The 576,716-nt window shown below is 42.7% G+C and overlaps 1 protein-coding gene and 2 long non-coding RNA genes across 6 annotated transcripts in view; 2 read left to right on the forward strand and 1 right to left on the reverse strand.

Moving 5' to 3' along the window:
• Nucleotides 1–2,436: 2,436 nt before the first annotated feature.
• ADCY2 (adenylate cyclase 2) lies at nucleotides 2,437–486,155 on the reverse strand. 4 transcript variants are annotated; one of them, XM_038390427.2, is made up of 25 exons: nucleotides 485,781–486,137; nucleotides 464,450–464,647; nucleotides 354,057–354,218; nucleotides 244,148–244,297; nucleotides 155,964–156,112; nucleotides 154,388–154,499; nucleotides 145,906–146,033; nucleotides 129,579–129,737; nucleotides 129,056–129,188; nucleotides 128,453–128,629; nucleotides 126,763–126,806; nucleotides 123,581–123,661; nucleotides 107,171–107,240; nucleotides 103,385–103,482; nucleotides 91,704–91,788; nucleotides 73,147–73,284; nucleotides 38,561–38,680; nucleotides 32,461–32,645; nucleotides 30,753–30,837; nucleotides 21,435–21,593; nucleotides 12,408–12,554; nucleotides 11,210–11,317; nucleotides 7,942–8,056; nucleotides 4,225–4,349; nucleotides 2,437–3,246 (listed from the first exon to the last, which is right to left on the reverse strand). In XM_038390427.2, exons 1-25 carry the CDS (start codon nucleotides 486,003–486,005, stop codon nucleotides 3,094–3,096), a joined length of 3,306 nt encoding a protein of 1,101 aa, XP_038246355.1. In that variant the 5' UTR covers nucleotides 486,006–486,137; the 3' UTR covers nucleotides 2,437–3,093. The 4 variants fall into 4 exon arrangements, 3 of the variants coding, with proteins under 3 accessions (XP_038246355.1, XP_043364414.1, XP_043364415.1); XR_006279108.1 differs by lacking the exon at nucleotides 7,942–8,056 and having other exon boundaries at nucleotides 3,111–3,246; XM_043508479.1 differs by lacking the exons at nucleotides 2,437–3,246; nucleotides 4,225–4,349 and adding an exon at nucleotides 6,401–6,531.
• On the forward strand, nucleotides 40,033–42,774 carry LOC122458828. Its single transcript, XR_006279109.1, has 2 exons — nucleotides 40,033–40,525; nucleotides 42,665–42,774. It is a non-coding gene; the product is annotated as an uncharacterized LOC122458828 (long non-coding RNA).
• An 82,301-nt stretch (nucleotides 486,156–568,456) lies between the features above and the next one.
• Nucleotides 568,457–576,716, forward strand: part of LOC122458516 — a 19,396-nt gene continuing 11,136 nt past the window's right edge. The window contains exon 1 of the long non-coding RNA XR_006278557.1: nucleotides 568,457–568,467. This is a non-coding gene — a long non-coding RNA (uncharacterized LOC122458516). The remainder of the gene's footprint in view (nucleotides 568,468–576,716) is intronic.

A 576,716-nucleotide genomic window follows, 5' to 3' on the forward strand; every position in this document is an offset into this window, starting at 1 on the left:
TCGCTGCCACCACCAAACGTCTAACAGGGATATAATTTGGAAAGAGTCTGTTTGGAAACGTCTTTCCCCCCCAAAATCCTCCCAAATGTTACAGGGTGTCTGCCCTGCTTTTGACAGTCTTCCCTGAGGTTGGCACTAATGGTTGTGAGCCACTCTAGACAGTGTGACAATACTAAAAACACCATTGCTAGAGACTTTTCAAAATCCCATCTACGACCGCGGTATCTAATCATCCCTTTTTCAGGCAGCTACTCAAGATGTCAGCAAAAAAGTTGTCCAACACCACGTGTCAGCTGCCAGTCTCCCAGATCCTTCTGGAGGAAAAGTTTCTATTGCTCCAGTAATAACAGGAGAAACTTTGACATTAACAAAATATGTGGACTTTGGACTCACTATGTTATTTATCGTTTGACATGACACAATAATTAATTATTTAGTGTTTACAAAGATAAAAAGATGTTTGAAGATAAAAAGGCAGATTTCAGATTTGTGAAAACATTTTTTCTAATGTTCTCTCAAATAATTTTAGAGACAAGGTGGAAGGGCAGCTTTTCACTGTGAAAATTTCCTGGGCTATTTAAGGTTTAGGTACTCCTTTTTCAAAATGTCTTGGAAACAAATTTGTTCCATTACATCATGAACGGGTTTGTCAAACTCCCCTCTTGTAGGGCTATTAATGAAAAACACTAGAGCCTCAACTTTGCAATTGACTGTTTGTGGGCAGACCAGTGTACAGTCAGTTGAAAGACTGGGACCACTGTGAAAAGTAGGGGGAGAAATGCTGAAAGTAAATGTGAAATTACATGTCTTTCTAAATAAACAACAAATACATCTATAGACTTCGTGAAGCTTTTAGGCAACGTGAAAGACAAATTGCTTTTCAGAGGAAAAGCTAAACACCTACTTTAACAGTAAATCTCATGGTATATGAAAGTTTGTTGACCTATCTACTTGAGTGTCATGACATAAGGCTCTGAATACAAAATGAGATGGAGACTTTCAACTGCATTGTCTTTCAAATTTGCATAGCTTTTTGGTTTTTCTTTAGCAAGCAAATCAGTGTAGCTGTAAATCAGTGGAAAAAGCAGATGCACTGATGTCTTTTATTTAAATACTTTAAAATGCATGAAACAAAGATAACAAAAATGGGATGCAAGGTGATCTTTACAAAGTATAAGATGTGTCTGTCTCTGGACACAGCATTTAAATAATATTAATTACTTGTACTCTGTATTACTATCTAAGTTTGTAGTTAACAAGTAAAATGACAAATATCAACAAACTAGGTTTTTTTCTCTCTCTTTATCCCCAACTGGCTCTGCCAGTATGGAGGAGGGCACTGCCAGGAGGGTAAAAATGAGCCTAGCACACCAAACAATAAGTAAGCCCCCGATATGTTGTCCCATTTGGAGCCTGTATCCAGAACAGAGCTCTAAGAAAGCAGCAGGACTTCCCACTACTCATGGTGCACATCCTTTACCCAGGTCTTTTGATCCACTCTAATGATGATAGTATAAATTCTACTGCCTTAATAACAGGCAAATGATGACTTTCAGTGAATTTCTTATTCTCTGGGACAGGATTTGGCTCGATCATAGCAAACATTTGCATGTAACGCCAAAATGTCAGAATAGCATGTGGATATTAAGAGTGGTCAACACACAGTTTTTGTGCCATTTACTTGTATTGGTTTAGAAATGTACCAAAATATGTTTTAGCACTATAAACATGTTTATATTAATATAACAGCTTCCACACTATAGGTTGCACGGATTTACATTGGTTTGTAAACTGATAGCTAATTTGGTACAATAAACTCTCAGAATATAGTCATAATCATTTGTTGTTTCATTGGCTCAGTCACATTCAAGCCTTTTCAAATGTTACACAGTAATAGAGTATTGAAACACTAAACTTTGTGACTTTTTGAAAAAGCATAAAGCAGCTTTTTACTTGGAGTATTTTTATTCTGCAAATTGAGTGCTAGATATGCTACAAGTTCCCAAAATGTGTGAGACTGTATATGAAAAGCCTAACCTTGAATTGACAGACTAAAAGTGACAGATACTGTAATTTCCACATGTATATAGTAATTCATATCTGGCATAAAGGAATTTAATAAAAAATGGGTTTGAAGTGATTGCTTTGACCTGTTATTGGCAGGAAATACTGTCTGCATGACTGTAATGACACACACACACGAGGTTAGAGCATAGTCAAAGCCTAGAGATGAAATAATATTATGTGTGAACAAGATATCCTTCCTAGAGAATATTTACAGTAGGAAGATGGGAGACATTCAGAGGAAATCTTAGAGATAAATGACTGATGACTTCCTCTGGGTAGAATCTGGGAAATTATTTCTTGTTGCCAATAGAAGTATTTGCGGAACCATGTGGAAAGAAGCAAAACTAAGAAACAAATTGTAAGACAAAGTACATACAAACTTTTAATGAATTAACCTTACAAAAGACAATGGCATTAAAACAGCTGATGTGTTTGTACAAAACTGCTCCTTTGTTGTTAGGACAGTCTCCAGGAAAGAATGCCAACCAGGTACCCCCAACATGTCACTGGCTACGAGACACAGCTGGTGAACATATCCAAACTGTATATGGAGGGACAAAATCAACTTATTTACAAATACTGTATATTTTAATGTCAGACTAGTGGATGCTATTGGGGAGCTACTGTATCTTCCAGGAAACATCATGCACCAGAAAATATTATGCACCCCTAGCTTTATTGCCTTAAGATTGTTTTTGTTTATCACTAACATCATCTTAGTCCCTTTGGTATCAGCCTCTGCATTTTAGTCTCTTTATCAATCTCTGTTTCTTCTTTCTTATCTTGAAGTAACAGTGCAAGTTGTAGTACAGTCTTCCAGTCCTATAGCACACAACACAACTGTCCTGGAATATAAGAATAGCGAGGTGTGTACTGCTGGATTATCGGACCATACAGCCATACGAAAATAACAGTTCCATAATACTGGAAAATAACACGCACATTCATATTATGGGCCAAAATGGAGTTAAAAAGTGTGTGATACTTTCCTGAAAATAGGGTATCGCTGACACCTAAAAATATTCTTCAGGATGCCACATTCCCTTGTGAAAGGGACCTTGTCATTTCAGTATGTACAAAATATGTTTTCAGTTCTCCTTTTCCTTTTACATTTATTATTCCTCTGCAAGTGCACATATACCCCAGCATTTGTAAGACATTGTTCGTCTCCTCTGTAACCTGAAACATATAATATTTTTTTTTAAATGATGAGCACAAAAAGAGAATAATAATCTCTCTTTAGCATCTAGGACAGAGGTCAGCCTGGATGCTTTCAAAGTTATTGTCATGATGCTTGGAAGATCTTTAAAAGGCACCAAAATACTGAAGACTCATTTTTCGATCTTGAGCAAGTACATTGAGTCACTCAGGAGTTCCATATGTGAGCCATCAAATAATCTGTTGTTTAGGTGCTTAACACCTGTTTTAGGCATTTTACCTGATGTGCTTAGGTTTGAAGACATGGGCCTGCAGATGCACAATTAGCACTAAAAACAACGTTTGTTTAATCTACCATATAGTACTCCAAAAAGCATTTCAGATTTTCAAGAACTGTGTATCATTCATGTAGAACCCATGGACTGAACAGAGACACTGGTTATGGCTTATTACAACAATCTGTAACCCACTAACCCCCTCTTTTTGTCCTGTGATGGCAAAGGTGTTAATGGGCCATTCTACTTTGCACGGTCCCTTAGACTATGTGCTACCTAGTTAAGCTAAACAATCTGTTCCACCTTGCATTTAGCTGTGATGCTCCGAGTACCTTTCCCAGACCTGAAGAAGAGCTGTGTCGCTCGAAACTTGTCTCTCTCACCAGAAGAAGTTGGTCCAATAAAAGACATTACCTCCCTTACCTTGTCATTCTAGAACACCAACAGTCATTTTGCTACTGCTGCTTTTCCTTAGTGACTAAATGTCTTTTAAATCTTTACTTTCTCTTTTCAGGGCCTGATCTTTCTGTACTGTGCATCTATGACAATATTGGGGGGCAGCCTTTAGGAATCTGCAGCCCAAAAGGGTCACATAGAATGTAGGCCAGCTGTCAATCTGCCTGGTTCATCACTAAGAACACTTCATTGATTCATTTAATCTATCAACATGATGATCTGTTTCTGAAGAAGTAAGTCACTCAAACAGTAACATGAAAAAAGATACCTGTATTTTATCTAAGACACCAGTGCTGTCCATCCTGCTAGCCACATTCACTGTGTTGCCCCAGATGTCATACTGTGGTTTCTGAGCTCCAATTACTCCAGCTATTACAGGTCCATGGTTGATGCCTGTAAAACATTGGTTGACCCTCTGTGTTAATGAGAATTTACAAATAAGGATGAGTAGCATATTTAGCTCAAATATAAATAAATGAACATTGTATTTGGCCTATGCTTGATAGAGGGCACAATAATAAATGGCATGGCCACAAGTGTATTTGATCACTTACTGCAGCAGGATATTAGTAATAAAAATGCCAAGTTAGCCCACCTCAATTTCACAAAAATTATTTTCCTTTTATAGTTTCTTAATAATTTGCTAGTGCCATCTTTAAAGAGTATCTCTACCTTCAATTAAATAGATGTATTAGAATTTCCTTCAGTCTCTATAGCAAATGGGAATAACCTTCAACATTAAAACAATGACTGCCAAATCTAATTACTTTTACAGCATTCTTTTGTTTCTGACATACAAAGTAGACTAATGGACTTAGAAAAGATGAGTTCTCACTCATAGGTTCTCACTCATGAGTTCTTATTCATCTTTTGCTGATAGCATCGACCTAGAATGTTTGGGCTAATAAATAAATCTACATGATTACATTCATATCTTTTGCTTAAGCAGTGTGTTATGGTAGTAAAACATTAGCTTTGATACAGATTGCTAGAGGGAATAATAAGATCATACATAGCCACCTAAGAGACTGTAGGCACTTCCATTCTACAGTCATTCTTGGTTCCTGAGTTCATTTTTGTTGTAGCAACCAGGCAAGGTACTAACAAACTTCAACAGGACTTTATTTTAAAAGTGGAAACCTCTTTACAGAGCTGCTGCTGCTGCACCTTCAGTAGCTCTCACTCTGCCTCCTCAACTCCCCCCTGTTTCCTGTCCTTTCACACTCCCAACAGCCAGTGCTCCCAATTCTAATAATTATAAGCAGCATCTAAACACCACAATTTTTGAGAAGGGGGGAGGGGCGGGAATGACTCTCATGTGACATAAGTTTCATTATCAGTAAACAGAACATGACTCTTGCTTAGTTTTTATTTATACTATCTTGGAACTTCATACAAACATGCCCTTGACATCAGTGGGAACTCTGATTGAGTGGGGAATGAGAGTAGTGTAATCCTACAGTTATAACTCAGCCTATGGGCCATGCTGAAAAAAAATGGAATGGAACTATCAACAAAGTGAATGTGGCACTCCCATAGTAAGTGTATCAACAATACCTTGATGGGTTTCTATAAAGAATTATACAGATCCTATCCAAATGCCTCTACTTAGCAGATACACTAGTTCTTTGAAGGAATTAATTACCCCTCTTGGGGGACGATGACAGAGGCCCTACAGGGTTCATTAACAGGGAGGAAATGGTTACAGCTGTTAAATACAAATAATTGGGAAAAGATGCAGCTCCCAAGTGATACCAGGTAGAGGGCTATAAATGTTTGTCTGAGCACTTAGCTCCTTAGCTTCTGAATATATTAATTCCTTTAATAGGTTGCTTAAGGCCTTCACTAGATTAATTTAGAAAGGCAAAAACTGTTCATTAAGCTTAACAGATCATGGTATTGGATGGACAGAGGAGACTTGCTCTAAATCTGTTTTTATTATTTTTGGTCTGCCTGGCGAGACTGCATGGAGGAGATACTATGGTGACTAGCACTCTAGAAACACCTAAAATAGCTTAGACAGATAGCTTAGATAGATAAATGAGAGTGTGTGCGCTATCCAATAAGAGCAACACAAAACAACCATTAGGGATGCTCAAAATCAGCAAAAATGTAATCCTCTCTTTAACTCAGCTGCAGGAGCATCACAATTCCACATGGTAAACAAAACAGTAGGAAACTACAATTGCATCTGAACTATGTCCTTGTTGATTGTTACTTGAACATCCTTTAACATCTTTCTCTCCTAACTCCATTAAGCAAAGGAGTACAATTTTTATAGACTATACAGTAACCCCCCCCCCATAGAAGTCACATGTCAATAGTGTTGTTTAGAGAAGTTTGCTCCACGAACACTGCTTCAATATAATCTTTTGTACGACAGTTAGTGTGTGGGTTTAGTCCTTGACTTTCATCAGCACTTGTTCGTCACATAATGCTGATGCCTCTGATACCACTGCCTTACAGGTCGTGTTGTTTGAATTAAATCACTGATGGGAATAAGAGAATTTCCATTTCTTACAGGATTATAACTCCACATCTCTTGATAAACCCACCGACTTGTATTCGCTTTGAACTGAAAGGAAAGGGAGAGGGAGATATTTCATCTTTGCTTTGCTGTTCCTATTAACTGTGGCTCATCCTACAAAGAATACTACTCCCAAAGGATTCATAGATTCCAAGGCCAGAAGGGACCACTGTGATCATCTACTCTGACCTCCTGTATAACACAGGCCATAGAACATCCCTGAAATAATTCCTAGAGCACAGCTTTTACAAAAACATCCAGTCTTGTTTTTAATTGCCAATGATGGCAAAACATTTGAGGAGTATATGAATAATTAATATGAGACTAATGCCAAACTCTTACCACAGGGTGGCACTGTGAACTAAACATGAGAGCACAAGCAGCAGGCACAATACCTGGGAGTTACACTTCAAGAAAGACTAGAAAGGTGACTAGCTGCTGTTTAATTAGAAACCAAATACTTCAGGCATGTTTACAGGATGGATTTATACGTTTCCAATAGTGATTCACTGCTTGCATTTCACACTTTCTAAATTTCATTTTGTATTCAAAAACTATCACACATTATTACTGGGAAATTTAATCTTGGGATATATGGGCTTCTGCCAGTTATAAACTCATTTTGTCTCCTATTCCTGGCTTAGGGATAACAACCTTGCATGTATTTTGAAAAATGTCATGATACTTTAGGAGAAGATGCTAGAAACTGAATGATAAGTGATATCCTTAACAAATAGAATTGACTAAAAAAATCTTAGTGTTTGAGGCTGCTATGTTCCAATAATTGTAGGTGTGTAATAGAAAGGAGAAGCAGACAACATAACACTAGTTCTCCCAGTTATGCAACTGATGTTGCCCCCATCTGTATGCGGTCCAACTTTCTTGTATTTGGGAGGTATGGTTTAAATGCAGAGAATTAGATCTGTACATTTTGCAGAAAACAACATACTTTCCTTTTTTCAATCACTTGAAAAATATGAGAACTGTTTAAAATGAACAGCAACCAATATACAAGAGAACAGAACGTAAGACTTCTTTATTTCAGATTGGGCAAGGTGGGTCGTATTTTCAGCACCGAATGACTTAGGTGCTTTTGAAAATTCCACTCTGGATTCTTTTTGCCTCCTCTCCCATTTACATTTTAAAAGTTAAAAATGTTTAAAAATATTTAGGATAAAGACTGATGAGTCACTATCAAACCATTTCAGACACAAAGGCCAATATTCTCAACGGAGCCTATAATTCTGAATGCCTCCATTTTTTGTGTGCCCACCTTGAGACACATCTAAGGCCACAACTGCAGAGGAAGACAATGGCAATACCATTCATTCTCCCTTATAACAGGGAAAAGCTGCTTATCTGTCCTCTTAGCTAGTATTACTAGCTTTTTAATGTACTCATATTTCACACTGAATTCTCCCTTACAAAATATTCTTGTAAGACTCTTGTGCCACATACCTATTCGTAACTTGAAGTCATTGAATGAGTGCTTGTTTATTACATCCAGTTTTGCCACGAGGGCAAATGCAAATTCCACCATAGTTCCTATGTGCATATACTGTCGTTCAGGTTCCTGAATATAAAAAAGCAAACAAAGAGGAATCCACATAACCAGAATCATCAAAATGTTTTCTGTAAACTCAGTTGCTGCAAGAACATGCACAAAATACTCAAAAAGAAAAGGAGTCCTTGTGGCACCTTAGAGACTTACAAATTTATTTGAGCATAAGCTTTCGTGAGCTACAGCTCACTTCATCGGATGCATTCGTTGGAAAGCTGTAGCTCACGAAAGCTTATGCTCAAATAAATTTGTTAGTCTCTAGGGTGCCACAAGGACTCCTTTTCTTTTTGCAAATACAGACTAACACGGCTGCTACTCTGAAACAAAATACTCAGAATCTTCAACATATTGTAATATGAGAGTACGCTGCATGAGAAACAAAGCTGCTGTGATAGACAATACCCGATGGTAGGAACTGAAATCTGCTCAGCTTCAGCTAGGATCAACTAGGGCATAATAATGTATTGTCTCTTTTACTTAATGTACGCACAGATGTCCAGGATGGGCATGCGCACGTGCGTGTGTTAATGAAATCCTCTCCTTTTCTAGGTACTTATAAACAACTTCACAAATATTAAGGTAGGTGTAAAAACACAGTGAGCTTGAACTTATAATTTTCTTCTTTCAGTTTTATGAGTGCAACCGGTTTTAGTAAATCAAATATATATAAGTCAAACACAGTTTCAAATTGTAATGGAAAAGCATTACTGCAGCAGTCTGTTGTATTCAAAGAATAAAAATTACATTCACTTATTTGCTAATAGGCAATTTAAGTAGGAACACAAGCTGCTAAAGAAATAATAATTTAAATGTAGGTAAATATTTTGCAGAATATACATCAATATTTAGCAGAAAGATTCTAATTGGGTGACAGAAAAAGAAATCAATTTACTCAAATAGAAGCCACTGAATATGCTTCATGCCTGCTATGCTACAGCAAATGATCTGGAATATGACATTTTATTAATATGGTAAATATATTTTAGGAGGCTGGGTGACTTGATTGATAAAGTAACATCTTCAGGACTAGGATATTTCTTTAAATTCAACACAGATGTCTCAATTTAATGTTCAGTGACAATCAACATTCAGAAGCAGTCTAATAAGACTTAATTTTTGACACAACTCTACTCTCACTTACACTGCTGTTACTCCATTGATTTAAATGGAGTTAATCCTGATTTACAACAGTGCAGGTGAGAGGAGAAGCAAACCCTTTGTGTCTGATAAAGAGGAGACCAGTACTGAATGAGCAGGGATCATGAAGTGCCTGTTATCCCTGGAAGCTAGGTCAGTGACCTGAACTGAAAATTGGTCAAGACGATGACAGCTAGTATAGCTAAATTGTATTATATACTATACAATACAATACAACTAGGCAAGGAGGAAAAAGGGTATATTTTGACTGGCTTTTCCTTTGGCTATCTCAATATTAATTTATTGCATTAGTGTCTATGCTGAAACTGGCTGGAATTTCTGTGTGGCTGGATGATTTACAGCTAATGGGAGACCATATATTCTTGAAACAACATGTCAAAAGTTTGATGTCTAGTTTACATTGTTTTATGTATTAAATTATCTTTCTTCTTTCACTGTGGCTGCTATGATACCCACTCTGATTACAATTCATGAGCATCATTTTGGAGAAGCTAGATAATGAAGGATTTTTAATTTGGAGATTCCTTACTTTTAATATTTTGATATTTAAAACTCTTAATAAATAACTGTGTGTGTGTGCACACACGTGTGTGAATAGCAGGATGCCTAACTTGCCATATTTGAAAATTGTGTAAAGTCTCTAAAATTTCTGGTAGCAACATCTCCATGTTCACAATGCAGCCCAAATTCAATCATTTCTGCATTTGGCAATATGCTGGAAAAAAAGAAATATTATTACTAATGAATTTGTATTGTGGTGGTGCTGAGAGACCCGATTGGGGCCCATTGTGCTAAGCACTGCACAAACAGAACACAGAGATGAACCCTGCCTCAGGGATCTTAGAATTCTAGTAATAACTTACATAATTTTGTGTTGATAGATGTAATGATATATTTATTCCTTTCTCTGTTTATACAAGTGCTCACATTGCACAATCTCTGAGCTCTGAGAGTAAAGACTTACTGAACAGTAAAAGACTCTTGCCCCACTCCAAAACCAACCCCCTTCTCAAAAATTATTCTTACACCATCCACTGGAGTTCAACAGCTGCTGTGCTGAAGATCCAGGGGGAAGAAAAATCTACAGCCAAGTACCTCCCATTCAGGATATTCCTCTCTCAACCCAAATCCAGGGTAAATGTCCAAATCAAGGGTGTTTTAGCAAAAGCACTTCAGAGGACCTGAACTGCAGAGGGGGAGAATGTGGCAGGCTATAGAGAAGGAGTACTTGTGGCACCTTAGAGACTAACAAATTTATTTGAGCATAATATAGAGAGACACTCTGCTCTGTCACACTGCATTTCAATCCTAATTTAAATTGTCACCACCAGACGACCAGGCGATTTGACTGGTCTGTGTGACTGTTCATGGAATCACTGAAATTAGAACTCAGAAAGACCCGTCAAGCTCATCTTGTCCATCCCATTGCAATGCAGGATTAAGTCTAGCAGTTTGTGTAGATATCTTATTTTACAATAACTAACAGAACTAGTTTAATGTGAACCTAGGTACCTTTTTAGTTCATGCTCACAGGGTCTACTAGGAACATTTACAATGCAGCATGCTGGTGTGTGCTCCAGTTTACACCCTTTTAGTCCAAACAATAGGATTGTGTAGACAAACTCATAGTATACAGCTAATTATTTGATGTTTTCTTTGGAAAACGTAATGAAACACTAATTTTTGAGGTCTTTCATAGAACTCTCTAAATCTATTCTAGCGAAGTGCTTCAGAGAACTGTTCCACTATAATAGGGAATAGTGGTTTTGGAACTAAAATGCCATATTTAGATTGAGAAAATGCAAAGAGGTCCTTTTTATGTTACACTGTGTAAAGAGTAATAGTTCACAGAAACTTGAAGAGTTTAGTGAATAAAAATATACAAAATCTTGTCCAATATGATAAAATCCATGCTAGTCCTGCAATACACTGAATCCCTATGAATGTACTTTGAACTTCATGTGAACACAACTTTTACCTAGCAAGCTGTTTATGTCTTTGCTGTACCTGACTGTGTTCTTGGCTGGGCGTAGCACTCAGTCCTGTAGCTGCCATGTAAGTGCTTCCAATGGTCTTGATCTTTTCAACTCCACTAAATTTTGGTTTAGACAACAACTGTGAAGAAATAAGAGTTATTCAATTACCCAGATTCTCAGTGTCTGGTAGCTAGACACCTTAACAGTATTCTGATACTTAATCCTCAGTGCTGTCTTCTACCTCTTGTTAGAAGAAATAAGTTGAATACCGTTTGATGGATGTAATTCCACATGGAGTTTTGTTCTTATTTAGAATTACCTTAAAGTGCAATGGTCCATTTTACGCTTACACTGAACATCTTTTCAGTATTGTATGGTCAGTAGAAAGTGTGTTCAGTGTATGTAATCTAGAATTTAATAGTTGCTGTCAAGTATGGGCCAAATTCTTCTCTTTTACATGTGTACCATTTCTTGAAGCCAATGGGATCTGCATGCATCTGAGGGCATAAAAAGGTTCCTACTTGTGTCACATGAACCAACAGGTAAGCCTTTTTCTGCATTTTGAGTATGTGACTTTGTAAAAAAAAAAAAAATATGGGACTTGGGGTTCCCTGTTTATTGTCTCATGCATTGCAATTTCTCTCTGAGTGTGTGCAGGTCAAATGCTATCTGCAGTGTGTTGCACAGCTGTAATTGTCTTCAAATTCTGCCATCAGTTCCCCAGTCTGCATCTGCCTTTAGTTTAGGAGAATGATGGGTTTTAAAACCTTCACATTCTTATTAGTCACTCAAAAACCATGTCATCAGTAAGGCAGAAAAACTTAGACTAATACAGATCAGATGTAAGGAAATATGTTAATTTCAAGGGAAACAAATTTAGGTACCAAGTTTTAGGCACTGCAGTTCGAAAACTGTGATAAGTTTCTGATATGAGGGTGTAGTGTTGAATGAATAAAGGGCCAAACTTCTCCCTCAGACACATGTGGAAGGCTCTCTCTGAAGTGGATCAATGGCAGTAGGATACATATGCCAGAGTATGATCTGCTCCATGACACATACAAATCTTTTCTTAATCCCAAATCTCTATCAAAATATCCTTATGAAATGGACACTTAAAAATTTCCTGCCCAACTGTCCTCTCAGTCGCACTCTCAAACATTCTCATTCACTGTTTTACAAATTGGTCTCAAGGTTTAATTTGTATAATAGTTGTTGTTACTAGTACTTACATCATCAAAGTCAGCAATTATCTCATTTAGCAGTCTGAGACATTCCAAGCCTTCTTTATTTACATCAGATTCTGTGTAAAATTCTTTGAAATCCGGAATAGAGGCAAACATGACACAGACACAGTCATATGACTGGTGATATAGATCCTGCCCAAAAGAAAAGAACAAAGCTCTAAATACAAAAGATTCATGAACCGTAAAAGGTATGGTGTGGAAGAAAGAGATATGATGGAGAGGACTGTTAGTGGGAGTAGATGTCCTCCCAAGATTCCCATGTTCTGGTACACAGAACTAACTTCTTACAATCTGATGTTTCTTATTCTTATTAGCTAGAGTTTGTTTACTCCACAGTAGGTAATTAAAAACAAATTAAATATATTTGTTAAAGAAACCTTCAATGTACAAAATTAGAAACATTGAAAATGTTTTAAAGCTACTTGATTTTTTCCATTAATATAAACCCTGGAAAATACGTTATCTTATAATGCTAATGAAATAGGGTCTATTTCTGCAAGCCTTCTATGCACAGAACTGCTTTTGACTTGAACAGGACTGACTGCAGGGCTGGACCTATAATTTACAAAACAATCTCTATTCTATTATTAACTATATGTATTGTAGTAATTCCTGGAGGACACAGTCAAGATCATGCCTCCATTGTTCTAGCCAGTGTACCAATGCATAGGAAGAGACACAGTCTATGCCCCAAATAGTTTACAATCTAAATAGACAAGAGAAGGATGAGAGAAACTGAGCATTATCCCCTTTTTACAGAGAAGGAACTGAGACAAAGAGATTAGAGAATGGATCTGAAACTGATTGAGGTCAACGGAAAGACTTCCATTGACCTCAGTCAGTTTCAGTTCCATTCACTAATGGGCTGTGGATCAGAGCTGAAGTGACTCACCCAAGGTCACAGAGGAAGTCTGTGGCACAGCCAAGAATTGAACCCAGATCTCCTCAGTCCCCGTTCACTGCCTTAGCCATAAGTTCATCCCTTCACATGGAGGATAAATTTAAGTCACTTATAGGAAACAAAAAACAAATACTTCTGATGCAACTTCATACACATGGAGGCCAATACAAAACTTTAAGATGTGCCAAAATTAACTACTAAGAAGAGACTGTGCAGTACATGTGTCTTAAGGAAGATTATAATGGTGTTATAAGGCCAAATCCTATTAAACTTATTTACATGAGTACTCCCACTGATTTCATTTCCATTTCAATATAGATGTGTCCCATTTTCTGGGGGGCAAGAAAATGAGAGCAGGGAAGATTGCATGTCTCCAGTCTGAGGGAGATGGTTTGGCTCTGAGTATTTCTGCATTTTCTATCCATGTTCTAAGAGTTAAATTACTACAGCATTCAGGGAGCTGTATCAGAAGCTTAATATGCTTCCCTGTTAGCTTTGAAGATAAAAACTTAAGTATATTAATGGCCCACATGTGACGTACTGCTGTGCAAGATGGTAAGGTTGGAAATGGTGTTCAGTAATTCATTTTTCTTTGATGTGCCCCTGTAGCTAGGACCATCAACACTGCCTGACTATGTCTGAAGTTTTACTTTCACTTAGTTAGGCAAAACTAGTATAATTTAACAGTGACTTGACAAGATAAAATGAAAAATTAGTCAAGAAAATGTGTGCTAAGTGTGCCACAAAACAGTCTGTGGGGAACAGGCACTGTACAGGTAGGTCTCAAGCAACCTTTATAGAAAATTATCAAGTCCCACAAAGTCCTATGACTGGTCTCTTTCTCAATATAGATAACAAATGTATTATTCTGGGATATCAGACATGCTGGCAGGCTCATCTGTTACAAGGAGACATCCCACAGACACCTTTACATCACATTGTTTCAGCTTAGGTATATTTTTCAAATTTAGCTTTCAAAATTACAAATCTAAAACACCGCTGGAAGAGTGGGAAAAAGGGCCTGATTCTCCAAGGTGCTGACCAACCTAACTCTCCCTCTGAAGTCAACAGGATTTGAGGGCCCTAAGGACTTTAACAGATTGGGCCCAAAGTGACTTCTCTTGGCCCATATGGGTTGGTTCAGTATAAAAGCCAAGTCTAATGTCATTCATATCCCAAAAAGATGTAGTGAATATCCCAGCATGTACCTAGAAGACTTAAAGAGGGTTTTAGCCAAAGGTTAGTTTAGACCAGTGGTTCTCAAACTTTGGGGTCCCAAATCCTTTTGAATGGGGTCACCAGGGGCTGGTGTAGACTTGCTGGGGCCTGGGGCTGAACCCCAAACTCCACTGCCCAAGGCCAAAGCCAAAGCCCGAGGGCTTCATCCCTGGGTGACAGGACTCAGGTTACAGGCCCCCTGCCTGGGGCTGAAGTCCTTGAGCTTCAGCTTTGGCCCTCTTGCCCAGATCAGTGGGACTTGGGTGAGCTCAGGCTTCAGTCCCCCTCCCTGGGGTCATGAAGTCATTTTTGTTGTCAGAAGGGGGTCGCATTGCAATGAAGTTTGAGAACCCCTGGTTTAGACTTCTTTATGTGCTGATTGCACCCTATGGCTTAGTGGGGTCAGACAGCACATGTTTCTGTGGTAAAATCAGTTTTCATTTTACTTTCTCAAATAATTTTCAGCCTCACTGGATTTTGTTTTTGTAAATGTCTGAGCCACCCAAACAGTGCTGGGATTTCAAAGGAATGAAAGGAGTGAAAGGCTGCTCCAACTGTGTTTGGTGGGAGCAGATGGCAGAGAAACTATTCAATAATCTTTATAAAAAGAGTGGAGAAAGTATTTATAGCTAATGCACACAAAGAGCTCCTTTTCACTCAGCAAACTTCTATATTTCTTTTTAATTACTGAAGCTTCTTCTTAAAAATAAAATGTACTACTGTTATCTAATATATATATTAGCATAAATGACGCATGTCAAAATAAACAAACTACATCCTGTGATCATTTATTCATCTTAAAAATTGGTGTTTGCTCACCTACTTGATAATTTTTAAAATTTAGTAATTCACAAAGGTCCTCCTGATCATTAATAGTGTTAATTAGCAAAATTCTATTGTACTAGATTCTACATATTGTTTTAAGTTGAAACAACTCATTTATTCAATAGATATACTGAGCTAAATTCTATAGTGCCTTAAATTACACTGAAGTCACTAGATAAGCCTAGTTTTAAATGTGTCTTAACTCAGTTGATCTTGCATTAAGGGGATGTGAAACATGGTGGATCAGCAAAAATCAACAGGATAATGTAGTACCTGGCTATAAACTATTAAGGGAGGACATACTAGATCAGAGAGGAGTGGTGGAGGACATGCAACACTGCACCTAAGAGATTACATGAAATCTAATGGAAGAAAGTTGCTGAATGGTGGGAACTACGCAGCAGAATCTACAAGAATATAAATGAGATTAGAGTAACAAGAATACAGATGTATTAGTAAGGTTACACTCTGCTGGATTTTGATCAGGAATGGGATATTGGGTGTACAGTGCTGAAAATATGTCACCGAGACAGATAATGATATAGAAAAGATAAAACAGGTGCATCTATCCTCTCATAATATGGGAAAAAGGGGACAGCCAATGAAACTGAAATGCAACAAATTTAAAACTGCAGCTGATTAAATGGAATACTTTCTTACCCAAGGAATAATAAATGTGAAGAGCTTGCTGCCATAAGATAATGTTAAAGTCAAGTCCTTAGCAGGATTCAAAGAAGGATTAGCCTTTTGTTAAAGTTATTAGGATAACAACATCCATATTTATATTAGGTAGAATCAAAATATTTTAGAAGGGAAATAAAACCTCATGCTTAAGGGCAAGAGCCAACCAATAACTGATAGGGGTTAGGAAGAGACTTTTCCTAAGAACAAATTATTCTCTAACTGCCCACTGCAGTGTTTCCTGTATCTCCCTTTGAAGCGTCTGGTACTGGCCATTGTCACAGATAGGATACTGAATGAGATGGAATGTTGGACCCCAGGGTTATCTGCCATATAGACATCACCCACAGAACACACAAAACCCTTGTAGTAATGAAGGAGTGTTTGAGGTCTTCCCTATGGAATAGGTTCATTGCCCAGAAGCAGTAATGGTAATTGTGCAATGCACAACGATAAGGGAGAGAATAAGGCATTGTTGTGAGAATGTGAATAGTGGGGGTACAGATGTGCTGCTGAGACTCAGGAAGCATCAGTATGCATTACACCCCAGTACTGTTGGTTGTACATCAAGACGAGGACAAATAATGGAAGAGAAAGGGTTGCAAGTGGGACTGTACCATGTGTAGATATAAAATTAACCTTGCCAGTGGCAAAACAGGGTTACCCCTCTCTTCCTCTCTCCCCACCCTGAAAAACGGACAAACTGGAGATGACAAACTCAATGCATGGCATATGTTGAAGGGGGAGGTGGAGCTCAGCTACTCTGTGCACCTCTCTGACACACAGGCTAATGCTGTAGATCCTGGTGTTAATGTCTAAGGGCTTCTGTATATTTACAACACTGCAGCGGCACTGCTGTCCATACAACTGTAGTGCTTAGTAAAGATGCTATCTGTGCTGATGGAAGGGCTTCTCCCCTTGGTGTAGTCAATCTGCCTTCCCGAGAGGCTGTCGGTGCGTTGAGGGGAAAAGCCCTCCCATCGACATAGTGCTGTGTACACTGGCAGTTGGGTCGCATATCTGCATTACACAGGGGTGTGGATTTTCCATGCCCCCAAATGACGTCGTTATACCAATGTAAGTTTGTAGTGCAGACCGGGCTAAGGCACTATTGAGTCAGGTTTACACAAAGCCAAGCAGTTGGCATGGCCCTCACAAAGGTGGTGAGAGGATTTCAAACAGGAACTCCAATCTAATGAAGTTATTTGACTTGTTGATATAAAAAGGGCTTCCTTAACTTGGGAAAACCATTTCTATGTAAAGCAGGACTTGTTGGATCATATTAAAGAAATTCTGTATTAAAGTCACAAATGAGTTTGATTCCCCCTGGTTTGAATACCAGGGTATTACTGGTTAAGAGGTCTTTGGTACTCTTTCTCTCACTCTATGTGTTAAACTTGCAAGCTGCTGATTGTGTTAGTACATTCTAAGACACAGTCTGTTCTCAAAGCAATACTTTGTAACAACAGAAATAACACCTAGAGACTCCCCGCCCTTTTGTTGTATTCATCTCACTTTGTTAACAATTGTGATTAAAATAGAGATAGAGGATGTATGTGGATGGATGCTTGGTGTAGATATTAACTGAATGATCAGGGAGGTGCCAGCCTAAGAATCCAGTGTCCATTGGCTAAAGAAGGCGTCAACTGGAAATAACCAGAGAACCATCAGAGGGCAGACTGGAATCAACCCAACAGCCTCAAGAATGGGAGAACCAAAGAACAAGATAACATCTGGCAGCACGGAGCCATCAGGAATGTGCCATCTGCTGATTGATTCAGCAACAGCATGATGAAGCAATTCCCATAGACTGGCATAGGAAGAAATTCCTATAAAAATGGACTCTAGAAAGTGAGAACTTTGGGGTCTGATTCTGCAAACCAACTTCCAGGAGCATCAGATGAGCATCTGACAAGGCCCTGCTTCCTCCTCATGTCCAGGCCACCTGGCCAGTGGCTTGGCATGAGCAACTCTAAGGCTGGTAACTATGATAACAACCTTGCAGAACCTCTGTGTGTGTGTGAATAAATATGAAATTGAATGGAATGTTATAGCTATAACTGACTGCTTACTATGATTCTTTCTGTATTCACCATAAATGTGGTATTTTGCCTTTTCCCCTTTAATAACATCCTGCTGGTTTTTATTTTATTGATATAACACACTCTCCAAAACATTAAGCCTAAGCTTCTATATACTTGAAAATCTAATGCAACAGCCATCAATGCTTTCCCTGTCAGTTACAGCTATTCAGGATGTCTGAGTGACAAACTGAAGGAAAGGGTAGTTTTATTTCCATGTAATATTAACAAATATTCAAATAAATCATGACTTAAAGAATATATATTTTTGAATTTAAAATAAAAACAGTGAAACAAGCTTGCACTTCCGATTCTGAGGAGAAAGTCCTGGAGAAGGATCTTGCCCAGTTGCCAACATCTGCAAGGGACAAGGAGAATGCAATGGTCTCAAATTGCAGTGGGGTCGGTCTAGGTTGGATATTAGGAAACACTATTTCACTAGGAGGGTGGTGAAGCACTGGAATGGGTTACCTAGGGAGGCTTTGGAATCTCCATCTTTAGAGGTTTTTAAGGTCCTGCTTTGAGCAGGGGATTGGACTAGGTGACCTCCTGAGGTCTCTTCCAACCCTAATATTCTATGATTCTATGAATGAGATCACCTCTGAAAGAAGGAAGTTCCCAGGACTTGGAAGGCAGCATCTTCCAGAGGGCAAAGAGGTATTGATGGGAGAAGGGAAAGGAAACAGTCTGGGAATGAATGGCTTCCATCTCCCACCAAAATTAAATGTTATGCCCCTTGCACCAAATTCCCTTCCCCCTCCTATTGAATCTCAATCTCTTCTGCCAGGCCCTCCTGCCCTTCCCCCCTCCACAGCCCAGCTGCTGACTTGATTGGTCCTAGAGATCTTGTGAAGGATGGAGGAACAATCAGGTCCTGCTTTGCACTATCTGTGGTAAGGCCCTGGCACTTGCTTGCTTTCTTTCCATCCCTCCTAATGGGGCAGACTGCTGGTCTAACCACTGTACTGGCGGTGGCTGCAGAGGAAGGACAGATTACTATGGCAATTAATGGACTCTGTAGTGGGCTTGCAGGTGAGCTCACAGTAGTAAAGTGCCCACATTACCTGAGTGCTTTGCCTCTCACAGAAATTGAGGGTGACAGAGATCTGGAGCCTACAACATATGTTAAGTGGGTAAACACTAGTGAAGAGTGGATCTTTCAAATTCCAGCCCTGTCTCCTATCCTTCCCATTCATCCTTTGTTACCTTCCTTATCTCTCCTGATGATAATATTCCCAGTTTGGTATCTGATACAGACACAAAATCCAGGAAGTTCCAACAAATAAACATTCATTACAGTTTCTCTGAGACCACTGCATTAGCCATTTGCACTTCCTGGTGCGGACCATTACTGGGTCTCTTAAAGACAGATTCCCACTATCCGATCCCATTCTCATTCTCCATCTACCTCCTTTTTTCCTCCTTCATTCTCTTCCCAATAGTTTCTTCTTCTCTACAATACTTGTCTTGTTTCTCTTTCACATAAATCTCACAAATTAAATTCTGGAATAGATCTTACATTACTACTTTTGAAACAAATTTTGTTTAATCATTAAATGAATTTTAGAAATAGGGTCAAACTGTTTTCCACAAACAATCTTAAATTAAATAGTGTTTGCACAAATGTTTGGAACAAGCAAATGCAATGGGTTATGAACACAACAAATTTAAAATGTCCTTTAAAAATTCTCCTTTATTTATCCAACTCTTACATACACATATGTGTGCACACGCCCCCCCATCCTTCTGACCCCCACCACTGAAATGAGGCCATATCAAAAGAATTTATTTTCACTCTATTCTGACTTTCTTTATATATTTTATCATCATTCCCCATTACAAGGCCCTTCCCCAATATTAAAAGGAAAGCTTGTAGTTAGCATAGATGCAACAAATTAGAAAGTTTTAAATGGTTTTCCATACCCTTAATGTCATTAATTAAAACAAATCTGAGTAAACAGTTGATGTTTAAAACACAGCACACATAAAGCAACAGTATGCTAATATTCCTAAGTGTTTCCAAAGATTAATCTAGTAGCTGGATCTCGTCCATTTGAGAAATGGCTTTGAAACTAGTTGAAGAGAAAAATAATTAACAGAAGTATTACTCGAATCTTTTTTTAAAGGGAGGGCCATTAAAGCATGCAAAACCAATTTTTCCTTTGCTTGACATGACAGCTCGGAGGGCTCAGCACATCACAGTTGCTGATCATCAGCAAATTTATCTAAAGCTAATTTCAATCACAATAAGTTTGAGGGTGAGAATACGAATCTGGTTGCCTATAGTTAGGTGAGCAGATGGTGCTACTCTGTCGGGCAGCTTTGCAATAGCATATATGAGAAAGTAGGCTCCTGATGGCTTGCTGTCTTTAACGCCTGAGCTGAGAACTGGATCTGTGCCAAACTGGCACAAAGCCAAAATGTTCCATGGTTCACTGGTATCTTCTGCCAATTTTTTTTCAAAGTGGATACCAGCTCATGGGTAGTGAAAAGCAGAAAAGTTTTTATCAGCAGTACTTTACTATTAGGTCTTACTGCATGCTGAAATGAGGGAAGAAATGCTGCTCTTTCTGACCTAACCCATCAAAGGTGAAACACCACTGCTAAGTATCTATTTTGATTTATTGTGAAATCATTACACTGCTAAAACAGTTATTTTCGCATAGTTCAGATCCATGAAGAATTTCTCACTACTTTATAAGCACTTTCTTTCATTCTTCATTACTACCCCTTTAGGAACATTTAGGCGCTGGTCTACAGCCCACTGAAGTTAATGGGAGTCTTTCTATTGACTTCCATGGACTTTTCATCAAGTCCTTAAGCAGAGAAGAAATGGGTACTGAGACATTTAAAGATTCTTTTCTGAATGAATGTGTTCCCCCTGTCTTATTGTTTTTTCACTTTTCCTTTGATAGCTAGGCTCTCCAGACATCGGCAGCAAATGCAGCCCTCAAATACAGCTCCATATTGCCACTAGAGGAAAACAATTAATTTCACTGTAAATTCAGGTCCATTCAATCGTCTCCTTTCTCCTTCCCTCTCCTTTTTCCTCCCCCCACATCTATATCTTGCTTCTTGGATGACAAAGTACTTTGTCATTTAGACAATTTCCTACTTTCTATTTCAAACTACCATGCCACAGTCTCTGTTGTAAAACAGACCTTTAAATTATCATAAAGAAAAGAAAATAATTAATAAATTTAAAATCCCATCAATAAGGACCTATTGCTTAAATGATTGTTTTGAATGATATGCCCAGTCTCTGTGTGTTTATCACAGAGTAGCTGATAGTTAGTAGTGGCTGACCTCGTTCTTCAGGTTCCTTGCCAAGAAGTGTTCAGCCACATGTGCAGGAAGCACGTTCTCCAGCAGCACCCGATTCAGGTTCTCCATGGTCTCAATCTCCTCACGCTCTTTTTTGAACTTGTTCTTCCACAGGAAGTCTAACCTACAGTAATATTCATTCTGTTACAAGAGGACACAGAAGTAAAGAAACAATAGGCATCTTGTCCTGCTCGAGTACAGGGTTTAAGAGACAAAATAAGCATGATACACCCTCCTTAAGAGGCTCCCTGTTATTAAGCTTCTCTTGTATATGTGGCCACATTATGGTAGCCCCATACTCCACTAAAGTTATTCCTAAGTGCCAATTTTGACATATGTTTTTTCTCTCAACTTAGTAAGGCCAAAATCTGGGACACTATGGAAAACTGACCTAAAATGCGGGACAAAACTCCACAGGGCAGAATGCCTTAAATGATAGGGAATTTACTTTTTTTTTTTTTTTAATCCAACCATGCTTTCTGTGCCTTTCATTTCACAATTCAAAATTTATGAGAGAAAGAATTTAGAATTACTAAATAAGGTAACTTCTACCTTGTTTGGGATAGAGGCAAACTGGGGCAAAACACCGATTTGTTTTGTAACATGGAAGATAAGATGGATGAGCTAATATCTTGTATTGGACCAACTTCCGTTAGTGAGAGAGACAAGCTTTCAAACCACACAGAGCTCTTCTTCAGGTTTGGGAAATATACTCCGAGCATCACAGCTAAATGCAAGGTGGAACAGACTATTTAGCATACATAACTAGGTAGCATATATTCTCAGGGACCATTCAAGGTACAGTGTCTCTCTCACCAACAGAAGTTGATCCAATACAAGATATTACCTCACCCATCTTGTCTCTCTAATATTCTTGGCTCACCATGGCTACAACTGCACTTTGTAACATGAGACAGTTACGAAGAACTGTCTGTACACACTACACTAATATTCATCTTCCTTGGTTAATGCAATCAGCCTGATAAAGAGGGTGTACTACAGCAAAAATCAGACAGTTGATCAGTACACAGAGACTAGCAGTGTAATATAATATTAATCTTTGTTCTGAGTTTGGACAAAGTTTCATAAAGCAAAAGAGTAACAAAACTGAAAATATTAAAGGGATACAGTAAACCTGGATTTTTTAAATTAGATATTTTTAAATATTTTAATTAAACTACACAAAATTGTATACCCTAACATTTTTTATTTTTAAATCATTTTTAAAATATGCATATCAGAGTTTTTCTTCTCTCCTACAGTGCTTATAAAGATTTTTGGGCAGCCCCCAAAAAAAGAACAAATACCTGAAATGATGAGGCCTATACTGTAAACAAATTTGTTTGCCCACTAACCTAGAGATATAAGCAGTAGAGCAGATTCTTCTCAAATACCATCTATTTTTAGTAGCAGTAGATCTTTGAAAAGTTTGCTTTTGGGAGGTTTATTTTTGTGATTCTGTCTTGTCTGTGACAGGGTCGGGCCAGATTGCTACAGGAGAGTGATAGAAGGCAGATATATTAGCCCCAGGTTAATTAGGTCCCTTTTCCCTGGGTAAAGTAACAGGGAAGGTTACAGAACAATCAGGAACTTTCTGGAAACAATTAAGACAGACAAGCTGATTAGAACAACTGCAGCCAATCAAGAAGTGGCTAGAATCAATTAAGGCAGGCTAATCAGGGCACCTGGGTTTAAAAAGGAGCTCACTTCAGTTTGTGGTGCATGTGTGAGGAGCTGGGAGCAAGGGGCACTAGGAGCTGAGAGTGAGAGGGCATACTGCTGGAGGGCTGGGGAGTACAAACATTATCAGACACCAGGAGGAAGGTCCTATGGTGAGGATAAAGAAGGTGTTGGGAGGAGGCCATGGGGAAGTACCCCAGGGAGTTGTAGTTGTCGCACAGCTGTTACAGGAGCCATTCTAGAAAGCTGCATTTCACAGGGCCCTGGGCTGGAACCTGGAGTAGAGGGCGGGCCCGGGTTTCCCCCAAACCTTCCAACTCCTGGTCAGACACAGGAGTCGTCGACCTGGACTGTAGGTTCACGACAACAGCCAAACTGAGGGCTGCTGTGAATCTCCGAGGCGAGCAAATCTGCCAATAAGCGTAAAACCCACCAAGGTAGAGGAGGAACTTTGTCACATGTATTAAATCCCACCATAACAGTAGATTACAGTATATATTTTTTCCTTTTCAACCATAGCATCTCCATTCTCATTTCTCATGCTGTCCTAAGTCTCTTCACTGCTTTCCAATTTCTTGTGACTCTGCAGTGATCATGTATGTAGCTGAAAAATTTCATTTTATTTAGTGGTTTTCTGACTCTTGCACAATGTCATCCCATGAGAAGGAACTTCTTCTGTTATACCTATACCCCCTGCATACTGGCATCTGCCTTGATAAACATTGACCGTAGAAATTCCTAAATCTAGACAATTCACAATACCAGGGAATTAAGATTGTTGTGTTGGGGTTATTGTGGTATTTTGCGAATTTGGCAATTTCATCATAGTAACTTTACTGTACAGATTTTGAAAATTTCTCTGTTATCCATTCTGGAGGTGCTTGCACAGCTTTTCCATTAGATTAACATATTTTGGGATAAATCCAAGGTATTATTTCTATATTACATTTAAAGACTATATGGGCCTGATTATGATCTAATTTAGACTGGTGTAAATCAACAGCAATTTCCATGTAGTCAGTGGAGTTCTACCGGAGTTAAAAATTGTTGTGAGGTCTGAAGAAGACCTCTAGACATTGCACTAAAGAAAAAGATTATGGAAATAATTTGATGCGTTCTTCAACTACTACTTAGTAAGCTTTCACACAAAAATACATACAGTTCTTCTGGATAAAAGAGTGCTGTCACAGTATGAACTGATGCATAGTTGTCTGGTTGAGGCCACAGTCTAAGATGTTAAAACAGTAGAACAAGCATCCAAATATTATTCCAATGACTGTATGTGGTTTCAAAGGAAATGCAGATAAATGACAGTGGAGCGAAAAGGGTATCTGTGAACATAAACTTTAAAAGGAAATAGTAGAAGAAAACCAATGGACTGAAGCTGGCTTTAGATACTAATGACAGGTTGGATGGTGAGGCCCGAGTATTATGCACATATTTTAGTTACAAAACAAAAAGAGAAACTGTAAAATGAATTAACTTATCCACTTTGATCTATCTATTGTGGGAAGAAGAATGTAGGTTTAAATTAAACTGGACACTAGAAGTATGTCTTTGCAACCAAAAGGAGAACAACTTTATTCATGAAAGTAAAATGGGTCTTAGCATTTCAGCGGGATCATGCTGTCCAAGCTAAAGCTGGAACTAGTAGGATAGTGATGCAGAACAAGCAAAGAATCTGCAGCTTCTGAAGGAGCTATTCATATTGCTATTGAGTGTTTTCAAGTGGTAAACAAAGGAAATCGGAGTGGGAATAGTTAAGTGTGTACAGAGGCAGATTTTAAAGGAACAGAGAACCTGTACACAATTCACCTTTTCTAGGATTCTATTGTTGACATTCTGCAGTCATCCTTATCACCAAATGACAATTCCTTATTACAAAGAATCAGTTCATGAACAATCTTGCTTCAAAATTGACCTCATTATGCAAACAGCATCAGTCACTTTTCTAGAATACCTATTTTACTGTCCAATTAAGTAGTATTATTTCAACTCCTTGTTGCAATCATATTAAGGAAGAGTCAATTTACAGTGAAAAACAAACAAGCTTTCCTACCCAGGTGGTTCCTAATAAGGATGACAAAGGAAAAGGCCACCAAGTATGATAATGCAGAATAAGTCTATTAAAAAACTGAAATGCCACAGTGATTGCCATAAGCTAGTTAAAAGTAAACTGGAAAGCTGAAACTGAATTTTGAAGTCATGAATTCTAAATACTCTATCAACTTACAATTTTCATATGATATCAAACATCTGTGTTGAAAAGACTGGGTAAAATGAGGTGCTATGTGCACTATAGTCTTCAAAAAGTCTTCTAGTGTGTTTAAGGTTTGTATTAAATAAATAAGTAATAAAGCAGTAAATTATCTCTTTAAATCTAAGATGCCACAGTAATATTGTGAAGAGAACTTTGATATCATGAACAAAGATACACCATCAAAATTAGATGTGAATTAAACAAGAAGTGTTAAAAATACTGCTAAACTACTGTACACTAAAAAATGCATTCTCTCTGGACTAGATCCATGAAGGATACCTAAAGAGGCAATCAGGTGCCTAAATCCAACATTTAGGCACCAGTGACACTCACAAAGGCACCACTCAGCTTCTGCCTAACACCATAGGTGCCCATGTTTCCACTCGTAGACATGCGTAAAGCCAACGAACCCTGATGATGCCCCACAGCTAACCAGCTGTTCAGAGCTCTCTCTCATGCCTTAGCTCCCATAGGATTCTCAAACCTGACATTCTCCCACCTATCTCATGTGTGGGACTCAATCTGGTAGCTGTACTCAAAGCGTACCCAACTCGCACAAAAGACAGCTGGAAGGTCAGGAGGGAGAGAACGTGTCCACCCAGTGACCGGGGCACTCATCTGAAACATGGGAGATCCACTTTTGAATCCCTATTCAACCTGATTTGGAGCAGGAACTTGAACCCAGGTTTCCCAATTCCCAGGTAAGTGCCCTAGCTGCCAGGCTATTGGCTCAGTCTCTCTTGTTGAAGCTGTTCTACTTTGTATAAATACTGTAATTAAATATTTATTGGAGCAGGGACTTGATTCTCCCACAACCTAGGCAAATAACGTAACCACATTATTGGCTATAATGGGATGGGTCTCTCATTTTATTGTGAAAAAGGGCTGACTGGGTTTAGAAGCCTAGATCCCCAACTGCCTCTCTCTGATCTGTCAGTCAGGTGCCTCAGGCCAAGATCAATGAGAGATAGGTGCTGAAGAACCTTTGTGAAGTCCCACTCCTCTCCTCAGCATTTCATTCCCAGCTAGCTTAGGTGGCTCTCCACTCAGCTTGCTGGCTTCTGGGCATCCCTTTGTTAATCAGTCAGGTAATTCTCCCAGCATAATGCAGGGGAGCCTGAGCACCCTAAGGCTGTGAACTTCACTGGGTGGCTGGCTGCCTAGGGGCTAGGTGTTGCAATGCCTATGTCCCCTTTGTGAATCTAGCCCTCTTTCCCTATGTATTTAGATTTGTTAGTCAATTTTAGAAACAAAGGACCAACTACTCTCAGATGTAGTATTTGTATCAACTTGTTTTTAATGTTCATTTTTATATTAGCATTTCCACAGTATAACCAGTGTTATATATAACAAAGTAAAAATCCTATTAAATCTTATTTTTATAAACAATGTAAAAACTAAGATAGTTTCCTACTTTCACCTATTAGTTAGAGATATCTCCTGAACGTACCCACACAAGAATTTGTGAATGTCTTGCAAACCTCACAAGAGGGGTCCCTGCAGGTACAGTATCCTCTGAATACCGAAGAGACCCAGCTTTCCTGGTACAGGGATCAGCTACTTTCTTGGCTGTGACTCCTGAGCTTGTGTACAACAAAGGGTGAGGAGAGAAAGTGCTGCCTTTATTTGTAAAGAACACAGCTCTACAGAGGGAGCTCACTAGACATAATAAGGGTTGATGTAGAGAATTACTGGTAAGAGACTGACCCAAGATTAGAATCTACAGCTTACGCCTAGACCACTATGCCACAGTGCATCTCAGTAAAGACATTGGATTTTTCTGTGCCTTAGTTTAGCTAATAAGCCTTTGTGCTTTCCTAGTGTTTTTCCTTGCTATATTATATATAAAAGCAAAGCACTTTACAAATTTGGATAAGCATGATTAGCTCAATTTTACAGTTGGTTTAACTAAATAAAGTGTATGTAAGGTAATTTGTATGTAAGGCAATATGGTCTTGAGGATATGATATGAGTCTATTATATCAGTTATCAAGGTTTTCGTCGTAGCTCAGCCACAAAATTCCTATACAAGCCTTGGCACGCCTCTCGAACTCTAATAATCAATTACAATACCTGGAATATGGGGCAAATCATGTCAGTCCACCTTGGAATGGTGGTAGGAGTTCTCACTGAATGAAGATTGTGGAGTGCATAGATTTTTAAGGATTATCAGTGGAAGAGATGAAGATACAAATCAAGACCTGTGTTTATTTCCTTCAATCAACGGAGAATTTTAATGGAAAATATAGCAGAGGTCATCATCATACCATGGAGATTCCTTTTATTTTTCAAAACCAGCCTGACACAGATTGGAAGACAACAACTAATAGATACTCCACTGCCATGTGTTCTTTCTCCATTGATTAAAACCATCTTCTGTACTTTTTAAATAATGACAATTTATGAACCTTCTTAACAACTCTGCTCTTGAAAAACACCTCTTGCATGACCCAATATCAAAATCTACCTCCCTTTCAAATTTTGTAGTGCAATGAGATTTAACTGGGCAGATACGAACAATAGACACTTGGAAAAAGTGTTAAGAGGAAGAATTTTGAAGTATTGTATTATCAAAATACAGTATATGTATATGTTCTGAAAATTTTGTAAGTGCCAATTAGGCTTAATTCTAAAAAAGCTTATAAGTGTGAGGAATTATTTTTTCTTTATTTTTGGGGGTAGAATGAGTTACAAGGGGGCTCACGGTCAGCAGAGAGGGTACTGCCTTTTCCTAAGAAACCACACACTTGCTGAGCTGGGAGAAAAAATCCTCGTCCTACAGCTCCAAAAGTACAGTATACAGCTAAAGTATAACGTCTTAGAAGAGCTAAAGCCACTTTTGGCCACGTGTTGGATATGTGTAGCTTCACGCTGCAGTGAAAAGCTAGTTGCGACATGTAGCTACATAGGTTAGTGAAAGGCTATGGCTGGGGGAGCTTCTGGAGCCTTTCCCTGATGCCAGAATCTTCATCTGTGGAATGGAAAGGCTCCCGCAGTGGGGAGCTGGTTGAGCTTTTGCCTCCTTCAGGTAAGGACTCTGGAAATGAGCAGCTGCCAGAGTCTTTCCCTGTGGCAGAGGAAGGCTCCAGTACCAGGGAGCTGGCAGAACCTTTCTTCATTGCCAGAAACCTTATCTACAGCAGCAGAAGGCTCCAGCAGTGTAGAGCTGCCAGAATCTTTCCTTGCTGCTAGAGCCTTTTCCTGCAGCAGGGAAAGGCTCCCGCAGCTGGGAGGCAGTGGGGTCACTACATGACTGAAAATTAGGGCAGTCAATCAGTTAACTCAAGTGATTAACTCAAAAAAAGTAATCACAATTAAAAAAATTTATAGTGATGAATCGCACTAGAATACCAATAGAAATGTATTAAATAGTTTTGGATGTTTTTCTACATTTTCAAATATATCAATTTCAATTACAACACAGAATATATCACATATTGTTCATTTTAAGAACACTTTCACTGCAAAATTGACAAAATGCAAAGAAGATACCAATGTGAAATTTCTAAAGATAGCTACAGTACTCGACCCAAGATTTAAGTAACTGAAGTGCCTTCCAAAATCTGAGAGGGATTAGGTGTGGAGCATGCTTTCAGAAGTCTTAAAAGAGCAACACTCTGATAGGGAAACTACAGAACCCGAACCACCAAAAAAGAAAATCAACCTTTTGCTCGTGGCATCTGACTCAGATGACAAAAATGAACATGTGTTGGTCCACTCTGCTTTGGATTATTATCAAGTAGAACCCATTATCAGCACAGACACATGTCCTCTGGAATGGTGGCTGAAGCATCAAGGGACATATGAATCTTTAGCGCATCTGGCATGTAAATATCTTGCGATGCCAGCTACAAAAGTGCTATGCAAATGCCTGTTCTCACTTTCAGATGACATGGTAAACAAGAAGCAGGCAGCATTATCTCCTGCAAATGTAAAACAAATTGTTTGTCTGAGTAATTGGCTGAACAAGTAGGACTGAATGGTCCTGTAGGCTCTAAAGTTTTACATTGTTTTATTTTTGAATGCAGGGTTTTTTTTGTACCTAATTCTACATTTATAAGTTCAATTTTCATGATAAAGAGATTGCAAGATAGTACTAGTATTAGACACATTGGAAAATACTACTATTTCATTTGCTTTTTACAGTGCAAATATTTAATAAAAAATATAAAGTGAGCACTGTACACTTTATATTCTGCATTGTAATTGAAATCAATGTATTTGAAAATGTAGAAAACATCCACAAATATTTAAATAAATGGTATTCTATTATTGTTTAACAGCACGATTATTTGTGATTCATTTTTTTTTAATCACTTGACAGTCCTATTAAAAATAGTAGTGCAGATGGGAGGCATGGCTTGGGAAAGTAGAGCATCTGTAGGGTATATACTCAGGTACATACCCACACACAACATGCATGTTTCTCCTCTATTCACCTAAGCTGTGCCTCACAGTCTACAGCACTGCTTAAACCCATGGTTTAAGCTACCTGAGTGCATACCATACATGCTGCTGAAAGAAGTGTGCAGTGTAGATGTAGCATTGCAACTATGGTGGGTCCAGTGAAGCAGGTGAGTTAAAATGTGTCTGATATGAGGTCCCTGTAACTCAATGGCTTGCTTGAGTATGGGGCCTGAGCATCACACTGCGCAGTGAGGTGGTATACCTCCATTTCTTGTGCAACATATGGCTCCATGTATTTCATCTCTCTTACCTCCTGAGTGGAGGAGAGGAATGGATTGGGGACTCCACCTTCCAGCCTAAGTCCCTGGGCAGGCTTGAGGTGTCAAAGTGCCCAGTTAAAATCCCCATTGGAACAGCCCTGCTAGGTAGTTTGCAGAGTAGTCCCACATTGGTTAATAGTTATAATAAAGTTGCAGCCTCCACATTTAAGCAGACTATAGCATAGTTGTCTCATTGTGTCTGTATCAATGGGTAATAATTGTGAAGAAAATACGTTGTAATTAAGCAACTCTAGCCAATGAGTTATCAAGGTAATAACTAAATGGGAAGGTTGAAGACGTAGTACCAAGCGGTGTTTGAATGAGAGAGAGACAAAGAAATGTTAAATAAAACTCAAAATTCCAAATCGGGAATTTTTAAAATGATCTGTAAATTCTACTTCGCCAAAACATTCACGATACTTCTTCCTTCAGAGTAATCTAGCAGTCTTGTAGCGAAAACAGTTTTCCCAAGGTAAAATTACAGGAGTGCTGAAATCAAGGGTTTATTATGGACGCTGGCTGAAATCTCATTAATTTTTTACATAATACCACTATGTGTATATGTAAACACAGACACAAACACACATATGCATTCAAAGATAGTAAAGCAGATGAAAAGAGCATGCTGCGTACCTGTCTACCAAGAACTAGTAATGTCACGAAGAATATAAAGAGAGACACAGAACCCATTGTCTTCAGGTCTTTCAATATTCCTGGCCTGTAAAACAGAAACACAGCTAAAATGAATTGCTCAAAAAGGAAAAAAAAAAAAAAGTCTGTAATCTTAATACTTAATCACAGTCTTGGTTTCCACCCCTCACTTCTGTGCTGTAAACTCCTTGCACAACTTTTTAGTAATCAAACTAAAAACTTTAATATAAATTGCTTTGTTTTCTGGAATATTAAAGCTGTACTACTGAATATATTTATATAATGAGTCCTGCTTTCTGACTGTACAATGTAAACCTGGAGAATATTAAATTTAATATATTTAATGCTTTTTTTTTCCCTGTTAAAGGAGAGTTTGATTGCTTTTCAATATGCTGGTTTAAGTAGACTGTAGAGAGAGTTTGTGATGACAGTACTATATTCTGCTTCCATACTGTAGTGACTAACCACATCTCACGAGTGTGAAGAAGTGAAATGAAATCATAAGGCACCAAGAGGCTTCTTAAGCTCAGAACCACACAAGGCAAGAACCACACTAACCACCTCTCCTGGACAGCTTATTAAAACCCTCAGTTCCTTTGAGATGAGAGAATGTATGGAGAGGGATCTGGTCTACACTTCCAGAAGCTGATCTACACGAGCAAGGCCACTGTTGCTCCCACTGGTGGGAAAGTTTTAAGAAAAATGCTAGTGTAGAAACAACCTTAGTGGCAAAGTGCAGGTAGTCAAAGGTGTATGAGAAATGTAACGTATCAAATGGCTCTGCAATATATCACAGCGATGTCAACTACACGTGTGGTGTGTTTTATACTATGTACACAAATACATCTCCTCACTCCCCCATTTGTGTGTTACACTTTGCATTTTCAAAGGTAAACAGAAACAATGCAAGTCTCACTATTCTATTCAGATTCTTATTCCATGGTATCCTAGTGCCTTAAGACCTGGATCAGTGAACGGAGTTAGAAGGCAAAGTACTGGAATTCTACTCAAAGCACTCATGATTTTCTACCATGGCATATGCACTGCCTACATATGCTATCTTTATAAAAATGTATTTTTTAAAAAAAAGGTTGGGTAGAAGTAATATATGTCCTTTCTACACTGTAAGAGGGAGGTTAGGGACAAAATTATCTTGCCCACAGCAAAGACCCAACTAACTTGATGCAAACTATATATTCATCCATTTAAGAAGTCATTCCCAATTACACCCATTCCTTTGCCCCCTCTAGGAGTAGTTTCTGCATAGGAAAAGCTCTCTTTGCTCTGAGAAACACGTATTATATAGTTAACAATTTAAGACAAATGCCCTAATTCTGGGGAAAAAAGATGCTCCGTCTGCGTGCAAAAAAACAACACCACGTTAACAGGGTTCAGGTAACAAAGAGCTAATATCCTTTTTTATGACAATGCAAATCAAACCATAATATAGTGCAAACATTAGACGATTTATGCAGTCTGAACAGGTTTATTTCTTTTATTCTAATACTGTTACATATACAATCAAATCATATTTAGTACACAGGAGTCAGTTATCTTGAATGGGGATTTGTAGATGTGAGTATATATAGATTTTTCAAAAAAAAAAAATACAAGCTCTGTTCTGCTCCACTACACAAGCAATATTATTAATTGTCCTTTGTCTAGTAGCGTGCTAAAATAACCAACCTACCTTTTCATAGGTCCCATTGCATACAGGAATTTGTTGTAATCATCCAGTGTGGAACCATGAGTGTGCAGAAGGATGACATTGTAGCCCACCAATGCAATCAGCATTATCACCATTTTCAACTCATAATTTATCCGCAGGAAAACAGAACAGGATATCAGCCCCAAAATGCAGCTATAGATAAAGTACTGGCACATGGAAAACCAAACAAGACAAACATTTAGGATTTGACCTAGTGAATATTAACTGGAGAGAAGAAAGTAATTTGTAATAAAATGCCCATATTAGCTTTACAAAAAATCAAAACCCCATATAAATTAAATATGAAATCTCTCATTACTACTAAATAATCAAACAGAACCCTATGGACATTTATACTTAAAAAAAAGTATATTTCTTATTAAGATATTTCTGGAACACTGCTGGCTTGTCGACAGAAGTATGTTTGACTGAATCTGACTCACCATATACTCATTCTGGGAGATTTCTCCTATGAGTGCTTTGCACAGCACAATTAGCCGTAGTTAACTTGTGATTTTAATTTTTCTCCAGTGCTTCTTATAATTTATTGCTGCTTGAAATAAGCAAAAAGTAATTCTTGTTCAGAATTACTTACATTAAATCTTCATTTAATCTCGCGAGTTCAATCTATATAAAGTAGCAGAATCCATTTTTCTACTATGTAAGCATTACTACTTTTGAAAGTGCTTTTCATACTGGAAAAAATTTAATGTTTGTGCATCCAAAAAGAAACACAAAGATCAAGAAACTTTGTTGTGAAGAAAAGAGCACCAGTTAGAAATACAGACTAACACGGCTGCTACTCTGAAACCTGTTATTATGCAAGGCACTGAATTTAGCCATATGGAGTGGAAATCTATCAACCTCATGAATACATTTGTTAGTCTCCAAGGTGCCACAAGTACTCCTTTTCTTTTTTACAAATACAGAATAACACGGCTGCTACTCTGAAACCAGTTAGAAATAGAGAGCCCAATTTGCAAATGCTGCCTCAATAGGAGTGCCTGATTCAAGCTGAGAAGCTAAAAATGTAGGTACCTCAGATTGCTGTGCATTTTTGAAAACATAACCAAAAAAAAACGAACGACAAACTTAGGGTTATGTCTATACTACAGCCTATGTCAGCATAATTTATGTCACTCGGGGGTGCGAATATTCCACCCCCTATGAGCAACATACGTTACGCCCACATAAGCGCTGGTGTGCACAGCGCTATGTCGGCAGGAGAGCTGCTCCCACTGACACAGCTTCTGCTGCTCACAGAGGTGGCACAGAGCATTTTCACCAGACGTGCCACTGCAGCGCTGTACATATAGACATGGCCATGGTTCTTATACATTAGCTTAATGCTCTTCTGTCTGGGTTCCCAACACTGCATGGGGATGTTTAAATCCCACAAGAATCATGTTTTCAGTTAAACAAAATGTAAAGCCATGGAACCATTTGTATTTGTAGCAAACCTACCTTTTGGATTTAAACTACTAGGCAGTTTCATTAAAGCACTGTGATTTGGACCCTTCTTTCCCCGCCTCAATCCCTCAGAGCTGGGGAATTGGGTGGGGTGGGGTGCGCCTAGCCCAGGTATAAAACTGTGCAAAAAGCTGGCACATCAGCATAGCCACCTAAATAATTCTTGCAAAAGATCCATGCAGCCAATAGAACAGACAGGATAGAGGGTATAGATAGGGTTTGAGGAAGGAACAGCAAGGGGTAAAACATATGAAAAGTCAATACCACTGGAATTACCATTAATGCGTGTTGTGAGCTTTCTGATCCTTCTCAGCAAGCACAAAACTGCAATCTAGCAAACTAGTGGCACAATAGCCTTCTGGCCAGCCATTTTCTGCCCTGCCTGGATCAGCATGGAGGAAGAGTTCATCTGCATAGCTGGCCAGAGTCTATAGATTTGGGGGACTTTTATATAAAGGATTGCTTTCCTTCTCATGTACTTGTAGCCTCACCGCTAGCCTTCACCTTCATACCCCTGCAGTGCTCACAATAGATGGGTACAGAATACCCGGACAGCAGCTATTTCAAAGCCACAGAACTGCGCTATTCACAACTCTTGTGATTTGCTCAAGAGACTTGTGGTATTTGGTATTTTTCTTAAAGCTTCAGGCCCTGGAGTGCTGTGATTCTGAGATTTTCAGCATTATTTAGAAAGAAGAAAATAAGTTGATAGCCCACATGGTTGTGGAGGACAGCTTGAAAATACGAATTCAAAGGGCTCAACCTCCAGAGGCACATAAAAAGAACTCCAAATACATTATAAAACATCTCATGATATTCTGGGAGCTGATTTCAGAGTAGCAGCTATGTTAGTCTGTATTCGCAAAAAAGAAAAGGAGTAGCTCACGAAAGCTTATGCTTAAATAAATTTGTTAGTCTCTACGGTGCCACAAATCCTCCTTTTCTTTTTTTCTGGGAGCGGAGTAATAAATTTGAACATTTGGGGCTGGCAATACTGGAATTGTTATTGTATTTTGTCTCTCACAGGAGGAGATAATATGGATCTAAAAAGATATAAATTCTGCATAACTTCTAACATTTGGAAACCATTTTGCAGCCTCCTAACAAAACAAAAAGACAACCAGTCCCTTTGCAACTGATTAAGTATTCCCTGACAAGTCTTGTATAACAGCAGTATGCATAGTAATATAACTAAGAACATCTCATATTGCAGCAAAAAATATTAATTATCATGGTTCCAAATAGGGCTCAATTCTTCTGGGATTGAAGCATTTTAAAAATCTCTTATTCATTCATTCTAGTCTACATACTCAACAGATCTGTCAGCTTCACTTTTTATAAGTCACAGGCAGTTTCTCTGTGGGAGTAATGTTTAATGCCATTATACACATATACAAAAGACTGACTTTTAGTTTGAAAAAATAATGTTTTGCCACCTTGAGTGTTCAATGTATCATCCAATAAACATAGAATAGTTTTATCGATACATTTTTAATTTTTCTAAATCAGTGATTGATTAATAATTCAAAAGGATTTTGCCTCTCCCCTGCTGTCTTTATCAAGCCAGAAATTATGAGCTCTGAAATGCTTTGTGTGGTTTACGATGGAACTACTGTAAAATTAGGAGGTTTTTAATAAATAAATAGGAAAGAGGAGTGTTAAAACCTTTATTCCACCATAAGGTATTCACAATACCTGAATTATTAACAAAGCAATGATAATATTTTGTCTATTTGGGTCATAACTAAGTTAACGGGTTATTAAGTGACAGACAATATGGTTTCTACATGTAAAGAATGCATTTTGATATTATTTAAATTTTAAATGAACATATTAAAGACCAGTGTGACAAAGTTCCTGCTCTACCATGGTGGGTCTTGTGCCTATTGGCAGATTTGCTTGCCTTGGATTTCCACAGCAGCCCTCAGCTTGGCCATTTTTCTGAACCCACAGTCCAGGTCGACTCCTCCCTTGTCTGACCAGGATTTGGGGGGGGGGGGGAAGGGAAACCTGGGCCCATCCTCTATTACAGGTTCCAGCCCAGGGCCCTGTGAAATGCAGCTGTCTAGAGTACCTCGTGGAACAGCTGTGCAACAGCTACAACTCCCTGGGCTACTTCCCCATGGCCTCCTCCCAACACCTTCTTTATCCTCACCATAGAACCTTCCTCCTGGTGTCTGATAAAGCTTGTACACCTCAGTCCTTCAACAGTCCGCATTCTCACTCTCAGCTCCTAGTACCTCTTGCTCCCAGATCCTCACACACACACACAACAAACTGAAGTGAACTCCTTTTTAAAATCCAGGTGCCCTGATTAGCCTGCCTTAATTGATCCTAGCAGCTTCTTGATTGGCTGCAGGTGTTCTAATCAGCCTGTTTTAATTGTCTCCAGAAGGTTCCTGATTGTTCTGGAACCTTCCCCCTTACCTTACCCAGGGAAAAGGGACCTACTTAGCCTGCAGATAATATATATGCCTTCTATCACTCGCCTGTAGCCATCTGGTCTGACCCTGTCACACCAGTTACTAGAAACAGTCACAATACCATGAAGAGCTGGGTATCTTAGTAAGACACTGGATAGTGTCAAACAGAATGTTAAAAACTTATCCTTTGTTTTGGTGAAAAACCCCCTCAAAAGAATTATAAAAGCACAACAAAATAACATATGACAAAAGAGAATATAAGATGTTTCTATTTAAAATAAGATTAAAAATAAATTAGTGGACTGACAGTTTTTCCATGTATGTACATACAGAGGACTGGGGAAGGTTGAGGTCAGTTTATTTACAGCAGAAGCTCTTTAATCATATCCTTACATATTAAAGAAATGTGCTACCAAATAAGCAATCAGCTCACACTAACAGATCAGGAGATAAATGTTTGACACCTCCTGAAAGCTTCCTGGATGCTAGAACTCCTTGCAACATATCAAATTCCATAATGTCTCAATTAAGAAAAGAGACTACATTTTTATTAAAATTTTTGCAAAAAATATGCTCCTTCTTTAGAACCACTGACCTAGAAATAAAAATGTGCATGAAGTTTATCCCCATTTAGATTAATTGCTTTCACACTGACATAAAGTGAAAACTAGTGAGAGTTGAAAGAGATCAGTCCGCCAATCAGGCCCTGGCTGATTAAACATTTCTTTCAGAATTAATTAAAATGATGTTTATAATTAACACATTATCTAGTCAATCTTTACAACACCTCTCTGAATTAGTCATTATTTTCATTTTATAGATTTGAAAATTATGCCAAAGATGTTGAGTGGCTTGCCCATGGCCACAGAGGGAGACAATTATTAGAGGCAGAACTTTTGAGAGTTTAAGCCAGGAGAGACCATTACATCATCTAGTCTGACCTCCTGTATATCACAGGCCATTAAATTTCACAGTTACTCTGTGCTGAGGCCAATAACTTGTGTTTAGCGAAAGCATATTTTCCAGAAAGGCATCCAGTCTTGGTCTGAAAGACATCAAGAGATGGAGATTCCACCACTCCTCTTTGTAATTTGTTTCAATGTTTAATCATTCTCAGTGTTAAAATATTATGTCTAATTTGAATAGATTTTGTTTCTGCTTCCAGTCATTTGTTCTTGTGATGCCTTTCTCTACTAGAATAGAAAGCCCTTTAGGTATTTTCTCCCCATGAAGGAAATTAGACATTAATCAAGATACCTCTCAATCTTCTTTTTTTGATAAGCTAAATAGATGGAGTACTTTAAGACTCACTGTAAGGCAGTCTTCAGCCCTCAAATCGTTCTGTCTTTTTTCTGGACCCTCTCCAAATTTTCAGCATCCAAGAATCACACTAGCCTCTTTCCCCCGGCCCCCCATAGCATTGCACTGGAAGCTCATGTTGAATTGCTTGTCCACGATGACCCCCTAATTCCTTTTCACAATCACTGCTTTCCAGGATATAGTACCCCATTCTGTAGGTCTGAGCGCCCCTCCTTGTTCCTAAATGTATGACCTTGCATTTGACTGTATTACAGTAAACTTGTTTGAATGGGCCCAATTAACCAAGTGATCCAGATCACTCTGTTTGACTGCCCTGTCCTCATCATTATTTACTACTCCACCAATCTTTGTTTCATCTGCAAATTTGATCAGCAGTGATTTTATATTTACTTTCAGATAATTGATGCAAGTATTGAATAGTGTCAGGCCTAGTACCGATACTTCTGGAAACCCACTAGAAACACACCCATTTGATCATAATTCTTCACTGACAATTACTTTGAAATCTTTCAGCTAGTCAGTTCCTAATCCATTTAAGGTGTGCTCTACTGATATTGTATAGTACCATATTTTTAGAATTAGAACTCTAGAGTTCTTGGCTACTAGAACTTCCTCTAAAGCTCTTTCTTAATCTGAAATTCATTGACATTCAAAGTTAGGGTCTGATTTTCAGAAGAGCTGAGGCCCTGCACCTCTCCTTGACTTCAAATGAAGTTGTGAGCGCTCGGTACCTCTGGAAAAAAAATCAACTCTTCGGAGGCTTCTTGAAAAATCCTCTGAGCCACTAAGCCTCAAAAGGTCCAGTGACAGTAGGTTTAATGTAGACATTGCAAATTATAAATGAAGAAAGAAATGTAAAATGAACTTACTGGTAGGTAAAAATAGTTGTTTTGTATATACCACAGTGTTTGATCACTTGATTCGGGAAAACTTGCATTTGATGAATTAAGAATCGGGATGAAAACTATCACAGGATCATCCAGGAAAAACTAGAATAAAATAATATGAAGTTTGTTCGTGCCTTCAGTGGTGACAGATCAAAGAAGTAAACGGCATGAGAGGGAGAAGCTCAATCATTAATTACTTGTCTTAATTGTAAATTCTTTTCTATTGTAAATAGAAAAATCAAAAGGAACATGATCATTTGATTGCCTTGTGCCTAGATGCTTCAGACAAAAACAACTTTGTTAACCTATATCTGAAGCTTTCTATTTGAATAAGAGATGAAAGGCTGTTATATTAAGCTCTAAACAGCAGCTCTAACACACTGAAGGCCACAATAAAGTGAGCTTACGCATATAATATTCCATGTATGCACCTCAGCCTTACCTCTTATTTAAGTGAAGGAAGACTTACAGAAAGAGACTCTTTATTCAGTTCAGTTTTAAAGGCCCAAGCCTGCTCCCATTGAAGTAAATAGCCAAACTCCTGTTTATTTTGATGGAAGCAGAATCAGAGGTCCCAAATAATTTTTGAATTGAATGTAATGGGGTTTATTTTCAAATTACCATCATGTGTGCCCACAGTGCAAAAGAAATACATCATGAAGTACTTTGATGTAAACTTATATTTAGGCTGGGCAGAATTACATTTTAAAAATAATTTTGACAAAGAATATTGATGTTTATTTTAAAGCATTTTTAATTCAAATTTTCACAACTGCAAAATTAAGGAGAGGTCAGACAGTAAATATTTAATGAAAATAGACATTGAAATTCAAAAAATTAAAGCTTTTTAACTGTTAAAACACACATAGTCAACATCACATATCAATATATGCAAAGAAAATATAACTAAATAATACTTAAATAAGTTCTCAAACAGCATTTTTGTTACTTTGTCTATCTTTGTCAAAATTTCTATTGTCGTTGATGAAAATATTTTTTGTCAGCTTGTCTCTGTATGGTGACATCAACATTACTAATAAAAATCTAACCCTTCCAACTTACATTCATCTATCTTCAAGCACTGCCATTAAGCAGTCTACAACAATCTGTGGAACTAGAAACATAAGTTTTATTATACTATGAACACGTACCCAATGCCAGGTTGTTGGCAGCACTGGGCATAATGCTAGGTAACTCGGGAGGATGGAAGACCATGAGTGTTGGTGAAGCCTCCTGCTCTAGACCTAGGCAAGCCAAAACTCCTCCATAGTAAACCTTCTGCAACCCTGAGGCTATGCAATGGCAAACAAACTAACATAATTACACAAAAAAAAGTGCTAGCCTAAACTGGTATCAGCCGGCTGTAAGAGCATGTCTGTGTCTGTAAGCAGATATGGAAGGGGATGTTTAGCAATAGCCTCCGTGAGATAGAAACTCGAGTATGACCAAATAAGGAAGGGCTTGAACAATGCAAATATAATTGGCTGCGCTATGAAACAGGGCAACAGGTGATTGGGTGCATATGCTTATGTAGCTGAGTGAAAAATAGGTATAAATTGTATGATGTAATCTGCATTTGGTGTGCAGGATTTGAGACAGTTCAGTCTCCCTGTGCCATATCTGAAGCTTCAAATAAACTCTCTGCTTCTCCACCCCCGTTGTGGTAATTGGGGCGATGCACACCGGGCAGCAAACCCCCCCTGTTGCTTGTCTCGGGCACTCTGTGCCGGCAACAGTTTTTGGCGCCCAACGTGGGCTTGAGGTTGCTATTTAGCCTTGCCCGGACCCCTCCCGGCGACAACGGACGCCCAGCGCGCACCGGTGAGTTCATCGGGGGCCTCGGAGGAGACGTGATTTGATCGACCCCGGAGGGCACAATGGTGCAACGTGTTCATATAGTGGAGAAGTGACTGCGGGTGACGGTGTGGAACCGGTCCCTTGGATAAGGTAGGAACAGTCCAGTGGTCTGGACTTACCCTGTTAAGACCTGGGAACACCCAGTGTCATCCGGGAACATGGGACAGGGACAGAGTACTACAGGCAGGGCGCAGTGCACGCCCCTGGAATGCATTCTAGCAAACTGGAAAGTGTTTGGGTCGGATCCGATGACTAAAAGCAAATTAAGAAGGTTCTGTACAGTGGACTGGCCTCAATGTCAGCTAGAGGACCAGGAAAGGTGGCCACCGGGAGGGTCAATTAATTATAACACGATCCTCCAATTATTCCTGTTCTGTCAGCAAACAGGTAAATGGAATGAACATCTGTATGCGCAATCGTTTATGGCTTTACGAAATAGAACAGATATTTCACAAAGGTGTAATTTGACTCCGACAGGATCGGTAGTAAGTAATGTTAGTCCCCAGACCTCCCCTTCAGTTGTAATGGCAGATTCGGTGTCCCCTTCGGCCCCAATGCCCCCACCATATAAAGACAGGGTGCCTCGGGTTCCAGAGACTGCCCCCTCAGCGGGATTCTATCCTTTGATTACCGAGACTTTTGTGGCCCGCCCAGGAGCGGAAGGGTGCCAGGCCGCTACCATGCAAGTTTACACCCATGTGCCTTTTAATCCAGTAGATTTAGCAGCCTTGCCCCTCCCTTAACCCAGCCACCCTTTTGCCAGAAATAGAGGAACAGGAACACGACTGTTTGGATATCATAGATGCCCAATACTCCAGCCGCCCAGACTTAAAGGATCGACCACTCCCAAATGCGGATTATGAGTGGTACACCGATGGTAGCAGTGCTGTGACAGATGGGCAAAGGAGGGCGGGTTATTCTGTCTTGACCCTCCATAATACCGTGGAAGCTGAGGGTTTACCCGCCGGGACCTCTGCCCAGCTTGCCAAACTAGCAGCCCTGACCCGGGCGCTCGAACTGCCAAAAGGAAAACGGATCAATATTTTTACCGATTCAAAATATGCTTTTGGAGTGTTCCATGCTCATGCTGGCCTATGGAAGCAAAGGGAAATGCTGACAGCCCAAGGCTCCCTGGTCAAGCATGGACCCCAAATTCTCCGGCTCCTAGAAGCCGTACAACTCCCCTCGGAAGTGGCGGTGGTGCACTGTAAAGCCCATCAAAGGGAAGATCAAGATGTGGCCGGGGCAATGCCCGGGCGGACAGAGAAGCCAAGCATGCTGCCACCCTGAAACCACCAAAAACTGAGAATGCCCATATGCATGCCCTTATCCCATCAGTAGGGGAGCTTCTGAGCCCTCAGTACTCTGGCAAAGACAGAAAACTGGCCGATAAACTCGGTCTCCAGGAAAAGGAGGGATGGCTCCATCCCCCAGAAGGGAAGATCCTCCTACCGAAGGGCTTGATCCGGCCAGTACTGCAGAAACTGCACCAGACTACTCACGCCGGCGGAGAAGCTCTTATCCAGTTAATGGGTAAATACTTTTTGACTTCTGGACTCCGACCCCTGGCTACCCAGGTACAAGCCGACTGTTTAGCCTGCCAAAAGAATAACCCTCGACCGGGACATCCAGTACCACCAGCTACCCTGGAACCCACTCCGGGCCCCAGACTGGTTTGGCAAATAGATTTTACTGAGCTTCCCCAGACCCAAGTGTTCAAATATCTCCTCGTCTTGGTGGATCGATTGAGCGGATGGCCCAAAGCCTTCCCATGCCGTAATTGCACTGCCTCAGTGGCCTCAAGTTTGTTAAGGAGATCATTCCTCGCTTCGGGCTTCCCCAGTGGATGGAATCTGACAACGGGACGCACTTCACATCAAAAATCATTCAAAACATATCTAATGCACTACAGATCCCCTGGAAGCTCCATACCCCCTGGAGATCGCAAGCCAGTGGCATAGTGGAGCGTATGAATCAGACCCTCAAGCGACTCCTCTCGAAAATTTGCCAGGAAGCCTCTCTACGATGGCCCGATGCTTTGCCCCTCATCCTGCTCCGCGTCTGCGCTCTCCCAAAGGGCAGATTAGGGTTTAGTCCCTTCGAGATTATGTTTGGAAGGGCATGGCCTATGAACGGGACACTGGTTCTGGCAGGGGAGTGGGAAATGGGGTGCGGCTTCTTGTCTCAGTACATGTGCTCTCTGTCTGCTGTTCTCTCTTCTCTCCACAGGTATACCAAAGACTTACAGCCTCTCCCATTGGATGCTCCTGTCCATTCCTTGCAGCCAGGCGACTCCGTGCTTGTTTGTACCTGGAAAGATGAGCCTCTCCAAGAGAAGTGGAAGGGACCCCACACTGTCCTGCTGATTTCCCACATGATGGCAAAGGTTGAGGGACACAAAAACTGGATCCACCACTCTCGCCTGAAGGCTGTGCCCACTCCTCCGGCAACGGGACGGTGGACCATCCAGCCCATCAACAGTTCGTCCGCCGACGATCTTGGACTCAAGTTATTGTTTAAGAGGCACTAAGAGGGTTGAAGGGGTCTACTTGTAGCATAGCTGCCCCATCCGGCTACACTGTGTCCCTCCTTTGCCTTAGACAAGAAGCCTCCGCTAACCATGCCTGGTTTGCTGGAAACAGCACCTGTCAATTTTATCTCTCCCCTAGTAAAAATGTTACTATTCCCCTGTTCAATGGGACGGCCTGGGATCAGGGAGAAGGACGAATATATTATCCTCCCTCTGTTGCCACTACAAACAAAGCTGGTCTTAATGGCAAGGTAGCCAACAGTCAGGCCTTTTATATCTGTGGTAACTCTGCCTATAAATGGATACCCCACCACTGGCACAGAAGCTGTTATGTGGGATATCTTATCCCTCCCCTTCGGGTCACAGCCCAACTGCCGTCTGGCCGTCCCCGGCATCGGCGTTCTCTGTATGCCACTCCCGTACCCATTAGTGAAGGGGATAGATTCGGTATGATTCTTATCCCAGGCTATGGGGTGGGTAAATTGGCCAAACTCTATCGCCAGCTCTCTGTATTCCTCACCAGGTTCGCCAATGATACCTTGGCCATAGGAAAAAGCCTTAACTCGGAGCTTTACCAACTCTGGTTGCTGTCCCTGCAGAATCGCCAGGCTTTAGATTACCTTCTGGCTTCACAGGGTGGGGTGTGTGCCCTTATTGGAGACGAATGCTGTACTTATGTCCCAGAAAACTCACAGGATATTAACAAGCACATCCTGTCAGCTGAACAGGCTTTCAACTGGTGGAAAGCCCAGGAAAAAGAGCCCACTATTTTTGACTCACTCTGGGGATGCCTGCCTAAGCTGGGGGAAGACATTGTTTGTCTTTTGCTCACAGGTGCCATGCTATGTATTATTACTCTCCTCATGCTTGCCTGTTGTAAAGCCCTCCTACATAAAATTTGTATTTCCCGCTCTCCGGGAACCCCATTATATCCTCTTATCGATGACTCCAACTCCTTAGCGCTTAATCGATTTTTGTCTTCAGAATATGAGAAAACTCAGTCAAAAGCTTGTTGAGTGTTTTCAAAGGAGGGAGTTGTTGGCAGCACTGGGCATAATGCTAGGTAACTCGGGAGGATGGAAGACCACGAGTGTCGATGAAGACCTCTTGCTCTAGACCTAGGCAAGCCAAAACTCCTCCATAGTAAACCTTCTGCAACCCTGAGGCTATGCAATGGCAAACAAACTAACATAATTACACAAAAAAAAGTGCTAGCCTAAACTGATATCAGCCGGCTGTAAGAGCATGTCTGTGTCTGTAAGCAGATACGGAAGGGGTTGTTTAGCAGTAGCCTCCGTGAGATAGAAACTTGAGTATGACCAAATAAGGAAGGGCTTGAACAATGCAAATATAATTGGCTGCGCTATGAAACAGGGCAACAGGTGATTGGGTGCATATGCTTATGTAGCTGAGTGAAAAATAGGTATAAATTGTATGATGTAATCTGCATTTGGTGTGCAGGATTTGAGACAGTTCAGTCTCCCTGTGCCATAACTGAAGCTTCAAATAAACTCTCTGCTTCTCCACCCTGTTGTGGTAATTGGGGCGACGCACACCGGGCAACGAACCCCCCCTGTTGCTTGCCTCGGGCACTCTGTGCTGGCAACAAGGTGAAATAGGAGACTAAGTAAAAAAATTAAATAAAAGAATACACAAGGGGGAAAAATACATAGAAATGTTGTCAGTTTCCATGAACCAAACACCAATTACTTCTGAAGTACGTGTTTGTATTTTTCTCTCTTTTGTCCAACTGCCTCCACCTGCTATCTCACTTATGTCACTTTGGAGATTCTGTAGTGCCTGTATACATGGTATTTTAATGTAGCATTCTCTTTTCTCTCCATTAGAGATAGCTGAGCCTCTGCATTCACATCCTTGGGCATGGAGTGGGGAGTGGAAAGAAAAGAAAGCTATATTTTTATTAACCCCAATGTTTACCAGTATTTCAGCAAACTAGCACTAAGTTCTTATTTTCACCTTTAATTTATATTCCAAGCAGATTTTTCTCTCACATTCACATAATCTATCCTCTGTTGTGGACCGTGTGCAATGCAGGATGACAATGATTGCTGCACGGATGCTCCTTTGAAGAGGAACCTAGGATGAGCACTTTTGTGCTTTTCTAATTTATCTGACCTGAAGACAGTACAAATGCAAGATAGTGATGCCAGGTTCTTTTCAGCTTTGTAACTAACTTGTTAGCTTCCAAGTGTGTTTGCAATGAGGTATTTAGAGTGAAGTTGCATGTAATCTACTACAATCTAATCTAACAAAATCAAAAACACATTGTTTAAAAATATACCTTTATCACAAATTAAAACTAATATTTTCACAAAAATGCAAGGTTAAAATAAAAAAGAAATGCATGTAGGGCTTTCTTGTGCCTTTAAAACATGGCCTCACTCTGGGGCCAATTCAGAGGGGCACAACTCTCCCATTCGTAGTTCCCAGAGGCACTGTATATGGGATATGCAGATCTGAGAGAGTTTTAGGAAATATAGCCATGGCTGCAGCTTTTGAAAGGATGCAGGGTACACTCCCTGCCCATGTAAGGCCATCCTTGCTGCACAGCACAGAGAGGGATAGGACCATAACATGGCTCTCTCTGCACACCCTTTGAAGAGTCAGGGCTGCATTAAGCACTGCTTTTGTGCAGTACTTGCTGAGTGCAAGAGCTAATTGGGATGTTTCACCTACTTGTGTACCTGTGCTGGACCAGACAATCTTTCCCTTGGATGCTGTTGCTTTTTTAATGCATTTTTATCATTAAATAGCTGACATTGTAATTATTTATTTGTATTACAGTAGCATATACGGGCCCTGAGATACGCACCTCATTATGCTAGATACTGTACAGAGAGATCATAAGAGACAGTCCCTGCCCTGAAGAACTTGAATAAATAGAACAAAACAGACAAAGGTTGGGCAAACATATTATTATTATTAATAATCAATTTATTAATTATTATTATTTATTATTATATGCTAGAACGATATGTTGAAGAAATCAAGTCTGAAGAATCGGCAGAAACAAAAACCCTCTTTCACTGTTTGCATTTGCATACAGGTGCTGACTTATTTTGCCAGTTTCTAGAGCACCACATATTGGCCACTGCTATGTTCTTAACATTTTATATGTGTGCACTGAGCCAAAATGGGTCTTGACTTCTAATATACCCTTTTACAATCTGTACGTTTCTACATTAGTTTATTTTTGTTTTTTTAAAACATGTTTCAGCTAGTTTTAGATTTGATGACAAAAACACAGAGTATCATTTTTCAAATATTAAAAAAAGTAAACAAAGAATTGTAAACTTCCTGCTTTACTTAGCTGCCTAAGGTAAATGTCACAAACTCGTCAGATTTAAATTCACTGAATAAATATGATGACACAACCATGTAGTTAAATAAGTTTACCTTCTCCCTTAATATATTTACAAGAGTCTGTCAACAGATGCTAGACACAGTAAAATTTTGAAATAACATTGAAGAATTTAGTTACACACCTTCCATTAACATTAATGGAAATCACAGAGATAAATCTTACCCTTCTTTAGATATCTGACACTAGAATTCATTTAAGGGCTAAGCACTGGGAACTGTGTTTTATGAGGCCTTAATCAAACCCACCCAATGTAATAAATCACCATAATATACTAAATTAAACTCAAATTTTCCTCTGTAATCCCTGTATTATATCATCGTTGTACCCAAAAGGAATACTCTGTAGAGGCATAAAGATTTCTTCATTGAACTATAAGTGTATCTTTTTGAGAAACAGCTTGTAAGGTAAATCTTATTTAAATATATAATATGTGTGTACATCAAGACTTTAAAATATATCACACTATAAAAATAATTTATAGTGCCAAATTATCTGTGTAAATTCACGTGTTTATAGATTCCAAGATCAGAAGGGACCATTGTGAACATCTAGTCTGATCTGCAAAACACGGGGCCATAGACCTCCAAATTAATTCCTGCTTCAAGTAAAATAGCTGTGGTTGAATTAGAGCATATTCTTTAGAAAACAAATCCAATCGTGATTTAAAAATTGCCAGTGATGGAAAATCCACCACAGTCTTTCATATGTTATTCCAATGTTTAATTATTTTCATGTGCCTTATTTCCAGTTGGAATTTATTTGAATTCAACATCCAGCCACTGGATTTTGTTACACCTTTGTCTGATAGATTGAAGAGCCCTCTATTTTCAAATTTCTGTTCCCCATGTAAGTACTGACAAACTGATCAAAATCACTCCTTGATAAGCTAATTAGATGGAACTCCTTAAGTCTTTCACTGCACAACATTAACACAACTTACATCGACATCTACTTCTTGAGAAAATGCAAGAAACAAAACATCATTTTCAGAGGATTCACCATCTATAACCCTCTGATCATTTCCTACAACTCCAAATATGCTGAACAGCTCTGCAGAAGGACTTCAGAAAAACTGAGAAACCATCTCCTGCACCTCACAAACTCCAGAAGGGACCACTCAAACAAGAAAGAGGAGGTTTCTTACCTGTAACTGGAGGTTCTTCAAGATGTGTGTGGTCCCTATCTGTATTCCACTGAGGGTTATACATGCGCACCATGCACTCAAAGTTAGAGAATTTGAAAGTAGTGTCTGTTGGTCCACCCATGAGCCCTCGCTTGCCTCATGCTTCTGTCTGAGGTGATAAAAGGCAAGGCGGACCGACTGCATCTTCTACATCATGAATCAGACAGATCCATAGCAAAGAGGAAGGAGGGTGGGAAGTGGAATACAGATTGGGACCACACATCTCGAAGAACCTCCAATTACAGGTAAATAACCTCCTCTTCTTTGAGTGATGGTCCCTATTGTATTCTGTTGAGGGTGATTGAAAAGCAGTACCTAAGTTGGAAGAGGGTACGAAGATGAGGATGGAATGGTTGTGAGGAGAACTGCCATGCCGAAGGAAGAGTACGCTGCAGAGTCCTGCACTAGCGTGCAGTGTGTTGCAAAGGTGTGCACAGAACTGCATGTGGCTGCTTTACATATGTCCTGATACAGCGCATCTAGAAAGGGAGGCCATGGTGGAAGTCTGGGCTCTCCTGGAGAGAGCCTACACCTCGGCGAGGGGGTGGGGAAAGAGGCAGGCCTGATTGTTGGGAATGTAATGCAACCTGAAATCCATTTAGAGATTCTCTGGGTGGAGATAGCCTGTCCCCTGAATCTCTGTGCTACTGCCAAAAACAGTCTGGGGACTTCCCGATAGATTTCATTCTCTGCACGTAGAAGGCTAAAGCTCTTCAGATGTCCAGGGAATGGAGTCAGTGTTCCTCTGCAGATGTGTGTGGCTTTGGGACGAAAACAAGTTAGTGAATGGATTGATTGATGTGAAATGGGAAGATCAGCTTTTGTAAAAATTTGAGATGCAGGCATAGGAAGACTCTTTCTTTGTGGAAAATTGCAAAAGGCTGGTCTACCATCATAGCTCTGAGTTTCCAATCTTTCTTGCAGAAGTGATAGCAAAAAGGAAAGCTTCTTTCATGGAAATGAGTGATATAGAGCATGATGCCATCAGTTCAAAAGGGTGTGATTGATTGGATGTGTGGGAAGGTTCTGATGAGGCCCTTCCAAAATCTAGTGGTTTGTGGCTGTGTAAAGACAGAGTAACCTTCCACAGAGTTGATGGTGAGACCTCATGCCTTCAAGTACAGACTGTAGTCCAGGAGGAGGGAGATCCCTGCTGATTCTGGTAAAAATCCCTTTTGTTAGTCCCAAATGTTAGAAACATTTCCAGTTGGCCCCAAAAGAGAATTCCTTCCTGCTGCATCTGCTTTAGAATGGACCTGTTCTTCAGCCATCTTGCACGGCTGAAGAACAGATCCATTCTAAAGCAGATGTCCATCCAAATACCACGCTCTGAGGTGGAGCGCCTGTGAATTGGGATGTCTGATCTTGCATTGCACTGTGTCAGTATATCGGAGAAGGTAAGGATAGGAATTGGTAGACAGTGAAGGAGAATGGGAAACCAGAATTGTCTGGGCCAGCAGAGGCCAATAAGAATGACCATCACTCTGTCTTGTTGGATCCTGTGGAGTACCTGAGGCAGGAGTGGAAGAGGAGGGAAGACGTAGTTGATTTGGTTTGACCAGGATAGTAGAAAAGCGTTGCTCTGAAAGTGGTGGCCGAAACCTCCCCACGGTCCATTCGCTCTTTATATGTGAGGTGAATAGGTCTCTGGTCGGAATCCTCCATCAAGTGAAAATGTCATGTACTACTGAATCGTGAAGTTCCTACTCGTGGTTGATCACAAAATGTCCGCTGAGTGAATCTGCAAGCACGTTCTGTGTCCCCGGAAAATAGGCTCTGGATGAGAGGATCTGGTGATTGATGCACCAAATCCAGAGAGTGATCAATCTTGTGCCCTTGTTTGTTGATGTGGAAAACAAGATGAGATGTCTGACAAGATGAGAATGTTGGATCATATTAAAGAAGTTCTGTATTAAAATCACAAATGAGTTTGATGCCCCATAGTTTAAATTCCAGAGGATTACTAATTAAAAGGTCTCTTGGTTTTTGTGTGTTTGTGTGTGAATAAATATGAAATTGAATGGAATGTTATAGCTATAACTAACTGCTTACTACGATTCTTTCTGTATTCACAATACATGTGGCATTTTGCCTTTTCCCCTTTAATAAGATCCTGCTGGTTTTTATTTTTTGGTATAACATTTTGGTGGAGAATTGCGAAATAGGGAATACTGGTAAAAAATCTCAGTTAATGTAAATATTGGTGTGCACACCACCAGCTCTATTGAGCTAGGCATTTCTATTAGGTTAACCAGACCTGCTGACTTCTGGGAAGGTAGCAGGGAAAAGCAGGTTAACCAGACCTGCTGGCCTCCGGGAAGATAGCAGGGGAAAGCATATAGATTAAGCTACAATTACTAAACCTAAATCCTATTGTTCACTGAGGTATCAGGGGCAGCAAGAAGGCCTAAGGACCAGGCTCAGCTACTCACTGGAATAAGGAATAGCAGATTCAGAGAATCTAGGCTGTGTCACTCGCTGACCTGTGCCAAGTGTGATGAGGAAATTTGATAAGCTATGATTTCAGAATCTAGACTGTGTCACTTCCTAAGTAATACCAGGAGTGACAAAGAGATTGAAATATCCATGTTAAGATGTTTAAAAGAAAACAGGGTAAGCCAGTACCAGAGGGAGGAATGGAGTCAGAAGGAACTCCAACCTCACCTTTTGTTAAAAAAAATTACACCTTTTAAACAAATCCTTCAAAAATTTGGGCACAGTCCTTGGACTAAACAAGCCGTAGCTGATGTCTGCACTATTTCGGACCTAGAGGATAGATTGGTAGTATATCCTCATATACAAACCTTCTAGTGCTGCCAAAAGAGATGCAGCAGCAATTTGATTGTTGTGGGAGGCACGTAAGGATTCTTACCTCCGCTTGTCTTCATGTAAAGAGGAAAAGGCACAAACGGAAAAGGTAGCAGACAATTGGAAGGTGCTGGCTACAAATACCCAAAGTCAGCTGAAAATAGTGAAAGAGGCACTCCAAGAATCCAAAAAGAGAGAAAGATTCCTGGCAGACCAAGCTAAAGCCTCTGAGAAAATTGAAAGAAAGAATCATGTGCTCCAAGGTATGGTAAAGAAATTAACCTTGAAGCAGGGCAGAGCACCTGCAAATCATAGTCGTGAATCATTAATTAAGAGTCGGAGACAAAAATTGGGCTTTGCCTCTAAACAGGTAGCAGCCATTACAGCAGGTGAAAGGGGAGAAGGTCCTATGTACGGCACCCCCAGGCATAATTACAAAGAGAAAAGAGAGTGAAAAAATTAACTCTGCCGAGGCTGGAGGGAATTAAGCAGTTAAACTTTGTGAAAATGTTAGAAAGGAAAAGTGTTAGAGCATTCTTGGTTTCTTTGCAGCTATTCTGAAGGAAAAAGGCCCTTTTCCAAAGGAATGTCTGTAAATTACCCAGGCAAAAATAAACTATCTGATTAAAATCATTTGACTGGACAATTTAGTCAAATTTGCTAAAAGAACATAAGGGGGTTCTATTGGAACTTAACTGCCTCAAATGTATAAAGAAAATGTAAGATGTAAAAAACAGAGCAGTGTGGAAGGGATGTTAAGGAAAAGAAAATGTGTATGTATCTATCTGTGTGTGTGTAAATATGTAAAGTTCTAAGGACCAACTGGTTTTGTTTTTGTTTTAAATAATGCCACTAAAAATCCATTTGACTCTTTAATTCAAAGTTGCAAAACTGACAGACCTTTTTGCTAGATACAGGTAATTAGTGTTGTTTGGCTTTGGGATTTGGCATTTAACACTTAAAAGGTTTCAGAGTAGCAGTCGTGTTAGTCTGTATTCGCAAAAAAGAAAAGGAGTACTTGTGGCACCTTAGAGACTAACAAATTTATTTGAGCATAAGCTTTCGTGAGCTGTAGCTATATGCTCAAATAAATGTGTTAGTCTCTAAGGTGCCACAAGTACTCCTTTTCTTTTTTGAGAACCCTTAAAAGGTAACTCAATACTTTACAAAATTTAAAATGTTTTTAAGTTGTGGCTGCAGCAGGGCAGTCAAAATCAGGAGAATAGAAAAACAAATTCTGGATTCTTTTTGTTTGTTTTATTTTTGTTTGTTTGTTTGTTTTTGTAACAAAATAGCAGATGAGAGCTGTAGTTAAAAAAAAAAATTAAAAAAGACAGTGCCCCTATGAAGCAACAGCAGGGGTGAGGTGCACAAAACAAAAAGAAGCAATGTTAGAAACACTGAGTCTTAAAATGGCTCTGAGTAATCAGACTTACTTGAATAACGATACATAAAAACTCTATAAGCACAAAAGAAATAGTTACACCTTATGTAAAAATGGATATGGATAATGTTATAGAAGTTAAACTATGGAAGGAATGGAGTACTTGTGGCACCTTAGAGACTAACAAATTTATTAGAGCATAAGCTTTCGTGAACTACAGCTCACTTCATCGGATGCATTTGGTGGAAAAAACAGAGGAGAGATTTATATACACACACAGAGAACATGAAACAATGGGTTTATCATACACACTGTAAGGAGAGTGATCACTTAAGATAAGCCATCACCAGCAGCAGGGAGGGGAAAGGAGGAAAACCTTTCATGGTGACAAGCAAGGTAGGTTTCAGAGTAGCAGCCGTGTTAGTCTGTATTCGCAAAAAGAAAAGGAGTACTTGTGGCACCTTAGAGACTAACAAATTTATTAGCGCATAAGCTTTCGTGAGCTACAGCTCACTTCATCGGATGAAGTGAGCTGTAGCTCACGAAAGCTTATGCTCTAATAAATTTGTTAGTCTCTAAGGTGCCACAAGCAAGGTAGGCTAATTCCAGCAGTTAACAAGAATATCAGAGGAACAGTGGGGGGTGGGGTGGGAGGGAGAAATACCATGGGGAAATAGTTTTACTTTGTGTAATGACTCATCCATTCCCAGTCTCTATTCAAGCCTAAGTTAATTGTATCCAGTTTGCAAATTAATTCCAATTCAGCAGTCTGTCTGAGGGGTTGGAGCAAATGCGGTTATATCGTAGTGCTTGGCTGTAGACAATGGATCGAGTGGTTTGATCTGGATGAATTCATACCACTCGATCCATTGTCTACAGCCAAGCGCTACGATATAACCGCATTTGCTCCAACCCCTCAGACAGAGACAAACACCTACAAGATCTCTATCATGCATTCCTACAGCTACAATACCCACCTGCTGAAGTGAAGAAACAGATTGACAGAGCCAGAAGAGTACCCAGAAGTCACCTACTACAGGACAGGCCCAACAAAGAAAACAACAGAACGCCACTAGCCATCACCTTCAGCCCCCAACTAAAACCTCTCCAACGCATCATCAAGGATCTACAACCTATCCTGAAGGACGACCCATCACTCTCACAGATCTTGGGAGACAGACCAGTCCTTGCTTACAGACAGACCCCAATCTGAAGCAAATACTCACCAGCAACCACACACCACACAACAGAACCACTAACCCAGAAACCTATCCTTGCAACAAAGCCCGTTGCCAACTCTGTCCACATATCTATTCAGGGGATACCATCATAGGGCCTAATCACATCAGCCACACTATCAGAGGCTCGTTCACCTGCACATCTACCAATGTGATATATGCCATCATGTGCCAGCAATGCCCCTCTGCCATGTACATTGGCCAAACTGGACAGTCTCTACGTAAAAGAATGAATGGACACAAATCAGACGTCAAGAATTATAACATTCAAAAACCAGTTGGAGAACACTTCAATCTCTCTGGTCACTCGATCACAGACCTAAGAGTGGCTATACTTCAACAAAAAAGCTTCAAAAACAGACTCCAAGGAGAGACTGCTGAATTGGAATTAATTTGCAAACTGGATACAATTAATTTAGGCTTGAATAGAGACTGGGAATGGATGAGTCATTACACAAAGTAAAACTATTTCCCATTTCCCTCCCACCCCACCCCCCACTGTTCCTCTGATATTCTTAAAAAGAAAAGGAGTACTTGTGGCACCTTAGAGACTAACAAATTTGTCACAAATTTGTAACAAAGGTGCCACAAGTACTCCTTTTCTTTTTGAGAATACAGACTAACACGGCTGCTACTCTGAAACCTCTGATATTCTTGTTAACTGCTGGAATTATCCTACCTTGCTTGTCACCATGAAAGGTTTTCCTCCTTTCCCCCCCCTGCTGCTGGTGATGGCTTATCTTAAGTGATCACTCTCCTTACAGTGTGTATGATAAACCCATTGTTTCATGTTCTCTGTGTGTGTGTATATAAATCTCTCCTCTGTTTTTTCCACCAAATGCATCCGATGAAGTGAGCTGTAGCTCACGAAAGCTTATGCTCTAATAAATTTGTTAGTCTCTAAGGTGCCACAAGTACTCCTTTTCTTTTTGCGAATACAGACTAACACGGCTGCTACTCTGAAACCTATGGAAGGAATGTGCATTTGCCCCAGAACATGTGCAGGGTATATTGTAGAAGGGGCAAAAGAAATGCAAACATACCATGCTACTTAATTAAAATGCTATTAGGGCTCCAAAGGGAGCCACAATAGGTTAGGTTTTCTTTTTCAGATTGCTGTGTGTTTTGGAAGCAGAAGTTAAAAGTAATCAAAACTCTGGTGAAAGTTGATTGTGTTCCTTTTAAGATAGAGTCTCTGAGCTGCTGATGGCTTTAAATCCAAAAGCAGGAAGCGTCTGTGAAAATGCAAATTACCTAAATGATAAAGGAAGAAAAGAACTAGCAGCACAAAGGAGCGGCAGATAAAGGATATACCTGGTCAGCAAACAAATTGTCTAAATAAAAGGCATGGTATAACAAGATAACTATAATAAATTTAATGATAATAAGTACCCCTGTAACAATGTATAGTGTGTATGATTTTTGGAAAAATCCTTTAAGGTCATAAGGTAATGATGCTTCTCAGCTATTACCGGTAAATAAATAAACTTAAAACTTAACACAGCAGGAAAAATGTTATAAACTTGGTCTGCTGTATAAGAAGGAAAACTGAGGTACCCCACCTCATGGATTTAATGACTAAACAGTGGATAATTTCCCCATAACCCTTAAAAGATAGAAGCCATTGAAACCTGGCCTGCTTATAGAACAAAAAAACAGGAAAATATGGGGGTAATTCCTCTGTTTTGCCTGTAATCAGCAAGGGTATTTGTAAAAGAAATATTTTAAGCAATAAACTGCCACCCCAAAAAGGGGTAGAAACATGTTCTTTTGTCTTTCAGAAAATCAGGAAAAGCTGATGCCAGCTGAAGAGCAACCCAATACCATGAATCTACTGTCATAATAGAAATTGTGTTTTGTGTTCTATGTTTTGTCTTGTCTTGCTGCTAGCACTGTTCTGTGTTTAAAAAATAATAAAAAAAATACTGCAGAGCTACAGGTAATTAAAAATAAATTAAGCTCTCTGTCCCAGCTACGGGACAGCCTGATACAAAAACAAGTACATGCCAATATAGACTTGGTCCACATTGGTCTGGGTAACCTAAAAGCCCGATGGAATCTTTGGAAATGGCTTAATACTACCACATGGCTTATGCATAAGAACAAAATTTAGAAATAGGAAACTACACAGCCATAGCTACGGGATGCACTGAAATGCAGATACTTGCCTTAGCTACTTTGGAACACGAAATGTTCTGGGGCATATTGGGAAATATTAAGGGTTTGATGCATTTGTTAAAACAAAGAAAGAGATCACTGTTTGACACTTATCAATATGAATGGATGCAATACGTTTCCAGTATTGTAAAACCAGACTTGTTAATGGGAGAAATTGTTGTCAAAATTGCACACCAACAGTCCCTGGAGGCAAAGGTATTGAAGGTTAGCCCACTCCCCATATTACACATGGGATCCTTCTGGTTACCCTGGACTTCGAGCCAGTGGGTGGGGAGGGAGGGAAGCTATTGGACACTAGAGGTTGTACCGAAGGGACTCCTCAAACGCGGGTGTGCCTCACCTTGCCTGTTGCCCCAGAACCTTGTAGTAAAGATACATCACTAGGATCATGTATGTGGGATGAATTGGAATCACAAACTCAAATTGCCTCACAGTACTGTCTCTCGAATAGGCTACATAGAAAGTAACACTGATGATTATAAATCTTAGTGTCAAAAGGGGGATTATGTTGGATCATATTAAAGAAGTTCTGTATTAAAATCACAAATGAGTTTGATTCCTGATAGCTTAAATTCCAGGGGATTACTAATTAAGAGGTCTCTTGGTTTTTGGTACTGTTTCTCTCCCTCTATGTGTGAAACTTGCAAGCTGCTAATTGTGTTAGTACATTCTAAGACAGAGTCTGTTCTCAGAGCAATTCTTTGTAACACTACTCCTCACACAGAGAGAGACTCAAAGCAATACTCTGTAACAACAGAAACAGCACCCAGAGACTCCCCACCCTTTTGTTGTATTCATCTCGCTTTGTTTACACTTGTGATTAAAATAGAGATAGAGGATGTATGTGGATGGATGCTTGGTGTGGATATTAACTGAATGATCAGGGAGGTGCCAGCCTAAGAATCCAGTGTCCATCGGCTGAAGAAGGCGTCAAGTGGAAATAACCAGAGGACCCCCGGAGGGCAGACTGGAATCCACCCAACAGCCTCAAGAATGGGAGAACCAAAGAACAAGATAACATCTGGCAGCACGGAGCCGTCAGGAATGTGCCATCTGCTGATTGATTCAGCAACAGCATGATGAAGCAATTCCCATAGACTGGCATAGGAAGAAATTCCTATAAAAATGGACTCTAGAAAGTGAGAACTTTGGGGTCTGATTCTGCAAACCAACTTCCAGGAGCATCAGATGAGCATCTGACAAGGCCCTGCTTCCTCCTCATGTCCAGGCCACCTGGCCAGTGGCTTGGCATGAGCAACTCTAAGGCTGGTAACTATGATAACAACCTTGCAGAACCTCTCTCTGTGTGTGTGTGTGTGTATGTGTATGAATGAATGTGTGAATAAATATGAAATTGAATGGAATGTTATAGCTATAGCTAACTGCTTACTACGATTCTTTCTGTATTCACAATAAATGTGGCATTTTGCCTTTTCCCCTTTAATAAGATCCTGCTGGTTTTTATTTTATTGGTATAACAAGAACATGATGGAAACAGATGAATGGGAGAAAGGATTGGCATGCCCTCCTTACAGCTTGGAGTTCCAGGATATTAATATGCATCTTGGATTCTTGGGGAAACCATATTGCTTGTGTCTTGTGATTGTCGATGTGCTGTCCCCAGCCTAGGAGGGATGTGTCTTTGCTGATCGTCTTGTCCGGGGAAGAGGGAACCCCTATGCATATACGCTGTGGGTCTGTCCACCACTGAAGGGATGACCGTAACCTTGCAGGGGCTGTCAGCATGAGATCCACGGTGGGACATTTTGTCAAGTAAACTGTCTGAAGCCACATCTGGACGCAGAAGAGGCAGAGTCCAGTGAAGGCAGTCACATATGTACACAAAGCCATGTGGCCAAGAAGGAACAGGCAAGTCTTGGCAGGTACATAAGGATGTTTGACAATGTTGAGTTATGATGTCTCTCATTGCTTGGAACCTATTCATTGGTAGGTAGGCCTGTGCTGTGACTGAATTGATGGTAGCCCCTATAAAGTCCAGGGATTGTGTGGGGTCTAGAAGTGATTTCTCAACACTGATGCTGACTCTGAGGGATGAAAGATGGCCAAGTAACATGGAGGTTGATGCTTGGGTTTCGTGCCTGGATGAGTGCGGGTAGAAGCCAGTCATCGAGATCTGGAAATATGAGGACCCTGTAATGTCTGATATAGGCCTCTATGATGGAGAAAACTTTGGTGAAGACTCTGGGAGTGGTGCCTATTCTGATGGGAAGCACACTATACTGGAAATGGTGAGTGCCGACTGTGAATCTCAGGAAACGGCTGTGGGCCTGATGAATATCCATGTGGAAATAAGTGTCCTGCATATTGAGAGCCGTAAACCACATGCCTTTTTCTAAGGATGGGATAATCACTGCCAACGTGACTATACGAAACTTGAGTCTGAATGAAGCAATTGAGATGATGGAGATAGAGGACTGGGCTTCACATACTTCCTGATACCCAAGAAGAAAGGTAAGTCAAATAAAACTCCGCTTCCTGATATGCATTCTATCACTCCCCATTGTAGTAATTAATCTCTTGGGTGAGAATGATGTTATCAGAGTGATAGGGAGGGTTTTTCTGGAGGAGGTAGCATTATGAATTTGATCATCTAGTCATGATGCATGACATTCAGCACCCATTTTTCCATTTGTATTGCATTCCACACTTGGGAAAAGAGTGCTAAATGACCCTCAAATGGGGTAAGAGGGTCATGAAGTGGTAGACAAAGGGGTTGGTGGCTCTCAAGGTTGTCTCAGAAATATCTCTTTGTTGTAGTTTGTAGCTGTGAGGAGGAAGCCTGTGAAGGGGGTCCCAGGAGGCGGGATCTCCGGGTTTTCTCTCACTTCTTGGTGGCTCATAAGGTCTCTGAGGGCAGAACTCGGGGTACCTGTAGAGTTGGGTAGATGCTGGGCAGTGGAATTTATGTTCTGGACAAGAGTGTAGATGCCCAGTGAGCGAAGAGTGGTTCTGGAATCCTTGTGGGGTATGTAGCGAATCATGCATCTTTTGATTGAAAATATGGTAATAACTGAAGGGGAGGTCTTCAATTGTGTTTTGCACCTCCCTAGGGAAACCATACGAGTGGAGCCACGATACCTGACACATAACGGTGGCTGTAGCCATGGCCTTCAAGGAGGTATCTGCTGCGTCCACTGCCAATTGGAGTGCTGTTCTGGCTACCAGCTTCCCTTTCTCAATGATCGCCCAAAAACTAGTCCTGTCGTGTTGATGGAGACTATCAGTAAATTCTCAAATTAGCTGTAATTCAGGAAGTCATATTTGTCTAGAAACGCCTGATAGTTCCTGATCCTGAATTGAAGACTAGATGAGGAAAAGACCTTATGCTTCAAAAGATCCAGACACTGCTCTCCTTGTCAGATGGTGTAGAGCAAGAGTGCTGTTGTCTGGCTTGTTCAGTCACTGCTTGGACAACCATAAAGTTTTGGGGGAGTTATCAGAAGAGGAACTCAGACCCCTTAGCCAGAATGTAATAGCATCTTTCAGCCCCTTTGGGACTAGGCATGCATGTGGCCAGGGTGTGCCATACTGTTCTCGCAGGCTCAAGAATGGCATTTTTAATAGGCAGTGCAACTCTAGTTGGTCCTGAGGAGTGGAGGATATCCAGTAGTTTGTGCTGGGTAATCTAAATTTCCTCCAGCGGAATCTGGAATTCCCCTGCAATTCTGTGCAGCAGATCTTGAAACTGCCTGAAGTCATCCGGAGGTGAAGAAGATGCTGTAGTCACTGCTTCATCCGGAGATGAGGAGGCAAATCTTTCTGGTTCTGGTGGCACCATGAGAACTGGGCTAAGGCTCTTCTACCAACAGATCCAAGTGCCTGCTAGAAGGAGCTCTCAATGGAGAGGCAGGTGAAGTTTCTCTTGCAGACTGGGCTGGTTCTGAGGAGGGTATTGGGACCAGGGTAGTATGGCTAATAGGCCGTATCCGGGGGATGTTGAGGTGGTCCTCACAGCATGGGGTACCAGTGGATCTGTGGTGGCTGAAGTGGTGGGTGTTGCCAAGACCAGGACAGCCTCCATGAATGCAAGTATGGATGGTTAGTAAGTATCAACAGTCCCTCCCCAGCTTCCTATTCGTTGGTGGATGAGAAGGCAGACTCTGGTTCCATTGGTGGTACCGCTGGAGCCAATGACAGGGTGTAGTCCATTGGAGTGGATGGAAAGGGGTTCCGCAGTTGAGGCATATCCCAAGGGGGAGAAATAATTTCCCTAGAGGTAGAAAGGCCTGACAGACCCCAGTTCTGTCAAAGTGAATACATCCTGGGGCTCAAATACAGTTCCCGATTTCCCTGGTGATAGAGATACCCTCTCTTTACTTGGTACTGGTGTTGGTGCCATGGACTTCCCCAGAGCGGGCAGATTCCGCATCTTGTGGGGCATCAGTGCTGACAGTACTAGTGGACTAGTGCTCAGAACCACCAGATCCCATTGTTTGTGGGACTTCATTTCATGTCTATGGGATTTGGTGTGTGCTCTGTCTCTGTGGCTTGAGCTCATGGAAGGAGTGTCCACTTCCTTCGTCTTTGACTTAGCCCCATGCTTATGGGTATACTTCCTTACCTCTTGACTAGGCCCTGGCATGGGATCCATAGGGGTAGTTCCACCGGCACCAGATTCAGACTTGGTAGCAGGAGGTGCGCTGATGTATGGGGGGGGCAGGGAGTCCTCTGGCCTGGGTCTGAATGAGGCCTCACAGTGAGTTCAATGAGATGCTTCTGGAGGTAGAGAGCCCGGTCTTCTCAAGTACAGCTGGGGAAGGACTGGCAGATACTTCACCTGGGTGAGATGTGAGCTTTCCCAAGCAGTAGAAGCAGTATTGGTGTTTCTCACATACTGAGAAGAAGTGCAGGCAGGAGGCACAGAGTTTGAAGCTCTGTATCCTGGGTATAGTCTGGTACCCGCACATGGATACAGGGGAGGTAGTGGGAGTGAAGAGAAATTCTCTGATTCTGGGTGCACGGTGTGCATGCATAACCTTCCACTGAGGGTTAACCTTCCACATCACTTGACGAATCATCATCACATGTTTCCACTCTGGAAAGAAAAAATTCATGAAACCTACCTGGAGATCACGCAAGAAACCCAAATCAACTATCAAAAACACTGACGAGAGCAATCCAACATAGTAACAAAAATGGAACCAACTACAACTCCACAAACCACAGAATACCACCTCTGAGAGAAACCATGGCACCCGGACCCACCACATAGACACTACATGACACCCTAACATTATCTATTTATCAAGACCAACCCTAACAGGAACTGAATTATCTGTATTCTCAAGAGACTGATCTTCTGCTCCACCACAGAACCTGATACCATGCTAACATGTGGAGAATTAGAAGTATTCGTTCACCGACTCCACCTCAAACAATTCTTTCACAACAGTGACGACACTACCCACAACTACCAAGTCCCCATAGACAGATAAGAAAAGAAAGAATCATTTGATTGGATACCCCACAGTGGATTAAACTGCACACTTGATTGTTACATTGATTGCTTCAGGAAAAAACCTGATTGAGATCCCTAGCAAACATCACATCCATGACAATCTCTCCACTGCTGAAAGGACAGGTATACAGATCTTGAAACCCAACCACCAGATAGCAATCCAACCAGCAGACAAAGGGGGTGCCATTGTAGTTCTCCACCATAATGACTATGTCAATGAGGCCAACCAACAACTCTTTGACACCACCTACTATAAAGAACTCAAAGAAGACCCCACACTAGAATTCATCCAAGAATTTAAGGATATCAAATCCTTCCTCAAACAACACACAAAAAACCATCTACATCCTCATCCTCCATGAACCCACCCCAGGGACCTTCTACGTGCTTCTCAAAATACACAAACAAGGGAACCAAGACAGGCCCATCATATCTAGCCATGGCATTCTTGCTGAAGGAATATCAGGACTCATAGAAACCATCCTCAAACTCACACAAAGGGCCAGGTTCCTCCAAGACATCCCGATACCAGCCATGCGGTGCAGGGAGGGGTAAAGCGAACATCCCAGAGAATTGGAAGGGGACGGGGGTTAGTTTGGTTTCTGCTGCTGCACATTAACAGGAAAACCACAGCACTAAATGGCCAATTCAATGTGCTTTGCTTGGTATGGGAGAGGAGGGCGCTGCTGTTATGAAGGTTGCAGAAGCCGAAAGACTATGGCTTACCATGGCCACCTGCAAGCCGAATTCTGTTGCCTGGCACTGCATGTGTGATCTCTAACACCAAAGCCGCAGGCATTCAATATAAGATGCAAAATGCAACGTTGTACCAAAATCACATGTGCTATGTAATGTGAATAGTGTTGTTCAACATGAAAGAGTATAGCCATTGTTCTGTAAAATGTATCTTTTAAAATACTTCACTCCCTTTTTTTCCTACAGCAGCTGCAAATGTTTCAAGCCTCCCTCCTCCATCCCAAAGGCTATCTCAGATAAGGCTGTGAAAAAAATGCACGCACGATTAAATGTTCTCTGAGCTCATGCAATCGTCCAGTACTGACAGAGCTGTGTGGAGGGACACAATAGTAGAGTACAGGAAAGTGGCCGATGAACGTGAGGACAGGTGGCAGCAGGAAGATCAGAGGAGGCATGAGACAATGCTGGGACTACTGCGGGATCAAACGGACAGGCTCCGGCATCTGGTGGAGGTTCATGGACGGCAGCAGGATCACAGACTGCTGCTGCAGCCCCTGTTTAACCGTCCTCCCTCCTCCCCAAGTTCCATAGCCTCCTCACCCAGACGCCCAAGTACGCGGTGGGGAGGAGGCTCTGGGCACCCAACCACTCCATCCCAGTGGACAGCCCAAGCAACAGAAGGCTGTCATTCAAGAAGTTTTAAAGTTTTCCTTCCCTCCTCCCACACCCCACCTGGGCTACCTTGTGAGTTATCTCCCTATTTTTATAATCAATTAATAAAGAATACATGTTTTTAAACAATAGTGACTTTATTTCCTTTGCAAGCAAGCTGTGATTGAATGGGGGGAGGATGAGGCTTACAACGAATTTAGAGGCAACCAAGGGGGTGGGTTTTCATCAAGGAGAAATAAACAGAAGTGTCACACAGTACCATGGCCAGTCATGAAACTGGTTTTCAAAGCTTCTCTGATGTGCAGCACTTCCTGCTGTGCTCTTCTAACCGCCTTGGTGTCTGGCTGCGTGTATTCAGTGGCCAGGAGATTTGCATTAACCTCCAACCCTGCCATAAACGTCTCCCCCTTACTCTCACAGATATTGTGGAGCACACAGCAAGCAGCAATAACAATGGGAATACTGGTTTCACTGAGGTCTGACCGAGCCAGTAAACTGCACCAGTGACCCTTTAAATGTCCAAATGCACATTCTATCACCATTCTGCACTTGCTCAGCCTATAGCTGAACAGCTCCTTACTACTATCCAGGTTGCCTGTGTATGGCTTCATGAGCCAGGGCATTAAGGGGTAGGCTGGGTCCCCAAGGATAACTATAGGCATTTCAACATCAGTTATTTTCTGGTCTGGGAAGTAAATCCCTTCCTGCAGCCGTTTAAACAGACCAGAGTTCCTGAAGAAGCGAGTGTCATGAACTTTTCCCAGCCATCCCACGTTGATGTCGGTGAAATGTCCCTTGTGATCCACTAGTGCTTGTAGCTCCATTGAAAAGTACCCCTTGCGGTTTATGTACTGGCTGCCCTGGTGGTCCGGTCCCAAGATAGGGATATGCATTCCGTCTATAGCCCCACCACAGTTAGGGAATCCCATTGCAGCAAAGCCATCCACTATGACCTGCACATTTCCCAGAGTCACTACTTTTGATAGCAGCAGCTCAATGATTGCGTTGGCTACTTGCATCACAGCAGTCCCCACAGTAGATTTGCCCACTCCAAATTGATTACCAGCTGACCGGTAGCTGTCTGGCGTTGCAAGCTTCCACAGGGCTATTGCCACTCGCTTGTGAACTGTGAGGGCTGCTCTCATCTTGGTATTCTTGCGCTTCAGGGCAGGGGAAAGCAAGTCACAAAGTTCCATAAAAGAGCCCTTATGCATGCAAAAGTTTTGGAGCCACTGGGAATCATCCCAAACCTGCAACACTATGTGGTCCCACCATTCTGTGCTTGTTTCCTGGGCCCAAAATCAGCGTTCCACAGCATGAACCTGCCCCAGTAACATCATGATCTCCAAATTGCTGGGGGCCGTGGTTTTAGAGAAATCTATGTTCATGTCCTCATCACCGTGCTGCCGTCGCCTCCTTGCCTGATTTCTCAAGTGCTGGTTCTGCATAAACTGCACGATAATGTGCGAGGTGTTTACAATGGTCATAACTGCTGCGGTGAGCTGAACGGGCTCCATGCTTGCTGTGCTATGGCATCTACTTGGGCAATCCAGGGAAAAGGGCACGAAACAATTGTCTGCTGGAGGGAGGGGTGACTGATAACATGGCTTACAGGGTTGGCTTATAAGGAATTAAAATCAACAAAGGGGGTGGCTTTGCATGAAGGAGAAAAAGACTGGCCCCCTCAAAGACAGGACTCAAAACCCTGGGTTTAACAGGCCGTTGATTTCACGGAGAGAGGAAGGAGAAAATGAATACAAAACAAATCTGGTCTATTTCTTGTTTTGATCCACTTCATCTATCTTTATACATCTTGCTGGCAGCAAACTGTGCAGTACGACTGCTGGCCATCGTTGTGTCCTCGGTGCTCAGCAGAAGACGGTGCAGTATGACTGCTGGCCATCATCGTCTCCTGGCTGCTCATTAAAAGACGGTGCAGTAGGACTGCCGGCGGGACTGAATTGCCATGAAACAAAACTTAAAAGGGTAATGACCTGGCTGAGTCACTCCCATGTTTGCCCAGGCACCCCTGACCTCACCGAGGTTGGTTAAAAGAGCACCCTGGAGTATGTCGACGATGGCTACCACTCATACTGCACTGTCTGCTGCCAAAAGGCAATGAGTGGCTGCTGTGTAGCAATGCAGTACCATGTATGCCAACACCCAGAAGATGTACGGTGATGGTGAGCTGAGCAGGCTCCATGCTTGCCGTGTTATGGTGTCTGCTTGGGTAACCCAGGAAAAAAGGCATGAAACGATTGTCTGCCGTTGCTTTCATGGAGGGAGGGGGGAAGGGGGGCCTGATGATATGTACCCAGAACCACCCGCGACAATGTTTTTGCCCCATCAGGCATTGGGATTTCTACCCAGAATTCAAATGGGCTGCAGAGACTGTGGGAACTGTGGGATAGCTACCCACCGTGCATCGCTCTGTAAGTCGACGGTTGCCTCGGTACTGTGGACGCACTCCACCGACTAAATGCACTTAGAGCATTTGTGTGGGGACACACACAATCGACTGTATAAAAACGCTTTCTACAAAACCGAATTCTAGAAATTTGACCTAATTTTGTAGTGTAGACATGGCCTAAGACCTGAAGAGCTCTGTGTAGCTCAAAAGCTTGTCTCTTTCACTAACATATGTTGGTCCTATAAAATATATTACCTCACCCACCTTTCATGATAAGGCATTTTCCAATTCTTTACTCATTTTCATGGCTCTCCTCTGTGACCTTTACAATTTTTCAATATTCTTCTTGGATTGTAGACACCAAAACTGGATGCAGTATTTCAGTAACACTCACACCAGTGCCAAATACAGAGGTAAAATAACTTCCCTATTCCAACTCCATATTACCCTTTTATATCTCCAATGATCACATTAGCTCTTTTGGCCACAGCGTTGCACTGGGAGCTCATGTTCAGCTGACCATCCACAATGACTCCCAACTCTTTTCCAGAGTCTCTGCTTCTCAGAATAGAGTCCCCTTTCCTGTCAGTTTGCCCTACATTCTTTGTTCCTAGATGTCTGACCTTACATCTGACCATATTAAAAGACATTGTTTGCTTCTGCCCAGCTTACTAAGTGATCCAGATTGATCTGTATCAGTGACCTGTACTCTCCATTATTTACCATTCCCTCCCAGTAATTATTTTATGTTTTCTTCCAGGTCACTGACAAAAATGTTAGATAGCATAGGGCCAAGAAGAGATCCTTGCAGGTCCCCTCTAGAAATACACCTGCTCAGTCATGATTCTTTGTTTGCAATTACATTTTTGTGACTTATCAGTTAGCCAGCTGTCAAAAAGGATTGTAAAGGGGACAGCTGCGTTTTCTTCTACTGAATTTATCCATTTTCAGCAACAGCAAATTTTACCCATAATCAGCTGACACAGTTTTTTTACTGAGTCAGCAGACACTAGTACTCTCCCCTCTGTTGGCCTTGTCAGCCATGGCCCCAACTTTATCCCACACCCTTTAACGAACCTAATATCCAGGGATGTAATAGAAGGGATTCTGGCTAGCTGCTTGTCTCCTCGCCCACTTTGCAGATCCCCACAATGGCTGGTTAAAACTTGGTCCAAAGAGAAGAAACAAATTAACCCTCTAATAAGAGATTTTAAATAGGAAAATGGTCTCTTTCAAATGTATTTTTTCAGTTAGTATTACTTGTATTACAGTAGAACCTACAAGTATCTAGATGCTCTACAGATACATAGCAAGGGAGAGTCCCAGCCTCAAAGAGCTCACAAGCTTATTATCTAGATAGAGAAAGCAGTCATGGGGTGAGAGAAGGGTATAATATATAAGCACAGGGAATGCAGTGGTGGTTCAAAAATGCCATGTTAGCACCACATTTAAAAATAATTTTGAGTGGGTTTTATTTTATTTTTATTTATATATTATGTATATAAACTGTATTCTAGGACTGGGAAGATGTGGTAAAGGCAGGAAGGAATTAGCTAAAAGCAAAAACAAAGGAAGGGAGAGTTGACATTGAGAGGACAGGAAGAATGGAGAGGACCAGACAGGGCAGGGAGAAGAGAAATGAACTGAAAAGACTGTCAAGAAGGAAGCAGGAGAGGGTTGGAGCAAGCAGCCAATCAGCACAGAGGAAAGAATGTCCTGAGTTTGGTAAAAGACACAGTACTGCTAGTTTCATAGCTCCAAGCAGATAACAAAGATGCTTGTGAGACAGTGTTGTGCCTTTATTCACAACTTCCTCTTCTATGCGTGTGGCAGAGGTGGTAGAGGTACTTCTGATTTACCTGAATTGCCTGACATGTATAAGATTGGTATAAATATCTGCCATTCTTGGGAGCATGAGAACTCCCCTAGGTTCATAAATGCTCCAAAGCTACTCTCACCATGACTTTAATCCTGTTAGATTCCACAAATTAGGTTTATGACACAGACTCACAGGGCACAATGAAAATTAAGATTTTATATTTTCTATCCAGCTACTCATTAAATCTCCCAGTTTGATGACCTAATAGGTCTTTTCTATCTCTGAGAGTTAAGGATTATTCCCTACAGTATATTTCCTAGTTCTTTGTTCCATCCAGTTAAAATCCTCAACAAAAGGGACATCTTCCTTTTCCCCTGGGTGAATATTGCACACTCTAATATAACTCACTACATCTAATCTTCAGTGAGACCAGGATTAGACCCCCTTCGGCTACAGTTAACAAATATTTCTGATATTTACATTACATCGGCTGTTTTTAAATTTCATCCCATTATTCCTGGCTATATTACTGTAACAACATTAAAACTAGATTCAAATATTCAGTAAAAAAATACTTCAAACTATCAGAGTTCTCTACAACTGTCCCTTGCAATATGAAGGGTGAGTTTTAGTTGGTATTTTGGGTTTGATTTTATCATTTATTAGACGCAGTATAGGTAGATACCCATTAGATCTTAATGGCTACATTTTGCTTTTTCCTAATGAAAGAGTTCATGGAAATAAATGCAGTTAATGGACTCTATTCTTAAGAATATGTTGCTTGGAGATATAATAATGATACTTCAGTCTCACCCACAATTTGCTATTAATATTAAGCCAATGCACATTTTGCAATAATATTTTAAAGTCATTTTTGCAAATCAGAGCTAAGATTTAGTGCTAAGGTGGGAATTGTACTTAAAATTATCATCAAATAAATATCATGGAACACGGTTATATGTTACAGTGCAGTCAAAAGTGCTAATTCTACAAGACGCTAAGGCTTTAAAGTACAGCTTTTGATGCTCTACAGTAATCTGCATTCTGAATAATAGAAGATCTTGAACTAATTAAAGCCAATTTGTTGAAAAAAGCATCATTTTGACCTTGTTCGGTTTAGGAACAATTTTTAATTTTAAAAACATTCATACACTAGTGACTTTAACTTAAACCAAAAGTAAACTTCTTTGTTTCATTTCTACTTACAATTACCAAAAAGAAGAAATGCAAAATTTGGATCTAGACTGAGAATGGAACTTAGTAGAATTTTCAGAATGCTTGGATCTGTGGTTTGTTTTGAGCCCATCTCTTCTTATCATACAAGGTGGGGAATGTGAGGGCAACCTCTCATCCCCCAAAAGCAAACCCCCCAACCAACCTACAATTATCTTCATAGACTGAACCAGATAAAGTTCTAGTAGATCTTGCTTCTTTCACAAATCTTACATGTCAGTGTTTAGGAACTCAGACAAGTGGATTTTATCATTCAGACATCTCAAGTGTAGTTATTAAAAATGACTAACTACTGTCTCCTGAAAAATGCTATATGAAAGCAAAATAAAAAAAGTAATATGTATTCAAAACAATTCTGTAATTAACTGAAGGACACTTACCATTTTCAAACTATTTTAAAAACTCTAAATAATTAAGCATACCCTGTGAAAGAGCGAAGGTAACAATTGTCAAAAGTGCTTTTCCTAAGTACCATTGACTTTCAGTGAAATTAAGGCTATGTCTACACTGCGTATCTTCCAGATGCAGAGCTGTAAGGTCTCCCGTGTAACTGCTGTTTACCAACAGGAGAGAGCTCATTTGCTGGCAAAATAAAATCACCTGCAGTGAGCAGTGGTAGCTTTGCCACCGGGAGAGTGTCTCCCACCAACATAGAGCTTTCCACACTAGTGCTTTTTGTTGGTAAAACTTTTGTCGGTCAGGGTGTGTTTTTTTTCACACCCATGACTGACAAAAGTTTTACCAACAGAAGTACAGTGTAGACATAATCAAAGGTTCCAAGGTGCACAAGGTCCAGATTTTTAAGGTATTTAGATGTTCAAAAGGGATTCAGGTACATAGGAGCCTAAATCCCATTGACTGTCAAGGGGATTTTGGTTCCTAAGTGCCTAAATCCCTTTTGAAAATAATATATTAAGTCTCCTAAATAAGGTAGATATATGCTGAATACAGCAATACCAAAATACTTTAAACATCTGGGGTAAATCACGTTTGAAAAAAAAATACTCTAAGTAAATAGTACTATTCCCATTTTTAGATGGGCAACTGAGGCAGAGAAATTACAAGACTTTCCCAATTTTAAAGAGAGAATCAGGCATGGGGCCAAGAAAATAAATAGTAGTTCTTGGTTCCCATGCTCTAGACCATGTGTCCCTCAATTAAACATGGTCAGTTGATTCCAATGCTATGCAGCCACAGGATTGGAGGCTCCCCACCCTTTTTAACGAACATTTAGAAATCAGTCAGTGCCCCCCTTGGAATCCCACTGAAATGGAATCATTCGTTTACTTGTGAATTATGTATTTAATAGGTTAGTAATGGACTATTAATACAATTACATGAATTTATCCTATTACAACAGAAGAGAAAAGCAAACTCCTGCATTACTGGAAATGGAAAGCAATTTGTCATTTTTGCCTTCCACAGAGAAGTATTCAAAGAACAGAAAGAAAGAAGAAAATAAGAGAAGAGCCAGGATTTGACCTTATTAATTTTAAAGAGTGATCTTGCTCAGTTTGAAATCAATTTTTCTGTTAACTGAATTGGGACCTTAAATAATACATTTAATTTCATATAAATGAGAAATAATTAAACTGTATTAGAAGCCATTTTTATTATATGGTAGAATGCCCCAAGCAACTAGGATCTGCAACAAAATGGTTTAAACATTTCTCATTTCATCAACCATAACTCGTTATCTAAATTAATAGGCACAGATTGTGGTTTCTGCCATGCAGAGGAGGGGGAAGAAAAGGGGAACAGCTGTAGTGTTGAAGGGGGTGGGGAGGGTATATAAGTCATGATGCTTCTGAAGGACAGACTGGCAGAATGGCTCAGGGGAGTCAGTGCAAGTATTCTCAACACTAGCCTGTACTATGTGAGCTTCCCTAGTGCCAGCCACTGGACAACAGCTAACATGCTGTGCCCTAGCCAAGGTTCCCTCTATTTTTTTTCCATCCATGTGCCAAATGAATTTTGTTATGTGCACCAATATTGAGGTAATGTATGGATGTATGCCACCAGTAGAAACAAAAACTCTAGATATAATATATATATATTTTAAAAATTAGCATAGGGATAATTACTCCAGCCAGGACAGGTTACGCATTTTAGAACTCTCTACTCAAAGAATTAAATTTAAGCATAAGAGAGGAATAAAAATTATGAAATGCATAGACCAGTCAAAAAACTAAAATAACAGCACTTTGAAAGAATAAAATCACAGAGAATATATGTGCATTGCAGGAAGTATCAAGAAGTAACAACAACAACAATATAAGTATGTGTTCGGAGGTGAGTGTGAAAGACAGAGCGTATGTGTATGTGTGAGAGAAAGAGACACACACACAGTGTGTGTGTGTCTGAGACACACGTGTGTGTGTGAGACACAGTATGTATGTGTCAGGTTTCAGAGTAGCAGCCGTGTTAGTCTGTATTCGCAAAAAGAAAAGGAGTACCCGTGGCACCTTAGAGACTAACAAATTTATTAGAGCATAAGCTTTCGTGAGCTACAGCTCACTTCATCGGATGCATTTGGTGGAAAAAGCAGAGGAGAGATTTATATACACACACACACACAGAGAACATGAAACAATGGGTTTATCATACACACTGTAAAGGAGAGTGATCACTTAAGATAAGCCATCACCAGCAGCAGGGGGGGGGGAAAAGGAGGAAAACCTTTCATGGTGACAAGCAAGGTAGGCTAATTCCAGCAGTTAACAAGAATATCAGAGGAACAGTGGGGGGTGGGGTGGGAGGGAAATGGGAAATAGTTTTACTTTGTGTAATGACTCATCCATTCCCAGTCTCTATTCAAGCCTAAGTTAATTGTATCCAGTTTGCAAATTAATTCCAATTCAGCAGTCTCTCGTTGGAGTCTGTTTTTGAAGCTTTTTTGTTGAAGTATAGCCACTCTTAGGTCTGTGATCGAGTGACCAGAGAGATTGAAGTGTTCTCCAACTGGTTTTCGAATGCTATAATTCTTGACGTCTGACTTGTGTGCATTCACTCTTCTACGCAGAGACCGTCCAGTTTGGCCAATGTACATGGCAGAGGGGCATTGCTGGCACATGATGGCATATATCACATTGGTAGATGCGCAGGTGAACGAGCCTCTGATAGTGTGGCTGATGTGATTAGGCCCTATGATGGTATCCCCTGAATAGATATGTGGACAGAGTTGGCAACGGGCTTTGTTGCAAGGATAGGTTCCTGGGTTAGTGGTTCTGTTGTGTGGTGTGTGGTTGCTGGTGAGTATTTGCTTCAGATTGGGGGGCTGTCTGTAAGCAAGGACTGGTCTGTCTCCCAAGATCTGTGAGAGTGATGGGTCGTCCTTCAGGATAGGTTGTAGATCCTTGATGATGCATTGGAGAGGTTTTAGTTGGGGGCTGAAGGTGATGGCTAGTGGCGTTCTGTTGTTTTCTTTCTTGGGCCTGTCCTGTAGTAGGTGACTTCTGGGTACTCTTCTGGCTCTGTCAATCTGTTTCTTCACTTCAGCAGGTGGGTATTGTAGTTGTAAGAATGCATGATAGAGATCTTGTAGGTGTTTGTCTCTGTCTGAGGGGTTGGAGCAAATGCGGTTATATCGTAGCGCTTGGCTGTAGACAATGGATCGAGTGGTATGATCTGGATGAAAGCTAGAGGCATGTAGGTAGGAATAGCGGTCAGTAGGTTTCCGATATAGGGTGGTGTTTATGTGACCATCGCTTATTAGCACCGTAGTGTCCAGGAAGTGGATCTCTTGTGTGGACTGGTCCAGGCTGAGGTTAATGGTGGGATGGAAATTGTTGAAATCATGGTGGAATTCCTCAAGAGCTTCTTTTCCATGGGTCCAGATGATGAAGATGTCATCAATGTAGCGCAAGTAGAGTAGGGGCATTAGGGGACGAGAGCTGAGGAAGCGTTGTTCTAAGTCAGCCATAAAAATGTTGGCATACTGTGGGGCCATGCGGGTACCCATCGCAGTGCCGCTGATTTGAAGGTATACATTGTCACCAAATGTGAAATAGTTATGGGTCAGGACAAAGTCACAAAGTTCAGCCACCAGGTTAGCCGTGACAGTATCGGGGATACTGTTCCTGACGGCTTGTAGCCCATCTTTGTGTGGAATGTTGGTGTAGAGGGCTTCTACATCCATAGTGGCTAGGATGGTGTTTTTAGGAAGATCACCAATGGACTGTAGTTTCCTCAGGAAGTCAGTGGTGTCTCGAAGATAGCTGGGAGTGCTGGTAACGAAGGGCCTGAGGAGGGAGTCTACATAGCCAGACAATCCTGCTGTCAGGGTGCCAATGCCTGAGATGATGGGGTGTCCAGGATTTCCAGGTTTATGGATCTTGGGTAGCAGTATGTATGTGTGTGTCTGTGAGAGACACATTGTATGTGTGTGAGAGACATACAGTTTGTGTGTGAGACATGCACTGCCCCTTTAAGTATGCTGCCCCTTTAAGCAGATCTGCACTCACCAGCCTTAAGCCTGCTTGTTCAGACACAGCAGCAGCCACCAGCAAGCTCCATCCCATGTCCCACTCCTGAGACCAGTCATGTCCCTCCCCAGCTCTGTGGAGATAGGGTGGGGGAGGGGGACGCCCCTTGCTGTCAGAAACACCCCCTCCGCTCCCTCCAGGAGGCTCCTGGGAGCTGCTGGCCAGGGGCTCCAAGGCAGAGGGCAGGAGCAGCATGGCACTGGGGGAAGGGGCACCTGAAGTGAGCAGCACTTGATAAACTGCTGGCAGCCACGCAGCTTAGAGGGAACTTAGGTCCTAGCCATACCACCTACCCAGCTGAGTATTTCCCCCTCCCTCTTCTTGGTGCTATAGAGTATCACTGGGCATGTTTGCCTGGCTCTGCCTACAATATAAGAAGAGCTAGATCATCATTCTACCTAGAAGGGATGAGGGGAATGAGGCTCTTTGTATTCTCTTCCTCATTAATGCACTCACACAGGGCAAGACAGAATGTAGCCCCATACGTTGTTTCTGTGTTCATTAAAATAATTTTAGCTAGTATTTTTACCCCATCTCACTACCAGTCTCTCTGATTTAAGTAACAGACATTTTTTGTAACATTTTCAAAGACACCTTAGTGACTTAGCTTTCATCCCACTAACTTAGTCACTTTGGCACTTTCGAAAATTTTAACCTTTGTCATTTTAAAACAGATTTTCTTTTCTTTTTTTTAACAAGGAAGAATTTACAATTAAATGGTGTGTAAATTATGAACATGTTGAGGGGAACAGACAGGTGTCAGAAAAATCAAAGCTCTCTGTACGGCATTTTGCAGACATTCTGCTAACATCATAATCCACTGAACTGATCCCTGGACTGTGCTGAGCAAATATTTTGTTGTTTTTTGCTGACAATACATATTTGATATGGATTAGAATTATTTATTTTCACACTCAGAATGTTTTAAGATTCTCTCAGTACCTTTTACATTCAAAAATTCTCATAACAAACATGTTCAAGAGCTGAATTATGGTTGAGAACGTCTCATACGCCGAGGTCAGAATTGATCACCCCTAGTATACTGTATATTTGCTTTGCTTTGAATTTCTGAGTCATTGGAAGGCCATTACTACTATTCACCCGACTGAAATATCTACAGACCACAACTTTAAAATGTCATCCAAGTAGATAATAAAAATAAAAATAGACCTCACTGGGGCAGAAAGAGAAACAAAACATCGTTATGCTTACCATATTGAATATGGCCATCGTTAATGTTATAGTAGTAGTGGTCAATGTGAGAGTGATTCGTGGCCAGGGACGGTTTGCAATTATTCCAGATGACTTCAAAATCCACAACAGTGAAGCTGAAGCTTTCTTGCTGCATTGCTAAGTATAGAAAATATGAAACACATAACAGCATGAGTATTCTTAATTCCTACGAGTTCCTTTAGGTTATAATTAGAATGATCACAATTCTGAATGGCATTAATATGTAGGTCAATTAACTCAAAAGAACATTGCACAGAAGTGTTCATCTGTTATCTTGCCACAATGGTTAATTATCTTTCTTATAAATTAAGAAAATTCTTGACATAATATCAGTCCTGGGATTCAGATTGCAAACTAGGTAATAGTTTATTAAACATCCACAATACAATATTACTAAATAGTAAAGCATAGTGAAGAATATAAAATTAACACCAACATCATCATCACTATTACTAAACTTTTTAAAAAAATAACCAGTGCCTGAAGGCCTCTGGGCATTTAAAAAAAACAACTAAGGATATGTTTTCACTGCACAGTTACCCAGATCTCTTACTCAGGTTTTTGCCCCTAACATTCACACAGAAAAAACTAAGACCCAGGTTTTGAGGTGCTTTAAGCCCAGGCTAGTTTACACAAACAAGGATATAGATTAGAACCTACTCTGATTACTGTAAGGACACAGGGAAAAAACACTCCAGTGCTGATAGTCCTCTAATGCCCTTCCTACAACTCCCTCTGCAGGATGGGCAAGTTTCCCCACAATTGACACAAATGACTGAGAAAGTATCCTATAGTGTCTCAGCACAAAGAACCAGGGATGTCTGTGTCCTCCACAGGCCCTTCCTTCCTTCCCTCCCTCCCTCATGGGCAAATGTGGAAACAGTAAGGACATAGTAACTCAAGTAGGGATTTGCTGTGGGGATGTTCACATCCAAATGAGGCTAACATAGGTGCTCAGACACAGGTGCCAATTACCAGGGTTGACTGTGCAGCGTAGCCATAAACTAAGCTCTTCAATGCAGGTTCAGGAATCGGCCCATGCAAAACTGTTTGCAAGACTGAGGCCTTTTAAATGAATATATTCGAAGTAGTCCACAAAAAACATCAGAAAGTGGATCAAACAGAAAGCAACAAAGATCTTCCAACATTCATTCCCCCATATAATGATATAAATATTATGCTGACTTTTTAATATATATTCAAAACATATTTTTAGTCTTTTTAATTTTAAAGACTTGTTTGCTGGTGCTTGTTAAAGTTAAAGGAATGACATTTTAGGAAACTAAAGTCCTCTCTTCAGCCACTGGCAAAATAAAGAAATATGACAGCTCAGATAACAGTCTCACTTGAGCAGTGAAGTAAATTAGATGTGTATTGCAGATGGTTTTGCAGGTGGACATGCATGTAGAAGGCACAGTTTGGCACTATACACAAGGCAAAAAAATATTATTGCATCTACATCCACCTATGTCAGTCTGCATCAAATTTTTTTTCTTATAGCCTCTAATCATGTAGGCAAAAGTCTGGAGGCACAAGGTATTCACATAACATAAACAACATTCTGTGCCCAAAGACTTCATTAACACAGTTACAGTTGCCCAATAATACATTGTGCCCTTCTAAAATGTCAAATTCAGCTACACTCAAACCTCTGAAAGCTAGGAAATGAAAAGTTAAGGTACACACCAATCCACGACACAACCTTAACTCTGCCCCAACATGCCAATAATACACATACTACCATTCCACCCTTTCAGATAATAACCCCGCATGTTGCCTTCCTTCGATCACAATCAGCCCCATTATTCAGGAAATGGGTGAAGAGCGTGAATCATGATTACATTACCCCAACTGCTTATTAAGAGTCTTTCATTTTCCGTCTGTTTACTAATGCTAATGTCCCGGACAATACTTCTGCATAAAATCTGAGTCTGCCTGTGGATTTCAGAGCACTTTAAAATTATTGTTTTTAAATCAGAAATGTTGGTCTCAGAACAAAATCACCACAAGAATCACCTGCAGAACGCAGGCAGAGAACAAGGAATACGTGCAATACTCATTCTCTGAAGCTCTCAAGAGCAGGAGTGAAACTCCCAGTTAATAGATATAGCACAGGTTCAATGGCCACAGCACGCCACCTACTGACATCCAATTACTTGGACAATCGAGTCCCAGAATCCCTCTGCCTTACAAAACAGCCCTACTTTTGCTCCTCATGCCCTTTTTTACTCACATTGGCCTGTCAGTTTGTGTTGATCCACTCTCTCTAGATGGAGAGGGTTATAGAAGTGCAGTACCATAGTTCTGTGCAGTGAATCTGAGCTTTCTTTGTTAAAATCTACTGTCAAACAGAATCAAGCTATTAATACATTAATATGTCAGGTGTCATGTGAACAATCTACAGTCTCTTGTGTACCTGCAGGGCTCCTCATCTCGAAAATAGTACTTGACATTATATATATTTTTAAAAGGCTAATGGACTGAATTTTGTATAATTTCTTTTAAAATTTACTCTTCTGTTTTTCTGTTATAACAATAGTGATATTTATTACTACATATACAGACAGCAGATTTATTTTATGAGGAAAAACTCTGGAGACTACATTGCATTTCAGGAATCAATACATTGTGTAACAAATAAAAATTATCAATCAAATTTGTTTTGGTGCTTTCATCAGGTTCCTTTCTTGTTTTTGTTGTTGTTAGTGTCATCTTGATACTGTTGAATCTATGTATACTGTTACCTTTGACCTAAAGAAAAATGTGGACACAGCTACTTTGTGACTTGAGAAACAAAGTTGTAGCTGGTTATTTCCAGTCCCCACATACCTTTTAGGAGCACATCACAAAGTTTCAAACTTTCATTTTGTATAGTACACCAAACCAAGATATTTTTTGAAAACTTCCTTCTAGAAGACAAGCCAATTTAGATTGGAAGATCTATCTGTCCATGGAAGAAAAGAAAATTGTAATCTTGATTTTGGTAGGTGTATCAGTCAATTCCATTATTCATTTTAAGTTAGAAGAATTCAAAGTGCTGAAACCAATCTTTTTTTTTAAGACTTTCATTTTCCCCTCCAAGACTGCAGAGGTGGCTAAAAAAAATGCTGTTTTGTTTTCAAAAAGCTAGGAACAAAAATGCATGGATTATAACATGGGTCTACCATAGCTCTCCTAATGTAACAAAGCTTTACATAAGAAATGTAGCCAAATAGTAAATGTGTAATTTGAACACATTCTTATGTTAGAGTTCTCTGAACATTGTTTAATATACAATTGTTAGGCTAATTAACAAATGTGTTACTTCCACTAAGGCACATTGTAGGATTATGTGCCTAATCACACAGTTAACAAAACACTTTGAAGACAGTCTTGACTCAAAGGCTATCTAAGTGGATAACGGTGTGTATTAATTGTTTCTGTGTTAGCTAATGTCCTTGAACCAGGATGTTCCAGGGATCACCTGGCTAGGGGAATGATAGCTTCAACAGTGTGCATTCACACTGTGCCCATGTTTGAAATCTTTAGGATTGGTACATGGATTTTGGCTCATATCTTCATAGATTACTGTTCTCTCAACAATGCATCATGATAAGATAGTGCATTGGGGGATTCAGTGCTTAGCCATTATTCAGGAAAAAAGAAGTTTATCTCTGGTTTTCCAAATTGATTGCTTCTAGAGATCTGCACAGTCCCTGCTCTTTGGAGCTTAAGAGTAAAGCTTCTGAAAGTAGAGAAGAACTGAGGGATAGTTAAAGAGTGAGTGGTGTTTACACCCTCAGATGATGATTCATTCAGATCTCCTAGAGATCTGTACATGCCCCCTAATTGTCAACTACTGCTTAGAAGTACCACAAACAGTTAGATGGTCCTGAAAACTTAATTCTTTCTATATAGAAGCTGGATGTTCTTTTGACATTCAGGATGTGTAAATTTGTTTCCACGGTACAGGAAACACAGGTAGTGATAAAGATTATTTTAATGAATACAGCTAGTTTCTAACAGAAGTTTTAGGTAATACTTTAGTACTATTTTGTTCTTTTGAAAGATGGTCTAGAGTGAGTTTGCCATAAGATCCTGAAACTTTAAAATCTCCCCAGCTGGGTTGCCAGCCAATGACATAGAGAGTGCAAAGACAATGAACTAAGACATGCACAACTTAATATTTATATTGCAAAACTACACATAATAGCACAAAGTAAACCAGACCAATGACTGCAGAAGAACATATAAAAATGTATAGTACACCAACTTCAGCTTTGGAAAAATACATAGAAAAGTAGTGAAAGGGAATCCACAAAGTTAAAAGTTCATTTCAGATGGAAATCCAAAAGTTTAGCTGCTAATCCAAACTATTTATTTTCATGAGGCACTACATCAAATTATGTGGCCTTCCAACCCTAAACAATCCCTCTCTTCTGTGACAAAAACTTTCTGGATTTCCCCCATTTTATATTGTCTACTTGGCAGATACAGTGAGCTGGCATCCCCTTCTGACTTCTTTAATGGATGACAACTCTTCTCAATGCTAGAGAAAGCAGTACCAAATGACTTCTGCTGACCACCCTGAAACCATGGGATAGCCTCTAACTGGGACTCTGAAGAAATACCATGCAAATGTCATATGATTAAACCCAACTAATAAAGCTCAAAACTTAAAAATACACCATAAAAAGCTTCACCGAAATTTTCACTGACATCCACATAGTGAAATAATTTGTGCATCTTTGACACATTTTTTGTCAATGTGTACTTTTACCCACATCCGAGTTTTCTCTCTAAAGTACTTTCAAATTTCCACATGAATTGGTTAATTTATGTATCTCTTTTTTACCCAGAATCACATGCAAATAAGGATGAGCAATGGCTACACACATTGGACATTAAATGATCACTACCATTGTACCTAGACAGACATAGGCTCAAACCATTTCAGCAGTCCACCCAAATGTTTGTGACTACCACAGACAGAATTAAAGTTCTTCCAGTCTCCTCACAGAGAAGTTCATCTTGGATAACGTCCTGTATCTCATCTCATTATTATCTGGCAGGCATTTCACCACCAGACAAGATGACTGCTCAGTCCACAAGATCGCAAACATCCTCAATGGCATTCCTAGTGCAGATCCCTATTCAGGACATTTATAAAGCAGCAACCTGGTTATCGGAGCACACTTTCACTTCCCATTATGTCCCAACCAATATTCTAGAGATGATGCCAAATTTGCTTGAGCCATCTGTGTGTACATGAACTCCAATCCCTCCTCCTATATAACTACTTGGGAGTCACCTAGAGTGGGCTGCACATGTGCAATCACTCATAGAAGAAAAAATGTTTACTAACTTTCCATAACTGTTCAAGATATGTTGGCATGTCCATTCCACAACTCACCCTCCTATCCTTAACATCAGAGTTTCCAGAAAGAAGGAACTGAGGAAGCTCTGGGTTTGCTGGGGCATTTATACCGGCGCCAGTGGTGTGCGGCACCAGAGGGCTCTTGAACCACCCTGACAGGTACCACTGAGGGAAAAATATATGGTGACTGTGTGTGGGAGGTACACACTAGAAGAGTGGAATGGATATGTGCAACACATCTAGAAGAATAACAGTTACGAAAGGTTAGTAACTGATTTTTCTGTTAATGCAACTCAGTCCTGAAATTCAGTGATCCCACTGTATTGGGCTTCCCAGAATCAAACTTTTGACTAATTTTCCAATAGCACTGAACTGTGGTGGCTGTGTAGTGTTTAGCCAGGATTCAGATTACTCAAATTATTTCACTTAGGTTCTGATATAGTTTCATCTAGCACTATGCAAAATATTAGTCACAGAATTCATACTCAGCACTTGCTTCCTTTCAAGTTTGTCAGGGAATTTTTTGCATCTTTTTTATGCCATCTAATTTTTTTAAAGAAGACTGTATATGGTGGTTCAGATGTGAGGGAATGCAGTTCAGAGACCCTTCCAGCAGAAGTGATAGCAATTAGGAAAACCACCTTCCAGGAAAGGTATAGTAAGGAGCATGTTGTGAAAGGCTCAAATGGTGGTCCTATAAGTTTAGACAAGACCAAATTCAAGTCCCTAGGGGGAATGGGCTCTCTTAATTGAGGATACAACCTTTCAGGACTTGAAAGAATCTGACTGTCATGTCATTAGAAAAAATAACACGAGGGTGGAAAGCTGACATTGCTGCTAGATGAACCTTGATAGAGGAAACTGCTAAGCCTTTCTGTTTCAGGTGCAGCAGATAGTTGAGTATATGCTGTATAGATGAATGCATCAGTGAGACTCCAGCATGATATTATCAGATAGAGAATCACTTCCATTTTGACAGGTAGGTGGCCATGGTGGAGGGCTTTCTGCTATATAGTAAGACCTTGTGAACTTGCTTTGAGCAAGTCTGCTCTCTGGTTTGACCATAGAGCTTCCAGGCCATTAGCTGAAGAGATTGTAGGTTCAGGTGGAGAAGCCAACTGTAGTCTTGGGAGATCAGATCCGGGTGCAATGGGAGTGAGATCAGAGTTGCCACTGAAAGGCCCAGTAGAGAGAAGAACCAGTGTTGGTGGGGCCACACTTGGTCTATTAATATAACTCAAGTGTGGTCCCACTTGATCTTTATTGGGATTGGGAGAAAAACATAGTGAAATTTTTCTGACCAGGGTAGAAGGAAGGCATGTGCAATGGAGCCCAGACTGTGGCCTTGCAGGGAACAGAACTGGTGACTTTTTCTGTTGGTCTATTTGGGGAGTCTCACACTGTAAATGCATATGGGCATATCTGAGGAAAGGAATCACTTGTGGTGACTCGAAAATGACTTGCTTAAGCAGTCTGCTAGCTTCTTCTGCACTCCAGAAGGTAAGAGGCCTCAAGGTTGATTGAATGGGCTATGCAAAATACCCACAGGTGAACTGCTTCCTGACAAAGGAAGGATAAGTGAGCTCCTCTCTGTCCATTGAGGTAAAACATTGCTGCAGTGTTGTCTGTAAGAACAAACTGGTTTATCCCACTGATATGAAGCATAAAAGAAAGACAAATCACCCTGAGTTCTCTGACACTGATATGAAGAGCGAGCTCCCTCGAGGACCAAAACCCCTGAGTTTGGGGGAGCGGGAGAGTTGAGCTCCCCACCTGAGAACTGCAGTGTTTGAGACCTGAGTCACTGAGGGTTGAGGGCAGAAGATGGGAAAACCTGCACAAACATTGAGTGGATCCACCAATTCAATGAAATTCAGTGAAAATAGAACCCACAAGGGTACCGTGAGCACAGTGTCCAGATGAAGACAGCTTGGTGAGGCCAGCTAAGTCTCGAGAGGTCTGAGGTGCAGCCTCACATGTTCTACTACATTTGTGAATGAGGCCAATGCCCTAGGAGCTCCATATAGTTTCAGGCTGTTGTGACTGGATGAAATGTGAGGTCTGTCACTAAAGATTGACTAGACCAGAATCTTGACTCTTGGAGGAACATTCTGGCCTGGGTAGACTCCAACACTGCCCCTAACAGTATAATCCTCTGTACTGGGCAAAGAGTAGACTTATCTGCATTGATAAGCAGACCTAGGACCTTGAAGGTTGACTGAAAGAGCTGAACACTGGACATAACTAGAGCTTTGGACCAACCCTTGACTAGCTAGTCTTTCAGGTAAGGACAGACCTGAACTCCTATTCTTCTCAGGAATGCTGCCATCATGGCCATACATTTTGTATACCTGAGGAGCTCCAGACAGGCTGAATGGAAGCACCGTGAACTGGTAATGTGAGTGCTTCACTATGAACCTGAGGAGCTTTCTGTGCCCTTGGTATACTGACACATTAAAGTAGGTGTCTCTTAAATCGAGGGCAGCATAGGATCCATGTAGGGAATAATGAATGCCAGGGTGACCATGCAAAACTTAATCTTTTTGAGATAGTCGTTAAGCTGATGCAAGTCTAAGATAGGACTGAGACGTTCCTTTGCTTTTGGGATTAGGAAATAATGGGAGTAGAAATCCTTCCTTCTTAAATGTGTGGAATCTCCTCTATGGGTCCCACCTGAAGGATCGATTGAACCTCCTGGACCAGAAGTTCTTTGTGAGAGTAGTCCCTGAAGAGGCAGAGGAAGGGAGGGTGGGAAGAAGGGGTAGAAATAAACTGGATGATGTATCCCACTTCTAGGGTGCCCAACACCCAATGGTCCGAGGCGATACACGACAAAGCCCTGAGGAAATGGGAAAGGCAGTTTGCAAACAAAGAAAAAACGGGGTCTGGCATCTTGGGAACTGACATGGCATCCCTGAGCATCACATCAAAATACCTGCTGTCAAGGTGTGGAAGGCACTGATACACAGGCAGAAGGGGGAAGTGGTCTATGCCTATAACTTCTACTCTTTTTTCTCTGTAGGTCGCGTCAGACCTCTGGAGCAGAATTCTAGAGAAGTTGCTGAGGCTGGAAGTGCTTCCTGGTGTGTGCAAATTGTAAGACTTAGAATTTGCCCTTAGAGATACTAAGGTCAGAAAGGACCATTCTGATCATCTAGTCCGACCTCCTGCACAACGCAGGCCACAGAATCTCACCCACCCACTCCTACGAAAAACCTCACCTATGTCTGAGCTATTAAGTCCTCAAATCGTGGTTTAAAGACTTCAAGAAGCAGAGAATCCTCCCTCAAGTGACCTTGTGTCCTTTAACCCAGGGAGCTTAGCATCAGTTTGCTCCGAAAAGAGCAAGGAACTCTCAAACGACAGGTCCTGCAGTCTGTTGAACCTCCTGCAGGAGCCCAGAGGACAGCAACCAGGAGCTCCTACACATGGCCACTACCAAAGCCACAGACTTAGCAGCTAAGTCAGTCACATCCAGAGCAACTTGAAATGAGCCCCTTGCCACCGCTTTTCCCTCATCCACTAGCGAGGAGAACTCCTGCCTAGCATCTTTTGGCAGCATGTCTTTAAATTTCAGCATGGAGTCCCATACATTAAAGTCATACCTGCCAAAAAGTGCATGTTGGTTTGCAACCCAGTAGAATAAACTTCCCTACCAAACAGGTCTAACTTTTTTGAGTCTTTTGATTTTGGGGTTGCATCCTGATGCCCCTGCCTTTCCCTCTCATTGGCAATGGATACTACCAGGGACACTGGATGGGGATGGGAGTAAAGGACACACTTTGTGAGGGCACATAATACTTGTGCTCAGCCCTTTCAGAAGACGGCGGAAGGCATGCAGGGGTCTGCCACAGCCATTTTATTGGGTTCATAATGGCCAAATTGAGAGGTAGGTGGTGAAAGTATTCATTTACTTCCTCTACCTGTATGCCCAGACTTCAGGCAACCCTTTTTAACAATTCTTGATGTGCATTATAGTCATCTCGGGGAGGTGACATGCACCCTCCTGTGACTGCCACATCAGGGGAGGAGGAAGAGGAGGCCAACATTGGCTGCATATGCTCTTCCTCTATTTCTTGATCTGCAAAGTCCTGTTGAGCTGGTACTTGATGCCTGATACTGAGCTTGGTACCGGAGTCAGGAATTGGTGCTGCCCAGTGGTAGATACCGCATGTCTTTCTGAGATCAGCTAATAGGAGTGCCTGGAATACAATTTGGAAATGGGGTGACAGGCCCATGGATTCCAAAAAGGACTCTGGACAGGGGTTGGGTCCCCAGTGACCTTCTGGCCAACCACTTGAAGGTACTTCTGTTACCAGATCCATGGAAGGATGGAAATGTATGGAGGAGAGGTTGTGAGAGTGGCTCCAAGAATGAGAAATGTAGGATCCAACTTGTGATTCAGAAGAAAATGATATTCCTTCTGCTCCATGGAGGCACAGTTCTGGACAGTGACAGTGACAGGTGCTGAGGCCCACAGAGAGGGGAGCATTACAGGTTTTCTCTTTGATGGTACCAAAGAGCAAGTATGTCAGAAGTACATGAGACTGGCTGTAGCAATCCTGCTGGTTCTTCTGTGTCCACTAGCATCGATAGCGTCCACTCTTATACTGCGTGTGTTGGCACTGACATGATCAGGAAGTCCCCAGCAGCTGCAAAGGCCACTGGCATTGTTGGTACTGAGACAGGGTTGGTATAGTGCGGTGCTGCAGATGTGGAAGGTGTTCCTTCTGGCTCCGGACTTGACAGTACTTGTCTAGGCACCAGAGTCAACTGTGCCATCTTCTGTGATACCGAAGCAGAGAAGTGCTTTGACTTAGACCACACTCCATTCTTATACTCATGCCTGGCAGACTTTGGTGACAAGAATTTTCCCCTTTCAGCAGTCTGCTTCGTATGCTTCTTCTTAGGTACTGGGGATAGTGGACAGTATTGGGAATCAGGCATAGTAGGAGGTGCACTCCTTACATGTCGAGGCACTTGGTGACAAGTCTGACACATCTGGCTCAGATGGAGGTCTCAAGGCTGCCTCCATGAGTAGAGATTTTAGGCTGGCTTCATGATCTTTCTTTGTGTGAGGCGTAAAGTCCCTGAACATTTGGCCACGCTCCCTTGTATGAGCTTCCCCGAAGCACTTCAAGCAACTTGGTGGGTCACTCACAAGCATAGCCTTACTGCAGGAAACACAAGGTGTGAAGCCTAATGAACAGGGCATCCCTCAGCCTCAGGAATCAACCAAAACCCTCAAGTGGAATAAAAACCTATATTAAATACTAATAACCTTAATAACTCTGGTTCAGAGTAGCAGCCGTGTTAGTCTGTATTCGCAAAAAGAAAAGGAGTCCTTGTGGCACCTTAGAGACTAACAAATTTATTTGAGCATAAGCTTTTGTGAGCTACAGCTCACTTCATCGGATGCATTCCTAAAAAGAAAGAATTCTAAATTGTGGATTCAATGTGCTGGACACTTCAGAACCACTATATTTTCAAGAGATGGCTCTGTATGCACATTTGATTAATAATCTCAGGTGTTGAACTGCAGTGCTCTGGAATAGTGTGATCAATGGGCCATTAACTTATTATGATGAACCTAAAGTGAAAATCAAGTATAAATCTCCTACTTATGATGTGTTAACTGAGTCCCAAAAAGATCTAGATAGTCACATAACCCTTAATGTCTTTAAGTGAATTATTCTTTGAAGAGCATAAGTATTTTTCATGTTCTCTTTCCAATGAAAAGAAAAGGAAATGTGCAAGAACTGTTAAAGATTGTCAGTCATTTCACATCTTATTTCCTTTGCAAGGATGACAACCATTTAAAACCAGAACAGATTGAGAGGGCAAACAGGTGTCATTTAAGTAAGATGAGTGCACAGTATGATGACAGCCAGATGTCCTTAATTTCAACCAAGGAGAACCCAAGATCGTTAATATGACAAAAAAATATTGGTGTTTCCACTTTAAATCCTCAAGAAGTTTATATTATTTCTCTTAAATATTTTTCCAAGATTGAAATTTGGCATGGTAAGGCTCGACAAGGTTAGGAAACTAATTAGTTATTTATTTTTGCATATTTTAAAATGAAATCAATTGGCAATTTTAAGTTATATGAACATACACACACACACACACACACACACACAACAAGAAGGACAAATGCTGCCCTTAGTTGTGTGTTCATGTCTCCTGTTGACATAAATGCGTGCAAGTTATCTGAGAGCAGAATATGGCTCTGAACATTTTGTTTTAAATTGTGTTACAGGGCCTTATTAAAGGAAAAACTGGCTTTTTAAAAGGAAAAACTCCTTATTAAAGGAAAAACTGCAGCTGCCATCTCATACACTTTCTCAGGACCTTCTGTAAGGGGCTCCAAAACATCCATCTCTGGAGATCAGGGATGGCAGAACCCAGCTTGCCAAACAACTGTACGTATTTGCTTTTTTCCGATTGGTCAACAACAACCCACCATGATTATAATTTAGGTAAATATATCCTGTCTTCTCAAAATACTGAAAATTAATGGGAAAATGGTTTCCTTCTACCAAAACATGAAGGCCAAATATGAATATGTGCTGGCCTGAGCATTTCAGGCTGCTCTTTTCAGTGGCAGAACAAGGGTGATGTCGTGGTGGGAGTCTGCTATAGACCAACGGACCAGGGGGATGAGGTGGACGAGGCTTTCTTCTGGCAATTAACAGAAGTTACTAGATCACTGGCCCTGGTTCTTGTGGGAGACTTCAATCACCCTGATATCTGCTGGGAGAGCAATACAGTGGTGCACAGACAATCCAGGAAGTTTTTGGAAAGTGTAGGGGACAATTTCCTGGTGCAAGTGCTGGAGGAACCAATTAGGGGCAGAGCTCTTCTTGACCTGCAGCTCACAGACTAGGAAGAATTAGTAGGGGAAGCAAAAGTGGATGGGAACCTGGGATGCAGTGACCATGAGATGGTCAAGTTCAAGATCCTGACACAGGGAAGAAAGGAAAGCAGCAGAATACGGACCCTGGACTTCAGAAAAGGAGACTTTGACTCCCTCAGGGAACTGATGGGCAGGATCCCCTGGGAGAATAACATGAGGGGGAAAGGAGTCCAGGAGAGCTGGCTGTATTTTAAAGAATCCTTATTGAGGTTACAGGGACAAACCATCCCGGTGTTAGAAAAAATAGTAAATATGGCAGGTGACCAGCTTGACTTAACAGTGAAATCCTTGCTGATCTTAAACACAGAAAAGCAGCTTACAAGAAGTGGAAGATTGGACAAATGACCAGGGAAGAGTATAAAAATATTGCTCGGGCATACAGGAGTGAAATCAGGAAGGCCAAATCACACCTGGAGTTGCAGCTAGCAAGAGATGTTAAGAGTAACAAGAAGGGTTTCTTCAGGTATGTTAGCAACAAGAAGGAAAGTGGGTTAGTGGTTCTGTTGTGTGGTGTGTGGTTGCTGGTGAGTATTTGCTTCAGATTGGGGGGCTGTCTGTAAGCAAGGACTGGCCTGTCTCCCAAGATCTGTGAGAGTGATGGGTCGTCCTTCAGGATAGGTGGTAGATCCTTGATGATGCGTTGGAGAGGTTTTAGTTGGGGGCTGAAGGTGATGGCTAGTGCGTTCGGTTATTTTCTTTGTTGGGCCTGTCCTATAGTAGGTGACTTCTGGGTACTCTTCTGGCTCTGTCAATCTGTTTCTTCACTTCAGCAGGTGGGTACTGTAGCTGTAGGAATGCATGATAGAGATCTTGTAGGTGTTTGTCTCTGTCTGAGGGGTTGGAGAAAATGCGGTTATATCGTAAAGCTTGGCTGTAGACAATGGATCGTGTGGTATGATCTGGATGAAAGCTAGATGCATGTAGGTAGGAATAGCGGTCAGTAGGTTTCCGATATAGGGTGGTGTTTATGTGACCATCGCTTATTAGCACCGTCGTGTCCAGGAAGTGGATCTCTTGTGTGGACTGGTCCAGGCTGAGGTTGATGGTGGGATGGAAATTGTTCTAACCCAGGAACCTATCCTTGCAACAAAGCCCGTTGCCAACTCTGTCCACATATCTATTCAGGGGACACCATCATAGGGCCTAATCACATCAGCCACACTATCAGAGGCTCGTTCACCTGCGCATCTACCAATGTGATATATGCCATCATGTGCCAGCAATGCCCCTCTGCCATGTACATTGGTCAAACTGGACAGTCTCTACGTAAAAGAATAAATGGACACAAATCAGACATCAAGAATTATAACATTCAAAAAACAGTTGGAGAACACTTCAATCTCTCCAGTCACTCAATTACAGACCTGAAGGTGGCTATCCTTCAACAAAAAAACTTCAAAAACAGACTCCCACGAGAGACTGCTGAATTGGAATTAATTTGCAAACTGGATACAATTAACTTAGGCTTGAATAGATACTGGGAATGGATGAGTCATTACACAAAGTAAAACTATTTTCCCATGTTCTATCTCCCCCCCACCCCACCCCCCACTGTTCCTCAGATGTTCTTGTTAACTGCTGGAAATAGCCTACCTTCCTTATCACCATGAAAGGTTTTCCTTCTTTCCCTCCCCCTGCTGCTGGTGATGGCTCATCTTAAGTGATCACTCTCCTTACAGTGTGTATGATAAAACCCATTGTTTCATGTTCTCTGTGTGTGTATATAAATCTCCCCTCTGTATTTTCCACCAAATGCATCCGATGAAGTGAGCTGTAGCTCACGAAAGCTTATGCTCAAATAAATTTGTTAGTCTCTAAGGTGCCACAAGTACTCCTTTTCTTTTAGACTCAGATAAAACAATGCAGAGTCTTAGGGCTAAATTAACAACGGACTTTAGTCACTGCACTATATGGGGAGAGCTAGGCACCCAAAAAAGAGATCCTAGATGCCAGCAATCTGAGTGGGAAGCCACTTAAATGAGCCTGGAGTAAAATGCAGAGGAGAGGGATGCGGCTTATGACCCAGATCCTCACAGATGCTTAGGAACTTCACTCCCACAGATCTGAGTCTTAGGCACCCAACTGACAGGCTGGAAGGAGGTGCCGATCTCTTATTGGGATTCTCAGCTGTTAACACTGTCCTGGAGTTAGGTACTTAAGCCACATCAACCCTTTCTTGCAAAACACCAGAGAGAGACCAACGGCGAGAAACAGAGACCCATGCCACTAAAGCCAATAGCCCAGTGGTTCGGGCACTCCTCTGGGATGTTGGATAGTGAGGTTTGAGTCCCTGCTCCAATGAATATTGTGTTATAGATACACCCTGGAACAGCTTCTCTCACATGAGACTGACCTACTCAAAATGCCCCACAGACCAGTGGTTAGAGTACTCTCAGGGAAAGTGGGAGACTGAGATTCAAGCCCCTGCTCCAAATCAGGCAGAGCAGGGATTTATAAACAGGTCTCCCTTGTTCCAAGTGACCACACTGAGCTATTGGTTATTCTGATGCACACCAGCCAGTCAGCCCCAAAATTCCCAACATGCTTTCCCCCAGCTGCCTTTTGTGCAGGTCAGGCTACTCCGGTTTTTGTGCAGGTTAGGCTATGTCTACCACATCAGTCCGCACAGGTGAGAAAGGAAGGGGAACGCATTGTTTGAGAATCCTGCTGAGTCTAGTTGTGAGCTAGGGCTCCAAGCAGCTTGCTAGCTATAGGGTGGCCTCAGGTCTAGGCAGCTTTGTGCATTCCTGCATTTGGGGATTCAGGCGCCTACAGGGATAGGCAGCAACTAAGCAGTGGTTTAGTGAATGTTAATGGTGTCTACATGCTGGACATAGGCACCTAAATAGGCAGGTGCATACGTCCTTTGTGAATCTAGCCCCTGGTTCCTCTTTTTCTTGCTCTGACTCCTAGTCCCCATTCCTTCCATGTTTTACTTTATAATGAAGTACAGTTAGGAGGTATGACTCCACTCATCTTCCCCCCATAAACTTATTATTTGTTTTCAAATAACAGTCTTATCTCTGTTTTGGAGCTTGAAGCCAACCATGAGGATGTATATGCAGAGCTGAGGATTAAGTACAAGAGAACCTTTACAGATTTAAATTAACAAAACATACTCCAATAATTCAGTGACAGCTAGAAACTTGGGTCTAGCCTCATAAATTAGATCTTTAAAGGACTATTAATGCAGCTGATAAGCATTGGTGTTCCTGCAAGAGATCCATGGAAGATTCTTGTTCTTCTCCATGAACTGAGAAGAGGGTTGGGTTTCCCTTCTTGTCTTGGATAGAATTCACCCATCTCTGGATACTGTAAAGGGACACCCTCAACTTAAAATGTTACAGTTTTCTCAATTGCTTTTTACCAACTATAGTACAAGTAATGCTGTGTAAAATTACTATACATGAAAGAGTTTAGAGAAAACAAAAACAATATTTCAGTTTATTTACTTTGGGCACTTGATAGCATTATGTGTATAGTCACTTTAACTATTTCCTCTGTAAAATCAGTACATCTGTTTTCCCTCTTGCTTGTGTAAGTCTCATACCAGAGGAAAAATTCGAAAGAGTGATTGTAAAAAGCATAACTGACAGAGGTGGAGCAGGGGCATGAGAAAGGTGAAGTATCTGAAGCTAGTTAGTTCATTTAAAAAAACCTATTAGATTTCAAGTAATACTGTCATTTAAAATCATCTGATTATGAGTTTTATCTCCAGACTGCCTAAAAAAATATATCTAAAAGGCACAACATATGTTTATCACATACATTAGATTGTATCCAGGTCAAGTATTTTCAAATAACATTCTCGGATAAGATACCTATCACCCTTGTAAGGGCTTCTCCCTTCAATCTCTCAAAATTCATATTACATAAACTGAACATTTGTATGCAATCAGCATATACTTCAGAGGGTGACATCCTGGCTCCTCTGAACTGAATGAGAGTTTTGCCATTGACTTCAATGGAGCAATGACTTCACCCACTATATTTTTTCATGAAGTAACTATAAACATTTCCAGTGGAGTGTGCTTCAAGCAAGGTTTGTTTATCAAGTTGTGTTGTTTCTCTCCTTAGTTAGGGTTATATTAAAGTGTTCATTTAAATAGGAAAAATAAATGAAAACAATTCTCCAGTTCTACATCTTTCTTCCCTGTGAACATATGCACAAGCTGTACACAGAGTTAATCACCAATTAAGAGGGAGAATTTTTGTGGCAGACCCTTGTTATCATAATGACAGCACTGTTCTGAAGCCTGGGGAACAGAAGTTAATACTATGTAAAATATCCATCAGTTATTGTTTTATGATACTGAATCTGTTTAGTGTAGTAGGAATGAGACTGTAGGTTTTTGAAATCCTAGGAATCAGGTTTCTCTCACAAAACATTAAAAAATACCATGCTACGAAAGGAACTCTCCTAATAACTAAAGAGGCATATTGAGCAATATATATCACATGCATTTAGACCTAGACTTTCCAGGTCAGCTCATGGTAATGGCCAGATTCTAACCTCAGATGCATTTTCAGCATTACTATTTATTTAAGAAATTTGCTACTGGGCATGTAACCAAGTACATGTTTTTAAAACCTCCTCATACACGAGTATAGGATCTTATCTCATGTATAGTCATGTGATCTATACTGTGTAATAGTTTCCCTGTCTTGACAGCAACCCCACAATATTCTTGGGTTGGGGTCTATCCAAAGAACACACCTTTTCTTAGGAAGCATAACCAAACTTAATTTTCAAACAATCTTGTTATCGATTTACTTCACATATCAAGTCCTTTTTCATTTATAGGTGATCCTTGATTTTTGTAAGGAAGATTGATATCATCTGTTTTATATGCATCTCATGCTTATTCCTAAAAATATTTTTATGGTATTCTTTAGTTAAGACTCGGAGTTCTAGTTTAGAATCCTCTAATTTTCTCATACCTGAACTAATTTATACATGGACTGATTGCTCCTCTCGTACTAGGGTCCTCAATTACCTCTTCCTTTCTGAGACCCCGAAATGCAACCACTAATTCTCCATTAATCCCAGAATCCTCTCTTTTCTTCCTGCTTCAGTGGAGTCTCTGACTGCGTAGAAAGTGTGGAGCACCAATACACTCTGACTGATACAAGTGTACCAGAAAAGCAGGGAATAATCCTATGATTGGTTTCAAAATGGATGAAGTCATTGGAAAATAAAGACTAAAGAATATGTTTAAAGAATCAAAAGAGCTTAATTTTGATTTAATATGTCTGTGAGATGACACAGGATGAATGGCAAAAACACATTAATTAATTAATGTGGAATTATATCATAATTATATAAATAATGTCCAGTTAGATTTTAGTTAAATATTAAGAGCCAAATTTAGCTTTCATTTACACCATTGTAAAGCTACAACCTCTTCCTGGCTCTCAAAGGAGTTATTCCGTGTGTACTCCAGCATGACTGAAAGAAGTATTTTGCCCTAAAACAATAAATATTTGTTAAACATTTTCTTAGCATTTAACAAAATATCATGTTAACATGCTGTTCAAATGAAATATTTAAATAATCTTTTATGCAATTTACAGAGAAGAAATTTGCCAATATCTTGCATTAATTATGTGAAATACTTAAATGCTACACATTAACAGATGGGCTAATAAGTAGATAGTAACATTAACAGTTCATGTGGCAACAGTATTTTAATGTCAAATTTCAGTACATAGTCTTCTGTCACATGATATTTAAATTACAATAAATATTAAATGTGTTATTAAATACAGATTACACAGTTGTTTAATATTTAAAAATCACACAAAAATTCTATCACAACAGGAAAGTATTTACCAGGTAAATAAAAAAATAATTCTAGCTCTCATCAGTGCAAAAGCAAAAAACTCTGCACCTTAGAAAATAAAGCAAATCAGTCTATTTATAATGCAAACCTGTAAGAGAATCTGCCCCCAATTGTAATCATTGTATGCAAAGATTGTCATCACATTGACATTTTATGTTTTTCAGATCATTCAAGAAGCTGAAAGTAAATTAACCTAGGTGAATAAAGCCCTCAGGGACCTGGACCTCCATGCCTTACTCAGGGAAAATTCCCACTGAAACCAATGGGAGCTTTGGTACAAACAGCAGGAATAGGTCCTTATTAAACTGGCATTTTTCAAAGGTCACAGGATCTTGAAAAGACAGAAGGTTCTATGATCTGGCTTCTTATATATAAGAAATGGTATAGACCACTGAGTTAATATTTTCTGATTACCTACCAAAAGCTGTCCAGCAAAACAGATAAAAAGAGTGAAGGAAAGCAAGAGAAATGCCACCCCAAAGGAAATTCCAAGGATAGATGTTCTATAAGACAATAAGAAAAAAAGTTTATTAGGTATTATGCGAACGATGTACACATATCTACAGTGCAGCCTTTCTTTGTTCAGAATGTTGGTAAAGACAGTTAGAAAATGATATCCCAGGCATTAATCCTGCCTTAAATGCAATTTTCAAACATCAATGACCCAGGGAAACAGATCCAATATTTTACCAAAAGGCTAATAAGCATTACTTCTTAGTAAGGGGCTATATTTTTTGCACCAAATTACAATTTTCTAAATCCAATCATATCAGCAAGATTGCATTTAAAAAAACCCCACATTTTAAAAATATGGTAGCTATGTTTCCGCCCCACTGCCACTATTTTTCTTCTCAACAAAGGCTGAACCATCTTCTATTTACATTTTCCAAAAAATGATACCTTGGGCAGAGTCCAGGCCTGGAAAATTTCTGCCCACAAAGAGCTTCAGAAAATTATGAACAACTGAAAAGAGTGACTTATAACATTATACAACCTTAAATATAGCTGTTGATAGTGATTTCTGCATTGCTTAATGTTATTGAAACAAAGGCAATTGATTTCTCCTCTTCTAAAAACATAATATTCTTCCACAGTATTCTTGACAGCAAGTTAAAGAAGTATGGATTGGATGAATGGACTATAAGGTGAAGAGAAAGTTGGCTAGATTGTCGAGCTCAACAGGTAGTGATCAATGGCTCCATGTCTAGTTGGCAGCCGGTATCAGCTGAAGTGCCCCAAGGGTCGGTCCTTGGGCCGGTTTTGTTCAATATCTTCACTAATGATCTGGAGGATGGTGTGGATTGTACCCTCAGCAAGTTTGCAGATGACACAAAACTGGGAGGAGTGGTAGATATGCTGGCGGGTAGGGATAGGATACAGAAGGCCCTAGACAAATTAGAGGATTGGGCCAAAAGAAATCTGATGAGGTTCAACAAGGACAAGTGCAGAGTCCTGCACTTAGGACGGAAGAATCCCATGCACCGCTACAGACTAGGGACCGAATGGCTCGGCAGCAGTTCTGCAGAAAAGGGGTTACAGTGGATGAGAAGCTGGATATGAGTCAACAGTGTGCCCTTGTTACCAAGAAGGCCAATGGCATTTTGGGATGTATAAGTAGGGGCATTGCCAGCAGATCAATGGACGTGATCATTCCCCTCTATTCGACATTGTTGAGGCCTCATCTGGAATACTGTGTCCAGTTTTGGGCCCCACACTACAAAAAGGATGTGGAAAAATTGGAAAGAGTTCAGCAGAGGGCAACAAAAATGATTAGGGAACTGGAACACATGACTTATGAGGAGATGCTGCGGGAACTGGGATTGTTCAATCTGCAGAAGAGAAGAATGAGGGGGGATTTGATAGCTGCTTTCAACTACCTGAAAGGGGGTTCCAAAGAGGATGGATCTAGACTCTTCTCAGTGGTAGCAGATGACAGAACAAAGAGTAATGGTCTCAAGTTGCAGTGGGGGAGGTTTAGGTTGGATATTAGGAAAAACTCTTTCACTAGGAGGGTGGTGAAACACTGGGATGTGTTACCTAGGGAGGTGGTGGAATCTCCTTCCTTTGAAGTTTTTAAGGTCAGGCTTGACAAAGCCCTGGCTGGGATGATTTAGTTGGGGATTGGTCCTGCTTTGAGCAGGGGGTTCGACTAGATGACCTCCTGAGGTCCCTTCCAGCCCTGAGATTCTATGATTCTATGACTCCAATATAAGATATTAAACACCAGTTGTCTTTACTAATTCTTAAATGGGAGCAACATCTATAGTATGTTTTCCTATAGAAACTCTGTATTAAAGGAGAATATTATTGCTAACCTACTGCTATTTAATTATTTTAGAGTCTATTTAAATCCAAAAATTAACAGTAATAATAATATAGGTATCATAGAAAGGAAACAAAGTGAAAAATAGCAAAAGGAAGCAAATAAATAAATAATAATAAACATTTTAAAAAGTCCCTTACCCATGAAAAATAACAACGAAGAAAAAAATCAACATTAAAATGAGAAAAAAGATTTAAAAAAAAACAACTAGTCTATCTGATAATGAGCCTCTAATCCACCCTTTGCTGTGTGGTACCAATGGGAAAAACCTAGTGCAAATATCGTCCATATATGCCCATTAAACACAGAAGAGGAGAAGCAGAGCCCATATGGCATTGTGTTCCCTCCCCTAAGATTCTGGAAGTCCTTCCATGTGAGCACCAAGGCCGGCCATGATGAACCAGGCCAGGTGGAGAGGGGAGGGCACTCACTCCATGAGGTATTATAATATGGTCATGTGGCAGATTTTCCCAGAAAAATACATTAGAGCTAATTGTGCTTAAGGAAGTATTGACTCTTGCTCTGTGCTTTGGGACTGGGAATGAGGTGATGCAGGTGCAGTCATGGCTATACTACCAATGGCAAAACAGATCCTGAGTTAGCTTTACTCCTGGGGAATGCGAGGGGGAGGGGGACGGGGAGAGCATCAGCATTCAAGGCCTAGTTCTTAGCACCTATCTGCAGTTTTATCTACAGATCTTGAGGCATCTGCAGAGTTTAAAAGTTACACTCCTTGGCTCTTCTGTGCATCAGCAAACCTACTTCTTTGCCAAACATGATACATGGGCAACGCCTGGATGGCGTTTTCAAAATAAGCTTTTTACTCCTGCAGATTTTTCTGTTTTATGCCATATTATTGTCATTAAAATAATTTTTTCATGGGTCAGTCACGGTCCATAGCTAGGGCTCCTAGGTGCTCAAGTAATACACCAATAAAGATAAATAAAATAAATAAATAAAAATAAGTAATACGCATTTTATATTATAAGCTGTCTGGCCAATTACTTAATGCACCTTTAAACTCTCAGCATTAGTAAAAATTCAATTTGGTGAGAACAGCTGAATAAAAGTAAATTTGCGAGGTCATTCATAATGCCCTCAGCATGTATTCATCTTGAAATAATCAGGATTTTTTTAAGTTACCTGAAAATACATATTATTAATTATTATTATTAAATATTTGTGTTACAATAGCTGCCAGAATCTCCAATCAGGAGTGAGGCCACATCACACTTAAGCAGTGCACATGCACATGTGAGGACAAAGGTCCAGATCCTCAAAGGTATTTACGCAACTAAATTGAAGTGAGATCAATGAGAGTTAGGCACCTAAATGCCTTTGAGAATCTGGGCTGTACTGCCTACCCTGAAAAGCTTAAAATATAAAAAGATAAGTGACACATAAAGGCTGGGAGGAGAGGGATGCAATCACATACATATAATTTTTACATATGTTAGCACTTGCAATAGTTAAATAATAACAAACCTACAGAGTAAGTGCCAGCTCACCCCTTCTGCCTCTCAAGCAAGCATTCATTTGCTGACTTCTAGGAGTCACAATGGAAGTGGGTATTGAGGAAAGATTTGATAAAAGAGAAGGCAGTGGCCTTATAGACCAGTTTTTCGAGGGTATTCCATATATACGGGTAATGTAGAAGAAGGAATGAGGAGCTGACATATAGGCAGAATAGAAAGTCATTGCTGCTGAGTGAAGGAGGTGGGGAGAGGAGGAGATTTAATAAGAGGCCAGAATGGTCAAATAAGGGCAGACTTGTGAAAGGGGCTTCAAGATCAGGACAAGAAGCTTATACTTGATGGGGGGAAGCAGTGGAGGTGTACAAAAAGTAGAGTAATGTGGTTTAAGTAACAGCTGAAAAAAGACAATCTTAGCAGCTATGTTTTGTATGTATTGAAGGGGAGCAATGTCAGTGTGAGAGTAGCAGAAGACAAGGAGGTTTCAGTAGTCAAATGACAGATGATGAAAGCTGGGGTGAGAATTTTGATTGTCTAGACAGAGAGAAAAGGACAGATCTTAGAAATCTGCTAAAGGTAGAAGTGGAAAGTTTCGGATGTATGGGCAAGAGAGTGGGAGTGGCCAAAGGTGACCTCTTAGGCTACAGGCCTGACTGACAGGGAGGATGGTGGTTGGGTAAACAGTGAGGAGCCTTTAAAGGGTTTTTGAGGAAAGATCAGCATTTTGTTTTAGTTACACTAAGCTTAAGTAAAAAGAAAAGGAGTACTCGTGGCACCTTAGAGACTAACAAATTTATTTGAGCATAAGCTTTCGTGAGCTACAGCTTATGCTCAAATAAATTTGTTAGTCTCTAAGGTGCCATGAGTACTCCTTTTCTTTTTGCGGATACAGACTAACACGGCTGCTACTCCGTAAGTTTAAGTAGTTTCACTTTGCTCCTTAACCTACCAGAGTGGGAAGCAAGCTAAAGAAAAATGAAATACCAGCATTTTAAACACTGACCATGGGAAAATTGTATCAGCCATTTACTTTTGTTATTGACATGTTTTAAGTTTGCAGAAATGTCATACAGTATCGTGTGTACAGGATACTGCATGAAGCAGGATACCAGAGTATATGGGTAAATAATTTTGATATGGCAATGTTTTTCTTGTGGCACTTCCCACAGAAGTCAATGGGAGCTGCAGTGCCTGTGAAAGTCAGGCCACTTATTTAATTGCCTAAATGTAGGTTTAGGTACCTAAATTGAGGCACTCCAAATTTGAAAATCTTGGTCCAGATCTCTACAGTAAAGATATGCCTGCTTATTGTGTAAGCTCTCCACATGTACTGTAGTAATTTATCAGATTCTTTTTATCTGCTTGGTTCAGACAAACCATTTTGGCAAAAGGGTGTTCAGAAGCCTTCAGGTCTATTAAGTATTTTACTATACCTATTTGAATACCCTCATTTCCAGACGTTCCATCCCCAAATGTTATCATTATTTACCTCACTGAGCTCCCTGATTGGCCAAGATTGTATGATATCGCCTGTGGAAGGATTGATTTTTGAAGTGTGATGAAAAGATATAAGAACTCCCTAGTTTTCACAATACGTGTAAGTATGAGGAATTGATGATCTTGAGCATGCACATTATTAGCAGCCTCCTCTTATTCTTATGACTACGTTGAGATAACTATATGTTGACCAATTCATCTTTTATGAGATTGTTTCAAAATGAAAATATATTAGTATTATATACAACTAATGTTAGCAATATTTTTATTGAAAATACTGATTCACTGTAAAGACAGAGATATTAAAAGATGGGGAGGGGGTGGTTTTCCTTGTCCCTCACTTATATTAGTGTAACAGAATATTATATGTATTACTGAATATATCTTTAAGAATCCATTAAACTCTATGGTAATTCATGCATCTGTTTCTTCTTGGCAGGGAACTAATTTTCATGTTCATAATTGTTTGACTGCAAATTCTATTCTTCACCTAAAAGCAGTAAAGAAATAATTTTTAAAAAGATGGAGGTTATACATGACAACACTAAATTTAACTTTGTTTTTGTAATCTAACAGTAGCTAAATCCTTGGGGATTTGGCTGATGCATTTGCTGAGCCTTCCACAGATTCAATCAGTGCAAATACTTTAATAATACAATTGCTTCATTGTTGAGAAAAATCCTTTGACTATTAAAACTCATTTTCAGTCCTTTTTTTTTAATTAGGTGCAGCAGAAACAGCTCATGCTGCTGTAGCTTTTTCCTCTTGTATTCTATTCTATTTTGAAAGCTTGCTTTCAGACAAAGGTGCTGCTTTTGTTCATGAAATTCAGCCTTGCTCAGCTGGACACTGGTCTAATCCCCCTCCCCCACCGAACATGTTCCTAATAAAGTCTCATGGAGAGAACTACATGAATCCGCGTATCTGTGTGACAGAAGACATAATGATGAATGATGCTGTTGTTGAACATAGATGCCTGTCAGAACAAAGCCCAGGGAAGAGATCTCAGATACAGCCAGGACAAACCCAGTACAGGCACAATTGCAAACGCCTTTACTTATATTGATGAGCAGTCACCCAGGCAAGTAGTCCCATTGAATTTTATGGTGAGCAGTTACTTACAGGAGTAGCCCCAATATGAGTAAGTAGCATTCTGCATTTCAAAAACGAATAGTGCCAACTTTTAGTCAACCAACTACATAAAACCAGTGCAAAGGAGGCAAGAAGGGTGTAAGAGACGCTGCTGTGATCTGAACAAGGTGTAAACAAGGGAACATTACTGGAAGTCCTGCTTTGAAAACATGCAGAGGTCAAAGCCTTATGGTCATTTTAATATAACTGTGTATCACAACTGTCCATTAATTTTTCCCTAGATATAGAATCATAGAATCATAGAATATCAGGGTTGGAAGGGACCCCAGAAGGTCATCTAGTCCAACCCCCTGCTCAAAGCAGGACCAAGTCCCAGTTAAATCATCCCAGCTAGGGTGGGATATACTGGGTAACCTGATTGAATTTAACTTTATGTTTCATACTATGCAGTTTATTATGTAAATTAGGAGTTACAGCAGCAAAACAGAAGTAATATAATACTAACTCAGGCCCCATTATGGATCCAGTTCTAGGCCCAATTATCTCTCTCTGTGTTCACTCAGACCATTTCCTTGATTTTTTTTTTTAACTTTTACTCTTCTGTTATGTTTATCTACGCTCTACCAACATCATCCTGGAAAGCCTGAGAGAGCATTAGGACAGAATTGCAGGGGAATTTTTTTAAATCTTCTGTTAAAATATAGTTTATTGAACAGTCTTTGTCTTGTACATAGAGGAATTATGTTAATAGCATTGGAGTAAATGTATTGTAAATAAATTTTGTGATTATCAGATACAACCCATTTGCAAATGATAAGCTTTAGTGTTTAATTGTCCACAAAAGCTGCTAGTTGCCTTGCACACTCCTCCACCATTATCTTTTAATTATGGACAGGTGAAAATCCATATGCCTGCTTCACTTATAAATGTACAATGCCTTAAAAGTTGTCTGACTTCATTTATTTATTTTATAGGATTAAGAAGTACAGAATGTGAACCATTTAAATATGCATTGACAGCAGGAGAAAATCCCTATGAAATAAGGTATATTTCATTTTTATTAAGTAGAATTAATTCTAAGAGGATCATCATATATGCCACAATTTTTATAAGCACAATGTTATTTGCAATTTGACTTGAATTTATGAAGAATACATTTTAAACAAAACAGAAAAGTAATAATTGTCTTGGAATTAGTTATGTGTAGCTCTGAATTAGCTCTTTGGTTTGAAAACTACAAAAATAGCAACTGCAGAATCATGATTGGCACAATTTTGCTTTCTCTATGTAACTCATTTTCATTAGAGACTTTCATTCTTGATAAGTTAAATAGCAGGGTGGTGGAAATGGAATTAAAGCATTTGATTCACTGTCATGGGCTCAAGAAAGTGACCCTCTCAATCTATATGGGTAGGATCAGTATCACACTCATTAATTGCTAGCCTGAGTTTCAAAAAAGACCCTCATTGGCAGAGGCTGCCAAGATATTGCACTGAATCTGTTCATCTTAAGGGGTCCCTAGCATGGTGTGAACTGTAGATGAAGTGCACTACTTTGCCTTGCTCAAGGTAGACTTTCTATAGCAAAACCCAAACAGAGAAGTAATGCCTGGTATTTATAACCATTACTTTATACAGTGAACTTCTATAATATCTTCAAACTGAAGTTCTTAAATTGTTTAAGAAATATTACTGAATTCAGAACACCGATGGGGGGTCAGTATTAGTATTATCCTCATTTTACAGATGAGGAAACTAAGGCAGAGAAAAGTCACTTGATTTCCTCAGGGTCACACAGAAAGTTTGTGGTTAAGCTGAAAATAGACCTCAGATTATTTTATGAACATAATTTATGCATCCATTGAACTTTCTATAGATTCATTTAGTGTTAATTAAAAACACTACTGCTTCATTGTTGAGAAAAACCTCTAGGCTAAAGGTTATGAGGGAGTACTATTGCTGCCTCTTCCCCACCACAGAGGTTCTGTGTGCAGTTAGGTGGCTTCTGAACACACCTACCCAACTGGGTCTGGCATGCAAGTTAGGCAGAGGAGCAACTATCTTCCTCAGATCAGAGAAAGGTGCCTCCCTGCAGCCCAGATGTTGGTACCTAATGCTGTGAGAAGGATGGGGCTTAGGACACATTCCTCTTGTCAGCATCTCTCATTGTCTAACTTAGGCAGCTCCTTGCTTAGCATGCTGGCTTTTGTGGATCGAATTCTAAGGTGCCTGTGTCTCCCCACGCATTGTACGGAGAACACAGATGCCAAACTCAGGCTTTGTGGATCACAGTGTTGTTCCTGTGATCTTTTTAAGTGTCTAGAAGTTAGGAGCTCCAACGCACAGTGTCACAATGCCTAAGTCCCCTTGTGGATCTGGGCTTCAGATCATATGAAACTGTTAGGAGTTTTGAAAAGCAGTAAGAACAGGAATAATGCGAAGGGATATAAAGAGTTAGAAACATGGAGAGGAAACAAAATGAGATTCATCATGGAAAAATGCAACCTTAAAATGAAAACATCTGGGCAAACCCCAAATAAATGTACTTGAAAGGAGAAATCTATGCAGGAATAATGCTGAAATATATGCAAGGCTAATAATGGACAGTAATTTACAAAGATTATAATTTGGTAATTCTACAAAAAAAGTGCAATTTGGAGTGTCTATGCAAAAAATCACATGACAAGAGTCAGAAAGTAGTATTTACTCCCTACACAGCTCCATTGCCATCACACCTGGAAAATTTCATTCAGTTCTTGGCAACTCATTACCAGAGAGATTGACAAATTGGAGTGAGTCCAAAGTGAGCAAAATGATGACAAGGTACAGGGATTTTATTATGAGGAAAGATTAAAAAAGCTAAATATGTATAGATTGGCAAGGTGATTACTATTGTCTGCCACATCAGTTAATAAATATTTGAAGGATGTTATAACTCCGAGAAAAGAGAAGAATTGTTTAGGGTAGTCCATGTTGACATAACTAGAAGTAATGGGAGAAAATGAAGAAAGGATAAATTTAGGCTTTCTTGTAGTGATAGGTATTCATTTGTAGAACAAAATCCTAAGGGAAGTGATTATACCATCATTGCTTGGGACTTTTACAACTAGATTGGGCAAAACACTAACAAATATACAGTGAGAATTGATACTGCACTTGTAGACCAATAGACTGGGTGATCTAATGATCTGGATGGCCTTTTCAATCTCTAAATTCTATGATTCCCTCTCTTGATTCCTGATCCCAAGAATAATTCAAAGACCTATTTTCCCCTCCAAAAAGAAGGAGCAGGCAAATATTAAATATTAACCTTGTTGAAAATGCAGTGAAAATTAAAAAACAATCCATAAACATAGACAAATAGAAACAAAAGATCAGAATTTGCTCACAGATACACATATATATATATAACTCTGCACATATGCAAATGTGGGAAGCATTTGGTCCGAATATTATAAAGTAATTTGTCTTTTATGTTTTGCTTTATTTATTCTTTTTCTGTATTGCTTTATTTATTCTTTTTCTGTATTATTTTCTACTCTGTTGTATTTTTTACAATGTGTACTAAAAAGATTTAATCTAATATATGAGTCAGAACCAAATATTGCACTCTAAAAAAATAATGAGTTTTATGCTTTACATTTTCTACTTTCTAAAAGGGTTATGTAGCTGATATGCTATTACTTTTGCAGTTTAAAATGTACCCTTACGAAGAAGGAAACGTCTTCTAAGTTTGCTTCATGGAGAAAAGATGAATCATACTTGTTTTTCATTATGTGTGGCACGGAGGTGAGAACATGAGATTATACCAACAGATACTTCCTGTCATAAATATAAAGGGAAGGGTAAACACCTTTAAATCCCTCCTGGCCAGAGCAAAAACCCTTCCACCTGTAAAGGGTTAAGAAGCTAAGATAAACTCGCTGGCACCTGACCAAAATGACCAATGAGGAGACAAGACATTTTCAAAGCTGGGGGGGAGGTGAAACAAAGGGTTCTCTCTGTCTGTGTGATGTTTTTTGCCATGACCAGAGCAGGAATGCAGGTCAGAACTCCTGTAAAGAGTTACAGAGTAGCAGCCGTGTTAGTCTGTATTCGCAAAAAAAAAGAGTACTTGTGGCACTTTAGAGACTAACAAATTTATTTGAGCATAAGCTTTCGTGAGCTACAGCTCACTTCATCGGATGCATTCAGTGGAATTAGTAAGTAATCTAGTTAGATAAGTGTTAGATTCTGTTTTGTTTAAATGGCTGATAAAATAAGTTGTGCTGAATGGAATGTATATTCCTGTTTTTGTGTCTTTTTGTAACTTAAGGTTTTGCCTAGAGGGATTATCTATGCTTTGAATCTGATTACCCTGTAAAACCATCCTGATTTTACAGAGGTGATTCTTTTACTTTTTTCTTTAATTAAAATTCTTCTTTTAAGACCCTGATTGCTTTTCATTGTTCTTAAGATCCAAGGGTTTGAGTCTGTGTTCACCTATGCCAACTGGTGAGGATTTTTATCAAGCCTTCGCCAGGAAAGGGGGTTTAGTGCTTGGGGCAATATTTTGGGGGGGAGATGTTTCCAAGTGGGCACTTCCCCTGTTCCTTGTGTAACACTTTGGAGGTGGCAGCTTTTAACCTAAGCTGGTAAAAATAAGCTTAGGGGGTCTTTCATGCAGGTCCCCACATCTGTACCCTAGAGTTCAGAGTGGGGAAGGAACCTTGACACCTCCAAAGACAGGTGCACAGTTTCCCATCTTGAATATGGCTCCTGTGAGAAACTGTACGTATTTCTTAACTTCAAGGGCAAATAAGGCATTAAAATGATTAAATATCCAATTTAAGCAACATAAAAAGGGGAAAGTAGAAGTCCTATCTATTACACAGTGATAAGATCAGGCAATAATACTGTTAACCTAGTAAACTAGTAAAGAGTTTAACCCCTGCAATCAAACAAAAAGTTAATGTGCCAGATAATGTAATGTTGTAAAGATTTATTGGAACTGCATAAGGCAAAATGTTGGTAATCTGTCTACTCTCACTTGCTTGGATGAACAATACTCTAGTAAACTCTGAAAGGTGCAGATTGCCCTTGGTCCTAAGGGGAGTATGCAAGAGGAAAGAAATATCTAAAGGAAAGAAGGTCAGTTGTAGTCCCTGTATTTGATGGAATTTCACTAGAGACGTTCAAATGTTCATGTTTTTTTAAATTTTAAAATAGAAATTTTATCAAATTTCACAGAAAAGTAATATTTAACGGATGCAAAAACACCCGAAATGAAATGATGAAAATGTCCACAGATTAGAAGGTCAGAAAGGACCATTGTGACCATTTAGTCTGACATCATGTATCCACAGGCTATAGCAGTTACTTTAGTTATAATTACTTATACACAGTATTGGATACTTTTCTACACTCATTTCAATTTTATCCTTGTCCCCATCAGAGGTCTAATTTAAAACCCCCCCACCAAAGGTGATAAGTATTAGAGCATCAGAATATTATGATATTTAAAAACAGAAGTTACATAACCTAGCTCTGAAGTAATCTGGAGGTCTCATTCATATCTGTTTCATTCCACCCTCCATGAATTAACACATGCATCCTGGCAAATGCTAAATTATTACCTACAGTTTAAGGATACTACCATTTTTTTATTTATGATCCAATATCTAGCAATACAAATGAACTGGATACAAACTAGAAACATTTAGTAATATTTACTTACTTTGGTAATACCAGAATCTGCACGATAAAAATGCAGAAGAATATGAGACAAGCACATGTCACATAATACTTGAATGCTGGCAATGTAGTTGTTCTGTACTACAAAATAAATTAGAAATTGTTAAAACTACAGTTCCCAAAATAGATAAAATTGCCTACTAGCCTAAGTTGCATTTTAAACAGGAAGATATACATAAAAACCCTTTTGCAAAACTTAATTTATTTTTTCTTCAGTGATTATCCTTCCCACTCACAAAGCAACATGAGCTATTTGGAGTCAGGCATTGTCATGCATAGCATTGAAGCTTTTGCTCTCTTTCCACACTTTACAGAGTGCTTCTTCTATCAAACTGAAATGTCCATATATTGTATCCACCCAAAGAGCATGACTATAATTAAACATCCTAGAGGAGATAATTAAGTTAACTCTAGAAACTTTAAATTTTTTAATAATGTTCAATTTTTCATTCTCTTCAAATTCTTGTGCAACCCTAGCTAATGGCATAGGTGTTACAACACATCCCACTTTGTCTAGGAGTGACCCATACCCTATAGAAGGAAGTAGCAATGACACCTATTCAGGTTGCCTAACACTTTCCATTAGAAAAGATTTTTATGATCTTTTTCTGACAAGCTCTCACATGTTCATTGTTTGCAGTAGGTCTTTGAAATTTGGCACAGTTATAGTCTGTTAGTGTAAATACTGTGATATCATTAAATTATATGCATGCAATTCCGTCCTTGTCTTTATAAATTCCTAATTAGTTTATAAAGAAATATATTTAAAAATAAGAAATAAAATATTTATCACAGGAAATGCACTGTTTACTAGGTAGAAATATAGATGTCTCAAATCTAAACCAATAAAGTATTCTAAAAATAAATGTTTTAACTATTATAATTGTTCACGGTCTAGGAAGTCAGGGAAAATATAATTAATGCAAAATAGATCAACGAGTAATTTCGTAAGTGCTCAAAATACAAACATTATAAATGATAAATGAATGAGTTGTGCTTTTTAACTGCAAGTACACAGCTATGCCTTTATACTAAAGGCCAAATTCTGCCCTGAAATACATGCACAGAACTCAAAATGCATGTCTATGGACAGAACATAGCCCAATGTGAATTTTAGGACTATTTTCCCCCAGGCACTCTTGAATTCTGTGGCACATTAAAAACAATTACTATCAGATGGTTAAATGAACTTTAAGGCATATGTCTGAATATATTTGCAGTTGGTTCTGTTGTTGCAGCTGTTGAAGTGGTTTGTAGTATTTTAATAGAACCACTGAACACTTAAGCCTTGAGCTGTTGTTATAAACTCACAAGAAAATTCTGACCCACTCGATAATTTGTTTTAATATTTTACACTTCTACAGGCCTGCAAGAAGATCATATAATTAGCTTCTTGAATTAAATAAATTGTTTCTCTCATTACTTTGGTTTTCTTTCAGATCAAGTAAGGCCCAATCTTTCTCACACTGATGTCAAAAACAAATCGCTCACTGACTTCAGTGGAAGCTAGGGTTGCCAACCCTCCAGGATTGGCCTGGAGTCTCCAGGAATTAAAATATTAATATTTAATTAAAGATTATGTCATGTGATTAAATCTCAAGGAATACATCCAAACAAAATTGGCAACCCTAGTGGAAGCAAGAGTGAGCCCATAGACAATAAAAGAAAAGAGAGAAGGAAATTTAAAAAGTTGGATATGAAAATAATCATTATTTGTTACATGGCAGCACTCAGCTGCCCATATAGTGATCTGGGCTTCAGTAAGCTCAGCAATGTGCAGATACTTAAAAAAAAAGTCCCTACCCCAAAGAACTTGGACCCTACAAACGCCTACACATGTGCTGAACATGAAGCACAGAGTATTCCCATTAACTAGTTTACTGAAGCCATTAAACACATCCATGAGTGTTTGTAGGACTGGAGCCTAGCATATCATTTCCTCTCCTCCACTCAAACTGACTTGCACTTTTCCTCCTTCTCTCTCCTGCTCTTCCTCTCCCCATTCCACACACAACTCATTCACTTTCAAGTGCATGTGAAGAATGAGGGGGAAAAGAGAGATGACAGGAGAGAGAGAGGAAGAGAAAGGAGAAAGCAAAAAGGAGATGAGAGAAAATACAAGAAATAGAGTGATGTTGCTCGTTCTCTCATCAGCAGGACTCATTACTTTCTCTCCTGAAGGAAAAGATTCATAGATTCCAAAGCCAAAAGGGACCACAGTGATCATTTAGAGAATCCACAACAACCCTTGGTAAATTGTTCCAATGGTTAATTATGCTCACTGTTAAAAACATATGCCTTATTTCCAGTATGGATTTGTCTCACATCAGCTTCCAGCCATTAGATTGTGATATACCTTTCTCTGCTAGATTGAAGAACCCACTATCAAATATTTGTTCTCCACGTAGGTACTTAAACATTATAATCAAGTCTCCCTTTAATCTTCTCTTTGTTAGGCTAAATAGATTGAGGTCCTAGAGTCTATCACTATGAGGGAGGTTTTCCAATGATTTAATCATTCTTGTGGTTCCTTCTCTGAACCCACTCCAATTTATCAATGTTCTTGAACTCTGGACATTAGAACTGGAAACAGTATTCCAGCAGCAGTTACATCAGCACTAAATACAGAGGTTAAATAACCTCTCTATGCCTACTCGAGATTCCTGTTTGTGCACATAAGGAGGAGCTTGAAGCATGTTTCCCACCAGCAAAAGGAGTACAGCAGCAGGACTGGCTGTGGGATAGAGGAATGAATCCCTTCTCCCTAAGGTTCTAAAGATCAGAGGAAAGGAGAGCTCTAGAGGAGAAGCAGATGTGATGGCAAGGAAAAAGTGTTCTGTGGACCCTTTCCTAGTTGTGCTGTGAGTGAGAAAGAGGTTGCTGTCTGCCTCCTACTGCAGGTACCCTGCTACTTGGGAGAACTCTACCCTGGAACACTTATCTATGTGCACTGGCAAGAGGGAGTCCAGCCACTCAAGCACGGCGCCTTTGGGGAACATGGTTCAGAATCCTGAAGATCATGAAGAGTTATGGTACTCTATATGGACAGGATGCTTCCCACTGCTGTTCACTATCATTCTTTTACCTATACACATCAAGTTACAGCCTCCAATGTTGTAATTTAGCAAACATAAAAGAAAATAAGACACATTTACAATAATATTTTTAAAATGTTGTAAAATATGAGTAAAATTTTATAAAATGACTGTCCATTAAAAACAGAAAAAATGTGAAATTTGATAAAATGTACGTTCTTTATATTGAAAATGCCCTCATTTACCCACGTAAGTCCCATATTTTCTATTCTGTTTGGAAATCAGGTTTTCACTTTTTTTTATCATATTCTATTTTAAAAATAACACTTAGGAAAGAGAAAATCAGATACCACCCATATCCCTTCCCCAGCCTTACCATACCATACCATATGCAGCTCTTAGTGCTAATATTAAGCAGTAACATGAATACTCTGTGTGGTGTGCATCCTGGCAGATAAGATGCACTGAATTCTGAGGTCTCAATTCTCCCTTGTTATAACCATTTGTAACTGAAAGTATATAGAGACATTCAGAAATAGTTTATTTACGTTTGGGGAACTTTTACGGGCTGCATTATTTTTTTTCCTATGCCAATATAAATGTAAAAGAAGCTGGTGATAAGTTTTAGCATTTTAAAAACAAAACATGTTAACTACCTAACAAATGTCTTTTGTGATTTGCATTATTTAAATTAAAATACAGAAATAATTGATTCTGAAGTGAAAACAACTTACTTCTTTTTCCAGAGTTTTGTTATAAAAAAGTAGTGATATTCTTTGAATGTCTTCAGATTTAAGCCATTGCCTGAAATAATAAAGAAATACACAAAACATTATAAAGGGCACCAAAACAGATTAGCCCTGTTTTTTCTATCATTGAAAAGCTCTAAAGTAAGAAAAACAAGGCGGATGACGTAATATCTTCTATTGGAGAAATTTCTGTTGGTGGGAGAGATATGCTTTTGAGCTACAGAGCTCTTATGAAGGGTCTAGTAGGTACTCAGAGTGTCATAGTTAAAGGCTAAGTGGTACAGATTGTTTAGCGTACATAGATGATACATATTGTAAGACAGCATTCAAGGTAATGTGGACTCTGCAGTCATAGGACAAAAAATGGCGGTTAGTGGGTTACAGATTGTTGTAATAAGTCATAAATCCAGCGTCTTTATTAAGACTATGACTTTTAGTGTCTAGTACAGTTATGAATTTAAGTTCCCACACTCATCTTTTGAAGGTGTTGTGCCGGTTTCCTTTGAGGACATGGACTGAGGGTTCAGATATGGAGTGATCATTCTGTGAAAAGTGTTCTCCCACAGGTGATATGTGTTTTTGTCTCTTATCATTTTCCTGCATGAGTTGATTGGAGAGCATAGTGATTGTCTGATTTCATCCCCATAGTTATTGGGGTATTTGGATGAGATACATGTGTTAGGCATGTGTAGGATCTATGGATTTTGAAAGGTGTGTTGCTGTGGGGTATTGATCATGGTAGCTGTGGAGATATGTCTGCAGGTTTTGCAACTGTTGTTCTGGCAGGATCAGGTGCCACTTTGAGTTGGGGGAGTTCTGGTCTGTGGGGAGCTTGTTTCTGATGATGAGCTTGACGAGGTGCAGGGGTTGTTTGAAAGTCAGAAAAGGGCATTTGTGAAAGATTTCTTTCAGGATGTGGTCTGCAGGGAGTATTGGTTGCAATTGTTTAGTGACACTCTGAGTACCTTTCTCAGACCTTAAGAAGAGCTCTATGTAGCTTTAAAGCTCTTCTCTTTCGCCCATAGGTGCTGGAACTACGGTTGCAGAGAGTGCTGCAGCACCACCTGACTTGAAGAAGTTTCCATTATATACAGGTTTTACAGTTTGGTTCAATGATTCTCAGCACCCCCACTATACAAATTGTTCCAGTACCCCTGCTTTCACCTACAGAAATTGCTTCAATAAAATATATTACCTCATCCACCTTGTCTCTCTGATATCCTGGGGTCAAAATGGCTACAAGAACACTGCAAATAACAATGTAAAGTAAGATATCAATTTATTTATTTTGAAGAAAATCAGTTATTGTGCTCCAGACTGGATACAATTAACTTAGGCTTGAATAGAGACTGGGAATGGATGAGTCATTACACAAAGTAAAACTATTTCCCCATGGTATTTCTCCCTCCCACCCCACCCCCCACTGTTCCTCTGATATTCTTGTTAACTGCTGGAATTAGCCTACCTTGCTTGTCACCATGAAAGGTTTTCCTCCTTTCCCCCCCCTGCTGCTGGTGATGGCTTTTCTTAAGTGATCACTCTCCTTACAGTGTGTATGATAAACCCATTGTTTCATGTTCTCTGTGTGTGTGTATATAAATCTCTCCTCTGTTTTTTCCACCAAATGCATCCGCTGAAGTGAGCTGTAGCTCACGAAAGCTTATGCTCTAATAAATTTGTTAGTCTCTAAGGTGCCACAAGTACTCCTTTTCTTTTTGCGAATACAGACTAACACGGCTGCTACTCTGAAACAAAAGAATGGAGAAAGTAAATCATATTGACTGCAACAGATGATCATGTAGTTCCACCCTTCCACTTGGTTTCTATATCTAACACACGCACAAAACTGATATTTTAATGAATGGGCTCTATGTGGATGGTTCATGAAAACATTCAAGAGGGAGAATTGCATTATAAAGCGCTTCATGTTAAAAGCTTTGCTGCTGGTTCTTCACTCTATCTTCAATAATAATGATCCATTCCACAGATGTTCATACCTGGGACATGGGGCAGAACTTGAGGTGATTTTATCCAACATAGGTTTCAGAGTAGCAGCCGTGTTAGTCTGTATTTGCAAAAAGAAAAGGAGTACCGGTGGCACCTTAGAGACTAACAAATTTATTAGAGCATAAGCTTTATGCATCCGATGAAGTGAGCTGTAGCTCACGAAAGCTTATGCTCTAATAAATTTGTTAGTCTCTAAGGTGCCACCGGTACTCCTTTTCTTTTATCCAACATAACGTACAGTGACTAGCATTTCACAACACACAACCATGCCATTTAATGGATGCTTTACACCAGGGATCGGCAACTTTTGGCATGTGGCGCATCAGGGAAAGCCACTGGCGGGCCAGGTCAGTTTGTTTACCTGCCATGTCCACAGGTTCAGCCGATCGCAGCTCCCACTGGCCATGGTTCACTGTCCCAGGCCAATGGGGGCTGTGGGAAAGGCGGCCTGCACATACATCCGTCTGCACTGCTTCCCGTAGCCCTCATTGGCCTGGGATGGCAAACTGCGGACAATGGGAACTGCGAACGGCAGAACCTGCGGATGCGGCAGGTAAACAAACTGGCCCGACTGGGCCACATGCCAAAGGTTGTCAATCCCTGCTTTACACCATAAGCAAAGGTGAAAAAAGTAATTAAAAAGGGAGTGAGATGGATCTGTGTTTGAGATACATTCATCTAATGAATTTGAATCTTTCACACAGACCTTTTATTAATTATCAAAGCATCATTTGCTACTTACAGACCAAAATATGTAAAAATGAAAAAGTTGCACTGAGATTGCACAATATGTTTTTGTAGCTATGTGTAAAAGTAATGTACATTTTAGCTAATAGATTACTGAAGTAGCACCAGAAGAGGTCTATTTCTGAAAGTCCACATTCAATTCAATGGGAGAATTTTTTTTTTTAAAATTAAGCTGTAATTTAATTTTGACTCTTTCCAACTGGCTAGACCTAATGAGGACTAATCTGCTAATCAGTAAATAACATTTTTTTAAAAGAGCATGTGACTTGGGAACCTTCACGATGAAAGGCAATATATGGGTATTACACGTTATTTATTATATTATGAGAGCTGAGAGATTTAGGGTCAATCTATTTCCAGCTGAAAACAATCTATGGAAGATGGAAGAAAAATCTTATTAAAACACTTCAGTGGGCAAAATATTCTTTTTTCATTAGTGCCACTCAGCTATTTGATTATAATGAGGCTACTCCTCTTTGTCTCTGATTAATGGGTGTTAATTGAGAATTTGCAGCATAAACAGTTTTCCTAACAGTACAGACCCATTATATATTTAGAAGAACATTTTACTTACAAACATTACCCGGAGTGCATTATCATCTTAAATGAAATTACAGGAAACAGCAAGGTGAAGGTAATTTTCATGGAAAGCAAAATAAAGCAACTTATTACCTAAGATGCATTTATCAAATTGTTCAATTACTACAGTTGGTAGAAGCAGTTAGGAAAAGTGAATTCAGAGTAATGTGAGCAGGCAATGCCTTCATCAGGATCTTTAAATGTTGTTTCTCACTGAAAAGTGACTCTAGAAAAACTGCACCTTCTTATTCAACCAATCTGTTCCTTCTGGCTATCCAGAGTCATACATATATCTTGGGGTGAAATTGGGCTGGAACAGGCCGGTACTGTGTATCGGTAAGAAGCCGGTACGAGCCCATACTCAGCCAACGTTAAAGCGCTGTGGCTGCGCCCCTTTTGATGCCCCTTTTGCCTCCCTCTGGCAGGGCAGGCAAAAGGGGCCGCTGCCCCAGGGCCAGCAATGTAAAAGGGCCCAGGGCTCCCGGCTGCTGCTACTACAGCAGTGGCCAGAGACCCAGGCCCTTTTAAATCTCCGCCAGAGCCCAGGGCCGCGCAGGCTGGGCAGAGCGGATGGGCTGGCTGGGGAAGGCTGACCCCTAGCCCCGCCCCTTCTGCCCAAGGCCCTGCCCCTTCTAGGGGCCCAGATCTGGCCCCTGTACCGGTAACAATTTAATGTTACTTTACCCCTGCATATATCTGATGACATTAACAATAAAAATAAGTTTTTACTGCCACTCCTGTTAGTCCTACAGAGCCATTCCATCTAAGATGAAGTGAGTTGGAATCTCTTCCTTCATATGCATCAGCAACAGGCTTTTTTCCTTCTTTTTCTGGCCAACAGATTGCAAATGTTTCTTTTGGGTGGGGAGCTTGCTACTGCAATACATGTGTTGGTTACCTTAGTCAAAATGCTCAATGGTAGTTGGGCACCTAATTACCTTGGAGAATCTGAGCCTTTGCGATTACGCTGATACTACCACAATGCATGCTCCATGAGCATTCATCTTAAAATAATTCAGAGATTGAATCTGGTGTAGATGGTAGTAAAAGAACAGGATATTCACTGACTGCTTGTAGGTTCTGAGTGAAGTTTAAGGTATTGATTTTGACCTAAAAAAACCCCAAACACCTAAATATTTGCCTGAAAGACTGTCTCTTCCCCTGTGCTATACTGATGTGGTCAGAAGAGGTGCATGAGCTGGAGTCCCCTCAGTAGAAAAGAAGGATGGCAACAGATTATTCAATTAGCTTTGGACATACTGCATTCAGGGCATACTGCAAGGCCCATCTCTTTACCCAGCATTTTGAGGAGGGAGAGGTATGATGAGGGCTGGTATTTGTGGCTATGGCAGAGTACTGGCAGGGTATTTTTTTGGATATGATAGTTATCTCTGGTGGATTATTGCCAGATTGTGGGGGCCCTGATTTTCATTTCTTTTTTTTTGTCATTACATTTTTAAAGTACGCCAAAGTTCTTATTCTTTTAGTTATAAACCAAACAAAAATAAATAAATCAACTGAACTGTTAACCAAGTTCCACTGGAACTTAGATTTTTTTTTGCGGGGGGGGGCTCCAGCTTTTGTGGTATCTGTGAAGCTGGTTGACCATGTGCCAGCTCTTGCCAAGGCTTTAGGCCTCTGCTGAGTACTGACAAATTCATTGCTGGAAACCAGTCTGTTTCACCTGTGTGTTCATATGGTTAAGGTAGGTATCGTACTTATAATAGTGTGTTTAGTGTTTCTTTAGTGATAATTTCTTTATCACATGCTATACGATAATATTTAAGTTTTTGCTTTGTAACTGTACAAACTGCTCGGAAACCATGAACCTAGTCAGGAAGGATTGTCTCCTGCCCATCAAAAAGGGTTATCAAAACTAAACGGGCCACTGTGGAACATCACAATACAAAGATTTTGTTAACTGCCCCTTACATTCATGAAAAAGCTATGTGAAAAATGACTCATCCCATCAGCTTGAATTCTGGAAGAAGGAAATAAAAATAGCTGACAAGAATATTTTTAATCTCTTTTGCTGTTTGGTTTCTCACAGAGCTGGAGCTATGAAACAGAAGCAGAGATCCCCAGGGTCAACCTGGGTTAGCAGTAAAAGACATTCAAAGTTGACAGATTTCTACAATTCTGTCACCTTGAAAACCATAGACTGTAGCTTATTTGTGTATATATGTTTGCCTTGTAATAACTCTGTAATTTCTTTTCCTAGTTAATAAATCCTTTGTTTACTATAGGATTGGCTAAAAGTGTTGTTTTTGATTTGAGAATTAAGGTACAAATTGACCTAAGGTAAGTGACTCGTCCTTTAGGACTGGGAGTAACCTGAATACTTTGTGATCTTTGGTGTATAGCAACCACCTACACTAAGTCCAGCTTGCCTGGGTGACAAGATAGACTGGAATGCCCAAGGGGACTGTCTGTGACTCCAAGGTAAGACTGTTATAGTGTTTTAGGAGTTCATACTTGTTACTGGGTTGGTGAAATGTAATTATAGAACATGCAACCAGCTTGGGGTCTCTGCCCTGCTTCTTGATAGTTTTCCCTGAGGTTGCCACATGATTGTGACACTCCTGACAGCATGACAGTGTCTATGATTAAGGCTGTGAGTTTGTCCATGACTACTACAGTGGCCGGTGCACCTGGCTTGGGGGCTGCCTGAGCAGCTCAAGGAGCCCCTCAGCCAGTCACACCGGCCACTGCAGGGGCAGTCTTGGGCCACCGCGCCCCCCTCCCCCAGCTGCAGCAAGAGTTTTGGTGTGGGAAGGTGGCACAGGGTTGGGCCATGGGATGAGGTGAGGTGGACTCTGCATGGCGCTTACCTCAGGGGGCTCCCCATGACTTTTACTAAAAATATTCGTGACTAAAAGGTAGCTTTACCTATGACAGGCAGATGAAACCCATTTACACCTCTGTAATCAAACAAACAACAATGGGGTTTACACAGCAGTAACTGAGGCCCAATCTGGCCTGCAGAAACTGTATTTTAGGTGAAGCAGCTAACACTATCTATAGTGAAAGTTGCCTGATATTTCCCATTATAAGACCCCATTCGCTATCGTTTATAACTTTGCCAAATTAGGGATTAGGGAAAAATAAATTGTTTTGCCTTTGTTAACAAATTTATTGCAAGTTTTGTTTTGTTTTTTTAAGATTTTTGATTGCTTTGGAACTGGGACTTGAAATTTGGCACTGGTGTCAAGAATGTGCCTTTTGCTGCTCCTGTGGAAAACATGCATACATTTGGCCAAGTTTGGCCTTTGAAAAAATCTTATTTTCACATATGCTCAGATCACATATGACCTGTTAAATTTTGGCAGTTAAATTTTCTGAATATTCTGTCCATGCCCTCACAATTCCTGCATGCTGACCAGGTTGTGTATATGCCCTCCCTCAGAGCAGAATCACTGAGCATGCTTCTTTCAAGGGTTGAACAGGATTTTCCCCACAATTGCTTTGCTGAGCTACTTTTGTGTCAGATGTGACAGATATTGCAACCACTTGCAGTATTTGGGGACCATATTGTATTTACGTTTAAAGTATGAAAACCTCAAAAAGTGATTATATTAAGATGGGCCAGGCAGTATGAGCTGTAGAAATATGCATAGCTCTTTGTATCAATACAGGTGATGTGTATTTGTGTGTTCCTGGCTCACTGTGTGTGGGGGGAGGTTGTGCAGAATCTGGAATCACTAGGGAGTGATTTCTGCAAAATGCCAAGGGTGGCTATATAGATTTCCAGCCTTTGAATTTAACTTCCTGCAAATAAGGGGAGGGACTGATTGTATCTGTTTTCAGTAGGCTGGGGGACAAAGCAGGACTTTTCGTATAAAAGGCTGAGTTCAAACAGATTCAGGGTTTTCCTTTTGATTCAGTAAATGGATAGGACCTTCTGTCCAGGAAAACGCTCCAACTCTTGCTCAGCAGCTGGAACGGATGTTTGCCTATCAGACTCCTCATGTGGAAGATGGGTTATTTCTGGTACGTTTGTTACCAATATGTAGAAACTTTTATTATCTTACTATTATTTTCTCAGTTATGCCTTTGCCCCCAGAATGCTGTTTGTTTTGGAAAAGCTGTGTGGTAACCTGTAACTACTGGCACACACTGGTCAATGTCACTGCAGCGAAAACACAGCCCAGGTGCTGGCCTTTAGGCTGACTGGTTTGCTGGAGCTCTCATAATGTATGGCAAGGGGCTGTACCGCTTTAAAAAACCCGATCAGGAGGGAGACACACCTGGGTCGCTGGCCCACGAGAAGTGACAACTGGGAACCTGAAACCTCAAGAGGGTGCCCTTGCAGGACCAGAGAGAGGGAATACAGGTTCAGCTACCCTGAAACTGTGACCAGGCACCAAAAGTGACAGCATGGAAACTGTCTCTCCTGTGTTCTCAGTTTCCCTCACGGGGAGGGAAGAAGTGGGGGCTGCAGGAGACAGAGCGTTTGGGGGATAGTAGCCAGACAGTGGGGGAGCAGTGTGAGACAAGAGCCAGGGAGGGTGAGAGCAGGTAAGGAGGGGGACAAGAGTGAGGTGTTTAGATGCTGCTTGTAATTATTAGAACTGGGAGCACTGGCTGTTGGGAGTCTGAAAGGACAAGAAACAGGAAGGGGGGGGGGGAAGTTGAGGAGGTGGAGTGAGAGCCACTGAGGGTACAGCAGCAGATTGGTAAAGAGATTTCCACTTTAAAAATAAAGTCCAGTTGAAGTTTGTTAGTACCTTGCCTGGTTGCTACAACATTTTGGCGACGAGGATGGATCTTCTGCCTCTGAACCCACCTGCACCCTTTCTGCAAAGCCCAGGTGAGCCTCTAATGATTTTACTGCCTGGATCCATATGTTTGGGACTTATCTGCTTGCAATCACTGCTACAGAGATTTCTTCAGTAAGAAAGCGTGCTCTGCTAATCCACTACCTTGGAGCAGAAGGGCAGCGTATATTTTACATTTTTCCCCTTGCAGATGATAAATACGAGACTGCACTCACTGCATTAAAGAACTTTTTTGTACCAAAAGTGAATGTAGTAGCTAATCGCTACAGATTTCGCCAGCGTGAGCAGAAAACAGGGGAGACTATAATGCAGTATATTGCTTCCCTGAGGAGTCTGATTGTAATTTGTGACTTTGGGAATATAGCAGATGAGATGATTAGAGACCAGCTCATTGAGAAAACAACTATGCTTCATGTAAGAGAAAGCTTACTTCTAGAACCACAACTTACACGAGAAAAAGCAATAACCATTGCTATTCAGACTGAATCAGCCACAGCTGAAGCCAAAATAATGAGCATGGATACAGGAGGCACAGTCCAGGCTGTGACTCCTTTGCAGAAAAGTTCACTATCGCTGCAGACAAATGATTACAAGAGGAAAACTAATGGAAAATCACCAAATCAGCAAATTCAAAAAACAGTAAAAGCATGCTTTCGCTGTGGATCCCCACAACACAGGATGTCCAGCAAAAGTAGCTCAGTGCAATCATTGCAAAAAGATTGGGCATTTTGCTAAAGTATGTTGCAGCAGCCAGTTCAATTAACAGGTGCAGGCAGTTACAATACCAGATGTTACTGTGCTGAGCGTGGACAAAATCACTCCTGCACATATTCCAGAACAAATAAAGTGCACTGTAAACATTTCCGCTATACCCTCAGGCAAATCACACTCTATTCAGCTAATGTTGGACACTGACTCAGCAGTATCTATACTACCTGATTCCATTTATTTGCATTACTTTAAAGATGTGCCACTTTACTTGGTGTGCTGTTTGAAAAAACATATTCCAGTACATGGCTGCCTGCTAGCAATAGTTACTTTTGGTGATTGCTGTGTAACTGCAGAGTTCTACATCGTCCACAAAGGCACTCCTATCCTTGGCAGAGATTTATTGGGCTGCTTTAAATCTCAGAGTAGTTAATGGATGAATGGATCTTCCACAGCAAAGCACTCTTGCGATACACACACCAGTTTCAGCTGGGACCCTACACCAGGTTGAAGAGAAACTCAGCTGTTCTTATGGATTTCTGCATAAAGTTAAAATGCAGAATAATGTGATACCCGTATGACAGAAGTTACATCGCTTACCATTTTCAGCTAGGGAAGCCGCTTCAGAGGAACTTAGAAAACTTGTTCAAAAGGACATTATTGAAGAGACTGACTCCTCAGAATGCGTTTCACCTATAGCAGATGCAGAAGACGGATGGAGGCATTCGCCTTTGTGTGGACTTAAGGGAGCCAAATAAAGCTATTGTGATTGACAGACATCCTCTTCCTCACAGAGAAGAAGTATTTGCAGAACTCCATGAGCAAAGATGTTTCCTACTCTTGATTTGCAGTGCACATACTATCAGGTTATGTTGCATGAAGATAGCAGAGACCTCACAGCATTTATTACACATGAGGGACTATTTTGTTTTAAACATGTTCCATACAGTCTTGCATCTGCCCCAAGTGCCTTCCAAAAATGATTTCATTGATTCTGAAGAATCCACATGGAGTTCAGTGCTATATGGATGATATTATCACATTTGGAAATACTTCTGAGGAGCACGACAATAACCTGCAGTCTGTACTAAACTGCATCAGCAAAGCAGGCCTCAAGCTCAATAGGTCCAAATGCAAATTCAGACAAACTGAACTCTCCTTTCTGGGGCATACAATTTCACAGGCTGGACTAAAACCTAATCCAGATCATATCCTGGCCATTTCAAATGCTCCTCCTCCAACAGATTTGCAAACTTTTACGTTCCTTCCTAGGTCATACCTTCTGGTATGCAAAATTCATTCCCAATGATGCTTCTGTTATTGAACCGTTATGAGAATTACTATGGAGTTCAAGCTTAGTGTGGACAACTGATGCACAAGCTAGTTTTGAAATGGTGAGAGACTTGATTGTACATAGTACAGTGCTTGAACTATTCACTCTTGCTTTGCCCACAATTGTAACTACTGATGCTTCTGATTATGGACTTGAGGCTGTCCTCACACAACTTCATGAGGACAACACAGAGAGGACTTTTGCATTTGCTTCAAGGTAAGTAATGCTGAGGGGAAATATTCTACAGTCGAAAAAGAAGCACTTGCTTTTGTCTGGGTTACTGAAAAATGGAGAACTTACCTGTGGGGCCGCACATTCAAGTTGCGCACAGACCACAGCCCTTTGATGACGTTGCTCACCATGAAAGGACTGGGAAGAGCAGGATATCGTATTGCTAGATGGTCTGCAAGACTACTCTCTTTCAATTATGAACTGGAATATAAGCCTAGAAACCAAAATGTGATAGCTGATAGCCTTTCTCGCCTGCCTTTGCCTTCACCATATGGTCCACTGGAGGATGAGGATGTAATAGTTGCGCTTATTACAAGCACTCTTACTGCATTTACAAAAGAACAATTTCAAGCTGTTTGTTCAGCGTGTCCAGTTCAACAAAAACTACGGGAATTTCTGACAAAGATATGGCCCAGTCATCTTAAAAACCTTGACCCTGTTTTGCTGCCTTATTTTAGAGTTCGGGATGAACTTTCATTGCTTGATGTCTGTGTGCCACGAGGTACACACCCGCTACTTGTGCCAGAAGAATTACAGTCAAAACTTACACACTTGGCTCATGATACTCATCAAGGAACTGTCAGAACCAAACTACAACTACAGGATCTGTATTGGTGGTGGCCAGGGATGGACTCTCAAACTGAAGCACTCGTAAAATCCTGTGTCACTTGCCAAATGCATGATAAGACAGCAGTGACATGTACCCCTCCATTACAGCCTGTTCCTCTTCCTGAATCTGCATGGGAAAAAGTGGCGATTGACATTGTAGGACCCTTTTATACTGCTCCAAGTGACTGCCATTATGCCATCATTTTAATAGACTATTTCAGTAAATGGCCTGAGGTAGCGTTTACATCGCAAATCTCTTCTGCTACAGTAATTAAGTTCCTCTCTTCAGTTTTTAGCAGGGAAGGTAACCCCAAAGAACTGGTTTCAGATAATGGTAGTCAATTTACTTCCCTGGAGTTTGAAACTTTTCTAGCAGAGAGGAACATTTTACACAGAAGGTCATCCCTATATTACCCTCAAGTCAATGGGGACATCGAACGGTTTAACAGAAGTTTGAAAGAGAGTTTGCAAACAGCTAAATTGGAAGGGCAATTGTGGATAACCTTCACTACTGATTTCTTGCAAGCAACATGCCACAACGCAAAGATCACCCGCAGAGTTACTACATGGGAAACAGATGAATACTAAACTGAACATTGTTGGATTGTTAAAGGCACGACCTGAGGCCCCAACCAAGGATGATGTGAGTAAAACAGTTGAACAGAACCCAGCAAAGTATAATGCTTTCACAGACAAGCGACTGGGTGCTAAGGAACCAAAGTTTGAGTGTGGTTCCTTCGTTAGAATACGAAAACCTGGAATTTTATGCAAAGGGGACCATAAATTCACAGCTCCTTTTAAAATCATAGAGAAGACGGGACCTTACACCTATTGACTTTCTGATGGGCGGGTATGGAATGCTTATCTTGCACCTTCCTATGCACCAAGAGGATGTTATGCCAACACTCAGTCTGCATTGGATGACTTCACCATAGTATCAACACGACAAGACACTGCACTGGAGGCGCGGCTCGAGAGACGGCCTGTCACACCCAGATGACCACCTGTCTGGACTAGAAACTATGTTATGTGGTATCTACAGTGTTTTCAGTGTAATATTTCTGCCAACAGTATAGTGTCTTGTTTCATATTTGCTCCTGCGGTTAGAATAACAATGTTTATTTTAATTGGGAGAGTTTCGTAAAAGAGGAGGGAATGTGGTGTTTAGATGCTGCTTGTAATTATTAGAACTGGGAGCACTGGCTGTTGGGAGTCTGAAAGGACAGGAAACAGGAAGGGGGGGGGAGTTGAAGAGGCGGAGTGAGAGCTACCGAAGGTTCAGCAGCAGCTTGGTAAAGAGGTTTCCACTTTAAAAATAAAGTCCTGTTGAAGTTCGTTAGTACCTTGCCTGGTTGCTACAACAAAGAGCTGGGAGGCAAGTTCAATAGGAGTACAGTAACTCCTCACTTAATGTTGTCCCGGTTAACACTGTTTCATTGTTACATCACTGATCTATTAGAGAATATACTCATTTAAAGTTGCGCAATGTTTGCTTATAATGTTGTTTGGCCATGGGGGCTTGGAACCAACATGGGCTGGCAGTCCCCCTATCAGCTCCCCTCCAGCACCTCCCGCCCACTGGCAGCCCCATGGATCATCAACTCTCTCCTCCCTCCCTGTGCCTCCCGCCTGCAGCAATTAGCTGTTTCGCGGCATTCAGGAGACTGGGGTAGGGTGTGGGGAGAGCGGAGGAGTGAGAATGCAGCATGCTTGGGGGTAGGGGGTGGAGTGGGGCAGAGCTGGGGGTTTGAGCACCCCTGCCCCCGGCACTTTGGAAAGAACAGCAAGAGGAGCAGCCAGACGATCCACCCTCCTTCACCCTCTGACTGCACCACCTCAACCAAGCTTCACAACCATCATTGCTGAGTACAGCATTAAATTATTTGTTTGTTTAAAATTGTTTAAAACTTATATTGTATGTGTATATGCATATAGTTTTTTGTCTGGTGAAAAAAAATCCCTGGAACCTAACCCTCCCTCCCCCATTTACATTAATTCTTATGGGAAAATTGGATTAGCTTGAAGTTGCATTTTTCAAGAATGTAACTATAATGTTAAATGAGGAGTTACTGTACAGGAAAGGAAAGAGTCTGGGAAATAATTAAGGATGGAGAACTGGAACAGAGGAAGAGAAGCTGGGGCAGGGGCAGAGAGAAGCAGATGTGGGTGGGCGGAGGGAGGACAAGAGGTAAGGAAGGTAGACACAAGCGTATGGAAAACGGGAGCAGAAATGTCTCTAATAACCTAAGTACACTACCTTCCAGAACCTAGAACTCAGACAAGGAGTTCTCAGGCTCTGCACTCTTCTGCTCCCAGTAAATAGATCTGAAACTATCTGGCACAGTGAGTGTCTAAAGTCCCACCAGCGCATGATCTACATATTATTACTCCTGGGAGAATTTTGTGCCACTGCGTATGCACATAATTTATGTCCCCCACAGATTTCTTTGCTTCCCCAGAGAAAAATGACTTTCTGATGGGGAAGCAAAGGGAAGCCACAAGAGCGGTCACGTACCTATCCCCAGTAGCATGTTTTGGGTGCCCAGGGCAGCCAGCAGAGAGATAAATAACTGTGGTGCAGGAAGCGGGACTGGGGAAGACCCAGCTGGTGGCTCCTAGCCTGCGCTGGGTTCAGTTGCTAGTCCCGGCTGCACTGGAGAGGAGGTGACTTCCTCTTTCCCTGCACATCATCAGGGGCTAGGTCACACCCAGATTTCTCCCCCAGCTGCAGGAAGCTCTGCAAAATCCGCCCCCCCGCCATGATTCCTGCACCCACAATTCCTCAGCTGAAGGGAGAGGGATCCCTGTATAGGGATCCCTCCCCCATCTGTCCATCCCCCATATATCTAGTCCCCTTTAAACCCAGACCTTCCTGCCGAGCCTCACCCCCCCAGTCAGAACACCCCCCCAGGAGCCTCACTCCCCCTGTACTTGGACCACCCCGATGAGCCACCCGCACCCAGATCCCCGCCCCACTGAGCCCCAACCAGCTGCCCCTGGATCCCCACCCCACTGAGACCCACTCCCCCAGCATCTAGACCCTCCACTGATCTCCCCACACCCAGACCCCCCTGCCAAGCTCTATGGCCCGCACACCCAGACCCCCCCACTGAGCCCCAACCACCTTCACCTGGATCCCACCTGCAAAGTCCCATTACTGTTGCATTCAGAAACCCCCAACAAGCCCCTGTGCATCTAGATCCCCCTGCAACTGGACACCCCACTGAGCCACATGCACCCAGATTGCCCCACACAGAACCCTCTCAACCCATACCTGGATCCCCCCCACATACTTGCATCCTGCCTGCCCACACCTGGTGCACCTGGCAAGGAGGGGCAAAGCCTAGCAGTGTTTCTGGGGAAGGCCCGGTCCTTGTGCTGTGTCAGGGATGGGTGCAGCCTCACCCCTGAGTCCATGTCCGGGGGGGGAACTGCACAGTGATCTCCCACCTCTGTGCAGCCAGTGACCTGTGCTCCCCAGTGTCATGCTGGAGCCTCCATATTTACTTGACAAATAAAATTTGCAGAATTTTAAAATATTGTGCGGAGAATTTTAATTTTTTTTGGCACAGAATGCCCTCAGGAGTAACATATGCAGCCTATTACTGGTATCAGTTAATCTGGTAACAGAGTACAAATGGCAGAGGTTTGTGCTATGTATTTAAAAGTTCAGAAGCTGATTGGCCACTAGCTTAGGTAATCAGCAGGGTCTGAAATATGTGAACATGTAATTATTACTGTGTTAATGCATATGCACAGGCAGATATATTTTTGATATTTCTTAGTTTTGAGCACTTGACTTTGCAATTTTACTGTTATCTGCATGTAGTTTTTGGATGTAGCTTTTACTAATAACGATATGTGAAAAGGAAAGAAGTCAGCTTAGATCTCTGATCATAAATTAAGACTACAGGATTGGCAAGGTTTTACATGTAAACTAAGAACATTTGTTATGGAAATCATTGATAAACAACACATAATGGAACCACACAATGCCATTTTGCAGTGTCACTTTTTAGAGCCCATGTACTTTAAAACACACTAAAGCTGTATGGATTGTGTCTTGTAACTCATTCTTAGACTAACATAGTGTAAACAAACCTATTTGTCTACCTGAGGACTTGCTTACAATCATTTTGTTATTTGTGTGTGACATGACTGTCAACATTCACTTTCACTGAGAACTTACTCAAAATTATTTTCTTAAAACTACAGACAGCCTGATGGGATTGTTACACATGAAAATTAATTGTGGTCCTTGAGTTTCTAGCAATTAGGTGCAGTATACAAGTTATTCAACTGAGCAAATATTGGACACCTGCAGTGGAGAATACAATTCGTAACTACTAAGCACAATTTTTACAAATACATCCCCCTATTTCATCCTGAAATGATAGTTAATATTTAAAGGAGTCTGTACCCTTCAGTTAGAGAAGTATTGATCTTGTTCTTATCTATTCACTAACAGGATCTGATATCATTAGTAAGTGTCACCTCCAGTTCCTCCAAGGACATATATTCAATGTGTGCCTCTCTGCCTCTGAGAACAATTTACGTGTACAGACTAGCTACATTATGCTCTAAGGAATCAATGGACCAACTGAAACAATGGTTATCAAAGGTGGCACAAGAGGCACTTCTAGTTCTGTGGAGCTGCTTCTGTCACTCTGATTTCAGTATTAGAAAGTCCTGGTTATTATTTCTTCATCTCACTTTCTCTTCTACTGTGACAGATGATTGTACCGAGCCAGAGCAAGTAGACATGGAATACAGCTAGAGGAGCATAATGCTTTATTCTCTTTTTCCATGTTTATCCCAATCTGTTTTTACCCCTGATCATTAATTATTTCCATTTTCACTCCTTACTGCTAAATTCCTTTGTTCTTTCTCCTTACCTCTGCTCTGTCTTTTCAATTACTATTTTAAGGTGCACTTATCTATGAAGTCAGAAAATAGAAGAACAAACCCAAATATTTCACTAGCAGTCCCATCAGTTTGGGATATAACTACACTTAATTTCCCAGTTGTATATAAGGTTTTATACCAATTCTTAGGAGGATTTGGAGAGGTGTTGTACACATGGGGACTTAGGGCCAAATCGTGGATTCCTGTAGAAGGCCTAAAGAATCAAGTTTTGAGCAGAGGAACTTCAAAGGGCAAACGTATGAATCACAAGTGCAGCAGCTATTAGAACAATGCCTTTGAAAAAGTTGCTGCACAGTACTGCTCTTTCGCCTGCAGGGAGTGTAACGTCTCTCTGAATGGCCTATTCTATTTTCTGAAGTGGAATGGTGGACACTCCACTGCTTTTAGAGTGTTGTGCACCTATCCAAGGAGAGGCAGCAGACTCTACCATCAATTGTAGAAGAATGTGAATGTTAAAGGGAGGAGATGTAAATATACTTTTGAGCATTAATTCCATCAATGGCCTGAATCATCCTCTCATTCAATTCCTCTTCAAATCTTTTCTTCTGTGATTTTGTTCTGTAATGAAAAAAGATGAGATATTATCATAGGATCTTGATTGGAAAACCGGACTATAGTCACCAAAATGAAATTCAACAAAGACAAATGAAAGGTGCTACAGTTAGGTAGGTAAACCAAATGTACAAATACTAAATGGGAGAAAACTGGATTGACAGCAGCACTGCTGAGAAGGATCTGGGAGTTGTGATGGATCATAACCTCAACATGAGTCAGCAATGTGATGCATTTGCAGAAAAAGGCTGCATTAACAGAGGCACAGCATGCAAGTCACAGGAGGTGATAGTATCACTCTACTCAGTGCTGGTTAGGCCTGAGCTGGAGTACTGCATCCAATTTTGGACACCAATTTTTAGAAAGGATGTAGAGAAACTGGAAAGAATGCAGAGGTGAGCGACAAAGATGATCAAAGGAATGGAATGCAAGCCAGATGAGCAAAGGCTGAAGGAACAGGGTATGTTTAGTTTGGAAAAGAGGAGATTAAGAAGGGATATGATAGTTATCTTCAGCTACTTGAAAGGCCACTATAAAAAAGATGGAGAAAAGTTGTTCTCTTTTGCTACAGAGGGCAGGACAAAAGACAGTGGGTTCAAACTACAGCATAGTAGATTTAGATTAAATCTCAGGAAAACTTCCTGTCAGAAGAGTAGGACTATGGAACAGACTGTCTTCGGAGGCCATGAAAGTTTCTTCACTGGAGGTTTTTAAAAGGAGGCTGGATAGCCACATGTCTTGGATGGTTTAGACACAACAAATCCTGTATTTTGGTAGGGGTTTAGACTAGATGACCCTTGCAGTCCCTTCTAATCTTGTGATTCTATGACAATCCATCCCCCAAAGAACATATAATCTAAAAACAAAACATAAGGTGGTGCTTTAAAAACAAAAAATACTCCTGTAGAAAAATCAGAGTTGAGGAAATTTCTGTTTAAGTACTCACTTTGGGAATGTAATGAATTTATAAAAAAGAATTTCATATTCTCAGCTCCTTAAAAATACCCATGTTTGTTGCAGCTATTTTTGGTAATATTTGTCTATGTTGTGTGACTAGGTAAGAACATGCCATTCACATTCATAGGAACACTTTGTATGGTCTGATTAGAGGATCTAGAACTTTCCAGTAGCAGGTTTGGAAATAATTATCAAAATTTTATTTTCAAATATATTTCAGGTTTCTCTTTATATAGTCTGTAAAACTACTATAATGAACAAAAAGGTTCATTTTATTTTAAGTTAGCTGGGCATGGAATGGACATAATGTCTGCATGCATGGGACTCTCTTCTGTTACACCAGGCTTCACTTGTTCACTTCAAAAGTTGTGCTCTCCTAAAACCTGGAGCACCTCAAATATCTCCAGGTTTTCTTTCCACCCTTTCAAGATTAATATCCAAAATTTAAAATATAGATAGTACCTTAGATTTGAACTACCTGAACTCCTAGGGTTTATGATAACTCACAGATTTGAATTTTGGCAAGGTTAACTCAAGCACATCCTCCTTCTGAGCCATGACTTTTGGATTAGTTCTTAATAAATGAGGATCTAAAGGATGGTTCAATTGATAAGATAGCGTAGGTTTGCAGAGTATTTTCTATAGAACCCTATTACTTCTCTACTGAATGCAACTGATTTCAAAACTATTGAAATGTATCACTGATTTCATGACTATTAGGTATGTGTCAAGTGTCTATGACCTATTTCTTACAAGGAATCCAGGATAACAATAGACTTTCTTATCTAACCCTATCTAGCAAACAACTAAGAAGATGGGATTTTAAAAGAGCTGAGCGCTCACCTAACTGTTCCCTTTGACCTCACTGGGAGTGGTTGGGTGATCAGCTCCTTTGAAAATCACTACTTATTCAAGTGCCTTAAGATGGATATAGGAGCCTGATTTTAGGTTCCTATTTGTGAAAATCTTGACCATAAGCTATATTATATTTTCAGGCCAAGTTATACAATCATAGTTTTTTGAACCTTTGGAGTCTATTTTAGAGTACAATTAAAGAATAAGAAAACAAACGCATTTCCAGCATTTGAAAGAATTTCATTCTTTGAAAATACTACAATAAAATGGTTCATTCTTTCACTACAGTGCTGACATACATGATTTTCACATTCTGTGCAAACTGAAACATAACTAATCCACTTTAGCCATAAAGCCAGGATGCGTTTGTCAGGTCTTGTAGGATCAGCCAAAGGTTGGTCTTCCTATGGGATCCAGAACTGCTTCTGAATGGGAACACCTGGCTTCCTGTCAACCTTTGGATAGTGTCGGGTATTTACAGGGCATGGACATGGGAAGAGAATAAAGAGAGACCACAGATCGGATGAATTACCACCTTTGGAAAGGGAATGAAAATTTTAGTTTTGAATTGAATGGTTCTTTTAAACCAATTTATGGTACTTGTGATATCACTTATAGCAATGAAGAAAATATGTTATTTACAGGTTAGCTTTCTCAGGCTCTTACAAAGATGATACCCAGCTCTAATTTTCTTGCAATACCATGCTAATTTTATTTTCAAAGAACAGCCATACTCTTTTCTTGGTTTGGAAGTTTCCAAAATAACTTTGGGGATTTTTAAAGAACTTTTTCAGTTCACATACATCCGTTTCTTCTCATTCTTTCCTAGTAATGGAAAGTTCAGCCATGAAAAAATGACAAGTTGAGCTTTATCATGTGAATTTATAAACATTTGTCTGGCAGTAACCCAGAATATGGTACAAAACAGCACTTGAACCACAATAATATTTTCTGAAGCTACTTTATGAAGTAAGTAACACTCAAAATAACAATTGAAAAAACCCTTACCAGCAGCCCCACTAGATTTAACTGGATATCAAATATCCAGGACAATGAGGCAGCTTCACTTTCAGATGATCCACACTGTACTGTAATGCAACTTTCTATGGGGTTAGTGCTGCTTGTTGGAAGGTATGCATCCATAATTAATAAGCGCCATTTTAAAATATCTCTATTTTTACATCCAATCTCTTTGTTGGAAGGACTTGCTCTAAAAATCATATTTTGGAAAAAATGGTTCTTAATGGTGAAAGTTTTGTATCTATTGTACTTTATGTGAATAAATTTATACATACCTTTCTCTGCAGCGCTGGAAATGATACTGACCCATTGGCACATCCTAAAAAATAAAAAAAAAAAAGAAGGAAAACCCCCCTGTATCGAATGTAGAACATTCTGAAAATATTGCTCATGTTGAAAATATTTGTTAGACTATAGCGATGCAAAATTTGTCAAGAAGAAAATTCTGCAAATACATTAGTGCTAATCTGTTACCAGATCAATATATGAAGTTTTCAAACAGGTGTTAATAAGTACCAGCTTTTTCACATAATAAGTTTTAATGAAGCAGAAAAGGGGAATGATTTGGAAAATATGATTAGGCAACAAGCTTCAATGTAAATATTAAATTATTAATATGATTTGGTTGGATCCAAAAAGCTTTTTCCCTATAAGTTTTACTACTTCAGAACCTAATCATGATCCCACTGAAATCAATGCCAAAATTCTCATTGCTTCCAATGGGAGGTAGGGTTAGTCAGTGCCACTGAAAATTAAGTAACATCTAATTAAGTGCACAAATAAGCAATATGACCACTATTTTTAAATGATGATGATTTCTGACAGCAACCATTATTTTGTGACTAAATAATAGTTTGATGCTTTTTATGCTTAACATGTTGCATTCACTTCATATTTTTGTTTTGATGTACTGAACTTACTGATCAAAAATCTTGAGTTAATGAGAAGTTACATGGTTCAACCCTACATTCTCAGTGCAAGGAACATGGAATTGAATTCAAATGTTGAGTACAACCAGAATTTCCTCCCCACCACCCTTTTTTCTTTTTCAGTAGTGGATGATAGTGATGTGCAGTAATCACAGAGACATTGGGACTGAATGACAAGAAAAAAATCGCTTACCTAATAATTTACTGGTGTGCTATAGAACTATTGACCCAAATCCTCATCTATGGTTGAGGAGCCCACAATGAAGCTTGGAAAGGCAGGTGCTGTTGGCTTGTGTACTCCAGGATAACTTAGAGCAGTTAAAGAGCACAGGAAAGCCCTGGCCATGCTGCCTTTTCCCCAACTATGCCTATACTGCAGTGAGAGAGTATATCTCTCAGAGAATCTCTCTCTACTGGAGTTCTCCTCGTGTGGCTGTCTAGCACTTGCTTTTAATCCAGAAACTGCCTGCATGGTGGTGCTAAGTAACCACACTATACTCTGGGGTTGTGTCCATAAACCTAGAAAGCCCAAATTTGCTCTCCAATGTGCACACACAACTCCTGTTGATTTCAGTGAGGTTTCAGACTTGCACTGATAGCAGAATCTGGCCCTTTAGAATCTGATCCAAAGCCCATTAAGTCAATGGAAAGACTATCATTGACTTCAGTGAGCTTTGGATCTGGCCTTTAAAACTTGATCTCAAAAAAGAAACAAAATACAGAGGCATATGTTTTTGTTTAACAGGAAATTATATTTTTTTGCAGTGTTGTTGCAGCTATGTCTATCCCAGCATATTAGAGAGACAAGGTGGGTAGTACCACCAAAGTATATAATACCTTTTATTGGACCACCTTACCCGAAGAAGAGGTCCATGTAATTTCAAAAGCTTGCCTTTTTCACTAACAGAAGTTGATCCAATAAAAGATTTTACCTTATCCACCTTGTCTCAGGAAAATATAGAACATTTAATACCAAGGATTTAATTTTTCTTTCAAAATAGCTACATAGTTTGAAATTACATAAATAGGCCCATACTGTGGTACTAATCTTGCCATTTTCAGTGGTCATGCTGTCCCTGTGGTGTAAGTGTGCAAACGGCTTGGCTGCACCCCAAGATTCCAGGTACCGAGTCATGCGGACAGAGGCCCTCATCTTAGCTCCATCTAAGGTATGCCGGGGTCTGAAGTGGTGCTGAGGACTTCGCCTTTCTCCCTGAAGGGGAAAAAAAGATGAATATTTGTAGATGATTTAGTATAGTACATGCTTATATCCTGTTGTAAAACACACGTGTGCACTCACACACATGCAAGCATATGTGCACTCTCTCATGCTTTTATATGATACTATATATCCATACATTTAACTATAACTGAGAGGTGCTGAGAGCATGCAATTCCCAGTGGCTCCAATAAGAGTTGCAGAGGTTCATTTCGTCTCAGGATCTGGCCATTACTGTATATATCAAACAGAAGGTTTCTTTTCCAATCCAGGTAATATTTGTTTAGTACTTCCTGGCAACACTAAGTCAAAATCATTGTTCTCTGAGTAACATTTTGTGTACGGGTGTGTAAAAAAAGAGAGTAATATTCTGTTTAAAAACAGAATTATGGTTGACAGCATAATGCAAGTACTACTAACCTTGGGATTGATTACAAAGTAGGTTTTAACATTATGCTCCTTCAGATATGGGTCCCTTACATCTCCATCCCCTTCTTCCACTTTGTATGCTCCATTCAAATGTGCCAAGGTGACTGAAGTAATGTGAACACGGCTGAAATTATGTTTGTTAAATAAATTATTATGGAATATTAGAAATATTAATTTATAGCGGTATTTTTAACTGAAAATAAACAAAAAAATTCAAAAGTTTTCCTATATAGATTTTTGTAAATTAAAGATACAATAATTAAGGGTGCCATTTTCAAAAGTTCTTATGTGCACAAATCAGGTAGAAAGCAACAAATCTGGGGTTTTCAATATAAAAAGTATCAGCTCGACTCATACCTTCCCTCAGGAAAACAACTAACACATATTATTGATAATATTGATAAGAAGCTCTAAGTCCTGGTTAAGATTTCTTCATAAATTTCTGCCATCAATTATCTATATATTATTTATTTGATAGGAAAATGTATTAAAGTTCATGTATACAAAGCCATACCCTGGGACTCCTCCAGCTTCCATGTGGTTTGCCAATGTAACATCATGTGACCATACATCATACTGCCACTTCTGTAGCCCAATAACACCACAAAGGACATTTCCAGAATGCACTCCTACACGCATATTGATATCAACTCCAGTTGCATCTCTGACCTTCCTACAATTAAGAAGAATAATCATGTTAGGATACAACATGGGTCCATAATTTTGAATGTACAAGAAAGCCAAACAACAGTGATAATGGTATCTTATTTCATTTATCTCCAATACCAGGAGGTTACTCAGATGTTTTCTTTTGCTAAAAGGTTTACTTTTTATACGTTATCACTGTCGTCACATTTTTTGAACCATTTGTTTGCAACAAATGGTCATTCTAAAGTCCAAACTAGAATTCCCTTTTTTAATACCTATGGTAATTATTTTAGGAATAGTAAGCCATACAGAGGAGAAACTTGGCCTTCTGACTAAGCTTGAAGTGCAACTCTTTGGAAGATCTTTGTTCTATCCCAGCTCAGTTGCCAAGTATGTGAGAGATCTTCGATAACTCATGTAACGTCTCTGTACCTCAGTTAACCTATAATATTTACCTATCTCAAAAGAAGTGTTATTAATGTTTGTAAATGTTTTTAACTCCATGGAATGAAGGTGCAAAACTAATCACTTCTACACCACTCCAGTGACACAAAGCAGCTGTAGTCCTGTATATATGGCCGGTTAATACAGTGGAAAGCAGCTGAAGCACACTGGTTAATCTAACCCTCAGATTATTTTGTTAAGAGGCAGAAAACACTCACAGTACTTGTGATCCCCATGTATCAAACTTGAAAGATACTGAGCATGGGAAATCTGGTTTGGGAGGTTCAGAGTGGCAATATGAAATACTGCTACAAAGAGATCCATATAAAGTAGTTATTGTAGGGTTTGGTACATGATATTGGTAACATAGTTTAAGGGAAAGAATGATACCACATTACCTTATAGTAATGTGGGGGGAGGGATAGCTCAGTGGTTTGAGGATTGGCCTGCCAAACCCAGGGTTGTGAGCTCAATCCTTTAGGGGGCCATTTAGGGATCTGGGGCAAAAACTGGGAATTAGTCCTGCTTTGAGCAGGGGGTTGGACTAGATGACCTCCTGAAGTCCCTTCCAACCCTGATATTCTATGATTACTTGACTGTTGAATTATGGAACAAATATGGTACAGTCATTTCTCTTTCTTCTCAAGCACCAAGAATTGGCTTGGGCAGAAATGGGGCACTGGATCTAATGGATGTCTGGTTTAATCTGGTATGGCAAATCCTGTCTTCCTGTAACATTTCTGAAATGGTCTTTGGCCCGGAAGGTGAAAATTGGTAGAGTTTTATTTGACGGCCAATGCTTCAAATCATGCTTCAAAATTATTTTTATGGAAGATGGGGTTGGAGTTCTCAGATATTCTAGGCCCCATTCACTTGATAACGCATGTTTCCTTTCTACTACTGCTCTTGTATACAGTTTTTCTGCAGCTGACATACACTTTGTAAGTGATCTCTGTAAGCAGTCAGCGTAAGATAAACGCAGATTTGTTCTGCAGGACTGTAGTGCAATACATCTTTTTAACAGACTACTACAGAAAATCAACATCCTTGGGAGTTTTTTGTGCTTCAGCAGAGAACAGCAGAGAGGACAAAGTTCTCTCAGCTTTATTTATTTATTTTCTCCCCTACTTTGCATCCTTGATAGTCATTTACATCTGTGCATTGTGTTAGCCATCTGTGCAAAGTAGGTATAAAATGTTACCAAATCAGAACAGCAGTATTTAGCAAGTGCTTTGTACAGGTGGCTAACACAAGGGTCAAAGGCAGTTGAAATTTAGGCCCTAAATCTTTTTCCAATGACATCCTGACCAAAAATAAGATAGCAATTTGGCCTCTGCATTTTATTTTAGGTCACAAAGTTGACAAATCTTATGTGAAATTTGAGGATTTGAATTAGCTTGAATCTGGTTTCAAGGTCACATTTTTCTCTGTGTGGACCACAAACTCTGAGTTGGTTTTCATTCTTGACACAGAGGGTTTCTGGGAGCAGTGGGAGTAGCAATGAATCCTCATAACTCAGGCTGCCGCTGCTAACTGAAGCCCTAAGGCTACAGTTGTCTGTTACTGCCATATCCTTGCTTCACGGATGGCCAATGTATCTGTCTAGCAAAAGTTTAAGTGGGGAGCACAACTTTCCTTCCCCACACCAACTTTTCCCTGCCCCCAAATGGTGCTGTATGGGAGCATGGACAGAGCCCACAAAACTTTGCCATTTACAGAGGACTCAAATGACCTGTCAGTGCTTCTCAAATCGTTCCCTACCCAATGACCACACAGTTTCTGCTGAATAATGTGCTCTCCACAGCTGAGGAAGAGAGAGCAGAATGTGCTCCATACAGAAGTCAAAACAACAAAGAAATATGAGTATCAGAAGTCATCAGAACATTATACTGAGATTATTCCATTTTGATCTGTTATTACAGTGATTCAAAAAACAAACAAAAACACAACACAGGAAAGCTTACAAGAAATCAATTGTGTTGATCCTCAGATCATGAAACAGGCTACAGAATACTGTAAAGAAAGTAAACCATTATTTATTAAGTATTACAAAAATACAGTTTCGTAAATCAAATCATTATGAACTGTTATTGCTATTATACCCAGGACAATAAGACTGGAAGAATAAAATTTAATTGAAGAAAAGGCACTTTGAAGACACATTAGAAACAATTTCACAGAAGGAAGAACAAAATGTTTGGAGTGGCATGGAATGGGAAGTCGGTTGATGCAAAAGGTTGGAAGCAATTACTGTATATCTTGTGTAAGAACAGCTATATTAAAAGGGTTGAATCATAAAAAAAATTATTAAAATGCTTTCTTTTCTTAATATTTTTTTATGTAAGATAAAGTGCTGCTCTGGCTAACTAGTAGGCTTTTTCAGAGGAAACCAAAGCAAGTTCTTGGTTTCTTTTGGATTTCCTTAAGGAGGGATGTATTAACAAAGAAGAATTAGAAAGACTACTGTAAATTAGAGTTATGGATGCAAAATGTCTAAGGCTGTGGAACTACTCACATTTTTAAAATTAGGCATGTGCTTAAGTTCCTTGCTGATCTGGGGCCTAACTGGCTTTCCGACTTGAATAAATATGCATACAGGCAACTAGATATAGAAATTAAGAATATACACACAGAAATTCAGCAGAGCCAACTTAGGCTAGGATTTTTCAAAGGAGCCTGAGGGAGTTAAAGTGCCCAAATCCCATTTAATTTGATTTCATTTGGGATGTGGGCACTTTGGGTCCCATGAAAATCCAGTCTTAAACACATGCTGAAGTGCGTTGCTGAATCAGGACTACAGAAACTGAATGCTCACCCTATTTAAAGGGTTTTTGTTGTTCCAACAATTACTTTCATGTCAATGAAAATGTTCTCTGAACAAGAAAGAATTTCATGAGATTAAATCAAAGACAGCTGTTGAGAACCTCTAGTTGAGTAATATTTAATTGAGAAGGCCACCAGATGCTTGTGCGGGAGAGAGGTGAAGGGAAAACAACAACGGAATTTAAAATGAAATGTAGAATATTTCTTTGACATAGAATCATAGAATTGTATGACTCTGAAGGGACCTCAAGAGGTCATCTACTGCAGTCCTCTGCACTCATGGAAGAACTAATTATTCTCTAGACCATCCCTGATAAGTGTTTGTCTAATCGGCTCTTAAAAAAATCTTCAATGATGGAGATTCCACAACTTCCCAAGGCAATTAATTCCAGTGCTTAACCATCCGGACAATCAGGAAGTTTTTCCTATTGTCCACCCTAAATTCCCTTGCTGCAATTTAAGACCATTGCTTCTTGTCCTATCCTCAGATGTTACGGAGAACAATTTTTCTCCCTACTTCTTGTAACAACCTTTTATGTACTTGAAAAGGATTATCATGTCCCCTCTCAGTCTTCTCTTCTCCAGACTAAACAAACCCATTTTTTTCAATATTCCCTCACAGGACAGCACTATACCTCTTTCCCCAGCTTAGCTTTATGCTTAAGACACCCAATTGAAGTACAATTGCTGTTAGTAAAACAGGGAAGCATATGTGCATATAGCTTGATTGGAGTCGTGGGCACTGAGCTCCTTTATAAGTAAGGCAATAACTGTAAGGCATATTGACTCCATAATGTGTAATGTAGACCACAGAAGTAAAGCACTCTAAAATAAAGATGATAAGTAGGACTATTCACATATTTACATGGGAATAATCACAACTTTTTACTTCAGTTGGGATAGTCATGTGTTTAAGAACCAGGTTGAATAAGGGACTAAGACCACAGATGACTAACTAGGCTCTCTATTTTTTTTCTATCACCTAACAATTTGGTCTAATTTCTCTTTTACTTTAGGGGCCACTGAAGCTGAAATTATCCTGATATGTACAGCAAAATCTATGCACAATTGCTAGTTTTAGTATCAAAGTGCTTTACTTTTGTAGTTCAGGGCCTCAGTGTCCACATATGTGTTGACCTGAAACAACTAAAAAAAAAATTTCAAAGAGAAAAATCCTATGTATATTAGATGACATCCTTCCACGAACATTCTTTTTCCTTCTAGGTTTTGCAGTGGCAGATTTAAAGTTAGTGGGTCCTATGCACAGCTTCATTTTCACCCTCCCCCCGCTCAGGACCCAGCCAAGAAAAAGCACATTCTCTCTTATCTCTCCCCCATTTTTCATTCTTTTTTTCTGCATCCTCCTCCTATTTTTATAAGTAATAGGAAGTAAATGAAAATAAAGTGAAGTACCTTGATTGGGGCAGAGGGTTGGGTGCTGGGTGCAGGCTCTGGGCTGGGGCAGGGGTTTGCTACCCACAATTCACAATGTGTAGCGACCTCCGGCCACTCAGTCAAAACTCCTTTTGTCTTAGGTAGGGGCTTGTGATTAATTTGCCCTTAGTTATGTTAATTAAGAGTGAATTCACAGGCATCAAGAGGTCTGTGATTCATCCAGTCATCAGTACCCCTCATTTTAACAGTACAAAGCAGGAGGAAACAGGCTTTTTGGAGGCTGGTGAGTCTAACTTGGGAACTCCTTAGTCAAATGACCCCAAATCTTGGTCAAATGCTAAGTTCCCTCTAAGCTGCGCCGCCAAGCCTATCAAGGGTCGTGCAGGTGCTCAGGGCTGCGGCGGGGAGACGCGAAGGTGCCTCTTCTGTGGCCCCAGCCCAAACCTACTGTGGCCAGGGAGAGGAGCCTCATCTCCCCAGCCCAGGTGCTGCTGAGATGAGAGAGGGCTGGGGGAGTATTTTCTTCCTGCCGTGCGCCCCAGGGCAGCCTGCACCCCAAACCCCTCATCCTCGGCCCCTGCCCAGAGCTCACACCTCCAGCTGGAGTCCTCACCCCCTTGCACACCAACCTTCTGCTCCAGCTCTGAGTCCTCTCCCACACTCCAAGCCCCACAGCCCACCCCCGCCACACATCACCTCCCTGTTGATATACACAACAAAATTCATTCCGCACATGCATTGGAAAAATTAGAGGGAACCAAAATTGGTCAAATGACTTGATGCCCCCATGAAGTACACCAAATTTCAAAGCAGTTCAATTAACTGTTCAAATTTTAAAGCACTTACAAACTTTAAAGCATATGAAATGGTGGGAATGGAAACACCTCTCGTCATTTTTCTGTTTTGGTGCATGCACAGTGAAAAACAAACATACATGCATTTTCTTAAATACTTTTCTCAGTTTGGGACACCCAAAGATTTAATGGGTGTCATGCACTACGTTGAGTAAAACTCAGATTGAGACCATTTTAACCTGCATCACATCAACAGTTTGATCTCTAGCTCTGGGGGAATGCCGCCCCCCCCAACCTAGATTATTTTTTAAATGGCTGTTTATTGGGAGGCTGATATCTCTGGAATCCTGTGCTCAAACGATTCCAAATATGGGCTACTAACCCACCACTGGACCCTTCTGAGACATACCAAATTTTAAAGGAATCTGACAAAGCACATACATTTTAAAGGACTTAGAAAGGTTGACCATTAAACAGATGTTGCGGTGCGACCTTAACTATAGCAGTGCTGCCATGCCACTATAATAAAATGTCCTATTTTGTTCCCAGAAGCCAAAACAGCTGGAATAGAGAGACTGAGCAAAGTGTCATTGCCTGGAAAGCAAGAGTGCCCTTTGCTTGGTAAAATGACTGCACTGCACCTTAAGTGGAGGAGGGGGCAGGTATTGTCTGGCTCTCTGGGGGAAGGAGTATAGTGCTTTATGGGTGTGGGGTGAGTGAGAGGCTCAGGAGCTGTTGCAAAGTAGAGTGGGTTAGTGTGGTGATGCTGACCCATCCCCCAGGGACTGGCAGGGCTGGGAAGTTGTTACAGGGCAAGGCTGGTGGGAGAAGCCCCTTTTCCACAAACTAGGTGGAGCAACATCCACCCTCCCTCCCCTTGGAGGTAGCAAAATACCAGGTTTGGTCAGGATCTGCTGAGGGTATTTTGTTAGTCGCTTCTTTCTAGAGGGGCTGGGAAGGAATTTTTCCCTCATCATCAGATTGGCCAAGGTGGACTGGATTTTTTTTTTCCTTCCTCACAGCAAGTTCAGGGGGGCACTTTGTTATGGTGAGTAAGGAAGGGAATTAGGCTCTGATGTCGCAACTTGTTACGTAAATGTGGGGCGGATGTCCAGCACAGATACTCCATAGGGAAGGGATACAGTGACCGGATAAATGGTTTGGTAAAGGATTTAAAAAGCAGATGTTTGTTAAAGAATTGAATTGAGTGGGGGAGTAATTCAGGGCTCCTATGACTAGTATGGCTTGGAGCTAACGCCCCTTCCCTATCATATCATAGAATATCAGGGTTGGAAGGGACCTCAGGAGGTCATCTAGTCCAGCCCTCTGTTCAAAGCAGGAACAATCCCCATCTAAATCATCGCAGCCAGGGCTTTGTCGAGCCTGACCTTAAAAACTTCTAAGGAAGGAGATTTCACCACCTCCCTAGGTAACGCATTCCCGTGTATCACCACCCTCCTACTGAAAAAGGTTTTCCTAATATCCAACCTAAACCTCCCACAATGCAACTTGAGACCATTACTCCTCATTCTGTCATCCACTACCACTGAGAACAGTCTAGATCCATCCTCTTTGGAACCCACTTTCAGGTAGTTGAAGGCTGCTATCAAATCCCCCCTCATTCTTCTCTTCCGCAGACTAAACAATCCCAGTTCCCTCAGCCTTTCCTCATAAGTCATGTGTTCCAGTCCCCTAATCATTTTTGTTGCCCTCTGCTGAACTCTTTACAATTTTTCCATATCCTTCTTGTAGTGTGGGGCCCAAAACTGGACACAGTACTCCAGATGAGGCCTCACCAATGTCAAATAGAGGGGAACGATCACGTCTCTCGATCTGCTGGCAATGCCCCTACTTATACATCCCAAAATGCCATTTGCCTTTTTGGCAACAATTGCACACTGTTGACTCATATCCAGCTTCTCGTCCATTGTAACCCCTAGGTCCTTTTCTGCAGAACTGCTGCCTAGCCACTCGGTCCCTAGTCTGTAGCAGTGCATGAGATCCTTCAGTCCTAAGTGCAGGAATCTGCACTTGTCCTTGTTGAACCTCATCAGACTTCTTTTGGCCCAATCCTCTAATTTGTCTAGGGCCCTCTGTATCCTATCCCTACCCTCCAGCGTATCTACCACTCCTCCCAGTTTAGTGTCATCTGCAAACTCGCTGAGGGTGCAATCCACACATCCTCCAGATCATTAATGAAGATATGGAACAAAACTGGCCCCAGGACCAACCCTTGGGGCACTCCACTTGATACCGGCTGCCAACTAGACATGGAGCCATTGATCACTACCCATTGAGCCCGACAATCTAGCCAGCTTTCTATCCCACCTTATAGTCCATTCATCCAGCCCATACTTCTTTAACTTGCTTATAGCCCAACTTAACCCCCATTTGCGGGAAGGAGGGGTAGGAGGGATGATAAGGTCCCAGCAATGGGTTGGCTGGGGCACCTGGATTGAAAAAGGGGGAGGGAGGTGAGCTGGTGAAACTGAAATGATCATGGAGTTACCTGTACTGTACACTTTATCTGCCGGGTAATCCCAGACATCTGATAATAAAGTTGTGGCCTGATTAAAACCATATCAAGCGTCTCCTGTCCTTCTTTTGGTATAACTGGCCAATATAAAATCTTATCACTAACAAGCACTCTATTAACTGTCTTTTAAGTTTCTTCTAGGGAGATTGCTTGAAATCCAGAAAGAGAATAAGAATACAGCTATCATAACATCTGAATGAACTCTCTTATCAGTCTCAAGAAACCAGTCATTGCAACTGATAAACAAAATAATTACTTTTATAAGCATATTGTTTCCCCAAGTGGCACTCTGTTCCCAGTAAGCTAAATACTTCTCAAAAGTACACACGTGAGTTAAAATCTTAATACATTAAATGTATGATGTGTACTTGTATTTCACTAACAAGATTCGTCTTAGTTGTCTAGAAGTTACCCTAAATCAATAAGCAGTTGAGAGTATTGAGGAACTCATCATAACTAAGCCTAGTACTATTTGTAATGGGAAACTGGGCTTCTCTACAGCAAAAGTTATTGTGAGAAACCAGAAATGTTTCAAAGATTCAGCCTAAAAATCATGCAGATTTTGTGGTCAAGAGAACTGAATATTATGTTTTTGGCTTAATGTGAGATATCCTTGTGCATGTGTAAGTGGCAAAGGTTGGTTATAAGTATCTCTTGGCCAACATAATTTTGAACTGAATTGACACTCTTTGATAATTAAGTTAAGTTATTTGTCTAAATTTTGAAATTCTACTGTAGAATTGTTTGTTTGAACTGATGTGAGCAGTCCCATAATTCTAGTGGCATATAAACTTGGCTGGAAGTAAATAAGGATCCATGCTTAAGAATCCACAATTCCATGCAGATACCAAAATCACCTGCCTAGAGTAATACAGAAGTTTCCTTTTATAGCAAGACTGTAAAAAGACCTTGAATTAGTGAATTGATTTATTATCTCTTGAAAGTTGTAACTTCCTATTTTGAGTTCATTTTTTAATATTGTGAACTATCACCTAACCATCTTTATTTTGCTTTCTGTAATTTCTTATCAGCTTTAAAAGCTGGTTAATTAAACTATTTAACCAATGTGTGGTTTATAACTTACCTTTCTCATACAGATAACCATTTTAAGTGTTGTAGCTCTGTTGGTCCCAGGACATTGGAAAGAAATGATGGGTGAAGTAGTATCTTTTATTAGACTAACTTCTTTTCGTGAAAAAAACTTCCTCACCAACAGAAGTTGGTCCAATAAAAGACATTACCGCACCCATCTTGTCTCTCTTGAACAGATAACAATTGTATCACAACATTTGGACAGTATTATTATCAAAAACGTTTGTATAGAATCATTAGTGTACTTAAGAGCTTCCAAAAGAAAATACCAGAGTTCCTGTTGCACCTAGAAGTGGTAATTGCTAATACTCGGATGGTATTCTTGTATATGACCATACAAAAGAGAAACATGATAATATAATGCTCAATGGAAAAAATATTTCATTGGAAACAATGAAGTCCATAAGTCTCAAGCTCAATAAAGATAAATACTTGATGTACCATAAATAAATGAAAGTTATGTAAAGGGGGAAGACACACTTTTGTATTTGGATTTGGATTTTTAAAAAAACATTAAGGAAATGCGCCATCCTAATTCCATTCCAGTCCCGAAAATAATAATATATATGATTCACCAAGTAGGAAGATATGAATCCAGCCTTTCAGAAAGGCTACATCTTTTCAATGAATGTCTGATATTCAAGAGCACTTCCTATTCTATCCATCTACCTACCCACTCAGGTACCTCTATTAGAGTAAACCAATAGATTGAAAGAATTACTGTCTCAAGAATCAATACTTAAGTAACTTAAGTTACATCTGTGATGCCAGTAAGCCTGGATGCGTGAATTAAGGGGAGTATTATTGCAAGGTCATCCAGGTATCCAATAGATTGAAAGAATTACTGTCTCAAGAATCAATACTTAAGTAACTTAAGTTACATCTGTGATGCCAGTAAGCATGGATGCGTGAATTAGGGGGAGTATTATTGCAAGGTCAGATAAAACCAGGTACACACAATCTATAGCAGGGATCTCAAACTCAAATCACCATGAGGGCCACATGAGGACTAGTACATTGGTCTGAGGGCCGCATCACTGAAACCTTTTCACACACCGACACAAAAGTATAGTTAAAATGAAAAAAATGAAGAGTAATATAGTATGTTATTAAAAGTCAATGTATTATTTTTTTAAAAACTGTAATGCGAAGAGGGGTTTTAATAAAATATAAACAGTCAGTAATGCACCTCCACTCAAACAACAAAACCCATGCATTTACTTTTAGAATTACTTCGGTTAAAGCCCCCACCTCTGCCCCCAGGGACGGCCCTGGGTGAGGGGAGTTTGGCTGCCGGTGGAGTCGGCACCTATGGCAGGTCGCAGGAAATAACTGGCCATGTGTTTGAGACCCATGATCTAAAGAAGCCATATTATGCATGACAGGTGCAATACATAGAGTGTACCTGGTAAGTTCCAGGTAGTTGCTAATGCCATGCATAGATACTCTCTGAATGAACTGATGCAGAAACATTGCAACTAGAAACTGAAGCTAACAAAAAAAGCTGTGTAATCTTTAAAACTAAAGTCCAATTCACTGCCACTACTGCCAAGACCACTACCAAAAATCTGGACATCTAAATGATATAATATTTTTGACATATAGGAAGCTTGCTAAACAGTACTTGGACTTTATTACTAGTGGTGAGTTTTGTTAAGTTATTGAGCATTAGTATAAGAACACATTAATAGTTGTTTAAGTGCCAAAAACATCCTAGAAATAGACTAACACAAACTGAAGTATTTGATTGTTATAGGAGAGCACTTCCAAAAATATTTAAATTTGTACATTTATTTGATGCTTCTACCTTAAAATAGTGCAATTAGATCTCTGCTTAACGGATGGTTTGCCCCATTCTGCACCAGCTTCACTTTCTGAATGAACAGGTTTAAGATAAGACTCTCAGTCATAACTGAGATGTGCTCAGTGAAGCAAGGAAAAATGGGCATAGGACAAAGGTGACTCCACGACATCTTTGCATTTTGCCAATCCTCTAAATTGTCTGTCCCAAGAGCTCTTTTTGGAAACCAGAGATAAGGACACCCCAATCATACCCCACACTCCCTCAGGAATGCACCAGGAGAATCCTCAGATGCTGGTTAAACCATCTTCCTGACTGTTTTCCATTACCACAGCTTCAAAAATAATCCTTACCTGGATGGATAAAAATCAATAATTTTTTAAAACTGATTTTGAAAAAATTAAATTAAATATAATTCAATTTGAAATTGGTAAACTTAGGCCTTAACATAGATTATTATAATCTTTTAAATCATTTACATTAAATAAGAAAAAATCCAAAACCAAAAAACTACCCAAGAGATTAAGCAGTATATGTCTGCTGACAAGTTTTTAAAGAAACTCAAACCACAGAATTGGTGAAGTCACTAGCTTAGTACCTGGAGCCAGAGTGTGTTGAAGTGCTAAACCAGCTTTTGATAATACTCTTTTCTGCAGGTGGAAAGAGAATATTTTCTTCATTTCAGTTTATTCAGCTAGTTCAGTTCATAGATTAGTTCATTCAAAGTTAAAGAACCAATTGGGAGTTGAAAAAAGAGGAAAGCTTGTTTTCCTCTGCCAATCTATGAATAAAAACTAGGTGTAAGAAGATGAGAGCTATTAGCTGTAAAATCCTGCAGTACATGGTGAGCAGAAACAATTAGTTCAGTTCATTAACTACATATAATACATCCTTTGATTAATAAATCAGTTCATTTTAAATGCAAAACATGTTTTGATTTTTTTCTCTCATGTATCCAGCACTTTTAAGTTAATAAAAAAATGTATATGGTCTTTTTCAGAATTTTTAAATGAAATTGAATTTCCATCCAAATAGAGCTTGATAGAAATCACAACTAAAACATTAATCATCATCTAGGAAAAAAACAACTGCATCATTCACCATTTTCTAACATAAAAAAACCTATAAAAACTAAGAATCTGATTAAAAGTAAGTATAGTTACATATTGTATCCTCCTGGTTGCGGGGCGCGGTGAAAGAAAAGAAAAGGATGCACCAAATTTAATGTAAAGGTTATATTTTAGTGCTGTCGATTAACCACAGTTAACTCATGGGATTAATTTAAAAAATTAATCATGATTCATCACAGTTTTAATCGCACTGTTAAACAATAGAACATCAATTTATTAAATATTTTTGGATGATTTTCTACATTTTCAAATATATTGATTTCAATTACAACACAGACTACAAAGTGTACACTGCTCACTTTATTATTATTTTTTATTACAAATTTTTGCACTGTAAAAATGATAAACAAAAGAAATAGTATTTTTCAGTTCACCTCAGACAAGTACTGTAGTGAAATCTCTTTATCGTGAAAATGCAACTTACAAATGTAGATTTTTTTTGTTACATAACTGCACTCAAAAACAAAACAATGAAAAACCTTAGCGCCCACAAGTCCACACAGTCCTACTTCTTCTTCAGCCAATCACTAAGAGAAACAAGTTTGTTTACATTTTCGGGAGATAATGCTGCCCACTTCTTATTTACAGTGTCACCAGAAAGTGAGAACAGGCGTTTGCATGGGACTTTTGTAGATGCCATTTCAGGGTGTTTATGTGCTTATGTTTATGTGAATGCTAAACATTCATATACCCCTCCATGCTTTGGCCACCATTCAAGAGGACCTGCTTCCATGCTGATGATGCTCGTTAAAAAAATAATGTGTTAATTAAATTTGTGATTGAACCACTTGGGTGCAGTCTCCGGCTCTGTTTTACCCACATTCTTCCACATATTTCATGTTATAGTAGTCTTGGATGATGACTCAGCACGTTGTTCATTTTAAGAACACTTTTGCTGCAAATTTGACAAAATGCAAAAAAGGTACCAATGTGAGATTTCTAAAGATAGCTGCAGCACTTGACCCAAGGTTTAAAAATCTGAAGTGCCTTCCAAAATCTGAGAGGGATAAGGTGTGGAGCATGCTTTCAGAGGTCTTAAAAGAGCAACATTTTGATGCAGATCTACAGAACCTGAACCACCAGAAAACAAAATCAACCTTCTGCTGGTGGCATATGACTCAGATTATGAAAATGAACATGTGTCAGTCCACACTGCTTTGAATTGTTATCGAGCAGAACCTGTCATCAGCATGGATGCATATCCTCTGGAATGATGGATGAAGCATGAAGGGACATAGGAATCTTTAGCGCATCTGGCATGGAAATATCTTGTGATGCTGAATGTAACAGTGCCATGTGAACACCTGTACTCACTTTCCGATAACATTGTGAACAAGAAGCAGGCAGCATTGTCTCCTGCAAATGTAAACAAACAAGTCTGTCAAACTTGTTTGGATGAACAAAAAATAGGACTCAGAGGACGTGTATAGGCTCTAAGGTTTTACATTGTTTTAATTTTGAATGCAGTTATTTTTGTACATAATTCTAAATTTTTAAGTTTAACTTTTATGATAAAGAGATTGCATTACAGTACTTGTATTAGATTAATTGAAAAATACTATTTCTTTTGTTTTTTACAGTGCAATTATTTATAATGAAAATAAGTATAACGTGAGCACTGTACACTTGGTATTCTGTGTTGTAATTGAAATCAATCTATTTGAAAATGTAGAAACATCCAAAAATATTTAAATAAATGATATGCTATTATTGTTTATCAGTGCAATTAATCATGCAATTAATCACAATTAATCTTTTAGTCACACGATTAATCACAATTCATTTTTTTAATCACTTGACAGCCCTATTCCGTTTGGTTGCAAATAGTATCTTTTCATGGTTACTAGCTAATGAGACTCAACCTTTCTTTAGAAAAATAACTAAAGAGTAGAAATGCAAAACACAATTAAAATTGATCATTTAAATCAAGGTTTCCTGTTTGCTGATTTAAATTGCTTTAATTTATATCAATCCACCCTGATCCTTATTTTTCTTGTACAAAATTCTCAGGTCTAAGTGTAATCTCTCTGAGATTTCAATCACTTTACATTTAGATTCCCCTATTTCCAGTTCGAATTATTCTTTCAGAACATAAACAGAGGAATCACGTAGTAAAAGAAGAAAGAAAGATATTTTTCAGGGTATCTACAAGTCCAAGGCTTGAATTAGGTGCACAAGACTCTTTTGAAAATCCTAGCCTAAATACTTACAGAGTAAATAATAATAAGAGTAAAAATGAACCAGGTTTTCAAAAGTAAATATTAACTTTACAATACTTACCAAGTAATTACATCTAAGAAAACTAAGGCAACAATCATATCAACAGCTAGCACTTATTTCCCTAACTAAATTGTATTAAAAGAGATATTCTTAACACAGACTCTTTGGTGAGCAACATGCATTCCCCTAAAGGAGTGGTCTGTTAAAGACAAACAGCTTTCATTTCTTATCTATGCATTACAAGAGAAGAAGCCTTTTCCAAACTCAATTCTGGCTACTGAGACCTTAACCTATGCACAAGGTATGCCCATGTCCTCATTTGATGCAGTCATAACCCCAGACTCTCCAAGCCCAAGAAATTCATTTCCATCCAAGACAGAATGGCTCTACCAGTTCAGAATCAAAAACAAATGCTGTGGTTCTAGTCCAAAGAAAGGCTTTGGAACCCCTAGAGTTATAGAATTTAAGGCCAGAAGGGGCTACTACAGGCAGAGTTATTTCCTGCAACCTGCCATAGGTGCCAACTCCACCGGCAGCCAAGCTCCTCTCACCCAGGGCTGTCCCTAGCCATTTTGGTGCCCCACGCAGTCCCACACGGGGGGGGGGGGGAAGGGGAGGGCTGTATGGGGCCCCAGGCCTCCGCTGGGAAGAAGCAGACTTGGGGGGCAGGGGAAAACCAGCCCCCATCACTCACTGGCGGAGCGGGCTGGGGCCAGGTCGCTCCACTTCCTGCCACCCGGTGAGCGCAGGGCAGGCCTGACCCCGCACTCATGGGGCAGCAGGAAGTGGAGCTCTGCTCTGCTCTCCGTGCTCCCAGCCTTGGGACTTGGGGAGCAGGGGAGAACTGTGGCTGGGAGCCGGCAGAGCAGAGCAGGCTGGGGCCGGGTCGCTCTACTTACCGCTGCCGGTGAGTGCAGAGCAGACCCCTGCTGGAGTCGTCAGGGGAGTTGGGGCGGGGCTGGGGCAGAGTAGAGGTGGGAAGGGGCGGGGCGGGTCAGGGGCTTTGGGGAAGGGAAGGAGTGGGGGTGGAGCAGGAGAAGAGCGGGAAGAGGTGGAGCAGTGGCTGGAGCAGCATGCATCTGTGCAGGGCACCAGGAAATTTGGAGCTCCTGGTGCCCTATGCAGCTGCGTACTTTGCATATGGGTAGGGACAGCCCTGTCCTCTTTCTTACATATAGGTATGATTTACCTATTCTCCAGTCATACACAAATTGACAGATTTACTAAAAATCCTTGCTACAGGACTAGCAATCTCATGTGGACCAGATTCATTAATACCACCTGAGCACTCTGTTTAAGTAAAGCTGATATAAACGTAGTATAACTGCCAGTTTAGGTGTTTTTACAGCTGTTTTGTATTTCTGGAGCAGTGTGGAAGCAGTCGGAGTGCATCTGTGAATCTGGCCCTTAGTTTAAAACTCTAACCATGGGAATCCTTTGTTTGTTTAACCAGCCCTGAAAAGCTTCTTTTTGAATAACTGATAACAGAAATATTTAACAGCAATTGCTGATAACAGCAATTTAATTATTAGTAGTAATAATAATTTTAAAAGAGTGCCTACCATGAAACTGGACTAAAAGAACCTTGTGTATTGTCTCACTGGATTTGTCATAGTCCATCTCCCCTCATTTGTACTCCCTTTCATTCTCATCACCATCTTTGTTGTTGACCAAATAACTAAATCATTCCTCCAAAAAGGTGACCCAAATAAGACAGTTTCCAAATGTGGTCTAACTAATACTTTATACAATGATGGGACCATATCCTTAGCTTGATTAATTTCAACAATCTTCAGCTGCTGCAGACAGAGTCAAATTCCCATTTTGGATCTGGACTTGAAACATGAACACAGAGCTACTGAAATACATAAACCAAGAGCAGAACTGCAGATGGAAACGAATGACATTTTTACTGTGGACAGAAAAATACTGTCCAGTTACAAAACCACTGCACTTACTTTATGGCTTCACACATGTCCAATCCCATTTTCACACAGTTCTTGGCATGATTTTGAAGAGATATAGGTAGTCCAGACACACAGTAGTAGCAATCACCTAAGATTTTAATTCTCATACATTCATTTTCCTGAAGGAAAAAGCAAAATCAATCAGAAGACAGTCACATAACAAATTACATAAACAAAATGACTAGTGACTGGAATTATGTTATATCATGATGTATGTTACTTCTAATGATATAACTATAATGGAGAAATCTTGTTAAGGAAGAAAAGGATCTTGCTGAGGAGGTTTAAAAAGGCTGTTAGAGAATAATGTCCAGTTTTGGGCCCCACACTACAAGAAGGTTGTGGAAAAATTGGAAAGAGTCCAGCGGACGGCAACAAAAATGATTAGGGTGCTGGAGCACATAACTTATGAGGAAAGGCTGAGGAACTGGGCTTACTTAGTCTGCAGAAGAGAAGAATGAGGGGGGGGATTTGATAGCAGCCTTCAACTACCTGAAAGGGGGTTCCAAAGAGGATGGATCTAGACTGTTCTCAGTGGTAGCAGATGACAAAACAAGGAGTAATGGTCTTAAATTGCAGTGGGGGAGATTTAGCTTGGATATTAGGAAAAACTTTTTCACTAGGAGGGTGGTGAAGCATTGGAATGGGTTACCGAGGGAGGTGGTGGAATCTCCTTCCTTAGAGGTTTTTAAGGTCAGGCTTGACAAAGCCCTGGCTGGGATGATTTAGTTGGGGATTGGTCCTGCTTTGAGCAGGGGGTTGGACTAGATGACCTCCTGAGGTCCCTTTCAATCCTGATATTCTATGCTTCTAGGAATGTGCAACCTAGTCTCTCTCACCCACTTTCCTTCACACGTGAAACCAGAAAAGGGCATAGCCTATAACATGTATATATGGTATTACTTGGCTCCTGAGATCTATAAAATTAAATTAAAAAAAAAATCTCCACAATCTAAATTAGAGCAACCTTTCAGGGACATATCTGTAATTAGAAACCCAAAATATATGGCCTTCTATACTTGAGACCCTATGGAAATGTTTCTAAATACTTCCTTGGTTTAACAACCAAAATTATATTCCTACACCTCTGAACTCCTTTAAGGCAATATAAAGAGTCTTTCTATCAATACTTGACAGCATTCATCCAGTCAGAAAGTAGTCTGCCATATTAGTAAGGCACTTTTACATACTCCATGAGAGTCCAGTCAGGTCTGAACATTTATAAAAATAAAATAAAATAAATAATATAAATAAAATGAGGGGGAAATCCTCTTCATTCCCATTCAATTTTTTTTAGCTGAAATCATGATAATATGGTAACTCAACAATATATTTACTTTGACTGAATGAGTCATTTTTGCTCTTTTATCATCAAGTCTCTCAAATAATTTGCTGGAAGAGCTGAAGCTACAGTTGATAAAATGCCAGGCCATAGACCGAGACAGGAGAAACTCTTAGAAGGATAGATTTTGATCTCTTCAGAAATGTCTGAATTCCTTCCCCTAGCAAAGAGGATGGAAAGAGTGAGCGGATTTGTGGAACCTCATGACATGATTTAGCATTTTATTCTTACATAGGAGGCACATTAGATCCTGATAGCTCTTCATAGTATTGCTGCTTGTGCACTCTCTCCTCCATCACTGAACCTCTCCCCCACAGCTCCAGGCCCTCCCATCTACAAGCTGGCCTAAAGCTGAGGTTTTTGTAATTAGGTGTTTGGTATCTGAGTTAGGACATGTGTATGTCCTACACGGAAGCTACTAGATCGCATGCCCTGATTCTCATGGGTGACTTTAATTTTCCTGATATCTGCTGGGAGAGCAATACAGCGGTGCATAGACAATCCAGGAAGTTTTTGGAAAGCGTAGGGGACAATTTCCTGGTGCAAGTGCTAGGGGAGCCAACTAGGGGGAGCGCTTTTCTTGACCTGCTGCTCACAAACCGGGTAGAATTAGTGGGGGAAGCAAAAGTGGATGGGAATCTGGGAGGCAGTGACCATGAGTTGGTTGAGTTCAGGATCCTGACGCAGGGAAGAAAGGTAAGCAGCAGGATACGGACCCTGGACTTCAGGAAAGCAGACTTTGACTCCCTCAGGGAACAGATGGCCAGGATCCCCTGGGGGACTAACATGAAAGGGAAGGGAGTCCAGGAGAGCTGGCTGTATTTCAAGGAATCCCTGTTGAGGTTACAGGGACAAACCATCCCGATGAGTCGAAAGAATAGTAAATATGGCAGGCGACCAGCTTGGCTTAATGGTGAAATCCTAGCGGATCTTAAACAGAAAAAAGAAGCTTACAAGAAATGGAAGCTTGGACATATGACCAGGGAAGAGTATAAAAATATTGCTCGGGCATGTAGGAAAGATATCAGGAGGGCCAAATCGCACCTGGAGCTGCAGCTAGCAAGAGATGTCAAGAGTAACAAGAAGGGTTTCTTCAGGTATATTGGCAACAAGAAGAAAGCCAAGGAAAGTGTGGGCCCCTTACTGAATGAGGGAGGCAAGCTAGTGACAGAGGATGTGGAAAAAGCTAATGTACTCAATGCTTTTTTTGCCTCTGTTTTCACTAACAAGGTCAGCTCCCAGACTGCTGTGCTGGGCAACACAAAATGGAGAAGAGATGGCCAGCCCTCTGTAGAGATAGAGGTGGTTAGGGACTATTTAGAAAAGCTGGACGTGCACAAGTCCATGGGGCCGGACGAATTGCATCCGAGAGTGCTGAAGGAATTGGCGGCTGTGATTGCAGAGCCCTTGGCCATTATCTTTGAAAACTCGTGGCGAACGGGGGAAGTCCCGGATGACTGGAAAAAGGCTAATGTAGTGCCCATCTTTAAAAAAGGGAAGAAGGAGGATCCTGGGAACTACAGGCCGGTCAGCCTCACCTCAGTCCCTGGAAAAATCATGGAGCAGGTCCTCAAAGAATCAATCCTGAAGCACTTAGAGGAGAGGAAAGTGATCAGGAACAGTCAGCATGGATTCACCAAGGGAAGGTCATGCCTGACTAATCTAATCGCCTTTTATGATGAGATTACTGGTTCTGTGGATGAAGGGAAAGCAGTGGATGTATTGTTTCTTGACTTTAGCAAAGCTTTTGACACGGTCTCCCACAGCATTCTTGTCAGCAAGTTAAGGAAGTATGGGCTGGATGAATGCACTATAAGGTGGGTAGAAAGCTGGCTAGATTGTCGGGCTCAACGGGTAGTGATCAATGGCTCCATGTCTAGTTGGCAGCCGGTGTCAAGTGGAGTGCCCCAGGGGTCGGTCCTGGGGCCCGTTTTGTTCAATATCTTCATAAATGATCTGGAGGATGGTGTGGATTGCACTCTCAGCAAATTTGCGGATGATACTAAACTGGGAGGAGTGGTAGATACGCTGGAGGGGAGGGATAGGATACAGAAGGACCTAGACAAATTGGAGGATTGGGCCAAAAGAAATCTAATGAGGTTCAATAAGGATAAATGCAGGGTCCTGCACTTAGGATGGAAGAATCCAATGCACCGCTACAGACTAGGGACCGAATGGCTCGGCAGCAGTTCTGCGGAAAAGGACCTAGGGGTGACAGTGGACGAGAAGCTGGATATGAGTCAGCAGTGTGCCCTTGTTGCCAAGAAGGCCAATGGCATTTTGGGATGTATAAGTAGGGGCATAGCGAGCAGATCGAGGGATGTGATCGTTCCCCTCTATTCGACACTGGTGAGGCCTCATCTGGAGTACTGTGTCCAGTTTTGGGCCCCACACTACAGGAAGGATGTGGATAAATTGGAAAGAGTACAACGAAGGGCAACAAAAATGATTAGGGGTCTAGAGCACATGACTTATGAGGAGAGGCTGAGGGAGCTGGGATTGTTTAGTCTGCAGAAGAGAAGAATGAGGGGGGATTTGATAGCTGCTTTCAACTACCTGAAAGGGGGTTTCAAAGAGGATGGCTCTAGACTGTTCTCAATGGTAGCAGATGACAGAACGAGGAGTAATGGTCTCAAGTTGCAATGGGGGAGGTTTAGATTGGATATTAGGAAAAACTTTTTCACTAAGAGGGTGGTGAAACACTGGAATGCGTTACCTAGGGAGGTGGTAGAATCTCCTTCCTTAGAGGTTTTTAAGGTCAGGCTTGACAAAGCCCTGGCTGGGATGATTTAACTGGGACTTGGTCCTGCTTTGAGCAGGGGGTTGGACTAGATGACCTTCTGGGGTCCCTTCCAACCCTGATATTCTATGATTCTATGATTCTATGTGTATTGCCGTAGTGCCTAGTGGCCAAAGCATGGATTTGGGCCCCCATGCTAGGTGCTGTGCAAACACACAAAAGAATGATCCTCTACTCTACACCACTGTGAGTTTGTCTTTGTGTGAGGGGGAATCATAGGCACTGACTTCCCCTCTTTCCCGTGGGTGCTCTACCCCTGGCCCTTCCCCCATTCCATCCCTTCTCCAAAGCCCCGGCCCCCTCCCTGCCTCTATTCCAACTCCTTCCCCAAATCCCCACTCCCGGCACCGCCTCTTCCCCTGAGCATGCCATGTTCCCGCTCCTCCCCACTCCCTCCTGGAGAATGCTAATGCTGCCAAACAGCTGTTTGGAGGTGGGAAGTGCTGGGAGGTAGGCGGAGAAGCAGGGACGCAGTGAGCTCAGGGGAGGCAGAGGTGGGGCAGGGGGTGAGGGGAGCTTGGCTGCCAGTGGGTGCAGAGCACACACTAATTTTTCCCCATGGATGCTCCAGAGCTGGAGCACCCACGGAGTCAGCCCCTATGGGGAGATTCATTCAGTGTGAGTATTTGGAAGTAAGGTTGGCTTGCGGTGTTTTGTACTATTAGTTAATTTACAATAGTTATTTGATCATATTTTTCAGTTTTCTATTTTCAGTTTTTTTATTCCTTGTTAATTTAAATAAAGCTGTTCTGGGAGAATTGTCAACATTCTGTTTTTATTGTCCACTTGCGTGTGCTTTAGTGGGTTTAGATTGTAAGGATGGCTTAGTCACCTTGTAGTAACCCAAGTCTTTTAAAATATGTTTTCACTATGAGTAATGCACTTCAAGTTGCACATGGGCTCCATAAACTGAGCACCAGATAATTTTTCTTTACCAGCAGCTATGCAGTATATGTATGCATCCTCCACTCTCCTCATGCTCTGCACCAGGGGAATAAAGAGGGCTGCCAGACTGCCACCATCTTAGTTCTTTCTCTAACACTAGCTCCCAGTACGATTGCCAACTTTCTAATTGCACAAAACCGAACACTCTTGCCCTGTCCCCGTCCCACCCCTTCCCCAAGGCCTAACCTCTTCTCCGAGGCTCCGTCCCCACTCACTCCATCCCCCTCCATCACTCGCTCTCCCCCATCATCACTCATTCATTTTCACTGGGCTGGGGAAGGGGGTTGGAGTGCGGGAGTGGATGATGGCTCCAGCTGGGGGTATAGGCTCTTGGGTGGGCCAGAAATGAAGGTTTCAGGGGGTGGGAGGAGGCTCAAGGCTGGGGCAAGGGGTTGTGGTATGGGGTGCAGGCTCCGGGAGGGAGTTTCAGTGCAGGAGGGGGCTCAGGGATGGGCCAGAGGTTGGGGGGTTGGAGGCGGTTCGGGATGCGGGCTATGGGTGGTGCTTACCTCGGGTGGCTCCTTGGAAGCGGTAACATGTCCATGACATGTATTTTCATTTTCAAGACATGTATTTGTATTTGACATTACAATTCATGTCAACATATACCCATCCATTTTCATTTAATGAAAATGGATGGTGATATGGTGTACTACTCAGGATCCAGGAAAGTGAGAGAAAACAGGATTTCATTTATATTATCCAAAGAGACATCAAAATGTATGCTTGGATATAATTCAATCAGAGACAGAATCATTAAAATTTGCCTTCAAAGAAAGTGAGTTAATGTGCTGACTGTACAGGTTTATGCCCCTACGATAGCACCTACTGCTGATGTGATTGATGACTTCTATGAATAGTTTGAAATGACACTCATTAAAATACCAAACAAAGACATCACCCTTTTAACTGGAGATCTGAACAGAAAAGTAGGAGTGGGAAACTCTCATAAAGAAGTCATGGGAAACAGTGGTCTTGGTTTATAAAATGGGAGAAAAAGGCATTTATTTGAATTTTCCTGCTCTTATCATCTGGTCATTAAAAACACCATCTTCACCCAACTTTCTATATATTTCTTTATCTGGAGGTCATCCAGTGGCATGATAAAGAACTAAATAACAATACATTAAATGATATAATAAAATAATGATAGAGGGACACTGGGGATTGAGCAGCCAATGGACAAATACTTTCCCAAATGCAGACTACAGGTCAGATCATCAATTTTATCAAAAATAAAGTTAAAACTTAAAAAGGTAAGATGTTCAGCAGGTCCACTGCATCTGGACTTTACAAAGTTAACAAAAATTACATGACTTCTGTCAAGAATGGTTTTGAGGCACTGCGAAAGGTGAAAGAAGAGAAAAATCCAAATGAACTTTGGTATAAAATGAAAACTATCATGCTTGAAGCTGCCAAAGTAGATTAATTTAATTATCTGGGATCATACATATCCAACCAAGGAGGCTGCTCCAAGGAAATCTGAAAAAAACTAGTGATGGCTTGCTCAGCCATAGATTCTCTTTTGAAAGGGTGGAAATCCTGTGTCATCTTGAAATGTATGAAGCTTTGACTGGTGGAAAGCTTCATTTTTTCCACAGCAACATACATATGTAAAATCCTGGGAAACTAATGTTGCTGAGGAGGAAAATTTAAGTCTCTAAGATGTGGTGCTATCAAAGACTCCTGTGTTATCTCCTGGATGGAAAAGAAGATGAATGCTTAAGTTAAAAATATTATTGGAGAGAAGCAGACTTACTCTTGGAAATCAACAGGTGCAAACTTATGTAGTTTAGGCACATCAGGGGTAGAGATGGAAATAATCTCAAGAAAGTTATCATGGAAGGAATAGTAACAGGTCATCACAGTAGGAGATGACCAATGAGGAGATGGATAAATGGAGTGTGGCAGATCACTGGGAGGTCAGCTGCTGTGTATGTGAAGTTAGCAATGGATTAAGAATGCTTCAAAAAATTCTGTTATGTCTCCAGTATTCAGACATGAATAAATGGACTTTACATTATATTTACAACAACAGGATAATGGAGAACATCATTCTGAACTTTAGGCGGCAGATGCACTTGTTCAGTTCTCTCAAGTCCAGAATTGGTCTTTATCCCCATGTCTTCACATGGATGAGAAATTACCTCAAATAGAACTCCTTTCTGTAGCAGATATTAGTTCTATTGCCCTCAGCTCAAGGATCAAATCTGCCTCCTGCAGAAGAATGCTCTCATTAGAAGGGTCCCCAAAAGAGAAAGGAAGAGGGGGCTGTAGAGAGAAGAGAACTGGATGGTATACCTGAAAAGATGACCTCTTGTACAAATCTGTTGGGCATGATTTCTGTCTAGGCAGATAGGTAGTTGGAAAGTAGGCCTTTAAAGGGAGGGGAAAAATAGGATTTGTGCAGCTTCAGAGGGTCAGCTGGTGTGCAGCTCTCAAAGTTCCAATTAAAACAACTTCTGTCTCTTTTTAGAGGGGTTGGATGGGGAACCTTCCCTCTTGTCCTTATGGGATCACTCATATCTTCCTTCTCCATTTCTGCCCTATCTTTGCTCTCTGGTCTCTCATAGTGAGAGGTGGGAATGGAGGCCACAGAGATCTTAGAGCAGCACAGGAGAAGAAGAAGGGGCCATCCCTACCTTCTTCAGGCTGACTTAGAGGTGGGTCTCCTCAGTCAGAGGTTACACCCACCTTCATTCCCTACTCCATGAGGAACTTTTGGAGCCGAAACTCCCTAGGCTGCTTAGTTCTACTTGGGAACAACCCGCAGATACTACAGCAGGAAGGAACCAGACCCCTGTTAAACTAATTCCTAACCAACTATACTAAAAACTAACTAATACTTATAAACTCTTTATGAAGTAGAAGTCAGCACAAAGACTGAAGCTGCATCCGAATCCATGAAAGGTAATGAGGAACTAAGATAGCGGTGATCCAGCAGCCTCCTTTATTTCCTCATTACAAAGCATAAGGAAAGCAGGGACGCATATGCAAACCACATGGACACTGCTAAATTAAAACTTATCAGTGCAAGGAGCACATGCACAAACTGAAGTGCAATACACAATCACTCAAAGAAGAAACATTGTTCTCATTAGTATAAGAGGGCTACATTGGATTTCTCTATAAAGTTTCAGAGGACACTAGCCCCTGAACTCCCTAAGCTGAAGCACAGAATAGTCTACATACTAGAACAAGATTTATCCTCCTGGAGAATCTCTGCCTGGTTTCAGTACATTCTCCTGCTTAAAGCCTGAGGACTGCTGCCCAGAAGACTGTGCCCTTGCCAAGAGGAAAGAATGTAGAGTTCCCATGAGGAAAGCATTGCACAGTAATAATAAACAGCTGTAGCAGAAATGAGAAAAGCCCTAGCAGATAATTACCTTTGCAATTTGATCAAACTTGCCAAAGAGCTCGTTAAGCATGTGTACCAGTTCTCCAGGTGAACAGTCACTAGCCAGCCGAGTGAATCCTACAATATCAGCATACAGAATACTACAAAGGAAAGGAAAACACACTTGATTATCAGTTTCCCTAGCTTTAGAATAAAGAAGTATTTACCTCTAAGCAAAATCCAAAAATAAGTGCTCAGCACATTGCAGAATCAGGCCCATATGCATGAATCAAGATGCTGCTCACAGCCACATATATGCTGCTCACAGCTCCTTAAAAATCTTTTTTCAACTTTGTGTGATAAGGTAATGACATGCCATTGCACTGAGACATAATCACACATTCTTCACAGAATTATTCCTTAGTTCATACTATGCTCCTTTCATGAGCACACTTTGTTGTGTCTAATTAGAGGATCCAGATCTTTCCAGCAGCAGGTTTGGAAATAATTGTTATTAAAACTTTAATTTCAAATATATTTCAGGTTTCTCATAATATAATCTGTAAAACTACTATAATGAACAAAAAGGGTCATTTTCTCTGAAGTTAGCTGGGTAAATTTATGTTAACTCAGAGATCTGAATTTTGACATGGTTAACTCAGCCCTTCCTCCTTTTGAGTTTTGACTTTTGTATTAGCTCTTAAAAACTGAGGACCTACAGGATAGTTAAAGAGAAATGATATTTTAAAGTAATTTTGATAGAAACCTATTACTTTATATAAATCCAATTGATTTCATGCTTATTGAATGCATAGGTTTTAGATATGTATCAAGTGTTTATGACCTATTTCTTATAAGCAATCAAGAATTAAAAAACCAGACATTAGCTAATCTTATCTAACCCTTTCAGCAAATTGCTAAAAAAATGAGAATATCATATAAATTAAAATTTTCACAAATAGAAGCCCAGAGTCAGGCTCCAAAATTCACGTTCAGGTACCTAACTAAGTGATCTGATTTCTTTTATTCACCCAATTATTTGTGTTATTGTTTTCTATCTCCAGAAATGGGAGCCATAGTACAATCCCTTTAATTTCACACGAGGTTTATGAGACAACTTTTTTTTCTAAATTCTAGAAATGCTGAGTTTGATAAATCATCAGATTTTGCAGCAGAATCTGCAAATATGTCCTCAAGCACTCAGTCTATATTAAAGCCATTTCTATTTATGCTCTGCTAAAAGCCTTAATTGAATTCTGTTGAAACTGACATAACTGGAAATTCAGATTAACTTCACAAAGAATTTGGCCCTTCAACTTCAAAGATTACAGAATAGGAAACTTTACAAAGACATCAGGATCAATGAGGAAAGCCCATTCTAATGTAAATCAGAGGATGATTTCTATAAAGTTCTCTGAGTTGACTCCAAAAATAGCTATGCCTGACTGAAACAAGGAATCTGTTATTAGAGTTTGGTCAAATTAATATACAATATTTTTGTACCAGAACTTAAGTGGTTAAAATGCATGGTAAAACAACATTCCCTCTACACTTTACCCCGCCCCCCCTCCCCCGAAAATGCTTTGCTGACCTGGTTGATAGACGGTAGTAGTAAAGTACAATACCTCACATTGGTGTGCCTCTTGACATATAAATTGTGAAAGTTGTTCGTATTTTCCAGCTGGCCTGCTTTGGGGCCTTGTAACCTCTGAATAATCTCAGCTTTCATTTCCATGGCAATGTGAGCAGGCAGTAAAGAAAGTAGAAGACGTTCCTGGATTAAAAAAAAAATTAAAAAGGTCCAGTATTTTTATATAAAAAATTGGAACAGTGTGATAAAGAAAAACTGTTACATGTTCACTATTGCAAATAAACTTTGAATAACTATGTGAAGTGTATGTTTGCTTGTTTAGAATCATAGAATATCAGGGTTGGAAGGGACCTCAGGAGATTATATAATCCAACCCCTTGCTCAAAGCAGGACCAATCCCCAGTTTTTGCCCCAGATCCCTAAATGGCCCCCTCAAGGATTGACCTCACAACTCTGAGTTTAGCAGGCCAATGCTCAAACCACTGAGCTATCCCTCCCCTCACTTTAGGATGGGCTACAAAGGTTATTAGCCACTTGAAATACCTGATGAACACAAATATATCCAAATAATATCAAAATTATTAAAGACTTAGGGTAAATCAGAATAATTATTAACCAAATGTGAGGAGCATTACACTTCCAGTGATTTATTCAGTATCTAGATGGATTATAGGATATCCAGAGATAACGGCCATAGGATAAATAGACTGAAAAAACTAAAAGAAAAAGGAAACAGCTTTGGAATGAAAATTTAGCAAAGAGGACTTTAGTCAAATGCAATGCTGTTGCCGAACACTTCCCATTATAAGACCCTGTTTTCAATTGCTTATAATTTTGTCAAAACGTTAACCATATGGGCTGAAATTTTGCATGACAGTTGTCTACGTCAGGTTTATTGGGGGGGGGGGGGGGGGGGTGATAGGGAGGGGAGACTGATTTCAGCCAAAATGGTTTGGCTGTTTCCCAGAACAAGTTTAGAGAAAAATACATTGTTTTGTTCCTATTTAAAAAAAATAAAACTAGGGACATGAAATTTGGTAAGTAGGTGGCTTACATTATCAGAGATGTGACTTTTGCTGTCTCCATGAAAATCCATCTCAAATTAGGCCAAATGATAAGCCTTTGAAAAATCGCAATTCACACATACTCAGTAGAGACTAGCTAGGGCTTTGCAGCTAAATTTTCTGAAGATTCCCTCAAAACTGAGCATGCTGGAGCCTGGGGCTGAGCAGGATTTTCAATGCAATTTACTCTTGAGAGAATTCTGTGCCAAAAAGTTAAAAATTCTGCAATAAAAAATTAAAAATTCTGAGCACAATATTTTCAAATTCTGCAAAATTCTGCATATTTTATTTGTCAAAATAACACAATATAATCACAGCAGTTTCAATTATTTTTGGTTGTTTATTTCAAAATCCCTGTCTGTAACAATATAGACAACAAAAAAGATTCAGGAAATGTTTTTTGACAAATAGATTCCTTACCTAAGCATATTAATACAGAACTCTGAGTAATAATTCCTTTAAATTACAACACAGAATAATATTTCCCACATGCCTCAGAAGCAGTGCAAAGGGTTGGGGGAGTTAGGGGTAATGAGGGAGCTGAGGGAGGGGGAAGTAATTGCTGGGAAGGAGCCTTGTTGTGAACCTGGTGGGTTGTTAGATATGGTTGGGACAGTTATGGAACAGGGTTTTTTTGGGGGGGTGGGTGAGTGGGGTGAGTGTTGGGAAGGGATTGTTAGGAAGCTTCCCACTTTCAGACCCTGGCTGGCCCCTAGCCTCTCCCATTCAATCAGGCACATCTTCCCTTTCCCTATGTGTCCCTGCACTCCCTGTCCATAGGTGTCCCTCCACTTCCACTCAGAAATGCACTCCCACCATCCCCATGTGTCCTTGCATCCCCTCCCCCTGTTTCCATGTGTCTCTGTGCCCCCACTCAGTCATTCCCATCCCAATGTGGCCCTGCACCTCCCTCCCCTCCGTGGCCCTAAACCTCCACTCCCATTCAGCCCCTGTCCCAGTCTATCCTCCCTCACTGGCCCTTATGAACCCGTCTGACCCCCAGCAGCCCCACATTGTCTGTCTCCCCATAGCCCCTGTCTCCTGACCTGGCCCAACAGGCGCTGTGAAGATAGCAGGCTCTTTCTTTTCCCTAGCTGGCTGGGAGCTATTGCTCTGTTCTATTGCCATATCACCCTCTGGTGGGCAAAAGGCAGCACTTCAACAACTTTCCAGCAGAAGCAATTTCTGTGCAAAAAATTATAAATATGCACAGCTCATTAATTATGCATGTGCACAGTGGCTCAGAATTCTGGTGACAGTATCGGGGATACTGTTCCTGACGGCTTGTAGTCCATCTTTGTGTGGAATGTTGGTGTAGAGGGCTTCTACATCCATAGTGGCTAGGATGGTGTTTTTAGGAAGATCACCAATGGACCTTCCTGAGTTTCCTCAGGAAGTCAGTGGTGTCTCGAAGATAGCTGGGAGTGCTGGTAACGAAGGGCCTGAGGAGGGAGTCTACATAGCCAGACAATCCTGCTGTCAGGGTGCCAATGCCTGAGATGATGGGGCGTCCAGGATTTCCAGATTTATGGATCTTGGGTAGCAGATAGAATACCCCAGGTCGGGGTTCTAGGGGTGTGTCTGTGCGGATTTGTTCTTGTGCTTTTTCAGGGAGTTTCTTGAGCAAATGCTGTAGTTTCTTTTGGCAACTCTCAGTGGGATCAGAGGGTAATGACTTGTAGAAAGTGGTGTTGGAGAGCTGCTCAAGCCGTCAGGAACAGTGTCCCCGATACTGTCATGGCTAACCTGGTGGCTGAACTTTGTGACTTTGTCCTCACCCATAACTATTTCACATTTGGGGACAATGTATACCTTCAAATCAGCGGCACTGCGATGGGTACCCGCATGGCCCCACAGTATGCCAACATTTTTATGGCTGACTTAGAACAACGCTTCCTCAGCTCTCGTCCCCTAATGCCCCTACTCTACTTGCGCTACATTGTTGACATCTTCATCATCTGGACCCATGGAAAAGAAGCCCTTGAGGAATTCCACCAGGATTTCAACAATTTCCATCCAACCATCAACCTCAGCCTGGACCAGTCCACACAAGAGATCCACTTCCTGGACACTACGGTGCTAATAAGCGATGGTCACATAAACACCACCCTATATCGGAAACCTACTGACCGCTATTCCTACCTACATGCCTCTAGCTTTCATCCAGATCATACCACTCGATCCATTGTCTACAGCCAAGCTCTACGATATAACCGCATTTGCTCCAACCCCTCAGACAGAGACAAACACCTACAAGATCTCTATCATGCATTCCTACAACTACAATACCCACCTGCTGAAGTGAAGAAACAGATTGACAGAGCCAGAAGAGTACCCAGAAGTCACCTACTACAGGACAGGCCCAACAAAGAAAAGAACAGAACGCCACTAGCCATCACCTTCAGCCCCCAACTAAAACCTCTCCAACGCATCATCAAGGATCTACAACCTATCCTGAAGACGACCCATCACTCTCACAGATCTTGGGAGACAGACCAGTCCTTGCTTACAGACAGCCCCCCAATCTGAAGCAAATACTCACCAGCAACCACACACCACACAACAGAACCACTAACCCAGGAACCTATCCTTGCAACAAAGCCCGTTGCCAACTCTGTCCACATATCTATTCAGGGGACACCATCATAGGGCCTAATCACATCAGTCACACTATCAGAGGCTCGTTCACCTGCGCATCTACCAATGTGATATATGCCATCATGTGCCAGCAATGCCCCTCTGCCATGTACATTGGCCAAACTGGACAGTCTCTACGTAAAAGAATGAATGGACACAAATCAGACGTCAAGAATTATAATATTCAAAAACCAGTTGGAGAACACTTCAATCTCTCTGGTCACTCGATTACAGACCTAAGAGTGGCTATCCTTCAACAAAAAAGCTTCGAAAACAGACTCCAACGAGAGACTGCTGAATTGGAATTAATTTGCAAACTGGATACAATTAACTTAGGCTTGACTAGAGACTGGGAATGGATGAGTCATTACACAAAGTAAATCTATTTCCCCATGTTATTTCTCCCCCCCACCCCACCCCCCACTGTTCCTCTGATATTCTTGTTAACTGCTGGAATTAGCCTACCTTGCTTGTCACCATGAAAGGTTTTCCTCCTTCCCCCCCCCCTGCTGCTGGTGATGGCTTATCTTAAGTGATCACTCTCCTTACAGTGTGTATGATAAACCCATTGTTTCATGTTCTCTGTATGTGTATATAAATCTCTTCTCTGTTTTTTCCACCAAATGCATCCGATGAAGTAAGCTGTAGCTCACGAAAGCTTATGCTCTAATAAATTTGTTAGTCTCTAAGATGCCACAAGTACTCCTTTTCTTTTTGCGAATACAGACTAACATGGCTGCTACTCTGAAACCTATCTCTCCTATGCTCTCAGTGCTCCCCCTCATGGTACTCAGGGATTGTAAAGGAGAGAAACTGGTATGGGGAGTTGTTGTGGGGGGGATGCTGGGACTGGCTGGGCACGGAGTCTTGGATTGGGAGCAAGAGAGCATGAATGGGGAAAAACTGAGATCAGACTAAGAATTGGGAGTGGGGTAGACTGGGACTGGCTTGGCAAGATGTGGAGTAGAAGGTGGAAGGGGGAGGGGAGACAGCCCTGACCAGGATTCAGGGTGCTAAATACCAACACCAGGAAATATGGATACCTCCAGGACATCTGCAACTCTTTACTTTAATCATGATTTCTTCTTTAAAAATGTACTTCTCTGTGATCATCTTTGTGTGACAATATAATGGTTCACAGTAACAGACATGCATTGATGAAACACAAAAACCTTCACATAGTTTGCCTTTCTACTCAGAGTAGACAACTGTGATGGCAAGTGCTCATGAAATTGAATCACCGTGAGACTAATTCTGCACCCACTGATGTCAACAGAAAACTCCCACTGATTTCAATGGATGCAGACTCAGGTTCTATATTAATTTGCACCAAAACCAATCACTTTGGTTTTGGAATAAATCAGTTTTTCTTTTGAGGTCTGTAATTTTTATCATATTCTTTTGTTGCTGTTAGTTTTGATGTACATACTGCTACATATTAGATGCACAGCGGGCAGTGTCATGAGGAAAATGTCATAAGCAAAGGTATATCTGTTGCTTGTTTTACGTAATACTTGCATGTTTTATTCAGAGATATGCTTGTCCCTATAGGCCCCAAGTCTGACACTTTCTAACAAGCAGGTGGTCTAGAACATGAACGAGAATATATATGTAAAAGGTTTTCATTAAAATGTGAATGTGGTTGTATTTCTCTGGATGAAAGATGAAGTGGCGTTAAAGGCAGAAATTTTCAAGTACATCCCCAAAATGTCAATAGTTTCACTTTTAATACTGCAGAACTGGAAAATGTCTTCATTTTCTTGGTTGAGATATTTTGACAACCACAGAGAATGTCCATAAAAGCAAATGGGCACTAAGTACACAATGTGAGCTTACACTTACTGCCTTCTATTTTCAAAACAGCTAGTGGCTGCATATGCTGTGACTTAAGGTACAGGTCAGAAACAATTAATTACCAGGACTATATTACTAGTGAACTACTGGTAATATTAGATGAGATGATGATATGCTCGTGTCCTACTTTTTGCTAGACATTTCTAAGCAAAGATTCCAATTATTGCAGGCTCGTTTGCTAGCTTCCCTACATTGGTTTGGATATTTTTTAAAACATGGTTTATTTAGATGATTTTAAAGAATGAAACTATATGCAAAGGAACCCAGTGCAAGTAATCTGAGGTAAAGATGGAAATATACCTATGCAACACGCAATAAATTTGATATAGAATAAAACAATGTTTGTTTTAAATTCCCTTGAAAAGAGCACCCATGTATATAGCATGATTCTGGTCACATGGTGACACTCTAATCTATTGCAGGTGTATTTTGTATCACTTGCTCTTGTGGCAAGGCTCCACCTGAACCATATAATGGAAAAGGCATCAATAGATACAGAAACCGGCATAAGGCTAGAGAAAAGAGAAGGAAAAGGCATTGAGAAAGGAGTAGATAAAGTTTTGAGTTTCTGAGACAGAAAAAAACCCAATCATGAACATGAGACTGGTAAGAGCAGAAGGAAACAGTATAATCTCATCATGTCATAACTCTCTCCTGCACAGTGGAGAAAAGGGGCAAGAGAGCACTTGAGGTTTGATATCGTTAGGGTGACCAGATGTCCTGATTTTATAGGGACAGTCCCGATTTTTGGGTCTTTTTCTTATATAGGCTTCTATTACGCGCCCCCCCTCCCCCGTCCTGATTTTTCACACTTGCTGTCTGGTCACCCTAGATATCGTAGACAAAACCCATATTCGACACTCTTCCATAAGGGTTAATGGCTTGGCCTGGAGAAAGAGGTAAAGCCACATCATTCTGCAACATTTACCAGCAATATCAAATGTGGAGGGAAGGAAACAGGCTTCAGAGGTGGTATGAGACAGAGATGAACAAAGGGGTGGGCTGAACAGCCCTGAGCTAGGAATACCAGGAGTACCCAAGCATGGGAGGAAGCCTGGACTCGACTTGTTTGTTAATAAAAGTCAAATGCCAAGAAGGCATTGATCCTGAACAAGGCACACGTTGTTTTAGAATAGCAAGAAAGTAATCTGATTGCAAGAGTGACCACTGGCAAGAGGGAGCAAATTAAGTGGCGGAGGGAGGGAGAAGCAAAGAAAGAGAAAAAAACATCAATTAATAAGATGCATGCCAAATTCCTCTCAGTCATAATGCTTGTCTGATATATTCCTTTCCTCCATCTTGTATGTTTTGTCTATTTAGAATATAAGCACTTTGAGGCATGGAACTGTCTTATTCCATGTGCTTGAGGAACCTAGCATTCTTTTGGGCACCTGATTAATAAAATGATTTTTTCTATGGGCATACCTACATACAGAAGATGTTAAGAAAATGAGAGGCTATTCACCGACAGTAGGAGAAAAATCTTGCTTCAATGTACTGTAAAAAATAAAACAAAAACAATGGCATACTACTGGTATGATTGAAAGGTAAAAAAATTAAATAAAGTTACTGAACTTTAATTTTTACTACAAAAAAAAGGTCCAATCCTTCAAGAAAGAGAGTGCCTCCTAATGGCAGATGCCTTGGAGGGTTGGCTACATAACACTGGATATAGGCTTTGGAATCTACTCCCAACTTTGGTACAAACGAATACAGGTCTGTTGATTTTCAGAGTATGCTACCACCCTTATCATTGCACTTGGACTTCTTCTGGTGGTGGTGGGGTCCATGATGAGGGCTGATATTCAGTTTCGTTGATGGTTTATGTGGGCTGGCTGATTATTTTAGCTGGTTTGTTTTTCTAAGTACATCATTCCTCAGGATCTGTCAAAAGTGCTCCCAGTAGTAGGTGGGCACATTTTGTATATCTTATATAAATTTTAAAAACTATATGAAATATGCAAGCATGATTTCCAAGTTAGAAGCAGATAGCTTAAATGTTGGGGATAGTGTAACTATAAGATTCTTTGTGACAAGACTGCTGATGTGCATGATGAGACTGTTATGGTTTGAAAACAGAGACTGATTGAGATATTTTCTGGCTCTTATCCTGAAAACACAGACAATATAAAGGAAATAAGACTGTTTCCCTCTGATTTACCCATAAGTTCACTTACAGAAGCAGCAGATTAAGCCAATAGTGACAAATTAGTCGAATTCTCAAAAGGTAACTTTGCCGTTGTTTGAATGCATGTATGATAAGAAAGAAAAGTTGCTATTAAGTGGGAAAGTTATGTAACATTTATATCCTAAATATTCCATTATGTGGGGACACAATAAGTAATCCCAGATCACATTTGAAACAATGGGTTAATTTTTAATTTCTTTTAATAAAAAATGAAACTTACAAAGGCATCATGCTGTGTCTTACTGTTTACAGACAACATTCCTAGTCTGTTGCTATCAGTTTGTCAAACAGAAAGTAAATTGTAGCTTCTGTCTGCAAAAAAGGAATGTTGGCAAACTCAACATTTTTAAGATTACATATTCCTCAGTGTTTAGTGAGATCTCTGACTGTTAAAAAGGAAACAGCTGAAAACATAATAATGCTTTCTAAACATATCACCCAGCTTGATGATGTGGACTGAGCTGCCTGCAAATTGGAATGTAGTGAAGACCATGACAATTCAAAAAATGTCATTTACTTTTTTTTTAATTTGCCATTGCTCTCTCTGATGATGATGGGAAATCTGCAATGCACCATTTGAGAGACTGACTAACTACATATTAGATGGCATGCCAACTGCAGACGATGTGACAGATGAAGATAGTCTGCCTGTTTTTAAGGAGTTTGGAGGGGACTGGAAAGAAAAGGCATTTCTCAGCGCTACAATCCAAATGAAATTCAGGGGAAATTCTGAATAAAGAGGAAGAGGAGACGTTTCATCTGACAGCCTATTCAAATTAAAAACTACAATGCAGCAATCAACATTGGAGAAATGTAGGGATTTCTGTGCTAAAGAGAAAAAAAGAATGGTTACTTACCCTACAGAAACTAGCTCCTTGAGATACTGTAATCAGTGTGGATCCCACTGTAGGTATGCATGCATCTCATGGGTATGAGATTGGATTTAAAAAAACCAACAACAGTGTCTGTTGGGGCCGTACATGTGCCGTGTGCCTCCTCATGCTCCCATATGAGGGCATAAACAGTGGAGCAGCCATGCTACTTTCCCTTCTCCCTCCAGTTCTCTTGCAACTCAAAGCCTGTGTTACCGAGGGTCCCTAAAAGAAGGGATAAAGAGTTGGTTGTGGGATCCATGCTAACAATGTCTTGAAGAACCACAGTTACTCTAGGATAAGTAACCATTCTCTTTCCTTCCAATATCTGTCAGTGTGGATCCCACTTTATGTGACTGACAAGCAGCATCCTTCCCGGATAGTAGAGTGAGGAATTTTGACTGTCATCAAACAGTGATTGAATTACTGTTCTCCTGAACTTGGCATATAACCTTGCTGCCATACCAAGGGCATAACATTAACACAAGTCAGTGAGTTACTATGTTGCCAGCCTTGCAGATCGCAGAGAGTCGAACATTACTGAAGCAGGTAGAAGATACTTCCTATGCCCTGGTGGAATGATACAGTCAGAGGGAGAGGCTTGCCTTCCCTCTGATGGCAGGGATAGCAGTTGAAAAGTGTGATCCACTTAAAGATTTTCTGTGACAAGATAGCTTGACCTTTCAATGCACTGATTATGGCCACAAAGAAGTGGAGGGACAGACTGAAAGGAATGGTATTGTTCAGTTAATAGAGCAAGGCTCTGGATAAATCCAAAGTATGCTGCTTCTTTTCTCTTGGTGTCAAATATGGCATTGGGAAGAAGACTGGCAAGGTAATTGACTAGTTCAAGTGGAAATTCTGAGGCCATGTTAGGGATGAACTTGGGGTCTGGTCTCAGCACCACCTTGTCCATATGGAAGGGCATATAAGGCAGTCTAGCCATTAGGGCTTGAAACTGACTGACTCTCTATTCTGAGGTAATAGCCACCAGAAAAAAAATTCTTGATGGTCAGATGTTGTATTAAGCAATCTGACAGTGGTTCAATGTTGCGGTCCCAAATGGGTCTGTAACTGGAGGATAAGTATGGAAGAGGAATTCTGATACCTTTGGATATGAGACAATCGAGTACAACCATACCGGCATGTGACAGGCTGATATTGCTGCAAGGTGAACCTTAAGAGTTAAAAGCCATCCTGCCTGTTTCAGGTGCAGCATGTAGTCAAGGGTCATCAGTATCAGTGCCTCTTCTGTGTCTAGGAAAGGAAATATTTTCCATTTTGAATAATAAGTCTTGTTGGCCTGTATGAGAATTTCCTGAACGGCACGGAGAAGTTTGTCAGTAGTGCTCAGAGAGGCAACAACTATGGGCCAAGGTGCAGTATCTGACCCTGGTTCTCAGATATTATGTTGGAAGTGCGAAGTGTTTGGGAAGCCACCCGGACATTTGCAATATGCCTGTGTAACCCTTCTGCCCATCAGAGCTGACAGCAACAAGGGCCGGGTTCAGTATCTAGGGTTTCCGTTCCAATAACACAATGCAAAACCGGCTCTAGCCTCCACCCAGTGGCCTGGGACAAATATACCTCCCCCCCAGGTGCCTCTAAGAGGCAATACTTCCCCTCTGGCAAGCACAAAGTCTGAGGGAAGCAAAAGCCTTTAATAATAGAGAGAAACAATGTGGCATTATGTTGGGGAAACACACCAACAGGATTTCCTAACAGAAACCATGAGCAAAAACCCACCCAAGGAAATTGAGCCATGTCCTTTCCCTTTGGTTCTTGAGTCCAGCAACCCAAAAGTCACCCAAAGTCCCAAAAGTCCAACAACTCCAAAGTCCAGCAACCCAAAGTCTTTGTCTCTATCCTTGGTGAGGTTCAGAGTTCAAAAGTTCATCTGCAGAGTTTTAACCCCCCCCCAGCCTGTGTGGAAATGCGGCGGGGGAAGTAAATGGACACCTATGCGCTCTGACAGCTGATTACCCCACATCTCTATGGGTTTCTGCTGTAGCCTTCACTGCCAGCCACTCCTCTCCACCAGCTGCTTCTCTGCAGTAGTCATCCTGTGAGCTGCTCACCAATATATCTTCAGGCTCCTACTCTTAACACAGTACTCAGTGATTTCAGCTCATAGTAGGGGAGCCCAAGTGCTGGTGCACCATTGGCCCAAAGTGAATTCAGCTCTGCAATCTGTAACCAGACTCCTAATGGAATCAAAATTAGCTCTGCTATTAAACAGTGGAGAGAGGAGGCAGTGCAGTTGACATTTAGAGCCCTCAGAAAGGCCCATACCACACGGTACAAATGCCCATGTCCCTAGCCTAGCGAGTGCTACTTAGTTGATGGTGAGTCCCTCCATAATAACAAAAAGCCAAGGACAGTTCCACTGTCCTTGATTCACATAATCTGGATAATAACACTTTATTCTTCCTGCCCCAATAAAAGAGAAAATGGGGATCCCACAGCAGCCAAAGTGACCATCTAGGCGGGGTGGGTGTGCCTATGCAAATGAGATCAGCCCCTGAAGTTCTTTTTCACAACCCGTCACAACTCACCACCAGATGTCAGGGTAGAGCTCATCCTGACTCTGCTTACACCTGGGGATAGCCAAAATTGTCCAAGACAGTAAGGGGCTATCAGAATGACCATAATCATATCCCATCTGATCTTGGATATTATTCTGGGGTGTGGAGTCAACTAAAAGGCATATAGGAATCCTTGAGACCTCTGAAGGAGAAAGGCATCTGGTAATGAGCCTGGGCTCATGTCCCCTCTGGAGCTGAAGTTTAGGCATTTGGCGTTGTCCTCTGTAGCAAACAAGCCAAATACAAAAGCCCCCCATTGGCTCTAGGATGGACTTCTGTAGCAACCACTCATCACTGTTTACCCCATGTCTCCTCAAGACACATGCTATATTTCTGCAAATCCTGGAAAGTGTAAAGACTGAAGGGTTATCCCGTGTTGATGACACCACATTCAGAGCCTAATGGCTTTCTGGCAGAGAGGATGTTCAAGGACCTCCTTGCTTATTTTTGTAGTGCACAATGGATGTGTTGTCCATCAGGATTTTCATTATGGAATTCCGCGGAATAGACAGGAATACTATGCAGGCCACTCTCATGCCTCTCAGCTCCAGGACATTCATTTGTAGTTTTAGGTCATTCTGAGAACATGTTCCTTGCATCTGCAGATGGTTCAGGTGGGTACCATAGTCTGTCCTTGAAGTTTCTGTGATAAGTGTCATCATTGGGCAGGTGTTTGAGAATGGTATCTCTGTTAGTAGGGTCACTGGATCTAGTCACCAGCTGAACTCTCCCAGGACTTGAAGCAAGACTCTCTTGTTCATATGATGTCTGAATGGGGAGTGGACCTACCTCAGCCACAATTAAAAAGGTCATGGCAATATGAGATCTAAGAGTTCCAGATGTGTACACAATTGTCATTGGATTTGATTTTATGTCATTTTCCATCTACTAGAGAGGCCTGAATCTGTCCTCTAGGAGGTAAGCTTTTGCTGACTGGAAGTTGATTATAGCTCCTATGAACTCTATCATCTGTGATAGTATGAGGGATGATTTATCATGATTAACAAGCAGTATCCTAGTTGAGAGAACAGGAAAAGGCTGCTACAGTCTCCTGCTGGGATCTGCCTCTGATCAGCCAATCATCCAGGTACAGATAGAGCTGTATTCCGTGTTTGCCATGTGTTATTTGACAACTCTTGGTGCCATGGAGATTCTGAAGGGCAGAACCCTGTACTGGTAATGATTGGGCCCCACTATGTATTCCTCCTGTGGATGGATAGCTATATGGTAGCACGCATTCTGTAAGTCAAGAAGCCATGAGCCAGTCTTGAACATGGAGAGATGGAATGATGAAGGCAAAAAATTACTCTCCTGAACCCAAAAGAGCGAATGTATTTGTTTAGTCTCCTCTGGTCTAGGACAGGATGAGACCCCCTTTCTTCTTCAATGAGGAAATAGCAAGATTAGAAGCCTCTTCTCCTTAATTCTGGTATGAAACCATTGTTATGGCCCTGAGACAAGGCAAAAAGGCCACTTCCACTTGAAACTGGTTCTCATGAGACTGGTCCCTGAAGAGGGACTGGAAGGGGGCTATGTAGGGGGCAAAAGAGTGGAATTGGATAGCGTAGCCATGGTGATGATTTCAAGCACCCGCCCGACTGATTTTATGGAAGACCATAACTGGTTGAATGGGGATTGGTGGCTTCTGAACATAGTGCTCTTTGGATTGGATCTGATGTAGCTCCTGACAATCCTGTCAAATTTGTAGGAGAGGGATGAACTGTTGAGGAGGAAGGAAGCTGACATATGTATTGCACCTCATTCTTTCCTTAGTATGGTACTTAGGTTGCCTGGAAAGGTAGGATGGCCCCTGTTTTCTTGACTGGTGTTCACTGTGGTACAGCTGGGGGTGAAAATCCCCCAGAGAGTGCAGTGTGACTTTTGAATTTTTTAACAAGTGCAGAGAACTGTCCTTATAGTTTCTGAATTGTTCTGCTTCCTCAAAAGGCAAGCTGTCAAATCATGACCTCTACCTCCCTCTTGATGCTCAGTGCCTGGAGTCACATGGCTCTGCACATTGTCACCAGGGAGGCCATAGATCTGGCTATGATGTTGGAGGCATCCATCACTTCCTGTAAGGAGCTCTTGGCCATCAAATGACCTTCTTTAATTATGCCTAATAATTCCTCTCTGTTGTCACGAGAGAACTTCAAGAGGAATGGTATAATCCAGCTCCAGGTTAGAAAGTTGTATTTGGCCAGTAAGGCCTGGCAAGTAGTCACATGCAGCTGTAGGGAAGCTGAGAAGCATGATTTTCTTCCATCCATCTTTCAATGGAATGAGATTATTGTAGGATGGAGAAGGCTTGAATCCAAGAGCTTTCAAATATGCCATGCAAAGTAAATCTGATTCTGTACAGAGTGTAACACACAATAGTCAGTCCAGACATGTTGATATAAATCTTGGCGATCACACGTCAAAGACACAGAAGAGTTCTGAAGGTTTAGAACATTTTCAGAACGTTTAGCCAAAGCTAAGAACCAGTGGATCGGATACTAGCCAGGTTCCATCTCGCTGCCATGGGCTGTAAAAGGGAACTGAGAGAGGGTCGTGGTCATTCCACCCTTTATGCCCTTGTACAAGTCCATGAGGAGGCACAGGGCAAATGCATGGTCCTGATGGATATTCAAACATTGGTCTTGTGTATGAGGCACATGAGCACCTGCAGTGGGAGTCATACTGACATATACTTGAAGAATTTAAGTACTCTCTGCAATATTGTTGATAATTGCAAAGTGACCATCAAATACCTTGCAAACCATCCACAACAAATGATTATTGGCAAAATGCAAGGAGTCTTAATGCCTTCTGTACTGTCACCAGAAACATTTTTAATGTATACATGAGGGCTGTCAAGCAATTAAAAAGATTAATCACGATGAGTCACGCTGTTAAACAATAATAGAATACCATTTATTTAAATATTTTTGATGTTTTCTACATTTTCAAATATATTGATTTCAATTACAATACAGAATACAAATTTCAGAGTGGTACAGTGCTCACTTTATTGATTTTTATTACAAATATTTGCACTGTAAAAACAAAAGAAATAGTGTTCAATCACCAAATACAAGTACTGTAGTGTAATATCTTTATCATGAATGTTGAAGAATTATGTACAAAAAATAACTGCATTCAAAAATAAAACAATGTAAAACTTAGAGCCTCCAAGTCCACTCAGTCCAACTTCTTGTTCAGCCAATCTCTCAGACAAACAAGTTTGTTTACATTTGAGGAGACAATGCTGCCTGTGTTTTGTTCACAATGTCCCCTGAAAGTGAGAACAGGCATTTGCACGGCACTGTTGCAGCTGGCGTTTCAAAATATTATATGCCAGATGCGCTAAGGATTCATATGTCCCTTCATGATTCATTCATTCTAGAGGACATGCTTCTATGCTGATGACAGGTTTTGCTTGATAACAATCCAAAGCAGTGAGGACTGACGCATGTTCATTTTTCATAATCTGAGTCATATGCCCACCAGCAGAAGGTTGATTTTCTTTTTGGTGGTTCAAGTTCTGTAGTTTTTCTGCATCAAAGTGTTGCTCTTTTAAGACATCTGAAAGCATGCTCCACATCTTATTCCTCTCAGATTTTGGAAAGCACTTCAGATTTTTAAACCTTGGGTCAAGTGCTGTAACTATCTTTAGAGCTCTCACATTGGTACCTTCTTTGCATTTTGTCAGATTTGCAGTGAAAGTGTTCTTAAAATGAACAACATGAGGGGTTCATTCATCTGAGACTGCTATAACATGAAGTATATGGCAGAATGCAGGTAAAACAGAGAAGGAGACATACCATTCTCCCCCTGAGGCGTTCAATCACAAATTAATTAATGCATTATTTTTTAACCAGCATAATCAACATGGAAGCATGTCTTCTGGATTTATGGCCAAAGCATGAAGGAGCATATGAATGTTTAGCATATCTGAGATGTAAATACCTTGCAATGACGGCTACAAAAGTTCCATGTGAATGCCTGTTCTCACCTTCAGGTGACATTTTAAATAAGAAGTGGCAGCATTATCTCCCATAAATGTAAACAAATATGTTTGTCTTAGCAATTGGCTGAACAAGAAGTAGGACTGAGTGGACCTGCAAGCTCTAAAGTTTTACATTGTTTTGTTTTTGAGTGCAGTTATGTAACAAAAAAATCTACATTTGTAAGGTTGCACTTTCACGATAAAGATTGCACTATCGTACTTGCATGAGGTGGAATTGAAAATACTATTCTTTTGTTTATCATTTTTACAGTATGAATATTGTAATAAAAATGACAATATAAGTGAGCACTGTATACTTTGTACTCTGTGTTGTAATTAAACTCAATATATTTGAAAATGTAGAAAAACATTCAAAAACTTTTAATAAAATTGGTATTCTATTGTTTAACAGTGTGCTTAAAACTGCAATTAATTGTGATTAATTATTTTGAGTTAATCACGTGAGTTAACTGCTATTAATTGACAGCCCTAGTATTCACATAGGTAAATGCGTTGTGTAATAGTTTGATGTGTTTGGTTTTACCTTTTTTATATAACTTAGATAAAATGCATCATCCAGTCTCATAGAATATGCTAAATCAGTACAGATTTTCAGTAGTTTTTTGCAAAAAAGAAAAGGAGTACTTGTGGCACCTAGAGACTAACAATTTATTGGAGCATAAGCTTTCGTGAGCTACAGCTCACTTCATTGGATGCAATATACTATAAAGAAGTGAGCTGTAGCTCACGAAGCTTATGCTCAAATAAATTTGTTAGTCTCTAAGATTCCACAAGTACTCCTTTTCTTTTTTGCGAATACAGACTAACACAGCTGCTACTCTGAAATCAGTTAGTTTTATCACTGTAGCTCTTTTAAAGTCAATGGATCTATGCTGATTTTTTCCTGCAAAGAATCCGGCCCTCTGTTTGTACTGTGAATAACACATTGTGCTACTTAAACAATAAATACATAAATAAATAATCACAAGTGCTTGTATAGTACATTTCTTAAGGAAAGTTGATGATTCATTCTTATTAGTCAGTTCCTTTGTGGCCTCTTGGCCTATGGAGAACATTATAGTTTGTTTTGCTGTATAACTTACAGAAGTCCATATGATAAGTATTTTGTACATCACTGTATTTATATTAGTATTTACAAAATATTATGCTGCCAGAGTGTTCACTGGATCATTTGTATCAAAGTGCCCAATATTAAAGGCCATCACCTTATCTAAAAACTAAGCACTGGTAATGACTCCCAATAATTCAAAGATTCATAGAATTTTACGGACAGAAGGAACCATTAGATCATGTAGTCTGACCTCTTGTATAACACTGGCCATAAAATTCCACTCAGTTGCCCCGTATTGAGCCCAATAATTTCTGTTTGACTAAAGCATATCTTTCAGAAGGCAATCCAGTCTAATCCAAAGACAATAAGAGATGGAGAATTCACCACTTCCCTTGCTAGTTTGCTCCAATGCATTAATCACCCTCACTGTTAAAAAGTTGTGCCTCATTTCTAATTGGAATTTGTCTCATTTGAACTTCTGGCATGCCTTTTGTCTACTAAAGAACCCTTTGTACCATGTATTTTCTCTTGGTGAAAGTACTTAAATACCTTAATCAAGCCAACTCTTGGTTTTCTTTATGATAAGCTAAATAAATGAACTCCATAAGTCTCTCACTACTGGGCATTTTCTCCAGTCCCCAAGTCATTTTTGTAAGTCTTCTTTGCATCCCCTCCTATTTTTCCAACATCCTTTTCAAAATGTGAAAACCAGAACTGGATGCCGTATTCCAGTATTAGTCACAAACAATGCTATATACAAAGGTAAAATCACCTCTCTACTCCTTTGCACTACTCCTTTGTATTCTTTAATTCTAGAAGTATGACTTTGCATTGTCTGTATTATAACATAATTTATTGAATGAGCCCAATATACCTTAATAGGACAGGCAGGGCAGAAAAGGTGGGGGAGTAGCACTGTATGTAAGGGAGCAGTATGACTGCTCAGAGCTCCGGTACGAAACTGTGGAAAACCTGAGTGTCTCTGGATTAAGTTAGAAGTGTGTGCAACAAGAGTGATGTCATGGTGGGAGTCTGCTATAGACCACCGGACCAGGGGGATGAGGTGGGTTGAGGCTTTCTTCCGGCAACTCACGGAAGCTACTAGATCGCATGCCCTGATTCTCATGGGGGACTTTAATTTTCCTGATATCTGCTGGGAGAGCAATACAGCGGTGCATAGACACTCCAGGAAGTTTTGGACAGCGTCGGGGACAATTTCCTGGTGCAAGTGCTAGGGGAGCCCACTAGGGGGAAGCGCTTTTCTTGACCTGCTGCTCACAAACCGGGTAAATTAGTGGGGGAAGCAAAAGTGGATGGGAATCTGGGAGGCAGTGACCATGAGTTGGTTGAGTTCAGGATCCTGACGCAGGGAAGAAAGGTAAGCAGCAGGATACGGACCCTGGACTTCAGGAAAGCAGACTTGACTCCCTCAGGGAACAGATGGCCAGGATCCCCTGGGGGACTAACATGAAAGGGAAGGGAGTACAGGAGAGCTGGCTGTATTTCAAGGGAATCCCTGTTGAGGTTACAGGGACAAACCATTCCCGATGAGTCGAAAGAATAGTAAATATGGCAGGCGACCAGCTTGGCTTAATGGTGAAATCTTAGCGGATCTTAAACATAAAAAAGAAGCTTACAAGAAGTGGAAGGTTGGACATATGACCAGGGAAGAGTATAAAAATATTGCTCGGGCATGTAGGAAAGATATCAGGAGGGCCAAATCGCACCTGGAGCTGCAGCTAGCAAGAGATGTCAAGAGTAACAAGAAGGGTTTCTTCAGGTATGTTGGCAACAAGAAGAAAGCCAAGGAAAGTGTGGGCCCCTTACTGAATGAGGGAGGCAAGCTAGTGACAGAGGATGTGGAAAAAGCTAATGTACTCAATGCTTTTTTTGCCTCTGTTTTCACTAACAAGGTCAGCTCCCAGACTGCTGTGCTGGGCATCACAAAATGGGGAAGAGATGGCCAGCCCTCTGTAGAGATAGAGGTGGTTAGGGACTATTTAGAAAAGCTGGACGTGCACAAGTCCATGGGGCCGGACGAATTGCATCCGAGAGTGCTGAGGGAATTGGCGGCTGTGATTGCAGAGCCCTTGGCCATTATCTTTGAAAACTCGTGGCGAACGGGGGAAGTCCCGGATGACTGGAAAAAGGCTAATGTAGTGCCCATCTTTAAAAAAGGGAAGAAGGAGGATCCTGGAACTACAGGCCGGTCAGCCTCACCTCAGTCCCTGGAAAAATCATGGAGCAGGTCCTCAAAGAATCAATCCTGAAGCACTTAGAGGAGAGGAAAGTGATCAGGAACAGTCAGCATGGATTCACCAAGGGAAGGTCATGCCTGACTAATCTAATCGCCTTTTATGATGAGATTACTGGTTCTGTGGATGAAGGGAAAGCAGTGGATGTATTGTTTCTTGACTTTAGCAAAGCTTTTGACACGGTCTCCCACAGCATTCTTGTCAGCAAGTTAAGGAAGTATGGGCTGGATGAATGCACTATAAGGTGGGTAGAAAGCTAGCTAGATTGTCGGGCTCAACGGGTAGTGATCAATGGCTCCATGTCTAGTTGGCAGCCGGTGTCAAGTGGAGTGCCCCAGGGGTCGGTCCTGGGGCCCGTTTTGTTCAATATCTTCATAAATGATCTGGAGGATGGTGTGGATTGCACTCTCAGCAAATTTGCGGATGATACTAAACTGGGAGGAGTGGTAGATACGCTGGGGGAGGGATAGGATACAGAAGGACCTAGACAAATTGGAAGATTGGGCCAAAAGAAATCTAATGAGGTTCAATAAGGATAAGTGCAGGGTCCTGCACTTAGGATGGAAGAATCCAATGCACCGCTACAGACTAGGGACCGAATGGCTCGGCAGCAGTTCTGCGGAAAAGGACCTAGGGGTGACAGTGGATGAGAAGCTGGATATGAGTCAGCAGTGTGCCCTTGTTGCCAAGAAGGCCAATGGCATTTTGGGATGTATAAGTAGGGGCATAGCGAGCAGATCGAGGGACGTGATCGTTCCCCTCTATTCGACACTGGTGAGGCCTCATCTGGAGTACTGTGTCCAGTTTTGGGCCCCACACTACAAGAAGGATGTGGATAAATTGGAAAGAGTACAGCGAAGGGCAACAAAAATGATTAGGGGTCTAGAGCACATGACTTACGAGGAGAGGCTGAGGGAGCTGGGATTGTTTAGTCTGCAGAAGAGAAGAATGGGGGGATTTGATAGCTGCTTTCAACTACCTGAAAGGGGGTTTCAAAGAGGATGGCTCTAGACTGTTCTCAATGGTAGCGGATGACAGAACGAGGAGTAATGGTCTCAAGTTGCAATGGGGGAGGTTTAGATTGGATATTAGGAAAAACTTTTTCACTAAGAGGGTGGTGAAACACTGGAATGCGTTACCTAGGGAGGTGGTAGAATCTCCTTCCTTAGAGGTTTTTAAGGTCAGGCTTGACAAAGCTCTGGCTAGGATGATTTAACTGGGACTTGGTCCTGCTTTGAGCAGGGGGTTGGACTAGATGACCTTCTGGGGTCCCTTCCAATCCTAATATTCTATGATTCTATGATTCTATGATACCAAGAGATCTAGATCACTCCATTCTCCAGTCTACCTATCTTGGTGTCATCCACAAATTTTATCGAAAGTGATTTTATATTTACTATCAGATCACTGATAAAAATATTGAATAGCATGGAAACTAGAACCAATCCCTGAAGAACCCCCATAGAAACAATCCCATTTGATGATGAGTCCCTATTGACAATTCCTTTTTGAGATCTATCAGTTAGCAGTTCCAAATCCATTTAATGTATGCTTTATTGATATTATATAGTGTTAATTTTTCAAGCAGAATGGGCAGTACTAAGCCTTACAAATGCCTAAATACATTACATCTATGCAGATACCTTTATCAGCCAAACCTGTTATTTTATCAAATAATTAAATCAGATTTGTTTGACAGATCTATTTTCAATAAAACCATGTTGAGTGTAGACTGGTATTAATTATATTCCCATTTTTTAATTCTTTATTGACTGAACCCTGCATCAGGTTTTTCCAGAATTTTGCCTAGGACTGATATCAGGTTAACCAGCCCACAGTTACCCAGGTCATCTCTCATGCCATTTCTGAATATTTGCATTAAATTAGCACTCTTCCAGTCTTCTGGAATGTTCACAGTATAGATGTATTAAAATTAATGACACTGGGTCAGAGATCTCCTCAGTCAGCTCTTTTAGGACTCATGTCTGCAAGTTACTGTGGTCTATTGATTTAAAAACATTTATCCCTAGTAGATGCTGTTCAACATCCTCCTTAGTTATTTAATCAATAGGAAAATAGTTAATCATCCTCATTTGCTCTGAGTATATCACCTTGCTTGTTTTTGCTTCTTTCCAAGTAATGAACAGAAATATTTATTAAACATTCTGTCTTTTCTGCATCATTACTAACAATTTCAATGTCGCTATCTATTAATGGGCTTAAATCATTGTTAGGATTCCTTTTGTTCTTGAAATATTTAAAGTTTTTCTTGTTGTCCTTAGCCCTACCAGCAATGCATTTTCCCTTGATGTCTTTAGCTCCCTTATTAATTTTCCACATTGCATAACTTCTAACGTATTTTTATTGCTATCTACTTACCTTTTTTTCCCCATTAGTTATACATTTTGAAGGAGGGGGTATTGCTTCCTTCACATCCCTTCTTAACCAGGATGGGCATTTAACTGAAGTTGTCCTCTTTTGTGATTGTAGAATTGTGGCTTTTTGGCCATCTAAAACCCTTCTAAACAACTCCCCATTTTCATTCACATTTCCCTCTAAATTTTTCCTCCCAAACAATCTCACACTCAGAATTTTCTTCATCTTTGGGAAATGAGCCCTTTTGAAGCACCAAGTATTGAAACATAAGATCTTTTTACCAGTGAACATACAAACCTGGAGGAGTCATCAGCTGATATCAAGAGAGGAAAAAGGGATCAGTGAGGTATGAATTAGAAAATCATCACTCAGTTTTCTTGGCTCTTACTATTAGTGCTCTAAGATTGATGTTATATGAGCATAGAACATTTGCACAAATATTTTTCATATTATATTTCAGAAACTGTTATTATGGCAATATTGCATCATGAGTTACCCCCAACAACGTTTGTGCTTCTGTTTTATATACTGGAAAGACCGATGCTTCAGAAGAGTTGTAGAATAAAATACAGTCAGTTCAGGCACTGTCTAGAAATAAAAGGATTAATTTTCAAAGTTAGTACACACCATTTTGTGCACCCAACTTGCTAAAAATAGCTTGATTGCTTGTGAAAAATCAGGTATTTGTGCTGCTAATATCTTCTTAGCTACAAATACCATTAAGGCTGTTTATAAGCATTGTTTTGCTGAAGTAGTTTCAGTAAAGGTTTCAGAGTAGCAGCTGTGTTAGTCTGTATTCGCAAAAGAAAAGGAGTACTTGTGGCACCTTAGAGACTAACAATTTATTTGAGCAAAGCTTTCGTGAACTACAGCTCACTTCATCAGATGCATCCGATGAAGTGAGCTGTAGCTCACGAAAGCTTATGCTCAAATAAATTTGTTAGTCTCTAAGGTGCCACAAGTACTCCTTTTCTAGTTTCAGTAAAGGAGACTTAAATCTCTATTGCACTGCACTGGCTTTCCCACAGGTACCCTGGCAAGGCAAATTCATTTAAGGAATATTTTTGACATTTGATTTCTATGCACAGTAGTAGCCTGTGCCTAATTGAAAAGTCAGGTCTACTATTGCTTTGGTGTGCATGCACTTAGACCCTGAGCCAATACCCACTGAAGTCAACCCCCAGTGACTTCACTGGACCCTGGATAAGGTCCTGGATGTATATGGCTTTATATTCTGTAGCTTAGTTCTACTGTGTTTGGTTCCTTCTTCATCAGGTCTCCTCCTTATAGTTAAGTTTTATGCATATTATTTATTGACTTTTATTTTTATTTGTTTTTATTGTGGTAGCATCTAGGTGCCCCAGTCATAGACCAGGAACACACAGTGTTGAGGGGTGTACAAACACAAAACAAGATGACATTCCTTGTCCCCAAACATATATGGCTTATATGTTTAAACACTAGTAATTAGTAAGGATATGAGTTGGTCATGGAGGTCATGAATTCTGTGGTTTTCATGACCTCCCCGACTTCAGCCCCGTGCAGCGGGACTTAGACAGTCAGCCTTCCCCATCCCCATCCCCACCCCGTGGCAGGGCTCGGGCAGTCAGCCCCCCTCAGTGAAACTCAGTCTGTCAGACCCAGGTGATGGGACACAGGCTTCAGCCCCCCTCCCCACAGTGGTCAGCCCCCTCCCCTCACACACACAGGTCCTGGGCTTCTGTGAATTTTTGTTTATTGCCTGTGACCTGCCTGTGTTTTACTAAAAATATCCGTGACAAAATCTTAGCCTTAATTATGAATTCTGACAGATGAAGCTTGATGAAACTTGATTTATTTATTCTTTGAACACGGTGAGTTCAGATACTATGGTGATGAGCACCCTGTGAATTATTAACAACATAACATTATGAAATACTGTCAGTTTCTCACATTCTGTCACTTTTCACCTTTCTCCAATGTGGTAGTCTCCAGCAGGGGGAATCAAATTTCTCATTTTCCTCTTTAAAAGCAAAAACAATACATTCCTTTAATTCCAAAAACCAGCCCTTTTTATGAGTTGATGAGAAGGACTTTACATCGCTTCTATAGTGCAAAACTGAGCAAAATGATTGCACATTTCTGCTCCCATTAGTGTAGCGAAAGGGATCGCTCTATAGTGGAATAAGCTGACAGTAGATTACCATCTTCCAGACTAATGGAGTTTTGGTTGAATGCTACAGATATAGATAATGTCAAAGAATCTGCTGGTCTTTACATACTGAAAGGATACATATAGAAAACACTGAGTACTGGCACTGACTTTGCTAAGACCTTCTTCAGCTGTCCTCTTGTATACAGAAACAGCAACAAAGAGGATAAGGATAGGAGCTGATAGTAAGAGGAGGAAATTGTCTCACTGAACCATGAATGAAAGCATCACAAAATAAGTCTTATAGGTTTCATTATTAATCAGCAAAAACTGCTCAGCTAGGTGACTATGACCCTAAACCCATTAATCTTTTCATTAAATATTCTGCTCCATTTCAAAATACTAAAACTTTGGCATAAAATCAATAGCTTTATGCAATCCTTACCTAAACAGGTTGGCCTCCCCCACAGTGAAATTCTAATGTCTCGGCATGGTGAAACATATAGTATTACTTTCACAACTAAGGTCTATGAATAAAACAAGCAGGGAAATGTTCAAGTTCAAGTAACATGTTAACAATGAATATTCTCTGGATAAGTGCTGGGTTTAATGCAGATAAACTAACAGGAAAGCTCTCTCACTTATGATTTCAATGAAAGACTTAGCAACCCCCTAGTTTGGATATTAAACTAAATGATGTGTTCAGCGGTATCAGTATTTTGACATCTAAATTATTTATTTCTACTCTTTGTTTATATTTATTCCTATAGAGTTTAAACTTTTCTAAATCAATAAATAACACTGCTATAAAAGAAAGGTAATTATATTAATATTGACATCTAAACTGGTATCTTACCTCTGTCATTTTTTTCATTTCCTGTTTGTCCCCTCTACCAACCCCTTTGATTTAACTCCATGCAGTCATACAAAATAATAGAATGTAAACCAAGACATACAGGGCCGGATTAAGACCTTTGGAGGCCCTAAGCACTAAAAAGATTATGGTGCCCCATATGTTATTCAAAATAAAAACAATACTATATTGTAAAATAAAGTTTTATTTTTCGAAATGACAAAACTTACATGTATGCTGAAATTAAAATAGCTTCTTTCTAGATTTTCTGATTGCAAAATTCTGGATAAATTCATCGAAGCTGACTCAGCGAAGCATGTCCACTTCTATACACAGTAGGGAAAGTGAATCAAGTCTGTCCTGACACATTGTTGTTCTCTGAGGGTTTTTTATGCTTTTCAGCTGAGAAAAAGAGCATTCTGCGGAGCATTTAGTAATCATTAATGTTAGAAAAATACATAGTGCGATCTCTACATTTGGAAATACACATTGTATTCCATCTTTCAATATTGTGTCATGAAAATCAATGTGACTGAATTTCATTTTTCCTGTTTCATTAAACTTTGTGCGCATATAACAGTGGAACTGCCGTACTTCTCCACAGAGATTCACGTTCAAGTCAACAGGGTATGAGTCAACTAGCTTTTGGGAATCTTGTGAATATTGTTAGTCAGATAAGTCCATATCATTTAGAAAAGAAAATCTATTTGATACTTCTTTGTACACTTCACCTCTCCTCTTCATATGAGCTTCAAGTGTATCAATTATAGCGTAGGAAGTAGATAGGTGAAATTTGTCTCTAGGATTCAATGCTGTTTCCGTTGCACTGCTATCTTTGCTTGCTTTTTCCTGATTCACTTGCGGGACTGGACTTCTTTGTAGTTAGTATCAGGCAAGATATCTTTTGATATGTCTTCAAATCTTTCAAAATCATTCCTCAAAGTGCGTAAGTGGTCTGCTAATGATTGACAGAGGTCTGCACATTTTCAAATCCAATTCTTTTTCTTGGAGAGCTTGACTTGTGTGGTAAAAGTGTTGTAAAATTTCATTCCACATGGTCAACATGAATACAAACTCTAGTTCTTGCATCTTGTTTGCAATGTTTCCTGCCTCTCGTATAGTTTCTCCCTTTTGTGATTGGTCTTCAGCTATACTTTCTAATGCATCCACAATCTTTGAGTAGGACTCCAGAATTGCACTTGTTGCCACTGCATGTGCCTCCCAGCGAGTATTAGAAAGAGATTTCAACACACGATCATTGCCCAAATATGTTCTCTGTTGAGGCAGAGAAAAATGTATAAAGTAACTGGACTGCTGAGAAAAAAACTTACTGCCACCGGACAACAATCAACAGCACTGTGGCCAACAAGATTGAGAGTGTGTGCAGTACATGGTATGAACATGGCATATTGTTCTGTTCTAAAAGCTTCTTCTGCATTCCTTGATAACAAATTACACAACTTACACTATACATATATATATATATATATATATATATATATATATATATATATATATGAAAGAAAAAAACCAAATCAAGTATGTATAACTCAGAAGAATACATCAATAATAAAAACACAAATGTATTGCAATACATGACAGTATTTGATTTCCCTGGTTTAGGTGGGGATAAGTAATAAAAAGATAACAGAAAAATGGGGAAGAGTGTGTAGTAGAGTGTAAGGAAGTCTAACAAAGTTCTGATTTTTCCCCAGGATGACTACATTGATGCTTTTTTTAAAATATCAGATATCAATTTTTTTTTTAAAAAAAATCACATTTTTTTGGTGCCCCCTGCTTTGCTGGTGCCCTAAGCACGTGCTTAGTCTGCCTATTGGGTAATCCAGCCCTGGAGACATATATCATAACAGAAATAATATAGAAATCTGCTACATTCTTCACACCTAAATTTGCTTACAACAGTATGGTGCCATGACATAGCACTTGCCAGATTATGCAGTATGGGTGCCCTGACTCCTTGACATTTAAGATTTCTAGGATAGCAGCAGTGGTTTGTTTTTGATTGATTTAAATAGGATTACTTGAAAATTGAAAAGGAGGCATGGATTTAAAATAGAATTCTCTTAAACTGGACATGATGGTGAATGGGCTTTTACCCCATTTAGATAAATTTCCAAATAAAAAAATATCATTGTTGCTACTCATTTACAAGAACTTATGCCCAAGGAGGCACAGAAAGCTAGAAAATGGTGGGCACAGCAGAGTTGCCAGGCACATGTTGTTCACCAGGAAGAAGAGCACAAGCGAGGAACAGGCAGTGGGGACACAAATCATACTTTCTGTAGATCTCACCGGTAAGTATTGCTAGTGAGAAGGCATTCCCTATAAGCTGCCGCCATTGCCATTAGCTATAACTGAGTTTAAATGAGCTCCCTAAGAGACAATCTACTCAGGTGCTTTCCTGACTAAGTGCATCACTATTAAGTGGACTGCACAACATCCCGTTTTTATTTTGAACAGCATTTTGAAAATGTTCCATCTAATCAGTACAACAATTATGAAAACCACCAAAAGTATATATAAAAAGAAAGCTATCTTACCTGATAATACTTGTGACTGGGTGCCTGGATGGGCCACACAGAGAATGCTATACTCAGGGCAGACTGCAAGGAATGGGGCAGACAATCCCCCAAACTGGTGGTTATAATTAGATTCACCAAGCCAGTAACAAAACAGCTTCTGTGATAGTACACTGTAGCTATATACAGTCCCCTTTAAGCACTCCAGCCTTTGGCCTCCATCCAGACAGCCGTGTCTAATATAATGAGTGGTTACTGAAAACCTGATTCATCATATGTGAGGTTCACCAGTCCCAAAGGACCGGACACTGATCCATAGGTCCAGAGGTGAAAGCGGGCTGGTATGGACAGGTACGGTGTACTGGTAAGAAGTGGCCACCAGTACTGGCCCGTACACAGCTGACATTAAAGTTTTGCCATGGCAGTGCTTTAAGGATTCTCCTTAAAGTGCTGCCGTGGCAGCGCTTTAACTTTGCTGCCCCCTTTCGCACCCCTTCCGGGCTGCTGAGAAGTGTGGGGGGGAAGGGGTAGGTGCCCTGGGGCCTGGCAATTTAAAAGGACCAGGGGCTCCCGGCCGCCGTTGCTACCGCAGCAGTGGCCAGAGTCCTGGCCCTTTAAATTGCTGCCAGAGCACCAGGTGGCATGGGCGGGCAGTGCAAAAGGACTGCCTGGGGAGGCTGAGCCCCAGGCCCGCCCCTTCCGCCCAAGGCACCAGCCCTTCAGCCCTTCTAGGGAGCAGGGCCCCTGTACCGGTAAGACTTTTATGTTTTTTTCACCCCGCATAGGTCAATGTGTCTCAGATCTTAACCAATAATCATGTAGATACCAATCATTTAGTAACTAAATGACTAAAGTTTTAATAATAAAGGAAAAAGAAAGAAGAGATTTGCAGTGGTTAAGAGATCAGTATACATACAGATATGTGTAAAGTCTTTAGGTCAGTTTCATAGCAGAAATGGTGAGGTTGCTGATTTGCAAAAGTCTTTCTGGAATCAATTTAAAAGGTTGTAGCAGGGGTGGGCAAACTTTTTGGCCCGAGGGCCACATCTGGGTATGGAAATTGTATGGCAGGCCAAGAATGCTCACAAAACTGGGGTTTGGGGTGTATGAGAGGGTGAGGGCTCCTGCTGAGGGTGCAGGCTCTGGGGTGGGGCTGGGCATGAAGGGTTGGGGTGCAGGAGGGACTCTGGGCTGGGACCAAGGGGTTTGGAGGGTGGGAGAGGGATCAGGGCTGGGGCAGGGGGTTGGAGCACAGGATGGGGTCGGGGTGCAGGCTCCTAGCAGTGCTTACCTCAAGCAGCTCCCAGAAGCAGCGACATGTCCCCCTCTGGCTCCTATTCAGAGGTGCAGCTAGGCAGCTCTGCCCCTCCACAATTCCTGACCAATGGGAGCTGCGGGGGTGGCACTTGGGGCAGGGGCAGTGTGTGGAGCCCCCTGGCTACCCCCCATGCATAGGAGCCAGAGTGGGGACATGCCGTTGCTTCCAGGAGCTGCATGGAGGGGGAAAGCCCCCAACCCCACTCCCTGGTTGGAGTGCCGGAGCAGGGCAAGCTCCGAACCCCACTCCCCAGCAGGAGCTTGTAGGCTGGATGAAAACTTCTGGAGGGCCGGATGCTGCTCCCTGGCTGTAGTTTTCTCATCCCGGGTTTATAGTCTAGGAGTGGTCAAACCGCGGCTTGTAAGCCACATGTGGCTCTTTTACGGTTAAAGTGCGGCTCACGGAGTCCCCTCTACCCCATTCTTCACCTACCAGATTGGGGGCAGGGACTCGGGGCGTCTGCCCTGTGGTGGGGTGGAGGGGCTAGGGGCTTCAGCCCTGTGGGAAGTGCCTGCATGCCTTGGGGCTTCTGCCCTATGGGGAAGGAGTTGGGGGCTTGGGGCTTCAGTGCCACAGGAGGTACCTGCCGGGGGTTGGGGCCCGCAAGTCCCAAGTTCCAGCAGGGGTGCCCCATAGGGCTAAAGACCTGAAACCCCCCTCCCCATGGTGCAGAAGCCCCAAGCCCCAGTAGGTGCCTCCTGTGGGGCTGGAGCCCCCAAGCCCCCCTCCCTGCATGGCAGAAGCCCCAGGAGGCACCTCCTGTGGGGGTGGAGCCCTGAGCCCTGAAACCCTCCTCCCAGTATGCCTGTGGCCCCAAGCCCCGGCAAGCATGCCCAGCTGTTGAACTTCTCAAGATTAAAGTATGCGGTTCAGAGAGTTAGTAAATTTGGCCACCCTTATTATAGTCCAATAGACAGTTCAGGTGTAGCGTCTGTTCAAGTCTTTCCATGCATTTTTCAAGTTATTCCAAATCATTATCTGAAAGATTGCCATCTTACAATTTATACTTTTCCTGTTCAAAGTTTAAGCAGACGAGAGATGGCAGGATCAGGCCTGGGGCTTTCCTTTATAGTACTGTCGCAAGCTGATAAGCCTTTTGAAACAATTGTTACAGCAGGACCTTCCCCGGATGAAGAATAGTCAGTGCAGATTGTTCCCTTTGAAGCTAATCTTCTATTTTCTATACATACACAGGTAAACTAGTTGCATTCATTCACATAGCATAGACAATCAAACTGAAGGCAATGTAAATAATATTAGTTTCCTGCAGTATCTTTGATTTTAAGGTTAACTTGAACCAGCTGCATGAATAATATAAGGCCATTAAAACATGAAAGGGAATTATCATCCACAAGATAATCTGGTTACATTGTTAAACTTCTAACAAGATATAAGTAAAAACAGACAGATACACTTAGCATCTACCCTTGATTTCTATTAGGAGAAATAAATGGGTTAATGATTGCTGGTCTAGTACACCTCTTTAAAATTCACATACAACTAGATTGTCTTATTGACATTTCATTGTCCTTGTTAAGTTGTCATGGGTCACACAAGTTGACCAGTCTGTCAGTGTCACACAGTGTCTTTCTTGAAGATTCCCTATACCAGTCCCAACACTTGGGTTATAGTTCCTCCCAACTAGCAGAAGAAGACAGAACACTAAATATTTTGATGATGTCATAACCCCGTATGTAAGAATCTAGTCATCACTCATAACTTCAGTTAAATACTTCTAAAGCAATTCCAAAAGACTAGATAGAAAACAGCCTCTGATAAATCAACAGCTAATACCTTTAATGAACAGAAAGAACAGGAACTTGCCCACAGAATACTCTGACACCAAATCCAGTCCTCTCCTCCATGGATACACAGGCTCCTCAAAAAGAAAAAGAGGACTTGTGGCACCTTAGAGACTAACAAATTTATTTGAGCATAAGCTTTCGTGAGCTTGTGATGTTCCCTGCCACAGAGCGGGTTGATGTGTTTCCTTTAACTTTTCCCATTTTTCCTTATTCTTTTTAAAATTAATTGTTGATTAAATAACTTGCATTTGCTTTAACTTAGATGTAATAGTCAGTGGGTCAGAGAAGTGCCCAGTGCAGAGAAAGTACCCCAGAGTGGGGACACCCTAGCTCCTGTCCTAGGTGACCACAGCAGGATTGGGGGTCGAGCCTCCCAGGAATCCTGGGCCCAGCCTTGTTGGGGTTACGAGGACTCTGCCAGACAGGAGAGTGGAAGGGGAGTCCTCAAGGGCAGGGAGACCATTGGGTAAAGGAAGTGGGAGCGAGGACTCAGATCCTTTTGCTAGCCCACTTCACTGGGGTAGTGCAGAAGCCAGGAAAGTTCCTCACAATAGCGGGGCTATTCCCCCGCTTACATCAATAATGAATGACCGGGTTACAGCATGACATAGTAATGTAGGAAAACTGAGTGTGCTGCATTACTTCCACAGTCTGCTGACACAACAGAAAATGTTTGGCGTCAAAATACACCATATAATGGCATCAGTGATAGACACCCCATTTTTATATAGGTAGAGAGAGTATAAATGAAACCATGCAAAGAACTAAATTTCTTATGGGACAATGATGATGAAGTTTAATTATGCCACTTGCAGTTTTTAATATCTCATTTCCTTCCACCTTAGCAGCAACAGGATAGTTGCCATTTCCTCAATAAGCTAACTTTCGGTCCTGAAGTAGGGGAAAGCTGTCTCACCTTAGGTATAGACTAAAATGCAGATGGGTCTAGAGTTCAGGGAGGATACAATAACTCTAATTTTGTTCACTATCTTGATTTTAAACTAATGTCCTATAGTTCTTTAGAGGACATGTACTGTTATTATGCTTTCAAAGTATCCTTCTGTATTCTTACAATGTACTCTAAATAAAGAGCTATACCTGTTTTGCCCAAAATCTATTTCTTTAGTGAAGATTTGACTCTTCTGGTACTTTGCACAGTATACATCCTAGGGGATTCTATCCTGGAAGCAAATAAACAACTTCAAGATTTTAATCAAGAATATTGATAAATTGAAGAGGTTTCAGAGAAGAGCCATGAGAGTGATTAAAGGATTATACAACTTTTCTTATAGCAATAAACTCAGGGAGCTCATTCTAGTTAGTTTAACAAAGAGAAGTTAAGAGGTGATTTGGTTACAGTCTGTAAGTACCTAAATGGAGAACAAATATTTAATAACAGGCTCGTCAATCTAACAGAGAAAAGTATAACATGATCCGGCGGCTGGAAGTTGAAGCTAGACAAAGTCAGACTGGAAATAAGGTGTAAATTTTTAACAGTGAGAGAAATAAAATATTGGAACAATTTACCAACAGGCATGGTGGATTCATCATGCTGAAGAGACACACAGGACATTCATGCACTAAGTTACTCTCCATGTCTTATTAAGCAAAATATTCTTTAAGCCTACCATAACGATGGGAAAAGTTTTCAAAAGCACCCTCATTTTAAAAAATCTCTTGAACTACTTAGGGGCCAGAGGGTAACATTTTAAAAAGTTCTTAAGGCCCTGATTTGTAAAGGTATTTAGGCACCTAAAGATGAAGGTGGATACCTAGTGGGATTTTCAAAAGTACATAGGCACCTAAATCCCACTGATATCAATTTTGATTTTAATGGAAGTTAGACATCTAGATACTTTTGAAAATCCCATTAGGAGCCTAAATACTTTTAAAACTCTGGCCCTAAGTGGACTAAGAGCCTAGTTCCATTAATTTTCAATGGGACTTAGGGTATGTCTAATACCCGTTGCATCAGCGGGCAGCGATCAATCCAGTGGGGTCGATTTATCATGTCTAGTCTAGATGCGATAAATCAACCCCCGAGCGCTCTCCAGTTGACTCCTGTACTCCACCACCATGAGAGGCGAGGCAGAGTCGATGGGGGAGTGGCAGCAGTCGACTCACCGCTGTGAAGACACTGCGGTGAGTAGGTCTAAGTACGTCAACTTCAGCTACATTATTTATGTAGCTGAAGTTGCGTAACTTAGATCGATCTCCCCGCCCCAGTGTAGACCAGGCCTTAGTTTTCTAATTCACCCAGACACTTCTGAATAAATTATCCCTTAACTATGTAGGAGTTTTTGAAAATACGACTTAGGTGCTTTTGAAAAAGGTACCCAATTGCTTTAGAATCAGAGAACTGTTCTGACAGTGATGCCAATACATTTTCATATGTTAATATGAATTAATTTCACACATTATGTTGTCCTACACAGAAAAATTGAGACTGCATCTCACTAGGTTTGGTAGCATTATTTCTAATGTAAATTATGCATGGGATGAATTAAATGCATTCCATAATTAATATATTTTAATCATTTCAAATGATTTGTTCCTGAGTGAAATTTTTATAGGGATTGGAGAATTCTTTATATGGGGATCCTTTTCAAGTTAATTTTCTACATACAATATCAACAATATCTGTCACTTCCCATATTAAGGTAGGTTGGTTGGTTGGTTTTGAACTCTGCCACCAATCAACCAAAATTTAGATACTATATTGTAAATCACTGCAATGTGCTAAAAATCAGAATTCAATTCTGATTTAAATAAGTAAAATTGAAGGAAGAGGACAAAATCATTTGAAGGAGTGGAATGGTTTTACAAATTTGAGACAAGCACTTTGCTCACAGTCCAGCTTTTTTGTGGCGTGCCATACCTCTGGATGTCCTCATTTGTTGTTTTGTATTTTTTCATGCTGGAAAAGCTGGAAAACACTGTGACACAAAGCATAATTGCAGTTTGAGTCCATAAAAGAACTCATACCTTTAACCTAATCAAAATGAAAGATTCCGTAACAGAGTCCTTGGTGGTGCCTCCTTCAGTGGGTGAGGGAACCTGACCATATCTACTTATTTCCACTGGGTGGTCAAAATATAGGCCCCACTTCCCTATGATTTGCAAGGGAGCCTCCTTTAAGTCTCTCTGGCTGGGGGATCAAATGAAGGTCAAAACATTGCGCATTCAGGGATACTGCTTCCCTACGGTACCAGCAAAGGGGGATGGAGTGAGGTGGTTGCCAATAATCCAGCCACAACATAATGGGTTTGGGTGAACTGCTCTGGCTGGGTCTCTGAGACAGGCTCAGCCTGTCTGTCTTACCCTGGGAGTCTGCTGTACACTCCTCAGGATTGGGGTGAAGGTCTAGGAATTTCCTAGGAATTCCCTCCATGGCATCAGGAGTCACTCCTGCAGTCTGCAGTTTAGGGCAATCCTGCTCCTTCCCCATCGCTGACTGCAGTTTTCTCCCTTTTAAAGGCTTCCTCTTTACCATGCATAATTGACAGAACCAGAGGGGTTGGGCTAGCTCTACCACCAGGGCCTCTCTGGCCCTTCCTCATTCATATGGGGCCTAGAAACTCCATCACAGCAATCTTAGTCACATTTGGCTCTGTTTCCTGTACCACTCTTGGTGGAAATTCCTGCTCTCTCACTGCTACGAAAACGGTGTTTGGCTGGTGCTAGTGGGCTTACCAATATGACAGTTTTCTTTTCATCCATCCTCATGTTTCCCATCTACTTATACTGAACAGTCATGAAGAAAATTACAAATCCTAGAGACAGAGAAAGGTTAATCCACCAGTTCTGTACTTTTGCAGCTAGTTACAATAATCAAAACAAACCACACCCCCACAAAAAAAGTAAGAGACAATGTACTTGCTATTAAAATAGGCTCAACAATTTATACAAATACATTTTTTAATGAGGAGGGGGAGAAAGAGTACTATCAAGGCTTGATTCAGCAAAGCACTTAAACTCGTTAAACTGTAAGCATGTGCTTAAATTTATCCTTTCATTCCACTGACATTCTTAAATTGTATTTATCACCATGTGATCTGAGTCCTTCAGATACCTCCTTCAGCACAGCACTTAAGGACACGCACAACTTTAAGCACCGCTTAAGCCCATGCTATTCAGCAAAACAGCTAAGCACATGTTCATATTAAACACATGCTGAAATACTGGAGGCAGCCTCTCCATGTGAGATTGAGAGGACTCAAACCCACAATTTCTGGGATTACAGCTGAGTACATAAAAACTCAGCCACCACTCATCACTTAATAAAGGGGTAACTGGGTGAAATTTAAAGGCCTGTGATATACAGGAGAGAAGACTAGATGATCTGATGGTCCCTCCTGGCCTTAAAGTCTATGCAAACAAACAATCACCCACCAATGGCAAGACATGAATCCAATTCAGGATGATGACTTATGTGTCCCTTCACATATCGCCTCTATGGAGCACAAATATGCTTGCTCGCCCTAAGTGCTAAAATGCCTAGTTACAGCTCTGATCACAGGCTCTGGTTCTCTCACTGCACACTGCCCCCATCAGCCTCTGCAAACTGAAAACAAACAGAAAGCAAAAAACAAAATACAAACCAGCAAGTAAGCAAAGAAACAAACTCCCAAGTACTCATTATTGCCCCTAAAGAACAGAGGCTTGCCTTCCTTCTCCAACAGATCTGTGTGAAGTAATTGGATCATCATCAGCACCCATGTTTGATTAGCCTTCATGCTTCAACCACAATTCCAGAGGACATGTGCCCATGCTGATGACGGGTTATGCTCGATAACGACCCAAAGCAGTGCAGACTGATGCATGTTCATTTTCATCATCTGAGTCAGATGCCACCAACAGAAGGTTGATTTTATTTTTTGGTGGTCCAGGTTCTGTAGTTTCCGCATTACAGTGATGCTCTTTTAAGACTTCTGAAAGTATGCTCTGCACCTTGTCCCTCTCAGATTTTGGAAGGCACTTCAGATTTTTAAACCTTGGGTCAAGTGCTGTAGCTATCTTTAGAAATCTCACATTGGTACCTTCTTTGCATTTTGTCAAATCTGCAGTGAAAGTGTTCTTAAAACAAACAACATGTGCTGGGTCATTATCTGACCCTGCTATAACATGAAGTATATGGCAGAGTGGGTAAAACAGAGCAGGAGACATACATTTCTCCCCGCAGTGAGTTCAGTCAGAAATTTAATTAATGCATTATTTTTTTAATGAGCATCATCAGCATAGAAGCTGTAATGGTGACCCAAGCATGAAGGGGGATATGCAGTGGTGAGCTGGAGCCGGTTCGCGCCGGTTCACTAGAACCAGTTGTTAAATTTAGAGGGACAACTGGTTCTAAAAGGGCTTCTAAATTTAACCTGCCAAAAGTGGCATCTTAGGCGCCGACTCCATGGGTGCTCCAGCCCTGGAGCACCCAAGGGGAAAATTTGGTGGGTGCAGAGCACAAACGGCAGCTCCCCACCCCACTTCTGTCCCCAGCTCACCTCTGCTCTGCCTCCACCTCCTCCCCTGAACGCACCGCCCCACTCTGCTTCTTCCCCCCCCCCAGGCTTCCTGCGAATCAGCTGTTCATGCGGGAAGCCAGGGTGGGCTGAGAAGCAGGTAACCGGGGGGGGGCACGGAGGGGAACTGCTCCCTGCCCCAGCTCACCTCAGCCACCCTTGGCCTGAGCGGGAAGCCGCCGCTTGCTTCTCTGCCCTCCACGGCTTCCCGCCGAACAGCTGATTCACAGGAAGCCGGGGAGGGAAGAGTGGAGAAGCAGAGCAGGGTGGCACGCTCAGGGGAGGAGGCGGAGCGGAGGTGAGCTGGGGCTGGGCGCGGGGCGGGAAGCTGCCGGTGTGTGCTCTGCACCCACCAAATTTTCCCTGTGGGTGCTCCAGCCCCAGAGAACCGGTGCCTAAGGCGCCACTTTTGATGTGATCAGTGGGGGAGCGGCCACTCCCCCTGCTCTCCCCAGCTATGCCCCCACCCCTAGGAGCCAGAGGGACCTGCCGGATGCTTTCTGAGAGCTTCCCCAGGTAAGCACCTGGGCTCTCCACCTCTCCCCCCGGCAGGTGCCTCTGGCTCTTAGGGGTGGGGGTGGGCACCCACTATGGTGGTCCATGAGACCCTCCTACCCCGTTCTGGGGGCAGTCAGGGGACAGGGCAGGGGTCCTGGGTGGGTGCCAAGGAACGCGAGGGGGTTGGATGGGGCAGGAGTCCCGGGGGGCGGGGGTGGGCAACAACCCCCTCGTGGGATGAGGGAACCTGTTGTTAAGATTTTGGCAGCTCATCACTAGGGATATGGATGTTTAGCATATCTGGCATGTAAATATCTTGCAGTGCTGCCTACAAAAGTGCTTTGTGATCACCTGTTCTCACTGTCAGGTGACACTGTAAATGAGAAGCAGGCAGCATTATGTCCCATAAATGTAAACAAATTTGTTCGACTTAGCGATTGGATGAACAAGAAGTAGGCCTGAGTGGACTTGTGGGCTCTAAAGTTTTACATTGTTTGTTTTTCAGTGCAGTTATGTAACAAAAAAAATGTACATTTGTAAATTGCACTTTCACGATAGATATTGCACTACAGTATTTACATGAGCTGAACTGAAAAATACTATTTCTTTTATCATTTTACAGTGCAAATATTTGTAAAAAATGATATAAAGTGAGCACTGTACACTTTGTATTCTGTGTTGTAATTAAATCAATATATCTGAAAATGTAGAAAAACGAGACGGGGGAATTGGAACCAAATGGGTGGAGGTGGCGGAGAAGAAGAAAGCTATTAGCAGTTGGCACGGATACCAGAAGGGGCAACTCGAGACGACACCCCACCATCGGGATCAGCCCAAAGCCCCACCTCACATGGAGGAGTCCTCCACACAGCCAGGGAGACCTCAGATGCCCTCTTGTCCCTACCCCACTCTCCAAGCACCCACACCCCAACCCACAGTCAGCTGGGCAATGTTTTAAATGTAATGACCTGGGGTATGTGAAGGCCAACTGCCCCAAGAGCACCAGCTGACTGCAACTCATCACCCCAAAGTCCCACCAAGAGCCTCTGTGTCTCGGGGAAAGTCTAGGACTGGGCGTTTGCTGGTCTTGCTTTGCAGTGTAATTCATGGGTGGCTGGCTATAGCAGTCATACAGTATAGCAGAGAGAAATTTACATGCTGGTGGCTGTGTGAGCAGACACCAGGAGTGGTTACTTTCACAGCAAAGCAGTGTAAAAGGCACCTGAGGTTGGAGAACAGAAGGAATGCAGCTGTTCGACAGTCCAGCTTGCATCCTGGGTGGTGTCACAACTATACAACAAGCAAACACTTTAGAAACTTTGCAATTTATCAGTGGCAATATAATGTTTCATTCAGTATCACATCATGCTTTAATAATTTACATGAGAATGTCATCTGTGTTCTTGCAAATTGTCAGGGTTCCCTCCACACTCTGAACTCTAGGGTACAGATGTGGGGACCTGCATGAAAGACCCCCTAAGCTTATTTCTACCAGCTTAGGTTAAAAACTTCCCCAAGGCACAGATCTCTATTTGTCCTTGTACGAAGGTATGCTGCCATCACCAAGTGATTTAGGCAAAGAATCAGAGAAAGGACCACTTGTAGTTCCTATTCCCACAAAATATCCCCCCCAAGCCTACATCCCCTTTCCTGGGCAGGCTTGAAAATAAACAAGGTGAGCACAAACCAGACCCTTGGGTTTGTAGGACACTAAAAACCCAATCAGATTCTTAAAAAACAGAACTTTATTGTAAAGAATAAAGAAGTAAAAGCAGCACCTCTGTAAAATCAGGATGGAAGGTAATTTTACAGGACAATCAGATTCAAAACACAGAGGATTTCCCTCTAGGCAAAACTTAAAAGTTACAAAAACCAAGGATAAACCTCTCTCTAGCACAGGGAAAATCACAATCTAAACAAAAGATAAACTAACGTGTTTCCTTGCTTTACTTACAATTTTTGTAATCTAGATACTTAATTCAAGTAGCGCTTTGGGAGATGTATTTTCCCTGTCCTGATTCCTCGCTGACTCAGAGAGAACCAACAAACAGAATAAAGCAAAAACCTTCCCCCACAGATTTGAAAGTATCTTCTCCCCTTATTGGTCCTTTTGGTCAGGTGCCAACCAGGTTACCTGAGCTTCTTAACCCTTTACAGGAGGGAATTTATGATACCCTTAACTGTATGTTTGACACAAGTAAAAGGCTATTTTTCATATGAAAAGTGAGACTGAACATTATTATTACCTTTTACAAAGTATTAAGTTTATTTATTAAACATCACTGGCAGCAGTAAACACACTTCACTTTCTGAAAGACTGTAGTGTTATGAAGCATCGCACAACTACAAAATATGCTACTGAATAGACACATTCTGATCACATATACCCCACAAATAAATTAGTATATATGGGCCTCTAACCACTTTCTAATACATAAGCAAATTTCACTCATGCTCACTGTGACATTCTGTACCTTGGGGAAGAGTATTGTAACCCCCATATTCTTCATTTTCATATAATTGTGATCTCACATATAAAGCATGCCTTGTAAGGTATCAGGGGAAAGGTTATGATCTGCTGAAAGTCATTTCTCTATCCATATATGTGTATCATTAATGCATATGAAGTTATAAGAATTGTGTTGTACGGTGGTCACTAAAGCATGCTGTAAATTGGGGAATCAGCTAAACATTAGCTCCCCAGAGGCAACAGCAAGAAAAGTAACCAACACCCGGGCGGGGTGTCAAACAGCCCATCAACAGCCATTGTCCAGCAAGGGAGCTACAATGCAATGACTCACCTGCATGAGGCCCCACCAGCGGAATTGCTCAATCTTGCTTGGAGAGATTCAGCTATGCCCCACAGACATGCCTAGACTTGTGTTCTACAAGCACATGTACTGAGAGTATAAAACAGGCAGAGTGGACACATACTGGGCCCTTCTCCTGCCCCCACCTATGCTGCAAGCAACCAAGACACTGAGAAGAAGACAAGACTCCAACATAGGAGAGTGGCCCAGGTTTAAGGAACAAACCTGTATAAAAGGTCTGCAATATCCAGTGTGGTGAGAAAAACTGTTTGATCTAGTTGCTGCCTAGTCTAATAGGGTTGAGAGTTTAGACGGCATGCAGATATTTTATTTTATTTTGGTAACCACTCTGACTTGTTATGCTTTGATTTATAATCACTTAAAATCTATCTTTATAGTTAATAAATCTGACTGTTTATTCTACTTGAAGCAGTGTGTTTGGTTTGAAGTGTGTCAGAGGCTCCCCTTGGTAGAACAAGCCTGGTACATATCAATTTCTTTGTTAATTGATGAACTCATAAGCTTGCAGCGTCCAGCGGGTATAACTGGACACTGCAAGACGGAGGTTCCTAGGGTTGTGTCTGGGATGGAGATATTGGCTAGTGTCATTTACTTGCAAGTAGCTGGAGCAGCTTACATGCCAGAGGCTGTGCATGAACTGCCCAGGAGTGGGGGTTCTCACAGCAGAGCAGAGTAAGGCTGGCTCCCAGAGTCAAGGATTGAAGTGGCCTAGCAGATCACCGGTCCAGATAACACCAGAGGGGAATGTCACACTCACCCTTTATCCTCTGGATATATTTTCCTACCTAACGTAATATAGGATATCACTTTAAAACTCCTACTTTGAAATTAAAAGATCAAAAAAGATAACATAAAACTAAACCCATTAAACTAAATATATATATAAACTAATTAAATAAATGCACAAAGAAATGGTCTAAGCAAGATTTCCCAGTCAAAAACATCCCTCCATCCCCATCAAAGTGACAATGACTAGGACTACCCTTCAAGTCATTTACATATGCTGCACCATTGGGACAAAACTGTTTTTTGTAATAATCATTAATCCAACTGAGTTTTATAAACAATCAAAGGCTTTTACATTTAGATGAATTATGAACAAGTAAGACAGAGAGTGTTTAAAAAGAATTGCTCAGGTCTGTAAGATACTTTATTAAGGAAATAAAGCAAGTTCACTGATTTCATTCTACATCTAAGTGCCTGAAATACTTTCCTTATTTATCATAATATTGATTACTCAAGTGCTGAATAATCCATTGCAATCATAGTAAAGATCCTCAGTGCTCAGCTAATTACATGTATGCAGAGACTAATTCCATTGCAAAGAAAGAATGAAACTGAAGTCACAAAGTGAAATAATTTATGTTGTTCTCTCTCTCTCTCTCTCTTTCTCTTTTTAAATATACCAACTTTTTCCTAGTTTAGGACCATATTCAACAAAACACTTAACTACCAGCTTATCATTAACTTAAATGAAATGTCAAAACAAGCTTTAGTGATTTACTGAATTAAGACCATAGTTGCCAAGGCTAGTGCAAAAATAGTTCTAGTGAATTGTCATTGACCTTTGCTGTCAATTTTAAAATGACAGTTTCAATTTTGCATAAATTTAGGATTAAAATGTGTGGATATACTATTTGTGTTCCTGAAGGTAAACCTCACTTTTATGATGACTAAATGTGTTTCTTTAACATTAAATTTAACAAAGAAAAATTACTTTCTGCCTCCTTCTGAATCCAGTATTGCCAAACTTGCAAATAAGTTTGTTCTAATAATACTAATTTAATTTTAAAAAGTTATAACAATCAAAATTAAACTATATTAGTGGAATAACACCAATAAATTTAAGTTACTTAAAATGCCTTTTCAACTAACCAAGCTGTTCTTGCAGTTGCTCAAAGTAATACCAGTTATTGATTTGCATTTATGAATACAGGAGGTGGCAGACAAGAATGGATTCTTATTTATTTAATGTCTTCACTCCTTCTCACAGTTGGTAATAGGCTACTGTTTTCCAAAAGAGCCTATTTGATAGTTTTCTTTCAACATTAACTAGGAGGTATTTTTTCTTATATTGAGTTTAAATATTTTAAGTATTTCTAAGTGGATAAAGAAAACACAAACTTCACAACACAACTTGCCTCTGTCCTTGAGGGTTGCCAGGTGTCCGGTTTTGGGCCAGAACGCCTGGTCAAAAAGGGACCCTGGCAGCTCTGGTTAGCACTGCTGATGAGGTCGTTAAAGGTCTGGTCAGTGGCACAGCGGAGCTAAGGCAGGCTCCTTGCCTGCCATGGCTCTGCGCTGCACCCAGAAGCAGTGGTAGGTCCCCCCTCTGGCTCCTACGTGTAGGGGCAACCAGTGGGCTCTGCACTCTCCCCCACCCCAAGTGCCCCAAGTACACAAACTTCACAACACAACTTGCCTCTGTCCTTGAGGGTTGCCAGGTGTCCGGTTTTGGGCCAGAACGCTTGGTCAAAAAGGGACCCTGACAATTTGGTTAGCACTGCTGATGAAGTTGTTAAAGGTCTGGTCAGTGGCACAGCGGAGCTAAGGCAGGCTCCTTGCCTGCCATGGCTCTGCGCTGTACCCAGAAGCAGCGGTAGGTCCCCCCTCTGGCTCCTACGTGTAGGGGCAGCCAGTGGGCTCTGCACTCTCCCCACCCCAAGTGCCGGCCCTGTAGATCACATTGGCCAGAAAGCACGTCCAATTGGAGCTGCGGGGGCAGTGCCTGCAGATGGGGCAATGCGAAGAGCTTCCTGGCCATGCCTCCGTGTAGGAACCAGAAGGGACATGCTGCTGCTTCCGGGGGCTGCTTGAGGTAAGCACCACCCAGAGTCTGCACCCCTGACAGCCCGGTGCCCAACTCCCTGCCCAGCTCTTATCCCCCTCCCACCATCTGAACCTTTCAGTCCCAGCCCAGAGACCCTCCTGCACCCCAAACCTCTCTCCCCAGCCCCACAACAGAGCCCGCACCCCCAGGTATGTTTACTTCAATGGGAGAGGAGAGTGCTTGAAAATCAGCTCTGAAAATCAGGCCACACACACACACATCTATGTGGCATACTATGCATATAGATATCACACTCATTAAAAGAGATGTACACATGCGGCCGAGGAAGCAGAATAAGAACATTGTGTTGGTATAATTATCACAATGTGTCCACTATAGGAGACAGTTGGAGATTTGCAAGAGCTCTCACATAAAGCACAGCCATTTTAAAGGCCAGGTAGCAGATCTGAAATCTGAAAAATATTTCAGCTTGGGGAGCCATCCATTCTCTTGTGAATGATGTATCTCAAAACTCGTTTTCTTTTCAGATAGCAATTACTGTTGAATATGAATTGTTCAGATGTGCATTACATTTTTTTAAATTACAAAATTGTCCAATTTATTAATGACAAGGCAATGTCCAACAACATGTCTAACTTTAAGCACGTGAATAGCACCATTGACTTCAAAAGGACAACTCGTTTAAAGTAAGCCAAGTGTTAGAATACTTTGCTGAATGATGGTCTTGGATAATACAAAATCTCTGAATTTTACTTTTCTTCTTTAATATTTTTTTAAATATATTTAAGCCCGTATGAATGCTCTATATTTTAATCAAGCTACTCTACCCAGAAAAGTGCAAATGACTGTATCCTAGAAAAAAAGAAAAAGAAAATTGAATATTTATTGATGGTAGCCTTTTCCTGAAATTACATTTTGCACTTAACATATCTGAATGATCTTAATACTGGCTGGGAAGTGATAAGCTGTAATGATATTTTATAGGAGAAAGTGTCCTGTTCATAAAAAGAATGTTGAAGAAATTACTGTTGGAAAGAAAGCAAAAAATGAGAAAAAAGGGACAGGTTCTATACAGATTCTTATCTAATAAGCCTGATGTGTTACGTAAAGAAGTGATGTAAAGACTTTGGCAATATCTAATTTTTCAAGACATCAGAAGATATGTAGTCGTTTTTTTAATTGCATGCAATGCAATACAATAGACATATTGACATTAAGTTAGTTTTATATATCTTTCATAAGTACCTAAGCAATCAACCCTGGTTGTAAAATTTTAAACCACAATACAAGCACCTATGCACCTTGCTTATAATTCATGTCTTTTCTGAGGATTGGAAAAAGAATCTCTGCTGCCAAAGTTCTGTGCCAAATACATGTAATGTATTTTAAAAACAGGATACTATCTATAGCTACTTTCTGATCCTTATTACCACAAAGAAAGAAAATGATAGTCATGATGGAAAATAAAATGATTATATAAACAAAAAAATGTTAAAAATAATTAGGTTGCAAAGTCTAGAACTCAGAAGTTAGGAAATGCTTGAATAAGACCTCTTTCTCAAAAGAGGCATGGGTTCTAAAGATAACAACTTCTTTCACTAAACAACCAAGATTCATCCCCAGAGCCGGTCCATTCTGTGCACTGAATGAGGAAGGGGTCTGTGGAAAAAATAATATGTGATTATGTAATATTTATTATTTCATATGGCATCTGAAAAGAAAACAGGCTGAGATTATAATTGAATTTTAAGATTTGAAAGTCATTCTAAAACTTCTGGGGAAGTTAGGTGGATCCCCCTTGTACCACCACTTTAAGCATGAATAGGTTGTCTGTGATGTTTTCATGATTTGTACTTCACCACAGTCACAATTTGGTGATTCTTTAAAATTTTCCATTTGTGGAGGAATATCCACATCTTCCATGTATCGTCTAAATGTTGTTGACTGCAGAATCCCAGGACTTCTTTAATTGGATCTTCAATCAGTTCTTTGTTTGGGATGTCACAAGTAGCCCTCAGTTTGAGCCAGTGAGTGCTGGAATCCTTTCCGCTGGACTGTAGCGTTGATGCTTGAATCCAAAAGGATTTCTGGATTGGAGTTGGAAGAGTGGCAATGAATTGAGATCTTGGTGTACCAGTAGGTTCAGAGAGGCCAGGATCTTACTGTCCTCCCAAACCACAGCAGCACCGTGCCTGATGTTGGCTGGTACAATGCCCACCAAAACTTGGAGCCCCAGCGCTGGCACTGGTTTGAGGGAGCCACTAACAATCCTGAGCCCAGCACAGATTTTGTGAGATTGGTGTGGGAGCTGTTGCAGCAAACTGGTATACACTGTTGGCAAGAGCAGGGCTTGTACTGATGTTTGAAGCATGTGTCCACCACATCCCCAGGATGTGTCAGCAAGCTTCTGGATGATGTTAACTTTTATCCTCTTTATCTTCTTTTTGGTGTTCTAAAGGTGTTGGTGATAGCTCAGTGTCCAACTGAGGGTAACTCCAAGGTACTGTGGGTTGTGGTCATGTGATAGAAGCAGAACCCAAAAGTCCACTTTCAGCAGCACTTTGGCCTCATGGTTATTCAAGTGGAAGGCAGAGACAAGTGTTTTTGAAGCGTTGGGTTTCAGCTGTCAAGCTCTGAAATATGTCTCAAGTGTTTGGAGGTGGTAGTTCATTACCTTTTCTGTGGTCTTCAGAGTGGACGCTTCTGTTACTAGCACAATATCACCTGCATAGATGAATTTACAGGATGCTGTGACAGAATGTCATTGTTACAGAGATTGAACAGTGCAAGCACCAAAACGGATTCCTGTGGGAGGAGGATGTTCAGTCTCTGTGATTTGCAAGCAGATTCACCAAGGTGTACAGTGAATCTTCTGTTACTCAGCATCTTGGTGAGGAATCTGATGATTGAATGGCATGGGAAAGCTAATGATAACTTCATCAGGAGACCTTTGCACCATACAATATAATACCTGGATGAAAGATGAATGAATGCTGCTGCTGTTTTAAATTTTCGCTGGCAGCCAGATTCTATGTAGCTGGTTAAGGCCAGCATCTGATCACAGTAGATCAGCCACAGTAAATCCAGCCTGCTCTTTGGGAACCAGTTGCTCCAGTATTGGCTGTAGCTTTTGAAGCTACCAACTCCCATTTTTTCATATGCTGTGTATTTATACCTGCCTAATATTTTCCACTCCATGAAGCTGATGAAGTGGGTTTTAGTCCCCGAAAGCTTATGCCCAAATAAATGTGCTAGTCTCTAAGGTGTCACAAGGACTCCTTGTTGTTTTTGCTGACACAGACTAACATGGCTACCACTCTAAAACTATACACTGTAACCTATCATTTAAATCAGCTTCTGTACCAATGACTGGAGGATAGCTACTGTGACACCAATTTTTAAAAAGGGCTCCAGAGATGACCCCAGCAATTACAGGCTAGTAGGCCTGACTTCAGTAATGGGCAAACTGGTTGAAACTATAGTAAATAACAAAACTGTCAGACATATAGATGAACATAATTTGTTTGGGGAAGAGTAAACATGGTTTTTGTAAAAGGAAATCATGTCTCACCAATCTACTAGAATTCTTGGAGGGGGTCAACAAGCATGTGGACAAGGGGGATCCAGTGGATATAGTGTATTTAGATTTTCAGAAAGCCTTTGACAAGCTCCCTTTCCAAAGGCTCTTAAGCAAAGTAAGCAGCCATGGGGTAAGAAGGAAGGTTTTCTCATGGATTGGTAACTGGTTAAAAGATACGAAACAAAGGGTAGAAACAAATGGTCAGTTTTCAGAATGGAGAGAAGTAAATAGTGGGTCCCCCAGGGGTCTGTACTGGGCCCACTCCTATTTAACACATTCATAAATGATCTGGAAAAGGGATAAACAGTGAGATGGCAAAATTTGCAGATGATACAAAACTACTCAAGATAGTTAAGTCCCAGGCTGACTGGGAAGAACTACAAAAGGATCTCTCAAAGCTAGGTGACTGGGCAACAAAATGGCAGATGAAATTTAATGTTGATAAATGCAAAATAATGCACATTGGAAAACATAATCCCAACTCTACATATAAAATGGGGACTAAGTTAGCTGTTACCACTCAAGAAAGAGGTTTTGGAGTAATTGTGGATAGTTCTCTGAAAACATCCACTCAGTGTGCAGTGATGGCTAAAAAAGCGAACAGAATGTTGGGAATCATTAAGAAAGGGATAGACAATAAGACAGAAAATATCATATTGCTTCTATATAAATCCATGGTACACCCACATCTTGAATACTGTGTGCACATGTGATCGCCCCATCTCAAAAAAGATATATTGGAATTCGAAAAGATTCAGAAAAGGGCAACAAAAATTATTAGAGGTGTGGAACGGCTTCCGTATGAGGAGAGATTGATAAGACTGGGACTTTTCAGCTTGGAAAAGAGATGACTAAGGCAGGATATGATTAAGGTCTATAAAATCATGATGAGTGTGGAGAAAGTAAATAAGGAAGTGCTATGTATTTCTTCTCATAACACAAGAACTAGGGATCACCAAATGAAATTAATAGGCATCAGGTTTTACACAAACAATGGGAAGTATTTTTTCACATAACGCACAGTCAACCTATGGAACTCCTTGCCAGAGGATGTTGTGAAGACCAAAACTATAACAGGGTTAAAAAATAACTAGATAAATTCAAGGAGGATAGGTCCATCAATGGCTATTAGCCAGGATGGGCAGGGATGGTGTCCCAGAAGCTGGGAATGGGCGACGGGGATGGATCACTTGATGATTACCTGTTCTGTTCATTCCCTCTGGGGCACCTGGCATTGGCCACTGTCGGAAGACAGGATACTCAGCTAGATGGACCTTTGGTCTGACACAGTATGTCGTTCTTATGTTCTAATGCCGTTGCAGTTTGGGGGCTTTTGTCAGCTCAATATTGCCAGAAGAGGGCCTCACTCTCTTCTTTCTAGCAAAGAGTGAATGCTTTCTGAAGTCTCTTACATGCTTGATTTGGAGGCCAATGTTAACAGGCCTACAAAGTAGTGGTAATGAACCGGATCTGGTGGGATCAGCTTTATCGAGCCCTCTATGATCACCACATAGCAGTACCCGTGAGCAGACTGTAAATTCCAGCACAGTTTTGCTAGGGGCTGAATGAGTGGAACTTGGAGGCCTACGCAAATCACAACTGTGCAGTATGGTTGTTGGGAAAGTCATCAAGAACTGACTTTGTAGATGGTATTGGATGCCACTAATGTAATTAAGACTGTATCATAATGCATATCACAAAGGGGTTGAATTAAGATTGCACATCCTTATTCTGGCATTTCCTAATTTGAGTGCTTGACTTAGCAACTTTAATGGGTCTTTTAATATAGGGTATGTGGGTATTTTTTTGGGGTGTGTGTGTGTGTGTGTAATTTCCTAGGTTTTTTAAAAAGGCAAAGTGAAAAAACAGAAATCTCATCATATTGACACTCACATGGGTCATCAACAGTGTTGAAACCTTTAGATCGAATGCACAGACCTTTGCTGGTTGAGCTAATTGGATAGCAGTAATAGATTGTCATCCTCTGTAGGGACCAGCACTAGAAGGGGAGGATCACACATTTTGTCAGCTGGTTTTTCACAGATAACAGAGGACTCAATCCTGGGTTCTATTTCCAGACTCTGGAGGGGAGTGTGTTCTAAGTGGGCACACACCCATCTGTCTGCTGTTTACCCAAGCCTTACCCCTTCTGTCCCATACCCTCCAATATATCCCAGTTTCAGCTCTTCCTTATGCAAGGCTCCTCATCACAGTCCTATTCTCCTGATCTAGCTAGTTCCAGACTCTACATCTCAAGTTTCCCGACCCAGTCCTAGCCTCCCTCTCTGGGCTCTTCATCCAATTTGTCCCTCACCCATTCCCTATTTTTCACACACCCCCTTCCCCATCCCACTGGCTCTCCGTTCCAGTCTCCCTTCCGGGCTCCTCATCAAATCTCAGTCTCCACACCCTCAACCTCTCCTTAGTTTCTTGTCTTTGCTCAGCTAATCCTAATTGTTCCTCAGCACCTCAGCTCCTCATCAGCTCTGTCCCCCTCACCCATTCCTGTTCTCTCCACTGACACCCTCTCCCAGTCTCTTTGTTCACTCTTGGCCACTCCACCTCAGTTACTTGTCAGATCTCAGTCTTCCTGCCCCCTAAATGACTCCTAGTTCCCCCACATCTCCCCTTTTTTTCCTCCAAGACTTCTTACCTGACCAGTTCCAGAGAAGATCCATCCAGTACTCTGCCTGAAGCTGGGATACTTTACGTGTGTGTAATACCTATACAATAGATCCCAGAATTGTCACTGTGTCTGTGTTTCACGCTGAAGCTTAGAATGTCTCCTGAGTCAGTATGAAGTGATAGAAAAAGTTACAAGCATGCCTGAGAGATTTTTTTTTTGTTTAGCTGGGTTCATGGTCTGTTACTATCCAGTTTTAACTTTTCAGACATTTTGACTTTATGAATTACACCCAAGTGACTGCAAGGGTTGCTATGCCAAGCATCCTAGACCATTGTGATATTAGAGGTAAAACCAACCACCTTCACCTAGAGCTATTTGCTCACAACAGTTTCACTGGCTGGCATGAAGGATACTGCACAGGTCCTGGATTGCATTACAGAGGCATTGCATGCAAACCACAGGAGGTGACAGTATTACTCTACACAGCGTTGGTTAGATGTCAGCTGGAGTACTGGGTACAATTTTGGTCACCAATGTATAGAAGGATATAGTGAAACTGGAAAGGATCCAGAGGTGAGCAACAAAGATGATCAAAGGTATGGAAGGAAAGCCATATGAGCAAAAACTGAAGAAACTGGGTATGTTTTAATTTGGAAAAGAGGAGATTAAGGGGGATATGATAGCGGTTCTTCAGATACTTGAAAGACTGCCATAAAAAAGATGGAGAAAAGTTGTTCTCTCTTGACACAGAGGGCAGGAGAAGAGGCAATTGGTTCAAACTACAACATAGCAGATTTAGATGACATCTCAGGAAAAACTCCTGTAATAACAGTAGGACATTGGAACAAGCTGCCTAGGGAGGTGTGGAAGCTTCTTCACTAGAGGTTTTCACAAAGACACTAGATAGCCATCTGTCTGGATGGTTTAGACACAAAAGATCCTTAATCTTGGCAGGCCCTTCTAACCCTATGGTTCTAGAGTCTATGATTACTTGGCTCAACAGCCAAAATTCTTCAAACCACCCACTTAACAGCACACTTATAACCCCAACACATATAAGCCCTCACAGCAGCACATACTCCTCATTCACCATTGGCACAAATCAGCAAAAATCTCCCAGCACAACCCACCCAACACAAATAAACACAACCAGTACGCACAATAACCGCAAACATGCATAGCCTCTCATCATTGCACACACAACTCATTCACCAGCTGCAAAAATACACACCACTTTGACAGCACAAACACCACTGCCCATACAACAACACAGCCAGCATACTCAATAACCCAAACCACACATAGCCTCTCACAGCAGGACACTCATTCACCTGCTAAATCAACACAACTCTCCCAGCACAAAACAACCCCCCAAAAAATCAACACAACTCTCCCAGTACATCATAGGAATTCACCCATCCTTACTCATACTAACCCCAATATGACAGCTGCGGGTCATCAACAGGTTCAGTCATCACTGGGATTTGTGATCAGTTACCATTCAATTTTTAATTTAGCCATATTTTACTTTTTTACACACGAGTTTACAAATACACCCATGTGGCAGCATAAGTTTTCAGTGACTAGTATAGATATATAAAGTATACAAGTGCAAATGTACTAGTATAGGTATATAAAGTATACAAATGCATCCGATGAAGCGAGCTGTAGCTCACGAAAGCTTATGCTCAAATAAATTGTAGTCTCTAAGGTGCCACAAGTACTCCTTTCTTTTTGCAAGTGTATATATATTTGGGTGTGTATGTTTATATATGTACACACAGAGATCCTGTTTTAAATGTCAAGTAAAATGGATATGAAAAAGCAGAATTTACACAAATTGATTTACAGTCTTAGTTTTAGTGTATAATATGCACATAGTTGACAGGTAAGTACAATATAAAGTACATGAAAATTAGACACCTATTACAGGCTTGGTCTACACAACAGAGTTAGGTCAACATAGGACAGCTTATGTTGACCTAACTATGTAGTGTCTACACTACAGCCTTGCTCCCACCAATGTAAGTGCCCTAGTACACCGCCTTAATAACATCACCACCAGGAGAGGCGTAGGGCTTATGTCAGTGTAGTTAGGGCAACACAGTGTCTGTATAGACACAGTATTACTTAATCGGCTGTTAGCTTTAGAGCCCAGCTGCGCTCCACTCCCCTGGAGAGCTGGGCAGCTGGATCCCGCTCCTGGCTGGGGCTGGGGCAAGAAGCCCGGGAGGCTGGACTCTGCTACCCAGATGGGAGCATGGAAAAGAAGCTGGGCTCTCAGCTCCCCACACTGCCCCTTTAGGTCAGTGGAAGCACTCCTCGTGAGGACGCACACCAACAACCCAGGAAGGGTAGTGTGGGCATGCACCACCGCAGTAATTACTGTGGTGGCTGTAATCAACCTAACAGACATATGACAAACCAAGATACAGATATAATACCGATTCTGATAACTAAATATAGCTATTGTAAAAGTATACATCATTTTTTAAATTCTGACTCTGTAACATACTGTACCTGCATCAGCAGATTAAAGGCCCATTTACCTCCACATATTTTTTAAAAAAAGCAGGCAAGGGCAAATAAGTGTTCCCGTTCCTTGTGTTCTAATGATATGCTGGCCTATGTACAACCATGAAGCCACTTTAAGGGCTTGGTGAATGATAAGAATTTAATCTTCTACACTATCAATGCAGTTTTAAACAACCTAGTAATTAGATTGATGGCACTCATTACAAAGATAGATGCATTCTGTAACAGCTCTTATAGAACAGTTACATTGGCCACTTTATTGTTCCTTGTTCATATATTTATCAACACTGTTTCATTCTACTAAAATAATATAAAATAACAGATCTATTAGACTTATTAACCAATTCATTTTAAACCATTCACATCCATAAATTGGCAGCATTTCTTTACTGAACAAAATACCTGTTTCCTTAGATCAGGGGTCAGCAACCTTGGCACCCCACCCATCAGAGTAAAGTCGCTGGCAGGCTGGGCTGGGCTGGGCTGTTTGTTTATTCTGGAGCGGTCCGCAGGCACGGAGCCACGCAGATCCCACCGGCCGAGGTTTGCCATTCAAGACAATGGGCGCTGCGGGGAACGGTGACTAGCTCATCCCTCGCCCGCGCCGCTGGATGCCAAAGGTTGCTGACCCCTGCCTTAGATAGATTAAACAGTAACCTCAACTAAAGTACAGAATTTAGGGTGAAATGGCACTGCAATCAATTATGTATACAATACAGAATTTCAATTTATAATCCTACTTAGGACCTCACCTAACATCCACTGAAGTCAATGAGAGCCATTCCATGATTTCAGTATACTTTGGACAGGCCTTCAATGTTTGATCATTTCATGTATGCAGGGTTTATGTGACTTTATTATGCATCAAGGTTTGCTCTACTGCCACAGAGTCTAAATTGAATTATGACATCTCAGTTGTGCTTATCAATTTAATAATTTCAAATAAAAGTGAAATGAAGGATTACTGGAATTGAAAACAGCTGCAATTGCCCACGCCTAACTGTAATGAAATCCAAGAAGCGATAAAAGTGTCAACACATTGAAGATGACTATATTAATTATAAAGATAATATAAAATAAATATGAGACAAATTATAGTTGTACAATTTGTTTATATATAACAAAGAAAGAGACTATACTAGAGCACCCCACGTTAACACTCACATCTGAATAGAAAAGCACACATCAATATAGTAAAATATTGTTTGACTAAGTTATTGACTTTTATAAAGAACACTATCACTGAAAATAATGAAATCACAGAATTACATTTTAAAACTATCCTACTGGAGCAATAAAACAAATAGATGTGCCTATTCATAGTCCAGATTATTAGTATATAATCAAAATGGAGAAAGGAACATACATATTTCCATCCAGTGTTGGCCTGTAAACATTTTTCAGCATTGGCTCTCCTTTTCTATCCAGGGCTACTTTTTTTCTGTTTCAAATATGTCTCAAGATGATAAAAGTGCTGGACACACCTATCTCATGAACTTCATAGTGAAAAGAGCTATTACTTACTTACAGCAACTGTGGGTCTTCCAGATTCTGTAATCAGTGTAGAATACTGTAGGTATCACACAGGCAAGATCACATGTTTTAAATAGCAGTGTTCATCAGGGCTGTACATGCGCCCCGTGCCTCGTGTGCTCCTATACAAGGGCAAAAGGGTACAACAGCTGCGATGTCGCTCTCCCCACAGCCCTGCAGATCGCTAACAATTCAAGTCTGTATTAGCTGAGAATTTAAAAGAATGGGAATGGAGAGAGGTCTATGTGTTCCACACTGACTACAACATCTTGAAGAACCACAGATACTATAGAGTAAGTATCCGTTATTGCTTCGTTCAATATGAATCAATGTGGATCCCACTATAGGTGACCCTCTGGAGGGTGGGAATGAGGAGTTTTATCTGCATCTGTCAAACAGTGATTGCAATACTGCTCTCCCAAAGTTGGCAGCTGACCTAGTAGGTAAGTTCAAGCCACAATGTTTGACAAAGGTAGGAGGAAAGGAGTACTTGTGGCACCTTAGAGGACTAACAAATTTATTTGAGCATCAGCTTTCGTGAGCTACAGCTCACTTCATCAGATGCATTTGGTGGAAAATGACCTGTAGCTCACGAAAGCTGATGCTCAAATAAATTTGTTAGTCTCTAAGGTGCTACAAGTACTCCTTTTCTTTTTGCGAATACAGACTAACACAGCTGCTACTCTGAAACCTGTCATTATGAAGGTAGGAGGGTTACTCCATTTGCCACATCACAAAATTTCTGACATTCGAATATTCCTGAAGCAGGCAGAAGAGGTTGCTTGCACCGTAGTAAATCAAGCAGTGGTAAGAGAGGTACACCAACCGGTTAGTGACACAGTGAGATGTATTGTGTTATCATTTCAATATCTTTTGGGATGAGATGGCTTATGATTAGAATGCCCAGCTATGGCTAGAAATAGGTGGATGACAGCCCGAATTACTTAGTCCTGTCAATATAATAAAGTTCTGGATACATTTAGAGTATGTGATTTCTTTTCCTCCCAGGGCAGAGTGTGGTTTGAGGAGAAGACAGGCAAATTGACTGATTGATTGAGATGGAAATTCTGAGACCACTTTAGGAATGAACTTCAGGTGAGGTCTCAGCATCTACTTCTTCCTATGAAGAAGGTCTGGCCATAAGAGCCTGAAGCTCGTGCACTCTCCTGGCCAAAGTGATAGTCACTAGAAACTGTCCTTAGAGTAAGATGGCGGAAGGAATATTAGGAATAAGGTCAGATGGAGGTTCCATAAGTCTCAGGAAGACTACTGTGATACCTTGTACCACATATGACACCTTGTCTCCCATGTTCACCACTTTCATATGGTGATGTTATATTTTGCACAAAGTACACCTTGTGAGGTATAATTTAAAAGTCATAATCTGCTGAATATTACTATCCTGTTGAAACATGTGTAACAACACTCCATGTAAAATTATGAGATTTTGCTATATCATTGTTATTGAAACATGTTCCAGTTCTTGGTAACACCCACAAACCAATTTCTCAGAGACAAAGACACCCGCACATGCCAGACAAGTGCTAAAGAGCCATTACCAGCTTAATCAGACATTTTCCAGCAGGGCGGAGTTCTAACAAGAATTTTACAATTCATCCGAAGGACAGTTTGGAGCTCACATATGCAATGGAACTGCCCCATGACCTAACAAGGCTTTTTCCAGCACAAAGGTTTGGAGTATAAGAAGGGCGGGGGAGGATGTCCCTAGCCACCCCTCTCCTCCTTCCAACTCTCTGCTCATGACAACAGTGATCCCAAAGAACTGAACTGTGGGGGAAGTGGTCCCAGGCTGGGAAAAGACTCAGCCTGTGAAATGTATTGCAGCCATTGGTGAGGAAAAACTCCTTTTTTGCTTTTAAACCTATTAGCACTGGTGAGAAAAACTCCTTTTTTGCTTTTAAACCTATTAGCCGTGGTAAAGTTTAGGCATTAGTAGAATCATAGAAGATTAGGGTTGGAAGAGACCTCAGGAGGTCATCTAGTCCAACTCCCCGCTCAAAGCAGGACCAAACCCAACTAAATCATCCAAGCCAGGGCTTTGTCAAGCTGGACCTCAAAAACCTCTCAGGATGGAAATTTCACCACCTCCCTAGGTAACCCATTCCACTGCTTCGTCACCCTCCTAGTGAACTAGTATTTCCTAATATCCAACCTAGACCTCCCCCTTTGCAACTTGAGACCATTGCTCCTTGTTCTATCACCTGCCACCACTGAGAGCAGCCTAGCTCCATCCTCTTTGGAACCCCACTTAAGGTAGTTGAAGGCTGCTATCAAATCCCGCCTCACTATTCTCTTCTGCAGACTAAATAATCCCAGTTCCCTCAGCCTCTCCTCGTAAGTCATGTGCCCCAACCCCCTAATAATTTTTGTTGCCCTCCGCTGGACTCTCTCCAATTTGTCCACATTCTTCCTGTAGTGGGGCGGCTGCCCCACTCCCGCAGAACAGGGGTTAAAAGCAGCAGTGGAGAGGGCTATGGCTAGGATGAGCAGCTGAGGGAGTAGCTAACCACAAGTGTGGCCAGCTCAATTAGGGTCCAGCTGGCCCTGATAAGAGGGCTGGGGGTCAGAAGCTGGGAGGAGTCTCACTCTAGCCCTGGAGTGGGAAAGGCTAGCTTCCTGGGAGCAAGGTACCTGAGGTGGAGCAGTGCTGGGGAAGGGCAGAGGAAGCTGGGGAGCGCCAGCCTGGTAAAACCCCAGGCTGAAGGCCTTGGTGAAGGCCTACAAAAGGTATGGGGGCTGCAGAGAGGCAGCCCAGAGATAGGCAAAGGCAGCAGGTGCTCCTTACCAATAATGAGTGGCCTTTACAGACTGCAGTCTACCCCAGTGAGTGGGGGCTAGATTATAACTGCAGTAGCCATTGAGGCAAGGTGGGTTTAGAGGATTGGGGGTTCCACTGGGAGGGGAGACCAGAGCATGGGATATTGCTGGGGCAGAATCCCGAGGTAAAGGGGCAGCGAGGTCCAGGAGAGACATGGGGGCCAGCGGCAGGTGAGATACTGGCCTGCACAGGGCGCTCTGGGCTGGAAAGAGCTAATTCCCAAGATGACCAGCAGGAGGCACCGCACCAGTGAATCATTGCCTCATTACAGGGGCCCAAAATTGTATGCAATACTTCAGATATGGCCTCACCACTGCTGAACAGAAGGGAATAATCACTTCCCTTGATCTGCTGGCAATGTTCCTGCTAAGGCAGCACAATATGTCATTAGCCTTCTTGGCAACAAGGGCACACTGTTGACTCATATCCAGCTTTTCGTCCACTGTAATCCCCAGGTCCTTTTCTGCAGAACTGCCACTTACCCAGTTGGTCCCCAGCCTGTAGCAGTCCATGGGATTCTTCTATCCTAAGTGCAGGACTCTGCACTTGTCCTTGTTGAACCTCATCAGATTTTTTTTGGCTCAATCCTCCAATTTGGCTAAGTCAATCTGGACCCTATCCCTATCCTCCAGCGTATCTACCTCTCCCCCAAGCTTAGTGTCATCCACAAACTTGCTGAGGGTTCAGTCCATCCCATCTTCCACATAATTAATGAAGATGTTGAACAAAACCAGCCCCAGGACCGACCCCTGGGCACTCTGCTTGATACCGGCTGCCAACTAGACATCAAGCCATTGATCACTACCTGTTGAGCCTGATGATCTAGCCAGATTTCTAGCCACCTCATAGTCTATTCATCCAATCCATACTTCTTGAATTTGCTAGCAAAAATACTGTTGGAGACCGTATCAAAAGCTTTGCTAAAGTCAACATATATCACATCCATCACTTTCCCCATATCCACAGCCAGTTATTTCATCATAGAAGGCAATCAGATTGAAGAGCGAGGCAAAAAAAATGCATTGAGTACTTCAGCTTTTTCCACATCATCGGTTGCTAGTATGAAAATGAAAATGTTTTCAAGTTACAAGAACCAATAGCACACCCAAAACCATTTTCTAGTTTAATTCGTCACTGCAAGAGCTAAAAAAGAAAAGAAATGAAAAGAAAAGAAAAGAAAACAAAAGGTAAACATATTTCAACCAAATTTACGTTGAAGTTAATGACTAAAAAGTATTTGCCCCAGGGCTGAGATGCTGTATATTTCATTTAAATCCACAGTGATTCATGTCCGCAAAACATGGTGTAGAATGGAATGGTGATAGACAATTAACCATTAAGTGGGTTCAGTTATGGTCTAGTACAGAATCTAATTAACCCATAATTACAGCCAATCCTCGCTAATTTGATTTTTAAACAGGCTATTTAGAATGCAAAAGTAAAAGGACAGAGCACTGCATATTTAAGGGTTCTCTGAAATGTTAAACTGTACTTAACAAGAACCAGGCTGCTGCCAAAGCAGTTTAACATTCTAGAAGATATTCTGGAACTGGAATCAAGAGAATCATCAGCTGTTGTAAGGTCAGTGAGTTACTTCTCTTGACACATTTTTCAAAATCAAACTTACTGGGAACTACTGAAAAAAACTTATGTAAAAACAAATCCTTCTTTTAAAAAGGTTCATTGAAAACCGATTATGTTCACATCAGCTCTGCTGCACTAATATGCATCTTAATCTGCAAGTGCAGGTATCAGTACTAAGAATCAGACACATATACAGAGATATATCACATTCAGACAAATGTATATAGGGAAATGAATATCTGAAATATTTACAGTACTAAAAAATGTCTGCAAGAATTAAAGTCTAGTGGAATATGGCACAACAAGCACGTCACAGGGAGCATTTTATTCTCAAGTTATACCTGAGTTGATAATGGAAAATAAGTCCATCCTCTTAATGATCAGCAGTTGCATCTCACTTGCAATGTCACCTTCTTTTTGCTCACTAATGTCTGATAATTATTTGATATTATAGTGAAATCATTTTTATTTGCTTAGACTAGAAGCATAGTGTGTCAGTGCTTCACGTTTATGATTGTAACAAAAATAGCCATTAAAATGATGTTTTTCTAATTTCCCAGTGGGATGGTAAAAGTCAGTATGGGATGTTTTATATTGAGACACCAATAACCTCACTGAAATCAATGAGCAGTGAGGTCACTATTACACAGAAATAAAAAACAGAGGTGTAGTTGCAATATGTATAATGAGGCTATCAAGAGAGTTAGAAGACTTAAAGGGGTGGAAAAATCTCTTGGATAAGGGCATAACTAGTGCACAGGCACTGCCACAAAACATTTAAAGTCACTGTTGCTTTGATACTGCTGCCAACATAGCCCCAAGCTTGTTTACTGCATTCTTCACTTAAACATAAAAATAACCTAGAGTTTATATTCAGAAATATATGGAAAATAAATTCATTTTACAGAAATTGAAAAGAAAAATATCAATTCACAGCAGCTGTACTGCAGGCAAGCATTTTGAACTATAATCTTTCTCTCACCTGAACTACTATGACAGAAAAATTTATTTTAAATAATAGTGATTTAGGATAGGTTTAGAGTATTTTAGCTAAAAATGCTAAACCTTTGTGAAGTAGCTGCACATGTCCCATTTTCAGAAGGGGCTCAAGACTCCCACATTTCATCAATGTATTGTACTATGTTCTCCTTCTGACAAAACCTGTTGATGGAGCCAAATTCAACAGAAAAATATATAAAAAATGCAGAGGGAATGCATTTCTTTTTTTGAAAAAATGTTAAAAATTACAAGCTACAGAAATCATGTTAGAAAAGCAGCATAGCATTACAGTTCAGCATAGATATAAGAAGATGAGTATAGGCAGAGAAAAGAAAGAATACCACCAAGTATATTTAAATCCCTTGATCCCACCACCTGCTAAAGCAGTGGTGGGCAACCTGCGGCCCGCGAGCCGCACGTGGCCCATCAGGGTAATCCGCTGGCGGGCTGCCAGACTGCTTACATTTGCATGGCTGCCTGCAGCTCCCAGTGGCCACGGTTCACCATTCCCAGCCAATGGGAGCTGCGGGAAGTGGTTAGGGCTGCAGGGATATGCTGACTGTTCCTTTCTGCAGCTCCCATTGGCCGGAAACAGCGAACCACGGCCACTGGGAGCTGCAGGCAGCCGTACAAATATAAACAAACTGTCTGGTGGCCCGCTGAGGGTTGCTCGCCACTGTGTTAAAGGATAATATGTGGTTCCTAGAACCAATGACACTGTGAACCATTGATATTGTTGGGTCAGGGGAAAGAGAAAGTGATAATGACTAAAAATGTTGCCCTGTAGTACAGCTACTGTAATCACTGTTCTTTTAATTTTTTCTAATACATGTTTACTTTCTGAATAAAGATATACTGTGTGAATTAATGGAGTGCACAGCATGTTGATTGTGACTGAACCAATTTATGATCACACTTTCATAGCATGTGGTATTGCATTGAGATAGGAGAACATATAGAGATTACATACCAGTAACTGGAGTTTCTTTCAGATGTGTGACCCTCATCTGTATTCTGTACATGGGTACGAATGCGTGCCATGTGCCTGAGACCAGAGAATTTGCTATCAGTGTCTGTTAGTCCATTCCTGCATCCTGATGTTCCACATACTCAGTACAGAGGACATAAGGAGAAGTGTGGACTGACCGCTTATACAGTTCCTTCTCTACAATGAACAGAGACATGATCCAAAACAGAAGGAAAGCAGGGTGGGTAGTGGAATACAGAAAAGGATCACACATTTCAAAGAACCTCCAGTTACAGGTAAGTAAGCTAATTTCTTCTTTGAATGCTGGTCCCTATGTGTATACATGTCTGTAATACTGCTGTCCCAAAGGCTGAATCTGCAGAAAAGGCGTGGACTAAAGCATAATACTTTGTGAAGGTGTGGATGGAACTCCAGGTTGCCACCTTACTGATTTCCCTTTTAGGCACTAATCAAGGAGATGCTACTGAGGTTGCTCTAGTGGAATGGGCCCTCATCCTGTCCGGGGGAGGGAGATACACTAAACGATAGCAAAGAGTGATACAGCAGGAGATCCACTTGGAGAGTCGCTGAGCTGATAACACTTGTCCCTGTAAACACTCTGCTATAGAAACAAAGAGTCTAGGCATTACTCCTGGGGGCATTCTGCCCACAAAAAAAAATAGAAATTATGCACACAATATTTTAAAATTCTGCAAAATTTTGCAAATTTTATTTGTCAAAATAACACTACATAATCACGCCAATTTAATTTATTTTGGTAATTTATTTCAAAATACCTGTCAGCAAGTACGTCTGTAACAATACAGACACACACAAAAATTCCCCTGGGAGTAGAGAAGTTAAAGAAATCCCTATGACAACCCAGTTCCTGTTTCTCTGCCCCCTTCCTGCCCCCAGGACTCCGCCGGGCGGTCAGACACCCACAACCCCTCCCGTCCCAGTGCCCAGCTACGGCCCCTCTTGCCCAGATACTGGTCCCCCTCCCCCCAGGGACCCAGAGGGAGAAACAGCCTGATGCTCAGTCCAAGGCTTGCACAGATTTTCCTGTGTGCTGCCCTCACCTTTCCTCAGGGTGGGTGGGGAACTGCAGCTGCCAAGAACCCTCTAGCTTCCTCTCCCTCCCCCCAGCAGTGTCTTCTGTGTGCAAGCTGGGCTCTGCCAAGTCCAATGGCCTAGTGGTAGCTAACAGCACTGCAGCCCATTTCTGCGGGGGAAAGAAAATTCTGCATGCACAATGTTAATTTCTGCAAAATTCTGCATTGCACAGTGGCACAGAATTCCCCCAGGAGTAAGGCACTTTTCTAATTGGTTTCATTCTTTGCACGTAGAACACTGATGCCTGTCTGACATTGAGGGAATAAAGGCTCCTCTCCTCACTGGAAGCATGAGGATTTGGAAAGAATAGCAGTTAGTGAGTAGATAGACATGTGAAACTTGGAAATTACCTTAGAGATGAATTTCGGGGGGAGGTGCAGGGAAATCTCCTTATGAAATATAATGTATGATGAATTGACCATGAACACTCCCTGTTCACTCATCCTTCTGGCTGACGTGGTGGCGATGAGGAAGGTGACCTTCATGACAGATGGGACATCAAGCACGTGACCAATAGTTCATAGGGTGGGCTGGTAAGCACTGAAAGTACAAGATTGAGGTGCCATTGTGATGTTGGCTTCACTACTGTTAGGATGATCCTAGAAAGACCCTTCAGGAATCTGATTGTTATTGGGTGAGTAAAACTAGAATAGTCCTGTCCCAGAAGACAGAAGGCACTGATTGCTGTTAGGTGGACCCGCCATGAACTAATGGAAAGTCTCGACATCTTGATGGTAAGGAGGTAGTCTAAAAGAGCAGAAATACCTGCTGTTTCTGTGGATAACTGTTATTTTGCACTCAGGTAGAGAAATGCCTCAATTTAACTAAACAGCATTTTCTGGTGGAATCTTTTCTGATGTGATAGAAAATAGTTTGAATGGCCTCCGAAAACGAATGTTGTAGATCTGACACCCATCCAAGTACCAGGCTGTGAGATCAAGAACATCTGGGTTGGGATGTCTCATCTTGCCATTTTCCTGAGTTAGCAGATCTGGGAAGGGTCAGATGCTGATAAGAGGATGGGTTGACATTCATAGGAGATTCAGAAACTGGAAGTGTCTGGGCCAATTGAGTGCGATGAGAATGACTCTAAAATCAGACTTTGTTGTGATTAATTTTTTTTTGCAGAACATGAGGTAGCAGTGGGATGGGGAAAAGGCATTCCTCGAGTGGTCTGTTCAGGATAGCAGAAGAGCATCTCCCATGGAGTCCCAACTTAGTGTTGCTCTGAAGCAGTACAGATTGAAGTTGTTCACCTGGAAGGAGAACAGGTCCCAGGATGATGTTCCCCGCTGAGTGAAGATTTCATTCAGGACTGAACTGTGTATCTCCAACTCATGGTCTGTGAAGAAATATCTAATGCAATTGTCTGCTAGAGAGTTTTGCACACTTGGAAAGTATGTTGCCAACACTGGGATATAATTCTGGATAAACAAGTTCCTTAAGTGGACTGCTTCTACATATGAAGAAGAGATTTTTGCTCCTCCTTGTTTGTTTATATCAAAGACAGTCATCATGTTGTCTGCCATTATCTGGATGTGTGGACCACACAAGTGGTTACCTGGTGTAACAACATGTATTTGTGTACAAATATGGACTACACAAATTTCCAAAAATTCTTTATGATCATTGACAAATATACAACCTTGAATGTGATAAATAATAGTGACTTTTATAAGTAAAACTGATCATCATTATTATTTCTGGTGTTGTGTTTCTGTAAACAGTATTAACAAAAGCTTGGGATTATTTTGCAATGGCTGGGAGGATTTTTGTTGATGAAGATGTAATTTATTAATAGGAAGAGGACATGACATTATTAAGGGGGACACCACTTCCTTTTTCATTTAATTCTCTCTGTTTGGAATCACAAGTATTCATGTATTTCAAGACACCTGGCTATAAAAAAAACCCCAACCATTGAATAAACTGTGCATCAAATGAGGAAGCTTTGGAGCTTGATTGATCTGAATTACATGACCACTGATAGCTAAGGGAATTCAATCTAAAAAGACAGGCATTCTCAAATGTAGTACAGCAATTCTGTTTGCTTCTGTTTCCCTATTTTAACTTTTCTTTGCTGAACCAGCATGTGCATAGTTACCTACTGAGAATTCAATTATTCTGTGAACTAGCCCATTAGCTGATTTGTATGCAAAACAAGATTCACTATATCACAGCTCTGGAACAGAAAAGGTATGGTTTCGAGTTTCTGGATCTTACAGGGGTTACCAAAGGCCTGAGTCACCTATTAATTTAATCTTATCCAAGAGGAGTGGGGGGTTAGAGGATGACAATTGTTTTAAAAATGCCATTGTCTCAAAATGCAAAGTGCAAGTGAATGAATAGCTTCCGAAAGAAGCAAGGAGGTTTTTATTTTGGTTGTTAAAAAACAAAACTTTACCAAAAAGCACATTGAGTACAGAATCACATTTATGCTTGCAAGACCCTATTATACTTCCATTAGCTCTATTTAGCACCCCATTCTATGTTTAAAACGCCCACCATTTAGTTTGAAATTGCTCATCTTTGGCTTTAGGCTAAAGATGATTTTGTGAGAGTGTTAGGGCTACCTAGCTTGTTCAGTTGTAGGGCTCTGAAAATGTTTCATTGTTAATATTTTAAAATGGATCTATTTAGCTCTGTACTAACTCAAAAGCAGTTGGAGCTGAAGACTTGCAATTTTCACATAAAATCAGGGTTTAGTACACAATTGTATTGTGTATTAGCACTTCTTTCAAGCTTGTTGCCTTCTTGTGCTCCAGAATCTAGGCTTTCATGTAATCTTTATTAACTATTTCACTGCCCATCAAACCACGTAAGACAGGAGATGGAGAATATTAAGAATGTCTACACAATCTACTATAAGTGACAGCTTGTTTTGGAACCACAAATCTTGGGAGATATTGCCAATTTCCTTCCCCCCACCCACACTCACACCCACACCCCACAGCTGCAGAACCAGCAGGGTAAGTGAGACCCATAATGGGGCATCAAACTTGTGCAATAGTGACAACCCCCATCCTGAGCCTTCAATGCAGACTTTTACTACTTGGGAAACAGAATTAATTATATTAGGTCCTGATCCTGCTCTCATTGAAGTCAACTGCAAAACTTTCATTCTCTACAGCAGTACAGGACCAGGTCCTAAATTGTCAGCAGAAGACTATTATCCTATGTGAACAAGCCACTAGAGAAAGGTGCATAACACACTGAAAAAATGGGTGACCTATACACAAATAGCCCCATTTTACAGACAACATAGCCAACAAAGATACAGCAGATTCTTGCTATGAAGCAGCGTGCCATAGTAGATGGGGTTTGGGTCTTTCATAGTAGAGAACTGTGCTCCCTTTCCAGCTGGTGTGACCTTTCACTGGGGTTTTAGATATTTATTAATCATAAGAGTTGTAAAGAGTACAGAATCACACCAGTCAATAGAAGAGTTGATTCTAGAACTCATGAGTTCCTGCTTTCAAGTCATTATTAATTGTACGTGCAGCTGCTCCACTGGGTGCTTGTGCTGCTCCACGTGGTGCCTCCAGAAAGAAGGATGGACTGCTGGAGTCATGTGTTGGTTCAGGAAGGTGGTCAAAGGAAACAGCTTAGCTTTCTTCCCCTTTTCTCCCCTCCACCATTAGAGCTGCTCTGGTGGCTGAGCGTAGTCTCTGATCCTGTGGTTTCCCAGAACAGTGTGTACCACAGGGGCTGAGCCTTAGAATATTCAGGTTTTTGGTATGGTGCCAAAAATCAAGTAGTGACAATTCCAGCCACAGAAGGAAAATGATAATTTTCAAAAGTTTTTACTTAGTCATATCTGAAAAGAATTTCATGGGATGAATAAAACACAGCTCTCTAACCCCAGAGCATTTTCCCTGTCAGATATCAAAGCCCTGCTGCAAACAATTGAGCTTGACAAAAAAAGGTTACAAAACTATTTTATAATGGAAAGTATTAGGCAACCTAAATATTGTCAGGAACCAAGGCCTGCAGCAGAGCTAGTCTCCAGGCTGCCTCACCGTACAGCTGGCCTGCAGCAGGCTGTCTGATTAGCCCTGCCACCTGACTGGCTGCAGAGGCCAACAGGCTGTCTCTTAAGCCAGCAGCAGCTCACTGGCTTCTCAACACTCATGCCCACCACTGTGTCTGCTCATGTGCTACCTTGTTCCTGCTACTCTTGCCTTGCACCCAGACTAGCCTCTGTCCTGTCCCTTCTGTGAGGCCCATCCCGCCCCATCCCGATACCCTCAATTCCTGCCCTCCCATTTGATCCTTGGCTCTGGCTCCTGACTATGGACTCCAGCTTCACCAACAGCTCTAGTATATGGATTCTGCCTTCCGGTTTGACCCTTGCCTTTGGCTCCTGACTATTGACTATGGCTCTGACACCGGCCATTAGGCCTGCTGCCTGCTCTAACCATCAGGCTAGACCACCATGTCCCGGTCGGCTGACAAATACAGGGTTTGCTGACAGCTCCCCTTTAATATTCTAATATTTTGTGCCAATGACACTTCTTATTTGAATATCACCTAAAACCTCTATTGATGCAGAGCTTTTATAAGATGTAGGTCAATAGAAAGTGTTGAGTTACAGCAGTCTGTGGCTGCGTATCTTCTTCAGAATAAGAGATGAGTGCAATTCCTTTGAATTTCTGGTTCTATGTCTGACTGATGGCACTGAGGGTTGCTGAACTTCTCCATGCTTCTCCTTATCTCTTCTTGGCTTTGCGGGAAATCCACCAGTTGCTTGGTACCACTGGTTGGTTTCCTTTCACTTGTACCATAACACTCCGCCTCATGACATGTGATGCAAAGAAAGATATTTGTAGTTTCACTGTCTGGATCTAGAAATCCAGCAAGTTTTCACTGCGTGCTATATTCTCACCTACCAAATGAAGTGGTGCTTTAGAAGCTGGCAGCTGATTTAGACACATATTGAGGTGCACTTCTCTACCAGTATTCAATGGTATTCTCACTGGTGGAATTAAAATGTGGTTACTTTTGCCTCCACTCTACATGAACTACCAGTTTCAGTTCAAACAGTCCCTTCTTCTCAAGTCAAATGATCTGACTCTGAATATGACAACAGACATTGAGGTATAAGCAGAAGCAGCACAAAAGGCATTTAATGAATTACCAGTGTTAGTTACTGTAGTGTCTTTCATACATGTCCATAAAGTCTAGCAATATTCTCATCACATAAGCAATACTGCGGTGAAGGCAGGTAAATTCAACACAATACCCATGACCAGAAATATTCAGCACTGTTGCAGCATTGCAAAAATTGTAATAAACTGGATCTTTCTGCAAGAGTGTCACACTTTTTTTTTGCGTCAGGTTTAGCTGAACTGTCCCCTCCAGCTGTGATCAACTCAATCACCTCTATGATTGCATCTTTCAAATACCATAACAGTTTTCTGGACAACTTCCTCATTCAGATTTCCAACTGAACCAGCTGGCCAAAGAGAGAGCTCAATGTGGCTTAAGAAAAGAACAGTGACTTACCCTATAAAGCTGTGCTTTTTCAAGATGCAGTTAGTGAGGATCCCACTATTGGTGTTCATGAGTTTCATGCACATAAGCTTGGATTCTTTTCTGCATGACAGTGTCTATAAGGGCCACACATGCACTCTGTGCTTCCTCATGCTCCTATGCATGGGCATAAAGATTGGAGTGACCACAACACTCCTTTGGTTCCCTTGCAATTCAAAGCCCATGTTTGCATTGTTGTAACCAGGTGAATTTTATCCATGTTCAGTAATGACTGAAGTGGGAGAAATCTGTCCTCAGGCAAGTAAGGTCTCATTGTCATGGAATCTATCCTGGCCCCTACAAGCTCTATCGTCTGTGATGAGATAAAAAACAATTTCTCCCTGTTCACCAGGAAGTCCAGTGGAATGAAGAGAGAGAGGGTGCAGCTGAGGCTTGTCAGTGTTTCCTTATGTGATCTGCCCCAATCAGACAGTTGCCTAGACACGGTAAAACACGGATTCCTTTCTTTTTTAGGTTTGCCACCACCACGCAAGGCATTTCATAAGGACTCTCATTGCAGTGGAGAGTCTATTTTGTACTGGTAATGAATTGGCCTGTAAATCTCAGGTACTTTCTGTGGACCAGGTGGATGGCAATGTGCAAGTATTTGTCCTGTATGTCAAGCCACAAACCAGTACTGAGCCACAAGAGATGAAATGATGGCTGCAAGTATTATTATCCTGAATCTGAGGCAGCATATATTCTCATGCAGTCTCCTGAGGTCTAGGACAGGAAGAATAATAACCCTTTTCTTCTTCAGAATAAGGAAATGTTAGGAGTAGAAGCCTATTTTCCTACATTCTTGCAGCAGCTGATCTATAGTCCCCTAACAAGGCCACTTCTTGTTGTAATAGGCTGTCAAAGAAGGATCCCTGTAAAGTGATGAGGAAAGATAGTGTGGAGAGGGCAAGGAATGAATATGGATGGGGCAGCCATAAGCAATGATGTCTAACATGCATTTATCATCTGTAATCTTTACCATGTGTCATGGAAAGTGGTGAGGTGATTTCCAAATGTCTGCTCTGGGTACATGCATGTGTGAGTGCAACAGATAGAGATTTAAAAGACCAAAACTAAACTTTATTTCTAACCGCTTACAATTTAATTAAAATAAGGATTTAAGGTTTAATTTCCTCCTACTGCTTACTCCCCGTCTGATGTTTTAATGCTCAGTAGTGAACTGTCACATCTTAATCAGAGGATGATGATTTTGGGAAAGAAGAAGCAATAGTGTAAAAGCAAAAACATGAACTCATGGGGAAATTTTTTTTTTCATGCAAATACAAATGATACATTATCTGGTTTAGGCATTAAGTGAGCTTTTATGTATTCATTTTTAGTATTAGTTTATCAGAATATTTTTCAAACTTTTCCATTCATCGTTAACAGTTTCAACATTTCAGCAATTTGGAGTGAGACACCTTCATTTTGTATTCATTTTAAGGTAGTCCATGAAGTCTTTTCATCCTTGTAACAGATGATATGTTTCAATGAGACATTTAAAATCCCACTCAATGATTTGAAATCTCTTTCATGTAAATCTGTTTTAGCTTGAGAGATCTGTTTCTAAGCCCATTATTACATTGTCTCCTTTTCAAAGAGGGTTTCTGAAAGAGCCCACTGAATGTCACAATCTCTATGCACTTCCTCCCCACTATACTGTAATAATTTCTCAAAATATTTTTTCTGTATCTCATAATGCAAAGCATCAGCAAGAAGGATAATTATGCTAACTACTTGTCAATGTCAAAATCTAACATAGCTTTAAGATTGATTACCCCTGCTAATTATCAGCAAGGGTGTATCAGTGAGACAAATAATTTTTATAAAAGGGTATTTGAAATGCATATGCTGCAGCAAAGTTTCATATGTTAGAAGGTCAGGGTAATTTCACATTTCATTTTATATTTATTAATGAGAGGGAAACCAAAGATGGAACAAGGACATATGAACAGGTAGGAATTCTGCATTCTGAATGATACCTTTAACCACAGATGACATACTGTGTCAGTGAAACTAAAATCCACTGTTAACATAACCATGACTGACAAAGAGCAAAATATGCTAATAAGATACTTGAGAAGGATGCCATCAATGCTACCATCAATTTCTGGGCCCAAGGGGCTATAATAAGTACACCCATTCCCATTGCACAGCTTCATTTTCTCTCCCCTCTCCTCCCCCTTTCACCCTTTACTGTTAAGAATGTTCAGAATTTCAGAGTCCACACTGTAAAACCTGATGGACCCCATGAGGATCAAAGATATAGAAGCTTATGGAGGTGAACAATATGCAAAGGATTCTAAGTCAAGATTTTTTTTTCACCCATGAGCCGAAGGATTTTCGGTTAGTTAGATTTTCTCTGCTCACTCCACATTTCAGAATGGATAGTTGACTTTTTTCAGGTAAATCTAAAGCAACATCAAAATTGGGGGCACCATGAAGAACTTTATACAACTTAATTCAAATTTATAGGGACTTTAAAAGTCCATCCAATCTTACAAGGTATTAAGAAGATGAGGATATTATTATTACAATTACATTGATAATGGAGGATCTGTTCCCACAGAGGGCATATTACATACAGAGGAATCAGAAAAAAACTGAGTCTCCAGGACACCTTAGGTGTATTGCCTGTTAGAATATAGATATTCAGGCCTGTCTGCAAAGGCCTAGTCTTTAAGAATTTAGGTGTATTCTTATCACTTGGCTAATTATAGAGGTATAAAAGAAAGAATCAAAATCACTGTCTGTCGGTGTAAGAGCCTTCTCTTACTGTGACAGTCTGAGGCCCTGTGCTTAGGCTAAGGCCTTTGGCTAAGCAACAGAGGCAGCCATAAGCTGGGAAGCGACCGGTCACCTCCTCACATTCCAAACTAGTCACATGGAAATAAGATGCTGTTGGGCTGTTAGGAATACAATCCTGTCCTGATAATGCCTATCGCCTCCAGAGAAAGGGAAGTGCCTGGAAGATGTAAAAGGAAACTTAGTTTGATAGCATCCTGTCTCGCACGAACTCACTTATCAATAGCTGGGATGTGAAATCCTCACTTCTGTATTGTTTTGTCATTATAGTTCCCACTTTGCTATTGTTTATTTGCATGGTCTCTGTCTGGTTCTGTGATTGTTTTTGTCTGCTGTATAATTAATTTTGCTGGGTGTAAACTAATTAATGTGGTGGGATATAACTGGTTAAATAATCATATTACAATATGTTAGGATTGGTTAGTTAAATTTCAGGAAAATGATTGGTTAAGGTATAGCTAAGCAGAACTCAAGTTTTATTATATAGTCTGCAGTCAATCAGGAAGTGGGGGTGAGTGGGTGGGGGAGTGGGTGGGGGAAATGGGAACAGGGAATGGGCATGGGGAAATTGGAATCATGTTTTGCTAAAGGGGGAAATGGGAACAGGGAATGGGGGGTGGGCAATTGGAATCATGTTTGGCTAAGGGCAGGAATAGGAACAGGGACACAGGTAAGACTCTGTTGTGTCAGAGCTGGGAAGGGGGACACTAAAGAAGCAAACTGGAATCATGCTTGCTGGAAGTTCACCCCAATAAACATCAAATTGTTTGCACCTTTGGACTTGTATTGTTGATCTCTGTTCATGCGAGAAGGACCAGGGAAGTAAGTGGGTGAAGGAATAAGCCCCCTAATATTGCCACCCCAGCCACTGACTCATCTGAATAATACTTTGTGTTTGGCACTTTACAAACATTACTTAATACGGTCTCATAATGCATCTGTTAAGTACATGGATAATTGTGTGTGTGGCATGGAAGAATCTGGATGATCTCTTCCCGTCCTCACCCCATTAAAAAAAAAACACCTGGAATTTACCAGTTAATACAGAAAAAACAACAATCCATAAATTGAACTATTTGGCTTGACCCTACTGGAAAGCCTGATCCTGCATTAAATCACAGAATCACAGAAATGCAGGGCTGGAAGGGACCCGAAGAGGCCATCTAATCCAGCCCCCCTGCACGGAGACAGTAAACCTAGAACATCTGACAGGTGTAAAACCTGACAGGTGTTTGTCCAACCAGTTCTTAAAAGCCCCCCGGTCGTGGGGATTCTACAACCTCTCTTGAAAGCCTATGAGAATGTTAACTATCTTTACAATTAGAAACTTTTCCCCTAATATCTAACCTAAATCTCCCTTGCTGCAGATTACACCAATTATTACTTGTCCTACCTCCAGTGGACATGGAGAACAATTGATCACTGACCTCTTTATAGCAGCTCTCAATATATTTGAAGACTGTTACCAGGTCCCCTCTACCCCCAGTCTTCTTTTCTCAGTTCTTTTAACCTTTTCACGTACATTAAATTTTCTAAACCTTTCATCACTTTTGTTCATCTCCTGTGGACTCTCCAATTTATCCACATCTTTCTGAAAGTGTGGTGCCCCAGACAGGACACAGTACTTCAGTTGAGGCCTCAACAGCTAACTAGAAGACAAAAAACCCAAACCAAACAAATGTGTGTATACATAATATATAAATACAGTGCAAAATTTAACTCAAGCTCAGTTATGTTTAATAAATTATGTAGGTATATATGTACATGTATAATATTTATGACTCATGTATTTGACTATATATATTCACTTGCATTTCTCCAGTTATTAATGTGTTCTGGTAATATTTGTCGTTGTCTAAACAACCCAGTGTGTCTTGCCAGTTGAAGTTTTGTGGTGATTTTGCAGAATGCCTGTTCAACTATTTTATTTGGAATAGAAACCAATTTACATTCTCAAAAGCAATTCAAAAGATAAAACATAGACCAAATACTTTAGGTCTGTATGCTTTCTTAAAAATAAGGGAAAAACCATCACATGATTTATAATATGAATTGCAGTTCAGCATATTTTTCAGTAGCAATTATAAGTTACATATTGTCTATGCATGCTAATTCGATACGATGTCCAAAGCACTTAGAAGCACACAGTTCCTGTACTCTTTATTCAAGCAAAACTCCCACTGAAGTAAATTAGAATTTTGTCTGAGGAAGGAATGCAGGATGAGGCCCTTTAATTGTCATGCTACAAACTTTTTGTTCTAATGTTTTGCCTTGATCAAATTTAATTGGGCATTTTTAAATACTTACCCTCTCCTACTTTTTAATATGTCTCATTCCTATAGCAGCAAAAGAGTAACACTAGGCCACACTAGAATTTAATTTTGCTAATTGAAATGTAACACTGCACAGCAACTTTTGTAACCTCTCAGCAACACAAGTAGCAATAAAAGACAAAAATAAATCAGTCCTTTACTCTTGAGCTAAAAATGTTGCAGACACAGCTTGCTCAGCCACTGTAGGAGGGAAAAATTCATATTGTTCTGAAGCTATCTATCATTCATCATTTTACCTATCTAGATATTCATACAGCATTCATCATTATGATAAGCAGTAATGGTGGGATTTCAAAGACCTACACTTCTTCCCTTTTCAGGTGGAAGACTAGCAGGTGTAACACAGATAATTTAAGAGTGGGGGAGAGGGAAAAAGAGAAGATCCTTGGGGAGAAAAGGGTAGAGGTGGTGGTGGTCATAGGGAGGATACAAATAATAATGTGTTTATAAGAGGACATCTTTGAAAGCAGTTCTCCAATCCAGTTCAATTTCATCCATGCCACTGACCCACCTCGAGTTACCTATAAAAATGTGGAAAACCAGAATTGTAGGAAGTTATTCCTAGCTTTATATATGAGTCAAAGTTGATTGTTAAGAACAGATCTCTTAATTGGCTATACTGCATGTTTATTTCTACTGAAGACAAAAATGAAAATAAAGCCTTAGTTTACTCTAACAAAGGCAATAAATTTTCCACCGTTGGTCTATAATGATTGACAGAGTACATTAATGAAAGGGTGCTGTTATTACTGATTTACACTTCTACATTTTGTCAGGCTCCCAATATTGGGACTACTGTCAACACAACCCTGACAGGAAATATAGATGAAAAAACCAACAAAGAGTTGTAAATTTGCATAGTTGCTTCCTTTCCACCCTCACAGCCCCAACCACATTTGCCTGATACCTTCGTGGAAGTTTTGGGAAACCCGAAATTGCTTAGTGGTACCTTCTCAGAGATATTGAGCAGACAATGCACACTGAAGAAAACCTCAGGCTAAAAAGAGATCTTGTCCTACGTCAATGACTTCTTAAAACACCTTTCTACCCCTTTTGTGCGCTACTCTAACCCTTTGTATCTATAGACTTTGCACTCACAAACTCTCTTCCCTGATTCTGATATTAATTAGACATATCAACCCACTAACTATACAGTATTTAGATGACAAAACAAAAATGAAAGTAACACATAGAATCATAGAATCATAGGGTTGGCAGGGACCTAAGGAGGTCATCTAGTCCAACCCCCTGCTCAAAGCAGGACCAATCCCCAACTAAATCATCCCAGCCAGAGCTTTGTCAACCCTGACCTTAAAAACCAATAAGGAAGGAGATTCCACCACCTCCCTAGGTAATCCATTCCAGTGCTTCACAACCATCCTAGTGTAAAAGTTTTTCCTAATATCCAACCTAAACCTCCCCCACTGCAACTTGAGACCATTACTCCTTGTTCTGTCATCTGCTACCACTGAGAACACTCTAGATTCATCCTCTTTGGAACCCCCATTCAGGTAGTTGAAAGCAGCTATCAAATCCCCTCTCATTCTTCTCTTCTGCAGACTAAACAATCCCAGTTCTCTCAGCCTCTCCTCATATTCCAGTCCTCTAATTCCAGTCCTCTAATCATTTTTGTTGCCCTCTGCTGGACGCTTTCCAATTTTTCCACATCCTTCTTGTAGTGTGGGGCCCAAAACTGGACACAGTACTCCAGATGAGGCCTCACCAATGCCAAATAGAGGGGAATGATCGTGTCCCTCAGTCTGCTGGTAATGCTCCTACTTCTAGAGCCCAAAATGCTGTTAGCCTTCTTGGCAACAAGGGCACACTGTTGACTCATATCCAGCTTCTCATCCACTGTAACCCCTAGGTTCTTTTCTGTAGAACTGCTGCCTAGCCACTTGGTCCCTAGTCTGTAGCATTGCATGGGATTCTTCTATCCTAAGTGCAGGACTCTGCACTTGTCCTTGTTGAACCTCATCAGATTTCTTTTGGACCAATCCTCTAATTTGTCTAGGGCCCTCTGTATCCTATCCCTATCCTCCAGCATATCTACCATTCCTCCCAGTTTAGTGTCATCTAAAAACTTGCTGAGGGTGCAATCCATGCCATCCTCCAGATCATTAATAAAGATATTGAACAAAACTGGTCCCAGGACTGACCCTAGGGGCACTCCGGTTGATACTGGCTGCCAAGTAGACATCGAGCCATTGATCACTACCTGTTGAGCCCGATGATCTAGCCAGATTTCTATCCACCTTATAGTCCACTCATCCAGCCCATACCTCTTTAAATTGCTGGAAAGAATACTGTGGGAGACGGTATTGAAAGCTTTGCTAAAGTCAAGGAATAACACATCCACTGCTTTCCCCTCATTCACAGAGCCAGTTATCTCCTCATAGAAGGCAATCAGGTTGGTCAGGCATGACTTGCCCTTGGTGAATCCATGCTGACTGTTCATGATCACTTTCCTCTCCTCCAAGTTCTTTAAAATTGATTCCTTAAGGACGTCAAGGACACTGGTCCTTGATACTCAACTTTGGACAAGGAGCACACAGCACAGTTCAGGAGGATGAAAGGTTTGGTTCCTCAAACATAAATAACAGCACCCTCATTCCTATTATAAATTATGCTGGTTGGCGATGGACCCAAGGAGCCACGATGGCAGCTGGGAACTGCCAGAGCACAGGAAAGACCCATATCCACTTTCCCCAAACACAGAGTGCAGGGAGGGGGCTCATCATAAGAGCCATTACACCAGCTCTATACCACTGGAGGATTTCTCTGCCTAGGAGTGATCCTCCTGTGTGTTTGGCTATGGTTGCTTTGCTCCCACAGCATGGCCCAAAACAAGGATAATTCAGTGATAGTCTGGCAGGGCTGGCCTTACCATGAGGAGAACTGAGGTGGCTGCCTCAGGTGCCAGACTGTGGAGGGGAACCACTAGGAACCAGAGTGTAGAAAATTGTGTCTGCTGCTGGTGCATATGTATTCTCTCTGCTCTAGATACACAGAGATGCTGGAGTGCTGTGTGGGAAGAAGGAGGGCACAAGAGACATAACAGGCAGGCAGGAGAAAAGGTGAGAGGGAATAACAGAAAGCAGCAGGAGCTGCAGGGAGAGAGTGGAGAAGGAGCCTCTTATGTACCTCTCTCACACCCCCAGGAGCCTGGACTGATTAACTTCAGCTTCTCAGGGAGCTTCCTGTTTCCTGCTGCTTCCCTGAACCCACTTGTGGAGAACAGGCAGTCAGCTGAAGTAGTAGGAGCCAGTTAGGCCCTTAAGACATTGATATCTACCAGCCTGCTTATTTGTCCCCTTCAACTGATTGTTGAGAGTCACTATATTTGGCACAGAACAGCAGTCATGAGTGCAAGAAGAAAATGCTCCTCTGGGGCAGCATTCAAAAAAAGAAAGAAAGCAAAGGAAGCTTTTCTATCTAAGCAGGAAAGAGCTCTCCTGAGATACAGAGACACAAATGTTCACGGTGAGCCTTCCAGCCCCAATGAGGATGTGAGTGGTGAGGAGATGCCTGATCTTCCAGTTAGTCACAGTGCAGGTGACCTGGTAGCTACTGCAGCATCGATATCTCCATCTCAAATGGATGTAATCATGCACATTCGTGAAGAAAAGTGTAGATCAGAGAAGAGTGTGGTGGAGGCACAAGAAACAGCTGCTGCTGAGTTTAGTTTCTTAAGTCTAAATGATCCAGGACTGTGGACCCACTTGAGCAGTAGCCTGTGGGACTTCCTTCTACTGCATGGCCACAGCAAGTGAAAAACTTCATGTTCCCCAAAGACAATGAAAATAGAAGTTTCCATCCAACACATTACTGGTGTGAAATCCCCAATGGTGACAAAATGGAAAGGCCATGGCTTATGTACTCAAAAACCCAGAATACTGCATACTGTTTTTGTTGCAAACTCTTCCAGTCTAATGTTCCAACCACATTGGATTCTACGGAACAAAGAACTGGAAAAATCTGGCTAGAAATCTGGCATGCAGTGAGAAGGCAGCAAATCACCAGAGTGCATTCCATAGGTGGAAAGAGCTTGAGTTGAGATTAAGGTTAAAGGCCACCATAGATGATCAGCATCAAGAGAAGATTGCATCAGAATCTCTTTACAAGCAAAATGTTCTGAAAAGGCTCATTGCCATTGTGAGAATGCTTCCTACGCAAAACCTAGCACTGCGTGGCACTTCAGATCAGCTGCATGTGCCAAACAATGGAAACTTTCTTAAAATTGTGGAGCTGATGGCGGAGTTCAATGCTGTACTCCAGAAGCATCTAAGAAGAGTCACCATCCAAGAAATGTACACACATCACTACCTTGGAAAAACAATTCAAAATGAGATCATACAGTTACTGGCAACAAAAGTCAAACAGAAGATTGTGGCAGATCTGAAGTCAGCAAGATATTACTTTGTTATTCTGGACTGCACACCTGACATCAGCCATACGGAACAAATGACTTAAACGGTGCATTTTGTAACAACGACAGAAGCTAGTGAAAATGTCCCTGCAATGGTGACTGTCAGAGAGAATTTTCTAGAATTTATTCGCAAACAGAAAAGGAGTACTTGTGGCACCTTAGAGACTAACAAATTTATTTGAGCATAAGCTTTCGTGACCTACAGCTCACTTCATCAAATGCATGAAAGCTCACGAAAGCTTATGCTCAAATAAATTTGTTAGTCTCTAAGGTGCCACAAAAGTACTCCTTTTCTTTTTGCGAATACAGACTAACACGGCTGCTACTCTGAAACCTAGAATTTATTGACATTGATGATACTACAGGAGCTGGTATGACAAATGTGCTTCTTAAAAAGCTGGAAGATATGGGAATTGCAAAAGCTGACATGAGAGATCAAGGATATGATAATGGTGCCAACATGAGAGGAAAGAACAAAGGAGTGCAGACCCGGATCCGAGAGTTAAACCCTCGAGCTTTTTTTGTCTCATGCAGTTCTCATTCATTGAACTTGGTGGTCAGTGATGAAGCATCAACTTCTAGTGAGGCTGCTGAATTTTTTAATAAAAAGAAAAGGAGTACTTGTGGCACCTTAGAGACTAACAAATTTATTAGAGCATAAGCTTTCGTGAGCTACAGCTCACTTCATCGGATGCATTTGGTGGAAAAAACAGAGGGGAGATTTATATACACACACAGAGAACATGAAACAATGGGTTTATCATACACACTGTAAGGAGAGTGATCACTTAAGATAAGCCATCACCAGCAGCGGGGGGGGGAAAGGAGGAAAACCTTTCATGGTGACAAGCAAGGTAGGCTAATTCCAGCAGTTAACAAGAATATCAGAGGAACAGTGGGGGGGTGGGGTGGGGGGAGAAATAACATGGGGAAATAGTTTTACTTTGTGTAATGACTCATCCATTCCCAGTCTCTATTCAAGCCTAAATTAATTGTATCCAGTTTGCAAATTAATTCCAATTCAGCAGTCTCTCGTTGGAGTCTGTTTTTGAAGCTTTTTTGTTGAAGGATAGCCACTCTTAGGTCTGTAATCGAGTGACCAGAGAGATTGAAGTGTTCTCCAACTGGTTTTTGAATGTTATAATTCTTGATGTCTGATTTGTGTCCATTCATTCTTTTATGTAGAGACTGTCCAGTTTGGCCAATGTACATGGGAGAGGGGCATTGCTGGCACATGATGGCATATATCACATTGGTAGATGCGCAGGTGAACGAGCCTCTGATAGTGTGGCTGATGTGATTAGGCCCTATGATGGTATCCCCTGAATAGATATGTGGACAGAGTTGACAACGGGCTTTGTTGCAAGGATAGGTTCCTGGGTTAGTGGTTCTGTTGTGTGGTGTGTGGTTGCTGGTGAGTATTTGCTTCAAATTGGGGGGCTGTCTGTAAGCAAGGACTGGCCTGTCTCCCAAGATCTGTGAGAGTGATGGGTCGTCCTTCAGGATAGGTTGTAGATCCTTGATGATGCGTTGGAGAGGTTTTAGTTGGGGGCTGAAGGTGATGGCTAGTGGCGTTCTGTTGTTTTCTTTGTTGGGCCTGTCCTGTAGTAGGTGCCTTCTGGGTACTCTTCTGGCTCTGTCAATCTGTTTCTTCACTTCAGCAGGTGGGTATTGTAGTTGTAGGAATGCATGATAGAGATCTTGTAGGTGTTTGTCTCTGTCTGAGGGGTTGGAGCAAATGCGGTTATATCGTAGAGCTTGGCTGTAGACAATGGATCGAGTGGTATGATCTGGATGAAAGCTAGAGGCATGTAGGTAGGAATAACGGTCAGTAGGTTTCCGATATAGGGTGGTGTTTATGTGACCATCGCGTATTAGCACCGTAGTGTCCAGGAAGTGGATCTCTTGTGTGGACTGGTCCAGGCTGAGGTTGATGGTGGGATGGAAATTGTTGAAATCATGGTGGAATTCCTCAAGAGCTTCTTTTCCATGGGTCCAGATGATGAAGATGTCATCAATGTAGCGCAAGTAGAGTAGGGGCATTAGGGGACGAGAGCTGAGGAAGCGTTGTTCTAAGTCAGCCATAAAAATGTTGGCATACTGTGGGGCCATGCGGGTACCATCGCAGTGCCGCTGATTTGAAGGTATACATTGTACCCAAATGTGAAATAGTTATGGGTCAGGACAAAGTCACAAAGTTCAGCCACCAGGTTAGCCGTGACAGTATCGGGGATACTGTTCCTGACGGCTTGTAGTCCATCTTTGTGTGGAATGTTGGTGTAGAGGGCTTCTACATCCATAGTGGCTAGGATGGTGTTTTTAGGAAGATCACCAATGGATTGTAGTTTCCTCAGGAAGTCAGTGGTGTCTCGAAGATAGCTGGGAGTGCTGGTAACGAAGGGCCTGAGGAGGGAGTCTACATAGCCAGACAATCCTGCTGTCAGGGTGCCAATGCCTGAGATGATGGGGCGTCCAGGATTTCCAGGTTTATGGATCTTGGGTAGCAGATAGAATACCCCAGGTCGGGGTTCTAGGGGTGTCTCTGTGCAGATTTGTTCTTGTGCTTGTGCTTTTTCAGGGAGTTTCTTGAGCAAATGCTGTAGTTTCTTTTGGTAACTCTCACTGGGATCAGAGGGTAATGGCTTGTAGAAAGTGGTGTTGGAGAGCTGCCTGGTAGCCTCTTGTTCATACTCCGACCTATTCATGATGACGACAGCACCTCCTTTGTCAGCCTTTTTGATTATGATGTCAGAGTTGTTTCTGAGGCTGTGGATGGCACTGTGTTCTGCATGGCTGAGGTTATGGGGTAAGCGATGCTGCTTTTCCACAATTTCAGCTCGTGCACGTCGGCGGAAGCAGTCTATGTAGAAATCCAGGCTGCTGTTTCGACCTTCAGGAGGAGTCCACCCAGAATCCTTCTTTTTGTAGTGTTGGCAGGAAGGTCTCTGTGGGTTAATATGTTGGTCAGAGGTGTGTTGGAAATATTCCTTGAGTCTGAGACGTTGAAAATAGGATTCTAGGTCACCACAGAACTGTATCATGTTCGTGGGGGTGGAGGGGCAAAAGGACACAGGGGCCACAACAATGGTTCCCGTAACCCACCCAGCAATATTGTTAATCTATCCAACTATACTCTTAGCCCAGCAGAAGAATCTGTCCTATCTCGGGGCCTCTCCTTTTGCCCCTCCACCCCCACGAACATGATACAGGCAAGGAAGGATGCCCTGAGGTAAAGGTGAAGGAAATATTGAGAGGGGGCTGCTGTGGGGAAGTGACCCAGGGAACAGCACACGTCCTATTTCCAAAAAGTCAGCTACCATAGCAGCTACTTTTAGGGTCCCTGGGCTGGAGCCTGGAGTAGAGGGCAGGCCCAGGCTCCCCGCTCCCCTCCCCGATTAATCACTGAGACAGGGAGACAACAGAGACTATGAGAGGGAGGGTGGCTTCTCCTCACCTCCCTTGCTGGCTTATGATGAAAATGGCTCAGTAGGCTGTAACCCTTGCCATTAGAGAGAGAAGGGCTATGTGGAGGATCACAGTGAGCCTCTGAGGCTAGCAAAATCTGCCAGGAAGCACGGTACCCACTGAAACAAGGACAGAGCTTTGTCACAACTGGTGTCAGCAGTGGGATCATTGTTCACAGTGTGACGGAAAAAAGAGGTTTAAAAAAAAGCGCACTGGGGTTTTGGGTTTTTTGTTTGTTTTTTTGTTTTGTACCACAGTGGAGGAGGTGGTAAGAGCTCTGGTATAAGCCACGGCACCCCAGCAGCAGGCCACCTGAGTTCAGGCAATGGCACAACAGGAGTCTACGTGGCTACAGCAGGAAACCAATCAATTATTAATGGGCCAGGCAACCCAAGATCGTGTCCCCTTGTGAGAAGTAGTGTATCAGCTGAAAATCCTCATCACCCAGGCCCGGGGGTCTGACAGGATGCGAACCCTGAGGGCCACTGGTTGTCTGCCAAAGATGACGTCGGGAGATGATGTAGAGGCATATCTCCTCTCATTCAAAAGGACTGCTCAATGTGAGGCATGGCCCCAGGAGCAGTGAGCCAGTATTCTCGCCCCTTTTTTGTGTGGAGAGGCTCAGAAGGCCTACTTTGGCTTGCCTACCACAGATTCCATTGACTATACCTGGCTGAAGGCAGAGATCCTAGCACGATCAGAGTGACGGCAGCAGTACTGGCCCAGAGGTTCCATGAGTGGAAATACCAGGAGAACAAACCCCTGAGGTCGCAGCTATTCGACCTTATACACTTCTCACGAAAGTGGTTACAGCCCAAGGCATGCAGCCTGGAGGAGATTTTGGAGACCCTGGTCATGGACCATTACATGTGGGGACTGCCACCAGATCTCCATCAATGCGTAGGCCAGAATGATCCATCCACCTACGACGAGAAGATCACGCTGGTAGAAAGACAGATGACAGCCAGGGAATTGACCCGACTACCCAGGAAAGGCCCCTTTTGAAGCAAGCACCCAACCCCAACCCTGGAAGGTTGGGCAGCCATCCCCCCAGGGAGTCCTCAGTGGAAGAAGGGGGGGCAAAAACCAGAGGGGACCCCAGAAGGAAAGGATTGACCTGAGTGGGGGGGAAACCCTGGGACTAAACCCCCTAACCCCCGGGATAGGAGAGTGATTAGGAGCAATTATAGATGTTAGGCATGTGGGGAGTGGGGACACATAGCAGCACAGTGTCCCAGCACCTAGGAGCCTATGCAATGTAACTTGGGGGATTGGGAGGTCCCGTGCTCCCTTATCCACCGCACGGGGGTTGCTTTAGCCACGCATAATTACACCAGGCCAGTGAGGATAAACGGATCAGAGACTATAGCACTTGTGGACTCTGGGAGTGCTATTACCCCAGCTGCTGCAAGCCAAACGCATAGCAGTGATGTGTGTGCATGGGGCTGTGAGCCAGTACCCCACCATCCCAGTGGAGACAGAAGTTCAGGGGAATCCCATTGAGGTGACCGTGGGCGTAGTTCCTAAATTCCCATATCTGTAGTCATTGGGAGGGACTATCCAGGGTTTGATAGTTTACTCCCCCTGGAGAGGCTGGAGGGAGGTGGGGACCCTGAGGACAGCGACTCATCACCGGGGGAATATCAACCCCTGATGTTCGCCGAGATTTCTCAGGATCTGTTTTCAGCCCCCTGAAAGACCCAGAAGACAAAAAAAGAGAGGAAGGCCGCAAAGGCCTTGGGAACCTGGATTCTGACCCAGGGCCAGAAGACCTCCCTAGTGGGCAGATGGAAATGAGCAGCCAACAGAGAAACTTCCACCCCAGAAGGTGAAACAGAGGCCACCCCCAGCCATGATGGCAGCAAGCCGTTGGAAGAAGCAGAAGCCGGATCCTGGGAGCTTGGGCAGGTTATTCCTGGGAGAGAGACTTTTGGGCGGGACCAGGCGGAGGACTCCAGATATGATAACGCCAGGAAAGAGGTGGCCAAGATTGATGGAATACCTATGGATGGGAAGGTCCAGTGTCCCAGGCCTTACTTTATAGTGAATAAAGATCTCCTGCACTGCGTGGTGCAAATGCAGAAGCAAGAAATACAACAACTTCTGGTGCAATGAAAACATCAAAAAGCCATATTGAGTCTCGCCCACAGTCACCTGTTTGGAGGACATCTAGGGGTAGAGAAAATCCAGGCATGGATCCTTCGGAGGTTCTTTTGGCCAGGAGTACACAAAGATGTCTGACGATACTGTACCTCTTGTCCAGAGTGTCAGTTACATAGCCCTCGTCTGCCCTTGCAGGCTCCTTTGATACTTCTTCCAATAGAGGTTCCTTTTGAATGCATAGCCATGGTTCTGGTAGGGCCCCTAGAGAAGACAGCTTGGGGCCACCAACATGTGTTTGTTGTACTGGAATATGCAACCCGGTACCTGGAAGCCGTTCCCCTATGCAACACAGCTTCCAAGCAATAGCTAAGGAGATAGTACACATCTTTGCCTGGGTTGGGCTACCCAAGGAGATATTGACTGATCAAGGGACACCTTTCGTGTCCAAGTTGATGAAAGATCTCTGTTCATTGCTCCATGTACAAGCCCTACGGACCTCAGTATACCACCCTCAAACAGATGGCCTTGTGGAAAGGTTCAATAAGCCCCTCAAGGCCATGATCAGAAAAGTGGTGAGCTGGGATGGGAAAGATTGGGATACTCTATTGCCTTACCTCATGTTCACCATCTGGGAGGTTCTGCAAGCCTCCACAGGTTTCTCTCTGTTCAAACTCTTATATGGGCGCTACCCCCGGGGCATATTGGATATAGCCAGAGAAGCCTGGGAAGAGGAGCCAAATCCCAGAAGAAACATAGTTGAGCATGTACTGCACATGAGAGATCAGATAGCCCGAGTCATGTCCATTGTATGGGAACACTTGGAGAGAGCACAGGAGACCCAACAAACCCATTATAACTACCAAGCAAAGCTTTGAAGGTTCCAACCAGGGGATCGGGTGATGGTACTTGTGCCCACAGCAGAAAGTAAACTGTTGCCCCATTGAGAGGGACCCTGTGAAGTGATCAAAGCCATGGAAGATGTGAACTATAAAGGTGCAGCAGCCAGGCTGCCAGAAACCAGAGCAAATTTACCACATAAATCTTCTAAAACCATGGCACGATCAAGAAGCATGCTTAGTCACCGAGGAAACCCTTCCCCAGGAGGATAATTTGCATGAGCAAGCACTGGTCTACACTATTAGTTTAGGTCAAATTTAGGAGCATTAGGTCGATTTAACCCTGCACCTGTCCACACAATCAAGCCTGTTTTGTCAACTTAAAGGGCTCTTAAAATCGATTTCTGTGCTCCTCCCTAAAGAGGGAAGTAGCGCTAATATTGACCTCGCTGGGTCGAATTTGGGGTAGTGTGGATGCAATTCAACGGAATTGGCCTCCAGGAGCTATCCCAGAGTGCTCCATTGTGACTGCTCTGGACAGCACTCTCAACCCAGATGCACTAGCCAGGTAAACAGGAAAAGCCCCAACGACTTTTGAATTTAATTTCCTGTTTGGCTAGTGTGGTGAGCTGATCAGCACAGGTGACCATGCAGAGCTCTTCAGCACAGATGACCATGGAGTCCCAGAATCGCAAAAGAGGTCCAGCATGGACTGACGGGATGTACTGGATAAGATCGCTGTATGGGCAGAAGAATCTGTGCAGGCAGAACTCCATTCCAAAAGATGAAATGCCAATATATTTGCCAAAATCTCCAAGCGCATGATGGTCAGAGGCTAAAACAAGGACACAAAGCAGTGCTGCATGAAAGCTAAGGAGTTGAGACAAGCCTACCAAAAAACAAAGGATGCAAACTGTCGCTCTGTGTCAGAGCCCCATACATGCCGCTTCCATGATGAGCTGCATGCAATTCTAGGTGGAGCTCCTACCACTTCCCCACCACTGTCCGTGGACACCTGCAAGGGGGGAGTCTCATGCAACAGGGATGAGGATTTTGTGGATGAGGAAGATGAGGAGAAGGAGGACGTTGAGGATAGCGCACAGCAGGCCAGCCAAGAATCCCTTCTCCCCGGCAGCTAGGAACTATTCATCACCCTGAAGCCAATACCCTTCCAACCCTCCCAAGGCAGGCTCCTGGACCATGAAGCCGGAGAAGGAAACTCTGGTGAGTGTACATTTGTAAATATAATACAGGGTTAAAAAGCAAGCATGTTTAATGATTAATTTTCCCTGAAGACTTGGGATGCATTCACAGCATGTATAGCTACTGGAAAAGTCTGTTAATGTGTCTGGGGATGAAGCGGAAATCCTCCAGGGACATCTCGATGAAGCTCTCCTGGAGGTACTCTCTGTATTAGTCTCAGGAGAATGATATCATTCATGGTCACCTGGTTGAAATATGGAAAATTTGTTTAAGGGCACATTCAGAGGTGCCCGTCCTGCTGGGATGTTTGCCTTTGGCTGAAAAGAAATCATCCCCGCTGTTAGCCACGCAGTGCAGGGAGACCTGTTCATGCTGAGCTGTTCATGTTTGGCTGACAGCGATCTTCCCTGATACTAGCCAAGTGGGTGGGGGGCGGGGTGGTGGTGAAGTAATCATCCCAGAGAATTAGCAGGGGAGGGGGTTGGGTTATGCTGCACATTCTCCCTAAAACCACAGCCCCTCCATTTAAATGGTCAACCCAATGGGCTTTGCTTGGTATTGGAAAGGAGGATGCTGCTGTTTGAAACCGTTCCCACATGTTATGAAGGTTGAAGAAGCCAAAACCCTTTGCCTTACCATGGCTGCCTGAAAGCCAAATTCTGTTGCCCAGCCAAGCCTGTGTGATGTCTCACACCAAACCGGCAGGCACTCAATATAAGAAGCAAAATGTGACAATGTACCAAAAGCATAGGTGCTATGTAATGTTAACAGTTTTGTTCAATGTGAAATAGTCTTTCCTTTGTTCTCTAAAATGTATCTTTTTAAATACTACTCTCCCTTTTTTTTCCTCCCACAGCTGAAAATGTTTCTATGCTCCCCCTATCATCTCTATCCCAGAGGCTAGCACAGATTAGAAGGTGAAAAAAATGCATTTGTGATGAAATGTTCTCAGAGCTCATGCAGTCCTCTTGCTCTGAAAGAGCTCAGCAGAATGCATGGAGGCAAACAATGGCAGAGTCCAGGAAAACGTTAAATGAACGTGATGAGAGGAGCGCAATGAAAGGAAGCAGGATGCAATGCTGAGTCTAATGGGGGAGCAAACTGACATGCTCAGGAGTCTGGTGGAGCTGCAGGAAAGGCAGCAAGAGCACAGACCGCTGCTACAGCCACAGTGTAACTGCCCGCCCTTGTCCCCAAGTTCCATAGCCTTCTCACCCAGATGCCCAAGAACACAGGGGGATGCTATGGGCACCCAACCACTCCACCCCAGTGGACTGCCCAAGCAACAGAAGGCTGGCATTCAATAAGTTTTGAAGTGCAGTGTGGCCTTGTCCTTCCCTCCTCCCCTCATCCACCACCAAACCCAGTGCTTCCCTCCTCCCCCACCCCTTATGGGCTACCTGGGCAGTTATCCCCCTATTTATGCAATGAATTAATAAAGAATGCATGCTTTTGAAACAACAATAACTTTATTGCCTCTGCAAGCAGTGATAGAAGGCGGGAGGTCGGTTGCTTTACAGGAAGTAGCGTGAAGCAAGGGGGTGGGTTTTCATCAAGGAGAAACAAACAGAACTGTCACACCGTAGCCTGGCCAGTCACGAAACTGGTTTTCAAAGCTTCTCTGATGTGCACCGTGCTCTCCTGTGCTCTTCTAATCACCCTGGTGACTGGCTGCATGTAACCAATAGCCAGGCAATTTGCCTCAACCTCCCACCCCGCCATAAACATCTCCCCCTTACTCTCATAGATATTGTGCAGCACACAGCAAGCAGCGATAACAATGGGAATATTGGTTTCACTGAGGTCTAACCGAGTCAGTAAACTGCTCCAGCGTGCTTTTAAACATCCAAATGCACATTCTACCACCGTTCTGCACTTGCTCAGCCTATAGTTGAAATGCTCCTTACTACTGTCCAGGGTGCCTGGGTATGGCTTCATGAGCCATGGCATTAAGGGGTAGGCTGGGTCCCCAAGGATAACTATAGGCATTTCAACATCCCCAATGGTAATTTTCTGGTCTGGGAAGTAAGTTCCTTCCTGCAGCTGTTCAAATAGACCAGCATTCTTGAAGATGCGAGCGTCATGAAGTCTGATCCCAAGATAGGGATATGCGTTGCGTGTATCACCCCACCACAGTTAGGGAACCCCATTGCAGCAAAGCTGTCCACTATGACCTGCACATTTCCCAGAGTCACTACCCTGTCTCTGTGCAGCAGCTCAGTGATTGCATTGGCTACTTGGATCACAGCAGTCCCCACAGTAGATTTGTCCAATCCAAATTGATTCCCAACTGACTGGTAGCTGTCTGGTGTTGCAAGCTTCCAGAGGGCTATCGCCACTTGCTTGTGAACTGTGAGGGCTGCTCTCATCTTGGTATTCTTGTGCTTCAGGGCAGGGGAAAGCAAGACACAAATTTCCATGAAAGTTCCCCTACGCATACGAAAATTTTGCAGCCACTGGGACTCATCCCACTCATCAACACTGTGCAGTCCCACCAGTCTGTGCTTGTTTCCGGAGCCCAGAATCAGCATTCCACAGCATGAACCTGCCCCATTACCACCATGATGTCCAAATTGCCAGGGCCCGTGCTTTGAGAGAAGTCGGTGTCCATGTCGTTATCACTATCGTGATCGCACTGTCGTCGCCTCCTCACCTGCTTCTGCAGGTTCTGCATATAGTGCAGGATAATGCACCAAGTGTTTGCAATGCTCACAACAGCAGCGGTGAGCTGAGCGGGCTCCATGCTTGCTGTGGTATGGCATCTGCAGGAAAGCAGGAAAGCAGAGTTGCAGCAGAAGCAGTGAATGACGACGGATGCCATGAGAATAGATATTTATACAGAATGACAAGAGGACCTGCAAGGCGGATTCATGGCACCAGGAGAGCAGAGTTGCAGCGGAAGCGGTGGATGATGACGATGGTTAGCAGTCCTACTGCACCATCTGCTGACAGCACTATGGCATCTGAACGGAAAAAAGGCGCAAAACAATTGTCTGCCGTTGCTTTCATGGAGGGAGGGGCAACTGATGACATGTACCCCAAACCACCCATGACAATGTTTTTGCCCCATCAGGCATTGGGAGTTCAACCCAGAATTCCAATGGGCAGCAGAGACTGCAGGAACTGTGGGATAGCTACTCACAGTGCAACGCTCCGAAAGTCAATGCTAGCCACGGTAGCGAGGACGCACTCCGTCGACTTAATGCACTTACTGTGGACATACGCAATCAACTGTATAAAATCAATTTCTAAAAATTGACTTCTATAAGATTGACCTAATTTCGTAGTGTAGAAATACCCCAAGTGAGGATATCACCTGACTTGACGCCTATCCAAAAGATCGAGGCAGCCGACAAGATTAATCGCAACCGAGATGTGTTCTCTACAAAACCAGGACAGATGACTGAGACCTATCACCATATCCGCATGATACCTGGAGCCAAGGTAACATTGAGACCCTACCGAATCCCAGCAGCCAAAAGAGAAGAAATCAAGGCCAAAGTAAAGAAAATGTTAGAATTAGGGGTTATTGAAGAATCTTACTGTCAGTGGTCCACTCCAATCATTCTAGTGCCTAACCATGACAGTAACACGAGATTCTGTAATGACTTTCATGGACTGAATGAAGTATCCCAATTCGATGCACACCCCATACCACGCATCAACGAACTGGTTGACTGACTGGGTAGTTCCTGATTTTTGACTATTCTGGATCTGACAAAAGGGTATTGGCAGATTCCCCTGACCAAAGAAGCTAAAGAAACGACAGCGTTCTCCACCCCGGACGGGCTATTCCAGTACACCATCCTCCCTTTTGGGCTACATGGGGCCCCAGCCACATTCCAGCGACTCACAGATAATACATAACTTCAAATTTCTGTGCGGCTTAGTGTTGTGGCATGACATACTGTGTGAAATAAATGTTGTAAGCAAGAGACTCCAAGGTGTTGACCTTGATATATCTGGAGTAATGGAACAACTGGACAAAGCAGTCATACCTACAGTCTTACTGGTCAGATGAGGGATTTCAAAACGTTCTGAAAAGTGCATAGAAGTTGGCAGCGGAACTTCACACTGAAGTTATTTTCGCACCCATTCAAGAATACAAGAGTCACTGAAGAAGAAGACATTTTGATTACGAGGCACGGGATAATCCCATAAGAGACCCCAAACAACAATTCAAAGTTGAATTCTTTAACCAGGTACTAGATTGTGCAATACAGTCAGTTGAAGAATGTTTCATGCAGCTCAAGGAACACAGCAGTATATTTGGGATGTTGTATGATATTCCAAAACTCCTCACTATACCTGAAGAAGACCTATACCAGCAATGCAGGGCACTAGAGACAGTGTTGACACATGATGACATGTGCAATATTGATGCAAGTGATTTAGGTGATGAACTGAAAACACTTTCAAGATACATTTCAGCAGGATCAACTCCAAAGGCTGTTCTGGAATATATGTTCACAAATAAGATGACTACCCTCTTTCTAAATGCTTTTGTTGCTCTGCGTATACTTCTAACACTTCCTGTAACAGTTTCCAGTGGAAGATGCAGCTTCTCCAAACTGAAGTTAATAGAAACACATCTATGCTCCACAATGGCACAGGAGAGGTTGGTCAGCCTTGCAACCATCTCAACAGAGCATGAACTGGCCCAAACTGTGGACCTTCAGCAGGAAGCAGTTCAAATCTTTGCAACCAAGAAGGCATGGAAAGCACCACTTTGATTATTCAAACAGATAAAAATGCCAGTGTTTACTATGCAGACAAAAAAAGTTACATTTGCTGTTCAGGTGTTTGTTACTTAAAATTCTTGAACAAGGCATTTTAAGTTGTTAGTTCTCCTTTATTGGGGTAGAGCAATACCATGAGAGGAGTAGAACAGGAAGAAGGCAAAATTGAGACCTTTCAAATTTTGGTCCAAGTGAGGGGCTGAAGGTAATGGTTAGTGGCGTTCTGTTATGCCACTAGCCGTCACCTTCAGCCCCAACTAAAACCTCTCCAGCGCATCATCAAGGATCTACAATCTATCCTAAAGGACGGCCCATCACTCTCACAGATCTTGGGAGACGGGCCAGTCCTTGCTTACAGACAGCCACCCAACCTGAAGCAAATGCTCACCAGCAACAACACACCACACAACAAAAAGACTAACCCTGGAACCTATCCTTGCAACAAAGCCCGTTGCCAACTGTGTCCACATATCTATTCAGCAGACACCATCATAGAGCATAATCACATCAGCCACACTATCAGAGGCTCGTTCACCTGTGTATCTACCAATGTGATATATGCCATCATGGGCAGTAATGCCCCTCTGCCATACACATTGGCCAAACCAGACAGTCTCTACGTAAAAGAATAAATGGACACAAATCAGACGTCAAGAATTACAACATTCAAAAACAAGTCGGAGAACACTTCAATCTCTTTGGTCACTTGATTACAGACCTAAAAGTCACAATATTACAACAAAAAAACTTGAAAAACAGACTCCAAGGAGAGACTGCTGAATTGGAATTAATTTGCAAACTGGACACCATTAAATTAGGCTTGAATAAAGACTGGGAGTGAATGTGTCCTTACACAAAGTAAAACTATTTCTCTATGTTTATTTTTCCCCCCTACTGTTCCTCATACGTTCTTGCAACTGCTGGAAATGGCCCACCTTGATTATTACTACAAAAGGTTTTTTTTCTCTCCTGCTGGTAATAGCTCACCTTACCTGATCACTCTCATTACAGTGTGTATGGTAACACCCATTGTTTCATGTTATCTGTGCATATAAAGTCCCCCTACTGTATTTTCCACTGTATAGATCCGATGAAGTGAGCTGTAGCTCACGAAAGCTTATGCTCAAATATATTGTTAGTCTCTAAGGTGCCACAAGTACTCCTTTTCTTTTTGTGGATACAGACTAACACGGCTGCTACTCTGAAACTAACTATTGGAACATTCATTTGAATATTCCACTTCTGGCAACAGGGATTACTCAGCCCATGGTCCCCTTATTTTGAGTTCCTGATCCTTAACTGTTCATAACAGTCTGAATCCAGTGACTTTTTGGGTAAGTTGTTATCCTACTTGAACCTTAGAACTATGTCACCTGAGTCATCTGTACTGTAGCTTGAAATACATTTTTAGGACAATACAGCAAGATTTTAGAGCAGTTCTGTTGGACAGGGAGAACGGATATTTCCCAAAGGCAAAGATCAACATCACATGGCTGAGCCAATCTGAAGAAAACAACTGACAATCCTGAATACAGGTTCTATGTAGTGCCTTCACCTTCCATTGCCACAAGATATTTTTCATAAAGTAACTCAAGAGAAAACGCTTATATGACAACAGAAATAACAAGAAGTCATTTTATATTCAGATTAAAAATGTGACAATCATTAAACAGATTTTGCATGGAGATTAAAGCAAGGCTTCCAGTGACTTAATCAATAAGCTTTTTGTACTCACAAAGTGGATTATGCTCTGATAAACTCGTTTTTTTGGAAAAGCAACAGAATGGACCAAGGTATGGGAGAATGGACCAAGGTATTACCTGCTGCCGCTTCTCAAATTCCAACTTGATGCGGGACTTGATGCAGTTGCAGGTGTCCTGATACGTCTGCTGCAGAGCAAGTTCCATGAGGTGCTTGTGGTATGCTCCGGCCAGGCTTCCACAGATAAAAATGATAGCATTTGCCAATATCTAAGGGGGTAAAAAAAGAACAGGCGAGACAGTGAACTTATTCAAATTAGGTATCAGGAAATAATCACAAGCAGCAGCAAAATAGATTTTTGTAGTTAATGTGTTTTGTTCCTGTTTGAAGTTTATATTTAATGGACCTTCTCCTTTCAAAAAGCCCTCATAATTACGGTCGCAAAATCCCCAGAGATGACTCATTTTGTTTTTTTTTCATTTTTTAAAAAAACTTAGAACTCTGATGAATAATGTGTTTCCTGTTTCATGATATACTGAAAAAGGAATTCAGTTCATTTTCTATGTGCAATGTTGAGTATTAATTAGGTGCTGGCATGCTTTAATACTGCTAAATGACAGTCTTTGCTACTAATAATTATGTTATTGTTAAGGTCTTTCAATAGACCATTTTCTTTAGTAGTATGAAGTGCTCACAGCCAAGAATCAGCCAAGTAGGAGGATGTCAAGCATTTCTTGAGGCTCACCCACCACTATCCTGGAGCTAGAAACATTAAGTTTCACACAAAAACAAGCGCTAAGGTCTGATACACAAAAGGAGTTAGGTGCCTAAGTCCTAGTTTTAGGATCCACTGAGATTTACAAAAATCCCACTGTACTAAGTAGGTACACAACAGTCAAGGAGGAGCTCTCTCATAACTTTTAGTGCAATGGTTAGGTTACTCACCTGGGATGCAGGAGACTCCCTGTTCAAATCCCACCTTCACCTGTGGGGGAGAAGCGATTTGAACAGGGATCTGACACCTCTCAGGTGAGTGCTCTATCTGCTGGGTTTTGTGAAGTTGTTGAACTGTGGATAAATAATTAAAATGTCATGGAGTAGGGGGACTAAACACTGGGTCTACCACATCCTGGACCAGTGTGCAAAACCACCAGGCTACAGAGTCATTCTCATGTTGCTTACTTTCTCTCTGTTCCCTCCTTCCCTCTCCCCATGTAGAAATATACAATTAGGGCACTCAAATCTTATCTTTGCCCTGTAATGACACCATGCAATAACCATACAATTATGATTAAGGCATTTGAGTTTTTGTGGTGCTCGATTAAATTGATTTTTAAAAGACATATTACATTCCCCCCTTCATAGTTTCACTACAGGGCAGAACCACCTTAAAACAACTCTGCTCTGTATTCATAAAATGAATTATTTTTATATTAAAAAGAGGACATTACCACTTGCTATTTTTAATTATCTGAAAATATGAATTATCATTTTTTTTAGTTTAACATTTATGGCCAGATTCACCAGTACATGCCAGGTGGTTTCTGCTGTTCTAGCATATTGGATCAGATCAATGATCCATTTAGCCTGGTATCCTGCCTTCCAACAGTGGTCAGTGCCAGATGCTTCAAAAGGAAGGAACAGAACAGGGCAACTATCAAGTGATCCGTTCCCACTCACAGCCTCTGGCAGTCAGAGGCTTAGGGACACCCAGAGCATGGGGTTGCATCCCTGAACATCTTGGTTAATAGCACTGATGGGCCTATTCTCCATGAATTTATCTAATTCATTTTTAAACCCATTTATGCTTTTGGTCTTCACAACATCCCCCGGCAATAAGATTGATTGCGGGTTGTGTGAAGAACTATTTCCATATATTAGTTTTAAATTTGCTGCCTATTAATTTCATTGGGTTAGCCCTGGTTCTTGTATTATGTGAAGGGGTAAATAATACTTCCTTATGCACTTTCTCCACAACATTCGTGATTTTATAGACCTCTATCATATCCCTCCTTTGTTGACTCTTTGCAAGATCAACAGTCCCAATCTTTTTAATCTCTCCTCATACAGAAGATGTTCCATATCCTTAATCATTTTTGTTGAATTATCTGTACCTTTTTCAATTCTAATATATGTTTTTTTGAGATGGTGTGACCAGAACTGCATGCAGTTTTCAAGGTGTGGGTGTACCATGGATTTATAAATTGGTATTATGATATTTTCTGTCTTCTTATCTATCCCTTTTCTAATGGTTCCTAATATTCTTTTAGCTTTTTTGACTGCTACTGCACATTAAGTGGATGTTTTCAGAGAACTTTCTTCAATGGTTCCAAGATCTCTTTCTTGAGTGGTAACAGCTAATTTAGATCCCATCATTTTGTACGTATCGTTGGTATTATATTTTCCAATGTGCATTACTTTGCATTTAGCAACACTGAATTTCATCTGCCATTTTGTTGCCCAGTGACCCAGTTTTGTGAGATGCCTTTGTAACTCTTCACAGTCTGTTCTGGACTTAACTATCCTGAGTAATTGTGTGTCATCTACAAACTTTGCCACCTCACTCTTTACCTTTTCCCAGATCATTTATGAATATGTTGAACAGCACTGTTCCCAGTACAGATCCCTAGGGGGCACCACTATTTACCTCTTTTCATTCTGAAAACTGACTGGCATATTGGATCAGATCAATGGTCCATTTAGCCTGCTATCCTGCCTTCCTACCGTTTGTTTCCTATCTTTTAATCAGTTACTGATCATGAGAGGACCTTCCCTCTTATCTCACATCTACTTAGTTTGCTTAAGAGCCTTTGGTGAGGGATCTTCACAAAGGCTTTCAGAAAGTCCAAGTACACTATATCCACTGGATCATCCTTGTCCACATTTGTTGACCCCCTCAAAAATTGTAATAGGTTGGTGAGGCATGATTTCTCTTTTCAAAAGTCCTTTTGGCTCTTCCCTAACAAATCATGTTCATCTATGTGTTGGATAATTATGCTCTTTATAAACAGTTTCAACCAATTTGCCTGGTACTGAAGCTATGTTTACTGGCCTATAATTGCCAGGATCCCCTCTGCAAACTTTTTTTAAAAATTGGCTTCACATTAGCTATCCTCCAGTCATCTGGTACAGAGGCTGATTTAAGTGTCAGGTCACATAGCACAGTTATCAGAGGGGTAGCTGTGTCATCCTATATCCACAAAAACGAGGAGTCTGGTGGCACCTTAAAGACTAACAGATTTATTTGGGCATAAGGTTTCATGGGTAAAAAACCCAGCTCTTCATATGCATGGAGTGAAAATTACAGATACAGGCATAGAATCATAGAATCATAGAATCATAGAATATCAGGGTTGGAAGGGACCCCAGAAGGTCATCTAGTCCAACCCCCTGCTCAAAGCAGGACCAAGTCCCAGTTAAATCATCCCAGCTAGGGCTTTGTCAAGCCTGACCTTAAAAACCTCTAAGGAAGGAGATTCTACCACCTCCCTAGGTAACGCATTCCAGTGTTTCACCACCCTCTTAGTGAAAAAGTTTTTCCTAATATCCAATCTAAACCTCCCCCATTGCAACTTGAGACCATTACTCCTCGTTCTGTCATCTGCTACCATTGAGAACAGTCTAGAGCCATCCTCTTTGAAACCCCCTTTCAGGTAGTTGAAAGCAGCTATCAAATCCCCCCTCATTCTTCTCTTCTGCAGACTAAACAATCCCAGCTCCCTCAGCCTCTCCTCATAAGTCATGTGCTCTAGACCCCTAATCATTTTCGTTGCCCTTCGTTGTACTCTTTCCAATTTATCCACATCCTTCCTGTAGTGTGGGGCCCAAAACTGGACACAGTACTCCAGATGAGGCCTCACCAGTGTCGAATAGAGGGGAACGATCACGTCCCTCGATCTGCTCGCTATGCCCCTACTTATACAACCCAAAATGCCATTGGCCTTCTTGGCAACAAGGGCACACTGCTGACTCATATCCAGCTTCTCGTCCACTGTCACCCCTAGGTCCTTTTCCGCAGAACTGCTGCCGAGCCATTCGGTCCCTAGTCTGTAGCGGTGCATTGGATTCTTCCATCCTAAGTGCAGGACCCTGCATTTATCCTTATTGAACCTCATTAGATTTCTTTTGGCCCAATCCTCCAATTTGTCTAGGTCCTTCTGTATCCTATCCCTCCCCTCCAGCGTATCTACCACTCCTCCCAGTTTAGTATCATCCGCAAATTTGCTGAGAGTGCAATCCACACCATCCTCCAGATCATTTATGAAGATATTGAACAAAACGGGCCCCAGGACCGACCCCTGGGGCACTCCACTTGACACCGGCTGCCAACTAGACATGGAGCCATTGATCACTACCCGTTGAGCCCGACAATCTAGCCAGCTTTCTACCCACCTTATAGTGCATTCATCCAGCCCATACTTCCTTAACTTGCTGACAAGAATGCTGTGGGAGACCGTGTCAAAAGCTTTGCTAAAGTCAAGAAACAATACATCCACTGCTTTCCCTTCATCCACAGAACCAGTAATCTCATCATAAAAGGCGATTAGATTAGTCAGGCATGACCTTCCCTTGGTGAATCCATGCTGACTGTTCCTGATCACTTTCCTCTCCTCTAAGTGCTTCAGGATTGATTCTTTGAGGACCTGCTCCATGATTTTTCCAGGGACTGAGGTGAGGCTGACCGGCCTGTAGTTCCCAGGATCCTCCTTCTTCCCTTTTTTAAAGATGGGCACTACATTAGCCTTTTTCCAGTCATCCGGGACTTCCCCCGTTCGCCACGAGTTTTCAAAGATAATGGCCAAGGGCTCTGCAATCACAGCCGCCAATTCCTTCAGCACTCTCGGATGCAATTCGTCCGGCCCCATGGACTTGTGCACGTCCAGCTTTTCTAAATAGTCCCTAACCACCTCTATCTCTACAGAGGGCTGGCCATCTCTTCCCCATTTTGTGTTGCCCAGCACAGCAGTCTGGGAGCTGACCTTGTTAGTGAAAACAGAGGCAAAAAAAGCATTGAGTACATTAGCTTTTTCCACATCCTCTGTCACTAGCTTGCCTCCCTCATTCAGTAAGGGGCCCACACTTTCCTTGGCTTTCTTCTTGTTGCCAACATACCTGAAGAAACCCTTCTTGTTACTCTTGACATCTCTTGCTAGCTGCAGCTCCAGGTGCGATTTGGCCCTCCTGATATCTTTCCTACATGCCCGAGCAATATTTTTATACTCTTCCCTGGTCATATGTCCAAGCTTCCACTTCTTGTAAGCTTCTTTTTATGTTTAAGATCCGCTAGGATTTCACCATTAAGCCAAGCTGGTCGCCTGCCATATTTACTATTCTTTCGACTCATCGGGATGGTTTGTCCCTGTAACCTCAACAGGGATTCCTTGAAATACAGCCAGCTCTCCTGGACTCCCTTCCCTTTCATGTTAGTCCCCCAGGGGATCCTGGCCATCTGTTCCCTGAGGGAGTCAAAGTCTGCTTTCCTGAAGTCCAGGGTCCGTATCCTGCTGCTTACCTTTCTTCCCTGCGTCAGGATCCTGAACTCAACCAACTCATGGTCACTGCCTCCCAGATTCCCATCCACTTTTGCTTCCCCCACTAATTCTACCCGGTTTGTGAGCAGCAGGTCAAGAAAAGCGCTCCCCCTAGTTGGCTCCCCTAGCACTTGCACCAGGAAATTGTCCCCTACGCTTTCCAAAAACTTCCTGGATTGTCTATGCACCGCTGTATTGCTCTCCCAGCAGATATCAGGAAAATTAAAGTCACCCATGAGAATCAGGGCATGCGATCTAGTAGCTTCCGTGAGTTGCCGGAAGAAAGCCTCATCCACCTCATCCCCCTGGTCCGGTGGTCTATAGCAGACTCCCACCATGACATCACTCTTGTTGCACACACTTCTAAACTTAATCCAGAGACACTCAGGTTTTTCCACAGTTTCGTACCGGAGCTCTGAGCAGTCATACTGCTCCCTTACATACAGTGCTACTCCCCCACCTTTTCTGCCCTGCCTGTCCTTCCTGAAATATATATACTGGCACATGAAGAGAAGGGAGTTACCTTACAAGTGGAGAACCAATGCTGACAAGGCCAATTCAGTCAGGGTGGATGTGGTCCACTCCCAATAATTTATGAGGAGGTGTCAAAACCAAGAGAAGGAAAATTGCTTTTGTAGTGAGCCAGCCACTCCCAGTCCCTATTCAAGCCCAAATTAATGGTGTTCAGTTTGCAAATGAATTATAGCTCTGCAGTTTCTTTTTGAAGTCTGTTTTTGAAGGTTTTTGTTGTTGAAGGATGGCTACTTTTAAATCTGTTATTGAATGTCCAGGGAGATTGAAGTGTTCTCTTACTGGCTTTTGTATGTTACCATTCCTGATGTCTGATTTGTGTCCATTTATTCTTTTACATAGAGACTGTCCGATTTGGCCAATGTACATGGCAGAGGGTCACTGCTGGCACATGATGGCATATATTACATTAGTAGATGTGCAGGTGAATGAGCCCCTGATGGTGTGGCTGATGTGATTGGGTCCTCTGAGGGTGTCAGTTATTGGGAGTGGACCACATCCGCCCTGACTCAATTGGCCTTGACAACACTGGTTCTCCACTTGAAAGGTAACTCCCTTCTCTTCATGTTTAGTATATGTATTTAAGCCTGTATCTGTAATTTTCACTCCATGCATCCGAAGAAGTGGGTTTTTTACCCATGAAAGCTTATGCCCAAATAAATCTGTTAATCTTTAAGGTGCCCCTGGACCCCTTGTTGTTTTTATAGCACAGTTAGTAATTCTGCAATTTCATAGATTCATAGATACTAAGGTCAGAAGGGACCAGTCTGATCATCTAGTCCGATCTCCTGTACAGCGCAGGCCACAGAATCTCACCCACCCATTCCTACGAAAAACCTCACCTATGTCTGAGATATTGATGAGACCCAGACAGCTCTGCAGATCATTGGATCCCCCAGAAAAGACAAACAGAGGGAACAGTGCCTACAGCAGCTACTGGAGCACCACCAACAGGGACCTGGACTGAGACATGTTAGAGAATGCATCTGAATGCATTCGATGAAGTGAGCCGTAGCTCATGAAAGCTTATGCTCAAATAAATAAAACGACTGAAGGTAAAAAATCCATTACAATCTACATACCACACAGACTATGCTGACAGCTTGTGCCACACATTCTCAAAGAAACCACCTGATCAACATCCCCTACAGCAAACAGGGAAAGAATAAGAATGAGCTCCCAAAACTGGATGCTCTCATAAAGAACCAACCTTCCACACAAACTTCCTCATGGCTGGTTTTTACAAAAACTGGGCAAGCCATCTACAACACACACTTTGCTTCTCTACAAAAGAAAAAGGACACTAAATTCTCGAAACTACTACATGCCAGAAGAGGCCACAACAGTGGTTCCCTTAACCCACCCAGCAATATTGTTAATCTGTCCAACTATACTCTTAGCCCAGCAGAAGAATCTGTCCTATCTCGGGGCCTCTCCTTTTGCCCCTCCACCCCCAGGAACATGATACAGTTCTGTGGTGACCTAGAATCCTATTTTCGACGACTCTGACTCAAGGAATATTTCCAACACACCTCTAACCAATGTATTAACCCACAGGGACCTTCCTACCGACACTACAAAAAGAAGGATTCTGTGTGGACTCCTCCTGAAGGTCGAAATAACAGACTGGACTTCTACATAGAGTGCTTCCTCCGGTGTCCACGGGCTGAAATTGTGGAAAAGCAGCTTCGCTTGCCCCATAACCTCAGCCGTGCAGAACACAATGCCATCCACAGCCTCAGAAACAACTCTGACATCATAATCAAAAAGGCTGACAAAGGAGGTGCTGTCGTCATCATGAATAGGTTGGAATATGAACAAGAGGCTACTAGACAGCTCTCCAACACCACTTTCTACAAGTCCTTACCCTCTGATCCCACTGAGAGTTACCAAAAGAAACTACAGCATTTGCTCAAGAAACTCCCTGAAAAAGCACAAGAACAAATCTGCACAGACACACCCTGGAACCTCGACTTGGGGTATTCTATCTGCTACTCAAGATCCATAAACCTGGAAATCCTGGACGCCCCATCATCTCAGGCATTGGCACCCTGACAGCAGGACTGTCTGGCTATGTAGACTCCCTCCTCAGGCCCTATGCTACCAGCACTTCCAGCTATCTTGGAGACACCACTGACTTCGTGAGGAAACTACAATCCATCGGTAATCTTCCTAAAAACACCATCCTGGCCATTATGGATGTAGAAGCCCTCTACACCAACATTCCACACAAAGATGGACTACAAGCCATCAGGAACAGTATCCCCAATAATGTCACAGCTAACCTGGTGGCTGAACTTTTTAACTTTGTCCTCACCTATAACTATTTCACATTTGGGAACAATGTATACCTTCAAATCAGTGGCACTGCGATGGGTACCCGCATGGCCCCACAGTATGCCAACATTTTTATGGCTGACTTAGAACAACGCTTCCTCAGCTCTCGTCCCCTAATGCCCCTACTCTACTTGCGCTACATTGATGACATCATCATCATCTGGACCCATGGAAAAGAAGCCCTTGAGGAATTCCACCATGATTTCAACAATTTCCATCCCACCATCAACCTCAGCCTGGATCAGTCCACACAAGAGATCCACTTCCTGGACACTACGGTGCTAATAAGCGATGGTCACATAAACACCACCCTATATCGGAAACCTACTGACCACTATTCCTACTTACATGCCTCTAGCTTTCATCCAGATCACACCGCACGATCCATTGTCTACAGCCAAGCTCTACGATATAACCGCATTTGCTCCAACCCCTCAGATAGAGACAAACACCTACAAGATCTCTATCATGCATTCCTACAACTACAATACCCACCTGCTGAAGTGAAGAAACAGACTGACAGAGCCAGAAGAGTACCCAGAAGTCACCTACTACAGGACAGGCCCAACAAAGAAAAGAACAGAACGCCACTAGCCATCACCTTCAGCCCCCAACTAAAACCTCTCCAACGCATCATCAAGGATCTACAACCTATCCTGAAGGACGACCCATCACTCTCACAGATCTTGGGAGACAGGCCAGTCCTACAGACAGCCCCCCAATCTGAAGCAAATACTCACCAGCAACCACACACCACATAACAGAACCACTAACCCAGGAACCTATCCTTGCAACAAAGCCCGTTGCCAACTCTGTCCACATATCTATTCAGGGGACACCATCATAGGGCCTAATCACGTCAGCCACACTATCAGAGGCTCGTTCACCTGCGCATCTACCAATGTGATATATGCCATCGTGTGCCAGCAATGCCCCTCTGCCATGTACATTGGTCAAACTGGACAGTCTCTACATAAAAGAATAAATGGACACAAATCAGACGTCAAGAATTATAACATTCAAAAACCAGTCGGTGAACACTTCATTCTCTCCGGTCACACGATTACAGACCTGAGAGTGGCTATCCTTCAACAAAAAAACTTGAAAAACAGACTCCAAAGAGAGACTGCTGAATTGGAATTAATTTGCAAATTGGATACAATTAACTTAGGCTTGAGTAGAGACTGGGAGTGGATGGGTCATTACATGAAGTAAAACTATTTCCCCATGTTATTTCTCCCCCCATCCCACCCTCTACTGTTCCTCAGACATTCTTGTTAACTGCTGGAAATGGCCCACCTCGATTATCACCACTCCTTTCCCCCCCTCCTTCCTGCTGGTAATAGCTCATCTTAAGTGACCACTCTCCTTACAGTGTGTATGATAAAACCCATTGTTTCACGTTCTCTGTGTGTGTGTGTATATAAATCTCCCCACTGTATTTTCCACCGAATGCATCCGATGAAGTGAGCTGTAGCTCACGAAAGCTTATGCTCAAATAAATTTGTTAATCTCTAAGGTGCCACAAGTACTTCTTTTCTTTTTTGTAATTGCATTGATACTGGGTGATGTTGATATGAAGGTACCAGATGGTGTCACGTTGGTACTGGCTGGTGTCTGTTTATCCTCAAAGAGTTTATGAGGGACTGGAGACCATGATGGTACCAGAGGGTAAGACATTGTTGAAGACGGTAGTGAGGGTAAGTAGGATCCGGAAGATGAGATGGTACCAGTGAGGAGTGACTCTCAGTACCCCTCAGCAATGGTGTCTCAGGCTTCTTAGGACCTGAAGGCCTGCATGGATCAAAAGCCTGGACAATACCAGGGAATCTGGGTAAGAAACAGCAGGAATCAGAATACCTAGTGGTACCAGAGATGGTACTGAAGTATGATCAGTGCCTCCTTCGCATGTGGTTGCTGGAAGTGGTACTGATGACAATGTCAGCTTGGCTCTGGAGTCCTTACGTTTTAGAAGAACAGAGTCAGTGCTGATTTGTGTTCCACTTTAAGTAGTTTTCCAAACAGCTTCTCAATATGTGGCATGATCAACTTAGCTGGTGCCTTGGTCTTGGTACTGGATGGGATGGGTGCCTCAGTCATACCTGTAATGAAACACAAGGTCTCCTAAGACCCAGATTTAGGAAGTGACTTTCCCTTTCTCTTCTCCTGCTGTGGGAAAGAAGGTCTTCTCTTCTTCTGTGGTTTAGATGGTTCTGAAGAGCCCCTAGGGTCTGCTTACTGTTGCAGTAGAGACAGCTGGTGGCCCTCTGTGGATCCGATGTACAGGGGAGGAGGGACTCAGATCCTGTGGGTTTCTGGGTGTGCTCTATTAACAGAAGTTTGAGCCTGTCCTCCTTCAATTTTTTAATGTGTTCTTAAAGCCTGAACAAATCTTATTTAGAGGTGATGTGAGATTCCCCAAGGCAGTGGAGGCAGCTTGCAAGGGAAAGATCTACGGCAGGTCTAGCAGAGTTTGAAGCTCGGGGTCTTGGGAAAAACCTGCATTCAATGCTGTGGATCAAAGGCCCGAATCAGGCCCCAGCCTGAAAGGGAAAAAAGCCCTTTTAAAAGCACAAATTGTTCTAAACAAAAATAAAGAAAAAATACTAACGAAGTACAGAAAATATTTTTTTTGCAAGACATGCAGCAAACCTCAAGGCTAGCTAATGGATGCTGTGATACTCTTATCTCAAGCCACAGGAAATGGAGAAGGAACTGGAGTGGTGGCAGGTCTGCCCCTCCTTATATGCCTGCAAGGGCAGACCTAAGGATACTGCTGATAAAAATCTCTTATCAAGAGTGCATGGGCATGCACACATCCTAATGTGGATCACCCACAGGGACACTACTTGAAGAAGAACTGTTCTGTGTTCTCATATGTAATTCATTCAAAAATACAGGTAAATCTATGATACACAGTATGGTTTGCATGTCATATGCTGACATAACAATGTCATAACAAGTCACTATATGTATCCAAAAATAAATATTCACGTAATTCTTATAGATTATCTCCCTAATGTATTTACCTAAAGCTCCCTGTAAGTATAGTTACACTATACCCATCATCTTTAAACACTTGAGTTGCAAGTTATATTTTACAGTATTTAGAACACAGCAAATGACATACATCTTCTGGTTACAAAGTGAGATTCAGAGTTATTCCTGCCACATTTAGACATATTTGGGTAAAACATAAAAGTGACATTTGGTTAAGTGTTGAAAAGAGAAAGAATTGTGGTCTGTTTTTTTAGCGACCACATGTGCAATTATTATGATTGTGTGCACAAACTGCATTACTGAATGCACAAATTACCAGAATTGGTCAATTAATAACAACACCTACATTTTCTATATCACCTTTCATCTATAGATCTTAAAGTGCTTCACAAACGAGAGTAAGGATCCATGTTCCTATTTTACAAAAGGCAAAGAAAAGTGAATGACTTACACAAAGTCACATAGCAGGTGAGCAGCAGAATTAGGAACATGATCCTGAATGCCTGACTTCCAGGTCCATGCATATGTGCTGGACCATGCTACCTCCCAAAGCCCACGGCACTCATTAACCTTCCTCTTAACTTTTAATCTGCAACACTAGCAACTGAAATGTGTGACCAAGGGCTGTAATGTTTAACACTTGAGTTTTGTTGTTTATTATGCTGTAATTGACCGATTAGAATATTTTTTCACTGAAAAGCTTGTTTTAAGAGATCTTTTCTCACTGTGTGAATAGACCAATTTTTATTTTATTTTATTTTTTAAAAGCCTGGGAGGAAAATAATCTAGCATGAGCAACCATAATGATCCATTACACTGATCACCAGCAGGGTTTGACCCCTTGACTTTTAGGTCCCCAGTACAGAACTCTACCATTGCAGTTAAATTAGTAACTACTATCCTCTATATAGAGCATACAGTAATGGGGGACCTAAGCATTCTGCTAGTCAGTTACATATGTATTTGCTAGACATCAGTAGAATACTGAGGGTCAGGCTTCCTGATTATGGAAGGGGAGTATTGTCTGCTTGTTAGGGCAGTGATTAGTGATGGGGTTGGTATGTTCAATCTGAAATGCAATATAGATGATGAATGAGTCATGGGACAAAAGTAGTAAAACATTTCTTAAGTTTGAAAGGGGGATATTCTGTCCCACACTAGTGAAAGATTTTAGATCACTGGATCATCCTGCAGTGGGATTTCATGGTGAGATATGGGATCTTCATAACAATGGAAAGGGGAAACTCTCTAATTCTTTGCTCCCTTGGGACTTCTAACATTAAAAAGTATAGGCCGCTTTAAAGCTGCTATTATAAATACACATTTTTACAAAGATTATTACAGAAGTGTTTCAGAGTAGCAGCCGTGTTAGTCTGTATTCGCAAAAAGAAAAGGAGTACTTGTGGCACCTTAGAGACTAACAAATTTATTAGAGCATAAGCTTTCGTGAGCTACAGCTCACTTCATCGGATGCATTACATACAGAAGTGTTTTCACCTTTCCTACAAATGTGAAATTACTTCTCCATAAGAAAGATGTCTCAAGGTCCATCACAGGCAATATTCAGTTCTTAAGCCTTGACAGGTTTAAGGTCTTGTATCTCATGGAATAACAGGGCTAGAAACAAGAATTTATACCTTTAGAATGCAAGTGTTCCAATTTGATAGAATTTATTGCTTTAAAGTCTTTAAAATTCATGACATTATTATTAAGGCTGTGAGTTTGGCTGCAGGCACCACCCCCACACCTTCCATTGGCCGCGGTTTGTGGCCAATGGGAGCTGCAGAGCTGCTACTTGGGGTGAAGGCAGCATGCAGAGCTACCTGGCCATGCCTCCATCTAGGAGCTGAGCGAGGGGGAAGTCGCTGCTTCCAAGGAGAAGTGAAGCCAGGTAGGGAGCCTGCTGGCACAGCCAATCTCCCCCAGCACCTGCGGTGCTTCTGGTTCACGCCCCCTCAAGATTTAGTCAGGAATATATAGTAGAAGTCATGGACAAGTCATGGACAGTGAATTTTTGTTTATTGCCCATGACCTGTCCATGGCTTTTACTAACAAAGTCTTTGAATAAAGACTGGGAGTGGATGTGTCAGTACACAAAGTAAAACTATTTCCCCATGTTTATTTCCCCCCACACACCACCCATTGTTCCTTACACGTTCTTGTCAACTGCTGGAAATGGCCCACCTTGGTTATCATTACAAAAGGTTCCCTCCCACCTTCTGCTGGTAATAGCTCACCTTACCTGATCACTCTCCTGACAGTGTGTATGGTAACACCCATTGTTTCATGTTCTCTGTGTATATAAATCTCCCCACCATATTTTCCATTGCATGCATCCGATGAAGTGAGCTGTAGCTCACAAAAGCTTATGCTCAAATAAATTTGTTAGTCTCTAAGGTGCCACAAGTACTCCTTTTCTTTTTACTAAAAATACCTGTGACTAAAATGTAGCCTTAAGCAATTTTATAAATCTTTAAAAAATTCTGAAGTGGTGGCATCCAAACTTTTCCTGTCATGCCCTCCCCCTTACCAGTAATGGAAGCTGTCCATACCTCCTCCATTGCATTAATGCACAGCCAAGGCTTCCTCCACAGAGGTGCTTGGACTGAAGGCAGAGATGCGGTCAGAACTGGGAATGGGGAAGGAACTCGGTCTAGAGATGGAGCTGGCCTGGGGTGTGAATGAGGGCAGACCTGGTTTGGGAGCAGAGCAGGGGGCAGAGTGGAGCAGTGGCTGGAGCTGGGCTGGAGGTTGAGCAGGGGGTGGAATGGAGCTGCAGCTGGGGGTGGAACTGAGCTGCAGCTGGGGGCAGAGCTGGGGACACAGCAGGGGGCTGAGTAGAGCTGGGCTGGGAGCCAAGTGAAGCTGCAGCTGGGGGCAGAGCTGTTCTGGCGGCAGAGCAGCTCCCTGCCCCCCATGGTGTGCCCCACAGTGGCCTGGTCCCACTGCACATCCTCCAAATGTTCCACCACGCCCCCCTATGGGGGCGTGCCCCACAGTTTGGAGACCACTGTTCTAAAGTGTATAATTTAGATGAACAAAAGATGTTAAAAAAGTATATATATTTCTCTCTCCAATAGGACTTTCATTGCTAAAACAGGCCTGGCTTTACAGGTGGAGAATAAGAAAACAAGCACAACTAAAAATTTTCAAAACCCTATAAAATATTTGTAACTCATCCAATGAAGTGAGCTGTAGCTCACGAAAGCTTATGCTCAAATAAATTTGTTAGTCTCTAAGGTGCCACAAGTACTCCTTTTCTTTTTGCAAATACAGACTAACACAGCTGCTACTCTGAAACCTCTCTAAAATAGTTTATTTATAAATTGTGGCATATATCAAAGACCTGATGCTGGAGCAAAAAGGCTTTATTTGTGCTCTTTGAGAAAACATTCTTGTGGCTATTTTGTTTTTAAATCGCAACAATTTGATTCTGTTCAAAGGTCTGTAATATTAGAGTAATCCCAGTTGAGATGGATTAGTGAGGAAAGCAAAGGAAGCCAGTTGAAAGACTATATAACAAGGGTACTATGTTCAGACTTCCATGTGCCAGTAAGCATGAGAGCTACTGCATTTTGCATTAGCCTCATTCTAAATGTGAAATGAACAGGAGTGCCTGAAAATAAAGAATTACAGTAGAAAACAGAGAGGGCATTTTTCAGTAATTCTCATTTGCTGAGCCATGGTCTCAGGCTGACAGTAAAAAGTTTTAGTAACAAAATGAAGATAAATACACATTGTATGAAATGGACACAGAAATCTGAAGATAATATAACACCCATGCTTTTAAATTTAAAGATGAAGTCAATAATACACTCTCAAATGGAAACACCCCTGGGATCATGGCTTACAAGCTGCGTAGAACCATTAATCAGCATTTCTGTTTTGTTCAGCTTCACCTTCATGAAGTCGTGGGGTACCCACAGCAAAATAACCAGAATATAAATAGTCAAAGTCAAGTCTTCACTGTTATAGATGGATGGAAGAGTAAATTATACAAGTATCTGCATAGCTATGAAAAAAATAGATTATAGTTCATATGACTGAATCAACTGAAGCATGTAAATGGTAAAATAAAGAGCCCCAGAACAGATCCTCTAAGGGACAACAAAAGGAAAGGTTGCAGAAATTGATCTGTAATGATCAGAAGATGCTGTTTCAGACGTGTACGAAATATAACAAGCCATATCAGACCTGTACCTGTCAACCTGACATGGACTTTGAACATTTGAAAAGAATACTGTGTTCTACTGTTTCCAAGGCCATCGAGTGGTCCAAAAGTGACATTATGGTAGCATATAAGCACTTAACAAATCTTCAGTATATTTATTCTCAGAACATTGCTAAGAGAAACCGAGGTCCTATTATACCCATCTTATAGACAAAGAACTGAGGCACAGAAAGACTAAGTGACGTACCTAAGGGCATACAGGAAGTCTGTGACAGAGTGGGGATTTGAATCCAGGTCTCCTAAATCCAACGTTAGCACCCCCACCACTTGACCACCCTAGTTCCAACTCTTTGGATCATGTAAACTACGGGTTCTTTCAAGTGCAGGACATTCTCTAGACCATGGGTGGGCAAACTATGGCCCATGGGCCGCATGCGGCCCATGAGTTATTTTAAGCTAGTCTGCGAGCCACACCACGTGACTGGACCCTGCTCCGGTGCTTCAGCTGGGGCGCTCGGTCGGGGGTAGCATCATATGGCTCGGCCTCGCTCTGGCACTCAGGCTGGGGCGCAGGATTGGGGGTCACACCACACAGCTCCTGGAAGCCACGGCATGGCCCCACTCCAGCTCCTACACGCTCCAATGGGAGTTGCAGGGGTGATGCCTGTGGATGGGGCAGCATGCAGAGTCGCCTGGCCAACCCTCCACATAAGAGCTGGAGAAGGGATATGCCACTGCGTCTGGGAGCTCCTTGAGGTAAGTGCAGCTCAGAGCCTGCACCCCCTGAGCCTCTCCCCACGCCCCAACCCCAGCCCTGATCCTCCTTCTGCTCTCCAAACCTCTTGATCCCAGCCCAGAGCACCCTCCTGCACTCCAAACCTCTCATCCCCAACCTCACCTCAGAGCCTGCACCCCCAGCTGGAACCTGCACCCCTTCCCACACACCTGCCCCAGCCCTGATCCCCCTCCCATCCTCTGAACCCCGCGGTCCCAGCCCAGAGCACCTCCTACACCCCAAACTCCTCATTCCCAGCCCCATCCCAGAGCCCCTCCGCAATTTTGTGAGCATTCATGGCCCACCATACAATTTCTATTTCCCAAGGTGGCCCTCCGGTCAAAAAGTTTGCCCAACCTTGCTCTAAAGTATATTTTTATGTACAAACAATTTAAAACTAATAAATAAAGTGAAATATTGCTTGAAGTCTGAGACTTCTGCTGGATAAGTGACTTGTTGGCTGCGTTTAGAAACAAAAGATGACAAATTTAAGTAGATCTGACTCTGCTCTCACTACAGTGTCATTGAAGTCAACTGTGTGATTTGAAGAAATGTTGGAATAAATCTGACAGTAGTGCCATTATGATCACTCACTGATACTGCATTTTTCTATTTTTTCAACTGATTAAGCCTGCCTAAAGAGGTATATGCATTCACTGCACAATGAAGTACTATGACACTGAAAAAGAGAGGAATTGTACATTGTAAAAGGACAGTTATTGTAAAATATCTGAGCTCATGCTGTTTAACAACTGTAGGGAAAACTCAGAGTTCTCTAGCGATTCAGAGCCTGCTCCCATTCAATGTACTTTGCATCCATTTTTTCTTCAGTATCCACTCTACTCTGCTCCCACATATAATTCTTGCATGAACAGAGTTCTTACAAAATAAAACCTTTTATGAACTTGAAGGCAAAGTGGTGATCGAGGTTGTACATTTTCTCAGCACTAAGTCCTGAAGATCTTCATAGAATCATAGAATATCAGGGTTGGAAGGGACCCCAGAAGGTCATCTAGTCCAACCCCCTGCTCAAAGCAGGACCAAGTCCCAGTTAAATCATCCCAGCCAGGGCTTTGTCAAGCCTGACCTTAAAAACCTCTAAGGAAGGAGATTCCTACCACCTCCTAGGTAACGCATTCCAGTGTTTCACCACCCTCTTAGTGAAAAAGTTTTTCCTAATATCCAATCTAAACCTCCCCCATTGCAACTTGAGACCATTACTCCTCGTTCTGTCATCTGCTACCATTGAGACAGTCTAGAGCCATCCTCTTTGAAACCCCCTTTCAGGTAGTTGAAGCAGCTATCAAATCCCCCCTCATTCTTCTCTTCTGCAGACTAAACAATCCCAGCTCCCTCAGCCTCTCCTCATAAGTCATGTGCTCTAGACCCCTAATCATTTTGTTGCCCTTCGTTGTACTCTTTCCAATTTATCCACATCCTTCCTGTAGTGTGGGGCCCAAAACTGGACACAGTACTCCAGATGAGGCCTCACCAGTGTCGAATAGAGGGGAACGATCACGTCCCTCGATCTCCTTCGCTATGCCCCTACTTATACATCCCAAAATGCCATTGGCCTTCTTGGCAACAAGGGCACACTGCTGACTCATATCCAGCTTCTCGTCCACTGTCACCCCTAGGTCCTTTTCCGCAGAACTGCTGCCGAGCCATTCGGTCCCTAGTCTGTAGCGGTGCATTGGATTCTTCCATCCTAAGTGCAGGACCCTGCACTTATCCTTATTGAACCTCATTAGATTCTTTTGGCCCAATCCTCCAATTTGTCTAGGTCCTTCTGTATCCTATCCCTCCCCTCCAGCGTATCTACACTCCTCCCAGTTTAGTATCATCCGCAAATTTGCTGAGAGTGCAATCCACACCATCCTCCAGATCATTTATGAAGATATTGAACAAAACGGGCCCCAGGACCGACCCCTGGGGCACTCCACTTGACACCGGCTGCCAACTAGACATGGAGCCATTGATCACTACCCGTTGAGCCGACAATCTAGCCAGCTTTCTACCCACCTTATAGTGCATCATCCAGCCCATACTTCCTTAACTTGCTGACAAGAATGCTGTGGGAGACCGTGTCAAAAGCTTTGCTAAAGTCAAGAAACAATACATCCACTGCTTTCCCTTCATCCACAGAACCAGTAATCTCATCATAAAAGGCGATTAGATTAGTCAGGCATGACCTTCCCTTGGTGAATCCATGCTGACTGTTCCTGATCACTTTCCTCTCCTCTAAGTGCTTCAGGATTGATTCTTTGAGGACCTGCTCCATGATTTTTCCAGGGACTGAGGTGAGGCTGACCGGCCTGTAGTTCCCAGGATCCTCCTTCTTCCCTTTTTTAAAGATGGGCACTACATTAGCCTTTTTCCAGTCATCCGGGACTTCCCCCGTTCGCCACGAGTTTTCAAAGATAATGGCCAAGGGCTCTGCAATCACAGCCGCCAATTCCCTCAGCACTCTCGGATGCAATTCGTCCGGCCCCATGGACTTGTGCACGTCCAGCTTTTCTAATAGTCCCTAACCACCTCTATCTCTACAGAGGGCGGCCATCTCTTCCCCATTTTGTGATGCCCAGCACAGCAGTCTGGGAGCTGACCTTGTTAGTGAAAACAGAGGCAAAAAAAGCATTGAGTACATTAGCTTTTTCCACATCCTCTGTCACTAGCTTGCCTCCTTCATTCAGTAAGGGGCCCACACTTTCCTTGGCTTTCTTCTTGTTGCCAACATACCTGAAGAAACCCTTCTTGTTACTCTTGACATCTCTTGCTAGCTGCAGCTCCAGGTGCGATTTGGCCCTCCTGATATCTTTCCTACATGCCCGAGCAATATTTTTATACTCTTCCCTGGTCATATGTCCAACCTTCCACTTCTTGTAAGCTTCTTTTTATGTTTAAGATCCACTAGGATTCACCATTAAGCCAAGCTGGTCGCCTGCCATATTTACTATTCTTTCGACTCATCGGGATGGTTTGTCCCTGTAACCTCAACAGGGATTTCCTGAAATACAGCCAGCTCTCCTGGACTCCCTTCCCTTTCATGTTAGTCCCCAGGGGATCCTGGCCATCTGTTCCCTGAGGGATGTCAAAGTCTGCTTTCCTGAAGTCCAGGGTCCGTATCCTGCTGCTTAACTTCTCTTCCTGCGTCAGGATCCTGAACTCAACCAACGCATGGTCACTGCCTCCCAGATTCCCATCACTTTTTGCTTCCCCCACTAATTCTACCCGGTTTGTGAGCAGCAGGTCAAGAAAAGCGCTCCCCCTAGTTGGCTCCCCTAGCACTTGCACCAGGAAATTGCATGCTCTTGCTTATAATTTAAAAAAAAAATCTCCCAAAGATAAATAGATACAATTTATCTCATTGAAAATAGCAATTAGATCTTATTAGAATGAACTCGTACTCAAAACTGTCAAGCTGTTCCTGTATCCTCTTACTGTCAACTTTCACTTGAAATGGATAATTAGTACATACTTTAAAATGGTTGCAGCGGACTAGGAAGGAGAGTACTTGACTCCTGATGTTTGTCTAGTATAAGAAACTGAACAATTGAAGAAAATGGTCTTCAGCAACATGCATGAATACATAAAATCCTATAGAACAGGGGTGGCCAACCTGTGGCTCCAGAGCCCAATGCGGTTTCTTCAGACATTAATATGCGGCTCCTTATATAGGCACCAACTCCGGGACTGGAACTACGGCACCAACTTCCTAGTGTGCCGTGGGTGCTCAACCCTGGCCCTGCCCCCACTCCACCCCTTCCCGTCCCTCCCCCTGAGCCTGCCAATGCTCTCGCTCCTCCCCCTCCCTCCAGAGCTTCCTGCAAGCCACAAAACCGCTGATCAGCAGGGCTACCAGTGGGTGAGATGGTACTGGGAGCAGGGTGGGGAGCTGATGGGGGGCTGCTGACATATTTATTGTGACTCTTTGGCAATGTACATTGGTAAATTCTGGCTCCCTTCTCAAGCTTAGGTTGGCGTCCCCTGCTATAGAAGATTGGTGGGAGCAGAGGTAGGCCATCATTGAGCACTTTTGGAAATCCCACCAGTAATTGTTAATCCAGACCGGACAAGAACACTTGTAATATCATTCATAAAGCATGATTGAGACTAGTAATGAAAACGGTTTGGACCAGACTTTACCCTAACATTAAGCCTTTCATTTCCAGCTATGGGGACCCATGCTAAAAAAACATTTTCAGCAACAGTTCATCATTCTAGAGTAGGCAAAGTTTTGAAGGTGACTGAAGGCAAATTTTATTTCTCTTTAATTGTGTTGAATCTGCAGTTACTTCTGCCTAACTAAACAGGATTGCAGAACCTCTGGCTTTTCAGAACCAACCACAACATCATTACCCTATTTCCAAGATTATAATTGCCTTCCTCTAATAAGCCATTAAAATGGTATGAACCAAACTCAGAAGAAAAGTTGGACTTTGAGGCAGTTGGACAGCTGCAGAGGCACAGGAGACAGCAAACAGAGCTTTAAACAGGGGAGTTTGATGTGGGGAGTTTGAAGGGGAGTTTGTATTGTGGTGCTTGTTGGGGTTTGCTTTTGCTGGAGGGGTGGTCTTTTTGGTGTGGCTTGTGTTTCCCAGATTAACAGGACTGAAGTGGAAAGGCGATGACAGATACGGAGACAGCTGTGGGAGTGACTCCTGTAGTGGAAGACACAATGAGGATGACTGGATGTGGAAGCTGTGGTATGTACATGATCCTGGAGGGAGGACCTGGTAAGAGTTTTTTCTGCATGATATGCCGTCTGACAGAGCTGATGGAGGAAAAGATCCGAGGTTTGGAGATGCAGGTGGAAAGTCTGGTTGAATTTAGGAAGGGGTTTCAGCAGATGATGGAGCAAAGATATGAGGTATCTGAAAAGAAAAGCTCAGACTTACAGATGGAAGCAGGGCTGGGGAATTTTGAGGGGAGACTGGGTGAGGAAAGTGGTCAGTGGAAGCATGTGATTAAAAGAACCAGGCAGAGGAAAAGACGGGCTAGTGAAGGAGAAATAGAGCTTAGGAACAGGGTTGCAGAGTTTGAAAATGAAGAAGGGGCTCAGCTGGTAGTTGCTGAAGATGGAAGGGTAAGGAAGAAGAGAAGAGAGGCTAGTCCTATAGGAAAAGGGGAAGAGTCAAGGGAGACTACACCAAATATGAGCCCCAGGAGGATACAGGATGGGTTGAAGAGGATTATAAGGGAAAATAGGAATGGAAAGAACTTGCAGCCAGAGGGAACAGGGGAGAGACTGGAGAATAGCACTGTCACCAGGAAAAGGCAGGTCTATGTGATAGGGGACTCTTTACTGAGAAGAATAGACAGGCCTGTAATTAGAACTGATCCAGAGAATAGAAGGGTGTGCTGTCTTCCGGGTGCTAAGATACAGGATGTAGACCTGAGGTTGAAAAGGATCCTAAAAGGAACGGGAAAGAATCCCCTAATTATCCTTCATGTGGGAACAAATGATACGGCTAGATTCTCGCTGGAAAGTATTAAGGGAGACTATGCTAGGCTGGGGAAGACGCTAAAGGAAATTGAGGCTCAGGTGATCTTTAGTGTGATCCTGCCTGTTCCTAGAGAAGTGCAACAAAGGTGTGACAAGATTATGACTGTCAACAGAGGACTTAGGCAGCAGTGCTATAAGGAGGGCTTTGGGATGTATGGCCACTGGGAGGCATTCATGGACAGAGGACAGTTTTCTCGGGATGGACTTCATCTGAGTAGGGAAGGAAATAGACTTCTAGGATCAAGGCTGGCACAACTGATAAAGAGAGCTTTAAACTAGGAATTTGGGGGAGATGGTTGGGAGATGTCCAGGTAATCTCCACGCCAGATTTTAGCATTGAGAGGGAAGAAGACTAAGTAAGAAAGGATACAGCCGTGGGTAAGAGAATGTATATAAGGAGCGAGGGCGGTGTGGATACTAGTCTAATAAGTTATACTGGTTGTAGAATGACTGTGCCTAATAGGGTACAAAATGTGAGCGAGGCCAAACAGCAAAAATTAAGATGTTTGTACACCAATGCGAGGAGCCTAGGTAACAAAATGGAGGAACTAGAGCTACTGGTGCAGGAAGTGAAACCAGATATTATAGGGATAACAGAAACATGGTGGAATAGTAGTCATGACTGGACTACAGGTATTGATGGGTATGTGCTGTTTAGGAAAGACAGAAATAAAGGTAAAGGTGGTGGAGTAGCATTGTATATCAAGGATGAGGTAGAATGTAAAGAAATAAGAAGCGATGCAAGACAGAGTCCATCTAGGCAAAAATTACATTGGGGAAGATAACTAGTAAAGCCTCTCCTACGATAGTGCTTGGGGTGTGCTACAGACCTCCGGGATCTAATTTGGATATGGATAGAGCCCTTTTTAATGTTTTTAATAAAGTAAATACTAATGGAAACTGCGTGATCATGGGAGACTTTAACTTCCCAGATACAGACTGGAGGACCAGTGCTAGTAATAATAATAGGGCTCAGATTTTCCTAGATGCGATAGCTGATGGATTCCTTCATCAAGTAGTTGCTGAACCGACTAGAGGGGATGCCGTTTTAGATTTAATTTTGGTGAGTAGCGAGGACCTCATAGAAGAAATAGTTGTAGGGGATAATCTTGGCTCAAGTGATCATGAGCTAATTCAGGTCAAACTGAACGGAAGGATTAACAAAAATAAATCTGCAACTAGAGATTTTGATTTCAAAGGGACCGACTTTCAAAAATTCAGGAAATTAGTTAGGGAAGTGGATTGGACTGAAGAACTTATGGATCTAAAGGTAGAGGAGCCCTGGGATTACTTCAAACCAAAGCTGCAGAAGCTATCGGAAGCCTGTATCCCAAGAAAGGGGAAAAATTCATAGGAAGGAGTTGTAGACTAAGCTGGATGAGCAAGCATCTTAGAGAGGTGATTAAGAAGAAGCAGAAAGCATATAGGGAGTGGAAGATGGGAGGCATCAGCAAGGAAAGCTACCTTATTGAGGTCAGAACATGTAGGCATAAAGTGAGACAGGTTAAAGTCAAGTAGAGTTGGACCTTGCAAAGGGAATTAAAACCAATAGTAAAAGGTTCTATAGCCATATAAATAAGAAGAAAACTAAGAAAGAAGAAGTGGGGCCGCTAAACACTGAGGATGGAGTGGAAGTTAAAGATAATCTAGGCATGGCCCAATATCTAAACAAATACTTTGCCTCAGTCTTTAATAAGGCTAAAGAGGATCTTAGGGATAATGGTAGCATGACAAATGGGAATGAGGATATGGAGGTAGATATTACCATATCTGAGGTAGAAGTGAAACTCAAACAGCTTAATGGGACTAAATCGGGGGGCCCAGATAATCTTCATCCAAGAATATTAAAGGAATTGGCACCTGAAATTGCAAGCCCATTAGCAACAATTTTTAATGAATCTGTAAACTCAGGAGTAGTACCGAATGATTGGAGAATTGCTAATATAGTTCCTATTTTTAAGAAAGGAAAAAAAAAGTGATCCGGGTAACTACAGGCCAGTTAGTTTGACATCTGTAGCATGTAAGGTCCTGGAAAAAATTTTGAAGGAGAAATTAGTTAAGGACATTGAAGTCAATGGTAAATGGGACAAAATACAACATGGTTTTACAAAAGGTAGATCGTGCCAAACCAACCTAATCTCCTTTTTTGAAAAAGTAACAGATTTTTTAGATAAAGGAAATGCAGTGGATCTAATTTACCTAGATTTCAGTAAGGCATTTGATACCGTGCCACATGGGGAATTATTAGTTAAATTGGAGAAGATGGGGATCAATATGAACATCAAAAGGTGGATAAGGAATTGGTTAAAGGGGAGACTGCAATGGGTCCTACTGAAAGGCGAACTGTCAGGTTGGAGGGAGGTTACCAGTGGAGTTCCTCAGGGATCGGTTTTGGGACCAATCTTATTTAATTTTTATTACTGACCTTGGCACAAAAAGTGGGAGTGTGCTAATAACGTTTGCAGATGATACAAAGCTGGGAGGTATTGCCAATTCAGAGAAGGATCGGGATATTATACAGGAGGATCTGGATGACCTTGTAAACTGGAGTAATAGTAATAGGATGAAATTTAATAGTGAGAAGTGTATGGTTATGCATTTAGGGATTAATAACAAGAATTTTAGTTATAAGTTGGGGACGCATCAATTAGAAGTAACGCAAGAGGAGACGGACCTTGGAGTATTGGTTGATCATAGGATGACTATGAGCTGCCAATGTGATATGGCTGTGAAAAAAGCTAATGCGGTTTTGGGATGCATCAGGAGAGGCATTTCCAGTAGAGATAAGGAGGTTTTAGTACCGTTATACAAGGCACTGGTGAGACCTCACCTAGAATACTGTGTGCAGTTCTGGTCTCCCATGTTTAAAAAGGATGAATTCAAACTGGAGCAGGTACAGAGAAGGGCTACGAGGATGATCCGAGGAATGGAAAACTTGTCTTATGAAAGGAGACTTAAGGAGCTTGGCTTGTTTAGCCTAACTAAAAGAAGGTTGAGGGGAGATATGATTGCTCTCTATAAATATATCAGAGGGATAAATACAGGAGAGGGAGAGGAATTATTTCAGCTCAGCACCAATGTGGACACAAGAACAAATGGGTATAAACTGGCCACCAGGAAGTTTAGACTTGAAATTAGACGAAGGTTTCTAATCATCAGAGGAGTGAAATTTTGGAATAGCCTTCCAAGGGAAGCAGTGGGGGCAAAAGATCTATCTGGTTTTAAGATTCTACTCGATAAGTTTATGGAGGAGATGGTATGATGGGATAAATGGGATTTTGGTAAGTAATCTTTAAATATTCAGGGTAAATAGGACTAATCCCCTGAGATGGGATATTAGATGGATGGGATCTGAGTTACCCAGGAAAGAATTTTCTGTAGTATCTGACTGGTGAATCTTGCCCATATGCTCAGGGTTTAGCTGATTGCCATATTTGGGGTCGGGAAGGAATTTTCCTCCAGGGCAGATTGGAGAGGCCCTGGAGGTTTTTTGCCTTCCTCTGTAGCATGGGGCACGGGTCACTTGAGGGAGGCTTCTCTGCTCCTTGAAGTCTTTAAACCACGATTTGAGGACTTCAATAGCTCAGACATAGGTGAGGTTTTTCGTAGGAGTGGGTGGGTGAGATTCTGTGGCCTGCGCTGTGCAGGAGGTCGGACTAGATTATCAGAATGGTCCCTTCTGACCTTAGTATCTATGAATCTATAAGACACAATGTGAAACCCAAATGATTTTTAACACAAAGCTTTTTATCTTGCCTTGCCTAGCACACCAGACTGCTGTAGCCAAGCAGCCATCCAGTAGATCATTTAGACACAGCAGTGTAAAAGAAACCCATTGTGTGTGCTAATGGACTGGGTTTTCCTATGGTCAAAACCTTATCAGATTCCGATGGCTGGCTTCTATTTAACCTTCCTTTCCAATACAATCAATGATCCAAAATACCAATTTACTGTCTTGCGAGAATTATGTACCAGAGCAAGTAGGCCTTAATCTTACCCATTTGTGCATGTACAAATACATAAAGCACATGTGAAACAATCTGTTATACAGAAACACTTGCCATCAGTAGAACATACCCAACCCTTCACCACACAAATGACCAGCAAACTTAAAAATATGTGTCAAGCATAAAAAGAAAACAAACACACTGGTCTGGAATTGGGGCAAAGCAAATGGCCAGACTCCAGGTCCCTACCGGATGAGAAAAACGGGAGCGGGGAGGGGGACAGAGAGCTGCAGAGGAAGGGATTGGGAGTTTATGCTCTCCTCATGGAAATCAATTGGGGAAACCTGGGTGCAAGGTTACTGCCAGAGTCCAGCCCCCTCTGGCACTTGGAAAATCAAAGCATACTCTGTCCATTTGGTCTCCCTTTCTACTGCCCTTCACAAGACCAGCCCAGTTAAGGAAGAGGCTAAAAGCCATAATTTTTTCTCTTGGGATATTGGTAATGTTTACTACTAATGTTGTACAATGAAAATTACAGCTGGAAAGATGAAATTTATATATTCAGAGTCACAGATTTTAAGGACAGAAGGAACCATGTGATAGTCTAGTCTGACCTCCTGCATAACACAGGCCATAGGGCTCCCCTGTATTAATTCCTGCTTCAAGTTCAATTGCTGCATTTGAACTAGACTATTCTTTTAGAAAAACATCAAATCTTGATTTAAAAATTGCCAGTGATGGAGAATCCACCACAATCCTCAACAAACAACTGAAAAGGAGCATCTAAAATGAATATACATAGGCAACCTTAACTGTAGCTATCTCTATGGGTACCATGTACTACAAAATACAAACTACTCTTTCCAGAAATAATTTTTTCCCATTGATTTTAACTTGCATTGTACAGAAATTTAACATCTAATGTCCTGGTTTTGAATTGCTCCACGCAGCTTACTGCTAGTCTATGTAGAGCTCTGGCTAGTCACATGATGCTGGCTCTTCTTCCTCCCCATTTGCAGCTACTAAATTGCATTAAAAGAATTGAATACTTTCCTAATATACTTTTCATGTAAGCAGTATCTGTAGCTGTGAGGTGAAAATAAGAGAGGAGGTGATCAATCTAACTGTGAATGGAAGTAAAAGTGTCCACAAGACAACTGCCCTATTAAAATGTGATTCACAGTATGCAAAAATGGGAGGTCCCCTTACTGTTGTGACAGTTTGTACCCTTATGTTCGTCCCTTTTATAAGACCATGATAAATTTTGTACGAAGTATAACTTGTGAGTTATTATTTGAAAATTTATAATTCGCTGATCATTACTGTCCTGGTAAAATGCGTGTGGCAACATTGTATGTAAAGTTATAAGATTCTACTGTATGGTATCACTGAGACATATTCCAAGCCTGCAAAAACAGCCACAAACCTGTTCCTCAGAAACAAAAAGGCAAACCGATGACTCAGCCAGTTGTCAATAAGATCAAATGGACTATCACCTGTTGAAGTGATAATTCTTTGGCAGGAAAAATGGGTGTGAGTGAGAAATGTAAAACTTGGCAAAGAAATGGCAGGAAGTTCCTCTCTTCACAGATTTTCTGTCTCTTGAACCTTAGCTGGAGATGTTTCAAAAAAGAACTATAAGAAAAGAGAACAGATGCCCCAAAATACTCCCCCCTTTCTCTCTGCCCATGGCATCAACAAAAACCTGAAGGACAAGGAGGGGTGGAGTCCTGGCTGAAAGAAATCCAGCCAGTAAGACTGCTGAAGCATGTAGTGAGAGAGACCTTTGCTTTGAATTCATTTAGCTCATTAAGTTAGACATTAAATGTGTTTTACCTTTTATTTTATTGTAACCAATTCTGATTTTTATGCCTCATTACTTTTAATCACTTAAAATCTATAGTTAATAAACTTGTTTTATTATTTTATCTAAACCAGTGTGTGTTTGGATTGAAGTGTTTGGGAAACTCCATTTAAGATAACAGGATTTGTGCATATCATTTTCTATTAATAAAATGACAAATGTTATATGAGCTTATATTGTCCAGGAGAGGGCTGGGCAGTTCACGACACACATTTGTGAGGGAAAGTCTGGGATTGGGAGATTGTTGATGTTTCCCTGCTGGTGTAATTCATGGGAAGCTGGCTATAGCACTCATACAGTATAGCTGGAAGTAATTTACATGCTAGAGGCTGTGTGTGAGCAGACCAGGAATGGTTGCTCTCACAGTGAAGCAGTGTAAAAGGCACTCCAGGTTACAGAACTGAGGGTGTTACACAGCTGTTCAATAGTCTAGATTACACCCTGAGTAATTTCACAACTGTGTTATTGTATTGCTTATTTAGAATGATCATGGCATTCTTAAAGTAATATTTTGAAAGTAAAAATTCTTTAAGTCCTTACATATTGTAAGTTTTATCCAGTAAATATTACCAAAAGAACACAAGGATGATGGAGAAATTAGTTTAATCAGACCCCGAGTCAATGTGAGGAAGATTCTGGAGTGGCTTTCAAACCTGTTGACAATTAGATTAATGATTAGCAGTTTGGCAAATTATTAGTCTCAATTAAAAAGAAAGTAGTCTTGTTTTACCCAAAACAATGGAGAATCAACATGGGAAATAATAATTTGGTTTCAATTATAGTGATGTCTTATTATTCCAGCAATCAGAAGAATGCATCACATTTTCAGTCCTAAAATACAAAACACATGCATGCTAAAAATTCCCAGGCTGGATGTTGGTCTGATGTCATTTGGCTGTTCTTGAAGAGGTGAATGAGTGTGAACGTGTGATTAGGTGATGTCTCCATATTTGTATGTATGATGTGATTTGTATGGTTTGAATACAAAGTCATAACTGAAGTCTTTCCTGCTAGTACTTAAATATCTCCAAGCATCATCATAGTGGCAAGCAGTGAGAAAGCCAAGACAAATATTCTTTGCTCACAGCAGAGAACTGTATATATTTTTAGGGCCCTTTCACATTGTTGTGTCTGACGCTATATTGTAATCTCCACTTAGCATTCTGACAGCTACTGGAAATGACTAACTTTTTCACAATTTGATTAGATTTTCCCCCTAGAAGTGCATATATACAGGTAAAAATGAACCTAGTGCCATATAAGAATTGTAATAATAAAACATACAATCAGAGTCTATAGATTCTTATCCACTATCATATGTAATTTTTTTGTGTATATAGAGATAGTATTACTTCCTTTAAGGGAACCAAATTATGTGTAAAGTGTTTGCCCTATCCTAGATTGCACTAATTTTTTGTTCTCATTTTCTTCTTTCTTTCTTTTTTTTTTTTTAAATACATGAGTTGTGGGGTTTTTATATTTTGACTTGGGTTCTGAAAGCTTTGGATGTTCCAAAACCAGAATTTAAAATCCACTCTCCCAACATTTTTGCCTGGATTAAAAAGTAATGTGTTATCCTGAAAAGTATCAAAACAATTTTTATATAGGTTTCAGAGTAACAGCCGTGTTAGTCTGTATTCGCAAAAAGAAAAGGAGTACTTGTGGCACCTTAGAGACTATAAATTGGGATAGGCACAATCAGCTTGGGTCTGTGATCAGGGGATTTATACTTATAGTTTTGAGTTACTTTATATGTTTAAGAAGGGAGGATTAACTTCTCATGGAAATATATGTATATATATACATTAATATATAATTGGAAGATTTCTAATGAGAAAAGTTACTCTTACCAAACCTGGATGCCGGATTTTTCTGGTATCAGATAAGCACTATCGGACAGTGTCAGCAATTCCAAACGCCTCTTAGGAAAGAACATTTAAATTGTTTTTATATTCAGGAAGGGACAAATTGCATATTAAAGCCTCTGTATATGGCTGACAACTCAATAATCTTCCTATGAGGGGATGCCAGTTTCACTTCTTCATGGTTCAAGGCTGCCAGGGTGTTATTTGCTATATCCATTCCTATTACAAAGCACTATCACTGCAGGACTAATTACAAGCACGTAACCAGTAATGTAGTCAACAGAGTCAATGTAGAAAACAGAGTTTACTCACTTCTCATTTGAGGAATATGCAGTTTAGGTTAGGTTACTGACTTTTTTTGTTTTGTTTTACCATTACCCCATCGTCCTGAACCAAATTCTGTTCTAAGTTACACTGGAGTAACTTTACAAGTTTACACTACTATAAATGACAGCACTTATTTGGCCCCTTCTGTTTAAGGATTACACTTGCCTGAAATGTCGGGTAGTATCACAAGGAACAGGCTTTTACTCCTAAGCCTGCTGATATCCAATGAACTTTAATAAGTAATTAGATGCTTGCAGGGGGATGTTCCCTTAGGAAATACAGTAATATTTTCCATACATCAGTGTTTGCTGCACAACTTTTAGCTTGAATATAAAAGTAGTATAATTTTTCCACCTCGTATGATGCAGTAAAATGAGTTGGTATAAAGTTGATATTTAAAACTGCTTTGGAAATTACATGGTAAAAGCTTGCCCCTACATTAAAATGAGTACTTTTCCTTTAATTAACAGTACAGGGGATACAAGAAACAATACACCCATGGACTTTAGATTTAAGACTATATAATGTACATTCAAAATAACCAGGAATGAGAGAACATACCAACAGCCATGTAGCTGCTTTTATGTGACATGTGCAGAAAGTTTAACATGCAGGCTGTGTTTTCCTTCTCCCCTGCTGTTCCCTACAAATTTCCTGCTGCCCCTGTGAGTTATTGCTTCTTTTCTCTTTCTGTATGAATGACTCAGTCTCTGCCACTCCCACTCCCATGTGTGTTTACACTTTTAAAAAAATCAATATGGAGTGGAATCCCTGGTTAGGTGTGTGGGAAGAAACTAAAGCATGTCTGGTGCATGACTGACCTCACTTGTGCCTCTTGATTTAGACTAAACTAGAAACACCTGCCTGACTAAATGGTGCTTTCTGAGTGCTTTTGAACATGCCAAGTGTTCACTCAACCATTATCCGTACCTAAGCCCACCCTCAGGGAACTTGTGTACAACTGAAAACCCTTAGTTGCCCAAACATGCCCTAAGCCCAAGCTTTGGAAGGTTTCAATCTATGTGTTCATCATGGGACTGAGTTCAGGGCATTCATAATAGGCTTTGGAACCTGCAGAATCCTCCCCCACCTGCACCATCCTCCTTTCTTTGGTCTGACAGGGATCAAATTTGTTCACCTTCAGAAAACTGTGTAAAACCCATATATTTCCCAGGCTTTTCCTGAGGCACAGAGTGATAAAGATATTCAAAATTGTACATGCACTTAGAATTCTGGATATTTTTATGTTGAAATGACTGAATATTAAAGACTAATTCCAAATGGACTTTAAGCAAAATCCCATGTATAAAGATTCCTCTTTTCTACAAGTTGGTAAAACAAAACCATAAAACACTTAGAGCCTTGATGTTTTCATGTAATTCTCCCTGCATCTTTGCACCAGAAATCTAGCCTGCCCTGCCTTTTCTGTACTATATCTGATGTAAAATTTACAAATATTAGAAACAATTCCAAATTTGACTGGCTATCCCTATTGCAAAAAACAGTGAGGTGTAATGACAATGATAGAATAAATCCATACAGAGAGTCATCTCACAACAACATCTGAATAAGTTCTTGTTCAACAACAAATGCTGCAAAAAGGTGTCCGATGAAGTGAGCTGTAGCTCACGAAAGCTTATGCTCTAAAAATTTGTTAGTCTCTAAGGTGCCACTGGTACTCCTTTTCTTTTTGCGAATACAGACTAACACGGCTGCTACTCTGAAACTCCTTAAGACATTTTTTTTACAAAGAAATTGTATTGCACCATATACAATGGTTCATCACATATGACCTTATTCTTATCCCCAACAACTTACCCCATAAGAGTCACAAGTCTGGCATATTTGTGAGGATGAAAGTACTAAGGAAAAGCAGGGATAAGATTAGAAAAGAGCTACTACTAAAGTATAAAGCATTTTGCTACACTTCACAATTAGTCTTTTAATGTTTGCACAAATTGAACATTTTTACTTTGGCAGAGAAAATGGACCCTGAAAACTGCTGATAAAGTCATGGTTGACCAAATGGCCAGGTTGGGGAATGGGCTCCTCTAGCAGCAGCAAGTGGCACTACAGCACAACTAACTGGATCCAGATAGCTCTGTAGGGGGTAGGCTACAGTGCAGTAGACTAATTTTAAAAAAATGAATTATAAAAAAATAGAAGCCTCCACAATAAGTTAATATGTAAAAAAAGGATTTAGATTTACATTTTTTTTATTCTTTTGGCCAAATTTTCACTGATCCTGATTGTACATATTTTAATTTCTGTCAGATAGCTCTTCAAGGTTAACTTAAATAGTGGTGTATTGTTTTGAAGAGATGGTCAACAGAATCAAAAATACATATCATGGCCTCTAACTTTGAAGCGCATAACGAAACTATATATTCCATATTGAGTAGGTTTTATAAGAACGTAAGAATGGCTCAGTATCCAAATACTTTATACTCTTCTGACAGTGCCAGTACTAGATACTTCAGAGGGAATGAACAGAACAGGGCAATTATCCAGTGATCCATCTCCTGTCCACAATTCCCAGCATCTGGCAGTCAGATGTTTAGGGACACACAGAGTATGGGGTTACATCCCTGACCATCTTGGGTTAATAGCCATTGATGGGCCTATCCTCCATGAACTTACCTTATCTTTTTGAACCCAGTTATACTTTTGGCCTTCATAACATTCCCAGGCAATAAATTCCACAGATTGATTATGCACTGTGCGAAGTACTTCCTTTGTTTGTTTTAAACCTGCTGCCTATTAATGTCATTGGGTGACCCCTGGTTCTTGTGTTATGTGGAAGGGTAAATAACACTGCCTTATTCGCTTTCTCCACACCATTCACAATTTGATAGACCTCTATCATATCCCCCCTTTGTCGTCTTTTTTCTAAACTGAAAAGTCCTAGTCTTTAATCTTCCCTACATGGAAGCTGTTCCATTTGCGCTATGAATCTAGGGTGCCAATGTGAGATCTTGGCAGGGAGGCTGACATTCATATAGATTAGAAAGGAATACTTTACCTTAAATATTCCTAAGTAGTTTCAACATAATATACATAAAGAAAAATTCTAGTACTCATTGAAAATAACTCCCAGAATTGCATTTCCATTATAATTGTGTTTATGTTTATATTTAGCTTTGTTTAATTGCTAAATTTTGCATTTAACATATTTCCATTTAATCAGGTTTGTTTATAGTCCGTATATTGCCCTTTAGCAATGTGAAATATATTGATGCCCACGAGCTTCAAGAGACTGATGTTTAAGTATATCACCATACTTTGCAAAAATCATCTGACCTTGTCCAAAGGATCCTGCATACAAAGCTTAAATATATTAAATATATTTGACCAGCAAATACATGAAGAAAAAAGTAGCACTTCAGTGACTGGTCACATTGTTTATCAATTCCCATAACTATTTCCAAATTCACATAACTGGAAGATTAAGTGCACAAAGTTATTACAATGTAAATGCAATGTATTTAGTGTATTTTTAAACTTTTGATGCATGTATAAAAGCCAAAAAATAAACAATTAACTAGTAGTTCTATAATGTAAACCCCTGATTATGGAACATTTGCCTTTCCTTTTCTTCTCTGTTTGTGGACTCTGCAAGGGAGAGTTCTCTATCAGGATGATGTCCTAGCATGTATCCTACTAGTGATAACCCCAACCATACTGCTATAGAGAAGCCATTTGTTCCAGCTGCAGATGGAAGTTAACCTGTACAGTAAAATAAGCTCCACCCCACAAACTCACTTCTTAATTGTACTGCATACTTTTATAAAGCTTTTTCTATTATCTTAAGAACCACAAGATATAAAATAAATATTAAACAAATCTACAAAAACATGAAAGTTATACAGAGATGGGATTTACTTAATCCCTGCATGCCAGCCATCATTAAGAGTGAGTAGTAAATGTGACAACACCCACAAGCTTGGGTGTTACCTCCAGGAGAAGCCAGCAATATTTAGCCTTAGTTTTTCATGGGCATGTATCATGCAAAACACAGTGCTTTTATTAGTATCCTTGTTTGCAAACATATTCAATAATCAATAATTTAAACAAAGCAGCCAAAATACACAGCTTAACATAAAATACGTACAAATAATTTGACTACTCACAATTACAATTGAGGTAAAAAAGACTTCCCAGCATCATGGCAGTTGAAAAACAGAACAAAACAAAAAAAAACAAAGTCATACATATCAATATGCATTATATATATACATACACACACAAATACAAACACATTAAATGTACACTGATAGTGTGACAGGGTCAGGCCAGACGGTTACTGGAAAGTGCTACTATTGGGTTCCAGGGATGTGGGCAGGTGCAAACCCGCCCACAGCTAAAGGCCCTCCCCCAGACTGTGGGGAGGATCCGCTGAACCTGGAAACTCAATTAATTATGGGGGACAACAGAAAATATAACAAGGGAAGGTGTGAAGGTCAAACGGTCAAAACAAAGTAGCCTGAAGGGGCAAAGAACCCCAGACAGTGCCCACTGCTCCTCAAAAGGTGTCAAGGGACCCATTGGACGCTGCCCAAAGGAACTCTGCCCATATGCGTGAATGGAGGGAGGATCGAAAATAGGCCCCACAATTGCAGGGAACCCCCTAAGCCAACATCCTCTTCCTGGTCTTATAGATAACCACTTGGCCATCACTAGGAGGAACTTGACGAGGAGGTCCTGTCACTTTGTGGAGAGAAAAGTGCATCCAAAAATATAAAAGAAGATGTAGGAGGAGCCGGAAAAGGGGCTGCAAATTGGCGCACTCAAGGTAGACATGCACCAGGGTCTTCCTCACACGGCAAAAGGGACAGGCTCTGGGGACGGGAGTGAACCGCACTAAGTACGTGACCGTGCTCCCTGCTCCGTGAAGGAGTTGTCAGCCGATATCTCTGGCAGGCCTCAGGATAAGAGTGGAATACATGCTGGCCCACCAGGGTTCCTCACCCTTGGCAGGTGACATTAGATCCCACCATTTGGTATCAGGGTAGGACACAAGGTGAGGAAACGGAGAGTATGGAGCATGAGTGTGTATAGATGTACCCTTGGCGCTGCTCGAAAGCGAACCAGCTGCAGATCACACAGCTGGATCAAGGTATAAGGGTGGGGCAGCTGGGGAGGCTCATGGGACAGGGGCCCAATGAAAAGATCCAGAGGGCCCCAGGTGTGGGGTGGGCGGAGAGCACCATCCCTCAGGACCAGCTCAAGGTAAGCTCGAGAGGCAGGCAACAAGGCTGCCCTCACCTCCTGAAGAATGTGCCGGGGAGTACAAAGGGTGGAGAGCCCCATATGCTGAGCGAGCATCAGGGGATCTCCCCAGTCATAGTTCAGGAGGTGACTGGTGGTCACCAGGACCAACCTCTGGTGCACCGAGGGGGACTCCGCCACCTGCACACCAAGTTGGAGATTGTGTAGCAGGGGCTCCGTGAGGAGATCCACCCCCTTGGTGGCCACCACAGACCTGGTTGCTGAGACCAGCTTCCAGGTCTGGAGCAGGTCCTGATAGAAGACCGACAACTCAGAGAGGTCTCGCGGAAGACCTCTCAGATGGAGATAAAGGAGCTGGTCATATCAGAGCCAGCATACTCCACACCAGACTATCTGCACCATAAAGAAGACGATGAAGGGCCTGGAGGCAGAAGGCATAGACCTGAGTGCGAAGGCAGATCCAGCCCTGTCCTCCCTCCTCCAGGGGAAGACTCAAGACCCCTGCAGAGACTCAGTGCAGTCCTGGCCAAAAGAACTCTAAAACCACCTTCTGGAGGTAGGCCAGGAAATCCGGGGCCAGGATCAGGGTACTGAGCCGGTGCCAGAGCATGGACAGGACTAGCTGGTTAAGCATCGGAGAGACACTGGAGCAGTCCTGTCCCTCTCTGCAGCCGCTCAGCCACCCTGCCCTCCAAATCCTGCCAGTTCTCCGGTGGAGAAGAATGTGTGGTGGAAAGATAAACGCCAACATAGAGCAGCGGACCCGCACTCCACCACATGGCTTTAAGGGAGCTCATCTGCCACCCATCTCTGATCATCATGTCAGAGCTCTTGACCCAGTTGACCCAGGCGGAGGAGGCCGCCGAGTAGATCGCCTGGAAAGCCTCTACCCGTACCAGGTCACCTGGGTCCTGGACCACAAGGAGCATATCGTCGGTGTACCCTCCCACTTTTTCTCCAGGGTGTAGAAGAAGCAGGAGCCGCAATCCATCTTCCTAAGGAGATGGATGTGGAATCAAATGAACGCACCCTCGGCCTGATGATCCTCGAGGGCCCGGAGCTCCTCCCGCTTCTCCCAGCACTCGCCGCAGAGGGGTGGATCTCTGGGGCTGATGACCAGATGCCTCTCCAGCTCCAAGACCTCCCACTCCAGCTGCTCTATCCCCACATCCCTCCGCTGACTGGCACCCCGGGTCTAGTCATGACAGAATAGATGGGCACACATCATCTCTGTGCTGAGAGAAAGGCGCACCTCTGCCCTCGCCAGGCTAGCCAGAACTCTGGGAAGGATGTCACGAAGCTCACATCCTCCAGCAGGTTATTGTTAAAGTGCCAATAGGCCGGCCCTGGCCTCTCCAAAGTAAGAGAGATCATCATGGCCACCAAATGGTGGTCCAAGAACAGGGCTGAACGAATGCTGGAGGAGTGGGCCCATGAAAGATGATGGCAAGAGAAGTAGATGCAGTCTAACTGGGAGTGGCGTGACACATTGTCCCGTGATGGCTGCACCAGACTTCACCAGGGAGTGATGATCTATGATCTCCTAAAAGACATTCATGGCAGCCAAGCACTGCTCGGTCCCTGAGCAGTCCTGCTCTTAGAGGGTGGTATTGAAATCCCCGCCCAGGACCAGCCACTCGTGAGGATCCATAGAGCCAAGGAAGGCAGACGCCTGCTGAAAAAAACACACCCACTTCTGGCCCAGATGTCAAGGCACAGACGTTGACGAGGTTCAATGTCAGCCCCTCCATGCAGGCCCGGAGGTGCAGCAGGCAACCCAACACAATCTCGGCAACCCCCAGCACCTTGGGCTGTAGGTCGGGGAGAACAGCTGTATAGGCAGTGAGATGGCTGAAATATATCCTATCCCCCAACTCCAGCCACCAACTATCTCCAGAGGCTGGATCCGTATCAGTCTCCTGCAGGAAAACCACAGAGTATCCCCCATCCTCAAGGAAGAAGAACACCTGTCACCTGTGGAGACCCATCCTATAGCCCCAATTGTTTAATGTGGCGAAGATGATCAGTGCCATGATGGGGGCTGGGGAGGATCATCGTGGGCAGGGACACTAACAGCCGCCATTGGACCCCACAGCAATCCGTGACTGATATCAAAAGCCATCAGGGAGTCATGGAAGCTGTGGGACCTCCTCCAAAATGGCCCTCACAGCCTGGAGGACTTGATGGAAATCCCCCCAGCTCTGGAGAGCGAGCTGCACCTTATTACAGGAATAACGTGTGTCCAGGAGAAAGATGTGCAGATCATCTCGCAGCATGTCTGGGTTCAGGTTCGCAGATCCCTGACTGTCCTCCAGTCAGCTCCCCATGATTGCCCTGTGGCCTAGTGAGGAGAAGCATCCATTCTGCCAGTGCCACACAGCCTGTCTCAGACCCCGGAATGGGAGGGAGCAGCAGACGGAAAACAGCAGCCTCTGAGGGGTCGGGAGAAGAGAACATGAAAACTGCCTTCAAAGGGCTGTCCAACGGTAAGGGGAATGAGACAACCCCAGCAGTGGCAGCAACCTGGGAGGTGGAAGGGGCGGGAATGGATGCAACATCAGAGATAGGACCAGGGCAGGGAGCAGGGGTAGAATCAGGGTCAGGAATGGGGGCAGAACTGGGATCGGGAACCCCGGCAGCCAGGCCACCGGGGTGCGGCACCTCTCGATCTGGCACAGGGTTCGAGGCAAGAGGTATGGGAAGGGGGCCTTCTAAGATTCCGGTCTCAGGCGCCATGACAGGCTTAGCGCCTACAGCCACGGCATCAGGGAAAGGAGTGTCTACAGCTGGGCCCCCAACTGGAGGAGAAGGCAGCTGCTCAGCATCAGTAGGGTTGCACCCAATGGCTCAGATGCTTGGCACCAACCATCACCTCAGCAGGCCCAGCGGCCACAGACAGGGTGCCATCTGCGGCTGGGCAGGGGGATGAGCCCAAGGACACCCCAGGAGTAACAGTGGGGGCACCGGTCAGAGGGAAGGGAGGAGGGGGCAGCATAATGGAACCTCCACCCAGATCAAGGTCCACTGGCTGGGGGTCATCTTCCCCCTGGGTGACTGGGATGAAACCCAGCGCCTCTATCTCCTCAAAGATGGAGCGGAAGTCCCCACCTGCTACCCCGGGGTCCTCCCCACCAACAACCAAGGCAACACTTGCCTCAGTGCCAACAAGGAGTGCAGATGACAAGGGGACAGGTGGGGGGTCTCCATCCAAGACCCCTACAAGGAGGGATTCCAGAAGGGGAGCGGTACTGCTGCTCGCTGCTGCCATGACTTCCCCAGCCTGCTTTAGGTGTTGGGACGGAAGGCTCGGCAACAGCAGCCCCCCTCCTGGTCTTGCGGTGGGCCTCCTCCCCCTCCACATCAAGGGGATGGTGCTGAGATTGTGCCTTCTAACTGCCTTGCTTCACCTGGACAAGAACCCAGCACTCTAAGGTGTTGGCAGAAGGTTGTCCGGCAGAAGCAGGGCCAGGGGGCAAGGGTGATGGTATAGAGTGTCGGGGAGGCATGGGGAAGGGAAAGCTTCTACCTGGGGTAGATTCTCTCCCATGCTCAGTAGTATCCCTTCTGCCCTCTCCTCCACAGGCCCTGCCAAACTGCACATGATGGAAGCAGGGTCCACTCGTCTGGGCACACATGGGGGCTACCCCTGGGGCCCGAACAGCAGCAATGGCAGGCTGCGGAGGAGGAGGGGCGACTGCAGGGGCCAGACAACCAGGGTCACCAGCGATGACAGAGCCGGCGCCCTCCTGGGGTTTGGGGGTCCCAGGCATCCCTCCATGCTGGGCTGGGGCAGTCCCTCTGGACGTGCCCCATCACCCAGTGGAGGTAACACCGGGCCTCTCCCAAAGAATAGTACACCTGGTAACGGGCCCCTTGGTGAGCCACCAAAAAAGACCCCTCAAGTGCTTCCCCATCACGCGCCGCCAGTGGCAGTTGAATCTGCACCTGCTGGCAGAACGAGAGGCTGTCATGGAGGGCAGGGTCTTACAGCCTAGCGAGAGAGGAATCACCTAATCACTGATAGGGGCTTCTCCAGGATGGAGAGGTAAGTCAAAAGGGCAGTGTAGAAAGATGAGGACCTGAAACATAAAGCCTTATATCAAAGGCTCGATATGAGTCCTAAGGCCTGAACTAAAGTAATAGTCAAGACTTTGCTAACATAAAGCAAAGTTAAACTGTGAGCCAGAGGCAGGCCCGGCTCACAAAAGCTGGCAAAGAAAGGGCTGATACTGCAAAAAGATACATACCTAAAAGGTACTGGACACTAGATATCAGAACATCCCAGTATGAACACATTCCACAGAGATAACAAGGAACAGGCAGACCCATCCTAAAGACAGGATCAGAAGGACAATATAATGGATAGAGTTGTTTTGTTCAAACCAACACGTACAAGGTGAGAGGCAGCACCTTGCTACATAAAGGGATTGCACCTCGATACGTCAGGAGTGACGTGTAACTTGTTTGTACCTGTGTATAAGAATGCATCCATGGGGCGGTGTCTTTGTCTGGCCTAGGGGGCAGGGGCAAATCCCACCACTAACTGAGCGGGTCCATTGTCAGGGAACACATATGTACTAGCAGAACTGTAGACATCTGATCTGGGGAGCTAGAGACTGTGTTTTGTTTGACAATAAACCTGGCCAGATGTCATCGTACCTTATCCAAGTCTGTGGTCATTGGGGGTTCTCTCGGGGTCTGCTGTGTCAGTGATCTGCAGAGCTGGCGCAGGACACAGAGGGAACACATGCATGCAGCTGACTGTTATCAACACTGAACAGAGCAGAGCACCACACCGGTGGCATCTGACAACAGGCGACATTGGGAAGAAAGGGTGGGACAGAGGTGAACACCACCTGCAAGCCCAGGTCCTCCAAGGACTCAAGGGGGGTGTACACACCCCCGACTGCCAGGCCCTTCTCCACTGCCTCCTGGGAAGCAGCCTCCGATGCCAGGAAGAAGTCCACCTTCCAGGACATCTTAGAAGCTGCCCCCATGGCCATGGGTCACGCCACCCTTACCAACGCCCACACATAGGTCTCTACATGGGGTGAAGCAGGCACCAGGAGGCAGCGGACGCTGTGCTTCCTGGTTAGGGTGGAAAAGGGGCCCCAGCTGCCAGGGATGGAAGCGGAGGCAGTGGCCAGGATAGATGATGGAGTGGTGGGTGGAGTGGATGATGATCACAACCATGCATGCCTCCTCAAAAAACAGCAGATGCCAGTGCTCTGGATGAAGAGTCAGAAGCATCAAAGTAAGCTCTGAGAGCATGCTTAGCCACATTTTGTCCCTCCATCAATATTGCATTTGCTAATCTCCTCTAATCATCTAGAAAATAAAGCTATCTCTTCTCACAGATAGAACTGTTAATGGGCCATGCCCACCTGGTAATTAGCCACCTGAATTCCCAGAGAAGAGGAAGAAGAAAAAACTCTCCCTCAAGGGCATCAATCTCCTTCCCTTTTCTGTCTGCCTGAGTCAAATGGTCTTGACCAGACCTGAGCCTATTACTGGCAGCAGCAACAATCAGAGAATTAGGCACAGGGTAAGTGTGCAAGTACAACCCCCACCCCCATCAGATACCTGATACAACTCGTTTGCTTCCTTAGATATAGGCTGACAAGAAGTAGGGGTAGCCCAAACAGTCTTAGTAGGCTGCAAAAGACCTTCCAGTTCAGGAAATAACATCCTGTGCCTGGAAAAAGCACCAAGACTGTTGAATACCAGATGCAACACCTGTTCCACAGCAACTGAAGGTAAGTTAAAACTGGATACCATACAATCCAATAGGTTATGGAACTGCAAAGCATCCTCAGGAGATGATGCAGAAGCAACACCCATGTGTTCACCAGGTGACAAATCGGAAGGGAAAGCAGGTCTAGGAGCCAACGGACTCTCTCTTCCTCTCCCGCATTGAGCTCTCACTTGGATATGGAGAACACTCAAAAGCAGAACAGTGAACATCAGCCACCGCCACAGTAAAAGCCCTTTTTGGATCCAAGAATGGTCCCTGTGACGCAGTAGGGAGCAGGGTGGTGTGAAGCAGCAGGGAGGGGGGAGTGTTGACCTGGAAATGTGGCAGGGGAGTTTCATTGGGGAGGGATACCTGAGAGCCTGTAACCTGAACCAGGGGGTGGGGGAGGTAACATCTCTGCCCGGGAAACTGGACAAAACCCTGCTGGAGGGTTTTTGGGTTTCAGTTTTGGGTTGGGTGGTAGAATGCAGGGAACCCCAAGGCTGGGGTCTAAGCTCCCTACCCCCAAAAGGACTTGACTGAGGGGTCCTGGTTGTACCCACAAGCTCTGTTTTAGACTATGTTCTTATTGTCCAATAAACCTTCTGTTTTACTGGCTGGCTGAGAGTCACAGTAAATCCCAGGAAGAGGGGTGCAGGGCCTGGACTCCCCCACACTCTGTGACAGTCCCCAAAAGGGAAAGGATGACTGTGCCAGTCCCAAAGAACCAGAAAGCACTGGATCTGGAGAAAGACTTAGTTCTGCACCTGAAGGCTTTGAAGTCAAACCCAGAATTGATTTAGGTTTCAGTCAGAATCACAAAGGCCATGTCAGAATCAGATAAATCCAACAAGTCTGACATTTGGGATCTAGCACTGCTATCAGTGGCTGTCTTCTCCTTCACCTTCTTCTTTTGAACCAACACAGTTGAAATTAACGGTGTGATGCCAGGTTCCTTAATAGACAGACAGACAGAGCCTGGGAAGCCTTGAAGGCTTTAGCAGGAAGAGCCGACGAAGCAGGAACCAGAACTGGAACTTTACGCATCTTAATCTTGCTAGATGAAGCAACTGGAGCCAAAACCTGTCTCGATCTTCTGATCTGATGATCTCCTGAAAGCTGACAATTTAGTTGCAAGAACTTCTTTAATCAAGAGCACCTGCAGCCTGTTCTGCCTCTCCTTACATGCTCTGAGTGTGAAAGTCCAGCAAACAGCACACTCACGAAGAGAACAGCCTTCTCCGAAGCTCTTAAGGAACCTAAGGTGGCCATTCGATGTGGGGGTGACAGCTGAGCACAAAACACATCTCCTAAACCCCAGCTTCTGATTCTTCAGTTCTGACATTACACAGAACTGAACCAACAAATTATACTAACTATACTGTTACTAACCTAACATGATGCTTTACACTAAAAACAGCAACTACAACAAACATCCAAAGGCACTTGAACAGGAGAAAAAATCCAGAACTGATGAACCAGAGCAGTTCACTTCTGTCTGGTGCAGCAGTTGAACAGAACTGAGGTGATAAAGAGTGGAGCAACCCCTTATATAGTCTTGCACTCAGAACCTTTGGAGATGCTAACATTTCTGGACTGCAAATTACTGATGTCTGTGTTTGTAGAGCAAAAGGTACTAAATGAATGGAGCTGAAAATAAGATGTCCCTTAAAATAAATGAAAAGGTAATAAAACAAACAAAAAAAAAAGAACTAGATGAAGAACTTAGCAGGAATTAAATGAAAAATAAAGACAGTCAGAATGGTTCATTTAATGTTTTTAATCCTAGCTTGATTAAGTATAAATTAAAATTGATTTTAAAAGAATTTCAAAAGAAGAAATATTTAGGTTTAATAGCCTTAAGTAGCACTCTATTCTTCTAGTCTCCTGCTATGTCCTCAGAGCCATATTAAATTGATATTTAAACACTCCTCTACTAAGCCGTGGTTTATGCTTAATATTCCATCTAGCGCTCATTCCATGAAACAAAGTGTGTATATGCAATCTAAAAGCATTGAAAGATAAATCAAAATAACCACCACCAGTGTATCAGAGACTGAAGATATGAAAAAAACTCATTGGTGTTTTCACTATAAGAAATGCATTAAAACAACAATAACAACCACCCACAAATGGTTCAAAGTCCATTAGCACTTTGTATTGTGGATTATGGAGAATTGGAACCATGGTCCTGCCACCATCAGACAACCAATATTGAAAATGGATGATCAAGGAATACAGTTTTAAAGGACAACAAACATTAATTGATGGAGGGAAAAATTAAGAGAAATTCATATTTTAAATACACAATCTTATTTTCATCTTTGTATAATATATTTATTATGAAGTTACATTACCAAAGTTAAATTCTACTGCATTATCATTTTTAATATAACATGTCTGAAAAAATTCAAGTATATTGAATGGAAAGAACCTGAGCATAAAAGGAAAATCAATAAGAATAAACTATTTCTCATCCACATTACCTAAAATATTCAAAGCTACAGATTGAAAAATAATATTCACAAATTATTGCATTTATAGAACATTTATAGTACTATGGCAGGGATGGGCAAACTTTTTGGCCCGAAGGCCACATTGGGGAATAGAAATTGTATGGCGGGCCATGAATACTCACAAAATTGGGGTTGGGGTGTGAGAGGCAGTGCGAGCTCTGGGGTGAGGCTAGGGATGAGAGGTTTGAGGTGCAGGAGGGTGCTCCAGGCTGGGATTGAGGGGTTTGAGAGAGTGGGAGGGGATCAGGGCTGGGGCAGGGGGTTGAGCCTGGGGAGAGGCTCAGGGGGTGCAGGATCTGAATGGCAGTTACCTCAAGTTGCTCCCAGAAGCAGTGACATGTCCCTTCTCCGGATCCTATGCAGAGGCGTGGCCAGGCAGCTTTGCATGCTGCCCCATCCACAGGAGCTGGAGTGGGGCCATGCTGCAGCTTCTGGGAGCCGCATGGTGTGGCCCCCAACCCTGTGCCCTGGCCGGAGTGCTGGAGCAGGGCCAAGCCACGTGGTGTGGCCCTCAACCCAGCATCCTGGCTGGAGTGGGGCCAAGACTCATCGTGCAGACCTGACCCAGTGTCCCGGCCGGAGCACTGGAGCAGGGCCGAGCCACGTGGTGCGGCTTGCGGGCCGACTTGATCCAGCCAGCGGGCCATACTTTGCCCACCCCTGTACTATGGCCTCTGTGCTATCAGAACTGTAGAAATACCAATCTGCAAATGCAACATCCAGCTGTCTCAGAGACAGTTTGCAGTACAGCTGCAGTATAAAAAAATGCTAAGGCTGAAAGGCATTGAACAACAGAGATGCAAATATTACTATTTATAGCTTAAAATACATTAGAAATGCCATAACTAGGTTGGGTTCATGTTATCCTACATTTGACATGGAGGTATACATGTGTAACCCTTCTGCCTGTCAGACTTGGCAGCAACAAGGGCTGGGTTCAGTATCTAGGGGTTCCGTTTCAATAACACAATGCAAAACCGGCTCGAGCCCCCATCCAGTGACCTGGGACAATTACATACCACCCCCCTGGGCGCCTCTAAGAGGCAATACTTTCCCTCTCACAAGCACAGAGACTAAGTGTAGCAAAAGCCTTTTAATAAAGGAGGGAAACAATGCAGCATTATGTTGGGGAAACAGCACAAAGAGATTCATAACACCAATCATGAGCAAAAGACCCACCCCCAAGTAAGTTTGGCAGTGTCCTTTTCCCCTCAGGGTCTTAAATCCAGCAACCCAATAGTCACCCCCCCCCCACACACACACAGTTTCTGTCCTTGGTCAGTGCAGCCCCTCAGAGTTCAGAAGATCATCTGCAGAGTTTACCTCCCAGCCTGGGTGGAAGTGGAGGGAGGTATGGGGGACATCTTACTTGCTCCGCTGCTTGGGTCAACGGCCAAGTGCCACGCCTCTCCAGGGGATTCTGTTGCAGTCTTCACCACCAGCTGTGCCTCTCTGTCAGCTGCCCTGCTATCCACTCCACTCCACGCCTCTCTGCTAGCTGTCCCGCTGCCCGCTCCTCTCCACCAGGCACCCAGCTATCCACTCTGCTCTCCACCAGCTGCCCAGCTAGCTGCTCCACTCTAGCCAGCCTGCTGTCCGCTCACCAACTTGTCTTCAGGCCCCCCCTACTTAACATAGCTCTCAGCAACTTCAGCTCTTTAGTGATTTCAGCTCTAAGTGATTTTTAGCTGGTAGTAGGGGGAAGCCTCAGCGCTAGTGCACCACTAGCCCAAAGGAGGTCTAATGCTTAGACCTAGGTGTCAGTGATTTCAGCCCTGCAGCATGTAACAAGACTCCTAATAGAGCCAAAATTAGTTCTAGTATTACACCATAGGGAGAGAAGAGATCAAAGTAGCATTTAGGGCCCTCAGACAGGACCCACATACACATACCTGTTCCCAGCTTCTCTCAGTTCCCTGGGTTTTGGAACCCATATCCCTTGCCTAGTGAGTGCTACTTAGTTGAGGGCGAGTCCCTCCGTCACAAAATGCCAGGTACAGTTCTACTGTCCTTGATTCATATAACCAGGATAACAACTCTTTATTACTCCTGTCCCAATAACAGAGAGACTGGGGATCCCACAGCAGCCAAAGTGACTATTTGGGCAAGCAGGCCATCATGCTAGGCAGGGTGGGTGTGCCCATGCAAACGAGAGTACCCATGCAAATGAGATCAGCTGCTGACTTCCTTTTCCACAGCTCACCACCAGATGTCAGGGTAGAGCTCTTTCTGACTCTGCTTACCTCTGCTACTCAAGAACTAGCCAATGAAAAATGTCAGTACAAGGATATTGATGGTGAAGGAATTAGCAGACCAATGAACCCTATTCCAAAGGGTTTTGTTAAAGAATTAACCCATAGAAATAGACACATTCTAAGATAATACGGCGTGCTGCAGTTACCTTCACTTTAAAAGTAATACATCATTTCAGCACATCATTTTGTGTTTATGTTACAACACTGTTAAAGTATTTGAGGTCTTAAAAAATATGGTGTGATTACTGAAAAAATAGACAACTAAGTGCATTAAATCCACAAGGGGAAAATAAAACAAAGTTTATAGAAAGTATTGTTAAAGTATTGTTGCTAAAAATACAGTTAAGTATTCCAGATTCTCTCCCACCACAGTCTGTTCATGATAGTTACAGAAACTGCTGAGTAATCTTGGAAAAACTATGAAATACTGTAAATGCTTTAATAGCTCTATCACTTAAGTTGCCACTTGATAAAAGATGTTTTGTAAACAAAGGACTCTGGGATTCTTTTAGTTTACCTATGCAGTACTTATTTGTTAGTTTCTTAAAGAAAAGTCCTGGAAGGAAACAGTCAAAATAGCATGTGACATTACCTGAAATGTGACAAATTAGGTCGCTAATTAAAGTCAACATGACCTCCTACATTATATTGAACATCTTTAGGCTTTAATTCAGACTGGCAAATTTGTTCACAAGATAAATCAAGTTCCTTTGTGTATACAGAGAAACAATCTAATCTAGATTTAAAAGTGCAAGCATAGCAACGTTCTGGTGCTGAAAGTCAATACATAAGGGCTCTTTAGAAACATCATGCCCAAATATGACAAACAGATTATTCTTTTCTCTGTAATGCGTGCAGGTTCAGAGCAAAGAAAATAACAGAACGCCACTAGCCATCACCTTCAGCCCCCAACTAAAACCTCTCCAACGCATCATCAAGGATCTACAACCTATCCTGAAGGACGACCCATCACTCTCAAAGATCTTGGGAGACAGGCCAGTCCTTGCTTACAGACAGCCCCCCAGTCTGAAGCAAATACTCACCAGCAACCACACACCACACAACAGAACCACCAACCCAGGAACCTATCCTTGCAACAAAGCCCGTTGCCAACTCTGTCCACATATCTATTCAGGGGACACCATCATAGGGCCTAATCACATCAGCCACACTATCAGAGGCTCGTTCACCTGCACATCTACCAATGTGATATATGACATCATGTGCCAGCAATGCCCCTCTGCCATGTACATTGGTCAAACTGGACAGTCTCCACGTAAAAGAATAAATGGACACAAATCAGACGTCAAGAATTATAACATTCAAAAACCAGTTGGAGAACACTTCAATCTCTCTGGTCACTCGATTACAGACCTAAGAGTGGCTATCCTTCAACAAAAAGCTTCAAAAACAGACTCCAACGAGAGACTGCTGAATTGGAATTAATTTGCAAACTGGATACAATTAATTTAGGCTTGAATAGAGACTGGGAATGGATGAGTCATTACACAAAGTAAAACTATTTCCCCATGTTATTTCTCCCCCCCACCCCACCCCCTACTGTTCCTCTGATATTCTTGTTAACTGCTGGAAATAGCCTACCTTGCTTGTCACCATGAAAGGTTTTCCTCCTTCCCCCCCTGCTGCTGGTGATGGCTTATCTTAAGTGATCACTCTCCTTACAGTGTGTATGATAAACCCATTGTTTCATGTTCTCCGTGTATGTATATCAATCTCCCCTCTGTTTTTTCCACCAAATGCATCTGATGAAGTGAGCTGTAGCTCACGAAAGCTTATGATCTAATAAATTTGTTAGTCTCTAAGGTGCCACACGTACTCCTTTTCTTTTTGCGAATACAGACTAACACGGCTGCTACTCTGAAACCACAAAAAACTTAGGACTTTCCTCAGAGAGGGGGGAATAAAGCTTACATCTTTCATAAGAACCAGGGAGTTTGGAACCAAACATTGATCTGAGAAGCTACATAGAGCTTATTTTGTTTAAGGTTATTTTTCCTGTTTTTTTCAGTTACCTGCTTTTTATATGTAGCCCTCATCTGTGGCACCCTGCTCCCCAGGGGCAGTAGAGATCCTTATTCCCCACATATCCAGGGATCAGTGATATACATTCTTAGAACTGGGGGGAGTTTTGTGTCTCCGTCTAGTGGCCAGGTGCATAAGCTAGCACACAGCCCTACGGCCTCTATAACATTATAATATATTGATCCTTTTTGAACCAAATGACTAATCAAATTTCAGGGCCTTGGGATGTTCGTGTTGAAAGTTAAAATTGATGCAATCTTGTTTATTTACAAGGAATGTACAAAATCCTTCTCTGAACACAGGAAGAACCAAAACTAAAAGGAGCAGTTTCGCAGTTTACAGGCCCAAACCTCTTTAGCCAAGACCAGACTCAAAAGCATTCACTCGATCTTTTCCCAGGATCATACTGTGCTCATTGGCTATTGCTTGGCTTCCTTTTTTTTTTTGCCTCTGTGTTTTTTTGTTCTTGTCTGTTCCCAGTTTCTGTGTGTTCTCTCTCACACACCCACACATACCTACTTCCTCACAATGCCCAGGGAACCCACCACGCACATGGTGCTAATTTCTGGGCAGACTCTGATAGGCCTTGTTTTAGGTGTGGCCCCTTAACTGTCTCTTACAGCTTAAATAAACAAGATTTTAACGGAACTCATAACAAGGTTTCACTCAGCTCATAATAATATAATAAACAAGGAATCAAGGGACTCAGAAAATAAATTTTCAAAAGCACTGAAGCACATTACTTCCAGCAAAATCAATGGGAACTAAGTGCCCAGGCATTTTAAAAAATCCCACTAAGCACCTATCTGCATCTGTAGGCACCGAAATACCTTTGACAATCTGGCCCTGAGTTCTCTTAGATTGAAAGATATAAAATAGAGTCTCTGGTTCTGTGTGGCAAAGAGCAACTCATATACTGTGTCCTTTCCTATCACCAACTCCCTCCCCTCAGGCTCAGCACATACATCAGGAAGGCCCCAGTCATAAGCAGGGCTCCAGGGCCTGAAGCTGGTTGTCCTGTTTGTCAGTCCAACTCCTGGTCCAGCTCCTTAAGTCTGTGTATGTCGCTCAGGCACAGGTTAGGCAGGCAGTCTCAGTTTCAGTTCCCTCTGAGATGCTGTCAGTGGAAGCTACTTCTCTCAAGCCCTCAAACTGGCAAGGGGGACTACATAAATATTATTTGAAACCCAGCTGGTTTGTTAAAACGGGGTAAAGTTTTATTACTGAAACATTCAGGCCTAAATCCTGCTCTAGCCAGCAGCGGCAATGCACAGAGATGGCTTCCAGTATCTTCTGGCACTGGGCTCTGGGGATCATCCTGTTTCACTTCTGATCAAGAGTAGCATACATATGGGTCTAATGCATTTTGACAGGCTACAATGAGGAAGAGAGGGTGCTATGCACCATGAAGGGCTCTAAACTGTCCTTGAGGGTGCTCGTAGCACTGCTTGAGCACAATGATATGATCCTGCCCTCCTTTTTGCAGAGAAGATAGATATTTCCTGTGCCATATACCCCTTTCCAGCTCTCAGCACAACAAATAGCTGGGCCTATATTTAAGCAGGTGAGATTCTCAATTTGTACACCGTGTTAAATTCACATTAACTTCTTTCTCTGAGTTTGGTGTTATTGGTAATTTAAAAAGCAACAACAGCACATAAACCTCAGCCTACACTTTCTCTCTAAGAATTGCTGTTCCTAAGGTTTCCTGTAGGACCTCCTTGGGTATGTTTACACTGCAATGTAAGCCCAGGGTTAGCAGAACTCAACTAAGCAGACCATGGGTTTGTTAATTTAGGGCTTGAACATTTGTAATCCCAGGTTAGGAATTGTTGAACCCTGGGTCCCAACCTAGGGCTCCACCATCTATACTACATTATGCTGGCCCAAGTCCAACCACCTATATCCCAAACTTCATAGCACCCTCCCAAAATGTGGCCACCCTAGCCTTTTGTTCATGTGCTATGTGGAAAAACATGACAGTACTCCAAACTTGACTATCCAGAGGACAAAGAAAGTCTGCCCATGAGATTGTGGGATACTTTTGGTGGCCTCCAAGAGAACAAGTACAGTGGGGCTACATCTACTTTGTAAAGCAATAGGGCTTGAACCTGAGTCCCACTTGACTCAGGCTCAGACCCTCCATCCCCATAAAGTCCTGGAACACAGGGTTCAAGCCCTGGGCTTGTGCACTTTGCATGTAGATGGAAAGGAGTTTAGTCTTGAGCCTGAGTTCACGCCCTGGGATTACACTGCAGTACAAACAAACCTGTTTCTCTGCCAAGTTTCCTCTGACCAGACAGTCATGCCTACCTCTCTGAAAACCTTGTGTAGTTAAACCACACTCACAATGTATAGTAAGCAGCTTTATGTAGCATTAAGAACATAAAAATAGCCATAATCAGTCAGACCAAAGGTCCCTCTAGCCCAGGATCCTGTCTTCCGACAGTAGCCAATGTCAGGTGCCCCAGAGGGAATGAACAGAACAGGGAATCAAAAAGTGATCCATGCCCTGTCATCCATTCCCAGCTTCTGACAAACAGGCTAGGGACACCATCCATTTCCATTATAGCTAATAGCCATTGATGGACCTATCCTCCCTGAATTTATCTAGTTCTTTTTTGAATACTATTATAGTCTTGGCCTTACAACATCCTCTGGCAAGGAGTTCCACAGGTTGACTGTCTGTTGTGTGAAAAAATACTTCCTTTTTTTGTTTTAAACCTGCTGACTATTAATTTCATTTGGTGACCCCTAGTTCTTGTGTTATGAGAAGGAGTAAATAACACTTCCTTATTTACCTTCTCCACACCAGTCATGATTTTGTAGACCTCTATCATATCCCACCTTAGTCATCTCTTTCCAAGATGAAAAGTCCCAGTCTTATTAATCTCTCCTCATATGGCAGCTGTTCCATAACCCTAATAATTTCTGTTGCCCTTTTCTGAACCTTTTCCAATTTCAAATTATATTTTTTGAGATGGGGAAACAACATTTGCAAGCAGTATTCAAGAGATGCGTGTACCAAGGATTTATATTGAGGCAATATGATATTTTCTGTCTTACTACCTATCCCTTTCTTAATGATTCCCAACATTCTCTTGGCATTTTTGACTGCACATTGAGTGGATGTTTTCAGAGAACTATCCACAATGATTCCAAGATCTCTTTCTTCAGTGGTAACAGTTAATTTAGACACCATCATTTTATATGTATAGTTGGGATTATGTTTTCCAATGTGCATTACTTTGCATTTATCAACATTGAATGTCATCTGCCATTTTGTTGCCCAGTCACCCAGTTTTGAGAGATCCTTTTGTAGCTCTTCACAGTCTGCTTGCGACTTAACTATGTTGAGTAGTTTTGTATCATCTGCAAATTTTGCCGCCTCTCTGTTTACCCCTTTTTCTAGATCATTTATGATTATGTTGAGCAGTACTGATCCCAGTACAGACCCCTGGAAGACATCACTATTTACCTCTCTTCATTCTGAAAACTCACCATTTATTCCTACCCTTTGTTTCCTATCTTTTAACCAGTTACCAATCCATGAGAGGATCTTCCCTCTTATCCCATGACAGCTTACTTTGCTTAAGAGCCTTTGCTGAGGGACCTTGTCAAAGGCTTTTTGAAAATCTAAATACACTATATTCACTGGATCTCCCTTGTCCACACGCTTGTTGACTCCCTCAAAGAATTCTAATAGATTAGTGAGGCATGATTTCTCTTTACAAAAACCATGTAGATTCTTCCCCAACAAATTATGTTCATCTATGTGTCTGACAATTTTGTTCTTTACTATAGTTTCAACCAGATTGCCCGGTACTAAAGTCAGGCTTACTGGCCTGTAATTGCCTGGATCACCTCTGGAGCCCTTTTAAAAAATTGGTGTCACATTAGCTATCGTCCAGTCATTTGGTACAGAAGCTGATTTAAATGATTGTTTACAGACTACAGTTAGTAGTCCTGCAATTTCCCATTTGAGTTCCTTCAGAACTCTTGGGTGAATACATCTGGTTCTGATGACTTATTACTGTTTACTTTATCAATGTGTTCCAGAACCTCCTCTAATGACACCTCAATCAGGGACAGTTCCTCAGATTTGTCACCTAAAAAGAATGGCTCAGGTTTGGGAATCTCCCTCACATCTTCAGCCATGAAGACCGATGCAAAGAATTCATTTACTTTCTCCCCAATGGCTTTACTGTCCTTTAGTGCTCCTTAACATCTAGCTCGTCCAGTGGCTCCACTGGTTGTTTAGCAGGCTTCCTGCTTCTGATGTACTGAAAATTTCTTTTGCTATTACTTTTTGAGTCTTTGGCTGCTGTTCTTCCAATTCTTTTTTTGGCCTTCCTAATTATATTTTTACACTTCATTTGCTCCTTTCTATTTTCCTCACTAGGATTTTACTTCCACTTTTTAAAGGATGCCTTTTTGCCTCTCACTGCTTCTTTTACTTTGTTGTTTAGCCAGAGTGGCACTTTTTTGGTTCTATTACTAAGTTTTTTTTAAATTGGGGTTGTAACATTGGGGTCGTAGCATTTTAACTCCTGACAACACTGTAGTTCCACAGCAGATGCTCGTACTCCGTTATACTAGGCATCACTTCACGTTCTTTCCTTGGCATACTAAAGTACCTAGTATGCTGTTGGCACTATATAAATAATAATAACAAAAATAAATTCCAGACTTTTTCTTCTGATGCAATACAAGCTCTGTTCCATGTGTTCTCAGGGGAAGAATAATTAACCCCCCATATAAGGAAGATGGAAAAGAAAAGAAGAAGAAGAAGAAGAAGAAGACGAAGAAAAACAATCCCACTCAGAGTTCCACTCAGGAATTCTGATTTTTTAGAGCAGTCCACGAGACAATGCAAGTAGCTTTTCCTCTGGCATATGAAGCACACATTGCTTAACTTTAAAATAATGAATGAGAGTGTTACTGGCTGGCTTGATCTATTGAATGTGTGAGAGGATTTAGCAATGTATGAGAAGTTTATTTTTTCCCCTCCTCCCCAAATCATGATCTTTTGCTTTGGGATAATATTTCTCAATCAGAAAAGTTACTGATATTTTATTAATAATAATTTGGATATCAATAGCAGCCAAGGATCACCAATCATTTTATAAAGGCAAGGATTAAAATCTCCATTTTACTGCAAAGAAAATGGAGGCCCAAAACAGAATGGTGACCTTCAAAGGCCCTCAATAAATTAGTGACAAAGACAGAGATACCCCTGAAATCTTCTGCTTCCCAGTGTGCTGTACTAAGCACTACTAAACCACGTACTCTGCTCCACCTTTCAAAAACAGAAAGTATACCTGTAACTGAATACACTATTTCTTAGGCAGCACAACACATTTCCGATAAAGCTGGGTAGCAATAAACTTAGTCGGCGTGTTTTAATTTAATTCTCTATAACACTATAGAAAAATAACAAGAGAGTTTCATTGATGCAACACACTGTAATCATGTTTGCTGTTCTCTTTTAAAAAGTTCACTAGCTCATGACTATGCAAATGTCAGAGTGTAGGATTAATTAAAAACATTTTTTTTTTACAGGGTGAAGTGGAGCTATTATTTTGCAATTTTCCTCTAGCAAGTTATGTTTCTACAGTGTGCATTTTGTCTCCTGCCCAATGATTATTATGAATGGAAGCAACAGAAAGCTGCAGCTACAAATTCAATGTATGTATGAGTTAAATATATGGGCCATCATTAAAAGTATATACAGCAAGCTAAAATTAAGCTCTTATGTGCTCATTTGGGCACCTGAATAAGAGACCTATTTTTCAAAAGTGCTGAACACTTGGCAGATCTCATTGATTTCAGCAGGAAGCTATTGACTTGAAAATCAGTCCATGTATTTAGCAGTATGCTTCTAAATACATTTAGGGGCACCATTTGGAAAATCATGGCCATAAACTATTGCTAAACACTGTTTAAACAGCACAGAACCACAGGGAGAGATTGTTCCCAAAACCCCAGTTCCCAGTCCTGGCAGGCAGACACTGATAAAGTTAAATGAGATGATGCAACCTTTGGGAAAAAGAAATGAATTACATATTAACATTGTAATGGTCTCTTGTAGTAGAAAATGCTTTATCACAGTTGCAGGGCTCTGTGGCACTGCATCTGTGATAAAGCGTTTTCCACTACAAAAGACCATTACAATGTGCCACATGTTATGTGCTGTATATTTTCAGTGAGTCTGAACTAGCTTGGGAGCTTGATGGGTGCACACCATAGGCACCAGAAGGATTGCAAGAGTATGGGGGGGGAAGCCCCCACAATGGCCGAACCCTGCTGGAGCCTCAGCTGCCCCCACAAGTCCCACCCTACCAAAGCCTCTGCCCTTCCCACTAGCTTCACCTTCTTGGAGCCCCTGCCCTTCCCTGAGCCCCTCCATCAGCACCCTCTCCCGGAGCCACACCACACACACCCCAGTTTCACCCTGCTGGAGCCTCAGCTGCCTCTTCCACCATTTTCACACTCTTGGAACCCTTGCACCATCCCACCAGCCCCACCCTCCCAGAGCCCTTGCCCCCCCACACCTACACTCTCCTTTTCTTATTCTCCCTGCTGACCAGCCCAAAGCCATCGGGTGATGGATCTTTCCTGCTTCCCAGACCCGGCAGATCTCTAGCACCAAGAGGAGCCCCTGCTGCGGTAGTCAACAGGTGAGGGCCCAGCTGCCAGCATTTAGCTTAATGCAAAACGGGACCTGGGTGCTGGCCAACCAGGCCAGATTCATAGATTCATAGATACTAAGGTCAGAAGGGACCATTCTGATCATCTAGTCCGACCTCCTGCACAGCGCAGGCCACAGAATCTCACCCACCCACTCCTACGAAAAACCTCACCTATGTCTGAGCTATTGAAGTCCTCAAATCATGGTTTAAAGACTTCAAGGAGCAGAGAAGCCTCCCTCAAGTGACCCGTGCCCCATACTACAGAGGAACCTCCAGGGTCTCTCCAATCTGCCCTGGAGGAAAATTCCTTTCCGACCCCAAATATGGCGATCAGCTAAACCCTGAGCATATGGGCAAGATTCACCAGTCAGATACTACAGAAAATTCTTTCCTGGGTAACTCAGATCCCATCCATCTAATATCCTATCTCAGGGGATTAGTCCTATTTACCCTGAATATTTAAAGATCAATTTCTTATCAAAATCACATTATCCCATCATACCATCTCCTCCATAAACTTATTGAGTAGAATCTTAAAACCAGATAGATCTTTTGCCCCCACTGCTTCCCTTGGAAGGCTATTCCAAAACTTCACTCCTCTGATGGTTAGAAACCTTCATCTAATTTCAAGTCTAAACTTCCTGGTGGCCAGTTTATACACATTTGTTCTTGTGTCCACATTGGTGCTGAGCTGAAATAATTCCTCTCCCTCTCCTGTATTTATCCCTCTGATATATTTATAGAGAGCAATCATATCTCCCCTCAACCTTCTTTTAGTTAGGCTAAACAAGCCAAGCTCCTTAAGTCTCCTTTCATAAGACAAGTTTTCCATTCCTCGGATCATTCTAGTAACCCTTCTCTGAACCTGCTCCAGTTTGAATTCATCCTTTTTAAATATGGGAGACCAGAACTGCACACAGTATTCTAGGTGAGGTCTCACCAGTGCCTTGTATAACGGTACTAAAATCTCCTTATCTCTACTGGAAATGCCTCTCCTGATGCATCCCAAAACCGCATTAGCTTTTTTCACAGCCATATCACATTGGCAGCTCATAGTCATCCTATGATCAACCAATACTCCAAGGTCCTTCTCCTCTTCGGTTACTTCTAATTGATGCGTCCCCAACTTATAACTAAATTCTTGTAATTAATCCCTAAATGCATAACCTTACACTTCTCACTATTAAATTTCATCCTATTACTATTACTCCAGTTTACAAGGTCATCCAGATCCTCCTGTATAATATCCCAATCCTTCTCCGAATTGGCAATACCTCCCAGCTTTGTATCATCTGCAAACTTTATTAGCACACTCCCACTTTTTGTGCCAAGGTCAGTAATAAAAAGATTAAATAAAATTGGTCCCAAAACCGATCCCTGAGGAACTCCACTGGTAACCTCCCTCCAACCTGACAGTTCGCCTTTCAGTAGGACATGTTGCAGTCTCCCCTTTAACCAATTCCTTATCCACCTTTTGATGTTCATATTGATCCCCATCTTCTCCAATTTAACTAATAATTCCCCATGTGGCACGGTATCAAATGCCTTACTGAAATCTAGGTAAATTAGATCCACTGCATTTCCTTTATCTAAAAAATCTGTTACTTTTTCAAAAAAGGAGATTAGGTTGGTTTGGCACGATCTACCTTTTGTAAAACCATGTTGTATTTTGTCCCATTTACCATTGACTTCAATGTCCTTATCTGGGCCCCCCGATTTAGTCCCATTAAGCTGTTTGAGTTTCGCTTCTACCTCAGATATGGTAATATCTGCCTCCAAATCATCATTCCCATTTGTCATGCTACCATTATCCCTAAGATCCTCTTTAGCCTTATTAAAGACTGAGGCAAAGTATTTGTTTAGATATTGGGCCATGCCTAGATTATCTTTAACCTCCACTCCATCCTCAGTGTTTAGTGGCCCCACTTCTTCTTTCTTAGTTTTCTTCTTATTTATATGGCTATAGAACCTTTTACTATTGGTTTTAATTCCCTTTGCAAGGTCCAACTCTACTCGACTTTTAGCCTGTCTCACTTTATCCCTACATGTTCTGACCTCAATTAGGTAGCTTTCCTTGCTGATCCCTCTCGTCTTCCACTCCCTGTATGCTTTCTGCTTCTTCTTAATCACCTCTCTAAGATGCTTGCTCATCCAGCTTGGTCTACAACTCCTTCCTATGAATTTTTCCCCTTTCTTGGGATACAGGCTTCCGATAGCTTCTGCAGCTTTGATTTGAAGTAATCCCAGGCCTTCTCTACCTTTAGATCCATAAGTTCTTCAGTCCAATCCACTTCCCTAACTAATTTCCTTAATTTTTGAATGTCAGCCCTTTTGAAATTCAAAATTCTAGTTGCAGATTTATTTTTGTTAATCCTTCCATTCAGTTTGAACTGAATTAGCTCATGATCACTTGAGCCAAGATTATCCCCTACAACCATTTCTTCTATGAGGTCCTCGCTACTCACCAAAGTTAAATCTAAAATGGCATCCCCTCTAGTCGGTTCAGCAACTACTTGATGAAGGAATCCATCAGCAATTGCATCTAGGAGAATCTGAGCTCTATTATTATTACTAGCACTGGTCCTCCAGTTTATATCTGGGAAGTTAAAGTCTCCCATGTTCACGCAGTTTCCATTAGTATTTACTTTATTAAAACATTAAAAGGGCTCTATCCATATCCAAATTAGATCCCGGAGGTCTATAGCACACCCCAAGCACTATCGTAGGAGAGGCTTTACTAGTTATCTTCCCCAATGTAATTTTTGCCCAGACGGACTCTGTCTTATCCATTGCATCGCTTCTTATTTCTTTACATTCTACCTCATCATTGATATACAATGCTACTCCACCACCTTTACCTTTATTTCTGTCTTTCCTAAACAGCACATACCCATCAATACCTGTAGTCCAGTCCTGACTACTATTCCACCATGTTTCTGTTATCCCTATAATATCTGGTTTCACTTCCTGCACCAGTAGCTCTAGTTCCTCCATTTTGTTACCTAGGCTCCTCGCATTGGTGTACAAACATCTTAATTTTTGCTGTTTGGCCTCACTCACATTTTGTACCCTATTAGGCACAGTCATTCTACAACCAGTATAACTTATTAGACTCGTATCCACACCGACCTCGCTCCTTATATACATTCTCCTACCCACGGCTGTATCCTTTCTTACTTCGTCTTCTTCCCTCTCAATGCTAAAATCTGGCGTGGAGATTACCTGGACATCTCCCAACCATCTCCCCCAAATTCCTAATTTAAAGCTCTCTTTATCAGTTGTGCCAGCCTTGATCCTAGAAGTCTATTTCCTTCCCTACTCAGATGAAGTCCATCCCGAGAGAACTGTCCTCTGTCCGTGAATGCCTCCCAGTGGCCATACATCCCAAAGCCCTCCTTATAGCACAACTGCCTAATCCATCTGTTGACAGTCATAATCTTGTCACACCTTTGTTGCCCTTCTCTAGGAACAGGAAGGATCTCGCTAAAGATCACCTGAGTCTCAATTTCCTTAAGCGTCTTCCCCAGCCTAGCATAGTCTCCCTTAATAGCATGCTCCGTCCCAGCCAGATTTTAAAGGGGAGGGACAATGGAGTGGGAACCTTTGTAGAAGTGGAGGGGCCCAGGTCAAAGTGGTGAAGCAATTAATACTTAAATATCCTGCAGAAAGCACATATGTTTCTTTTGTTAAAAAGTGGGTGGGCCATGGTCCCCTGGACATCCTGGTTCAGGCAGCTGTGGTGTACACCAGCTACGCTGCAGTTCTAGAATGATCTGCTTGTGGGATACTTGGGGACAGTCCTCAGTTAAAAACATAATTCCATGGTATGAGAGACACTGCTCATTGCTTGCAGAGCAATTTGTGCACCTTCTGTGATCTGAACTTGCAGTTGTGTATTAGGACCTCAATGGCCACCTGCATTATGCTGTCTCCTAATGCCCAGGTGTTTTTGAAAATGTCTACTCAGTTAGCACTGAACTCATTTTATCAATCAGGCATGTGCATGTTCAGATCTAGCCTCTGTGAACATGACAAATTTGGTATGAAAGATTTAAGACCAATTTTTTTATACACATAGGTTCCTTAAGTTAAAAAGTCACACAATCAACTTTGAAATATATCAGCTTAGAAAACAGACTAAAAAGTGATAGTTTCAGATACTATCTCTGAATCCCCCTGTCTATTTCTGCAATTTTAAAATCACTTTTCAAAAAGTTTTCTGTTCTCCCCTGTTACTGTGTGAAAGAACTACAAAATCTACAAGGGAAACTGATTATACAGAAAGTAAACAATCATTAAGAATTTAGATGATCCCATATTCTCTGAACCATATTCACACTGGTGTTGTCTTAGAACCTGAATGCCCAAAGTTGGATCTGCCCTTGTGTAACAGAAAGTCTCTCCAGTTCAAGACACACACAGAGATTTGAGAGGAAAGCTATAGTTACAAATTTCTTAGCAATTTGTGGTAGTCCAGAAGACTTAGCAAGTAGTTTAAAAAACAATTTAACAGTATGACTGCTGCATTCCCTGAAAAGGCATAAGAACATTGGGTGGTACACTGATGTGATTCTCTTTTCTTCACGCCTTACTGGTACTTTCCAGAAGCAAATCCTGTCCTCTCCATGACTGGAGTACAGTCATGGATGGTTATAAACTGTTCAGGAAGGACAGGCAGGGCAGAAAAGGTGGGGGGGTAGCACTGTATGTAAGGGAGCAGTATGACTGCTCAGAGCTCCGGTACGAAACTGTGGAAAAACCTGAGTGTCTCTGGATTAAGTTTAGACGTGTGTGCAACAAGAGTGATGTCATGGTGGGAGTCTGCTATAGACCACCGGACCAGGGGGATGAGGTGGATGAGGCTTTCTTCCGGCAACTCACGGAAGCTACTAGATCGCATGCCCTGATTCTCATGGGTGACTTTAATTTTCCTGATATCTGCTGGGAGAGCAATACAGCGGTGCATAGACAATCCAGGAAGTTTTTGGAAAGCGTAGGGGACAATTTCCTGGTGCAAGTGCTAGGGGAGCCAACTAGGGGGAGCGCTTTTCTTGACCTGCTGCTCACAAACCGGGTAGAATTAGTGGGGGAAGCAAAAGTGGATGGGAATCTGGGAGGCAGTGACCATGAGTTGGTTGAGTTCAGGATCCTGACGCAGGGAAGAAAGGTAAGCAGCAGGATACGGACCCTGGACTTCAGGAAAGCAGACTTTGACTCCCTCAGGGAACAGATGGCCAGGATCCCCTGGGGGACTAACATGAAAGGGAAGGGAGTCCAGGAGAGCTGGCTGTATTTCAAGGAATCCCTGTTGAGGTTACAGGGACAAACCATCCCGATGACTCGAAAGAATAGTAAATATGGCAGGCGACCAGCTTGGCTTAATGGTGAAATCCTAGCGGATCTTAAACATAAAAAAGAAGCTTACAAGAAGTGGAAGGTTGGACATATGACCAGGGAAGAGTATAAAAATATTGCTCGGGCATGTAGGAAAGATATCAGGAGGGCCAAATCGCACCTGGAGCTGCAGCTAGCAAGAGATGTCAAGAGTAACAAGAAGGGTTTCTTCAGGTATGTTGGCAACAAGAAGAAAGCCAAGGAAAGTGTGGGCCCCTTACTGAATGAGGGAGGCAAGCTAGTGACAGAGGATGTGGAAAAAGCTAATGTACTCAATGCTTTTTTTGCCTCTGTTTTCACTAACAAGGTCAGCTCCCAGACTGCTGTGCTGGGCATCACAAAATGGGGAAGAGATGGCCAGCCCTCTGTAGAGATAGAGGTGGTTAGGGACTATTTAGAAAAGCTGGACGTGCACAAGTCCATGGGGCCGGACGAATTGCATCCGAGAGTGCTGAGGGAATTGGCGGCTGTGATTGCAGAGCCCTTGGCCATTATCTTTGAAAACTCGTGGCGAACGGGGGAAGTCCCGGATGACTGGAAAAAGGCTAATGTAGTGCCCATCTTTAAAAAAGGGAAGAAGGAGGATCCTGGGAACTACAGGCCGGTCAGCCTCACCTCAGTCCCTGGAAAAATCATGGAGCAGGTCCTCAAAGAATCAATCCTGAAGCACTTAGAGGAGAGGAAAGTGATCAGGAACAGTCAGCATGGATTCACCAAGGGAAGGTCATGCCTGACTAATCTAATCGCCTTTTATGATGAGTTTACTGGTTCTGTGGATGAAGGGAAAGCAGTGGATGTATTGTTTCTTGACTTTAGCAAAGCTTTTGACACGGTCTCCCACAGCATTCTTGTCAGCAAGTTAAGGAAGTATGGGCTGGATGAATGCACTATAAGGTGGGTAGAAAGCTGGCTAGATTGTCGGGCTCAACGGGTAGTGATCAATGGCTCCATGTCTAGTTGGCAGCCGGTGTCAAGTGGAGTGCCCCAGGGGTCGGTCCTGGGGCCCGTTTTGTTCAATATCTTCATAAATGATCTGGAGGATGGTGTGGATTGCACTCTCAGCAAATTTGCGGATGATACTAAACTGGGAGGAGTGGTAGATACGCTGGAGGGGAGGGATAGGATACAGAAGGACCTAGACAAATTGGAAGATTGGGCCAAAAGAAATCTAATGAGGTTCAATAAGGATAAGTGCAGGGTCCTGCACTTAGGATGGAAGAATCCAATGCACCGCTACAGACTAGGGACCGAATGGCTCGGCAGCAGTTCTGCGGAAAAGGACCTAGGGGTGACAGTGGACGAGAAGCTGGATATGAGTCAGCAGTGTGCCCTTGTTGCCAAGAAGGCCAATGGCATTTTGGGATGTATAAGTAGGGGCATAGCGAGCAGATCGAGGGACGTGATCGTTCCCCTCTATTCGACACTGGTGAGGCCTCATCTGGAGTACTGTGTCCAGTTTTGGGCCCCACACTACAAGAAGGATGTGGATAAATTGGAAAGAGTACAGCGAAGGGCAACAAAAATGATTAGGGGTCTAGAGCACATGACTTATGAGGAGAGGCTGAGGGAGCTGGGATTGTTTAGTCTGCAGAAGAGAAGAATGAGGGGGGATTTGATAGCTGCTTTCAACTACCTGAAAGGGGGTTTCAAAGAGGATGGCTCTAGACTGTTCTCAATGGTAGCAGATGACAGAACGAGGAGTAATGGTCTCAAGTTGCAATGGGGGAGGTTTAGATTGGATATTAGGAAAAACTTTTTCACTAAGAGGGTGGTGAAACACTGGAATGCGTTACCTAGGGAGGTGGTAGAATCTCCTTCCTTAGAGGTTTTTAAGGTCAGGCTTGACAAAGCCCTGGCTGGGATGATTTAACTGGGACTTGGTCCTGCTTTGAGCAGGGGGTTGGACTAGATGACCTTCTGGGGTCCCTTCCAACCCTGATATTCTATGATTCTATGATTCTATGATTCTCTCCTTTACAGTGGGCATCATTTGCTGCAGAATCAGTGTGGTTCTCCTGCATGGTGGGGGCTGGGGAAGATTTGTAAAGCCTGTAGAGAGTCTGCACGCTGCAGATTGCACAGCCCAGCTTTGTGGGGGCTCCTTCTGGGTCTCAGCACAACAGAGCTAGGGGTTGGTGAAAGGACAGTGTGGCTTACTCTTCACTGAAAAAAAGGTGTGTTTTTAACTCAAGTTAGCAAACATGCGTTAAAATCCTAGTGAAGACAAGGTACTTTGTAGTTGTCACACAAGTTACCAGGTACAATTTACAAGACTATGCAGAAGCCTAGGGTTTTACCTTGACATGCTAACTAGTTTAAAACTACAAATTGCCTTGTCTTCACTAGGATTTCACCTTGTGTTTGCTAACTCGAGGTAAGAACACACCTTCTTTCATAGTGAAGATTCACCCAGTCTAACTAAAAGGTCTCTCAACTGCTCAGCTTTCATTCTCATTCAATATCATAATCCCAATCAATTTCCACTCCCCCAAAATGTCCTTCAACAAAAACAGGTAACCAACACTTTAATTTCTAACCTGAAAAACAAGCAGAAAAGAACCAAATTTTTAACAAGTCTTTCAAGCCTTCTTCATATATTTCAAAGAGGCACATACACAGTTTTTTTGTTTTGTTTTTTTACGGTAACAACGAGGAGTCCGGTGGTACCTTAAAAACTAACATATGTATTCAGGCATAAGCTTTTGTGGGTAAAAAACCCACTTCTTCAGATGCATGGAGTGAAAATTACAGATACAGGCATGAATGTATATTGGCACATGAAGAGAAGGGAGTTACCGTACAGGTGGAGAACCAATGTTGAAGGCCAATTCAGTCAGGGTAAATGGTGGTCCACTTCCAATAATTGATTGAGGTGTCACTACCAAGAAAGGGAAAATTGCTTTTGTAGTGAGCCAGCCATTCCCACTCCTTATTCAAGCCCAAATTGATGGTGTTAAGTTTGCAAATGAATCGTAGCTCTGCAGTTTCTCTTTGGAATCTGTTTTTGAATGGTTTTTTTTTTGAAGAATGGCTACTTTAAAATCTGTTATTGACTGTCCAGGGAGACTGAAGTGTTCTCCTACTGGCTTATGTATGTTACCATTCCTGATGTATGATTTGTGTCCATTCATCCTTTTACGTCCATTTATCCTCTACGTAAAAGGATAAAGTTTAGCAGCTGAAAATGTGGGACTAATGGCATTAAACCCCACAGTATAATGACTGGAACTGGAGTAATATCAGGTCCATTGCACTCATCCTATAATGGCTTCATCCCCCCTTCTTTATTAAATTCCTCTATTTGAATAATGTGCACTAATATCAATCGGGTCAGTATATTCTGTAGAAACACAGCACAAATAATTCCAGTAAGAGCATTAACTGATCATTTGTTTAGCAGATAGTGTTGCCTTCCTCCCATGTCTATAGTTCATGGTCCGAGGCTTATCACAGTTCAGGCACCTGTATTCCTCCTCTGTGATCCCTCAAGGGCAGCTGCTGTAGGCTCCTGGTTCCTCAGCCATCACTTTTCTTGGGTGGAGACCAATCTCTCTCTCTCTCTCTCTCCTATGTTTTTTCTAGGCTGCACAGTTCCCTGCTTACACTGTGATATCCCCAGCAAGTCAGATCTAAACAGGTCAACATCTGCACTTTGCTCTCTCAGAGGTTATGAACAATATATTACAAGCACATTTATTCTTGAAGTAAAAGGATTACAGAACAAAATATATAAAAACAATAAAAATTCCTATACACATGCCAAAAAACATACCAGAGGTCACTCATCAGTCTTATGCATCCTCAGTAGGCCACAGTCCTTCCAAGCTTTCCGAGGAAGGATTGGGGCCCACTTGGACAGAAGGTCCTGTCCACTTGTTGGATGAGAAAGAAGGCCCTGCATCAGTTTAAACTCAGGCTATTTATCCAAAAGTCTTTTGTCTGTTGATCTCTGGAGTATCCAGTTTGAACTAGTATATGAGAGGCTCTCCTGCTTGTGGTACTTCTCTGGAGGTATTACAAGCTGAGTAAATTTGCCTAACACTCCCCCCCCCCCAACCCCGCACTGTTCTTAATTCCCCGAGGAGCTGTGGTTACCCTCCCACAATGTTACATAAACTGAATATAGTAAGATTCCCAAAGCTGTTACAGGAAATTGCCATATCTGTTACAGGGCCTGATTCTCATTTGCAACAGTGATTCTGAGCCCCCTTACACCTGTGCAAGAACTTACCTTTCTGTTATAGTATCATTTTATACCCATTCTATACAGTTCTAACTGACTACACAAAGTACAAGACATGTAGAATTTGTTTAAATGGCAAAACAAATGTATTAGTTTTCCAACCCCACTGCCTCCACTTCTACATGTCTCAGGTACATGGAATATGTCACCAAATGCAATTAGCCCATTATTTTAAAAACAAAATGTTGACAAGCCTAGTTATGTTCAGGCAGTGGTTATTTAAATAAACACTAGCATTGTAGCAAGCCTAGACAAGTGTTAGAAATCAATTTGAAAACCTTTGGGAAAAAATCCTTACCTAAAGATCTAACAAGCCTATGTTGAGATCTGACAACAAATTAAAAGACAGATTAGAACCTACAAGCAAAAGCATTAGACATAGCAGTTACTACAAGTCAAGTAATCTGTACTGCAAATAAATAATCAAAAACCTTCTGAAATGAAAAAAATAACATGGTCACATAAAAAACATAGATAAAAGTGTCAAATGACTATATGTAAGAAAGCAGGAAATTACATGAAGCAAAGGAAAAAGGATTGCCAACCAAATGCAAGAAGACTCCCCCAAAAAATAAAAAAAAGTAAAAAATAAAGGGGGAAAAACCTCAGCAGCTTACAAGGGAAACATCACATTTAGAAGAGTAAAATAAGATGATGGTCTTTCATAGGCCTTCACTAGTCTTTAGGCAGGAAGATAAAACTTTCAGAGAGATCAAAATACAGGCCAATTATCAGATGTGTTCATAAGGAAGAATTCCCTTTTCCACTTTTGTTTTTTGATGTAATGAATTGGTATCATGTAAGTAACTGCAGTTGTATATCAGCTGTGAGTGTGTCAGAGCTGCATGATTGGCACGACCCTAAAACACATGAGTAAACCAACAGAGACTCCTCACATGAATAAGGGTTACACAATCTGTCCCTAGATTAATTTTTAGTTTTTACCCCCTCTCCAACCTGTCTTTTCAAATCTCTCAAAGACCTCACTGTAGTTCCCATTAAATTGGCTGAGTTGACCCTGAGCACCCTTGATCAGAAGGATCAAGACTAAATTTTCCTTGGGTTTGTGCTCCTGGAATGACTAACAGGCAGACATAGTGTTTATTGGTAAGGGAGGGAACTGCCTCAGCCATAGGATGGAGGGACCAGATCTTGTGGCTCTTTCTTAGCTCTTACCTCCAAGTCTCAAGGAGAATAATGCATGAGGATCTTGCCCGCTTGAGCTTCAAGCAATACATTTAAAAGTCTATCCCACTCTGTTCTCTGTCTTTTGCGCCCAATTTCTGTGGGCACAAAGAGAATGAAATCTACATGCCACCCTCCTTGGACACACTCTCTATGGTCACATAATCCTTCCTCCTTGGGAATTTGAAAGGAAAAAGTCTCTCCTCTCAAGGACAGAACCCTGTTTTTTTCCATCCCCAGAGAGATATTTGTTTGAGGCCTGGTACAAGCACTTTGCTACGGTACTCGTATCATCTGACTGTTACTGAATGGTGGAATAGTAGTCATGACTGGACTACAGGTATTGAAGGGTATGTGCTGTTTAGGAAAGACAGAAACAAAGGTAAAGGAGGTGGAGTAGCATTGTATATCAATGATGAGGTAGAATGTAAAGAAATAAGAAGCGATGCAATGGATAAGACAGAGTCCGTCTGGGCAAAAATTACATTGGGGAAGAAAACTAGTAAAGCCTCTCCTACGATAGTGCTTGGGGTGTGCTATAGACCTCCGGGATCTAATTTGGATATGGATAGAGCCCTTTTTAATGTCTTTAATAAAGTAAATACTAATGGAAACTGCGTGATCATGGGAGACTTTAACTTCCCAGATATAGACTGGAGGACCAGTGCTAGTAATAATAATAGGGCTCAGATTTTCCTAGATGCGATAGCTGATGGATTCCTTCATCAAGTAGTTGCTGCACCGACTAGAGGGGATGCCATTTTAGATTTAATTTTGGTGAGTAGCGAGGACCTCATAGAAGAAATGGTTGTAGGGGACAATCTTGGCTCAAGTGATCATGAGCTAATTCAGTTCAAAATAAATGGAAGGATTAACAAAAATAAATCTGCAACTAGGGTTTTTGATTTCAAAAGGGCTGACTTTCAAAAACTAAGGAAATTAGTTAGGGAAGTGGATTGGACTGAAGAACTTATGGATCTAAAGGTAGAGGAGGCCTGGGATTACTTTAAATCAAAGCTGCAGAAGCTATCGGAAGCCTGTATCCCAAGAAAGGGGAAACAATTCATAGGAAGGGGTTGTAGACCAAGCTGGATGAGCAAGCATCTTAGAGAGGTGATTAAGAAGAAGCAGAAAGCATACAGGGAGTGGAAGACGGGAGGGATCAGCAAGGAAAGCTACCTAATTGAGGTCAGAACATGTAGGGATAAAGTGAGACAGGCTAAAAGTCGAGTAGAGTTGGACCTTGCAAAGGGAATTAAAACCAATAGTAAAAGGTTCTATAGCCATATAAATAAGAAGAAAACTAAGAAAGAAGAAGTGGGGCCACTAAACACTGAGGATGGGGTGGAGGTTAAAGATAATCTAGGCATGGCCCAATATCTAAACAAATACTTTGCCTCAGTCTTTAATAAGGCTAAAGAGGATCTTAGGGATAATGGTAGCATGACAAATGGGAATGAGGATATGGAGGTAGATATTACCATATCTGAGGTAGAAGCGAAACTCAAACAGCTTAATGGGACTAAATCGGGGAGCCCAGATAATCTTCATCCAAGAATATTAAAGGAATTGGCACCTGAAATTGCAAGCCCATTAGCAACAATTTTTAATGAATCTGTAAACTCAGGAGTAGTACCGAATGATTGGAGAATTGCAAATATAGTTCCTATTTTTAAGAAAGGAAAAAAAAGTGATCCGGGTAACTACAGGCCAGTTAGTTTGATATCTGTAGTATGCAAGGTCCTGGAAAAAATTTTGAAGGAGAAATTAGTTAAGGACATTGAAGTCAATGGTAAATGGGACAAAATACAACATGGTTTTACAAAAGGTAGATCGTACCAAACCAACCTAATCTCCTTTTTTGAAAAAGTAACAGATTTTTTAGATAAAGGAAATGCAGTGGATCTAATTTACCTAGATTTCAGTAAGGCATTTGATACCGTGCCACATGGGGAATTATTAGTTAAATTGGAGAAGATGGGGATCAATATGAACATCAAAAGGTGGATAAGGAATTGGTTAAAGGGGAGACTGCAATGGGTCCTACTGAAAGGCGAACTGTCAGGCTGGAGGGAGGTTATCAGTGGAGTTCCTCAGGGATCGGTTTTGGGACCAATCTTATTTAATCTTTTTATTACTGACCTTGGCACAAAAAGTGGGAGTGTGCTAATAAAGTTTGCGGATGATACAAAGCTGGAAGGTATTGCCAATTCAGAGAAGGATCGGGATATTATACAGGAGGATCTGGATGACCTTGTAAACTGGAGTAATAGTAATAGGATGAAATTTAATAGTGAGAAGAGTAAGGTTATGCATTTAGGGATTAATAACAAGAATTTTAGTTATAAGTTGGGGACGCATCAATTAGAAGTAACCGAAGAGGAGAAGGACCTTGGAGTATTGGTTGATCATAGGATGACTATGAGCTGCCAATGTGATATGGCTGTGAAAAAAAACTAATGCGGTTTTGGGATGCATCAGGAGAGGCATTTCCAGTAGGGATAAGGAGGTTTTAGTACCGTTATACAAGGCACTGGTGAGACCTCACCTAGAATACTGTGTGCAGTTCTGGTCTCCCATGTTTAAAAAGGATGAATTCAAACTGGAGCAGGTACAGAGAAGGGCTATTAGGATGATACGAGGAATGGAAAACTTGTCTTATGAAAGGAGACTCAAGGAGCTTGGCTTGTTTAGCCTAACTAAAAGAAGGTTGAGGGGAGATATGATTGCTCTCTATAAATATATCAGAGGGATAAATACAGGAGAGGGAGAGGAATTATTTCAGCTCAGCACCAATGTGGACACAAGAACAAATGGGTATAAACTGGCCACCAGGAAGTTTAGACTTGAAATCAGACAAAGGTTTTTAACCATCAGAGGAGTGAAGTTTTGGAATAGCCTTCCAAGGGAAGCAGTGGGGGCAAAAGATCTATCTGGTTTTAAGATTCTACTTGATAAGTTTATGGAGGAGATGGTATGATGGGGATAATGGGATTTTGGTAAGTAATTGATCTTTAAATATTCAGGGTAAATAGGCCTAATCCCCTGAGATGGGATATTAGATGGATGGGATCTGAGTTACCCAGGAAAGAATTTTCTGTAGTATCTGGCTGGTGAATCTTGCCCATATGCTCAGGGTTTAGCTGATTGCCATATTTGGGGTCGAGAAGGAATTTTCCTCCAGGGCAGATTGGAGAGGCCCTGGAGGTTTTTCGCCTTCCTCTGTAGCATGGGGCATGGTTGACTTGAGGGAGGCTTCTCTGCTCCTTGAAGTCTTTAAACCATGATTTAAGGACTTCAATAGCTCAGACATGGGTGAGGTTTTTCATAGGAGTGGGTGGGTGAGATTCTGTGGCCTGCGCTGTGCAGGAGGTCGGACTAGATGATCAGAATGGTCCCTTCTGACCTTAGTATCTATGAATCTATGAATGGCTTTTTTAGACTATGCTCTCTGTGACTGTAACAGCATCCCAGCGTGAAAGGGCAGAGGGCTCACTAGTATCTGGTAGTGAGTTTCAGCTGTCCTGACCAGTTCAGTGTACCCCAGCTCACTAATGTCTTAACCCGTATCTAAAAGATGTCATGTAAGATATCGATAGAAAGCGAATAACATGCTGATCAGTGATATTATTGTGCGGTGTATGTACAAAGGATGAATTCAAAATTACAAACATATTAGGAATTATGTTATCAAAATATGCCTGGAAATGCAATTTACATAGAAGGTAAATAGGGCCAACAAAAGGAGGAGATAACCACTCAGCACCGCAAAAGGAGGGGAGATCTCAGGAAACAGATCAATTTGCATTTTAGCAAATATCAGCAGGGGAAGAAACCAGCTTGAAACTTCTTTCACCAGGAGACTTCATGTTGCCTTTCTCACAGCTTGAATGAACTTTACTTTGGGGGTAACTTTCAGAATAATCCATTTCAAAGATTCACTGCACTATAAAAGATAAGAAAAAAGAACCCCAAGTCGTCTTGCACTTAAGAAGACAAAGGAACCAGCACTTTGGACTTCGTGGAAGATCCTGACCAGAGGAATGGTCAGCCATCTTGCTGGAAGGTAGACTGGTAAGGAACTACTTTGAAGAAAGGCAGTAGCTTGTTTTGTTAAGTCTGAGCTACTAGAAAGCATTTTTCGCTTTTATTTGCTTGTAACCATTTCCAACTCTATCCTTTATACTTAAATCCACTTAAAATCCTATCTTCTTTTCTTAAACTTGTTTTACTTTTAATCTAAATCAAGCCAGTGCTGTGTTTGAGTTAAAGGAAATGTTAGCTCCAGTTAAAGTGATAGGCTGTAGATTTTGTCTATTTAGAGGCGAAAAAACCTTATTATTCTTCTGAATGTCCAAGAAAGAGCTGGACATTGCAGAGCACATGGTTTGGGGAAAATCTGGGACTTGGGTTTTTTGGAGTCATTGTGACAGATGAAACCAGAGCTGGTGTATGCCAGAATATGACTGGAGTGTAACAAGCAGGATGCTGGAATCAAGATTTGCTGAGTCAAAGCTACTTAACACAGAGACACTTTGTGCATGTTTGTCTGCTGGCTGTTGGTGTCCCGGCTTTGAGCCATAGCAGCAGAGCATTTAAGGAATCCAGGGTTACAGAGCAGGCAGTGACATAACTCTTCACTGGTCTGAATTGTACTGCAGAATGTGACACACTCTCTCTCCAGTAAGGTCATCATTCCAAATAGTTTTAACTCCCAAACTCTGTGGTAACTTGGGACTATGACATTTTGACAGTAGATGCCTAGAATCAGCTCAATCACTCCATCAGGGGAAATGTTTCAGAAATGTCTTTATCATTCCTTCATTCACATATTTTAAACCTTGGGGATCTTCCATGATCCTGGTTTTGGGGCCTGACTGCTATAAGATGACTCTCTGGGTCTGGTTCTTTCCCACGGTCTCTTTTACTCTCCTTTTGATGAACTCTGGGTGAGTGGACACACTCCTTCAATAAAATCAAAATTCTAATGGAATGAGGCATATGGGATCTTGAGTGCCCCTTTTATTAGTTAGCAAAGGTAGGAGTGGGCCACTTTCACTTTCTGGATATATATGCAAGACTTCTGAGGACACTGAAATGAAGATTTATAACAGCTTAGGAAGCATTTCTGATCATGTCCAGTAAGCGCTGGGTGAATGCCTGGCCACTCTTCACATGGTTACTAATAGGGACCTAGAAGTGCCCCAGGTGACATGTTATGTACTGTTGTAGAGATTTACATACCTTAACTTTCTGCTAAATAACTTTATCAAATCCTGGCCACATGAATAGCTTCTGGGTAAAGCTGTTCTCAGTGCACAACCTCTAGTAATATGACTCAACAGCATGGAAATATTATTAACCACAGTCTCCAAAGGAACTTTGTCATGATGAGCAGGGCTTACTGATTTTTTTTTAAATCTATTGCCTTTTTTTCCAGGAAATCAAATCAGAGTTTTGGAAGGGGGCAGATGGGTTAAAAAAAAACACAACAACACTAAAGCCCACAGGCATTCTAGGAAAACAACTGCATATAACAGATCTGGTCTGTCTTATAACATTTTATTTGTACCGAACAAATCCTGAAAGGAAGTTTCATACCCCATCGCTTTTTAAGGGTGAGCAAAAATAGGGTATAAAGCATCTAAATGCTCCATTTCTAAAAAAAGAAAAAAAAATTAAAGTCAAACATTTTTCATGCTTGCAAGGATTTCCTTACAAAGAAAAATGAATTCTTATAAATGAGAGGGAAATGTCAGTCTAATGAGTACAAATCCTTTAATTCTAGCATCTTCCTCACTGATTATTGGATAATGGGCTCAGGCAGCAGTCTGAGTCTCATTTATTCTGAGCCAGTAGAGCTGGGAGGATCCAGGCACTGAAATCAGCAGGTTGCTATTCTAAGGAAAGCAACTAAATTCTCTGTAAAGAAACCAGGAGAATTGAGGCAAAACACACTCTATTCAAATAAGCACTAATTGGGTGCAGACCAGAGGTGGGACTTTGATTGTGAGATCAGTTCAAATGCAACAATTTCATTGGCCACCAGCATTTCAGAGAGGGTGGAGTCTTCAATTTGGTGTCAGAGTGCCAGTGACTTCATCACTCCAGTATATTCTGTCAGAACCAATCTCTGCCTTCCAGTATCAGAGTGAAGCAGAGATTAGGGCAGCTAATAGCCTGCCTCCCAAAATCTGCCAGAGTTTTGCCAGCCAGGACCTATCACCCTTACAGATGGGCCCAAGCCAAAGAACAAACAACTTGGGTTGAGATCTGTTTTTGGCACTAGTTCTGCCAAGGCAAGGGGTATTGGGAAATCGGATTTTTGTTTTTGTCCCATTGTGTTCCCCTCCAACTGAGCAGGGGAATGGAGATCATCTCCAAAATACATGATCCCCATAAGTGAGTCCAATGAGTCTCCTGAGTGCATTCAGAAAGGGGTGAGTGGAGATGTCAGCCGATTCTCCAACTGTCTTGGGCTTGCTTCTTCTATTTGTGTGTTTTCTGGGAATTTGATTCAGGGCCATCTCTAGCCAATATGGCTCAATGGAGCCTGAAATGAAGAAATAGAAAATAAATGAGTAGAAATTAGGGACCTACATGTCTGTAACGTAGCAAAGACCCTGAGAGTGACAGGGACAAGTTTAATGCCAATAAGTGCCTACCAGGTAATAGCAGAGAGAAAGAAAGAGAATTATTCACAGCCTCAAATGGTAGTGTGGTACAATCAACGAGCCTAAAGCCAAGGAGGGCAACAGTTAGCTGAAACACTAGGGGAAACAATCACAGTAAAAGCAATTGTTTGGTGGAATAAACTAGCAAGGGAGATATCATCTCTGCAGAGATCCAACAGGGGGTAAGTATAGTAAATGCATAATTAAATAATGCAAATACCAGTCACTAGGCAGCACAAGATAAAGTATCCTATTCCTCATGATTTTATCAAATATTTTTCTCTTGTCCCTGCTGGTATTTATGTTTTTGTCACATTTTTACAATGTTAATTTCCAAACTGTCTCTTTTCCTCCCGTTTCTCTCTTGTCTGTTTTGCTTCACAGATCTTCTTGTCATGATCCCTTTGTGCCCTTTTAACACTTGCAAAGTGGACAGCTAAATCCTTTGTATTTTGTCCATAATCAAATAAAAACCTGTGTGGCCTTTCCCAGCAACACTGGGTCTGATTCTAATAAAATAATTCCCTTAAAGCAAGCAGCAGTCTCTAGATATGAGAGGAAGGACCCACACCTAGAAGACAACGAATGGAGCCAAATAACATGTTGGGGGGAGAGATCAGTCAAAATGCAGCCACTTCCCTGCTCAGCTGCAGTTCACAGTTGCTGTCATTATGATGATGGCTTCACTAGAATGTCACATTGGGGATTTTTCCATTCCATCTTTCTATTTCAATCGCTCCCATCACTGGGGTTCAGGCTGGGGCAGGGAAAGGTGCGGACACAGTCACACCCATGGGCAAAAAGAAAAGGAGTACTTGTGGCACCTTAGAGACTAACAAATTTATTAGAGCATAAGCTTTTGTGAGCTACGGCTCACTTCATCGGATGCATTTGGTAGAAAAAAAAATTTTTTTTCACACCAAATGCATCCGATGAAGTGAGCCGTAGCTCATGAAAGCTTATGCTCTAATAAATTTGTTAGTCTCTAAGGTGCCACAAGTACTTCTTTTCTTTTTGCAAATACAGACTAACACGGCTGCTACTCTGAAACTTATGGGCAGTTTACCATTGTTGTTATGCTATATATAATTATATAATAATGACATTTCTTTCCACAGATCCAACAGTACAAAAGCACCACAACCATTCACACAAAGAGTAAATGAGAGAGAGAGAGAGAGAGAGAGAGAGAAACAACTGCAGCATCCAGAGAGCAAAGACCATCAGCAAAGCCCATGAGACCCCAGAGGCTGTTCAGACTGTGTCTCACACCCACACATGCTTCATCAACAGAGACTGAATTGTGTGTGTGTGTGTGCGTGTGTGTGTGTGTGTGTCACATTTAGGGCTGGGCTGTGAATACTTCACTCTCACAGAGGAGTGGTTACTCACAAATATTCCCCATTGACTCAAGAAGGACTATTTGCATGAGTAAATGCTCATCAGGGTGAGTGAGCACTCTACTTTTTGGTCCTTTGTCCATAAACTCTTTGGGGCAGGTTCACATCTTTGTCAGTGCACTACACATATTTACAACATAGTATAAGGGCCAAATTCTGCCACATGTTGGCTGAGTAGCACATTACTCTGCAAGAGATGCCACCAAAATGAATGGGGCTGCTTGTAGAGTAAGGTACTGCTCAAGATTAGTATGGGGGACTGAATCTGGTCCTAAGAGATCTTAATCACCTTGAGTAGTACCTTGTTGCTTATTAAGGAAATCAGTGAAACAACTCATGGAATAAGATACTACTCAACCTAAGTGTGGGCTGGTAAGAGCTCCTCTGAGCTAAGGAAACAAATAATGAATAGTACAATGAATAGACAGGGAGAGTGCATTCTGAAACTATGGAGAAAATGCACAATGTACTTAGGGCATACCCTGAGGTGCTCTACAAATACCCAAGAATTCTTCAGTCCTATGGAATCCCTAAGCAACACCCCCAAAAAATTTACAAAGAGAAACAGATAACCTGTCAAAAACAGCAGGCCAAGCAGAGCTCAAGGACAGCTATGCTAAAAATTATTCGTGAAATCCAGACATCAAGTTATAATATCACATTAGAAGGCAAAAATGCCAAGAAAGTATAACAGTTCATCTCCCTAGGCAGCACCATATTCGCCAAAGGAGACCTCAAGATGGAAGTGATAACAAGGATAGGAAATGCTGTGGATACATCATTTACTAAACATGATAACATATTGGAAAAAAACATAGCATTAGAAAAAAACTGCGAAATTAAATTTCAAATGGAATCTCAGTGTTAACTTAGCTCAGAGAAAGCTGGACATCTACCAAAATGTTAGACAGAAAATTAGATACCTATGAAAATAAGTGCCGATAAAAGATTCTGGGCATTGGTTGGAAAGACTTCATTACCAACTAAGAGATCTGAAAAATCACCAACCAGTAGCTCATTTCAACTAGAATCAGGAGGGAGTGCTGGAGACATTTGAGGCATGCACACACACATATGTCAACACAGAGATGCAGCTGCCAAGTGGAAACCAACTGATGTGAGGAAACAAGGGAAACAAGCAGGGAAGGCAAAATATTCAATCTCAACACTATAGAGCAGCTGGAAACATCAGCAAATGACACAGCGGAATGGAAGAGACCAGTTTCTGCCCTGAGTACCAACACTGGTGTGAAAAGGATGTAATTTAATGGAATAGACAAGTGGTCTTGATGTGTTTCCTAAGCGCCTGCAGGGAAATACAACTCATTTTTGTTGGTAGGTGCAAACAAGATTAAATCAAGACAAGGCTAATAAGCTAACATTTTAATACACATCTGGGTCTAAGTGGAGCATGTGGGTGAAGAGGAATGTGGAATATAGAAAATTCCAGTTGCAGAGGAATGTGTTGCTGCATTACGCAGGCTGGCTTTCCACTATATCATTCATTTCTAGAAATCTAATCCAATGGGCCAAACTCCTTTTAAGTATGATAGGAAAAACAAGTGACAAAATTGTAGTTATTTGGTTACTTGCTGTTATGCCTATCACCATGGCCCTGACCCAACATCCAGTAGAGTCAGTAGAAAGGAGCCTGCTGACTTCATTGAGTGCTGAACCATTGCCCTCATTGTCTATAAGCACAAGTCCACTGTCCTTAAACATTAGACATTTTTGCCTTCACTAATATAGAATTTCAAAACTGCTGTCTATACTTAGGTTATACATTAATGAATAAGAGGAAGCTTTTGCTAATCGCCCTGGGTTGAATAAATTTGAACATAACAATTATGGGATTTTGGTTCAGCAATACACAGGGGGCAGAAAGTGAAAAGTGAGAGGAAGATGAATTTATAGTTGCTCTTCAGGAACATGGATTTCTGACCTATGCAACTAGCTACACTTTATGTAAGAGGAGGTTACTTACCTGTAACTGGAGGTTCTTCAAGATGTATGGTCCCTATTTGTATTTCACTGAAGGTTATACAAGTACAATATGAGTCTATAGTCGGAGAATTTGAAAGTAGTGTCTGTTGGTCCATGCAAGTGTCCTGACTCACCTTGTGCTTCTGTCCAAGGTGATAAAGGACGGGATGGACCGACTGCATCTTCGGTTCCTTTTCCACTGCAAATTTGACCAATCCGCAGAAGAGGGGAAGGAGGGTGGGAGGTGCAATACAGATACGGACCACACATCTTGAAGAACCTCCAGTTACAGGTAAGTAACCTCTTCTTCTTCTTTGAGTGATAGTCTCTCTTGAATTCCATTGAGAGGGATTAACAAGCAGTACTTAAATTGGAAGAGAGTGTGAGGATGTGGAATGGTCATGAGGAGAACTGCTATGCCAAAGGAGGCATCTGCTGCTGAGTCCTGCACTAAGGTGTAGTGCGCTGCAAAGGTGTATACAGAACTCCACATGGCTGATCTACATATGTCCATGAATAGCACACCCTGAAAAGAGCCTATGTTGAAAGTCTGAGTTCTTGTGGAGTGAGCCTGCACCCTTGTGCAGGGAAGTAAGCCTGACAACTGATAGCAGAGTTTAATGCAACCCAAAATTTATTTAGAGATTCTCCGGGTGGAGATGAGTGTTCCCTGTGTCTCTCTGCTACTGCCACAAACACAGTCTGAGGACTTACTGATTGGCTCTGTTAGAAACACAGAACTTGTTGGACATTGAGGGAATGCAGCATTCCTCTGCAGATGGGTGGGTCTGCCATCATAGCTTCAAGTTCACGACCCTTCTTGCGGAGGTGATAGCAACAAGGATGGCAACTTTAATGGAAAAGAGGGACATGAAGCACAATGCTAACAGTTCAAAGGTGAGCTTTGTTAGGACAGAGAGAATTAGATTCAGGTCCCATTGGGGTGCAATCATTTGGACGGATGGAAAGGTTCTGATGAGGTGTTTCCAAAATCTAGCGGTTAGTTTGTGTGTAAAGACAGAATAACCTTCCTCTGGAAGGTGGACACTCTAATCACTGCCAGCTCTCAAAGAGCTTAGGGGGAAACCTGAAGACTTTAATGACAGAGTGCCATCCAGGATGAAGGGAGATCCCTGCCAATTCTGGTAGAACTCCTTTTTGTTGAGCCCAAGATGTGAAACATCTTCACTTGGATAGGTAACATGGCCTACTAGAGTCCTTCCTGCTGCTGGAGATAATGTCTTGGACAGCTTAAGAGCACATCCGTTTTAAAGCAGATGCCCATCCAAATACCATACGCTGAGGTGGAGTGCATATGGACTGAGATGCCTGATCTCACCATCGTACTGGATCGGTAGATCAGGGAAATTGGGGATAGGAATAGTTGGGCAGGATGACATTCAGAGAAGACTGGGAAACCAAAATGGTCTGGGTCAGGAGTGGGATATCAGAATGACCATCCCTCTGTCTTGTCTTATCTTGTGTATCACTTGAGGTAGGAGCGGTAGTAGAGGGAAGGTGCAGTTGAGTTAGTCTGATCAGGAGAGAAGAGAGTCACCCTTAGAGCAGTAGCTGAGGGCCCCCCAGGGCAATATGTGGCAAAATTGGTGTTCATCTGTTAAACGATAGGTCTCGTGTTCTACAGAATTGTGAAGTTCCCACTCATGGTCGATGACAGAATGTCTGTTGAGTGAGTCCACGCGAACATTCCATCCCAGGAAGATAGGCCTGTGGACAGGAGGACCTGGTGATGTAGGCACCAATTACAGAGATTGACCACTTCTTCACATAGAGCAGATCTCGTTCCCACCTGTTTATTGATATAGAAAATAGTGGTGGCTTTGTCTGACATGATGAGAATATGATGGGAGCAACTGAAGAGAAGAAAAGATTGGCATGCCCTTCTTACAGCTCCAAGTTCCAGGATGTTTCTGTGCATCAGGGAGTACACCATTCTTTGTGTCATGTGGTCATCCGTGTGGGTTCCCCAGCCTGCCAGGGTTGCATTGAGATTATCATCTTGTCTCTGGAGGCGGGAAAAAAGAAAACCCCCATGCATACATGACATGGGTCTGTCCACCAATGAAGGAATGACAGCACTGTGGTAGGGACATTGTGAAATCCATGGAATGATGGCTTGGTGAGTAAATGAACTGAAGCCATACCTGAAGGCAGGAGAGGTGGAGTTGTGTGAACCAGCGCGGGTGGGGGGGGCAACCTAGGTACAAGAAGCTATGTGGCCAAGAAGAAAGAGGCAAGTCGGACATACAGATTGCTATCAATGTGAGTTACAATGCCACTCACTGTCTGAAACCTGTCTGTGGCCAGGTAAAATCTTGCTGTGACTGAGTTTATGGTAGCCCCAATGATATCTAGAGATTGTGTGTGGTGAAGGATTGATTTCTCGAAGTTGACACTGACTCTAAGGGAAGAGAGGACGCTGAGTAAGATAGAAGTTGATGTATGGGCTTCTTGACTGAATCTGGAGACTAGGAGCCAATTGTCAAGGTATGGGAACACAAGGTCGTCATAATGCCTGATATGGTCCACTACAATGGAAAATACTTTGGTGAAGACTCTGGTAGCTATTCCAAATGGGAGCACTCTGTATCGGAAATGGTGGGTACCCATTATAAATCGCAAGAAAAGTCTGTGGGCAGGATGAATATCAATGTGAAAGTAAGTGTCCTTCTTATCGAGGGATGTGAACCACATGCCTTTCTCTAGGGATGGAATTAACATTGCCATCATGACCATGCAAACTTGAGTTTGCAGATAAACAACTGAGGTGTTGAAGATCGAGGATTGGTCTCCACCCACCTTTGTTTTCGGGTATCAGGAAACAAGTTGAGCAGAATCATGTCCCCTGATATTCTGGAGGAATGCATTCTATTGCTCCCCATTGTAACAAGGAGTTCACCTCTTGCGTGAGAATACTGTCATGAGAGTGGTCCCAAAAGCGAGACAGGAAGGGGAGATTTGGAGATAGCATGAGAAACTAGATTGTATAGCCATAGTGGATGATGTTCAACATCCATCTGTCCATTGTTATCACACTCCAAGCATGGAAAAAGAATGCTAAGTGACCCCAAAGGGAATAGGAGGGTCATGAGGTGGTATGCTTAACAGGTAAAGTCATGCAGCTGGACAAGATGAGGGTTCAAAGAAACATCAACATACTCTGTGTGCAAGAGACCAGATAAAGGATAGTAATCAATAGCTATTAGCCAAGAGGGTCAGAGACACAACTCTGTGCTCCGTGTGTCCCTTAACATCCAATTGCAGAAGGTAGGACTGGATGACAGCTGTATAATCAACCCATTGAAAGAAGCCAGGGGTTACGCCTATGGGTCAGGAGGACATGTAGGGACATGCCTATGGACAGGGGACTCCAAATATTTTCCATGCCCATGTGCTGTGAGCTTGTGTTTGGGACAAAGGATGTACAAGTCACATGGCAGGGGATATAAAAAGGCAGCTGCATCACCTCCATTTAGTCTTCAATCCTGCTCCTCACCTCTCAAATAACTTCTCCACAAATTAAGCTTGGAAAAGACTGATCTGACGACCCAACCCAAGGTAGCTAAGGAATGGGGGCAGAAGAAGCAGATATATAAGAAAGTTATTCAAAAAAAGATGAATCTATTAATCAAAAAGGAAATTTATCAATCCAGCACATAGAGAGGAAAGATGCTATAGCAATAAAAGAACAGCACTGAAGTCAGCAGCTGTGATCTATTCTTGGCTCTGGCAAAGACTCCAGACATGACCCAAGACAAATGATACAATTTCTGTGTCTTAGTTTCCCAATTTGTAAAATGGGGTTAATATTATTAACCTATCATATCTTGAAGATTTATTATATTTTTAGAGGGCCACAAGATGTGTTTATGTACAAAAAATCCAGAACAAATCTTGCACACCCTGGGCCTCAGGCCAAGTTAAATCTTTTTCATGAAGGTAGAGAGGAGAAAAGGGGGGAACTCCGTATTATGGGCAAAGGGGACTGAAACATATTCATGGCAGATTAGCTAGTTAGAAGAGCACAAAGATTTAGAATGTTGAAATAATTCCTGGAGGAGATGAAATAATGGGCAAAAGGAAACTGAGGCAGTCAAAGTTGCCTAATACATCCATTTATCACATGTATGTTACCACCAAATGTGCGGGAGAAGGAGGTGCACATCTGTCAGTGATGCATTCCTATTCAGCAGGATACACTAATACTCAAGGCATGTTCACATACATAGGAGATATCCCTCAGCTCAGGAAACAAGACATGTTCTGCTTTTCCCCCTTTTTTTGATTATATTTTAACATGGTAGGCAAAAACTTAAACTGAATTTTGTAAATTGATATTCTATACCACTGAAAAATTCCATTTGCTTTATTCAGGCTGTTTCATTTGCTATATTATAGTACATTGCACATTTGTGACACATGGCCAGAAAGGGTTAAACATCCTGCAAAATAAATAACCCTCAAAAGACATGTGGAGGAATAAGATTTGTGTATTTACATATGTATGAGTAGAGTCAACGATGTAATCCACAGTCCCAGTCTATGGTATATTCTGATAGTTCAGAGATCAAAAGAACATCCTAGCATGTAAATGAATTGTAAACACAGGCTGTCATAAATATAAAGGGAAGGGTAAACACCTTTAAACCCCTCCTGGCCAGAGGAAAAACCCTTTCACCTATAAAGGGTTAAGAAGCTAGGATAATCTTGCTGGCACCTGACCAAAATGACCAATGAGGAGACAAGATACTTTCAAAGCTGGAGGTGGGGGGAGAAACAAAGGGTTCTCTCTGTCTGTGTGATGCTTTTGCTGGGAACAGAAAGGAATGGAGTCTTAGAACTTAGTAAGTAATCTAGCTAGATATGCGTTAGATTCTATTGTTTTAATGGCTGAGAAAATAAGATGTGCTGAATGGAATGTAGATTCCTGTTTTTGTGTCTTTTTGTAACTTAAGGTTTTACCTAGAGGGATTCTCTATATTTTGAATTTGATTACCCTGTAAGGTATTTACCATCCTGATTTTACAGAGGTGATTCTTTTACTTTTTCTTCTATTAAAATTCTTCTTTTAAGAACCTGATTGCTTTTTCATTGTTCTTAAGATCACAGGGTTTGGGTCTGTGTTCACCTATGCAAATTAGAGAGGACTTTTATCAAGCCTTCCCCAGGAAAGGGGGTGTAGGGTTTGGGAAGGGTTTTGGGGGGAAAGATGTTTCCAGGTGGGCTCTTTTCCGGTTATACATCTGTTAGACACTTGGTGGTGGCAGCAATAAAGTACAAGGGCAAAAGGTAAAATAGTTTGTACCTTGGGGAAGTTTTAACCTAAGCTGGTAAAAATAAGCTTAGGGGATTTTCATGCAGGTCCCCACATCTGTACCCTAGAGTTCAGAGTGGGGAAGGAACCTTGACACAGGCTATCTTGGTATTCATCTCTCTTTGAAATATATTGTGAATGGTGGAAGAACAAGCAAACTGCCTTATGTTAATTCTATAGTTAAGTATTGGTGATGGACCTCCTTAAGAGTCATCCTCATTACCTTTTGTTCCCAGAGGAACTCCTAACTTGTCAAAAAGGACATGAAATTGTATACAAGATCATTGGGTCCTGATTCGGTTATCTCAGATCTGCTTAGGCTTCATCAGGGGAAGTTTGAGTCACAAGACTGAGGTCCCAGTTATGCTGGTACACCCTGAATATGATATTTGGACATTGGACTATAACCTATTAACTATTTCTGAAAGAACTCTTTGCAACTACAAAGCTCACCATCTCTGCTATGAATCTAAACCTCAATAAATTGAACTCATGTCTGTATGTATATTGATCTTTTAACCATACTCTCTCTCTCTTGTTTTTTTAATAAATTTTAGTTTAGTTAATAAGAATTGGCTATAGCATGTATTTGGGTAAGGTCTGAAACATTCAATAGCCTGGAAGGTAATGTGTCCAATCCTTTGGGATTGGTAGAACTTTTTCTTTTATATGAGGAAATAAGATTTTCAGGAATCTTCATCATATTTGACTGAGGTACCTGGATGGAGGCCTGAGGCTGGATCACTTTAAGGGAACTGTGTTGTTCGGACTTCTGAGTAAACAATAAGATAATAAAGAAGCAGTTTTATGCTGTCTTGGTAAATCTAAGTATTGAAATATCCATCAGCTTTATGGGGATTGTCTGCCCCATTCTTTGCAGTTCACCCTAATTGAGTGATCATAGCTGGCCCCCACTGGGACCCCAGTCACAACATTATATGAATTATTGTGAATTACTATTTGCTATGACTAGTTGCTATGTGCATGACAAGAAAGAAAGAAAGAAAGAAAGAAAGAAAGAAAGAAAGAAAGAAAGAAAGAGACAGTAGTGGGTTGAATTTTGCCCTTGGATAGGCAAACAGAACTGCATTTGATTTCAAAGGAAATTGTGCAGATGGATCTTAAGGCAGAACAGACTTATTTAACTGCATATTAAGTTGAATGTGATTGTTATAAAAATTTCAACTTTTTATTTCCTAATTTTTGTCTATTTACAACTATTGCCTTAAAGTTACATTGACATAAATGACAGGTTTCAGAGTAGCAGCCGTGTTAGTCTGTATTCGCAAAAAGAAAAGGAGTACTTGTGGCACCTTAGAGACTAACAAATTTATTTGAGCATAAGCTTTTGTGAGCTACAGCTCACTTCATTGGATGCATTCGGTGGTATTTTCCTTAAACCATATAAATGTTTATAATTAACATTTCACTTAACACTGTACTTGTAATGTTAAAGTAACGTTGGTATACAGATTGAAACAGTTGTTTTCTATTTTGTGAATATGTTTACAGGATGGGTATGTGTGTGTAGTGGGGGGTGATGACTTCTTTCTACTATGAGCACAATATTTAAAATGTTTCCTTCATATACATTTATCAGTTCAGGAAACCTGTCATATTCTGCTGTATTTGTCTTTAAATTCATTCCAACATTGTTGGCAAACATCTTGTCTGAAGATATTAAAATCATTTTTGTGCCACGGGGAAATTCTGTATGTTATATTCCAGACCAACTGGCTGTTATCCAGTCCTAGTCTGCTGGTGATCTCTCATGCAATCATTCCGATCACAGATACATGGAAAAGTCTTCTGTATAAAAAAAGGAAGTAACTGTTTTCACGATAAATCAATATCAGAAACCCTGTCTTGTGGTATGTATGTATGCTCAGTGATCCCATGCTGTGAGAGTAGCACTGCAACTGTTATCAGACTTGCCACTGCCTCTGGATATCTCCCATCCCTAGCCTATCTGAATACACAAGCATTCTCCTAGATTAACTTCCTGCTGTTCCATGTAGGATCTGTGGAGAGGTGAGCAGGTGTTCTGTTGAGCCCTCTTGCATATTATAGATTCAAAACTGTTTGAAAAGGGATTTTTTCCTCCCCCATGGAGAAAGCTGAGGGTTGAGCTCCCCTTCACCAGGAGAGTCATTCCAGAGGCGCCTTTGTGCACAAAGCTGGAGGATCCAGGAGTGGAAGCCACACTGTAGTACTGCTCTCCTGTTGGGATTCAATGAATCTATGCAAAGATTAAAGCGGGCAGGAACTAGTGCTGCTAGCATGGACCTATCATGAACATTGTAATTTAAAATTTGCATAGAGAACCACACCGCAAGTGTAAAGACATGGACCCAGACATAAAAGTATAAAGGAGACAACCTTTAAAGTCTTATAGAAACAGAATAATCATCATATTTACTATTTGCTTAGTATCAGTCATGTGTTCACTGCTATATGATACAGAAAAATAAAGACCATAAACTGTGAATGGGATTTTGCTTCCTAAATTCTTAAGAGACTCCTGGATAATCCTGGAGGGTTGGCAACTCTATCATAGGCAGGAGGCGGTAATCAGAGATGACATAATCCAGCCCAAGAGGTTTGGGCTGTTTTCAGATCCAACCTGAACCCAATACTTGTAGTAGGGCCCCTCTGGGTTTGGGTCAGATTGCAAGACTCTAATGGTGACTGCTGATTAGGAGACGACACCTGCATAACATGTGTAAGTTTTTCATTAAGTTGTCAAAACAGGTCCTATAACTGGGCTCTAACCACCTGAACAGGCCAGATGAGATAGATCTGTTTGTTTATATCTCAGTGAGTACTATGTCGTTTGGACCCTTGGATCCAGGATGGATAAAAGACAGTTACCTTTCCATAACTGGTGTTCTTCGAGATGTGTTGCTCATGTCCATTCCACAATAGGTGTGTGTGCTCGCCACATGCACCGATGCTGGAAGTTTTCCCCTTAGCAGTACCCATAGGGGAGTGCTCCTAGTGACCCCTGGAGTGGTACCACCATGGTGCGGTATAAGGGGCATTATGTGCTCCTCCCACCCTCAGTTCCTTCTTGTCGGACAACTCTGACAGAGGGGAAGGAGGGCAGGATGTGGAATGGACATGAGCAACACATCTTGAAGAATACCAGTTATGGAAAGGTAACTGTCTTTTCTTCTTCGAGTGATTGCTCATGTGCATTCCACAATAGGTGATTCCAAGCTATATCTGGAAGGCGAGTAGGAATTCACAGACACTTGGGACGGAACACTGCCCTGCCAAACTCAGCGTCCTTCCTGGTTTGAGAAATGATCACATAATGTGAGGTGAACATGCAAACCGATGACCAAGTGGCTGCCCTACAGATGTCCTGAATTGGGACTTAGACCAGAAAGACAGCTGAGGAGGCTTGTGCCCTAGTCGAGTGTACCCTCACAATCAGCTGTGGGAGAACTCCTACCAGGTTGTAACAAGTACGGATACACAAGATGATCCAGTTGGAGAGCCGCTGAGTGGAGATCAGCCGGCCTCTCGTGCATTCGGCCGTGGTTATGAACAGAAGACTTCCTGAATGGTTTTGTACATTCCAGGTAAAAGGCCAGAGCCCATCTCATATCCAGCATGTGGAGGCGGTGCTCCTCACTGGACATATGGGGTTCAGGACAGAGCACTGGCAGGAAAATGTCTTCGCCCATATGATAGGCAGAGACCACCTTAGGGAGGAATGAAGGGTCTGGTCAGAGCTGGACCTTATCCTTATGGAACACTGTGTATGGGAGTTTGGAGATGAGGGCCCAGAGCTCCAATACTCATCTAGAGGACGTGATCACCACCAGAAAGGCTACCTTCCACGAGAGGTGAGACCAGGAGCATGCAGCAAGCAGTTCAAATGGAGGTCCATTTAACCTGGCCAGCACCAAGTTCAGGTCCCACTGATGCATGGAGGGCCTCCTGCTCCCCAGGAGGATGCGCTGAACCCCTTCTGAGCAAGTCCTCTCCTCCCGGCCTAACCATTGAGCGGCCATACCATGAGATGTTGGGCCATTAGGTTGGGGTGGAGGAGGAGTCCCTGGTCCTGGGAGAGCAGGTCTGGCTGGGTTGGCAATGGCCAAGGCGGGGCGATTGCCAGACTCGTGAGAGTCCCATACCAATGTCGCCTGGGCCATGCCGGAGTGATCAGGAGGACACAGGCCGTGTCCATTTTTATCTTTTCCAAGACCTTGCCAATCAGTGGAATCAGGGGAAAGGGATAGAAAAGCTGACCCAACCAGGACAGAACGAAGGCATCGGAGATCATGCCCACGCATAAACCTCCCCTGGAGCAGAAGCAGGGACACTGGTGGTTCTGCTGGGTCACGAATAGGTCCACTTGAGGAGTGCCCCACGTTTGGAAAATCCTGTGCACCACCTCTGGGTGCAGTGACCATTCGTGCTGAGAGGAAAAGTCCCAGCTCAGCCGATCCACCCAAGAGTTCCGGACGCCAGGTAAGTGGTGAGCTTCCAAGTAAATATCGTGAGCTATGCAGAAGTCCCACAGCCTGAGGGCTTCCTGGTGAGGGCTGAGGAGCGGACCCTGCATTGCCTGTTGATGTAGAACATCGAGGCCGTGTTGTCTGTGAGAACTCTGACCTCTCTGCCCGTTTGGTGCGAGTGGAGGGCCACACATGCCAGACAGACTGCCCTGAGCTCCTTGACATTTATGTGCAGGGCAAGGTCCTACATGGACCACAGACCTTGGGTCTGGAGGTTTCCCATATGGGCTCCCCAGCCCAGGTCCGATGCATCAGACACCAACTCCACAGTCGGGGGTCGGCCCCTGAACGAGACCCTTGGAGCATATTCCACAGGGATGACCACCAACATAGGGAGGCTATCACTGGTTCGGGCACAGTGAGGACTTTGTCCATCCTGTCTCTGGACAGGGAGAATAACTAGGCCAACCAGAGCTGGAGGGGCTGCATCCTGCATCTGGCGTGACGAACCACATACGTGCATGCCGACATATGACTCAGGAGTTGGAGGCACACTCTGGAGGTCATCACGGGGAACCTTGTCACTATGCTGATGAGCTCCCTTAGGGTTTTGAATCTGTCCAGTGGGAGGGAGGATCTGGCTGACGTTGCATACAGAATCACCCCAATGAACTCTATGAGCTGCACCAGTACCAATGTGGACTTGGTGTCATTTACCAACAGCCCCTGTGTGGTGCACATGGACAGAAGGAGCATTACATGATCCTGTACCTGTGACCTAGAGCTACCCCTGACCAGCCAGTCATCAAGGTAGGGAAAGATCTGGACACCCTGACGCCTGAGGTAGGCCGCTACCACAGACATACACTTTGTGAAGACTCTGGGAGCCATGGATAGGCCAAATGGGAGGAGGGTGAACTGGTAGTGCTCCTGCCCAACTGTGAAGCGGAGGAAATGCCTGTGCCCCTCAAATATATGAATGTGTAAGTACGCATCCTATAGATCGAGGGTGGCATACCAGTCCCCGGGATCCAGGAAGGGGATGATGGAGGCCAGAGAGACCATGCAAAACTTGAGCTTTACCATGTACTGGTTCAGGTCTCACAGGTCCAGGATGGTCCTGAGCCCTGTGGCCTTCGGGATAAGGAAATAGTGGGGCCCTTGTATCTGAACTCCGCCAGTACCACTTCCACCACCCCTAAGTGAAGGAGTGCCGCATCTCCTGCTCAAGTAAGCTCTCGTGAGATGGGTCCTTAAAAAGCGACGGGGAGGGAGGTTTGGTGAGTGGAGAAGAAAGAAACTGGAGGGTATAGTCCTAGGCGATGGTGTTGAGAACCCATCGGTCCGAGGTCAGCTGCGACCACTCCAGGAGGAAAGTACATAACCGGTTGGAGAAGGGAAGGTCGGGTGGATCCCTGGTACGAACTGGTAAGTTGCCCCCAGGGATCCCATTAAAACTGGCGCTTACCTGCCTGTTTGCCCTTAGAGGGCCCAGGCTCGGGCACAGGCCAGGATTGCCTCTGTGGGTGCTCTTTATAGTCCCTTGACTTTTTATAAGAGGGCTCATATCTGGAGTGGGTGGCCTGTCTGGGAGCCTGCTGCGGTTTGAACTTGGTCCTGGCCAGGGCCAGCACATAGAGGCCTAGGGTCTTTAATGTCGTGCGGGAGTCCTTCAGACCGTGTAACTTCACATCTGTTTGTTCCGCAAACAGGGCCTTGCCATCAAAGGGAAGGTCCTGTAAGGAGTTCTGTGCATCGCTGAACAACCCAGACAGCAGGAGCCACAATGCTCTCCTCATGGGTACCACAGAGGCCATAGATCTTGCAGCTGTATCTGCAGCATCCAAGGTCACCTGCAGGGCCACCGAGGTGGCAGTCATGCCTTCCTCAACCAGAGCCTTGAACTCCTTCTTATCACGCTCCTGGAGGGAGTCTGCAAATTTGGGCATCGAGCCCCAAAAATTGAAGTCATATCTACCCAGCAGGGCTTCAACCCTCAGTTGAAAGCTCAAAGATGAATAAACCTTTCTACCAAATAGATCTAGTCTCCTTGAGTCCTTATTTTTAGGAGTAGAAGCAGGTTAATCTTGACACTCTCTATGGTTGACCGACTCAACCACAAGAGAGTTGGGGGCAGGTGAGTATACAGGTATTCATGCCCCTTGGTGGGCACAAAATAATTCCATTCTGCTCTCTTAGAGATGGGGGGCAAGGAAGCCAGGGTTTGCCACAGGACGTTTGAGATCTTTGCCATCCCTTCATGGAGTAGGAGAGCCACCCTGGCCAGTGCTGAAGCTGAGAGGACATTGAAGAGGGACTCTGAGGGTTCCTCCACCTCCTCAGCTTGTAGGTTGAGGCTTGATGTCACCCTTTTCAACAGTTCCTGGTGGGCTTTTGTGTCCTTCTGCGGGACTGGCAGAGGAGGGGCCGTGATTGCCTCACCCGGGGAGTATGAGGACGAACCGGTGCCTTCTAAGTGCGGGACCAGGGATGAGCGCTCCACTGACTCTTTTCTGGGAGGCTGAAAGAAGGAGGCTGACGGTCTTTCCAAGGCTCCAGCCACCAAGCGAGCCACCACCGGGGGCTGCGTCAGGGCCCACGGGACCCACTGGTACCATGGCGCTGGCCAGGGAGCCCGGTGCCACTGCACCTGCTGTGGCACTGTCAGAGCGGGCTGTCCTGCCTGACTCACCTGGCCAACTGACGACTTCGAAGGGAGGCCAGGCTGGCATACAAATGACTGCTATCCTGGGACAGGGATGAGTGGTGGCATCGGGAGCGGTGCCGAACACAAGATCATGATCCCAGCATGGAGGAGAGGGAGTACCATCTGTAGCAGCTGCTCTGCGAACGGCTCTGATGGGCAGATCCGCGACAGCAAGGTGCCGGCAATCGACGCCTGGGGCTGCTGGAGCAGTGCCGTGTTGGGGACCTCGAACGAGATGAAGAGCAGGAACAGCATCGACGTCTGTACCGCAAGGAGCTATGATAGCTTCTCGGAGATAACGACCTCCGGTGCCGTCTGTCCCAGTCTTGGGGCATGCTCTCATTGTGAGGTCTACGTTCCACTGAGGTGGAGCGTTGCCTGGAACCCCTACTGGTCAGTACCCAGCCAGACAACCTGGTGGGGGTCAATGGGGACTGACGCAGGCTGTGAACGGGACGGTCACTGAGCAGAGAATGGCATCGAGAATCTTCCCTTGACCATGAATGGTACTGTCTAGCCAGCGATTGTGGGGGTCTGAGTGGCAGATTGCATCTGGACTGAGGAACCCGAGATGGGGAACCATCGACGGTGATACTACTGGTACCGGTAGAGACATAATGTCTTGAGCTGCCTCCAGCATAGAGGACACCCAAATATGGCCACTGGCATCCGGGCAGGTTGTCTCAGAGTGGGCCTAACTACTCCGCTCAACTTGAGTAGGAGGCTGCAGCGGCACAGGAGCTAGCAAACAGAGCTCTAAACAGGGGAGTTTGAGTGGGAGTTCTGTTGGAGGAGAAGGTAGTTGTACTTGGTTTTGTATTTTTAGTATTTGTATTTGTATTTGTGTGTGTGTAGGGTTTTGTGCTGGGAGAGCAGCTGAGCCTGATTAGGGGGTGGGGCTTTGTGCTGAGAGAGCAGCTGAGCCCTGCCTAGGGGGTAGGGCTTCTGACTAGGGGCCCTATAAAGGTAGCCAGCCAGTCAGGCAGTGGCCCAGACAGCTGCAGTGGCACAGAAGCTAGCAAACAGAGCTCTAAACAGGGGAGTTTGAGTGGGAGTTTGAAAGGGGAGTTTGTATTGTGGTGCTTGTTTGGGGTTTGCTTTTGCTGAGGGGGTGGTCTTTTTGGTGTGGCTTGTGTTTCCCAGATTAACAGGACTGAAGTGGAAAGGCGATGACAGATACGGAGGCAGCTGTGGGAGTGACTCCTGTAGTGGAAGACACAATGAGGATGACTGGATGTGGAAGCTGTGGTATGTACATGATCCTGGAGGGAGGACCTGGTAAGAGTTTTGTCTGCATGATATGCCGTCTGACAGAGCTGATGGAGGAAAAGATCCGAGGTTTGGAGATGCAGGTGGAAAGTCTGGTTGAGTTTAGGAAGGGGTTTGAGCAGAGGGAAAAGCTCAGACTCACGGATGGAAGCAGGGCTGGGGAATTTTGAGGAGAGACTGGATGAGGAAAGTGGTCAGTGGAAACATGTGACTCAAAGAACCAGGCAGAGAAAAAGACAGGCTAGTGAAGGAGAAATAGAGCTTAGGAACAGGTTTGCAGAGTTGGAAAATGAAGAAGGGGCTCAGCAGGTAGTCACTGAAGGTGGAAGGGTAAGGAAGAAGAGAAGAGAGGCTAGCCCTATAGAAAAAGGGGAAGAGTCAAGGGAGACTACACCAAATATGAGCCCCAGGAGGATACAGGATGGGTTGAAGAGAATTGTAAGGGAAAATAGGAATGGAAAGAACTTGCAGCCAGAGGGAACAGGGGAGAGACTGGAGAATAGCACTGTCACCAGGAAAAGGCAGTTCTATGAGATCGGGGACTCTTTATTGAGAAGAATAGTCAGGCCTGTAACTAGAGCTGATCCTGAGAATAGAAGGGTGTGCTGTCTTCCGGGTGCTAAGATACGGGATGTAGACCTGAGGTTGAAAAGGATCCTCAAGGGGGCGGGAAAGAATCCCCTAATTATCCTTCATGTGGGAACAAATGATACAGCCAGATTCTCGCTGGAAAGTATCAAGGGAGACTATGCTAGGCTGGGGAAGACGCTTAAGGAAATTGAGGCTCAGGTGATCTTTAGCGGGATCCTTCCTATTCCTAGAGAAGGGCAACAAAGGTGTGACAAGATTATGACTGTCAACAGATGGCTTAGGCAGTGGTGCTATAAGGAGGGCTTTGGGATGTATGGCCACTGGGAGGCATTCACGGACAGAGGTCAGTTCTCTCGGGATGGACTTCATCTGAGTAGGGAAGGAAATAGACTTCTAGGATCGAGGCTGGCACAACTGATAAAGAGAGCTTTAAACTAGGAATTGGGGGGAGATGGATGGGAGATGTCCAGAAAATCTCCACGCCAGATTTTAGCATTGAGAGGGAAGAAGATGAAGTAAGAAAGGATACAGCCATGGGTAGGAGAATGTATATAAGGAGCGAGGGCAGTGTGGATACTAGTCTAATAGGTTATACTGGCTGTAGAATGACTGTGCCTAATAGGGTACAAAATGTGAGTGAGGCCAAACAGCAAAAATTAAGATGTTTATACACCAATGCGAGGAGTCTAGGTAACAAAATGGAGGAACTAGAGCTACTGGTGCAGGAAGTGAAACCAGATATTATAGGGATAACAGAAACATGGTGGAATAGTAGTCATGACTGGACTACAGGTATTGAAGGGTATGTGCTGTTTAGGAAAGACAGAAACAAAGGTAAAGGGGGTGGAGTAGCATTGTATATCAAGGATGAGGTAGAATGTAAAGAAATAAGAAGCGATGCAATGGATAAAACAGAGTCTGTCTGGGCAAAAATTACATTGGGGAAGAAAACTAGTAAAGCCTCTCCTACGATAGTGCTTGGGGTGTGCTATAGACCTCCGGGATCTAATTTGGATATGGATAGAGCCCTTTTTAATGTCTTTAATAAAGTAAATACTAATGGAAACTGCGTGATCATGGGAGACTTTAACTTCCCAGATATAGACTGGAGGACCAGTGCTAGTAATAATAATAGGGCTCAGATTTTCCTAGATGCGATAGCTGATGGATTCCTTCATCAAGTAGTTGCTGAACCGACTAGAGGGGATGCCATTTTAGATTTAATTTTGGTGAGTAGCGAGGACCTCATAGAAGAAATGGTTGTTAGGGACAATCTTGGCTCAAGTGATCATGAGCTAATTCAGTTCAAACTAAATGGAAGGATTAACAAAAATAAATCTGCAACTAGGGTTTTTGATTTCAAAAGGGCTGACTTTCAAAAATTAAGGAAATTAGTTAGGGAAGTGGATTGGACTGAAGAACTTATGGATCTAAAGGCAGTTGAGGCCTGGGATTACTTTAAATCAAAACTGCAGAAGCTATCGGAAGCCTGTATCCCAAGAAAGGGGAAAAATTCATAGGAAGGAGTTGTAGACCAAGCTGGATGAGCAAGCATCTTAGAGAGGTGATTAAGAAGAAGCAGAAAGCATACAGGGAGTGGAAGACGAGAGGGATCAGCAAGGAAAGCTACCTAATTGAGGTCAGAACATGTAGGGATAAAGTGAGACAGGCTAAAAGTCGAGTAGAGTTGGACCTTGCAAAGGGAATTAAAACCAATAGTAAAAGGTTCTATAGCCATATAAATAAGAAGAAAACTAAGAAGGAAGAAGTGGGGCCGCTTAACACTGAGGATGGAGCGGAGGTTAAAGATAATCTAGGCATGGCCCAATATCTAAACAAATACTTTGCCTCAGTCTTTAATAAGGCTAAAGAGGATCTTGGGGATAATGGTAGCATGACAAATGGGAAGGAGGATATAAAGGTAGATATTACCATATCAGAGGTAGAAGCAAAACTGAAACAGCTTAATGGGACTAAATCGGGGGGGCCAGATAATCTTCATCCAAGAATATTAAAGGAATTGGCACCTGAAATTGCAAGCCCATTAGCAACAATTTTTAATGAATCTGTAAACTCAGGAATAGTACCGAATGATTGGAGAATTGCTAATATAGTTCCTATTTTTAAGAAAGGAAAAAAAAGTGATCCAGGTAACTACAGGCCAGTTAGTTTGACATCTGTAGTATGCAAGGTCCTGGAAAAAATTTTGAAGGAGAAATTAGTTAAGGACATTGAAGTCAATGGTAAATGGGACAAAATACAACATGGTTTTACAAAAGGTAGATCGTGCCAAACCAACCTAATCTCCTTTTTTGAAAAAGTAACAGCTTTTTTAGATAAAGGAAATGCAGTGGATCTAATTTACCTAGATTTCAGTAAGGCATTTGATACCGTGCCACATGGGGAATTATTAGTTAAATTGGAGAAGATGGGGATCAATATGAACATCAGAAGGTGGATAAGTAATTGGTTAAAGGGGAGACTGCAACGGGTCCTACTGAAAGGCGAACTGTCAGGTTGGAGGGAGGTTACCAGTGGAGTTCCTCAGGGATCGGTTTTGGGACCAATCTTATTTAATCTTTTTATTACTGACCTTGGCACAAAAAGTGGGAGTGTGCTAATAAAGTTTGCAGATGATACAAAGCTGGGAGGTATTGCCAATTCGGAGAAGGATCGGGATATTATACAGGAGGATCTGGATGACCTTGTAAACTGGAGTAATAGTAATAGGATGAAATTTAATAGTGAGAAGTGTAAGGTTATGCATTTAGGGATTAATAACAAGAATTTTAGTTATAAGTTGGGGATGCATCAATTAGAAGTAACGGAAGAGGAGAAGGACCTTGGAGTATTGGTTGATCATAGGATGACTATGAGCTGCCAATGTGATATGGCTGTGAAAAAAGCTAATGCGGTTTTGGGATGCATCAGGAGAGGCATTTCCAGTAGGGATAAGGAGGTTTTAGTACCGTTATACAAGGCACTGGTGAGACCTCACCTAGAATACTGTGTGCAGTTCTGGTCTCCCATGTTTAAAAAGGATGAATTCAAACTGGAGCAGGTACAGAGAAGGGCTACTAGAATGATCCGAGGAATGGAAAACTTGTCTTATGAAAGGAGACTTAAGGAGCTTGGCTTGTTTAGCCTAACTAAAAGAAGGTTGAGGGGAGATATGATTGCTCTCTATAAATATATCAGAGGGATAAATATAGGAGAGGGAGAGGAATTATTTAAGCTCAGCACCAATGTGGACACAAGAACAAATGGGTATAAACTGGCCACCAGGAAGTTTAGACTTGAAATCAGACGAAGGTTTTTAACCATCAGAGGAGTGAAGTTTTGGAATAACCTTCCAAGGGAAGCAGTGGGGGCAAAAGATCTATCTGGTTTTAAGATTCTACTTGATAAGTTTATGGAGGAGATGGTATGATGGGATAATGGGATTTTGGTAAGTAATTGATCTTTAAATATTCAGGGTAAATATGCCAATCCCCTGAGATGGGATATTAGATGGATGGGATCTGATTTACTATAGAAAATTCTTTCCTGGGTATCTGGCTGGTGAATCTTGCCCATGTGCTCAGGGTTTGGCTGATTGCCATGTTTGGGGTCGGGAGGGAGTTTTCCTCCAGGGCAGATTGGAGAGGCCCTGGAGGTTTTTTTGCCTTCCTCTGTAGCATGGGGCATGGTTGACTGGAGGGAGGCTTCTCTGCTCCTTGAAGTTTTGAACCATGATTTGAGGACTTCAATAGCTCAGACATGGGTGAGGTTTTTCATAGGAGTGGTGGGTGACATTCTGTGGCCTGCGCTGTGCAGGAGGTCGGACTAGATGATCAGAGTGGTCCCTTCTGACCTTAGTATCTATGAATCTATGAATCTAGGAGGCTACGAGGTCGAGGGGGATCGAGAGCTACCTAGCGTTGGTCTAGTGTCGCCCCCAGCCTTGCCCTGGTGCCTTGACGGAGAAGATCGCTTCTTTGTCTTCTTAGAAGTGGCCCGTGGATAAGGAGCAGTGCCGGCTGGTGGAAGGCACTGCTGGGTCACTGCACACCAATGCTATGGTGCTCGGTGCCGACTCGGAGCACTGTAGTGGTGTCGGGGTCAAGGCTGACTTCATTAAAATGGCTCAGAGATGAATGTCCCACTCCTTCTTAGTCTGAGGTTTGAAGGATCTGCTAATCTTGCAGCGGTCGCCAAGATGGGTTTCCCTGAGACAGAGTAAACAGTTTGCGTACGGGTCACTCATGGGCATAGGCCATTTGCAAGTGTCAGACAACTTAAAGCCCGGGGCACAGGGCATGCCCCAACCCGGACTTAACTAATTCTGACTAAAACTACTTTTTCCCCCCCTAACTATAGGCACTACTAACTACAAACTAACAAAGTAAAAAAAGGGGAAGCTACAGCAGAGCTGGAGAGGAGCAGTTCCGAAGAACCTTCATTGGCAGCAAGAAGGAACTGGGTGTGGGGGGAGCAAGCAGTGCCCCTTATATTGCGCCATGGAGGCGCCACTCCAGGAGTTGCTAGGGGCACTCCCCTATGTGTACTGCTAAGGGAAAAACTTCCGGCACCGGTGCATGTGGTGAGCATGCACACTTATTGCACATGAGCAATCACTTGAAGAAGAACAATCAGTGATTTCAAAATAAAATTCTCAAACCTGATTTTTTAAATGTAAATTTAGTTATTTTAAATTAAATATGCTGTTCTTTTAAAAATAAGCTAATTTAAAATGAAATTTGAAATTAAGACAACCTACATTAAAGCCTAAATTTACTACAATCTATTAAAATCTTTTAAATTAAATAAAAAATAATCTTCAAGCTGTACATATTTGCTGCTGAAGCTGTAAAGAAAGTCAAATCAGTGAACCAGTGGAAGTTATCACAGTTCAGGGAAATTGCACCTGTATACACCCCTCCATGGTCCCTCGTTCCTCAGCCACCACCTCTCTTGGGCAGAGACCTGCATCTCTCTCCCTCCTGACCAGGATATTTCCACAGTTCCCTGTCTACACTGTGATAATACTTCCTCTGTTTAATACATCAATTAATTTTAAAAGCAAAATGTGTTTTAATATGAAATTTACTTATATATATATACAGCACACATTTATATATCCAGCACACATTTATGGTATTTTTAATTAATAAAATTGCAATTACCACCCAGATGCAGCTTGCCACAATTCACAAATAAAAAATTGATCATCATCTAAGAAAGAAATGGATCATTCACCATTTTCTAACATAACAATAAATGTAAAAATAAAGGTTTCAGAGTAGCAGCCGTGTTAGTCTGTATTCGCAAAAAGAAAAGGAGTACTTGTGGCACCTTAGAGACTAACAAATTTATTAGAGCATAAGCTTTCGTGAGCTACAGCTCACTTCATCGGATGCATTTGGTGGAAAAAACAGAGGAGAGATTTATATACACACACATAGAGAACATGAAACAATGGGTTTATCATACACACTGTAAGGAGAGTGATCACTTAAGATAAGCCATCACCAGCAGCAGGGGGGGAAGGAGGAAAACCTTTCATGGTGACAAGCAGGTAGGCTAATTCCAGCAGTTAACAAGAATATCAGAGGAACAGTGGGGGGTGGGGTGGGAGGGAGAAATACCATGGGGAAATAGTTTTACTTTGTGTAATGACTCATCCATTCCCAGTCTCTATTCAAGCCTAAGTTAATTGTATCCAGTTTGCAAATTAATTCCAATTCAGCAGTCTCTCGTTGGAGTCTGTTTTTGAAGCTTTTTTGTTGAAGTATAGCCACTCTTAGGTCTGTGATCGAGTGACCAGAGAGATTGAAGTGTTCTCCAACTGGTTTTTGAATGTTATAATTCTTGACGTCTGATTTGTGTCCATTCATTCTTTTACGTAGAGACTGTCCAGTTTGGCCAATGTACATGGCAGAGGGGCATTGCTGGCACATGATGGCATATATCACACATTATATATTATATATATATATCACACATATATCATGCATTCCTACAACTACAGTACCCACCTGCTGAAGTGAAGAAACAGATTGACAGAGCCAGAAGAGTACCCAGAAGTCACCTACTACAGGACAGGCCCAACAAAGAAAACAACAGAACGCCACTAGCCATCACCTTCAGCCCCCAACTAAAACCCCTCCAACGCATCATCAAGGATCTACAACCTATCCTGAAGGACGAGCCATCGCTCTCTCAGATCTTGGGAGACAGACCAGTCCTTGCTTACAGACAGCCCCCCAATCTGAAGCAAATACTCACCAGCAACCACACACCACACAACAGAACCACTAACCCAGGAACCTATCCTTGCAACAAAGCCCGTTGCCAACTCTGTCCACATATCTATTCAGGGGATACCATCATAGGGCCTAATCACATCAGCCACACCATCAGAGGCTCGTTCACCTGTGCATCTACCAATGTGATATATGCCATCATGTGCCAGCAATGCCCCTCTGCCATGTACATTGGCCAAACTGGACAGTCTCTACGTAAAAGAATGAATGGACACAAATCAGACGTCAAGAATTATAACATTCAAAAACCAGTTGGAGAACACTTCAATCTCTCTGGTCACTCGATCACAGACCTAAGAGTGGCTATACTTCAACAAAAAAGCTTCAAAAACAGACTCCAACGAGAGACTGCTGAATTGGAATTAATTTGCAAACTGGATACAATTAATTTAGGCTTGAATAGAGACTGGGAATGGATGAGTCATTACACAAAGTAAAACTATTTCCCCATGGTATTTCTCCCTCCCACCCCACCCCCCACTGTTCCTCTGATATTCTTGTTAACTGCTGGAATTAGCCTACCTGCTTGTCACCATGAAAGGTTTTCCTCCTTCCCCCCCCTGCTGTTGGTGATGGCTTATCTTAAGTGATCACTCTCCTTACAGTGTGTATGATAAACCCATTGTTTCATGTTCTCTGTGTGTGTGTATATAAATCTCTCCTCTGTTTTTTCCACCAAATGCATCCGATGAAGTGAGCTGTAGCTCACGAAAGCTTATGCTCTAATAAATTTGTTAGTCTCTAAGGTGCCACAAGTACTCCTTTTCTTTTTGTAAAAATAAAGAATCTGAATAAATGCTGACTAAGCTAAAATGCTTAAAAATGTGTACAGATAGAGTTTCATTGGTTTGCAAAAAGAAACACCAAATTATACCAACCAAAGAAAGTCTACCTTTTGTTAGCAAAATAACTAAAAAGTAAAATTGCAAAACAAGATTAAAATTGATTTAAACCAAGATTTCCAGTTTGATTTTAATCATGATTTAAATCAACAGTGATTTAAAACACTGTGGTCTCAATCAATACACACCGCTTGGGTCTGTGATCAGCCCTGGTATTTCAAGACTCTGGGAGGTAATCACGCCCTGACAGCAAGGCAGTGGAGCTAAACAGTGAGGTTTCATATGTAAGTTAATTTCCAGGTGAACAGGAGAAGTAAACAGGGAAGTTTCAGAGATGTGACAGTGTCAGGCCAGATGGCTACAGGAGAGTGACAGAAGGCAGATATATTAGCCCCAGGTTAAGTAGGTCCATTTTCCCTGGGTAAGGGAACAGGGAAGGTTCAAGAACAATCAGGAACTTTCTGGAAACAATTAAGGAAGACAGGCTGATTAGAACACCTGCAGCCAATCAAGAAGCTGCTAGAATCAATTAAGGCAGACTAATCAGGGCGCCTGGGTTTAAAAAGGAGCTCACTTCAGTTTGTGGCATGCATGCAAAGAGCTGGGAGCAAGAGGTGCAAGAAGCTGAGAGTGAGAAGGCATACTACTGGAAGACTGAGAACTACAAGCGTTATCAGACATCAGCAGGGAGGTCCTGTGGTGAGAATAAAGAAGGTTTTGGAGGAAGCCATGGGGAAGTAGCCCAGGGAGTTGTAGCTGTCACACAGCTGTTACAGGAGCCACTGTGGACAGCTGCAATCCACAGGGCCCTGAGCTGGAACCTGGAGTAGAGGGTGAGCCAGGGTTCCCCCCATCCCTCCATCCCTCCAACTCCCTACTTGATACTGAAGAGTTGAACTGGCCTATGGGTTCCACCAAAGGGGAAGGTCTCTGGCCTGTTCCCAGATCTAGTAGGTGGATCAGCAGAGACTGTGGGGATTATTCTTCTTCCTTTCTCCATGCTGGCCAGTGATGAGGCTAACTGAGTGAATGGCAGATTTGAGCCATGAAAGTGGCCAAACTGAGGGCTGCCGTAAACCTCTGAGGTGAGAAAATCTGCCAATAAGCACAGGACCCACCAAGGCAGAGGAGGAACTTTCTCACAGAGGGAATACATGAGGCTGTCGTTTTAGGCACAGTTCTATGCTCAGTCCTTGCTGGCCAGTGATGCAACCATGGTTGTGACCTGCAATGGACATGCCATGATTTCTTTCCATCCTGAAACCAGAAGGGACTTTCTCTGTATGAAGTGCAAGTTGAAGGCTGTGATGGAAGAAAAGATTTGTAAATCGGATAGACAAGTGCAGCCACTACAAAGCATCAGAAAGGCTGAGGAGAACTTGGACAACCAGATTCAGACAATATAACCACCCTAAGAAAGAAAGGAACTGGCCAACCAAAGAACAAGAGATAGTGGAAACCAAAGAGGAGGCTTGGCTGTTCATAACCACCAGAGGCAAGAGGATCAGGTAGCATTCTACATAGTAGAAGCAAACAAGGAGGATAGACTCTGGCTATCAGAAAGAAGGGGCCCAGGAGGAATTCCATGCAGCTAGACGTATCCAATCATTTTGTTCTTGGTGTGGAAACTGCAGAAAATTTCTCTAAAGAACCAGTTGGTTGAATGGAATGGAAAGGTATATGGGACCTGTGACCGGCTACTCAGCACAACTCACAAGACAATCAAGCATGCCCACACAAAGACCTCCAACCAACCCTGGAAGACAAACAATCCTGGTTGATATTCTAAGAAGCATGGAAAACTGCAAGGGACACATACACAACAGGCAGGTGTACTCTCTTTCTGGAGCCAAGACACAAGATGTTACTATAAGTCTGAAAAGGTTTCTAAAGTCAAGAGACAAGGATCCACTGGTGTTGATGCATATCAGCACTAATGACACAGCTTTGCATGTTATGTCACAGATTATAGAAAACTTCAGGATACTCTAAAGGATACTGAGGCAGGAACGTCGAAGTCATCTCTGAAGTCCTTCCTGTCCCATGAGCAAAGGAAGACAGAAGGCAGAAGATACTGGATGTGAATGTCTGCTTAGATAAGAGGTGCAAAGTAGAGGGTTTGGTTTTTTGGAACATTAGTTCATCTTCTATGGGGAGAGGCAACTACAGTTTGGATGGACTCCATCTCAGTAAAAAGGAAACCAATCTTCTAGTGGATAGGCTGTCAGACTAATCAGGAGGGCATGAAACTAACAACAAAAGCGAAGAATGAAAAGGAGAAACACATCAGCACTCAGCACAAAATTAAGACGTTGAGAACAAAATTAATCAAAGTACCAACACTATTTACCTGCCTTTACATCAATGCTAGGGGCATGGGAAATAAATGAACAATTCCCATTCCTCTTGTTTATGTACATAAATTCAACCTAGTTGGTTTCACTGAAATCTGTTGGGAAGATTCACGTGACTGGAATGTTAACATAAATAGTTAAAACCTATTTCAGAAGGACTTAGGGGGCAAAAGAGGGGTGAGAATGGCACTATGTCAAAAATGGTCTTAGCTATTGTCTGACAGGTACATGTTTTGAATGCTTAAGGGTCATTGTGCAAATTGATAAACACAATAGATGGTGTCAAGGTTCCTTTTCCATTCTGAACTGTAGGGTACAGATGTGGGTACCAGCATGAAAGACCCCCTAAGCTTATTTCTATCATCTTAGGTTAAAAATTCCCCAAGGCACAAAGTCTTTGCCCTTGGATTAGGTAAAATGCTGCCACCACCAAGTGATTTAACAAACAGTCAGGGAAAGGACTTGGAGTTCCTATTTCCCCAAAATATCCCCCCTTATACCCCCTTTCCTGGGGAGGCTTGAGAATAAAGATGAGCATAGACCAGCCTTGGATTTTTAAGACCCAAAAAACCCAATCAGATTCTTAAAAAACAGAACTTTATTAGAAGAACCAAAAAAGATAAAAGAGAACAACTCTGTAAGATCAGAATGGAAGATAATCTTACAGGCAGTCAGATTCAAAACATAGAGAATCCCTCTGGGCAAAACCTTAAGTTACAAAAAGACATAAAAACAGGAATACAATTTCCTCCAGCACAGCGAATTTCACAAGCCAAAACAAAGAAAACCTAATGCATTTGCTAGCTAGATTACTTAATAACTTTACAGGAGTTGGAGAGCTTGCATCCTTGATCTGTTCCCAGCAAAGGTATCACACAGACAGACAAAAATCTTTCCCCCTCTTCAGATTTGAAAGTATCTTGTTCATGTTTGAAAGTATCATTGGTCATTTTGGGTCAGACGCCAGCCAGGTTACCTAAGCTTCTTAACCCTTTACAGGTAAAAGGACTTTGCCTCTGGCCAGGAGGGATTTTATAGCACTGTATACAGAAAGGTGGTTACTCTTCCCTTTATATTTATGACAGATGGAAGATTAGCTGGTGTTTGCTACAGATCACCAAATCACACAAGAACAGTACAACCAGCTATTTAAGCAGTTATCCAGTCATGAGTAGGATAGAATGATGCATGACCATGGCAGACTTCAAACTGAAGTTATTAATACACAGCAAATGAAGGTGTGATTGCATCGTGGATAGGCACACATGCCCTAGCTTTAGTGCAGGTAACAACAGTAAAGGAAACATGGCAGCACAGATTTAAATGCAGACAAGCAACCCTAGTATATACCCAGGATCTCCAGAGGCTTCTAATGGGGTGGCTAGAATGCACTGGAGCCCCTACTGTCACATCTTCACTAATATTGTTATCTATGCTAGCTAGATTTAAACCTGGCAATAATATGCCTACCCACACTACAATTACACCTTCAATTTGCCAACTAGACATACCCTGAGTGACATATGCTGGAAGTCTCATGCTGACAGTACTAAGACCAGCCTTAGCATTTGTAAATAGTTTAGATGACAATTTCCTACTCAAATAGTATTACATCCAACATGGGGGAATTCTATATTAAACCTGTCTTTACTGATAAAGAGGAATTGATCACAGAACTAAAAAGTAGATATTCCTTAGGTGCAAATGATCATGGTTTGATTAGACTTGTTATATGCAAACAGAATAAATTCCAAATCAGTAGTACATACATGTGACGGTTTAAAAGAGCCAATTCCACAAAACTGAAAGCAATGATGAGCCAAAACTGCCGGTAGAGAAAACTAAAATAGAATAATGTCAAAAATAATTGGGAACTATTTAAGAATATTTTTACTAGATGCTCAAAAAGCCACAATTGGGAAAGAAGGCTACACTGGTTAAAAACTAGTCTGGTTTAGAAGGGAAGTGAAAACAGTTATACAAATTCATAAGTATCGAATAAAAAGAGATGTTGATTGCAGTAAATGTAAGTTAAAAGTTAGAAATTTAGAAATGTAGAAAATTCACAAAGAAAGCAAAAAGACACAAGGAGAAATCAATGGCAAGAGTCAATGGCAATGAGTTTTTGAAGCATATTAGGAACAAAAGGAATCCTAACAATAGTACTGATCCATTACTAGATGGAAATGGTAGAATTTTCAATAATAATGCAGAAAAGGCAGAAGTTACTCATAAATATTTTTGTTCTGTATTTGAGAAAAAGCCAGATAATATAGCCATATCATATGATGATCACAGAATCATAGAAATGTTGGGCTAGAAGGGACCTCAAGAGGTTAGCAAATCCAACCGTGGGCTGTGGCAGGGCAAAGTAAACCTAGATCACTCCTGACAGTTGTTTGTCCGACCTGTTCTTAAAAATCTCCAATCTTGGGGATTCCACAACCTCCCTTAGAAGCCTATTCGAGAACTTCCAAGAGAGAAGGGAGAATCTATGCTCAACTACATTTCTCTTCCAGTGCTCAGGCTGTTAACATTAGGTGTTCCTGGTCTGAACGAAGGAGTCCCTGCTTCAAAAGATCTGGTATTTTCTGCGGGTCCATGTGGTGTCCTTCGCTAACTAGCAAGTCCAAAGTACCTTCTGGGCCAGAAGAAACAATTCTCACCTTTCTTCTTTCTTAACCTTTCTGTGAATGAAGAAATACTTTCCATTCCCATAGTAATTCAGGAGGATATTAAATGGTACCTTCTAAAGTTTGACATTTGTAAATCAGCAGGTCTGTATAACTTGCATCTTAAAGTTATTTTTAAAAATCAGGCTGAGGAGCTCTCTACGATACAACCGCATTTGCGCCAACCCCTCAGACAGAGACAAACACCTACAAGATCTCTATCAAGCATTCTTACAACTACAATACCCACCTGCTGAAGTGAAGAAACAGATTGACAGAGCCAGAAGAGTACCCAGAAGTCACCTACTACAGGAGAGGCCCAACAAAAAAAAAACCAGTACTCCACTAGCCTTCACCTTCAGCCCCCAACTAAAACCTCTCCAACGCATCATCAGCTTTCACAGATCTTGGGAGACAGGCCAGTCCTTGCTTATAGACAGCTCCCCAACCTGAAGCAAATACTCACCAGCAACCACACACCACACAACAGAACCACTAACCCAGGAACCTATCCTTGCAACAAAGCCTGTTGCCAACTGTGTCCACATATCTATTGAGGGGACACCCCATCATAGGGCCTAATCACATCAGCCACACTATCAGAGGCTCGTTCACCTGCACATCTACCAATGTGATATATGACATCATGTGCCAGCAATGCCCCTCTGCCATGTACATTGGTCAAACTGGACAGGCTCTATGTAAAAGAATAAATGGACACAAATCAGACGTCAAGAATTACAACATTCAAAAAAAAGTTGGAGAACACTTCAGTCTCTTTGGTTACTCGATTACAGACCTAAAATTTGCAATTCTTCAACAAAAAAACTTCAGACTCCAACAAGAGACTGCTGAATTGGAATTAGTTTGCAAACTGTATACAATTAACTTAGGCTTGAATAGAGACAGGGGGTGGATGGGTCATTACAAAAAGTAAAAGTATTTTCCCATGTTTATTCCCCCCGCCACTATTCCTCAGACGTTCTTGTCAACTGCTGGAAATGGCCCACCTTGATTATCACTACAAAAGATTCCCCCCCCTTTTCCTGCTGGTAATAGCTCACCTTAAGTGATCACTCTCATTACAGTGTGTATGGTAACACCCATTGTTTCATGTTCTCTATGTATATAAATCTCCCCACTCTATTTTCCACTGAATGCATCTGATGAAGCAAGCTGTAGCTCATGAAAGCTTATGCTCAAATAAATTTGTTAGTCTATAAGGTGCCACAAGTACTCCTTTTCTTTTTGGACCATTAATGTTGATTTTCCAATAACTCTTGGAACACTGGGAAAGTTGCAAAGGACTGGTGAATCTCACAATGTAATTGTGAATGGGGACTCATCTTTGATATGCTGTGTTTCTAGTAGGGTCCTGCAGGGATCTGTTCTTGCTTCAATGCTATTTAACATTTTTATTAATGACCTAGAAGAAAACATAAAATCATGAGTGAAAGTTTGCAGATAACACAAAAATTAGGGGAGTGCTAAATAATGAAGAGGACAGGTCACCCATACAGAACAATCTGGATTGCTTGGTAAGATAGGTGTAAGCAAATAACATGCATTTTAATATAGGTATATATAAATATCTAGGAAAAAAACCTTACAGGCCATACTCACAGGTTGGGGGACTCTATCCTGGGAAGCAGTAATGCTGAAAAAAACTTGGGAACATCATGAGTAATCTGCTGAACATGAGCTCCCAGTGCGACACTGTGGCCAAAAGGGCTAATGCAATCCTTGGATGTACAATCAGGAGAATATAGAAGAGGAATAGAGAGATTATTTTATTTCTGTATCTGGCACTGGTATGACTGCTACTGGAATACCATGTCCAGTTCTCATGTCCACAATTAAAGAAGGATGTTGAAAATTGGAGAGGGTTCATAGAAGAACCCCAAGAATGAATAAAGGATAGTTATAATGAAGGACTTAAGAAGCTCAATCTTATCAAAGAGAAGGTGAAGGAATGACTTAATTACAGTCGATAAGTACCTAAATAGGGAACAAATATTTGATAGTGGGCTCTTCAATCTAGCTGACAAAGGTATAACAAGATCCAATGCCCGATGCTGAAGCTAGACAAAAATCAGACCAGAAATAAGACCAAGATTTTTAACAGTAAGGTTATTTAGCCATTGTAATAATTTACCAAGGGTTGTGGTGATTCTCTCACTGGAAATTATTAAAATCAAGACTTGATGTTTTTTCTAAAATATATGCTCTAGTTCAAACAGAAGTTAATTAACAGAAGTGTTAGGGCCTGTGGTATGCAAGAGATCAGACTACATAATCAGAATTGTTCCTTCTGGTGTTTTAATCTATGAATCTATTAAATTTTCACTCACAATGTGGTTACCGTTATTAACATTTATTTTAGGGGGTTAGGGTGTTCCCATAGGTGCAGAAACAAAGAAAAAACCCCACTCTTTTTTCCCCAATAGGAATGAGAAAAGACGTCTAATAGTAGCCAATTAAAATATACCTGATGCCATTTTCTTTCCCTACTGTGTTTTTTTTCCTGTTTAACTAACTAAAAAAAGAGGGAGACAGAACTGAAGGAGTAAAACAAGTGTTTTATTACAGATATGTTGTTAGTGATCATCGCTGTTACGGTTAAACCTGGAATACTTAAAATCTTTTGGATACACATTTTATTCTCAACCCATGTTGGGTAAAGTCTGTTTTGAAGAGTAATCAAAGCTACAGTAAAGACACTAATGTACAACCTAGTTCAAAAACGATTATGTATTTCTGAACTTGGATTCCTTTCTGCTGGTGGGCCGGGAATCAGAGTAACTTGCAAAATGATGTATAACACAATTTTGATTGTCATTAGACGACATAATGCTCCTGAAAGAGATACCCTGGGAAGTGACACATCAGACAACACCCATTAACTGACATATACATCATTTCTGTAACTAAATTCTTCTCTGAGAACTGATTTCATTCAAAATGGCAATCTAGACATTTGTGTACATTCGAGTATTTGAGGTCTACCAGCAGGAAAATTGGCTCACTACCATCCCATTTCTAATTTATTTTGTAAGATAAGTAAACAGTACAAATGGATAAAATGTGCAATTACATAAATTAGAGCATATTATTATGTCTTTGAAGCTGGGGTCTTCTACAAAAAAATCTATTGCTTTGTTGTCAGATAAAATAAATACAATTAAAGCCTGGCAGCATAAGCTACTTTCTTTTTTACGGAGCCAATCTATATATCTATATTTATATTTATCTCACAAAAAGTGAGAGTGTGCTAATAAAGTTTGCAGATGATACAAAGCTGGGAGGTATTGCCAATTCAGAGAAGGATCTGGATATTATACAGGAGGATCTGGATGACCTTGTAAACTGGAGTAATAGTAATAGGATGAAATTTAATAGTGAGAAGTGTAAGGTTATGCATTTAGGGATTAATAACAAGAATTTTAGTTATAAGTTGCGGACGCATCAATTAGAAGTAACCGAAGAGGAGAAGGACCTTGGAGTATTGGTTGATCATAGGATGACTATGAGCTGCCAATGTGATATGGCTGTGAAAAAAGCTAATGCGGTTTTGGGATGCATCAGGAGAGGCATTTCCAGTAGGGATAAGGAGGTTTTAGTACCGTTATACAAGGCACTGGTGAGACCTCACCTAGAATACTGTGTGCAGTTTTGGTCTCCCATGTTTAAAAAGGATGAATTCAAACTGGAGCAGGTACAGAGAAGGGCTACTAGAATGATCCGAGGAATGGAAAACTTGTCTTCTGAAAGGAGACTCAAGGAGCTCGGCTTGTTTAGCCTAACCAAAAGAAGGTTGAGAGGAGATATGATTGCTCTCTATAAATATATCAGAGGGATAAATACAGGAGAGGGAGAGGAATTATTTCAGCTCAGCACTAATGTGGACACAAGAATAAATGGGTATAAACTGGCCACCAGGAAGTTTAGACTTGAAATCAGACAAAGGTTTTTAACCATCAGAGGAGTGAAGTTTTGGAATAGCCTTCCAAGGGAAGCAGTGGGGGCAAAAGATCTATCTGGTTTTAAGATTCTACTTGATAAGTTTATGGAGGAGATGGTATGATGGGATAATGGGATTTTGGTAAGTAATTGATCTTTAAATATTCAGGGTAAATAGGCCAAATCCCCTGAGATGGGATATTAGATGGATGGGATCTGAGTTACCCAGGAAAGAATTTTCTGTAGTATCTGGCTGGTGAATCTTGCCCATATGCTCAGGGTTTAGCTGATTGCCATATTTGGGGTTGGGAAGGAATTTTCCTCCAGGGCAGATTGGAGAGGCCCTGGAGGTTTTTCGCCTTCCTCTGTAGCATGGGGCATGGTTGACTTGAGGGAGGCTTCTCTGCTCCTTGAAGTCTTTAAACCATGATTTAAGGACTTCAATAGCTCAGACATGGGTGAGGTTTTTCATAGGAGTGGGTGGGTGAGATTCTGTGGCCTGCGCTGTGCAGGAGGTCGGACTAGATGATCAGAATGGTCCCTTCTGACCTTAGTATCTATGAATCTATATTGTGTTCCAATGGCACTGAAGCCAAAAGGTTTATTTGTTTATTTATTTTAAATCACAGCCAACTTTAGCTCTATAACTACAATTTGTCCAATTCAGCCCCCAAAGAGCTCAAGGTATAGAGGTTCAGTCAGCTGTGGGGTGACCAGACATTCCAATAAAATTGGGACTGTCCTGATTTTTAGGTCTTTGTCCTGCGTCCCGACCAATGCACAGTTGGGATGCCATTTGTCCCGATATTATGGCTTTGGCCGTTCCGGCGTTTTTTTTTTTTTTTTGCTTCCCCTATATGTCCCGATGTTTTCCCCGTTAAATCTGGTCACTCTAGTCTGCTGGCAGCTTGCTTTTCTCTAGATTTTAACTACTAATCTTTGTGAAACAATTTCATTCCAAACCCCTATCTAATCCTCACTGACAACCACTCTTTGTTTAAGAAAAGTCTTTATAGTATGGTCCTGTTACGTAATTGAGAAGAGCTATTCTAGCTCTGGCATTTGGTCATTTATAGACCTGTGCAATACACCGAAACACCTAAAGTGTTAATAAGTATTAAACAATGATTTCCAATGTATCCTCCACACCCTGAATGGCATGTTATATGGACTGAATATTATACATTAACAGCAGCAAATCAGAAAATATACTTATTTTCATATATAGAGATGTAAGAGGGCAATATATTATTCTTCCAAAAATATGCAAAGTAAATTTTCTTTACTTCATTGTGCTTCAATGTATTCATGTACTGAAGTGCACTGCTGAGAGTCAGTGAGCAAAATTAAGTTATGAAATCCAGTTTGAGGTATATCATTGGCATACATTTTATTTCTTTCTCCCATGTAATTGGAGAGTCAAATCCAGCTTTTCTTCACCTATGGATATGGATTGATCTTCGCTTACAAGAAAAACAAGACAAACACCCACTTGGAAGTACCCAGTTACAAACAATAGAAATCTAAAGCATTTGGCGATCACACTGCATTACTGTAAAAAGTGCACAGTTCTGCATATTTTTTTTAAAAGTGGAATACTGTTCTGAAAATTCAGTTTCTATACAAATTCACTGGCTGCACAAAGTCCTTCCATTCTCTCCATACCAAACAGGAAGATACAGATGAAAGAGGTTATTGTTTCTGTCGAACAAGTAATTTCCTTGTATAGATTGTAGAAACACTTCTCTTCCTAGCAAATAATATACTCTCAAAATATAAACTTTAGTCAGAAATGACTGCAACAAGAGTTACCAGAATGGAGTGTGACATTGTGCCATCTCCTCAGCCATGAAAAGGTACATAGTGGACGAGAACATAACTGGTACTTTGCCAGCTAGAAATAGCCACCAGCCATTTGCAAAATGGCCACATCAGGGATGCATCCATTTGGTTGTGCCAAATTTTGAACAGATAGAAAAGCATGCTGGCAAAAAACAACTACAACAAAAAATATTCTTGTAACTGCCATTACAATCACATATGGATACTGCATGCAGAATCCATTTTCCTTTTATTCATAGAATCATAGGACTGGAAGGGAGCTTGCGAGGTCATCTAGTCCAGTCTCCTGAAGGACTAAGTATTATCTAGACCATCCCTGAGAGGTGTTTGTCTAACCTGCTCTTAAAATTCTCCAATGACGGAGAATCCACAACGTCCCTAGGAAATTTATTCCAGTGCTTTACCACCCTGACAGTTAGGAAGTTATTCCTAATGTCCAACCTAAACCTCCCTCGCTGCAATTTAAGCCCATTGCTTCTTGTCCTTATTCTCAGTGGTTAAGAAGAACAATTTTTCTCCCTCCTCCTTGTAACAACCTTTTATGTACTTGAAAACTGTTATATCCCCTCTCTTTTCCAGACTCAACAAACCCAATTTTTTCAATCTTCCCTCATAGGTCATTTTTCTAGACCTTTAATCATTTTTGTTGCTCTTCTCTGAACTTTCTCCAATTTGCCCACATCTTTCCTGAATTGTGGTGCCCAGAACTGGACACAATATTCCAGTTAAGACCTAATCAGCTCAGAGTAGAGCAGAAGAATTACTTCTTGTGTCTTGTTTAAAACACTCCTGCTAATTCATTCTAGAATGATGTTCACTTTTTTTGCAAGTGTTACACTGTTGTACCATATTTAGCGTGTTGTCCACTATAACCCCCAGATCTCTTTCCACAATACTCCTTCCTAGGCAGCCATTTCCCTTTTGTATGTGTGTAACTGATTGTTCCTTCCTAAGTGGAATACTGTTTATTTGCCCGTTATTGAATTTCATCCTATTTACTTCAGACCATTTCTCCACTTTGTCCGGATCATTTTGAATTATAATCCTATCCTCCAAAGCATTTGCAACCCCTCCCAGCTTGGTATCATCCGCAAACTTTATAAGTGTACTCTCTATGCCATTATCTAAATCACTGATGAAGATATTGAACAGAACTGGACCCAGAACTGATCCCTGTGGGCTTTCACTCATTATGCCCTTCCAGAATAACTATGATCCACTGATAACTACTTTTTGGGAATGGTTTTCCAACTAGTTATGCTCCAGATACACAGTTATTACACAAATATAATCACACACACAAGTGGTAGCTACTACACTAATCAATAATGATTTTTTAAAAAATGTAGTTGAATGTTTCATATAATATTCTGGCCTAAAGTGACACTAGCCCTTGCAGAAGGCCCAGAACAATTGCACCTTCTTTGTGTTTCCCCAACCCAAGGACCAAAAATCACCCCTAATGGGCAGGAAGAAAGTGAGGCCATATTCCTGATCCAAGTGAAACTCCTACAAAGAAATAAACCTCAGATAATCTTTTCCTCATGCCTCATTTAACATTCCTGATAACACAACCCTGCATTCAGAACTGGAACTAAACCTAAAATCTACTTCCCTAAAGTAGGAGTTTCAAGATATTTAAGTCAACTTTGACATTCACCTATGATTTGGAATACGTTATACACAAACTATACTTGGATTCTCTAAATTTTTCTAATTGAGTTTCCAAAATGTGAGTGGAAATGGTTTCATTCTTCATCACCTTATAATGCATTGATTGGTTGTTATTCTTACTGTCATTCTGTTAATTTTCTTGCCTGTTTCATGTATACATTTACAAAAATCTAAGCAAATTATTTTTTAAGCAATGCAGTTTCAATGCAAAAGAAAAATGATAATTTGTTCCTAAACAAGCCCATCTATTTCTATAGGGTTATACTAACACTGATAACATGAAAATTGTCTTCCAAGTTAAATATACATTTTCTCCTCAAAATGTGTTTTAAAATCAAAGCTGAGATTCACACATTATTACAAATAATGTAAAAAAATTCTGATAATTTGAATTTTTTTTTAAAAATCTGTGAATTTAATTGTACACAATGTCTCATACAAAAATAACAGAGCTGAGTTACAAATTAGAAATAGTCTTTACTTGGAAAAATGGTATGGTATTGTAATTCAGAAATCAGGATAATGGATATGCCACATACAAAGGCTATGCTAACCTTAGTTTCTGTGTTGATAATTATTAAGCAGCTGTTGATTCTACTGATGGAGTGCGTGTTCAGCTATCCATTAACAGAACTGACATTTAACTTTAATATAAGAAAGTGTGAAGCTATTAATTAGGTTGGCAAGCAATCCAAAAATGCAAAGAGAAATAAATTCATGTTCCCAGGCATAGGTCACAGTATCTGCTGCCATGTTTACCTGGCAATTCAGTGCGTAATCAATGATTAATTCTATTAATCACCTACCTGCCAAACCAAATGTTCCTTTATGATGGCTGTAGCTGATAGACAGATGCTCAGCATAATGGTGTGGGATGAAGAGGTCAAGACGCTGGCAATTATAGCATCTCTCATGTTGAAGGGCAGCATGGTATATACCACAAATATAATGAACAAGAAAAATGATACCTGTGCAGAAGAGTAGGAAAAAAAGAAACCTGTCAAATTCACTTTGGAATAAATAAAAGTTACCACTCAACATTAAACTAGCTGAACTACAATTCAACTATAAACTATAAAATTTATTTATAATTCAACTTACGTTAACATATAGAGGAAATTTAAAATGTTCACGAAGGTGCCATAGACAAAAGTACTGAATTCTATTTGGTTTAAAAATTGCAGTTTCAGAAGTTGCATGGTTTCCCATATTTGTTTTACAAAAACATTCAGATTTGTAATTATAAAACAAAATAATAGTTTCATAGTATCATTCCCACAACTGAAGGGGGATTTTCTTGGAAAGAGAAGCTACTTACCTTACAGCAAGTAGAGTTTTTGAGATGCGTGGTTCCTATCTGTATTCCATTGTGGGTACACATACACTTCCATGTGCCTGATACTAGAAGATTCTTGCTTGCAGTGTCTGTTGGTCTGCATTTCCTCCCCTCTCTCCTCATGCTCTGAATGAAAGGTATAAAAGGTGGCGTGGACCAACCACCTTTCCAGTTCCTTCTCTACCATAAATTAAGGAAAGAATCTGAAGCAGAGGGGAAGGAGGGCAGGTAGTGGAATACAGATAGGAACCACACATCTTGAAGAAATTCAATTACTTTAAGGTCAGTAATTTCTCTTTCTTCTTTGAGTGCTGTTCCCTATGTGTATTCTATTTCACTGTGTTGAGTCACTATGGGCGACTGTCATACAGGCAATGAGAAGGGCGTATGGATCTGGGCAGCAAAGATGATTGGAGGACTGACACACCAAAGAATGATAGTTATGGAGGCTTGCACTATGGCGTAATGTGTCATGAAGGTACAAATGGAATTCTATGCTGCTGCTTTATTTCTTGGGGCAAGGCTACTAAAGCTGCTTGCACTCTAGTAAAGCGGGCTCTTGCTCTATGCGGGAGAGGAATATGCACCAACTGATACAGAAGGATACAGCCTGAAATGCTCCTGAAGACTTTCTGAGAGGAGATCAATTAACCTCTCATTCGCTCCACTAGGGAAATGAATAGTCTAGGTAACTTAGTGATTGATTTTGTTCTTTGCATTAATATTTGTCACACACACAGGGAATGGAGTCTCTTGTCTTCAGTGCTGGCATGAGGCTTTGGAAAAATATAGGTAACTGTATTGTCTGATTTATGGGCAAGTCTGAGATTACTTTAGTGGTGAATTTTGGGTGTAATCTCAATGAGACTTAATCCTTATGGAATACTGTATACGGTGGATCAGCTAGAAGGGTTCCAAGTTCTCCCACCCTTCTAGCAGAAATGATGGCCACTCGGAAGGCAAGCTTTATCAATAAGTGAGACATTGAGCACCCAGCTGATAGTTCAAACAATGGTTTAGTTAAGGCCGAGAGTACCTAGTTAAAAGCGCAGATTGCAATCAGAATCGTTATTGGAGTAAAGATTCTAACGAAACCTTTAAGAAAATGTACTGTCACAGGGTGGGTGAAAATGGAATGCTCATCAACTAAAGGGTGGCAGGTGCTGATCACTGCCAAGTGAACTCACAATGAGCAATGAGCTAAGGGAAAGGCCTGCAGGAGACAATCCAGTGCCTGATTCCTCTGGGGACATGTGGCAACGCTGGGCCCAAATAGAGAATATCTTCCACTTGGCTAAGTAGCATTTCCTGCTGGATTCTTTCCTACTGTTAAGGATGGCTTGAATGGCTTCTGAAAATGTCTGTCATGTGTTTGACACCAACCCAACACCATGCCATGAGATGGAGAGAGTCCGTATTGGGATGTCTGAGCTTGCCTTTGTCCTGGGTCAAAAGATCCAGGAAGGACTGGATGCTGCTAGGTGAACAGGTTGACATGTAAAGAAGGCTGGGAAAAATCACAACTGCCAGGGCCATCAGGGAGTGAAGAGACTGATTGTCACTCCATCCATTGCTGCAACACTTTTTATAGTGGGGGTGCTGAAAGCCAGATAATGAAACTGTAAACCATGTGTGTTCAAAAGCAATGTGAAAAAGCACAATTCCTGCTCACACAACACGGGTGCAGCACAGCTCCCAAATTCTCAAGAATCGCAAAATAATTCTAGCTTCATTCTGACAGCACCAGCAAACTTTTCACAGTAAAACCTGGGGATGTTGCAGCACCCCCCGCAACCGTGTCTATGACTCCATCCTGTTTGATATTTCAGGGAACTCGGGGTCAGAATGGAATGGGGGAAAAGTATTTTAAATGACCTGCCCATAAGTCTAAATGGGCACCAGGAGTCCTGACCCTCTCTGGAGAAGTAAATTTTGCATTTCATGAGATGTGAGGAGGTCCCAATATGGGGTTCCCCAGTAAGTGAATATATTGTTCACCATGGAATCATACAGCTTCCATTCGTGGTTGATCAAGAAATGTCTGTAGAGGCTATCTGCTACTGAATTGTACATGCCTAGGAGGTGTACTGCTGATAGGGTAACCTGGTGCCAAATGCACCAATTCCACAGACTGACCACTGACTATAGCAGTTGCCGTTGAGCTTGGTGCTGTATCTGATGCATCAACTGCAGCTTGTAGTGACGATCTATCCATCAACTTGCCTTTATTGATAAGGGCCTGAAATTATGCCCTATCCTCCTGAGGGAGTTTATCCTTAAATTCTGAGAACTTCAAGTAATTCACGAAATTGTACTTTGATAGCACGACTTGGTAGTTGGATATTCTGAATTGGAGGCTAAGTGACATCAAAACCTTCCTTCCCAGAATGTCCAAACATTTGGCCTCCTCATCTGCAGGAGTAGCTCTTGGGTGCTGTTGCCTACTCCTTTCTTTGGCCACTTGGGCCACCAATGAATTCACAGCAGGATGGGTAAACAAAAACTGCACACTTGGATGGAATGAAGGCCCTCTTTTCCACCCTTTTAGCAGTAGACATCTGTTGCTGGAGTATGCCATACAATTCTCAGCAGTTCTAGAATGGCCTCTTTTATAAGTAGTGCTACTCTTAAAGGTCTCGAGATTTATAAAATATCCAAGAGCTTTTGATGAGAGTCCTGAGGTTCCATATGGATTTGGGAGTCTGCTACTCCTTGACAGCTCTTGAAACTGCCTATGGTCATCTGGGGAGAGGATAAGGTAGGAGAAACTGCCTCATCCACGGATGAGGATGATATTCCTGTCAGTGTCAGCAGTACCACTGGATCAGGCTCCTCTTCCTCCTCTTCAATGGACTCTGGATGGACATCGGGTTGGTCTAATAGGGTAGAATCATAGAATTGTAGGACTGGAAGGGACCTTGAGAGGTCTTCTAGTCCAGTCGCATGCACTCAAGTCAGGACTAAGTATTATCTAGACCAAGAAGCCATCCTTTTGGAAGTATTATCAAACTCCTCTTTGTCTAACCTACTCTTAAAAATCTCCAATGATGGAGATCCCACAACCTCCCTAGGCAATTTATTCCAGTCCTTTACTACCCTGACAGTTAGGAAGTTTTTCCTAATGTCCAACCTAAACCTCCCTTTCCTAATGTCCAACCTAAACCTCCCTTGCTGCAATTTAAGCCCATTGCTTCATGTCCTGTCCTCAGAGGTTATCGAGAACAATTTTTCACCCTCCTTCTTGTAACAACCTTTTATGTACTTGTAAACTGTTATCATATCCCCTCTGTCTTCTCTTCTCCAGACTAAACAAACCCCATTTCTTCAATTTTTCCTCATAGCTGGCGTTTCTATTTTTGTTGCTCTTCTCTGGACTTCCTCCAATTTGTACACATCTTTCTTGAACTGTGGCACCCAGACCTGGACACAATACTCCAGTTGAGGCCTGATCAGTGTGGTATAGAGCAGAAGAATCACTTCTCGTATCTTGCTTGCAACATGCCTGCTAATACATCCCAGAACGATGTTTGGGGTTTTTTTGCAACAGTGTTACACTGTTGACATATTTAGTTTGTAATCCACTATGACCCCCAGATCCCTTTCTGCGGTACTCCTTCCTAGGCAATTATTTCCTCTTTTGTATGTGTGCAATTGATTGTTCCTTCTTACGTGGAGTACTTTGCATTTGTCCTTATTGTATTTCATCTTAGAGAGGTGTCAGAGTAGCAGCCATCTTAGTCTGTATTCGCAAAAAGAAAAGGAATAATTGTGGCACCTTAGAGACTAACAAATTTATTTGAGTATAAGCTTTTGTGAGCTACAGCTCATTTAATTGGAATGCATCTGATGAAGTGAGCTGTAGCTCACTAAAGCTTATGCTCAAATAAATTTGTTAGTTTCTAAGGTGCCACAATTACTCCTTTTCTTAGAGAGGTGATGAGACTCCAGGTAGGATTGTAGAGATTCAATCACCATGGTCCCCAGTAAGAGCAGCTCGAGGGTCAAAGGTAGGCTGTGGAGGTCCCAAGCACTGGGTACTAGTGGTCCTCTGGAGGGTATCCAGACATGTAAGGTGGGGCCCAGGAGATTCTCGATCCTCTGTCTGGGCTGCCCTCTCTACGTGGAGGAGCTGTTAGACTATCGGATCTATGTCTATGGGTGGTGTCACTGGTACCACTGAAGTTGCCATATAGCAACTAGTAGACGGATTGGAAGATAGATTTCTCCCTTTCATAGCCCCAGTTTGTGTCAGAACCTCTCTCATGAGGACAGGTTATTATAGAAAGGGAGATTATGAATCCAACTGCATGAAATATCGTCTGGAATGGTACAATTCTCTCCCACTCTTGGGAGATGCACTCTTCTTCATATACCATCAGAGCCGGTAAGGGGAGGCTTTCAGAGATTGGTGCTTCTTTATGAGAGTATTGTCGGTGTCTATGGCTCTCTATGTCTATATATTGATCAGTACTGATAGTTCTCTTGGTTCCTGGTATTGAGTGTTGGCTACTGATGGAGTTGGTCTTCCTCCAGATGTCAGAGCCGGTACTAGGTACTTCTGGTCCTATGAGCCTGTTTGTTGCACCCAGGAGTCTTAGGGAAACCTACATCTCTCGAACCAGAACATGAGGGATCACCCATTTTGGACAGAGACAGTGAAGAAGCCATCCTTTTGGAAGTGGAGTTAGGTGGGAATTTACCCCAAGGTTTCTGAGAGTGTTTTCTAGTCTCCTGCTGAGCCTGAGGAGTAGAGTCCCTGGCTCTCCTTTTGATCACCTGAGTTAGACGTTGCACTGCTAGGAGTTGCACTTCTCGATGCTTCTGCCCAATGGTCCTGGTGGTCTGCCTGGCCAGGATCAGAATGGGCCTCGTTGCACGCTCTGTAAGATATTTCCTACATCTGAATTCCTGCTTGCCAGGGTCATCCAGGAAAGGAGCAGCACATGCAGCACCTTAGTGGAGAGAGAGCTTTTCAAAGGAAGTAAAGGCACAGCTGGAGGTCACTGCTGACCAGAAAGGAGCAGGGGCAGAAGATACAGTTCTTAAAGCCCAGAATCCTGGGCATAATCTGAGTCCTGTACTAGGAATGGGGGTTTCCTCCAATGGGAAGGGATGTCCCCAAATTCTAATAACTAATTCTAGACTGACAGACTAAATCTAACTAAAAAAGTCTTATTTACAATATTTAAGGTTTAAAGTCAGAGGATCAAGTCCATAGACATTGAAGGGTCTGTCACAGACCATGTCATGGTAAAAAGCATCTGAAGACATGGTCAATCTATCTTGCCCGTGTATTTTCCTTCAGAACACATGAAGAAGAAGGGTGCAGACCATCAGACACTGATAGCAAGAATCTTCTAATCTCAGGCAAACAAATCACATGCATGCTAACAGTGGAATACGCATAAGGACCAGCACTCAAAGAAGAACTGAGGGTTTCAGACATCAGGGCTAGTGATATTTTCAGAAAGCATCTATCTATCTAACTAACTATCTATCTCTGCCACACACACACACAGTAGCTGCACTAATAAGCAGAAGACACTATGTTAAAGAAAAAATATGCACATTTCAATTTCTGATAGAATTAACATAATACAGATCTTGGTAAACTGAAAAATATCCCAACAGAAATGAATATATGAGGGCAGATTTGGCCCAGAAGTCTTTCCATATATAATTAGTCAAAACTCTGACTTTGTGCATGCAGGGTCAATGGAATTGCCTATAAAGCTTATTTGGAGTCCCTGCAATGGTTGCCTCTCAGTACATAGTACAGAGAGCAGCCTACCAAATGTCTAAAAGGATTTAGGTGCAACACAACTCCCGCAGTGACATCCTGCTGTGTGGTCAGTCAACACTGTATACTACATGCTCACTATACCACTAATATGGATTCCTCCAGATTATAGTTGTGGGGAAAGGTGCTCCACTGATGACTATGTTCTAATCTTTCTGCAAATAGAGGATTTCAATTATTAGAGATGTCTATCCAACAGCTTTTTTGAACATTAGGGGCCTGACCCTGAGGCCATTGAGGTCAATGGCAAAACTTCTTAAATTAATTTTATAGATATTGTGACAAAGTTCTGTCCATAGCTCTGTGGGTCCCACGTTTCCTGGCAGATTTCGCTAGCCTCAGAGGCTCACTGTGACCCTCCACGTAACCCTTCTTTCTCTAGAAACAAGGGTCACAGTCTACTGAGCCATTTTCACAATAAGCCAGCAAGGGAGGTGAGAAGAAGTTATCCTTCCTCACACAGTCTCAGTTGTCTCCCAGTCTCAGCCATTAAACAGGGGGCAAAGGTGGGGGGGGCCCGGGCACACCCTCTACTCCAGGCTCCAGCGCAGGGACCCTAATAGTATCGGCTATGGTAGCTGATCTTTTAGAAACATCACATGTACAATTCCCTGGGCTACTTCCCCCACAGCAGCCCTCACTTCCTCAAGCTCCACTTAACCCTTACCTCAGGGCCTCCTTCCTTATGCCTGATATGGTATGTACTACTCAGCCTCTCCAACAGCGCAACTTCTTCCCACAGCTCCTGACATGCACACCCACCTGACTGACTGGGAGGCTTTTAACTAGTTTCAGCTAGCCCCTGATTGGCTTCAGGTGTCCCAATCAACATAGCCTTCTCCCTGCCTTCTGGAAAGTTCTTAATTGTCTTAATTGTCCAGGTGTCTTAATTGACCTGGAGCAGCTTCCATTTCACTTAACCTGGTACCAGGGATTTGTTTAGCCTGGAGCTAATATATCTATCGCCCACTACTTTTCTATAGCCATCTGGCCTTGCCCCGTCACATATCCCCCACCCCTGCTCAACACCAAAGAGCTGGGCAACTTGGGACGCCAGGCAATATGCTCATGACACACTATTAGCGTTGCCATGGTGGCATCCAGCCCTGTGCCGTATGCGGAACTGGAATGGTTGGAAGGATAAGAACCACCTGGTGACCCTTGCATTCTTTTCCTTATTCCGCTGCATCCACTCGAGGGGTACATGGTCCGTCACAAGAGTAAATCACCGGCCTAAGAGGTAATAACGCAGTGTCTCCATAACCCATTTGACAGCAAGGCATTCTCTCTCGACTACTGTGTACTTCTGTTCTCTTAGGAGAAGCTTTCTGCTTAGCTAGAGGATCGGGTGTTCCTCTTCTCCCAACATTTGCGACAGACCTGCTCCCAACCCCACCTCGGAAGCGTCTGTTTGTAAAATAAATTCCCTGTTAAAGTCTGGGGCTATGAGTATGGGGTCATTACAGACGGCCATCTGAAGGTCTGTAAATGCCCCCTCTGCTGCATCGGTCTGCTTTAATATGTCTGGACCTCGGGCCTTCACCAGGTCTGTTAGGGGACTTACCCTAGTGGCGAAGTGGGGAATAAACTGTCGGTAGTAGCCTACCACGCCTAGGAATGCATGGACCTGCTTCTTTTGGGTCGGCTGGGGCCAGTTTTGAATTGCCTCTAGCTTATTCATTTGGGGCTTCACTATGCCCCTTGGCCCTATGGCGCATTTAGCAGAATTAGCAGTGAGGCCAGCCCACCTTAAAGGTGTGCAGTACTGCCTCAACTTTCTCCAAGTGGGTTCCCCAGTCTGGCGTATGGGTGATGGATGATGACATCTAGGTATGCAGCTGCATAACTAGTATGGGGGCGCAGCAGCTTATCCATGAGGTGCTGGAATGTGGCTGGGGCCCCATGTAGCCCAAAAGGGAGGATGGTGTACTGGAATAGCCCATCCGGGGTGGAGATGCTGTCTTTTCTTTAGCTTCTTTGGTCAGAGGAATCTGCCAGTACTCTTTTGTCAGATCCAGTGTAGTTAAGAATCAGGCACTACCCAGTCAGTCAACCAGTTCGTCGATGCGTGGTATGGGGTATGCGTCAAACTGGGATATTTCATTCAGTCAGCGAAAATCATTACAGAATCTCATGGTACTGTCAGGTTTAGGCACTAGAACAATTGGACTGGACCACTGACTGTAAGATTCTTCAACCCCTAATTCTAACATTTTCTTTACTTCGGCCTTGATTTCCTCTCTTTTGGCTGCTGGGATTCGGTAGGGTCTCAATGTTACCTTGGCTCCAGGGATCATGCGGATATGGTGATAGGTCTCAGTCGTCTGCCCTGGTTTTGTAGAGAACACATCTCTGTTGCGATTAATCATGTCAGCTGCCTCGATCTTTTGGATCGGTGTCAAGTCGGATGATATCCTCACTTGCTTGTGTAAGTTATCCTCCTGAGGAAGGGTCTCCTGCATGACTAAGCATGCCTCTTGATCATGCCAAGGTTTTAGAAGATTGATGTGGTAAATTTGCTCTGATTTTCGGTGACCTGGCTGTCGCACCTTATAGTTCACTCTCCCACGGCTTCGATTATTTCGTAGGGTCCCTGCCACTGGGCCAACAGTTCACTTTCTGCTGTGGGCACCAGTATCATCACCTGATCCCCTGGTTGGAAGCGATGAAGCTTCTCTTGGTGGATATAATGGGTTCGTTGGGTCTTCTGTGCTCTCTCCAAGTGTTCCCATACAATGGACGCAACTCGGGCTATCCGATCTCTCATGTGCAGTACATGCTCAACTATGTTCCTTCCGGGATTTGGCTCCTCTTCCCAAGCTTCTCTGGCTATATCCAATATGCCCTGAGGGTGGCGCCCATATAGTAGTTCGAATGGAGAGAAACCCATGGAGGCTTGCGGAACCTCCCGGATGGCGAACATGAGGTAAGGCAATAGGGTATCCCAATCTTTCCCATCCCAGCTCAGCACTTTCCTGATCATGGCCTTGTGGGTCCTACTGAAACTTTCCACAAGGCCATCAGTTTGAGGGTGGTATACTGAGGTCCGTAGGGCTTGTACATGGAGCAATGAACAGAGATCTTTCATCAACTTGGACATGAAAGGTGTCCCTTGATCAGTCAATATCTCCTTGAGTAGCCCAACCCGGGCAAAGATCTGTACTAGCTCCTTAGCTATTGTCTTGGAAGCTGTGTTGCGCAGGGGAACAGCTTCCGGGAACCGGGTTGCATAGTCCAGTACAACAAGCACATGTTGGTGGCCCCAAGCTGTCTTCTCTAGGGGCCCTACCAGATCCATGGCTATCCGTTCAAAAGGAACCTTTATTATTGGAAGAGGTATCAAAGGTGCCCGCAAGTGCAGGCGAGGGCTATGTAACTGACACTCCGGACAAGAAGTGCGGTATTGCCGGACATCTTCATGTACTCCTGGCCAGAAGAACCTCCGCAGGATCCATGCCTGGGTTTTCTCTACCCCTAGATGTCCTCCAAACAGGTGACTGTGGGCGAGACTCAATATGCCTTTTTGATGTTTTCATTGCACCAAAAGTTGTTGTATCTCTTGCTCCTGCATTTGCACCACGCGGCACAGGAGATCTTTCTTCACTATAAAGTAAGGTCCGGGACCCCGACCTTCCCATCCACGGGTATCCCATCGATCTCAGCCACCTCTTTCCTGACATTATCATATCTGGGGTCCTCTGCCTGGTCCCGCCCAAAAATCTCTCTCCTGGGACTAACCTGCCCAAGCTCCCAGGGGCCGGCTTCTGCTTCTTCCAATGGCTCGCCGCCGTCACGGCTAGGGGCAGCTTCTGGCTCACCTTCTGTGGTGGAAGTTTCTCTGTTGGCTGCTTGCGTCCATCTGTCTACTAGGGAGGTCTTCTGGCCCTGGGTCAGGATCCTGGTTCCTAAGGCCTTCACAGCCTTCCTCTTTTTTTTGTCTTCTGGGTCTTTTGGGGGGCTGAGAACAGATCCTGAGAAATCTCAGCGAACATTGGGGGTTGACATTCCCCCGGTGACGAGTTGCTGTCCTCAGGGTCCCCACCTCCCTCCAGCCTCTCCGGGAGGAGTAAATTATCAAACCCTGGATAGTCCCTCCCAATGACTACAGGATATGGGAGTTTAGGAACTAGACCCACGGTCACCTCAATGGAGTTTCCCTGAACCTCTATCTCCACTGGGATGGTGGGGTAATGGCTCACGGCCCCATGCACACACATCACTGCTACACGTTTGGCTTGTAGCAGCTGACTTTTTTACCAGCTTACCCAATATAAGGGTGATAGCACTCCCAGAGTCCACAAGCTCTGTAGTCTCTGCTCCATTTATCCTCACTGGCCTGGTGTAAGTATGTGAGGCTAATGCAAACCCCACGAGGTAGATAAGGGAGCATGGGACCCTCCCAAGTTACACTGCATAGGCTCCTCGGTGCTGGGACACTGTGCTGCTATGTGTCCCCACATGCATAACATCTATAATTGCTTTTAATCATTCCCCTATCCTAGGAGTTAGGGGGTTTAGTCCCGGGGTTCCCCCCACTCAGGCCAATACCTTCCTTCTGGGATCTCTGCTGGTTTTCGCCCCCCCCCCTTCTTCCACCTAGGACTCCCTGGGGGGTTGACTGCCCAACCTTCCAGGGTTGGGGTCGGGTGCTTGCTTCAAAAGGGGCCTTTCTTGGGTAGTCAGGTCAGTTCCCTGGCTGTCATCCATCTTTCTACCAGAGTGATCATCTTGTCGTACGTGGACGGATCGTTCTGGCCTACCCATTTGCGGAGATCTGGCGGCAGCCCCCGCATGTAATGCTCTATGACCAGGGTCTCCAAAATCTCCTCTGGCCTGCACACCTCGGGCTGTAACCACTTCCATGTGAAGTGTCTGAGGTCAAATAGCTGGGGCCTTGGGAGTTTGTTCTCCTGGTATTTCCACTCATAGAACCCTTACCACTGCCGTTACCCCTGATCGTGCTAAGATCTCTGCCTTCAGACGGGGTATAGTCAGTGGCATCCGTGGCAGGCAAGTCAAAGTAGGCCTTCTGGGCCTCTCCACACAAAAAAGGGGCGAGAATGCTGGCCCATTGCTCTGGGGGCCATGCCTCATGCTGAGCAGTCTTTTCGAATGAGAGGAGATATGCGTCTACATCATCTCCTGACGTCATCTTTGGCAGACAACCAGTGGCCCTCAGGGTTCGCGTCCCATCAGACTCCGTGGCCTGTGTGGTGAGGATCTTCAGCTGGTCCACCACCTCTCTCAAGAGGGCACGATCTTGGGTCACCTGGCTCATCAATAATTGATTGGTTTCCTGCTGTAGCCATATAGACTCCTGTTGTGCCATTGCCTGAACCTGGGTGGCCTCCTGCTGGGCTGCCGTGGCTTGTACCAGAGCTCTTATCACCTCCTCCATTGTGGTCTAAAGCAAACAAACAAAAACCAAAACAAACAAAAATCCCAAACCCCAGTGCATTTTTTTTTAAAACTTCTTTCTTCTGCCACGCTGTGAACGAAGTCCCACTTCTGACACCAGTTGTGACAAAGCTCTGTCCTTGCCTCCGTGGATCCCGCGTTTCCTGGTGGATTTCGCTATCCTCAGAGGCTCACTGTGACCCTCCATGTAACCCTTCTTTCTCTAGAGACAAGGGTCACAGTCTACTGAGCCATTTTCATCATAAGCCAGCAAGGGAGATGAGGAGAAGTTATCCTTCCTTGCACAGTCTCTGTTGTCTCCCAGTCTCAGCCATTAAACAGGGGGCAAAGGTGGGGGGGAGCCCGGGCACACCCTCTACTCCGGGCTCCAGCCCAGGGACCCTAATAGTATCAGCTATGGTAGCTGACCTTTTAGAAAAATCACATGTACAATTCCCTGGGCTACTTCCCCCACAGCAGCCCTCACTTCCTCAAGCTCCACTTAACCCTTACCTCAGGGCCTTCTTCCTTGTGCCTGATATGGTGTGTACTACTCAGCCTCTCCAACAGCGCAACTTCTTCCCACAGCTCCTGACATGCACACCTACCTGACTGACTGGGAGGCTTTTAACTCGTTTCAGCCAGTCCCGATTGGCTTCAGGTGCCCCAATCAACAACATAGCCTTCTCCCTGCCTTCTGGAAAGTTCTTAATTGGCCCCAGGTGTCTTAATTGACCTGGAGCAGGTGCCATTTCACTTATCGTGGTACCAGGGATTTGTTTAGCCTGGAGCGAATCTCTCTCTCTCCCTCCCACTGCTCTCCCATAGTTGGCGCGGTTCACCACAATCCCAGACACCTGCCCCTTTTGCGGCGTGAGGGATACCCTGGCACATGTCTACCTGGAGTGTGCCAGGCTGCAGCCCCTATTCCGGCTCCTCACCAATATCTTATTACGTTTTTGGTTGCACTTCTCCCCTCACCTTCTCATTTATGCACTCCCTATCCGTGGCCCCACAAAGTCCCGGGATCTCCTGGTCAACCTCCTCCTGGCCCTAGCTAAAATGGCCATCTACAAAACCAGAGTGAGGAGGTTGGCCGATGGAGTCTCCTGTGACTGTGGGGCCTATTTCCGATCCTCGGTCCGTTCACGTATCCGGGCAGAGTTCCTCTGGGCGGCGTCCTCTGACTCCCTTGACGCCTTTGAGGAGCAGTGGGCTCTGTCCGGGGTTCTCTGCTCGGTGTCCCCGTCCGGTTCCCTTCTTTTGACCCTTTGACCGCACTCCTGTCCCTGTTATTTTATTAGTTGTCCCCCGGAATTTTTTGGGTATCTAGGTCCTGTGGATCCCCCTTTTAGGCTGGGGGGGACCCTTTAGCAGTGGACGGGCTTCGCCCGCCCACTTCCCGGATCCCAATAAGACTGCTCTCCCATAGTCTTCTAGCTTGGAGGGAGGTGGGAAGCTGCTACTCCTGCTGCTGGGCCCTGAGCTCTCCCTGCTGCTCCAGCTGCTCCCCTGGCTGGGCCAGACACCCCCCTCTTCTCTGCTACTTGGCTGCTGGACCCCCCACTCTCAAGTGCTGCTACTGCTCCAACTGCAGCCCCGGGGGGGGCTGCTAGCCCACTCCCCAGAGAGGAAGAGTGGGAACCCCAGCCACTGCTGTTGTGGACACCACCACCACCACCACCACCTGAGAGGGGTCCATTCTGCCTGCCTGGACCACCACCTGGAGCTCCTGGAGCTGCTGCTGCTGCAGAGGCCGCTACCTGGAGCTGCTGAAGCCCGAGGAGGAGAAGAAGAGGATCATCTGCCAATGGGGCAGCACCTAGAGACTTTGCAGACCACCGTGGAGGGGGCCTAAGACTGAGTAATTTTCAAACTGTGCTCTTGTGGTGGGGGTTTTGACTGTGTTTGTAGGGACACAGGGGGTGTGGCGTGGAGCTGCCCCCCAATCCATCTGTGTGTCCCCCCCAACCCCCACCACTACTACCACCACCGCTGCCCCCTCCACTACCCCCACTGGCTGTATACCATCTGCCTCAGCTCCTGCCTCTGGACTCAGCTGCTTGCTTGGCTTGCCACGCCCTATTTCCACCCTTTGGGCCAGAAGCAGCAGCCAGCTAAAAAAAAAAGACTTGTGCAAGTGCACAGGGGCACATGTGCCCCCCCGGACTGCCTACCCCCCAGCTTTGCCCTTTACTACCTGCCCCATTTGCCACTTGCTTTGCCTCCTCTTTTGCCCCAGCCCCCCTTACTAGCTTCAGTTTGTTTGCCTGCCCCGCCCATTTCCTTCTGCAGCCTTGTTTGTTTGCCCCGCCCCAGCCTCTGAAGCTAGCCCCTTGGTTTCCCTGTTCTACCCCCAGACCGCTTAGCCCCTCACTCCGTGTGCCCATGCCCCCTCCCATGCGCTTGTGCAATTCCCATTTTAGTTGCAACCCTCTTCACTGCACCCTCAATGTTGTTGAATCCCCCCCCCCGTAGTGCACCAAGAGGAGCCGGAATTCCACCTTGTGTCGGTGACTGACCCCTAACCCCTGATTGCCCCCCGTCCAGCCCACCCCTTTTGGCGCCCTCCTCCCCTGCCTGCAGCCTAGCGGGGAGGAGTGGTCGACCTGCTTCCCCTCTCCCCTCCTCCTTTTGGTGTCCCCCCTTTCCTCCTTGCTCATGATGGCGGGGGATGAGAGGGGTGAGACCTCTCCAGTAGCCCGAGCTCCCACTCCCCCGCCTGCCCCTCCGTCACCCCCCCAAGCTTCTACCTCCGCTGCCAAACCATCTGCCATCGCCCCCGCTGGGGCACCAGCAGCGAAGGGCACCGGGGTGACCTCCACTGCTGCCACGTCTCTCACCCCCTCAGATTTGGGGGGAATCCCCCCAGCCGGCGGGAAGGGCCAGGGGAAGAAGAAGGGGAAGGGCCCCGCTAAAAAGACCAGGCCCTCCATGGCAGGGGCTGCCCCCAATGCCCCGGCCCCATCTCCAGCTGGGGCGCCCCTCCCCGCTGTTCCCTCCACCAGCTCTGCAGGTGTCCCTCCCCAGGCCCCCAGAGCATACGCCCAGGTGGCGGCAGCCCCTTCGCCTGCCACTACGTCATTTCTCCAGCCCACCGCCTCCGCTACCATCTATAGCGGCCGGGGCCCCTTTCCCACCATGACCAGGAAGCACGGCGTTCGTTGCCTCCTGGTGCCCGCCTCACCCCACGTGGAGACCTATGTGCGGGCGTTGGCGAGGGTGGTGGGGCCCACGGCCATTGTGGCGGCCTCCAAAATGTATTGCCAGGTCGTCTTCTTCTTAGCATCGGAGGCCGCCGCCCAGGAGGCGGTGGAGAAGGGCCTGGCGGTGGGGGGCGTGTTCGTCCCCTTAGAGCCGCTAGAGGACCAGGGCGTCCGCCTGGTCCTGACCTCCGTCCCTCCCTTTCTGCCCAATGCCGCCCTGTTACCCACCCTTTCTAACTTGGGAAAGCCCATCTCTGTCATCAGCCCTCTCCCGTTGGGCTGCAAAGACCCCGCCCTCCGTCACGTCCTCTCTTTCCGCCGGCAAGTGCAGCTTCAACTGCCGCCGGCGGCGCGCGACGGACAGGCACTGGAAGGGTCCTTCCTAGTCCCCTACCAGGGGGCCCGTTACAGGGTGCATTATTCCACGGGGGAGGCCTGGTGCTACCTCTGCCGGGCGATGGGGCACGTCCGGAGGGACTGCCCCCTGACCTGGGAAGAAGGGGCATCCAGGACCCCCGAGCCCCGGCAGGGCACCGGCCCCGTCATCGCCAACGCCCCTGGCTGCCGGGGCCTGAAACCGCCTCTCCTCCTTCCCAGTCCACCATTGCTCCCGCTCAGGCCCAAGGGGCATCTCCCCCACTATGCCCAGACGAGCGGGAGAACCCCGCCCCCACTCTTTGCAATCTGGTGAGGCCTGTGGAGGAGGGTGCGGCAGGGACACCGCCAAGCATGGGAGAGGGCCCGCCCCAAGGGGAATCTTCCCTCCCTTGTGCTGCCCCACCGTTACCCCCTCGAGTCCCTGAGCCATCGCCTCTGCCCCCTGACACAACCCCTGCTAGCCAGCCCCCGGATGATGCCATGGAGGGCTGGGCCCTAGTCCAGGGGAAGCGAGGCAAGCGGAAGGCTCGAGCTCCGCTCCTCCCATCTGATGCAGAGGCCCCCCGGAAGACCAGGAAGGGGGGCACCGATGCCGAGCCTTCCGCTCTACCCACGGGTGTGTTCCACCCACCAGAGCCGGCTGGGGAAGACGTGGCAGCACTGGAAGGCGGTATCTCCCCTCCACGGGAGTCCCTCCCCTCCAAGACCCCCGAGGCACCATCTGAAACCCCAGTATGCCCCGAAGTAACCGTCGCGTCAGGTGCCGGCGGGGAGAATCCCGGGGTAGCGGAAAACAATTTCCCCTCTATATATGAGGAGATCGAGGCCCTGGGTCTGACCCCGGTCACCCAGGGGGAGGACGATCCTATGCCAGCGGGCCTCGATCTGGCGACTTCATTCCAGCCCCCTTTTCCCCATACTCCCTCCCCGTAACCGTTGTTTCTGCTCCCACCTCCGAGGAGCTCCTGGACTCCTCCATCAACCCGGCTGCAGAGGGCACCCCGCTGAGAGCCGCCGAGCCAGTTGAGGCGACGGCCAGTGCCACGCGGCTGGAACCTGAGCCACCAGGGGCATCCCTCGCTGGTGAGGAGCATTCGACCTCCTTTCCGGGAGAGGACCCTACAGAAGAAAGTCCACCTCCTGATCCCGTGGCTGCCAAATCCACCAGAGAGCTTGCGCCCGGCATCAGTGAGAGCCCTCTCCCGATCCAGACTCTCACCTCTACCCCTGCCCCTGTCCTTATCCCGCCCACCTCCCGAGATATCATTGCCACCCCTGGGACTGTCTCCCTCCCCTTTCCAACAGATGACTCCCAGGGAATGGCCTTTGTCTTTGCCCATCCCGACCCACCAGGGGCTGCTATCCTCCCCCCGCCGCCCCCTATCGCCCCAGCATTCAGGTCAACCCATCAGGAGCCCCGTCGGGGATCCGCACCCTGTCTGCCCGTCTCGCTGGGCCAGGGGGTTGTACCAAGGGCCCCATCGGGGAGCAACCAGACCATAACCCCAGCCCCCCATGCGCTGCGAGAGGAGTTGCGGGAGTTCCTAGAAGACGTCCGTGGCTCCCGCAACAAAGTCCAGCTTGCCCTCCAGCGATGGGGGGACTTTAATCAAATCCTCCGGGCCGCAAGGGCCCTCATGGGGGAGGGGAAAAGGACCGGGAGACAGGGCGCTGCGGCCTACCAGCGGGTCCGCCACTTCCGTGACTCCTTACTCACATACGGGGTGGGTCACGGACTGTTGCGCGGCCCGCCAGGAGCCACCAGCATCCCTGCCGGCGAGGATCCCCCCAGCCCTCCTCATGGCACCCTTTACCATCGCAACATTGAACACCCGTGGCTGTAGGATGGGTCTCTGCAGGTCCCAGGTGCTCTCCTTTCTTCGAGAGGGGAGGTACTCTGTGGTTTTCCTGCAGGAGACCCATACGGATCCGACCGCCGAAGACAGCTGGCGGCTGGATTGGGGGGATAGGGTCTACTTTAGCCACCTCACAGTTCATACGGGTGGAGTGGCGACCCTGTTCTCCCCCAAACTACGGCCCGAGGTGCTGGGGGTCGCCGAGGCTGTGCCGGGTCGCCTGCTGCACCTCCGGGTCCGCATGGAGGGGCTCGTAGTCAACCTCGTCAACATCTATGCCCCAGCAGCGAGCCCGGAGCGGCTGCAATTCTATCAGCAGGCATCCGCCTTCCTCGGCACCTTGGATCCTCAGGAGTGCCTGGTCCTGGGAGGGGACTTTAACATCACCCTTGAGGAACGGGACCGCTCGGGAACCGAGCAGAGCCCGGCCGCCGTGGCCGTCCTCCAGGAGATAGTCGAACACCACTCCCTGGTGGACGTCTGGCGCGACCACCACCCGGATGACACTTCCACGTTCACCTTTGTCCGGGTGGAGGCCCATCGGTCGCGCCACTCCCGGTTGGACCGCATTTATTTATCACGCTTTCATCTTACACGAGCCCACTCCTCCAGCATCCGGCCGGCCCCATTTTCTGACCATCACATAGCCACCGTGACAGCCTCCCTCTGCGCGGAGAGGCCGGGGCCGGCCTATTGGCATTTTAACAACAGCTTGCTGGAGGATGCGGGCTTCGTGGCGTCCTTCCGGGAGTTCTGGCTGGCCTGGCGAGGGCAGCGGCGTGCCTTTCCCTCGGCACGGCGGTGGTGGGACGTAGGGAAGGTGCGCGCCCGGCTCTTCTGCCGTGACTACACCCGGGGCACCAGCCGACGGAGGGATGCAGCGATAGAGCAGTTGGAACGGGAGGTCTTAGAGCTGGAGAGGCGTCTGGCCGCCAGCCCCGAGGATCCATCCCTCTGCGGAGCGTGCCGGGAGAAGCGGGAGGAGCTCCGGAGCCTCGAGGACCATCGGGCCCGGGGTGCCTTTGTTCGATCCCGCATCCGTCTCCTTCGGGAGATGGATTGCGGCTCCCGCTTCTTCTACGCCCTGGAAAAAAAGAGGGGGGCTAAGAAACATATCATCTGCCTACTGACAGAGGATGGCACCCCCCTCACGGATCCAGTGGAGATGTGCGAGAGGGCGAGAGCCTTCTACGCAAGCCTTTTCTCCCCGGAGCCGACCGATCCTAACGCTTGCAGAGTGCTGTGGGAGGAGCTCCCGACGGTCAGCGTGGGCGACCGAGACCGGCTAGAGCTGCCTCTCACTCTGGCCAAGTTCTCGGAAGCCCTCCGTCGCATGCCCACCAATAAATCTCCGGGCATGGACGGGCTGACCGTGGAGTTCTACCGCGTGTTCTGGGACGTCCTAGGCCCAGACCTAGTCACCGTCTGGGCCGAGTCTTTGCAGAGCGGGGTCCTCCCTCTTTCGTGCAGGCGAGCCGTGCTCGCCTTATTGCCGAAGAAGGGGGACCTCCGCGATTTACGAAATTGGCGTCCCGTCTCGCTCCTCAGCACGGACTACAAAATCGTAGCAAAAGCCATCTCCCTGAGGCTAGGGTCCGTGCTGGCGGACGTGGTCCACCCAGACCAGACCTACACCGTCCCGGGCCGCAGTATCTTCGACAACCTATATCTGGTCCGGGACCTATTGGAACTTGGGTGTAGGGATGGTCTGTCGTTCGCCCTCCTGTCCTTAGATCAAGAGAAGGCGTTCGACAGGATGGATCACGGGTATCTCCTGAGCACTCTGCAGGCATTTGGCTTCGGACCCAGGTTTGTGAACTTTCTCCGGGTGCTGTACGCTTCCGCAGAGTGTCTGGTAAGACTCAACTGGACCCTGACCGAACCGGTCAACTTCGGGCGAGGAGTACGGCAGGGGTGCCCCCTCTCAGGCCAGCTCTACGCTCTGGCGATCGAGCCCTTCCTCTGTCTCCTCCGAAGGAGATTGACAGGGTTGGTGCTGAGGGAGCCGGAGCTGCGGCTGGTCCTGTCGGCGTACGCTGATGACGTGCTCCTCATGGTCCAGGACCCGGGCGACTTGGTGCGAGTGGAGGCTTGCCAGGCCATCTATTCAGCAGCCTCCTCTGCGCGGGTCAACTGGGTCAAGAGCTCTGGCTTGGTGGTAGGGGACTGGCGGCAGGCGAGCCCCCGCCCACCCGCGCTTCAAGCCATCCGGTGGAGCACGGGTCCGCTGCTCTATCTGGGCGTTTACCTTTCTGCCACGCATCCCTCTCCGCTGGAGAACTGGCAGAATTTAGAGGGCGGGGTGATAGAGCGGCTCCGGAAATGGACAGGACTGCTCCGGTGCCTCTCCCTTCGAGGGAGAGCGTTAGTACTTAATCAACTAGTCCTGTCCATGCTTTGGTACCGGCTCAACACCCTGGTCCCAGCCCCGGCTTTCCTGACCAACCTGCGGACATCGATTCTGGAGTTCTTTTGGTCAGGACTGCACTGGGTCCCTGCAGGGGTTCTCCATCTACCTGTGGAGGAGGGAGGGCAGGGCCTCAAATGTCTGCTTACTCAGGTCCATGTCTTCCGCCTCCAGACCCTGCAGAGGCTCCTTTATGGTACAGGTAGTCCGGCGTGGAGCATACTGGCGCACGCCTTCCTGCGCCGCTTCCGAGGGCTCCGATACGACCGACAGCTCCTTTATCTCCATCCAGGAGGTCTTCCGCGAGACCTCTCCGGGCTGCCGGTCTTCTACCAGGACCTCCTCCGGACCTGGAAACTCTTTACAACGAGCAGGTCCGTGGCGGCCACCGAGGGGGCAGATCTCCTCGCGGAGCCCCTGCTACACAACCCCCAGCTCCGTTTGCAGGTGGCGGAGTCCCGCTCGGTGCGCCAGAGGTTGGTCCTGGCAGAGGTCACAAGAGTCGGAGACCTCCTGGACTATGATCGGGGAGACTGGCTGGATCCCCTAACCTTCGCTCAGCGCATGGGGCTTTCCAGACCTTGTACTCCCCGATGCATACTTCAGGAGGTGAAGGCCGCTTTGCCGCCCGCTGCTCGGGTTTATCTCGACCGGGTCCTGCACGAGGGCACGCCCCGCCCACCCACTACCCCAGGCCCGCCGGACCTTTTAATTGGACCCCTGCCCCGTGGACCCAACCGATCCCTTCACCCCTTCACTAGAAGCCGGCTGCACGAGATGCAGCCGGTCTGTTTTCAAACCGCGCCAAGAAAACATCTCTACACGCTCGTGCTCCACACCCTTCACGCCCGTACCCTCGTGTCCCGCCCCGCTACAAAATGGCGGGACCTCCTGCCACCTTTGGAGGGTGAGGAGCCCCGGTGGGCCAGCCTATATTCCATCTTAGTCCCAAAGCCCGCCGGGGATGTCAGTTGGCGGCTCCTTCACAGAGCCGTGAGCACGGGCGTGTACTTGGCGCGGTTCACCACAATCCCAGACACCTGCCCCTTTTGCGGCGTGAGGGACACCCTGGCACATGTCTACCTGGAGTGTGCCAGGCTGCAGCCCCTATTCCGGCTCCTCACCAATATCTTATTACGTTTTTGGTTGCACTTCTCCCCTCACCTTCTCATTTATGCACTCCCTATCCGTGGCCCCACAAAGCCCCGGGATCTCCTGGTCAACCTCCTCCTGGCCCTAGCTAAAATGGCCATCTACAAAACCAGAGTGAGAAGGTTGGCCGATGGAGTCTCCTGTGACTGTGGGGCCTATTTCCGATCCTCGGTCCGTTCACGTATCCGGGCAGAGTTCCTCTGGGCGGCATCCTCTGACTCCCTCGACGCCTTTGAGGAGCAGTGGGCGCTGTCCGGGGTTCTCTGCTCGGTGTCCCCGTCCGGTTCCCTTCTTTTGACCCTTTGACCGCACACCTGTCCCTGTTATTTTATTAGTTGTCCCCCGGAATTTTTTGGGCATCTAGGTCCTGTGGATCCCCCTTTTAGGCTGGGGGGGATCCTTTAGCAGTGGACGGGCTTCGCCCGCCCACTTCCCGGATCCCAATAAGACTGCTCTCCCATAGTCTTCTAGCTTGGAGGGAGGTGGGAAGCTGCTACTCCTGCTGCTGGGCCCTGAGCTCTCCCTGCTGCTCCAGCTGCTCCCCTGGCTGGGCCAGACACCCCCCTCTTCTCTGCTACTTGGCTGCTGGACCCCCCACTCTCAGGTGCTGCTACTGCTCCAACTGCAGCCCCGGGGGGGGGCTGCTAGCCCACTCCCCAGAGAGGAAGAGTGGGAACCCCAGCCACTGCTGTTGTGGACACCACCACCACCACCACCACCTGAGAGGGGTCCATTCTGCCTGCCTGGACCACCACCTGGAGCTCCTGGAGCTGCTGCTGCTGCAGAGGCCGCTACCTGGAGCTGCTGAAGCCCGAGGAGGAGAAGAAGAGGATCATCTGCCAATGGGGCAGCACCTAGAGACTTTGCAGACCACCGTGGAGGGGGCCTAAGACTGAGTAATTTTCAAACTGTGCTCTTGTGGTGGGGGTTTTGACTGTGTTTGTAGGGACACAGGGGGTATGGCGTGGAGCTGCCCCCCGATCCATCTGTGTGTCCCCCCCAACCCCCACCACTACTACCACCACCGCTGCCCCCTCCACTACCCCCACTGGCTGTATACCATCTGCCTCAGCTCCTGCCTCTGGACTCAGCTGCTTGCTTGGCTTGCCACGCCCTATTTCCACCCTTTGGGCCAGAAGCAGCAGCCAGCTAAAAAAAAAAAGACTTGTGCAAGTGCACAGGGGCACATGTGCCCCCCCTGGACTGCCTACCCCCCAGCTTTGCCCTTTACTACCTGCCCCATTTGCCACTTGCTTTGCCTCCTCTTTTGCCCCAGCCCCCCTTACTAGCTTCAGTTTGTTTGCCTGCCCCGCCCATTTCCTTCTGCAGCCTTGTTTGTTTGCCCCGCCCCAGCCTCTGAAGCTAGCCCCTTGGTTTCCCTGTTCTACCCCCAGACCGCTTAGCCCCTCGCTCCGTGTGCCCATGCCCCCTCCCATGCGCTTGTGCAATTCCCATTTTAGTTGCAACCCTCTTCACTGCACCCTCAATGTTGTTGAATCCCCCCCACCGTAGTGCACCAAGAGGAGCCGGAATTCCACCTTGTGTCGGTGACTGACCCCTAACCCCTGATTGCCCCCCGTCCAGCCCACCCCTTTTGGCGCCCTCCTCCCCTGCCTGCAGCCTAGCGGGGAGGAGTGGTCGACCTGCTTCCCCTCTCCCCTCCTCCTTTTGGTGTCCCCCCTTTCCTCCTTGCTCATGATGGCGGGGGATGAGAGGGGTGAGACCTCTCCAGTAGCCCGAGCTCCCACTCCCCCGCCTGCCCCTCCGTCACCCCCCCAAGCTTCTACCTCCGCTGCCAAACCATCTGCCATCGCCCCCGCTGGGGCACCAGCAGCGAAGGGCACCGGGGTGACCTCCACTGCTGCCACGTCTCTCACCCCCTCAGATTTGGGGGGAGTCCCCCCAGCCGGCGGGAAGGGCCAGGGGAAGAAGAAGGGGAAGGGCCCCGCTAAAAAGACCAGGCCCTCCATGGCAGGGGCTGCCCCCAATGCCCCGGCCCCATCTCCAGCTGGGGCGCCCCTCCCCGCTGTTCCCTCCACCAGCTCTGCAGGTGTCCCTCCCCAGGCCCCCAGAGCATACGCCCAGGTGGCGGCAGCCCCTTCGCCTGCCACTACGTCATTTCTCCAGCCCACCGCCTCCGCTACCATCTATAGCGGCCGGGGCCCCTTTCCCACCATGACCAGGAAGCACGGCGTCCGTTGCCTCCTGGTGCCCGCCTCACCCCACGTGGAGACCTATGTGCGGGCGTTGGCGAGGGTGGTGGGGCCCACGGCCATTGTGGCGGCCTCCAAAATGTATTGCCAGGTCGTCTTCTTCTTAGCATCGGAGGCCGCCGCCCAGGAGGCGGTGGAGAAGGGCCTGGCGGTGGGGGGCGTGTTCGTCCCCTTAGAGCCGCTAGAGGACCAGGGCGTCCGCCTGGTCCTGACCTCCGTCCCTCCCTTTCTGCCCAATGCCGCCCTGTTATCCACCCTTTCTAACTTGGGAAAGCCCATCTCTGTCATCAGCCCTCTCCCGTTGGGCTGCAAAGACCCCGCCCTCCGTCACGTCCTCTCTTTCCGCCGGCAAGTGCAGCTTCAACTGCCGCCGGCGGCGCGCGACGGACAGGCACTGGAAGGGTCCTTCCTAGTCCCCTACCAGGGGGCCCGTTACAGGGTGCATTATTCCACGGGGGAGGCCTGGTGCTACCTCTGCCGGGCGATGGGGCACGTCCGGAGGGACTGCCCCCTGACCTGGGAAGAAGGGGCATCCAGGACCCCCGAGCCCCGGCAGGGCACCGGCCCCGTCATCGCCAACGCCCCTGGCTGCCGGGGCCTGAAACCGCCTCTCCTCCTTCCCAGTCCACCATTGCTCCCGCTCAGGCCCAAGGGGCATCTCCCCCACTATGCCCAGACGAGCGGGAGAACCCCGCCCCCACTCTTTGCAATCTGGTGAGGCCTGTGGAGGAGGGTGCGGCAGGGACACCGCCAAGCATGGGAGAGGGCCCGCCCCAAGGGGAATCTTCCCTCCCTTGTGCTGCCCCACCGTTACCCCCTCGAGTCCCTGAGCCATCGCCTCTGCCCCCTGACACAACCCCTGCTAGCCAGCCCCCGGATGATGCCATGGAGGGCTGGGCCCTAGTCCAGGGGAAGCGAGGCAAGCGGAAGGCTCGAGCTCCGCTCCTCCCATCTGATGCAGAGGCCCCCCGGAAGACCAGGAAGGGGGGCACCGATGCCGAGCCTTCCGCTCTACCCACGGGTGTGTTCCACCCACCAGAGCCGGCTGGGGAAGACGTGGCAGCACTGGAAGGCGGTATCTCCCCTCCACGGGAGTCCCTCCCCTCCAAGACCCCCGAGGCACCATCTGAAACCCCAGTGTGCCCCGAAGTAACCGTCGCGTCAGGTGCCGGCGGGGAGAATCCCGGGGTAGCGGAAAACAATTTCCCCTCTATATATGAGGAGATCGAGGCCCTGGGTCTGACCCCGGTCACCCAGGGGGAGGACGATCCTATGCCAGCGGGCCTCGATCTGGACGACTTCATTCCAGCCCCCCTTTCCCCATACTCCCTCCCCCTAACCGTTGTTTCTGCTCCCACCTCCGAGGAGCTCCTGGACTCCTCCATCAACCCGGCTGCAGAGGGCACCCCGCTGAGAGCCGCCGAGCCAGTTGAGGCGACGGCCAGTGCCACGCGGCTGGAACCTGAGCCACCAGGGGCATCCCTCGCTGGTGAGGAGCATTCGACCTCCTTTCCGGGAGAGGACCCTACAGAAGAAAGTCCACCTCCTGATCCCGTGGCTGCCAAATCCACCAGAGAGCTTGCGCCCGGCATCAGTGAGAGCCCTCTCCCGATCCAGACTCTCACCTCTACCCCTGCCCCTGTCCTTATCCCGCCCACCTCCCGAGATATCATTGCCACCCCTGGGACTGTCTCCCTCCCCTTTCCAACAGATGACTCCCAGGGAATGGCCTTTGTCTTTGCCCATCCCGACCCACCAGGGGCTGCTATCCTCCCCCCGCCGCCCCCTATCGCCCCAGAATTCAGGTCAACCCATCAGGAGCCCCGTCGGGGATCCGCACCCTGTCTGCCCGTCTCGCTGGGCCAGGGGGTTGTACCAAGGGCCCCATCGGGGAGCAACCAGACCATAACCCCAGCCCCCCATGCGCTGCGAGAGGAGTTGCGGGAGTTCCTAGAAGACGTCCGTGGCTCCCGCAACAAAGTCCAGCTTGCCCTCCAGCGATGGGGGGACTTTAATCAAATCCTCCGGGCCGCAAGGGCCCTCATGGGGGAGGGGAAAAGGACCGGGAGACAGGGCGCTGCGGCCTACCAGCGGGTCCGCCACTTCCGTGACTCCTTACTCACATACGGGGTGGGTCACGGACTGTTGCGCGGCCCGCCGGGAGCCACCAGCATCCCTGCCGGCGAGGATCCCCCCCAGCCCTCCTCATGGCACCCTTTACCATCGCAACATTGAACACCCGTGGCTGTAGGATGGGTCTCTGCAGGTCCCAGGTGCTCTCCTTCCTTCGAGAGGGGAGGTACTCTGTGGTTTTCCTGCAGGAGACCCATACGGATCCGACCGCCGAAGACAGCTGGCGGCTGGATTGGGGGGATAGGGTCTACTTTAGCCACCTCACAGTTCATACGGGTGGAGTGGCGACCCTGTTCTCCCCCAAACTACGGCCCGAGGTGCTGGGGGTCGCCGAGGCTGTGCCGGGTCGCCTGCTGCACCTCCGGGTCCGCATGGAGGGGCTCGTAGTCAACCTCGTCAACATCTATGCCCCAGCAGTGAGCCCGGAGTGGCTGCAATTCTATCAGCAGGCATCCGCCTTCCTCGGCACCTTGGATCCTCAGGAGTGCCTGGTCCTGGGAGGGGACTTTAACATCACCCTTGAGGAACGGGACCGCTCGGGAACCGAGCAGAGCCCGGCCGCCGTGGCCGTCCTCCAGGAGATAGTCGAACACCACTCCCTGGTGGACGTCTGGCGCGACCACCACCCGGATGACACTTCCACGTTCACCTTTGTCCGGGTGGAGGCCCATCGGTCGCGCCACTCCCGGTTGGACCGCATTTATTTATCACGCTTTCATCTTACACGAGCCCACTCCTCCAGCATCCGGCCGGCCCCATTTTCTGACCATCACATAGCCACCGTGACAGCCTCCCTCTGCGCGGAGAGGCCGGGGCCGGCCTATTGGCATTTTAACAACAGCTTGCTGGAGGATGCAGGCTTCGTGGCGTCCTTCCGGGAGTTCTGGCCGGCCTGGCGAGGGCAGCGGCGTGCCTTTCCCTCGGCACGGCGGTGGTGGGACGTAGGGAAGGTGCGCGCCCGGCTCTTCTGCCGTGATTACACCCGGGGCACCAGCCGACGGAGGGATGCAGCGATAGAGCAGTTGGAACGGGAGGTCTTAGAGCTGGAGAGGTGTCTGGCCGCCAGCCCTGAGGATCCACCCCTCTGCGGAGCGTGCCGGGAGAAGCGGGAGGAGCTCCGGACCCTCGAGGACCATCGGGCCTGGGGTGCCTTTGTTCGATCCCGCATCCGTCTCCTTCGAGAGATGGATTGCGGCTCCCGCTTCTTCTACGCCCTGGAAAAAAAGAGAGGGGCTAAGAAACATATCATCTGCCTACTGGCAGAAGATGGCACCCCCCTCACAGATCCGGTGGAGATGTGCGAGAGGGCGAGAGCCTTCTACGCAAGCCTATTCTCCCCGGACCCGACCGATCCTAACGCTTGCAGAGTGCTGTGGGAGGAGCTCCCGACGGTCAGCGTGGGCGACCGAGACCGGCTAGAGCTGCCCCTCACTCTGGCCGAGTTCTCGGAAGCCCTCCGTCGCATGCCCACCAATAAATCTCCGGGCATGGACGGGCTGACCGTGGAGTTCTACCGCGTGTTCTGGGACATCCTGGGCCCAGACCTAGTCACCGTCTGGGCCGAGTCTTTGCAGAGCGGGGTCCTCCCTCTTTCGTGCAGGCGAGCTGTGCTGGCCTTATTGCCGAAGAAGGGGGACCTCCGCGATTTACGAAATTGGCGTCCCGTCTCGCTCCTCAGCACGGACTACAAAATCGTGGCAAAAGCCATCTCCCTGAGGCTAGGGTCCGTGCTGGCGGACGTGGTCCACCCAGACCAGACCTACACCGTCCCGGGCCGCAGCATCTTCGACAAACTATATCTGGTCCGGGACCTATTGGAACTTGGGTGTAGGGATGGTCTGTCGTTCGCCCTCCTGTCCTTAGATCAGGAGAAGGCGTTCGACAGGATGGATCACGGGTATCTCCTGAGCACTCTGCAGGCATTTGGCTTCGGACCCAGGTTTGTGAACTTTCTCCGGGTGCTGTACGCTTCCGCAGAGTGTCTTGTAAGGCTCAACTGGACCCTGACCAAACCGGTCAACTTCGGGCGAGGAGTACGGCAGGGGTGCCCCCTCTCAGGCCAGCTGTACGCTCTGGCGATCGAGCCCTTCCTCTGTCTCCTCCGAAGAAGGTTGACAGGGTTGGTGCTGAGGGAGCCGGAGCTGCGGCTGGTCCTGTCGGCGTACGCTGATGTAGTGCTCCTCATGGTCCAGGACCCGGGCGACTTGGTGCGAGTGGAGGCTTGCCAGGCCATCTATTCAGCAGCCTCCTCTGCGCGGGTCAACTGGGTCAAGAGCTCTGGCTTGGTGGTAGGGGACTGGCGGCAGGCGAGCCCCCGCCCACCCGCGCTTCAAGCCATCCGGTGGAGCACGGGTCCGCTGCTCTATCTGGGCGTTTACCTTTCTGCCACGCATCCCTCTCCGCCGGAGAACTGGCAGAATTTAGAGGGCGGGGTGATAGAGCGGCTCCGGAAATGGAAAGGACTACTCCGGTGCCTCTCCCTTCGAGGGAGAGCGTTAGTGCTTAATCAACTAGTCCTGTCCATGCTCTGGTACCGGCTCAACACCCTGGTCCCGGCCCCGGCTTTCCTGACCAACCTGCGGACATCGATTCTGGAGTTCTTTTGGTCAGGACTGCACTGGGTCCCTGCAGGGGTTCTCCATCTACCTCTGGAGGAGGGAGGGCAGGGCCTAAAATGTCTGCTTACTCAGGTCCATGTCTTCCGCCTCCAGACCCTGCAGAGGCTCCTTTATGGTGCAGGTAGTCCGGCGTGGAGCATACTGGCGTACGCCTTCCTGCGCCGCTTCCGAGGGCTCCGATACGACCGACAGCTCCTTTATCTCCATCCGAGAGGTCTTCCGCGAGACCTCTCCGGGCTGCCGGTCTTCTACCAGGACCTCCTCCGGACCTGGAAACTCTTTACAACGCGCAGGTCCGTGGCGGCCACCGAGGGGGCAGATCTCCTCGCGGAGTCCCTGCTACACAACCTCCAGCTCCGTTTGCAGGTGGCGGAGTCCCGCTCGGTGCGCCAGAGGTTGGTCCTGGCAGAGGTCACAAGAGTCGGAGACCTCCTGGACTATGACCGGGGAGACTGGCTGGATCCTCTAACCTCAGCGCATGGGGCTTTCCAGACCTTGTACTCCCCGACGCATAATTCAGGAGGTGAAGGCCGCTTTGCCGCCCGCTGCTCGGGTTTATCTCGACCGGGTCCTGCACGAGGGCACGCCCCGCCCACCCACTACCCCAGGCCCGCCGGACCTTTTAATTGGACCCCTGCCCCGTGGACCCAACCGATCCCTTCACCCCTTCACTAGAAGCCGGCTGCACGAGATGCAGCCGGTCTGTTTCCAAACCGCGCCAAGAAAACATCTCTACACGCTCGTGCTCCACACCCTTCACGCCCACACCCTCGTGTCCCACCCCGATACAAAATGGCGGGACCTCCTGCCACCTTTAGAGGGTGAAGAGCCCCGGTGGGCCAGCCTATATTCCATCTTAGTCCCAAAGCCCGCCGGGGATGTCAGTTGGCGGCTCCTTCACGGAGCCGTGAGCACGGGCGTGTACTTGGCGCGGTTCACCACAATGCCAGACACCTGCCCCTTTTGCGGCGTGAGGGATACCCTGGCACATGTCTACCTGGAGTGTGCCAGGCTGCAGCCCCTATTCCAGCTTCTCACCAATATCTTATTACGTTTTTGGTTGCACTTCTCCCCTCACCTTCTCATTTATGCACTCCCTATCCGTGGCCCCACAAAGTCGCGGGATCTCCTGGTCAACCTCCTCCTGGCCCTAGCTAAAATGGCCATCTACAAAACCAGAGTGAGGAGGTTGGCCGATGGAGTCTCCTGTGACTGTAGGGCCTATTTCCGATCCTCGGTCCGTTCACGTATCCGGGCAGAGTTCCTCTGGGCGGCGTCCTCTGACTCCCTTGACGCCTTTGAGGAGCAGTGGGCGCTGTCCGGGGTTCTCTGCTCGGTGTCCCCATCCGGTTCCCTTCTTTTGACCCTTTGACCGCACTCCTGTCCCTGTTATTTTATTAGTTGTCCCCCGGAATTTTTTGGGCATCTAGGTCCTGTGGATCCCCCTTTTAGGCTGGGGGGGATCCTTTAGCAGTGGACGGGCTTCGCCCGCCCACTTCCCGGATCCCAATAAGACAGCCTTCTAGTTTGGAGGGAGATGGGAAGCTGCTACTCCTGCTGCTGCTAGGATCTAAGCTCTCCCTGCTGCTCCAGTTGCTCCCCTGGCTGGGCCAGACACCACCCCCCTGTTCTCTGCTACCTGGTTGCTGGACACCCCACTCTCAGGTGCTGCTACTGCTGCAACTTCAGCCGCGGGGGGGAGGGGGGCTGCTAGCCCACTCCCCAGAGAGGAGGAGTGAGGGACCCCAGCTACTGCTGTTGTGGACACCACCACCACTTGAGGGGGTCCTTTCTGCCTCCCTGGACCACCACCTGGAGTTCCTGGAGCTGCTGCTGCTGCTGTGGAGTCCGTTGCCTGGAGCTGCTGGAGCCTGAGGAGGAGAAGAAGAGGACCATCTGCTACTGGGGGAGCACCTAGAGACTTTGCATACCACCGTGGAGGGGGCCTAAGACTGAGTAATTTTCAAACTGTGCTCTTGTGGTGGGTGTCTTGACTGTGTTTCCAGGGATACAGGGGGTGTGGCGTGGAGCTTCCCCCCAATCCATCTGTGTGTCCCCCCAACCCCCACCACTACTACCACCACCACTGCCCCCTCCACCACCCGCACTGGCTGTATATCATCTGCCTCAGCTCCTGCCTCTGGACTCAGCTGCTTGCTTGGCTTGCCACGCCCTATTTCCACCCTTTGGGCCAGAAGCAGCAGCCAGCTTCAAAAGATTTGTGCAAGCGCACGTGGGTGCACGTGCGCTCCCCCGGACTGCCTACCCCCCAGCTTGCCCTTTACTACCTGCCCCATTTGCCACTTGTAGCTTTGCCCCCCCTTCTGCCCCAGACCCCTTACTAGCTTCAGTTTGTTTGCCTGTCCCACCCATTTCCTTCTGCAGCCTTTGTTGTTTCCCCGCCCCAGCCTCTGAAGCTAGCCCCTTGGTTTCCCTGCCCTAACTCCAGCCCGCTTAGCCCCTTGCTCCGTGTGCCCATGCCCCCTCCCATGTGCTTGTGCATCTCCCCATTTTAGTTTCCACCCTTTTTACTGCACCCCGAATGTTGTTGTATCCCCCACCCCTTAGTGCACCAAGAGGAGCTGGATTTCCACCTTGTGTGGGTGACTGATCCCTAACCCCTGATTGCCCCCCGTCCAGCCCAACCCTTTTGGCGCCCTCCTCCCCTGCCTGCAGCCTAGCAGGGAGGAGTGGTCGACCTGCTTCCCCTCTCCCCTCCTCCTTCTGGTGTATCCCCTTCCCTCCCTGCTCATGATGGCGGGAGATGAGATGGGTGGGGCCACTCCAGCAGCCCGAGCTGCCCCTCCCCCGCCTGCCCCTCCGTCACCCCCCCAAGCTTCTACCTCCGCTGCCGAAACATCTGCTACCGCCCCCATTGGGGCACCCGCAGCGACGGGCACCAGGATGACCTCCACTGCTGCCACGTCTCTCACCCCCTCAGATTCGGGGGGAGCCCCCCCAGCTGGCGGGAAGGGCCAGGGGAAAAAGAAGGGGAAGGGCCCCGCTACAAAGACCAGGCCCTCCATGGCAGGGCTGCCCCCAATGCCCCAGCCCCATCTCTGGCTGGGGAGCCCCTCCCCGCTGTTACCTCCACCAGCTCTGCGGGTGTCCCTCCCCCGGCCCCCAGAGCGTACCCCCAGGTGGCGGCAGCCCCCCTGCCTGCCACTACATCATCTCTCCAGCCCACCGCCTCCGCTACCATCTATAGCGGCCGGGGCCCCTTTCCCACAATGACCAGGAAGCACGGCGTTCGTTGCCTCCTGGTGCCCGCCTCACCCCACGTGGAGACCTATGTGCGGGCGTTGGCGAGGGTGGTGGGGCCCATGGCCATTGTGGAGACCTCCAAAATTTATGGGAAGGTCGTCTTCTTCTTAGCATCGGAGGCCACCACCCAGGAGGCGGTGGAGAAGGGCCTCGCAGTGGGGGGCGTTTTTGTCCCCTTATAGCCGCTAGAGGACCTGGGCAACCGCCTGGTCCTGACCTCTGTTCCTCCCTTTCTTCCCAATGCCGCCCTGTTACCTGCCCTCTCTACCCTGGGGAAGCCCATCTCTGTCATCAGCCCTCTCCCGTTGGGCTGCAAAGACCCCGCCCTCCGTCACATCCTCTCCTTCCGCCGGCAAGTGCAGCTTCAACTGCCACCGGCGGCGTGTGATGGAGAGGCGCTGGAGGGGTCATTCCTAGTCCCCCACCAGGGTGCCCGTTACTGGGTGCATTATTCCACGGGGGAGGCCTGGTGCTACCTCTGCCGGGCAATGGGGCACGTCCGGAGGGACTGCCCCCTGTCCCGGCAAGGAGGGGCATCCGCGACCCCCGAACCCCAGCAGGGCACCGGACCCATCATCGCCGGCACCCCTGGCTGCCTGGCGCCCGAAACCACCCCTCCTCCTTCCCAGTCCACCATTGCTCCTGCTCGGGCCCAAAAGGCACCTCCCCAACTATGCCCAGACGAGCAGGAGATTCCCGCCCCCGCTGTTTGCAATCTGGCGGGGCCTGTGGAGGAGGGTGCGGCAGGGACACTGCCGGGCATGGGAGAGGGCCCGCCCCAAGGGGGAATCTTCCCTCCCTGGTGCTGCCCCACCGTTACCCCCTCGAGTCCCTCAGCCATCGCTTCTGCCCCCTGACACAATCCCTGCTAGCCAGCCTCCAGATGATGCCATGGAGGGCTGGGCCCTAGTCCAGGGGAAACCGGGCAAGTGGAAGGCTCGAGCTCCGCTCCTCCCATCTGATGCGGAGGCCCCCCGGAAGACCAGGAAGGGGGGCACCGATGCCGAGCCTTCCGCTTTACCCACGGGTGTGTTCCATCCACCGGTGCCGGCTGGGGAAGACGTGGCAGCACTGGAAGGTGGTATCTCCCCTCCACGGGAGTCCCTCTCCTCCAAGGCCCTCGAGGCTACATCTGAAACCTCAGTGTGCCCCGAGGCAACAGTCGCGTCAGGTGGCAGCGGGGAGAATCCCGGGGTGGCGGAAACTGATCTCCCATCAATATACGGGGAGATCGAGGCCCTGGGTCTGACCCCGGTTACCCAGGGGAGGATGACCCTATGCCAGCGGGCCTCGGTATAGGTGACTTCACTCCAGCACCCCTTTCCCCATGCTCCCTCCCCCAACCGTTGCTTCCGCTCCCACCTCCGAGGGGCCCCTGAACTCCTCCATCAACCCGGCTGCAGATGGCACCCCACTGAGGGCCGCCGAACCTGTTGAGGCGACGGCCAGTGCCACGCGGCCGGGACCTGAGCCACCAGGGGCACCCGTCGTTGGTGAAGAGGATTCGACCTCCTTCCCAGGAGAGGGCCCTACAGGAGAGAGTCCACCTCCTGATACCGTGGCTGCCAAATCCACTATAGAGCCTGCACCCGGCATCACTGAGAGCCCTCTCCCCACCCAAAATCTCACCTCTAACCTTGCCCCTGCCCCTGTCCCTATCCCGGCCACATCCCGAGATGTTATTGCCGCCCCTGGGGCTGTCTCCTTCCCCTTGCCAACAGATGACCCCCAGGGAGTGGCCTTTGTGTTTACCTGTCCCGACCTATCGGGGCTGCTATCTTCCCTCCGCCGCCCCCTATCGCCCCAGCATTTAAGCCAACTTATCAGGAGCCCCGTCGGGGGTCCGCACCCTGTCTGCACGTCTCAGTGGGCCACAGGGCTGTACCAAGGGCCCTGTCGGGGAGTAATCAGGAGACCGTAACTCCAGCTCCCCATGCACTGCGAGAGGAGTTGCGGGAGTTTCTAGAAGATGTCCGTGGCTCCCGCAACAAAGTACAGCTTGCTCTCCAGCGATGGGGGGACTTTAATCAAATCCTCCGGGCCGCCAGGACCCTCCTGGGGGAGGGTAAAAGGACCGGGAGGCAGGGCGCCGCGGCCTATCAGCGGGTCCACCTCTTCCATCACTCCTTACTCACTTACGGGGTAGGTCATGGACTGCTGCGCGGCCCACCGGGAGCTGCGAGCGTCCCTGCCGGCGAGGATCCCCCCCAGCCCTCCTCATGGCACTTCTTACCATCGCAACATTGAACACCCGCGGATGTAGGATGGGTCTCGGCAGGTCCCAGGTGCTCTCCTTCCTTCGGGAGGGGGGTACTCTGTGGTTGTCCTGCAAGAGACCCATATGGATCCGACCGCCGAAGATAGCTGGCGGCTGGATTGGGGGGACAGGGTCTATTTTAGCCACCTCACAGTTCGTACGGCTGGAGTGGCGATCCTGTTCTCCCCCGACCTACGGCCTGAGGTGCTGGGGGTCGCCAAGGCTGTGCCGGGCCGCCTGCTGCACCTCCGGGTCCGCATGGAGGAGCTCATAGTCAACCTCGTCAACATCTATGCCCCGGCAGCGAGCCCAGAGCGGCTGCAATTCTATCAGCAGGCGTCCGCCTTCCTTGGCACCTTGGATCCTCATAAGTGCCTGGTCCTGGGAGGGGACTTTAACATCACCCTTGAGGAGCGGGACCGCTCGGGGACCGAGCAGAGCTCGGCCGCCGTCGCCGTCCTTCAGGAGATAGTCGAACACCACTCCCTGGTGGACGTGTGGCACGACCACCACCCGGATGACACTTCCACATTCACCTTTGTCCGGGTGGAGGCCCATCAGTCGCGCCAGTCCCGGTTGGACCGCATTTATTTATCACGCTTTCATCTTTCACGAGCCCACTCCCCCAGCATCCGGACGGCCCCATTTTCTGACCATCATATAGCCACCGTGACAGCCTCCCTCTGCACGGACAGGCCGGGGCCGGCCTATTGGCATTTTAACAACAGCTTGCTGGAGGATGCCAGCTTCATGGCATCCTTCCGGGAGTTCTGGCCTGGCGAGGGCAGCGGTGTGCCTTTCCCTCGGTGCGGCAGTGGTGGGACCTAGGGAAGGTCTTCTGCTGTGACTACACCCGGGGCGCCAGCCGACTGAGGGATGCGGCGATAGAGCAGTTGGAACAGGAGGTCTTAGAGCTGGAGAGGCGTCTGGCCGCCAGCCCTGAGGATCCACCCCTCTGCGGAGTGTGCCGGGAGAAGCGGGAGGAGCTCCGGACCCTCGAGGACCATCGGGCCTGGGGTGCCTTTGTTCGATCCCGCATCCGTCTCCTTCGAGAGATGGATTGCGGCTCCCGCTTCTTCTACGCCCTGGAAAAAAAGAGAGGGGCTAAGAAACATATCATCTGCCTACTGGCAGAAGATGGCACCCCCCTCACAGATCCGGTGGAGATGTGCGAGAGGGCGAGAGCCTTCTACGCAAGCCTATTCTCCCCGGACCCGACTGATCCTAACGCTTGCAGAGTGCTCTGGGAGGTGCTCCCGACCGTCAGCGCGGGCGACCGAGACCGGCTCGAGCTGCCTCTCACTCTGGCCGAGTTCTTGGACGCCCTCCATCGCATGCCCACCATAAATCTCCGGGCATAGACGGGCTGACCGTGGAGTTATGCCACGTGTTCTGGGACGTCCTGGGCCCAGACCTAGTCATCGTCTGGGCCGAGTCTTTGCAGAGTGGGGTCCTCCCTCTTTCGTGCAGGCGAGCCATGCTTCCCTTATTGCCGAAGAAGGGGGACCTCCGCGATTTACGAAATTGGCGTCCCGTCTCGCTCCTCAGCACGGACTACAAAGTCATGGCAAAAGCAATCTCACTGCGGCTAGGGTCCGTGCTGGCGGACGTGGTCCACCGAGACCAGACCTACACCGTCCCAGGCCGCAGCATCTTCGACAACCTATATCTGGTCCGGGACCTACTGGAACTTGGGTTTAGGGATGGTCTGTCGTTCGCCCTCCTGTCCTTAGATCAGGAGAAGGCCTTCAACAGGGTGGATCACGGGTATCTCCTCAGCACTCTGCAAGCGTTTGGCTTTGGACCCAAGTTTGTGAGTTTTCTCCGGGTGCTGTATGCCTCCGCAGAGTGTTTGGTCAGACTCAACTGGACCCTGACTGAACCGGTCAGCTTCAGGCGAGGAGTATGGCAGGGGTGACCCCTCTCGGGCCAGCTGTACGCTCTGACGATCGAGCCCTTCCTCTGTCTCCTCCGAAGGAGGTTGACAGGGTTGGTGCTGAGGGAGCCGGAGCTGCGGCTGGTCCTGTCGGCGTACGCTGATGACGTGCTCCTCGTGGTCCAGGACCCGGGTGACTTGGCGCGGGTGGAGGCTTGCCAGGCCATCTATTCGGCAGCCTCCTCCGCACGAGTCAACTGGGTCAAGAGCTCTGCTTGGTGGTAGGGGACAGGCGGCAAGCGAGCTCCCTCCCACCCGCGCTTCAGGCCATCCGGTGGAGCACGGGACCGCATCTCGGCGTTTACCTTTTTGTCACGCATCCCTCTCCACCGGAGAACTGGCAGAATTTAGAGGGTAGGGTGACAGAGCGGCTCCAGAAATGGACAGGACTACTCCGGTGCCTCTCCCTTCGAGGGAGAGCGTTAGTGCTTAATCAACTAGTCCTGTCCATGCTCTGGTACCGGCTCAACACCCTGGTCCCGGCCCCGGGTTTTCTGGCCAACCTCCGGACATCGATTCTGGAATTCTTTTGGTCAGGACTGCACTGGGTCCCTGCAGGGGTTATCCATCTACCTCTGGAGGCGGGAGGGCAGGGCCTAAAATGTCTGCTTACTCAGGTCCATGTCTTCCGCCTCCAGACCTTGCAGAGGCTCCTTTATGGTGCAGGTAGTCCGGCGTGGAGCACACTGGCGCACACCTTCCTGCACCGCTTCCGAGGGCTCCAATACGACTGGCAGCTCCTTCATCTCCATCCGAGAGGTCTTCTGCGAGACCTCTCCGGGCTGCCGGTCTTCTACCAGGACCTCCTCCGGACCTGGAAACTCTTTTCAACGACCAGGTCCGTGGCGGCCACCGAGAGGGCAGATCTCCTCGCGGAGCCTCTGCTACACAACCCCCAGCTCCGTGTGCAGGTGGCGGATTCCTGGTCGGTGCGCCAGAGGTTGATCCTGGCAGAGGTCACAAGAGTCGGAGACCTCCTGGACTATGACCGGGGAGACTGGCTGGATCCCCTGACGCTCGCTCAGTGCATGGGGCTTTCCAGACCTTGTACTCCCCGGCGCATACTTCAGGAGGTGAAGGCTGCTTTGCCGCCCGCTGCTCGGGTTCATCTCGACCGGGTCCTGCACGAGGGCATGCCCCGCCCACCCATTACCCCAGGCCCACCGGACCTTTTAATTGGACCCCTGCCCCGTGGACCCAACCGACCGCCTCACCCCTTCACTAGAAGCCGGCTGCACGAGATGCAGCCGGTCTGTTTTCAAACCGCGCCAAGAAAACATCTCTACACGCTCGTGCTCCACACTCTTCACGCCCGCACCCTCGTGTTCCGCTCCGATACAAAATGGTGGGACCTCCTGCCACCCTTTGAGGGTGAGGAGCCCCGGTGGGCCAGCCTATATTCCACCTTAGTCCCAAGGCCCGCCGGGGATGTCAGTTGGCGGCTCCTTCACAGAGCCATGAGCACGGGCGTGTACTTGGCGCGGTTCACTTCAGTCCCAGACACCTGCCCCTTTTGTGGCGTGAGGGATACCCTGGCACATGTATACTTGGAGTGTGCCAGGTTGCAGCCCCGATTCCGGCTCCTCACCAATTTTTTATTACGTTTTTGGTTGCACTTCTCCCCTCACCTTCTCATTTATGCACTCCTAACTGTGGCCCCACAAAGTCACGGGATCTCCTGGTCAACCTCCTCCTGGCCCTAGCTAAAATGGCCATGTATAAAACCAGAGCGAGGAGGTTGGCTGATGGAGTCTCCTGTGACTGTAGGGCCTATTTCTGATCCTCGGTCCGTTCACGTATCTGGGCAGAGTTCCTCTGGGCGGCATCCTGTGACTCCCTTGACGCCTTTGAGGAGCAGTGGGTGCTGTCCGGGGTTCTCTGCTCGGTGTCCCCATCCGGTTCCCTTCGTTTGACCCTTTGACCGCACTCCTGTCCCTGTTATTTCATTAGTTGTCCCCCGGAATTTTTTGGGTATCTAGGTCCTGTGGATCCCCCTTTTAGGCTGTGGGGGATCCTTTAGCAGTGGACGGGCTTTGCCCGCCCACTTCCCGGATCCCAATAAGACTACTTTTCTATAGCCATCTGGCCTTGCCCCGTCACAATATATAATAATTATTCATACACATTCATATGTGTACATGGGAGGGATGTGTGTGCATGTGCACTTCTGACCTAGAGCTGACCTGAAAAGGAAAGAAAGGAGGTATATCATGCAAGTGGCAATGGCTGGAAACATTATGCCCATAGAGGTCAGGAGCAGATGTCTCCAGGAGCACTGAGACATTTTTCCGACACATTTATAAACTGCATAGCATGATCTCCCACCTAGCACAGCCTTCCAGCTACATCTACTTCTGTGTATGGGAAGCAGGATCATGGCCACACTCCCATGCCACCAAGATATAACCTTGTGTTCCACTGAGCATTCTTGTCAGAACTCACAACTAGGGTTGCCAACTTTCTAATTGCACAAAACCAAACACCTTATCCCCGGCCCTTCCCAGAGGTCCCGGTCACCCTACACAACAATTCCTGACTCTGAGTGAATGTCTCTCTGCAGAAGCACTAGTAGTGGAGGAGAGCATTTGGGCTCCTTGATTCTTCTCTCCTTCAGAACCACCATAATTTGGCCAACACTATACACTGCATAACATTATTCTTTTGGTTTTATGTGCACTGTGATGGAAGTAATCTAGTAGAAATAAAATTGATTTTTTTTAAAACTCACAAACCACAACAGCTCTCAACATTTTGCTCTTCCCTCCTCCTTCCTCTCCTAAGTTCCCTTTTGTGTTCTCAAATTTGCATTGCATTTACTCATTCCTGCCTATACAATCAGTCTCCGATACAACAAGTGGATCTCAAGAGCAGTAGCAGAACCATAAATATTACATTTAAATGCTGTCATCACAGACAGTCATTAGAATATGTTTGACTTCCCCGTTCCACTCAAGAAGTCAGATCTATGCATTTCTTTTTGAAGTTACAAACAAACCACACATAACGCATTAGAAATGTACAGTAGCAGTGCTTGACTTGAAATGCATCAAATGCAAGGCAAAGAACACTTGACAATATTTGTTTGTGCAGCTGACTAGTTCATTCAAACTATTTCCATTTTCAATGGTTTCTCCTAGCAATGATTTTTTTGTTAAGATAGTGTTTGAGGCTTAATGGGCTTCATTCAGCAGCTGTTTGACTAGATGGTGATCTTGAAAACTGGGTCAGAGAAAGCTGCTACAAAATAGAAGAGTACAGTGATGGCTGGAAGTATTTGTGACAGTACCCTGACAAAGTAAGTAATGCATTAGTTTGAAATTTTTCAAGGGAGTTATAATTTGCATAGCAGAATTTAAAACCTACCAACAGTGATTTCTTTTGTTAGTGCAATAGATTAGCATACTTTTTTCCCCCTCCTCTTCCTCCCTTGTTTTGGTTCATTTTTCTCATAAAAATAAGTTCCAACTGAGTTGAAAAAAAATCAAGAGAAGCTTTGAACAGTCTTATAATCAAGATACTCCAATTCAAAATATCTGGGGGCTCAGCCATCCTACACTTTGTGCACTGTATGGACAGGAATAACTAAGATGAGGAGAGGTAAGTATGCAAGCTTCAAAAAAATGATAAAAAGATCTGTCATGCTCACTCTGAACAGGAGGGTTTGGAAAGATGAAATCTAGCCCCACCTTCAGGGTCAAGGTAAGGTGCTGCAAAGTGACTATTACCTGTGTTGTTACCTTTTCTGACTTTCCACAAATATCAGTAGGTTGGAATAATCATTGCAGTCTCTCCCTGCTAGTCAGGGCTGGCTCTACAGTTTTTGCTGCCCCAAGTAGTGGGAAAAAAACTGCCGCCGTGGATGGCAAAAGGAAGAAGCTGCCGCCGATTTGCCGCTGTGGCCGGCAAAGGGGAGAAGCTGCCGTCGAATTGCCACCACGGCCGGAGGAATTGCCGCCCCTTTCTAACTGCCGCCCCAAGCGCCTGCGTGGAACGCTGGTGCCTGGAGCCAGCCCTGCTGCTATTTGTAGGGCCAGTGGATCTCTTAACCTAACCTATTCCACCTCCATCTCCTCCTCTTCATAAGTACCTATAGTGAGGTTTAAATGGTACACAGGGCTTTGCCCTGGTTCTCCATGCCAGGGTGGATTTCACCATCTGTTCATAGTGCTGGATAACAAGCACAATTCAATTGCTGTTCAATTGCTGTTCACAATCTCAGTAAAGGGGCATATCACAGGGAAAAAAAGTATGCAGATAAGGGAAACATGACACTGCTATTTTTCTCTATTCCAGAGTGCCCCAAGCAGATGAATGTTACACTGATCTGCAGACCAGCATCTCTATGATACAAGAGTGATTCCATGAAGAATGGTGTGCCCATCCAGAAACAGCAGTAGCAGTGACAATAGAAAGAATGAAAGATCCAGAAAAGAAATGGCTCCTAACCTAGCAAAACAGCTAGGGAGAAAAGGAAAGGCTGATGAAGCCTCTTATTTTTATAACAAATCTCAAGTGATAAGTGGAACAGGCTCTACAAATCAGCACTGGATTACTAAAATACAGTTTCTTTCTTTCAAAGCATGCTGAGTAACAGACTTGAGCAACACTAGTTTTGGTTCAAGCCTCACTTCAGTTTTAACATTTGTGAAATATTGTATCTTCTAATCTCCCACAAACTGATATTTTCAGGTTTTTGGCAAAATTATTATTATTTAGAGTTTAGTGGTCCCAAGTGAGAAAGTCTAAATAAAATAGGCAATAAAAAGGGTGAGAGAAGGAAGTCTTACTATCACCATTTTACTGAAGGGAAGATGGTGGCACAGAGATTAAGTGACTTGCTTACTGTTATGTAAGAAGTCTGCAGCAGAGACAGGAATTGAACCCAAATTCCCCTCTTCCCATCTCTTAACCATAAGGCCATAATTCAACTTTTTCTTTTGTTTTTATTTTTATGAACACTGAAAAAAGCAAACAAAGTTGACAGAATTTGCCGCTCACATTAATTTTACATTGTCTGCCCCATTGAAAGGGGAAGGATATTGCAGGATGTATTGCTTTTTTACACCAAAAGCCAATTGAGAAAAAGAGACGCTAGATGTGCTTCTTACATCAATTACATTCCAACAATGACCCATGTCTTCCCTAGCTGGATGCCCTTTTTAAACTATTGGTAAATGGTTAATCATAACTAGTCTGGAATTATGTAAAAGTCACCCAACTTAAAAAGTTACTGTCATCAGAGTTTCCCCCAGACCTGTTTTCACTAAAGAGAGTGACATCCCAGACCTGAAGCAGTCATGCAGATCCAAGTACACTGTTAGTGTGAACAAGGAGAAAGCATTGCTCTGGACAGATGGTTGTAATGAGGCATAAGCCAATAAAACATTTGTAGTTAAATAGGACCATATTTTACTTGTAAATATAGTGACAGCACCATTTCATTGGGAGAATAATAATAGCTTTATGCTCTGTCCCCTGGAAACACCCTGTTGCCACCTGCAAATATACACACTAGTCGGCCAATTTATTAAAGGATAATTCTCAAAGTATTTATCAAGATCCAGCTTCTTTTTACTGTGGAAGGAAATGGAGTAGACGTTCTCTGAAGAATAAAGAATTATCCCCTTAAAAGAGAGATATTTGATTATAGCTATTGGTTTCAAAGGAAAGAAAAGGTATCTATATACAAAAACAGAGCAAAATAAAATAAAATTATACATACAGTGTATTTAAGAAGTTTATTCCATTTTTTGTTAATGTCTATAGATCTTACAAAATTGTTTATACATATTTAATAATATGTATGTTTTTAGGTTTAGGGAAGCTATATTCTCTATTCGGACACAAAGAGTTAATGTTGCAACTGCATCACAGTTCCTTGTGCCTTTCCTGAATGTGTGAGTTTAAGTTCTCAAACATCTAAAAACCAAAAGGTGCAAAATTAAGTTTATACTTCCCAAACAAGTTTCACTTCATGTTAGGATCACCTTCTGTTTTGAGCCACCAAATAGAAGAACCTATAAATAGTCCATATAGGACAATAAAGGATAACAGATACAGTACAGTGGCCTACCTGATTTTCAGCAAGCAGGCAAGTTAGTTCCTTGTATACAGGAAGGAATAATGGAAAAGGCTGGGAACTAAAAGGTCCAAAAAGACTTTTAAATGTTATAGAGCATTCCATAAAACCATCTACCACTCAAAAGGGGGTTGGGTGATGGACAAGAAAAGGCTGTTAAGATGGGAAGCACTATTCTCAGATATTACAGGACTAGGTGTAGCCCAAAGTGAGGTTTTGGTTGATGTAAAACTATTAGTTATCTATCTAGCTGTAGCCAATAAATCAGGGGTGGCCCGTCCATATACACGAACGAGGTAGTCGCCTAGAGTGCCAAGTTAAATGGGGAGCCAAATTCAAGGACAAAAATCAAATGAAAAAAATGAAAAAGATGAAAAAAAATACAAATAAAATAACCAAGATGTCATTATTTCAATTCTCTTGAGCGTACAGAGGGAATATGAATTATAATTTATTTCTCTACATTTCTGAGAATTTATTAATATGTCAAATCTTCTATTTACTGCAAAAAATACATATTTTAGCGAATTTTGTTTTCAATTTGGGACATAGGGTCAAGATGACCCACTCCACAATTTTGATAAGCAATAACTCAGCCACAATGAAACACATCTAACAGCAGCAAGAGCTGCAATGCTAATGACACCTAACTTGAATATACATCAAAGTCACTTAGCCGGAAATTCATGTAGAGCGGAGATATCGCAAGTTGATACATGTTGTTGGGGACACCGGGCATGGCCACTAGGTAACTCAAGAGGATGGAAGACCACGAGTGTCGATGAAGCCCCCTCGCTCTAGGCCCAGATGCGCCCCCCCTTCCCATTTCTGCCTGGAGATACTCACAGCCTTCAGGCTGAGAAATTTGCAACAGTGTATTGCAGGTAAAGACTGGCTGGAGCAAGATTAGGTCAAGCAGGACAGGAATGTTAGATAATGCTGAACAAACAACTCCATATATGGGGGAACAGATGATAAGAGGAAAAAGGGGAACTGGCCGGTATACCGGATTGGCTATATGGATTCTTAGGACAGCTTGCTATTGGATAAGCATGCTAAAGAATGAATGTATAAAATATGTGTAACTGCTTGCACTGGTGTGCAGGATTTGAGATTGTTGTCTCCCTGTACCACTTGAAGCTTCAAATAAACTTTTCTACTTCTCCACCCCATTGTGATTATTGGGCGATGCACACCGGGCAACAAATCCAGCTGTTGCCTGCCTCGGGCATTTTGTGCCAGCAACAATGTCAAACGGTCATTTTAACACACATCACAGGTAGATGGTTAAGAATCGAGTAAATTCTGTGGAAAATTGTGTTTCTTGGTGCCAAAGAATAAAGAATAATATCTTTCAGCATTATAAATCCAAAATGCGTATCTTTAAGCATTATTAATCCTTAGCATTATCAGGCTGTGTAATTATGAACTTTTCTTTGTTATAACTGGTTCACATGTAATAAATAAGGTCCATAAAAGAAAAGTAACAGCATTAATAGACTATTAATAGCTTAATAGACTACGAAAGTGATGACATCACACTCCAAGCAGCTAACTGTGAGGAAGGGGATTACTTTCCAAACAACCGGTGTCGGGTTATAACGACGGAAAAGGTCATTTTGTTTCCTTGTAAACACTGTAACTAACTGCTTTAATAGGTAAGTGAGTGTCTGCTACTAATAATTGAACGGTTAAGCAGTGAAAAGACGTGTTGGGATGGCTGCAATGTGGTTTAAATCACCAAACATGTGGTGGGTGTGTCAGCCATCCTTAATGCTATAATGCTTGCAGTCGGGAGCAGAGTACATACCAATATTCAAATGCCCCATGGCAGAAAGAAGAAGAAAAAAACCCTCAGGAGCTGAGTATTATAAACAAAAGACTGAGAAGGAAAAGGACCAAGCAAAACAGCAGGGATCCTTCCTGAAATATCTTCTCTTTAATCCAAATAAAGATGGAAGCAGTTCACAGCATCCAGATGAAGGAATTTTACTTGGAGAGGAGGAGATTAGCTCACATCCACATGGAAGCAGTTTGAAACATCAAGATGAAGTTATATTACTTCGAGATGAGGGTAGCTCACATCCACAAAAAAGCAGTTTGGAAACTCAAGATGATGGAAACTTACTTCTAGATGAAGGCAGCTCACAGCATCAGACTGATATGGAAGTGGAAAAAAATTATTCATCTTCAGAGATACATGCAGAAATTGAAGTAAATGAAGTAGAAGGAAGAAAGGATGGTGAAGGTACAAACAAGTTACAGTATGGGGACGCAGCTTTATGGCCCAGATGTGATGACAGCATGCGGCAAATTCTCATGGAACATGGACCCAAACAAGTTCATGAATTTCCCTTCCCTAAGGATGGAAATAAAAGAAAATTCTCTGCTCAGCATTACAAGAGGAAACTCATTAATGGGGAAGAAATTCATCAAAACTGGTTACAATATTCAGTGTTGAAGCAACTCTGTTTTGCTTTTGCTGGAAGTTGTTTTGAAATCAAGCAACTGATACATCACTTACTGAAAATGGTTCGAAGGCCTGGAAAAACATATCTTCAATTCTCTCTTCCCATGAAAGAAGTACAGAACATTTGGAATGTTTTCAAAATTGGAAAGAACTTGAATTATGATTGAAAATAGGAAAAACTATCGATGAAGAAAATTTATGTGTGGAAAAAGAAGAATATTGGCAACAAATATTAGAGCATCTGATTGCTTTAGCGAGAGGTCTCGGTGGGCAAAATTCAGCATTCCGCAGCAGAAATGAAAAATTATACACTCCAGGTAATGGAAACTTTTTAAAATTTGTTGAATACCTAGTTTTGTTTGATCCAGTCATGAAGGAGCATCTACATAAAATAATTAAACAGAAGTCATTACTTAGGAAAAATATGCAGAATGAACTGATTTAAATCCTAGCAAATGCCATTAAAAAGAAAATTGTAGAAGCTGCCCATTCTGCAAAAATACTTTTCAATAATACTGGACTGTACACCAGATGTGAGCCATGTTGAACAAATGACGATGATCATTCGTTTTGTGGATATGGAAAAGTCTGCAGATGAAGATAACGTTGAAGCGCTCATAAAGGAACATTTTTTGGGTTTCGTACCACTGAAGGAGATGACTGGAGCATTTATGACTGAAACTATTCTACAAGAGCTTGAAACAATGTCATTATCTGTTGAAAACTTACATGGTCAAGGCTATGATAATGGGAGTAATATGAAGGGTAAAGACAATGGTGTGCAAAGGGGAATGATGGAAATCCATCCTAGGGCCTTTTTCATCCCTTGCAGTGCACATTCTCTGAATTTGGTTGTCAATGATGCTGCTAGACGCTGTTTGGAGGCAAGCAGTTTCTTTGACCTGGTGCAACATGTTTGTGTGTTTTTCTCAGGCTCAACACGCCGTTGGAAGATTCTGACTCGCCATGTGAATTCTCTAACTGTGAAACCACTTAGTCAGACAAGATGGGAGAGTTGCATTGATGCTTTGAGGCCTCTTTGCTATGTACTTGGGAAATATTTATGATGCCCTAATTGAAATTTCTGTACTACCTTTACTGGATCATCTTGCAATATGGCACGTTCAGATGCAGAAGCTCTTGCAAATGGCCTTTCCAAGTTCAAATTTGTGACTTCACTCATTTTGTGGTATAATATCCTTTTTGAGATTAACCTCACTAGTAAGCAGCTTCAGGAAAAGAACTTGAACATATATTCTGCTATTCAAAAACTGCAGCAAACTAAAAATATTCTGGAGGAATTCAGAAGTGATGAAGGGTTCAAAAGACCACTGATAGATTCTCTTGAGCTTGCTGAAGAAATTAGACTTTCTGACAGAAATTGAACCAGAGCCAGTTCTCATTCAGCAAAAGAAACAGCAGTTTTTGTATGAAGGACCAGACAGTCATTCAGAACCCAAAACAAAGGTTCAAAGTGAATTTCTACTTTGCAGTCCTTGATACTGCTAATAACTTAGTTGATGAAAGATTTCAACAGATGCACCAGCTAGAGTCAGTATTTGGCTTTCTATATGATATCCACAGCTTGCAAAAGAAAACAGCAAATAAGATAAGAGAATTTTGTATAAAACTGGAGTCGGCTTTGACTAATGAAAATTCAAAAGACATTGATGCTTCAGATTTGTGTAGTGAGCTTCAGGCTTTTTCAAGACGACTTAAGAAACATTCCACTCCCAAAGAAGTACTGAAGTTTGTTTGTGAAAATAAACTCACTGTTTTCCAAACATTTTTATAGCTCTACGCATTCTTTTAACTTTGCCATTTTCCATAGCTAGTGGAGAACGTAGCTTCTCAAAGTTAAAATTGATATAAATATATCTGCATTCAACAATGGTGCAAGAGAGACTTGTTGGACTTGCCACAATGTCAGTAGAGCATGAAATAGCTGCAAAACTGGATCTAAAAGAACTAGTGACTGAATTTTCAACTTAAAGCAAGAAAAGTCATGTTTTAAGAGCACAGAGTGTTTTTTTATTTGGAGTGTTTTGTAAATACAAGTTAAAGTTCATTGAAGAGTTTTCTTATTTCTTTCTATATTGGATGTGGTGGTAATGGCAGTTAAAGCAGGATAGCGTAATGGATGATTTTGGATTTGTAATAATAAAAACTATAATTAACATTTTTAATGCATTTTTTATTTGAAATCGGACTGAAATATCATCTAGCTGTTGTGTACAAATCTATTCTGAAAATTTCGTGTCTCTATTTTATCTGATCTCAGAAACATTGGTTGGACAGATGGACGGAGGGACAAACTGAATAATTATGCCTCTGTTAAAAAAATGCTTAAAAAAAACATTGAAAAGGAAAAGAAGGGGCTAAACATTTCCCAGTTTACCAAAAACCTACCCTAGATCTACCCTTGGGGTTTGGGGGTGGGGGACGCCGATTGCATGGTTCGCCTAGGGAGCCAGTTGCTGACAGCTAGTCTAGGTCCCCTGCAATACATGCTACACCTCAAGAAGATACGCTTGGTATGGGAAAGGAGGGTGCTGCTGTTTGAAACCATTCCCACATGTTATGAAAGTTAAAGCTGAAAGACTGTGGCTTACCATGGCTGCCTGCAAGCTGAATTCTGTTGCCCGGCCCTGAGTGTGTGATCTCTTACATCAAACCGGCAGGCCCTCAATATAAGAGGCAAAATGTGAGCTTGTACTGAAAGCACATGTGCTATGTAATGTTAACAGCTTGGTTCACTGTGAAAGAGTCTACCCATTGTTCTCTAAAATGTGTCTTTTTAAATACTACTCTCCCTTTTTTTCCTCCTGCAGCTGCAAATGTTTCAACGCTCCCCCTATTATCTCCATCCCAGAAGCTAGCGCAGATAAGAAGGCGAAAAAAACCACACTCGTGATGAAATGTTCTATGAGCTCATGCAGTCCTCCCGCAGTGAAAGAGCTCAGCAGAATGCGTGGAGGCAAACAATGGCAGAGTCCAGGAAAGCAGAAAATTAACGGGAGGATAGGAGAGACAAGCAAGATGAGAGGTTGTGGGAGCAAGAGGAGAGGTAGCGGCAGCATGATGAGAGGAGGCCTGAGGCAATGCTGAGGCTACTGGAGGATCAAACTGATATGCTCTGGTGTCTGGTGGAGCTGCAGAAAAGGCAGCAGGAGCACAGACTGCCGCTGCAGCCTCTGTATAACTGCCTGCCCTCCTCCCCAAGTTCCATAGCCTCCTCATCCAGATGCCCAAGAATGTGGCAGGGGGGACCTCCTGGCACCCAACCACTCCACCCCAGAGGAATGCCCAAGCGACAGAAGGCTGGCATTCAATAAGTTTTTAAGTACAGTGTGGCCTTGTCCTTCCCTCCTCCCCTCATCCACCACCGCACCCAGAGCTTCCCTCCTCCCCCATCCCTCCCGGGCTACCTTGGCAGTTATCCCTCTATTTGTGCGATGAATTAATAAAGAATGCATGATTCTGAAACAATGACTTTATTGCCTCTGCAAGCGGTGATCGAACAGAGGAGGGTGGCTGGCTTACAGGGAAGTAGAGTCAACCAAGGGGGTGGGTTTTCATCAAGGAGAAACAAACAGAACTGTCACACCGTAGCCTTGCCAGTCATGAAACTGGTTTTCAAAGCTTCTCTGATGTGCAGCGTGCCCTGCTATGCTCTTCTAATCGCCCTGGTGTCTGGCTGCACATAATCAGTGGCCAGGCAATTTGCCTTAACCTCCCACCCCATCATAAGCGTCTCCCCCTTACTCTCACAGATATTGTGGAGCACACAGCAATCAGCAATAACAATGGGAATATTGGTTTCTCTGAGGTCTAACCGAGTCAGTAAACTGCTCCAGCCTGCTTTTAAACATCCAAATGCACATTCTACCACCATTCTGCACTTGCTCAGCCTATAGTTGAACAGCTCCTTACTACTGTCCAGGTTGCCTGTGCATGGCTTCATGAGCCATGGCATTAAGGGGTAGGCTGGGTCCCCAAGGATAATTATAGGCATTTCAACATCCCCAACAGTTATTTTCTGGTCTGGAAAGTAAGTTCCTTCCTGCAGCTGTTCAAACAGACCAGAGTTCCTGAAAATGCGAGCATCATGTACGTTTCCCAGCCATCCCACATTGATGTCGGTGAAACGTCCATTGTGATCCACCAGTGCTTGTGGCACTATTGAAAAGTACCTCTTGTGGTTTACATACTGGCTGCCAAGGTGGTCTGGTCCCAAGATAGGGATATGCATTCCGTCTATCGCCCCATCACAGTTAGGGAATCCCATTGCAGCAAAGCCATCTACTATGACCTGCACATTTCCCAGAGTCACTACCCTTGATAGCAGCAGCTCAGTGATTGTGTTGGCTACTTGCATCACAGCAGTCCCCACAGTAGAATTGCCCACTCCAAATTGATTCCCGACTGACCAGTAGCTATCTGGCGTTGCAAGCTTCCACAGGGCTATTGCCACTTGCTTGTGAACTGTGAGGGCTGTTCTCATCTTGGTATTCTTGAACTTCAGGGCAGGGGAAAGCAAGTCACAAAGTTCCATGAAAGTGCCCTTATGCATGCAAAATTTTCGCAGCCACTGGGTATCATCCCAGACCTGCAACACTAAGTGGTCCCACCAGTCTGCGCTTATTTCCCAGGCCCAGAATCGGCATTCCACAAATGAGCCTGCTCCATTGTCACCAGGATGTCCAAATTGCTGGGGCCCATACTTTGAGAGAATTCTGTGTCCATGTCCTCATCACTCTCATCACCATGCTGCCATCGCCTCCTTGCCTGCTTTTGCAGGTTCTGGTTCTGCACATACTGCAGGATAATGTGCGAGGTGTTTACAATGCTCATAACTGCTGCGGTGATCTGAGCAGGATCCATGCTTGCTGTCGTATAGCATCTGCAGGAGAGCAAAGTTGCAGCGGAAGCGGTGGCTGACGACGGATGCCATGAGAATGGATATTTATAGAGAGTGATGAGAGGATCTGTGAGGTGGATTCATGAGAGCAGGAGAGCAGAGTTGCAGCGGAAGCGGTGGATGACGACGATTAGCACCGTGCACATTTCCCGAGGAGGAACACACGTACCAGGGAGCCCATGACAGACGTCATGGAGAAATTCGCTATTGAGACAATAGTGGCAGAGCAGAGTTGCAGCGGAAGCGGTGGATGACAACGATTTCCAGTCCTACTGCACCGTCTGCTGAATGCAGTATGGTGTCCGCACGGAAAAAAGGTGCAAAATGATTGTCTGCCATTGCTTACACGAAGGGAGAGACAACTGACGACATGTACCCAAAACCACCCATGACAATGTTTTTGCCCCATCAGGCATTGGGAGCTTAACCCAGAATTCCAATGGGCGGCAGAGACTGTGGGAACTGTGGGATAGCTACTCACAGTGCACCACTCTGTAAGTCTATGTTAGCCACGGTAGTGAGGACGCACTCCACTGACTTAATGCGCTTAGTGTGGACATACACAATCAACTGCATAAAATCGATTTCTAAAAATCGACTTCTATAATATTGACCTAATTTCATAGTGTAGACATACGCTGAGAGTCACTAAAGGGGAGCAGGGAGGAGAGTGCATGAATTAGAAGGAGAAACCTTTACTACTGTGCCTGCCACCCCCACAGTCACCAGGGACCATGTGAGCCACGTGACACTGTTAAGCCTTTGTCATCCTGATCCTAAAGGCATCCTAACCAGAGTGGGCCAGAGAGAGGGAACCAATGACATCGTCACCTCAACTAGCTTCAGCTAAATCCTGAACAACACCCAGAATGTGTGACCGAGGTTTCTGCTGCCACCTTCTCCCTAGTGTGTCATTTTCCTTCTTACCTGATTTCTCCTCTTCCCTATCTCTCCCCTTTTGCCTTCTGTGTAGTAAGAGTTTGGTTTAGCAAGCCAAGAATCGCCATCTTCTGCAAAACTCTGGTCACAGGCTCAGAGTAAAGACAGCTAAAAGCAAAACCTTAAGCACCCTGACACAGTTACAAGTCTACCAGGTCTCCAAGTGACTGAAAAGACTGAGTGCTGTGCCTGTGGGTATGTCTACACAGCCAAAAAGACCCATGGCACCAAGTCTCAGAGCTTGGATCAACTGACTCAGGTTTGCAGGCCTTGTTCTGTGGGGCTAAAAAATAGCAGTGTAGGAGTCAGGGCTCAGGCTGGAGACTGGGCTCTGAGACTCTCCCCCTTTGCCAGGTTTCAGAGCCCAGGCTGAAGCCTGAGCCCAAACATCTGTAGTGCTATTTTTAACCTGTCAGCTTGAGCCCAAGTTAGTTGACCTGGGTTCTGAGACTCGCTGCCGCAGGGTTTCTTGTTTGGTTGTTGTTTAGATGTACACTGTGTTTCTCCAGCAGTGAGGATGCAAGTAAGAGTTAGCACCAGAGACAGAGTTGCATTTTCTATCTTTGCTATTCTTTTCTCTTCCTTGGGTTTGTTTCTCTTGTGTTGTCTTTTAACTGCACAGGATCAGACATCTCCAATAACAGCAGCAACCATCTCAACTACCGTTTCTCTTTTGCCCGAAAAGGCCCATTAAATTCCATTTTTAATACCATCTAAAAATTGTCAAATATGGAATTTTTCTTTCAAAACTCTACAACAGAAGGGAAATGGATTAGGGCACATTGTTAAAATGAAAGCCTTACTTATCTCTTTATATTTCAAATGCTTTAACTATTAGTTCTTCTTTTTCAGTATCTTTAATAAGAGATTTTTTTTATAGTGGTTGCTAGAATAAGAGTAAGCCTGTGATAGCTTGACACAAAACCCTGCACTGTACTTAACTGTTTAATGCTATAACAGTGAACAAGGCTTTCTTTAACATCTTATCACTTGTTGGGGCCAAGTCGTGCCCCTTCCAATACAACATTACATAACATGGCACACAAGGTGCTGAACAATAAAAACCATGATTAAAATATAACAAAGATATAACTAACTTAATGCGCTCTTAAAGGCAAACAAACAAAAGCAAATGAGAGGGTCCAAATGTTGATTAAATTAGTTATGTGCAAACAGAATAAAGTCCAACTCAGCAATATATAAGCAAATTTGATGCTTCAAAAGATGAAAACAATTATGTGTCAAATCAGCTGGGAAAAAGAATTAACACAGAAATATAGGAATGATCATTTGGAACAGTTTAAAACATTTTAGATGCCAAAAAAGCCACATTTTAGAAAGAAGATTACGCCAAATAAAAAAATAGCCTGGCTTAAAAAAGAAGAGAAAGCAGTTACAAATAATAAATATAAATATAAATAATTGGAAAAAAGGGGAAGTTAATAGCAACGAATATGGACTATAAATTCAGAATTATAAAAAAAAACTGATACGGGAAACAAAAGATCATAAGGCAAAATCTATGCCCAGCAGAATTAAGGACAATAAGAAGGGTTTTTTAAATATACTAAGATCAAATGGAATCCTAACAATGGTATTGATTAAATACTAAATGGAAATGCTGGAATTGTCAATAATAATGCAAACATGGCAGATGTGTTTAATAAATATTTTTGTTCCATGTTAGGGAAAAAGCCAGATGCTGTATCCTGGCCACTGCTGGAGACAGGATACTTGACTAGTTAGATCACTGGTCTGGGCCAGTATGGAAGTTCTTATTTACATCATATATTAATGAAATACTTTTCATTCCAACAATAACTCAAGAGTACATTAAATATCACCTACCAAAAGCATACATTTTAAAATTAGCAGATCCAAATAACTTGCATCCAAGTTTTTTTTAAAGAACTAGCTAAGGAGTTCTCTAGACCATTAATGATGATTTCTCAAAAGTCTTGTAACACAGAGGAAGTTCCAGAGGACTGGAAGTATGCCAACGTTGTGCTAATATTTTAAAAGAGATGACCTGGGTAATTATAGAATTATCAGTGTGACATCAATCCTGGGCAAAATAATGGAATGGCTAATATAGTACTATATCAATAGGATAACACAATTAATACAATCAACCTGAGTTGATGGAAAACCAATATTTTCAAACTAGATTTTTTTTATGAGATTACAACTTTGGTTGATCAACATAATAATGTTGATGTAATATACTTAGACTTCTGTAAGTCACTTGACTTGGTACTGCATGCCATTTTAATTAAGAAACCAGAACAATACAAAAATCAACATGGCACACATTAAATTTATTAATAATTGGCTACTAGATAGATCTTAAAAATAATCTGTAAATGGGGAATCATCATCAAGTGGGTCTGTTTCTAGTGGAATTCCATAGGATCAGCTTTTGGCCCTACGCTATTTAACACTTTTATCAATGACCTGGAAGAAAAAACTTTAAATCACTACAGAGGGAATCAGAGTAGCAGCCGTGTTAGTCTGTATCTGTAAAAAGAAAAAGGAGTACTTGTGCACCTTAGAGACTAACAAATTTATTTGAGCATAAGCTTTTGTGAGCTACAGCAGAGGGAATGAGTTACACTGCCTGGGGTCTTTCACAGCAAAGGTATTATCTGCTCAGATAAGACATACAATAGGATACCTACTAGGTGTTGGTGTTCGAGGGCAGCCACCGATCAGATTGAGGCTTCAAGGGGATGTCTCAATCCTGCCCTGGGTCTGCATGTGCAAAGTTCAGTGCAGGATCAGAGTCCCAGAGGTCAACAGGAGTTTGCCTGAGTCACAGACAATATAAGGAACTCAAGATTGAGCCCTAAAGGAACAAACTAAGCTGCAGTGTTCTGGAAAGTTATGTTTCAAGAAATGCTGTCTGTATAATTTACCTGTATAACCTCTGATGTATTTTGTGTGTCTAGCTCAGGGGTGGGCAAACTATGGCCCAGGGGCCGAATCCAGCCCACCAGCCATTTTAATCCGGCCCTCGAGGTGGAGCGAGGCTGCGGCTTGCCCCACTCTGATGTTCCAGCCGGGGAGCAAAGTCGGGGGTTTGGAGGGTGGGAAGAGGATCAGGGCTGGGCGATTGGGGAGGGGGCAGCATGCAGAGCAGAGCCCCCTGGCTGCCCCTATGCGTAAGAGCTGGATTGGAGCCATGCCGCTGCTTCCAGGGTCCACTTGAGGTAAGCGTGCACCCCTGAGCCTCTCCCCACACCCCAAACCCGTGCCCCAGCCCCAATCTCCCTCCCGCCCTCTGAACCCCTCGATCCCAGCATCCTCCTGCATCCCAAGCCCCTCATCCTCAGCCACACCCCAGAGCCCGCACCCCCAGCCAGAGCCTGCACCCCTTCCCACACCCCAACCCCCTGCCCAAGCCCTGATCCCCCTCCCACCCTCCAAACCCCTTGGTCCCCACCTGGAGCACCCTCCTACACCCCAAACTCCTCATCCCCACCTGCACCCCAGAGCCTGCACCCACAGCCGGGCCTTCCCCCTTCTCCCCGCACCCCACTCCCCTGCCCCAGCTTGGAGCCCCCTCCCACATCCTGAAATCCTCATTTCTGGCCCCACCCTAGAGCCCACACCCCCAACCAGAGCCCTCACCTCCTCCCGCACCCCAACTCCAATGTTGTGAGCATTCATGGTCTGCCATAAAATTTCTATTCCCAGATGTGGCCCTCAGGCCAAAAAGTTTGCCCACCCCTGGTCGAGCTGCTTACTCAGTTCTGTACCATACATAAGCACTAATAGATGAATATAAAATAAAAAGTTCTTGTTGTACTGCCGCATTCTTTATTATTATAAGTCTCAGTTTTTCCCCTTTATGTCTCTGTGCAATTAGCAGAAGCTTAGCTTTATTAAATATCAGAATTCTAAAAAAAATCAGTAAAAAATTATACTTAATAAAACATTGAAAGTTCTCCTTTGTGTAGCTTTACATGCTCTGAAAACTTGCAGAAGTATGACAGGGTATACCAAGGCTTTGAGGCCTCCCTGCTAGAGGCCTTATGGTCCTACCACTCTTCACCCCAGAAAAGGAGCAGTGAAGGTGGGTCCTCCAGGCCTGCCCATACAGTCTGTAAGGAAGCAGCCAATCAGAGCACAGCAGGCTCAGAAAAAAGAAGCTGCAGGGACTGAGCAGATCAGTTTCTGGCTGGGACCAGAAGCGTGAGGAAGTCCTGGAAGGACAATTTTGAAGACTTCCTGACTGGTTTCATTCTCTGCAGGTAAAATGTCAAGGCTCATTGAACATTGATGGACTGGAGTTTGTTCTTCTGCAGACACATGCTGTTTTGGAAAGAAAATAGGTAAGTGAATGGATTGTATAAGGTGAAACTGTGAAACCACCTTAGGTATAAATTTGGGGTGTAGGCATATCCTTGTGGAAGACTGTAAATGGCAGGTCCACCATCATTGTTCCAAGTTCAACGACCCTCCTTGCTGATGTGATGGCTACAAGGAAGGCAACCTTCATGGAGAGGAGGGCATGCAGCTAATAGCCCATAGTTCAAAGGCAGGTCATGTTAATACCAAGAGTACCTGATTCAGACCCCACTGGGGCATAATCTTTTGAAGAGTTGGGAAGGCCTTTCCAAAAATTTAGGAGTTAGCAGGTGTGTAAAAATGGAGTAACCCTCCACAGGAGAAAGGAATGTGCTAATAGCTACTAGGTGGACTTGTAAGGAGGTGAGAGAGAGACTTAATGTCTTTAAAGATAGAATGCAGTCTAGGATGAGGGGAATCTCTGTAGCTTCTGGTATAACACCTTTTTGTTGTGTCCAAGATGAAAAGCATTTCCACTGAACCCAGTAATATTGTCCAGTGGAGTCTTTTCTGCTGTTAGAGAGAATGTCCAGTACCACCAAGGAACATGCCTGTTCTAGGGCTCACACCCATTCAGATACCATGCTCTGAGGTCCAATGGTCACATATTAGGATATTTGATCATGCCATTTCACTGAGTCAGTTTGGGATGGTAACTGATGGATGGGATACATGTGCAGTAGTTTGGGGAACCAGAACTGCCTGAGACAGAACGGGGCAATCAGAATGATAGTCACTTCATCTCATCAGATCTTGTGTAGCACCCAAGGTACGAGTGGTACTACACAAGATCTGATGAGAGGAAAGGCATAGTTTTTGATAGTTCTCCCACAGTATTCTTGCCAGCAAGTTAAAATAGTATGGGCTGGATGAATGGACTATAAGATGGATAGAAAGCTGGCTAGATCGTCGGACTCAATGGGTAGCGATCAATGGCTCCATGTCTAGTTGGCAATAGGTATCAAACAGAGTGCCCCAAGGGTCAGTCGTGGGGCTGGTTTTGTTCAATATCTTCTTAATGATCTGGAGGATGGCATGGACTGCACCCTCAGCAAGTTTGCAGATGATACTAAACTGGGAGGAGTGGTAGATATGCTGGAGGGTAGGGATAGGATACAGAGAGACCTAGACAAATTAGAGGATTGGGCCAAAAGAAATCTGATGAGGCTCAACAAGGACAAGTGAAGAGTCCTGCACTTAGGATGGAAGAATCCCATGCACTGCTACAGACTAGGGACTGAATGGCTAGGCAGCAGTTCTTCAGAAAAGGACCGAGGGGTTATAGTGAATGAGAAGCTGGATATGAGTCAACAGTGTGCCCGTGTTGCCAAGAAGGCTAACAGCATTTTGGGCTGTATAAGTAGGAGCATTGCCAGCAGATCGAGGGACGTGATCATTCCCTTCTATTCGGCATTGGTGAGGACTCATCTGGAGTACTATGTCCAGTTTTGGGCCCCACACTACAAGAAAGATGTGGAAAAATTGGAAAGAGTCTAGCGGAGGGCAACAAAAATGATCAGGGGCCTGGAGCACATGATTTATAAGGAGAGGCTGAGGGAACTGGTACTATTTAGTTTTCAGAAGAGAAGAGTGAGGGGAGATTTGATAGCAGTCTTCAACTACCTGAAGGGGGTTTCCAAAGAGGATGGAGCTAGGCTGTTCTCAGTGGTGGCAGATGACAGAACAAGAAGCAATGGTCTCAAGTTGCAATGCGGGAGGTCTTGGTTGGATATTAGGAAACACTGTTTCACTAGGACAGTGATGAAGCACTGGAATGGGTTACCTAGGGAGGTGGTGGAATCTCCATCCTTAGAGGTTTTTAAGGCTCAGCTTGACAAAGCCTTGTCTGGGATGACTTAGTTGGTGTTGGTCCTGCTTTGAGCAGGGGGTTGGACTAGATGATCTCCTGAGGTCTCTTCGAACCCTAATATTCTATTATTCTATTTCCCATTTGTGAACAATGACATGCAGTGGGTACTCTAAATTCACTATAAGCTGACCAGGGCAAATGACGTGAGTGGGAACTCTTTTGTTGCCTTCAGTGTGCTCTGGATCAGGCCCTATGTGAGGTGGCTCTGGGCTCCATACCAACCCCATGCTGGCAAATGTGTAAATGGACTTTGGGGGCATGGAAGATTCAATGATGAAAAAACCCTTATTAAGGAGCGCACAGGGGTTGACTAGGGACACAGATGCTGTCAAGCCACCTCATGACCTGCACATAGTTCATTTTTCGTCTGTTCAGAGGATTAACACACTGTCATTCCTATTACACTATCCCATTATTTACTCTTACACAGACTGAACCACCCCTCCCTCTTTCAGTGGCTTCTCATACACTAAACAGAAGGCTGACAGAATAGAATGTTATAGCATCTGGCACAAGAGAATTTTCAGGACAGAGGAGAAATCATCTTGTGCTCTGGGTCTTCTATGACAGAAAAGAATAGAATCACTCAAGTGTAACTCCATCTATTCTTGACAGGGTCCACAAGCATGCCAACAAAACTTTGTGATTAGTGGTATCAAAGGCAACTGATTTGCTCTAAAAGTGTTAGCAAGGACACTTTATTTTTGTCCACTGCCAGTAGGAGATGCTCAGTGAACAATACCAGGGCTGTTTCTGAGCCATCCAGGTCTAAAATCAGACTAAAAGGAGTCCTGGAAACATGAGGACACTAGCAACTGCCAAAGCTGCTTCGTTATAACTTTCTCTGTGTTCCAGAATACAGGCAGACTAGGTATAGAGAGATAATTACAATGATTCAGTATCAAGAGAAGGCTTCTTGAATTTCCCTCCCACCCTAATAGTGAACAGAAAGCAGAAGTTAAAGGAAATAATTTTGATGATACATTTCCTTAGCCTCCACAAAAATTTCAGGAAGGTATTTTGAAGTTCACGAAAGACTGATCAGTATTCTGTTCTAAATCCTTCCACATCACAGAGATATTTCCTTTTCTGCAAATTATCCCCCCCAACCACCACCAACCAAAACACTTCATATCTACATTTACACTTAGAATCATAGAATCATAGAATATCAGGGTTGGAAGGGACCCCAGAAGGTCATCTAGTCCAACCCCCTGCTCAAAGCAGGACCAAGTCCCAGTTAAATCATCCTAGCCAGGGCTTTGTCAAGCCTGACCTTAAAAACCTCTAAGGAAGGAGATTCTACCACCTCCCTAGGTAACGCATTCCAGTGTTTCACCACCCTCTTAGTGAAAAAGTTTTTCCTAATATCCAATCTAAACCTCCCCCATTGCAACTTGAGACCATTACTCCTCGTTCTGTCATCTGCTACCATTGAGAACAGTCTAGAGCCATCCTTTTTGAAACCCCCTTTCAGGTAGTTGAAAGCAGCTATCAAATCCCCCCTCATTCTTCTCTTCTGCAGACTAAACAATCCCAGCTCCCTCAGCCTCTCCTCATAAGTCATGTGCTCTAGACCCCTAATCATTTTTGTTGCCCTTCGTTGTACTCTTTCCAATTTATCCACATCCTTCTTGTAGTGTGGGGCCCAAAACTGGACACAGTACTCCAGATGAGGCCTCACCAGTGTCGAATAGAGGGGAACGATCACGTCCCTCGATCTGCTCGCTATGCCCCTACTTATACATCCCAAAATGCCATTGGCCTTCTTGGCAACAAGGGCACACTGCTGACTCATATCCAGCTTCTCGTCCACTGTCACCCCTAGGTCCTTTTCCGCAGAACTGCTGCCGAGCCATTCGGTCCCTAGTCTGTAGCGGTGCATTGGATTCTTCCATCCTAAGTGCAGGACCCTGCACTTATCCTTATTGAACCTCATTAGATTTCTTTTGGCCCAATCCTCCAATTTGTCTAGGTCCTTCTGTATCCTATCCCTCCCCTCCAGCGTATCTACCACTCCTCCCAGTTTAGTATCATCCGCAAATTTGCTGAGAGTGCAATCCACACCATCCTCTAGATCATTTATGAAGATATTGAACAAAACGGGCCCCAGGACCGACCCCTGGGGCACTCCACTTGACACCGGCTGCCAACTAGACATGGAGCCATTGATCACTACCCGTTGAGCCCGACAATCTAGCCAGCTTTCTACCCACCTTATAGTGCATTCATCCGGCCCATACTTCCTTAACTTGCTGACAAGAATGCTGTGGGAGACCGTGTCAAAAGCTTTGCTAAAGTCAAGAAACAATACATCCACTGCTTTCCCTTCATCCACAGAACCAGTAATCTCATCATAAAAGGCGATTAGATTAGTCAGGCATGACCTTCCCTTGGTGAATCCATGCTGACTGTTCCTGATCACTTTCCTCTCCTCTAAGTGCTTCAGGATTGATTCTTTGAGGACCTGCTCCATGATTTTTCCAGGGACTGAGGTGAGGCTGACCGGCCTGTAGTTCCCAGGATCCTCCTTCTTCCCTTTTTTAAAGATGGGCACTACATTAGCCTTTTTCCAGTCATCCGGGACTTCCCCCGTTCGCCACGAGTTTTCAAAGATAATGGCCAAGGGCTCTGCAATCACAGCCGCCAATTCCTTCAGCACTCTCGGATGCAATTCGTCCGGCCCCATGGACTTGTGCACGTCCAGCTTTTCTAAATAGTCCCTAACCACCTCTATCTCTACAGAGGGCTGGCCATCTCTTCCCCATTTTGTGATGCCCAGCACAGCAGTCTGGGAGCTGACCTTGTTAGTGAAAACAGAGGCAAAAAAAGCATTGAGTACATTAGCTTTTTCCACATCCTCTGTCACTAGCTTGCCTCCCTCATTCAGTAAGGGGCCCACACTTTCCTTGGCTTTCTTCTTGTTGCCAACATACCTGAAGAAACCCTTCTTGTTACTCTTGACATCTCTTGCTAGCTGCAGCTAGCAGCTTGTTTGTGGTGGGACAAAGAGATATGAATCATACCAAATTACTTCCTATGCTCCAGTTTAAACCTACGACGCTCCCTCCCAGGATGGTAGTTCACACATAAAAGTGCAATCAGTAGAAACAGTGCCAATGGAGGTGACACAGGTGTCTCAGGTATGCTAACTGGAGGAAATAATGATAGAACACTGATGGACTGTGTGTATTGACCTGGTGTCAGTGATCGAAGTCGCAGAAACTTTTAGGGGTGCTATTAATTTTAATAACAGAAAATGGCAGCCTCAGGAACCTGACTGTATGAAATGGTAAGGTCAGTATTTACAACAATGATTGTTGCACTTCTTTAGCATCTTTCCCCAAGGATCATAAAGATTTGTTTGGTAAAAAATGCTTGAGCCCCACAACACAATTGTGAGATAAATATAATTATGCTCATTTTTAGATGCTGAAATTGAGACATGGAGCTATTAAACAACTTCCCCAAAGTGACACATGAAGTCTGACAGATTTAGGAATGGAATTCTGGAGTCCCGAGTCATAGTTTTCAGCTCTTTGAGCTACCCATGGATAAATCTGGTGATTATTCTGCATCCAGTCCACCCCTATAAGCAGCCTGTTCCTACAGCAGTAGCTTAGTGAATGTTTGAACTAAAAATGGCAAAAAGCGTGAAGTAAAGATGAAGGGATTAAAATTTTAAAATAGACTACTATAAAAAGTGACACACCTATAAAAAGCACCTTTTTCAGTCACTGCCACTCTAAAAAGAGCAAATTTTTAATGAGACAGCCTACTAAACTGGTAATGTTGGCAGCATTTGCGATCACTATGCCAAAGTTGAGTGTATAGATAAATTTGGTACCAATATACTTCTAAAAAGCACCATCATCATCATTCTAATTATTCACATTCTATACTAGAGGAGATATTACAACACATCTATTTTTAATCTTAATCCTTTTTTTAGTTTGCAAATTGATCTAACTTTTCTCTTTCTGGATCAAGGCATTTTAATTTATGCACGTTTGAGAAGCTCTTCTCTGGTGAATTAATATCCCTTCAGCATACAATTCTAAAAGAAAAACTTTCCCAGCCAAAGGCAATATGGCCCCAATCCTGCAGAGAGCCACATGGGGACAGAGTCCTGTGCCCACGCAGAGACCTACTGGCTTCATACGTGTGAAGAGGTCTGCCTAGTAATTACCATGAGGGATCATGGCCTAAAGGCTCCAATCCTGTATGTGCCCAGAACTAGATATGCATTGCTAAGGATCAGGTCCCAAGGGACTAAAGGATCTTTCATCATCACTTAACAGTAGAGACAAATTGATTGTTTCTCAGTAATCCCCCCCACACACACACACAGTGACAGTTATTATCCTGAGATATAGGTTTCAGAGTAGCAGCCATGTTAGACTGTATCTGCAAAAAGAAAAGGAGTACTTGTGGCACCTTAGAGACTAACAAATTTATTAGAGCATAAGCTTTCGTGAGCTACAGCTCACTTCATCGGATGCATGCAGTGGAAAATACAGTGAGGAGTTTTATATACAAAGAAAACATGAAACAATGAGTGTTACCATACACACTGTAATGAGAGTGATCAGGTAAGGTGAGCTATTACCAGCAGGAGAGAAGAAAAACCTTTTGTAATGATAATCAAGATGGGCCATTTCCAGTAATTGTCCAGAATGTGTGAGGAACAGTTCGGGGGGGGGGGGGCGAGGAGGAATAAACATGGGGAAATAGTTTTACTTTGTGTAATTACACATCCACTCCCAGTCTTTATTCAAGCCTAACCAATGTGATATATGCCAACATGTGCCAGCAATGCCCCTCTGCCATGTACATTGGTCAAACCGGACAGTCTCTATGTAAAAGAATAAATGGACACAAATCAGACGTCAAGAATTATAACATTCAAAAACCAGTCGGAGAACATTTCAGTCTCTCTGGTCACTCTATTACAGACCTAAAAGTCGCAATTCTCAAACAAAAAATCTTAAGTTTCAGAGTAGCAGCCGTGTTAGTCTGTATTCGCAAAAAGAAAAGGAGTACTTGTGGCACCTTAGAGACTAACAAATTTATTAGAGCATAAGCTTTCGTGAGCTACAGCTCACTTCATCGGATGCATGAAGTGAGCTGTAGCTCACGAAAGCTTATGCTCTAATAAATTTGTTAGTCTCTAAGGTGCCAAAAAATCTTAAAAAACACTTAAAAGACTCCAACGGGACACTGCTGAATTGGAATTAATTTGCAAACTGGACACCATTAGATTAGATGTTTACATATTCTGTAGGAAAAAAACCTGAAGCTTGAGAGGATCACATGGGACTAGGAAATCTTTGGGAAGAGATATGCCCCAGCTCGTCCTAAATCCTAACACAAGCTGTTCACAGATGAAAATCCAAATCTCTGATGTCCATTCCACAGAACTGCATCTGATGAAGTGGGTATTCACTCACAAAAGCTTATGCTCACATACATCTGTTAGTCTATAAGGTTCCACAGGACTCTTTGCCACTCCACAGAAGTTCTTAAACCAAAATATTCTACAAGTTTGATTTCCCACAAAATATAAGCATTTCATCATTAACATAATCAAACTACAACTGTTCCTGTTCAGTCTTTAGAGTATGATAACTGCCAAACATAATTCATAAAATATTAATGTGTTTTGTGTTGTGTACACACACACATACACACACACACATAATCACAATCTAGGAGAGAACAACTTGATGTGGTCAGAAACATTGGGCTTGAGTCTGAGATCAGTTATGCTGATTTTACTTCCCCGACTTCAGTGGAGTTAATCCTGATTTGTAGCAGTGTGAGATCAGGATCAGGTTTATTAGATCTAGTGTGGGAATTGGGGACAGGGGATGGATCACTTGATGATTATCTGTTCTGTTCATTCCCCCTGGGGCACCTGGCATTGGCCACTGTCGGAAGACAGGATACTGGGATAGAGGGACCTTTGGTCTGATGCAGTATGGACATTATGTTCACTTCACATCTTACAGAATTATTTAATTAACTATAATTAAAGGCAATAAAATTCTTGGCCATTCGCCTTTTTAGCTATTTGTATTGCAGAGAATACAAATGGGAATGAGTTCCATGCATGAGCTTCACTGACATCATCAAGTTCCTTTGAAAAAAAAAAAAAGAAACAGAAAGCTCCTCCTGCTAATAGGTTTCTTGAATGAGCCATCCCTCCCGCACATGAATAATTCCAAAGCTGAGAAACAAAACTGAAACAAATATTACAGTTTGGAAATGAAGAAATAAACACAACCATTATGTCAACAACAGATCCAAACTGAACAAACTGAACTCAAAGTTCAATAAGCAACACATTTCACAGCCAGGACACAGAGTGACAAAAAGGCAAGGTTCTCATTAACTTGATTTTATAACTAGGGCAATCATGCACTAATTCTGATAGAACTAAACTTAAAGAAAGATAAATGTAGATAGATATGCAAGGCCACAGTGATTCTTGACAGTAAATGGAGAACTCTGAAATCAATGAAATAAACAGAAGTCAAACTAACCAATATATTCTCATCTCCAATCTCTACTAAATGCAGAGTGAAACGTATATTATATTAAAATAACAGCAAAGTGAAAAATATAATAAAATTAATTCAATATTAATATATTATTTGTAACCTAAGTGCATTCTTTTTAAATGGCATTGTCCCTTTAAGACTCCACACAAAGAAACAAATTGTTCTGCTGTTTCAAGTATTTCTATATGAGTTTGAAAAACAAACAAATCTACTAACCATGGAAATAAAACTCTTTCCATCTCCTGATGTATTATTAATCCATCCTTCTCAGGAGTTTATGGAAAAATAATAATTAATATACTGCCTGAAACTAGTTTCAGATTTAAGGTCATTTAATTAATTACCAATTGGTGTGTTAGCCATTTTCCCTTGATTAAATAACTAAATTGATGGTCCCTGGGGTTCACTAGGAATTTTTTTTTCTTCAATTTAAACAGGCTACTTTAAATCTAGACACAAATTCCCAGTCAAATAGTGATTCAATATCTTCTTTTGAAATATTACTCTCTCTCTAAGGGTAGGTCCAAAATATGTATGCATATTCCTGTTTTTAATATTTTCTGTTTTCCAATTTCCTGTTAAGAAAAGTAACTTCATTTAAAAGCATTCAAACAAATTCTTTTCATCTAAGCTACAGAGAATTGAAAGGTTTTTGTCAATGAGTTTTAATCTATTACTTTCACTTTATTATATAATCCTTGAAACCTTGCTGGAAAGCCAATACACATCTCTAAAGATTCAATGGAATTTCAGTAAGGTTGAAAAATTTGACTCACTAGCTTCTAGCAAAACCAACCCAACTTTTGAGAATTTGTGCAGGAAAAATTCTCAAATGCCAAATTCCAGGCATACTGGGCCTCCACCCTATCCCCCCCTTTTTTTTAATTTATATAACAAGAAGTATCTACGTGATCACCTAGGTGCCTACAATACATACTTAAAAATACAATCAAAGAAAGAAACAGAAGGGCCATACCTTACCATACTGGGTAACCAACAGCACAAAAAGAAACCAAATTCCTAATTTTTCTTTAAAATGTTTTCTGCAACAATATTTACTTCAGAGGCCCTCCAAAGACAATAGGGCAACGTTCCCCTGAAGGTCATCAGATTCAGCCTTTGTCTAGGTTGCTTTTCCACCTGAAGACAGTCCTGAATCTTGGCTTTTTCTTGCCTTTCTCCTAGGGCATATTTACCAACTGCAAAAGCACAGACAAGACAGTCGTGTTACAGCACTTCCATACTGTCCCATGCATCCATTGGATATTTTAATATTCAAAAAACACCTTCAGCAACTAGGCTGATTGGCCACTGTAAAGAAGGTAGGCACAGTTCTGTAGAAAACAGATGTAAATGATATGACTCTTTCCATATATACAAGCAGTACTGAGATCTAGAGATTCTGGAGGTGCAGCACAGAACACACAGTCCAGGGGTAGGGAACAAAACTGGCTTGAAGCCACCACTGCTCCTTTCTGAATCTGGGGTGTTGTGATCCTGTCAAAGGGGGCTTTTGATTCAAAAGCCAGCAGTACCACCCCTTGGTAATACTCTGGATTGGGTCACCTACTAGTGAGTCTCAGTGGCTGCTTTGCCTAGCAACTGGATTCAGTGGCTGTGTCACCCAGGGGCAAGAGACAGACAGTGTCCTGGAGTACTCCCTGCTCCACTGGATTCCAACCTGGGCCCAAAGAATCAATCATTCAAAAATGCACAGTTTCAGAGATGGCGCCCACCAGGCCTGCTCCTTGGGCCACTTCCTATCCCAGTTTCGGATCCTCTGCTTGTGCCACTGGTCTGTCTTGGAGCTCTCTTGGGTCGCTCTCCTGCAGGTCTCCCTCTATCTGTGGTGGTTCATCATCCTTGGCCCTCACGGCTAAAAGGTCTGTAGTGGCTTGACCATGTGGCCTGGTCCCAGCCTTTGGGAGTCACAGCATCTTCTCTGCAAGAGGCTGCAACACTCAGCTACTCTCCTGCTCTGTCGATCTAGACTGAGCTGAGTTGCTCCCTTTTGAGCTCTGTCTCCACTGTTTATTTATTTGGTAAAAAGAAAAGGAGTACCTGTGGCACCTTAGAGCATAAGCTTTCATGAGCCACAGTTCACTTCATCAGATGTAGCTCACAAAAGCTTATGCTTTAATAAATTTGTTAGTCTCTAAGGTGCCACAAGTACTCCTTTTCTTTTTACGGATACAGACTAACACAGCTGCTACTCTGAAACCTATTTATTTGGTGTATGCAGTCCAGTCAAGCCAAGCCACAGCATTCTTGTCAACAATGTTCAAGGCACAAAGACCTACAGGAAGTTCAGTCATTTTGCAGTCCTTAACAATGTGTGTCATAGTTTGTGACTGCCCACATTGACAGAGAACTGTCTCTAAACCACCACCAAAATTCTGCTGCAGAACAAATTCTATGTCCAGTACAAAACCGGTTAAGAAGACTTCATTGTCTTCAACGTAAATCAAACTCTGGTTGATGCCAAGTGGGGTCCAAGACAAGATAATTATTTGTCACTTTCTCTGTGGACCATGAAGCTCACCATGTGTCCTCTATCATAAATCCCTCACCTAGTAATCTTATCCACAGCGGATGCCGTGAGGGCAGATGACCATGTGGAGGATTAAACAAGTCTTCAGTTAATGGTAGATGTGGCATATCACACAATTTCATCACCAGCTTTGCTACACTTTCCTCTCTGCGAACACTGGGTGGAGCAATACTGAAGAGAACCAGTAACCATGGTAGAAGAGTAGATTTAAGTGTGCCTGAAATAATACGCATGGTGGAATTAAAGTTGTACATTGATCATCCTTGTGTGAGACGAGCAAGCCCATAGTGGAGCACAGTACTCCACCACTGAGTAACAAAGTGCCAAGGCTGAAGTGCATAATGTTTGGTGTTGGTCCCCATGTTGTTCTGACCAGTTTTCTGAGCAGATTGTTGCGCGTTTTGACTTAGTCGCTGTCTTTGTACGATGGTCACGATGTGAGAGTTCTATCCAACGTGACACCTACATAGATTGGGTATGAATCATGTTTCATTTGCTGACCATTGAGAACTATATTCAGCTCACACCCATTTGTACATGATGCTTCCACTGGATATCAGTTGCCACCAATGACAATAATCGAACATAGCCACCATATCTGCATTCAAAACATTCTCATATGTCAAATGAGCATGACTGAGTGCCAAGGCATATGTCATCTGTATACACAAACTTGCCAGACTTGGTATATGGTAGGTCATTCAAATACAAGTTGAGTAACGTTGGAGATAATACTGATCCTTGCGGGAGGCCGTTCTTCTGGTGCCTCCAAGCACTTTTTCAGTCACCAATATGCACACAGAAATGGTGATTTCTCAAAAACAGAGCCATTTCACATACAAACCAACTTAACATAATTCTAGAGAATTTCACCAAAAGGCCCAGGTGCCAAACAGTATCATATGCCAGTCAGGTCAAGAAAAATTGAATCAGGCTTCAGTTTACATTTGAATCTATTTTCGATTAAAGTTGTAAGTGCCAGCACTTGATCACATGTACTATGACCATAGTGAATACTAGCTTGCTCTGGTGCCAGCATGCCTTCCACAGATGCTGAAATTCTTTGCAAAAATCAGACTCACAAGCACCTTACAACAGACACTCAGAAGCTCTGTAGCTTGTAGGCAATTGTGAATCTTTCCCAGGTTTCAGCAAGGCAATGACCTTCGCTTGGCACCAGATTCTAGGCAGCCTGGATTCCTGCAGAACTCTGCTGAAAAACCAAACAAGTCATTCCCAAGTGCAAGGATCCAGATGTTTCATGAATTGAGGTATAATTCTATCATATCCTGGAGCTGTACCTGTTTTAACTCATTCAGCACTTTATCCAATTCCAGACTAGTGAATGGCTCCCTCTTACTATCAGCTGGATTACTATCAGCTGCCACTCATCATGCACCTGTCACTTGCAAACTCTGCCAATAGGAGCTTTAGCGACCTTCAACAAATGACGGGAAATCTGATCTGGAGTAACTTCCGGCCTGCTTTGTGCACATGGACGTTGAGCTGCACCTAGTCAACGAATTATGCTCCAGCTCCTCCAGCTTGACTGCATAAAATCAAGTGCCACTATTGCTTCCTCCCATCGAGCTCTGTGAGCAGCATCCAATGGTTCTATAAGATGGTCCATCATCTCCAGATCACATGACTGCTCATACTGCCTCAGCAAGTTTGCACAATCCTCATTCAAATATGGAATGTACACTGGACAGAAGCCATATGGAATTGTTGCACTTGCAGCTTTAAAAATGGCACAACAGAAATGATGGTTTGCATCTTCCATGGAGATGATGTTTAATGGGATGGTTATGACGCTCTGTTCTAAGTACTTTGTAAAGAAGCCCCAGTGTGCCTTCCAGAAGTTTCCTCAAGGCTTTGGTATGCTTCTTATAATCGGAAGATGCATTCCCATCTGAATCAACAACAGATGAAGTTGGCTATGTGGAAAATCTTTAAATACAGTACATGCCGTTGGCTGCAAGTGATTGACAAATGATGTGACTCCGCACACATCTGGGCAGTAGTCCCTATTCCAATATGCTGAATGGAAGGTACCATGCTGCTTAGGATCATGGACCAGTGTGAGACCATTATATGTTGCCCACTCCCACAGTTGTTCACCGTCGCAGTCACATAACCCCACAAGCTACAATGACTATAAAAGTTGCCAACATACTCTGCTGGATGCTTAAGCCATGGGAGAACCTATGGATCCCATGTTTCACCCATTGGCTTATATACATTTGCGATTAGAAACCCACTGACTTCAACCATGTCGCAAAAGGGTGAAGATTCAATATGGACACATCCAATATATCACTGCAGATGTACATGTTTCAAATGAAGATCATGACTTAACAGATCAAAACCAATTATCTTAAACTGACATGCTTCATTCAGTGTGATGTGAGTTTCTTGTAAACAAATAATGTCAACTAGAACTTCCTTTGCCAGAACACCAAGAAATTCCCTCTTGGAGGAAGACAATCCTTCAACATTCAGCTGGAGGACCTCTGACCTGTTCGACAGGTTGACCAAGATTCATGGGAATTTGATCTGCTAGTTGGATTGTCCATTTCTCTAGACCACAGACAAGCTGCAGCTGGGTATTTACAGGGGGCGTGTCGTGAACACTGATCAGTTGTCCCCCTACTCCACTGTGAGCAGTTACATTGGAGTTACTCTGAACACACAGGAGTCCATGCCCTGCTGCTCCTCTATGAGCATGCCCAGCAAAGCATGGTCTCCTGTGTCCAGAGTAACTCTTTAACCTTTGCTTCACCAGTGTGGGGTTCATACCCACCCTCACATGCCCCCAGAGTAAATGAGAGCAGCCAAAGGCTCCTCTAATTTACAGCAGCTTCCCAAAAGCTGCCAATGGAGCAGCATGGAATCTTCAGGTCCCAGCCTGTCCCCCACTACACCCCTGTGCCAGTGCTTGCATGGGAGTGCCAATATAGGTCATAGTGTTGCCAACTCTCCTGGTTTTATTACAAGCATCACAATATTCAGTGCTTTTCTTAAAGCCCCAGCTCCTGGATTAATATTACATGAGAAGCTTTCATTTAAAAATAGTTTCTAACCATTACAGTTGTAGAGAAAAGTTTGAACATGTGACCCAAATGCAGCCTAAAGGTGACACCAGCAGATGAATAAAAAGACCTCCCCAAATTATTTTTAAAATCCTGTGATTTTTAAGCAAATCTCATGATTTTTTGTGGGCTGACTTGTAGTTTTAGAATACTTGATTTGGCAATCCTGCTGTAGGCTTATCTCTCCCAGCACTGACTGGAATCTGAATGAGTCTCTGCCTCCTTATGGTTTTGACTTAGAAGAGCTGACTCAAACAGAGGGGGCTCACTAAGAGGCTTTGCAGTAGGAAAAGAACTGGTGGCAATATGTGACAGGTCTGCTGGAGGTTGATATTTGAGGTGCTCATATACTCACTCAGACTGGCTCAACTGGCCAGCAGCTACTTCCTGTGGCCAATCTGCAGGGATTTACATAGAATGAGATCTAAACAATACTAGAATAGGCCCTGAAAACAGGAACATCTTGTCACCATAGTCTGGGGGAACTTGGTTTGAACAACATAGTTTTTCAATTTCTGTAAAAACTGAAAAGCATGTCCTCCCTTCCATCAATTAACTATCTGTCAGTTACAATTTGTCAATTCCCAGTAAGATTTTAACTCAAACAGCAAGTAATTTCCTGAAAATATCAAAAATCAGATAGCAAAATCTATACTGCTAAATCAATTACAGAATTCTATGTTTCTTATATAAAACCAAAGCAAGTCTCACTTTTTCTTAAATTAATATTTGATAAAATTGTGCAGTTGTCTCTTTAAATAACTGGCACTCTTTTCTTGGGCTGATGTGCTCATTTAGTCAGGAAGGATGTTTTGTCTCTTTGCAAAAGATGGCATGGAAAGGAATCAATTTATTAAAATACATATCGAGTTCCACAGGAAACACTTTTTAGTCACATCTGTAGTGTAAAATAAAAGTAAAACTGGCCTGAATTGAGGGACTCTCATTCACTGGCCTCACAGAAAGGAAAACAATGGGAAAGCCCAACTCCTATAAGAGGGGTTCCCAAGCTTCATCATGTGGCCTACATTTTCCAGGATATATTGTCTTATGGATTCCCTCCTCTCCTATATGCAATTGAACAAACCACTTGTTCTGCCATTCACAACTGTGAAACATACCTGTGGCAATTTCAAGAATTGCTTAAATATGGGACAAGTAACAATGGGAAGGTTTTATATATAACTCTGTTTAGTGCAATAAATGTTTTGTCCTTTTTTAAAAAAAGCTAATCACAAGTCTTATTTTATTCTTTTTGTTCTTCATCTCCATTCACATCTATTGTTCTTCTCTCAGCTGGAAACAATCAGCAGAGCTGGTACCATACAACCAGCCAGCTCTCCACACACCACCAGCAAGTGCTCCATGAACCACCAGTAATTCAAGAACCACACAGTTTGGGAACTTCTGCAGAGTTTGCTGAAAAGGGGGCATCAACATGGCTAACAAAGTTTGACAGCACTGGCTGGAAAGCACATTCCTTTATTAGCCTCTGCCAGTGGCATTCCAACTGGAGCTTCAAGCTGCCCTTGCCTGTTAAAAAAACAGAGCAGGGGGACAGGGGTAACACTACCTGGCCTATCTTAAGATGAATCAACCTCAGATGCAGATGTCCAAATTGGCACAGAGAGAAGTAATTTTTTATTTTTTGCACCAGTCTGGCTCAATCTAGCCCTGTATATTTTAAATATTTAATAAACATTCAAAGATAAAACCCCTAGAGGTTTGAGAAATGTATACTGATTACCCACAACATTCAACAAACAAAAAATAAGGGAAAAGAATATTAGATTTGGACATCTGGTTAAAGAGAGGGACTTGGCCCACAATATTTCTTCAGAAAATGTGTTTGTTGACAGTTTGTTGGAGAGTTAGTGATTAGATGGGGGAAAAAGATTGATGATTGTTTAGCTTGTTTATAAGGGGTTCTATTAGAGTTTTGTTATGAATGGGTTATTATCCTTCAGAGTTCTCTGTATAAAGTCAATATTTACTGGTGGCACAGAGTTTTGTCCAGTTTTGTCCGGTGAATTAATAAAGTTCCCTTTGTTTCTTTTGCTCTCTGGAGTGCAGCTGCCCAAGGTTAATGAAAAGAAGTCTGTCTCTCATAAATGTGTTCTGTAAGCATAACTTCTCTCATTGACCCTGTTTTCATGACTAGTGACTTTCATTGCTAGTGCTGCTTCTTTCAATACTATATTCATTCAGTAAAGCTAAAGCAGTCCCCTAAAGACTGTCATTAGCAGATGTATTTTAAATTTGGGCCTCATAGCTTATGAAATATGTGAGTTTAAATATACCGTAAAATGTCTAGGACCAAATTCTACTTCATAGAATCATGCTGGATTTAGACTGGTATATAGGAGAGAGTACAATTTGAACTCTAATTTTTGTTATGTTTTACTCTTAGATGATTCAGATTATTGATTTTGCCAAAAGTGATATACAAACCCAGGTAAAATTCTGAGAGGCAAAGCTTCTGCACACAAAGGATTATTTGAGTGTGTACACTGTACATTACAGAGGCACTTGGCAGCAACTCCAAAGCTAGAGTTGCATTCCGAAGTAGGTTTCAAATAGGACATCAGTTCCTCCTTTTCTCTAAAAGTAGGTTTCTAATCAGTAAGAAATTTCACACAGTTTTTATGACCATTGAATTTTCTATTACAAGTTTCAGAGTAGCAGCCATAAGCCTTCACATCCAATGAAGTGAGCTGTAGCTCACAAAAGCTTACGCTCAAATAAATGTGTTAGTCTTTAAGATGCCACAAGTACTCCTTTTCTTTTTGCTAATACAGACTAACACGGCTGCTACTCTGAAACCATTTCTTATTAGAAAAGCCCTAGTGCAGTTTCTTTTGTTCTGATTAGTACTCAGAGTTGTGATGTTGATGTTTCACATGTTGGGAGTTTCTATTTTTTTTATTTTTATTTAAAAGTAGTGTCACAAGCATGTCTGATTTCAACTATGCCTGTATCAGACAGATGGTTTGCTATACAGAAGGTTCTCCCAGTTCTCAGTTTATGCCTTCTAAATAAATGCATTTGATCTAAATTTCAATTTTAAATTATATAATTGTATCTCTGTACAGTAATGATGAGTGCTCAGTGGATGCATTTTAACGGGTTTTGTTGTTACTTGAGAACACAAAGTATTGAAAGCTTCAAACGGTTTATTTTTAGCATTTATTGTTCTACTTTGTTTTTTTTTACAATTACATTTACAACAACAATATCATTTTTAATAATCTGAAAATAGAGTTCTGAAAATGGCACTGATCAGAATGGTGACTATGAAATTAAGATTTGGGTGTTCCAAATTTGTTTTCCATGTATAAATGTCATAGCAAATTCATATCGAGTTTAAAAAAAAAGATATTTTTCTATCAGCTGGCGGCAGACTACGAATTTGTTATCTAAATATCAAGGCGAGTTCCTGTTTTATACATCACCGATTCTGCAGTCAGAATTTATATGGTAATTCTGCTGATGATACATGGGGCAGCAAAATGCAGCCCATTGCCATAGTTATAGTAGAGGTACTAGTACACAGTGGCTGACAGTCAATACAAATTGTTTGGGTCAGTTTTAATTAACCAAATGAAACTTGGAAGAGACAAAGAACCAGACTCTGGATTACCTTTACACAAAATTGTACACAAATGTAACTAACTTCATTGGACTTACTCCCAATTAATGCTATTTTGCCAATATTAGTTATATTAGAATTAGTTCTACAGGAAATAAATATGTGCATTACTCAAGTACCATTTACACAATCCATTTTCCCACCACAGCCAGGGTTTAATAAGAAAATCCCTCCCAACATACTGTTTTTCCCCCACAAAATTTAATCAGACTGATTTTGACAAGTAATATATTAAACACATGCAGCTTTCCTCTGTCTTCTCTATTTCCTTAAAAAAGCAGAAAACCACTGACATCCCATTTTCATGGCCTCGATTGATATATTATGAGTCAACAAATAGTTTCTCATCATTACACATACAATAGGATCTCCTTCACACAGAAAAATAAAACAAAACTATAGCTCACAGTTCAGAACCTCCTAATAAAGTCATAGATATAAATCACATATCTATGCACTGTCCAAGGAAACTGCAAAATATGCAGTTATGTGTGATTTATTCCAACTCTTGACAGCTGGAAAAAGAAAAAAGGGTTAGGTTATATGAAAAAAAAACACATTTACATGATAGGAGAATTCAGGCCACAATGAAGGCAATAGGAGTAACGGAGCAGGATTTCACCCTGAAATTTTTTTCCCCTTTCAGTTCCCCATGTACATGGTATTTCTGGTACTTGTTACTATCACTATACATTATTGTATGGAAGCAACATTTTTTTTCAAATTGGTTAAAGAAACTGATTCAATGTGTTTATGCTTCATAAATATTTAGATATTGTCATTTGATTTTGTGCTAGACAGAATTTATAAACTGAAATGGTCAGGGATGAAGTATTCATTCATGCCAATTACATATCTTACTGAACCACAGTTCTAGATTTCAATGCTCAGAAATCAATACTTGAAGATTATATCTATAGCAGAGACACAGCACACAACTCAGAATCTATGGGTGAGAGAGGGATATGGTGCCTTTAAGCTACCTTTATACCCTCTCAATTCTGGGCTGCTCCAAGGGCTGGAGGGGCCCCCAACATAACAAAGACAGTCCTGAGAATCCGTATTATTTTTATTTACCACATTGCCCAGGAACCCTACTCACTGAGCAGAATCCCACTGTGATATGTGCAGTACAAACACTGAACAAAAAGATGTGATTCATCCCCCCAAAGAACTCACAATCTAAGGATAAAACTAGAGACAGCAGATGGGGATAGATAGATAGGGTAGTACAAATGAATATGAGACAATATCAGTCAGCAAGCCTCAGCATCAGCTTAACCAAGTATTTTGTAGGCATCCCAGGAAAGGAGAGTTTTGAGGAGGGATTTTGAGGTAGCTTTGCAAGGAGCGCCTCACAAGCATGAGGGGCAGCATGAGAGAAAGCACAAAGGTGCTTCCTTGAAAATGTAACAAGTGGGTGATGCAGGCTGGCATCACAGACTGATTGGAGCACCAACATCTCAATATTGAATGGGAGAGGATACATAGGGTAATGACTGAATATGAAGGGCCTTGAAAAATCAAGACAAGCAACTTATGTTCGATGCGATAAAGGAGAAGCCAGTGGAGAATTCGAAGCAATGAGCTGGGGAAATGATCTTTGCAGCAGCTTCTGAATGGATATGAGCTAGCATTTGTCAAAGCCACACAGAAGGATGTTGCAGTAACTGAGATGTGAAATGAAGAGAGCTTGGAAGAGAATTTTAGCTGTGTGGATAGATAGAAAAGGTCCTATCTTGGCATCCTACAGACCTGCCCCCAACACACTTCCCCCAACCCTGCTCTACGCCATATCTTACAATCCTTCTCTAGTTGGCCCTGTAGGCTTTTATGGACCCTTTACATTGTTCCAGCCCTTTTCATTAGTTGAAAGGATCTCACCCCTGGCCTCTGCTTAAAGGTGGTTTGTTTGTTTTTTAAAGTTTGAACAAATACGGTTCAACTACTTTTGAGTATGTGGAGGATGGGGGAAAATCTAGTTGTGAACAACATAGAGAAAGTGTAGCTTTAAAAAAAACAAAAAAAACTAATGTTTACAGAGCTGGGAGAAAGTAGCTAAAATTTGGCAGGGAAACAGTATTGTTGAACAGTATTCCAGTGAAAATTAGTTTTGAATTAAATTAAATTTTAAGCCTCTAGTAATAAATATTCGGTGAATTTTCTCAACAATTCTCAACAATTGTAGGATGAGAATGAGCCCTGTTTCATTCTATAGGCACACATTATAAAGTATTCATATCAGTGTACATACTTCATAAAATATGTCCTGGGATATGGGTTGAATGGGGCAAAGATACATATATTTAAAATGGAATTTTATGTGTAAGAAAAAAAGTTAAGGATGTATAATTAAGTCCTCAAACATCAGAAGTTTCCAAAATTAAAGTTCTACATGCATGTTTAGCTTGCCCTTTGACAATTTTGAGCTCTTAACCATGTACACTTAATATTTTTTCAACTTTGCTTTACTCTAAACCCACTCTACTCCCTTTTCCATACGAAGTACATAAGACAACTTTATTATTGAGGTTTTTTAATTACAAAAACTAAAGTAATGATCATTGTAATATTTACATTTAATTTCATGTAAAATCAGTGAAGGAATTGTATATTTACTGAAGGGATCCTTTGCAGCTGAGAAAGCACACACTAAAATAAGCTATTCTTTTGTTTGTTGCTCATGAATGCAAAGAATCCTGTAATTCAAGCACTTGCGTCAAAACATCCATTCTGCACTCATTTATATCAATGGAATCCCATTCAAGTCAAAATGTTAACCAGTGAATGGATCTTTATATACAAATAGGGCAGAGACAATGTTTAACACCTCAATCCTGCAATATTACTATACAATAAGACATACATAAATTCTTCCTGTCCCAAATAAGGAAAAAACCTTGCTGAGTTTCATTCTCAGTACTTCCATTTTGCTCAGTTTATTATGTCATCTAGAATATTATTGTGAAGATCTAGCTTGACCCAACCTCAGATACATTAACAATGTGGCTGCAAGTCAGAAAGCAAAGGAACAGTCTGTAGTCTGTATTACAGAAGTCTCATCATTTGTTCTGCTTGCATGTTGATAATTACCCAATTATTCATGCTTTATATGTTTACATATTACAGAATATATAGAACTCTACATGACTAAAGATATATATTGCCATTAGAAATATGAAATAAAGAAAAAGCCATTTTAATATATAAATGATAGAAAGAACACTCAGCCAAGGGTTCAAAAGGTGATTTCACCAGCACGGCCAACACCAAATTGAGATCCCTAGAAGGAACAGGATCGCTAAGCAGAGTATACACATTTTATAAACCATTCGTCAATCTTTTGACCAAACAATGAACAAAGAATGATCTACAATCAGCAAAAGCATGCTATGTGGAGATGGCGGCCACATGAACTTTTAACAATGAGTTAGATAACCCTTGAGACTTTAAGTACATTAAATATTCCAGAACACAAGGTAATCAGGTTTTTCCTTCATTCATGCCTGAAATCTGGTCCACTTTAAAAGATAAAATCTTAGTGCACTGTATTCTGGAGTTAATTAGTATGTCCTGCACAAGCTCCCTGAAGAATTACAGGCAGGAGAAATCAGTTGAAGACAATTTTTCAAATTGTATGGCTTACCTCCTTTCTACGATTTCTAGCATGCACTGATCTGAGATAATTTGCCTCTATGCATTGATGAAGCAGGCTAGTCTGTCTCCAAATCAGTGGAGAATTGGTCCTGATTGGATGGTTCTTCACCAAAACTGAGGGTTTTTGTTCCACAGTGAAGACAGTGATGAGGAAGTGTGTTGTTGAGATATAAACCTTGGTTTGAAGGGCCTTGTAACTGCATCTGTGGGGGTACCTGCCAATGCCCAGTTATTTACACTGGGTAGTCCCAGCACAGGCCCCACTTCCTTACTGTTGGGGTGGGGATGGGGGCTCAGCCCTTTGTGGGCCTTCTTAAATCTCTCCAGATGGGGAATCAAAATGAAGGTCACAAAGCCTAATGTATTTGGGGATACTCCTGTGGTCCCAGCAAAGAGGGAGGTAGTCTACAGTCCTGCCAGTAATCCAGCACCAGTGTAGAGGGTTTGGCTCTGGCTGGGTCTCTGAGTCAGGCTCAGCCTGTCCATCTTACCCTGGGAGTTTGCTGTACTCTCAACAAGAACTAGGGGTGAATAGAATGCTACAGTTCATCTTCTTCTGTCATCAGGTAAGTCTTATAAAAACAAATGTCATCTTCTTGGATAAAAGGAATTGGTAGCAGATCATGATTACCTAATGATTTGCCACCTTAATACCAAGGGACGATGATGGGATTGGAATAACAGAGACTTGGTGGGGTAACTCACATGACTAGAGCACTGTCACGGATGGGTATAAACTGTTCAGGAAAGACAGGTGGGGAAGAAAAGGTGGAGGAGTTGCACTCTATGTAAGAGAGCAGTATGATTGCTCAGTGCTCCAGTATAAAATTGGAGAAAAGCCTGTTGAGAGTTTAAACTTAAAGGTGAGAGCAACAACGGTGATGTTGTGGTGGGCGTCTGCTATGGACCACCAGACCAAGAGGATGAAGTAGATGAGGCTTTCTTTGGACAACTAACAGAAGTTTCCAGCTCACAGACAATCCAGGAAGTTTTTGGAGAGTGTTGGGGACAACTTCCTGGTGCAAGTGCTGGAGGAACCAACTAGGGACCATGATCCTCTTGACCTGTTGCTCACAAACAGGGAACAATTGGTGGGGGAAGTAGAAGTGGGTGGCAACCTGGGCAGCAGTGACCAGGAGATGGTCGAGTTCAGGATCCTGACAAAAGTAAGAAAGGAGAGCAGCAGAATACAGGCTTTGGACTTCAGAAAAGCAGATTTTGACTCCTTCAGGGAACTGATGGGCAGGATCCAATGGGAGGCTAAGTATGAGGGGGAAAGGAGTCCACGAGAGCTAGCTGTATGTTAAAGAAGCCTTATTGAGGGTGCAGGAACAAACCATCCCAATATGCAGAAAGAATAGAATATATGGCAGGTGACCAGCTTGGCTTAACAGAGAAATTTTCAGTGAGCTTAAAACACAAAAAGGAAGCTAACAAGAAGTGGAAACTTGGACAGATGACTAGGGAGGAGTACAAAAATATTGCTCAAGAATGCAGCGGTGTGATTAGGCAGGCCAAAGCACAATTGCAGTTGCAGCAAGCAATGGATCTGAAGGGTTTCTACAAGAAGGTTTCTACAGGTATGTTAGCAATAAGAAGGTGGTCAGGGAAAGTGTGGGAATCTTACTGAATATGGGTGGCAATCAAGTGACAGATGATGTGGAAAAAGCTGAAGTACTCAATGCTTTTTTTGCCTCGGTCTTCACAGACAAGGGCAGCTCACAGACTGCTGCACTGGGCAGCACAGTATGGGGAGGAGGTGAGCAGCCCTCAGTGGTGAAAGAATAGGTTAAAGACTATTTAGAAAAGCTGGACATTCACAAGTCCATGGGGCTGGATGCAATGCATCCGAGGCTGCTGAGGGAGTTGGCTGATGTGATTGCAGAGCCATTGGCCATTATCTTTGAAAACTCATGGCAATCTGATGAAGTCCCGGATGACAGGAAAAAGGCAAATAGAGTGCTCATCTTTAAAAAAAAGAAGAAGGAGAATCCGAAGAACTACAGCCTCAGCTCAATCCCTGAAAAAATTATGGAGTAGGTCCTCAAGGAATCCATTTTGAAGCACTTGGAGGAGAGGAAGGTGATCAGGAATAGTCAACATGGATTCACCAAGGGCAAGTCATGCCTGACCAACCTGATTGCCTTCTATGATGAGCTAACTGGCTCTGTGGATATGGGGAAAGTGGTGGACGTGATATACCTTGACTTTAGGAAAGCTTTTGATACAGTCTCCAGCAATATTCTTGCCAGCAAGTTAAAAAAAAGTATGGATTGGATGAATGGACTATAAGGTGGATAGAAACCTGGCTAGATCATCGGACTAAGCGGGCAGTGATCAACGGCTGAACGTCTAATTGGCAGCCAGTATCAAGCGGAGTGCCCCAGGGATCGGTCAACATTTTCATCAATGATCTGGATGATGGAATGGACTGCACCCTCAGCAAATTCGTGGATGACACTAAGCTGGGGGAAGAGGTAGATATGCTGGAGGGTAGCTATAGGGTCCAGAGTGACCTAGACAAATTGGAGGATTGGGCCAAAAGAAATCTGATGAGGTTCAACAAGGACAAGTGTAGAATCCTACACTTAGGACGGAAGAATCCCATGCACTGCTACAGTCTGGGGATCGACTGGCTAAGCAGCAGTTCTGCAGAAGAGAATGTGGAGATTATAGTGGAAGAGAAGCTGGATATGAGTCAACAGTGTGCCACTGTTGACAAGAAGGCTAATGGTATATTGGGCTGCATTAGTAGGGGCAATGCCAGCAAATCGAGGGAAGTGATTATTCCCCTCTATTCAGCACTGGTGAGGCCACATCTGGAATATTGCATCCAGTTTTGGGTCCCCCACAACAGAAAGGATGTGGACAAATTGGACAGAGTCAAGCAGAGGACAACGAAAATGATTAGGGGGCTGGGGCACATGACTTATGAGGAGAGGCTGAGGGAACTGGATTATTTAGTCTGCAGAAGAGGGATTTGATAGCAGCCTTCAACTACCTAAAAGGGTGTTCCAAAGAGGAGGGAGCTAGGCTGTGCTCCATAGTGGCAGATGACAGAACAAGGAGCAATGGTCTCAAGTTGCAGTGGAGGCGGTCTAAGTTGGATATTAAGAAATACTATTTCACTAGGAGGGTGGTGAAGCACTGGAATGGGTTATCTAAGGGAGGTGGTGGAATCTCCATCCTTAGAGGTTTCTAAGGCCCGGCTTGACAAAGTTGGGGTTGGTCCTGCTTTGACCATGGGGTTGGAGGTCTCCTGAGGTCTCTTCCAACTCTAATCTTCTATGATTCAGGCTTATTAAAGCAGTTCAAACACTGTGGAAACCACCTGCTAAGCACTGCAGCGTAGATTCATAGATTCCAAGGCCAGAAGGGAAGTGATCATCTAGTCTGACCTTCTCTGTAACACAGGCCATAGAACTTCCCCCTCAAAAGTTCCTAAAACACAGCTTTTAAAAAAAACCCTCCAATCTTGATTTTAAAAATTGTGAATGATGGAGAAGCCACCACAACCCTTGGTAAATTGTTCCAATCGTTAATTACTCTCACAATTAAAAATGTATGCCTTATTTCCAGTCTGAATTTGTCTCGGTTCAGCATCCAGCCATTAGATCTTGTAATACCTCTCTCTGCTAGACTGAAGAGCCCATTACTAAATATTTGTTCCCCATGTCGGTACTTACAAATAGTGATCAAGTTACCCCTTAACCTTTTTTTTGTTAAGCTAAATAAATTGCGTTCCTTGTGTCTATCACTATAAGGCATGTTTTCTAATAATTTAATCATTCTCATGGCTCTTCTCTGAACCCTCTCCAATTTATCAACAATCTTGAATTGTGAACACCAGAACTGAACACAGTATTCAAGCAATAGTCACACCAGTGCCAAATACAGAGGTAAAATAACCTCTCTACTCGTATTTGAGATTCCCTAGTTTATTCATCCAAGGATCTGATTGTCCACCATGACTTTCAAATCTTTTACAGAGTCTCTGCTTCCCAGGAGAGTCCCCATCCTGTAAGTATGGCCTACATTCTTTGCTCCTTGTTAGCCATATTAAAATGCATATTATTTGCTTGTGCTCAGTTTACCAAGCAATCCAGATGGCTCTCTCTGAGTGACTTATGCTCTTCATTATTTACCAATTCCACAATTTGTGTGTCATCTGCAAACGGTATCAGTCAGAATTTTGTTTTCTTCCATGTCACTGATAGAAATGTTAAACAGCATAGGGCCAAGAACAGTTCCCTGTGGGACCCCACTAGAAAAACACCCATTTGATGATGATTTCCTGTTTACAATTACGTATTGAGACCTATCAGTCAGCTTTTTACCAAATACATGCCATGTTAATTTTATATTGTTCTAGGTTTTTTTTTAATGAAAATGTTGTGTGGAACCAATTGAAATGACTTATAGAAATCTAAATATATTACATGAATGCTATCATGTTTGTCAACCAAACTTTTAATCTCATCAAAAAAAGATATCAGGTTAGTTTGACAGGGTCTATTTTCCATAAACCCACACTGATTTATAGTAATTATATTACAGTCCTTTGATTCTTTAGGAATCAAGTCCCATAACAGCCATTCCATTATCTTGCTTGGGATTGATGTCTGACTGACAGGCTTATAATTTTCAGGTCATCCTGTTTAACCTTTTAAAATATTGGCACGTTAGCTTCTTTCCAGTCTTCTGGAACTCCTCCTGTGTTCCAAGACTTAATGAAAATCAACATTAATGGTCCAGCAAGCTCCTCAGCCAGATCTTTTCATAAAATCATAGAAACAAGAGGGCTGGAAGGGATATCAAAAGATCATCTAGTCCAGCCTCTTGTGCTAAGGCACGACCAAATAAACCTAAACCATCCCTGGAGAGGTGCTTATCCAACCCATTACTGAAAACCTTGAATGATTGGGATTCCACACCTCCCTTGGAGCCCTATTCCCTTGGAACCCTGCTGTTTAGTAGTTCCTTCTGAGACATCAGTCCAAATAGAAAGAGTTATCATCATGCTATGACATGACTACAACATCTCTTTTTCCCCAAATACAGAACATAAATATTTATTGAACACTTCTGCCTTTTTGCATTATTTTTAATAATTCAACCATTTCCATCTAATAATGGACCAATACTATTTTCAGCCTAGTAAAGGATGGTCTTTTCTTTTGCTTGCAGGTATCTGAACCATTTCTTGCTGTAGTCTCACTGATCCCACTGAGTTCTGGTACTCCCAATATGTTCATTTTATTTAAAAATAAATAGCCACCTTGCTGAGTCTTTTCCACATTAGTGTCTGATTAGCTGCAACTCCATCCATCCCCTGAGATGCCAAATTCAATATTTATGATGAAGCAGTTGAGGACACAGTCCAAGCTGAATACAAAGCTCTGACCTGATGCTCCTCTGTGATCGCAAACTATACCAGCAACCCATCAGGCACGATGAATACCACCAATCCTAGATTTTCAGATAACGAGAGTTGTAATGGGTGCTCTGGAGGCCCAGACAGCCTAGTGGTTAGAGCATATGGCTCCCTGTAGCAAGGCAAGGACTCACCAGCACGGTGCCTCCTGCTGGTCATCTTGGGAATTAGCTCTTTCCAGCCTTCGGAGCGCCCTCCGCAGGCCGGTGTCTCATCTGTTGCTAGCATCCATGTCCCTCCCAGACCGCAGTGCCCTTTACCCTGGGGTGCTGCCCCATCAGTACCCCCACACTCCCAGGGGAAGCCTCAACCCTCTAAACCCACCTTGCCTCAGTGGCTACTGCCATTCATCATCTAGTCCCCTCAGGGAATGAACTGAAATAAAATTCACTAAATTGGTAAAAAAATGGGGTGACAACGGTAGACTGTAACACTAAGGTGCATAAGTTAACAATTAAGCATATACTAAAGAAATAAGGTATAGTTTATAGTTTAAAAATTTGGTAATTTAAGCACGCGTACAATGTTGGAACACAGCCAAGGACAGCAAACTGGCAATTTAAGCAGGTTAGCCTATGGCTAGTGTACTGGTAGGCAGAGTATGGACTGAGGTTAGGTAAAGGTCACTCCAAAACTGAAGGGAGGGATCAGTCAGGCATGCTCAGTCCAAAACTAGGTGAGGGTCCCCAGATATAGGTGCCAGCTTCCTTCTTTCCCTGGGGGTGCTCAGCCACCTCCACCCCAGCTCCCACTCCTACTCCATCCCTTCCTCCATGCCCCCACCCCCACTCTGCCTCTTCTTACCCCTGCTCTGCCCTCACCCCATCTCTTCCCTGCCTCTTCCCACCCAGTTTTGCCTACTCCTCCAAGCACTCCCCATCCCCGCTCCTCCCTCACTCCCTAATGCCTCCTGCACATTGTGGAACAGCTGATCACAGTGGGCAGGAGGCACTGGGAAGGAAGTGGAGGAGTTGATCAGCGGGGCCGCCAGCGGACGGGAGGCGCTGGGTGGGGGAAGAGGGTAAGCTGGCTGCCAGAAGGGCTGGAGCAGCCATGGAGTCAGCACCTATGTCCCCAGACCATAATAGTAGACATCCCATCATACTAAGAGTTGTGTAACAGATTTGATTGACAGTTAGACTTAGCGGTTATGATTGGTCTGTACGTATGAACCAATCAGAGATGGTGTAAAGGTGACTGGAGGATAGGCATGCTAATGCTAAGATTGGGAAATAAGCCAATCAGAACAGGCCAAAAATTGTATAAAAGATAGAGAGGAAGCAGGCAAAAGTCAGTCAAGTTAGGTGCAGGAGAAGAAGAAGGAGAACCAGAAAAAGATCAGAAGAAACTTAAAAGAGCAAAGGAATCAGAAGAAGCAGCAGAAGCAACTGTAGGGTGACAGCAGCAGCCGTGGTGTTGCTGGGACAGAGCACAAGGACCCTGACAGAACAGTGGGAGAGAAGCCTATGGAGAGTAAGCATGCCAGTCAGAGTATAGTTTATAGAATAGAAATAGAGTTAATGAATGTGTATGCTTGCTGTAATAAAGATAAGTGTTTGTGGTGTGTATGTTTATGTTACTATGTATAAAGCTTAAGGTTTATTAAGATTGCTGTCAATGTCCTGCATTTGACTGATCACCATGTGCAGAACATAATAACTAAAGTCATTCCAATTGAATGATATTATGGTCTTGGATACTTTAACATATATACCAATGCTAAGAGATTTATGTTTTAATTTAGGTTTAGATTAATTTTATTAGGAAAGATTGGTTACACTAAATAAAGAAAATACTTGGTTTTGGAAAAGTATGTCTGGGTGTCAGTCTTTTGAGTGGAGAGCTGTATCTGTGTCCTCCCAGGGGTGAACAGATCTAGTCTGTTCTGGAGAGTTTCCTGAAGGGCATAGGTAGATCCTTGGTAAACCCTGGCAATTCTACTAGGGTGGACCCCCTCCTTTTACCTTGCAGGAACAGAGTAAAAGGTCAACATCTTGAGAACCTGGAAGTAAGCAAAAGGAGGGCTATTCTGGGATCCCTGAGACTGTTCTTGGGGTAACAGTCTCTTTCCTTCCCCTTTTTCCATGCCAAAGAATGGCCACTTGATAGGTGATGGCTCATTAGCTTTGATGACACCAGGCTAAGGGCATCAATTTGTCCTTTTTCTTTGGGAAATGGGTTTACCCACTTCCCAGACTTGTATGGTAAACACAATTCAGTCATGATTTCATAACTTTATATATAATGTTGCTACATGCATTTCACTATGATACTATTGACCAGCAAGTTATAGGTTTTCAAATGATACAAGGTGTATTTTGTACAAAGATTATTACAGTAGTGTGTAGGGTGGGAATCCAGGAGTGCATTCCATCATGGTGTTTATAATGAAAACAAGCAAAAGGTTATTTAACAAAGAGAAGAGTTTCAAATGATAGCAAGTGTAAGTATTGGAAAGAAATGGTTACATAGAAAATAAAATCACAACGCACATTCTAGAACCTAGACTTATTTAACTAGATACTTTAATGTCATATGGAGCAAAGATCACTCCAAGTCCTTCCAGTATTTTTCATCCAGGCCTAGCTGTGATCCTTTTTTCATGAGATAAATATGTTGCCAGCTTATCCCCTAGGTAAAGATACTGTGTGTCTCTTTACAACCCCAGATATATCAAAACAGTCCTTCGATCTTTATTCATAAATGAGGCACCTCCCCCCGCCCCCCGCTGCATATTCCTTCCTGTAGATTTTGCAGTCTCTTGTTGATTTCACAATCTTGGTTAGCTGATGGCTCCATATGCAAATAGACTTCCATTATGAGATGCACAATGGTCAGGCAGCGATTTAAGCATCTACTACCCCCTGCCTGAACAGAACCTGTTCAAGGCACATCACCTCCTGGTTACATGCCTTTAACTTCAATGCTTTAAGAACACAATTTCCAACACTGATACATAACTTTTTAAATATTATCCATACATACATTCTGCAATGATTATGACAATCAGTAGGCTATTTGCTCTTGATAGAAACCTTACACGCTACCCTTTGATGGGGAATATACTTCATATACTTCACCCAAGGGATCCCTCCAAAACTCTATGCTCCTCTGTTGCCTCTGCCAGTTGGCACAAAGAGATTCCTGGGTCACAGAAGGGAGAATTTTTTCTTCTCAATCACACTGCTAAAAATTCAGCATGTCTCCCCCAAAACCAATGGAGTTGATCTGTGCTTCCATTGCTGTAAGTGACAGCAGAATTTGGACCCAACTATTTATCCAAAAGTAAAAAAAAAATGACATAAGGTTAAAAAAAGCCTAATTTTGCTATCTCAAATTTCTTTTTAAATGCGATTTGTTAGCTAAATACACCTGCCTGCGTATCATTTGATATGAAACAATAAAACATTCAAATATAATTGATATTGCACTGCATGATGCTGAATTCAAATTAGCCAAAGGAAGTTTAAAACAATTCAAATAAAGTTGCATTGGTTTTGGAGAGGTTGTTCAATAATGGTTATCCACTGAAACATTTTCACAAGTCGAGAGCTAACAGTTATCATGAGAATTGCATTTAATAACTCATGTGTAGAAAAGCATGTACTGGAGTTATACCATTAATTCTAAAATTTCCTTTTATTTAATATATAAAAGAGTGATTTACATAGACTGAACGAAAAAGGTTTTGCAAATGAATGTTCCCTGTCACGCTTGTCATTGTAAATGGAATCTACAGATTTATACATTTTACATGACTGTTAGACTGATTTACTTCAAAGAATGCAAACTTGGTAAAGTGTTCATATATCTTTACACCGGCCTCTAGTTATTCACCAGCTAGGACAAACAAGCTCAGCATACTTTGAAATTGCCATGAAATTACTTCAGAGTTAAACTCGTTTCTTCAAGATGCCCTCAGCATCATCCAGTAGTCTGCATCAAGATACTTGTCTTTTCTAATGTGTTCTTAGTACATTCTTGAAATATAAAATGTATCAAATGCCCTGCAAAAATATCAGATTGGAAAAGCAGCCTGTGATGAAGCAGAGAAACTGTCCACCAGCATGGCAGGGATTAAAGAGACCCTTTGGGCCTGGCCAGCCTGGCCATGTTATATCTGTAGCCAGTGCCAGGCCTGGAGGGGGAAGAAAAGGAGAGAGTCTGGCCCAGTTCCGGGCTGTCTGGCGAAGAGGCAAGAGCTGGCTACTCCCCAGTCTGAGAGGAAGGGTCACTATTCTGCCAACCAAGGCAGCCACCAGGAAGCACATTATGCCTACCAGGGAAGGGAGGCTGCAGAGGAGACCTAAGTGCCTCCGGCAACAGAGGTAACTGGGTGACTGCAGCCCAGAGATATCGAGGGGTTTGGCTTCACCAAACTTATGCCTGCCCTACCCGAAGCAGCCTGGGACTGCAGTAGGGTGTTGCCCAAGATCCAAGAGAGAGTACATAGGAGGCAAGCCACCCCAGCAAATTAGACTCTATGAGCCATGCCCCAAACTGAAAGGACTCTGGTAGGAAGTAAGCCAGGGCAGAGGCTTTAGACTCCGTGCTCAGAGTGCCCCTGTTCAGAGGTCGACTCACACAGAGCCCTGGGCTGGAACCTGGTGCACTGGAAGGGCTCAGGTTCCCCTACTCCCACTGCCTGAAAGACTGAGGCACTTTGACCAAAGAAACAAGAGGCCTGAAGTCTGGTCTGCTAACTAATAAGTGACCTAGCCCTCCAAGCAACCTGTTACAGAGTCCATAAAGAGGAAAAAATGTTATTTTTAATAAAGGGGTAATCAAATACTGTAACACATCAGGGAGAACACTAGCTCCATTTTATTCCACTCACCTTTAAAAATCTGACAAGAGCATTAGTGAGAAGGATAATTAAATATATTGTATTGTAGGCCACAGTTAATCACCTATAAATAATGAAATTGTTCATATTCCTTCAAATTAGTAAAACCCGCTTGGTAATCAGACACCAAAACTAATCTAACTTATATAGGTTTATTTAACAGAGTGGGGGGAGGGAGGGGGAAGCATGTACCCCTGTTGAAACTGTCTTTATTTGTTTTAACTTCTTCCTCATAATTTACAAACTCTGAAAATTATTCAGAGAGTAATGGGTTGGATTCTCATGACAAAAACCTTTTTAGGTGCATCTTACAGAACCCAAGCATGGCTCAAAACTGGTACTGTCAGTGGCTAATTTCAATTTTAAGAGCTTTGTATGAGAGTTGGATAAATATCATGTGACCCATCTTAATGAGAAATAAAGACTCCTTTCTCCACTTCACAGCCATCTCTTTTTCCACTCCTTTTAGAAGCTTTCCAGTTCTTTAAGTAAACACATTTAATTTCTAATCCATTAGCCTGTGGAATTCTATCACGCTTCTATGTTCACAGAAAATCCATCATGTTTATTTCACTGACTCACTGGACAAGACGAGTCACAGATGCTAAAACAATAGTCTTTATTAAAGTGATATAAATGGTCTAATGCATTCCAGCTGGGTCACATTTTACAGTCTATGTATTAGAGTTCAAGCTGAAGGTGTCAAATTCATTAGTAGAGAGACAAGTCTATCTAGAATGCCTATCTGGATAGAAATAATCTTGCAAGATCAATTTAAGCATTGCTAGATAGCACAAAATACACCTAAAAGCATCATGATTGTTACATTCTTTTATTAAAAAAAATAAAGGTTAAATTTTGATTTTGCGTATGTCTGACACATTGTGGGAAATAGAGGATTTGTAGTGGCTGGACAGAGTTTCTCTGCCCTAACCAGAAAACAGGACTCAGCCTGGTTTGGGGACAGGACTTGCGGCAGCCAAAGCAGAGAAGGTGGTGTGGCCTGCCCTCACCTTCTCTCTGAATGACCACATTTCCTTGAAGCTTTGGGGCTCCAATGAGAGCATTAACTAAGCCCCTCCTCATCACACACGCACACACCTAGTGCATGGCACCTGGTTCTAATAAGGCTGAGCTATGTGGGGAAGAAGCTCTCTCAAGTCAGTGGTAGTTTTGCCTTAATAGAGACTGAGTAAGGACTTCTGGATCTGATATATTACAAAAAAATTTTATTCATTTAACAGAAAAGCTGTCTTTATACCTTTCCAAGGAAAAAGTATTTTAGCCCCTTGTGTTAACTTCTTACAATCATATATTTCAGAGTAGCAGCCGTGTTAGTCTGTATTCGCAAAAAGAAAAGGAGTACTTGTGGCACCTTAGAGACTAACAAATTTATTAGAGCATAAGCTTTCGTGAGCTACAGCTCACTTCATCGGATGCATTTATATCTCACACTTTATTTCAAACAGAAAGAATCCTGCCATATTCCTATGGTATGCACTATAACAGAAGTTTACATGAAATAGGTGAGGCATTAGTAAGAGAAGCTTCACATGAAATTTTCTAGTTTTCATTAATGAATATAAATGCACTATGTACTGAAGCAGAATTCACATATCTCCCTTATAAAGAAAATTTCAATAATATTTCTGGTCAAGAAAACCAGAGAAGAAAAATATGGAGTTTTCCTGAAAAATGAAGATAGGAACTTTGAGAATCAATTTGTTAGGGAACTGAGAAAGAAATCCCATTGCAATAGTGTTGAAATTGTAGAGAAGTTAACATACTTCTTATTAAAAGAAAAGGAGTACTTGTGGCACCTTAGAGACTAACAAATTTTATTAAAATACCTTCAGTCCTTTCGGTATGATGTCCATCTGTTTGCATTTGGAGAGGAAGATGATGTCTGTCTGTATCTGTGCGAGTTTTTTCATGAAGTTGACAGATTTCCACTCTATACGGCTAAATTCAGTGCCTTGCATAATCACAGGTTTCAGAGTAGCAGCCACAAGTACTCCTTTTCTTTTTGTGAATACAGACTAACACGGCTGCTACTCTGATACTTCTTATTGTAAGAGTTACAGTTCAGTTCATGGCTGTGCTTTTGCATAGTCTTGCAAAAGTCAATTAAGGCTAGATTCGCAAGGGGGACTTAGTACCTAACTGTCCCTTTAGGTATCATTAAAACAACAAGGAGTCCAGTGGTACCTTAAAGACTAACAGATTTATTTGGGCATAAGCTTTTGGGGTAAAAAACCACTTCTTCAGATGCATGGAGTGAAAATTACAGATGCAGGCATTATATAATGACACATGAAGAGAAGGGAGTTACCTCACAAGTAGAGAACCAGTGTTGACAGGGCCAATTTGATCAGGGTGGATGTAGTCCACTCCCAATAATAGATGAGGAGGTGTCAATTCCAGGAGAGGCAAAGCTGCTTTTGAAATGAGCCAGTCACTCCCAGGCCCTATTCAAGCCCAAATTAATGGTGTTAAATTTGCAAATGAATTTTAGTTCTGCTCTTTCTCTTTGAAGTCTGTTTCTGAATTTTTTTTGTTCAAGTATAGCTACTTTTTAATCTGTTACAGAATGCCCAGGGAGATTGAAGTGTTCTCCTACTGGCTTTTGTATGTTACCATTCCTGATGTACGATTTGTGTCCATTTATTCTTTTACATAGGGACTGTCCGGTTTGGCCAATGTACATGGCAGAGGGGCATTGCTGGCCCATGATGGTGTATATCACATTAGTAGACGTGCAGGTGAATGAGCTTCTGATGGTGTGGCTGATGTGGTTGGGTCCTCTGATGGTGTCATTAGAATACATATGTGGACACAGTAGGCAATGAGGTTTGCTACAGGGATTGGTTCCTGGGTTAGTGTTTCTGTGATGTGGTGCCTGTAGAATGTGGTGTTGAAGAGTTCTGTGGTGTGTTTAGTGGCCGGTAGAAAGTGGTGTTGGAGAGTTGCCTGGTAGCATCCTGTTCATAATCCGACCTATTCTCTGTTCTCTGACCTTGGAGGCAGGCCAGTCCTCGCTTATAGACAGCCCCCCAACCTGAAGCAAATACTCACCAGCAACTACACAGCACACCACAGAAACACTAACCCAGGAACCAATCCCTATAGCAAACCTCATTGCCTATTCTGTCCCCATATCTATTCTAGCGACACCATCAGAGGACCCAACCACATCAGCCACCCCATCAGAGGCTCATTCACCTGCATATCTACTAATGTTATATATACCATCATGTGCCAGCAATTCCCCTCTGCCATGTACATTGGCCAAACCAGACGGTCCCTACGTAAGAGAATAAATGGACACTCCATGTATCTGAAGAAGTGGTTGTTTACCCATTAAAGCTTATGCCCAAATAAATCTGTTAGTCTTTAAGGTGCTACTGGACTGTTGCTGTTGTTTTTGTTGATACAGACTAACAAGGCTACCCCCTGATACTTTAGGTATCATTGGCATTCACAAAAACCTCTCTCAACTGCCGCTTAATCCTGGAACTACTTAAGTCCCCAGGTGTCTAAGTTTTCACCAATAAAGCCCCCTAGTATGTGCCTAAATTTCTCCTCATGGATGTATACAAAGCCATCCAAGTCCTCATGCCATTGAGCTGCTCAATACCTAGCTAACACTTAAACCCTGGTGGCATTCACAAACTATTCATTCCACCAGCTATGTTGCCTGATCGAGTAGGTGGAGGCAATACCACTCCTTATACCCATAAACCCAGTAGTTAAAGCACTACCCTGAGAAGTATAAGACTCAGGTTCAATCCCTTCTCTGCTCAATGAGGAACAGGACTTGAACCCAGGTTTCCACCTCCCAGGAGAGTGGGTTATTTGGGGGATGGGTCCCTTTCAATCTCTCCTGTTGAAGCTGTTCACTTTGTATAAAATATTTAAATATTCATTGGGCCATAGACAGTGAGAATGACTCTATAGCCCTGTGGTTAGGGCACTTACCTGGAAGAGATCAGATTGTTCTAACCATTGGGTTATTGGTATAAGTGCACCACAACCACTTTTTCCTAGGGAAAGGCCCGAGCTGGCCTAAGTGCTCAACTCCAGGAAAGGGTTCATGGCTACGAATCCCAAGGAGCCTAACCATAGGCCAGAGGGAGGCAACCAACTCTCTTTGAAGGGCAGGGTTTAGGCCACACCCTCTCAATGCCATTTCCGACTGGTTAGTTTAGGCAACTCAGAATGATGGTTTCTGTGAATCCCATTCTTAGGGGCCTAAATCTCCCCATGCATCGTATAGGGAGCCTGAGCACCTAACCTGGGAACATCAATTCCACTAGATGGTAGGGCACCTAAAACTTAAGAGCTGCTATATTTAGTTTTCCAATGCTGAGGTACCCCTTGTGAATCTAGCCCTAAAACTCTCTATAATCAACAAATATATGGCTACAAATCAATTCATAAACTGGAAGAACAGAGACTTCCTGTAAACTTCATGAAGCTAAACATCATGAATATCTGAATACTCACTTTTAAATTACTGATAACAATTGTAGCTGTAACCTGTTCAGATTAATGTTATGAAACAATTGGAAATATTAATTGGAAGAATTTTTTGCTTGGCAAATTATTTTCTTAGAAAATATGCTGAAACTGTGACTACTTTTAGGTGTATTTAACATTGGTAACTGTGTTTTGTAATTTCAAAAGCAAACCTAGCATAATGAGGCTGGCTTCTTTGGAGTGCTTTTCATTCCTATTGAAGAAACAGTGATTATGATGAAGTAGAACACAATGTTCTTTAGATTTTTATTTTCTTATCCATGTTGTCTATCTATATTCTGGATTATAATTTATGCACTAAAAAAGCTCACACTAGCATAATTTCACTTAAACTTTCCAAGGACCATATTCATTTTTCTTTGTTAACCATTTGTGTCACATGTCACATTATGTTTAAAGAAAAAGACAAGTTTTTAAATTTGTAAAATAGCAGATGGACATCATGTATTTTAACCAGCAATAGAAATTACATCCTGAATTATATGACTTTATTTAAACCAAGGTCATCTTAAAGAACAGCAGATGATAACCATGGTTAGTAATGGAGACTAAGCTCTTTGAGGAACAATCTTTTTATTATGTTTTTATACAGTGCTTGGCACAATGAGGCTCTGATACATGACTGTGAGTTCTATGTGCTACCGAAATACAAATAATATTGATTCTGTGGATATGAATTTCCATTTGCAACTAACCTTAGTAGCCACTAGATGTTACTATTACTCCAGATGCTGTAGCTTGCAGAATATTTGTGTGGCTAGAGAACATGAGGATATGCAGGTCTCAAACCTGGACCCATGAGTCCCCGGTGCGTGCTCAGACCATGACCACCCCCCAGCAGCTCTACTAAGTAATCACACAAGGGAACAAGCCAAGTGCTAACTCACAGAGGGCCCTGCTCCCAGAGCTCCCGACCAGGACCCCCAGTTGGCTGACAAGCTTATATAAATCAGGAAGTAGCATAGTAAGTTATGTGAGCCAATGGCTCTCAACCTTTCCAGACTATTCTACTCCTCTCAGGAATCTGATTTGTCTTGCATACCCCCAAGTTTCATCTAATTTCATCTAATTTAAAAACTACTTCTTACAAAATCAGACATAAAAATACAAAAGTGTCACAGCACCCTATTACAGAAAAATTGCTTACTTTCTTATTTTTATCATATCATTATAAATAAATCAATTGGAATATATATATTGTACTTACATTTCAGTGTATGGTATATAGACATATATACCAGTATATATATGTAGATGTCAAAAACAAGCAGTATAAACAAGTCATTGTCTGTATGAAATTGTAGTTTGTACTGACTTTGCTAGTACTTTTTATGTAGCCTGTTGTAAAACTAGGTAAATATCTAGATGAGTTAATGTACCCCATGGCAGACTTCTACATACCCCCATAGGTACACATACCTCTGGTTGGGAGCCACTGATGTCAGCAAAAAAGTAGAATCCCTGGCTGGCTGCTTCTATGGACTCTTCCTGCTTACCTGACTCCTGGTTGCTGCCTGCCTGCCTGCTCCTGACTCTTATCCTTCTTATCCCAGATTCCCATCTATTTCCAGTTCCTGACTTACTCCTGGTCCCTGCTCCTATACCTTACCCCAAAACTGGCTTTGACCTTCATCTTGACACCTGCTGCTGTCTCTGGCTCTGATCTTTGGCTCCGATGGGTAGGCCTGACTCCTGCTCTGGCCAGTAGACCTGACTGCCCATGCCCTGGTCATTGCATAGAAAGTATGACATTTTTCTGAAACCTAAATGAGAGCAAATGGGACTATTTGTAGTTAGTGGATGATTTAAAAAAAAAATACCCTACACAGTATAGCACTGCTGACTTTTCTCCTAGTGCAAGTCCTTCTAGAAAAATGTATCTAGCAGCCACTTGTCTGAACCACATAGAAAGATAAAGTTTTGCTTTGATGCTAGCTTACAACACTTGATATGGTGAAATGTAACCAATAAATCATGAATTACTAGTGATTATACTATATTACCATAGTTCTACATTTCAATGTCCAGACTATTACAGAGTATTTACGTGTTTTTGTTGCATTATTCTAAATTCTTGAGATGCTCCCTTGAGAGGAATTAGTTTTTTCTCAATTACTATAAACAAAGAATAACCATTTTTTTTTACAAAAAAGAAATAGAAAAAATCAAAAGAGAAATTCTTTTGCTAAATATTACTTGCATGCCATTCAGGCCTTTGTTATAAAAATTAACACACAGATTAGTACTATGAAGTAAATATACCTCCCTTCCCTATGAGAAATCTTCATGACATGGTATTCATGCCTGTTGATCAATATTTGATCAGTCTGAAAAAACAAAGTAAATTTTGACATCTACAAATAATAAGTTTAAATGTCTAAGGGAACATCCAGATTGTTTCACAAAAGAAAAAAATATTGACCAACGGCCAAACAGTTAGAATTGCATTATAAAGGTTATTCAGAGAATGACCTAACACACTACACTGCATCTTCTTAAAATGTGAATAAGCTTTGTCTGAAATCCCACAGCAGTAAATATTTACTTATTACTGTATTATTAAATAAGAAATGGTAACACCCAAATGATCCAGTCAAAACTGGGACTTCATGCTGCCCATTGTAAAAACCTAGAAAAGAGATAATCCCCTCTATATATCCATTATATATATGAGAGAGAAACAGAAAATAAACATTGACACCCATACTGTGATATCAGAAAAGAATGGAGAAGATTTAATGAAATTCCTTAGTCCTTAGAAATTCCTAAATAAAAAGACTCTGTAATACATTTGTTCTTTGCTTTCTCTAACTGAACCTTTTATGGAATGCAGAAAGTTTACATTAATATGCATGCTTAACAAGTATTATTAATGTATTATTAATGATGGATAATATTATACTGACTAATGAACTTGCTGCACCATTCAATTGTTTTTTAAAAATTATGGAGCACTGGAGAAATATGAGCATACTAAAGAAAAACAAATCTAGTTCTGAGTTTTAAAGAGGAAGAATAATCCTCGCAATTCCTTTTTTTTTTAAAGACTAAATTCTACCCCAAAATAACAGAGCAAATAAAAATTCCCCTATGTATCTAGAGGATAATGGAATATATAAGCAACACATAGCAAGAGTTTATACAGAACCAGCCAAGCCAGACAAACGTGATTTGTTATTGGTAGAATTTTATCATTGTGGATTAAAGGAATATGGTAGATGTAGGTATAGCCCTTTGATACTTGGATTTAAGTAACTAATAACAATGTGTCTCAAAAAATCTTACTGTCTTAATATTTTAATTAAAATTAGACAACAAACAACACTTCTTGGACTGAAAATTTGTTGCAAAGCCAAAAGCAAGGATAAATGGTAACATATTGAGTTGAGAGGAGGTGTTTTCATTAATAATTTGGAAGAGGGTATAAATGTCATGTTAATAAAATGTGCAGATGATACCAAAATTAGGAAAAAGGAATGACAGAGAAATAATACAAAAGAACCAAGAGAGCTAAAAAACTCAAGCAGAAAATAATCAAGTGACATTCAGCTGTGAAGAATACAAATAATACATGGGGGAAATAATCTCAAATGGAGATATTCAAAGAAGAAAAAAACCTAGGAAACAGTACCACTGAAAGAGACCCAGTAGACAGCAAATTAGACATGATTTTGCAATGAAGTATAAATACAGTTTTGGGCTGCCCTACATAGAGATGTTATGACATGAAGGAGAGAGGTCATAGACGCTCTCTGTACAACTACTCTACTTCAGATAGCGCAAATAATTCCTGACACATGATTACAAGAAAGATATTGACAAATTAGACAGCGCTCACAGTATAGCAACAAAAATTATTAAGGGGCTTCAGTAATGGGCATTATACAAGCAGCTTAGTTAGAAAGACAAAGAAAACTTAAAAAGTTTAAATGCTTTCTTAGTTCAATTATATGACATTAAGAGTGGGCAAAACAGTATACAAATATTTGAAGGGTGTAAAACAACAACAAGGAGCTGCATTTGTAAGGTGGTATAAAGGGATATAAGAGGGAGGTACATGGGATGAATTTTAAAAAGGGAAAATTTAGATAGAATATCATGGAAATTTCCCTAATAATGAGATGTACTGGATAGTAAACAGTCTCCCCAGTGAGGTGATGCAAGCCGTACAGTTTTGGACAGTTAAAACTATGTTGGACAAAATTCTAGGACATATATTGTAATAAAGAATCTTTCACTGGGAGGGAGGATCTCCTAGAAGATCTTTTCTTATTAATCATAGTTTAAAAATGTTTAAAGGAATGTTTTTTAACAAATGTATTGAAAGTAAATGTATGCTTCACAACTAAAATATTCTTGCTGTCATTAATAATTGATGCTTTCTGTCATCAATGACAATTATCAAACCACCATGGAGACAGAATGTAGTAATATACATAAAACACCAGCAATGATCTGAAGGTAAAATTTTTAGAAAAGACATGCAGATGCTGCAATACTTCACTTGCTATACTATACACAGTATATTCCATTAATGGCTCTGATATTGTAATAATTTAGCTTTCCTATTGAAGTTGCACCTAGAGGGCTCAAACAATTTGGGACCACAGTGTTATAAACACTCCACAGACATATAGTAAATAAAAGTCCCAGTCTCAAAGAGTTTATTTTGACACACGATCTGAGTAATGAGACAGCAGATAATTTTTCAGGATTATTTTTAAAAAATAAAACTAGAACTTGGAAATCTTATTAAGATAATAAAGTCCACAGATGTTTAAATTAGGGACACAGGATACACAGGGAGAAGGGGGCAGAAATTAGTAGCCTACAGTGAAAATTATTTTAATGTTTCCAGAATTTAACAGTAGAATGTTCACATTTAAAGAAAAAGCCAACTGCACTGAGAACCTTGTCTAACTAAGAACATCATCTACCCACTATTAGTATCCCTCTAAATTGTCTCATCTACTGTATGCTTCTTAAAAAAACTGCAAAAAGGAAAGCGCTAAATATGCCAATTTAAATGTTATTTACTCCTTCACATAACACAAGAACCAGGGGACACCCAATGAAATTAATAGGAAGCAGGCTTAAAACAAACATAAGAAAATACTTCACACAATACACGGTCAACCCGTGCAAATTATAATCAGGGGATGTTGTGAAGGCCAAAAGTATAACAGGATTCAAAAAAGAATTAGATAAGTTCATGGAGGGCTAATAAACTTGATAATTGCCCCCTTTTGTTCATTGCCTCTGAAGCATCTGTCATTCGCCACTCTCAAAAGACAGTATACTGGGCTAGATGGACCACTTATCTGCCCAGTATGGCCATTCATAAGTTCTTAAATAAGAATAAAGCATAAAAAGAAAGATATGGAAATAAAACCTAGTGAATTTCAGGGTTCTTGTGCAACTGCTTTTCTACTTCTGCTAATACTGATTCCACAGACTGATATGTTACCCACAACTTCTTCTTGCTAAGCTTAAAATCTGAGAGCATTCATACTATTTTCTCTGAATAGTCTGTGTGAACCAGATGTTAATAAAGCACTTTTGCACTACAGTAAAGGAAAAAGCTTAGACCTTAGCTCAACACTGTTATTGTTGTATTTTATTTAAATGCTCATTACTCTTTTTCTGATATTATTTAGATAAGATGGTATGTGCAAGAAGCAAATAGAAAAGATGTACCCTAGGCACAGACATGATTAATAGGTATTAAAGTTATCTTCAATTATCACAATTAACAATGTCAGAGTAACATTATTCAAGTTATTATACAAGATATTAAACAAATACTGCTTTGTCATAAAGTAACACACTTAACAGGATGTTTGTTTTACGCTACAAAATTAAAAGACAGTATTACTGTTAAAATAATGGAATCTCCCATCTTCTTCCTAATTGGCAACATGCAGCATGCTGCACAATTATACAATACAGAGCAGTTGCTTATTAAAATCTTCATCTAGTGTCATGAATGTGACTTTTAAAACTGGGTCGAAGAAAAATAGCTGTTTACCACTATCACAGTTGCAGGGCTAGCTACACCTCCTGTCCCCTTTCTGGTCTCTCTGTGTGCATCTCCTCCAATACCCAGCCCTGGGCCTTTATCTGTCCCAGGGTGGAATTTTCCAATTCTCCCACACTGAGACCCAGGCCCTGAGTTACAGTATCCTATAATCAACCATTCTCACCCTGCAGGTCTGCCTAATTTTGAGCACCTGCTGTTCTTCCCTTTGGGAATCTGTGACCAGTATTATCAAGTATTCCAGTCTTCTTAAAACAAAAGTGTGGTTTCTTTTAGCAGTAGGAACAAAGCTTTAAGAAAAAAAGCGTTTTAAAAACAACCATCTGCACATGGCTATCTTGCCTGAAGTCCTACCATCCTGTGATGGTGATTTAGACAAGCCAGACTTCTCCGAACAAGCCAACAGGGTGTGAGGTACCTCACTTGGTTCCCCTGAACAACTACTGCTTGCCTCTTGAGAGAAGGTCCCTTTTAATCCTCCCAGAGTTTTGTTCTTCTGTGCTCTCTTCAGCCTGGTTAGAACCAGTATTGGAGGTTGGTTGGAAAGAAGGCAAAATCACAAATAAATTAGTCCTGGCATTGTCCCCCAACAACACACAAACATTTGCTGAGAGGTGGTTCTCTTGAGCCAGTCCTACCTGTTTTTCCAGACATACTCCTGTTAAGTTAAACCAATATAGTTGTTCAGAATAAACACCAATAACTAAGCCAACATACATTATTGATACTTGGTTAAAAAATCTGTTTGCCACTTAGTAAATGAAGCATCAGTTATCAAATGAAGATGAGTAACATCCATCCTGGTAAGTGTGCATCATACAGTATTCTAGCCCCAAACTGAAACACATTTTCACACAACTCCCATTATTTATATCTAGTGATCTGTGACTCTGAAAATATTTCCATCTCTCCTCTGCTTCCTATTTCCTCAGAATTTTATAGAGAATTTGGAGGGTTTTATTGCACTGATGAATCAGTAGTAAATGCCTTTCAAAGTTTATGGTAGCTCCTATACCATAAAACTTATTTCTGACATATCGGTTAGATAGTTAAAGAGTAGAGTCAAAGAATATTAAGCCCATAAAACGGGCATAAGTTTCAGTACTAAGAGATTAGTATGTGACTCCAGTAACATGAGAAATGAAAATGCATGATAAAACTCAAACCCTTGCTGACAATGAATCTAGATCAAATATTTTATTTCTAATGGCCACTGTACTTAGCCATCCTTATTCACGTCATTGCTAGAATAATATATGTACATCATTTTGGCTATTCAACAGGTTTGACACACTAATAACCATACTACTTTCTTGCATATGAATTCACATTAACATACTTTAAACAGCAGGTATCCCAATATTTATATAATTTTACAGGTTGATCTGGCTATCAATGAGGCTGACATTCACTGAAATACATTTATTTTAAAGCCATCTCATTACAGGTTGAATTCACTCAGAGGCAAATCCTACCATCTCCTTTTTAGGCTTAAAAAAAATTCAGATTCTGGAGTGATGGGGAAAGCTACACTCAGTAAATAGAGTTAGCATCCTTCACTAACTACTGCTAACTATTATTATTTATATAGGGCCAGAAATGTACCTGGAGCTTCATAAAACACATAGAAAGATGAGGGTCACTGCTGCAAAGAGATTGCAGTGCAATTTTAGCTACTTCTAATCAATTTTCCCCTCTGCATTTTACTGTATTTGGAGCAAAAACTTGCAAGCTTAAATTACTGAAGAATTAGAAACTTGCTTACAGGAATGGCATTTTGATTGCTTACCTCCATTCGGTGAAGCAAGTGAAGAAATCTGAGCAATAACTGAAATCTGCAATTAAGTGTTGTTTCATTGCACAATGGCTGAAAACACAAATATACTACATGGTATGCCTAGTCAACTTGTTATGCCAGAAACATTTCTATGGCAGACAGATAACCAAAAAACTACAAATGCACACAAAAGAAAAACAAAAAAAAAACAAACACAAATATAAGGAACAGTATCATATTTATGCCTGCCTTACTCAAGTTCTCTCTCAAATTAGCTTAATCCTTTACCATATTTCTCAGAGGCAACCATCAACAGTGAAAAACAGCAAAGTTTGCTAGAGTATCCCCGATGACACTTTCATAACAAGAACTTTTGTATAAAACTTTCAACAATTCTCTGAAATCTCATAATTCAAGTAATTGACACTAATATATGTTATTACAAAAGCCTATTAAAAGGATTATTTTCTATCTTAAAAATCAACTATTAAATGCATGTGAGGCTTACAATACTTTCTGAAAACAACATATTCCATTTCTAATTATGAAATAGCTTTAGAATACTAGAGTCAAAGAGATGGACCTCCAGCAGATTAGTAGCAGCAAGTCAGACAAAACAATATTGTGTGATACTATTTGGAATGAGAGTCCCTAATTGTTTCAACCTTGGCAAAAACATTTTGAGTTAATAGATTTGATTGATAGTGTTATTTCTTTCACAGTTTACACTGGCCAAAAATGTGTTAAGGTTCTACGCAAAAACTTTAATTGTTTTAGATTGAAGTTGTCCTCAGATAAAATCTGTGGCCTGCAATACTGATTAAGAATGATATATCAGGATGAAATCCAGTGGATCCAACTGCCAGAAACACCCAGATCTGTATTATGTCTATTTCAGATTTGCAATTGCAATGCATTTCTGTGAAATTATTGTAATATTCTCCTTGGCTAAATGCATACGTATCCTTCCACGGAAAATTTCACAAGGCATACAAGATGCACAATAATCCCCATAAAATGCATTGTTGGTTGAATCTTTGCATTTAAATATGCTCAGTCCTATAAAAGAAACTCCTAGAAATCTCAGAGGTTTCAAAAGCTTGTTTAGATAAGAAGCCAAAAGATATTTTATCATAAATTATATTAAATCTTCTCTGGTTTAGAAATATGTCTCACAAGATTTACAATAATTCTTATACCTGGATGGATCAGAAATATAGCTAGAATATCATTTCAGGATATTTCAATACTTCAGGTTCCTGATCCAGATGAACTCTGAAAAGGTAGAATCATTCAAAAATAAAAAAGTGAACTGCAATATTTTAAGCCTGAAAAAATTTGTTGTGGTTTTGGTTTCAATTTCAGGCAAAGGTTCATGTTGATCTTTATTTTATCTGAAATAGTTCACTCATCCCTATACTGTATATGATAATAAATGCAACCTCCTGCACAGAGGGAATTTTGCATTTTAAAACTCATCTCTTTCATAATTCTAACTCTGCTGCCATGTTTAATGATACTAAGGGTTTATGCGTATCTGGCCAAATGTTACCCACAAAACACTCAAAGAAAATATTTTTTTCAAATAATCAGCAACATTAATCGATTTTAGAGAAGGTATGGGGGAAATTATGCACCCTGAAAACTTCATTTATGGCTAGAGTCTATCCTCAAATGCATGAAAAGCATCTAAAAATATTATAAATGGTGTGACACAGCAAAGTAAACCCAGCATGTCAGCTGAAAATTAGTATTGTTTCCAAGGTCTAAATTTCAGAACACATTGAAAAAATACTGTAGTTTAGGTTTAGTTAAAAAAAAAAAAAAAGCATTTATGCTCAAATATCCAAAAGAGGTTACTCTCTAAAATTGTGGGAATCAAAAGTATCAAACCTTACCTGAAATAATTTATGTACCATAATTGAGCATACATGAAGCGCTAACTAGAAAACATCTGGTTCCAGGGCTATGCACCCATAATTGCTTTAAACTGAGATGAATACCAAAAATCCAGAAATTATGGAATTCATTAGATGAATGCTGTCTGAATTTCTTCCTTCTCAAGATCCACATTTTACCTTCTACTTAAACAGCACTTTTCACCCCGGGATTTCAGGGCACAATGAATGGTTTGTACACATTTAACATATCCAAGCACACTGACAAACCTCCTGTACAAAAGACGGACAGCTATTAAATATGTCACAAGACTATGTAAAAAGGTGACTTGTCTAATAACTAAATTGTCAGTGAAATGAGAGGAAAATCACACAATTTTCTTCCCATATTACAAGTAATTCTGCCTTTGGGTGGGGCACTTACTCCTCCATCATCAGGTGCAAGAGGTGCTACTGCCTCAGGTTACCTTCACTGGTTGGACAGTTTGTATCTCACTGTTTGGTTAGTTTAGCCAAATCAGAAGTCCACATTTTCCAGGATAATTAAAAGTCCAAACAGAACAAAAACAGTACTTCACCCTCACCATGCCAGTCCTCTCCACAGCCCATGTATCCTTGCCCCTTGATTGCAGGTTCCTAGTTATATGAATCATAGGACTGGAAGGGATCTCAAGAGGTCATCTAGTCCAGTCCCCTGAACTCAAAGCAGGACTAAGTTTTATCTAGACCATCCCTGACAGGTGTTTGTCTAACCTGCTCTTAAATCTCCAATGATGGAGATTCCACAACCTTCCTAGGCAATTTATTCCAGTGCTTATCCACCCTGACAGTTAAGAAGTTTTTCCTGATGCCCAAACTAAATCTCCCTTGCTGCAATTTAAGCCCATTGCTTCTTGGCTTATTCTCAGTGGTTAAGAAGAACAATTTTTCTCCCTCCCCCTTGTAACAACCTTTTATGTATTTGAAAACTGTTATGTCCCACCTCAGTCTTCTCTTTTCCAGACTAAACAAATCCAATTTTTTCAATCTTCCCTCATAGGTCTAGACCTATGACCTATGTTCTAGACCTTTAATCATTTTTTGTTGCTCTTCTCTGGACTTTCTCCAATTTGTCCAAGTTTCCTGAAATGTGGCGTCCAGAACTGGACACAATACTCCAGTTGAGGCCTAATCAGTGCAAGTAGAGCGGAAGAATTACTTCTCATGTCTTGCTTACAATACACCTGCTAATACATCCCAGAATGATGTTCACTTTTTTTGCAACAGTGTTACACTGTTGACTCATATTTAGCTTGGGATCCACTATGACCCCCAGATCCCTTTCCGCAGTCCTCCTTCCTAGGCAATCATTTCCCATTTTATATGTGTAGAACTGATTGTTCCTTCCTAAGTGGAATACTATGCATTTGTCCTTATTGAATTTCATCCTATTTACTCCAGACCATGTCTCCAGTTTGTCCATATCATACTCTCTATGACATTATCTGAATCACTGGTGAGAAGAAATTTATTAATAATCAAGTCCTTCATCCCTCGGCTACATGTATATCAACACACCATCTCAAAGTGGCACTATGAAGAATGAGGACCCCATGCCAGTGTTCTTCTAAAGATTCCAGCCCTCTCCGCCCTATCATGGATTTTTGGTAAAACCTTGGTCAATGGAGAGCCCTATCAGCAGGTGCATGTTCTTTCCACGTCTCTCTCTACACAGGGAAATGGCTGATCCTTCTAGTTTGTTTCTGACCTCCTGAGCAGACTTTGTTAACTACCCTACAGTTCCCATCTGAGCCTCCAAGAACTACAACCACCAGAATGCCTACGTCCTGTGCCCAGTCTTTATAGGACCAGTACTCTTTTACTCTGCCCTTCTATCCATATGTGATGATATACAACATGCCAGCCACAATGACTCTCTTTTCCTATGCTCATTGGCCATATTTAGCAAGACATGTTGCTGCTATATGGACACCAACCCGTGGCTTCTCCTACAGAGGCAGCCTGTAATTATGCCTTCCTCACCCCACTTCAAGTTATGGCAGTTGGGTTGCTAGAGGCTGGTAACAAGGTGTTGACATAAATACAGGTCCACAGCTGAAGGACTGAAGAATGTAACAACATAAGAATCGCCATACTGGGTCAGACCAATAGTCCATCTATTCTGACAGTGGGCAGTGCCAGATGCTTCAGAGGGAATGAGCAGAACAGGGCAATTTATCGAGTGATTCATCCCGTCATCCAGTCCAGCTTCTAGTAGTCAGAGGTTTAGGGAGACCCAGAGCATGGGGCTGTGTCCCTGATCATCTTGGCTAATAGCTATTGATGGACCTGTCCTCCATGAATGTATCTAATTCTTTTTTGAACCTGGTTATATTTTTGGCCTTCACAATATCCCCTGGCAACAAGTTCCACAGGTTGACTGTCCATTGTGTGAAGAAATACTTGCTTATGTTTGTTTTAAACCTGCTGCCTATTCATTTCATTGGGTGACCACTGTTTTTTGTGTTTTGTGATGGGGTAAATAACACTTCCTTATTCACTTTTTCCACAACATTCATGATTTTGTACACGACTACCATATCCCTCCTCAGTCGTCTCTTTTCTAAGATTACCAGTCCCAGTCTTTTTAATCTCTCCTCATATGGAAGCTAATCCAAACCCTTAATCATTTTTTTGCTCTTCTCTGTATCTTTTCCAATTTGAATATATATATTTTTTGAGATGGGGTGACCAGAACTGCATACACTATTTAATATGTAGGTATACCATACATTTGAATAGCAACATTATGATATTTTCTGTCTTATTATCTGTCTCTTTCTTAATGGTTCCTACATTGCTAGTTTTTTTGACTGCTGCTATATACTTGTTTTCAGAGAACTATTCAAGATTACTTTAAGATCTTTTTCTTGAGTGGTAACAGCTAATTTAGATGCCATCATTTTGTATGTACAGTTGGGATTATGTTTTCCAATGTGCATTACTTTACATTTATCAACACTGAATTCCATCTGCCATGTTGTTGCCCAATTACCCCATTTTGTAAGGATCTCTTTGTAACTCTTCACAGTCAACTTTGGACTTACCTTGAATAATTTTGTATCATCTGCACACTTTGCCAACTCAATATTTACCCCTTTTTCCAGATCATTTATGAATATGTTGAGTAGTACTGGTCCCAGTACATATCCTTGGGAGACCTTGCTATTTACGTCTCTCCACTGTGAAAATTGGCCATTTATTCCCTACCTTTTGTCTCCTATCTTTTAACTAGTTACTGATCCATGAGAGGACCTTCTCTGTTATCCCATGACTGTCTATATTGCTTAAGAGACTTGGTGAGGGACCTTGTCAAAGGCTTTCTGTAAGGTCATATACACTATATCCACTGGATCACCCTTGTCCACATATTTGTTAACCACTTCACAGAATTCTAATAGATTAGAGACATGATTTCCCTTTAAACAAAGCCATGTTGACTCTTCCCCAACATATCATGTTCATCTATGTGTCTAATAATTCTGTTCCTTACTATAATTTCAACCAATTTGCTTGGTGCTGAAGTTAGTTTTACCAGCCTGTAATTGCTAGGATAGCTTCTAGAGCCTTTTTTAAAAATAGGCATTACATTACCTAGAAGATAATAAGGTGATAAGTAGCAGTCGTCATGGATTTGTCAAGAAAAAATTGTGTCAAACCAACCTAAGAGTTTTCTTTGACAGGGTAACAAGCTTGTGGATGGGGGGAAGCAGTATATGTGGTACATCCTGACTTTAGTAAGGCTTTTGATACTGTCTGTCAAGGTGACTGCATAACTATTTGAAAAACATTTCCCAGTTATCAGTAGGGCCGTACCAAATTCACGGCCATGAAAAACATGTCACAGACCATGAAATCTGGTCTCCCCACCGTGAAATCTGTTTTTTTGTGTACTTTTACTCTATACTATACAGATTTTACTGGAGAGACCAGCATTTCTCAAACTGGGGGTCCTGACCCAAAAGAGAGTTGCAGGGGGGTCGCAAGTTATTTTAGGGAGGTCAGAGTATTGCCACCCTTATTTCTGCAGTGCCTTCAGAGCTGGGCATCTGGAAAATGCTGGCTGTTGGCCAGGCACCCAGCTTTGAAGGTAGTGCCCCACCAGCAGCAGTGCAGAAGTAAGGGTGGCAATACCATACCATGTATCAGAGGGGTAGCTATGTTACTCTGGATCTGTAAAAGCGGCAAAGAGTCTTGTGGCACCTTACAGACTAACAGATGTATTGAAGCATATGCTTTCATGGGTGAATACCCACTTTGTTGGATGCATGTTCCATACCATGCCATCCTTACTTCTGCGCTGCTGCTGGTGGCGGCTCTGCCTTCAGAGCTGGGCTCCTGACCAGCAGCTGCTGCTTTCTGGCTGCCCAGCTCTGAAGACAGTGCCTCTGCCAGCAGCAGTGTAGAAGTAAGGGTAGCAGTACTGCAAACCACCCCTTAATAACTTTGCAAACCCCCCCACCCCTCCCCAACACACACACACAACTCCTTTTTGGGTCAGGACCCGAACAATTGTGACACTGTGAAATTTCAGATTTAAAGAAATGAAATCATGAAATTTACAATTTTTAAAATCCTATTACCGTGAAATTGACCAAAATGGACTGTGAATTTGATAGGACCCTAGTTATCAGTAATTTATAGTCAAGCTGCAGGTCATATGGAGTGGGGTCCTGCAAGGATCAGTCGTGGGTCCATTTCCGTTCAATATCTTCAAAATTGATTTAGATAATGGCATAGAGAGTACAGTTATAAAATTTGTGGATGATACCAAACTGGGAGGGGCTGTAAGTGCTTTGGAGGATCAGATTAAAATTCAAAATGATCTGGACAAACTGGAGAAATGGTCTGAAGTAAACAGGGTGAAATTCAATGAGGACAAATGCAAAGTACTCTGACTAGGAAGGAATAATCAATTGTACACATACATAATGGGAAATCACTGTCTAGGAAAGAGTACTGCAGAGAGGGATCTGGGGGTCATAGTGGATCACAAGCTAAATGAGTCAACATTGTAACGCTGTTGTAAAAAAAACTAAACATCGTTCTGGGATGTATTAGCAGGAGTGCTGTAAGCAAGATATGAAAAGTAATTCTTCCACTCTACTCCATACTGATAAGGCCTCAACTGTGTCCAGGTCTGGATGCCAAATTGGAGGAAGTCCAGAGAAGAGCAACAAAAATTATTAAAGATCTAGAAAACATTACCTATGAGGAAAGATTGAAAAAAAAATGGGGTTTGTTTAGTTTAGAGAAGAGAAGACTGAGGGGGCACATGATAACAGTTTTCAAGTACATAAGAGGTTGTTACAAGGAGAAGGGCAAAAAATTGTTCTCGTTAGCTTCTGAGAATATGACAAGAAGCAATGGGCTTAAATTGCAGAAGGGAGGTTTAGGTTGGACATTACGAAAGACTTCTTAATTGTCAGGGTATTTAAGCACTGGAACCAACTGCTTAGGGAGATTGTGGAATCTCCGTCACTGGAGGTTTTTTAAGAACGGGTTAGACAAACACCTGTCAGGAAAGGTTTAGTTATTACACAGTCCTGCCTTAAGTGCAGGGGACTGGACACAATGACCTCTCAATATCCCTTCCAGTCCTACACTTCTATGTTTCTATGATTAGCTATCCCACAGTCATCTGGTACACAGGCTGATTTAGGTGATAGGTTACATACCACAGTTAGCAATTCTGAAATTTTATATTTGAGTTCCTTTAGAACTCTTGGATGAAAGCCATCTGGTCCTGGTGATTTATTACTATATAATGTATCCATTTGTTTCAAAACCTCCTCTAAACACCTCAAGCTGGGACAGTTTCTCAGGTGTGGGAATCTCCCGCAGATACTCTGCTGTGAAGAACAATGCAAAGAATTAATTTAGCTTCTCCTCAATGGACTTGTCTTCCTGGAGTGCTCCTTTATTGCCTCAATAGTCCAGTAGTCCCACTGATCATTTGGCAGACTTCCCACTTCTTATGTACTTAAAAATATTTGACAGTTTTCAAAGTAGCAGCCGTGTTAGTCTGTATCCACAAAAAGAAAAGGAGTACTTGTGGCACCTTAGAGACTAACAAATTTATTTGAGCATAAGCTTTCGTGAGCTACAGCTCACTTCATCGGATGCATTCAGTGGAAAATAGAGTGGGGAGATTTATATACATAGAGAACATGACACAATGGGTGTTACCATATACACTGTAATGAAAGTGATGAGTTAAGGTGAGCTATTACCAGCAGGAGAGCGGAGGAGGGGGGGGACCTTTTGAAGTGATAATCAAGGTGGGCCATTTCCAGCAGTTGACAAGAACATCTGAGGAACAGTGTGGGGAAGGGAGGGGAATAAACATGGGGAAATAGGATAGGCAAAGGCAGCATGTCCTAACCCCCTTGCCAGTGATGAGTGGCCATTAGAGACTGCAGTCTGCCCCAGGGAAAGGGGGCTGGATTATGACTGGCAGTAGCCACTGAGGCAAGGGCACCGGGGTCTGGGAGGGACATGGGGCCAGTGGCAGGTAAGATATTGGCCTGCAGAGGGTGCTCCGTAAGCTGGAAAAGAGCTAATTCAAAGACAACCAGCAGGAGGTGCTGAACCGGTGAATCTTTGCCTCACTACCGAAAGTAAAAAATGACTGCTGCAGATACTAAGGGGACCCTACCTATTCAAATGAAAAATTACAATTTTTTAAGGGTAGCCCCTGTATTCTTATTCCTATCTTCTGCAATAACTGCAATGTGTGAGTTGTTTAGAGGAGCAGTATGAAATAATCAATGTTTGAGTAATCCAGCCTAGAGATCACAAAGGTATGGACTCTCCATTATTTAGAAGAGACTTCTTCTCACTCCCACCAATTCATACCTTCCTTTTTATAACAGAAAGCTTTTGCCTGGGCCTATAATGCCAATCAATCAGTTAATAACACAGTGAACAGTAAATTTATTTGTTCTACTAAAAAAGTCCTTTGACAGCGAATCCCTGAATCCTAATTCTCACTTACAGAGAGGAAGGCTGCAGACCTACAATTAATTACATAAATGCTCAATTTTAAGCACAAGTCAACGGTTTCAAAGGGACTGCTCATGTGTTTAAAGTTTAGCATGTGTTTGCAGGATCAGGGCCTAAGTAATAAGGCAGAGTGCTTTTTGAAGTTACTGTTTATCTTAAAGGATTAGAAGCCACCATATATATATCACTAAAATGTTAAAGATTCTACCAAACTTTCAGTCTACAAGAATTTGCAAAAGGAAAACTTAATATACATGATAAAATCCCTGTTACAATTCAATAGGAGGGCCAGAGGTTGGTCCTGGCAGAAGTCACCAAAGTCAGAGACCTCCTGGACTATGACCGGGGAGACTGGCTGGATCCCCTGACTCTCGCTCAGTGCATGGGGCTCTCCAGACCTCATACTCCCCGGCGCGTACTTCAGGAGGTGAGGGCCACTTTGCCACCCGCTGCTTGGACTTACCTCGACCGGGTCCTGAGAGAGAGGGCATGCCCCACCCACCCGCCACCCCAGGCCCTCCGGACCTTTTCATCGGGCCCCTGCCCCATGGACCCGACCGACCGACTCCCCCAACTCTTCACCGTGAGCCGGCTACACAAGCTGCAGCCGGTCTGTTTCCAGACCGCACCAAGGAAATATCTATACACACTCATGCTCCACACCCTTAACATCCTCACCCTCACGCCCTGCCCCGACACGAAGTGGCGGGACCTCCTGCCACCTTTAGAGGGTGAGAGGCCCCGGTGGGCCAGCCTATATTCCACCCTGGTCCCAAGGCCCGCCGGGGATATTAGTTGGCGGCTCCTTCATGGGGCCGTGAGCACGGGCGTGTACTACCCTACTCCCAGACATCTGCCCCTTTTGCGGCATGAGGGAAACCCTGGCACACGTATACCTGGAGTGTGCCAGGCTGCAGCCCCTATTCCGGCTCCTCACCAATATCTTATTACGTTTTTGGCTGCACTTCTCCCCTCACCTTCTCATTTATGCACTACCTGTCCGTGGCCCCGCTAAGTCACAGGACCTCCTGGTCAACCTCCTCCTGGCCCTGGCTAAAGTGGCCATCTATAAAACCAGGGTGAGGAGGTTGGCCGATGGAGTCTCCTGTGACTGTGGGGCCTATTTCCGATCCTCGGTCCGTTCATGCCTCCAGGCAGAGTTCCTCTGGGCAGCGTCCACTGACTCCCTTGACGCCTTTGAGGAACAGTGAGTGCTGTCCGGGGTTCTCTGCTCGGTGTCCCCATCCGGTTCCCTTCATTTGACCCTTTGACTGCACTCCTGTCCCTGTTGTTCATTAGTTGTCCCCCATAATTATTTGGTTTTCCAGGTCCTGTGGACCCCCCTCTTAGGTGGGGGGGATCCTTTGCCCGCTCAGTTCCTGGATCCCAATAAGACAATTCAATGGGGGGGAAAGCAAGAAAATAAAAAGTTGTGAACTATAACTCTATAATACAGTGGATTATTAATAAGCATCAGAAATATGACAAATAAATCACAGTAGATATACCAATTTAGGTATCAGTTCTGTGCCAACTGAATTTAATGGGCATTTTGACGGGGTAGGTCATGCCATCCTGCAGTGATATTCATGGGAATGACACTGGCATGGGACAAGGCAGAAGACTCCATCAGATTTACTTCATGTTGCTCAAATCCTCCCCTCTGTGAGGAAGTACTGGGGTGCTGCAAAGAAAACAGGAGGTGCAGTCTCCCAACCCCATAGTTTTCTTCTAATCAGTTACTGGGGGTCCCCCACTTCCATGGAGGGGCTGCCTCTATGCATTGCTGCTGCTGCACCATGGCATTGCACTTCTGAGGCTGTGCTATAGCTGCCATTAAGGGGGTTCTTAGCAAGGCTTAATGCTCTTGAAGCAGCATTAATTCACAATCAGATTTCTGCATGGAAATACACAGACTTGGCAGGGGCTGATGTCATGGAGCTTAACTAAACCTAAAGAGCTTCAGTGAGACGCTTCATAGAGGCAGAAATAATGTTCCCCACTCTCATACCACCCAGGAGAGATTTTTCTGGCCATTAGCTTCTCCAATCACAGAAGTCTACGGGTGATATGGACCTTAGTTTTCAATCATTTATATATCACAGTTGTTTTTGTTCTCCTAGATACATTTTTATCTATCTAATTTATAAAGCAACATACTGAGTCTATCATCATCTGATTCACCTTGTTTAGTTCTTACATTAATTGAGAGACTTAATACTGCACTCCTTAACAAGTACCAATAGCAGAGCATGTTGGGGGGTGTATGTTTTTTTTAGTTTGTAATATTAGATTTAATAATTATATTTGTCACACTTTGCTCATTTTCCAAGCCTATACTGAAAGCAGAAAAGAATTAGTTCTCTGGAATAAGTTACTTAACAGGAATTCTAATACTCATTTACTTGCTTTTTCAAGTAACTTAATCTGTCAGTTAAAGGATACAAGGACATTATTCAATACAACCGGATTCTTTTTTCCTCTTATTTGTTCCATGCTACAGAATTTCATGTGTTGCTTAATTGTTATTGATATGAATAAACTAATTATAGATTACGGTTCACATTCAATGACATTCCAAAAACACCTACACTAATCAGAAGAAGCACCTCTTTTTTTATGTATGATAAATAAACTTATGATGTTAGAGGTGGTGGCATGTAAAGATAATCTGCTAAATGGGTTTGAAGTTTTTGTTTTGGGTTTTTAATTGGGCTTGTGCCCTATCTTGCTTCTTTAAGACCTATGGAGAAGGCCTAGAAGGTTGTGGAGCAAAGTATTTTTTCCCTCCCTACTTTATTATCTTAGAAATATTGGGGGTGTCCAGAAAGTTTGGGTTTTGAGGACGATCTTTTGGAGCGCTCAGAACATTTGTACTGCAAGCTCTTCAACCTTAATTTACGTATTGAAGCATGATCTTTCGTGGCTCATGCTCCAGTACGTCTGTTAGTCTATAAGGTGCCACAGGACTCTTTGCCGCTTTTACAGATCCAGACTAACACAGCTACCACTCTGAAGCTTAACCTTAACTGAAGGGATGGGGATGTTGAATCTTTAACAAAATACATCTTTTCTTCAATGGGTTGGAGTTGTAATTTATTGGAATTGAACACATGTTAACAAAAATCAAAGTTTGGAACAGTCTGACTAAAACTCTCTTTCTCTCTCCATAACTCTGCTTTTAGTTACTTTACTCTTCTGATATCACAATTGCACTAGTTTTCCAGTCACCACAGAATATTTCATGATAGAAAAAACAGAATGTTCAATATCTAAACAAGCAGGCAAAAAGAAAAGATATATTTCAGACTTTTTACAGTATTAAGAGCAAAAAAGGGCACAAGCTAATTTTTTTTCATGTCGCAGATAGAAATACATTTATGTAGAGTCTGAGCCTGCAAACCCTTACTTATGCAAGTATTTCACATGAGCTATCCCACTGACAGGAACGAGAATACTTGTATATGAAAGGATTCTCAGGATCTGACTTAAATATCATAAAGAAAAACAAATTAAAAAAAAAACCTTACCTGGTCCCAGGGACACATGATGCCTTCAAAACACATGAAGAGATATCCCATGGCAACAAGACACACCCACACCACCAAAGAGAAAATACGGAGCAGCTTCTTAAACACAGATTCTATGCAGACAAGGATAAATATGGCAAAGAAGATTGCTAGGGCTGTTGGAATGGTTATTAAAAATGCCACATGATCATCAATTTCCTGGAAAGAGAGAGAAGTGAAAAGGAAGTTAAAACTTAAAGAACTTGGGTTCACAACTAAAACATGTCTTTCTCACAAATATTTGACTAAACAATCATTTGTTCTAAATTGGTAGCCCATTGAGTCTGAATCTTACAAAGGCATAATGAATATAAAGAACTATTTTTTTCACTTTTAATACCACATTTGGGGCTATTTACATAATACAAAAACTATTAACTATACTATTGCAATGTGCACCCTATGATAAATGGAAGAAATGATTATTACAAAGTAGAATCAGGAAGATTATACACACTGAAGTGGGACTTAGCCATCTAAACCATTTAGGCTTGCAATGCTGAGCGGATCAATGCTTAAATACCTTTTTAAAATTTGGGCTTAACTCCTTATTACCTAGTCCAGAATAGCAGCAAAGAATGTGTGAATAAAATAGGAATGTATTATTTACACTTCTCTGGAGGTTTTGTTGTATTGAAAACTATATCAATTACTTAACTAAATGTTTCATATGCATAGACTGAGCTTAGTTTCTTAAGCCATATCACTGGAAATTTATTAGTTAATGGAATCCCAGAGCTTGGCAAAATCAGTTACATGTGGATCAGGTTTCAATCATATCCAATCTACAATGAAAATTTATTTAAACTAAGCAATACTTAAAATTATTTGCAGAACCAAAAATAAGTAAGCAGTTGTTACTACATGACTGTATAACTTTCAAGTCAAATCACTTTAACATTATACTAAAATAAAATTAATTGTTTTATACTATTGTATTAGCTCCACAGTACTTATGGTTAGAGGCACTAGTACTTTAAAGACCTGATCCTGCAATCCTTAAACACACAGTTACTCACTTATACAAGCAGTCCAGACTGCAATGGGACCAGTAGCGTGAGCAAGAGCTGTGGAGTCAGGCCCCAAGAGCTTAAACCTTCCAGAAAATTATCCTTTAGGCCGAAATTTCTCATATTTGTTTCTCATCCCAAAGATGATTTCTTCTGGATAATATGAAAAATTCCATTTGGCTGATTTTGAGATGTGCAAGTATGTTTGTTGTTGTTTTATTTTGTTGATTTTTTTTCTGCTCTGATAACTTAAAACTGGATTTGTTTTTAAACTTTAGAATTTGGCATGTCATATAATAGCTCTCAATGGGATGTGCACATTTTCTTTTGTTTGATCAAAAATTGTCTAACAATGAAATTAGATAAGATTGAAAATATATTCTGCAGGTGCATCCTCCTTCCCTTCCTTCTCCTTAAAGATTCAACAAAACACTGAATATCTGCAGAGATCCTTAGCATCTTCACAAAGTCTCTGGCAAGTCCTTCCCTTCCCCCTCTACCCAAAATCACCTTTTTTGTTTGTAGTATGTGATCATCATTGCATACATCATTCACATTTCTAACACTCAGATGCTTTGCAACTCTTAGTGTACAGTACCTTGGAAACCATCAGGGTGGCAAAGAAAGAGGACCCCACACCTCCTGGAGCCCAACATATTCCTTTTTAAAACACTGGGATAGTTTATGACACTTATCTTACCCACCTTTAAAGTTAGCATGTTCAAAATATACACTTATTGGACTGTGACTACAGACATGTAAATGTAGTAGCAGCTTTCACTCCCCTTTTTGTTTCTACTTTTCCCTTCTGCTTTTTGAAATGACCCATGCTCCTTGCCCATTAAAGTCAATAGCAAAACTCTGACTTCAGTGGGATGAGAAGTGGGATTGTAATGTGCAGAAACTAACTTTTCCTCCTGTTTTTATTACCTTTTTAAATTAAAAGGTATCTCAAAACATTGTGAATTCAACATTAATAATTAGAACTTAAACTGAACTAATATCAGTAAATTTCAAGTTATGGTTCTTATATCCCAACATAAAACTTTGGCACATTGCACATACACTTTTATGTATATGTTTACCTTTAAGTATCTGAGTAGTGTTTTTGAAGACAGAGAAGACTGCTGATTAAAGTTAAGCATGGGTATACATGTTTACAGCAGTAGGGTCAAATATTAACACAAATGTAATCACACATGCCGTAATCACAATGCCGAAATATTAGATATAGGTAATGTACTACAGTTACAATTGCTTAATTCTATCTCTGAATCTCCTGTGTTTTGTGCATCTGCATTCCTAAACTTAATGATGTATTGTAACAGGGTCAGGCCAGATGGCGACAGGAGAAGGATCCCATTGGGATCTGGGAAGTGGGCGGGCGAAGCCCGTCCACTGCTAAAGGATCCCCCCAGCCTAAAAGGGGGATCCACAGGACCTAGATGCCAAAAAATTCCAGGGGACAACTAATGAAACAGAGATAGGAGTGTGGTCAAAGGGTGAAACAAAGGGAACCGGATGGGGACACCGAGCAGAGAACCCCGGACAGCGCCCACTGCTCCTCAAAGGCGTCAAGGGAGTCAGAGGACACCGCCCAGAGGAACTCTGCCCGGATATGTCAACGGACTGAGGATCGGAAATAGGCCCCATAGTCACAGGAGACTGCATCGGCTAACCTCCTCACTCTGGTTTTATAGACGGCCATTTTAGCTAGGGCCAGGAGGAGGTTGATCAGGAGATCCCATGACTTTCTGGGGCCATGGATAGGGAGTGCATAAATAAGAAGGTGAGGGGAAAAGTGCAGCCAAAAGCATAATAAAATATTGGTGAGGAGCCGGAATAGGGGCTGCAGCCTGGCACACTCCAGGTATGTGTGCGCCACGGTTTCCCTCATGCCGCAAAAGGGGAAGGTGTCTGGGATTAAAGTGAACCGCGCCAAGTACATGCCCGTGCTCATGGCTCCGTGAAGGAGCTGCTAATTGACATCCCCAGCGGGCCTCGGGACTAAGGTGGAATATAGGCTGGCCCACCGGGGCTCCTCACCCTCCAAAGGTGGCAGGAGGTCCCACCATTTTGTATCGGGCCGGAACACGAGGGTGAGGGCGTGAAGGGTGTGGAGCACGAGCATGTATAGATGTTTTCTTGGCGCGGTTTGAAAATAGACCAGCTGCATCTTGTGCAGCCGGCTTCTAGTGAAGGGGTGAAGGGGTCGGTTGGGTCCACGGGGCAGGGGTCCAATTAAAAGGTCCGGCGGGCCTGGGGTAGGCGGGGCGTGCCCTCGTGCAGGGCCTGGTCGAGATAAACCCGAGCAGCAGGCGGCAAAGCGGTCTTCACCTCCTGAAGTATGTGCCGGGGCGTACAAGGTCTGGAGAGCCCCATGCGCTGAGCGAGCGTCAGGGGATCCAGCCAGTCTCCTCGGTCATTGTCCAGGAGGTCTCCGACTCTTGTGACTTCTGCCAGGACCAACCTCTGGCGCACCGACCAGGACTCCGCCACCTGCACATGGAGTTGGGGGTTGTGTAGCAGAGGCTCCACGAGGAGATCTGCCCCCTCGGTGGCCGCCACAGACCTGGTCGTTGAAAACAGTTTCCAGGTTAGGAGGAGGTCCTGGTAGAAGACCGGCAGCCCGGAGAGGTCTCGTGGAAGGCCTCTTGGATGGAGATAAAGGAGCTGCCGGTCGTATTGGAGCTCTCGGAAGCGGTGCAGGAAGGCGTGCACCAGTATGCTCCACACTGCACCTGCACCAGAAAGGAGCCTCTGCAGGGCCTGGAGGCAGAAGACATGGACCTGAGTAAGCGGTCATTTCAGGCCCTGACCTCCCTCCTCCAGGGGTAGATGGAGAACACCTGCAGGGATCCAGTGCAGTCCTGACCAAAAGAACTCCAGAATCGATGTCCGGAGGTTGGCCAGGAAACCCGGGGCCGGGACCAGGGTGTTGAGCCGGTACCAGAGCATGGACAGGACTAGTTGATTAAGCACCAGCGCTCTCCCTCGAAGCGAGAGGCACCGGAGTAGTCCTGTCCATTTCTGGAGCCGCTCTGTCACCCCGCCCTCTAAATTCTGCCAGTTCTCCGGTGGAGAGGGATGCGTGACAAAAAGGTAAACGCCGAGATGCGGTCCCGTGCTCCACCGGATGGCCTGAAGCGCGGGTGGGAGGGAGCTCGCTTGCCGCCTGTCCCCTACCACCAAGCAGAGCTCTTGACCCAGTTGACTCGTGCGGAGGAGGCTGCTGAATTGATGGCTTGGCAAGCCTCCACCCACGCCAAGTCGCCCGGGTCTTGGACCACGAGGAGCACGTCATCAGCATAGGCCGACAGGACCAGCCGCAGCTCCGGCTCTCGCAGCACCAACCCTGTCAACCTCCTTCAGAGGAGACAGAGGAAGGGCTCGATCGCCAGAGCGTACAGCTGGCCTGAGTGGGGGCACCCCTGCCGTACTCCTTGCCCAAAGCTGACCGGTTTGGTCAGGGTCCAGTTGAGCCTGACCAAACACTCTCCGGAGGCGTACAGCTCCCGGAGAAAACCCAAAAACTGGGGTCCGAAGCCAAATGCTTGTAGAGTGCTGAGGAGATACCCGTGATCCACCCTGTCGAAGGCCTTCTCCTGATCTAAGGACAGGAGAGTGAACGACAGACCATCCCTACACCCGATTTCCAAAAGGTCCCAGACCACATATAGGTTGTTGAAGATGCTGCGGCCCGGGACGGTGTAGGTCTGGTCTCGGTGGACCATGTCCGCCAGCACGGACCCTAGCCGCAGCAAGATTGCTTTTGCCACGACTTTGTAGTCCGTGCTGAGGAGCAAGACGGGACACCAATTTCGTAAATCTCAGAGGTCCCGCTTCTTCAGCAATAAGGCCAACACGGCTCGCCTGCACGAAAGAGGGAGGACCCCGCTCTGCAAAGACTCGGCCCAGACGGTGACTAGGTTTGGGCCGAGGATGTCCCAGAACACGTGGTAGAACTCCACTGTCAGCCCATCCATGCCCGGAGATTTATTGGTGGGCATGCGACGGAGGGCTTCCGAGAACTCACCCAGAGTGAGAGGCAGCTCTAGCCGGTCTTGGTCGCCCATGCTGACCATAGGGAGCTCTTCCCAGAGCACTCTGCAAGCATTAGGATCGGTCGGATCCGGGGAGAAAAGGCTTGCGTAGAAGGCTCTCGCCCTCCCGCACATCTCCACTGGATCCGTGAGGGGGGTGCCATCTTCTACCAGAAGGCAGATGACATGTTTCTTAGCCCCCCTCTTTTTATCCAGGGCGTAGAAGAAGCCGGAGCCGCGATCCATTTCCCGAGGGAGATGGATGCGGCATTGAACAAAGGCACCCCGGGCCCGATGGTCCTCGAGGGTCCGGAGCTCCTCCCGCTTCTCCCAGCATGCTCCACAGAGGGGTGGATACTCGGGGCTGGCGGCCAGACGCCTCTCCAGCTCTAAGACCTCCCATTCCAACTGCTCTATCGCTGCATCCCTCCGTCGGCTGGCACCCCGGGTGTAGTCACAGCAGAAGAGCCCGACGCACACTTTCCCTAGGTCCCACCACTGCCGCGCCAAGGGAAAGGCATGCCGCTGCCCTTGCCAGGCCAGCCAGAACTCCCGGAAGGACGCCATGAAGCCGGCATCCTCCAGCAAGCTGTTGTTAAAATGCCAATAGGCCGGCCCCGGCCTTTCCGTGCAGAGGGAGGCTGTCATGGTGGCTAAATGATGGTCAGAAAATGTGGCCAGCTGGATGCTGGAGGAGTGGGCTCGTGAAAGATGAAAGCGTGATAAATAAATGCGGTCGAACCGGGAGCAGCGCGACCGATGGGCCTCCACCCGGACAAAGGTGAACGTGAAAGTGTCATCCGGATGGTGGTTGCGCCAGACATCCACCAGGGAGTGGTGTTCAACTATCTCCTGGAGGACGGCGGCGGCGGCCGGGCTCTGCTCGATCCCCGAGCGGTCCCAGTCCTCGAGGGTGATGTTAAAATCCCCTCCAAGGACCAGGCACTCATGAGCATCCAAGGTGCCGAGGAAGGTGGACGCCTGTTGATAGAATTGCAGCAGCATCCGGCTCGCTGCCGGTCATAGATGTTAACGAGGTTGACTACGAGCCCCTCCATGAGAACCCGGAGGTGCAGCAGGCAGCCCGGCACAGCTTTGGTGACCCCTAGCATCTCAGGCCATGGGTCGGGGGAGAACAGGGTCACCACTCCAGCCGTACAAACTGTGAAATGGCTAAAATAGACCCTGTCCTCCCAATCCAGCTGCCAGCTGTCTTCAGCGGTCAGATCCGTATGGGTCTCCTGCAGGAATACCACAGAGTACCCCCCCCCAAAGGAAGGAGAGTACCTGGGACCTGCCGAGACGCATCCTACAGCCGTGGATGTTCAATGTTGCAATGGTAAGAGGTGCCATGAGGAGGGCTGCGGGGGATCCTCGCCGGCAGGGACACTCGCGGCTCCCAACGGGCCGCGCAGCAGTCTGTGACCTACCCCGTAGGTGAGTAAGGAGTCACGGAAGAGGCGGACCCGCTGGGTTACCCTCCCCCATGAGGGCCCTTGCGGCCCGGAGGATTTGATGAAAATCCTACCATCGCTTGAGAACAGGATGTACTTTGTTGCGGGAGCCACAAACATCTTCTAAAAACTCCCGCAACTCCTCTCACAGCGCATGGGGGGGTGGGGTTACGGTCTCCTCGTTACTCCCCTATGGGGCCCTTGGTACAGCCCCGTGGCCCACCGAGACGGACAGACAGGGTGCAGACCCCCGATGGGGCTCCAGACGGGTTGGCACCACTAGGCTCGCCTGGAACCCTGGGGCGATAGGGGGCGGCGGAGGGAGGATAGCAGCTCCTGGTGGGTCGGGACGGGTAAACACAAAGGCTGCTCCCTGGGGGTCATCGATTGGAAAAGGGAAGGACACAGCCCCAGGGGCGCCAATAACATCTCGGGAGGTGGACTGGACAGGGATAGGGGTAGGGGCAGCGGCAGGGTTAGAGGCGAGATTCTGGGCGGGGAGAAGGCTCTCAGTGATGCCGGGGCAGGCTCTATGGTGGATTTGACAGCCACGGCATCAGGAGGTGGACTCTCTTCTGTAGGGCCCTCTCCTGGGAAGGAGGTCGAATGCTCCTCACCAATGAGGGGTGCCCCTGGTGGCTCAGGTCGTAGCCACGTGGCACTGGCCGTCGCCTTAACAGGCTCGGCGGCTCTCAGCGGGGTGCCATCTGCAGCCGGGTTGATGGAGGAGTCCAGGGGCTCCTCGGAGGTGGGAGCAGAAGCAACGGTTAGGGGGAGGGAACATGGGGAAAGGGGGGCTGGAGTGAAGTCGCCCAGATGGAGGCCCGCTGGCATAGGGTCATCCTCCCGCTGGGTGACCGGGGTCAGACCCAGGGCCTCAATCTCCTCATATATAGACGGGAAATCATTTTCCGCCACCCCGGGATTCTCCCCACCGGCACCTGATGTGACGGTTGCCTCGGGGCACACTGAGGTTTCAGATGGCAACTCGGGGGCCTCGGAGGGGAGGAACTCCCATGGAGGGGAGATACTGCCTTCCAGTGCTGCCACGTCTTCCCCAGCCGGCTCCGGTGGATGGAACACACCCGTGGGTAAAGCGGAAGGCTCGGCAACGGTCCCCCCTTCCTGGTCTTCCGGGGGGCCTCCGCATCAGATGGGAGGAGCGGAGCTCAAGCCTTCCATTTGCCTTGCTTCCCCTGGACTAGAGCCCAGCCCTCCATGGCATCATCCGGGGGCTGGTTAGCAGGGGTCGTGTCAGGAGGCAGAGGCGATGGCTCAGGGACTCGAGGGGATAACGGTGGGGCAGCACAAGGGAGGGAAGATTCCCCTTGGGGCGGGCCCTCTTCCATGCCCAGTGGTGTCCCTGCCACACCCTCCTCCACAGGGCTCGCCAGATTGCAAGAAGCTGGGGCGGGGCTCTCCCGCTCGTCTGGGCATAGTTGGGGAGGTGCCTCTTGGGCCCGAGCGGGAGCAATGGTGGACTCGGAAGGAGGAGAGGTGATTTCAGGCGCCGGGCAGCCAGGGGCACCGGCGATGACGGGACCGGTGCCTTGCCAGGGCTCGGGGGTCCTGGATGCCCCTCCTTGCCGGGCCAAGGGGCAGTCCCTCCGGACATGCCCCATTGACCGGCAGAGGTAGCACCGGGCCTCCCCCGTGGAGTAGTGCACCCGGTAATGGGCCCCCTGGTAGGGGACTAGGAAGGACCCCTCCAGCGCCTCTCCGTCACGTGCCGCTGGCGGCAGTTGAAGCTGCACTTGCCAGCAGAACGAGAGGATGTGACAGAGGACGGGGTCTTTGCAGCCCAACGGGAGAGGGCTGATGACAGAGATGGGTTTCTCCAGGGTAGAGAGGGCAGGTAACAGGGCGGCATTGGGAAGAAAGGGAGGGACGGAGGTCAGGACCAGGCGGACGCCCAGGTCCTCCAGTGGCTCCAAGGGGACGAACACGCCCCCTACTGCCAGGCCCTTCTCCACCGCCTCCTGGGCGGCAGCTTCCGATGCTAAGAAGAAGACAACCTTGCCATACATTTTGGAGGTCGCCGCAATGGCCATGGGCCCCACCACCCTCGCCAATGCCCGCACATAGGTCTCCACATGGGGAGAGGCGGGCACCAGGAGGCAACAGACGCCGTGCTCCTGGTCATGGTGGGAAAGGGGCCCCGGCCGCTATAGATGATAGCGGAGGCGGTGGGTGGGAGAGATGATGTAGCGGCAAGTGGGGGGGCTGCCGCCACCTGGGCGTACGCCCTGGGGGCCGGGGGAGGGACACCCGCAGAGCTGGTGGAGGGAACAGCGGGGAGGGATGCCCCAGCTGGTGGTGGGGCCGCGGTATTGGGGGCAGCCCCTGCCATGGAGGGCCTGGTCTTTTTAGCGGGGCCCTTCCCCTTCTTCTTACCCTGGCCCTTCCTGCCAGCTGGGGGGGCTCCCCCAGATGTGAAGGGGGGGAAGGACGTGGCATCAGCGGAGGTCATCCCGGTGTCCGTCGCTGCTGACGCTCCAGCGGGGATGGTGGCAGATGGTTTGGCAGCAGCAGAGGAGGTAAAGGCTTGGGGGGGGGGTGAAGGAGGGGCAGGCGGGGGAGGGGTAGCTGGGACTGCTGGAGGGGCTCCACCCATCTCATCCCCCGCCATTGTGAGCAGGGAGGGAAGGGGAGATACCAGAAGAAGAAGGGGAAGGGGGAAGCAGGTCAACCACTCCTCCCCGCTAGGCTGCAGGCAGGGGAGGAGGGCGCCAAAAGGGGTGGGCTGGACGGGGGGGTAATCAGGGGTTAGGGGTCAGTCGCCGACACGGCTTGTAATTCCGGCTCCTCTTGCTGCACTAGGGGAGGGGGGGATACAACAACATTGGGGGTGCAGTGAAGAGGGTTGAAACTAAAATGGGGAGTGGCACAAGCGCATGGGATGGGGCATTGGCTGGAGTTAGGGCAGGGAAACCAAGGGGCTAGCTTCAGAGGCTGGGGCGGGGCAAACAAACAAAGGCTGCAGAAGGAAATGGGCGGGGCAGGCAAACAAACTGAAGCTAGTAACAGGGGCTGGGGCATAAGGGGGGGCAAAATCTGCAAAGGGCAAATGGGGCAGGTTGCAAGGGCAAAGCTGTGAGGTAGGCAGTCCTGTGAGGGGAGAACGTGCGCCCACGTGCGCTTGCACAATGTCAATTTGGGCTGGCTGCTGCTTCTGGCCCAAAGGGTGGAAATAGGGTGTGGTAAGCCAAGCAAGCAGCTGAGTTCAGAGGCAGGAGCTAAGGCAGATGGTATACAGCCAGTGGGGTGGTGGAGGGGGCAGCGGTGATGGTAGTAGTGGTGAGGGTTGGGGGGGGACACACATGGATTGGGGGGCAGCTCCACACCACACCCCATGTCTTTACAAACACAGTCAGGACCCCCACCACAAAAGTACAGTTCGAAAGTTACTCAGTCTTAAGGCCCCCTCCATGGTGGTCTGCAAAGTCTCTAGGTGCTCCCTCACTAGTAGATGGTCCTCTTCTTCTCCTCCTCAGGGTTTCAGCAGCTCCAGGCAGCAAGCTCCGCAGCAGCAGCTCCAGGAACGTCAGGTGATGGTCCAGGCAGGCAGAAAGGACCCTTCTCAGGTGGTGGTGGTGGTGGTCTCCACAGCAGCAACAGCTGGGGCTGGGGTCCCTCACACCCCTCTCCTGAGGAGTGGGCCAGCATCCCCCCCCACAAGGGGCTGCAGTTGGAGCAGTAGCAGCAAGGGTGGGGGGTCCAGCAGCTGGCTAGCAACCAGGTAGTAGAGAAGGGGAGTGGGTGTTGTCTGGCCTAGCCAGGGGAGCAGCTGGAGCAGCAGTAGGAGGAAGAGCCCAGGGCCTAGCAGCAGGAGCAGCCCTCTCCCTCCTTCTCCCTCCAGGCCAGAGGGCTACTGGAGTGTAATCAAAGAGAGAGCTATGGGTCCCCAATTAACCAGGTCCCTTTTCCCTGGGTAAGGGAACAGAGAAGGTTCCAGAATAATCAGGAACCTTCTGGAGACAATTAAGACAGACAGGCTGATTAGAACACCTGCAGCCATTCAAGAAGCTGCTAGAATCAATTAAGGCAGGCTAATCAGGGCACCTGGGTTTAAAAAGGAGCTCGCTTCAGTTTGTGGTATGTGTGTGAAAAAGAAAAAGAAAAAGAAAAAGAAAAAGAAGCTGGGACCAAGAGGCATTAGGAGCCGAGAGTGAGAACGCATACTGTTGGAGAACTAAGGAGTACAAGTATTATCAGACACCAGGAGGAAGGTCCTCTGGTGAGGATAAAGAAGGTGTTGGGAGGAGGCCATGGGGAAGTACCCCAGGGAGTTGTAGCTGTCCCACAGCTGTTCCAGGAAGCACTCTAGACAGCTGCATTCCACAGGGCCCTGGGCTGGAACCCGGAGTCTTATTGGGATCCGGGAAGTGGGCGGGCGAAGCCCGTCCACTGCTAAAGGATCCCCCCCAGCCTAAAAGGGGGATCCACAGAACCTAGATACCCAAAAAATTCCGGGGGACAACTAATAAAATAACAGGGACAGGAGTGCGGTCAAAGGGCCAAAAGAAGGGAACCAGATGGGGACACCGAGCAGAGAACCCCGGACAGCGCCCACTGCTCCTCAAAGGCGTTAAGGGAGTCAGAGGACGCCGCCCAGAGGAACTCTGCCCGGATACGTGAACGGACCGAGGATCGGAAATAGGCCCTTCAGTCACAGGAGACTCCATCGGCCAACCTCCTCACTCTGGTTTTGTAGATGGCCATTTTAGCTAGGGCCAGGAGGAGGTTGACCAGGAGATCCCGCGACTTTGTGGGGCCATGGATAGGGAGTGCATAAATGAGAAGGTGAGGGGAGAAGTGCAGCCAAAAGCGTAATAAGATATTGGTGAGGAGCCGGAATAGGGGCTGCAGCCTGGCACACTCCAGGTAGACATGTGCCAGGGTATCCCTCACGCCACAAAAGGGGCAGGTGTCTGGGATTGAAGTGAACCGTGCCAAGTACACGCCCGTGCTCATGGCTCCGTGAAGGAGCCGCCAACTGACATCCCCGGCGGGCCTTGGGACTAAGGTGGAATATAGGCTGGCCCACCGGGGCTCGTCACCCTCCAAAGGTGGCAGGAGGTCCCACCATTTTGTATCGGGGCGGGACACGAGGGTGCGGGCGTGAAGGGTGTGGAGCACGAGCGTGTAGAGATGTTTTCTTGGCGCAGTTTGAAAGCAGACCGGCTGCATCTTGTGCAGCCGGCTTCTAGTGAAGGGGTGAAGGGGTCAGTTGGGTCCACGGGGCAGGGGTCCAATTAAAAGGTCCGGCGGGGCCTGGGGTAGCGGGTGGGCGGGGCGTGCCCTCGTGCAGGACCCGGTCGAGATAAACCCGAGCAGCGGGCGGCAAAGTGGCCTTCACCTCCTGAAGTATGCGCCGGGGAGTACAAGGTCTGGAAAGCCCCATGCGCTGAGCGAAGGTTAGGGGATCCAGCCAGTGGAACCCGGAGTAGAGGGCAGGCCCAGGTTCCCCCCAAACCCTCAGCTCCTGGTCAGACACAGGAGAAGTTGACCTGGACTGTGGGTTCACGAAAACGGCTAAACTAGGGGGGAGGGATAGCTCAGTGGTTTGAGCATTGGCTTGCTAAACCCAGGGTTGTGAGTTCAATCCTTGAGGGGGCCATTTAGGGATTTGGGGCAAAAATTGGGGATTGGTCCTGCTTTGAGCAGGGGGTTGGACTAGATGATCTCCTGAGGTCCCTTCCAACCCTGATATTCTGTGATTCTGTGAAGTGCTGCCGTGAATCTCCGAGGCGAGCAAATCCACCACTAAGCACAAGACCCACCAAGGTAGAGGAGGAACTTTGTCACAACACTATACCTCACTGCATTTATTTTACGGTCTTAACCAAAAGGAAGGTTAGACAACGCCATACAAAAAGGAATTTCATCTGAGTTTTTTCACTTCTGCACTTCTACTCTGGGATTGCATGGATCTGAGCCCAGAACACTGTTATATTCTAAAGGGTCTAGTTTCCCTAGATTACTACATGTTGACGTTAAGTTGCATGTTTTGTGCCTCATAGACTGTGATCAGAGTAGCAGCCGTGTTAGTCTGTATTCGCAAAAAGAAAAGGAGTACTTGTGGCACCTTAGAGACTAACAAATTTATTAGAGCATAAGCTTTCGTGAGCTACAGCTCACTTCATCGGATGCATCCGATGAAGTGAGCTGTAGCTCACGAAAGCTTATGCTCTAATAAATTTGTTAGTCTCTAAGGTGCCACAAGTACTCCTTTTCTTTTTGCGATAGACTGTGATGTTGCTAACATTAAAGATGAACAGACTGCTATTGAATGAAACTAACATTGAAGGGAAACAATGAATTAAAAGATTGACAGGTTTCAGCGTAGCAGTTGTTAGTTAGAGTTGTTAGTCTCTAAGGTGCCACAAGTACTCCTTTTCTTTAAAAGATTGAGGCTACAGTTCAATGATAAGAACTGAAAATACCTGTTTTCATTATTTCAGTATACTCAATCATTTGTTTATAGATTATTGGCAAACCAGGCACCCTTAGCAATTCAAAATCCCACCCATTCTCCTCTTTTCAACAGCCAATGAAAATTGATTCAATGCACTAACTATGCCCCTAGATAGACTGTGTCCAAATAGGGAGAACAAGAAGCCTTAGAACATAATGGGACAGATTCTCAGATTATGTAAATGAAAACATAATTGATTCAAAGAAGCTACACCAATTTACACCACCTTAGGATCTGGCTCATGTTTTTAATATCCAAAACCTTTCAAATATGCTTGTGTAAGTATATGTCAGAGTCAAAGAAGTTCAAAACAATGAAACAGCATAGAAAACACACACACACACACACACACACACACACACACAAAAATCATTGGGTTGGGATTTTTTTCTAAAGAAACCCCTTAGGTATTTCACAACTCTGCATGTAGAAATAAATGTTAATGTAGTGTCAGCCAGGGTGGAGGATTTGGCCCATAATTTTACTTTGGAACCAGTTTTTAACCATAACATTTTCTTATCGCTTCACTGGAATTACGGATGATCAGTGACATAAATTCAAAAAAGAAAAGGAGTACTTGTGGCACCTTAGAGACTAACAAATTTATTTGAGCATAAGCTTTCGTGAGCTACAGCTCTCATAAAAGTTTATACTCAAATAAATTTGCAAGTCTCTAAGGTGCTACAAGTACTCCTTTTCTTTTTTGCGAATACAGACTAACACGGCTGCTACTCTGAAACCTGTTATTATAAATTCAAAGGTTGAACATTTAAAACTGGCACAACACAGATTAAAAAGTTACAAACATTAACATGATCAGTAAGCTGAAATCAGCAGACAAATGCAAAGAGATGAAACCTTGAAAACCTAAACATCACATTTCTTTAGAAAAGGGCAAAGGAAAATATTTTTGTCTTTTCTATCATTGGTCTCAGATTAAAGTACACTGAAGGTAATGGAATTAAACTGACAGCATGGTGCCTTCCAACATAATGGCTTAGCCTACAGTATATGGTTCTTCTTTGATCAGCTCTTTATCTTTCTAAACGTTTTCTCCCTTGCTGTCTTTTAATTACTGAACAAATAAAATGTCTACCACTGTTCTGGACAGAATTCTAAGCTTTTATGCAATATGCCTGTTATCTCAGGTGGAAACTGAAGAATCACTCTCTGGGGTCCTTTCAAGAAGCTACAGCTTTTGTCATCCTTTACACAATTATTTCTTTGTCTAATAAATGGCATGACCTCAGGTTACATTTTAAACAACAGAACTACTGTACAACACTGAACTCTTTTATGATAAATCATACATTTTAACAAAGTGTCTCTATAAAATAATGGAAGCTTAATATTTTCAATTTTAGCAAATGTTTCCATGGGCTACTTTAATCCTTTGGCACTTTATGATTTATTCTGTACTGCTAATGTAATTTGCCTCCAGTCTATGTGTAGCATATTACTGCTGGGGTCTGAATCGTTTTATCAATCTTGTGCACACTCAAGCTGAACTAACTTGAATATCTTACTATGTCCGTAGCTGAATATTATGAAAAGTTTTCTAACTTTAAATGTAAAAGCAACAGGAGAATTTTGAAATGCTTCTTCAAACAAAATAGCAAAGTACATTAGTCTTCACATACATACTGTTAAAGTGTGGCTCTATTCTGAAAAGCAACTGTATCAAAAATAGATTTCAGAGTAGCAGCCGTGTTAGTCTGTATTTGCAAAAAGAAACGGAGTACTTGTGGCACCTTAGAGACTAACAAATTTATTTGAGCATAAGCTTTCGTGAGCTACAGCTCACTTCGTCGGAAAATTTTCCACTGAATGCATCCAATGAAATGAGCTGTAGCTCACGAAAGCTTATGCTCAAATAAATTTGTTAGTCTCTAAAGTGCCACAAGTACTCCTTTTCTTCTTGTAACAAAAATAGTACTTTAGGGCTCAAGGATTATCATCCCTCAATGATTCAATTATTCTTGTATCAAATGTGACCATTTAAAAAAGGTACTTTTTTCTAACTTCCAGCCAAGCAAATTTAGCTTGGAATCTGGAAGCCAAATTGGGTTATTATTTCCCACCATGTATCATCATCATCACCAGTCATAAAAGGGTCTTCAGGACAAATTAGTCCCTCATTGGGACTTTTGCCACCCATGGAATGACAAAGGTGTAAATTATTTGGAATCTCGTAAACAACTACATTCATGATGCACAAATTGGAACAGAACATTAAGCTCACTGAATCTTAGCACTCTTGGCTATGCAGAGTTGAGAGTAGTGAAAGCAGAAAAATATATTTTTGTCACTAAAGTGAGCTCATATAACTCTGGATACTCAGAGGAAACAGATCTACTGAATAAGATGCCCTTTCCCATATTCACTTTTCAGCATGTGATAAATTATTATTTAATATTGGATAAATTCCAAAGACAGAAGGTTTTCCAGAAAATACATGACTGCATTAAAATACCCCTATTTTTAAAATTACATAATCATTTTCATAGCATTTTGTTTTCCATCTAAAGAACAGGTCAAATTCAGCTCCAGTGCAACTCCTTTGGATTCAACAGAGACAATAGTTTTGATGCTGGAGGAATGTGGTTTGACCCTATGTTATACAAGACTCAGGGTGATTTTTGTAAACTATTTTTATGCCTGACTCTATCACAGATATACCACTATACAGCAGAAGTAACCCCCAGGAGTCAATGTAGGTACACCACCATTAAAATGGTGTAAGAGATCTGAAACACACCCTATGTGCTGGTGTAAGTGATCCATGCTTAATGACAGCTTTGGCAATCCCCAGACACCCAGCCTGAGCTGTTCTGACTCCAGTTATAAATCCATTCTTCCTGCTTTTTCTTTTTTCATTCTATAAATATCACGTTTTTGGCAGCTTGCAGTATCTGGAATTCTTTGATTTGCATCACTTGACTTTGTTAATGGTATATAAAAAATAAAATCTGTCAGTGCATATTAATTCATCTTTTTTGTTCCGAGGGACTGGATAGGGTTTGGGGGATTGGAAATTGAATGCAAAGTCTTTCACTAATATGGCACCATTTGAAATCCAGCCCAACAGGGCAATAACCAACAGTAGCTTCCATCTGAGAATGTTTAATTGCCTATGGGAAATGAGTTAGTGGTCTCAGTCCAACTCCTAGTAGACTGGTGTCCACATCAGAAAAGCTACCTTTACAATTGCTGCTAGGTGGCACTCACAGAAGAGAGGCCAGGGACTATATGGGCAGAAACAATTAACTATATTTCACCCCGTGACATTTTTTCCTCTAAAAAAGAGGTTAAGGCACATTAGCACAGATGTGCATGAAAACAAGTACTGTACCTATCCTTTGGTTAAATAAGATTTTCAAATAAGTTCATCTGATGTTTAATGTATTTGAAATACCAATACTCAGGTACATGTAAATACATTTTTGAATTATACTTACTGAAGTATATTGTTTCCATTTTAAGTGTTTTATACAATAACAAATTTAATGCAAAAAAGCTACATTAATGCAACATTCTTATGCAGTTAAAATATCAATGATAGTCACAAGAGTTAAAGGTTTCAGAGTAGCAGTTATGGTTTTCAGAGCAACAGCATTATACACATCAAAGGTCAAATATGTGCTTTTTTATATCCTTGCAGCCCAACTGAAGTCAGGACCACTGAAGTGATGAATATCCAAGTCTTGAACCATTAAATAATGTAATGATAACTCTGCACTTTGACTCCCACTTTCAAATCAGCTACTAAAAGGTAGTTTTCTCCTATAATTTTGTTCCTGATATAGAACCAAATGCAGTTCCTAATCAAGCAAAGTTCTTGCTGACTTCAGGAACTATTTGACTTGTTAAGGATCACAAAATTTGAGACAGAGTACATAACAAATTTAATATGAGGGAGAGGAAAATGGTGCTTATTTTTTTAATTATTTTTAATGAGAAGGGTAATAGACCCATACTATTGCTGGATAATTATTTTAAAACTTTACATATTTCAAGAATTGTTCCAGAAACTTGAAGTCAGTGTAACTAAATAACATTCAAATTATTTAACACAGAACAGTGACTACTGAATAGTGTTTCAAATGTGTCATGAGAAACTACAAATTCAAATGAAAAGTTATAGAATACAGTTATTCTTATCACAGAAAAGATTCTTAAAGTTCATCCCCTAAAGACACATTCTGCCCTCTTTTATGCCTGTGAATCAAACTGATTTCAAATCAAAGGGATTTTTACTTCATTAAAGACTGTAGGATCAGACCCAGATTCTGCCTCTATAATAATGAAGCACCAGCATATGATTTTTTCCCCTTATTTAAAGAAAAACTAAGCCAAATGCTGGTAGCTGGAATATGAGCAAAATTAAGCCACACAACTATGCATAGTGCACATGATACTCTCCTATTTAAAATAGATGTGACCAATCTAACAGGTCAGTGGATTTCACTGTTACTTCACATGGTTACTTCTACCATGTCACATGTTATTTCTACCATATTGTGGCTAATAAAGCTGCTATCCAAATATATATGCTCTTTAAATAGTAACTTTAAGGTTAAACATTTACATATATGTAGCATCTCACTTCCAAAAGTGACCCCCAGAAAATTTTCATTTAGTTATATAAGGAACAGAATGTCACAATTGTAGATATTTCAGACACACTCCTTCACAATTTTACATTTCAATGACCTTCCGACCCAAAATTAACCAATTCTTTTTTATTCCTACAAATTGGGATTATAACATATATATGGACAGAATTATTCAGTGTATTGCTGGCAATAGAAAGTAGTTTTTTATACTAAAAAGGAGGGGGGGGAATGGGTTTCTCCTGCTCCTTATATATGGAACATGGAATCAACAAGAAAGTAAGTAGCTACTGAAAATAAAACTGACATCTGGCACTGCTTTCTTAGTACTGAAAGGCTCTTAGGGATCTGGGAATAAGGAATCTCTCCAACTTTTCAAGCAGCTGCCAAAGATGGAAGCCTGGCCGGTTTCCCCAGTGTTTGATTTATTATATATTTTATGTCAGGTGCAGAGAAGCAAAAGGAGCTACGTGATAGAAGGACATTTAAAAGGCTGACACAGAGCAGGAAAGAAAATGTACAGTATCATTTAGAGCTTCTAGCTTTGACTGTTCATCTACCACTATCCCAGGAATTGTATATTTAATATGTAAGAGGTTCTAAACTTTAGTTTCAAAGGTTAAAAACACATTATTCTTATGATACAGAACACAATCTCCAAAGAAACCATTAAAATAAAAATCTGTTACTGCATAGTTAACAGAATTAGATTTCAAATGGCAATTTGAAATTCAAACCACCTTCTTTAATATAATTCTGGAAAAGCTTCTATGAATTTTTCATCTTATAACTGGTATTGTGACAGGTCAAAATAAATGACTAAGTGCAACATTTCCCTGTAAGGCTAGCCATATTTTGGAAATAGTTGAGAATGTATTATCAAAAAAGAACGATGAAGTCTGAGACATACATGAAATATATCAGCAATCAATTAGGCATGGCAATCTATTTTAACAAACAAATACAAATACTAAATAAAAGTAAAAAAGGTAGTCATCTTATGACTCTCAGGCTGAAATTTTCTTAGGGAAAGCCTGAAATATAAATATTTAATAATTTGTGTTCTTCCCTTTACCTAACAGATGACTGATTCTAGAGTTCATTTCTCAAATTGGAAGTAAAAATAAGAAAATTAATCAAATATGTTGTGAAATGTCAAACTGGAATTGGTTTTCACAATGCATTTAAGATTATTTTGTAAGAATTTTAACTGCATAATAAGAAACCCTTATGTGTGGGTGTGACTGTTAAAGATTTTCCTTAATTTCAAAACATGATACATAACTGTTTAGAAATAGTATTGCCTTGGACTGAAAGATGACTTCATTTCTACTCTTTTACTGTCTGACCTAAATTAAATATTGTACACAAAACCACCACATACTGTACATGCAAAATAAAGTCAGGGCTGGTAGTATTCCAGAATGGCTTTTCCAGATCAGATATGAATAACTTTATATATAATTGCCCAGACCATTCATCTTGCTATCTGCAAAAAATGATTATGGTCCTAAAGCTAGGGAAGGAGGATGTAAATTCTAAATCAGATATAAGAGAAACAGATTTAAACCTTCAAAAAATTCTTTGGCTGTGAATAAATCAAGCCAAGATTATTCTAAGAAGACATTTTTAGGTGGAAATCTAGGCAACGATCCAAAGAATTTTGTCCAATATCCAGTGGCTACAGTTTCCAATGGCAAACTTTCACTCCATCTTGAAAATGAAATCACTTCCATCTCACAACTGAAAACTTCAAAAAAGAATCCTTTCTCTATCCTCACTCACTCTTCATTGTCAACCTCCGGAAAATGAAACATTGGAACAAAATTCTAAAAACAGTTTTTTTTCTCTGTGATTTGTCTGGAATTCCAACGACAGCCTGAACTATAAAATTCAGAGTGTTTCTGAGGTTGTAACTCGTGGCAAGACTTTGCCAACTCATACAGCTCTGTTTCCATAACTCTCAATAGTCTTTCAGTTTAGACCTGCTGTTACACCGCTATTGTAAAGATTTGCTTCAGAAATTGAGTTATGAAATGGAGCATGTACAGCCTGTTATAACAGCCTGTTGTAACAGTGAATCAGAGAAATGAATGCTGGTTATTATTTAAAAAAAAATTTGTAGTGATAATGACTGTGAGGTCCTGGTGGTACTGCCTTAACCAAAGCAACCAACAGGCAGGTACTCTGCACTCTTAGCTATGCAAGCACATCTCAGTGTTGGAATCCAACAGAGACACCTGCTTCTCCAGTCCTGGGTCTCTTGAGCACTGATTGGTAAGCACATTTAACTGTGCAAAAATGTCTTTAACAAACTAGAATGAGATCATCAATTTAATCTGTGGTTTGAACACAGGGTTCCTGAAATGAAACACTAGTGCGCTAGCCTGCTGGACCACTAGCCACTTCTGCTGCTATTAGTTTTATGTTCCTATTCTTTTGTACCTATCCTCCATTTGACAGCTTGGGAACCTGACCTTAAAATAAACAACAAACACCAGACTGCATTGTGCTTCTTTACCTAGTCTGAGCCCCCCAAAAACACTTTGCACCAGTTGTCAAGAGAGAAATCTTCAGATGCCAAGAATGCTGGTGTTTGCACCTAGTAGGTAAGGAAAAAAGTGCCCACTGGGTTCACCAATTGTTTAAATATGCAATATCCTTCTTGAGCTTGTAATAGAGGAGATACAAGTATGTTCAACTTAATTCTCTCTTGGAGGCTAACTACAGCCAATACATTTCAATAGACCATTCAGACAAAACATACAAACTGAAAAGCAGAAATTCCCATTCTTTTATTTAAAATCTGAAAGCACTGTTGCTTAGTATACATTGTGACAACCTGAACATTAAATGTGGAAAGACGCCATAAGGAATAGGAATTTTACTGCCCTCTACAGCTTTTCCTTTCTCTTCAATTCAAGGGCACAAATCCACCGATTTTTGAGTGAAATCATCAACTGGTAAGATTGAGATCTGCTGTTGTGACATTTTATTTCCCAGCTTCTGGAACCTCTGCAGTTAGCATACAGGAAGGGTAACCAGCACAAGAAACTTTCATTCTCTTAAAAAATAAAGGCTTCACTCTGCAGCAGAACCTCTGTCTAGAAACTGGGTCAGTCTCTGAAAACGCTGTGACTACAAAGAGAAGGAAAAAGCTCCACTGCCTGTCTTCAATGCCATAAAATGGGTTGTTTTAAAATGCTGCTGGGGACTAAAGGTTTTTGCAGATTTAAATCCTGCCCCTAAAAGAAGATCAGTACGGCTAATTAGCCAGTGGGAAGGAAGCAGAGCCAACGAATTAAGCGAATTAAACTCGATGTTTTGTCGAAGCAGCTTTAGATCCATTAAACAGGAGCCCAAACTTCTGACTGCCGCTGCTCGAACTCGTTTTAAGACTACAACAAGAAGCAGCGAAGTTTGCGGCGGGGGAAGGGCTGTGGGGAGCCAAAGGAGCCCCGGACCCCTGCCCACCGAACTGCTGGACCACGACACCCCTGGACAACGCAACTTTCTTTAGCACCGCATCTGCCTCCTTCGCTGCACCGCCTGCCTGCTGCGCAGAGCGGAACGCGGCCACCAAGTTAGATAACAAGGACCCGCAGGGCGGCAGGGCAATGGGAGCGGAGGGGGCTCGCAGGGCAGCGGTGGGGAAGGGGAAGCAGAAGGGCAGGAGCGGGAGCCGGTCGCTTACCAGCCCCGAAGCGAAGAAGACGGCGAGCAGCGCCAGGCAGGCGCCCATCACGATGAGCAGCAGGAAGACGAGGAGCGGGTGCTGCTGGCTCATGCAGTAGTAGGACTCGTAGAGCCAGTCCCGGGAGCGGGGCTGCTCGCCGCTCACCCCGCAGCCCCCGTCGGCCGCCTGCTCTGCCCGCTCCAGCAAATAGCGGCGCCGCCTCATCATCGCTTCTTGCCACATCCGGTGCCCCGCGCTGGTGGCCGGCGCGGCCGCTCAGCCCGGCCGAAGCAGGTTCCCCTCAGCGCCGCTGCGGCGGGCGGGCGGGCTCGGGAGCGGGACGCAGCCTTGCGCTGGCCACCGAGAGGAGCAGCATGGTGCGCCGGCCGCCGCTTGGCTCGCAGCTCGGTGCGGCGCAGCAGCAGCAGCAGCAGCAGCAGGCACCACCCCCGGCGCACATGGCCTGCCCGGCTCCGCCTGAGCACGGTGGCGGAGCAGCTCCTCCTCGCGGAGGGGCGGTGCCCGCAGCAAGCGTCGTGGGGAGCCCCGAGGGTGGCAGTGCGCTCCCGCCCCGCTCCCAGCAGCCCCGGCACAGCCAGGGGCCGCTCCTCTCCCGCCGCCCCAGCTCCAGGGCAGGGTTCCTCGCCTTCGGGCGGCGGGCTCCGCAAAGGACTAGCGCATCTGCTCTCCCGCAGCGGCTTCGCCTCCCTCCCAGCACGTTCGCCCTTCGCTGTCTGCCTGGGGGGAGCGGGAGGCTGAGTCTCGCTTGAGCTGCCCTCCCCGCCCCTCTCTGCCGAGATTGCTAGCCCGCAGTGCAAGGGGCAGCGCGGAGAGAGGAGGCCGGGGACAGCTAAAACAGCGGCTCAGGCCAGGGTTCTGTGTAGAGAGAGTTGGCGAGCGTGTGAATGAGTTCAGGCTCCCCCCTCAGCAGTGGAGATTGTGCGTCCCCGAGGGTATCTAATTAGCAGCCTTGGGAGAGAAGGCAGAACAGATTCACTTCAGTCAGCCTCGTGTTTGAATTTGTCCTTCCCATCGGCTATAACTGAGAGAGCTGCGGGGAGGAGAGAAGAGGAGAGGAGAGGCTGAAGGCGAAAGAGACAAAGCAAGACACTGAGAGCCGTGTCACAGTGTTGGGCAAAGTGCAGCGTTGATCAGCAAAATGCCCGCTCCCCCCCAGTGTCTCCACTCTTGCAAGAAGGGAAGGAGAGTTATGTCTTCTGGACTCTTCACGTTGTGACACTTGTAACAAGAAAATTTTAAATTGACTAACTGCTGGACGCACTGCAAAATCTCTCAGGCTCGCTCAGCACGAGAGGGAGATATTTTTAAAATTGCCTTAAAATGATTCCTAAATAGGGGGGAGGGCAGATTTGTTTCACTGAGTTGCTTTTCTGAAGATTGACTCGTCTCTTTTAAATCATGCCTTCATTTTTATCACAATAAGAATTTAATTAGGGCAATGAAGTCACTGACATTTTATCTTTGTAATTTGACCGTCTTTCTTTTGTTGGAAGTCTTGGCTTATCCTAACAAAATAAGAAATTGAATCATAATAATTTCAAAAAGAAAAGGAGTACTTGTGGCACCTTAGAGACTAACAATTTATTTGAGCATAAGCTTTCCTGAGCTACAGCTCACTTCTATAATAATTTCAGTTGTGCATCTCAATTAATGCTTCTGTCATACACACGATCTTCCGGGAAACAGATCGCATGGCTTTTAAGTCAGTTTTAAAATAGATTAAAATTAAAAATAAGAGCCAACATCATGAAAAAGCCTGTTATTAGTCTTGGATGAAAGGTACAAACACAGACCTTGAAAACTCTAAGGACTACTTGACAGACTGATTTACTATGTTTCAACATACTTGTAATTGGTGTCACTGCCAGTGCCTACCATATATGCAGAACATATAAGAACATCAAGGAAAGGGAAGACATTAAGGTATTACCTCACGTTCACCCCTCTCTCAATTCGAGCTCTGTTCACATGTATAAATGTGTGGATTTTTCTGAATACATTTAGACCATCCTCTGTTTTCTTCTTCTGAAGGACTTGGAGAACAGCAGAGACAACTGTTATATAAGGTCCAACATAATACTACAGTAGAAGGCCATGTGCATACACATACAGAGTAAAAATCTGATACCTGCCTATTCATGCAATAATAATGTAAGGCACCAGAATTTGAGGTAATAAAGTTGACTTTATAAAGTAGCTGCTCCCCGAGCTAAAAGTGCAGCAGCACCAGTAGCTCAAGTTGCAGTGAACACTTTGCCACATTAACTTTATTATCACATTGTAATAGCAAACATCAGTAACACACATGCCACTTGGTCCTCAGGGTAGTCTGTTGCTGCTACATAATGTGCCCTACAATATTTCTGTATAATGTATTTATTGTAGTAGTTATGTGATTCAGTTAGCATCTACAGTACAGTAGGAGCTATACAAAGGATGGCAGTCCCTGCACATGTATATAGAATTACTGTCACCATCCAATATAGTTTATGTGGCTCTGATATATTTTAACATATTTGTAAGGGCTAGATCATGTCCATCTGATTGGAGGAAAGGGTAGGAGGGATGATGCTGGTTTGCATATGCTCTCCCCCAAATGATTCTGATTAATTTTAGTGGGGTTTTCACTACTTTCTACCATAGAATCATAGAATAGAATCATAGAATATCAGGATTGGAAGGGACCTCAGGAGGTCATCTAGTCCAACCTTCTGCTCAAAGCAGGACCAATCCCCAATTAAATCTTGCCACATTTAATCAGAGGAGAAAATACGGCCCTGGGGTACATTCCACAAAACAATTTTACTATTATGGCAATGAGGTCATTTGTTTGATAGTTTGATCCAGAGTGATTCGAGTGATTGGACCAACTAGTTCCTCATTATACTAATTTCATGCAATTTTGCAGACTTAATTGACCATCTTGTGCATATTCATTATGATGCATTCATGATCACAAGCTGTTTTTTCCACAGGACCCCTACCTCACTCAGTACAGAGGATGGAGCTACTCTGGAGCTGAATGAGGGTTATATAGTGAAGGAGGCTGTTGAGTGTAGGATCCCTGCTTCATATTTTGCAGAAGTTGGAAGAGATGAGGTAAATGAGGCAGGAACTGCAAGATGAGAAAGGAGCAAAGGGAGTAACTGATAGCTGTAGAAGCTGTCTTCTCTGTGGACCGTACTACTAGAGGGGAATGGAGACGTGTACTTTGCCAGTGGGTTTCACAGCTATTTGCTAGACAGCAAAGGAACATTGAGACTTAGGAATAATGGATTCAGTTCCAGGTTCTATAGAGAGAGTCATAGGGCAAACAACCTTCTCAGAACCCCCTTCAGGCTTAAGGTTGCTCTACAGGCAGCCTACCTTCGTTTTCTCCCTTCAAGCAGCTCCTTAAATAAACTCCACACAGAGTACAATGCCACCCCTACTTGGGGTTGGGTTTTATTGACAGAATATTTCAAAATCAAGTCTTATCAAGTCCATCCATTTACCCACTCCTAGGTCTTTCCCACCTATAGTCTTACTTGCCTGTTGTCTCACTCCTAAATCCCAGCTTTTTCAGTAGGCGCTTACTTTCTCCCAGAAGCCTCTGTACTTCACCCTGGTCTCCCTGAGTTTATCCTATCTCTGCAGCTTCCTGCTGCTCTTTACAGGGGAATCAGTTAATCCCTGCTCAGGTGTGTCTCTTGAGTAACTAGGGTTGGCTGGCCCTAGGCCTGTAGCCTTTAAGAGGCAAGCCACCCTGTTATAGGCAGGATATTGTAGCAACTACAGATTTATATTTTCCTGTGTCCCCAGGCATCCCTGTCCCCTTCTACTCCTATTCCCCCTTCCCAGCGCCTGTTCTTACAATCCCCACACTTTCTACTTCTACTCATCTGGCTCCTGTCCCCCACATCTGTTCCTGTCCCCCTCTCCCTGAATCCTACCCCTCTCCTCACCCTGCTGCTATCTCCCTGCCTCCTTTCCATTTCCCCTGCCTAATTCCTGGCTCTGTCCCCTACTCCTATCCTCCCCACTCTGGTTTCTGCCCTGCCTCTCTCCCCCTCCCTCCTCTGCTCCTGTCTTCTCCCATCCCTGGCTCCTGCACCCTTTTCTGGCTCCTTCTCTTCTCCCTCTCCCTCCACAGGCTCCTATACCTGCTGCACCTGTCCCCTGCTGCTCTGCATCTCTTCCCTGCCAAAAATTTCTCTGCCTGGGCATTCCAGACACGGAGATAAACTTCCTTTTCCTTGCTGCCTGGGTGATAGCTAAGGGAGAATTGAGAACACATTGAGAATTGAGAGACATAAGACAGTCTCCCTGCTCTCAATTAACCACCTGTCTTGGATGGTTTAGACACAACAAATCAAAGGTTTTTAAGGCCCGGATTGACAAAGCCTTGGCAGGGATGATTTAGTTGGTGTTGGTCCTGCTTTGAGCAGGGGATTGGACTAGATGACCTCCTGAGGTCTCTTTCAACCCTAATATTCTATGATTCTATGAAATCCTGCATCTTGGCAGGCAGTTAGACTGGATGACCTTTGCAGTTTCTTCTAACTCTATGATTCTATGAATTCCTGGACCCAGCACCCCAGTAGTTCCTGTCAGACAGGAGAAGCAACTGCAGGGAAAGGTCTGCTCAGTCCCTGTAGCTCTGGGATGGAGCATGCTCAGATATTCTGTGGGATGGTGCATGCAGTCTGGTCAGCACTAAGACCAATGAGGGGATAGAATCTGCAGAAAAATTATCTGTCAACCTCTTCAGTCTCTACTAAGCCTGTGCGAACTGAGCTTTTGTTTTCTTTTAAGTCATCACTTGACCAATTTTGGGCAGATTCACACAGGCATATCACAAGGTACATCCCTTTCACCAGGGAGATACTCCCTGCTGCCAAATTTCAAGTCTCTGCCTCAATCCATGGGAGCAGTAGAACTTCTTAATAAAACCATTTTAAGATTTTTTCTAATCCGAGCAAAACAACATATTTTTCTCTCTAACTTTATTCTCAGAAGTAGTACAATCATTTTAGCTGAAACTTTCCCCCAAAAAATTCAGTCTTAGGCAGACAGCTGACGGGAAATTTCAGCCCAACAATTTAAATTTTACTAATTTATAAGCAAACAACTGAAAATGGGATCTTATAGTGGAAAGTGACTGCAGCCTTAGCTATGGGCATTGCTACCTGCACCACCTATAACTGTCATGAAACACTGTTTTTGTTTATTTCTGTTGCTATTTTATTATTATTTATTATTTATTATTTATTTATTATTATTATTATTTTTCATAATAAACACACAATTATAAGTGGGTCTGAGAAATATGTTCTTGCACTGTAGCCTGACACAGTCCATGGAAACCGGCATCTAATAAAAATTTATAACTCTTTATATTCAAATATTTCAAGAATTTCAAAAGCAAAAATAGGTCAATTATAGTACCTTGCAATGTACAAGGACTTTGGTAATAATAGGTATTATACATAGTAGAGTGACAAATACTGGGTATTGTAATGTCTGGGTGCAAACTATGCAGAAAAAACAGATGCAGAGGTAGCACCTGATCTAAAGGATTTCATAGAGTCTAACAAATTAAAAATTCTTTATGAAGGGGACTACACAGTTGACTCTATATGGATACAGGTTCAAGCTGTAAGAATGTAAATATATTAGTAAGGCTATACTTCCAACCTCTGCATTCAGAAAGGGCATTTGAGAGCACAATGTTGAAAAAGATCAAAGAGGTAGCAAAATCTAACAAAAATAATAAAAATGTGAGGGGCCCAAACTACCCACACATAAACTGGTCAAACAGCACAAGAGAACAAAGTTCAGAGAAACAATTTATTGACACTTGAAGTAATTGCTTTTTGGAACAACTAGTTTTAGAGCATACAGAGCAGAGGCCACTCTTGATTTAGGCTGTGGGTACACAGGGATGTTAGATCACATCAGTTTGTTCGCTCTAAATGCAATGATTGAACTATATCAAACAGAACGCCATCCACACCACTTTGTTTTGCCAATTTAAGGTACTTTCCTTGCTAATTATTACATCTACACAGCTCTGCACTGGTTCAAATAAACTATTCACCATTCTGGGCAGGTATACCATGGTGCAGTGTTCTCTTGTTCAGTTCTATGATCTGTGATTTTTTGCACGATGCATTATGGAATGCCTGCTGGAAACTACAGGAATTCTGGAGCTAGGGGTCAACCTAATATACTCCCATGACTTCTCCGCAGCATCCATTAATTTTGCAAGCACCATTTATGAACTGGTGTCAAGCAGAATGGAGGTCTCAGTGCTGACTACCATGGTCATGACAATTGTTAATAAAAACAGGATGATGCAAGGCATTTATCATCACACAGGTGTATGGATTTGGTTCTGTGTCTTCATAGTATTTTTGATGCTGCAGCAATATTGTTAATGGAGGAGGAGGAGCAGGGGGATGAAATCAAGCAGTTACTTCTTGGGCATTTATCTGAAGCAGCTTTATTTGGTGGAGTGCTGCTTCTGAGCTTGGTCAACGAGGAGAGACTTGTGGGAGAGTAATGCAGGACTGAGATGACCAGCAGTGGTGACAGAATTTCAGAATTACAAAGATTACTTTTCTAGAAAGCTGAGACAGAACACCAACGTAAGAGTTCCCCTCAGCATAGGGAAGGTGTTGCCATCACAATGTGGAAGCTCGTCACACTGGATTGCTACTGTCAGTAGCTTACCCAACCTCACTCCCCGGCAGAAGCACTGGGTAGGTGGAGTAGGCAAGCCCTTGCACCCAGACCCTGCTCCATGGCAAGAATGCTGGGCAGGGGGCGTGGCAAGCCCCCACACCGCAACCCCACTCACTGGCAGAAGTTCCGGGCGGGCAGAGTGGGCCATCCCCTGTGTCCCAACCTCACTCCCTGGCAGGAGTGCCAGGAGGGGGGAAGGGCAAGCCCCCACGCCTTGACCCCATTTCCCCAGCAGGACCGCAGAGAGGGGACTGCAGGCGGAAGGTGTTGGGACAGATCCTCACTTGTCCTGGCCCCGGAACTCACAAAACCGTACTCCCCACTTGTGGGGGGAGGTGGCACCCCGTCACTGTCTGCCCACCCAAAAGCCAAGGCCAGCCAGTTTTCCTATCCTAGTTACGTCACTACTGTGTTGTCTGCATCATGTTCAATTCCAGGGCCATGTACTCCATTTTGCTCCTTTAAGAATACTCTACGAACCATCTGTGACAGGGTAGTCTGCAAATGAGGGCAGTGAGGCCTAGTGGTCAACCCCAACCCGCCATCTGACTTGATCCTTTAAGGGTTCAGAAAGGTCCAACAGATATACATATAGGGACCTCAGGGTCACCAAAGGAATGGTGATTGGAGAAGGGATCTGGAGACTGTACCTTTCAGGGCCTGAAACCTTGAAGAGAAGGGAAGGCCAGGTTCCCCTTTCACCCAGCCAATGGGGAAAGAGTTGGGAGAAGGGAAGAAGCATAAATGCTGCCTCATCTGTCACTGCAGACAGACAGACACTAACAGGGGAAAGGTGGTCTGGTGAACCCAGTTTGGAAGACTAACTGGGATGAGTGTTCAGCTGAAGGGAGCTGGCAAAAGCTTTGCAACTTCCTAAGCTAAGACAAGAGCCTGGAGACACAAACCCGAGCTCAAGAAAGAGAACTGAGGGGAACTCCCGCATGAAGGAGAGAAAGACAGATTACTCCACGGCAAAGAGGCCTGGGATACATCCCCAGCTCCAGAAAGAGGGCTGAAGATCTCCTGTTTAGTGGAGAGAGATACTGATTGTTTAAGGCAAGGGTCAGAGAACTGCTAGCAGTTCAGTCCAGCTGCCACGGGGAAGAGCTGATATTGACCTTTAGGAAACACTTCCATAGCTAGTCCCTAAGAGAATCTATGAGGAACCATAAAGTCAGGGTGAGGGCAGCAGAGTGTGCAAACCTTGAGAAGATGACGATCAGTGAAGAAAAAGTAGGAGCAGCACAGGGACAATGGCAGAGAGATTGAAGGAATGGTCCTTAGCCATCTAAACAGGGCCCTGGGTTGGAACCCAGAGGCAAAGATGGGCCTGGGTTCCTCTACCTTTCCCCCAGGCCAAGAGCAGAATGGCTATCAAGAATACAGGAAACAAAGAATGGCAAGTGCCAGATAGAGGCCAGGAGATGGGCTTGAGTGACATTAGATTTTGTGTTTCCAATTTTCTGAATTTCTGTTAATTGCCAGAAGGGGAATGGACTGAGCAGTGATGTAGCCAGAAGGCTAGGCCACGTACATTGACACACTATTGTGGCACTAGGATAACTGAAGAAGATGCTAGGCTGAGAAAATCCATGCAGCATGGCCAGTGGACGCTAGAAGGCATTTTAGAGATGAAAGATCCCCTATGACACCATCCCCCACAACTCTGCCTTCCTGGCCTTCTGCTGGGATGAATTCAAATGGGATAAAATGGTTGTTTCCCCACAGTTTTGGAATACCATTCCCATCTTCTCTTCCCACTCTTTGTGGGTTTGTTTTGAGATCGTAAGATGTTTTCCAAATTACTTCCTTCTTGTATAGGCCCCCTGTAACAAAGGCGGGTGGCTGGGTGGCTGTGAAGGTTCTAAGTGGCTGGGGGGCTGTGGTGTGTGTTGTATGTGGGGGAGCAGGTGGCAGATTAGTAATTGCATGTGCACCCTAGCAAGTTGTCCTTACGTTGATGCAAATCCCCAAGAGATATAAATGGGCCTTTTTCAAAAAGGCAATCGGCAAACCAGGAAGATGTAATGTGCTGCTATTTACCAGGATGGTGTAACCTCAGCTAATGTGGGAGTGGAAGGGAAATGCTGGCTAGATGGACAGTCCTGAGAGAGCTGATTTGCCTTGCAATATGAGTGCTGAACCAGAACACTATCTTTGCCTTATGTTCTTTGCTGACATCTAAAGATCAGCATAAAGTACACTGCAAAATGAATAGAACTCTGCAGTAATTGTTCTGAACCCAAATGCAGTAGAATCTCTATGCATTTTGAAATGTCTCTGTAGCATGACTTGGGCCATTTACTTCATGAAAGCATGGGCTTTTCATGAACTTTACTAAAAGCTGAGGGCAAAAATAAAACTGTGATCCAATGTACCTTTTCTACTGCTTTTTTCTTCTTTGCATCCCTGCTGCTACAATAAACATACTTGACATGCAATGTCTTTCTTTGTTGTTGTTTTTTTTAAACCCTGTGGTGCTGACATCTTGAGTGAGGGTAGTGAAAGGGGCTGTAATGGATGACTGGGGTGTGGGGAGAAAACAAGCAGCTCAAGAAAGGGGATATGGAGGTGAAAAATGTGACCAGTGGCTATGGGATTTGATAATGAAGAGAAATAAAACTTAAAGCTTTAGTTTAAAGTCTCTGCTGGTGATGCCATTTTGAGCATGCTGGGGGAGGGGGTTAAATTCTGAGCAGCTGGAGAGATACTCCTAGCTCTGCCCAACATGGTGGACACCTAGTATTCAGAACAAGTTATTTATTTCTTCCAATGCATTTGTATTGTAATACAGGACACAGTAGTTACTGGTACACTCCCCTTAGCATCACTTTCTGGCTGGCTGCTGGTACATCTGTCCTCCACATCAGTTTCAGTATGGCTCTTAGAGCTCTTGTGTAATCTCCAGATTTGCTTGTCATATAGTGCTTGGCTGCCCTGATAAATCTCCTCCAAGTTGGACCATTTGGCATAGGGTTAAGGGAGCTTTCTTTGTGAAGAACTGTGAAGAACTTCAAAAAGATCTCACAAAACGAAGAAATTGGGCAACAAAATGGCAAATGAAATTTAATGTGGATAAATGTGAAGTAATGCACATTGGAAAAAATAACCCCAGCTATACATACAATATGATGGGGGCAAATTTAGCTACAACGAATCAGGAGAAAGCTTTTGGAGTCATCGTGGATAGTTCTCTGAAGATGTCCATGCAGCCTGCAGCGGCAGTCAAAAAAGCAAACGGGATGTTAGGAATCATTAAAAATGGGATAGAGAATAATATGGAGAATATCTTATTGCCCTTATATAAATCCATGGTATGCCCATGTCTTGAATACTGCGTACAGATGTGCTCCCCTCATCTCAAAAAAGATATACTGGCATTAGAAAAGGTTCAGAAAAGGGCAACTAAAATGATTAGTTTCAGAGTAGCAGCCATGTTAGTCTGTATTCGCAAAAAGAAAAGGAGTACTTGTGGCATCTTAGAGACTAACAAATTTATTTGAGCATAAGCTTTCGTGAGCTACAGCTCACTTCATCGGATGCATTCGGATTAGGGGTTTGGAACAGGTCCCATCTGAGGAGAGATTAAAGAGACTAGGACTTTTCAGCTTGGAAAAGAGGCAAATAAGGGGGGATATGATAGAGGTATATAAAATCATAAGTGGTGGGGAGAAAGTAAATAAGGAAAGTTATTTACTTGTTCCCATAATATAAGAACTAGGGCCACCAAATGAAATTAATGGGCAGCAGGTTAAAACAAATAAAAGGAAGTTCTTCACACAGCGCAGCCAACCTGTGGAACTCCTTGCCTGAGGCGGTTGTGAAGGCTAGGACTATAATGGGTTTAAAAGAGAACTGGATAAATTCATGGAGGTTAAGTCCATTAATGGCTATTAGCCAGGATGGGTAAGGAATGATGTTCCTAGCCTTTGTTTGTCAGAGGGTAGAGATGGATGGCAGGAGAGAGATCACTAGATCATTACCTGGTAGGTTCACTCCCTCTGGGGAACCTGGCATTGGCCACTGTCAGTAGACAGGATACTGGGCTGGATGGACCTTTGGTCTGACCCAGGATGGCCATTCTTATGTTCTTATGTTTTGGGTGATTGCCATGCTGTCTCGGATGCTTTGTGGGTAACTGTCCACCACATCTTTCTTATGTACTGTGGTGGCATCGCTTGCAAAAATGTGGTCCAGATTTGATGTTATTCTAAAAGCTATGCCCTAGGAATTATTTTGGAGAAGTTCTATGGCCTGTGTTATAGAGTCATAAAGTTTAAGACCAGGAATGATCATGTAGTCTGAACTCCTGTGCATCACAGGCCACCACCACCACCCAGCACCACACATTAACCACAACAATCAAAATTAGACCAAAGTATTACAGCCCACCGGAGATCAGAATAGATTATCACAACAGCCCCTGCTAGCCTTGGAGTCCACGAATCTCTGAAAAAACAAATTCTCAAAAGGTACAACACAAAGGATTCTTCTGCTCTGCCAGGCTCTATTTACAGTCCCTGTTTCTGTATATAATTGTCAGCTGTCACAACTGGGCTGTTTACTTCGCAGAGAGATAGTTCCACGTTCAGTCACTATCTTCTTGGTTTAAGCCTTCCTTTCAGCAATCAACTCTGGCCCAGTTCTGGCCAGTCACAGTCCCCAAACAGTTCTTTGCCTCTTAGCAAACTAGTCCCTGTCAGGCACTCCCTGTTTGCGTCCTTCCCTTTTCCAGCCTCAACTGGTGGACTTCCCTCTTTTTAAGACCAAACCCAGCTCAGGTGCAGTGGGAGTGATGACTTAAGCCCAAGTCTGACCTTTAACCCTTTCTAGTTCTGGATATTGCAGAACTGGATGGGGTTCAGAGTGACAAAAATGGTCAAGGGCTTGGAAAAACTCTAATTTGAAGAGAGATGAAAGACTGGGATTGATTACTTCAAAAAGGAGACAAATAAAAGGGTGTATGATAAAAGTACGTAAAATAATGAATGGTCTAGAGACAGCTGATTGGGAACTTTTGTTCTCCCTGTCTCATAATACAAGAACAAAGGGACATTCAATGGAATGAAAAGGTGGGAAACTGAAAATTGACAAAAGGCAATAATACTTTTCCACACCATATGTCTTTAAACTGTGGAAATCACTGGGAGTCATTGAGGCCAAAAACAGATTGGGCATATATTGAATAATAAGAATATCCAGAGTTATCACAGTGAATAACAAAAATTTTGGACAGGATATTACACCTTGTGCTTCAGGGTCTATGTCAAGCTCTAATTATTAGAGATCAAGATGAGACCTAATGGGCACATGGTGGTGGGGAGGCAGAATAAACCACATCTGCCAACTGTGGGGTTCTTACCCCTTCCACTGAAGCCCCTTGCAGTGGCCACTCTCAGAGATATCGTATTGAACTAGATGGACATTTTCTGATCCAGTATGGCAGTTCTGATATTCTTAACAATTTTTGTAAGTTGATAAGGAATACTGATTTCTTGCTTAGAAAATATTCTACCTAAACAGCAATGACTCACTCAAACCATATTGGGCAGTCTACATGTTCAGGATACAAAAATGAAGGAACTTATATGTAGAACTATTGTTCAAAGTAATTTTGTTATGATTGTTGTCTTGTTTCCAAGATTAAGATAAAACTTCCCAATGATACCTAAAGGAAGATCTTAACATTTGGGTCCCCAAAAAGTTAGTAAAGTCCATGTATCATATTAGGGAATTGTCAGAACCAGAATATACTTTAGGAAGACATGGAAATGAAGCCTGGATTTAAAAGTAATCTAATGATCAATTAAAATAGTTCATTAAATATATGCTTACTACAGAAGTTGTTCAAAACACTTCTTAGAAATCCCTATTATCTTTTCAGTATCTTCCTTCAGTGAATGGGAAAGCTGTCTCAGCAGAAACTACTTCTTAGCAGAGGCCACGGTTGATTATGCAAACTAATGGCCCAATCCTGCAAAACTCAAAGAATGGCCCCTCACAATTATTACACAAACACTGAAGCACATGAGAAATTTTACTTACCTCAGTGGTCCCTTTGAGTTCAATTAGTCTCAACAGTAGAAAGTTACAGTTATGTAAGTGTTTGCAAGATCCAGGCCAGTCCTTGTAGTACTCTCTATTTTTAGTTTTATAACACACTTGATTTCAGTGGGCTCATTATGTTTTTACAGTAATCATTCAGTATTTCTTTTTCTTTTACAGTTATTCTATTTCCTGTTTTCTCAGGTCTGGAAGGGTATACTTGGGGAAAATGGCAGTCTATTTAAACATTAAAAATAATTGGATTTGTCTCTGGAGCGACTTCAATATTTGTCTCTTTTCATTAGAGGTCTCTCTGCTCCTCAGATGAAAAGGGAGGGAGATACAGGGACTCTAGATTTGTCAGAGGAGCAGCTGAGGTCCTTTGGTCACAGGAGAAAAGCAGTCAACAGAAGCAGAGCCCTGCAGATCAGACAAGCAGCATTAAGGGCTCAATCCTGCCAGGTGCTGAGCACTCGGACCCCAACACAGCAAAGCACTTAAGCATGTGCTTAATTTTAAGCAAGGACAGAATGCTGATTTTATTCCTTGATTTATATGAAATAAACATTAAAAAAACCATAATGTATTTCTGATTGGCACTCAAACACATACCAGTCCACCTACACAGTAGTATGAAGATGTCACTTTTTATAACTTATGTCAAATGATTTTTTTCTTGACTCACATGAGCTCCAAAATATTAATAATTAATTATTTTATTGAACTTAGAGGACAACTAGGAAACTAAATGAGAAAATTGTGTAAATTATTAACCAACTATTCAGTGTGTTAAAACCTTATTTTGTCTAGTTAGAGAGGGCTTTTTATTTTTATTTTTAGAAAGGGTAACCTAGAAAAGTCTAATTTTGACATTCATGTCTCATTTGAAATGTTATATACTATCTGAGAATATGATCTTGAGAGACCTCACAAGCTCCAGAAAGTCAGCTTCGTCAGTGTCTGAAGAGAAGTCCTCCCAGGGAAATCCCAGGGTGCTGCAGGATGAGATGATGAAGAACCAATATTCCAACCTGATGTTAATGAGCACTGTGCTGTTGCTGCCCTTCATATGAGGTATACAACTAAAGACATGTATTTGAGCCATGAGAACTGTTCTATGCATTTAAAATAAGCTGCACTTGAATTCTGAACTGCAAATGGAAACCAGTAGTGATTTGTTTAATTTTGTTCAGATCTGTAGAAATGTTCTGCAAATGGTGTGTGAACTTTTCATTACTTGTCTTGAGTTTGATATTTGTTCATTTAGATACATCACTAGTTATTTTTTCTGTGTTCTTACATGGCTAAAACTGTCCTATGTCAGCAGGAAGGTCAGCCTAGTTCAGCAGAAACCATTTTACTTAATTTATCAGAAAAAGGTTAGGCTACATTTTAGCTCTACTCCACCTGGAAAAGTAACAAAAATATTTTCTCCCACCTCATGTTATCTGACAAGGGCAGTGACCTAGTAAAATTGTATCTTCTTTAATTTCTCAGCTCTTGAGGAACTCTCTTTTTTGTTTTAGGTGGGGTTGGTAGCATCATTCATGATTAAGACTGTCTGACACATCCCACTGTAAGACCCTGTTTTCATTTGCTTATAACTTTCCATATTTTAACTATTTAAATTGGCATCTTCCATGCTGTGTATCTGCCTGAGGCTGATTTTTTATTTTGTTTTGAAAGTGTCAGCTAAAACAGTTCAGCTGTTTACAAGGCTAGGGAAAAAAGTTCTTACAGCCATTTTATTAAGAAGCTCTATTGCCTTCATGCTTTACTGAAGGGACATCTCCTTAGCATCAACAATCCCTGTCAAAAATCACCCACATTTGGCCAAGTTAGTGATGAGCCTCTGAAAAATCTCAGTTCGCACATGCTCAGTAGAGACTTGTTTGGCAGCTAAATTCTCTGAAGATTCCCAAAACAATATCTGATCATGTAATTGAAGATTGTATCATAATGCATACACATAAGAGGATTGAACTAAGGTTGAATAGACAACCTTAATTCTGGCATTTCTTAACTTTTGAGTGTTCAACTTTGCAACCTTAATACTGTTACTTTAAGATGGTGTGTGTGTGGTATGTAAAATATATATGCCAAAAGAAAAATATGCCAGTTTCAAAAGTTTTCTTAGAATCACACAAAGCTGATCCCTAGTCTCTGTGTATTAACAGCTGAGGCTTTCTGCAGTTCCCTCAGTTAATGGGAACCATTTTATTATCAGAGCCCTAGATCTAAATATCCCCATGCTTTGGAAAAATTTGGATCCAGTTCTGAACTTGAATTTTCAAGCCTATCTATAATTTCCATGCTTATCAATCTTACAGGGGTTTCTATCTCCATAGTATAAGAGGCAGAATCAGATCTGTCACTTAGGGGTCTACATTCCACCAACAAAAGCAATACGCAGATTTTTGGCCTCCTTTAATACAACAGGTGGTTACAGAGAGAAAAAAAATCTTTGGCTATTTTTTTCTATATATATAAAAATAGGAGTGATTTGATTACCAAAGAGGACTATCAGAAGTTACACCAAGTAGTTAAATAGAAGCACTTTGCTGTTAAACTGTCAGCACTGCGAGAAATGGATGACATGTCAAAGAAATCAAAGTTATGATCCAGAAACTGAAGTTTGCTCCCAGCCCCCTTTAGCCTAAGGAAGGGGAATTCTGTCTCATTTATACTATGGAGAAGAGCACCAAGGAATGAACCAGCAACATTAACATCTCCTTCATCAAGAATGCTGATGTCCTTCCTATACTGTGATTCAACATCTGTTTTATCTGGTAGGTGTTCCAGATCCATCTAGAGTCTGAAAAACATTTTGTGTCTACCACAGACTCAGCTGTATGAATAGGGATAAAGAATAGCCACTGTTTCCTGTTACAATGGTGACAAATAAAACTCCCAGAGAGGAAAGGAGAAATTATTCAGTTATTTCTCCACTGGCATATATATCCTACTGTGGGACTGGATTTTAGGTCGTATAAAGGAGAAAAAAAAATGCAGATTTGCCTGATAATTTCTGTTCCACTGTTTTTCATATCTGCCAGTCTAACCCACTCATTTCATGTACTTTGAGGAAGGTTGTCCTGTGATTAGGGCATATGACGGGGAGTCAGGAAATATGGGTTCTACTTCTGATTCTATCACAGTCTTCCTGAGTGACCATTGGTATCTCACATAGTCTCCCGGTCTCAATTTCCTCATTGTTATCGTGGGGGTAATAATAGTTATCTGGCTCATGAGTGTTCTGTGAGATAAATAAATGTTCATAGGGTACTTTGACATCCTCAGGTGGAAGCGGCTATAAAAATACAAAGTAATACAATTATTTACAACTTTTAAAGTTTGTTTTTCTCTAGTGTTTTGAAGTTCTAGTAGTTTTAAAAAAGCGGGATCATCAAGTTATAGTGGTATTCTGTGGTGGTTAACTGCCTATCAGTGTTGTGCTGTGGGGATTTCTCCCGAATACATGGTTTAGGCCCAACACTTGAAGCACCTGATCTGGTTCTAACTCCTGTCACTATGCAGATGGAAAGTTCACTGTAGAACTGCATCAGACTTGGGAACTAGGAGATGAAAATAATCAGGGAAACAAAATTTTGGGCTCATGGTGGATCCCAACATTGGGATCCTCTGAGGAGGGACTGTCCCAGTGCTTGGGCTTCAGCGCAAGCCCGAGCGTCTACACTCAATTAAACAGCCCCCTTAACCAGGCCCCATGAGCCCATGTCAGCTGACATAGAATCATAGAATCATAGAATATCAGGGTTGGAAGGGACCCCAGAAGGTCATCTAGTCCAACCCCCTGCTCAAAGCAGGACCAAGTCCCAGTTAAATCATCCCAGCCAGGGCTTTGTCAAGCCTGACCTTAAAAACCTCTAAGGAAGGAGATTCTACCACCTCCCTAGGTAACGCATTCCAGTGTTTCACCACCCTCTTAGTGAAAAAGTTTTTCCTAATATCCAATCTAAACCTCCCCCATTGCAACTTGAGACCATTACTCCTCGTTCTGGGCCACATGGGTACATGGGCCAGCTGCAGGTTTTTAATTGCAATACCCTTAGACTCCCCCATTCTTGTCACATCCAATTTTTGCATTCTGTATTAAATGAAGTTGAAAGCTCTCTGGAGCAGGAACCAGATCCAGATTAGGTCTCTTAGTACTACCATAATAAAATAAATAAATAAAAGAATTATATGTACAGTCCCACTGCAATTTAGAATGGATACATTTTTCTTCTCCATACATTTTTCTTCTCTTCTGTGTTTTAAACTGTTGTGTAGGGCTTTTTTGTTCTGTTAAACATCATGGTTTACCATAGTGATTGGTGAAAAGATTCCTGTACTTGTAAAGTACTCTGGGATCTTCCAGGATGAAATGCTCTACAGAAATATAAGTTGATTCCACTGTCTGTAAAAAGCAAACAATTTTCCACCTAATAATATCACAAAAACTGACAATTAAAAGTAATTCTACTTATAAGGTATTTTTACATTTCCTTGTCAAAATCCAGGGCACGAATGGCACAAGCTAACTCTTGCATGTATCATGTGTTATTTTAGGTCCATAGATGCGACAGGTTGCCTAAACTGATGCCCATCATGTATTAATTGAACTTGACATAATGTACTCTTCTTTATTTAATACTGTCTAAAATAATTACATGCATTGACAATAAAGTAGAGATTTTTTTAAACACCCAAGCTCTGAGAACTTATACAACTATACTAAGTGCATTCTGCAGTACAATAAGTTAGGTCTGTCAGCCATAAAGACACAGTCAGTAAATGAGCCTTACCATTTTAGAACCAAATAATCCTGATCACTCATTGTACACCAGCCTTGTAAATGCCATACGCAGCTGAAGCGTGTATACTGATCATACATATTATTTACACTGTTACTGGGAAACCTTGCACATTAGTTTGAGATAACCACATAGTAAACTCTACTGGAAGCAATGGTAACTAGGAGGAAGTTGTACTACCATTATTGCATTATAGCTTGATAGTGTAAACAATATGAAAATAACTTGTTTCGCCGGTGACGTCTGCATTACCTCATTACTACTTTTAAATTAATAATAATAAACAGAATGTGATCCTTAAACTAAGAAATTATGGGCTTTTAGGTATTTTTGGGAAAAAAACAGCAAAAGTAAGAGAGAAAAATTATTATAACTACAGTGCTAAGGACAGCTATAGTTAGGATGACCTATATGTTTTCATTATGTTTCATTATAATCTTCTATTATCAGCTGTATGGAACTTTCATCTTTCAGGCTGAAAACGTTCCAAGCAGGTCTCTGCCTGAAAGAGCTTTTTTTCTTTCTTTCTTTTTTTTTAAATCTAAGTAAAAAGGTTCAACACTTTTAGTACAAGGGTGAATTAAAAAAAGAAAAAACAAAATACCCCCACCACAAAAACAACTTCTCACTGTAAAGAAATTCTTACAACCTCTTTTGAGCTGTTCTAGCACAGAAATGGCTGGGGCAGAAAGATGAAATATAGCAGGGAAATAGCCCCCTAAAGGCATGCCATCAGTGTGGAAGTAAACTTCTATAGTCATTAGGGCGCTCACTTGGTGCTGTACTTGTTAAACAAGAGATGTGGAGTGGGAAGTAAATAATCCAAAATTGGCATGTTAGATATTAGGCCTAATGGGTGGACAAAATAATGAGGGGATTGGCTATTCCACCCATCATACCCTTTAAAAGTGAATAATTACTTTAAAAGATAGTAATTTTGTGGGGAAAATATGAAAGAACAAATGAAAAAAACAGATAAAGGCTACTGAAGCAAGCCTTCACCATCAGAGCTGCATCATTTCCTGGTCCCACCGGATCTTGAGAGGTGTCCTGATAGAACGGGGCAGAGTGAGAGGAAACCAGATAACATTGCTACCCATAGTAGCTCCAGGGGAATCCCAAAAACCACCTAAGATGTCCATTATTACCATTTTTAATACCATCTAGGAGACTATCAAACAACAGGTTTTTTTTTCATTTTAAAATCTCTCTCCTGCTAAAAGGAAAGGGTACAAGAAATGTTAAAATGAAATCCTTATTAAATACTTTATATTTCAATTTTTTCCTTCTGTTTTTTTTAAATAAAAGATTAAAAGGATTTTAATGGTCTGTTTGCCATGGTGCTAATCAAGCTGTCATCTCTCAGACCCAGCTCTGGATTTTGTTTACAACTGTTTAATGTTGGACAGTGACAGTGTTATGTTAACACCTTTGGCCCATTTATACCATTTAAATTAATAAAACACATTCACCTTCAGCCAATTCATCATGATACAGTATTTAGTTATATGATTACATACTATTTTTTCAAATAATACATCACGTTTCCCCCTACAATCTTTTAAGTTGTACAGTGAAATGCAGAGTTCTGCAGCTGCCCTACCTAATTCACTTTGGATATTGTATTGTGCAGAGAGTGATTCACTGAACAGCTTGAATATAAATAACTTAAGTTATTTTCATACACAGAGTAGAATCCATAATAGAAGATGCTTAGATGTGTTTCTAAGTTTCTATTTATGTATGTATGAAATTATATTGTGTTTGATCTTGCAATTAAATATTGTCTACACAAAAGGCAATCAAATTAAGGATGCATGTGCAATCTTCAGTTTCAAATTTCCAGACTTTTGAGTGCAATGTTTCATGTTTTTATAAGAAATCTTAGAATAGTTTGTGCAAGAATTATTAAAAGAATATTTCAAGGAATATCAGTTGAATACTTTCAATGTTAAAAAAATCCAGTAAGAGAGAAGGCAACCCCTATTATGTTCTATGCAGGATGGAGTTCTTATAAACTAGCTGTAAAATCAAAGATAATAGAGCTGGCTTGAAGTGTTTGCTTCACCAATATAGAAATGAAAAAAAAATTCATGTCTGTAGACAGATTCCATATTGGATTCAGCAAATGTATAGTGGTGACATATTTCTGATAGCTCATCATGGACAGTGTGTCCATACATTCTGGGTTCTCTAAGTATCTTGATGACATAGGCCATATGTCATAAATATAAAGGGAAGGGTAATCACTTTTCTATCCACAGTACTATAAAATCCCTCCTGGTCAGAGGCAAAACCCTTTCACATGTAAAGGGTTAAGAAGCTAAGAGAACCTTGCTGGCACCTGATCAAAATGACCAATGAGGAGACAAGATACTTTCAAAGCTGGGGGGGGGAGGGGGGAGACAAAGGGCCTGGCTGTCTGTGTGATGCTTTTGCTGGGAACAGATCAGGAATGCTCTTCAGAACTCTTGTAAAAAGTTAGTAAGTAATCTAGCTAGAAATGTGTTAGATTTCCTTTTGTTAAATGGCTGGTAAAATAGGTTGTGCTGAATGGAATGCATATTCCTGTTTTTGTGTCTTTTTGTAACTTAAGGTTTTGCCTAGAGGGATTCTCTATGTTTTGAATCTGATTACCCTGTAAGGTATTTACCATCCTGATTTTACAGAGGTGATTCTTTTACTTTTTCTTTAATTACAGTTCTTCTTTTAAGATTCTGATTGTTTTTTCATTGTTCTTAAGATCCAAGGGTTTGTGTCTGTGTTCACCTTTGCAAATTGGTGAGGATTTTTATCAAGCCTTCCCAAGGAAAGGGGGTGTAGTGCTTGGGGGGATATTTTGGGGGGAAAATGTCTCCAAGTGGGCTCTTTCCATGTTCTTTGTTTTACACGCTTGATGGTGGCAGCATAGGGTTCAAGGACAAGGCAAAATTTGTACCTTGAGGAAGTTTTTTAACCTAAGCTGGTAAGAATAAGCTTTGGGGGTCTTTCATGCAGGTCCCCACATCTGAACCCTAGAGTTCATAGTGGGGAAGGAACCTTGACACCATATAAAGCCTTATATATTTTGGAGTTTTCCCCGTGGCAGTCAACATGGTAAAATGCAACTACTGTAACTTCTGGCACCTTAGAGACTAGCAAATTTATTTGAACATAAGCTTTCATGAGCTACAGCTCTCTCTCATTGGAGAGGGTTCAAAGAAGAGAGATGAGAATGATTAAAGGATTAGAAAACATACTTTATACTGATAGACTCAAAGAGCTCAGTCTACTTAGCTTAACTAAGGGTATGTCTACACTATGAAATTAGGTTGAATTTATATAAGTCGGTTTTGTAGAAAGCATTTTTATACAGGTGAGTGTGTGTGTCCACACACAAATGTTCTAAGTGCATGTAGTCGGCGGACTGTGTCCACAGTACCGAGGCAACCGTCGACTTCCGGAACTTTGTACTGTGGGTAGCTATCCCACAGTTCCCGCAGTCTCCACCGCCCGTTTGAATTCTGGGTAGAAATCCCAGTGGCTGATGGGGCTAAAACATTGTCATGGGTGGTTCTGGGTACATATCGTCAGGCCCCCGTTCCCTCCCTCCCTCCGTAAAAACAAGGGCAGACATTCGTTTTGCGCCTTTTTTCTTGAGTTATCCATGGAGACGCCAAACCACAGCAAGCATGGAGCCCGCTCAGCTAACCGTCACTCTATGTCTCCTGGGTGCTGGCAGACGTGGTACTGCATTGCTACACAGCAGCAGTTTATTGCCTTTTGGCAGCAGACAGTGCAGTATGACTGGTAGCCATCATCGATGTAGTCCGGGGTGCTCTTTTAACTGGGCACCTGGGCTAACATGGGAGTGACTCAACCAGGTCATTTCCCTTATTTCGTCTCATGGCGATTGAGTCCTACCGGCAGGGCACTGTCTTTTAATCTGCAGCCAGCAGAAGATGATGGTCAGCAGTCATACTGACCGTCTTCTGCCAAGCACCCAGGAGGTGACAGTCTGCTGCCAGCAAGATGTATAAAGATAGATGAAGTGGCTCAGAACAAGAAATAAACCAGATTTGTTTTGTATTCATTTTCTCCTCCCTTCCCCCCTCTCTCCCTCCCTCCCTCTGTGAAATCCACGGCCTGCTAAACCCAGTTTTGAGTTCTATCCTTGAGGTTTTGAGTTCTAACCTTGAGGCGGCCATTCAGTTTCTCACAAAGCCACCCCCTTTGATGATTTTAATTCTCTGTAAGCCAACCCTGTAAGCCATGTCGTCAGTCGTCCCTCCCTCCATCAGGGCAACAGCAGACAATCGTTCTGTGCCTTTTTTCTGTGCAGATGCCATACCACGGCAAGCATGGAGCCCGCTCAGATCACTTTGGCAATTAGGAGCACATTAAACACCACACACATTATCCAGCAGTATATGCAGCACCAGAACCTGGCAAAGCGAAACTGGGCGAGTAGGCGACGTCAGCGCGGTTACGAGAGTGATGAGGGTATGGACACAGACTTCTCTCAAAGCACGTGCCCTGGCAATGTGGGCATCATAGTGCTAATGGGGCAGGCTCGTGAAGTGGAACGCCGATTCTGGGCCCGGGAAACAAGCACAGACTGGTGGGACTGCATAGTGTTGCAGGTCTGGGACGATTCCCAGTGGCTGTGAAACTTTCGCATGCGTAAGGGCACTTTCATGGAACTTTGTGACTTGCTTTCCCCTGCCCTGAAGCGCATGAATACCAAGATGAGAGCAGCCCTCACAGTTGAGAAGCGAGTGATGATAGCCCTGTGGAAGCTTGCAACGCCAGACAGCTACCGGTCAGTCGGGAATCAATTTGGAGTGGGCAAATCTACTGTGGGGGCTGCTGTGATGCAAGTAGCCAACGCAATCAAAGATTTGCTGGTATCAAGGGTAGTGACCCTGGGAAATGTGCAGGTCATAGTGGATGGCTTTGCTGCAATGGGATTCCCTAACTGTGATGGGACAATAGACGGAACACATATCCCTATCTTGGCACCGGAGCACCAAGCCAGCGAGTACATAAACTGCAAAGGGTACTTTTCAATAGAGCTGCAAGCACTGGTGGATCACAAGGGATGTTTCACCAACATCAACGTGGGATGGCCGGGAAAGGTACATGACGCTTGCAACTTCAGGAACTCTGGTCTGTTTCAAAAGCTGCAGGAAGGGACTTTCTTCCCAGACCAGAAAATAACCGTTGGGGATGTTGAAATGCCTATAGTTATCCTTGGGGACCCAACCTACCCCTTAATGCCATGGCTCATGAAGCCATACATAGGCAGCCTGGAGAGTAGTCGGGAGCTGTTCAACTATAGGCTGAGCAAGTGGAGAATGTGCATTTGGACGTTTAAACGCATGCTAGCGCAGTTTACTGACTCAATTAGACCTCAGCAAAACCAATATTCCCACTGTTATTATTGCTTGCTGTGCACTCCACAATATCTGTGAGAGTAAGGGGGAGATGTTTATGGCAGGGTGGGAGGTTGAGGCAAATTGCCTGGCTGCTGATTACGCACAGCCACACACTAGGGCGGTTAGAAGAGCACAGGAGGGTGTGGTGCGCATCAGAGAAGCTTTGAAAACCAGTTTCATGACTGGCCAGGCTATGGTGTGAAAGTTCTGTTTGTTTCTCCTTGATGAAACCCCCCCACTCCTTGGTTCACTCTACTTCACTGTAAGCTAACCACCTCCCCACCTCCCTTCGATCACCGCTTGCAGAGGCAATAAAGTCATTGTTGCTTCACATTCATGCATTCTTTATTAATTCATCACACAAATAGGGGGATAATTACCAAGGTAGCCCAGGAGGGGTGGTGGAGGAGGGAAGGACAAGGCCACACAGCACTTTAAAAGTTTAAAAGTTTAAAACTTATTGAATTCCAGCTTTCTGTTACTTGGGCAATCCTCTGGGGTGGAGTGGCTGGGTGGCCAGAGGCCCCCCCCACCGCGTTCTTGGGCATCTGGATGAGGAGGCTATGGAACTTGGGGAGGAGGGCGGTTGGTTACACAGGGGCTATAGCAGCGGTCTGTGCTCCTGCTGCCTTTCCTGCAGCTCAACCATACGCTGGACCATATTAGTTTGATCCTCCAGCAGCCTCAGCATTGCATCCTGCCTCCTTTCATCATGCTGCCACCACCTTTCAGCTTCAGCCCTCTCTTCAGCCTGTGAATTACTCTCTTCAGCCCGCTACCTCTCCTCCCGGTCATTTTGTGCTTTCCTGCACTCTGACATTGTCTGCCTCCACGCATTCGTCTGTGCTCTGTCAATGTGAGAGGCCAGCATGAGCTCAGAGAACATTTCATCGCGAGTGCATTTTTTTCGCCTTCTAATCTTCGCTAGCCTCTGGGAAGGAGAAGATCCTGTTACCCTTGAAACACATGCAGATGGTGGAGAAAAAAAAAGGGACAGTGGTATTTAAAAAGACACATGTTATAGGACAATGGGTACACTTTCACAGTAAATCTTGCTGTTAACATTACATACATAGCGCATGTGCTTTCGTTACAAGGCCGCATTTTGCCTCCCCCCACTGGCGTGGCTAACAGCCGGGAACATTTCTGTTCAGCCATAGGCAACCAGCCCAGCAGGAACAGGCACCTCTGAATGTCCCCTTAAGAAAAGCACCCTATTTCAACTAGGTGACCATGAATGATATCACTTTCCTGAGGATAACACAGAGAGATAAAGAACGGATGTTGTTTGAACGCAAGCAAACATACACTGCAATGCTTTGTTCTAAAATGATTCCCGAGTACGTGCTACTGGCCTGGAGTGGTAAAGTGTCCTACCATGGTGGATGGAATAAGGCTGCCCTCCCCAGAAACCTTTTGCAAAGGCTTTGGGAGTATATCCAGGAGAGCCACGAATGCCAGGGCAAATTAAATCTTGTATAGTATTTTAAAAGGTACACTCACCAGAGATCCCTTCTCCGCCTGGCGTGGAGGCAGCCTTGGGTGGGTTCGGGGGGTACTGACTCCAGGTCCAGAGTGAGGAACAGTTCCTGGCTGTTGGGAAAACCAGTTTCTCTGCTTGTTTGCTGTGAACTATCTACAACCTCATCATCATCGCCTTCCTCATCCCTAAAACCTGCTTCCGTGTTGCCTCCATCTCCATTGAAGGAGTCAAACAACAAGACTGGGGTAGTCGTGGGTGAACCCCCTAAAATGGCATGCAGCTCATCATAGAAGCGGCATGTTTGGGGCTCTGACCTGGAGCGGCCGTTCGCCTCTCTGGTTTTCTGGTAGGCTTGCCTCAGCTCCTTAAGTTTCACGCGGCACTGCTTCGGGTCCCTGTTATGGCCTCTGTCCTTCATGCCCTGGGAGATTTTGACAAATGTTTTGGCATTTCGAAAACTGGAATGTAGTTCTGATAGCATGGATTCCTCTCCCCATACAGCGATCAGATCCTGTACCTCCCGTTCGGTCTATGCTGGAGCTCTTTTGTGATTCTAGAACTCCATCATGGTCACCTCTGCTGATGAGCTCTGCATGGTCACCTGCAGCTTGCCACACTGGCCAAACAGGAAATGGAAATTCAAAAGTTCATGGGCCTTTTCCTGTCTACCTGGTCAGTGCATCTGAATTGAGAGTGCTGTCCAGAGCAGTCACAATGGAGCACTCTGGGATAGCTCCTGGAGGCCAATACCATCTAATTGCATCCACAGTACTCAAAATTCGACCCAGCAAAACCAATTTCAGCGCTAATCCCCTTGTCAGGGGTGGAGTAAGAAAATCAATTTTAAGAGCCCTTTAAGTCGAAAAAAAGGGCTTCGTCATGTGGACGGGTGCAGGGTTAATTGATTTAACGCTGCTAAATTTGACCTCAACGCCTAGTGTAGACCAGGGCTAAGAGAAAATTAAAGGGTGACTTGATTAGCTGATAAGTACCTACATAGGGAACAAATATTTAGTAATGGGCACTTCAGTCTATCCGATACAGGTATAGCAATCCAATAGCTTGAAGTTGAAGCTAGACAAATTCAGATAGGAAATAAGGTTTACATTTTTAATGATGAGAGTAATTAACCATTGGAACAATTTACTTAGAGTCACATTAGATTCTCCATCACTGATCATTTTTAAATCAAGATTGGATATTTTTGTAAAAGCCATGCACTAGGAATTATTTTGGAGAAGTTCTATGTCCTGTGTTATACAAGAGGTCCAACTTGGATTTTATGGAATTAATATTGTAAACTAAGAGGCACCAATCATTGCAGAACAGGTGAGGGTTTTTTTTAGCATTTTATGTGTACTAGCCCATTTATATCAAGATACAGAGCCTTCCAAAAAAGGGCTTAGAACTGCCAAATGCATCCTGAAATTACATTTTTGTCTTCCTAATGCTTCTCTGAGCATCTTCTCTTTATAATGAGAGTTTACTTGTTACTAGAATCTGCTGGTCTCTTGAATACATCCAGTCTAATAAATAACTTGTGGCCTCCAAAGACTGTTTAAGTAGCATCTTAATTATGGTAAATTTGAAGTATAAAATTGCAGCTAAAGTCTATTATGTTATGTACACTAGCATTAACTAGCAATAAACTTTTTTTAGAAAGAAATATCTTCATCAAATTCTGTTCAGAAATATTTTGTATGTTAACTGTCCTCTTTAACCCAGCAAAAAGGAAATTAATGTGCACCAACATAACAATATATTGCATGTTTAAAATAAAGCCTACTTATTTACAATAAAAAGCAATCCCAGAATTAAATAAACAAAGTTATAATATTTTGTTGTCTGTAAACACTTAGTGCTTCTTTCTAACCACATCAGTCATCTCCACCCTCCAGTGCTTCTGTCAACCTCACCATCTTCTTCTACTGCTCCAGCTGTGTCCCCCTCCCCCCACAAAAAAAATCCTTTCACAGGTTTCTACTCTCCTTCCACAGCAAATACAACTCATTCTTTCTTATAGTCCTCTACTTAGCTCCATTCTGGTCTATAATCTCTTTGTAAATCCAAGCCTTTGCTCACTATGCCATATCTAAGCCTCTCATGTCATCCTTATGTCTCCTCCCACTTCTAACTTGTGCCTTCCTTATTGCCCCAACTTTTGCTTGGAACAGCCACCCAGTTATTTTTATTCAAGTGCTCTTATTTTTCTCCAGAGTAACCTCTTGTAAACTCACCTGTGCCTTGAAGCATTTCAACTCTATTAATGATACCCCACTCTTTAGTTCTGTTTCATATTGTTCTGCATTGTACTCCCTTTGGCTTTTAGATTGTAAGGTGTTTGGGGGGCAGGGACTTGTCTCACACCTTTTCATATTTTATAGCATGATGTACATTTATATCAGTTGGAAATGGACCGAGGTGGTTATATCTGGATCTGAATTAGATTTAAACAAGAGTTCTGATTTAAGGCCAAAGCAAGCCTGGTGTTTGATATTGTCTGTCAAATGTTGGGAGGTGTTCTTCTGTGAGATTTTTGCAGAAAATCAGGTGATCTCCTGAAAATTCTGCCATCTTGAAGTCATATCTTGAATTGCAGAAATCTTGAGAGATCTGCATTTATTGCAGTATTTTTGCCATTATGAGCTGAATTCTTTTGAGAATGGCAGTTCTCGTGAGACTTCATCCACAGTTAGAGTGAGAACAGAAAATAGGCTCCTTCCAAATTTAGATCTGACCTGTTACCAAAAACATACGGCTGAGTTTAGAACCAGTGATTCAAAACTAAACCTGCTTTCCCCACAAAATTTGCGTGGGTTCAGATTCAAATTCCAGTTTTAACTACCATATAAATAATTTACTTTAAAATATATCAGTGCTACAACCTATGCATAGTACCAAAAAAACTGTTGTATTAGCAAACTGTGCTAGGGTTAGCCCCGCCACATCCTTCTTTCTACCACATCCATAACTGGTAAAGGTCTTGTCAAAACAGTTTTCCTCCTGGAAACTAACAGAAACCACTGACTAAAGTAATGGTACAGATGGCTTCCTGGCCTCTAACAGAACTCCCTGGCTTAACCAGGAGATCTTCAATGATCTGAAACTCAAAGATTCCTACAAAAAGTGGAAACTAGGTTAGATTACAAAGGAAGAATATAAACAAACAACACACACATGTAGGGACACGCATTAGGGACAAAAGGCAAAAAATGAGATTAAACTAGCTACAGACATAAAGGGTAACAAGAAAACATTCTAGAAATATATTAGAAGCAAGAGAGAGACCAAGGACCAGGGTAGGCTCATTACTCACTGAGGCAGAAAAAACAATAACAGAAAATGTGTAAATGGCAGAAGTGCTAAATGACTTTTTAATTTCAGTTTTCACCAGAAAGCTTAGTAGTGATTGGACATCTAACATAGTGAATACCAGCGAAAATGAAGTAGGATCTGTTGCTAAAATAGGGAAAGAACAAGTTAAAAATTACTTAGACAAGTTAGATGTCTTCAAATCACCAGGGCCTGATTAAATACACCCTAGAATACTCAAGGAGCTGATCTGAACCATTAGAAATTATCTTCCAAAACTCATGGAAGGCAGGAGAGATTCCAGAGGACTGGAAAAGGGCAAATCTAGAGCCAAGCTATAAAAAGGGGAATAAGGATAATACAGGGAATTACAGACTAGTCAATTTAATTTCAGTACCCAGACAGATAATGGAACAAATAATTAAACAATCAATCTGCAAACACCTTAGAAGATAAGGTGATAAGTAGCTGTCAGCAAGGATTTGTCAAGAATAAATCATGCCAAACCAACCTAAAAGCTTTCTTTGACATGGTAGCAAGCCTTGTGGATAGATGTGGATGTGGTATAGCTTGACTTCAGTAAGGCTTTTGATACTATCTCGAGTTACCTTCTCATAAACAAACTAGGGAAATGCAACCTAGATGGAGCTATTATAAGGTGCATAACTATTTGGAAAACAGTTCCCAGAGAGTAGTTATCAGTGATTCAGTCAAACTGGAAGGCCATATGGAGTGGGTTTTGCAGGAATTGGTCGTGGGTTCAGTTTTGTTCAATATCTTCATCAATGATTTTGATAATGGCAGAGAGAGTACTCTTATAAAGTTTTCAGATGATAGCAAGCTGGGAGGAGTGGCAAGTGATTTGGGGGATAGGTTTAAAATTAGAAATGGTCTGAAGTAAACATGATAAATTCAATAAGGATAAATGCAAAGTACTCTCCTTAGGAAGGAACAAACAACGGTACACATACAAAATGTTCACCTAGGAAGGAATCTGTGGAAAGGGATCTGGGGGTTATTGTGAATCACAAGCTAAATATGAGTCAGTGGTGCAACACTGTTGCCAAAAAAAGCAAACATCATTCTTGGAGGTATTAGCAGGAATGTTGCAATCAGGATATGAGAAGTAATTCTTCGCTCTACTGTGCAGCTGATAAGGCGTCAGCTGGAGTATTGTGTCCAGTTCTGGGCACCACATTTCAGGAAAAGTGGACAAATTGGAGAAAGTCCAGAGGAGAGCAATAGAAATGACTAAAGGTCTAGGAAACATGATCTATGAGGGAAGATTGAAACAAATTGTGGGGTTTTTTTTAGTTTAGAAATGAGAAGACTGAGGGGGGACGTAAGAGTTTTCAAATAGGTAAAAGGCTGTTACAAGGAGGAGGGTGAAATATTGTTCTCGTTATCTCCTGAGGATAGGATAAGAAGCAATAGGTTTACATAGCAGCAAGGGAGGTTTAGGTTGGACATTAGGAAAAACTTCCAACTGTCAGGATGGTTAAGCACTGGAATAAATTGCCTGGGAAGCTCGTGGAATCTCCCTCATTGGGGGTTTTTAAGAGCAGGTTAGACAAACACCTGTCAGGGATGGTCTAGATAATACCTAGTCCTGCCTTGAGTGCAGGGGACTGGACTAGATGACCTCTTGAGGTTCTTTCTAGTCCTATGATTTTATGATTCTATAATTCTAAGGTGTTATGATCTAAAATGTAGACTTATTCCTCCCTGATTTATGTATAAAAACAAAATGACAACCCCAGTGACAGAACAGGCACTGTATTTCTCCTCTAAAATGTGCAGATAAATCCATACCAATGATTACATTAAAAATAGATGTAATATTTCCCTTAATGTCATGTCCTCATCTATGAAATGGAAAAATATACAAAACTAGGAAAAAACTGATTTAAAACAAAACACCTATCACTCGAAATTATACACTGTTTCAAGACATGGGCCTACTGGTAACATCTTGCAGTGACAATTAAATCATGCAAGATAGCCATAGCACAATACCAAACCCACACACCTAGATGGAGTTTAAATTACTGTAATCTGAGTTGTTTGGGGGTAGTACATTTCAACATTGTAGTGTTTTACTTAACATGAGAATAACATTCTATTAAAATTATTATTGCAGGCCCAACTCCTGAGACATGCTCAGTACCTGCCGCTTTCACTAAAATAAGTTACTTCAGTGTTCTGCACCTCTAAGAAGTTGATCTAAAGTGTTTTGGTTTTGAGATGTTCTCCTTTGGCTTTTTATTTTCCTTTGGATATACGGATTTCAGACAGGAAAAATGGCTTCTGGTTGAACGATTTTAAATGGACTTGACTCCTGTATTAAATGTCATAAGCTATTACCCCACAGAGCTGTTTCTTGGCAAACAATGTTGTTCCTCTGAACTGGCTCAAAACACTGGAACATTTTACATGGGCAGATGGAACACAAAGGCTATTCTGATCACTAAATAAGAACATGCTGTTGTGATCATAGGCATTCAACAGTGATTTAAGAGCTGAAATATCCACACACAGGAATAATCTCCCTGTGACATGTGGGATTCTGGCACTTTGGGGAGTTCCACACATACATAATAACATTCTTATGATTCAGTACATTTACATTCAAAATGCTTTACAAACATTAACTAAATCTTCAGAGACCTCAATGGAAGGAAAGTATTATTGTCATTCCCATTTTCCAGATAGGGAAATGAAAGACACTGAGATTGACTGATTGATTCTCTCATGGCTATAGAGAGTCAGTGTCAGAATCTGGTCTAAAACAGTCATTCCTAGCTCCCCATCTCAGATCACCAGGGTACTCATCTATCTATACCTTTTATAAAATGCTGGCTATTAGTAGAATGAAACATATTTAATCAGGACAGTTCACTCAGGACTTATATTTTCAAAACTATCCTATGCTGATAACATTGCCGCACTTTATCATCACCTTTACAATTCAGATAATGGATACACATTCTCATTCAGTTAAGGGTTTTCAGAATGGTCTATACATGAACTCAGAACCTCTGAAAATGCTGAGGAAATTATTCCTGTTAATTCAGCACAGTCTGTGGCATTGTGGTAAGGGCTATTAGTAAGGCAGCTACAGGACTGGACGAATATTTCCCTATTCTGCAACTGAGTGCATGGGGAGGACATTCGGAATTAAGCATCAGGCTTACCTGTTGACAACCACCTCCCAACTATGTCAGACAAATAGATATGTAGGTCAGCTTGGACCAAAATTTCAATGCATTAAAAACAATGAACCATCTCCCAAGAATGGGGGTGATGCTACTTAGGTAAGTGAGGCGGGTCCTGGGTCTGTGTGGGGGAGGAGGAGAATGTTGGCAAATTTAATTGTTTTTTGACAACACTCCAGGGCTTGCTCACTCTCACTTTGAGTTTTGGGTTTGCACAAATCTGAAATTGAAAACAAAACCAGGGAGTCTTGACATCCTGGGAGGAAAACCTGCTGATTCAGTTTGCCAAAACCCATGTGAACCAAAATCAGAAGGCTAAGGACAAACTTAATGTTCTCCTTGTATCCTTGCTTCAGTTTGAATAAATACATTCTGCTTACTTATACAATTATTTGTACAACTGATTCACAGTAATTTTCACTCGATGTGGCTTTCTCTCTTTACGCTTCTATAATTTGAAATGTAGTATTGTTTTCTTTTGTAAAGCATTGCCATGCCTGACCTCAGACATGGCTGCATTTAAGTAGGCAACATGATTAACATATTTTACTGTTAGCTTTTTTATATAAAGAAAGCAATAGTATTGATGCAACAGTAAAGGCGAGTAACCATGTACACAAAGAGTCAGGAAATGCAAATTTAGAGCTGAAAACTCAACATGTTGCTTATACTTTAAAATATGGTCTCACTTTGTATGTTTATAAATCATTTGTCAATTAAAATAATACAAACAGGAATTTCGGACACAACCTTGCATACAGGTTCAATAAAGTACAGGACACATGGGCTTCAGAGATGTTTTTTTTTTAAAGTATCAATGAGATCTACAAAGAATTCCACATTTGAACAAGGTTGGGGAAAGGAAGTAGTAGGCAAGGAACAGTTAAAAGATAAAGATCCAAAAAAGAACAGTTCAGTTTACTTATGCTTGAAGTTTGGTCATATCCAAATGAGAAAAGCAGGATTCATGTTGTGAATGGGTTACTAACTTGCAAGGAAGAAAAAGGAATAGATAGAGTGGTGCAAAATAGTAACAGTGAGTTGGTGAAAGAAGGTGCACTAAAATGAACTCTGCAGAATAAGACAACCAGAAGCAACAAAATAAAATTGGTAATGAGTTACATGGTAGGCTGAATAAGCAATTGGCTGAGTGAATCAGATGAGAGCAAAGGCTCAATTATAGTCAATTAAATAAGCCAATGCTTAAAAACAGTAAAATGTGGAACTAATCTGTTGGCAAAATCAATCTATTAAATGACAAATGGAATAACTAATTTAGGAAGTAAAGGCACATTCCTAGCCATTGAAAGAGTTCTAAACTGTGCAAAGGTCAAAGAAAGCTAGATGCTCTGAAGACTCTCTTTTACTGGTGAGCTGCTGTTGCTGAAGGAAGAGCAGCAGATTTGAGCATTCAAGGGACCTGGGGATTTATACAATTTGCCTCCAGAAGTATTAATACTTTCAAGAGATGTGTGACTGTGTGGTTGAGGTACTAGACTGGATCCTGGTGCAATTCCTGGCTTTGCTACAGAGTTCTGTGTGATCTTGGGCAAATCACTTCATCTCTGTAGATCAGGTCCTGGAGTCAATATCACATCCCAGGACCTCAGTGTAGATACAGTCTGTGAAGCACTTGGATATGATAGTGATAGTAGTCATATAAATACCTAAATGGAAAGGTTCATGGGCTGAGACCTTGAGCACAATTTCCACCACTGCGGAGAGCATTGATTAGTCTAAAAACAATCCCAAGAAAAGCTGTGTAAAATATAATCCATGTTTGGAGCCTGGAAGGCATGCAAACAAACAACATTTTCCTGGTCTATTCATGCTCATAGTAGTAATTCTGCTTGCTTCTGTATGTGTATGGTATGTGCAAATTAAGACACAAAAGAAAACACTCAATTCTTCTCAAAACTCCTTTCATGTCTTCTAGCAAGTAGTTTTCCCCTGGTACTGAACCTGTCGGTATACCAGTCTATTCCCAAATACCAAGCTCCCTTCAAGCAAACTCCAGAAACTCAAAGCCATTCATCTCACTTGTGCTGCAGTCTCTTGCATTGCAAACTTCCCTTCCACCAGCCCCTAATGAATGCAGTTCTCACTTAGTGGGCTTTTGCAGATCAGCTTTCAGATAAAAGTTTTTATTTCCCCCGCTCTCTATGGACATGCTCCTACTACCACAGAAGTCAATGATAAATTTCCCATTGACTTCAGTGGTGTTGGCATTATATAGACATAGCTGTGTGTTCACTCCCTACATTTGCACAGATACATTAGAGATACCACAATCTCCATTCCCCATGTAAATATTAGTCTACAGTGACTCGCTACCATGTTGGTTATCTTTGGTTCTGCCTTTCCTTTCTTGCATTAGATATTTTCAAATCTATTGGTAAATGTCTTCTACCTGTGTGCAATATTTTGTGTCTTTAAATAGTAAACCATAAGAGTACTTATCCAGAGGTTGAAAGTCCTGACATTACTGATGGCATTTTCCTGTTTTTCCCCCCAAAAACATGTTTGAGCAATTTTTAGAGACTGCAGTTTGTCTTCTAGATTAAATGTGTCTACTAGCTCCACGAAGGGACTAGCTACATATCATATGGTGCATACAAAAATGACAGTTTATTTCTTTTGCAAGCATCTAAATTAAGCACTGAAGCACTAAAATAAGCAACACATCAATAAAGTTTTGTTTGAAAAACTCAATTACATTTCTACAAATTATAAATTTGACCTAATGAGTGGCTTCTGCAGATACATGGCAATATCTACGTATAATCTTACAGCAGGGTTCACCAGGTGGTGCTGTTACACATAGGCTTCAAAGTTTTTTTTTTCTTTGAGCTTGTCTACACAGCACATTTTGTGGGATAAGCTAGGGTGCAAGCCTACAGTGCACCAGCTTGGTGCACAGTAATGTCCTGTGTGGACACTGCTACCGCACACTAAAGGTCTCGGAGTGTGCCTTAGCACACTGTGATTTCAGGTAGTAGCATGACGAGCTGTACTCCAGAACTTTCACTGCACTGTAGCAGTGTCCACACAGGATGTGACTATATGGCATGGTGTGTAATTAGATTCACACTCTAGCTTGTTGTGCAGTAACATGCAGTGTAGGCAAGCCCTTCATGGGGTGAGCAAGTTCTGATGCTTGGAAAAACTTGCTGGGGTGGTGTTAGCTTTGGATTTTGCAAAGGTGCATGTAGAGTCAGCTTTGGAAGAAAGAGCTGTACAAAGCGCAAGAGGATTTGCTCTTTCCCATGGGCTATGATCAGAGTCAACTTTTAAGTCAGTCATTTGTTGGGAACCAGGCTTTGGTGTTGACCAGAAATTCCTGGAAGAAAGGATTGGCCTGTATGCTGTCTGACCATCTTATTTCAGGATTCATTTATGTAAATACAACAGGTTACACTTAAAATATAGCCAGACTTTGCATTACTGCTTTCTCCAGGTAGCCAACCTGTAAAGCCCTGGACATCTGCTACTGTGTGGCAGAGAGGAGAAACTGGTGTCGGAAGAAGAGGAAATAGTATAATTAATTAACATAGCTCCATAATATGTAACTGTTTATACTTTTCAGAGTAGCAGCCGTGTTAGTCTAAGGTGCCACAAGTACTCCTTTTCTTTTTGTTTATACTTTGTATCTATTCAGCATATTTAATATATATTCATTCATGGCATACATACTTACGATGTGTTGCATTATGATCAATCTTTATTCCAACATGTGGCAAATCAAGCCTGAATTGTACATTAAAATAATGGCCTCATAGATATAATTTTGGGTCCAAAAGACTCAAAATGTGACATTTTCTTTTAAGATTAATTTTATAACAACTGAAGGAAATAAAATGCACACATAGTCATGTCCACTTTTGTACATAAAAATTGTGTCATGACTCAAATACATAGGTCATCTTTCACCTGAAACTTACCATGCGAAAAATGTTTTAGGGCACAGGAAATGGTATAATCAGAACTAGCAGAATATGCTGAGTCAACTCTCATATTATTTACCAAGTTGTGGCAGTGTTTTATACCATACCACTGCTATCAGGATCCTGGGCAAAGGTAGGTGGGACTAGTTGCAGGAGCTTGGTAGGGAAGAAAAACTGTCATGATTCAGAGTCCGTATCAGGGTCAATGGTCAGGCCAAAGGGCAGAGCTGGAGACAGGTCAAGCATGGTCAATGGTCAATACAACTTATCAGGGTCCATGTGGGTGTTCCAGGGTTCAAGCAGGAGTCAAAGTCCAAGTCATGTCCAAGGTCAACAGTGGGAATTCAGGAACAGGGGCAGGGTGGTTGTGGCAGCTAGCTAGTGATCTGTGTTATTGCCTGGACACTTCTTGGAATGCCCCTTGGGTTGGTATAGGTCAGGGAGCCAATTAGGCACCATGAAGCTGCTGTCTGTTGGTAGGTCCCTGAGGTGGGACTTCAGAGATTCATAGATTCATAGATACTAAGGTCAGAAGGGACCACTCTGATCATCTAGTCCGACCTCCTGGACAGCGCAGGCCACAGAATCTCACCCACCCACTCCTATGAAAACCCTCACCTATGTCTGAGCTATTGAAGTCCTTAAATCATGGTTTAAAGACTTCAAGGAGCAGAGAAGCCTCCCTCAAGTCAACCATGCCCCATGCTACAGAGGAAGGCGAAAAACCTCCAGGGCCTCTCCAATCTGCCCTGGAGGAAAATTCCTTCCCAACCCCAAATATGGCAATCAGCTAAACCCTGAGCATATGGGCAAGATTCACCAGCCAGATACTACAGAAAATTCTTTCCTGGGTAACTCAGATCCCATCCATCTAATATCCCATCTCAGGGGATTAGTCCTATTTACCCTAAATATTTAAAGATCAATTACTTACCAAAATCCCATTATCCCAACACTTCCTGTTGTCTGTGCCTGCAGCAGGTAATGGGTAGGGGAGTGAGATCTGGTTATAATTGTTGCTGGGTGGCAGCGTGGAGGTGTTTGCTCCCTGAGAATTCTGCTAGTTTGGATTTGAGACTTACTAGGCCTTAATTATTCTCTGCTCTACGGGTTTGTCTGGGTGAGCTGTATGGAAACCTGCCATGAGGTCAAGGACATGGACCTGGGAAACTGGTTCCTAGGTTTGCCACAGCCCTCCCAGTTCACAAGGTAGCAGAGAGACCCCTGTTCAATTTTTAAGTCCAGCATTTCATGGACCTCATACTCATTGTGACCTGGGACCTGCACTGTGGCGGAAGGTAGGAAGTGTTGTGTTTGATGTGCAAAGGGGTTGGTGATGTATAGCTTCAATAGAGAAATGTGAAACACCTTGAAGGATCTTGGTAGTTGGAGCTGAATGGTTACTGGGTTGATCAGCCTGCTGGTTGGGTATGGGCTTTGGTACTACTGGCTTAGTTTGCAACAGCATCAGTCTGTGTGGAGGTGTTGTGCAGAAAGCCCCACCTTCTGTTCCACAGCAAATGGTGGGCCTTCTAGATGCTGACAGTCTGCATGTTGGTTGTAATCCTTCTTGGTATTTTCAAGATGTCTTAATTTCCTCCTTGGACTCATGGATTTGATGGACCCATTCAGAAGTTGTGGGGTTTGTAGAGGTGGTGGGTACAGTCAGGTGGAGAGTGAGGTGGAACTTGAAGTTCACATAAAAAGGGCTTGTCCTGGTGGAGACATGGACAGCGTAGTTATAGGTGAACTCTGCTTAGGACAAGAGGGCTGCACAATTATTCTGATGGTAATTCATAAAGCATCTCAGGTATTGCTCTAAAACCTGATTAACTCTCTCACACTGTTTCTTCATTTGTGAGTGGTAAATGAAGGATTTATAAGCATGGTCTCCAAGCAATTGTAGAGTTTTGTGCCAAAATCATGACATGAATTGTGGAGTGTGGTCAGATGTGATCTGTTCAGGGAGTCCATGGAAACAGATGATGTGTCATCAGGAGCTATTTCTGGGAGATGCATGATGGAGTGGAGCTGTGAGCTGTTTTGGTTAGTTGATTTTGGTTAGTTGAAATTGCACTGTGAGGATGACTGTGTGCCTGTCAGATACAGGGAGCACACTATAAAATGTAGAGTAAATACTGCCCAGGGTTTAGACGGTCTTTCTGGAGGCATTAAGATGTCAAGGAACTTTGTGTGTGGCTTCTTGGTGTAAGTGCATAGCTCACAGGAATCAACGTAGCTGTGGACTGTTGCACACATCCAGGGCCACCAGAAGGAGTGGGCACCCAAGTGATAAGTCTTGAGGCACTCAAAGTGCCTGGCTAATGGAGCATCGTGACACAGCCATAGCATCTCCCTTTAGGGGTATCCTAATAGAAGGTATATGTTGCACTTGACATAGAGCAAGCCATCTTGCTTACTGGCCTCATGGTCAGTAATGTCCTTAAAGTCCCTGGGGAGAAACACCTCCTTCCCAGCAGAATGGATTAGGGAAAGAAGTCTTGGGAAATGGCAGCATTCACAAAGTTAGAGGGTTTGATGATTCATGGAAGCTCTGTGCTGTAGTGATCGTACTCAGGGAGGTATTCCCATTTCAGGACAGAGCATCGACTGCCTTGCTCTGGGGTCCTGGGTGATAGCTAAAGGTAAAATCAAAGTGTGTGAAGAACAGGACCCATTGAAAGAGTTTTTGTCATTGCCTTTATCTTATGAAGGTATTCCAAGTTTTTATGATCAGTGTACATCTGTATTGGGTGTTTTGGCACCTTCAAGGTTATGGCACCATTCCCCAAAGGTGGCTTTGATTGCTAGAAGTTCCTATTTAAAATGTCATAATTTTGTTCTGCTGGTGTGCGTTTCTGAGAATAGTAGGCACAAGGGAACAGATGATGTTGCGGGCCATATCTTTGGGAAAGTATTGCTCTGATTGCAACATTGGCTGTATTGGTCTTGATGATGAAGGCCTGCATTGTAACACATATATAAACACAGGGTTCCATTTTTGTTTTTAACATAAAGAATTGGGGCCCTAGCAGGGGAGGTGGAGGGATAGATAAATCCCTTGGCCAGATTCTCCTGAGGACAGGATTGCAAAGTGGCCAGCTCCAGGTCCAACATGGTATAGGTGCAGCTGAAAGATATCTTGGCTCCAGGTTGCAGCTCAACTGGACAATCATAGTCATGGTACAGTGGTAGGGCACCCATATTCTTCTTCTCAAAAACATCCATGGAGACATGCTACATGGCGGGAAGAACAGCAACTGGTTTTGATGGGGGTCCCAGCTACAGCACGGCCTGGAACCACGGCTCTTTTGTGGCATCCTGGACTCAGGCTGGAGAGATGTATCTTGAAGCCTAGTTTCATGTGGTGGTACACACAGGCAAACTTGCTAATAGAATTCAGAGTAGAAACTGACTCTCTGTTCACACCAAAGGACATGCAGGTTGTGAGTGGCCAGCCATGAGATGCTGAGAATTATGGAGGAGTGTGGCAAGTTCATAGATATTAAGGTCAGAAGGGAACATTATGATCATCTAGTCTGACCTCCTGCACAATGCAGGCTACAGAATCTCACCCACCCACTCCTGCAATAAACCTCTCACCTATGTCTGAACTATTGAAGTCCTCAAATCATGGTTTAAAGACTTCAAGGAGCAGAGAATCCTGCAGCAAGTGACCCATGCCCCATGCTACAGAGGAAGGCGAAAAACCTCCAGGGCCTCTTCCAATCTGCCCTGGAGGAAAACTTCTTCCTGACCCCAAATATGGCAATCAGCTGAACCCTGAGCATATGTGCAAGATTCACCAGCCAGATACCCAGGAAAGAATTCTCTGTAGTAACTCAGATTCCACCCCATCTAACATCCCATCACAGGCCATTGGGCCTATTTACCATGAATATTTAAAGATCAATTAATTGCCAAAATCATATTATCCCATCATACCATCTCCTCCATAAACTTATCGAGTTTAATCTTAAAGCCAGATAAGTCTTTTGCCCCCACTGCTTCCCTTGGAAGGCTATTCCAAAACTTCACTCCTCTGATGGTTAGAAACCTTTGTCTAATTTCAAGTCTAAACTTCCCATAGTCCTGGATAACAACTTCTATTTCTAGTGTTACTGGGCCTGAAGATAAGAGTGCGTCATCTATAGTCTCTATGAGGTCGGTGGCCATTTTTTGCTGTAGCAGGATGCCCAAGGCTTGTGCCATATTGGTGTCTATGAAATTGTCCACAACACCAGAGTCACAAATATTCTCTGCAGGGTATTTGTTGTGGTTTCACTGGGATGTGCTGGCAAACCTGGTCTTGTAAGTGCGATGGAGACTCACTGTGCCTTGGACATGCTTCAGTAAGAAGTGGGGGGGGGAAGGGAGGCAGAGATGGATATCCCAGGGTCTGCCCAGGCTGGTCTTCCTTACTGGGCCTGGACTTGGTCATTTTCCAACTTTTTCTGTGAGAGAGCCTGAGACTTGCAGCTGACGAGCTGTGTCAGATTCTCTATAGTAGAAACACAAACCATGGTGTCAGCGACAGTCCCTCTTCTTGGAGGTCACAGGATAACAGACCATGTTGAATTGCATTGCTTCTGAGACTAAGCTGGAGATACGTACTGGGGAACATTGAATAGATGGTGGCACAGTCCCCCCCCTCTCTCTTTGCTTCATTGTGCAGCCTGTTCTCAAAGCATATAGTGAGGTTGATGAAGACATCTAGGTGGGTCACAGTTTCCATGTGGGTAGCTCATCTTTGCTTACTTCATATGGTCCCCACTGAACTGGTAGATCTGAACTGTTTCATTCCACTCTGTATTGTGGTGAGTCACCCAAAGTGGGCTGTTTAAGAGGTGGCTGATCCTTGTCCTTGCTGTAGTTTTTGCAGGGCTGCTTTGACTGAATGGTGGGTGGTGGGGCTCATTGAGAAGGCCTGGAGGAATGAGTCCCAGTTCAGCAGTGTCAGATTCTGTTTCATTAGTGGCAAAGCACAATCCAGAGCCACTCCTGTCAGGAGACTGATTATAAGTCCTACTTTGGTCTGGTCAGTGGGGGTAGAACTGGGAGAGAAACAGCAGGCAACATAGGTTGAGGGAAATGCCTAAATTTTTGGCAGTCCCCATTGAAATGCTATGGGAGGGGGACTGTTAACCTGTGGCATGGGTGCATAGTCAAAGCACATGCCTGGAGCATTTTGTTCTCATCTCATGATCGGGCAACCTGCTCTCACGGTGTCTGGGTCTTGGTAGCATACTGTGCTAGTTGGGCCCATAGTGCAGTGTTTTCCTCAAGTAGCTGGATAGTCTGCACATTCAGGGCCTGGTTCTTAGATGAGAGATGCACAACTTGGGCCCAAAACAGGGAAAGATCCTCCTTGGGGCTGGCAAGTTGTTCAAGCACGCCTTTTGGGACATGCTTGGTAGGAGTACCCCATTGCCTCAATGTCCCATAGGGCCAGCCTTCTCACAGGTTACAGTGGTCCAGATAAACTGTCAGGATCCCAGGTAAAGATAGGTGGGACTTGTGGCAGGAGTACAGCAGGCAGGATCAACTGCTGGAGTTTGGAAACAATGTCAGGGGCTATAGTGTAGTTCAACATAAGAACAAAGAATGACCATACTGGGTCAGACCAAAGATCCATCCAGCCCAGTATCCTGTCTACTGACAGTGGCCAATGCCAGGTGCCCCAGAGGGAGTGAACCTAACAGGTAATGATCAATTGATCTCTCTCCTGCCATCCAGCTCCATCCTCTGACAACAGAGGCTAGGAACACCATTCCTTACCCATCCTGGCTAATAGCCATTAATGGACTTAGCCTCCATGAATTTATCTAGTTCTCTTTTAAACCCTGTTATAGTCCTAGCCTTCACAACCTCCTCAGGCAAGAAGTTCCCCAGGTTGACTGTGCGCTGTGTGAAGACTTCTTTTTATTTGTTTTAAACCTGCTGCCCATTAATTTCATTTGGTGACCCCTAGCTTTTATATTATGGGAACAAGTAAATAACTTTTTCTTATTCACTTTCTCCAAACCACTCATGATTTTATAGACCTCTATCATATCCCCCCTTAGTTTCCTCTTTTCCAAGCTGAAAAATCCTAGCCTCTTTAATCTCTCCTCATATGGGTTCTCTTCCAAACACCTAATAATTTTAGTTGCCCTTCTCTGAACCTTTTCTAATGCCAGTATATCTTTTTTGAGATGAGGAGACCACATTTGTATGCAGTATTCAAGATGTGGGCATACCATGGATTTATATAATGGCAATAAGATATTATCTGTCTTATTCTCTATCACTTTTTTATAGATTCCTAACATCCTGTTTGCTTTTTTGACTGCCTTTGCACAATGCATGGACGTCTTCAGAAAACTGTCCACAATGACTCCTACCCACAATGACAAGCTAAGGATCAGGCTGAAGGGCAGAGAGAAGACAGGTTGGAGATCAGGCTGAGGGTCAATATCAGGTATCAGGGTCCATGTCAGTGTTCCGGGGTTCAAGTGAGAGTCAAGGTCCAAGTCAGAGACCAGGTCAATACCAGGAGTTCAGGAACAAAGAATGCAGGGTGGTCATGGCAGCTAGTGACCAGTGATACCTGGATGCTTCCTGGAATGCCTTTTGGGTTTATATAGGGCAGGGAGCCATTTAGGTGTCACAAGGCTGCTGTCTGTTGAACCCCTTGAAGAGGTGGGACTTCATATGGTCTGTGCCTATAGTGGGTCATGGGTAGGGGAGTGAGAGTTAGTTGCCGCTGATACTGAGTGGCAGTGTGGTGATGTTTGTTGCTTAGCATTTGCCCAGGTTTGAGACTTGCTGGGCCTTACAACTGCTGAAAGCACATGTTGCTAATTTAACAAGTATTAATAGCTTTATAGGTTGCACTGTCCCATTCTGTGGCAAGAACTGCATGTTTGGGAGACAGACCTCTTCTGCACACCTTTAAAATGTACACTTAAGAGGCTCAGCCTAAACCTTGTCCAAGCAAACAAGGTTCTGTGTTATATTTAGCTATCATGTAATTTAAGATTCTGCAGCAAATATACCCACCTAGCTGCACAGGGAAAATGATTAAAAATGAAACTTCTCCCATAAATATCAATTCAATGTTAATGCATACTGCCTTCAGCAGGCATCCACTGTACAGCATAAATCCTGGGGCTGTATTTCATTTCTGTAACCTTTCAATAAGCAGAATAGGAATGAAAGGGAAAAAGTATATGATGCCAGAAAAGCAGCATATATTATATTTAATTATTCCTCATTAGGACTTACTTATATACCAACAATTCTGTACCATGCCCACTTTAGATAGTACAGAAATACTAGTTTGTCTGGGTTTTTTTTTCAGTAGAAATACAGCATATGCTTCATGAATCCATAACAGATGCTACAGTTTGTCAAGCCACATCAGTAGTCAGTGACCTCATCCTTTGTTTCATGTACACTTGATGCATCTCCATTTCAGGAAGGAATGGTAAGGCATAGGAGCTTGCAACACAATATCCCAGCATGGTTTTCAGAACTAAAATCCTAAAAAACCAATGGTATAAAAGCCATTGTAAAATCCAACAAGCAGTAACTTTATAAATACAATTGTGCTGTCACAGTTTCAGGCCCCACTCCTGTATGTTTCTTGGCAATACAAAATACACCATTTAAAGCTGTAATGGTATCAATTTTATTGCACAGAGATCACTCCTTCTCAGACAATAATCCCTTGCTAGTATCTAATGCATGTGTTAATCCCAGTTGATTTCTGAATGGCTGTAATGGGTTTCAGTCCTTGAAAAAGATTTAGCCACTGCACAAATTTAACATTTCATCCTTCTATGGGTATATGTATGACAACTTTTCCACTTCTGCAAGAATGTTTATTTTACTATTTTTTTTATTTACAGAGGTGGGTGCAGCAGTATGGCATTCAGACTGGCAGCCATAAAAGTAGCAGTAAGATGCGCTCTTTTGATTTTGCCCTTATTTAAAATAAAAGGAACAGGAGAAGAAAATACTATCTGTATCTAATCTTCAGCAGATGTAATTTGCAACTGGGTAAAGGGCTGCTTCAGCCCTCAGCACAAGACCCAGGCACCACTTGAGACCCAGTGAAGCCCAGAGGGAAATGAGATCCAAATACTGGGAACCCTAAATCCAAATAACAGCCTTTCCATATGTTCCTAGTGGGCACAGTAAATATGACATGGAGATCCAGCATACGAGATACAAAATATCTCTTCTGTTTGATGTTTGATGGTTTTGTGTAAATATTCCAAGTACAATGCAGAAGAATCTTTCAGCATATTTATTTATTTTATTAATTATTCCTCATTAGGACTTACTTATATACCAACAATTCTGTAGCAACAATTCTGCAGCAAGTTGCATATTGTGATTTCAGCAGATACTTACAAGTATTTCTGTTAATGTTATTCCTAATCCCATTTTAAAGCAGAATCAGAGTACCTTCAGAGAAGACAAATATTAGGGAGCCATTTTGCATTTGTAACCCATATTGAGTTACCTTAAACTAAAGCCATGTTTCAATATAATTCCAGATGTGTTTAGATATATCTGAATCCTGATGATGGCCCAGGTTCGGAAAGAGGGAGAAGTTCCAAGGAAGTCAATGGGAGATGCCTTCACTTATCATAGGGCTGAATTAGATTCTAAGTATTGAAGCTACCATCCACTCTCAGGCCTAGATCCAGCTGTGAACATGTGATAATTATTGAACACTATGCAGCTCTGATCGCATAAAGACACTTAAAGAATTGAGAACTAAGTGCATGGTTCCCCCAGGCTGCTGAATTTTACCCTAAAGCATATACTGCTCTTGATCTGCTATACAGATTCTATGGCTACATTATTTGTTAAGGACAGTCATGCACCAAATTATGACTATCTCTGGCCTTATTCTTTCTTGACATCTCTAGGCTGTCACACTGCCAGTTACCACTTTGGGGTTGGTTCAAAGAATGCACTGTACTGTAGATGCTGACAGGGGGAGGTGAATTTTCTTCAGATAAAATGTAAGCTAAAGTCCATTCTGACCATTTAAAGGTCTGTTCCAATGACACTTTTCAAAAAGAGAGAGAGAACTCGCAAGCCATAGCTAACATTTCCTTTCTTAATAAAACTATATCAAAAGATATCTGTTAGTTGCTGAGCACATAATGGATACTTTAACTACACAACCACTGCACTATCAATGCCTAGATCATCCTTTAAAAATAATTATATTTACCTTAGAAGTAAAATTAGTATGATTATTCATGCAGAATAAATACTGCAATCATAAAATGCTGTAAATTACATGGAACAGACATAAAACAACATTGCATTGAATTAATGCTTATCTTATAGGTAGAGCTGGTAGTACCAACATTAGTTCCATTATGATCCTGTTTTCAGTTGCTTATAACTTTGCTAAACAAACAATTAAGGCTGAAATTTTCCATGCTGGGATCTGACTGAATCTGAACTTTGGGGGAAAGTTTCAGCTAACATGGTTCAGTTATTTCAGTGAATGAGGTTAGGGGAAAATGCTTGGGTTTTGTTTGTTTGTTTTGTTTTTATTTTTCCTCCCATGTTAAAAGAACTCTTACAATTGTTTTGTTGAGAAGATCAAATGCCTTCATAATTTGGAGCAGAGACTTGAAATTTGATGACAGGTGGGGATTGGAAAAGGGATGGGGGGGGTGCGCGCAGAGAGGTGTGCTAACATGCGCACACTCCTTCTCTGGCTCTAAGAAGATGGTAGAAGAGAAGACAAACAGTCTGAGATTGCATTAGTGTCAATGTTCCCTCTAATTTTTGAGAGGCCGTGCGCAAAAAATTTCTTCTGTGTAAATTGTTGTGCTTCTGTGCAAATTTTTGTGCACGCTGTGTTTCACCGTGTGCATGGGGTTTAGAATCTGTATGCATGCGCACAGCTTAGAGGGAACAGTGATTAGTATCTCTACAGAGTCTACCTCTTGGAGACTGCACTGACCGGAGGAGGTCCTTGGAAGTTCTGCTTAACGGTACTGTGCTAACAGGAAGAACCAGAAGCACCATGCAGATACCCCTGGCATCTCACAGATGATTGAGGGAGAGGGTGAGGAACCTGTCAGGTATGGGAGGCAGGCTGACAGCTTTTCCTTCAGGGAAGCAAATCACACCCAACAACTGGACGCTGTGGGAAAATCTCTGTGAGGGGATCCATGTGATATTTCCTCCCCAGGGATCCCTTCCATAGGAGAAAATGATCAGGAGCCCTGTGTGGATACTGCTATTTGGTTTCATTAATTTGCAAATATGTCCTAGATATGAAATGAAAAATAAGCAGGGAGAAACAGTTCAAAACTTGTGAGAATTCAAACTTGTATTTGTAATATTAGTTCAGAAAATCAAACTATTCTAAACCATGGTTTGTCTCAATGGTACCTAAAAATCAACTAATATGAGTCATTCAAGGTAATACATTTATCATTATCAGAAAATACCAGAGCTTAGAGAATATCAATATTGGTGAACTGCACTCCCATCCAAAACCCATGTTATTTGGCACCAGTTAGGAGGTAAAGAAAATGATTTACATAAGATTTTTGTAGAGGGTTGCACATTGACCACTGATAACACTTAAAAAGAAAAATAACAAACCTGAGAAAAAACTGCACATGAAAACATTGACAACATATATGATCCAATTCATCCTCTGCTTGATAATGATCCAATAAGAGATAAATGTTGATTTCTATTAAGTGAGAAATGTTTCTGACATCCCTCTTAGTGTTTAGGGAAAAATATCACTTGAGGCTCTCCATTTTACTGATTCTCTAAAGAAGCAAGCACAGAAACAGAAGGCAGAGAAGTATGAATAACAAAAAGTATTACTATATTGGATGTCTCTGTTCAACACAAGATTTAGAGAAAAACACAATACTTATTCCTTTGATGGGGGTCAAAGAATTGAGTACCTGTCAGGAAAAACAGGTCATCCTCTGACATTAAGCTCCAGTTTTGAAAATGTTACAGCTTAATAAGACTGCTGATTGTTGGGGGCTGTAGAAGAGGAGGGAAGCAAAGTCATTATGTTAGTTTTAAAAAGCCATGGCCTGCAATATTTTAATTATGATTGTATTTTCCATTAGCAAAGTGTTAATCAGCTATCATTAGTTTAAGTGTATAAAAAGTGAGCAAAACACCAAAGATAATAAGTTATAAATGTGTATAAATTCAAGGAAGCATCTTATTCAGTAGAAGCAACCTGGGCTGAAAAGGACCAGGACTGTTCATGAAAAAGAACCCTACAAGTCACAATTTTTATCAGGGAAACCATAGTGATGACAAACTATAGCCTTAAGTTTAACTATTAGTCTGCATATTAGAAGAGAAGGTTAGAGGACTGGAGAACCAGGCTTCAACCCTGCATTGCATTAGAGAAAATGAAGATTTTCTGGATAGAAGTCAGTGTTTGGTTCTGGAAGCAAAATATGCTGAAGAATCAGAGTGCAGTGCAGAACGGCAAAGAGTATTGGGAGCGCGTGACCTCCAGAAGAAGAAAGAGGAGAATCTATGTACTCCCAATGCAGATAGAGGTGTGAAACTGTTTTGAGGCTCTCTCCACAGGTACTACTACAGAGAAGGAATTGGAAGAGCCCTCTGAGGAAAGGTATTAGGAGACCCCATCGGCTGGAAGGCATGGGATGCATTGCCCTAGGATGGGGGTTCCATGACCACTACTCCCAAGAAGAGGAGACGGATGGTGGTGGTGGGGGACTCCCTCCTAAGGGGGACAGAATCATCCATCTGCTGACCAGTCCGGGAGACTCAAAGTGTGCTGCTTGCCAGGAGCTAGAATCCAGGATGTGACGGAATGTTTTCCGAGACTGATCAAGACCTCGGACCGCTACCCCTTCCTACTTCTGCACATGGGCACCAATGATACTGCCAGGAATGACCTTGAGTGGATCACTGCAGACTAGGTGGCTCTGGGAAGAAGGATAAAGGAGTTTGAGGTGCAAGCCATGTTCTCATCCATCCTTCCTGTTGAAGGAAAAGGCCCAGGTAGGGACCATCGAATTGTGGAGGTGAATGTGTGGTTATGCAGGTGGTGTTGGAGAGAGGGCTTTGGATTTTTTGACCAGGGGATGTTGTTTGGGGAAGAGGGATTGCTAGGAAGAGATGGGATCCACCTAGCGAAGAGAGGGAAGAGCATCTTCTCAGGGAGGCTTGCTAACCTCGTGAGGAGGGCTTTAAACTAGGTTTGCTGGGGGAGGTGACCTAAGCCCAGAGGTAAGTGGGGGAGTGGGATACTGAGAGGAAACACAAGGAGAGGGTACAAGATGGGAAACCTCCTGATTCATACTGAGAAAGTAGGGCAATCAGCTAGTTTTCTTAAGTGCATGTACACCAATGCAAGAAGTCTGGGAAACAAGCAGGAAGAATTGGAAGTCCTGGCACATTCAAGGAACTATGATGTGACTGGAATAACAGAAACTTGGTGGGGCAGTTCACATGACTGGAGCACTGTCATGAATGAGTATAAACTGTTCAGGAAGGACAGCTACAGGAGGAAAGGTGGAGGAGTTGCATTGTATGTAGGAGAGCAGTATGATTACTCAGAGCTCCAGTTTGAAACTGGAGAAAAGCCTGTTGAGAGTCTTTGGGTTAAGTTTAGAGGTGAGAGCAACAAGGGTGATGTCATGGTGGCAGTGTGCTGTAGACCACCGGATCAGAAGGATGAGGTAGATGAGGCTTTTTTGGACAACTAACTGAAGTCTCCAGATCACAGGCCCTGGTTCTAATGGGGGACATCTTTCACCACTGCGGGCTGCTCACCTACTCCCCATGCTGTGTTGCTCAGTGCAGCAATCTCCAAAAACTTCCTGGATTGTCTGTGCACTGCTGTATTGCTCTCCCAGAAGATGTCAGGGTGATTGAACAGGTTAAGGACTATTTAGAAAAGCTGGACATGCACAAGTCCATGGTCCAGATCTAATGTGTCCAGGGGTGCTGAGGGAGTTGGCTGATGTGATTGCAGAGCCATTGGCCGTTATCTTTGAAAATGTGTGGCAATCGGGGGAGGTCCTGGACAATTGGAAAAAGGCAAATATAGTGCCCATATTTAAAAAAGGAAAAAAAGAGAACACGGGGAACTACAGATTCTCTTCAGTCCCCCACACAATCATGCAGCAGGTCCTCAAGGAATACATTTTGAAGCACTTGGAGGAGAGGAAGGTGATCAGGAACAGTCAACATGGATTCACCAACGGCAAGTCATGCCTGACCAACCTGATTGCCTTCTATGATGAGATAACTGGCTCTGTGGATATGGGGAAAGCAGTGGATGTGATATATCTTGACTTTAGCAAAGCTTTTGATATGGCCACCCACAGTATTCTTGCCAGGAAGTTAAAAAAGTATGGATTGGATGAATGGACTATAGGGTGTACAGAAAGCTGGCTAGATTGTTGGGCTCAACGGGTAGTCCATCACCAGTACTTAGCTATACAAATTAACATAAGGCCATTTGCTTGTTCATCCACCATTCATAGTACATTTCAAAGAGATGAATACTGAGAAATCTCATGTTTACAATTCATTTACATGATAGGATGTTCTTTTGACCTCTGAATTATCAGAATACATCATAGAATTATAGAATATCAGGGTTGGAAGGTGTCATAAATATAAAGGGAAGGGTAATCACTTTTCTATCCACAGTACTATAAAATCCCTCCTGGCCAGAGGCAAAACCCTTTCACCTGTAAAGGGTTAAGAAGCTAAGATAACCTCGCTGGCACCTGACCAAAATGACCAATGAGGAGACCAGATACTTTCAAAGCTGGAGGGGGGGGGGGGAAGTGAGACAAAGAGTCGGTCTGTCTGTCTGTGTGATGCTTTTGCTGGGAACAGATCAGAAATGCTCTTCAGAACTCCTGTAAAAAGTTAGTAAGTAATGTAGCTAGAAATGCATTAGATTTCTTTTGTTTAATGGCTGGTAAAATATCTGTGCTGAATGGAATGTATATTCTTGTTTTTGTGTCTTTTTGTAACTTAAGGTTTTGCCTAGAGGGATTCTCTGTTTTGAATCTGATTACCCTGTAAGATATTTACCATCCTGATTTTACAGAAGTGATGCTTTTACTTTTCTTTTAATTAAAATTCTTCTTTTAAGATCCTAATTGCTTTTTCATTGTTCTTTAGATCCAAGGGTTTGGGTCTGTAAAAAGAAAAGGAGTACTTGTGGCACCTTAGAGACTAACAAATTTATTAGAGCATAAGCTTTCGTGAGCTACAGCTAACTTCATCGGATGCATTTGGTGGAAAAAACAGAGGAGAGATTTATACACACACACACACAGAGAACATGAAACAATGGGTTTATCATACACACTGTAAGGAGAGTGATCACTTAAGATAAGCCATCACCAGCAGCGGGGGGGGGGGGGAAGGAGGAAAACCTTTCATGGTGACAAGCAAGGTAGGCTAATTCCAGCAGTTAACAAGAATATCAGAGGAACAGTGGGGTAGGGTGGGGGGGGGAGAAATACCATGGGGAAATAGTTTTACTTTGTGTAATGACTCATCCATTCCCAGTCTCTATTCAAGCCTAAGTTAATTGTATCCAGTTTGCAAATTAATTCCAATTCAGCAGTCTCTCGTTGGAGTCTGTTTTTGAAGCTTTTTTGTTGAAGGATAGCCACTCTTAGGTCTGTGATCGAGTGACCAGAGAGATTGAAGTGTTCTCCAACTGGTTTTTGAATGTTATAATTCTTGACGTCTGATTTGTGTCCATTCATTCTTTTACGTAGAGACTGTCCAGTTTGGCCAATGTACATGGCAGAGGGGCATTGCTGGCACATGATGGCATATAACACATTGGTAGATGCGCAGGTGAATGAGCCTCTGATAGTGTGGCTGATGTGATTAGGCCCTATGATGGCATCCCCTGAATAGATATGTGGACAGAGTTGGCAACGGGCTTTGTTGCAAGGATAGGTTCCTGGGTTAGTGGTTCTGTTGTGTGGTGTGTGGTTGCTGGTGAGTATTTGCTTCAGATTGGGGGGCTGTCTGTAAGCAAGGACTGGCCTGTCTCCCAAGATCTGTGAGAGTGATGGGTCATCCTTCAGGATAGGTTGTAGATCCTTGATGATGCGTTGGAGAGGTTTTAGTTGGGGGCTGAAGGTGATGGCTTTGGGTCTGTGTTCACCTATGCAAATTGGTGAGGATTTTTATCAAGCCTTCCCCAGGAAAGGGGGTGTAGGGCTTGGGGGGATATTTTGGGGGAAAGACGTCTCCAAGTGGGCTCTTTTCTTGTTCTTTATTTAACATGCTCGGTGGTGGCAGCATAGGGTTCAAGGACAAGGCAAAGTTTGTACCTTGAGGAAGTTTTTAACCTAAGCTAGTAAGAATAAACTTAAGGGGTCTTTCATGCAGGTCCCCGCATCTGTACCCTAGAGTTCAGAGTGGGCAAGAAACATTAACAAAAGGGACCTCAGGAGGTCATCTAGTCCAACCCCCTGCTCAAAACTGGACCAATCCCCAACTAAATCATCCCAGCCAGGGCTTTGTCAATCCTGATCTCAAAAACCTCTGAGGAAGGAGATTCCACCATCTCCCTAGGAAACCCATTCCAGTGCTTCAGCACCCTCTTAGTGAAAAAGGTTTTCCTAATATCCAACCTAAACCTCCTCCACTGCAACTTGAGACCATTACTCCTTGTTCTGTCATCTGGTACTACTGAGAACAGTCTAGATCCATCCTCTTTGGAACCCCCTTTCAGATAGTTGAAAACAGCTCTCAAATCCCCCCTCATTCTGCTCTTCTGCAGACTAAATAATCCCAGTTCCCTCAGCAAAAAGAAAAGGAGTACTTGTGGCACCTTAGAGACTAACAAATTTATTTGAGCATAAGCTTTTGTGAGCTACAGATCACTTCATTGGATGCATGCCTTCTTAATCTTTCCCTGTTTGCTGTATAGGATGTTGATGAGGTGGTTCTGCAGTTTCCGTTGTAGCTCACAAAAGCTTATGCTCAAATAAATTTGTTAGTCTCTAAGGTGCCACAAGTACTCCTTTTCTTTTTGTGGATACAGGCAACAGGCTGCTACTCAGTTCCCTCAGCCTCTCCTCATAGGTCATGTGCTCCAGATCCGTAATCATTTTTGTTGCCCTCCGCTGGACTTTCCAATTTTTCCACCTTCTTCTTATAGAGTAGGGCTCAAAACTGGACACAGTACTCCAGGTGACATAGACAGGGACTGTTGATTACATTGTCTACCTGACTCATACATGTGTAAATACACAAAAACACAAACATTATCTCCTCACATATCTTTTGAGGGTTATTTATTTTGCAGGACGTTTAACCCTTTCTAGACATGTGTTACAGGGGCATTTAGGATCTCTTTATGCTGATCTGGCCATTTTACGAAGTGTAAAGGGGCTGGAGCAGAGGTGAGTATCTGGCTGCTAGAGAAATATGCTTGTTGAAAGCCATCTGGGTTTTTTTCACCATCAGAAATGCTCCTTTTCCTATTGTCTAATTAATGGCCTGTAGGAGAAGAAAATCATTATCCCTGTAGGGTAGAAAGTACACCACATATCTATGTGTTTGATGTGGTGAAAAATGTACCTTGCAGTGTGAAAATACCTGGAAAGAAGATAGAGAAATATGAATTGCTACTTCTTCTTCTCTACAAAATGAATGTAAGAATGTAACCCTCACTACATTTGTACAATCATTCCAAAAACATAGATGCAACACATTCTCAAAGAGCTATTAATAGTAAAAATACCACATGAGATGCTGGGTTTCCTTGCAAAATTACAACATCCAGTGATATGAGTGACCTTTTCTACTATTAGACAGCACTTAAAGACAAAATCAATGAAACAAGTATATGATCTCCGATGCGCTACCAAAGAGACTTTTTATACAAATGACTAGAACCCAGTTATCGTCTCGGTTTGGCACTCCAACACTGATCCCCTTTTTGTAGCTGGTAATACGTTACCATTAGCAAGTTACACAGCTTTGTGCTGAACATAATCAAATATAAAATCTGTGGAATGAAATGCCTACTCAACTAACTGTTGCCAGTAGACTTTGGACTACTGGTTTACAAACAATCTTATTGAGTCTGAGGAGTGTATGAGGCAGCTAATCATCTCACTGTAACCAGTCTCTATGGAAAACCAGAAGGGAAAGGGTTTATTAATATACATTTCACAAAATAGATACAGAGTTTAAACATCAGAGGTAGAAATGTTTACAGAAGCTAATCCCAGACAGTGCAAATTATTAGTAAACTTTCTGGACATATACCATGCAAACAGACCAGATTATATGGAAAATATATAGTTATATGAACTAGCTGAGTGATATGGAAGAAAGGTTGTACAGAACACAGTCCCTCTCAACCTCCCCCTCCCAAAGTATAATGATAAGTTAAAACGAACAGCTACAGGTGAGGCTAATTAACAATCAAAAACATCACAGCCTAAAAGGAGACTAAACTGAAATTTATTATATTGTTCTCCTTTTCCTATTCAAACCAGGGAGAAATAAAAATTAATAAAGGGTACTGAAAGAAAAATTTCTTAAAAGGACATTTTAAGCTTATCACAATAGATACCATAGATGGTTACAATCTGACTCCTAAAGTACTAGAAGCTAAAAACCTTCATGTATAGCAGGACTTGAAACTCTTCTGAAAGCTGCACTAAATTGCAGAGTAAATCTATGACAAAATAGCATTATAATAATGAACAGTTTATAAATTACAATTCCAATCTAAAAAAAAAAGGACATGAATCTTTTTTCACATTTGACAATGTAGATACTTCACAACTGCTCCAGAGAAATATGACATTTCAATGGATCAGTGATGTATGCATAGAGGGAAAGTAGCGACCATAAATTACATTTTTTGTTGAAAAATGATCTAATTTTCAAAAGATGAAACTTTTTTCACACAGAGTTGATGATTGAAATGAAATAATTTCAGCTTTGAAAGCGCATAGGACTTTGAGAGGGGGAGGGGGAGGCATGGCTCAGGTATGTTTAACCTAGGCTAAATTCTTAGTCCTCAGTTGAGCAGGTTTTTGAGAACTTTTTAAAGACCTATTAATACACTTCCTGGATATTCCATCAATGTATTAAAATTAGGGCTGTCAAGTAATTAAAAAAACTAATCAGTATTAATTGCACTCTTAAACAATAATAGAATACCACTTCTTTAAATATTTTTGGATGTTTTCTACATTTTCAAATATATTGATTTCAGTTACAACACAGAATACAAAGTGTACAGTTGGATTATAAATATTTTCACAGTAATTGAAAAATACTATTTCTTTTGTTTTTAATCTAATACAAGTACTGTATTGTGATCCCTTTATCATGAAAGTTGAACTTACAAATGTAGAATTATGGGGAAAACTGCATTCAAAAAATAAAACAGTGTAAAACTTTAGAGCTGACTCACAAGTCTACTCACTCCTACTTCAGCCAATTGCTCAGACAAACAAGTTTGGTTACAATTTGCAGGAGATAATGTTGCCCGCTTCTTGTTTACAATGTCACCTGACAGTGAGAACAGGAGTTTGCATGGCACTGTTGTAGCCAGCATCACAAGATATTTATGTGCCAGATGTGCTAAAACTTCATATGTCCTTTCATGCTTCAACCACCATTCCAGAGGACACGCATCTCTGCTGGTGACAGGTTTTGCTCGATAGCGATCCAAAGCAGAGCAGACCAATGTATGTTCATTTCCATCTTCTGAGTCAGATGCCACCAGCAGGTTGATTTTCTTTTTGGTGGTTCAGATTCTGTATTTTACCCAACGGAGTGTTGTTCTTTTAAGACTTTTGAAAGCATGCTCCACACCCGGTCCCAATCGGATTTTGGAAGGCACTTCAGATTCTTAAACCTTGGGTTGAGTGCGGTAGCTATTTTTAGAAATCTCACATTGGTACCTTCTTTGCGTATTGTCAAATCCTCTTTGAAAGTGTTCTTAAAATAAACAACACATGCTGAATCATCATCCAAGACTGCTATAACATGAAATATATGGCAGAATGCGAGTAAAACAGAACAGGAGGCATACAATTCTTCCCCAAGGAGTTCAGTCACAAATTTAATTAACACATTGTTTTTTTAACAAAACTCAACAGCACGGAAACATGTCCTCTGGAACAGTGGCCGAAGCATTAAGGGGCGTATGAATGTTTAGCATATCTGGCATGTAAATACCTTGTAACACTGGCTACAAAAGTGCCATGTGAATGCCTGTTCTCACGTTCAGGTGACATTGTAAATAAGAAGCAGGCAGCATTATCTCCCATAAATGTAAACAAACTTGTTTATCTTAGCAATTAACTGAACAAGAAGTAGGACTGAGTGGACTTGTAGACTCTAAAGTTTTACATTATTTTGTTTTTGAGTGCAGTTATGTTACAAAAAAAATCTACATTTGGAAGTTACACTATCAGAATAAAGAGATTGCACTATAGTACTAGTATGAGATGAAAAATACTATTTCTTTTATTTGTAATTTTTACAGTGCAAATTTTTGTAATAAAAAGAATATAAAGCGAGCACTGTACACTTTGTATTCTGTTGTAATAGAAATTAATATATTTGAAAATGTAGAAAAACATCCACAAATCTTTAATAAATTTCAATTGATATTCTATTGTTTAACAATGTGATTAATTGTGATTAATGTTTTTGCGATTAATTTTTTTGAGTTAATGGCATGAGTTAACTACAACTAATCAACAGCTCTAGTTAAAACCACAATCTATCTCTGTTGATTTATAATTATGAGATTTAAAAGTGAAATATATTGAATATTTTAGCTGTAAAAATACACAAAATGTTTCTTCTTGTTTTCTACATAGATATATAAATCTTAAAAAGTTGCAATTCTGATTTGTTCTTGAGTTCTAACTATATTTGAGTTCTTTTTTTACCATATTTTAGTCCAGAGGGAAATTTCAAGAGGTTGAGTTATAGATTCCTGAAAGATCAATTGCAGTCCTTTTGCGTAATGCTGTATTTCATAAATATCCTTTTATTTCTTCACAATTAGGCTGTAGAATGTTGTTGTCAAAAGCCTCCATCATTTATCATTCATGAAGCCTCATTTGTCATCCATTGACTTTGTAATGATAGTCTGAAGGTTTTACATGTTTGTTCTCCTCCACCATAAGTCAACCTTGTCAGCAGTTGTTAAGCTTGATTTCTCTTCACGTTTGTCTTTTCATCAGGAAACATTTCTTTTGTGCTCAGTTAGGATATTAATCAATTTACATTCAGCACTGAACAGTGTGTCCTGTGTCTCCCTGTTTATTTTTTTTCCCAAGCATTGTGAACATTTATTAACAATAAAAACTAGGGTGAATGTTTTTAAGGATATAATTGCAACCTGTCCTCCTGGAATTTCTGTTCTCACTCTTGGGATTTTTGCAAAAGGATTTAGGTTCACAAGCACCAAAATAAGAAAATCACCAGAAAAGTGTAACTGCTAACATTTAAGTGCATTATATAAAGTGCCACAGAGAAAGGAAATGGTTAAATATGAACTAATTGGAAAATAAAGTCTACTTACCAGAAGAAATATTTCAAAGGGTTGGGTGGAAATTGAAATTTTGTTCCCACAATATAAGTTTCCTGATCTAACAGGTTTTTGGGGTTGTTTAACATACACAATAATTACAATATACGGAAAGGGGCACCTATTGATTTTTAAAACATGAATCCTTGCATGGATGGAAAAGAACATTGAAGGGGAAAAAGCATTACAAATACTGCTTGAGATAGTGTAGATTCATAAAGACTCTTGTTTACATTTCTTATCAGATATATACTAAGAGAAGGTCCTATCCTGAAAAACTTTGAAGTGAGCTGTAGCTCACGAAAGCTTATGCTCAAATAAATTTGTTAGTCTCTAAGGTGTCACAAGTACTCCTTTTCTTTTTGTGAATACAGACTAACACAGCTGCTACTCTGAAACCTTTACTTACATAGTTAGCCCTTACTTACATGAGAAGAGCCATTATTTCCAATGAGATTCTCGTAAGGACTACATGTGTAAGTAAGAGTTTCCAGGACTGGACCTTGAATATCTAAGTTATTCCTCCTTCCCAGGCAGTTATTTAAATATACCACAGAATAGTGTGGCTCGGAATCTCTCTAGATCAAAGTGTTGTGGCTAGTGGATCTGATCAGTTTGCTTGACAGAGAGCATCTAATATTGCAATGCTGATTAGTATCTTCAGCTTCTTCCCTGCTGAGAGACAGCAGAATAACTATTCATCCTGTAGGCTGAGTTTTTACTATTCTGCAATATTCAGGAGAAATAGGAAGAAAATGAACACGATATTTTAAATGGGCTCGACAACATAGGTTTCAAATCCTCTGCTTGTGTGAAAGGGCAAGACTCGATTACACACCTACTACATTTCCCACAACTATATTTCTCTGTTGTTGTCCATTGTTTGTATAATAACCATAGCAATTTGAAAATGAGAGATTTTATTCTGGAGACCTAATGCAGGCGAAGCTCCCACTTGACTTTGGGCCCAAATGTCAATTTACATTTGTCAAACATTGATTTCCCCTTCCACTTGCCATTTCATCCTATTGGAATGTAAACGATCAGTGCTATTTCTTTGCTTACTCATTTGTGCATCAGCACAGCTGCAGGTATAGTGTTTGTGCATTACATGCCGTTACAGAGGGGAAAATTATATAAATTCACCCTGCTACTTTTATCAAACCACCAAAAAATTAAACTAACTAAATACAGAGAAATCAATAGAGAAAATTATTGTGAATGACCATAGCAAAATGAACTGTCTCCTCTGTTCCCTTGCCATGAAAAAAAACAAGGTTTGATGTAAACTCATTTCAAATTGGGGAATTAATTTTAGCTCAGCACCGGGGCCTCTCTCCATTGCCATCAGTGTAAGCAGAGTGAAGGCAAGATACTCAAATCAGATGTAAATCATGTGATAATAGTAAGGGCCCCTCTAAATATTTCAGTCCTATATTATGGCAGTCTTCTTAATCTAAGACAGAATGATACTCAAATATACAAGCAGAGCCAACTGCCATATGAAAAGTTTATTTGTATTCTGCTATAGAGGAATCAGGCAACTACATTGCACAAGAGGATGTGAATAAATTAAAATGTAAAGGACATCTTGCATCAGAAAAGATAATGATGTGAGAAAAGACAACCTATGATATAGCACAGTAATATAGAATGCCACTTTGCCAATTTAGAAGTTAGGTTTTCTTAGGGCTACTGGAAACCTCAGTATAACAACTGGTGTTGCTGCTCCATGTATGTGGATAAGCCACCTGAATAACGACTTCTTTGTAAGAACAGAGTGTCTGTTGCCATTTTATTCTGTAGTGGCATTAAAACACATGTACATTTCTTTGAACCATTCTGTGGCACTTATTTCAGTAGCTAAAGTTTGAACAGCTTGACTTGCTACATCTCCCAAAGGCAGACTGGTTCTAAACGCCATGCTTTCCTATCAAATGGAGAAAGTACCGTAATCCATCTGATTTGCCATGGCAAATGTCAAGGACAGCGGCTAAGCAGAAATGAACAAATGGTTTTGAGTGCTAACAAAGAGACTGAGTTTCCCTTTCCTGATTGGAAGTTTCACTCGTGAAACAGCTGTAAGATCAGACCCCCACCCCAAGATGATACTCAGCTCAGCTGTTATCTGTGATGGGAAAGGTTACCCTGAAAATTATGTGATAAAGCTAGCACAAGGAAGGCCAATAGAAGAGCAGCAGTGGATAATATATGAGATAGTAAACATGGTCAAGGTAAACTGAGTAGCTGAGATGGCTTCTCAATTGAAGTGTCAGTTGAGTGAAAGATGACTGAAAGATACAACAGGTGGTGGAATAAGTTATGCAGAGATTCATCCAGGAATGGTGTCTGGAATTTCAGCAGCCAAGTGAGAGGGGGACTATACTGAAGTAACTTTTCATTTGTTTAAAAATTTTTATTTTTAAATCCCCCAAACATTTCCTTCTTTCTTCAGTGTCTGAAAATGAACAATTGGTAAGTAAGTAATTGCTGTGGAAAATGTTGTGACAAAGTGTGAGTCAAAAAGAGAACTTATATTCCACTGTCGTAAGATAATCATCTTCACAAGAGAACTTCAAGCTTATGTGGGAAGAGATTTAAAACGACAGTAAACAAATAGCTCAGGCTGGGAAAGGCAATTGGATTACAAATGAGTTATTAAAAGAGACTGGTGACTGTATGAACAATGCCCATTGTAAAGTTTCATAAGGTGTGAGAAAATGAGTAATAGTTACAAACTGGTTCACTTTAGTCAACTTCACATGAGCTAGAAAATAAATTGAGAGTAAATAAGAACTGAAGAACAGTATTGTTAATCTTTGGAGCTCTGCAGGAACTGGAGTTTTTTGTTTTGGGCAAATAAAAACAATAAAACAAAATATCCTGCATATTGAATTCGTAGAAAAATGCAATTTAGGTTGATCTAAATATTTATTTTGACAAAATCAAAAAGTTCTATTCCCATTTTAACTTTTTCATTTTATATGATACTTTATAATATAACATTTAAAACATTGAAACAAAGTCATGTTGAAACAGCAAATTAAAATGTTCCATTCCAAAAAGTTCAATATGGAATGTTTCAACCTTATCAAAATGTTTTTTCCCCCAATATTTGTTTTTAAGCAAATTTTAATCAGACGGTATGTTTCTGTGAAATATTTTCACCTTTGATGAATTGTTGTTTTCCAATGGAAAAATGTTTCATCAAAAATATTCAACCATTTCTATTAACCACGCACATTGCTGTTCCTTTCTGAAGGAAGAGGGACACCAAGGAGGCAGTTAGACAATATTTCTAAGTCTCCTACGTTTTAACTTTTCAATAGTAGCCCCATCTCCCACATAAGAAACATCTTAGTTTGTGCCAAAATACCTGTAGGGAGAGGATATGTATCAAAAACAGGGCACAAGGTAGCACCTGCTATACTTTCTAAAAGTGTTTTGTGAGACTGGGGACTAGCCAGAACCTTCTTCTGGCTAATCATAGAACCATAGAATACTAGGGTTGGAAGAGACCTCAGCAGGTTATCTAGTCCAATCCCCTGGTTCAAAGCAGGACCAACACCAACCATCCCAGCAAAGGCTTTGTCAAGCTGGGCCTTAAAAACCTCTAAGGATGGAGATTCCACCATCTCCTTAGCTAACCCATTCCAGTGCTTCACCACCCTCCTAGTGAAATAGTGTTTCCTAATATCCAACCTAGACCTCTCCCACTGCTTCTTGTTCTGTCATCTGCCACTACTGAGAACAGCCTAGCTCTGTCCTCTTTGGAACCCCCCTTCAGGTGGCTGAGGCTATCAAATTTCCCTTCACTCTTCTCTTCTGTAGGCTAAATAACCCCAGTTCCCTCAGCCTCGCCTCGTAAGTCATGTGCCCCAGCCCACTAATCATTATTGTTGCCCTCCGCTGGACTCTTTCCAATTTGTCCACATCCCTTCTGTAGTAGGGGGACCAAAACTGGACACAATACTCCAGGTGTGGCCTCACCAGTGCGAAATAGAAGGGAATAATCATTTCCCTCGATCTGCTGGCAATGTGCTTACTAATATAGCCCAATATGCCTTTGGCCCTTTTGGCAACGAGGGCACACTGCGGACTCATATCCAGTTTCTCGTCCACTGTAATCCCCAGGTTCTTTTCTGCAGATCTGCTGCTTAGCCAGTCAGTCCCCAGCCTGTAGCAGTGCATGGGATTCTTCCTTCCTAAGTGCAGGACTCTGCACTTGTCCTTATTGAACCACATCAGATTTCTTTTGGCCCAATCCTCTGATTTGTCTAAGTCACTCTGAACCCTACCTCTCCCCACAGCTTAGTGTCATCTGTGAACTTGCTGAGGATGCAATTAATCCCACCATCCAGGTCATTGATAAAGATGTTGAACAAAAGCGGCCCCAGGACCGACCCCTGGAGCACTCTGCTTGATGCCGGCTGCTAACTAGACATCGAGACATTGATCACTACCTGTTGAGCACACCATTCGTGTATGAGGCAAAGGGTGGTTGCTGCAGCTTTTGCAAAACCAAAGGCAACAGTAGAGGGCACACAGCAGCAACCCCAACTGATGTTTTTAGCACTAGTAGACAATCCCATTATTAATAAATCTATACAAGAGGCCACTGGAAGGAGAATGTACAAAGGGTACCTATGAAAATTGCCTGTTTTCTGTGTCTCTTTTCATATCATTCACCGTACTTGATAGCTGTTCTTGTGTTGCACTGAAATCTGCTGCTGCCACAGCATTTATGGCATTTATTGGATGCCATCCGAGCTAGTGCCTACACAGCACTTGGTCATAATGATCTCTGACTGCTTTTGCTGTATGATGCATTCTGACCTCATCCTTAGGATAAGTCTCTCTGGATGTGCACATACACGACAACCCAGATGAGCTTTGGTTCATTGGTGTGCTTTGCACTGGGGTTTGTGCTAGTATGTCCTTTTCCTTCAGGTCAGCTCTGTGGGTTGTCTTTGTTTCTCGTCTTGCATCAACCCTTATACTCTGATGGTTGTACAGAGTTGGACTGGGTCTTGCTGTCTGTGGGTGATCAGTCTTTGTCCCTGAACTGTATTCCCATGGATTGGTGTGCTTCTCAGCGTGGCCATACTAACAAGACTACTGTTTTCCACTAACTGATATTGCTTTGCTCTTAGCCACAGAGTGGTGCATGACAGATGTAGTTTAGCTGAGTCAGCTTTACATTATGCTTTTGCTGCACATTTTATGAGTATGCCCTGTGTACAAACTGGAGTGGCTGTATATTTCTCCTTATGTTCTTTTGCTTCCCTTACTGATTGTCTACAATTCCTAGCTTCTAATTTATATTCATTACTATCAGAGTCCCCTTTTCCCATTTATTTACATATTTTTTAGATTTTTATAGCTGTCTTTACTTCTTCTCTGTAATCTTGGTTTGTAGCCAATAGAACCTTCTTCCTTGATTGTGTCTTTTGGTGCATCTAGTAAAGTGTTCATAAACAATTCACAATTATCAACATTTTTCTGATTAAATTATTCCAAATCAGCTATTTGGCTCCTAATTGTTTTCAGCTTTATGAAATTGGCCCTTTTAAAGCACCAAGTAAATATATCACTGTACTGGACTTTATTCTGTTTGCATATTATAAATGTTATCAAGTCCTGATCATTTGTCCTAAGGATATGGCTATGCTGCAAAAAAAAAACAAAAAACAAAAAAACACTGTGGCAGTGAGTCTCCAAGCCTGGATGAACCTACAGAGTTATTTTTAGCACCATAGTGCAAGCCCTGTGAACCTGAGTCAGTTGAGCCAAGATTTGAGATTTGCTGTTGTACAGCTTTTTTTTCCCCACGGTAGACGTACCCTTGGTTACCATTCATTGTTAGCTCTGGGATCAGTTGCTCTTTATTTGTCAAGATAAGAATGCCTTCATATGGGATACTACACTTTCTGAATTTGGAAATTTTCACATATAATACTTAGGAATTCCAAGGATGGTTTAGTACTGGAAGCATGTGACCTCCAGCATATGTCACTCTAATTGAAGTCCCCCATGATCATGCAAAAACTTTTCCTACACATTATAGGAAGGTGCATAAGGAGGTAGTCATCCTGTTTCCTAGTTTGATTTTGTGGTCTGTAGTAGACACCAACTAATACTCCATCTTGTGCTTTATCTGTTAGGATACTGATCTGTAGTATTCAAGATCATTTTCATCTGAATTATCAGTGACTCAGAAACAGCTAATGCCATTTTTGACATAGAGTGCTGTGACATTTTGGGGATCAACACACCACTAATGGTTCCTTCGCTGTCTGCCTTGTAATTTGGGTGCCTTTAATGCTATGCTGCTATTGCTCAGAGCTCCAATACCAGTAGCCAGCCTAAAAGCATAAAAGTCTCACCCTAGCTTCCACCTGCTTAGTTACTCCTTTCAGGGTGACCCCAATAACCCTTCTGGTCCTGAGTCTCCTCAGATCTATCCTCTGAGTTCTTAACTAGACCAGACACTCAGAATTTTCTCTTCTGGTTTGTCACCCCTGAAGGAATGAAACCTGCCCCCAGTATCACTCCACCCAGGCTGCAGAACAGAGGCCTGCTTAGGAAAAAATAAACAAAAAGTTATGTAATAGAAAAATCACATAGTCAAAGATGAAATAGACAAAATCAAATACATAGACATTACACAAATAAATAACCATAAAGATACAACCTCAGACTTTACACTTTTATGTTAGCTAAATTCCCTCCCTAAATTCAAGTTACCTATTGTCTCTCAACAGTTTCCTACCATGCCCTCCATCAGAGAGGGGATACAGTGTTTCATGGCGGCACTCTGTTTAGATGCTGGCCCACTGTTGCTAGAGAGCCTTCACTTCAAACTCCCTCCCTTTTAACTGGGTTTGCAGTTTTTATATTTCTCTCTCAGGTTATACAGAACAGGGAAAACTTCCTCCTTCCTTAGTTTTCTAATACTGGGGTTTTCTTTTCAGTTTCATTCCCTTTCCTTTAATGCTCCTCCATGGTCTTTCCCTGGGTTGTACAATGCTAGGTGATTGGAGTGAGCTTTGTGTAAACAGTTAGCCTAAGAGGTGCCTCTCCCTGCCTGATTGCTTCCCTACATGCTGTGAGGCGATGCCGTAGTTGCACTCTGGTTACACATATACACATGCATACGTTCATAACCATAATCTGGATATATATCTCCTATTGACCATCAAGTTCAGAACCTTACACGCTTCCATAAAAGACCTTACATGAGATATGTTTATACACAGTAAAAATGTACACAATCAGTTGATTTGATTGCTTTTGCTTTGGGTTCAGAGCTCCTGTTCTCCCATTGGGATGTCCGGATCCTAACTGTCACAAGTGCCATGCTTCTTTCCCCATTGTCCACTCTTACTACTCATTCTCTTGTCACTTCTTTGCCTCCCATTGTAATGAAAGCCTTATGAAGAAATACATCAACCTTTCTTTAATTTCTAATTGGCAATGTGCTCAGCTCTCTCTCTTATAAATACGAGTGACCATATGGTTAAGGAATAGCTTCTGATTGGCTAAAAGGGGTGGGGCAAACTCCCATAAACAGAGTTGTTGCCTTTTGGCTTGTGAAACTCAGTGGAGTGAGCTGCTTTTCTCTTCTATCAGCCTTCTCCCCCCCCCACATACACTTTTAAAAAGCATCTTGGACATCTCTAAAAGGAGGCTGTAGAACAACTGTACCCTGTACATGTGTAACTTACTCTGTTATATTTTCTCTAACATTAATACTTTTCAGTCTTTGTGCAATTATTTAACTGAATTTTAGAATTGTACTAGCTGCATACAAGAATATTTGTCTCTAAAATGAGGAAAATTATATATGCATATAAAATATATGTATATAGAACTTCCCATTTATGCCTTTATTACTAAGCTTTTTGAAAGCATTTGATTTGTTTAGAACTGTACAAACAGTTCTGTGCAATTATTTAATTGTTTATTTAGATTTGTACTAACTATATTTATTTGTTTTTAATGTGTCCACTAAGGATAAACTAACTAAAATTGCAAGAATACGCCACTTCTCTCCCCCGCAAAATGGCTAAATGGCACCATAAATTCATAGAGGCCTCAAACAAGGAAGAAAAGGTAGGTGGGACTTCCAGAAACATACAGGAAAGTCATTGGACAAAAATTGCTCAGGACTGTAGTAAGGGTGCACAGTCTAATAGGAGGTCTAAGTGGCACAATATCATGGGGTATATGGAGACTTGTCAAAAACATATGATGAAGAAAGGTAAAGAGTTATGATTACTGAAGTTTCATAATAACAATATGCTCTTATAAGTGCTACTTAGATTTCATTTTTAGTTTTGTTCTTTCTGAGCCACCAGAGAATTCACACAGTACAGCCTGATTCTTTTTTATATTTCTAATCTTGTTTTTATTATGATCCATTCTAACCTTCCTGCATTTGGAAAGAAATAAATATTACTTTCTAATATTTTTCAGTCTCAACATACCTTGTTCATGTGAGCCTCTCTCTCTCTCTCTCCCCAACAAAATTTAGAAAGATCGTAAACCACACAATATCTATACTACTTACTAAAGTAAGCTTTAATAGTAATTCTGTTCCCTATATTTTCTGTAGATAAATTTAAATGTTTATCAAGCTGTGCTGTATTTTCAAAGTATGTTTTACTCAAAAGAGGGGCTAGAAAGTAAGACTATTTTGGGGTTTGGGTTGTGGAATGAAGGGATTTATTCTGGCTCAGTGAAGTGATGGAAAAATATCAGGCAAAATCTTTAAGATAAAGTACATCTTGCAAAAATAAAAAATAATGAAAATGTATAAATAAAAAATAAAATAAATGCATGAAAGTCAAGAAAATCATGGTTAATGTTCAGGCAGGAAATAACTATTCTATCTAGTAAGAAACTTCCCCAGGTATAAACTGACGCAGTTCTAGCTTCTTAAGTCTGAAGACAGACAGTTTCATTGCTTTTGTTTCTGTTCATAGTTTTACCAAGTTGCATCAGAGCAAAAACTGACATTTTTTTCAGTTTTTTACAATTGCTTATTAAGAACTCTGTGAGCTGAGTAAAGCTAACATGAATTAGCTCTATTTATTTGAATGTAGCTGAGAAAGCTTGAGCAGTAGGGGTGGATGGGGATGGGCAAGAGAGACAGACTGGTGATGGGATAAAATAAAAAAAAAGATCTGATATTAGTGTATATATGTGTGTATGTGCATGCGTATACAAAGATACATTTATGATGGAGAGGTGAGAGGAGAAAGAAGAGACAAAATATAGGGAAAGAGCTAGAGGAAACCATGGGGAGAGGCAGAGAGAATGAGAGAGAGAAAGCCAATGTAACCCACACACCTGCTGGGTGTGGTGTTCTGTCCCATCTAAAAAAAGAACAGGAGTACTTGTGGCACCTTACAGACTAATAAATTTATTTGAGCATAAGTTTTCGTGGGATACAGCCCACTTCATCAGATGCATGCAGTGGAAAATACAGGAGGATGATTTTATATACACAAAACATGAAACAATGGGTGAAACATGAAACAATTACCATACACACTGTAACGAGAGTGATCAGTTAAGATGAGCTATTACCAGCAGGAGAGAAAAAAAACCTTTTGTAGTGATAATCAAGATGGGCCATTTCCAGCAGTTGACAAGAACGTGTGAGGAACAGTAGGGGGGAAAAATAAACATGGGAAAATAGTTTTACTTTGTGTAATGACACATCCACTCCCAGTCTTTATTCAAGCCTAAGTTAATGGTGTCCAGTTTGTAAATTAATTCCAATTCAGCAGTCTCTTGGTAGAGTCTGTTTTTGAAGTTTTGTTGTTGTAATATTGTGACTTTTAGATCTGTAATCGAGTGACCAGACAGATTGAAGTGTTCTCTGACTGGTTTTTGAATGTTATAATTCTTGACGTCTGATTTGTGTCCATTTATTCTTTTACGTAGAGACTGTCCGGTTTGGCCAATGTACATGGCAGAGGGGCATTGCTGGCACATGGTGGCATATATCACATTGGTAGATGTGCAGGTGAACTTAGAGGGAGATTAATGAGTCTGCTGTACATCTTAGCTAAGAGCCCTATGGCTTTTAGCTCACACAGTAGAGGCTGTGAATGAAACTCCAGAGTTCTCAGTTCGATTCTGCCCGCCAACGACTGGGGTCTGTCTGCATTACACCATTACAAGTAAAGATACACCCTGCCTAAGGAAGAAAAGAGAGAAATTGGAATCAAGCCAAGAAAAGTTATAACAAAAGCAAGAAATTTTACCTTTAAAATATTATTTAATTTGAAAATGTATACTACTACCAGTACCCCTGCCCACAGCAGACAAAAATTCCTCCAGGCCAGGTAAATTTTTGGTAACATCAAGGCCCTTTGTTTTTATAATTCTGTGGCTGTAAAATTTGCCACAGAATCTCTCTCTCTTCAAAAAGTCTGGGTGTAGATTTTCTCCCATCTCCTATTTTAGCTCTTCAGTGGGTCAGTCTCAGAAACCACTACTGCCTACCTTACTTCCAAACTCTCAGCACACCAGGATATTCTGGGAAGAGCTGCTTCTCTTTTCCTTCTCTAATAAAATGCTGCATCCATATGCTCATGTGTCTTCACCTTCCCATCCTCCAGTCTGCATGACGTGTCAAAGCTTTTTATTGTGAGAATCTGACTTTTCTAGCACTGAGATCTTCCATGAGAGGAGGAAGAGATCTGGGAAATAATGCTGGAGGAGCCACTTGGTCAGGGAGGAGGAGGTAGGGCTGCCAACTTTCTACTTGCACAAAACTGAACACCCTAGCCTTGCCCCTTCCCAAAGAACATGCCCCCTACCCCACCCTTCTCTGAGGCCCTGTCCCCCGCTCACTACATTCCCCCTCCCTCAGTGACTCGCTCTCCCCCACTCTCACTAACTTTCACTGGGCTGGGGCAGGGGGTTGGGGTGCAGGAGGGGATGAGGGCTCTAAATGGGGGTGCAGGCTTTGGGGTGGGGCCAGAAATAAGGGGTTTAGGGTGTGAGAGAGAGCTCTGGGCTGGGGCAGCGGGTTGGGATGCTGGAGGGGGTGCAGGCTCCAGCTGGGGGTGTGGGCTCTTGGGTGAGATCAGGAATGAGGGATTTGAGGTGCTGGAGGGGGCTCCAGTGAGGGGTGGGGCCAAGGGATACGGAGTGCAGGAGGTGGCTATGGGCGGAGGCAGGGGATTGGGGTATGGGAGAGGGTGAGGACTCTGGCTGGGGGTGTGGGCTCTGGGGTGGGGCAGGGATGAGGTTGGGGTATAGGAGGGGACTCTGGGTTTGGGGAGGGGCTCAGAGCTGGGGCAGGGGAGTGGGGTGCAGGCTCACCTCAGTTAGCGGCTCAGCGGGGCTAAGGCAGACTCCCTGCCTATCCTGGCTCCACGCTGCACCCTGGAAGTGGCCAGCAGATCTCGCCTGCAGGCACTGCCCTGCAACTCCCATTGGCTTCAGTTCCTGGCCAATGGGAGTGCGGAGCCGGTGCTTGGGCCTGGGAGCCGGACCTGCTAGCTGCTTCCAGGGCACAACGTGGAGCCGAGAGAGGTATGGACTAGCCTGCCTCAGCCCAGCAGCACCGCCAACTGGACTTTTAATGGCCTGGTCAGCGGTGCTGACTGGAGTCACCAGGGTCCCTTTTTGACCTGGTGTTCCAGTCCAAAACCGGACACCTGGCAACCCTAGGAGGAGGAGCAGCCGCAGAGGGTGGAGACAGCACAGAGAGTCTACTTCTGCATATTGTGATGGGCCCTACAAATCCTAGTTGCAGCTCTATGGAGGTTCCATCTTTGCCACATAATTTTTACATTTTATGTATAATTTGTATATTTTTAAACTGGTCCTGAGCGCAAGTTCTTATGGAGGACCAAGAACATGCTAAATTTGAACACTCTGTAGCAAGCCCTACACACATTTACAAAACTGTAAGAACCTAGCAATTTCGTAATTCTCATACTCCAAAAAGGCTTGTTATATTGAGTTTAAACTCTCCGTAAATATAACTTTTTCCACTTGCCTGAGCCTAAGCATGGGAAATTTCAGACTTAGAATGGGTACTTTCCTTTAGCCTTAACTACAAGCACTACAATCATCATTTTTTTTAAAAATGAAGACAAAGTTAGGAATGGGTTAATAAAAGGACAGTTCTCTAATCTATTGGATAATGATAAAGCAGTAGATATTCAGTTTCCTATGGAGTAGAAGTTATATTAATCATAAATTTGTACACTGACCTAATTTCACTGACCTAATTCCACTTTATTGAGATAGAACAAATTCGAGCATTGCACTCCTTTATATAATGAATCATCTGTTTCTCAACCTTCTGAACTGGGAGGCTTTGTGATCTGTGCATTTGAAGGGCATTTTGTTTGTAATCTTGTGGAGCAATTTTCTGAACAGTGACTCTCTCTCATCAAAGCAGCTTCTGTTATCTCACAGGGAGTAAGCAAGGCAAAAGAAGCTTGCTGTGTGATCTTAAAAACCAATTCGAAACTGCGTGATATGTGGCCCATCAATGAAACTTAGGAAATAGTGTAGGAGGGAGAAAGCTAATTCCAGAGATAGGAACCTGTCTACCTCAGCATAATTGCACGCATACACACAGACAGATACAGGACTGTCACCTAACAATAATACACGGAAGTGCAATGTCATTCTTCCGTATGTGTTGTTTGGGTTTTTTGTTTGTTCTTTGTTTATTTGTTTGTTTTAAGCATAAGCTAGAGATGTTCCCGTATAGAATCCGTGGATCAGAAACCCACCCTTTCAGGTTCCAGGGATGGAGAGTCAGAATCACAATAATGGGCCAAAACTTTGGAGGTGTTTGAAATCTGACTCTCTGTTTTAGAGTTTGAGCCCATCTCTAGAATTACAGCCAATCTGCACAACATGCAACTTCCCTATTTCTTCTTCTGCTGCTGCCTAGAACAAGTACTTCGTTCTCTGGAGTGACATAGGTGAGGTTTTTTTGCAGGAGCGGGTGGGTGAGATTCTGTGGCCTGCGTTGTGCAGGAGGTCAGACTAGATGACCAGAATGGTCCCTTCTGACCTTAGTATCTATGAATCTATGAAAACAATGTTGTGCTCTGGTCTGACTTAGTCGTTAGTTTTAGATTCTCATTGTCTGGTCTTCTCATTTTCCTGAAGATCTGATTTTATTGTTGATCTCAGTTTTTCATTCAGGGAGACTAGACAAAATAATAACTTGGAAAAACTATAGTGTCTTATCTTCACTCTCTGCTGCTGATTTTACCCTGATTCAACAAAGAGTTTCTAATGTTCAGGCTTTCTGATGGTTGAAGCCCCAGAAGTGACTGAATCTGAATTCTGCAAAACAGTCTCCCAACCTGTTATCCACTATGTCTGAAACATAACTAAAGATCAGCTTTCTCTAGCTGTTAAAACAACTGCACAGGAAGGTGACTTTTGACAGACTAGCATGGAAAGAGTTAATATTATACATCTCTCAGAGACTAATTGGCACTGATCCTTTCATGAATTTACAGACTTTCACAGCCATAAATTATAATAGAGAGACAAGGTGGGTGAAGTAATATCTGTTATTGGACCAATGTCTGCTGGTGAGAGAGACGCTTTTGAAATTACACAGAGTGCTTCTTCAGGTCTGGGAAAAGACCCACCTTGTCTCTCTAATATCCTGATACCGACACAGCTACAACAACACTGCAGACATAAATTGGAATATGCCTAATGAAAAAAATCCAGAAATACCTTTGTAAAAGCTAAGAAATTTGGCATAGTTTTTGAATTTCTTCATTCTTGCCAGGTCTTTAAAAATGATATTGCATGGTTGATCAAGTAATTACCAGACTCCTATTGCCCTCATGAGAGCTGACCCAGTTCTTATATATCATAAAGCAGATGTAATTGAAGCTATCTTATTTGCAGCAAGTATTGTTTGTAGAGTTATCATGGAACAGTTTAACTGCAATCTCATAATTTCTTTCTTTCATATACTGTTCTATGTACATGAAGATGAAGGAGGAAGAAGCAAAAATAGAGTCCAGAGGATAATAAAATGTGAGAGGAGTCCTTGGTGCCTTATGGAGCTCAGAAAATTAGTGGTAACTTAGTTACAAGTGATCATTACTTGAACACATTTGTGATATGCAAACAGAATAAAGTCCAAATCAGTTGTGTAACACACACACACACACACACACACACACACTGCTTTTAAAGGGCTAATGTCACAAAGCTGAAAACAATTATGAGCCAAATCAGTGGGGAGGAAGACATTAAACAGAAAATATGAATGATAATAGGGAATTGTTTAAAAGCACTTTACTAGATGCCCAAAAATCCACAATTCTTCAATCAAGAGAGAAAGCTGTATTGGTTAAAAATACAACCCTGGCTTAGAAGGGACGTGAAGACAATTATTTAAAAAAAAATGAAAAAGGGAAAATTGAGAGTAATAAATATAAATCAGAAGCTACGAATTGCAGATAATTGTTAAATGAAAAAAAGGGACACAAAGAGAAATATATGGCCAGCAGAGTAAAGGACAATAAGAAGCAGTTTTAAAGTATATTAGGAACAAAAAGAATCCTAACAGTGATACTGGTTCATTACTCAATTAAAAATTATAGAATTATAAATAATAATGCAGACAAAGAAGAAATGGTCAATAAATATTTCTGTTCTGTATTTAGGAAAAAACAGATGATTTAGTCATCCATATGATAACATTCTTTCCATTCCACTATCATCTCAAGAGCATGTTAAACAGAAGCTATTAAAATGAGAGATTTTTGAATCAGCAGGTCCAGTTAACTTGCAACAAAGAGTTTTAAAAGAGCTGGCTGAGGAGGTCACTGGATGTTAATGTTTATTTTTCAATAAGTGTTGGACCACTGGGGAAGTTCAAGAATAAAGCTAATACATCCATATTTAAAAAGGGTAAATGGGATAACCCAGTAATTATAGGCCTTGTGGCGGGGTGTATGTACCTGCTGTTGTTGGCCACTCTAGGAACTGATGAGACTCTTGTTTTAGTATCCATTCTGTATAATTTATTTAATTCCCCTCCACCAATACCTATACATTGTACACAACAATCCTAATCCCTATGATCTTCAGCTCCTATTCATCTGGGCCCTGGGAGGAAAAAAGATCCATTTTCCTTGGAATCTCCTTCAATATGGGCATAGCTAGACATGTCCACCACCTCCCATTATTTTCTTCCTGCCTTTTATCAAGCTAGTAATCTGATACACCAAATAATGCCTTAACTCAGGAAGACTGGGTATCTGATTAGACAACTCCTCTTTATTTTCTCAATCAGCCACCACTAGGGACACTAATTGAGCCTAGAGTGCTGACTCATCTGTCAGGCCTTGGGATTCTGTCACAAGCCTGTCAGTCTGACATTGATCCTGGGCAAGATAATAGAGCAGCTGACATGGGATTCTATTAATAAAGAATTAAAGAAGGGTAATGTAATTAATGCCAATCAACATGGGTTTATAGAAAAATAGATCCTGTCAGACTAATTTGATATTTTTTCCCCAGGAGATTACAAGTTTGGCTGATAAATGTAATAGTATTGATGTAATATATTTAGACTTCTGTAAGACATTTGACTTGGTACCATGACATTTCGATTTAAAAAAAACCCTAGAACAATATAAAATTAACATGGCACACATGCATTAAAAGCTGACCAACTGATAGATCTCCAAATGTAACTGGAAATGGAGAATCATCAAATGTGTGCGTTTTAGTGGGGTTCTGCAGGGATCAGTTCTTGTCACTTTGCTATTTATTTTTTCAATGACCTGGAAGAAAATATAAATACAATACTGATTAAGCTTGCAGATGACACAAAAATTGGGGGAGCGGCAAATAATTATGAGGGCAGGTCACTGATGAGAGTGATCTGGATCATTTGGTAAGCTGGGCAAAAATAATATGCATTTTTAAATGACCTAATGTATGTGTAGACCTCAAGGAAAAAAGAATGTAGGCCATACTTACAAGGTGGGGGACTCTCTTCTGGGAAGCAGTGACTCTGAAAAAGACTCAGAAGTCATGGTGAACTTGAGCTCCCAGTGTATAGTGTTGAAGCCAAAAGGGCTAATGCAACCCTTGGCTGCATAAATTAGGGGAATCTCAAGTAGGATTAGAGAGGATATATTGTGTCCAGTTCTGGTGTCCACAATTCAAGAAGGATATTGATAAATTGGAAAAGGTTCAAAGAAGAGTCCCAAGAATGATTAAAAGAGTAGAAAAATGCCTTATGGTGACAGACTTGAGGAGCTCAATTTATTTAGCTTATTAAGGAGAAGCTTAGGGGTGACTTGATTACAATTTATAAGTGCCCACATGGGGAATAAATATTTAATGATAGCTACATACAAACATAAGAATGGCCATAGTGGATTAGACCAATGGTCCATTGAGCTCAGTATCCTGTCTTCTGACAGTGGCCAGTGCCAGACACTTCAGAGGGAATTAACAGAACAGGACAATTATTGAGTAATCCATCCTCCGTTGTCCTGTTCCAGCTTCAGGCAGTCAGAGGTTTATGAACACCCAGAGCACGGGATTGTATCTCTGACCATCGTGGTTAATAGCCATTGATGGACCTGTCCTCCACAAACTTATCTAATTCTTTTTTGAGCCCAGTTATACTTTTATCTTTCACAACATCCTCTGGCAATGTATTTCACAGGTTGACTGTGCATTGTGTGAAGAAATATTTCCTTTTGTTTGTTTTAAACCTGATGCCTATTAATTTCATTGGGTGAGCCCCTAGTTTTTATGACAGATGAAGGGGTAAATAACACTGCCCTATTCACTTTCTCCACACCATTCATGATTTTATACACCTATGATATCCCTCCTTCAGGCATCGCTTTTCTAAGATGAACAGTCCAAGTCTTTTAGTCTCATTATATGAAAGCTGTTTCATACCCCCTAATTGTTTTTGTTTCCCTGTAAGTGCTCTATACTTTTTGCAGTTCTAATATATCATTTTTCAGATGGGCTAACCAGTACTATATGTAGTATTTAAGGGTGTGGGCATGGATTTGGATACTGGAATTATGATATTTTCTGTTTTATTATGTATCCCTTTCTTAATGGTTCCGGACATTCTGTTAGCTTTGTGGACTGCTGCTGCACATTGAGCAGATGTTTTCAGAGAACTATCCACAATAATAGTGGTAACAGCTAATTTAGAGCCTATCATTTTATATGCATAATTGGGATTATGTTCTCCAATGTTCATTGCTTTGTACTTTTCAAGATTGAATTTCATTGGCTATTTTGTTGCCTAGTTTAAGGAGATCTCTTTGCAACTCTGAGTCAGCTTTGGACTTTTCAATCTTGAATAATTTTGTAACCATCTGCAAATTTTGCCACATTACCTCTCACCCCATTTCCAGATTGTTTATGAATGTATGCCTTATGTATGCCTTATGAATAGCACAGGACCCAGTACAGATCTTTGGAGGACCCCACTATTTACCGTTTACCGTGAAAACTGACCCTTTATTCCTAACTTTTGTTTCTGATCTTTTAATGAAATCTTCAATCTAGCAGAGAAAAACATTACATGATCCAATGGCTAGAAGTTGAAGCTAGATAAATTCACACTAGAAATAAGGCATACATTTTTAACAGTGAAAGTAATTAACCATTACAACAATTTATGGTGGATTCCCCATCACCTGCAATTTTAAAATCAAGATTGGATGTTTTTCCTCAAAACCATGTTCTTGGGATTACTTTGGGGAAGTTCTATGGCCTGTGCTATTGCAGGAAGTCAGAGTAGATGATCACAATGATCCTTTCTAGCCTTGGAATCAATGGATCTATGAAAATACTTTCCTTTTTATGTAACCCATAAGCTTAACATATTTATTTATTGTTTAAATAGAGTGATGAGGCTTTCCTTGAATTTTCTCAAGAGCTGCAAGGAGGGCTGACAAATTTTGGCAATTTATTTAGTATTTTACAGAATTATGTTTTAGCTATGTAAAAATGGTTTTAAAATTGTGTACATATAATTGAAATAGACTAAAGGAGAAGTCATATTCAAGACTTGCAGTTATTCCCAGTAATCCTCCCAATGATGTGAACTATTGGTATTAATAATATGGTGGTTGTGAAATAATTGTATTTTAAAGTTTTTTGTTTTTCTCTCTTTCTAGTGTGATGGACAACAGGGAATAACCCTCAAAACAGTTATTAATAACATTGTAACTCTGAAATATCTGTATTTTAAAGGGTTTTAAAATTATCAATAGACCAATTCAGCATTCTGATTCAAGGCAATGGACTTCTCCCTGATAATCTTCAAATCAGCAAGTATTATTGCTATTAATAATTTGTGATAAAAGGCTCTATGCAGTAACATAATGTGAGGTAGACATTAAATGGTATTAAAGCTCTTACTTTCACCAGAGTTCTGTGAGTGGGCTTTTGGTTTTGCTTACACAGTAGTTTTTGGAAGTGGTTATGTTGAATAGTTGCTGAAAATTGTATTTTAAAGTTTGTTTTTAATTTAAATATATTCAAGAGTTAAAATGTATTACAATGCATTGCCATCAACAATGACAGGTTATATATGTATTAAAATATGGTGTTTTATATAATGTAAAGCAATATTATTTAATTCTTAAGGGCCAGATTATGTAATCAGTGAACTCTTTTCAGGAGAGAGAAAGCAGTTTAGAGAAGATGGCCCCATTCACCCCCTCCCTTCCAAAAGCTAAACATCTTTTTTTTTCATTGCACTCAAAGATTATTTTTAAATAAACATGACAGTACTTGTAGTTTTATAAATAATCTTTATGTGTTATTTAAAATATGTGAAATCATGTCATTGATTATAATTCTGCTCAACCCAGTACTACTAGGGCATTCATCAGGCATAAACCTGAGGCCCAGACCCTCTGTAACATTACAGCATCTAAAGGGGTTAAATAGTTTTGACTTTGCAACAGGTACAAGCTTTGAAGGAACAATACAGAAAATGGGCAAAGTTTTCCTCTTGATAGTTGAAAAGAGTCAGTCAAGGTATTGAAGGGTATGCTTGTGTTCATTTTACACAAAATGTGATTTAGAAGGTACTTATGCATAAAGAAGCACATTGTGGCTCACCACCCTAGGAACATTCTCCAAAAGGCCAAGGGGAGAGCTCAACATGTGGAGTGGAGAAGTATAAGCATGTGATGAACAAATTATTTATAGAAAGATTAAATATGATTGGTTAGAGGTTGTGTTATGTAACTGCCATGTACTATAAAATAGCAATGGGAGGGGCTCCTTGCTGGAGGGACTCTGGCTGACTTTTGTACCGGGGCTCTCCCTTTGTGCACATTGAATAAAGTATTGTTGAATTGAATCAAAGACCCTTGATTCTGCCTGGCCTCTGACTCATTTGGTTATTGTTGGGAACCACAAAATCCCAACAGTATTAGCAACAGAGAAAAAGATTAATCTAATTTTTGAGCTGTTTAAAAAAAATAAAGGAAATCTGCCCCCTGGGGATTATTTAGGGGATCTGACCAGCAAGATCACATCAGATAGACATCCAGTAGAATTTGTATCTGCAGATCCTAACACCTATGGGTACAAACTAGTAGGTGGCAGTAAGAGTTTTTTTGAAGGTAAAAGAGATCATGCTCAACTCAGGGAGCAGAGGAAAAAAAATACAATTTTGAGAGTTTAAAAGAATTTATCTTGGACTCCTGTTTAAACTCCAAAGGAGATGACCCAAAACAGATTGAGGTACAACAGCCAGGGATCATGAGTGTGAAAAACCATTGTGTGATACATGTAAAAACCCTTAAAAGCCCTGGAAAGTTGAGAAAAAGAATTCTCAAGGTAGATATTAAAACCCTGCCCATATGGTTACCAAATATTAGGCAAAGCCATACCCAGTTTGTGCATCCTTTTTCCTGTTTGCTTCATGGCTTTCAAATTCAGGAATATAACTTTTATTAAGCAGTTGTTAGAAAATAGTAAATGGACAGTTATTGTGCATGTCTAAAATATTATTGGTGCTAGAGCTGTTGGGAACAGTTATATAAAGAGTTGTTACATAAATTTACTTGTATCAAATTTATGGAAGGTTTATCTGATACATTTAACAGTGAATGTGTATTTTCTAGTAATAACATGAATATGATTATTGTAGATGACCTGATGGAGTCTTCCTCCAAAATTGGAGGAATTGAGTCTTTTCTAAAGATGTATGTTCTAGGAACCTGAATATAATGTGCATTGTACAGAATGTGTTTTGCCAGGGGGAAAAAAAAAGCTGTGCAATTAGTTTAAATGCACAATATATGGCTCTTTTAAAAAACTACTGAGAAACTGTAGATTACCATGTTGGCATGTCAACTGTACCCAGGTAGGATTCAGTTCTTTATACAGGCTTTTGAAGACACTACCAAAACTCTATGGTTACTGGTCCTGTCTGTGCAATTAAACTCTTCAATGCCCAAAGCCTACAGGTTGAGAATGGGGCTTCCCTCAACTGGCCATCTGTATATCTTTGTATAAAAAGAGCCATAAAAATAATTGTTTTGGCAAGCCTCACCATTTTGAGAAAGGCACTCCCTACACCTCTGATCAGGGGTGTGCGCAGGTATTAAATTTTACCGCTTTTTTGGGGGGGCACATTAAATCATAACACACATGCATACAACATATACAAAGAAAAAAACAGTATATACAACATTTTAATGAAACTCCATGCATTGTGGAGTCATCTGAATATACATATCTACAGCCTCTTCTATTCAGTCTGCTGTGAAATCTAATAAGGATGCACTTTATAGCACTAAAACATCTTTCTTCCGTTGCAACTGTAACAGATAGTATTGCCAAAAGCACCAATAAGACAAATACATCAGGATACAGAAGCTCCAGGTCATGTTCTTTAAATACCTTCATGAGTTCTGGAAAAGATATTGCACTGTCCAATACCTGAATGTTTAAAAAAAGAAAAGGAGTACTTGTGGCACCTTAGAGAGACTAACAAACTTATTTGAGCACAAGCTTTTGTGAGCTACAGCTCACTTCATCGGATGCATGCAATGGAAAATACCGTGGGGAGATTTTGTATACACAGAAAACATGAAACAATGGGTGTTACTATAGACACTGTAACAAGAGTGATCAGGTAAGGTGAGCTATTACCAGCAGGAGAGCGGGGGGGGGGGGGGAACGGACCTTTTGTAGTGAAAATCAAGGTGGGCCTGTCAAGCTTCCTTCCCCACTCTGAACTCTAGGGTACAGATGTGAGGACCGGCATGAAAACCTCCTAATCTTACTTTTACCAACTTAGGTTAAAACTTCCCCAAGGTACAAACTATTTTACCCTTTCCCCTTGGACTTCCACTGCCATACCAAACGTTTGACTGGGTTTACTGGGAAAGTGTTGTTTGGAAAGTCTTTCCCCCCCAAAATCCTCACCAAAACCTTGCACCCCCCTGCCTGGGGAAGGCTTGATAAAAATCCTCACCAATTTGCATAGGAGACCACAGACCCAAACCCTTGGATCTTAAGAACAATAAAAAAAAGCATTCAATTTCTTACAAGAAGAGTTTTAATATAAGAAAAGGTAAAAAGAATACCATCCTGATTTTACAGAGGTGAAATACCTTACAGGGTAATTAGATTCAAAACAGAGAATCCTTCTAGGCAAAACCTTAAGTTACAAAAAAGACAGAAAGACAGGAATATCCATTTATTCAGCACAGCCTATTTTCTCAGCCATTTAAAGGAATCATAATCTAACGCATATCTAGCTAGATTACTTACTAAGTTCTAAGACTCCATTCCTGTTCTGTCCCCGGCAAAAGCATCCCACAGACAGACACAGATCCTTTGTTTCTCCCTCCCTCCAGCTTTGAAAATATCTTGTCTCCTCATTGGTCATCGTGGTCAGGTGCCAGTGAGGTTATCCTAGTTTCTTAACCCTTTACAGGTGAAAGGATTTTTCCTCTGGCCAGGAGGGATTTTAAAAGGTGTTTACCCTTCCCTTTATTTTTATGACAGGGCCATTTCCAGCACTTCAAAAGAACATGTGAGGAACAGTAGGGGGGAAATAAAGTAAAACTATTTCCCCATGTTTGTGTAATGACACATCCACTCCCAGTCTTTATTCAAGCCTAAGTTAATTGTATCCAGTTTGCAAATTAATTCCAATTCAGCAGTCTCTTGGTAGAGTCTGTTTTTGAAGTTTTTTTGTTGAAGAATTGCCACTTTTAGGTCTGTAATCGAGTGACCAAAGAGATTGAAATGTTCTCTGACTGGTTTTTGAATGTTATAATTCTTGATGTCTAATTTGTGTCCATTTATTCTCTTTTAATTAGAGACTGTCCAGTTTGGCCAATGTACATGGCAGAGGGGCATTGCTGGCACATGATGGCATATATCACATTGGTAGATGTGCAGGTGAACGAGCCTCTGATAGTGTGGCTGATGTGATTAGGCCCTATGATGGTGTCCCCTGAATAGATATGTGGACAGAGTTGGCAATGGACTTTGTTGCAAGGATAGGTTCCTGGGTTAGTGTTTTTGTTGTGTGGTGTGTGGTTGCTAGTGAGCATTTGCTTCAGGTTGGGGGGCTGTCTGTAAGCAAGGACTGGCCTGTCTCCCAAGATCTGTGAGAATGATGGGTCGTCCTTCAGGATAGGTTGTAGATCCTTGATGATGCGTTGGAGAGGTTTTAGTTGGGGGCTGAAGGTGATTAACAGAAGGCCACTACCATTTTCTTTGTTGGACCTGTCCTGTATTAGGTAACTTCTGGGTACTCTTCTGGCTCTGTCAATCTGTTTCTTCACTTCAGCAGGTGGATATTGTAGTTTTAAGAATGCTTGATCGAGATCTTGTAGGTGTTTGTCTCTGTATGAGACGTTGGAGCAAATGAAGTTGTATCATAGAGCTTGGCTGTTGACAGTGGATTGTGTGGTGTGGTCTGGATGAAACCTGGAGGCATGTAGGTAGGCATAGCGGTCAGTAGGTTTCCGATATAGGGTGGTGTTTATGTGACTATCGCTTATTAGCACTGTAGTGTCCAGGAAGTGGATCTCTTGTGTGGACTGGTCCAGGCTGAGGTTAATGGTGGGATGGAAATTGTTGAAATCATGGTGGAATTCCTGAAGGGCTTCTTTTCCATGGGTCCAGATGATGAAGATGTCATCAATGTAGCACAAGTAGAGTAGGGACATTAGAGAACGAGAGCTGAGGAAATGTTGTTCTAAGTCAGCCATGAAAATGTTGGCATACTGTGGGGCCATGCGGGTACCCATAGCAGTGCCGCTGATTTGAAGGTAAACATTGTCCCCAAATGTGAAATAATTATGGGTGAGGACAAAGTCAAAGTTCAGCCACCAGGTTTGCCGTGACATTATCGGGGATACTGTTCCTGACGGCTTGTAGTCCATCTTTGTATGGAATGTTGGTGTAGAGGGCCTCTACATCCATGAAGTGAGCTTTCGTAGCTCACAAAAGCTTACGCTCAATGAATTTGTTAGTCTCTAAGGTGCCTCAAGTACTCCTTTTCTTTTTGCGAATACAGACTAGCATGGCTGCTACTCTGAAATCTACATCTATAGTGGCTCAGATGGTGTTTTCAGGAAGATCACCAATGGATTGTAGTTTCCTCAGGAATTCAGTGGTGTCTCGAAATAGGCTCAATGTGGCATACAAGTAAATCGTACTGCATTTCAGGAACTCTGCACTGAAATTTTTCATTCAGTTTCACAAGTGCTTCTTTTCCTTTTGGTATATTAATTGTTTTCAGGTTTTCTACAGTGAGATAGGACATGGCTTTGGGTATTACGGTACTTTTCTGCTTAAATTGTCTGTCCGTTTCACTCATTGCAGCATCAAGTGCAGGGAAAAGAAATATAAAGTTGATTTCTCTTTTCTAAAGATTCAGAAAAGTAGGATTCTGTGCAACTCCTGTAAAAATGACCAAGAGTTTTTTTGTCTGTTGTTTTTTCCTACAAGTTGGCATTTGCAGATTCAGATCAGTAGCCCAATGTTCAGCTTTTACAAAGTATTTATAGAACTCTTCATCCATCCTCAGGTTGTGCAAAACTTTTAAACTCGTCTTCGTTTAACAACTTTGCTTTACTGCACAGGCAAAAATCAATGTTTTCCCGCTGCAAGAAAGTGGTAGCATAGTGCATGCAATTTAACACATCCAAAAATACCAAAAGGGAGATCATGAATTTAAAATCAATCTGTACCATAAGCCCCTTTGCTTCTGCTGATCAACTTCATTTGGTGGGATTCAGCTGAATATTGACTAAAGTTTCTCTAATAACAGAAAACTGTTAATCTAAGACCTGCAAAGCTCGGCAGTGTGAATACCAGCATACTTCATGAAGAGCCTGAAGATGTCTCTCTCAACCACTGTATTCATTGCTACTGACATTTGAAGTCACTTCTGTCTGTGTCATGGTGTCCTTCTGTATTTTTTTAAAAGACTGTTTTGCAGTGACTGCTAGATGGTTGAATGTATCCAGGTCTGAACAAATCAAAAAAAGTTCTTTAAAATGATATTAGAGCTCACAGTATCAACCACAACTAAATTTAGACAATGTGCATAGCAATGTGTGTAAACAGCACTTGGTTGTTTTTTCTGAACAAGAGTTTGTAACCCTGATACATGACCGCTTACATTTTTTGCCCCATCATAGTACTGTCCTCTTAACTTGTCAAAAGAGGGATTCATTTTAATAAGCGTATTCTCTAAAATATGAAAAAAGTTCTTCAGTTGTTGTACTTGATATATCTTGCAGATTTACGATCCTCTCAATAATTTCACAGTCACTATCGCTTACATACCAAATGCAACTGATACTTGTTCCTTACCACCAAAATTGGGAGTTTTGCCTAATATGACACTGAAATATGTGACAGTGGCTAATTTATTTCTGATTTTATTCTCTCTAACTGTAGCTAAAGCAGATACTGTAGAATTTTGAAAACTGTTTGATAAGTAGGTGGCATTTTTTTTGCACGAGTCATTCTTTCTTGCATAAGAGGATCCCAGTGATTAAGATAATCAATCAACAATTTCCAAGAAAAGTCCCCTATTCTCTGAATTTGCATGTTCGTTACGTCGCTGAAGTGGTAAGCCAAACTTCTCCAATGTATGACACAGATCTAACAGATGTGCAATATACTCCTTGTTTTTCTCATTTTCCATTTTTTTGTTTTGGGTGCTGTGCTTGCATTGCTTCGCTTAACATCATAATCCATGTGTAACTTTTCAGGTTTAAATGGTCGATACGTTCAACTGCTGTTCTGTGCTGGCTAGTTTTTGCATGCTCTAATTTTTTCAGGTCCTTTTTTCCAGTTGCAACAGCCAGATGATATCCGAGCTGAGTCATTTTTGCTTGTTAAATTGCATGAAAACAATCTACATATGAAACAAAACATTCAGCATTTTTTTCCTGAATATTCAAGCCAAGAGTTTGCTTCTGGTATTTTATACCATGCTGCATTAAATGAACATAATTTCCAAATATGTATTGGGGATACCTATTCAGCACAGGCTGATGTGGCCCTTGCTTTACAATGCGTAAGAGTTCTGTTTTATTATACAAAAAGGGCAGCCCATGATGAGAACTACTAGAGTACTCACATTAGAGAAACTTCAGCTCCTGTAATTAATGTTGTTTCAGTTGCTATATATTCAGTTCTCTTGCTGAAGCTGCTAGTTGAAGCACTGCCTTGGGCTGAAACGTCTGTGAAGGTCTTGGTTTTCTTCGTGGAAGTTAAGGAAGGTCTCGACTCTTGATAATCAGACCGCTGAACCTCAGATGTTGAGGACATGTTTTAAAAGAATTTTCTTATGTTCATCATGGTGATTTTTTCTTTAAAAAACTGCTGTTTTTTCCCTATTCTAGTACTACCTCTGAACTGTAGCTGTAATCCACCTCGAACACAGGCTCCTTAACATAATGCAGTGGTGCAGGGGGAAACGTGCAAACCAAGTAGGCACACATGCTGTAGAAAGGAGAGCGAGCTCCTTCAGCCCCAGGGCCCCGATGAGGGGTTTAGAACTCCCTCTATGTAGGGCTGTGGTGGGGAGAAAGGACTCCCCCAGCTCCAAGGCTGCGGCTCTGTCCCCGCCAAGCCCCAGGGCAGGGGTAGTCCTCTATCCCTGCTGCAGCCCTGGAGCTGGGGGAGTACTGTGTCCCTCACTGATTATTGGAGTGGGGGCTGTGCCCCTGCTCATCCCCCTTTGAACATGCCCCTGCCCCAATGATTATATCTGGATGTGGAAAAACTGGACTCTTAAAACTGCTCATCGAATCCACCGTGCAGCAGGGGAAGGCTATCTTGTGCACCACCTCTGATGATTTCTCAGAAGTATACTCAACACCTTAAAAGGAAACATTCCCTGAAACAACAAATAAACTTAGTAAAAAGGAGTGATAGCCTTTTATTGCTCAGTTTATCCCTCAAAAGAAAGATGCAAATAGTAAGGCATTCTGGGGGTGGGGAAGGTGAGATTGGCCCTTTGTTATCCCCCTGCTAATAGGGCTTTTAAATAATTGATTATAGAACACAGTGAAAAATGTATCTGGTTCTGAGCCACCAACTAGAACAAATAAGAGGGGGTTCTGGTGGTGAAGGAAATGTCAAGACCACAGCAATGTGGTAGCTGAATTCTTAAATGAAAACATTCTTCAAGGAACTGGTTTATCTGACTATGAAAAGGCTAAACTTTGTGACAGTGTACTTCAGAGATACCTGGTATTTGCTAGGCAAGGTGAAAGACGAAACTAAAGTAAAGCTTCTTTCTTCCTAAACAAGATTAAAACCAGGCTCCTGAATCTGGGAGGGATTCATCTGATGCTATCAATTGAGAGGCTGTGGAGAGCGTAAATGTGTGCTGTAAGAAAAATGCTGAGGTACTAAATAAACTGAACTAATACAGAGATGTCTCTTATTAGGATGATAAAAGAAGCTTCTTGCACTGGGGGAAGCTGATGTGGTATGTAGCATATTTGATTTAGTCAGTGTGGTTACCGAGGTTTATTCTCTAACGTAAGACAGCCTAAAGTTTGGGATTTTTTTTTGTTTGTTTTTATGAAAAGGACAGCAGTTCTGAATGTGTTTACCTCTTCATGGGAACCTCACACCTGTAAAGAGTTTTTAGAATGTCTAGATTTGGTTATAGAATCTGGAAGGGGGCCTTCGTTGAAAACGGCATCAATTCTTTCAGAAATGTGCCTCCTAAAAATGGTGGATGTTTAAAAGACCTGATTGGTTAACTCCATAATACTGTAAAACAAATATCGGACCAGAAATAACATTGTATTTTTTTTAAACCTCAGCTGTTTGGGTGCTTTCTTGATGCACACCTTTAAACTCATGATGAGACAGACAAGTCTGGACATGTTGAAATATGTTTGGAGTTTGTCTGAACATGCCTAACTTTTTTTGTTTTGCTTTTACAAACTGAACCATCATCTGGTCATTTTCTGCCAAATCAGTATACAATTTAAAAATCTGATCTAAAGATAATCCCTTATGATGGTTTGATTAGAAAATTATACAATGGTAACCACAGGTTAAGGTGAGGAGGTCTTCTAACTGTCTCTGATTAAACTTATTATCTGAGTTGTGAATGTAAAAGGTCATGCCATTCCTGACTGGCTCAACAAAAGAGATGCTTTTTTCAAACAGGCCTATGGCTACTAATAACATGTAGACAATGGCATCGGCATAGACATTTCCCAGTTAGATCAGGAAAAGTGATAACATAATTCTGAGAAAGGCTAAAAGATAAGCAATACATTCCAACTAGCTCAACCAACAGGGCATGGTTTGTTGCAAGCTCCCAGAACCAAGGTTTCTACCATTGAGCTGGCAATGCACAATGGGGTAAGCTGACTCTCTTCTTTTGCTGTGTTTTCTTTATATGCTTTTAAATAAACCTTTCTTGGACAATTCTGAAAGGAAGCTCTAAACATCTGTGCCCCCATCTGTATATGAGTAACTCAAAGGTTAGAGTTTCCTATGTCACTATCATCTTGTGTTTATTGTGCAATTATTTAATTATATTTAGAATTTTACTGTCAAAATGAAGATTTTTCTCAAAATTAAAATTCAAAACATTTTTCATTTATTCTTCTGTTACTATGTGTTTGTGCATGCATTTAATTTACTTAAAATTGTACTAGCAGTTTTGTGCATGCATTTAATTCAGTTTATTCAATTTGTACTAAAACAATATATTTTTCCTCTAAACATTAAGGATAATATATTAAATCGATATTTATTTATTTACTTTTAATGGTTCCCATGGGAATAAACTAACTAACATTTAAAAAATGTAATTTTTTGAAAATGACCGAATAGCTCCATAATGCACACATGTCCAAAAATTATAACTAAGAACCCTGGAAAGGGCAAGAGGGACTTCCAGAACTATGCAGCCTACTCACTGGACAAAAAGATTGTGGGGTAAAAGGAGGGATGTACTTTCTAATACAGAAAGTTAATTGGCACAATATTCCAACTGCGTGTGAAAACCTGTCAAAATATGTGCTGGGTTATAGTTATTACTAATGGGGAGATGGAGACAATAGCCCTTGTTTACTTTCCATTGAAGCAATTAATTGGATCATAAAGTTTTCTGAGATTTTGCAAAAGGAAGAAACTACAAAGAGAAATGTGCTTGTACAATATAAATACTTGTAGAAGTGTAAGTGTAGGAAAGCTGCTTTAGAACATCAGGTAATTGCTTATGCTACAAAGTGTCTCTGAAACTAAAAGAGATTTCAGGGGATTCCACTGGCTCTCAGACAGCTTTAAAGAGAAACAATAGATACTTAAAGCAAGCCAAGTCTGAACATGAATAGGAAAGACGACAAAATCAGAGTCCTTAATTCAGTCTTCTCACACCTCTATGGTCCAGGAGTATAACAAGATACTGGCCGCTCCAGACCTGCCAATACACCAAGACCTCAATTCAGTACCACTCTCTTGACTCGAAACTCTCCTGACTGAAATCCAGGAAGCCTTTCTGGATACACACCAATGTTACCGGCCAATGGAAAGGATGCCAGCACTCATTGGCTCAAATTGTGGACTGCTTGTGACATCCCAAACAAAGACTTGATTGAAGATCCAGTGAAAGAAATCCTGGGATTCTGCCTTCCCCATAGGCAGTAGACTGCACTCAACCATGTTTGGACCACACAAGGAAGGTGTGGATATCTCCTCCACAAAATGGAAAATCAAAGAAAACACCAACTTGAGACTCTGGTGAGATACAAACCATGTGACACATTTTGGATAACAGCCCCATTTATGCTTACAGTGGTGGCACAAAGGCAAACCAGCTAGCCACCTCAGCTCCAACCAAAATTTCAAAGGATGACCTCCCTTTTTGCAACCGGAAACAGCAGGTGCAAATAACTCTGGGTGCAGTTTTTGTTCCCACAGTTACTTCCACCCACATTTACTGTCACTTGGTGCTTAGATAGTGTACTGGATTTACTGGCACATTCAGATACTTGATGTTCATATGACTAACTGTGGGCACAGAATTACATCCCCAAATTATTCGTGCTCATAATTGTGTCAAATGTTGTGTGTGTGTGTGTGTGAGAGAGAGAGACACTGCTCCTCTTTCTCCTGCCACTGATGTGTTTATCTAGGACTAGATGCTGCATAGACCCTACATGGGAGTATAGAGTGCAGTTCAGGAACTGCAAGGATTGATCCCTAAATAGTTTCCTTACCATGAATGGGGTCCCCAAAGAGAGGAGAGGCAAGAGTAGTGAACTCGGTGGAGATGTTGCTAGAGGTAAAGCATGACCCCTGCATGTACCAATTGGTAGAGCTGGCTGGCCATGTAAGTAGTGGACAGTATGTTGCACCCCCCAAAAAGGTGTAGCATTTAACATGCTCCCCCTTCAAAGAGGTTTTCTGGGTCAGGGCAGCTCCATATGATCCCTTACTATAGATGATGTGCTAGTAGCACAGTCTAGCTCTTAGAGAGCTCCAGATAGTTTAATGAAGTAACACTCACTGTGACGCTGGTAAACCTGGTGCCAGCTCTTGCCACGTCTGTAGTTGTTAGACTTGTAAGGATATGTTTAGACTCTGTAAAATCCTTGTAAGTTGCTGCATGCACTAATCTTACTTGTAATGTCTGTTTTCCATGCTACAAGGTAAAATATGTTTTATAATTTTAAAAATATCTGCTCTGAACTTGTGAACTCAGATGGGAAGAGTGGCTCCCTTGCCAATCCAGGAGGGCTATCAAAGATTAAGTGGGCTGTTGCAGGACAAAAGCTTTGTTGATTGCCCATTCACCCATGGAAAATTACATGCAGAAGGCCTCATCCCATCAGTTTGAATGCTGGAAGAGAGAAATAAAAATAGCTAACATGAAAAAGTTTAATCTGTTTGCTGTTTGAACTCTCACAGGTATGGAGATTCTGATCTAAAGAAGAGATCCCCAAGGTTACCCCTCCTTTCACCTTGAAAGACATTTTCAATTGACAGATAATTACAACTCTGTCACTTTTAGGATATAGATTCTAACTCATCTGTGCTTGCTTGGACCTGTAAATAATTCTCATTTCTTTTTCCTAGTCAATAAAACCTTTAGTTAGTTTATTACAGGATTGGCTGCAGGCTGTGGCTTTGGTGTGAGATCTAAGGTACCAAATTGACCTTGGGTAAGCGACTGGTCTCTTGGGATGGGGAGCAAACTGAATATTTTGTGATTTTTGGTGCAAGTGATCATTTATCACTAAGTCCAGCTTGCTTGGGTGGCAAGATAGACTGGACAGCCCAAGAAGACTGTCTGTGACTCCATAGTCAGACTGTTACAGTGATCAAGGAGTTCACTGGGTTGGTGAAATCTAATTGTAGAACATACCATCAGATTGGGATGTTTGCCCTCATTTTGACAGTCTGCCCTGAGTTTGGCAATCTTGGTCATGAGCCTCTCCAGACAGCGTGACACTCACTAAGGCAATAATGCAATTGAGAAGAGAGATTCAAGAATTTATATCTGAAATAATAATAGATGTCACCATCATGGCTTGAATGATCAATATCTAACACTGAAGGGAAACTTTACTTCTCTTTAAGAAAAGCAGTACTTGTGGCACCTTAGAGACTAACAAATGTATTAGAGTATAAGCTTTCGTGAGCTACAGCTCACTTTCTCTGTCTGTATTGATTGAACTGGCTTAGCAAGAAGAAAACAAGTTCTTCCTCAGTTCCAGCTCTAGGTACTATATTGGTTGGGGGGAGGGAAAGAAAAGAAACTGAAGTTACAATACATGCCAGTGTAAGATTTTGAAAAGGAATAATGAATCCCAAACCACATTTTGTTTCTACTGAGCCAAAGAAACAATAAATGTCTTTTTAAAAAATGCATCTTAGTCATCATCATACATACTAGGTTTCAGTCCAATATTCAATAAAACCTTCAGTTTCAAACTTCTCAGATATATGGAATAAGAAGTACTTAATGACATAACTATAGTTACCAACATCAATGTAATACACTACTTGAACAGTTTTAAATACAGGCCAAAGTGGTTAACAAAAAACTATGAAGTTTAGGGCTAGACTTTTGCCTTCTGTACACAAAGAGTAGGAACCTTATTCAGCTGGTAACCATATAGCTCCATGGAATTCAAGGTATAACTTTTTGAGTAAAGCTGACAGAACACAGTACTTAGGGTTCTTAGTAACATCTATCCAAAACAATTATGACTTGAGATTCAGTGGAGAATAGCTGTTGAAAAATCAAAGTGTTCCATTTTGCATTTGACTACTGATATAGCTCACAGATCAATTGACCTTGGACTGTGCTGCCAGTAAAATTTAGTACAGGTAGAAGTTTAGGAAGATACTGAATTAAGTTTCTTAAGAGGATGCTGCTAGTGGTGTGTTAAAGGAAGAGTCCATAAAACTTATTTTGAATGTCCTCATTTATCCGAGTCTCCTTTGATTATAGGATATTAGGGTTGAAAGAGACCTCAGGAGGTCATCTAGTCCAATCCCCTGCTCAAAGCAGGACCAACACCCATTAACTCATCCCAGCCGGGGCTTTGTCAAACCAGGCCTTAAAAACCTCTAAGGATGGAGATTTCACCACCTCCCCAGGTAATCCATTCCAGTGCTTCATCACCCTCTTATTGAAATAGTTTTTTCCGTAATATCCAATCTAGACCTCCTCCACTGCAACTTGAGACCACTGCTCCTTGTTCTGTCATCTGACACCACTGAGAACAGCCTAGCTCCATCCTTTTCGGAACCTCCCTTTAGGTAGTTGAAGGCTGCTATCAAATCCTCTCCCGCTCTTCTCTTCTGTAGACTGAATAACGCAAGTTCCCTCAGCCTTTCCTCAGCCCCCTAATAATTTTTGTTGCCCTTTGCAGGACTCTCTCCAATTTGTCCACATCCCTTCTGTAGTGGGGAGACCAAAACTGAATGCAATACTCCAGGTGTGGCCTCACCAGTGCAGAATAGAGAGGAATAATCACTTCCCTCAATCTTCTGGCAACGCTCCTACTAATACAGCCCAATATGCCATTGGTCTTCTTGGCAACGAGGGCACACTCCTGACTCATATTCAGCTTTTCCTCCACTGTAATCCCCAGTCCTTTTCTGCAGAACTGCTGCTTAGCTAGTCAGTCCCCAGACTGTAGCAGTGCATGGGATTCTTCCTTCCTAAGTGCAGGACTCTGCACTTGTCCTTATTGAACCACATCAGATTTCTTTTGGCTCAATCCTTCAATTTGTCTAGGTCACTCTGGACCCTATCCCTACCCTCCAGCATATCTACCTCTCCCCTCAGCTTAGTGTCATCTGCGAACTTGCAAGTAAAGAAGACTTGACATCCTGCATGTAATAAAGGTGTTACATAAAACATTCCAAGTGATGGGCATTTGGATTCTGGCTCTTCTCTGTTTCCAGAAGGTGTAAAAGTCTACACACCGTAACAATGATTTGCAATGAATCATATATATCCCTTCCTCCTCTGCATCTTTTTATGATTATTCACCAATAAAAAAACATGGTAAGCACACGCAGGAATATAGAACATAAATATCCTAAAAGAGTTAATGTATTAAAATACAATCCAACCTAATTAAAAACACATGGACAGAATGACAGGAGGATTAATATCTTCAGTGGAAAACCAGCAAAAAGATATGCAAATGAAAATCAAGATTCCATAATGAAGAGTGAAGCTGTACAATAAGCATGAGAATCACTGTACTAATTTAATCAAAGGGCATAGAGTAAGGTACTACTCAGTATAAGAAAGGGTGGCAGAATCAGGCTCTCAGAGATCTGCCTAGTTTTGAGTCAGCTGCTGTGTTTGGGCTGGATTGTTGAAGTCATACACTCTATGCCTTTTTTTTTTGGCCCGTGAAATAATGTGTCTGTTGGCATTTTTCTCTTTGAAAAGCCATTTACCTGGGGAACACTGTCCCAGATTCACTTGCTGCATCTTATAATGCCTTTGTTGCTGAGATCATTCCTTCCCATGGCAGCAAACACTGTAGTGAAAAAATGACTTTGAACTTCCAACTTGTAAAGTGAAGTGAAAGTGTACTAAACAATAAATTGTTTTGTATAGAAAGTTTCATTACCAGAGAAACACGAGAAAATGTTTTCCCCCCCAGATAATATCTTAGGTCTTTTTTTTTAAATCTATAGTAAAAATCCTGATCCTGATTCTTAATAGGTCATTCTTTATACTTTTTAAATTATAAATGGCTTCAGTGTATCTGCTATGCTTCTAAATATGGCACAAATGTCTACATTGTACAGTAAGGTCATCCCAGATCCCAAAGGAACTAAGCTTAATGTGTCCTTTCTAGTCTCTCTTTTTGTTTCTTTGTGGGATGTGTATATATAGGAACTTTAAAGGTAGAGAGCTAAATGAGTTCATCATTCTGAAAAGTCCTCAGGCTAGTGCCTTTTCTCATATCTTCTGGTTGATTTACAACATTATGGGAGGGTATTATATGCCAGAAATGGCCTTCACTTTTCTTTAAGTATCAAGGAAGGCAAAGGCAACTCTCTGGCATATATGGTTCTCCCTGGTTGACATCTGGAATAACAGGGAAGTGCCTTTCCCTGTCTTAGAATAGTAGAGCCAATATTTTCAAAGTGGCTGCCTAAAGTTCGACATCTAACTACATATTTAGAAACCTAAATAAATGGCTTGAATATCAAAAGTACTAAGCAGCTATCTGTCTCGGTTCTTGTAACACAGCTTATAACTGTAGTATTTGAACATCTCCTGAAAGATAACTAATATCACCTCCAGCTCCCATTGAAAGGATCTGCAGATGCTTAGTATCTCTGCAAATCAGGCCACTTGTTTAGATAGCTATGTCTGGGCACCCAGATTTGAAGGTTATGGTTTGGAAGACTATTTAAGTATGATTTGTGGTGTGTTGACATTATTGTCAAAGCACCACATACAACTAAGGTCCAGATTTTAAAAAATGCTGAGTACCCTTGATTGGTGTGAGATTTCTGAAAGGGCTCAGTTCCCATTCAGAAGTGGCCAGATTTGCAAAGCTGTTCAGTATTCAGCAGCTCCTGCTGACCTTTGAAAATCTGACCATTTCATTTAGGTGCCAAAATAGGAGCTGTTGAGGCCTGATTCTTTGATGCCCTGAACTTTGTGCACTCAGAGGGGCTACACAAATATACACCTGCCTAGAATCTTGGAAATGACACCTTAATGCAACTAGTGGTAATCCATTTTCTGTATTTGTAGGTTTTTCTTCTTTTTATCCTTTGACTATAAAGAAGCTTTTATGTGCACTTCCCCATGTCCCTTGCATAGAATTCTGAGCCTCTCACAGAATGTCCTTTGTACCTTACACACAATGGCATCATTTGCTATGAGGGAACGGAGCAATTATCACCCCCAGGCCTTTGTTTGCCTCCCATCCCCATATTTCATAGGGCTTGTGATACATGAAGGGGGAGTAGCTCCTTTTGATGGACACCCAGCCAGCCAGTTAGCTGTAAAATCCCTCTTGGTGTCTGTTCTCTGCTTGCTTTATCTGTAAAGGGTTAACAAGCCCACAGGTAAAAGAAAAGGAGTGGGCACCTGACCAAAAGAGCCAATGGGAAGGCTAGAACTTTTAAATTTGGGAAAGAAACTTGCCCTTTGTCTGTTGTTCTCTGGGCTGCAGTAATGTTGTAACCAGCTTTAAGCCAGATATGATTATAGATTGTCAATTCATACCTCAAACCTACTTATCTGGAGCCTCAGATATGTAAGTAAAATTAGGGAATGTCTAAAAAGATGTGATTAGGGTTATTTCTTTTATTCTTATTGGCTT

The sequence above is a fragment of the Dermochelys coriacea genome, chromosome 2, assembly GCF_009764565.3.
Source record: "Dermochelys coriacea isolate rDerCor1 chromosome 2, rDerCor1.pri.v4, whole genome shotgun sequence".
NCBI lineage: Eukaryota > Metazoa > Chordata > Testudines > Dermochelyidae > Dermochelys > Dermochelys coriacea.

Bases quoted from the DNA above. Each gene is read 5' to 3' on its own strand.
- ADCY2 (XM_038390427.2), bottom strand. From the start codon at position 486,005: ATGTGGCAAGAAGCGATGATGAGGCGGCGCCGCTATTTGCTGGAGCGG. The intron at 156,113-244,147 runs GTAATACCTTGG...TTTTTAATCCAG, and splicing joins AATTTGAGAAGCGGCAGCAG to GAACGTCTTCTACTTTCTTT. The intron at 73,285-91,703 runs GTAGGTAATCAG...TTCTATACTTAG, and splicing joins GTTTTGCTGGACAGCTTTTG to CAATGCAGCAAGAAAGCTTC.